General features: G+C 44.4%; 1 protein-coding gene across 2 annotated transcripts; it reads left to right on the forward strand.

The window, feature by feature from the left end:
* The first annotated feature begins 43,011 nt into the window (after positions 1 to 43,011).
* Positions 43,012 to 476,080, forward strand: DIP2C (disco interacting protein 2 homolog C). Of its 2 annotated transcripts, XM_053665789.1 has the most exons (39): positions 43,012 to 43,300; positions 263,031 to 263,102; positions 264,648 to 264,815; positions 276,261 to 276,371; positions 300,461 to 300,586; positions 315,821 to 316,030; positions 323,851 to 323,985; positions 326,511 to 326,630; positions 327,924 to 328,121; positions 339,677 to 339,768; positions 349,715 to 349,825; positions 354,999 to 355,122; positions 355,431 to 355,540; positions 355,707 to 355,809; positions 357,834 to 357,898; positions 360,299 to 360,392; positions 360,502 to 360,621; positions 363,491 to 363,605; positions 374,743 to 374,882; positions 377,688 to 377,824; positions 379,037 to 379,245; positions 380,001 to 380,115; positions 380,625 to 380,826; positions 386,266 to 386,375; positions 387,602 to 387,682; positions 392,207 to 392,330; positions 393,059 to 393,180; positions 394,071 to 394,182; positions 394,268 to 394,377; positions 411,386 to 411,516; positions 420,777 to 420,945; positions 423,236 to 423,406; positions 452,243 to 452,272; positions 453,756 to 453,817; positions 468,690 to 468,747; positions 469,578 to 469,652; positions 471,628 to 471,802; positions 472,854 to 472,977; positions 475,665 to 476,080. In XM_053665789.1, the coding sequence occupies exons 1-39, from the start codon at positions 43,216 to 43,218 to the stop codon at positions 475,915 to 475,917; spliced, it is 4,869 nt and encodes a 1,622-aa protein (XP_053521764.1). In that variant the 5' UTR covers positions 43,012 to 43,215; the 3' UTR covers positions 475,918 to 476,080. The 2 variants fall into 2 exon arrangements, with proteins under 2 accessions (XP_053521764.1, XP_053521765.1); XM_053665790.1 differs by lacking the exons at positions 264,648 to 264,815; positions 452,243 to 452,272 and having other exon boundaries at positions 43,013 to 43,300.
* Positions 476,081 to 494,644: the final 18,564 nt, after the last annotated feature.

The raw sequence follows: 494,644 nt of genomic DNA on the forward strand, positions 1-494,644 counted from the left end.
TTTCCTTATTTATTCAGTTATTTGGAAGCTCTTAATCACTGTTTGCCTGCTAAAATCAACTGTTTTTACAACCATCATTAATCAATGCAAAATTTTATTTGTACAATAATATATATACTACAACTAACACTTTAACATGAAAAGAATCTAAGATTTTTTCCTCCAAGTTACCTATAAAATGCATACCTCTTCATTAAGTAAATATTTAGATATTAGCAATAAAATCTAATAACTTGCTTTGCCTTATTACTAATGGTAAACAACACTGGCATATGACTGTACACAGATTCAGGGAGACAAGAAATGACACTGACATAGACATTTGACGTTCCCACATCCAAGACAAAGCCAAATGGCAGATTGGGCCCCAGAACAGGGTTGAATATTAACATCGGTGCCAGGTGCTAGATAACTTTTCCTTAATTGCTATGATAAGTGACATTTTCTACATATTGTTGGGATATGGAAATTGAGTTTTGAATATTGATTTTATATCTAACAATATTGCCAACCTTGCTCCTACATTTCAATACTGTATCAATTATTTTGGGGGCCATCGTGAAGACCACCGTAACAGCTGTGAATAATGACAGTTTGTCTTTGTTTTACAATGGTTTTCTTTGTATTGCTTTATCTTCAGGGCGAGGGCCTCAGCAACGCTGGATAGAAGCAGAGCTAGCAGTCATCTGTCTTGTTTCTGATTTTAAAAGAAAATGCTTTGAACATTACCTCATTCATTATGAAGTTAGCTGAGTTTTTCAGAGATACTATGGAAACAAAAATGTAAACCCCATGTCTTTTGATTCAACAAGTCACATTTTCAACCAGTCCCATATCCTTAGGTTCAGCCTGGCTCATAAACAGCCAGTGCATGCCAGAGATTAGGAGGCCCTTACTAGCATTCGTTAGTAGAAACCTTGGGAAGATTAGGCCTATTGGCTCAGTAGGAGAAGAAACACAGATAAAGACTGTAAATATTTATTCGCAGATGCAAATAAATATTATATCATTTGAAGATGCCAAGAATGTAAATCTTTATTTTTATTTTTCAAAAATTATGGTGCAATGCAAATAACATAAAGTTTACTATATCCAAGAAATCATTGCCAAATCCAACAGCATGCACCTTTCTCTCTAGGTTTTCTTCTAAGAATGTTATAGTTTTAATTCTTCCACTTAGGTTTTTGACCTATTTTGAGTTATTTTTGTGTGTTTGATATGTTAGGATCCTACTTCATTCCTTTGTTTATAGATATCCAGTTGTCCCAGAACCACTTATTGAAAAAACTGCCCTTTCCTCCACTGAATGGTCTTGACACCCTTGTTGAAATCACTCAGCCATATGCAAGGGTCTATATTGAGGCTCTCTATTCAATTGTTTTATCTGTCTGTCTTTTTGCCAGTGTCACACTGTTTTGATTACTATAGCTTTGTAGCAAGTTTTGACATTAGGAAGTATGAGACCCTCAACTTTATTCTGTTTTTTCAAGATTGTTTTGGCTGTTTGGGGTCCCCCAACATTCCATATAGATTTTAGAATAAGTTTTCCTATTTTTGCAAAAAGCATCACTGGGATTTTGACTTTGATTGTATTGAATGTGTAAGATAATGTAAATCTTAAGTTGGAGTCAAGGCCCTTTTGAGTTACATTTGTACCTGTTCTAGATTTTATGCTAGTGACTTGGAGAATTTATTCTCTAGAAATTCCTTTTTGTGTCATGTAGATTTCAAATACTTATTTTCAGATGCTTAATCTATGTGGAATATAATAACCTTGGTGCCATGTACACTTATTGCTTGTTTGGAGAAACTGCATTTTCTTGAATCTCTCTTTATCTTTAAGAAGATTTGTAGTCTTTTGATAATGACAAAGTTTCAAGACATTTGCCTGGCTTTCTCACTTCCAGCTTTATTGCAAAAAATTAATAACTTGTGTGTAGATTCAGTTCTTAAAACACACGGGACAGATTTCTAATTATATTCTTTATCATGTAATGGAAGCTCTTGCATATCCCAAGTTTGCTAAGAGTTTTTTCATAAGTGGGTGTTGAGTTTTATCAAATACTTCTTGTTGCATTTATTGATATAATCATGAGATTGCTCATTTAACTTAATGGTGGTAAACTACATTAATTGATTTCCTATGTAAAACCAATTTGCAGTGCTAAAATACATCTAACTTGTCAATGATAGGTTACCTTTCTTTTATAATGCTAGGTTCTGTTGCTACAATTTTGTTCAGGTTTTTGCCTCTGTGTTCATAAGTGATGAGATTGCTAGTCCTCAAAGACAAATCACATCTCCCAGAATTCACTCCCTTGTGTGGGTCCAGCAACTCAGTTCAAACAATGGAAAGCTGCAGAATTAATGCCGTGCTAGCTCTGGGCCTACATCTAAGAAAAACCTGGTACATTCAACATTGTTATTTTTGAAATCCCTAGGATGCCATATAAGTCTTGTTAACCTGCTTGTGAAACCACACAGAGAGGCCACATGGTCCAGCCGAAGCTCAGAGACCATTTAAGAGACAGGCCCAGTCACATGTGCATCCTCGTTGAGTGTAACTTCTCAGCTGTCACCAGCCAGGCACCACACCTCTGGTGAAATCATCTGGTACATGCCAGTCCAGCTGAGCCCCATAGCCTTACATGGAATAGAAGAGCCCTGTGAACCACAGATGGAAGAGGATAAATGTTTGGTTTTTAAGCCATTAAATTCTGGAGTAGTTTGTATGCATCAATATTCAACCCAAACATTATTTTTTGTCTATTTTTTATATTAAAGTTAAATTAACTTTATAAAATAAGTTGGAACTATCCCCCTTTTAAGAATATTTCCTGAAAGAATTTATATAAGGTTAGAATGAATTGTTTCTTATGTGATAAGTAGAGTCTGTTTATAGATGTTTGTGGCTCTGATGTTTACACTGTGGGAAAATTTTTAAACATTTTGTTCTATTTGTTTATTGAATGAATCTGTGGTTTTCAAGACTCCCTGATGTGCTTCACTAAAATCACTGGGTGCAGCAAGATTTTTCCCTTTAGAAGGAAATACATTGGCACCTGACGTTTGTCGGGCACTGCACACACTTCTAACAAGGCCATTCACAGTTTCAACATCAGGTCACATCGCCTTTCTATCAGTGACATATCTTTGTCAAGCTGGTTTAAATGTGGAGATTCTGATTTTAAAAAAATGTGGAAATTAATGTGGACCAGAAAATGAAGAGGATGGTGTTCAATCTGATTCCACAGTTCGAGAAGCTGTGTTGTGCCCTGTGGGTGCCTGCATCTGAATAGTAAGGAATTATGGTTAAAAAATTATGTACATACATCTCACCCAGCAAGTAAGTTGTTGGAATATAATATATGCTTTCTCTCTGTGGTCTTTGTCCATCTGCTGAAGGTTTGTGAATTTTATTGATTATTTCAAGGAACTAGCTTTTGATTTTATTGATATTCCACCTTCACTTTCCATTTTCAGTTCATTGATTTCTACCATTTTTATTTTCTTTTAAAAAAATTTTATTGATTGATTTGAGAGAGGGAGAGGAAGGGGGGAGATAGAGATAGAGAGAAATAGAGAGACATTGACCTGTTGTTCACCTTATCTGTGCATTTAGTGGTTGATGCCTGCATGTGCCCTGAACGGGGATGGAACCTACAACCCAGCCAGGGATGCTTTCTTTTACATCCTTTTGGTTATTTTTGCTCTTCTTTTTCTTAAAAAAAGTTTTTTTTCTAATGTGTAAGCTTTGCTTTTTCATTTGAGATATTTTTGTTCTAACATACGCTTTTAATGCCTTTCTCGTTACCCTTAAGTGTATTCTGTCTGGCTTTTGGAAGTTTGACTATGATGTGTGCCTTTTGTATCTATCCAGTTCAGTGCGTATGAGCATCTTGAATCTGTCAAGTTATGTCTTTCATAATGGAGAATTTAAACCATTATTTCTTCAAACACTTTGTTAAATCACACTTGCTCTTTGATTACACATATATAAAGTTTGTTTGATGTTACCCAATAGGTTCCTCAAGATTTGATCTTCTCTTAGCCTTATGTTCTCAGTACTTCTCATTATGTCACATCTATTTATACATCTTCAAGTTTAAGTATTCTTTCTTTTGTCACTCCATTTGGCTATTAAGTCCACCCAGTGAATTTTTATTTCAGATATGAAATCCTGGGGTTCTTTCATCATTTTCATTTCTCTTTGAACATATTTTGTTTAACTTTACTGAGTATAGTTAAAATAGGCCATTTAAAAGCTTTGACTCTTAGTTCCAACATCTGGGTCATTCAGGTTTTCTACCTGTCTTCCCCCGTCCCCTGGAGAATGGGTTCCATTATCCTGGGGTAGGTCTGTGTGTGTACATGAGTTGATTCTTCACATCCTGGACATTTGAAATGTTAAGTTGTAAAGACTCAGGATTCTGTTCATTTTCTCTGGTAGGCATCATTTCTGGGTTTTAGCAGGTAATAATCTTGGTGAGCTGAAGAAACAGTCTCAGTTCAGATCATCTCCATTGAGCAGTCATTCCCACACATGTGCAGTTCAGAGACAGGCGCTCAGCATCTGGGGTTTCCCTCTCTGGGTTTCCCTTCTGAGATTCCTTCCTTCTGGTGATGCTGTGGCTTCCCTGGATTCTGTTGTCTTCTCCAAACCCTGAAGAGTGGAGTTTTCCCACCCACACCCGTAGAGCCCTGTGCACCACGCTCATCATGTCTGGCCCTTTCTAAAGGCTACAGAGACAGACAGGCACTGGCTCACACCAGTGTTCTTCTCCAGGGTGGACTCCCCTAGGCTCTACATGCTTCTCATCTCAGGTCTCTCAGGCAGCTGCTTTTATTGGATATCTGATGTTATATTTGTTTCTTGCAGGCATGAGGTCTGCTAGGATCTTATCAGTCATTATTAGAAACAGAACACCTTCCTTATCTCATAAAAATGCTTTGTAGTTTCCATTAAATGTGTTATTGACCATTTTCTTTAAAATCTTCAAAGACACTTTAAATTTTCAGGTTCTATCAGGAACGGTAGCATGCTTCTGAATTCTTCCTCTGTCTCTTTCCCTTTCTTTCTGTACCTTATTCCCTGTTCCGCCATTTCCCACTCCTCTTCACCACTGACAACCTTCCATTAGGTTATCAGTGGTGTCCATTTATGTGATTCTGTTCCTGTTCCAGTTGTTTTTGTTTTATGTTCAATTATTGATAGTTGTGAGTTTGTTGTCAATTTGCTGTTCATAGTTTCGATCTTCTTCTTTTACTTAGATAAGTCCCTTTAACATTTCACATAATAAGGGCTTAGCGATGGTGAACTCCTTTAACTTGACCTTATTTAGAAAGCACTTTATCTGCCCTCCCACTCTAAATGATAGCTGTGCTGGATAGAGTCATCTTGGATGTAGGTCCTTGCCTTTCATGACTGTGAACACTCCTTTCCAGCCCCTTCTTGCCTATAAGGTTTCTTATGAGAAATCAGCTGACAGTCTTGTGGGAACTCCTTTGTAGGTAACTATCTCCTTTTCTATTGCTTCTTTTAAGATTCTCTCCATGTCTTTAATCTTGGGTAATGTAATTGTAATGTGCCTTAGTGTGTGCTTCCTTGGGTTCAACTTGTTTGGGACTCCCTGAGCTTCCTGGATTTCCTGGAAGTCTATTTCCTTTGCCAGCTTGGGGCAAGTTCTCCTTCATTATTTGTTCAAATAAGTTTTCAATTTCTTGCTCTTCCTCTTCTCCTTCTGGTACCCCTATGATTTGGATATTAGAACATTTAAAGTTGTCCCAGAGGTTCCTAAGCCTCCCCTCATTGTTTTGAATTCTTATTTCTGCATTCTATTCTGTTTGAACATTTCTTTCTTCCCTCTGGCCCAAACCATTGATCTGAGTTCTTGTTTCCTTCCCATCACTGTTGGTTCCCTGTATATTTTCCTTTATTTCACTTGGCATAGCCTTCATTTCTTCCTCTATTTTGTGACCATACTCAACCATTTCTATGAGCATCCTGATTACCAGTGTTTTGAATTGTGCATCCGATAGGTTGGCTATTTCTTCATTGCTTAGTTCTGTATTTAGAGATTTGATCTGTTCTTTCCTTTGGGCCATGTTTTGGGTTGTTTGTTTGTTTGTTTTTGTCTCAGTATGTCTCTTATGTAGTAACAGGAAGAGCCTTTGGTGTTCTCCAGGGTGGAGCAGCCACATCACTGCATCGTGGCACTGTGTGGGGAAGAGGGGTCTGAGAGGGAACAACACCACTTGCTGGGCTCTCTGCTGGGTTTCAGTCACTTCTCTGGCTACCTACAAGCAAATTGGGCCTTTTTGGTGCTGATTTCCAGGTGGTGGTTTTGTGCATATTCTAGGATCCTGTGGGTCCCTCCAATGCACTTTCCTGTGAGGCTGGGAGTTTCTCCTGCTGCCTCAACTCACACAGGATTTTTTATTCGGAGCTTTTGAGTCTTTATTTCCTCACCCTGGAACCCCGGGTTGTGTAGTGTGTCTTGCTCCGCAATTGTTCCTCTTGTTTTATCTGCGCACAGGTGTGGGACTGCCTGATCCACCAGCCTCTGCCTCCCCTGACCCCATCCTCCAGCCCAGCCACTGGCTTGCCTCGAGTCCTCTCTGCCCTGGTTGCCTGTCTCTAACCCCCCTACTGGTCCGGATGAATGTTTCTTCTTTAACTTTTTGGTTGTCAGACTTCCATACAGTTTGATTTCCTAGCAGTCCTGGTTATTTTTTGTTTTTAAATTTATTGTTGTCCTTCTTTTGGTTGTGCAAGGAGGAAAAGTATATCTACTTACTCCTCCATCTTGGCTGGAAGTCCTAGCATGCTACTGAGTGAAAAAAATTGTCTCACATACATTTTCTCCCAAAATTTATTTTAATTTCATTTCTTTTCATTTCTAGAGGAAAACTGTAGCCTCTGTAAATAAGGATTATACTCTTTATTATTTTTACTTCCATTCTGACTGGAATATCCTGTCTTTTTGCTTCTTACCCTTCACTGACACCTCACACCTGGCTCCACATTCCTCTCCCAGGGTCATGCCTGATCTCTGGAAAGAGAGATGATAGTGCAGTGGACTATCCAGAATTGTTGAACTGAGACTCATTTTTCCTTCTCCAACTTGACTCATTAGTTCAGCCAACATGGCCAAAAAGAATGGGCTTAATACAAAGCCTTCAAATATTTTGGGTGAAAACAGTGAGAAAGTCTTGACAGAAACACCTACTGAAAATAAGGGGGTGGAATTCTGTTAGATTTTGGCTTTGTTAAAGACTATGTGGAATGGTATTTTGGTTCTAAATTCTTCAAAGGACAATGGAACAATCTAACTTCTCTTGGATGAAGCTGCAAAGTAAAGCAGAGAAGTAAAGAAATTATAAAGCTAAATCATATCAAAATTTGCCCTTGGAATGACCAGATAATTGAGAGCAAAGTGATGATTTTATTTGTTCAAATTACCTGAAATTTTTTTATACTGCATCTTGCCCCCATGAATAAAACATTGGTCTAAGGAAGGAAAATTGAGCCTTCCCTTCTTTAAAAAAAACATTTAAACATTCTTAAAAAAGAAATAGAAAAAGTATACGAAGAGGCCATTCCCTGAAGAATACAAATAACCAATGTACATATGGAAATAAGATATACCTCACTGGTAGTATGGGAAAGGGAAATTAAAGCAATGGTTAATATGGGGTTTTTTTGCCTACTAGATTAGCAAAAATTAAAAATTTTGATGGCCTGCAATGTTAATAGCCCATGGTGAAATAAATGTTTGTGCCTGACATTAGAATGACTATAATTAGCTCACACTATTTGGAGAGCATGGCAGATAGCGCCAGGCCTGGGCCTCCCCAGCTGGGAGCAAGGTGACACATCAAATTAGCCATGGCTTGGCCAGACCTCTTCATGAGCTCCTGGACAGCTCAGAAGCCACTTCCCCACACGGTTGTGCCAGGCACTGCCCCGCACCTGTGCTTTCTATAATTGTAGTTACACCGACCACCTTGAAGCATCTTATCAGCTGGCGGACCAGAGGATAGGCTTCAGGAGAGCAGGACTTGTGTGGTTCATTCTTATACAGTGAATCTTCACTTACTTCCATAGCTTCTCAGAACTGCAGCTAAATGACAAGGAAACCAATCGTACCACAGGTGCGTTGATACAAACAAGAGTAAAGTTTCTGTGGCATCTCATCAATGCTGTAATGAAATGGCATTGAATGAAACAATGTTATTAGGGGGCCTGCTGCATTCCCAGGCCCGCTGCTATCTGCCACTCAAGGTGATGGCAAGGAGACGTTGCCCATGGATTTAAGCTACAGGATGAGAGGGAGCCCAAAAGAAAGTCACTGCACCATGAAGTAAGCCCAACCCTCAAAACTGCACCTGGAATACAGCAGGTGGCTTTGGGTTTCCAGTCAGCTGGCCTATATCCAGATGTCCAGCCACAGCCTGATTTTCTAGAAAACACCTGCAGATGAGCAGCTTCACATCAAGCGGCAGCATCCAGGGCCTGCATTGTCATCTAGAGGCAGGTCCCCTCTGGTGAGCCCACCACCAAGTCCCCGTGTCCAGCAGGATCAGGACAGCATCTGGTGGAAGCTGAGAGTCCTAATGCACATCATATAAATATTGCGACATAAGGGACTGTGTAAAATAAGCTCTAATGTCCTAAACCTGCAGTATGTTAAGAAAACACCCTTTCTTCCAAACCGATACAGTCATGCTGTGCATAATAACACTTCGATCAGTAATGGATCACATATACAATGGTGGTCCTGCAACACTTTTATTATGGAGCTAGAGGAAAAAGCAATGTGACAACAGAGGCAGAGATGGAGTGACAAGCTAAGGGACCCGGCAACCCCAGCAGCTGGGAGAGGGGCCTGGAGCAGAGTCTCCCTCAGAGCCCCAGAGAACAGCTCTGACGGCCCCTTGATCTCAGACTTCCAGCCTCCAGGACTGAGAGAGAATAAACCTCTGTTGTTTAGGCAGCCTGGTTGGTGCTACTTGGTTCCAGCTGCCAGAGGAAAGCAGCACAGGGCTGTAGACATCTATTAAACACAGAATGCTGTTCATGCGACATCCACTCAGGAGAGCACACTAGAAAGGGGGGTGGCTATCTAGGATAGGAGGCAGAGCCTCTGAGAATGGGAAAGAATGGGGAGTGGTGCTTTTATGGGCACCTGGGAGAGGCCACCCCAGGCTGAAGGACTATGGAGCACAGAGGCACTTTGAGAGAGAGAAGCTCTGTGTGGGACGTCACACAGGCCGGCACGTTACCCCTGCCTACAGTGCTCAGTACAGTAACCTGCTGTGCAAGCTGGTAGTCCAGGAGGAATAAGCTCTGACAGACAGGCCGCGTGTCCCTGTAGGTTGGTGTAAGTGCATGCAATGATGCTCACACAACAAAATTGCCTAACAACACATTTTTCAGAACGTATCCTGGTGATTAAGTAGTGTGTGACTATACTCAAAAACTGTGCAAAGGCAGGAACGTGCCAGAGGATTTCACATCAGATAAAGGACTGTGGTTGTCTGAGAAAACCCAATAAATCTCTTCACAATTTGCCAGTGGAAAATTATCTGAAGAGCAAGGCATAATAGTCTTTTTAAATCATCTCAGTCAAATTACATAACTGCCTCTCCTCAGACTTGCAAGGTGTTTCACAAGGAGTAATTTTAGTTCTAACAGCATGTTAATGCAGATATTTGACAAATCTGAACCAAATGCATTTCTTGCTTGCTGCTCTTGAATGAAAGAGGGGGGGAATCACCCTAAGACTGCCACTCCTACTTACTTAATTATAAAAGAAATAGTATTTCACCCAAGAATTTTATTTGGCCAGGCTTCAGAAAAGGACGTTTCAGACTCAGCTTTGAACATAGTCCATCTGCCAGGTTTCTTGGGATATGAGCTGCTGGGTTCCAAGGAGTGTGGTTCGGGGTCAGCAAGTGTGTGATTCTAACCACAGGAAGAAACCAGAGGTTACCAGTGAAGAGAGTCAGAGGGAGCATCAGTTATAGAATTGGTAACACACTCCTCTGATGGAAATCATTCCTAAAGTTCCACGTACATATGTGGAAGGAGCTTTAGAAGGAATACATGTCAATTACTTATTCAAGGCATGAGATGCTGCTGTCTCCAGACCAGGCCCCCAGTGTGGCTGACAGGTGTTCCTGTGCTCTTGTCCCTGCTCCGACATGGGGAAGCTGCCTACTATGTGGCCCTCATGTTCTCCATGGCAGAACACCTGCACTCGGCTGAGTGTGTGGGGTCGCCAGGAAGACTCCTCATTTGCCATCATGTCCTTGGTGTGTAGAGCAGCCAGAAATGATCATGAGTAATCTTAGACCTGGTTTAGAAGTCCCTGATACAGTGGTTTCCAAACTACAACCCACAGAGACTGACAGGGTGTTTGGACTGTGTCCAGGGTGGTCTGCAAAAGGAGTCTGCAAAGCTGAGTTCTCAGCCAGAGCAGACCTTGGCAGGCCCACAAGTATGTCATGCAGCTGTGTCTGTCACAGTCCCATGGGTGCCATCATTTTATAGATATCACCGGCCAGGGCTCATTTTATGAGTTTCCCAGAATATGACAGAGAAGAGCCTTATTCTGATCAAAGCTGTACATTGCAAACCTTCTCTGCATACCACAGGTAGTGTCTTTAGAAAAAGGCCCCCATCCCAGTGATCAATGGTCCATCCCTGTGTCTGCACCCTGGTGGTCCCCTTTGACCCACGTGGGGACACAACCAATGAGACAGAAACACATTTGACTGAGGCTGGCGCTCCCTCTCTCTCCCTCGGGACTTTTAGCATCCAGTCCCCTTGGGAAGAAGCCCGGCTGAGGCTTCTGGACGGGGCCAGAGCCAACTTCAGGCACAGGAGCAAGGCCACCGGGCTGCATGTGGTTATGCTGCAGCCACGTCTGTGCCCTGACATCCGAATCACTGGTCATGGAACCATGGACTATTAAGTAAGCCACCCAGCTTTGGGGTAATTTGAGGTAGTTGCTATGTGGCACTAGACAGAGATTTGGGTATCTTTTTCTAATTTGCACAAAGGAACTAATTGGGTTAGCATGTACATAGGGTTGCCACTTAAGAGCCCTTTAAATAAAAGTTTTGCAGCTAAAAACATGCTTGGAAAAACCTGTTCTGGTTAAACACTTTGCTTCACTGAAATTACTAGCATAAATAAAAATAATAAACTTTTTTGGAAATTGACAGTTTATAATATTCAAATGTAGTAAAATATATGGTACTGGTATCATACTAACATTCTTTGGCTTGATGTGATACGGTCAGGCATGATTATTTGATTTGATCTTTGAGCTCGCTGATTGGCTCTTAAAATGTTTTCATTGTAGACGGAGTACATTTTTTCTGTATCCTTTAAAAATGTCCCCCAATAGTTAAATACTTCAAATCCACCAGTTTTTTTCATAGCTGAATATGAAACATCAGATATGCACCTTTGTTTCTTTGAGGATATTAACTATATATTTTTTTAACTTCCTGCTCCGATGCTTGTATCAACTTGTTGTCTCGGTGTAAGTGTTCTCCCTGTTGAGTTGGCAGTTCGCCTTTGTGGCTGTCAGTCCGCAACTTCTGCTACTGCAGGCGCTGCTGGGGGCTCTGTGCCCTGGGAGACTGGCGCCCTCCTCAGGAGCCATGCAGGAGTGCGGTAGCATCTGTGCCGCCCCTGTGAGATCTCGCTGGTGTGGGCATCTTCTGGCTCTGCTCTGGTCTGTCTCTTCCAGCTGCCCTCGGAGAGCAGAAGTGCAGGCTGCGGTCACTGTTGCATGTTTGTCATTGATTAAATTTGCACACTTACATTAGTGTTGACCAGGCACACTCTGCCCCTAATGGCATTGCTTTTTTCTTTCAAGTTAAAATATGCCATTTTGACTAGAAGATTGCACTGGGTCAATATTTGCACTGCAGTAGCAGAAGTGAGATAAAGGGCAAATGTCATGTAGCAAAGGCAGAGAAACAAAGGTGCAGCTCAGGGAGGCTGTGTGGCCAAATGGGGTTCCAGGAGGGACCAGCAAGGCATGGGGCTCGTGAGGACACAGGGGGTACCTACCTGTGAGCAGGGAGCATTGGTGTCTGCTGTCTATCATGACTTACGTCTCCTCAGTAGCGTTTTCCCTTTGGAGTAAGTGGCTGTCAAGAATGTTCTGTTAACATGCAAATGTCCCCGGAAGGAGAAGGATCCTTTCCCAGAAACCTGCATGCAGAGCATCTGTACCCCCAAGTGGCAGTTGCTTGTGAGGGCTTGGGCACAGACCCTGGTGGGCTTGAGGGGCCCCAAGGACTCCTGGGGCCAGTGCAGTGCTGTTAGACACCATCACCAGGACAGAGAGGAGGGAAGACCCAGCGTGTGGCAGGATGGTGAGAAGACCACGCTTTTCACCAGGCTGTCATGAGTTCTGGCAGGATAGACCAGGTGTGTGTCCAGAAGGCTTTGTTTCAGTGACATATGCCCAATCAAAGCTCTTATTTGGTGCTGTCCATGGTTTTTCCATTAAAACATGCCAGCTGCCCTGGCCGAAGTGGCCCAGTTGGGTGTTATCCTACAAAGTGGAAGGTTGTCAGTTCAATTCCCAGTCAGGGCACATGCCTGGGGTGCAGGTTCCACCGCCCAGTGTTTCTCTCCTTCTTCCTCCCTCCATTCCCTTCTCTCTAAAAGTAAATAAATATTTAAAATAAATAAGTAAAACATGCCTGCCATCCTCGCCCCACCCCCCTTCCAAATGGCCTTGTCCTGCAAGAGTTTCCAAAAGAAACAGAGATGCTTCTCCTGCTCTGATGCTGTAGATTTCTCAGTTTGGGAAGTGCCAGTGAGTTTCTCTTAAAGCTCCTGAAACCCAGATTTCAAAAACAAGTAGGTTTGAGGGTAAGAATCCTCTTTACTTAACCCAAGGATTTGTATAAGAAACCTTTCATTGAGATAGAATTTCATGTACAAAATTTTGACTTGCCTTGTATTTTAAAATGACATCCACACCTAACACATGTCGGACCAAGTCTCCCACACTGATGAGAGGTGGGCGTTTTAACTCAGAATGGGATTGAGCGTGGCCTGCCTGTTACTCCGAGCTTTGTGCAGAGTCCCAGCTGGAGCCCAGCTGAGTCAACTGTTGAGTCACTGCACTGTTGGTTTTGTAGCAGAATGTTGGCACTTTCACCCTGAAGAAGAGGAGACAGAGGAATGTTGTGGGTCAGAAGGCCCATGAGTGGAAAGCTCTGACTTTCCATCTGTGTATTCCCAGGGCTGAGCACGGTGGTTCCTAACGAGTACTAGATACTCAGTAAATATTTGCTGAATGTGTAAATGAGTTCATCAGAATGAATAAATGAAAACCGGGCTGGGCAGTCCAGGTCCTTGATTCTGGCTGCTGGTCTGTTACAGGTAAATTATCTGACTACGTGACCTTTGCTCTAAAGGTGGTTGTGGGTCACCTGGCATATTATGCATGTGGATACGTGTTATATAACACAGAACAAAGTTATAGAACGTGAGATCCTGTTTTTGTCACTTGACTTTTCTTTTTAGATTCTACATGTAAGTTATACCATGTCATATTTATCCTTCTCTGACTTATCTCACTAGCATAATGCCCTCAAGGTCATCCATGTTGTCACAAACAGCAGAATGTTATTTTTCATGGCTGAGTAATATTCCTTTGCATGTCAATGCCACATTTTCTTCACCCAGTCATCCATCAATAGACTTAGGTTATTTCCATGTCCTGTTTATTGTAATAATGCTGCAATGAGTTTGGGGCGCAGTAGGAAAGTGGTTGCCAGGGGCTGGGCAGGGGGGTGAAGGAAGCAGGGAGAGGTTGGAAAAAGCAACAGACTGTCAGCTATGGGATGAATCGATCTGAGGATCTAATATACGACACGTGACTACAGTTGGTCACACTGTGTTGTGTAATAGGGATGCACTAACAGAGTAGAACTGGAATATTTTCACCAAAAATAAAAAGGTAAATATGTGAGGCAATGGATGTGTTAATTAACTCAGTGGGCATAATCCTTTCACAGTGTATGCATATAGTAAGTCACCACGAGGTATTCTCTAAATATCTGACAGTTTTATGTGTTAATTATACCTAAAAGAGTTGAAACTTTTTAAAGAAATAATTTGTTTGAAAAAACTAGGTAATAACATGAACAAATATTCATAATATATAATTTTGGGATTATTTGGGTTTGCATGTGTTTAAATGTTGGTATTTGCTTGGAAAAGCAAAGTTGTTTTTTCTGCAAAATAAAAATCTTTTAAAAAATATATTTTATTAATTATGTTCTTATAGTTGTCCAATTTTCCCCTCTTTGTTGCCCTCTGCCATGCACAACCGTCCCCCCAACCTGCATTCTCGCCCTTAGTTCATATCCACGGGTTGTACATATAGTTCTTTGACTTCCACATTTCCTATACTATTCTTAACGTCTCCCTGTCTATTTTCTACCTACCATTTATGCTACTTATTCCCTGTACCTACCTATCCCCCAACTCCCCTTCACTACTGATAACTCTCCGTGTGATCTCTATTTCTGTGATTCTGTTCCTGTTCAAGTTGTTTGCTTAGTTTATTTTTGTTTTTGTGCTTTTTTAGGTTCAGTTATTGATAGTTGTGAGCTTGTTGTCATTTTACTGTTCATACTTTTGATCTTCTCCTTTTACTTAGGTAAGTCCCTTTAACATTTCATATAATAAGGACTTGGTGATGATGAACTCCTTTAACTTGACCTTATCTGGGAAGCACTTTATCTGCCCTCCCATTCTAAATAATAGCTTTGCTGGGTAGAGTAATCTTGGATGTAGGTCCTTACCTTTCATGACTTGGAATACCTCTTTCCAGCCCCTTCTTGCCTGTAAGGTGTCTTTTGAGAAATCAGCTGACAGTCTGATGGGAAGTCCTTTGTAGGTGACTGTCCCCTTATCTCTTGCTGCTTCTAGAATTGTCTCCTTCATTTTAATCTTGAGTAATGTAATTATGATGTGCCTTGGTGTGTGCTTCCTTGGGTCCAATTTCTTTCGGACTCTCTGAGCTTCCTGGATTTCCTGGAAGTCTATTTCCTTTGCCAGACTGGGGAAGTTCTCCTTCATCATTTTTTCAACTAGGCTTTCAATTTCTTGCTCTTCCTCTTCTCTTTCTGGCACCCTATAAGATTCAGATGTTGGAAGGTTTTAAGTTGTCCTGTAGGTTCCTAAAACTGTCCTCATCTTTTTTCAAATTCTTGTTTCTCCATTCTGTTCTGGTTGAATGTTTCTTTCTTCCTTCTGGTCCAAACCATTGATTTGAGTCCTGGTTTCCTTCCTGTCACTGTTGGTTCTCTGTACATTTTCTTTTATTTCACTTTGCATAGCCTTTGCTTCTTACTCTATTTTCAACCACACTCAACCATTTCTGTGAACATCCTGATTACCAGTGTTGAGTTGTGCACCAGATAAGTTGGCTATCTCTTCATCACTTACTTCTGTTTTTGAAGCTTTGATCTGTTCTTTCATTTGGGCCATATATATATATATTTTTTTGTTTCAGCACACCTGTTACTTAGTAAGGGGCAGAGCCTTAGGTATTTGACAGGGCAGGGTAACCCACGCCACTGGGTTGTGGCATTGTATGTGAGGAAGGCATGTGAACAGGAACAATGCCACTTGCTGGACTCTCCACTGGCTTTCAGTCACTTTCCCCACTACCCACAAGCAATTTAGGCCCTCGTGGTGCTGATTTCTGGGTGGGTGGGAATGTCTAAATAAGTGGAACAACAAACCAGTGTTTCTCTTTCTCTCTCTCAAAGTCAATACAAATAAAGTATTTGGATACAGTTGTTTGTTAAATTTTATTTCAGAAAATATAAGGTAGCAATTAGAAGTAGGAATATTGTATTTGTAACTTGCATTGATTATACACTTGAACAGTCAAAGATATTTACTAAACTCCTGTCACATTAGAAAGGAGTCAATAGAGGTGTTCAGTGTGTGAGAAACACTGCAGATCATTTGGGGGAAACGTGAGGTTTTTTTATCTGTTATATGTTGTTTGTCATCTGACCTGGAATACAGTCTTAGTTGAAGAACAAAAACAGTTCTGTTCCTTTATCCTTCATCAAGGCTTCTGGCGTATCTGTGACGTCATGTCCTCCAGGGACTGTACTCGGGATTCCTTGTCTTTTAGTCCTAGGAATTGTCAGTGGAATTTCAATGTGAAGCAGAAGCTTTAACAGCTCTAGTATTCTTGGTATATCTATCTCTATCTATTTTTATTTACAAAAAATGCCATCTTATCACTTAAATGGTACTGAGAATGATATACTTAAATTTATTTCTGACCACACCAAAAAGGTTTTTTTTTCCCTTTTTGTGTGTATTGAGATGATAATTATACTCACATGGAAGTTCAGAAAATTAGTTCAAGACTTTGTAAAGTTTATCAGTAAAGATAATGTTTCAGTGATATTGGTGCAGCAAACACAACAATTGTGTTCAGCCTGCCAGGAATCGTTGTCCGGGCAACCAGATACTTTCTCTGAACAGACCTGCATGTTTTCACTTGAGCCATTTGGGAGGAAGAACCACACACAAACAGTGATAAGAGGTAACTTCTGAATTTCACCCCAGCTCCCTGATCCTGTAGTTCCTTGCTTCACAAGTAACTAATGGGGATGGGGAATGTGACCTGTGCATCCTTTGCAGAAGCTTCTGGACATTCAGATGAGTAATTAACAATTACAGTGAAAGTTAAAGCTGGCATGACTCTCCTAGAGACACTAAATTCTCTAGAATCTAGAGTGTCAACTTCCCAGGATGTTGATACTGAAATGAAGATTTTGGCAAGACCCTGAGCTAATCCAGTGGAAAATCTCTTGGGTGTGGCTGACTCACTTTTGGACCAGATGGTCTTGAACACTTCTTTTGGCTGTTACTCCACTGATTATGTGACATGACCCATCTCCCACTGTGTGCCTGGTCCTTGCTGGCACTATGGGAGAGCAGGGGACAAGATCGACACAGCCAATGTGCTCAGATGGTTAATGTCCTAGTCTCTAACTAATTAATGAATTAGTTTTCTAATTAGTTTTAGAGAGGGGTGAAAGGAGGGAGGAAAAGAGGGAGAGAAGCCCTGGCTAATGTGGCTCAGTGGATTGAGCACCGGCCTGTGAACTGAAAGGTTGCCAGTTCAATTTCCAGGCACAGGCCCATGCCTGGGGTGTGGGCTGGGTCCCTAGGTGAGGGCATTGGAGAGGCAACCAATCAACTTACCTCTCACACATTGCTGTTTCTCTCCCTCTCTTTCTCCCTCCCTTCCCCTCTCTCTAAAAGTAAATTTTAAAAAATTTTTTAAAAGAGGGAGAAAAATATTGATGCCTCTAATAGTCACCCTGACTGGAGATGGAACCCATAACCCAAACATGTGCTTGACCAGGAATCAAACCAGCCACCCTTTGCTCTGCAGGACCATGCTCAACCCACTGAACCACACTGGTCAGGGCCTATCCTCCGTTTAAAAGGAAATCATCAATCTGTGTCCTAAGGTTAGCAAAATCAACAGTTCACCTCTGGAAGGATTTTTTCTATAATTCTCAAGTACTTAATGTTTACAAGGTACCTTTTTCCTGGACAACTCTTTCTTTAAACTTACTTATCAGAAGAATTTACCAAGACAGCTTTCTGCCAGTGTTACTTGGTAATGTAATCTCTGTCTGAGTAGTTCACACACCTAAAGAACACACCCTGGCTGGTGGGGCTCAGTGGATAGAGCACTAACTAGCCTGCAAATTGAAAGGTCACCCGTTAGATTCCCAGTCAGGGCACATGCCTGGGTGGCAGGCCAGGTCCCCAGTAGGGGGCATGGGAGAGTCAACTACACACTGATGTTTCTCTCCCTCTCTCTCCCTCCCTTCTCCTTGCTCTTGAAAATAAAAATAAGTAAAAATAAAAAAGATATGTATACATAATGAGACCATATCTACCAAAAAGTAAATAAAATCACTAAAATAAATAAATAAATGAATTTGCCTAAAAAAAAAAGAACACACATGACCACCTACTCTGCACCAACACATAGTAGGGAGTAAATTGTGATTTACAAAAATACTCTGCACATTATCTAGAGAATCCCTTTCCTGGCTCTTTTTGTTAGTTTGTTTGTTTTAAGTAACAATGACTTTGGACCCAGCCTGAGGAAAAGCCATATACTTTTTAAAGGAAAAAGCATAATACCTCAGTGTTGTTAATATGCACAGGGTTCTCTCAGCAAATGGAACAAAGATTCAGAAATGTCATCATATTTTTCTGTATTCAAAGAACACTGAAAATTGTGAATATTACAGGCAAACCCCAGACAGAGATGAGAAGAGATGAAATTTACTGGCATAATGATGAAAGCCAACATAGCTGGAAATGTTTTCTCTCCTTGCAAGTACATAAGTGTATGTGCAGTCCCGGGTTTTGCAGGAGCTTCTGATTTATTCAGCACTGTTCCTGCCTCCTCTGCTGTTATTCTTGCTTATGCATCTTGAAGGCATGTATTGTAAGACATTTTCTTGGACCAGGCAGATGAAAACTAAGGATTTCATTTTTATTCATTGAAACAATGACACTAAAACATTGGCTAACTCAAAAAATGTTTAAGTATGAACTTGTGTTTATTTTACAGCTGTGGCCCATTTTGGTGGAAATTGTGATTGATTTCGAAGTTGTGCCTCCCTCTAGGGTGAAGCTGCTGTTATAATGTAGAGAAGAAAAAAAGACAGCGTCCCACCTTCTATTGTTTCACAAGGATGAAACGAGCTGGCTTGGCTTTGGCAGACAGAGCATCTGACATAACAACCAGAGTAGCTGATGCTGCTGATGTCTGCTGCTATAATCAGGCTAGACCTTCCTGATGAAGAGAAATGGGTAGAAAAGGCTGCATGGGGCACCAGAGGTCTGACTCAGTAGGCAACTGTGCAGTCATTCCTACATGGGAGCAGAAAGATACGGGAGAGCCAGAGCTGCACAGCCATGCAGTCCCAAGGGTACTGCCCACTGACACCTGCCTGGGGACAGCAAGGACAGGGACCACCCAGGGTGAAAAGTTCTGTGTGGGACATGCCGACTTGCTGACATGAACCCTGGGGGAATGTCTTAGCCTTAGCACAGCAGAGCGACCAGGGAAGACAGGCCTTCCCGCAGAGCCCCCTGGAGGGCAGTGGGTGACTTTAGTGAGTGCTAGAAAGCCTTTCAGGAATAGCTAGCAGTGATCTTACTTGAGTGATTTCAGGAAACAGAAGGAGAAGAAACACATCCCAGCTTCTGTTTGGAGATGGGCACAACCTTGATATGCAAACCAGAAAGGAAATTACAGGCTAGCCTCTCATGAATGTGGATGCAGAAATCCTAAACGAAATGTTAGGAAATTGAAAGCAATAAAAGAAGAAGGTAAAATACCTCATCACCAAGTTGGATGCATTTTAGAAATAGACTGGCATTAGAAACTCAATCATATAATTCATCATATTGATACGTTAAATGAGAAAAATAATATGATCACCTCTGCAGACCGATAAAAAAGCATTTGGTAGAGCTTAGCCTGTACTCAATAAAAAATACCAAAAGCCAAAAACCCCTGCACATGTCTTAGCAAACTGAGAATAGGGCTTTCCTTAATCTAAGAAAGGGCAGCTACAGAAGACTGACAATGAACATCGCTCAGTGGTGAAATGCAGAAAACTGGCCTGAAAGACAGATGACAACAAGACAAGGTTGTCAGCTAATGCCACTTCTACCTAACTTGTATCTGAAGTATCAGCCAGTGCAATTAGTACTTAAAAGAAATAAGAGTTGTAAAGATTGTAAAATGTCAGGGGGCTCTGCCTGCAGAACCCCTCCATCTACCACAGATGAGAATAAGTCTACCAAGAAGTGATCTGCTTCGGGAGGAAAGGTGGCTGATCTCTCAAAGGAGAAGGGTCAGGAGCCTGTTCCTTAATGAGATTTAATTGGGTTCAATTTGCACAGTAATACAGGTAAAGTTCATCAATCACTGTCAGACAGCAATGATCAAACAATAGATAACATTGAAAGAACTACTAGGGCTTATTCTGAGTCAGGGTCAGTTGGCTAAAGGGCCATAAAAACTTTGAGGAAATAAACTCATTTTATGCTTGGACCCTTATCATTTAAATTGAGGGTATTAGCAAGGCAGGTTTCACAGGATTTTGTGCATTCTTTCTTAGGTCTGAGGTTCCCCAGGGAACCACTCTTTCCAGCCCAGGGCCACACCCACCTCTGGCATTGTTTCAGGGTGAAGTGGGCAGGTGAAGTAAGGCAGCCAAGAGATTAGGAGAATTCTCACAGACAGAATGAGGACTCAGGCTATGTCAAAGCCATGGGGAAATGGTTCATCACCCCCTTTTTTAATAACCTCCCAAGTTCTTCCCTGATGGCCCCTTCATGACCATGCCTGTCTTAGGCCATCCCTCCCTTGAGGAATCTTACCCATCACTGGCTAACCAGTCATCTGCTCTGGGCCAAGCAGGGTGAAATGAAAGAGACTGGAGGCTTTGCCCCTGCCAGGAAGATAAGCTTTATCCCTTTAGTGGCTTAGGGTCTCAACTTCTCTTTACTCAGCCTTAGCCATGGTGGGTTACAGTTTCTGAAACCAGGCAGGGCGGTTCCCAACAGTAAAGGAATAAATAAGATTCTTATTATTCACAGATGACTGTGCACATAGAAAAACCAACACAATCTATTAGATAAGTTACCAGCATTAATAAATGAGGCTTGCCTTATTGAATACACCAACAATTGCGTTCTGTATGCCAAAAGTTGCTTATTGCATTGCATTTCTTCATTCAAGAAAGAAACAAAAAAATGAGCATTTGTAAAATATACAACTAAAGTAGAATGAAAAATTGTCAAACACTCCGAGATAAATCTAACAAAAGAGCTCTGTAGGGAAAGTCATAAAACTTTATTGTGAGACTTTAAAGAGACTAAAGAAATGGAGAACTAAGGCGTGTCCATGAGTTACAGGCTCGGCACTATAATGTAAATTCCTCCTAAACTGATTTAGTGATTTCAAGTCCCTCAGTCATACTTACAACAGGTTTTTGTCCCTTTAATATTTTTAGAGTAATTTGATAGGTTGCCTCTAAAATATATGTGGAATTACAAGTGCCATGAGTAGCCAGGATATCCTTGAATAAGGCGGGAAGACTTTCTGTGTCATGTTTCAAGTCATATTACAAAGCTGTGTAATCATATGCTGTCATATTTGTAGACCAGTGAGCAAACTGAGTAGAATAGAAAACCTAGAAACAGACTCACATGTGCCTGACTTATGACCATGTGACGTACGACAGAGTTTGAACTTTAGATGAGTGGGGCAAGCATGGATTTTTTTTCAATGAATAGTATTGGGAAAACTAAGTAACCAAAGGAGGGAAGGAAGGAAGGAAGGAAGGAAGGAAGGAAGGAAGGAAGGAAGGAAGGAAGGAAGGAAGGAAGGAAGGAAGGAAGGAAGGAAGATTCTTTACAAGTTACACAAAATTAATAAAGAACTAAAGACTAAAATATTCTAACATCTGAAATCAAACATGGAGTAAAACTCAGTTGATTTTCTTTTCTCCTGAGAACATATTCTATGTTCTTGTTTTTTTGTGTGTGTTGGGTAGTTTTGGATTGTATCCTGGTCATTATAAAATTTAAGCCGTGGAGTTCAGAATTTGGTATTTTTCTTCCATGGATGTTGCTTCCCTTACTTAGTAGGTATTTTTTTAGACTGGGCTTGGACTGCAGTCTCTTGAGTGGACTGTTTCAGTCCATTCAGACCTTTGTCTTCATCCGGAGACAAACACCTTCATCTTTGAACCTGTTCGTGCATGTGTGGCCCGGGACTGACCAGTATGAGGGAACACAATAAAACTTAAAATATATTCAGGAAACTATGAAAAGTGACATAGTTCACTTGAAATAGAACATCTATAAATAAATAAATAAATAAATAAATACAATAATCAAAATCTGAAACTAAATGGATATATTATAAGACAAAGAGAAAATGGACAGATCACCTTCAAGTGACTGACAGTTACGCACAGCTGGATTCTCAATTGCATCGTTCAAAGCAGAAAGTTGAATGGCATTGATCTCTTCAACTGCCAACCTAACATTCTATGCACAGGAAATCTATATTTCATGGATGAGAGTGAAATTAAAACATTTTCACAGATGAAAATGGAAAGAATTCATCACCAACTAACTCTCACTAAAAGGAATTTTAAAGGAGACAGAAGATTAGTGATCCCAGATGCAAGTTTTGAAATATAAAAAAAAAGAATGACAGAGAAGTGAATATACAGGGGAGTGTAATGGAATATTGGCTGAATACAATAGTAATAATACTATCTAGTTGGGTCTGAAAATTAAGGATAAATTATGGGATGTAAATAAACCATTCAGAGTTCTTGTATTACCCAAAAACATAACAAAGACTTTATATTTTAATAATTTAACTATGGTTGTTAAAATTTCTAGAGTAAGATCATTAGAATTCACAACTTCTAAACTAATAGTGGATAAAACTTAAATGATCAGTAATTCTTAGCCAATCAAAATACTACAGCCCTGGCTGGTGTCGCTCAGTAGATTGAGTGCCAGCCTGCGAACCAAAGTGTTGCCAGTTTGATTCCCAGCCAGGGTACACACCTGTGTTGTGGGCCAGGTCCCCAGTTTGGGGTGCATGAGAGGCAACCACACATTGATGTTTCTCTCTCTCCCTCCCCCTCCGTCTAAAAAAATAAATAAATAAAACCTTTAAAAAATACTACAAAAAGGAGAGAAAAAACAGAAGTGTGACAAGTGGAAAACACAAAATAAAATGGCAGATTTAAATCTAAATATTTTAATAACTACATTAAATGTGAACAGCTAAACTCTTTGGTTTGAAAAAAGACAAAGAGTGTTATATTGATTTAAATTTTTTTTTATTTATTGATTTTAGAGAGAGAGAAAGGAAGGGAGAGAAATGGAGAAAGAAACACTGATTTTTTGTTACACTTACTTATGCATTCATTTGTTAGGTCTTTTATGTGCCCTGATTGGGGATTGAATCTGCAACCTTGGTGTATTCGGCTGACTCTCAAACCAACTGAGCCTATTGGCCAGGACAGAGTATACTGAATCTTAAAACTTCAGTATACCTTGTCATGAGCATGTGGGCAGAATAATAATAAAAGATAGGGAAAATAGATCATCTATACCAAATATTTGCAGAAGATATTTGGTATAAATAGATTAATGCCATTCAAAATTGACTGTAAGAAGCATTCTTAGAATTAAGAAAGGATGCTTCATGAGCCCTGGCTGGTATAGCTCAGTGGATTGAGCACAGGCCTGTGAACCAGAGGATCGGGGTTCGATTCCCAATCAGGGCACATGCCTGGGTTGCAGGCCGGTTCCCTGCAGGCCAGTTCCCTGCAGGGGACACACTAGAGGCAACCATACATTGATGTTTCTCTCCCTCTCTCCTTCTCCTCTAAAGATAAATAAATAAAAAAAATATTTTTTAAAAAAAAAGAAAGGATGCTTCATGATTATAAAATCTCAATTCTTCAAGAAGATATGATTATGTAAATTTGTAGGCACCTCAGTAACACCAACGTATATAAAGCAAAAGATAGAGCTATAAGAAGAAATAGACAAATTCACAATTACAGAGGGAAATTTTATTGTACCTCTCTCAGTTATTGAAATAAATAATCAGGTCAGAAAAAAACAGTTGGTTAAGATATAAAAGATTGTCCCTTGCTGGTGTGGCTCAGTCGGTTGGAGCATCACCCTGTAACTCAAAAGGTCATGGGTTTGGTTCCCGGTCAGGGCACATTCCTAGGTTGAGGGTTTGGGCCCTGTTCGGGCATGTGTGAGAGACAATCAGTTGATGTTTCTTTCCCTCTCTCTTTCTCTGTCTCCCTTTTCCTCTCTAAAAAAATCACTAAGCATGTTCTTGAGTGAGGATTAAAAAAGACGTAAAAGATTGAACAATATAATTAACAAATTAGATTTATAGTCATTTATCTAACACTACAATGACAAAAAAATCACTTGTTTTCCATTACACACAAAGCTTTTACAAACAATGACTTTAAAAAGCATTAAGAAAGGTAATCATTAAAACATCTCAAAGGATTGAAACGATATCCAAACATTTTCCTGATCATGATGTAATTAAGGAAGAAATCAATAACAAATAGGTAGAATATTCTCATACCCTTAGAAATGAAAAATACATGCTAAATGACATGTAAAATAATATATTATAATGAAAATTAAATTTTCAATTGAATAATAAAAACAGTATATATTAAAACCATGGATAAAGGCAAAGCAATAAGAAAAATTGGTATATATGTATCTATATATATAGATATATGAGAGAAGAAAGGCTGAAAATTAGTTTGATAGGCATGAAGTAAGTTTAAAAGTAAATTCAAGATTAACTGAAAAAGGAGAAATAAAGTAAATAATAAAGATAGAAATAGTAATTAACTGAAGCAAAAAGCAAACATATGATAGGAAAGATCTGGTTAGTTAAAAGCTTGCTCTTCCATAACTCTCATAAACTTAACAAAACCTCTTGTGAAATTGACCAAAAATAGAAGGTGTAAATAACCAGTACTGGAATAAGAAAAAAATCACTATAAATACCACACACATAAAAGTATAAGAAAAAATTTTAACAACTTTATGCCAATAAGTTTGAAAATCTAGATGAAGTGAACAAATTTGGGGTAAGTATATACCAACACCGACTCAGAAAGAAACAGAAAACTGCAATAGTTCAAAAACCCTTAGTGATACTGCAAGCCAGCTTATTGCAAACATTCAAGGAGGAAACAGGTCCATTCTTACACCCCCCCAGGAAACTGAAGAAGAAGCACTGTGTTATTTATCTCATGGTAGAGCGAAACTTGATACCAGAGAAAAATGAGTAAGGAATATTTCTGAGTTAAATTCACTCATGGACATAGATGTAAACTTTTCAAGATCTAGTAAAGCCCCACCACAATATAATAATGAGATCAAAATGAAGTCCATTAAATTAATTTAACGATGCCCTGACTGGTGTGGCTCAGTGGATGGAGTGCTGGCCTGCCAACCTGAAGGTAGTCGGTTTGATCCCTGTCAGGTCACATGCCCAGGTCCCCAGTAGGGGGCGCACAAGAAGCAACCACACATTAATGTTTCCCTCATTTTTCTCCCTCCCGTCCTCTCTAAAAATAAATAAATAAAACAAATTAATTTAATGAGTCCATTTAATCACCCGAAACTGTAGGGGCTAGACTGGGAGAATATTGGGGATGTTAGCTCCTGTCCTCTACTCCTCCACATCCCAAGAAATGATTGATGACCTACAGCGACCCTAGCCCCCTCCACGACTCCCAAAGACATTACAACTTTAATCAGCTTCTGTTTGAGAAAGATAGAAAAAGTGCCCATCTATTACTCTCATTTTGTTATTTGGTATGGAGGGGAGTTATTGATGTGTTTTACTGGAATAGTAAACCAAATTCAGCAATGTGTTACAGGGATAAAACATTTTGACTAAGTCAGATTTATCCAAAGAATGTGAGGTTTAACATTTAAAAAATCAGTTAATTATTTTCCACAATACTGGTTAATACAGGAAGAATTATATGAACATTACAGTAGATACAAAAAAGCATTTGATTAAATTCAGTATCAGCTTAAAAATTAAGTAAACTAGGATTTTCTTTTCTTTTCTTTTAAATCCTCACCTAAGGATGTGTTTATTGATTTTTAGAGAGAGAGAGGAAGGGGAGAGAGAGGGAGAAAAACACCCATTGGTTGCCTCCCATTTGCACCCTGACTGGGATCAAACCCACAACCTTTTTAGTGATGGGAAGACACTCCAACCAACTGGGACACCAGCCAGGGCTAAACTAGGTTTTCTTAATCAGATAAAAAGAAGCTACAGAAAACTACAATAAACATCATATTTAGCAAATGTTTGAAAACCTCCTCTTCGAGATGATGATCAAGAAAAGGACACTTTCTAGCACCATTTTGCCATGTCTGCTCAGCACGGACAGGAGTTTCTGGCTATCACAGCAACACAAGAGAAAATCAACACTATTAATGTTGGAAAGGAAGAAGCCAAACTATCATTGTCTTCAGATAAAATGATTGCATATGCACCAAACAAAACATTTTACAGATAACATATTAGAACTAGTAAGAAAGCTTATAGCAAAGTTACCAAAAAGTAAAAGCAGTATAGCAATTCAATTGTACTTCTATATAGGGGCAGCAAATACAAAATGTAGTTTTAATATATGCCATTTACAAATAGCATCCAAATATAGCCATTAGAATAAATATAAAAGAATGATGTGAATAAACTTTGTAAGAAAAATTATACTTTACTAAAAGACATTTCTGAAAATCGAAACAAACAGATATACCATGTTTATGGAATAAAAGATTCAAAACAAAAATAGGTCACGTACCTCTAAAGTGACTTCTGGATTCAGTGCAATCCTACTTGAAATCCCAAGAGATGTTTCGGGGAGGGAGGGAGGGACATATGACAAAGTAATTAAAACTATTTAAAAAATTTCAAAGAGAAGACTAGCCAAGGCCTTGAAGAAAGAGGAAGAGAAGAAAGGAGGGGAAGGAAAGGGACAAAGAGGGAATGAGAAGCCTCAGCTATCAAGGGTTTAGAAACGATGAAGCTACATTAACCAATACCATGCAGCACTGGTGCAGGAATAGACAGAGATGAGTGGAACAAAGGGAGAGTCTGTGTATGCACGGCAGTATGAGGCATGGGGAACCATTCAGAACGGGGGTGGGGGGTGTCACTTATGTTCACCAGGATATCAGCTATGTGACATACATACCTGGTATAGATCATGTGACACATCATATATCTTATATATAATATATGATCTATATCAGATATGTCAATATTATTATTTGTTCCATAATTACCCACATCTAGAAATCACCCAAATGTCCAACAGTGGAATGGTAGAATGGATCAAGAAACTCAGATATAGTCCTGGCTGGTGTAGCACAGTGGATTGAGCACCAGCCTGCAAACCAAAGGGCTGCTGGTTTGATTCCTAGTCAGGGCACAGGCCCGGGCTACAGGCCAGGCCCCCCGTTGGGGGTGTGTGAGAGGCAACTACACATCGATGTTTCTCTTCTCCTCTGTTTCCCTCCCTTCCCTTCTCTCTAAAAATTAATTAATTAATTAATTAAATATTTTTAAAAAAGAAACTCTGATATAGTACTTATTCAAAAGATAATTACTTAAAAAAGTAGGCTACTTGAAATAAAGTGCATAAATGGATAAACCTAAAATTGAATGAATAAAAAATAAAACATAAAAATTATGGTTACAGCACGATACTATTTATACAAAATTTGAAAGGGAATAAAATTAAACTACATTTTATAGGGATGCTTGCAAGAGTGGCTGAGCAAAGCAAGGGTGTAATTCCCACACAGGCAGGAGAATGGTCTGTCCTGGTGGGAATGAGGGTGTTGTGGTCAGGAAGGGTTTTGGGCTACATTGTTCAATTTCTGGACTTAGTTTATAGTTACTTAGCTTTCTAACCATTCGTTAAATGTTACCTGTAATACTTATGAACATTTCTTTATATTTTGCAATGGAAATTTTTAAAAACTGGTATAATTGGACTTCCTATGAAAATCAATTTTCCGACATGGTTAAAAATTAGTTAGCTTTCTACTTGTTTGTTAAATGCCCAAACATTTATGTGTGTCCATGTGTATGTCATCTCTCACAGTAAAAACATGTAATCGTATAACTTGTAATGAAAAAGAGCAGTCACCAGACGCTCTTGTTTGCTGCAGGCACAGTCAGATTTCCTGGTGGGTCTTTTTCTGTGGTGTTTACCTCATTATTTCTAAATAATAAGCTAAAGGGTTTTGTCTTTATTTTTTTTACTTTTATATACTATTTATAGACTGTCTACATCCATAAAATGAGGATATGGCTTTCTTATCTACCTCTTTTTCTCTAGCCTCACACACTCTACTTTCCTATTCTCTTCCTCCCCAACCATATTGTTTTTCATTTATGTCAACTTGATACTATTATTTGGTATTTACATTATTATGACTATGTAAATACTGTTGAGAACCAAAATTATTCAACCCTAAACTCCTATCGATGTGTCCTATTAGTTTTTTTTTTCTTGGAGATAACCTTCCAGAATCCCTAATTTTTTTCCCCAGTTTGGACCAGAATTTACATTATTATGCTTACAAAATATTTTTCAGAGACTTCCACCAGCCATGACTCAGTAAGTGATACCAGATATGCTGTCCACCGAAAACAGCTACAAACTTGGACGTATGTGTGTATGATACAACTCTTTTCAGGCATTGAAAAATGAGCATCACAGAAGAAAATCTCAAAACCCATTGTCGCCCCAGGATTGTTCTGGCTCTCAGCCTGGAGGTGGTCCTTCTGCTCTGGGTGGGAAGAGGCTGAAGTTCAGACTTTTGAAGTGGCTGGAATTTATTTGTCAGGGTGTCTGAGAAGGGGCAGCTGCCCACAGAGGAGCACCAAGAGGTCTGCCTGTGAATCACTGTGGGTCTTTGGCTTAAGGCCAGGCTGCACAGGCAAAGGGTGAAATTCTGTGACTAAATAGACATCACCTGCTGTAGTCTGAGAGCCAAATGGTGACACCAGAAGGCACACAGTTGTGGTGACATCGGAGTACTGCCTAGGTGGTGGAGAGAGACCTCATGGAAAATTTGGGAATGGAGTGGACATTCTAAAAAGGCCAAACCTAAGAGGGAGTTCCATACTCCACAGTAAGGGACATGTCCTAAAAATGAGGTACAAACCAAAATAGGCCCACCCATTGCAACAAAGAATAAAACCAAGGCTGACAAGATGAAAAGTGTCAAGAGCTTCAGTGTCTGAACAAGCTAAACACCTGTGTATGAGGAAGGTATGATTTCCTCTCTCTGCTACATGCCATACACAATGTTCAGCATATACTAAAAAAATCACTAGATATGAAAAGAAATGGGAAAACATGAGCAGGAGTCAAGAGAAAAATAGTTTTTGAAAAGTGGTTCCTGGTTACCCAGATGTTAGAATTAAAGAGCAACAACTCTCAAGCAACTATTACAAATATACATGTTTATAAATGAACAAATGGGCTCTCAACAGAAAATGTAATTTATAAAAAAATTCAAAGGGCAATAGGAAAACTGAAAAATGCAAATATAAAATAATTGTAAGAACTTAAAAGAAGATTGAAAATGTTAGAAGGAAGGGTCAATGCCCTGGCCAGGTGGCTCAGGTGGTCGGAGCATTGCCCCGTACATCAAAAGTTTGAGGATTCGATTCCTGGTCAGGGCACACACCTGGGCCATGGGTTTCATCCCTGGTCGAGTGCAAATGGGAGGCAATCAATCTGTGTTTCTCTTTCACAACAGTGTTCTCTCTCTCTCTTTTTCTCACTCTCTTTCTCTGTGAAATAAATAAAAACATATCCTCAGGTGAGGGTTAAAATAAAAACATAATTTAAAAAAGAAGAAAGGCCCTGGCAGGTGCGGCTCAGTGGATTGAGTGCCAGCCTGTGAACCAAAGGGTCACTGGTTTGATTCCCAGTCAGGGCACATGCTTGGGTTGCAGGCCAGTTCCCAGCAAGGGACACACGAGAGGCAACCACACATTGATGCTTCTCTCCTGTTTGTCCTTCCCTTCCCCTCTCTAAAATAAATAAATAAAATCTTTTAAAAAAGAGTCAAATCTTTAAAAGAAGAAGAAGAAAGGGTCAATGAGCCATTCCATCTGAGAAATAGAAAGAAAAAATATTGAAAAAATTAAGACACGAGGACTTCTGGTTAGGATGGTCAGGTAGGCATGTATGGCTTGCCTCTTCGCACAACCACATCAAAATTATAAATAAAACATAGGACAACCATCACTCAGGAATGTCAGAAATCAAGCTGAATGGAAGTCCGACAACCACGGCATTAAAGAAACTTTATCCATCCAGACTAGCAGGGGGGGTGTGAAGGGGGAACAGGCAGGTCCCACACCCACGGGGGTAAAAATTTGGGAGGGATATCTTGGGAGTGAGGAGTCCCAGACCCACACCAGGCCCCCCAGCCCAAGGTTCCAGCCAGGGAGAGAAGTCTCTTAAACTTCTGGCTGCAAAAACCAGAAGGGATTGAGTTGGTGGAAGACACATCTGGAGCCCCAAGCAGTTCCTCTTAAACAACCCACACATCCACTCATCTACTCAGACTCACTCCCTCTGAGCTCCAGTACTGGGGTAGCAGCTTGAAAGGCACAAGTGGTGCACAGGGAGGAACTGAAGTGTCTGGAATCAAGATGAGCAGAGGCCATTGTCCCTTTGCTAAACCCTCCCCCAAGAGAGCCGGCAAGCTGGTGCCACATGTGAGACTCCATCAACCTGGCTAACACTGTTTGCCCCACCTTGGAGATCCCCTGAAGCTCTGGTCCATTCAATTTAAGGGCCCACCCAAGTTGCTTTTCCATAAAAGCGATTGGCCTTGGCTTCTATATCTTATCAAACAAGCAACAGCTGGCTTCAGTGAGCCCTAGTGGCAGCCAGATTAGATTCACAGCTTGGCTTCAGCTAGGGATAACCAAGCCCAGCACAAGTAGCAGCCATCTCAGATTGCTTTACAGTTCAGGCAGGGTGCCCCACGTAAAACAAAGGTGGGGGCTGACCTTGGCCTGCACCACCCAGGAAACCCCAGAGCCAGCATACCCACTGGGCAGCTACAGACCATGCAGGAGAACCACCACCTTGCCCCTGCACAGCTGATCCTGCATGGATGGCAGAGGTTGGTGGTCAGTGGTCACAGCCAGTCCTTGCAGGTGACTGGTCTAGGTAACCCCCTCACATTGATCTGCCAACAGCAATCAAGGCTCAACTATAAGAGGGCGTACTCAGCGTACGCAAAAGGCGCACCTTGAGTACCCAGCTTGGGTGATAGGGGAAGCTGTACCATACAAGGCACCTACTACATCAGGCCAGGCTACCAAGACAAGGAGTCTCAGCAGATCAACCTAAGACATAGGAACAAACACAGGGAGGCTGCCAAAATGAGCAGACAAAGAGACATGACCCAGATGAAAGGACAGATCAAAACTCTAGAAAAAGAGCTAAATGAAATGGAGAAAAGCTATCAGTGCAGAGTTCAAAACACTGGTTATAAGGATGCTCAAGGAACTTAGTGAGGACCTTGGCAGCATAAAAAAGACCCAGTCAGAAATGAAGGATACACTAATTGAGATAAAGAACAATTTATAGGGAAACAAAAGTAGAGTGGATGAAGCTGAGAATCAGATCAATGATTTGGAACATAAGGAAGCAAAAAACAACCAATCAGAACAAGAAGAAGAAAAAATCCCTCCCCCCCCAATGAGTATAGTGTAAACAGCCTCTGGGACAACTTCAAGAGGTCCAACATTCACATCATAAGTGTGCCAGAAGGATAAGAGAAAGAACAAGAAACTGGAAATCTATCTGAAAAATTAGTGATAGAAAGCTTCCCTAATTTGGAGAAGAAAACAGACATGCAGGTCCAGGAAGCACACATAGTCCCAGTTATGATGGATGCAGAGGCCCACGCCAAGACAGGTGATTATTAAAAAGCCAAAGGTTAGGCTCTCTTGACCAGGTGGCTTAGAAAGCAGGAAAGCAAGATGTAGCAACCATGCAGAGCTCTCTCTTCTAGCAGTTTGAAAGAATGCAGAAGGATTCCCACTGGCCTGCCATGAGGGTGAGGTTTTGGATTAAGAACAGGAGTTTAGCTGAGTTGGGGGCTTCTATTTCTTTTCCTGAAATACAGGACCCCTGACTGGCCCGGTTTGACAAGGGGAGGCAGGACTGTGTGGGTGTTTGTGGGTGTTTTAAAGGGATTGGGATTTAACAGCAACATTCTGCCACTACTCTATACCTGTGTAACTTTTGAATAAATAGTTCCTTTCCTGTTTACAAAAAAAAAAAAATGAAAATAAAGAACCAAAGATTACAGATAAAGAGAGACTCTTAAAAGCAGCAAGAGATGCCCTGGCTGGTGCAGCTCTGTGGATTGAGCGTGGGCCTGAGAACCAAAGGGTCGAGGTTAGATTCCCAGTCAGGGCACATGCCTGGGTTGCAGGCCAGTTTCCAGCACGGGACGCATAAGAGGCAACCATACATTGATATTTCTCTCCCTCTCTCCTTCTCTTCCCCTCTAAAGATAAATAAATAAAAATCTTTTTAAAAAGCAGCAAGAGAAAAGAAGTTAGTTACCAGATGGTTGCCAGATGGGAGGGGGGAGGGGGAGACTGGGTGAAGAGGTGAGGGGATTAAGAAGTACAAACAGGTAGTTACAGAACAGCCATGGGGATGTTTAGTACAGTATAGGAAATGGAGTAGCCAAAGGACTTACACCTACGATTGATGGCTATGAACAGTGGTGGGGGGGATTGTCTGAGGGAGTGGGGGGTGTTGGTTAGGGGGGGAAAAGGAGGAAAAATCAGGACACCTGTAATAGCATAACCAATACAATATAATTAAAAAAACTAAGATGTGAACAATTATTGAGCACTAAACACTTCTCATGTGCTAGAAATTGAACTAACCTCTTTCATTGCATTTGTTTTAGGTTGGTATTTTTTTTTGTTATTTGAAACCTTTAAGAGTTGTATACCATATTAATATGTTACAATTTTTTCTACTGCTCCATAACTTCGGTTTGTTTGTTTTATAACTTGCTCTTTAGTAGTCAGCCCTTTGTAAGTTCTTGGTGTTTAGGATGTAAAGTTTTAAATCTAGATTCATTTTTCTTCTGCATATTAATATCTATAATGGTTGGCTTGTGTCCCTGGAGAAGAGGTGCTAAAATCCTAACTCCCAGGACCTCAGAACATAGCTGTATTTAGAAAGATCTTTCCAGAGTCAACTGCGTTAAGTAAGATGAGGCCACTCGAATGGACCCTAATCCAACATGACTGAGGAAATTTGGACTGACACAGAGGGAATGTGACGTCAAGGGACCAGTGTGACAGCGAAGGCAGAGATTAGAGCAGTGCAGGACAATCTGAGAACCACCAGGAGTCAGGAGAGTTTGGGAGGGATTCTCCTTTAGAACAGCAATTTTCAGCTTTTCTGTATCTCATGGCACACACAGGCTAATTACTAAAATTCTGTGGCACAACAAAAAACATATCTTATTTTCCTCTGATCTGACAAAAAAATCGGTATAACTTTGATTCATTCACACCAGATGGCTATTATTGTGTTGGCCATTGTCTTTTTTTTTTAAACAATGTAAAGGAAGAGGTCAGTGCCTGACTAGTCAGGCACTGCATGTTCTTAAGTCCTGTGGCACAGCAGGCGGCCGCAGCACAGGGTTTGAAACTCACTGCCTCAGAGGCAGGGCGGCCACGCCGACACCTCGATTCCAGACATCCCAGCCTCTAGACTGGGAAACAGTGTTCCTCTTATTCCAAGACATAGTTTTGTGCCAATTTGTTACAGCAGCGCTAGGAATCTAATATAGTAATTTCTGCTGCAATATTTGAAAATAACATTTTTCTTCCCTACTTAAAAAAAAAGTTACCTGGTTTATCATATCTTAAAAATCATTAGTTTGGAGCTTTGTCTGCTTGTATTTGAATTTTGTTCCAATCACTCTCTCTTTTTATTTTTATTTTTTATCTTTGGCAGAGGGCTTTAGACAGAGGAGAAGGGGGAAGGGAGAGAAACATGGGTGTGAGAAAGAAACATCGATTGGTTACCTCTCTTGCTGGGGACCAAACCCACACCTGGGCATGTGTCCTGACCAGGAATCAAACCCGCAACCCTTCAGCTTACGGGACATGCCCCAAACAACTGAGCCACACCAGCCAGGGCCCTTCTTTGTTTTAACATTGCTCTTTTTCTCTTGAAACATTAAGTGGTTCATGCGTTAATCTTCCACCCTTCTTTGCTACATTCTCCAGCTACTTGTTTTACCCTTTTCCCCTTTACTATTTTTCTCTTTCCATCTTTTTATCTTTCTTTCTTTCTTGTGCTTTGGAATGTCTTCATTTCATTTCGGTAAAGACCATTGGTCAGAGGGTAGAGACAGCAGTACCTCTGAGTGAAGGAAGTAGAGTAGGTTCCTGTCAATGCGCCTTCAACTAGTTAGAAATTCTGGTTAGCAAAGCAATAACTTGAAGATCTTGTAGATTTTCTAAGTTAACTTTCTCGTTCTTTTTTTTTAAGTTTTTTTTTTTTTCAGAGAGAGGGAAGGGAGGGAGAAAGAGAGTGAAAGAAATATTAATGTACTTCCGCCAAGATGGAGGTTTAGCTGGATATGCCATGCCTCCTCACACAGCCAAGTTTAGGGACAACTAAATATTAGCATCAGAAAACACAACCAGAACACGGAAAACTGAACTTTTCGGAAGTCCGCTAACAACAAATTCTTCAGCCCGACCGGTAAGGGGCGAAACCAGCGTCGGGTGAGGACTTACAAAGGAGGGCTCGGTCGACCCGGGCGCGGAATCCAGACGCGCGAATCCAGTCGCGCGGGTTCCAAACCCAGGATTGGACCTAGTGAGCCACCGAGCAGCCCACCGGGGGAGCAACACAGTGGGGAGGCGGTGGCAACGAGTTGACTGTGGTTGCCAGGTTGCCCGCGAGTGAGGGAGTGAGCGGTTGTACCGGCCGGGCGGCGGCGCGCGCCATTTCCCGCTCTGACCACGCCCCCACATACAGCGTCACAACCCAGCAACCTGGGACTCCAAGGCGCCGCTTTTCCCACTTAAAGGGCCAGAACAGACCAAAAATGTCGCAGGCAGAACTCAAAGCCCCAGAGATAAATCTAAATGACGAAGAAATAGCAAAACTCTCAGACGCACAGTTTAAAACACTGGTCATCAGCTTCCTCACAGATCTGGTGGATTATAGCCACAAATTAGAGAAACATATGAAGGCTAAATTAAGGGAAATGAATGGAATTCCACAGGAAACCCATAGAGATGAAAAGGAAACTGGGACTCAAATCAATGGAGTAAACCAGAAGAAACCAAATAATGGCCAAACAGAAAGAGTCAAGGAGCAAGAATTCAAAGAAATGAGGAGAGTCTTAGGAACCTCCAGGACATCTTTAAACGCTCCAATATCCGAATTATAGGGGGTACCAGAAGGGGGAAAGACACAACCACCAGTGGAAAAACTATTTGAACAAATAATAAAAGAAAATTTCCCCAATCTGGCAAAGGAAATAGACTTCCAAGAAATCCAAGAAGCCCAGAGAGTACCAAAAAAGTTGGACTCAAGAAGAAACACACCAAGGCATATCATAATTACATTAGCCAAAATTAAATCGAAAGAGAGAATCCTGGAAGCAGCAAGAGCTAAGGGGACAATCACCTACAAAGGAGTCCCCATCAGGCTGTCAGCAGATTTCTCAAAAAGAGACCTTACAGGCAAGAAGGGGCTGGAAAGAAATATTCCAAGTCATGAAATCTAAAGACCTACAACCAAGATTGCTCTACCCAGCAAAACTTTCATTTAGAACGGAAGGACAGATAAGGTGCTTCTCAGATAAGACCAAATTCAAGGAGTTCATCATCACCAAGCCCTTATTATATGAAATGTTAAAGGGACTTATCTAAGAAAAAGAAGTTAAAGAAACATGAACAGTGAAAGGACAACAAACTCACAGTTATTAACAACCACACCTAAAACGAAAGCAAACTAAAAGGACAGCTAGATCAGGAGTGGAAACATAGAAATGAAGATCTCAAGGAGGGTTAGCAACAGGGGAGTGGGAGGAGGAGACGGGGAGAGAAGGTACAGAAAACCAGTAGCATAGACAGTAGATAGAAAATAGATGGGGGGGCAAGAATAGTATGGGAAATATAGAACCTAAAGGACTTGAGACACATGGACATAAGCTAAAGGGGGGGTAATGGTGGGGTTGGGGGGGCAGGGTGGAGGGGAATGAAGGGGGGAATAGAACAACTGTAACAGCATAAACAATTCAAAAAAAATAAATAAATTTATTAAAAAAAAAAAAAAGCAAATGCCAGCTCAGGCTGGTGTGGCTCAGTGGATTGAGTGCTGGCCTGTGAACCAAGAGGTTGCCAGTTCCATTCCTGGTCAGGGCACATTACATTACCTGGGTTGTGGGCCAGGCCCCCAGTTGGAGTCATGTGAGAAAACCTGTTGGTGTACCTCTTGGGAGGGAGGGAGGGAGGGAGGGAGGGAGGGAGGGAGGGAGGGAAGGAAGGAAGGAAGGAAGGAAGGAAGGAAGGAAGGAAGGAAGGAAGGAAGGAAGGAAGGAAGGAAGGAAGGAAAAGAAAGAAAAACCTTTAAAGAAAGAAAAAAAGATACAAATGCCACAGTAAAAGGGCCTGGGAGGCGAGGCTTCACTGCTTCAGCCTGCCTTTGTTCCTTTGACTTGGGATGCCTGCCTATCGGGCCAGAAGCTCCTAGAGGATATAAGCAACATTGTATATGGCAGCTGCACAGTGCTTTGCTCAATTGTTTCGTAAAAACTACATGAATGACTGGGAAGCATTAGAATTCTTCATGAGCCCATGCAAAGCAAATACATTTTGAATAATTCTTTGACTTATAAAAATAAAAAGTAATATTAATGTACAAAATAAGCCCAAATAAAAAGTAACACTGACATACAAAATCAATCCAAAATGCTCAGTCCCCTAAGCCTGTCCTCCCTCTCCCTCTCCCCAAACTCCGGCTTGGCAGATGCCTGACTTTCCATGATCCTCTGCTCACACCAGCTTCGTGGTGGATGTAAGTAGCTGCGGCTGAGTGACCGGTAACCCAGGTTTTTGTTCCGTGGCGTGCAGAGCTTGTCCAAAGCCCTTTATAAGGTGGTGCTCCACCCCTTAGCTGCTGTAAGTGTTGGTGCCAATGGATCATGGTGACCCGCCTTCCTGATGGGAGTGACTGATGGTGGCTGCACATCACAAGCCAACAAGTGAGTGACCCAGTGGTTCGAAGGGTGGCCGTCAGTGCTGCTCCCTCAACCTGTGGACTGTGGCCTGCTTCTTTCCTCCTCCCCTGATGTGTCCCTCCCTATAGGTTCTTTTTTATAAGAGCACAGCCTCAATACAGTGTGTGTGTACCCTGGACCCCATCTTGGGAACCCACCTGCCATCTCCTCGGCCCATTGGCCTGACTGTGAGCTTGGCTGGAAGCCGAGGCACCAGAACTGACTAAGTTACGGCTTCTGCTGTAACCGGGATTTGGATGTCCGTGATCGCCCATCCTGTTCCGTTCCCACCCAGCCCCATGCTCATGGCGTTAAGTTTATCTCCTGGTTCTGGGAGGGTGATGGGTAGGCAGCCAGTGTATGGTGAGCTGTGAACAGTGCAAACTTCACAACCTTTATTTTTATTTACTTCCATTCAGTGTGTGTGAGCTAGTGCAGAGAGACTGGAAAACACTGCTTTCAGTTATCTTCACTATAACGAGAGTCTGCATTTTACACAATTAAATTTTTGAGGCTCCACTTCCGAACGTGATGGTAGAGTTTTACTTGGCATCACAGAAGCCATTTAGGAATGCACTTGATTGTGTGTGTGTGTGTGTGTGTGTGTGTGTGTGTGTGTGTTCCAGCCCACCCCTATTTTGAAGAGATGAAGCTAGTTTTAAAATTTTCTCTTGTGATTTGGTTCCACTTTATAGGCTTTTGATGGTGAACTTTTAGTTCTCAACCACTTCTTTCTCTTCTGCTTTAAAAGCATATGTTTTAAACACTCTATATGAAGTCCTGTATATTAAAACACTGTGTACATTCTTGGGGAAAAAGATTGTGTGCTGTGTGTCAGTTGTATCAGCCATTTAATTGATATGAGTGCAGGGAATGACAATTAATTTTAACATTAGCTTAATTAAGTCAGATATTAGTCAGTCATAATTGGCAAAGGAAATATGCTGTAGAAATATGCAGTCTAAGACCAAACAGGATTAAATTTGGGATAATTTGTTCTTTTGTGCTAATAAGAGTTCATGAATATGATCAGAAATGATTACATTATTGGTAATTGCATATGGATTTATAATAACATATACAAAGAAACACTAGGTTATTTGTCCAAGACAAATTTACACACTTGTTGTTTCATTGAGACATCTTTAACAGCTGAATTCTGAGCACTTCCAGTAGTGGTATGGAAATTAAATTAATGTGGGATCCCTTCCTGCTTCTCCTTTACTGATAGACCGGTTCTTAGTTAGGTAAATAGCTTGGATAGTTATTTCCAGAGGAAGATAGTAAGCTTAGCACACACGGTTCACCCAACTTAGTCACTTCACATTCACTCCATAATGATGTAAAAAATGTTATGAAAAAGTTAATGATCTCTTGCATGCATAGACTGGTTTCATTCAAAAGTTCAAGCTGCTGCCTAAGTTCTAAGTAACTAAACCCAAATTTTCTGTATCAGATTATTCACTTTTGTCCTTTCTTTAAACCCAACTGTGGCATTTCTGATATTGTGGGGAGACCAAAATGAAACATAACCAAGAGCATGAATTGCCAGGCACAGTTCTGTAGAGAGACTTCCGCTTAAGAAGACTGTGTCTTAACAAGGCTGTAAGCATCCTTAGCCCCAGGACTTAGGATACGAGACCTTAAAGAACTCCCACTACAGTATTTCACAACAAACTCTTCCTAGTGGCTTTGGAAAAGGTTAAAAATTTACAAAATTGGGATACACAGGTGAGATCAGAGCATGAGTAAATTCTACACGAATCTGATGAGGAGTGAGATCATCAACTCCTAACAGCGGTAAGACTCAGGAAGTGAAGGTGTGCGCCCCCCACCCCCGGCCTCGTGAACGAGTCAGCCGTCTGGCTGTGAGGACGCCTTGGGAGGCCACTGGCTGAATACCTTCTTTTACTACTCTCTCCCATCCTAACCAGGCTAAGTTTTTACTCAGAATTGACTTGGGAGTCAGTGAAACAGGAAACCCAGAGGTAGGTAGGTACACAGTGGTCACAAATTACCCAGATCAGAGAGAGCAAGATATAGATAGAGGTTTCCAAATCCTAGTTTGCATGATGATTACTTGATTAATTAACTTTTGGAAGCTGCCCCTCTGTGGAACTCAAAACAATTGTCTTCAGGGCTTATCTGGGCAAAAGGACAGAGGAGCAGAGGTAGCTCTGAATGTCACATTTTAGCATTTCTTCAATCCGCTGGCCCCTGGCAGGCCACCATCTAGTGGGCCAGGGCCCCCACCGGGGAGCCTTCCTCTTTCTCCTGGACACCCGGATGTTTGTAGTGTGTCTCAGACCCTCTGGGTTTCGTTACAGCGAAAGCTGGCTTATTTGACAAATTAAAACTATGCTCAAATGTTAACAAATGCTTATGATGTGTGACCCCTCCCAAGCAGCAGCCATAAGATTTTCTAGCAGCTTTCTGAAGACAATTGAACACACTTCCGGGAGCTGTGGCAGAGATTATGAGGCAAATAGCCCTTCGTGCCCATTGAATTTATTGTAATAAACTTCTATTGGGTATTATTGTGCCCACCTTGTCGCACATTTGAACCAGGTTTTTATACATATAGATACAGATGACCATATATATCAGGATTTCCACTAAGCCTTACATCCGCTGAGGCTGTCCTGACTGGGGCAGAAGAGATGAGGAGAACAGTCTTTCTCTTTTCCAGTGCCAGGCTGCACCTTGAGAAACAACATGCTGTTTGCAGGTCCCTCAACACTGTGGAAGAATTATAGATGAACTAGCTGCCATAGGACATGCACAGATGGTCTGCTAATCTGGTGCACCAGGCAGAAAAGAAGTGTGTGATTCCAGAGGTGGGAGAGCACCTTTCCAAACCGGAGACTAGGACGGAAGGCTTCATGGAAAAAGCAGCGCTTGAACCAGGACTTGAAGGGGTAAAATCTGATGTGTGGTTGTGCCTTGGGCTGGAAAATAAGGGAGAGAGTATGACGAGAAGGGGGAACGTGTCTATAGAAACAGACATAGGCAACCAAGAATTCTTGAGGAGAACACAGGCAGGTGCCTGGCAGGGGGCTGCAGAACAGATGGTAGAGAAGAAAGCTCTGTGTTAGGGCCCATGAAGCCTTCAGTGTCCAAGCACGGAGTTCTCAGGTTTGTAGGCAGAGAACCACTGTATAGTGCACAGCCCAGACTGTCTCCTATTCAAAGTGGCACTTTAAAACAAGTGATCTTGAAACTGCAAAAGTCGGCATTTGTACTGCCTGTCACTACCAGAACCAATACATAGAGACAAAGATTGCATCTATGGGTACCTTATTCAGATGGTCAGCAATCTGAGGAGGCGGCGGTGGGTTATGTACAGTCAAAAACCACCCTAACATCTAATTTCAAGCCAACCTTTTTATAAGGAGAAGAAAGGGTATATAAAGGGTTTGGGAAAAGGTTAATTGGATAAGAGTTGCAGTCTGGAAGCGATTTTCCTAGCACTTCTTTATCTGTTGATCGACAATTCTTCAACTGCAGCACTGGTGGTCCCTCTGGAACGCAATGACTTAGATACGGTCTCCGAGGCTTGCATACCCCCTGAGGCACAAAGGTCGAATTGCTTGTCTACCTCCTGGAGTCACGTGCTCATGCATTCCTGTCCCTGGAATAACAGTCTCCCAGTGCATTAATCACTTAAGCCTATCAACTATAGCAAAGGCTAAAATCTTTAACTCTTGAGTTCTCCTGTCAATCTGGCAGCCATTGTAGGAGAGATTACAAAGAAAAAACCATGTGGGGTGGTGGTGGAGTGTGTGCTCTGAAGGCCTGAATTAGGCAGTGGCAGTGGGCAGAGGGGAGGAGAGAGAGGCGTCAGAGAAAGGCTGTAGGTAGAAGTTACTGACGCCTGATAACAGGCGTGGTTCACAGCATAGGTGACAGGGAGCAAGGGAGGCCATGATCAGAGATAATGAGCAGAGACTGAGGATTGGCAGTTAAGAAGAGTCTGATTTTGGATATAATGAGTTTTGAGAACAGGACAGGATTTCCAGATAAAGACGTCTATCAGGCCATCAGAAATTCCTTGAGTACCCTGTCCAATCTGCACTCTGAAGTTACACAAAGACCTGTTAAAATAAACCTTCATTCAGAATCTCAGTGTGGTATCAATGTGTTTAATTCAAAATAGTAGTCTTCTTTGGAACCAGCCTCAGTTACAGCATCGTCCGTAAATGATCAAAGCCCATCTGTACATTGAAAAGGGAATATATATTTTTATTTTGGCACCCTCCTACCCTACAGCAACTTGATACTGCTTACTATGTGAAGTATGAAATCTCACTTTGCTGTAATGGATCCAGTGCTTTGTTCTGCAGACTGGGGTTTGAATCCTGGTTCTGCTGCATTTTATTTCTCTAAGACCTTTCAGCTGTAGCATGAAGGGCTTATCATGAAAAGGAGAGAGGTGATGGGGGAGCCAACAGTGTCCATATGTCCACAAAACTTAAAGCACAGGCATTTGGGAGCACGGCAGGGAGGGGGGAGAGATTTTTCTAGAAAAATCTCTGACATTAGGGGTGGATGTGGGGGGTGTGGGCAGAGAGGAGAGTAAGCACCCTGGATGAGGGCACACCCTGAAGGGAGGTGCAAAAGGCCTTCAGGAGGTGTTTTGGGAGAGCATGGGACATGTGGTGGGCTGCAGTTTGGAGCCGGGCGGTGTGTGTGTGGGGGGGTCTGGTGTCTCCAGCTAAGCAAGTGTGGTAAGTACAATTGCCTACTTATGAAAGGGGAAAGAACGCTACAGAGCTTCTGGGCGTTGTCTGCTCTTCAGGGTTAAGTAGCCGGTGGGAAAACGACCAGGAGTTTCTTGGAATGTGCCAGGCATGCGCACAGGCTGAACTGGAAAGAGTGGTTACAAGAATGAAAATGAGGTCAGGTGACCAAGACTTTGACAGCCCAGAGAGGATTGGGAAGGCAGAGGAAGGCAAGAGCCTCTGGCGACTCTCTGTGTCCTGGAGAATTAGGAAACTGGTGCAAGTAGTTAGAAGTCAGGAGAAGGTGCTGGCTGAATTTTGGGTTTGTGAGTTCGGGGTATCAGGGTATCTTGGTGAGGTGGTGCAGTTGGACAGCTGTAGGCATGAGATAACCTCCCCCAAAGGATCAGGCCCAGAGGCACATATCCGGTAATCGCCTCAGAGGTAATGCTGATAACGTGGCCGATTGGAAGAGGAAAGGACTGTATATTGGCGGTCAGGACGAGGGCGTGGGCCAGCTGAGGACGACAGGAGCCCCCAGCCTACGAAAGGTGGACGCTGGGGACTGCGCAAACTGGCCACGACCTTTTAGGCTGACATGGATGTGGACAGTAGCTGACTCCACCTCTCTTCCAGCCTCCTTTTCGCGGGCGAGGAACAAGGCCAGGCAGACACACTGATTAGCCAAGAGCACAGGCTGGTGGATTCTGCAATCAGAGTTAGGAACTTCCAGCCCCGGTGCTCGCTCCAAGGCCCAAGCTGTCCCCGCCCTCCTCTCCCCATAAGAAACTATTCACACACACACACAAATTCAGCCCTCGAAGACCCAGAATACTTGAAGTTTCAACCTGCGCGTTAAAGCCGATCTCCAGCAGGTATTTTTTTTCCTTCGAACCAGAGAGAGGCGAGGGCTGGGCGGGGCAGGGAGGGCCGGCAGGGCCGGCGAGGCCGGTGCGTGTGCCCTGGGAGCGCGCGCTACGCTGGCCCGCCCGTCCCCGCCCTGATGCGCGTCACTATCCCGGTGCGCGCCCCCGTGCTGCACACCATTCTCACCCTGCCATCCCCAGATCCCCTAGCGCACCCCACAAGCTCCCGCCCTCAGCGTTCTTGCTGGTGCGCGCCCCCGTCACTAGGTCCTCGCCTGCCCGCCCCTCCCGTCCCGGGTGCGCGCCCCCGCCGTGCAGCTCCCGCCCTGTTTGCGCTCTCCCAGCGGCGCGCACCACGGAGCACCCGGCGGAACAGCGGAGCAGCGGCGGGACGGCGCTGGGCCGGGGGCGCGCGGGAACGCGGGGGCGCGGGCGCGAGGCCGCCTGGCGGGGCCGCGCGTAGGAGGTGCCGGAGGAGGAGCGCTGCCCGCCGGTGCCGCCGCTCGGTGCGGGTCAGGGATCGCAGGAGCGGCCAAGCCGCGGCCTGGAACAAAGAGGCGGGCGCGGCGCGATGGCGGACCGCAGCCTGGAGGGTATGGCGCTGCCGCTGGAGGTGCGGGCGCGGCTGGCCGAGCTGGAGCTGGAGCTGTCGGAAGGTAACAGGCCCGGTCGGGCCGCGCCGCGCTGTCTCCCGGAGGCCGCTGCGGGCGGGTGGGAGGGCGCGTGGTCCCTGGGGAGTGGGGTCCTTGCGGTGCGTGTCGCTGCCCTCACCTGGGCCAGTGCGTGTCGCCGCCCGGCTGCGCTGCGGCGGGGCCTGGGGCGCGGGATGGAGCGGCCGGCCTGGCGGGCCCGTGTCCTTGTGCGCGTCCGCGCTCTGCCCCCGCGGCCCAGGCTGGGGATGTCTTCGCGCCGCTTGGCCTGCGGTGTTCTGGCCTTGTTCTAATGGGAAACTTGTCGTTGGACTTGAGGGTTTGATCACCGATGTGCAAGGCATCCTGGTTTTCCAACGGCCTGTCCTGCTGGGGAAGGTAGTGCTACTATTGTTCGTGTGTGTTGTGATGCGAAGGGTGGGAGAGTCTCCAACCTCCTCCTCCTTCAGGCCAGGTTCCTTGCGTCGCGCTCATCCCTCGGATTTGGAATTGGTGACAGATTTGCAGCCCTGATTTCATGGAGTGTTCTGTACGGTTTCTTATTTGCTCTTAATGATGGGATCATGTGCTCAACTGTCATAAGTTTAGATCGGGTTTTGCTGTGTCTTAAAAAAGCCACTAAAGTTCTAAAATGTTAATATTTAATATATATTTAGTATTCACCTGGCTCACCTTCGAAAGGCCACTAACAGGCTGTGGTGGGGAGGGGAGGGGCCGGCTGGTCTCGGATTTATATTTGGAGCAGTGCAGCGTGGTGAACTTTGTGTGTGCGTGTGTGTGTGTGTGTGTGTGTGTGTGTGTGTAACGGTTTTGTGAGGGCCGGCAGCCAGAAAGTAAATTCATTCGTGCCAATTTCAGCAGCAGGGAGGAGCCGATGTTGACTTTATGTCTTCCTTTTTAACACTTGCAGGGCACAGAAAGGAATAAACCAGGGGACTGAGGTGCAGTATTAGCTGCCTTTTGGGATGTTCACGGGATATTTCTCTTTCAAATCTGGGGTTCTGCAGGACATCCCAGTGTTTTGTAATATTAGTTCCGTAGCCAGAGAAGGAAGCTGCTTCCAGGGCTCTGTGCTGAGCAGACACTGTTCCACCTGGCTGAAGATGTGGGGGCTTTGCTAGTACCCCAGGGGGCTCAGAGGCAGGCCATACGGGGTAAGTCCACCCGGTAACACTACTGAGGTTTACACTGGTGGATAATTGTGTGCTCTGGACAGTGCTTGAAGGGACAAAGTCTGTATTAGAAAACGTTTGTGGGAGTTCTTTGATTTTGTCAATGTTCAGATGGGTTTTCTCCCTCACTTACCTGCCCCTCAGAGCTCTAGTTTCTCATCTGCACCACTGTTGTGTGATTCACAGCACCTGTCACTCATGCATTCTCTCCGAACAAGCACTTCTGCTATGTCTGCCTCGTCCGAAGGTTAGGTGTCAACACCCCACCTGTGTCAGCAAAGCGGGAGCCATCCGAACTCCACAGCCCTGCTCACTTCCCCCTGTCAGCCTGGAAATCAGGTCACATTTGCTTCTCTGAGTCTGGGACAGTGCCTTGAATGTGTGTCCTGGCCCCCTGCTGTGCTGGGGGGGGTCACGGTCACACAAACACGTACTTGGGGCGCACTCACCTGTTAGATGACACTCACCTATCACCAGCTGTTGCTCTTGGAGGGTGAGTGATATGTTCCTGCTGCCCCGGACCAATGTGTGCTCAGCCCCGTGCTCTGTGCAGGTTTTTTTAAAGGGCTTAATGAATTTCTTACTGAGCGTCTGGACAGAGAGAGGGATGTGTGTGTTTGAATGCAGCAAGCCCATTATTGTTTTTCTTTCTATGTGAACCTTGCTAGATCTAGCCTGGATATTGAAGAATAAAGGAATCGGAGGGTTGTCTTATGGGCTGGTGTAGCCTCAGCCCCTCCCTGCTATCCCCCCCCCCCCTTGACTTGCTTTGTTCCTGCTGAGTTGATAGGAGTTGCTCTTTAAGGTCATTGGGAATTTCAGGTCTTGTAACCACCATAGAATGGTTTTACTGGCTTAAATTAGATGAGCCAACTTGGTTTCCACTGTTGCTTAAAAGAAACCAAAGAATAGCAGGATCAGAAATCTCTGCATCTCTTCACATTTTGGAACTTAAAAAAATGCCCCGGCATACCCACTTTCAAAGGGAAGAGTTAAAACAGCTCTTGGTGCTGAATTACTTAAGTGTATTGCTTTCACATTTTCTCTTTAATCAAGATTCACGGGGAGAGGATTCTTCAAATTAGTCTCATTATTTTATGGAAATATCAGAAGATATTGTGGAAGCACATGTGGCATTTTCAGTGCTCATTTCGTACAGAGGAGGACGGCATAAACAGTTCCATTTTAAGTGTACAGCATAGGTTGGAAAAGCAGTGGACTGGTCTCTCGAACTTACGGGGTGGCCTGCCAGTCATCAACCGTTGCCTGTTATCTGGATTTGTAGACAGTGGTCCTGTTTTGGTTTGCACTGTCTGATGAGAGTTGTTATAGATGCTAATATTATATTTTATTGGGCCTTTGTCTGCAGAACTCAGGTTTTTACTTCCCTGCTCCCCTCCTCGCATCCTTGTATCTTTCTGCTGTTACTGCCCAGCACTCCCCTCACTGGGGAAAGCCAGTGTCTCTGCCATAGAACAGCCTCGTCAGCAGTGAACCGGAGCCTTCTGGGGAGACGTGGGCAACGGCAGCTCCACTCATTGTTGTGCGGCCAGGGATTGTGAGTCTGCTCAACTCGTCGGGACTGAATGTGCGTCGGGGAGGAAGCCAGCCAGTGAGCTGGCCGCTGCAGGATGCCAAGTGGAGTGGCAGACACTCCTTTTCCTAGATCATTTTTTTCTTCCCCTCTCTCGCCTTTTAGGATCTTGCATTTTTCTTCTTGGCATTCACAGGGTACCCAAATAATTTCAATAATAATGAGTAAATGTTTGGCTTCAGGAAGCACTTTAAATGGAAATACCAATCGAAGTAGAGAGGAAACAGAAAACTTCTCAATAAAGACAGGCTCGCATCTTATTTTTAAAGAAATTCGTGTATTGATTGGGATTCAGCGGTAAGTGTCTCTGAACGTCTCTGAACGGGAGCTTGTTCCTGGGGCTGTGCATACACTGGACTTGTAACTGTGGAAGGCAATCTCCCTGCTCTTTCGGGACAGGCTGGATTCTTAATTTGGTGGAACTAAGGAAATTGCCTTGTGATATAGCCTGCGAAACTCATTTGGTGTCTGCAGAAGAGATGTCTTTAAAAAATATACACCATGTCAAACCTTTTGTGGCTTTGGAGTTGTTGGTACGTATGCCTACTGACTTCCTAACTTCTGCTTATGGGGGTTGTTACTCAGTTCAGGCTTTGCTTTGCTAATTAGTATACCAGATTTCCTTAACTGTTTTATTTCATCATAGAATCCAACTTAACATTTTCTTAGTAAGTGTGAAGCTGCTTGATGAAGGAGGTGAATGCTGACTTAGATGTCAGCCCCTTGTGTTGGTCAAGGAGCCAGTAACTTTTTAAAAATTGCAGATGAGCAAACCATAAGCAGCTTGCACGTTCCTGTTACTAAAGATTGGACTCGGGACAAGACAGCATTTAGAAGGTTTGTGGACTCACGAGTGGCATTTTCAGGGCTACTGGTCCCAGATAACAAATACACTGTGCTCCAACCTCGTGTTCTGTCCTGCACACTCTTTCCAGCCCCAATGCTTTTCTTGGAGGTCCCTGTTGCTACAGAGCTAAAAGCTCCACTGAAGATTAAAGCTTAGGACAACCTCACAAAGTCAGTAAGTAAGCAAAGGCCCAGCTGCCTCTAGTGCCACCCAAACTTTGTGTACATGCTCCTTGTGGAAAGGAAACAGTTGACTCTGGAAAACAAATGTGTGAAAAAGTTGTCTCCCCGTCCCTCACCCCCCAGTCTCATTGATGACTTCTTGTAAGTGGGTGAGGAGGAAGGGAGGGGTTGGCAGATTCAGGGAAGTAGAGGCTGTGGTGCTGCACCTCTCTCTGGAGTCAGATCTCAGGATGGTTTGCAGAGTTAGTTTGCTTTGTACATCCATCTCAGAGGTGTCACACATAGCCGTAGGTATCACGATGAATGAAATGAAATACTCGTGCTGAATGGTAAATATTGTTACCTGCATTAAAACATATTTCCAACATGGGAGCATTGATCTGTATGGGATTTGAAGTGGGTGGACTTGAAATCTAAGAGTTCTTCAGAGTTATGGAAATTGTTACGTTTGGATGGTCTTTTCTCCATGACTATAGATGTCAGATTTATAGCCAGGAAGCTATGGAAGTAACTGCACACACATTGAAGGCATAGATATGTAACCTTGTCCCAAATGCTTGTAAGATGTTTGCAATGCTGTGGTCCTTACCTCACAGAGTTAGAGCCGAAACAATAGCTCAATTTTGTTTCAGACGAGGCCCACAGGTTTATATTCTTGTTATGGTTTGAGGCTACAAGCTGTTGGAGTTATGAGTCACTTCTTGTCTTCCTCCTCCCGGCCTTTTCAAATGGTTGTCTCTTTTTTTAGAGCCGATTTTTTAAAAAGCAGTGATTTAGGGGATGAGTTGTAGCATTCTTCTGAATTGCAAAGAAAATGTACTGGATCATCTTCGTGTTGATGCTGTGTGCGTGGGCTGACTCACCAGTTCAAATCCTAGTCACATTATTCCGATCACTTCTAGTTCTCATAATTACTCAGGCACCTTAAAAAAAATAAAGCAAATTCTTGGCGCAGTGACTTGATTTAGTTTTGCACATCAGTATTCGTCCTGGGAATCAGGGACGTGTCATCGGCTGGAACATGGACGGCACCTCAGCTGATGTGTTTGGTTTTCTGGCCGCTTTTTGCTGGGCCGGTGCTCCTCCCACCCTCCAGCTTCTTCCTCTGCACACCTCTACCTGCAAGGTTGCTGTCTTTATCTTTTTGGTACCCCACACAGGGGTTACCTACTGTCGTTGCCAGTGCTCTATTCTTCCTGCTATGAGGGTGAAAAACTTGTCATGTCTCAAAAGAAGTCATTTCATCACTTTGTTTGTGATGATAACAAATATGGCTGTTGGAGAGGAGAGGCGAACTAGGGGTTCCAGTGAGGGTGGGGTGGGGTACAGGAGCCAGGGTTAATAAGGAATGGGGTCCCTGACTTCTGAGCAGAGGGACACTGCCCTCTGTCTTCAGGACCTGATTGGGGTATTAATTGTGATAAGCCCTGAAACAAAGGGAGTAGGAGAATGCTGAGGTACTGAGTTGTAAGAGTCAAAATTATAGCAAGCAGTCTTTTCTTGGGGGAGAGGGATTCTTTTCTAAAAAAAATATTCTTTTGATATTTTGCATAGTAAAATGGACCGTCTGCTGTGTAAATTGCAAATTGAGAGAGTTCTTTATTTTTTCTTTAGGACTTTATTTATTTTTAGAGAGAGGGGAAGGGAAGGAGAAAGAGAGGGAGAGAAACATGAATGTGCTAGAGATACATCCATCAGATGCCTCTCGCATGCACCCAGATGGGGACCTGGCTCACAACCCAGGCATGTGCCCTGACTGGGAACTGAACTGGAGACCCTTTAGTTTGCAAGCTGGGGCTCAGCCCACTGACCCACACCAGCCAGGGCTGAATTTCTGTTCCAGTCCCTCTTCCTGTTTCTCACCAAGCTGAGATTCACTTCCCCATAAAGATGAAGACAGCATGGACCTACCCTGGCCATCTTCTAAGGAAGTTTTAAGAGATGCTTGCTGGGCAATAGGCCAGGTTACCTGAAACGAAAATGGAAATGGAAACTGTATTATTAATTATCCTTACTGGAAGTTTCTGTGTCTTTATGAGTAAAGAAATGCAAATAGAGCATGGCCAGTTTGGCAGTGTTACCATCACCCACATGCTGACAAAATGTAGCTTGTAGTCATCATATAAGGATGTCAAGTATGTCTAAGAGCAGTTGCAAAGCCTGATGTTATCAAAGGAAAGGAACAGATGAAGCCCAACAGTTTAGGAAGGACAGCTTCACCTAGGAACCATCCGTTTGAGAGGGCTGGATTGTATTACTCTGGGAACTTAAAGCACAGAAATAACATTTTGAACTTGTGGTGGGTGACCTTCTTCTGTGCTTCTTGACTATCTCTGGGTTTTTCTCATTCCTACTGGCAGGAATTTGTGGGAGGATATTGAGATTTCGCTGGGCCAAAGGTCTGCTCCTCTGAAAAGTCCTCTTCCTACGCCAGAGAGCGTGCCTGGTGCCCTCTCTGGGTCCCACCACTCACAGCATTGTCTTGGTGAGATAGCTTGTCCCTCAGTCTCGGTTTCCTCAGCTGTCACGTGGGTTAATAACCCTCCCTACAGGGTCATCACAGGGACTAGAGAGGCAGCGAGCGTCCTGTGTTTGCCTGGTAAATACCCACTTCTGCTCTTTTCCTCCCAGGTGCTGGGATGAGCTCCTTGTTCTTCCTGCTCCTGATGCTCCTCTCGCTCCAGTTTCTTCTCAGGATTTGGGGTCGCAGTGACTGGAAGAGTGGTCCTAGGAGAAGGGAAGTGGGAGGAGGAGTCCTTCCAAAGTGCAGGCAGGGTGTGGGAAGCACTTCTGCTGAGAGCACGCACTTCTTAACCATTGCTTGGCCACTCACCCTGTACTGGAATAATTTCAGAGCTGTGATGCCTTGAAAAAATTTTTTTGAAAGACAAAACTTGTTTCTTCCTGTGGCCTCTTTGAGTCAATACACCCGTAAGTGCCCCTTCCCTGACCCACTTTTTTTTTTTTTTTTTAGCTCCTTTATTTTTCTAGAGAGAAGTAGGAGAAGCATGTGCTTGCTTAGGTTCTAGTCCAGCTGTCTCTGGGAAGGATGCTGTCCTCTTAGGCTTTCCCCCGGACTGCACTGGGACTTCGGTGAGCCTCGCTCCCGAAGCTCGCTGAAGTATCTCCTGCTGCAGGCCCCTCCTCTCCGCTAACAGACAAGGAAGCATGGAACTCTGCCGGCTGTGACCCCTAGATGTCTGCCTCCTGGACACGTGTGCAGAGAGACTAAGCTGACATCTCTTCTCATCGGGTCTGGTGACGGCTGCACGTGGACGTCAGCTGACGGCCCACACAGGTGGAATGACTGGAGCCTGCGGACAGTTCCGAGAGGCCAGACCCCCCACCCGGAGCCTCCTGCACTGGTGCTGTGGAGTGGGGCGGGGGCTGGCTCTGGCAGTGTGGCCCGAGGCCCTGTTCCCTGACTTGCCAAACATCTGGGAGGTCCTGGGGCTTTATCTTTATGAGCCTCCTGGCAGTCTCGTGGGTTGAGCTCCCTTGGGCTTGTGACTGTGAGTGGGACTGACTCTCATAAACTTCTTTTAAAATAAAGACCAGAGATAGAGTTTTAAGCCCCACCCCCGAGTGAACGTAAGCACATTGCAGAAGCGATGGCCTCCATCATGTCTGATGACAGACTATTTCAGAGTAACACCAAGGAATAAGGTGGAGCTGGACTTCGTGCCACACTCTTAAGTGAGCATCAGCAGGCTTCAGAAACATCTTTTGTTCTTATTTATTTGGGCAAATATAATGGGTGCTTAGAAGCTGCTGAGTTTTAGTAATATACAGTGATCTCTAAGGAACTTTTTAAGCAAGGGTGTGATTCCCTGAAACTTAAGTCATTAGTAATGCACCAATTTAAAGGCAAGGAAATAACGTATCAACTCACCGGGATTGACACTTTGTGATGAGTATTACTAGTGCGCATTGTCACGGTCCCCTCTGCCCCCAAGTCACTGCGTGGAGCTGTGTCAATTCTGGAAAAGTAGGACTCGCTGTGGTGGGAGTTTTTATTTCTTCCTGGTGCTCAGTTCCTGTGAAGGTGATCTTACCGGGTGGCTGGGCAACCTCTGCCGAGGTTGACTGCCCTGGTGCCAAGGTTGACGGGCCAAGTGAGAGACCGCACCTGGGGCTATTTGGCTGTGCTACCAGAGTCGGACTTTGAGCGTGCTTTCTCACTTACTTACTGTGCACAGGTCAGTGTGAAAGGAAGTAGAATTTGTTTTTCTTTTGCCTGCCCCCTGAGGTGGTCATGAATTATTGTGTAGATCTCCCACTAGTAAGAGATTTATAATACCTGTTGGTATCTTAGAATTCCCTGTTCTTAGGAAGGTCTGGCTCTGGACACAAGGAAGGAAGCAGCCTTGACTTTGCTCGTTTCCCTGATGACTTGTTGAGTTTAGCATTTGACACAAACAGGACTGTGGATGAAATCTGCTCTTGATAGAAAGGGTGTATGTAAGTAAAACCGGGCCTTTGAGAAAGTGCGTCCTGTGACTGTAGAAGATACAGAAGAGCAAGCCCTTGGGGAAGGAGTGTGAGCAGAAGGTGGCCGAGGTGGGGCCGGCTGAGAACACGCAGCAGCAGCAGCAGCAGCAGCAGCAGCAGCAGCAGCAGCAGCAGGAAGCTCACGGGGCTGGCTGTAGCCGTGGGACCCCAGGGCAGTCTGATACCTGTGATTTATTCTCGAAGATGATGTGGGATGGGGACTGATATTTGCAACACTAGCATTCTGTGAAACCAAGATAGGAAATGAACCTTATAATCGCAGGATGCCTTGTATATTTCAACTGCTTTCATGCTGATCCTTTTTAGTCCTTTAACAGTATTTTCTTAGGAAATAATGTTTTCTTCTTTTTTACAGACAAGGAAAGCAGACTGAATTTCAAATGGTCAGCAAGCCATCATGGGCATTAGAACCTTGGTTTCCTGACACGTGGTCAGTGTCCCGAGTGAGCTGGCAGCCCGTGGGGCTGTTGCGAGGCGTGTGTCCTTTGGATCAGTGACTGGGGATTCAGGCCTGTCTCTGGAGACCCTCGCAAGGAGCTTGATAGCAGCTGTGGGTGCTCGGGGGCGGGGAAGCAGCGGGCAGCCCCCTCCTTAGCAGGCTTTTCCCCAGCTCGAGCAGCAAGTCAGCAAGGAGAACACTGACATTTTCTTTCTGCTTGGTTGTGATGGGGCGGAGCCTCATGCTGTACATTTTCCTAGCTGGCTGCCTCGGGAACTTTGCATTTAAAGTCTAATCTGTCTTCTAGGGGTGGGTCCATGGGTGTTCACTGTACAACTTCACATTTTCTGTATGCTTGAAATTTTCCTACGTTAACCATGGAAGATAAATAGGAGACATGCAATCCCTTGGGTTAACTTCTCTGGATACCATCCTTTAGAATCAGGAGGCTGGATATGGTATGGTTTTATCAGGAATCTTAATTGTTTTGGTCAAGGGACAGTGCTGTTAATTCTGGGTTGTGTTGTTTCTGGGAAACACATTCTAAATGAGGTTCCGGGAATAACCTCTGTGGCATCTCTACCAGGAAAGGGTGACCTCTCTCAGCGCTTCCCCACTGCACTAGCCAGGATGGTGGTGATCACGCTCAAGCAGCCACCCATCACTCGCGAGGTGGTCAGTTTTTAGTTTGTCGTGGAGTGCTGGTATGCCACGTGAAGTGCCCGTCCAGATCTTCTCTGGTTCCTGCAGGGGATGGGCCCACGTCACAGCCGTGTGACCTGTGCTCCCCTCTGTCCCCAGGGCACTGGCGTTGTGTCTGCCCTGGTGCATGGGGCGTGATGTGGACTTCTGAATCAGATGTTGCAAGTAGACGTCTTTTTGGTGTGAACAAAGTCTGTTCTCTCTCTCATGGTGGAGGGTGCTTACATATATTCCAAGCGACCACTCACTGATTATTCCCTTCGTTGCATTAAATGTATTACATTATATTACCTTTTAGCACTTATAACCCGAGTGAAATTACATTCATCTCATAACAAAGGAAAGTGTTCAGAGAGCTCACCCAGGCCACGAGGCGAGCGTAGGTCCTGGTAGTCAGCTTTGCCCTTGGAGCTCCTTCCTTGTGGCTGCCTCCCGCTTCTCACGTGACAGCTCTCCCAGGGGGAGGCCCACTTGTGTGCCCTGAGTTAGGCAGGTCCAAAGTAGGAGATCGAATTTTTGCAAGATGGCAACTTTTGCCCTGGATGGTGTGGCTCAGTGGATGGAGTGGTGGCCTGCAAATCGAAGGTTCCCTGGTTCGATTCCCGGTCAGGGCACACACCAGGATTGCCGGCGCCTGGTCCCCGTGCCAGCACACGCTGGGTGCCCGTTCGGGGCCATGCGAGAGGCAGCAGATTGGTGTATCTCTCACACATCGATGTTTCTCTCTTTATTCCTCCCTTCTCCTCTAAAAATAAATAAATAAATAAAATTGTAAAAAAGAAAGATGGCAAATTTCATGGTATATGTGTTTTTTTTTTAAAATATATTTACTTTCCTATACCCTAAACGGTACCTTATTTCCACCTGATACAGCAATCAACATAATTACCAGACATTGCTCGAACTGGCACACCTTGTTTTGCTGCACTTCATAGATGCTGAATGTTTTACAAACTGAAGGCGAGACTCCCCCAGCAGCAGAACGGCAGCTCACCTGAGTGTGGCCCGTGTTTGACCGCGTTTGACCTCAGTGCGGTGGCCGAACCGGGTGTGGTCTGCACAGCCTGCCTTCCCAGGTTCTGAAGAGGACAGTTTGGGAACCTGTAGTCTCCCTACAGGGGATAAAAAAGATCCTCTGTTTTCATAACCATAATCTGTTTAATAAAGTTGTTGGGATTGTGGCTGTCTGTTCTTGTCCTATTACTATTTTTAGGTCCTCGAGGGGAAGCAATTTAGTGATTACTTACAATTGTGAAAATAATCTGGCAATTTGAGAATCTCATTGGGACAGATCTGATAGCTTCTTTCAGTTAGTTTAAAAAATCTTAATCCAGATAAATATTGGCAGGAATGACTGCTTTTAAGATGGATAAGACAGACTTTTGTGTGACATGAGCCATCCTTGGATGCTGTCTCTAGAATATTCTAGAACATCCACTGGTATTCTCACAAGTCTGTACCCTCCCTGTGTCCCGATTATCCATGTTGGCATCGGACTCTTTAATCCACGTATCCAAGTTGAGAATTATAAACGTGTGTGTTTGTGTGTGACGTCTTTCCCTACCACGTGGGCCTTCTGAATGTTGCTTTTGGACAGTGCAGCTTCCCATGCGCTCAGTCAGAAAGCACGTCGCTGCTCCCCAGCAAAGACAGATGTTCCCGCATCGGGAACCTCGGAGACTTTTTCCGTTACAGTCAGTAAACAGACCCCAGAACAAAGATGGCTTTGTGTGCTCTGCATTTACCATGAACTTTGTCGAGAAAGTGGAGCGAGTGTTTCCCCACATCCTGGAAGAGCAGTTAAACAGAAAACACGGAGTATTAAATTCTGTCGTCAGATCGTTTTGCATATTTACGGTTGCACCTGTTCTGGAGGCTGGGAAAGCCTTCGTGTTGGCCTGGGCCACGGCTGTCAGAATTAGTGGAAACAATACCATTTTCCCGTTTAAGTATTTTAAATCTCGAGGTTCCCCTTGTTTGCATAACAATCCGATTTTCAAGAAAGATACAATTCAGCTTTCAGTGGATTGTATTAATTTGGTTATCCGTGGCTGGATCATTACACTGTGTTGTGAATTAATCTTATTTTCTGATTTATCCTCATAGTATAGAGCATTCTAGAAGATCATCTAGAGGCTCAGAAGAAAGCATTAACATTGTTACTTGTAACTTAGACTAACTCTTGGTTTTTGTGAAATGATAGCCGTAATCATCTATTTAATTTTCATTTCTCACTTTGTTCTAAATTCTAAGTTCCTTCTGTGTCACTGTTTCTCCCATATTTTTTTCTTCTCGCTCCATCCTTTCTTCTGTTTTCTTCTTTCCAATTCTGAGACCCTTGGTGCACCGCGTGTGGGGTTCCTGACAGCGGCGAATCTTTTATGACTATGGAAAGGACTTCTTCTATTGGTCAAGACAGCTTAAACAAGTTTCAGTTGCCCAGGTGTCACCTGTTTTGTGGATGGTCTGTGGACAGTTTTAACTCTTTTTCTGCGTGGTTTTGGCTACCTTTTTCTTGTCCTACTCATGACTTCCCCAGCCCATGAGTGCATATGCTGTGCACACCTGTTTCATTGTGCAAGGCAGTTAAACAGAGCTCTGCAAGTAAGTCCCACACTGCCACATAAGCACCCTTCCCTGGCATTTCAGTGTGGATGGTTTTGTTGCTGTGAAAGACTCTGAGGATCCTGGCCTTTGGGAGCCCCTCACATTGAAGTGGATATAAAATATAAAATCAATTATGGTGTTATTATACCTCATGGAGCAGATAACAAAGATGCTTTAATCTGAACAGCAGCTGAGATGAGAACACATTAGGTTTGTATGTGCATGACCTTTTGACAGAAGCAGCTGGCTTCTGTCATACCCTGCAAGCTGTGCTTGCACTGTTCTCTGTTTTATACTTAGAATTTCTGTGGTACCTACAGGAGATATTTGCTAATTTTAAGGGAGTAAACTACTCTAGCAATAGAAATGCTCTCTGGAGATTTAAATCGGATCGGTTTGCCATATTGTTTGTTGTTAACTATTTTTTAAAAAGCGTTTATGTATTTATTTTTAGACAGAGGGGAAGGGAGGGAGAAAGAGAGGGAGAGAAACATCAACGTGTGGTTGCTTCTCATGTGCCACCCACTGGGGACCTGACCTGGCCTGCAACCCAAGCATGTGCCCTGACTGGGAATTGAACCAGCAACCCTTTGATGCACAGGCCAGCACTCTACCACCTGGGCCACACCAGCCAGGGCACTTGTTGACTATTTAATCCTAGGGAGAGTTGATGGGTAAGTAGCGGAATGTGCCCACCCCTGTGTTAGTGTGCATGCAGGTGGAAGTGTGCAGGTGCACACGTATCTCCGAGTGAAATCAGAACAATTCCACGTGATTCCAAAGTTAGGTGGAGGTTGCTTTTGCCTTGTGAGAGCTTTTGGACGGTCTTTCCTTTCCTCAAGCACTTATTTCGTCAGTCGTTTTGGAGTGAGGCTCTGTATTCCATGCCGTGGGAGTGGCGACAGTCGGTTTTATGGTCCAGAAGGAGCTGGGACACACGCCTGTGGAGAAGTTCCGTGCAGATGGAAAAGACGAACTTGTGGGGCGCCCACCACGACTGCACGTGGAATTCGGTGCCGATGCGCGCCTCAGCAGGGAGAGCTCTGAGTTTAGAGGAAGGGGCGGCTGGGTGACGGAGGGGGCCCAGTGTGCTCACTGGGTGGCCAGGCCCGGGGCCTTTGCAGAGGGGCAGAGACTCGCTGTGATGGGGGTGGCACGTCACTCAGTGTGTCCGGGCAGGGCTGTCTGTGGCTCCTGTGTTCTGGGTGAGACCCTAGTGCCCCGGCTGGCTGGCTGTGGGCTGAGGTGTGGGGCCTGGGGCATTGAACTTCAGAGGACGATGGCATGTGGGTCTTCCATAGTTTTCAGAGGCACCTGTGAGTGATCGGGGCTTTTCTTTGTTTTCATCTCTGTGTCTGTCCTATCCAGTGCAGCGGCTGTATACGGGTTGACTTATAACTTTGACAGTGTGGTACAAGAGTAGAAAGTAAAGCCCTGAATATGAAGCTCTAACCTTGGAGATGACCTTATTCAGCATCTCCACTTTTTGAGCAACTTTATGGAAGCAGAAGGTGCAGGGACTTGCCAAAGATCACCAGTCAGCAGCAGAGCCAGGTGACAGTCTCTCTCCACTGTCCTCTCTGCAGCAGGCTTTGCTTCCTTGTAGGTGCTCCAGGGTCGGGGGAGGGTCGGGGAGGGGGGAGGGGAGGTAGAAGAGACTGGCAGGGGGCGAGTGTCATTAACACAGAGCGTCTGCTCCTCAGGTTTTCAGTGTGTGTTCTGTGTGTGTGCTGTGTGCTGTGTGTGTGCGTGGAGCGGGGTCCACACCGCCCTCCTCCTGTCCTGCAAGGTTCAGGTCATGAAGCAGCCGTGTGGGGTGCTGGGCAGCGTTGGAGGTGACACGCACCCTGTGGGGCTCCTGCCCTGAGCTCCGTCCTCCCCTCTCACCCAGCGCGTTGGCCTCTCCCCTCTAAACAGACACCTGTGGAGCTCGCATTCACCTTCACCCCCAGTTTCCTCTTCTTTCTACGGACTTGGGACCTTCTGGCCTTCCCTGCAGGGTGGGCGTGGGTCACTGATGACTCCGCCCTGTGCTGACCAGTGATGGGTTGAGTGGGTGCAGGGAGGTGGTTGTCTGACCTCAGGGGCACTGGTCGTCCTCAGGGAAGGTGTCAGGGGGGAGTCCTGCCTCCCCTTCCCTGGAAGGCAGCCCCCCTCCCAGCTCCCCTCCTGCAACTCTCTCCTCAGCCACTGTGACCTGGGGGCAGCAGGAGGTGCTGTGACCATGGGGAGGGTGGAAACCTTCTGTCATCTGGGCTGTGGAAGAAAGACCTATTTTTTCCCTTTTTTTATTTAATTATTGTTCAAGTACAGTTTTCTGTCTTTTACTCCCATTCCAGCCCACCCTCCCATTTCCACCCCCTTTTAGTTGTTGTCCATGTGTCATTTATACTAGTTCCTCTAAATCCTTGAAAGACCTGTTTTTTTTTAAATCAGAGAACATCTCCTTTGTCTGCCTGTCTTTTAGTTAGGATGAGGACCTGTGCGTTTTAAGTTTCCCTCTTTCTAGGAAAGAATGAGTCTCTTTTGTGGCGTTGCTGTTGCTTTGCTGTATTGTTAGCAGAGTGAGTGTCTGTGGGCAGCCTCTGCCCTGCAGCCAGGTCTGCCTTGTAGGTAGGGTGGCCGAGGGGTCCCTCGTGAGAGTGAGGACCCAGCTCGGGCAGGGGCAATGCTGGCCCGACAGGTGAGGCATCTAGCTCAGCAGTATCTGATAGACAAATATTTTTAAGCCTGTAAGATGAGAAAGGGCAGTGAGGGACTTAGAAACCTCTCCTCGGAGGACCATCGAATGACAGCGGTCGTAGCCTCTGACTGCCCTCCCGGTTCCGCCCATCCTTCCTCTCCGACTTTCCCTGGGCCTGGCCCGGGTCCCCCGCTGCCTCTGCCCTGGTCTTGCCCACCCCTGAGGCTCACCGACCTGAGGACTCTGCTGCTCGTGCTGGGCCCTGTCTTCCTAAATGCCTGAATATTTATCAGCCGAGGCTAGTGAGAGTGGACCCCAGTGCAGATGTAAGTCACCTGCCTCACGCCACAGAGCCGCCGTTTTGTCACACATGTATGTCCAATAATCAGATGGCATTCTCTGGGGGAAACTTGCTTATTGCAGGACACTGTACATTACAGTCTAACTTGGGTATGCAGGAAGTTGGGCTGTGCACAGCAGACACCCGGAAACTGTGGCTGGAGCCCTTTGGGGTACACAGGGCTGAGGGCATCCTCCCTTCCCCTTGACACGTCTCCATACGTGTCTTTAAACAAAGAGCTTTTGCATGGCAATAGAGTGAAAATTGTCGGCATAAAATCCTCTGAAATAAAAGTGAAAATGGTGGTGGTGTAAACCAAGACAATGGTTGGTCCTTACAAACAAATGATTTTTATTCAAACAGATGTTTCCCGATTTCTTCCCATGACCAAGACAGTCTGTGCTTCTCTCCACTTGACCTTTTCTTCTGGACTCTTCCCGAGGGGCTGAGCCCTCCGCGTGCTCCCAGCGAGGGCCGCGCAGTGCTCCTCGGGGGCGCTGTGTCTGGGGCGGGGAGCCCTGGCGGTTCCTGGGGGACGTCCTCTCTCCTGGTCGGCTTGGGGAGCACGATGGCCCTGACTGTGCACTTCACGAAAGCACCTTCACCTGGCCGCCAGCCTTCTGTCCAGACCGCGCCGGTGGGGCACAGCAGGCTTAGCGCACATCCCCAGTGGCCACCTGTGCAAAGCCAGTTCGGTTGTCACTGTCATTGCACTTGCATCTTAGAGCAGGTGTGGGCAGACACCCGGGCCACCACCCGGACCTTGGCTCTGTTTTACCACCTGTGTCTTCTTTCCTGACGTGTAGAACCCTGGCCCTTTCTTGCAGTCACCTGGGAAACCGATTCCTCGTCCCCCGCCTGCCTTCAGAACCGCAGTCTGGGGTGGCGTGGCGTCCCTAGGTGATGCCGGTGCAGCTGGCCAGCCTTTGGGAGCTAGTGGCTTCTCCCACACATTTGAAGTTTAATCATATATTTCTTTGTAAAGTGTACTGGGGTGGAAAAGCAGCAGGAGTCAGGAAATTCCGGTTTAGCCCTGACTCACTGGCTCTGTGTGCGCGGGTGTCGTGGGCATTCGGGTGTAGATAATGGTGCCCCGTGCGTTGTGTTCAGCTCTCCCGGTAGGCACGAACGTAATGATGGTTCCTAGAAGGCCAGTTTGAAGAAAACTGAAATTCGGAGTTACATTTCGTGAACTTTTCCTATTTGGAAGGGAGGAATGCTGGGAGCGGATGGGCTCCGTCACCACCGTGGCCAGTACGCACCGTGGTGGCGGTCCCCCTTCTCCACGGGTCTGCCTCCCGTGAGAACTGCGAGTCCTTGAAAGCGCAGGCACCGTAGACACGCTGAGTGAAGACTGGACCCTCTGCAGGGGAGGAAGGGGGCTCTGAGGGGGACTTCCATGGTCATCGACCATGTCGGCAGGTTATTTCAGGGCGGCGTGAGCCCCATAGGAGAAGGTCTGTGGCGTGGTCCTGGCCGTAGGTCCTGTAAGAAGGAACCTCTGCTGTTTTTGTTTCAGTTGCCTCCACTTTGCCTGGCTGCCGTGATCGGTGGCGGTTGTGAAAGCTGCGTCAGAGGGAAGCCGCGTCGGGCCCCTGCGAGGGGCCGTGGTGCCCACGGGCAGCGCTTCCCGTGGGGGCGAGAACACAGACTCTGCAGGACTCCTGTCACTGAGCACTCGAGTCCTCGACGACGGCGTGTGTGGGTTTTTCTTTTGAAAAGCTAACTCTACACTAGAGTTTATTTAGTGTTTATATGAAGTTTGTGGAATTGTTAAAAATGTTTTCCTAACCAGCTGATATCATTATTGGACTCGTACAATTACAAATCTTGTTTTAGATGGCGTTATCATTTAGTTACTCTCTTCTTTTGTTCTTTTGGTTAAAAAGTACAGTTTAGCTAAAGAATGAAGTTAAAAATGAAATCAAAGTCACAGACAACATCTAAACTGTTAAAATATATAGATGTATAATTTATGAGTCATTCAAACTGAAAGAGGAGATAAAAATAAAAATTGAAACAGAAAACTGTACTTGAACAACAATTAAAAAATAAATTAAAGAGTCATCTAATTGTAAGTCTTGACAGAGAGGTTACTTTTTCTGATATTTGGAATAAACAATGAAAATTTAAAAAATAATTTTAAAAAATTGAGAGGACCGGTGGTGCAGAAATGTTACGATTGTTTCCTCTTGCGTCCAGAAAACCTACATCTTTGAACCTCTGTGTTTTCGTTTCCAAGGTCGGCATCCTCTGGGGTGGTCACCGGAAGGCGGGGAGGGGGAGATGTCGGTCAAAGGGCAGCCACTCGCAGGTAGAAGATGGCAGACTGCTGGGGAGGATGTACAGCGCGGTGACTGCATCTGATCAGCCAGTGTTGCATACACTTACTGTTGCTGAGAGGAAATGTTAAGCATGGTCACCACAAAGAGTTAACTAACATGTCCATCATCTCACAAGTTCACCTTGATCTTGGTGACCATTTCACAGTGTGGATGTATAAAAACATCATCACGCTGCACAAAGCCGCTCAGTCCTGCAGGTCTGGTCTCTCGGTCTCAGGCTCCCAGACCCTCTGGGGGCAGGGGGCGTCCTCTGCATCGTAAGACCTTCAGTGCCATTGCACTTCTGCCCGGTAGAAGCCTTCTGTGACACAGTGAGACCTACAGGTTGGCATTACCAGTTATTAACCGTTGCTAATTTTCGCAAATCTAGTTGTGTGATGGGAACATGGCTCGATGTCAGTGTTTGGGTGAACAGGTCTCCTCTCAGCATCCACCTGTCCAGGCCAGAATCGGTGCACATCTTGGTCTTACTGAAGCGAAACCCTTTCGATGCTTGTGCCCTGGAGTGTGTGCATAGTTGTGTGGCATACTGGCTAAAATGCACCTGCAACCTGTGTGCCAAGGGCCCTCCAATCTGCTGCTGGGGTGCAGGGCTGTTTCATGAAGAGAACTTTAGGGAGGGAGACTTTATAAAGACTTGTGATTTCCCCACCCCTCAAAAAACCCTCTTAGTGAGGGAGGTGTTTCCCACATGCCTTTGTTCTGCACCTGTGGAGGAGAGGGTGGTGGACACGGTCCTTTGTGTAATGGCCTCGAAAGCCTGGTCCTTCCATTCTGTGCCTCTGAAGCCGTTCTCTTCATGTATCAGTTTGGTTGCTTTCTTGCATCAGACCCGAGGTTTCCAGTTTACTTACCCTGGGGCTCAAGGTGGGTATAGAATTACAAGAAAAACTTAGCAGCGCTTGTGCAGGGAGGGGCCTGCCCAAGTTCCTGCCACCTCCCCTGCTTGCCCCTCTGAGAGCAGAGCTGCCCGAGAGGGCCGGGGAGACTTCACAGTGTTTCCTAGGCACGGGAACCCAGTTGTGTGAGGCGATGAGAGTCGTTGTCCTCGGTTAACTGGCGAGGCCCTGGCTAGCAACCATGAAGGTGGCGTGTGGACCCCTCAGCATGGAGCACAGACACGGATACACCCCACCTCCTCGTGGGGGGGCCTGGAGCCTCCTCAGAGTCTCCCCAAAGTCTCTGATTTGGGTCTGTGACCACTTTCTTGCCTAAACCAGAGCTGTGACACGTAATCAGTACCCATCACTGCTGGTTTTGATTTCTCTAAAAGAGAAGGAGCAAACACTTGAAAGATGACCTGAGTTTAGAGTCTTAGATTTAAAACATTTATTATTATCTCCCATAGTATGTTCATTGTTTTGCCCGCACCTAATTTGAAAGCAAAATTATTTTTAATTAAAAAACTAAAATAGAAAAAAAAAGATTCCACAAAAAAGTGAAAAAAAAAAAAAACAAAAAACTAATTTTTTCCCCTGTATCAACTCTGCAAAACATTCCACTTTGGTTTTGTGGAATCAGTTACTCTCTTTTTGAAGTCACATTTTACTGGCTTAAATAGTCTGTTACAGGTACAACTGGGCCAAACAGGTTTAAGAGCAAACACACCTGTTTCCTGATCAGCCGCTGAGAAGGAGCATCGGCCAAGTAGTCTGTGAGCAGACTTTAGCTGCATGGGCATCCCGGGCCTGCTGCAGGGAGAGGCTGGAGATACTGCTTGAGGGGAAGGGGGTGGAGGGGAGCCTCCAATCAGGATGGAGTCTCCGCGCTCACGAGCCCTTGTTTTTCAGCAGTTCAATTTTTCTGGCACTGTCACAATTATCAGAAGAGTTTTGTTTGAAACAATGTATTGGGTTGGCCAAAAAGTTGTTTAGTTTTTTTCCTGTACCTTGGCTCTAGTAGTGCTTAGTTGTCTTTAACTCACAATTTTTGTTAGACTATATTGTGACTGCTGTCATATCAGCGTGCATTTCAAAACTAACCAAAATTTGTGAATTTTTGTGCAACCATTTTAATATTGAAAAGTGAAGAAAATACACATTTTTGGCATATTATGCTTTATTATTTCAAAAAAGGTATAAGTGCAATTGAAATGCAAAAAAATGACTTGTGCAGTGTATGGAGAAGGTGCCCTGACTGAGCGAACATGTCAAAAGTGGTTTGCGAAAGTTCTTGGTATTAATTGACATTTTGGTTAAATAATTCTTTGCTGTGGGGCGGTCTTACGCATTGGAAGATGTTTAGCAGCAGCCCTGGCCTCCACCCACTAGAAGCCAATAGCAGGAGGTAGCTGATATACTCAAAGTATCCAAATCAATAAAGTTATTGATGAAAATGAAAAATGTGTCTTTTACAATAAACACTAAACAGACTTTTTGGCCAACCTAATACATTCAATTAAAACTTAAAAGTGCATGGATATTCCCTACAGCTCTTGCAGGAGGACCTGGGGGCCTGAGAGTGAATGCAGGTGTGCAGCTTACAACCTCTGTGTGTGGTCGAATATGTGTGAACGTAACTTAGGCCAGAACTTGGATGTCTTCAACTGTCAGGTTATTTGGGACCCAACAGGATTTTTAGAGGGGGTTGTGTGCATCATGATCCAGGCTGTGCTTCAGGTGGGCGGCATGCTGGGGGCCAGGGGAGGCCCAGGTGAGCCCAAGGCCTGCTGCCCAGTGCGGCACCGCGGGGGTGGTGACTGTCTGCACGGCCAGGCGGGAGGAAGAAAGAGAAGAAAGTGTGTGTGCACGTGTGTGGGTGTGTTAGAGAGAAAACAGATGAACTGAGGAGCCCTATTGACCCATCTGGGGAGATGCGGGAAGAAAGGGTGGAAGTTTGAGCCCAGGCAGGAGAGGTCTGTTGTTGGAGAAGCAAGTCTGGAAGGAGGATGGGTTCACTTCAGACTTTGAGATGCTCTGGACGCCACGGGAGCTCAGTTTGGAAACAGGGAGTGGTGCTTGGGGCGCCACCTGGACTGGCTGGGTTTGGAGCCAACTGCATGGAAGTGCAGTTGAGTAGCCAGAGTGGATGCAAGCCACAGGTGGAAAGCCAGGAGGACAAGGACAGTGCTCCTTTAGACGTTTGGGAAGCAGTCGGGTGAGAGAGAGAAGGCCTAGCTTGAGGTTAAGGTAAGGCCTGGATGGTGCAGTTCTTCAGAGCCAAGAGAAGAAAGGTTCTTTTCAGATCTTTTTTCCAGATCTTGCTGAAACTAGGCAGCAGGACTCAGGAGCATTGGACCTGAAGCCTGGGAGGCACTGGTACCTGAGAAGAACAGTCATGTTGGAGGGTGAGGGTGCTGTCACTTCCCCTGGGAGGTGCTATAGAGGAGAGCTAGCGTGTGGCTAGGAGGGGTGGTGGTGAGCAGCATTGCTGCAGATGAGGATGGAGGGAGTGGCCAAAATGCATGGAAGAGTGAGGACCAGTGGCGCCAGGTCCCCTCAGATGGATAGTCTTGCCCTTCCGTATCCATGAATTGCTGTTATTCCAAGTTCAGAGCAGTCTGCTTCATTCAGAACAAAGGAAAGTTCTGAAGGGCCCTTAAAGCCAGAATGTGTCTGCCTGTGCTTTTCACAATGCCATGCACTTTGATTCTGGTTTATTGTGGGTGACTAAGTCCAAGCATGTCTCCGCTGAAGTGTACAGAGCAGCCTGCCAGCGTCAGGGTCCCCGCGGTGTCTCCCCACGGCCCAGTGTTCGGAAGGAGGCCCTGCAGTTTGGAATGTGCGACTCCTGAGTCGTCTGATTTCCTGTGCGCATGGTGACTTCTGCCTGTGGTTCTGAGCCAGCAGCCTCCAGGGGGGAGCGAGACGCACCTTGTGCCTGTCGTGTCTGCCTTTAGCTCCTGCCTTTACTCAGTCCCGAGTGCGTCTTTCATCTCTGCTAATAAGTGACAAATATAAGGGAGCAGTCAGACCTACCACACAGGCTCTAACGCACACTCGGTGCTCCAAGCGGACTCTGGAGAAGAGGATCCAGAGAGGGGAGAAGACCCCCTGCAAGGGAGGGGCACGTGACCCCTGGGGCTGCGGCGAAGCCCATGCCCAGGGGCTGGGCTAAGTGTGAGAAATGCAGTTTTGCATACGGACAGTGGAGGGTCCTCATGGAAAATAAAATCTTGGAGCTTTGTGAAAATATTTGATTTACGACTCTGTCACCATCATCATCCCGACACGGGAGTTGGGGGTGAATGTAGTTGAAAGAACAGAGAAAGGCTGTGAAAAACGTTGGGGCTGTAACTTGTATTCTGGTTCTGGAGTTTTGTTTCTGTTTTTGGTGAGGTGTTTTTTAGCGCTTGGGGTATGGCGTTTGGAACACTGTATTTTTGTGATATGTTAGCTGTGAAGTTAGATTCCTGGAAACCGGTTGTGGGAGCTCCTGGCCCTGCTGTCTGGGGGGGTGATGCTGGGGCACCTGTTAGTGACACTTCATTCCTGGTGTTTGAGGGACACCTGACTTGTGAGGCCGTAAGATGTAGTTTTCCCTGTAGTCCGACATGGTTCAGCATTGTTAGAGCTCTCACAGGAGCGTTCATGTTCTCTTGTCCCTTGTCAAGCAGACACACATTTGAAAAGTTGTCCTTTCTTTCCCTTGTCTGCAACCCTGGATCTTTCATTTTCCTTCAGGGCAGCTTCATAAAATAGGGAGATAGGGACGCAGTCTTTGTTCTGGACCCAGAAGGGACGAGCCAGGCTAACCCGTGTGCCTGATGACGTGGGTGTGTTTCCCACGCGTGAGGGTCCTCTTGGCTTCCAGTTTTGTGCCTTCCCCCGGAGAACACTTCCTCCCCTCTCCGGTGCACTCCGCTGTGCTGTCACTTCCGAGGGCTCTTTCTTTGCCTTCAATTTTGAGAAGCGCCATTTAGTTTCCGGGATGATAAAAGGGTCGTGAAAGGCATGGAAGACACAGGCAGGAAGGGAAGGATTATCTCATGGTTTTAGTCAGAAGGAAATCATTGAGACAAAAAGGAAAAGCCTTGTGAGAGTGTCGGACCCCAGGAAGTGGCATCGAATGGGTGACCCCATGTCACACAGCCCTTTACATAATTGTTGTTACTGGGGTAACGCAGAGAATGGGAACATTCAGTGAGTTCAAAACACACATCTCTGCGGCTTGGACTGCAATCAGCGGCGTTTGTTGGAGTTTGAGAGAAGGTCTTGATGAGGCCTCATTATTTGAAATCAAGACATGGGCAGCAAAGTAGGCTCAGTAATTTCAAGAGGGTAGATTTGGGGGGATGTACCCCTTTTTATAGAATTGAGTGATCGGGTTCCTATGAGTGTGCGTGCATGTGTGTGTACATGTGTGTATGTGTTTCTGGGCATATGTGCATGTGTTTGTGCAAATGTGTGTCTGTGTTTCTGGGTATATGTGTGTGGCTATGTGTGCACATGCATGTGTAGGTGTGCAGGTAGTTTGCGACGTCCTCTGTGGGAGGGCATGTGGCCGAACAGCCTCTGCCCAAAGCCGTCAGTCTGTCCCTCGGGGGGATTGCAAACAGCCCACCGCTGGGTAGAGGTACCTGCAGGTATATTCAGTGTATCTGCCTGCATCGTGGGAGTTCATTTTAAATGGGTGGAGAGGCGTCACAGGCATCGTAATAAAAGTGACATCAATGCCTCCTTGTTATAAGCTTTGTGAATGATTCCTGGACCCGTGAGAGAAGAGGCTGCTCAGAATACAGGCAGGTTGGTGGTGGCGTTTGCCCTGGAGGCCTGGTGAATGATGAGTGTTTCCGGTAACAGACGTGCTGTGGGAACTCTCACGGGGCCTGAAGTGTCACTCACACTACGCCAAGTGAACGACGCCAGGGTTCTGATTTCTTCCCGTTCTCCTGTGGACTGAGGCCGGAGCTGGGACAGCAGCCCTCAGCTCCATTTTTCTTTTCCCTCAATAAACCCAGAGCGTTTGCATCACTTACCCGGCCTGTGTGAAAACCTGACCTGTCCCTTCCTAGAGCAGTGGTGGTCAGTAGCACCTACAGCTGCTTTCTCCTTGGCCTTTTGAGGAAGAGTGCAGTGCTGGCTTCGCTCACCATTCCGGAGTCGCTGTGGGCTTGCTGCCCGGTGCCCGCTGGCAGGAGTCTGCTTCTCCTCCTGTCACACCCTCGACAGGGCGGGGCCGTGGCTGCAGGATGCTGGCCTCACTCTTCCTCACTAGAAAACTGGAAGCTGCAAAAGCCTTGTGAAAGAGTCCAGAGAAGCCTGGCTGTAAGAAATGGTTAGTCATGTGAGACAGGTAATAGCACAGGGTCTAGTGAAATGTGAATTTACATAATAGCATACATTACTATGTATATTATTACTGGCACAGTGACAGTATGATTGGTGGTACTCCAGTATGCTGTAGTGGAGCAGGGCAGAGCACAGTGCAGGACAGAATAGAACTCATGGTCCACGAGAGCCTATGGCAGCGTGATACAGAGACAGCACCATGCGGCACATAGAGAATGGTATCGTGCAGGACAGCACTGTGCAGTGCAGACCCACGTAGCGTAGTATGGCACCGTGTAGTGCAGAGTAGGACAACACAGTACAGCACGGTCGAGTGGAGAGTAGTATCGCAGGTTACAACGCCGAGTATAGCACAGAATAGTATCAGTACATTGTAGTGGTGTGCAGAATCGCATCTTATTCCTTCCCCTCTTTCTCTCGTTTATGAAGAGCATTAGGATTGAGAGCGATGAGGAATAGAAGGTTGTTTACTTCTTGAAGACCATCAGTGGCCTCTGGTCATTGAGAATGTTCTGTGTGGGGGTCTGTGCCCCATCTGTGTGTGAAACACAGAATCGTGTGTAATTAGTTCCATCGTGCCTGGCATGTGTCATCTGCTCAGTGCATTTTAGCTGTTGTCAATATTTTAATTATTTTTTAAAGTACTTTCCCTCATTTGAAAAAAGGCACAGAATACATTTTTTATAAAGCACAGAATACGTATCATATAATGTAGAAGATGAGCTTTTCCATGTGGAGTTTTATGTTAACAAAAATAGAAGTTTATTGGGGGAAACCCACTGGTACTCAGAATGCTGGTCCGTAGGTATTCTGTGCTGTGAGTGACTTTACTCGAGTGGCTGACTGTGGAAAGGGCTTCCAGTGTTCTGTCTTTCCTCCCGTCTTTCATCTGGCCGTCTCGTCAGAGAAATAAATCCCTCGTTGTTAGAAAGGTCCTGGTTGGCATGGGATGCAGACGGCAGCTGAGAAGAGAGAACGCACGAAGCGCAGCATGTGGAGGGTGCTGGTGTCCCTGGGGCTGCTTCTTGGGGGACCTTGGCCGAGTCCTCCTCGGGCAGAGAGGCACTGAGCCAGCCAGAATGAGGTGACCTGGAGAGGCAGCCGTGTCCCTGTCTGAAGGCACCCGTGTTCAGGTGCCTGCTGACCCAGACAAGACAGCAGGGTGTCCTGTCCAGGGAAGGGCATTGCAGCGTCTCCTCTGAGCGGTGCCTGCTTTCATCCTTTCTGAAGGCCTTCATGACTTTAAACTTCGGTTTCTCAAGTCAGAGAACAATTTAGAGTACGCTTTTGAGTTGCGTTGCCCTGAACAGTTCAGGTCATCGATTACGAAGGGTCCTAGTCCCCATATCTCTGTGGACGCCTTTCTCTTATCCGAGCAAGTATATTCCCTTGATGTTTTTGAATTGGGAAATTTGGGGCATAGAATCATGATTCTTGCTTTAATTTGTACTAGATGATTAACAGACTCAAGTCAGAGTTCATATAAAACACTGATTGTAAGGGTGTAGGGTGGTCAGCGGACCAGGGAATGGATATAATTTAACCCCATTGTCCCTTAAAGGCCCAGCTGGCTCAGAAGTCCCCTCTGATGTGTTTCATGTTTCAGGTCACTTTTAATTGTCATTATGCAGTTTAGATCTTGATGCACAGAAGATGCGGAACCCTCTGAAGGCAGGAATTTCCCTCTTCCTGTGGCATCCTGTCTGGTGTCCTGGCAGTGGTAGGGACTCAGTACATCCTTGCCGAGTTGGGAATTCCTGCGGCGTTTGAGGGAAGCTTCTTCCCGTTCCAGTGCAGCTGTCTGTGCAGGGAGCCTGCTGCCGGTTTCTGCAGGGGCCTGGAATGAAGAAGGAATCTGCAGAGGGAGTGGCGGGGTACTTGGAATTTCTCAGAGGTCTTCGGCTTCGGAGATGTTCCTCAGTTAAGAGCTCATAGTCCCAAAATTAATCTGCCTCCCTCCCGATAAAATGGCGAATGCAGTTTCTGTCCTCTCACCTTGATTTTATGGCACTTGCACATCGTACATGCCACCTTGCTTTTCTGTTGGCTCAAGACTGTCAGTTGGGAGATTTATACATAAAGCTCAAGATGGTCTGATAACATGCTTCTCAGGTATATTTTTGCAAAACTGTCTCACAGCCAAAATTCTATATTTGAAAAGGCCTTTTTTTGTGAGCATCTCTCAGCATTGTGGAGACACAGGCCCTTGTGCAAAGGGAGGCTGGACCTTAGCCCACTGCTGTCTTAGGACATCAAGCTTATTAATGACCCTTTGTGGGGATTGCTTATTTGCCAAGTACATTGGGAATTTTTTCTCCATCAGGACTTTTTGGTGTGCGATGACTGCAGGAAAGCGGTGGTTGCTTGAGGTTTGCTCAGTCAGCAGGTGTGTGTATGGCTGATGGCAGTGGTCCTTCCGCACAGACAACACCTGCCGTCAGAATCCTCGTCTGCTCAGCCTTCCCACTGCCCGGCCCTCTGCCAGGGTGCTGCTCAGCCAGGCCACTTGCTGCGATGTTTGTTCTGTAGGAAAATGCACTCACATTCCAAGGGCTCCCAGGATGAGTGTCTGGACCTTGGCCGTGTGAGCACAGTTGCCCACCATGCTGGCGGGGAGTTCAGACTGCATCCGAGTTTGAGGCCAAGTCCCCTGAGCTCACAGAGTTGGGTGACTTGGGGTCCCCCAGTGGGAAGTGGGAAGAGGGGAGAGGGAAGAGGGGTTGGGTCAATGAGCAAGGGCCTTTGCATTTTTTCTTCTTCTTTAAAAGTATTTATTTATTTATTTTTCAAGAGAAGGGAAGGGAGGGAGAAACAGAGGGAAACCTCAGTGTGTGGTTGCCCCTCACATGTCCTCCACCGGGGACCTGGCCTAGGCTAGGAATTGAATCGGCAACCCTTCCGTTCGCAGGCCAGCACTCAGTCCACTGAGCCACACCAACCAGGGCTCTTCTTTCTTTAATTAAACAAGGTCCAGAGAAGCAGTGGCTCAAGGTTATGACCCACCTCTCAGAGTTGGAGGGGCAGGTGGGCCTCTGACTCGCATCAACACAGGGATGCCCCATCCCTGTCAGGCAGAACTCTGTCCTCACATCACTCTGATTTTTTTTTTTTAATGTCCTGGTTTCCCATCCATGAGGAGTCAAATGCTCCAAGTGGCCAGTGCCATCCTGGCCCAGCTATTTGGGATAAAACCGGAGAAACTGCAGGCGTGTGTCACAGAATGTGTTAACTGTATCCACTCAGCTGCTACTTCACGAAATGACAAGGGCCATGCACATTGCCTAGTAGACGGTGTGGTGTTGGCATTTTGGATCTTAACATTTTTGTTGGAAAATTTTAGTCTCTAGACATCCAGATGTTGTCTTGTAACCATAAATGAGTGGTTTCACTACGAGGAAACATGAATGATGGTTCTTAGTGACATGCAACCAAGTACTTACATCACAAATCTGGAAATATTTAGCCTCAAATGGAGATGCCAACGCTGTGTCCCCACCCACCACGGGGGACATCTCTGGAGCTGGAACTGAGAGTTTGAGGGCAGGGTTTTAGATATTCAGCTTATCTGCCAAGGAGAAGGTACCATAAATCATTTGTAACAGAAGAAAGGAATTGCAGGGCTACAAAAAGTAAACGATTGATTGTGAATGCCTCTAGAAAAGCCTCTACCCAGGGTTTTGATTGGTCCCTAAATCCATCTTTTGTGGATTTTACTGCCTGTGGTGAGGGAAGGAATGGCCTGAGATTTCCTCGTGACCTCAGGCCAGCATAGCAGGGGCACTGAGCTCCGCCTCCAGGCTCCACACCACCTGTGTGGTCCTTGGGTGTCAGGGAGGGACAGAGGCACAGCAGGTGAGGGAGAAGCAGCAGACGAGGGGGAAGTCAGGGAGCTGGAGGGGCTGGGGGATGCTGAACCTCGTGGAGGTGGGCTTCTTTTACTTACTGTGCCAGCTTTTAGAAGACATGGGTATCCTAGGTTGGAATTAGTGCTGATTGTATAGTTCAGTACTATTAATATCGTATTCCTCAAGAATGTATTGTTTTCTTTTATTCCATATCTCAGGAATTCTAAAGGTTAGAACACCTCCTTTATGTAGTTTTCCTCACCTGTCACTCTTCACTCATCCTCTTCCACCTTAGGGACAAGTCATCGGCGTGGGGATGGCCATCTCGCTCCCCTAGCATGTCTGTGCCCAGTGCTTCTGACAAGGAGAGACTTTTTTCTGTACGTCGTCTCTCTGGTCTGTGAGTGTAGACTTCAGCTCAGACCCTGAAGTCTCTGTAGGTGCCGTCATCACCCGAGGTTCTGGCCACCACCTGCAAGAAGGCGGGCACAGTGTGGCCTCCACGCTGTGTCAGTTGTTCTGAGGGGCCTTCTCTCCTGGGGGTAGGGGGTCTAGACCAAACAAGAGGGTCTCTGAGCAGCCCTGGAGGTCCAGCTCTTCCCTCTCCTCTCCCCGACTGCTTCCTCCGGAAAGTGCTCGCCCCAACTAGGAAGTTGTGTGCTTTGCTGGTCAGCTTGAGTTGATGCGAACCTGGGACCAAAGATACCGTCTGAACTTCCTTTTCTGTTCTGAGGTGTTGATGACGTGTTACAGCAATGAAACCTGTGCATATTGGCGACTCTGATGCTCACCTGCTGGGAGCCATGAGTGAGCGTGTGGGATGTCAAAAGGGTCTTCTTCCCTCAGAAGAAAAGTGTGACGACTTTCTGCCAGGAAGAACTGTCTTTATTCAAAATAAGTAGAGGATCATTTGGCAAGTGATTTGGGATTTTGGTTTAAACTGAAATAAATTAACTTCCTCTTATAGCACTGTGAACATGGTATTTGAGTTAATTATTCATTGGGAACTCAAATAACACTTACGTGCTGTGTTCTGACTTCTGATTCCCCTCTCATTCATGGCATTTGCTGCAACATGACAAACTCTGAATCTGAAAATTGCTGGGTCATGTGAGAAAGGGAAACTTGAGTTCTCTGGAGTGTTTCTTTAAGGGAGTTGCATAAATTTACATTTATTTTCCTTTTAATTTTTTCAGTAAGAACAGTTCCTTATCAGATGTGAACTTACCTGAAAGTTAATAAAAATAAAAGCAACACACTTGGAAATGCATATATTTTAATGAAAAAGCACTACGTTACCATAGAATGTGTTTTTTTTTCTTTTGTTCTTCCTCACTATTGGTCATGTTCAAGTTTGCTTACAAAAGGATAAACATTATCACTCATAAGCTTTTAATGCAAGTTTCAGCCTACGGAATTGGGCATAATTTTAGCAATGGAAATTTTCAACTGAGCGGGTTGGTGCAAAGTTTGGAAGAAAAAAATGATCAAGCTTCTACCCCTTCCCCGAGTGCTTCCACCTCAGAAACAGGATTTAATTGGCTTCGTTTCCAACTTAAAATAATGTCACAGTTTAACAAACTCTTACAACCCTATACAATTCTGCGTATGTGTTTTGTTTTGTATTTTTCAGTTGCTTGGCTTAATACCATCAATGCATCATGAATTATTTTAGTAATTGCTGTAGAAATTAGTGTTTTAACCAACTATCACAAAATTAAAGAAATTTAATTTCTTTAGCCAAGTAAAGAAATTTTTTTTACCCATTTCTCTTATAAGGAGGGTTGCCTTTCCTTAGAACATCTACTTCTCCATTCAGGGTAGCGTCACCTCTCTTCCTGTTGTGACCCCAGGTGGCACCATGCTTTCTGTGTTAAGGCTGAGTCGTGGGGTCCCCACTCCCTACTTGGGCACAGAGATGGGGAGGTGGAGACTTGATGTTGTCACACTTCCTAAGGCAGGCAAGGAAGAAAGGAGGGGGAGTGGCTGGTCACCGGGACTCTGGGTGTCCTCAGCGCCGGTCCAGGGTCCCAGCTGCAGCTGGGTGGGGTGGGAGGTCGCGGTTGCTCGTTTCTCCCGAGGAGCCTCGAGCCCACACACGGCACACTTTCATGGAGAAGGAAATAAATATTAAAATTCTAACACGTCCCCTTCAAAAATGTAACCCAGTCAGCATGAATGTTAATTCATTTTAATTTGAAAAGTAATTATACTATGTAGTACTTTCTAGGAAAAGAAGGAAAACCAGTTGATTTAAGAAATAAAATGGGAGTGATGGATGGGCTTCAGTTCTAGTGACTGACAGTGTTTCCTACACAATAGAGTTTGTTTTTGCATTTCAAATATAAAACATTTGTTAAACACAGGAAAATAAAGGGAAAAACAATCCTCCCCCCACTGAGTGAGAACCATTATCAATGTGCAGATGTACTTCCTTTCAGTATTTTCCTTGTCCGTTTTTACTGTGTGGTGATCATATGACACACGTATTAGTTGTTTACCACGACTTAAAATCTCGTTTACTGTTGGAAATAGTGTGTGTTCATTGTGGAAAATGGAGATGACTTTTCTGTTTAACAATTACTGTAATTCCACTAAATGACTGATGTGTTTTATAAATTTTGTTGATCTTTTTATATACTTAAGATATAATTTTTTACAAATGGTGGGTCCATAATTTCTTGGTGTTGGTAATGGAGAGACAGAGGCGTTGAGTGCACAGGGGGAGCCCCGGGCTGCCCCGGGCCAGGGTCTGCCTGAGCTGCTTCCTGAGTTTCAGGGCCGAGTTGCCCGGCCGCTCCGGGGAGTCCCTGCCCCAGGCCTCCCACAGCCGCTCTGAGTCCACGGACAAGACCCTGAGTCCTGTCCTGATTTCCACTTCGGTTAGAGCAGGGGGCCAGCCTGGGGCCTGCAGGCCGCATGCAGCTCGGAATTGTGGCCCAACACAAAACTGTAAATTTACTTAAAACACGATGTGATTTTTTTGTGTGTGATTACATGTTGCAGTGTATTTAATGGCGGCCCAAGACCATTCTTCTTTCAGTGTGGCCCAGAGACACCAAAAGGTTGGACACCCCTGGATTAGAGTGTGAACCTGGGTGGTTTTGAGCCCCGCGCGTCCGAGTCTGTCTTCCTGCTGCTCTCCAATACCACACATGCCCGAGTTTTCTGCAAAACACACACGTCGCTGCCTCATCTTTGGGATTCAGTGTATGGAGGATTAATCTGGGGCTGGCCCTCTTTTCGTTTTACAGCAGAAAACTTACCTTTTCCTCTGGAATGTTTTTAGGGTTTTCTCCCTTTTCCTTTGTACTGAAAATTGTGTTTAGCTCATGCAGCTGTGGTCTTGTCTTATTGTTTTGTCTGGAATTATGGCCTCTCACAGATGCTTATTCAGTTTGTCGACTCCATGCTTAGTGTCTTGCTGTCCTTCTTAGATACCCCATTTTAATTTCTTCATTGTTTTGATTTTTATGCGAGTCTCTCCATACACATTCTGGTTCTTACAACGTAGACCCCAGGTCAAGTGATGTGGAGTGTTCCCAGTCTGCCTGTGTGTCTGAGGCTTTGGTGGCAGTGTTTTATGCTTTGTGGGTTTCCATAAGAGTTTTTGAGAAGTGGCAAACTTACATCAGGCTGTCCACCAGATGCTGTTTCAAGTGACTCCAGGCCAGACTCTGTGTAGTGAGGGCCAGCGTCTGGGGCTCTTCAAGGTGGGCTGTATCATTGACTGAAGCCAGGAGCTGCACCACCCCCCGTTCTCTAAGCCCAGGAGGTGTGTGTACCACTCGCGGGCAGGCGGAGGGGACGGTGCACTCAGGCTTATGTCCTTCTCTAGAACACATCTGGAGTATTACCCAGAGGGTTGTGGGGCTTTCTTCAGAAAGTGTCACTGTCTTTAGAGACCAGGACACAATAAACTTATTAAAATGCTGTAAGTGCCTAATTTTTAGGGACTCGGGTGCAACGCCAATGGGAGGAGCCCCCATGGAAAACCTTTTCAACATTCCTCCCACTCCCGAATTCTCCCACTGCTGTCCTTGTCCTGGTCCCTGTCGTCCTCCTGCCTGTCGAGTGTGGCTCATCCTTGGTCTCCTGAGGTGCACTGAGGCTTCTTCAAGACGGCCTCCTTTCTCTTTTGAAATAACAAGTAAGCTTTACAGAATTTAAGTTGCTCTGTCCTTTAGGCCATAGCTTCCCCAGCTGTCCGTACCTCTAAACAGTGTGGGTTGCTGTCCGTTTTTGCGGTGAGAGGAGCAGGAGTCGGGTTTGGTGGTGGTGAAGAGACAGGCGTGGCTGTTCCCACGCTCTCGCCTCTGCTCCGTGCTTCCCTGTCAGGGCCCTCCCTCCCTGCTGCCTCTCATTCCTCCCAATTCCGTGACCCCGTTCCACCCACAAGGGAACCTCCTCCTACTTATGCTTTCCCCCCAGTTTAAAAGCGTGTAGTGAGATTTAAGAAAGCAAATGAACCCAATGGGAATTCTTTTAAAATTGGACAAGGGGGAGGGGAATGGAAGTATTGGTATGTGTAACAGTATAAACCAGCCAGAATGGAATAGCTACTTTTGATAGCACTGGAGAGCTAGAAGGGATGCCCATGCATCCTCACGGCCTCATGCGTATTTATGGAGTAAAACGGGCTTAATGGAAGGATGACAGACAAGGCAAGTCCTTTCCAGTCCTAATGTTCTGATTGGAATAATGAGATAGTTTTAGTAACTTAGCTTAAAGATCTTCCATGTCAGCATGGTAGTGTGTGACGTGTGGGGTAGCATATGGGGTGGGTCAGGGTTTTCCCAGAGGCTCTGACACGGGGACATGGGGTTATTAAATCCTTTTTGAGTCTCTCCTCCCCCTGGAGAACCACAGGGCGATGGGTAGAGAGAGTGGAGCTCACACATATTCCTCTCACGTTCCTTCCCTCAGCCACTCTTGAGTTTATAGAAGAGTAGGAGCTGGAATGAATGTCATGTCTCAGTGCAAGAGCACGGAGACTTTCTGTATGATGGTGGGTGTAGACATGCATGCCCCACGGTGTGACACGGATGGGCACGGGGTCTGTGCGGGGGCCTGGACACTTGACCCTTGAGGCCATTCTTCTGAATAAAGTTAGAATCAGCAGAAGGTCTAAAGTAAGAACAATATTATAGGTGGTGGTGTTGGCCAGCGCATCACTGGGAACATAAGTCTATTCAGTGAAACCTGCTGAGTTATTTTTGTGTTTAAATTGGTAGCTGATGGTCATGGTGTTTGGAGCTTGCCCTGTGGATGTGCCTAGTTTATTGCAGTGGTTCAGGGTTCTTATCAGAAATGAAAACTCCTGGTCACACCCATGGCCTGCAAGCCTTTAACACACCCCCCAGGTGATGTGGATGAGGCTCAGACTCCAGATCTGCTGGTTTACTGGCTGCTGTGAGCTGTGCTTGCTCAAGTTCTAGCACAGAGGCCAGGTTCTGAAACAGCTAGTTCCAGTACTACACCGCAGAAAAAAAAGTGTTTTCTTAAAATGGGCATGGTAAGGAAAATGATTTCCTTTATCAGATTCAGAAAAACTTCAAAGTGTGGGCATTGTTTGGAATGAAAGTGAGCTCCTATCTTTCTTGTCTTTGTGTAGTGGAGCAAGGATATAAAATCATTCACTGTAGTCACTTTAAATACATGTTGTTTTCACAGGTAATCTTAATAGGACTGTACGCCAGTGATGCTGGCTGTGATTGACTAGTAGAAAAATCAAGTCAAAAGGTGGGTCTGTTTTACTCTGACTGTCTCACTCAGCAGCAAGAGAGAATGGCATTGTGGCTTTTCTTCCAGACGTGAGCTGGTAGGACATGGGTACAGTCCACCAGGTATCTGGGATGAAAACAAAAGTCCAGAAGTACATGCCAGGCCACCACGGTTGCAGTCTCTTCTGAAAGAGTACGTCATTTGGTGGGTTTTGCTGCACAGTCTGCTGTGCCCACTGGTCTGAGTTCTGGACCAGGTCGCAGTGACCCAGCCCAGGTGACAGACTAGCCCTGACTACAGATGAGGCTCAGGTTTTTGTCCCACAAACTGTCTTTAAAAGAATTACATGGACCCAGTGAAGTAGGTGCATGCAGTGTCCATTGGACCCAGAAGCCCGAGGAATGACCTTGGAATCCTTTCGGATTAGGATAGGTTTTTCCACTGCTCACAGTAATTTGTCATGAATGAACTTGGAGCTATCCCCCCATTTTTGATAGGAACGAGGGAAGAAGACTGCATCGTTGACTAGTCTCACCGTGCTGGTGGGAGGTAAGGAGTGAAGCACAGATGAGAACCACGGTTACATGATTCTGTGATCCTGCGTTGTTTTCTTGGAACATACCCAGTCACATGTGCTGTCTCTGTCGGTGCAGTGAGTCAGGGCACGCTGTGGTTACACGCTCTTCAGTGTCCTGACTGCCTCTGCTGTCTGTGCTGCCTGTGGTGCTGTGGCCGCGTCTGAGTCGATCTTCATAGTTTACGTGTTGATCTTTGTAGTTTACCTGTTTATCTTCATAGTATTTGTCTTCCCACTGTCCACACTTGCCAATGTGGGGTTTCATGTGCAGGGCTGCCGTGGTTTAAAGGTGCTGGAATTTCAGTGTAACGGTGGTCTTTCTCTTCGAGCTTGTTTGCTGCTTGAAGGTGTGGTGGGGTGGGTTTCAGAGGCTTCGGGGGCAAGACTATTTGTACCCTTGGTGTCTCTTCACCGAGCAAGCTCACCGTGTTTCCTGGGTGGCCCTTGGGGAAGGTGAGGCTGCCCAGCCAAGTGTCCAAGCCAGGCAGGGGAGTGTTCCCTGTGCTCGTCTCAAAGTTGGCCCGGGCACAGCTTCCTGTCATTATCCCAGAAGAATTCTGGCGCTGCTGCTCATGTGCTTGTGACCTTGGACAAGTGTCTGAATTCATTAGGCCTCAATCTAGCTGTAAAACTGGCACAATGTGACTATTCCGAAGACGTATTGGACCAGAATGCCTGTGGCCAGCTGTTTTGTGCTGGGAGAATGTCCAGTTGTCATTAAGAGTGAACACCCAAGGTGGATGACATTGGACCTGAGTGGCATAAACCTGCTAGGAAGCCTTCCCATCACTTCACACCCTGGTTTCCACAGTGACCACTCCTGTGCTCCTAATGTCCTGGCGACATTTTTGCTATTAGGACAAATTCCATTGTGTTTGTTATAGTCCTGGGTACATGTTGGACTCTCAACATAATTATTATTATTATTACTTGCAAAAGTAATAGTGAAGCTAGGCTAATTTCCTCATACTGTGTTGCGATAGGGAGCGTCAGTGTCCACAGCCCAGCAGTCACTTGGTGCCTGTGGCATCTCCCTGTTTTCACGGTTTCCCAGCAGCGGGGTGAAGCTCCAGGGGAAAACAGCGTTTTTACAGTGGAAGCAACACCATGTTAGAGCCTGTTGTGACTCGAGTGGCACAAGAAGAGGTGTTTATTTTTACAGCAGAAATGAGATGGGTGCTGTGTCTTCTGCTTCATATTTTTAGGGACACGGGACCTTTCTCACTTAGGCAGGAGATGGCATTGCCCTGAGCTCAGGGAGGGGAGCTCAGAATAAGACGTGGGCATTGCAGTTTATCCTCCAGACGGCCCAAGAGGCCAGGAGTACCCTGACAGTCTCTGTTCCCTCCCAGGGGCCAAGGGCCTGTACCGAGGACATTTTGCAAAATAACCTCAAGACTGAGTCAGAATCTGTACCCTAAAAGATGATGCCTTGGGTGGCAGCACTTTCTACCCGAGTGTTCAGTTGACTTTAAATATGCAGACCTTGGAGACCTCCAAGTTTCTAGTTACCTGGGTAAATAAGTGCTGGAAATACCTAAATGCTCTTAAACCTGAAACTCTAATCTCACTTTGTAAAGTTTATTATCAAAATAGGATGTAAGAGGAGAGAAGAAATAACTCCTCGACCTAGAATGACCCTTTCTTGTGACTTGCAATCCAGTTCCCCCTGTCATTCCTTCTAGGAGAAGGGAGACTCTAATGTTTTGCTTCAGGTGATGTATTTATTCACGTTGATCTCTTGTTTTGTATGTACTGTGCTTTGGAATTAAAATATTTAGGCTAAATTGTCATGTACGATGGAACTGGCACTATAATGTTACCTTCTGTAAAGTCTTTTGGTTTCCCATTAGAATTATTTACCTTTGCATGAGTTAACTGAAGTGAAATCTGCTGTCAGTATAGTTAGGTTGTCAAATTATACAGCATTTTCCTAAATGGTGCATGCTCTCATAAATTTTTGAAATTCATTTATTCATCCAGCATGGATTGAATGCTTCCTTCTGGTTCCCTAGTCACTGTCCGTATATATTTTTAAAGAGTTTTCCTCTATCTAGCTCTAAAATAAGAATGCATTTGGAACCTGGCTTAGAGATAATTAAGCAAGATGCTTTCCCACAGCGGTTATGCTTTCATTTTTGCTGGAAAATGTGTTCTCAGCCTTAGCACACAGGTGATGTCACGTCCTTCTTGCTTGATGCATATGTGGGTTCTTCTGCCTGCTGGGCTCAAGGCTGTGTCCATGCAGTTCACAGAGTGAAGTCGGGCTCTCGAGTTATCTGCCGTTATTACATTTCCCCTGTGGAGGAGTTAGTCCTTGGGCAAATGCTTTGGTTATTTCCTGCTCCATAAGTTACCCCTTCTAGTTCAGTCTCCCTAGTTAACCTTTAGAAAAGAGAGGTCAAATGAATTGGACAGTGGTTTTGGCCTTCTGAGCAGTGAAAACACGAGAATCTAGGAATTTATAATTGGCTTCACTTAGCATAATACTCTCCAGTTCCATCCATGCTGTTGTGAAGGGTAGTAACTCCTTCTTTCTTTCTGCTGCATAGTATTCAATTGTGTAAATGTACCACAGTTTTTTTGATCCACTCATTTACTGATGGGCAGTTAGGCTGTTTCCAGCACTTGGCTTTTGTAAGTAGCACCTATGAACATAGGGGTGTATAAGTTCTTTTGAATTGGTGTTTCAGGATTCTTAGGGTATAATTACAGCAGTGAAATTGGCGGGTCAAAAGGAAGTTCCATTTTTAGTTTGCTGAGGAAATTCCATACTGTTTTCTCCAGTGGCTGCACCAGTCTGCATTCCCACCAACGGTGCACTGGGCTTCCCTTTTCTCCACATCCTCACTAGCACTTGTTTGTTGATTTGTTTATAATGGCCATTCGGACCCATGTGAAGTGGTATCTCATTGTGGTTTTAATTTGCATCTCTCTGATGGCTATTGATGTTGAGCATCCTTACATATGTCTCTGGGTCTTCTGTATGTCCTCCTCAGAGAAGTGTCTGTTCAGGTCCCTTGCCCATTTTTTAATTGGATTGCTTCCTGATGTTTAATTGTATGAGTACTTTAATTCATACAATGTATTTTGGAGACCAAACCCTTGTCTGAGGTATCATTGGCAAATATGTTTTCCCATAGAGTTGGTTTCCCTTTCATTTTGCTGATGTTTTCTTTAGCCATGCAGAAGCTTTTTAAGTTAATGTAGCCCCATTTGTTTGTTTTTTCCTTTATATCCCTTGCCCTAGGGGATATATTGGCAAAAATAATGCTGCATGGGATATCTGAAATTTTTATGCCCATGTTTTCCACTGTGACTTTTATGGTGTCACAAGTTATATTTAAGTGTCTTTTATCCACCTCGAGTTTATTTTTGTGTATGGTATAAGTTGGTTGTCTAGTTTCACTGTGTTTTGCATGTACCTGTCCAGATCTCTCAACGCCACTTATTGAAGAGGCTATTTTTACTCCATTTTATGCTCCTGCCCCCTTTGTCAAATATTAATTGACCACAGAGATATGGGTTTATTTCTGGGCTCTCTATTCTGTTTGGTTGATCTATGTATTGTTTTTATGCTAGTACCAGAGTATTTTGTTTACCATGGCCTTGTAATATAGTTTGATATTGGGTATTGTGATCCCTCCTACTTTGTTCTTCTTTCTCAGAATTTCTGGGGCTATTCAGGGTTGTTTATGGTTCCATATAAATTTTTGAAATATTTGTTTTATATCTGTGAAATATGTCATTGGTATTTTAATAGGGATTACAAAAATCTATAGATTGCTTTGTGTAGTATGGATATTCTAATGGTGTTAATTCTTTCAATCCATGAATAAGGTGTAAGCTTCCATTTATGTGTGTCTTCTTTAATTTCTTTCTTCAATGTTCTGTAGTTTTCTGAGTACAGGTCTTTTACCTCCTTGGTTAAGTTTATTCGTAGGTACTTTGTTATTCTTGTTACTATAGTAAATGGGACTTTTTTTCTAGGTTCTGTTTCTGATATTTTATTGTTGGTGTACAAAACCTTCGATTTCTGAATATTGACTTTGTATCCCACTGGTTTGACAAAATCACTTATTAGGTCAAGTAGGATTTTGGTGGAGTGTATAGGGTTTTTTATGGACACTGTCATGCCATCTGCAAACAATGACAGTTTTACTTCTTCCTTTCCTATCTGGATGCCTTTTATTTCTTTTTCTTGTCTGATCACTATGGCTAGAACTTCTAATACTATGTTGAATAGCAGTAGTGAAAGCAAACACCCTTGTCTTTTACCTGATCTTAATGGGGAAGCCTTTAGGTTTTGCCCATTGAGTATGATGTTGTCTCTAGATTTCTAATATATGGCCTTTGTTATGTTGAAAAATGCTTTCTCTACTCCCACTTTGTTGAATGTTTTTAAGGCAAATGGGTGCTATACTTTATCAAATGCTTTTTCAGCATCTATTGATATGATCATGTGATTTTTGTCTTTCATTTTGTTTATGTGATGTACTACGCTTATTGATTTGCAAATTAGTGCCAGCCTTGCATTGCTGGGGTGAATCCTACTTGATCATGGTGTATGATATTTTTAATGTATTGCTGGATCTAGTTTGCCAGTATTTTGTTGAGGATTTTAGCATATATGTTTATCAGCAGTATTGGTCTATAGTTTTTTTTTATTGTTGTGTCTTTACCTGGTTTTGGAATTAGATAATATTAGTCTCATAAAAAGTTTAGAAGTCTTCCCTTTTCTTGAAATTTTTTGAATAGCTTGAGGAGGGTAAGAGTTATTTCTTCCCTAAATATTTGGTAAAATTCACCTGTGAAGCTGTCTGGTTCAGGGCTTTTGTGAGCCAGGAGTTTTTGATCATTACTTTCATTTCACTAGCTGTTATTGTTCTGTTCAGGCTTTCTGCTGCTTCTTGATTCGGTTTGGAAGATTATATTTTTCTAGAAATTCATCCATTTCACCTAAGTTGTCAAATTTCTTGGTGTATAGTTGTTTGTAGTAATTTCTGACAATCCTTTGCATTTCTGTGGTATCAGTTGTAATTTCTCCTCTTTCATTTCTGATTTTATTTTGGGGGGTTCTCTTTCTTTCTGATGAGTCTGGGTAAAATAAAGGCCTGTCAATTTTATCTTTTCAGTCAACTGACTCCTGGATTTATTGATCTTTTGAATTGTTCTTTTAGTCTCAATGTCATTTAATTCTACTCTGCTCTTGATTATTTCCTTATTTTAGTTGCTTTGGGCTTTGTTTTTTGTTCCTCTAGTTCAGGGGTGTCAAACTCATTATCACTGGGGGCCACATCAGTCTTGTGGTTGCCTTCAAAGGGCCAAATGTAATTTTAGGACTAAATAAATGTAACTACTCCTTAACAGTTAAGCGAGAAGTTGGTGCTGCCACCAGGTCAAAAAAAAAGGTGCCGGGCCAGATAAAACAAGGTGGAGGTTTGGATGCAGCCCACAGGCCTTGTGTTTGCCACCTGTGCTCTAGTTCTTGTAGATGTAGGGTTGTTTCTCAGGATTAGGTTATTTGAAAATTTTTTATTTTTTCAGGTATTGCTATGAACTTCCCTCTCAGGACTGCCTTCACTCTGTCCCATAGATTTGGGGTTGTTGTGTGTTCAATTTCATTTGTTTCCAGAAACTTTTTGATTTCTTCTTTGATCTCACTGTTTACCCATTCATTGTTTAATAGCATGTTATTCCATCTCCATGAATTCGAATGTTTTTGAGTTTTTCCCTTGAGGTTGGTTTCTAGTTCCAGGCCATTGTGATCCAAGTAAATGCTTGATATGATTTCAATTTTCTTGAATTTGTTTGGTGTCCTACCATACGGTTTATCTTTGAAAATGTTCCACATGCATTTGAAAAGAATGTGTATTTTGCTTCTTTGGGACGACAGGTTCTCTGTATAGCAGTTAAGTGCATTTGATAGAATGCGTTGTTCAGTTCCACAATGTCCTTGTTGATTCTTTGTTGGAAGATCTGTCCATTGTTGACAGTGGGGTGTTAAAATACCCTGCTGTAAGGGTGCTGCTGTCTGTTTTTCTCGAAGTCCTCCAAGAATTTCCTTATATATTTAGGTTCTCCTATGTTGGGTGCATGTGTGTTTACAATAGTTATGTATTCTTGATGGAGTCTTCCCTTAAGTAATATGAAGTGTCCTCCTCTGTCTCTTTCTGTGGCCTGTGTTTTGAAATCTATTTTGCTGATATAAATATTCCCATCCCTGCTTTTTTTCCATGTCCATTTCATTGGAATATTTTTTTTCCATCCCTCCACTTTTAGTCTGTGTAGATCTTTTGTTTTGAGGTGAGTCTCTTGTAGACAGCACAGATGCAGGTAGTGTGTTTTTTTTTTTTTTAAGATTTTATTTATTTATCTTTAGAGGGGAAGGGAAGGAGAGAGGGAGAGAATATCAATGTGTGTTTGTTTCTTGTGGGTCCCCTGCTGGGAACTGCCCGGCAACCCAGGCATGTGCCCTGACTGGGAATCAAACCGCGATCCTTTGGTTCACAGGCCCGTGCTCAATCCAGTAAGCTACAACCAGCCAGGGCAGGTAGTGTGTTCTTATCCATTCAGCTACCCTGTGTCTTTTGATTGGAGCATTTAATCTATTTACACTTAAGGTTATTATCGATAGGTAGTTATTACCATTTTTTCTGTACCTATTTTTTTCTCTCCCTTTCTGTCTCCTTCTCTTTCTTCTTTTGATAGCAGTCTCTTCAGCATCTCTTGCAGTGCTGGCTTGATGGAGACACACTCTTTTAGCCTGCTTTTGTCTGAGACGATCTTTATTCCACCATTCATTTTAATTTTTCTGTACTTATTTATTTACTTGTTCTTAGAGAGAGGGTAAGGGAGGGAGAAAGAGGGAGAGAAGCATCAGTGTGTGAGAGGAAGAAATGTTCATTAGTTGCCTCTCGCACACCCCCACTGTTGACCTGGCCCACAGCCCAGGCATGTGCCCTGACTAGGAATTGAATCAGTGATCTTTCAATTCTCAGTCCAAGGCTCAATCCACTGAGCCACCCATTTTCAATGAGAGCCTTGCTGCATAGAATAGTCTTGGTTGTAGGTCCTTGCTTTTCATTACCTGGAATATTTTGTCCCAGTCTCTTCTGGCTTGTAGTGTTTCCATTGAGAAGTAAGCTACTAGCCTCACTGGAGCTCCCTTGTATGTTACTTGCTACTTCTCCCTTGCTTTAAGATTCTCTCTTTGTCTTTTACATTTTGATACTGTGATTTATGAGTAATAGATATTTGCTCTTTATCCACAATTCCTGGCTCACAGGTCCTGGAACTCTTGGAATTTCCTAAGGGTCAAGGGTGGCAAAGGTGTTTTTGTTATGTTAATGAGGTGACTTCTGGAACCACTGTGTGTTAGAGGGACAGCAGTCCCACCCTAGACCTCTGAGGAGAGAGAGGAAGGGGCTGGAGGTTGAATTGCCAATGGCTAATGATTTAATCAATCTTGCTTGTAATGTAGCCTTCATAAACCCCTAAAAAATGGGATTTAGAGAGTTTCTAGGTTGGTGAACCCGAGATGATTTGGGGAGGGAGAGTGGCATCCTCAGAGAGGGGTGGGCAGACTGGCGGGGCGGGGAGAGGGGCGAGGGGTGGGAAGATTTATTGGTAGGGGTGAGTAGGTGATTGACAGAGAAAGTATGTAACTAAATGGTAACATTCGTAGGTCTACGTGGAGGAAGTTTGTGTACTTTCATTGTAGCATTCTTTCAACTTCTATAATATGTTTGAATATTTCCATGATAAAAAATGGGAGAACTAAAAGAATTTAATATCAAACTATACTTTTTTTTTGGATTAAGACAGTGGAAGTGTTCACGATGACTTTTTGTAATTCATCAGGATTTCATCCCCTTGGGTCTCCAATATAGTTTTCTTTCTAATAAAGTTGTTATTTTATACATCGTTAAGAATGTGTAAAATTCTTCTAGATCATACAAAGAACATGAGTAAGTGTGGATTATTTTATACATCATTAAGAATATAGGACATACAAAAATATGAGTAAGTGTGGCTTGCCTTACAAAATCAGAGACTTGGTTAGAAAAGCAGTTTATCAAAACCGAGGGTAAACGCTGCCTGTTTTAATTTCTGTTATAACAGTTTCCCCCCAGTACAGGCACTGAGGACCGTGTCGGGTGACTTACCTGAGCTCTGTCCAGTGCCGCCACCCCTGAGCCAGATGAGGGGCCCTCGATTGCTCTTTCTGTGGCACTCCTTCACTTCACCACATCACGGTGGCATCTGCACCTCATGTCCCCCGGCAGAGTGTGCATTCCTCAAGGTCAATCACAGTTGGCGTTACCCGCTCACCCAGCTGAGCGCTGGACGCAGTGGGTGTCTCATAGCTGTGCTCTGAACAGTGACTGAAAGATCTGTTTCCTGCTCTCCTGTGGGCAACCAGTGAGGACTGTGCCTCCCAGGGACCCGTGGTTCGGGCGGCACCCAGGCTGGCATTGGCTCCACGCTCCTTCGAGGCAAAGACCGGTCCATCCTTTCATTCTCCTGACGGCGGCGGGCCCGTGTTGTTCTGTCATTTGCCACCTCAGTGGAAGAACAGAAGGTGCGCAGGGTGGTCACCTCTCTCCTAGCTCAGCTCCTCGGTGCCATGAACACCAAAAAGACTGGCCCAACCAGCTCTCCAACTTGGCTCTGAGGCTCGGCAGCCTGGCCCTGCTCATTTTGTCTGGGGTGAACCCCCAGACCCTTCACCTCTGCTTGGGCCCTGGGCCTTTGTTCATTGTCCTACATGGACTTCCGTCTGACCATCCTTGACACTGTCCAGGATTTTCTGTCAGGCAGGGAAGAGCAGAGTTCATTTAGCAAGCTGCGTGGGACAGCGGGACAGGCTTTCCGGACTTTCAGAAAAATGGGTTTGACAGCTAGAATTTCTTTATATTAATGGCCTATGTGTAAACAGCTGGGAAATTGGATTATATGTATTGAACTTGTGTGTACATACATTTTCTTTCGGCTAACCTCTTATCACATTAAATCAGGAAGAATTGGCAAATGTCTGTTTCTTCAACATAAGGGATGATAAAATTCTGTGATTGTCCCCAGCTTACCTTAGACTAGGAAGGTGGTCGTTTCTGCCACCAATCTGTAAAGTCCTTTGTCTGTATCTTGTGTATCAAGACCTGTCACCAAAGTGAATTCCTGATCTAGATTCAGGGAAACTGACAGGTTTGCTTAAATTATGTTTTTGTGGTTGTTCCTGGAAAACATCTTCAGTCCGTCAAATCCTCAAGAATTTGGTGCCAATTTGAGGTAAAGAGTTAAGTGGGTGTGTTGTTGAGGACAGAATTTTGCTGGAATTTGTTTACATGAGGCATAACCTGGTGCCTTCCGGGAGAGTTTAGGAGGTTGAAATGTCATGAGAATGTCCTGTGAAGGACGTTTAGTTTTGCGGTGCTTTGTCCTTTCTCCATGTCCGTTAAGCGGTGGTCCGTACTTGAACGAATGTTCGACGTCCTCACCACTGCAGAAGCTCCCCTGGCATCCCAGGAAAAGAGGAGGGGGACATTTCCATGGAAACCTTACCTCCGGTGTCACTCGAACCTTCCCAAGCTGCCGTCGCTGTCGGCAGAGCCTGCCAGGACACAGGCCTCAGTGCCGCCATTGCAGAAGGTGGTTAAAGTAACGAACCGTTGTGAATCTTGACTGATAAAATGTCAGGTGAGGCTCAGAGCAGTAGGAGAGGAGGCATTTCCCTTTATTTGCTTTTAGTGTGAAGTTGGAATATCCAAACGACAGCATGTATGTGGATTCTGATATTTTTATTGGCATTTCCTCTGATGAAAGGCTACCAGTGTGACTTCTAGAAACCGGGCTGCCCCGGGTGCAAGGGCACTCACCGTTCTCTGTGAGCACTGGGGTTTGCAAATGTAAGCGCTCGTGGCCAGCAAAGCTGAGGCCAGGCTCACGGGAGGGGTTCTGAGGTGGGGCGCGGGGTGTGAGGGGGGCTTTCTAGGAGGTTTCCTGGAAGGAGGCCTGCCAGCTGGGACTGACATCCTGGGACTGAAGGTGGGGTGATCCTCCCAATAGCAAAAGTCAGGAGAGAGCATCTTTAACTGAAAAAAAAAAAAAAGTTTCAGGGAAAGAGCTGTTTCTGCCTCTGTTTTGGGAATCGAAACTTTTCCCCACATTGATTCAGAGATATTCTTCGTCACTGACTGAGGACCAGCCGTCCTGCTGCGTCAGTCACAGTAAGATCCTCCAGTTTTTGGTGCCCCTGTGGGTGTAGTAGGTTTTTCTTCCTAGTGGTTTGAGGTCAGTTTTCTTAATCCACTCTGTCACCAGTGTTAGTTCCAGAGTTCAGGAGTTTTTACACACGTCTTTGTATTTTGTGTGGGGAACCTTTGGTGCCCTGAGCTGGCTCTGAGGTGGGCCTGCAGTGGCTGGGGGTCCGGACGGCAGCTTTGAGCAGATGGGCTGGCCCGAGGCACCAGGGCCACGCAGGACCTGGGGCACACACGGTGCGGGGAGCTCCAGCTGCACTGACTACAAGGGTATCTGGGTGTTTATTCTAGCGAATGTGGTCCCACTGCTGGCAAGAAATGGCAGAGCCTTCGTTGGACAGTCTCACAAATGAGAGATTTATGAAGAGAAATGGTTTTGCAGTGCATCTCCTCCAGACATAGGGGCTTGTTCTGGGGTCAGCGACCTGCCCAGTGGCCTTGCTGTGTGTTGTGTTTAGCTCAGTATCATAGTTGACATTTAATAGTATATCAGTATCAGGTGTACAGTATAGTGTTTAGACATTTATATGTTTTACAAAGTGATCACTCTGTTAATTCTAGTGCCCACCTGACACCGTACATAGTTATTACTGTATTACTGATTATATTCCCTATGCTGTAGTTTACATTCCTGGGACTGTTTCGTAACCATCAATTAGTACTTCTTAATCCTTTCCCACTTTTCACCCAGCCTCCAAACCCCCTCCCATCTGGCAGTCATGAACTTGTTCTCTGTATCATGAAGTCTGTTTATTTTATTTGTCTGTTTTATTTTTTAGATTCCATATATAAGTGAAACCATATAGTATTTTTCTTTCCTTTTCTGATTTATTTCACTTCACATTATACCATCTAGGTCCATTCATGTTGTCACAAATGGTAAGATTTCATTCTTTTCAATGAGTAGTATTCCATTGTGTGTAAGTACCACATGTTCTTTATCCATTCACCTATTGATGGGCACTTAGGTTGCTTCCGTGCCTTGGCTGTTGTAAGGAATGCTGCAGTGAACAAGATCTTGTTGAATGTGACCTCTGGTGCCTGTGTCCCATCTAGGTCTTCATGGAAAAACTCTCAGGGGATGGAGAAAACAGAGGAAAGGCTGTCTTCACCTAGTCAGAAGGAGAGAGTGTTGTAGCAGATGGGAAGTGCTGAGCACAGGGGAAGCCTGCGGTTCCCAGCTGGAGCTCAGTCCTGGCTGTACTTAGAGTGGCCGGGTGTCACTTGAGTTCAGTTCTGGGGCTGGCTTCAGGGTGGGCAGTTGTAACAGCTCCCGATGGGATATTCATACTGCCAGTAGCAGACCCTGGGTAGCTTACAAGCCCTCAGGATTTTAATTAACTTCTCAGTGCTTCTGCAGTGATAGGTTTGGGGATGGTGGTTGTGCGGCATGAAGAATGGCAGTTGTTCCACCCCATGGGCTTCTGTGTTGAGAGTTGTTAGTCAGATTCCTTTAATAGATGAGCACACATCCTCTCAAAACTACTGAAGGAAGGTGAGCTTGTGTGGGAGTCACCAGGGGCCGATTACACTCCTTCCTCCTCTGGCCTCGTGTGTTGGAGGTGCCACTCCCTGGGTTCTGAGGAGCCAGGGGCACAGGTGTATTTCAGGCAGGTCTCAAGTGAACCAGCCTTGGTGATGGGGCGAGAATGTGCTGAGTGTTAGCTGCACAAATGTGCTCAGTGAGAAAGAATTCAGCACCAGTGTTGAAAAGAGCCGACAGTACATGCGAGGTGGACATAGAAACATGAGTCCTGGGGGCTCCTGGTGTTACAGGGGGTGTGGGCTGTCAGCCAGAGCTTCAGCTCCTTTAATTTCACTGCACTTGAGAGAATGAAGGTGGAGGCTACTGCAATTCACAGCATGGTAAATAAAATAAAGTGTCATATTATTAGAAAAGTGTCTTAAGAAATGAAATCATCTGTAAGGCAGATCACATTGAAATAAAATGAGTGCTTGTCCTTTGGAAGGCACTTCTGCAGAAGCAGTGTGGAGTTCAGCTGAACCAGTGCAATCCTAGGGCTGTGTGAGCAGGTCAGAGAGAGAAAGAGACAGGGACTGGATGTCATCCAGGACACGAGTCCTGCCTCCACATGTTCCCAAGTCCCAGTGCTGGGCATTACCACCCTCCTGAGAAGGTGAGAATTATAATTTGCCTGATCCATTGCTACTGCTTCATTTTAATCATCTCATTCCAGACCTTGACTGAAGAGGGAACACTATGTGTTTTTAATTATCCACCCCTGCCTTTCCCGAAACTTGTTCCTGTGTTGGTTTATAGCATGCCATTGTCTCTTTTATGAGTTTGTTCTTTACATCTTGTGCTTTTATGTACTTTGCTCTCTATTCTGTCCCATGATACAGGTTCTTCTCCCCAGATCAAAACTTAAAAATAGTCTTTGTTCATATGTAACAGGTTCTAAAGGTTTCAAAAGTCTATTGGAATATTGAATATTGGTAGTTTACTTAATAGAAAGTTACATTTAAAAATATATTTTATTGATTATGCCATTGCAGTTGTCCCATTTTCTTCCCCTTATTCCACTCTGCCCTGCACACCCCTTCCCACCCACATTCCCCACCTTTAGTTCATGTCTATGGGTCTTACATATAAGTTCTTTGGCTTCCACATTTCCTATACTATTCTTAACCTCCCCCTGTGTATTTTCTACCTACCATTTATGCTACTTATTCTCTGTACCTTTTCCCTCTTTCTCCCCCTCCCATTCCCCCCACCAATAACCCGCCATGTGATTTCCATTTCTGTGATTCGGTTCCTGTTCTAGTTGTTTGCTTTTGTTTTTGTTTTAGGTTCAGTTGTTAATAGCTATGAGTTTGTTGTCATTTTACTGTTCATATTCTTATCTTCTTTTTCTTAGATAAGTCCCTTTAACATTTCATAGAATAAGGTCTTGTTGATGATGAACTCTTTTAACTTGACCTTATCTGGGAAGCACTTTATCTGCTCTTCTATTCTGAATGATAGCTTTGCTGGATAGAGTAATCTTGGATGTTGGTCCTTGCCTTTCATGACTTTGAATATTTCTTGCCAGCCCCTTCTTGCCTGCAAGGTTCCTTTTGAGAAAGCAGCTGATAGTCTTGTGGGAACTCCTTTATAGGTAACTGTCTCCTTATCTATTGCTGCTTTTAAGATTCTCTTTTCTTTAATGTTGGGTAATATAATTATGATGTGCCTTGGTGTGTTCCTTCTTGGGTACAAATTCTTTTGGACTCTCTGGAAGTCTATTTCCTTTGCCAGATTGGGGAAGTTCTCCTTCATTGTTTGTTCAAATAAGTTTTCAACTTCTTGCTTTTCCTCTTCTCCTTCTGGCACCCCTATGATTCAGATGTTGGAATGTTTAAAAATGTCCCAGAGATTCTTAGGCCTCTCCTCATTTTTTTGAATTCTTGTTTCTTCATTCTGTTCCAGTTGAATGTTTCTTTCTTTCTTCTCCAAACCCTTGATTTGAGTCCTGGTTTCCTTCCCGTCACTGTTGGTTCCCTGTACATTTTCCTTTATTTCACTTAGCATAGCCTTCATTTTTTCATCTAATTTTCAACCATATTCAACCAATTTTGTGAGTGTCCTGGTTACTAGTGTTTTGAACTGTGCATCTGATTGGTTGGCTATCTCTTCGTCGCTCATTTGCATTTTTTCTGGAGCTTTGATCTGTTCTTTCATTTGGCCCATTTTTTTTGGTCTTGGTGCACCTATTACACAGTATGGGGCAGAGCCTAAGGTGTTCACCAGCGCAGGGCAACCTGCTGGTTTTAAGTCACTCCCCTCACTACCCACAATCAAGTTGGGCCCTTCTGGTGCTGATTTCTGGGTGGGTGGTTTTGTGTACATTCTAGGACTCTGGGTCTCTCCAATAAATTCTCATGTGAGTCTGGGAGTTTCTCCCTCTGCCGCCTCAGCCCCCACAGTTGTTTTCAGTCAGAGGCTTTGAGGCTTTATTTCCTGCACTGGGACCATGGATTGTGCGGTCTGTCCTGCTCTCCAGTTGTTCTTGGTTTTTCTGCATTCGAATGTGGGACTGTGCTGTCCGCCAGCCACCACCTTGCTGCGAGTCCTCTCTGCAAGGCTGCCCAACTCCGCCCCTCCTGCCAGTCGGGATGAATGTGTCTTCTTTAACTCCTAGGTTGTCGGACTTCCGTACAGTTCAATTTTCTGTCAGTTCTGGTTGTTTTTTGTTTTTAAATTTGTTTTTGTCCTTTTTGGTTATGGGAGGAGGTACGGTGTGTTTACCTATGCCTCCATCTTTTCCGGAAGTCTAGAAAATTGCATTTTGAATAGAGTATTAAATAGAGAAATGATGCTTTGATTTTATTATGGATTAATATAAAAATATTAAATGTCTTCACTGACCTTCATACTTATATAATATGAAAATTTATATGATTATCTAACAATTAGGTTGTACATCTGAAACTAATACAAAATAACATTGAATGTACACTGTAATTAAAAATAAAGTTTGAAAAAGGAAAAGAAAATGTGAAATCCCCAAACGCCTTTGTAGACACTGTGTAGGAATGCATTTCTGCATCACTGAAGTTTGGTTTTACTTTTTTACTAAATTTTAGGGATCTCTTAAGCAGTTGGCTGGAGAGAGGATGTTTACATTGAGTGAATGTTTGAAAAGGATTTCTCCCAGTGTAGTTAGTTTTAAAGAGTCTTCAGAGTTCCCTGTAAAGGTCTCCTTTTTAAAGACTGCTCTTACACAAGTGTTTTAAGAGCTTTGACACCTAGAGGTGCTAAGTGCTAACTGTCGGGCTCTGTGGCACAGTTGTCAGCTGTTACAAAGTGACACATTTAAGCAGTATTAATAACTGTGTATCAAATACGATCTCAAGTGTCACTCTTATTGAAGCAAAATCGAGCCCCTGCAGATGATGTACTCTTACGTAGTTTTGAGGAACATGGAGATTGCTGGGAAATGATGAACACCCCAAGAGACAGGTGAAAGCCTGGGACAGTAAGAGTCCAGGATACTCACTAAGCTTCCCCTAAAAAGAGGTGACATACAGTAAGTAGAAAGCACCAAAGATTGGGCACTTAAAAAATTGAGTTATTTAAATTCATTAACTGAAATCATTGAAACAATTTGTTTGCATTAATTTTAATTATTTTCATTAAATCTGTGATCATTGAGATTTAATTTTGTGAATTGAAGTAATTCATTTTAATTGAAGTAAGTCATTTTAATTATTGATCTGAATTATTTTGCCCCCTGAGAAGACTTAATGTTTGTTCTCTGAGGGCAGGATCCCTCCTGTGCTGTTCCTGCATTCGCAGTGACAGGGCCTTTCCCCGAAGGTCCCCGTGTGCCATGGTGACCCCCCAGCACCGTCCCACAAGACGCAGAAGGAAATACGGAACCCTGGCCACAAAATCGTCATCTCCATCCTGAACCGCAGGTCGATGGGCCACCACACCTCACTTTTTGGGTCCACGTTAAAGTATGAAACTAAGGGAAAATTTTCACCTTATTTTTAAGGCAGGGTTAAATGCTTCTTATGAACTCTTGGGTTTGGTATCAAATACTGAGTTTTCTTCACTGAGATCACCCTCATACGATGGAGACAGAGCCTGTATCTCTGGTCTGAATCAGATCGAAGAGGTCTTGTTAATTATTCATTATGGCATTTTACATGTTATTTTACTTTTTATAATTACCAATCTGTATAATTAACCTTTCATTGAATTGAAGTGCTTAACATTAAGTAGGACTATAATTACAACTATTAAAAAACGTTATAGGGAAGAATTTAAAAAATCTTTAATTAGAAAGATCCTTTTTTCCCTCAGGTCCATGGTGAATATTTTTCTTGTCAATAAGTATCTTTAATTATTTCAACAAAAAGAGAAAGCAGAGGAGCAGAGCAGTCAGTCACGCTGACCGGAGAGAGCGTGCTGTTTCATCAGCGTCACATTTTGCATCTCGAATCGGAGATGTGGTCCGATTCTGCGACCCTCGTTCCTGGAGTGCGGAGATGGTTCAGTCCAGCCTTGCTGTTTCATGGATGAGAGGGCAGATGGGCATCTGTGTGGCCCCCTGGGGTTGCTGTGAGCCAGTGCCCTGCCCCCTCGGTGGCGGACGTGCCGAGGATCAGCTCCCGATGGTGGTTCAGCCTGCACAGGGACCAGTCTCTGCCTCTCTGCTCCTGGCTGGTCCTAGTGCTCTGTAAATCTGGAGGGATTTAGTCCAAATCTAGTCTGAAAGGAGTGGGTTGGAAACAACATTGAAGAGTTGAGAGGCCGTTAGCTTTCTGAAAAGTATTCTGTCTTAGCAAATAGCTCTTGACGGGAAGTCAGTCCCCTTCTTTGAGGCCACCTCCAGTGGGTCTTAAACAGGAGCCATGGTGACTCATGTTGGGTCACCTCCAGGCTGTAACCCAGCAGTGAGGCTAAGTTTGAAGGGCAGTGTGGTACCTGTTTAATGGGGCTGATTCCACAGATATAGGTCGGTCGACCTGTTTTCCAGTGTCAGGTTCCATCCTTCAGGCACAGGTTCCATCGGGTCTCAGGGTCTCATGCTGAAGGTTTTTGTGCAGCATAGTGACCCTCCACCCGATGCTTGGGTGACAAAGAGGGGCTGCTCTCCTGCACCTGTGTTTTGGGCTCCACTCTCCATTCCCGCAGCCCCTGGGGGTCCGTTTTGTGTCTGTGTGGCTCTGATCTCTGGGAGTGACCTAGGCTTTGGAATTAACCCGAATCCTGCTTCCGTCCTTGGAGAAAGGGACAGTCACTGCCATCTCTGAGGGTTATTAGAAGAATTCTGCATTGGATGACCTCTCAGAGAGCACGGAGCATGTGGCCGACCTGAGGGTCTTGGCCCCGTCGGCCTCTGTAGCACCACATGGTGCCTCCCACAGCCCATTTCTTCTCCATTTCCCTGCTGCCACCACATGTCAAGCCGCCACGTCCTTCTCTGGCGATTGAGCATCTGGTGCGTCTCCTCAGCCTCTTCTCTAATTGGTGCTGCATGGTGGTGGGTCTCATCAGCCCTCCCGAGGAGAGCCCCGCTCAAGCTGTCCTGAGGTTGGAACCCACAGTAAAAAAGCCGGATTTCTTGTTTGGCTGTGCACAGCCCTCTGAGCCTGCATCCTGTGGATCTGCCTCGTCTGCCTGTTTGGCTGAGTGGCTCCTGCTGCAGCGATCTTGATGCCCAGGCCTGAGGACACGGGGTGATGTCTGGAGACATCTTTCAGCTGGGAGAGAAAATTGAGAGTGGCTTAAGGAACTCCTGGTACATTGAGTGACATAATTAGGTCTGCCTTCATGACAGGCGGACAAAGGCAGAGGAAGGACATGAGTTTAATATTGATCTTATTTCCCATGAGTAAGTAACTCACAGGTGAGTAGTATCTGTAACCACAGAATAAAGACAAATGGATAATTATGTTGGGGATAATGAATGGATTTATTCAGGAATGGCCCAAAATGAGAGTTCTAGTGAAAGAATTAAAGCGGGGTTTTGATCCTGACTCACTGTCTGGGTGACCTTGGGCTGTCCTGTCTGTTGTGGGTTTCAGCTTCCCCCAGGTGGGCTCACCCAGCTGTTCTCAGAGCTCCTGTTCTGCCGTGGCACTTCCTCCATCTCCTGCATCCTGTCTGGAAGAGGCCGCGGTGCGACACCGAGACTTGGGTATAGTGCTGAGCCTCGTTAAGCTGATGTTGTCACTTGAGGGATTCACGGTAAAAAGGAAAGAACAAATCGAATATGTGGGAAGGAAAAAGGGAACCAGAAACAGCGATGAGATGAGGAAAGAGGAAGATGGACGGCAACTGTTTCTCCAGGTGCTGCTGACGAGACGGTGCCCCTCTCTTGCCCTGGCCCCATTCTGGGGTGGCACCTGACTGCAGGTGGGTTTAATAGACTTCCTCAGGAGAGGTAGTTCCAGGAGGTGTCTGTGGACCCTGGAGTTGATGGCCCAGCAGTAGGTTCTGGCAGGACTCTGGCACCAGCTGCTCTTTACTAGCTGTGTGGCCTTAGAAGGTTCCTTGGCCTCTCCCTGCCTCTGTTTTCTCATCTGTAAAATGGGGGTCGTAGTGTATCTCAAGCAGAAGGTGGATGGTTATGAAGGTCACAGCCTTCTCTCTTCAAATGGGCACTCAAAGTCTTAGCAGTTGTTAATGTGGACGTGACTAAGGGTTAACATGATAGAAATTTGTGGTTTCTTATTTGCTTTACTATTTAAGCTATCCACAGTTTATTAGCTTTTTGAAAATAAATTTTAAGTAGTTTTTTGTTTTGGAATGAGTTAAGTGATTTATCATATATTTCATTAGATGCGATTCTTCTGGTTTTCCAGTTTATGAAAAATCTCTTTTGACGTGCCTTTAAAAATATGTTCATTGATTTTAGAGAGAGGGGGAGGGAGAGAGAGAAACATCAATTGATTGCCTCCCATATGCTTTGGGACTAGGGATCAAACCCCCAACCTTTTGGTGTACAGATGGTGCTCCAACCAACTGAGCCACAGCAGCCAGGGCTCACATGCCTTTTATTGGTCCCTTTCAAAAGCCTTCAAGAGTCATCTTCATTGCTTTATTTTAGTACTGTCTAAGGCAATATCCTTCAGTAGTTAATTCTTTTAAATCGAAAGATTATCATTAAAATTTTTTTATTGTATACAATTTCAGGTTAATTTCCTCTTTTTGGTATTTTAGGCAACTGTTCCCCAATTTATATGTAATCAAAAAGATTCAGTACAACTTTATAAGTGTTGTTTGTATTTTTGTGGACATAGTAAGAGCTTGTAACTGCTTGTCACCCTACTGGAAATAGCAGTATACATGAAGGTGTGCATGAGGCCTTGCCTGGCTGAACATCTTTTGCAGATTTAGGAGTAATTTTTTTTCTGTTCTTCCCCAAACCTTCTCATCCCTGTTCATTTACTCCTCTGCCCTTTCCCAGCATTTCGAAGCTGTGCCAAGAATGTTTGTCAGTGTTAGGATGTCTTATCTTGTGCTGGCAGCTGAGGCCACACAACAGGCTGGACGTGCTTCACCCACAGGCCCCGGCAGAGCCCAGCGTCCAAATTGCCTTCCCGGCGGAGCGGAGAGCACGCCTGTCATCAGGGCCAGGCCAGCTGAGAAAGCCCCCTGAGCAATGTTCAAGCTGGGAATCCGCTACTACCAACTGACCATTTTTAGGATGTATTTAAATTTTGAAATGATTTTTCTTCTTGTGCTGAAGCGAGTGTGCGCCTGTCTCTTAGTCACCGTCATGGGGCTCAGTGTCAGTGTGACTGGAACTGGCAGGTGTGGGAATGCCGCCCAGAGTCCTTGCCAGCCAGTCCCCCGGGGCCGCTTGGCCAGCGGATAATGAGGGTTTGTTGTCTGCTGGCTGCCGTGGAGTTCAAGTTGTTTTGTGATTGTTAGTGTAAGTAGTGACCGACTGAAGAAGTGACTGTAATTTAGACTGACGTATTTCAATTTTCATAGTTGGCATCAGGATCTAAAATGTAGGAGACTATCGAGTACAAGTGGCACCTGAGGCCACCTTTCCTTGGTGTCTGCCTGGAGCTGGGGCAAGAGTTTTACTGCTGTGGTTGTGGGCTTGGCAACCTGGAGTGGGCAGAAGTGGGGCTGCCGGCCAGACTTGCGGAGATGTGGGTCAGCAGGTGCGCTCCGGAGAATTTCCAGGATGCCGTTTGCTCAAGGGGACCCAGTTCTGCCCAAATGCAGTTGTTTCTGCCTCTGTATTGTCCTGGCAACCTGTGTGCGCCTCTGTCTCAGCACTGTTAGCATCATCTGTCATTTCTGCTTGGTGCCCACTAGAGTGAGGGTTGGCTTTGGGTTTGCTCAGTAAATCCTTTTTGAATGAGTAAGTTACTTTGTTGTATATCTTTACCTTTACAGTATTTATAAACGAGCTTTACTGAAGCTTTACGGCTGATGTCGGAGGCACGTCCTGTGACAGACTTGTGTGCGGAGCTGGGAGGATGTGCTGGGGGTGCTGGCGGGGTGGGTTCCCGGAGTGGATTCCAAGTCATTCAAGGATACTCTCCTTTTGCCTCTGTATGCTGTAAAAATGCAATCATGTTAAAATTTAATATAGCAGTGCTTTGTGCCTTTTGAATGTAGTGCCCACTAAGTGGGAAAAAGCTGTTTTCAAATGGAGCTGAGTAGCCAAATCGATGCGTCGGTTTTTATCTCGTGTCAGAGCTCTGAAGCTTTTAGGCCCTTTGGAGGAAATGGGGAGGCGCTGTCTCCACTTTGCAGCTCTGAAGGCACGACGAGGTTCTTGGGCTCAAAGGATAGGGTTTCTCACGGCACCTCAGTGACGCTGGGCTAAGTGAGTGGCTATAACCCATACAATTTTAATCAAAAAGTTTTAAGAAAACATACTTTCCCCAAAACATTTTCAAACAAAGTAAAAGCAAATGATTTTTTCCTGTTACCAAGTAGTATTAATTGAAACATTTTTGGCAAAAATCACAATGAGTCACACCGCCAGAGATAAATTCAGTTAATATTACAACGTGTTTCCCTGTGTTTTTCAGTATCCATCCATGAACCCGTCCACCTATCCACCCACTCCTTTCTCCATTCATCCAGCTGTACTTTTAACCAGTACCTCTGTATTAGGAAATATAGCTTTATTACTTGCTGGGGTTTTTTTGGGTAGTAGTGTATCACGCAACACTTCCATGTTAATAAGTCTTCTGACCAGATGTCACTTTTAAAGGCTGCATACTAGGTAACGCGTCTGAGTCATGAGAAGCTCTATTCAGAAGAGGCAGATGGAGCTGTGGTTGCTGAAAATAATGGGAATCATCATCGCAGTCAGTGCAACCTGCACAGAATTAAAAGGACATGAGGGGCAGTTCAGATGATCGATTTAAAATCTCCGTCCATTGTTTGGTGGAGGCTGTTCTTGCTGCTGCTCCCTGAACTGTCAGAAATGCAGGTAGTTGGGCCCCACCCACCCCCACTGACTCAGAAACTGGGAGGGAACCCTGGCAACCTGTGTTTCGCAAGCAGTTCTGATGCAGGATAGCAGTCGAGACCCACTGCTATAGGATGGGCCGGTCAGGTTCAGAGCCACCTGAGAATAGCCTTGGGGTCAGAGTCGGTAGACATCTTGCTGTATCTGCACAGTGGCACTGGCCCTTTCAGAACTAGCTGTGTGGTTAAAAGAGTTGGGAAGACGGCATAAACCCAGGCCGGCAGAGAACTAACTGTACATGATAACGAGGCACGAGCCCCACCAGGGCCAGGGTGTTCAGCACGAGGACTTAGGGGCTGTGGGTCCAGATCCATTCATTCACACTAAGATTCAATTGCTGCCTGCTGTGTAGCAGGCACTATAATAGTTTGGGGCTAACATAATTTAATGAGTGGATTGTTTAAGGGTTTAATGATTAAAAAAGGAACATGTAAGCTTTGAACCATTTCTTTGTTGGGAGCTACTTCAACTGTTTTGGGATAAATGCTGTGATGTAAGAAATGTGCCCTGTTGTGGAGTGGCTGCATCCTTGTACTCATTCAGCACAGTGGCCAAACCCTGGCTTCACACTTGGAGTCAGTCCTGGGTTCTGTTTAATCAGCAAAGCAAACAGACAATCTAATTAAAAAATGGGTAGAGGACCCGAATAGATATTTCTCTAGAGAGACATACAGATGCCCAGTAGACATGGAAAAGTGCTCAACATCAGTGAGTAATCATCAGGGAAAAGCAAATCAAAATCATAATTAGCTATCATTTCACACCTGTCAGAATGGTGATCATCAATAAATCAACAAGTAATAAGTGCTGGCAAGGGCGTGGAGCAAAGGGAACCCCCGTCCGTGCACCGATGGTGGGAATGCAGACTGGTGCAGCCACTGTGGAAAATAGGAGGGAAGTCGCTCAAAAAAAATTAAGTATGGAACGACCATATGAACCAGCAGTTCCACTTCTGCGTTTATATCTAAAGGAAATGCAATCATCATCTCGAAGAGCTATCTGTATTCCCATGTTCACTGCAGCATTCTTCATAAAAGCCAAGACGTGGAAATAACCTAAGTACCCACTGATGGGTGGGTGGATAAAGAAGATGTGGTACACTCCTGTGATGGAATATTATTTAGCCATAAAAAGAAGGCAGTCTTGTGACAACAGATGAACCTGGAGGAGAGTATGCTAAGTGACATAAGTCAGTCAGAGAAAGACTTAAATGTGGACCTAGAAATAGCCAAATTCATAGATGCAGAAAGTAAAAGTTCTGGGGATCTAATGTATAGTATGGTGGCTGTAATTAATACTGTATTGTATACTTGAAATTTGCTAAGAGAGTAGAACCTAAATGTTCTCGGCGCCCTCCCCCCCCAAAAAAGGTAAGTATATGGGTGGGAGGGGAGAGATATTAACTAACCCCACTGTGGTAATTATTTTGTGATGTTATTTGTCTGTAAAATCAACATGTCATACATCTTAAGCTTACACAATAATAAATGTCCATTATGTCAGTAAATGTTTCAATAAAGCTGAAAAAACAACAACTCCCTTCTGAGTTTGTCTTGAGGAGGCACCTGAACTCGTTCCCCAGCAGCAGCCTCTCCCCATCCGTCCACCTGCTGCTTCCCGAGGCATCTGAGTTTGACACGGTGGTTTACACTGCTGCGCGCTCACTGCCGAGAGCTCTCTGCGCAGGGCTGAAAGTCCAGGGCTGTGGCTGCTGCGCAGGGAGCAGACCTGTTTCATATTTGGCCTTGTCATCGACTTAGTGTATAGCATTTCTTTTGTGATTTGTGGCAGGGAGGAAAAGAGAGCTTCAGATACGATGCCGAGGCCCTTTTCAACCTAGGGTTCCAGGACTCTCAATGATACAGATAATTCCACCTACCTGTTACTTTGACTTACAGACCTTCACATCCCGATGGGCAGCACTGGCCTCACCTGGGAGCTGGAGAAGCCCTGGGAGGGGATAAGTGCGTGCCATCTTCCTTACGTATATGGGACCTTGTGCGCAAATTTACACGAGCAGTGAGCTGGGTGGCAGAGTGGGGACTTGAACACTGTTCGGGTTTGATCTTCTGGATCTGTTCTTTGGATATCATGCAGTAGTAAACAGAATGAAAGCTCAGGAAAAACTTTTAAATGATTTTCTAATCTATTAATTTAAAACACACTTACCAGGGAAGCACAGTCTGGGCCCATCGTGTTCGTTTGCTTGAACTTCCTTCTGCTTGAAGCTGATTGTGTCGCAGGGAGAGAGGGGCAGGACCCACGCGGATCTCCTGTGTTTGGCATCCTCCCTCTGGCCTGTGTGGACATGTCCCTCTTGTCTCTTCTCTGCAGCCTTGGCATATCCCAAGCAGTTACGTTTGACATTACCCACCGCCCCCTGATTTTTATGAAAACTGTAAGATTTTCAGTGGAATGAGACGCTGCCACACTGCCTTTGGCCTGACCCCGCCATCAGGCCTCCGCAGCTGCCTCCCGCCACAACGCCCCTCTCAGAACTGATGTTTCCGAGGCCCTGCCAGTCTTGTCTGATGTCGCGCCTCTCTCGTCTCGTTCTGACACCTCACGTGTTTGCGCTCTCTCTGTTCAAATGCTCTGCAGTTCCCTTGGGGTGGTCCCCACGTCCGGTCCTTGGGGGAGCCCTCCTTCCCAGCCTGTTTACCAGTCCGAATGGAATAATTACTTGGTGAATAGTGATGCTTTTACATGGAAAAAATGAATTTAATTGTTATAAATATTGGACTAAAGTTGGGAAATGATCTTAGGTACTTTCAGAAAATAGTGTTCTAGGATTTAAGGTGAGAATGCCTAAGCATCTAATTTATCATCTTCCCGTCCCACTGTCCCTGGTCTAGCTGTTTCTTAGTAAATGCTTATGTATTGAACTTAGCTGAGTTCACTATTCCCACCCCGACTTAGAAGGCCATTCACCCAGCAAACTGCACTTAGAACGTCAGTTTTGTTTTCGGGCAGTAAGACATCATCATACTTCTAGGTCAATATTGGTATTTCATCAGATGGACCTCAAATGCAGGGCTGTTGTTGGAGTGCTGATACCAGTATTGCACATTTTGGCTGAAGGAAAAGATTTTTTTTCTTTTGCCAGGAGAAGGAAGAGTGGGAGGGGATGGGAAGGAGAAAGGAGTAAGAGACACTCCAGGAATCTGCACTCTGGGTAGGCTGATCATCTGAACCAGAATTACAGCTGCTTTTCCTGTCTTGGCAGGTGTCTCAGGAAGGCACACTGATAGAAATCCTAAAATAATGTCTTCTTAAAGAACATGAACTGAAATGGGATATCAACAATTATGAAGTTCTTTGGTTTTATATATTTATTGGACATTTTTGATCAAAAGAAAACATGCATCCTAAATTATGCTAAAGAAAGTAGATCAGTTTAAAAAGCAAACAGAATATGGTATTTTTAAAAAATGAAACACATTTTTGTCTGTTCTGAGACCTGAACTTTCTGAGCAGGATCTCAAGTCCTGTTTTAGGTTACAAACTAATGACTTCCTTCCTGGGAGTTGTGTCAGCCTGTTACTGTGTGTGAGGTCCGCACGGCCACAGAAGAACACGTCCACAGGTGCTCTTGGCCGAGCGGCTTGCTCTACGCTTCAGGGCATTGTTGTGTTCTTGCCTCCTAACAGCACTGATGAAGCAAGTTTCACTATTACTCACGTTTTTACCAGACAGAAAATTGAGGCTAACGGGGCACAGATAACACACTCAAGTGGGCCTGGCCTGCCCTGTGGGAGGTGGAGCTGGGACCTGAATGGCTCTGATGCCAACCCCTTGTCTGATTTACTCGTCTGTCCTTTTCCCACTGGTGACTGTGCACTGCGTGGGAGGTACCCTGGGATGTATGTGCTGCTGTGTGCACAAGCTGGCATCTGTGTTTAATGTGTGCATGTGCTAATGTGTGTTATGGTGTATACACGTGTGTGTTGGTGAGTGCACTGGCTGGCGTGTGTGCATGGGCATGTGTGTTGGTGTGTGTACTGCTGTGTGTGCATGTGCTCCCAATTTCAGAAGCTGTTAATAGGGGGTATTTTGTCAGGATGGCGGTTCCCCAGTTTTGGATCCATCCTTGGCCCTCAGGCCTGCGTGTACGCATCTCCCTGAACCTGATTCTTCATCTCCAAGGCCCCAGCTCCTCAAGACTGAACCTCAAAAGCAGTTAACCACAATTATTGGAACATTCACGTGCGTCTCTACGGGGAAAAAACCAAAACAAAAGCTGGAACAGTTTGTCTGCCTGACTGAATAATTAGCCATTAGATAACCAGTCAGCAAAGTTATTAGATAAGCCCAGAAATTGAGCCAACATAAAACATATTTATTTCCAAATTCAAACCAACTGGAAGTGTTTTGAGAGTTGCAGCATTTTCTTGCTAAATTTTGACATAACTGGTGCTTTCTATCCTTTTCGATTGAAAACCAGAGTTGTCACTAGCAGTTAAAAGTAGTAAAACTTCTAAATTCAATTTTATGATAAGAGACATCACAACAAAAGGTAAAACATAATAGGTCACTTTTTTCTTCATATGTTCACATTATGTTCATCACTTCCAGTTATCTATTCACATTGAAGAGATTTTAGTCTCGTTTTGGAGAAACTGTAGTTAGGGATTTATTTTTTCATGGTTCAGTTAATCTCTTAGTCTAGTGCCCAAATTTACTAAAGAGTCTTTTCTTCAAGTACAAAGATGCTGTACCGCCTGTGCGCCCTTCCCGTATATTCCATTCTGCCTGAGAGGACCGCTGTACACCAGCTTTTGGAAATTGAGACTTTCTATGTTTTTTTTTAAGTTCAATATACATTTGGTGTAGAAGAAAATGGGCCTCTTCTTTGAGTGCTTGTTTACTGCCTTCTTATGAAGTATTTAGTGATGAAGCATACTTACAACCTAATTTATAAATACATGGTTGTAGTTGAAGTATCATTATAGTTTAAAGCAAGAAATATTCCCATAAAATTGATAGCAGGAAAGAGCTATACAAACTAATAAAACACAAAATGTTTGTTGTCATAAACATATACAATGGAAAATGTATTCATCTCAAAGTCCAGGCTGACGAGAATTCCTATGTGAATAACATTGTTAGCCACGTGTGACCCTGGTAGTAAAGAACACTGATATGATGGGAGTGTGTATAGCAGACTAAAATGTTTTTGTACAACCAAGGAAACTATCAACAAAATGAAAAGACAACCTACTGATTGGAGAAGATATTTGCCAATGATACATCGAATAAAGGGAGGGTATCCAAAATTTATACAACAAAATTTATCCGAGAACTCATACAACTCAACACCAAAAAACAGTCCAATTAAAAAAAATGGGAAAAGGAATTGCACAGATACTTCTTCAGAGAGGACACGGAGATGACCAATAGATAAACAGAAAGATGCTCAATGTCACTAATCATCAGAGAAATGCAAATTAAAAACCACACTGAAGTATTACCTCACACCTGACAGAATGTCTACCAATAAATCAACAAACAACAAGTGTTTGTTGTACAGAAGAAGGGACCCTTGTGCACTGTTGGTGAGTAGCAGACTGGTGCACCCACCATGGAAACCAGTATGGAGGTTCCTCAGAAAACTGAAAATGGAACTGTTGTATGACCCAATGATTCTACTTCTGGGTATACTTTACCTGCCTTGTATATCCAAAGAAACCCAAAACAATAATTCAAAAATATACGTGCACCCTTATGTTCATTGCAGCATAATTTACAATAGTCAAAGTAAGGAATAACTCAAGTACCCATCAACAGACTATTGGATAAGAAGAGGAGGTACATATATACAATGGAATATTATTCAGTCATAAAAAAGAATGAAATCTTGTTACCATTTGTGACATCATAGATGAGCCTAGAAGATATTTGAAGTGAAGATATTAAGTCAGACAAATACCATGTGATTTCACTTATATATGGAATCTAAACAGCAAAATAAATGAACAAAATAGAAACTGACTCATAGATACAGAGATCAGACTGAGGGTTCCCAGAGGGGAGGTAAGCTGGGGGACTCAGTGAAAAAGGTGAAGGAATTAAGAAGTCTGAATTGGTAGTCAGAAAATAGTACAGCACAGGAAATTAGTCAGGATTGTTGTAATAACTATGCATTGTGCCAGGAAATTTTGCGGGGACCACTTTGGAAGGTATATGATTATCTGATCACTGTACTATACACCTGAAACTAATAGAAAATAATACTGAACATAAACTGCAAAATAAAATTAAAAGAAAAAATAGCTGATACATAATTTTGATTCTACATGTTTTTACTGGCTCTACACTCACATGGTGCAAGCCAGTATATTTAATTGGGCATAATCAAGGTGATTTATTTAAAGCAGTGGTACCTGCACTGATAGGGTGGTAGAGGATCCCACACTGCAAACACAAGGGCAGATGATTATTCTCAGTGACGTTTTTGGTGTCCCTCATCCACTGCTCTGTGGACAGCACCGTGATCTGTCAGTGAGGAGATGACTCTCTGAGACTGAAGCTGCCATTTTCATCCAGTGTCAGCTGCTGCAGAGCCTGGCTGCCCCGTGGAGCCTGCTGTGGCCCAGTGGTGAGCCCTCTTCCTGCAGCGGCTCTGGATCAGGGTCCACACCAGACCTCAGAGTAGGTGGTGTGTTTGTGTCCGATGCTTCCCCCTGGATATGTGCCCTGATCTTCGTCTGTTGTCCCTAAAGTCTTGGAGGATCCCCAGCCTTGTAGTGTGGGGTCAGGGCCTAGGCACTGGCTGCCCCAGGGAAGTCTCCAGGAACCTGGTGAATATCTGGACCCAGGGACAGCAGATGGTTGTCACCTGTTGGCTGTTCTTTCCCTACTCAGCTCTGATGTGCCACTTGCTTAATGTCGTTTCCATGTCTAAATTCTCCAGTGGCTTGTCAATTTCAGGATTCCTCGGAAAGTCTCTTCTGTGCAGTTTTGGGTTATTTTGCCCATAGAGACTGAGGTTGCCCCGAACGCAGCTGTCAGACAGAGGTGTGTCTGTCCTGAGTGTGCCCTCTGGACTTGGTACTTGAAGGAAAGTGTTTCTGGGCAGAAGTGTGGCCTCCGTGAGTGTGCCTGCCTGCAGACTCTGTGCCCAGGGAAGCCCCCGGGGGTGCTTCTCCTGATGGACACAGACGAAGTGGTGTTTTTTACTCAGGGAAACTGTTAGATGGGTGCTGATAATTATCTGAAGAGTTTTGTTCCCCAAATCATGACTTGTTCCATGGTTATTCCATGAGTTACTCCAGTGTTAGAACTAGTGCCTTGTAACTGATAGTCGTCTTAGTTGCAAAAAACCCCAAAGAGAACTTGTAATGATAGTTTAAAAAATATTATTTCGTAGTCATGGCTATAAATACATATAATTTATGGCCATGGCTGTAGAATCAGCTGCATTGTAGCTTGAACCCATAGGCCTGTGACATGGACTGCTTACTGACGGTATTTTTAATGTTGGGCAGGAGTCACACATCCCAGAGTTGGTTTGAAATGGGAGCAGCAGCTGTGCATTTGAGAAATGTGGGCAGGTTAGCTACTCCAGCCGGCCGACATGCTACTAGACGAGGGAGTTGGAATGAGGCCACATCAGTGGAGAGGAGTTGGGTTTTTGTCTCAGCCAATGTACCCTCTGACTTTGCGAACCCACTCAGCCAGAGCTCAGCTCAGAGGTTTTCCTTTCCTCATCTGTGCCAGAGAAAACTCACTTTTCAAACAGTCCTTGTAATTTATATAATGAAAACATTTGAATACTCAGAATATATATGAGAAAATGTTACCAATTTTTAAAAAAATACATAAAAATCTCACTATTTGACAAATTTATTTTATACACTGGTATTAAGTAATTGAAGGCATTTGTTTTACTGATGAGTTTTAAAGCATTTTATGAACAAAGTAAATGCCAATAGCATTTTAAAATAAAGTATTTTGGATTTTTGAAAAACATTTAGATCACCGCTGAGACGTGGTGCAGGGACTGAGTAAATGCTGGTAAGTGAGACAGTGAGCTCCTTGTCCTCCTGAAGCTGGCAAGTGAGGGCCCATGTGCTTACATTATAATAAGGGCTGTGCTTGCAACACAGTGAATTTCTTCAAAAGTAGGATTAGTACCACTGCATATGTATTAGAAATGCTCAAGTCCAGAACATGGACAACACCAAGTGCTGACAGGGATGTAGAGCAACAGGAACTCTCATTCAAAATGGTACAGTCACTTTGGAAAATGGTTTGTTGGTTTCTTATAAAACTAAATATACTCTTACCATATGATCTGGCAATGTGGTTTTTCAGTATTGATCCAAATGAGTTGGAAGCTTGTGTTTACACAAAAGCCTGCGCATGGATGCTTACAGCAGCTTTATGCATAATTGCCAAGAGTTGGAAGCAACCAAGGTGTCCTCCAGTAGGTGATGGGGTCCATCCAGATAGTGGAATATTATTCAGTGCTAAAAACAAGTGAGTTATCATAAAAAGACATGGAGAAAACATAAAAATACATACTATTAAGTGAAAGAAGCTGATCAGGAAAGACTACATTCTGCAGTATTCCAACTCTTGTGACATTCTGGAAAAGACAAAGCTATGGAGACAGTAAAAGATTAGTGGTTGCCAGAGGTTGAGGGAAGGGAGGTGAACAGGTGGAGCCCAGAGTCTTAGGGTAATGAAGCTACTCTGGATGATACTATAATGGTGGATATGAAACTGGAAAAGTCAGTGTTCATGCTTCCTGTCACTACCAGAACCAGTAAGTAGAGACAAGGATTGAATCTTTATCGGTGCTTTATTCAGATGCTAGCAATCTGAGATGGTGGGTTATGTACCCTAAAAGACCATCTTACATCTCATCTCAAGCTGACCCTTTTTTGTAAGGAGAAAAGTGTAGGTAAGAGGTTTAGAATTCAGGAAAAAAGTAGGTAAGGAGTTTGGAATTCAGACAAAATGTTAATCAGATAAAAGCTGCTGTAGGGCAATTTTCCTAGCATTCTTTCATCTGTTGACTGATGGTTCTTTATCTGTGTCCTGGGGGGTAGAAGTCTTTCCCTAGAGCACAAGGGATCAGATACCATCTTGATTGCTTTCAGTCCTCTAGGGGCACAAAGGTCAAATTGCTTGTAATCTCCTGGAGTCAGGGTGGGTCCAACCTTCAGTTCCTGAAACAATAGTTTTTTACATGAATTTGTCACTAAGCTTATTCACTATAACTTAAAACTGAAAATTTCCCAACTCTCGAGTTTCCGCATCAGATGCATGTCATTAGACGTTTGTCCAAACCCATAGAATGCACAACACTATGAGTAACCCCAATGTAAACTGTGGACTTTGGGTGATGATGATGTGTCAGTATAGGTTCATCACTGATAACAAAAGCACCATCTGGTAAGAAAGAATGGTGATGGGGAGACTGTTCATGTATGGGGGCAGGGGCCATATGGAAAACCCCTGTAGGCTCCCCTCAATTTTGCTGTGGATCTAAAACTGCTCTAAGAAAAATAAAGTCTTTATAAAAGTGGGATCAGCGCAGGAAGGATGAACTGGCAAGCCTACTGGGGAAGACAGCTTTCTGGAAAGGGTGTTTCCTTTAGGCCAACTGAGATGCAAAGTGTGTGTGCAGAGGAAGGGAGAGTTCTTTAAATACCATAGTGAAGGATGAAAGAGTTTGGTCCACGGAGTTGACCATTAAGTGGCACAAGATCAGTGTGGGCTGCTGGGAGTGGGCTGTGGAGGGGAGTTGTGGTAGGCAGTGGGGGCAGTCTGTTTAGATGGGGGATGGGTGATAGAGAACATTGTCCTACAGACCTAATGGTTTAGATTGTATTTTGATCGTGTTCAGGAGTCAACTGAAGGATTTCCATCACAGAAGGGACAGATTTGCACTTGAGTTTTAGCATGTGCTAGGGCTGCATGTCATCTCATTCTGTTCACAAAGCCCTTCAAGGTGGGCTTGATTATTGTCCCCATTTTATATCTGAGAACCCTGAGGAGAGTTTACAGCACATCTTCAAGGTCATACACTGGTTAGAGCTAGAACTAATAGATCAGGTCATGATCGCAGAGCCCATGTCCTGACCAGCCTGTTTGGGTATGAAGCTACCAGGCCTGGGGGCACGGACAAATAGTGAGGAGGGTTCGTATACACTTTAGAGAACAGGCAAGTAACTGTTCTCTAGAAATAGTGAGGATAGATGAATCAAAACATTCACAAGGCATTAGGGAGCCAAACGGGCCGTACTTGATGGTGGCATAGAGAGAGAGAGAGAGTGGGAGAGGAGAAGCAGAAGCCTAGGATGAAATGCAGGTGTTTGGTTTGGGCAAGAGGGAACCAGAGCAGGAGGGTGGGAGCAGGGATGACAGGTGTGCTTTTCTGTGGGCGTGTTGAGTTTGTAGAGCCAGGGCTTTCTCAGCAAAGATGGCTTGTTGGCAGCTAGTGTACGACAAGTGTCACTCAGGAGAGAAGTGCAGTTAGAGGTAACTGGTTGTGCAAGGCACAGCCTTATGTGTGACACCAACACCAGAGGATGCATCTGCACAGGAGGAGAGAGTCTAGGCTGCAACACTGGTCATATGCATTTGGGGTGGGCCTGATGGCCACCAAAGGAGCTGGAGAAAAAGCCATCGGTGAAGTGGTGGAAAAGGTTAAGGTTGAAAAATTCATTGATTCAGCCACCAAGGTGTCATTGGTGGCCTTGATGAGGTCATATGTTACACTATTTATTCACGGAGTGAATGCACCTACTCACCACTGGTCAATCAGGTCTGCCAAAGTCTAGAAAGCTATTTTACTGTCATCCAAAGTGATTCAGATGATTGCTTCTCAACTGAGATAAGCAGATTAACATCTGTGAATCTGATATTACACTTTTTTTCCCTCTTGGTTGGCTTTATTTAAGTGAGGTTCTTTAAACATGGCTTTCACACAGGTAAATGAATGGATGTTTAAATATTCATTATGGGAAGAGGTTTTTCATCTTAGATTTTTTAAAATGTTAATTAAAATGTCCTTTGTAGACATACATGTTTGTAGATCTTGCTTCTGCCTGTAGAGAATCATAAGTATGTATTCTCTTCTGTGATTTTTGGGTCTTTCCTAATGGACCAGTAAATAATAATCTTAGTTCTGAATCACCTTTGAATTTTACAACAGCACAGATGACTATACCTTCATTTCACTGTGGTAACAATCAATCAGTATCGCTAATAAATCAGTACTAGGGTTTGGAGCCAATCACATTCCTCACTTTAGAAATGATGGTCTGGTGCACTGATGTCTCAGGTGTTTTAAAATGCTTGGATTTGATTGGATCAAAAATAGGTGGTTTTTATTTATTTTTTTCTGCTCCCACATAGCTGAAGGACTTGGATTTATTAGGGCAAGTATTTCTCTTTTTTGAAAAAGGAATCTCAGAAGTGTATACCTTGAAAAAACTCTCTGGATAATTCCCTAAATTTCGTGGAGGGGAGTCTCTTGCTGTTGAGAATCACTCACAATAATGGCTAGGGTTAGCCCATTCTGGATGCTCTGCAAGCTTCTGGAACCTGTGGTTTTATGTGTTTTGTTAATATTGTAAATTCTTGGTTGTTGTCTCTTCCCATCTTCCCATCCTCCTTCTCTTTTCCTTCCTTTAGACTGTTGGATGTTGTTGTGCGGCCTTTGCTGTGTTCTGGTTCCCACATCCACTCTTTTTTCTCTATATGTGTGTTTTGGTAATTATCGATTGATTTTTCAATTTCATCATTTTCCTGCCTTACTTGGGTTGAGTCTGCTGATGAGCCTGTTGAAGGCATTCTTTATGTTACCATGTTTTTATTTTCTTGCATCTACATTTGACTTTTTCTTATAGTTTCTTCTTCTGGTGAAGTTCCTCATCCCTTCATGCATGCTGTCCACATTTTCCATTACAACCTGTATATATTAATCATGACGTTGAAGACTTTTTGGTTGGTGGTTCTTACCTCTGAGTCATCTGACATCTGCTTCTGTGAATTGCTTTGTTTGTTGATAGTGGGTGTTTACTGCTTTGTTTGTGTCTTGTGTGCATCTTGATAGAATGCCTGACACCAACACAGGGTTATCCAGACCAAGGCGCAGAATGTTTGTGCTGCACGTTGGCTCCATTCTTCCACTCAATTACTGGTATGGGAAGTTCAGAGTCCCTCTGGTCAGGGTGTGGATGGATTTGGGGTTTGTCGTCATCACAGTCACCTTCAATTCCTCCAGCTCCACCTTATCCCTGAGCTGGGGATGCTGGAGGTTTTGCTCAGAATTCCTGATCCAGTCCTCTGGTCAGAGCCTAGGGTGTCTCTCCATGTAACTCCCCACCCCCAAACTCAGTCCCAGTAGATGCTGTTGTTTGCTATTTGGTGCTTCCTACTTCTGGTTATAGGGGAAGAAAGGGGTGTTTCTGCCTGTCCGGGCCCAGCCTCAGCTCTGGGGTCTAGGGTGAAGTGGGCATTTTTGGTGATTTAGCCCACTTCCTCATGGCAGCCAGTCCCCATCTGGTATCATTGGCAGGAGAGATTTCTTGCCTCTCTCCCACGGGTGGAAGCATTTTTCTTTCTCTTCTTCTGGGAGGCAGTGGGTCTTGACAGTGTCCTGAGGCCCCACAGAGGTAGCTGAACTCCCGAGATGGTTCTGTGGGGGAGGGTCCTGCCTCCTTTTGTGCCCTTCAGCAAGAGTGACTGTTCTTCCCCATCTGAAGCACCCAGGAGAGGGGTGCAAAGGGTCTGAGGACTCCTGTGCATTCAGGCTACCCATTCATGGCCTTCAGCAATTTGTCACTCAGTGTAGGTGAGATCCCATTTTCATATCCTTAGAGTCACAGTAAAATGCAGTTGCCTAGGCAACCCTACAGCATCTCTGAGCCTGCACTTGGGTATTTGGAAGAAGCTAGGGAAGCAATCATGACCTGACCCCATGGTGAGCCACTTCACAGGTGGGGATTTCCATTTGTAGAACATCCATTCTGTGGCAGACATGGAGCTATATCCTTAATGTGCAGCATGGGTCAATTTGACAGTGACTCTGAGGAGCACCTGCATTAGTGGGGAGATACAGCACAGTTGTTTCTGCACCTCAGGCTTGATTCCAGGCCAATTGCTGGTCCAGTGTGTGGTCTGCTGTGCTGCTTTGTTCTGCCCCGTGGGCTCCCCAGTGGGACAATCAGGGGCGTCTCCCTGTGCTTGCTAACAGCGAGAGGGTGGAAAGCTGGTCATACTCAGGAGAAGCACAGATTTATGAGATTTCCCCCTAAGACTGTAAATTAAAAAATTCATACTGGAAAAGAAAAAAAATCTTTTGTAAGGGAAGCAAATTCATTTGCCATTCACTCAAGACACTCATGCTTGAATAGTTGGTTTGTTTAGGAAATTGGTCCCTTGAGTCACTGTGTTGAAGTAGGAGAGTTACCTGTGCTGTTTCCCGGCAGTCTTCAGGAGTACATGGACGGAGAAAGATGCACTGAATGTGGAGGAGTTCCGCGTGAGCTTCTGTCCCCATACCCCAAACCTCCCATGTGGTCACAGGACATGACTACCTGCAGACAAAAACTAATGAAATTAGAAACAAAGTACCATATTTTGCTGTGTATAATGTGCACTTTTTTTGCCCAAATTTTTGAGGGGAAAATAAGGATGTGCACTATACACGGGAAGTTCTAATTCTGTACCTATAAAAATGTTTTTAATTCTTATATTTATGCCTATGCATTAAAAGTATAACTCCAGAAGACAATAACAATATCTGTATTTTCAAAAGAAATGCTAAAATTCCATTATAATACAAAAACAAGTATCTAAATATAAATAAATAAATAATTGAATTAAAAAATTAAAACAAAGTTTTTCCCCCCCTGAAAGTTTGAACCAAAAATGTGGGTGTGCATTATACACGGCAAAATACGGTAGCGGGTGGCGTTTGGTTCCAAGAGCCCTCTCGGATGCTACGATGGGGGTCACGGGAGTTGCAGTTGGTGTTGGGAGGTTGCTGTAACCTGATGTGTAAAATGCGGCTTTTCAACACCGAGGCTCAGGGACTCTTCAAAGTGGGTCGCGTGCTGTGCATGTGTGTTTCTCTTACTGGTGAAATCTTTCGGTGACAGTGTTCCAGAGGAGTCACAAGTGCTCGTGAAGAAAGGACTAAGGAAACCCTGCTCTCGGCTCTACCTCATCCAGCATCCCAAGTAAACTGACAATTTATAAACATTTATGAATTTGATGGGGAGGTGTGTCCTACAGAACTTAAGTTGGTAATGCAGTGTTCTTCCCTGTCCCTTGTAATTATAGGTGAGTAGATGACTCTGATGTCCCACTGGTGAAAGTCTGATGAAGTAAATGTGTTTGAGGAGAAACACTCCCAGCACAGTCACCTGTTTCTGTGTGAGGTACAACCTTCCCCTACAATAAGATCTGCAAGATTTCAGCTTTTGCAGGAGTAGCCACAGTGGTGCTTGATGATCAGATTGAAGGCATAAACCACTTGATAACTTTTGAAAACCAGGCAAATGATTTCTCTTGAAAGAAAGAAGCAAATGGTGCACACGAGATTCCTATTTTTGTCACTCGAATATTGGCAGGAGCAGAGGCACTAGGGAGCCCACCTGGGAGCTGCTCAAATCCTACGCTATTTCACAGTAAAACTTCTATTTATATTTCACTGCGAAGCACGAGGTACAGTAGAAATTGTGTCCCCAGTCGTTCCTCCGTGCGAGAGCCTGGCACCGCATTGCCTGCCTGTTTTGCAGAACGTGACAGCTGGCTGCCTGTGGGCCAGGCACACACCTCATGCCTCGGTTCTGCCATCCCTGTCCTGCTGCCCATACAGCTGGGTGCTCTTGCCACTGTCCGCTGGGAGACTGAGCCACGGGAGGTCACACACATCAGGGCCGGGTTCAAAGCTAGGTCTGTTTCTCTCCAGAGACCGAGCTCTTCTCATGGCATCTGTTGTGTCATGTCACCAAGGTGACTTTCTCTGAGATCATGTGTTGAGTTATTCTGAGGAATGGAAGAGCTTCTGAGTACCATGTCTTCCCAGGTTCACTCTCTCGAGCTGTGATGTCCACTGTGGTCGCCTGTAGCCATGGCTATTTTAAGTTTAATCAAAATTAAAATTTAATTACATGAATTAAATATAGTTGCACTGGAGCAACATGGGTTTGAACTGCATGGATCCACTTATACATGAATTTTTTCAACCAGTATTATAAATGTATGTTCTTTTCCTTATGATTTTCTTAATAACCCTTTCTTTTCCCTAGCTTACTTAGTTGGAAGAATACAGCATATAACACATATGCAAAATATGTGGTCAACAGTAGGCTATTAGAAGTCAAGTTTTTGAGGAGTAAGTTATATACGGATTACCAATTCCACAGGGCGTTGGCACACCAATCCCTGCATTATTCAATAGTCAACTATACTTTGAAAAATAAGTCTACTAATTAAAAATCTGGCCCTTCAGTCATGCTAGCCATCTTTCAGTTGCTTGGCAGCCCCATGTGACTGTTGGCTTCTGTTTGGAGAGGGCAGAAGTGGGACCCATCCATCATGGGAAGTTCTGTGAGATGGGGCCACCCCAGAGCGAGGGCTTCTGGACAGTGGAGCTGAGTGGGCACCCTTCACTCTTTGCTGGCTGTGACAGGGCCTGGGCATTGCGATGTCTGTAGCCCTGCACTGGGTGCCACAAGGCAAGCCCATGCAGGTTGGGGTGGCTTTCTGCTGCCACAAAGTGCTTTCTTAGTGTTGGGGCTTCGTGTTGGTGCACAGGCTGGGTGGGGGATGCAGGCAGCTCCTGTGTTTCCCTGGCTGGGCCAGTCTCTGTGAGTCCCCAGTTCTGTGTGGGCAGGAAACCCCTCGCCCCATCATCAGGCCTTACGCTGAAAGAAAGGGCAGGTCCCCTGTAGTATCGATCTCAAATTGTGAACCCAGCTGGGACTCAACTTTGATACCTGGCCAAGTGTGGAACCTAAATAGTTGTCTATACTGTTCGTATGGCAAAAAGAACGTGTGGCCACCAATTTTTTTTGTTGTTTTTGAGTCAGAATTTTTTATTACAAGTATTTCTTCCAGTGACAAGGGGAGAAAATAGCCACACACAAACTCAACCTCCAAAAAGTTCATCGCTCGTCTCTGCTGATACTGATGGTAAGAGATCATGAAGAAGGTCCCATAGGGAAACAAAGCATATGTTTGTTCTGTAAGCATACCAGTGAATCTATATAAATATGATCTGTTATCCAAATTATAAAATGAAACCTCTCCCAACTCATAGTCCACAAAAGTGCCAGTCTCCCAACTTGCTGTCAGGCAACGTGTCACACACACTGGTACACTGGTGACATTGCCAGCGTCATTGTTAGGGAATGTGATATAAGGATGTTTCTGGGGAACAATTCATTGTTAAGTAACGGGATATAAGGACAATTTCTAGGGAACGACTCTTCACACTTGCCTAAGGACCCTCCACCCGTGCCTCCTCGGCCCCTTGGAACTCAGGACAGGTGGGCAGGAAGTAAATGCCGGACGTTGTGAAGACAGTTGGGTGTCATTGTCCTCAATGGCACCCTTTTTGTATGTTTTGAGATAATGAGATTTGGGTGGGCAGTTTCAGGTCTCCCGTTAAATCTACCTGAAACATGCTGATCATTTTTTGAGGGTGAAAGTCACGGGTGGGAGGAGAGCACAGCGTTTCCTTTAATCCCTATGAAAAGACCCCTGTGTTTTTCGGGTGTTCATACCTGTCCTGACACATTTTGGTACCTGTCAGTAAATCCTGGTCTGTCTGAAAATCAGTCTCTGCTGTGTTACGTAACAGGTTTTTTAGCGTGGATACACGGTTTGTAGTGTGTCCTTTGTTTTCTTCTTCAGCGTCCTCCTCTTCCGTGAGAAGCCTAGAGCTACATACAGTTGGCTGTGTTCTCACGGAGCACTCGTGGTCTCCATGTTCCTAGTGTAATCTATCTTCCAGTTTTCTACCTTTCTCCTCACGTGGAAAGTTTTCACCCCGGATGGGTGACTCAGTTGGTTGAGGGGTCGTCCCACATGCCAAAAGATTGCAGGTTTTGATCCCCAGTCAGGGCACATACCTAGGCTGTGGGCTCAGTCCTAGTCCGAAGCGTGCAGGGGGCAACCGATTGATGTTTCTCTCTCACATCACTCTCTCTCTCACTCTCTTACTTCCTCTTGCTCTAAAAATCAATAAACATATCCTTGGGTGAGGATTAAAAAGAGTTTTCAAAACTTGATTTTCATACCTTGTTTCGGCATCTTCAGCCTTCTTTCTCGGGAGCTCACTGTGGCCTGGGTGCTTCCCGCTGTGACAGCTGCCACTTGCTCAGTGGACATCAGGAGACCCTGCACTGGGGACAGAAGAGCCCCAGGCACTTCTCTCAGAACAGGGTCAGAACACACAAGTGTTTTTCTCTTCCTGCCGTGTCCTGTGGCTTCTCATGATGGAAGACCGCTTAATAGTACCAGTCTTGTGACATAATCGGGTGTTCCTCCTGAAGTTCCCATCAGGGCTGTTGTGGTGGCGGGCAAGACAGGGGGAGGATGTCCTATAGATTGACCCAGTGCAGGTGGATGCAGGAGCGACAGAAGTTGTGTCTGCAGTCAGGGGTCAGCAGGGTTCAGGGGTAGAGGGCCTCTGCTTGAAGCTTGGCCTTGGAGGCTGCAGAGCGCATTGTGCAGTGTGGGTTTCTGTCTGAGGAAACTTCAGTCTGTATGACCTTCCAGGAGCTAGGACAAGTGAGAAGCCGATGTCTCTTCCGCCCTGGCTCTCCTCTGTGGGAGGCAGCCACCAGCTGATATCCAGTCTTCCTGTCACTCTCTCCTTCCATATTTCCCCCAACCGAAGGTCAGCATGGAGTCCTTATGGTTACAAGTGAAGCACAATGTCCAAGTCATTGATGGTTTCTGTGGCCAGCGAGGTGCTCACCTGTGGAAGCTCTCTGCTCAAGTCACCTTGGCTGTGTGCTGGGGGGTTGCTGCTCTGTGTCCTCAAGACCTGGTGGCTCTGTTGGCTCCTCCTGCTGGGTCTTCGGTGCCTCCTTTGCTTGCTGAGCAGGTGGTCTTCTCTGTCTAGGTCAGAGGACACAGCACTGCCCAAGGTCTCTGTTCATAGTTACTGTGTGGCTGCTAAGTTGAATTCCCATGTATATGCATTGTGAAATGGGAGATCCTGGGACTGCTGCTAAAGTAGCTTTCCTGGTCCTCAGTAACTGTCAAAAGTGCCAGAGGTTAATGACTGGGAATGCAATCACTGTTCGATAACCCAGGCTTCCTGGCCATTTGTATGGCGGGTGGGGGCCGGGGGCAGAATCCCTGGATGGCTTAAGCTAGAGGAAGGCAGGACTTGGGGGCTAGTTTGGGTACTGTGTTTGGGATGGGCAAAGGTCAGATGCAAAGGCTCCACTGGGTCGGCACCCAGGCCTCTGCTCTGAGAAGGAAGGTGCTGGGGCCTGAAGGCGTGGTTGCAGGGAAAGCCTGTCAGTTCTCATTTCCAGGCAGCAGTTCCTGGTGTAAAGTCCACTCTTACTAGGAACATGTGCCATTGTAATTCAGGAGCAAGTGGTGCGTTTGCTCTAATTACCTGCTGTTAGGCCCCCATTTCAATGACTGTGTGTTAGAAACAGTGACGATTATTAAAAGTGGGAAGGACAAAGCTATCCAGGGGTGGAAAGTGACGCAGTTGTTTGCTTGGTTTATCCTTGCCAAGAATAGGAAGCCAGTGGGACCAATTTTAGCGCTTGACTTTCCTCCCAGTCGACTCCGTCAGCCGGCTGGCATTCCCGCAGCTGTGCCAGCCCCTCCCGGGCTCGGCGGGTGCATTCCAGGCGTTCACTCTCAACCTGATGCCAGGACGGGCTTGTTATTTATAGCAGTGACACCACATTATTTCATCTGTTTGTTCTGGCATTTCGTAGGTGTGGACTGAGGCTGAGGGAAGTTATACCTTTCAGTGTTTTTAATCCCATCCTCGTGGCAAATACCTTCTATAGGAGTGGAGTGCACAGATGCTGTGGAGGTCAGAGTCCTTTCTCTAACTCTGGCGTTCGGGACAAGGTCACAGTTCCTGCACTGGCTGACCTGCAGCCTTGCCAGGAGAAGAGGTGTGTGAGGAAGTTATATATTCCCACTGTTGGTGCAAGAAATGTCCAAACCCGTAGAACAGTTTTATGAGTTTACTTGACGCAAATGGATGACTATTGCCAGGAAGCAAGACCTCAATGAATTGAGACAACGCTTGGGAGTGTGGTGGTTTTGTCACTTACTTCACAAATTAGAGTCAAAGAAGGAGATGTAAGGAGGGTTGCAGGAAGTCCATTGGTGTTTGACTAGGGAGGCGGGAGAAAGCAAAGCAAGATTATCTCTGAGATTGGATAAAAGGTAAAACAGAGAGCTCATTTGTCATAAATTTTTACAGCCATTTCCTATATAAAACAAGAGCTCGTGTTCTTTTGTGGATGAGACATCGCACAACTCATTTTGACCTTCCTAAGCCACAGACAGGCCTGTCCTTTGTCACCAGCTTCACAGATGTGCGGGATGTTTCCCTTGAGCATGACCAGGGGAGAGACTGTGGCTTAAACATCACTATTGCAACCAACTGAAAGTGCACACTTATGGGAAGGGTCAGACAGTTGTTTCAACTTCTGAATTAAGTTTTAAACCAGCAGATAAGCAACCACTTTCAATAACTAAGTTGCCTGTCTTATGGGAAACCGGACCCTTTCTGACTCCGAGGTAGTGCACACTTTGTTTGCAGAACATCATTGTTGCACTTCTGGTTTCACCTATGACCGAAGCAAAGAACAAATATGAGCATTATAAATCATGATCCTTTCTTTGGGGGACGGTGGTGATCTCTCTGTAGGACTGTTGGTGTGAACAAATCAGGCTTAAAAAGATGCTACCCATTATGTCACTGTCTCAAGTCTCTTCAAGGGACATAGAACAATATAAGGCACGGTGGGAGAGTTCATATTTTAGGTGTCTCTTCTCTTTTGAGATCAAGACTTAAAAAAACAATATTGCCTTGAGGTCTTTCCTCATACATGACTTTCTCCTTGAGGTTTTCAAGATTATCTTATTACTGAAGTCCCTCAAACCCCATCCTTGGAGGACTTTCATGTTCATATCCTCATTTAAAGATATAGCTAAACCCAATGTGTTGGATTTAAAAAATACTGTTCTGTTTTATTTTTTATCTTCTTTCAACTGATGTATTTGACATTTTACTAGTAAAAAATTAAATGGGTGAGTTAATTTATTCTTGATTGTAACTGACATGAATAGGTCCCTTAAAAAAAAACCCCAAAATAATAAATTCTTCTCCTGCAAAAAGCAGCTGAAAAGTCCTGAAATTAAAAGGATAATTTGGACACTAGTTTAAAATGGCCCCAGTACAAATTCCAGTCACATGGGCCACCCACCCGGAAGCCACCATCCCCATGGATCCGGGGTGTTTGAGAAGTCAAAGAGATGTCTGTATTTCAACCTCTGGGACATAATGTTAATAATGTTAATTCAACCCAGACATGTTGATTGCCAATGGGGCAGGTCCTATTCTGGGAGATGAGGATTAGTCATGAATTATAAACAGTCTTTCTTTTCTTTCCTTTTTAAAAAAAGATTTTATTTATTCATGTTTAGAGAGAAGGGAAGGAGAAAGAGTGGGAGAGAAACATCAATGTGTGGTTACCTCTCTAACGCCCTTTATGGGGACTTGGCCTGCAACCCAGACATGTGCCCTGACTGGGAATTGAGCCTGCCACCCTTTGGTTCACAGGCTGGCACTCGATCCACTGAGCCACACCAGCCAGGGCAAGAGATAGTCTTTGATGGATGATTGGATAAAGAAGATGTGGCACACGTATACAGTGAAATACTACGCAGTCATAAGAAAGGATGAAGTAACTGCCCTTTGCAACAACTTGGATGGATCTTGAGGAGATCGTGTTAAGTGAAATAAGTCAAATGGAAAAGAACAAGAACCATATGATTTCACTCATATATGGGATATAAAACAGAAAGCAACAAATAAATAAAACAAAAAATCTCATAGACATAAACAACAGGATGGTGGTTACCAGAGAAAGGGGGTTGGGGAGAGGATGAACGAAGAGTGAGGGAGGTCAGATGTGTGGCGATGGAAGGGAACTCTAGAGTATGGGTGTGGAGCACACAATGCAGTGTACAGCTGATGCATTCTAGAGTGGTACACTTGAAGCTTATGTGATGTTATTAAGCAATGTTACCCCAATAAGTTTTTAAAAAACGAAATAGTCCTGACCTCATTGGTCTTACTTTTTTTCCCATTAAAAATTTTAAAATAGAATTAAATATTTTCTTATTCAGAACAGGTGAGGTGAAAGGAAATGCCTAGCTTTTCCATTGCTAAATCCCAACAGGCTTCAGGGAGGGAAATCTTAGTAACTGTTGGCAAGGAAGAGGGCTCGTGGCAGGGTTGGGTGACACACAGGGCTTCTTTGGGAATGATTGAGATGAGCAAGGTGGACACGTCCAGTTTGCCTGAGTTAGTAGAGAGAACAGCCTTGGGAATTCTGGCAAAGGGCTTCCCCAAATAGGTGAACCATAGTGACTTAATGTTAATTGGATGGAAGAAAAAAATTGCTAGTTCTGGAAACTTTTTCTCACCAATACCTGTGTCTCAGCTGGGAGATGGTAGCCACATTAATATTAGCTCAAACTCGATACCTGCAAAGCCCCCTAAGGAACTTTCTGTGTGTGCAGATCTCCCCTGTACAAATAGTGAGGGAGCAGCAGTGGGACTAGCAGTTTCATTTCTGCCTGTAATTCACACACCAGCAGGATTTGGCTGGGTGAGAACTTCGCAGGGCTTCAGGTGAAACCTAAATCCGCAGTTGGATTTCTATTCTTCTTGTGCTCTGAAACCTGGGTACACTATGGGGTTATCAGCATTTTTGATATTTAAGAGGTGATAATTTTATTTTCTAAGAAGTCAAGGAGCATGAGAGTGTCATGGTAAGTACTGTCAGTCTTAGATTAAATGAAATCATTTGAAAGAAAGAAAAACCATTTTGGGGAAAATTTAACTTATTTTAAAGATAAAAGGATGACGTGTTTCTGAATTGAGTTTAATTAATGCACAGGTGAAATGGTTTTAAGAAGGCACTGTAGATGCTTTTAATTTCGTTAAGGAAACTGCTCTTTGCCTTGATTTAGAAAATTGGTTTGATATAGTATGTTGCCAATATTAGGTCAGCCTCATTGGTGCTTATTGGAATGTACAGTAAGTGAATGTAAAGATGAATTGGATCTCCCCCCTGCCCGTGTTACTTTGTAAAAGAAAAGTTCCAACAGCTGATGCAAAAACCTTCTACCGATTTCCTTCTGGTTCCATCACCAGAAAAAGTTGTTCTCTTGTTAATTTTAGGGATTACTTTTGGGGAGTTCATGTAACGAGAGAAAAGGTCACAGTGCTTGAGCAGCGACTTTAATTTGGGTGTTAAATATATTCTAATGTATTTGTCTTGTGATATTTTTAGCCGTTTTGCACTAAATTTGGAGCAGTGAGTCATAACAGCTAAATGTGTCCTTACCTTTTCCTTTTTTGAAGTAACATTACTTTTGTTTATAATGCGACTCCAACTGTGAGGAGTGGTGAGGGGGTCTCTCAGGATGTGGGGTTAGTTTTCTGTTTTGAACGTGTTAAGGTTTTTAGGGGAAGAAGCTAATTATACTTTTAATAAATACCGTGCTGTACATTGGATAACTGTACATTAACTGTGTCACTGTAGTGATAGCCATATGAAGCCATTATATTTGATGCAAGAGCTTATGTATGTTGAACCTGCTTGTGTTGTTATACAAAAACACACTGCAGGTTTATTCCAGAAAGTCTGTTCTGACACCCAGAATTGAAAGTACTAATATATTTTTGAGACGGTCTGTGCGTGCGTGCAGTGGTTTCTTTTTCATATCATGGGAAGGAGATGTAGGAGGATTACATCAGATTTGGCAGCGAGCGTTTGTGTAAATTTCAGTGACAACCTGAGGAGTTGGGTTTCATCCCCACGGTGTCCATTAGCTGTGGGCCCAGCATCCTTCTCTGGACCACTCACCCTATGGGATTGTGTGGAGAGGCATCGTCACTACTGTAGATTTGCATGTCTTAGTGAGAAGGGCACAGACGGTCCGATAAACCCATTTTGGCTGTAAGTGCTGAGAATCTTAGATTTTAGATCCTCCCTTGTCCATTTTGTGGATTATGACTTGTGATTCTTATTGGAGAGGAGGTCCTGAGTCTTCGTTGATAAAGACAGTGGCTGTAGTGTTATCCTGAAAGTGGAGGTGTTCTTACACGATGTCTACCATAGGGATATATGGTTGTGAAACGTCATCTTCAGGTCTGAACTGAAACCTGCGTGGGGACTGGTGTCATCAGACCCTGGAACTTGTGCACGGACTGCTGACTCTTTGGATGTGTCCTGGCAATAGTCTCACCTATGTTTTTCTCTTACCTCGGTGAATTATTAACTACTTTCTAAGGGCAGAATGGTCAGCCTGGTTCGAGGTGAAAGCTTCCTATGTTTGAGTCATGCAGGACGGTTTTGACTGTGAGGTCTTCAAGGCCTCCTGGATGCAACAGGAGAGACGAAGACATTCTGGAGCTTCAGAAACTGTAACGACAGACTCGAGTGCCTCTTCCCTGGGGCCAAAGAGCCCGGTTACAGGAACTAGGATGTGCTGTGGCCTGTTCTGCGCTCAGCCGGCCCCGCACCAGGCATGATGACAGTCTCATGAAACACAAGTCTGTCATGAATTGTCACCACTCAAAGCAGAACTTGTGTGTGGTGGGGAGTACGGTAGTAGTTCCGGCATGTTGTGAATATAGGAAAGTGGTAGTTTGGGGGGTTTTTTTGATGTGTTCTGTCAAATAATTGGTGGCCTGTCAAATAATTGCTGGGAAAATACCTTTGGTCTCCTTGATTCACCTTGATAAAGCTCTTCAGCTTTATGGAGGCAAACCTTATGATTTGACAGGTAAGCACTCCCTCTGGTTTCTGAGGTTAGAGAAACATTGTTCCAGAGCAATCTTTGGGTTCTGTTATTCTTGGGTGGGGGATAGCAAGGAGTTACTGACTGGTGGGGCACTCGTCCAAATTAACGAGAATTTAAAATCCCCGAGGAGAAGTGTGGTGGGCAGTGGCGCGTTCCCTGTCTGAGGGTGGTGGCAGGCAGGCCCTCCCAGTCTGCTGTTCTCAAGGGGGCTCTGCTGGGTGGCGGAGCGTGCCAGCTGATAAGTGGTTCTTTGTTGGCGGATACCCTCCAGCTGATCTGCAAAGGGGCTGGTCTGACATGGCACTTCCAGCCTTACCGATGCAGAATTTATTCTGAAGAGACAACTTAGACATCAGTTTACATATATTCACTTGACATTTATTGATGCTACCCGGTGCCAAACACCGCGGCAGTTTCCCGGGTCCCATTTAGGAACATGGTCACATCCAACATGACAGTGTGGAGCTGGGGCCACTTAGGGAGAGTAGTGGGAGTGGGAAGTGGAGTGATTGACTTTTCATGGGGGGTTCAGAAGTGGGGACCTTTGAGGTGGGCCCAGAAAGACAAGTGTGTGGACACGGTGCTTAGAGGAGGTGCTGTAATGCCTGCGGCTTGAGGTTTTGAGGCATTTGGTAGTGTTTTGTCTTTTTTAATGGAGGATATCTCCCCTTTGCTGGACTTATCTGTCTGTCTATCTACCTACCTGTCTATCTATCTCTCTATGGATAGACAGATATACACATACACGGAGATGTATAGATACAGCATTGTGAGCTTCCTTGTTTAGTTTTGGTTATGTTGGTATTATAGAAATTCCTAAGACACATTTTTATTGCGTGATCGTCATGTTATTTCTGTGCCTAGATAAATGACCTGCAGTGTTGGCAAACTATGAAATTAGCAGTTTTGAGGGCATCAGTATCCAAAACAGAGGTGGATGTCGTGAAGGAAAGCGCATGCCACACTTTAGAAACACTGGTTCTGTGATCTAAATTAGAGATTTGATTCGGTAACAGCCTTGGCATTCGCATCCAAAATGGGGGAAATGAACTTTCCTGGCTTAGTATTTCTACTGAAAATTTGCCTCAAGAACAGTCTTGTATGAATAATAGGTTATGTTTTTAGACCAATGCTAAAGCAGGGCATCAATGTTATCTGTAGTGATGTTATATGTTTTTGGCGAGGAGTTTAAACCTCATTAGATTTCTCAGGAAACCCCGAGTGGCATACTAAAGAATAGTTCAGGATAATCTGGTAGAATTAATAGATTTGGATTCTCATGATTTTTCTAAGGAAAGCCAGTAATTGAGATAGTTTAGAATCCAGTTGCGCTGCCTCAGTTTCCCATCTCAAGAGGAAAACTTAGCTTGGATGTAAAATGTTCGATGTTTGAATCCTGATGACTGATGACATTGGAGTTATAACTCTCTGCACCAAGGCGAGGAGGTTGTGATTCCCAGGTGACATCAGCGCTGGGAGGGTCTCCTGTGAGAAGAGAGAACTGACCCCCTCCCCCCGCACACACTCCAGCTGCCCCCAGCTCTCTCCATTTCTAGATGCCTCAGGTGTGCAGAGATTGTTCCTTGATGCTTAACCTCCCATATTGCCTTGAACAGTTTCATTGTGTATGGCTTCTGATTTACCTGTGCTTTGTAGACTTTTTAGATACTGATAGCCTTTTCTTGAACTCTTGCTTTTGTAAGACACTGATAGTGAGAATGTGTAGGGAAAGTAGCGGCCAACAATTTGATTGAGAAAACCCAGAGTCTATGGGTTTTCTGCTTATAAGTGCAAATTAATTTTTTTCTTCCCCTCAAGTTTTGGTACCACTGCTCCCTAATTGGTCAACAATGAATCATTGGCCAAGTGCTAGGTGAACCTCCCACAGTAACTAAAGTGCTTACCTTTTTTCTTGATACACTGTATTTGTTTACATGGGACAATAGAATTGAGAAAAATGTTTTGTGAAGAAAATTCATCTTTGTAATTCTGGAGAAATAAATCTTTTTCTCTGAATAGTTATTTTAAAAAGAAAGAAGTAACCCCAAACTATTAAGCTTCTTATAATTAAGTGGCTGTTTTATTTTATGAGAAGATTAGAGTATTCAAGTTGAAAGCTCTTTATATTTGATTTAAGTTTTTTGGGGGTGTGCATTCTGGCTACTGTGGCCGGAACGTCATCCCATAAGTGAAAGGTTGTGGGTTCCATTCCTGGTCGGGGCACATGCCTGGGTTGCGGGTCCAGTCCCTGGTCAGGGTGAGTACGACCCCTGGTCTGGGTGCATGCAGTGCCAGTTCAGGCACAGACAGGAGGCAACCAGGTGATGTTTCTCACATCGATGTTTCTCTTCTTTCCTCTCTCCCTTCCTTTTTCTCTAAAAAAAAAACCAATGAAAAAATGTCCTTGAGTGAGGATAAAAAAATTAAAAGAATTTTTTTAGGGGGTGTGCATCTGCGTGCAAGTGTGTGTGCTATTTGTGCACAGATGTTACCTGTGTGCATCTGTGTGTTGGTGTGTGCCTGTGTGTATGCACATTAGTATATGTGCATGTCTGTGTGTGTGCACACACATGTATATTCTCCACAACAACACACAGCTCTGGAAATATGTTGAGCACTCAGTATTTACTGATTGGCTGATTTTTAAAAAGTCACCTTGGTTGACATTTTCATGACTATTTTGTTATGTGTTATTATCATGCGATGTGATATTTAGGTTCTAAATTTAAATGGAAAATTACCAAAGACATAATTTTTACTTAGCATCAGTCGTCAGTAGAGTGATTCCCCCCAGAGAGGTCTATGATCTGTTCCCCAGAACCTGCGAATGTCACCATACATGAGAGAAGGGACTTAGCAGATGTGACTAAAGTAAGGATCTTGAGATGGGAAGACATTAGGACTGTTCTGTGGCCTGGTGCCATCACAGGGCCTGGGGAGAAGGAGGTGTGAGGCTAGCAGAGCACCTGGCACCTGAGAAGCTGAAAAGGATGAGGGAAGGGTCAGTGGGAGCCTCAGGAGGAAGCAGGCCATCCCCCCACCACCAGCTTAGCTTAGTGAGACTGCCGCGCTCTGGAGTGGAAAGAGAATAACTGTGTGGGGCAAGAGGCCACCAAATTGGTGGTTTTTACAGCAGCAAAGGATGCAGAGTTTCTGTTCTTTTTCTCTGAGTTTTTTTAAAAACGGTTATATGTCTTTTTCGTGATTTAAATTATAATGAGAGGTGGTTTGTAGGATAGGCATTTAAACCATGATGGAAAGGAGAACTGGACAGAAACAGTGAACCTTCTTTGGAGGCATTATTTGGGGCATTTGAAAAGTGACATGTCGGTCACACAGTCTGGTCTTGTTAATAATATATTGGAAATACTCGTTCTGATTTCTCTGGGAGACTAAGCTTTTATGCAGTGTGTGTTGAAGTAAAAAAACTGAAGACTTTTTGAGATAGAAGTCCTGAATCCACATTAATTCGTGTTTGAGTATTGGGATACTGAATTCACCCACTTTACTGCTTGGGACAATAAAATTTTATAATTTGCTGAATGTTCTTTTTTTCCTTTTAGTAGCGTTCACATAGATTTTATATATTACTTGACATGTCAGAGCTTAAATGTGACCATTTGTGCCAAGCAAATTGGTTGGGACAGGGCTTTGCTGGGCAGGTTGTATTTTGTTTTCTTTTATAGGATGTAGGGCAGGGTTTTGGCTCATTGTTGCTGAGCTCACAGTCTTGAAACATCAGGACAGTCAGCTCTCCCACAGTTTGTCGGTGGGTCTCATCACCACTGCTGGGAAATGGACGGGTAGAGGCCTACCCGCTTCCTGCAGGAGAGGCTCAGCACTGAGGTTCTTGGTGGAACTGTCGCTCCTGAGCCTGTCCTCTAGGAAATGCCACTCAGGTCCTCCTGGTGTTTCCCTGAAGTGCCCTGACCCACCGAGAAACAGCGATTCATGAGGTGTGGGTCCTGTGCTGCCAGACCAGGTGACGGTGTGTGTCACTATCATAGGAAGCAGGAGTGATTGCATGAGGTGGGAGTGAGTGCAAGATGCAGAAACCCTTTTGGGAACTTCTGCAGTGGGCGGAATGTGACATGAGGACTTGAGAGCTTAGATAACCTGGGAGCCTGTCAGGATGTGTCCAGACCACTCAAACCTGACTTCTGGCACCAAGGAGCTCTTCTGAGCCCTGTGTCCTGCAGGACAGGATGGCTAAGTCCCCCACCTGTCTGCTTACCACAAAGAACCCACCTTCTTATGTGACCCAGATAAGATGCCTGTTGCCCCTGTGTGCCAAGGGCAAGCCCCGACATCTCTCCAAATTCCCGTCTCTGCCTCGTAAGTGAGGAGCTGTGCTGCTTACCCACCAATCAGCCAGAGCAAAATACTTGCTAACCAAGCTCAGTCAGGTCAAGCTTCTCTCCTTCCCAGCCCTTGAACTCGCAGCCAGTAAGCAGCCTCTTGGCAGGGCTCTCCCAGGACAAGCTGGCACCAGGTAAACCTTCCCCGACCTGTGTCTGGCTGGGCTGCTGGTGCGCCCCCCTCCCTCCGCCCCCCACAGCAGGCCCCACCAGGCTTGCTCACTCCTGTGAGACACACAGTCTCAGTCTCCCCCTTGGGTGCAGGCAGGCTTTGGGCACACCGCTCTTTCTTCCTATTGTGGTTGTCTCCTCCTGCTGCCACAGTAATTCCTTCGAATAAAGTCTGTCCTCACCAAGTTCAGATTGGTTTTTCTGTGCTGTACAGTTTCCATCAGAGAACAGCCAGAGTGCCAGAAAGATGCCCTCGCCCACACCTGCGTTCCATGGGGACCCTCTTGCTGCCCAGGTCTTGAAGCATAGTTTAAGTTTTCCAGCATCATTCAGGTGGACATGAAATAAAAATCTTGTAGTTCTAGAAGAAAGGGTTTCTGTGTGAGATTATAAAATAGTTTGAGAGCATTTCTGTTTTTCTCATGTACATTTCTTTTTTTCTTTTTAATATATTTAATATATTTAAATGAAGGGCATTTCCCTTCATTTCAATTAGTTTAGCCTTCATTTGTTCCTCTAATGTGTGACTAAAATCAACCAGTTCTGTGAGCATCCTGATCACCAGTGTTTTGAACTGTGCATCTGATAGGTTGGCTATCTCTAGGTCACTTAGAAGTATTGGCTCTGGGGCTTTGAGCTGTACTTCTTGAGCCATAACGTTTTGGTCTGTTCGCACCTGTTACATAAGAGGGGCGGAGCCCTAGGTGTTCACCAGGGTGGGGTGATCCAGTAGCTGGGTTGTGATGCTGTATGTGGGGGTGGGGTCAGAGAGGGGCAATGGTGTTTGTTCTGCTGTCTCTCGGATTTGGGTCCTCTCTGCTGCTTCCCGCAAGCAAACTGGGCCCCCCTGGTGCCGGCTCCCGGGTGTGTGGGTTTTGCACCCCCCAGGACCCTGTGGGTCTCTCCGACAAACTCTCTGTGAGCCTGGGATCTTCTCCTGGCACCTCAACCCTGAAAGTTTTTCCAATTGGTGCTTTTAGGCTTTAATTCCTACAGCTGGGGCCCTCGTTGCGCGGACTGCCCCACTGCTTGCTCCTTTACCTGGTTTATCTGCGCGTGAATGTGTGACCGTGGTCAGCCAGCTGCCTTGCACCCCCACTGGGTCTTCCCGTTGCCACCTCATACTTGGGATCTGCTAACTGCCGCCTGCACGCCTGGGTCGGTCCGGCCACCGCTCCACCAGCTGCTGACTCCGCCCCTCTTACAGGTCTGGCTGAAGGATTCATTGTTGTCGGACTTCTGTATAGTTCAATTTTCTATGTTTGGGTTGCGTTTTTGTCACTAAAACTTTGTTGTCTTTAAACTTGGTTGTGTGAGGAGGCACAGTGTTTCCACCTATGCCTCCATCTTGGCCGGAAGTCTCTCACGTGCATTTCATATCTAAAATGGGAATGGTGACTTTTGAAGCCTGGTTGTATTTTTAAACTATTGTGTTGTGTTGAAAATCTGAGTGTAGCTTTATTTTATATGATTTTTTTGCATTAGCTGGAAATGTACTGAATCTTTGGAGTGGTAATAATGACACTAGTTATTATGTGAATGACTTTTTTCCTTTAATGAAGCAATCAAAGTGTTGTGATTTAAAACTTATATAGAGTATAAAGCAGGTGATTGGCTAAAAAAAAGCCAGCTGTTTGCCTGTGCTCATTTTACTAATTGGTGTGGTCAGGAGCAAAGAAAACCAAGCTGCTAAATTGATTCAGGGCACATGAGACCCATGAAGGTTGGGCAGCCCTCCAGTAGCGCGCTCTCTCATGTGGTATGTAATGTGCTGTGAGTATTGGTGAAGCTGGTTCATCGCATAGGAAAGTTGCACCTGCGCACGGGAGTTTGTTTCTAAAGGGCGTTGGAAAACATTGTTCAGTTTATCAACTCCGCTATCGAAAGGGCTGTGACAAGCCTGGGTCCCACTATCAGCCCATCCCAGTTGTAGAGCTGCCTGACTGTGTCAGTCCTGGCACCTGTCCTGGGACATCACTGTTTGTCATGCTAACAGGAGGTCCCATGTGTGGAAGCACTTTCAGGGTGGGAGGAGCCGAGGCAGCTGCTGAGATCGTGGCTGGTGGCCCGTGTGTCCTCTCTGATGAGTCATCTCCAGGCTGGAGGCTATTTCTCTCATTAGCAGCATTTTCCCCAGGCTGGAAAGGAAGCAGTGTGGAGATTATGCCAAAACTCACCTGTGACATAATCTTACTGTTCTGTCGGAAGTGTAGTCAGAGAAGGCAGGGAGAGGACCAGGAGAAGTCCGTGGTTGGCGAGGCCTCCGGGTGGGAGTGCTGTGGCAGGTGGGTGAAGCGGGCTCGCTGGGGTCACGTGTCCTGTGTTCACAGAGGGCCCCATGCAGGTGTGTGTGTCAGCTCAGGCTTCTGTAACAAAATGCCCAGGACTGGGCCTTAAACAACAGACATTCCTTTCTCGCGGCCTGGAGGCTGGAAGTCTGAGATCAAGGTGCCAGCATGGTGGGGTTCCAGGTTCATGGGTGGGGACTTCTTCTGTGCCCTCACATGGAGGAAGGGGACAGGGGTCTCTGGGGTCTCTTTAATAAGGGCACTAACCCCATCATGGGAGCCCCACCCTCATGACCTCATTACCCCATCAAGGCCCCACATCCTATCACCATCAACCTGGGGGTTAGATTTCAACGCAGGAATTTGAGGAACATGCATCCATTCGGTCCACAGCACAGGGCATCTGTTCCTGTCTCTGAGCAGAGTGGGCTTGGCCCTGTGGCCTCAGCTTCATCAGGTCCCTCAGGTGACACAATTTCTCCCCAAATTTGCAGCGCCTTAGAGACAGAATTCGTGAACTTCTGCTGCTTTTCATGGCTGCTGCTCCTTTCAAGTGTCATTCCTTTCCCACAGTTGTGAGTCCTGGGGTAAAGAGGAATCAGACTTCCCCGGGTCCTGAGAGCAATGCTGGGGCTGTCCCCATGGCAGAGGGCAGGGGACTGGGGGCAGGAGGTGGGCTGGACCCTGGACCTGGAGCTGTGACCACTGATTCATGTGTCTTTTAAAAAAAGATTTTATTTATTTATTTTTAGAGAGGGGAAAGGGAGGGAGAAAAAGGGAGAAAAATATCAATGTGTGAGAGAAGCATGGATCAGTTGCCTCTCGCACAGCCTACTGGGAACCTGGCCTGCAACCCAGGCATGTGCCCTGACTGGGAATTGAACTGGTGATTTTTTGGTTTGTGATATGATGCCCAACCCACTGAATGACACCGAGCAGGGTTCATTCACATGTCTTGATCCTTATCACAGCCCTTGGAAACATGGGGTGGGGGCTCTTGCATTCATCCCTTTTTACAGGTGACAAAATGACCTCACAGAGGTCAGGGGAAGTGGGTAGCACAGTCGGGAGCAGCAGCCCCATGGCTCGGCTGCCCTGAGATGTCACAGATGCCGGGTGTTTCCACCGCTGCGGAGTGTTCTCATGGACAGTGCTGAGCTGCATGTCAGAGATTGCCACGCTGCACAGAGAGACATGACCCGAGGTCTCCTGACTCATGTCCACAGTGCTTGCATCGGTCCCGTTACCCTGGGTGTGTACACAGACACTTGAAACCTTTGAAAACCTCGACCTGAGCTCCTTCCACTTCTTATGTCCCCCTGTCATCTTCAAGTAGCTGCAGGTCCACCTGTCACCTATGAGGAACCTGGGGGTCCATCTCAGTTGGTACCTTCCCCTCAGCCCACACATCTTGAGAGATGGACCAGACTCATCCATTGGACCATTGTCACAGGCTCTTGGTGCTACCACGTGCCTGGCAGAAATGATATCCCCAGAAAAGTCTCATTGTGGTATCCCTACTAAAATCGTCAAACGTTTGATATTCCTGTGCATGTCATCGAATTGGAATGTCCTGGTCGGTATTCAATTACTTTATCATTTTTTTAAAGATTTTATTTATTTATCTTTAGAGGGGAAGGGAAGGAGAGAGGGAGAGAAATATCAATGTATGGTTGCCTGTCATGCGTCCCCTGCTGGGAACTGGGCAGCAACCCAGGCATGTGCCCCGACTGGGAATCGAACTGCGATCATCTGGTTCGGAGGCCCGCACTCAATCCACTGAGCTACTCCAGCCAGGGCTCAATTACTTTAATATTCAGCCCACCTTGAGTGTTGGCTGTAAGCAACATTCCCAGGTTCATCTGAGCTATGTTTTACTAGGAACACAAAATACCAGAGTAGAGTTGTCAGAGGACAAAAGGCATGAAGTTGGTTCCGTTTATCTAGACCTCCAGTGTCCACATTGACACTGACTGATGGTGATGCTCAGCGAGTGAGTGCTAATTGAAAATTCCTTCCAGGTTTTCTCCTGTTGGTAAATCCCTTCCCCACCCCCAGTCAACAGTCTCAAGTTCCCATTTGGGCACTGGCTTGTTCTGGTCTGTCTCCTTTCAGACTTCTTGTCCTGCACTGAAACCGTCCCCTCCAATGCTGCTCTCACAGAATATCGCTTCCTACTTCAGCTCTTCCTCCTGGGTGTTGCGGTTGATGAAAGTCTGAGACAAGCAGATTTAGTTTAGGCAAGTCATGGACACTCAGGGTGGAGTGTGACCTTAAGGGCTCACAGCCCACCTGAGGCACAAACCGTCACTGAAGATGGTCACTGTGCTCCAGGCATTTTGCTCTTCCCTGCATCTGCATCATTTCATGTAGTTCCGTAGCCTTCACATACTGGGACCTCCATTACTGCTGATTTTCCAGTGAGGAAGGGAAGTCCAAAGAGATGAAGCATCATAAGCAAGGTGATACGGCCACTAAAGAGCAGAATTAAGCAGTCTGCACTGGGGTTCCTGCTGAGCTCTGCTGTGTCTCTTGGAGATTCACAGTGGGCGAGTCTGCAGCTTTTCTGTAAATGAGTATGCTGACTAGTACCTTCCCCTTCCCAGCCATCCCTTTCATACTTCAGCAACTGTTAGTCCTTTGAATCAAGCAGTTCCCCTTTGTTTGTACTGGCTGCCTCCAGTTCTACACCTTACGCTACACAGCTTTGTTAGTGGAAAGGCTGGTGCCCCCTTTGCAGCCCTGTGCAGAGGACACCTGCCCTGAGGGTGGAGCGGACTCAATCGCAGCCATTGTTGGCTGCCCTTTGCTATTGATGCATGTGGCAGCACCCTGGTAACATCCTACAGCAGGTCTTAGGAAAGTACCTCTACTGAGAAAAAGTTTTGGCTGATGGGTGGTGACTTTGAGCTTCCCACATGTCCCAGCTGAGCCTGAGTGGGGGATGGAGTGGCATGGATGGTGAGGCAAATCAGGTGTATTATCTCCCTGCATGGTGTTTTTTTGCATAAAAAAAGTTTAATCATACTTTAAAAAATACCCCAACCCAATAGCCTGTTTCACCTCAAAGACCAGGGGACAACCATACCTCATCTGGACTCGAATGCAAAGGCCCCTCTCTGGGAGAGGAAGGGGGGAGAGCTGCAGTCTGTGTACAGAGGTGCCCCCCTGCCCAATCGCAGTGTCCACAGCCATTGGTGAAAAGTTTGTTTAGAATAAACTGACAGAAACTTTATGGATTTTTCTCCTAAAAAATTCTGTAAAGTTTTGAGCGCTTAGAGTAATACAAATTGTTTATTTTTATTAGAGTCCCATATTTGGATTCTAAAGATACACAGAACATTCTGTGTAAAGGCGGTGGGATCAAAAGCTAACTATACTGCAGTTATCTTGGAGATTTGTTTGGTGACAGTGATAAGAGGGAAGTGGTTAGAAATAACTTGTTGTCCGAGGAATACTTTTACTTGTGTTTTGTGGACACTGGGCGCTGCTTGGCTTTTTTCCTGTGTGGAGGCGAAGACAGACATTTCAGTGACCCAGAGTCTGGTATATTCTCCCTTTGCTATAAAACACGTGTTCTGTGGGTTCTGAAAGCTCAGACCAAGTGTTTCTGGATGATGTCCTGTCTGTTCACATAAATGCTGTCTAACAAACACTGTGCTGTAGATGCTTGAAGCTGAATACCCCTTTTATTATAAACCAGGGAGAAATAAATAACAAGTGTTTTGTGCTAGGGACTTTAAAAATGATCTTAGCTTTTTCCCTGAAATAAGATAACTAATTATTTATTGGACTTTTCATGTGTTCCAGGGGAAAAAGGAACTAGATTACACTCTAGGTACAAGTGAAAACATTTTTTAAAATGGTTGAAGCTGAATTCACCTGATGTCCTTTTGGAAAATTAGTTTTGAATTTGGGTATTCAGTAAACTATATTTGGGTTAGTTTACCAGAGTTTCTTAACATTTCTTTAATTTCTTTCAGTTGCATTTCATGCTTAGAATCTAAATGTATTTTTCTGACACTTGTGACTTTTATATTCCTTTAGTATTTGTAAACCCAGGAGATATGAGAAGATAGATGGGAGGTGGGTGGTGAGGGGGTTAGGGCACTGGGGTTAGACTGCTTTGCCCTTAGTTGACATTGAACTTTGGGTGAGTGACTTAGGGCTCTATGGCCCTTGGTTGTCAAATGAGGGCCTGGGTCAGGTGACTTGGGAGATTCCTGCAGCTCCTTTCAGGCCACCATTTCGCCTTGCCCTTGGTTACCCAGTTTTCATTACTGACCTACTGATTCACAGTCCACTGGGCAGTTGGTTGGGGACGAGTGACCCGCAAATTCACGGTTCTTTCCTTTACTGTAAGCCAGTGATAGGCTGTTCTTTGACACAGTTTGGTCTATTACTATTCCCTCTAGTTCCACCGTGATCTTAATCATTCTGCAGTTTGGGATTGATCTGTGATGAGGAAGAGATGGCCCACCAGAGCTGTATCTAACTGTCTCACAGGTAATAGGAGACTCGTGCTTGGACAAGTTGATGTGTCTGAATTCCTTTGCCTTCTGCGTTGGCTGGGTACTGTGTTCACAGGGCACCTCTCACTGAGTCCTTCACCCACTCTGTCTGCCCTCTTGGCTAACACTATCCATTTCAGAGAAGGGCCATTTCTTCAGTATCTGAGGAAGCAAGAGTGTTGTCTCCTTCAAACTTGGGGGAGATGGCATTTATTCTGTCCTCTGCTAGAGAGACATCAGGGATTCTGGCTTTCTGAACTCAGTCCACAACCAAGAGAGGTTGTGGTTTATGGAGCCTGTTTGGATTGACATTCCTTCTTTGCTATTTTATTTCTGGGGTCCTCGTGTCACTTAAGTTTAGGAAGCAGAGAGCAGGGATCCACGTTTGTCTGACACAGAAACTTCCATGGCATTGGAAGGTATCCCTGGTGGCCCATAGTGGGGTTACTCCCCACTTTGGACAGGAAGGCAAATACCCACTGGCTTTTATCTTAACCGTGAATTCACTCGTGGTGTGGAAGGTGCTCGAAGCCCGTTTCTGGTGTGGCATCAGGCGTCAGACGTCAGGCTCTGCTTTGTGTGCCGTCACGTGTAGACATCAAAGGAAGACTCTTGCACTGTGGTCCTCACACTGAAGAGGATAGAAAAACACAAGCTGGCATAGCATGGGCTCCCTTCGAAGCCCCATGCCCTTCTTTGCTTTGGATTTGAGAAATGAGGGGTTTCATCAAGAAGGATGTGTGACCACAGTGGGCCTGGGATCGGGGGGCTAGACACAAGGGGTCTCCCTGCAGAAGGGCCTGAGCAACCCCAGGGCTGGCGGTCTACCGACTCTGATTCCCCATGGGGCCCGAGTGAGATTTTGAGCCATTTCCCACAGGGAACGTGTGTCATACTTGTGTCTGCTTTGTGAGGGTGGCCATTTGGGTTCAGGGAAACAAAGTTCGTATTGTGGTCTTTTAATGATACAAAGCTTGAACCAAAGGGTGAGTGCTCAATCCAGGGGTCTGGTAGGAAGGCAGGGCCCTTGGCTTCAGCTGTCCTGTGGGGATGATGGGAAGACCGGGCAGAGGCTGGTGCCAGCATGTACCTCCTGGAGTATCTGTCTCCCAGGTTTCTTTTTTAATGGAAGAACTAAACTCTGTACTCACTTAGGCTGATTCACGGGGACTTGTCTGGAAGGTCATAGTGGAGTTTCCCTCAGGGGTGACTGGATATCAGATCAGCTTTATTCAGCCAGCACTTGTCTGTGGGCGCTGACAGTGTCCAGAGGAGGATGCCACCTGCCCTGAGTGGTGAGAGATGAGGGCGGATGGTGCTTCGGTGAGTTAGGGAGCTGTGCAGACCTGCTGGAGCCTCGTAGGCAGGCTGTGTAGGGGAGGGAGCAGTCACCCTACAGGAGATGGGGTGGGTCCCTCGCTCAGTCCAAACTCCGTGCCTCTTCCCTGTGTTTATACATAGGAAGGGGAGGATTTGGGGTCAGTCAGTACCTTATGGGTATAAGTTCTGCCCTAACGTCATGCCAGCTGTTGTCAGTAATATCATTTATGCTCTTCTATCCTTAGGCTTATTTGGTATAAAAATATGAAGGGACAGAAATAGTTCAAGGGCACTTAAAAACTTACATAATCGTGAATAGGCCTAGTTTTATGATGTTTCATGTATTAGAAATGATCAGGAAACAAATGCGCTTCACTAGTTTAAACAATCTACACTATTCCCATTTCTGGCAAACGTTGATTGTCGGTTGATACCTAGTGAGAATGTGTAACGCTCCTATAACCAATGCCGTTTGCCTCTGTGTGCCTTGTTCACTGGGCGCCTGCTGCCCAAACCCTGTGTGTGGCCCAGGAGGGGGAGCACGCTGGACCTCATGGCCACGAGGAAGCCCACAGGTCACTGCAAGGAAATAACCATGTATGAGTGTCTGCCTTTACGTGCTGTTTGCTTGTTTGTCTGCACATGTTGTTCACATGCTGTACTGTCGTGTCCTCTGTTAGTCTGTTAACTCATCAGAGGTGGTTCCTTTGTATCTTCACGGTGATGATGGCCAGCAAGAGCGGGCACACCTGCAGGCGGAGGCTACCAATAAGGACCTCAGACGGCTCTGTGACGCCACTCACACCTCCACTGAGTCCCTTATGTTGGTTCAGTTCAGAGGGAGGTATTTCTTTTCACCCAGAGTTTAATCTTCTTCCAAGGGGAAACTGTCTCATTCAGCTCTATAGTGCCTAAAGAAAAGTACTTATAATAGTTGAATAAATGTCTCTAGAACGTATGGGTGAATGAATGGTATGTCTCACCAGGAGGAAAATTTAATACCAACCATAACATGATTTTAATGGACTTGTTAAAAGTGAGCATATACACTAATACAATAGATTTTACTTAAAAGAAACAAGGATATTTTGTTCGTGACCTTTGTTTCCACAGAGCTGTTGCTTGCACCTCAGCAGTGCTCTCCCTGGTAGGGAAGGTGTTATCTCGTCTGGCAGGCAGGGACGCTGAGGAAAGACTTTCTGTGTGCATGTGACTGGTGGCCCGTGTAGTGCCTGTGACCTGGGCTCTTGGCCCTCACGCTTGTGTCCTTTCAACATTAACAGCTACTGGTATTTAATTCCTGGTTAAAAATAAGTTTTTGTCCTTTCTAATCAATGCAGTCTAGTCAGTTAATTTGTTTAACATGTCAGAAATGATTGCTTTTAGATTTCTGTTTCTTCCATAAATAGTAATTTATTTAAAAGCTATTTAAAATTTATTTATTAATTATTTTAAAATTTATATTTTGCCCTATCCTAAAAGGAGCCACAGAGGATGCTCACTTATTTCACTGTTCAGTTTTCTGTCCTGGGTGCTGCCTGCCCTCCGTGCAGGGGGCTCTGGTGCTGGACGCTGAAGATGCCACACACGCCTCTACCAAGGGTCCTTCAGCTCTGCTGCAGAAAGTAGACCTGCTGTGCATTTTACTCCAGTTAATCACAGCGTGCAGAAAACGCTGGGTCCTGTGTGTGTGCCAGGCCCTGGGTTGACCTGGGAGTTCAAGGGCAAATGGCAGAATCCTCTCATGGATCGTGCCTCTAGTGGGTTGACCGAGGAGATGACCAAAATGCAGTGCAGTAGAGGCCTTTTAATGGAATGTCTGTGTGCTCGGGTTTCACTGCTTCTTGAGGGATTGCATTTAGGCAGTGCCCTGGGCATTGCATAATTGTTCTCTCCTTAATCCTTCGGATCAGGGGGAGATGAGATGAAAGCTAGAGTTTAAGGACCTTGCCCAGGGTCTTTAGACAACAAGGAAGAACCCTTTGAGTTATCTTAGATTCTTGCCCCAGGTGATGGGAGCTCCAACTTTGCTAGAGAAAGTTGGAGGTCATGGGTGGAGGGTCAGAGGTTCCCCCCTGGGGAGAGGGTCCTCAGCTGATCCTCTGAGGGAGGGGAGGGGAGAGAGAGACAGAGATTGATTGAGAGAGATTTCCTTGAACAGCAGAACCAAATAGCACATTCCAGGGTCAAAGCTCAAGACATGAGGAGAGAGTGGGGTGTACTGTGAATGAGAGATGGATTCTGGGCTAGGCATCTTAAGTAGTGATGGCAAGTGGTCGGGAGTGGCTCCTGCTGGGGACAGCAAGGATGAGATGTGTGCGTAGTTGGACTTGTAAATAGGAAACATTTAAGTGGTTTAAGCCATACAGATAGCAGTTGAGTTTCACTGAAGAAAGATGTTGATGATGAATCGACTTAATGGTCCTGAAGAGTAGACTTGTGAAGTAAACTAAGCAAGAGATGATAAGGCCAGACACAAGGTGGTGAGTTTGGAGAGGACAGGGCGGCTGAGAGATCATCAGAAGGTGACATTAATGGGAACTGTGGTGATTTGATGTCTTAGAAAGAAATAGTGAACACCTAAGGCTGATTTTGTTATTTTTCAATTGGTTGGACGATAGTATTTTCCAACATGGAAGGTCGGAGGAAGGCAGATCTGAGAGAGGCAATGAAGGAGATAATGAGTTTTGTTTGGGGGAAGTTGTTTGAGATTGAGGAGGCATCTCGGTAGAGATGAGCCGGTTAGTAAGCCAGGACAAGCAAAACAGGGAAACTGAGGCAGGTAGTTAAACAAGCAGTTTGCGGCCATCTGAGAGTAAATTGCAAAATCGTTCTTCCCTAACCAAGAACACTTAAGAGTAAATGGTTTCCACTTCTCCCCCACCAGAGGGTAAATAGCTTAAATCACCCTGCTCAAAGAGACAGGTAACAGAAATTCAATTAGTGTCATTTGCCAACCACACCCAAAGACAGGTGAGGTTAAGGGAATAAATCTCATTTTGGTGCATCAGCATAAAGATGATGAATCTTCTATTGAGATCCTCCCCTAAGATCTCTCCTAAACTCCCAGCCTTTCTTTTTTTAAAAGAATTTATTTACTTTTAGAGAAAGGGGAGGGAAGGAAGAAAGGGAGAGAAACAGCAATGTACAAGAAATATATTAAGCAGTCGCATCTTGCACACCCCCAGCAGGGGAGCTGTCCTGCAACCCAGGCAGATGCCCTGGCTGGAAGTTGAACTTGTGACCCTTTGGCTCACAGGCTGGCACTCAGTCCACTCAGCCACACCAGCCAGGGCGGCTCCCAGCCTTTAAAACCCCTAAAAACCAAGGTCCCAGAGCATATGCCCTCCCTCCTGGGAGCACGCCCCACACCTCTCCCTGTCCCCACCTTCTTCCCCCACAGGTGAACATCTCTTAAACTCTAAGGGACCCAGCGAGACTTGCAGCCAGGGAGCAGTAGGCAGCGGCAACTCCTCCTGGGCTGACCTCCTGAACCTGTCCTCAAGGCCCCTTTCCTCTGACTTCTTGGTGACCAAAGCAGCCCCACACAGGCTCATTTCCCCACCTAGTCCCTCTCCTGTTGCTTCTCTCCTAAGCCTGTCCTTGTTTCACTGTCCCCAGCTGTAATAAACTTAACTGTAAAGTCACCGGACTTGTGTTGTGAAGTCTTTCTACATGAAGTCAAGGACCCACACACTACTGGCCGGCCCTCGGCAGACCTGCTCAGGCCAGATCCCCTTTCTGGTAACAGAAATGCCCAGTGGGATGTGGACAGGGTGACCACCATGGAAGAGGGTACTATTCAATGATGGCGGGCAAACAACCTATATCAGGTCAGCAGGCAAACATTTTCTTATTGGCACCCTAGACGCGGGTGTCTTTGGGCTTGGAAGATGGAGACTTTCAAGTTCTCAGGGTGGAGGTAGGCCAAGACAAGGGTCAGCCACCCAGGTGGAGTTGCTGAACGAGGGGAGGGCAAGGGGTGGAAACCTAGGTGAACACAGGATTGGCTAAGAAGGAAAATCAGCAAGAAATGGAAGCTCTTAGAGACCCAAGTAAATATGGGACTGAAGGTTACTCAAAACCACGAATCCAAGTTGTGCTTAGATGTTTCCATGATTTATAGATACATGTGAAGGGGGAGGAGCCAGTCAGCTTTCAGGTCATGATTCTGTTAATGGTACCCTAGGTTCTTGCTGTCTCCCAGCATAGAAATCATCATTAGAGACTGCTATAGAGCCTGGTGTATTGGCCAGAAATTGAACCTGTCTCCCTATGGCAGGTGAGAATTCTACTATTGAACCACCTGTGTTCTTGGGAACTCCTGAGATGGAAATCAAGAGAGTTCACCACAAAGATAGAGTTCAGGAAAGAAGTTTATTAAAAAAGCTTATGCATGCCCTGACCAGTGTGACTCAGATGGTTGGGCAAAGTCCCACAAAGCAAAAGGTCACTTGTTCGATTCCTGATCAGGGCACACGCCTGGCCGTGGGTTAGGTCCCCAGTCAGGGCACATGTGAGAGGCAACTGATCAACGTTTCTCTCCCTCTCTCCTTCCCTCCCCTTTCTCTAAAAATACGTACATAAATAAATAAGTAAAAAACAAACAAACCAAAAAAAGAAAAGCCAAAACTTTGTGTGTTCATGCAAGAGAAACAATATCCGAAGATAAAAAAGGTGTGGCTCCCAAACAAAAGCTGAGCAACAGTTTTAAGTTGAGGCTGGAACAATGACATCTAAATATGACATCTAAGTATGTAGAGGTGGGGACTCTGGTGCTTGGGCAGTATAACTACATGCTTTTTCATGTGTGGTGTATCTCATTAGCATGTTAAATCTCCACCCAGGGGGGTGTTTTTATTTTTTAACGAGGGTAAGGTAATATCTGTAGCATTCACGCTGAGGCTCAACCTCAAATATGTTAGAGTGGAGAGGGTCTGTCCACTGACAAAGCTGCTCCCTGTGGCTGCTAGTGCTGAATGGGTGCAGGTTTTGAAGAGTGACCTACAGAAATTCCAGCCTAATGTAGGAGAGGCTCAGCCTGTGTCATTCCCCTCTGAGGGATTTTATCTTCCTTAATCTAAGGGGTAAGGGCTGAAGTTCTTTTCTTCTGAAGCTACTTCCTGCTGCGAGAGGCCGAACCCAGGCTTGATCAAGGGGTGGGTCTGATCTTAAGTCTGGGGTCTCAGTAGTTAAGACTGGCTGAAACTCCTGTGTGACTGCCAGTTGTACATAGAACTGTTGCAGCCTGGAAAACAGAAACTTTATAAGAAGCCAAAGAGAGCCCTGGCTGGTGTAGCTCAGTGGATTGAGCACGGGCCTGTGAATCAAAGGATCGCGGTTCGATTCCCAGTCAGGGCATATGCCTGGGTTGCAGGCTGGTTCCCTGCAGGCCAGTTCCCAGCAGGGGATGCACAAAAGGCAACCGTACATTGATGTTTCTCTCCCTCTCTCCTTCCCTTCCCCTCTAAAGGTAAATAAATAAAATCTTAAAAAAAAAAAAAACTTTAGAAGAAGCCAAAGAGAGGCAAGAACCAAATAATAGCAGGAGTAGAAAAGCCATCAGGGGTCCTGGAAGGGGAAGGAACCATGTTAGCAAGGTAACCTTTAATGGTTTTCCGGATTAGACCTGAATTACCAGAGCACATTCCTTTCAACCAGGTAGCTGGACTTCTTCGAAGCCTACATTATACCATTTAGCTGTAATCTGCTATCGCAGGGCTCAGAGACGCTTAGCCTGTCTTAGTTCCACATGACTTAATTGGAGCTATTTTTTCCATGGTGTTTATTCTGAAGCTTGTCAAAGCAAGAGTTGGGGGACAAAGCTGAAAATTTTTAGAACTGTTTTCATAATAGTTAGAACTTATGAAGAACTTTGAATTATATACAGTTATTGTTTTGCTTTTTTATCTCCCCAGATGTATTTCTAACAGTGTTGCTAATTGTGATGTGTAAATTGCTGGGTTAACAGTACCCTTTTCAAGCAAACATCTGATAGATAAATTTTGTCTAGTGAGTTCCCTTAATGAACATAAACATGATTGGCTCTATCTCGGTTGTATCTGCAGCTCTGGTTTATTTGGTTTTCACTGCTGTGTAATATTCTACATGTGAGTATACCATTATTCACCCATGTTCATATTGATGGGCATTAGGCTTATTTGGGGGAGGTGTTTGTTCGGGGCTTCAACTTTTCAGGATTTCCTTTTAGAATATAAGCATGTTCTAATGATATATTATCTGCTGTTGAACCAACATGAACTCTGATTATAGCCATGGGAAAAGACATTTCAGTAATCATATACATAGAACCATTTTCTTATAGTCACATACCCACAAATGCAGAGCCTAGAGTCATCCAAATGCTCCTCAGATCTTAAGTTTATAACATATTTTGCTCATGTTTCCGCCAATTCAGTAGGTTATTCAGAAATATGAGAATTTGAAGTTACTCATTTAGAACAGAAAGAAACTGCATTTTCTTAATACCCCCAGATATATGGTCATGAGTGTTGTTTTCTTGTTTTTATATGTCCACTGCGTTCTTCACTTCAAGCATGAAGTTGTATTTGAGTATCATTTTCCACCTCTACTTTTAGATGGGCACAAATGAAACGTAAAAATTTATTGCATGAGAAGATTCACCATTTATGGGACCACTTTCATGCAAAGCACATTGCTGTCGATCCACTTCAGATGCTTTCTGTGGGGTGACTTAGTGACCTTTCACTTAAGGCCCTGTTAGCCTGGAGGGTTTATTAAAAACTGAGTGGGTTTCTGACGAAGGTCCCAGTTTCATTGTCCTGATGTCCTTAAATGTTGGGGGAGGTGAGTCAGAAATTTGTAGGATATTCTAGTTTTTCTTTTTATTCCTAGAGTTTTTCCTCGATATTTCCCATGTTTCTATTTCATGGGCTTAGTGGTTCTCTCTAACTTCAGGGGGATAGATGGAAAGGGAAATTTTATTCTGTCACTAGCATGACTTTAGGTGCAAGTCTCAAGTCAACTGGGATTTGGCAGCTTCTGTGCGAATTGATGGTGTTCTTTGTTTCTCAAAATAATTCAAATGTTGTTATTTGTCCTGAGAATGGAAAGTGTCTGGTGGTTCCATGGAGAGAAAAGATAGGCATGAATCTGGTGTTAAAAGATGCAGGGGTGGGTGCTGGAGGTTAGTTTACAAACTAACTTCCACGCTACAATAGTGGAACCATGCCTGTGTCAGCCGTGATAAAGGAAGCTAATTATTTTAGTTTTAGTGATGAAGTGCATGGAATCCATGTTGCAGTGTTGACCTCCAAGTGAAAGGTGAGAACGGACACTTTGTTCGGCTCTGGCCTAGCCATTCATAGACTAATTTTGTGGGTCCCTTTGGAAGCGCAGAGTAGGGAGGGATTCCATGACTCAGGTGTAATTAGTGTGCAGAGAGGGAGAAAGGTTTGCAGGGCCTGGCAGGTCTGGGAGGTCAAACTGAGGCTGTTTCCTTTCTGCTCCGCAGGTTCTGCCTGTGTGTCGTCACTGCAAAAATCTGTCCTCCAGTGATTGCAGAAAGCTGGAGCCAGTTCTGGTCACTGAACCCCAGGGACGGGATTGCCAAGGGCTGGGGCTTCCAACACAGTGAGCCTTTGCTCTGGAAATGGGAGGTTTCTGGAAGACTGCAGTGTCCAGACTGGGATGAGTGGGGAAGGGAAGGATGGCCTTGGTTTTCCACCTCCCCTCTTCCTCAGGGTCCCAGGAGGTGAGGAGGGGCCCACTGCATGCTCAAAGGGTGTCCGTGGGCACCAGCTCCGAGAAAGAGTAGCAGTGCTGACCTGACCTTCTCTCTTGCCCCTTCGGTGACACTGAATGTTTTCTCCACTGTCTTTTTTTAATCCTTCCCTGAGGACGTGCATATTGATTTTTGGAGAGAGGGGCAAGGGAGGGAGAGAGAGAAAGAGAGAAACGTGGATGTGAGAAACATTGATTAGTTGCCTCTTGTTCATGCCCAAACTGGGGTCCGAGCCCACAACCTAGGCATGTGTCCTGACTGAGAATCAAACCTACACCCTTTTGGTTTCCGGGACAATGCTGCAACCAAATGAGCCACACCAGCCAGGGTGGCTTTCTCCATTTTTAAGTCCATATTACTCAAGGGGTCAATTCTCGAGTGTTGTGAGGTTGTCATTCCTTGAGCCCCGTTTATCAACCACCTGTGAAAAGCCAGGCACAATAATTTGTATTCATACCTGGTGTTTAACTCACTAGAAATAGTTCTGCCTGTCTCTCCTATTTACAAAGTTAATTCTTCATAGAATGAATGTATTGTATTGGACATGAGATACAACCTGTGAAAAGACCATTGGTTTGGGAACCATAGTATTTTACATTTTGTTACCATATTATTTGGACCTGAACTTTGAAGGTTTATCGTTCAATAAGGAGATATCTGAAGTGTTTCCTAGCTCAAAGAATTTTATGAATTTTGTTTTAGGCCACTTGAGCTGGCAGGAATAGGTTACATAAGGAACAGTTCCAAAAATGTTGGGTGCCCCGCCATTAACCCTTTGGGCCGAATGTGTAGTTTTCTCTGGTGGTCATTTCGAAAGGGACCACACTCTGCATACATACACTCTGGTATCTTTGTTGCTGAAATGTGGCCTCGCCGTGCAGGTTTCCCGCAGGGTGGTCAGCGTGTCGTTCTGCACTATTTGTGACGGTGAGATGAAGAGGATTCAGTGACTGATGTCCTGATAGTGTTAGCTGGGGCATGGTGGTGCGCATGTGTACTCCTGTCTTTAGGTGGGACTATTTCCTCTCTAATAAAAGCTTCACCAAAATGGTTGCTGTCAGATATTTGATTCTCATTTTGGTAGTAGAGTTTCCAGGTCCCTTCTATTTTTAATTTGATTTCTAGTACTCTGAAGGCAAGGAATAGGAAATAGCCCATCTAACTCACAGGGCCCGAATTTTGCAATAGGAAGAGATGATGGGCTCTTTCTGGCTCCGAATTGGTTTAAAGACTGTAGTAAATGCTTCTTTTGGTCGGTTAGGGCAAGCTCTCCTGTTCAGTCTCAATGTGAGTGAATCAAAGCCGGTACATGTGTTGTTTGACGCAGCATATGCCGCAGAGTCATCATCAAAGCCCTTCTTTGAATGCCTTCGCTAAAAGGAGTTACAGGGCCTTTCGTCACCTGAGGGTCGTCATCAAGGGAAGATCAGTGTGGGTGGTAACAATTCCAGCCTTTCCGAGATGACTAACAGAGCTGAGTGTTTCTAAGAACCTTGTATTTTAAGTCACAGTTTATCCCACTTGAGGCAATGTTCTGTTTTAGATCCTTTTTTGCACCATGCACTAGCTTTACGTCTCCCCCAATAATTACCTTTTTTTTTTTGCTCTTGGCCCCAACATTTGAGCTTTCTTGCTATTGGTCTCAAGAAGCCATCTGGTGTGAGGCCTTCACGTGGCGGGCCCTGGGCCACCACCCTGGTGCGCAGTTTAGTGCCTCTCGGTGTGGTTTATGAAGTTGTCCTCAGGACTGACTGTTTAGAGAGTTTGATTTTCCTGTTGAGCAGACAGCTTGTTAGGGCCATTCTGCTGGTACGGAAACCACCCTCAGTTGGTCACCTCTTGTATTGCCCCTTCAAGGTATTTATTATTTAGTTAGTGTTGGCTCAACTGTCTTAATCTGAGGATAGTTTATGTTATAATTTAATTAAAAGATTTTCAGCTCTGGCCAGTGGCTCAAGTGGTTGGAGCTTTGTCCTATATACCAAAACGTTGCAGGTTTGATTTCTGGTTGGGGCGGGTACAGGAAGCAACTGGTTGATGTTTCTCTCTTACAGCAGTGTTTCTGGCTTTCTCTTTCTCTCTCTCTCTCCCCGACCCCCTTTCACTAAAATCAATAAACTTATCCTCTGGTGAGGATTAAAACAAAAAGACTTTCAGTAGTTCTTTATTATGTCACTCTGTTATTAAATTGTTGGAGTTTCCTTGGGAAACTTACTTGGAGATGAACTGCTTTTTCCCCTCAATGTGTTCAGGTGTTATGTGTGTATTTGCCTGGGAGCCGTTGCAGAGTTTATCTGCTTTAGGATTGAGCTGTTCATACCTCCTTGTAAGAAGCATAATGTCATATAGAGAATTACTGGTTTGTTTTTGCTTCCAGATAAAATTATTTCTTTTTCCCACAAAGAGACATTTACTAAAGTAAGTAGTAAGCTATAATATGCCCAGGATAAAACATGGATCAATAGACAGAATAAAGAGTCCAGAAATAGATCCACACAATACGACCATTGATTTTTGACGAGATGAAAAGCAATTCAGTGGAAAATGGATCATCTTTTCCAAAAATGGTGCTGGAAGGATTGTGCATCCATACACAGAAAAAGGAAAAACACTTTACACAAAAGTTAACTCTAAGTGACTGTACATTAAGTGTAAAATGTAACACTATAAAACTTCTGAAAAAAAAAACAAAAAAACAAAAGAAACTCTTCTGTACCTGAGGTTAGGCAAAACATTAGCTATGACACCATGATTCATAAAAGGAGAAAGATAAGTGGAGTTCATCAAATTGAAAACTTCTTCTTTGTAAGAGATACTGCTAAGGAAAATACAGAGACAAACTGTACCCTGGGAAAAATATTTACAAATCACATCTCCTAGAAAGGACTGGTGTGTAGAATTGCTTGATCTATAGACATGACCCAGCAGAAGTAAGGCCTGCTTGAGTGTGGTTGGTAGGGTAATAATATGGGTATAATAATTTATAGTTTTAACTTGAACATTTGATCTAAAATGCCATATGGTGTGCTTGAGTGTGATATTGTTATGTTACAGAATTACATGCTTATGACTTGTAATAAAAGAGGCATTATTTGTGCTGGGCCCTGAATTCTGGAATATATATATATATATATATATATATATATATATATATATATATTCCCCAAATCCAATACTAAGAAAACAAACAACCTAATTTATAAGTAGGCAAAAGATTTAAACAGGTACTTTATTGAAAAGGATATAAGAATGGCAAATAAGCACATGAAATATTCAACATCACTGCCTCTCCTGAAATGCAAATTATAATCACAATGAGATGCTTTTAACATCGATTAGAATGGTTGACATAAAAAAACACTGACGGTACCGTGTGCTGGTGAGGATGGGAGCAACTGGAATTCTTATACATCGCTGGTGGGAAATCAGAAAGTGCAGCCACTCTGGGAATCAGCTTGGCAGTTTCTTTAAAAAGTAAACACAGGCATAGCTCTTGACCCAGCAGTCAGCCCCTTGGTATTACCTTCAGAGAAGTGAAAGCTAATGTTCAGCAAAAGACTGTGCTCAATTTTTATAGCAGCTCTATTCGTACTTGCCCCATACCGGTGAATAAATGAGCAAATGATGGTGAGCAACCATAGTATGGAATACTGCTCAGCAGTAAAAACAAATTATCGATATCCACAGCAACTTAGATGCTCGCCAGTGGTATTATGCTGAGTACAAGAAGCCAGTCTCAAATATCGCATTCTGTAAAATTCCATTTAAGTAACATCTGGAAGACAAAACAATAGAATGAAGAAGAGATCGATGGTTGCGGAAGTCACCTCAACTCTCTATTTTTATGAACTTAGATTTTTAAGATTCTGCATATAATCGAGAACATAAAATATTGAACTTTCTCTGACTTATTATACTTAGCATAATACCCTCAAGGTCCACCCCTGTCATTACAAATGGCAGGATTTCTCTTTTAATAGCTGAATAGTGTGTGTGTGTGTGTGTGTGTGTGTGTGTGTGTACACACAACATCTTTATTCATTCACATCAGTGAACATTTAGGTTGTGTCCACATCTTGGCTATTGTAAATGATGTTGCAGTAAACATGGTAGTGCAGGTATTTTGAGATCCTCTTTTCATTTCCTTTGGATAAATGCTGAGCAGTGAAATTGCTAGATCTTATGGCAGTTCAATTTTTAGTGTTTTGAGGGACCCATATACTGTTTTCCACAGTGGCTGCACCAATTTACATCCCCACCAGGAGTGCACAAGGGTTTCCTTCCCCCATATCCCTGCTGACACTTGTTATCTTTTATGTTTTTGATAATAGCCCTTCCGACTGGTATGAGATGATACTTCATTGTGGTGTGGACTCGCATTTCCCTGATTATCCTCTTTTGCGTCTCTGGGTTTAGTCTGTTTTCCCTGGGACTAGAGCCTTTGAGATAACATCTCAAAGAGAGTTAATGATTTTTGTAGAAGTGTAAGTGTGTTGTTTGTTTGTTTTGGTAAATCCTCCCTGTGGATTTGTGTCTGTAACTGCGATGGCAGACACTGCCCCCTGCATTAGCTGTGAGTTGGGAATTGACAGCTGTCACTGTGTGTTATCCCTGTAGCCCAGGAGGTAGTTACTGTCACCATCCTCACTTTACTGATAGGAAATTAAAGCCAAGGGTTTAGTAACTTGTCTGAAGTCTCACCATCAGCAGAGAGAGGGCTCTGGCCCTAAAATTCACGCTCTTAGCCATTCCATGGCCTGGCGGGTGTGGGTTTGCCCTGCTTCCAGGCAGCAGTTATGGTTTATAGAGCAGGACCAAGACACATATTTAATGGATCAGCCCATATTACTCTTTCGAGACCCAAATATTCCCTGTGATGTTGACTGGACCGTTGAACAAAGGTAAGTATAAATATTCTGCTAGATGTGTGTGCATTTGTATTTCATCAGACTTCTGAACATATTTTTCAGAGTGGAAATTCCGCTTGTAAAAAATCTGTTTACTAAATATGCCATAAACAGGAACAGGTGTTTCTGGTTTCTAGTTTGGAATTCGTTCAGAGCCACGCGGGTAAATGAGTGTCAAGTGTACGAGCATAGCCTGGTGGTTCAGCACTAGCAGGTGAATCACAAGAACAGGCTCCAGCCCCCCGGGTATGGGAAGTGTGCACGGACACAGTCCCCACACACCCTTTCCAGAAACTTTACCTGTTAAAGGAAGCCTAACACAATTGAGTTCCTTTTCTCTCCACACGTTTTGAAAATTAGGTAGAAACTTAGAAATGATGGAAGGAAAGACTATCCTCGTGCCAATAATAATGAGCCTTACCTCAAAAACAGAGCCATTTCTACCAGATATCTGTGTTTTTTTATTCCATTACCTCTCTTGGTTTTGAAGGCATAATCTCTTCTGGGTCTTTTGGGTTTCTTCAAAAGACTGTGCCCTGGCTGAGCAAGCTGCCTTTCTCTTTTATAGGGCAGTTAGGAATGTTTGATGGAAAACAACCAAAACCCACCCACACCCACAACCCCCAAATTTTACTGTGGTGATTAAGTGTTTTTAAGTGTTGATCAAGTGCATTCTTTTAGAGTCACAGTTTTGTCATATTAGGTCTTGCAGTTAGTGTTATAAAGTCCCCTGATCACCATATTATAACATATCCCTCAGTTTTGAATGGGATTTGTACCTTGGGGATACATTTGCAAAAGCCCAAGCGGGTCAGGGTGGCACTGGTACAGAAGCACCTTGTTCAGCCCGCTGCCTGGTCCCTGTGAACTACACTGGGTTTGGTTTCCTGCTGCAATTTAGCGAACTGTCAGAGCTTTAGGCAGTGGACCCCTCAGCTGAAGCCCTGGTTTGTGAAGCTGCTACGGCTGTGCATCGTGGTTTTATAGAATTATTCTCTCTAGGATTATTAAAAATGAAAGTGCTCGAGAGGCATTTGCTATTTGCTGAACATAATTTATGACCAGTTCTTCAGGAGCATTTCAGACGCCGAGTACCTCCCGTGTTCTGCATCCGTGCTCTTTGGTTCTGTTCATGTTTAGATTGAAAATCTCATTAAGGGAGGATTTCTTCTCATTCTTGTCCTAAATCCTGGCATTGTCAGAAGCCATAAGGAGATCCTTATCTGTCCTCTCCCTTCTCAGATTATCTATGGTCTTGGGTCCACTTGGGCTATTATAACAGAGCACCACAGGCTGGGGGCTTCTAAACAACAGAGGTCCATTTCTCACAGTCTGGAGGATGGAAGTCCAAGGTTAAGGTGTGGGCAGATTCAGTGTCTGGTGAGTTCCTGCTTCCCGGTTTACCAAGGTGTCTTCTCACTGTGACCTCACATGGAGGAAGGGGCAGAGGGGGCTCTGGGGTCTTTTCTAAGGGTGCTAATCCCATCACGGGGGCTCCACCCTCATGACCTCCTTACCTCTCCAGATCCTTGCCTCGTAGCACCATCACACTGGGCATTAGGTTTCAACCATAAGTTTTGGGGGGATGCAGGCATTCTGACCATAACATCCTTACCCTGTGAAGCCTTCCTTACCTGAGCTGGATGCACTAGGTCCGAATGGGCGAACCACCATCTCGTTTGTTGCCCTACCTGTCTGTACTCACCTGTATGTGCTGTGTGTTCCCTGTTGGCTTACCCGGCTGGGCTGTGTTGACAGCACAATGCTTTGGGAGAAAGTAGATTCTTAACAACATTGAGAAATGACACATGGCCCACAATCCGACCTCTCTGGAGGCAGAAGGCTGTGGCCTAGGCCTTATTTACAGAGAGCCCCCTGAGAACCCACACCAGAAGAGTCCAGGTCCTCAGACACATGGTTCCGAGTCCCCTCCAGCTCCCTCATGCTGGATTTTGATGTTGGTGTCACAATTTACAGAAAGCCATGGTTTCTAGCAGCTTCTGGTTCTTTTGGGGAAGGGGGAGTGTACAACATTAGGTGACAATAAACCAATCTCATCACTTCATGGGGTGGCTCCTGGGCTCCAAGCCCTTGTTGATAGGTATCTGTAGCCTCTAATGGTCAAGGTCGTTCTGGTGGCAGCTCGGAGGGAACTGTGGGGAAGTAGGAGCAGCCCAGGTTGTCCCCCTCACCACCTCTTCAATCACAGCACAGATGACCGGTGGCCTCTCTTCTAAAGAATGTGTAGGCAGTGGTGGGATGGACTGGGGAGTCAGTTCTTGGCCCTACGAATCGAGTTTCTTTTTGAGGAGAAACACATACCATAGCAAGTAGATTGTGCTGGGATCCTGTTTCAGCAGCTGTAGTTTCAGATTCCCACAGTGTAGCTCCAGGAAGGGTTGTGCCAAGCTATTTAGTGAGATAGAGGATTCAGAGTGGAGGGAGAGCGTCCTGTGACTGTCCTACGAGCAAGATTAAACATTTCTTTCCTGGCTTCTCCCTTAGCTGCAGCCAGCATCGCTGCAGCCGGCTCACCACCTATCCTTCTTTGGGAGGAACCACTAAGTCTCCGGTTCACTCTTGGCTGGGCTGTGGCGCTGGGTGTGGATGAGGACAGTCTGGAGCCTTATTTCTTCTGTGTCCAGGCTGGAGGCTGGTGGCATCTGTCCTACCTCCTCACATCTCCTTACTGTTAATCGGCTGCTTTGGGACAGGGACAGTTGCCAGGGAAGTGTTCAGTCCAGACCTCCTCTGTCCACACGGACATTTCGGCCATTGTCCAACCTGGGCAGCGATGGAAACAGCCCGTGCGGGGGGCGCCCCTCCCACCAGAGGCTGCCTGCTTTTAGATATTTGGAAATGTCACTTAACTCATCTTCAAGTTAAAGTGTTATTAAATTTTAATGTTTAAATTGATGGCTGTGTTTTATGGCCTTTGTTTGATTTCCTCCCTGATTGATTTTTCTTTTTCCCATATGAGAGGTGGTGTTTTAAGGGAGAAAGTGGGATCTAACCCATTCTGAGGATCTATAGTGACTTTTGAGAGCCTTTCACACAGGCGGGGAGACCATCAGGGAGCCGGGATCACAGTTGGGCCCGTCAGCCCGGGGCACGTGGGACTCTAACAGGAAAAGCCCCGCCCTGGGGACGCTCAGTGCTGCCTCTCCTTCCTCTTCCCCGGGACGCTGGGCGTGAGGGGATGATGTGGTCCACCCCGGAGCCCCTGCTGCTCCTCTCACTGTGTACAGTGCCTGATGGGCATGTCTTTCTGGTTCCAAGGTGGCCGGGGATGTTGTCGCTGACCTTGTGCTCCCAGACCCAGGTGTGTTGGAATCAGGAAGTGTCATGCCAGGCCTTCCAGATGAGGGTCAGCCATGAGCTGATTCAGGTGGAAAGAGACTAGGGAGGTGTTTTTTATGTGTAGTGGTATGGTCTTGGATTTGTACATACGGGGGGGGTGTGCGCACGTGTGGAGTGTGGTTTGGGGGTGAGTATACATGTGTGATGTGTGTTCTGAGATGTATACAGCTGGGGGTGTATGTACATGTGTGTGGTCTTGAATGTGTACATATGGGGGGTGTGCAGTGTGGTCTGGGATGTACACATATGGGGGTGTCCATGTGTGGAGTTTGGTCTGGGATATGTACATACGTGGGTGTGTGCCCACGTGGTGTGTGGTTGGAGATGTATTCACATGGATAAGTGTGTGTGCATACGTGGTGTGTGATGTGGGATATGTACGTGTGAGGAGGACATATGCACATGTGAGGTGTGTATGCACCCGTGTGCAGGAGCCCCTCAGATAGTTTTCTGAAACACGCATGTGACTGCCCGTGGTGGCTCTTTGACCAGGCACCTTGGCACCTTGGTGTCCGCAGGGCCAGGCGACAGCTCTCTGCCTTCTCTCAGGCTCTCTCGTACTTGCCCCACTGCTGCCATCCTGGCTTCTTAATGGTTTGAGGTTTTGTCTTCTTTTTTACCCTCACTCGAGGACATTTTTATTTTCATTGCTTTTAGAGAGAGAGGAAGGGAGAGAGGGAGAGAAACATTGATGCGAGAGAGGAATATCAATTGGTTGCTTCCTGGACATGCCTGGACCGAGGATCTGACCTGCAACTAGGCGTGACCCCTGCCTGGCCATCGAACCCGCAACCTTTCAGTTATAGGACAATGCTCATATCAACTGAACCACACTGGCCAGGGCAGTTTGAGGTGTTCTTGATTCTGAGAAATATCTAGAATCTAGTCACTGCTGATCTGCAGACCTGGAATAAGGCCCGTCCGTGTCCTACGGAGAGCCAGGGCCTGTGGAGGCAGCAGCTGTTGGGGAGAGCTGGTGGTGTCTGCCTGTCTCACGGATGGTCACTTGGATGGCTACTCCGGAGGTGGCTCCTCGCTGACCAGCAGTGGTGCATGTCTAGTGGGCTGGTCAGTAGACGCTGACCCGGGCGGGCCGTCTTGTGTCCCCGTGTCCTTTCTGCACCAGTTCCTCCTTTGGGAGGGCCCAGCACAGGGCCTCCTCTCCAGCTTCCTATTGGTGTCCCTGTACCACCCACACTCCTGTCACCAGCTCTCGAGGGCAGCCACATCGGTGTCCCAGCAGCACTTTCCTTGGACCCTGGGGAGGAAAGCAGATTGGGTAAGTGCTGGACTCTGAACCCAGAGCAGAATAGTTTTTTTCCCCAGACCTGCTGCTGTTTTTCTGAATGTTCTTTGGTATCCTGACTTTTTTTTTTTTCCTAAGGGAAATCAGAAATTGAGTTTTTCTTTAAGGAAATGTGTCTTTGTATATTTTTCTGCTGCCATCTGAGGATTCTCCAAGAGCTCAGGTCACATGGAGCCGGTTCCTCCTGGACGAATTTGGTGGACAGTTAAGGGCATCATGTGAGCTTTGATGTCCACTCTGCACCCACAGTTTGCAGGGAGCTGACTGACTACTCCCGCGACAACAGGGACGGTGAGCCACACGATAGCATGACGTAATAGCACCTTTGTTTTTCACAAGATCAGTGGGAAACTTAACACACAAACTTATTCTTTGGACTTCAGAGGGGCATTTTGTTTTGGTTTGGTTTTTGATTTAAATATTGCGAAAAGGGAGCCAGTCTCTAAGTAGGCTTCCAGACTTGTTCCCTGGGGGATGGTGTGACTGAGTGAGGGTCAGGGGGCAGGAAATGGTGGGAAATCTGCGAACTGATTTCCTAAAAAACACGCCGGTTGAAGATGTTCCTGATGAGTGAAAACATTTCAAAAGGACATGTTAAGTGGATGTTGCTGTTATTTTAAAGGTTATCATAACTTTCCTGTTGTTTTACACGTGAATTGCCTGTGGAATAGGACATGGTTCGTGTACTTTTTTTTCTTTTCCTGTCTGAATATTTGGTTTTTTGTTTTGTTGTTGCTCATAGGTACATGGGTGTGTGGTTAAAAGGAGGATTTAAAAGCAAAGTCCAGTGGAACCTCGTGTGAGGAGTAGTCTTGTCTAGAGAAGGCAATAGAGTTGGTGCTGGATGTAGGGCGACCTGTGGCATAGCCCCCACTCTTCACGTGGCACCGAGGCTGAGGCTGGCGCTTGAACAAGGTCACAAGTAAAGACAGCAGCAAGCCAGCACCAGGCTGCCCTTGCTTCCGGGTCTTAATGGGTCATATCGAGAAGCCACACGTGGTTCTTGTGGAAGCAGTGTCTGGCTGCGGTCATCAATATGGACCCTCAAGATTTCAGTTTTGGGTTCACTACAGTTTTTTCAGTAATTCTTATAATTTAAGTAATAAACAGGATGGGATTTGGCTTTTCTAACCTTCCCATTGTGCATTTAATATGTTTCCGTATCAGATGAGTTTCTATTGTGATCATGATGATAATAGTAATAGAAATTCCTTCCATTTCTCGAGCTTCATGTGAGCTAAGCACTTACATACCTTTAATCCCTAGAGAAACCACTGGAGTGGGCAGTGCTGTCCCCTGTTACTCTGGTGGAGGCTGAGGCTCAGGGGGAGATTAGTAAGTGTGTACAGGCAGCCCCGCAGGGTCAGGCAGGGCGGGGCGGGGCGGGGCGGGGCTTCCAGCCTGTCTCTGCTGCTCTGTAGCACATGCCTTACCTTCCTGCTGTTCCCTTTCTGAACTTCTTACGACATTGTGTTTATTGAAATCTGAGTATTTAAAACTCTCTAGGGGGATTTGCAATTTAAAAGAATCTTAGTGTGAAGTTCAGTAATGAGTTCATGTGTAGGAGAATGGTCCCTTACCTTCTGTGTAAGTGCTCAGCAGGAATTTATTCCACATGACCTCTTCCTCTATCTTGTTCCCAGATAGATAACTTATAAGCACTACTGATAGTGCGGGCTGCCACGTTGCCCTGTGCTTTGAGTGGCATGCCACGCAAATGACGTGGACACTGTCAAAGTCAAGTTGTCTTACTTGGTAGCTAGGTTTAATGCTTGTGATCACATTTCAGAGAAGTGATTTGATCAATTGTAATAAAAATATAAAATCATTCATTTTATTTAATATGAAGTTAAATAATTTCCTGAAGTGCCTTCCTTCCGCTGAAGTTAGTCGTAGACATCCCTTGTGGAGGACATCCTTTGTTCTTGTCCACCTCTCCACTCTCATGTAAGTGTCAGTCAGCACTTCCCAGTACTGCTTAGATTAACAAATGTGTAATAAAATAGGCTTTTTTCCTGTATTGTAGATGACTTCTTTATGATAAAAATGAGAGAATAATTAGTGGCCTGTGAAGTGCAGATTTTCAAGTCTCTTGGTGTGAACACCAAATTCCTCTCCAGAGAACAAGATGCACACATGTGTGCCCACCACCTTGCATTCTGCATGTCCCTAACGGATCCATGCTGTTCCTTGTGTTGATGCCGAGTATGTGAAGCAGCCTGTAGAAGGGTGTGGAAGGTTTGTGGGGAACATGAGCAAAGGATACACTTTTAATACAATGGCACTTCTTCTTATAAACTCACTTACACAACTGAGTGCTCTTTTGGAGGAAATATCCTGTGTTTCTGAGGATGTTACATTTGTGGGGATAAGAGTGGTTACACAGTTTGGTAGATTTATATGTTTCTTTTGTAAATCTATAAGATTTTATAGATCATCTGCAAGTTGCTCAAGTGAGAATATTATGATGACTGACAATGTGCCTTTTATCATATGTGGCACAATGACCTTAAATACATATTGTTTTTGTTTACAAAGAAAAATAATCACACCTTTTCCTGAAGATGGTAGTTGTGATATACATCAGAAGTTTTCTTTTCCTTTTTTCATTTTCACCAATAACCTTGTTGATTTGTGTATTTTGAGCATGTTTGATATCTCCTGTGTGGTATGATGTTGGTTGTTCTCAATTAATGCCTCGATTTGATCGCTGTCAACTTCAACTGGTCTACCCAACCGTGGAGCATCATCCAGTGAGAAATCTCCCGCACGAAACTTCACAAACCACTTTGGACACATTTGATCAGTCACAGCACCTTCTCCATACACTGCACAAATCTTTTTTTGCATTGTTGCATTTTTTACTTTTCTTTTTCTTTTTTTATTGTTGTTCTGTTATGGTTGTCCCAGTTTTCCCGTGGCTCTCCTGTGCCCCTGCCAACCTGCTCCCATTGTCCACACCTACCCCGTTGTCCATGTCCATGGGTCATTTATACCTAGAAGTTTTCTTACCTGAAAGCGAAAACTTGCTTTCATTTCTTTGTAACTAAATCATCAGAACTTCTATATACAGTGATTCCTTCTTCTTTTTACGGAAATTCTGAGCGCCTGCAAAGACTCTCTTTGTAGCCCCTCTGTGTCATTACAGTGTTTGGCTCCATGTTATTAAAACAAGAAAGGCAAACAAGTGTCACAGTGATTCCAAGGACAGCTGTGCTCGTGGCCCGAGGGCCGTGAAAACCCAATTTGCCAACATTCTTCTTCCTAATATAAGCGATGTAACATTGGTTTTCCTTCCACTCCCAAGTCTCCAGGCTTCCCGCCTCTTTCATCGTGAATGTACTGTGGGTTTTTAACAGAGAAAATTTTCTGTATTTGTTTGCATTGGGTCAGTTCCAAAGAGACTTCCCAGGAGTGGAGGCTTTTCCTCAGATTTCCGTCTGAGATGCCCCCTCGCGTGGGCTGTGCTGGGCTGGGCATTGTTCAGCTCGTTTCTGTCTCCGCAGAGAATCAAGTGTGAACTTCTTTCCTTTCAGGTTCTTGTGTAACCATGGACACTCCAATAACCAAGTACATGTTATATATAATGAATAACTAAGATGTTATGAGGTTTTGGGCTTAGGCTGCACTTGGGGCAGCTACAGTGGAGAGGATTGAATAGGGCATGTGGGAGGCTGAGTGCTTCCAAAGACGTCTTCTCATCTCTCCTGCAGCGCCAGCCCAGGAACCACAGCTCAGCCACTGCTCACTGCCCCTCTCCTGTCTGCCTGACCTCACCGTTTGCTCACTCACTCCCTCTGGGTGTTCATCCCATTCACAGCTTCCCAGAAAGAACAGCAGAGACCATAACTTAAACAATACCTTTTTATTTAACTTCATTGAAGAGACGTTAAAATCATTGTGTGTGAAGCTTCTGGATAGTGGTATTTTCATTCTTATTTTTTTTTATAGATGTTTAAGTAGTTCCATAAAAATCTTTAACAAAATCTGTGAGTACATTTTTGAATCACAGCTTTGATGAACAGTTTTTCTTAGGTAAATTTCCTTGGTTTCTGTATTCCCAGGAGCTTGTTTATATTTATTTGGAGAAGCTTCATGCCTTTATTTTTCCTACAGTAGCCAGTTTTAGTGAATATTGTATTTATAGTACACTGTTGACATACGAGGTCTGTCCAGAAAGTATCCAGCCATGTAAGATGAAAAATAGAGACATTATTGAAGAAGATACGAGATACAAGAAACATTGTACACAGGACAATTATACCTCAGTCCCCTTCAAAGTAGGCACCTTGGGACCTCCCACAGTTCTCCCAACCATCATCAGCTGCCCTGTTGTATGTGTACGTTACTGAGTCTCACTGACAATCTGAAATCTCTTCCCTTTCAGAGGTGATTGTAGTTTGGGGAAAGCCAGAAGTCACAAGGCACCAAATCTGGGTTGAAGAGGGACTGAATCACCTGGGCAATTTGATGTGTCACCAAAAAACTCTGCACCTGGTGTGCGATGCATGAGCAGGCGTGTTGTCGTGATAAAGTTACCTGTCACCTGTTGCCCATAGCCGTGGCCTTCTGAATCATCCGAGTAGTTTCCATGGAGAAATGTTCAAGCTTAACACAAAATTTGCTGCAGATTCTTTGTTCTACTAGCTCAGGCATTTTGAATGTGACAGCCACACGGTACACATGCTCAGTCAACGGTGTCTACCACCCCCACTGACTAGTACAGTGAAGTCATCATTGTTCATGCATGTGCATTACAGTCCACTCTCCTTGGCTGCCAGGTTACATCAATGTTGTGTAAACTGTTCTTGTTATATTAACAATAGTTGGATTTTTTTCTAGACAGACCTTGTATAGCAATCTTTCATTTAGAAAGTTGCATTTTAATTTTTTTAAATAAAAACACATCGATTGAGCGCAGGCCTGCGAACCAGAGTATCGCAGTTCGATTCCCAGTCAGGGCACATGCCAGGGTTGCAGGCCAGTTCCCAACAGGGGATGCATGAGAGGCAACCATACATTGATATTTCTCTCCCTCTCTCCTTCCCTTCTTCCCCTCTAAAGATAAAGAAATAAAATATTAAAAAAACCCACATTGGCTATTTCTCCTTTGTAGCTTAATTCAATAAAAGAAAAAAACATACATAGCATCAGGAAGGTCATATTTGGTGGGTGGCTGGGGGACAGGGACATTTACTGGTGGCACTGGATTGCACCCACGTGACGCGGCTGCTGGAGAAGGCTGACTTCCTCCCAGGCTGCGGTGGGTTTCTTCCTGGGAGGTGGATGGATGCTATATATGCACATACACTATATATCTATATGTATTTGTGGATACTGTATGTACACTTGTATATATGCACACCGAATGGGTATATATGTGTTTGTATATACCATATATATACACCCACACAGATTATAAGTATGTGTATGGATACTATATATATATGTATGTATGTATATGTATGTATATATATATATGCATGCACTATGGTTGCATACATGTGTGAATAAAGTGTATATATACTACCTATGTATATAGATTGTAATATACAGTATTCACATAAGGGAAACTTATACTAGTTAAAGTTCTTTGAATGCCGGGAGTTGTTTTACACTTTTTGTGAACTGCTGGGCTAATGAGAGGGCTGCTAACCCTTCCTCTCGCCATTTATTCTTTGACAGACATCATGGAGTCCTTTCTATATGCCAAGCATGGTGTTAGCTGCTTAGGTACAAAGATGAATCCAAGATTATTTCAGGAAACTCTTGCCATACTTGGGGAGAGAGCCCATTGATGACTTGGTGTGACAATGTGTAAAAAAACGTGTACAGACTAAGACTGAAACTCATAGATGCGGACGGACAGCAGTATGGTGATTACCGGGGGGAGGGGTTGGGAGTGGGGTAGTAAAGGGTGAAGGGGCCAAACGCATGGTGATGGAAGGTTTGACTTCGGGTGGTAGGCACACAATGCAATATGCAGATCTCGTGCCATAGAAATGTACACTCGAAACCTATATGACCCTATCAACCAATGTCACCTCAATGAATCTAAATAAATAAATAACCAAAGGAGGAAACAAATGTGTACTGACTGTGAGGGCACATAAAAAATGGAATTGATTGGAACGTGATAAAATTTCCCAATTCACTTTGGCCTTTATTAATTCCTACTTACAGTCCTGATGCTTTCTTTTTTTCACTGATGAATTGATGGTGAACTACATTTATGTCTTTTAAATCATGATTTATTCATTCAGCTAGAGACCAGTCCCTCGTTAAGTGCCAGTAATATGTCAAAGGATGGGTCAATTTTACATTGTCAAAGGATTAATAAATACCTCAGGGTGCGTCCTTACTGGAATTTGCTCGTTTGTGAAATGTAAGCATTTTATCTTCAGCTGATAGGCACAATGAAGGTGCCATTGCAATTAGTTCCAATTTAAACATTTTGAGCCATGACAGAAACATGCAAAGATCATAATGAATGAAAATATATGTGTACACCAGTGAATGAATTTTATCTTAAATGAATGTGGAGGTCAGCCTCTATTTGTGACGTTCTAAACTATCTGTTATTATTTAGTCTCAATATAAGCATTTAGTTTTATTAAACATGGGGCGGGGTGGGTGGGGAAGGAAACCAGAATGAATATTTACCCAGTCATTATTGGAGGCCAGCATTGTGCTGGGTGATTTATGTGTCAGCTCATTTAATTCTCATGCAGCTTCGTGAGGTGGGCTTGTTATTGAAGAAACCGTGGGTCAGAAACCCAGGTTAGAGCAGGTCAGACCTCGTGGTCAGTCACAGCCAAACCAGTTCTTAACATTGCTTTTCAGCACACCAATAAACAATTATCAAAAATCAATTATGATTAAATACGGTTAACACTGAAGTGTGACTTACTCGTGGTGAATCTGTATTTACAGCATTTCATGACTGATGATGATAATTAGAAAAACAGCTACCTTTTTTGTGTCATACATGGAAGAATGGAAGCGTCAGAAGGGAGTCCACTCAGAGACACTTGCAGGGTATAAGAAGGTGCTAGGAAATTTGGAATAGAATAGCACAGTTAGATGGAATCTTTGCCAACAAACGTATATAGCAGCTTTAAAAATCTACACGAATTTTGTATTAGAAAATGTGAGTTCTTAAGTCATCACTGCCGATGGCCGCAGGGCACATGGCTTGTGAGCAGTGTTGGGAATGACATCCGTCTTCCAGAAATAGCAAACTGTTTTAGGGGAATGCCTGAGATGACGAAAATGCAAAATCATTAAAATTCTAAAGCGTGGCTGATAAAAATGCTAACCCAACTCTTACTGCGGTGGAGCAGTAAGGGGTAAGAGAAGATTGTATTTCATTACTGCGTGTTCCGAAAGTGGCACTGGAAGTACGTGCCCTAAATTGAGTTCTCCCTGCGCCAGAGACCTGCTGTTCCTGTGTTTATAGCACGGTTGGAGGGAAATGTGCCCTGAGGGGCCTCCCCTGAGCCTGGAGAAGGTGTCCCCTCCACGGGGCAGGGCTTTCAGGTATGAAACGACAAGCGTGCATTTACTCAGAGCTGTGACAGCTGCTCTTTCCCGAACCACCCCCATGGATTGTTCTCTGTGCGTCAAGCCTCTGGGTCAGTTTGCTGTTCAAGCTTAGACCTTCCTACTTATCTCAGATCTCAGGTCTGTGAGGCGTGTGCTGTTTTCTCATTTTCGGTGATCACTTGTGCCCATAGGAAGGAGCCTTGACCTACTGAGATCCTGCACTACCAGAAAACCTGGGTTTCTCTCAGGAACTCTTTGCTTAAATTGCCATTCTATTTCTCTCTCTCTGTCTCTCTCTGATAAACCTACAGACCGTCCTAGAAGAGTCCTAAGCACAATTAGTTGCTTATCTTCGTCTCCTCCCTTACTGCTGCCTGCTTCTTTTTTCAAGGGAAACAAAGAAGATAGATCATGAAATTTACCATGCCTTTACCAGCCAAAAATTCCTGCCATTATAGTTAGTGGTTTGGTATTTGCAAACATCAGTTAATATGTGTCCCTTAAATTGGAATTTTATTTATTTTTTAAAAAGTATCACAAGGGGTCTTGCTAATTGTTTTATATATAATTAATAAATTGTACTCATAATCAACCCAGATGTCATCTAAGTAATTTTCTGGTTTTCAAATTAGTGTTTGCAATATTATGCACTACAGTTTTTCAAGGTAAAGTTGAAAAGAGTACAGTATTGGAGTGAGTTCCTTTTGGTCCATTCTTAGTTCTAATTTTTAAAACTTGAGATGTAATGGACACATACTATATTAGTTTCAGGTGTACGACATAATGATTTGATATTTGTGTGTATTGGGAGATGATTACCACAGTAACTCTAGTTAGCATCCATCATCATCCATAGTTAAACAATGTATTTTTGCTTGTGATGAGAACTTTTCAGATTTACTCTTTTAGCAACTTCCAAATCTGCAAATAGTATTATTACATTGTAAGTATAGTCATCATGCTGTGACATATTTTATAGCTGGAAGATTGTACCTGTTGACCCCCTTCACCTGTTTCATTCCTTCTGCTTGCCCTCCCCCCCCCATCTCATCACTGGCAACCCACAATCTGTTCTCTGTATCTATATGTACTTGGGGGTTTTGTTTTGATTCCACACATAAGTGAGATCGTATGGTATTTGTCTTTCTCTGTCTGACTTACTTTACTTAGCATAACACCCTCTAGGTCCATCCATGTTGTTGCAAATGACAAGATTTTGTTCTTTCTTTAAAGGCCACATAATATTCCATTGTATATATACACCACTTTTTCTTCGTTCAGCCATTGATGGACACGTCATTTGTTTCCATGTCATAGCTATTGCAAATCATGCTGCAGTGACCATGGCAGTGCAGGTATGTCTTTGACATGATGATTTCATTTCCTTTGAATAAATACCCAGAAGTAGGTTTGCTGGATCCCGTGGTAGTTCTACTTTTAATTTTTTTAGGAACCTCTTTATGGTTTTCAGAGTGGCTGCACAGTTTATAGTCCCTCCAGCAATGCGCAGGGCTCCCTTCTGTCTGCGTCCTTGACAACACATCCCTTGTCCGTTTGATGACAGCCGTACTGACAGGCGCGTGGTGCTATCTCACTGGGGTTTTGATTGGCAGTTCCCTGATGATGCATGGTGTTGAGCGTCTTTTCATATACCTGTTGGCTGTGTCTGTGTCCAATTTGGAAAAAATGTCTATTCAGATTCACTGACCATTTTTAAATAGGATTAAAAATTTTTTCCTTTTAAGTTATGTGAGTTCTTCACAGATTTTGACTATTAACCTTTTATCAGATACAGGATTTGCAAACATTTCTCCCTGTTCAGTGCCTTTTAATTTTGACTATGGTTTTCTTTGCAGAATATGTTTAGTTCGATGTAGTCCTACTTGTTCATGTTTGCTTTTGTTGCCTCTGCTTTCAGTTTAAAATCCAAAAGTCATTGCCAAGTCTGATGTCAAGGAGCATGCCACCAATATTTTGGAGGAGCTTTATGGCATTGAGTCTTACAGTTAAGTCCAATTCATCTTGAGTTAATTTTTGTCATGGAGTAAGATAGCCATCCAGGTTCATTCTTTTGGATGTGGTTGCTTAGTTTTTTCAACGCTACTTATTGGGTGATGAGGCTTCTGCTTTGTCTGCCTGAAGCCTCTGGTTATCACAGGAACTTCAAGGTATGTTGCTTTGAGTGCTTGGAAAAATTATGTCTGTGCCACTTTCTGTGATTTTTGAGAGCCTGCATAAACTCAGGTTATGCCAGACTTTGTGTGTTGGTTAACGAGAGCTTAACAATATTCACAGTAGGGCAGATTCTGTCTTTTTAATTAGCATCTCTTGACAAGAATATGTGCTGCTTTTCCTATCAAGAGGATGCGACAAATGTCAGCTGTCCTTTCCTGGGCTGCAGCCATCCTGGGTGGTCCACCCTGGTGCTCACGCCTGTTTTTCCTATTTCTCGGTTAAGAATCTTGGGTTTGGAGCTGGGTACTTTGGTTTGCCACATGTCACGTGAGGCTGTCATCTGTGGGGTTGTTTTCTATTTCACTGTTACATTGTTTGAATTTTTCCCAAAGAATACTCCACCGTACTTTTTATTTGAATTTATGTGTACACAGGACAAGATAATTGTTTTTAATAAATAATATGTAGTCCCCTATTTATTCTTTGTTTAGTTGTAGAAAGATAATAATGGCATTTATTTTAGTAAAATCTGTGCTAGAATTGTACAAACCTTTATGTAAAATGATCAGTCCAGCCCTGATCAGTGTGGCTCAGTTGGTCAGGCATCATCTCACAAAGCAAAAGGTTGCTGGTTCAATTCCCAGTCAGGGCAGATGCCTGGGTTGTGAGTTTGGTCCCCAGTTGGGGTGCATATAAGAGGCAACCGATTGATGTTTCTCTCCCTCCCTTCCTCCCTCTCTAAAAATAAATAAATAAAATCTTTAAAAAAGTGTTCAGTAAATTCTTACTGCTCAAAGGAATGATTGATGTGAATAAAAATTTAAACTTGTTACTGACCATATAACCAGTAAAATGTATTATGTGACTTAACATAATAAAAGCATCATTACTTTTTAAAAATCTGCTGCAAAAATTTTTTATATGCCTCTGCAAGACATATGAAAAGCAGAATAAATATCACCATGGAGGGACATTGTGTGTTAGGACAGCTACGCAGCTGACTTCAAAAACCCGGAGTGCGGACCAGTTTTCTGGGAGTGGAGTCCTGCTGGTCTGAGCCTGTGACACGGGCACTGGAAGGTCCACATCACTTTTGTAGGAATTTCAGAAAGATGCTGTCATGAATCCAATACAATATTTTATCCCTTGCCCTTTAGTTGTGACCTGAGATGTGTGAAAATTCTGTTCACAGTGTCCATCTTCTTACAGATTCACTCTGCTTAGTTCTGAAAAACGTACCTGAATGCCTACAAGACCGAAGCACTTAATCACAAAAATATAAAACTCATGTGTGGATGAGCTGACCACCGGCTCCATCAATCTAGAGTTGTGTCAAGTTAATTCTGTTTCAGTCCTTAGTAATTACCTTGATTCCTGTTCAGGACATTGTTGCTGAACGTCTGGAACAGTGGGTTCCTGTGCGGGGTCCTTACTTGATTGCTGGAAGCTGGAACCCTCTTCTGCTTCCCTGGATGCGAGTCATGTTGTTACCCAACAAAAGGTCTGAGGGGGGGGCAGTATTTGGCCCACCTAGGGACTCCAAAAACTGCTATACAACAGGGGCCCCTCCCAAGAACGGAATACTAATATCTACTGGGCTCTTCTGTCCACCGCCAATTGGAAAGACATCTCTCAATGCCAGAGATTTGTGAAAAGAAAACAAAATGGTTATTTAACGCTATTCAGGCCTAACGCCTCCACTAAAATATCAAAGTCCTTTAGGGTAAACACCTATGCACACACACAGCGCTCCCTTCTCCCACTGTCCCAACTCCGGGTACCGTAAATCAGGAAAAGAGCACACGTCTGTTTTTCAGGCTGCTGGCACTGTCAGCTCTGTTGCCTTGTAGGATCTCTAGTTAATCCAAAGTACTGTGGTACCCTCTCACGGTCCACTGGCAAGAGTTCTTTGTACCAAGTTCTGGGCAAAGTCTCTCCTGCTTTTCCAGGCCACGCGGCCAAAGGGGCACCCCAAAGCCACATGGGCCTCTTCTACCAAAGCTGCAGGGGTTAGCACTCTGACCAAAAGTGAGTGTGGCTTTCTTCTTCACTTGGCTGCAGGGGTCTGCACGCTTCCAAAAACCGCCTGGCTCTCTCTTTCGCCTGGCTGCAGGGGTCTGCACTCTGGCCAAAACCGCATGGTTCTCCCGCCTCTTCACCTTGGCAAGAGGTGGTCTTAACTTTGCTGAAACCGTATGGCTCTCCTTTCAATGGCTGCTGCACCTGGGTTTAAATCTCCACACCCATCCTCCTTTGTGGCCCCATTTCCGACTCCTCCTACAATCAGCTACACCTGCCAGGACTCCCGTATTATTGCAAGTTTACTGGGCTGCCATCATTAGTCTGGGCAGGTATGGGGGGGGGCCCTCATGCAGGCGCTGTAACTCAGGGGGACCTGCCCCTAGTTACATCTTGGGTAGAAGCTACTCCCTCTCCCTGGCTCAAAGCATGGCCACAGCCATTTAACATATCTATGAAACCCGTTAAAGGTTATAGATATGTTAAATGGCCATTCCAGAGGTTAGCTGCAAAACTGTTGCTATGCAAAACAGCTCTCAATGGCCCTGGCTCTATTTTCCCTTCCCCCAACTGACACCTGCAAGGGGAGGGGGTTGGGAGGGTTGAGGACATTTTAATATTTCCTGGACACTCTGAGGTCTGGACCCCATCCCAAATTCATTTTTGGGCGGTCCCCCTTCCTGGCTGCGCCCTGTTACAATGTGACTTCGACTTTTGAAATGACATGTACATTTGATAACGCAGGAGTTCACTGCTACTAAAATGTATGTGCTTTGAAGCATTGTCCTCACAGAATGAAAACGTAACCTTTTATTTGTGGGTTGATGGCACTGTTCCTTGAAGGTTTTTATTTTCCCATCTTACTCAGTATTGGGGTGAAGTGCCCCCATTATTTGTGGGGAATCTGGGGGGATGGGACATCTGCACTAAGGGCTTTTTCTGCTCTAAGAGGCCTCAGTTTCTTGCCTCCCTACTTGGTCTATATGTTTAGCTCTGGAGCCTGAGGGAGCTGTTTGCTCACCTGTATCCACACCTGCAAATGTATTCTAGCTTCACAAGGTGTGGCATCAGCTGTTATGGTCACTGGAAGGCTCCGTTCTGAAAAGAGCTGATCCCAGTGTAAAAATGGGGGAGAGCCGCTGCCGGACGTGGTTACTCTCCAGTGCCCACCCCATGCCCCATCCAGCACTGGCTGCAGTGGGGACCCACAGGTTTCCTTGTCCTGCTAGAGTTTAGGGAGTTATGTGGAGGAAGGGGCATGTAGCTCACTGTATGTAACATAGAGGCAGAACAGGATGTGCTGTGGAAGTTGAGAGAAAGAAAAGACAACAAGTATGAGTAAAATATTTTGGGCACACTAGTAAAATTCACTGTGCCTGCTGGTACCTTGACACCCTTTTGATCCTTGGAACCCTGGTGTGTCAGAGATTGCCACTCCCTGTAAAGCTCATGTGTCCCCATTATTGCCACTGGGGTGACCATCATTGAAAGTTTATAGGGGCTCCTAAAAAGAGGAAAACCTTAGAGCCTCAGGGTTGATTCCAGTTATTTTAATTAAGATGTTGCTTATCGATTATAAATATGGAACCAAACAGATATTCCATAACATCTGTAGCTCTTCGGTAACTATAGCTCCAAAGCAATTTATAAGTTAAGTAACAAAACTATGTAAGCTATGAAATGGGAATGAATGTTAATTTAAACAATCTTCTGTGAGAGCAGACAGCAGCTTGCATCTCACATGTGGCGGGACTCGTCACTGGAGTCCCCGTGTCTCTCCCACAAGCCTCAGCGGGTGGAACTGTGCTGCAGTGCGGCCGTGTACACGTGACATGGCAATTCTAGGGCACATGTTGCTTATGAGGTGGCCATCAAGTGGGTTGGAACATATTGATGTTAATTTTAAGGATAATCATTGCACTGAAAACAAAATGAAAAAAACTCCTCTCTGTGAACCTGAAAATGGGCTGGCTAATTTAGGTGGAGAAAGCCGACCCCAGACCAGTGAGGAACAGAGGATGAGAGAAACTGGGAAGGTAAAGAAGAAGAGGAAGGTGGCGGTGGGGAGTAGAAAGCTTCTTCCCTTGGGAAGCGGCCACTGCTGAGCAGTGCTGATCCGTGCAGACCAGTGCAGCGCCCTCTCGTGTGCAGCAGGCCCACGGGGCTGGAGTCCACCTCCCCACAGAGGCCTCCAGGGAGGTGGAGGCAGGCGTCCTGGTTAGACTCTCTCTCCCGTTGGTGGGTGACTGTTAGGAATTCTCAACATGTATGAATCTGCTCCACCAAAGAGACTGTCGTTGTCACAGTTGTCATTTGTTATGTCCAACTGGAAAGAAGAGCACTCCTCCCTTTAGGTTCTTTTTCTTTTATGATATTTATCGTGGTTTGGTTGAGTGGTTTTTTTCCATAAGAATGTTAGGGATAGTAATGTCTGTTAGTGTCCAGAGTGATCGGCAAGTTTCAGATTCTTGGCTTGATGAAGAAAGTCCCTGGGCTAATGCAGGTCCACTGTGGAAAAACAGGTGACGTCCGAGACCCTTTGTCATACAGGAGTTTTGATAAATATTTTGCATTAAAAACAGCTCTTTTCAAATAAAGCTAAATAAGAAATCATGTTCTTATTAGAATGCAATAAACATAATTTTACATGACCAATGAGACTTAATTATTTGTCATTATCGAATCCCTTGTGATCTTTTTTCTTCGAGGGGAAGTATTTTGCTGATATTAACTCAGCAATCAGTGGGTTGCGTAGCTTGTGCAAAGTGGAATATGAGTTTATGGAGACAGGTCCCACTCTCAGCAGACTCTAAGCATTTGGATGGGAGGGCGAAGTGTCAAATGCAGTTGGACAGGAGGGCGTCACTCCGGGGTGAAGGAGGGCTTGATCCACACCGGAAGCTGGTGAAGTTGGGACACGTGGGCATGGGAAACAGGAGAAGGGAATGGGAGATGCAGGTCGTGTTTTGGGAATGGCAGTGATCCGGATGGGCGTGAGGAGGGGCTCCCGGGGGGGAGCAGTGGACGTAAGCCTGCGAGGGTCTCAGGGCATTTGTCACCGTCCAGGCCTTGGACTCAGGGGGCTTGGCTGTGCTTGTGCTGTGTCACTCTGGACAGTGTACTTAGCTGCTTCAAACCCCATTAAAAAAATATCTGCCAAATGGGCATAATAAAACATACCGTAGGAGTTTGGAGACGAATTGAGGCGGTGGATGTAAATGTTTCCCCCTTCCTGGCACATAAACTCAGAGAGGCACCAGCTGTTGGTGGCAAGAACAGGCTGGATCTATTGGAGCCTCGTGGACCAGCGGGCACAGCGTGGTTTCACTCCGTATGGGGGTCTCTGTTCATGGCAGCAGCAACCTCGCATGGGCCCTCTGGTCTCTGGTGGGCGTGGTCAGTCAGAGCTAAGAGGCTACTGAAATAATCCAGAGATGAGCTGAGCAGGTATGAAAACATAGGTTAAGGTCAAGGCAATGCAGAGGTCTGGATGCCAGAAACATCAGGCTGCCAAGACTGCGGACTTGTATGTATGGGAAGGTGACGATGTAGAAAGAATCCAGCGTGCTCCAAAATGTTAAGTCTAGAAGAGTGTGCTATGGTAAAATTGTTAAATAAGTCTAGGTTACCTAGCTGGTTTCTTTCTGGAGATCCTGTCTCCCCCCACGTCCTGCTGGACCCCAGGGTGAGGCCTGTGGGCTCCCATCCCATCCAGTTCCTGCCGGCTCAGGGCAGGTGGCCTGGGGGTAGACATGCACGTCAGAGACATGTTCCACACTGACTTACTTGGTGGCTTACTTGGTCTCTTAAAGCCTCAGATTTCAAGTCTTGTCACTATTTTACAGTGCTGCCCAAATTTAAAGTGTGTGCAAAGTATTCAAACTCGTATCTGTCATGTAGCTGACTAACTGGTCCCTGGGAGAGGCCAGACCATCCTCTGGTGGTTGTTGTTTTGAACTTGACCTTTGAGCTAGTTTATTTTCACATGGGAACACCAGTGAACTGTTCTCCCGTCACACCTCATTATGTGTCTCAAATTGTATTACTTCTTATAGCTGAATTGCTTCCCTTGTTTCAGACTTTATAAAAATGAAGTCTGTTCTAAGCACATGACGGTATGTCTCCATTGAGGGTTTTCAAAAGCATCTCCTCCAGCTCTGAATGTTCCGGCATGTCGGCTTTAAAGAATCAGCGGCGTTATTTTATGGGAATGCTTTGTGGCTGGAGCTGGGGCTGGGCTGGCAACTTTCTGTAAGCGGCCAGAGAGAGCGAGCACATGTTTTATCCTTGCTAGCCACAGTGGCCTCTGGTACACGTTCTTCTCTCTCTCTCTTTTTTAACCATTTAAAAGTGTGCAAATCCCTTTTAGCTCGCTGAGTGTTGTCTAGCCGCCACAGTTGGGACAGCCTTGACTGCGCTCTGCTCACAAGTCTGTCCTGAGTTCCGCCCTGGGCAGGGTCCCTCATCGTTACGTTATTTCAGTACTCCAGCCAAGAAGCTCTCACCTTGGTGCCAAAACTTACAAGTTTTTTTTAAAGATCTCTCTCCACTTAACAGCAAGGCTCAGCGTCTCTCCGGAGCAGGCAGCTGCCAACTTCCATCCTGTCTGAGGCCCAGGAAAATGCAGAAGGCGCCTTGGTATTTTAGTTTCATCACTTCCTGTTCTGAGACATTTGCGGAAACTTCTTGTAGATCCACAATCAGTGTCTAGAATTTTTTCCTAAATACTTGTCACCAGGATGTAATTTCTAGTCCCGTTGCATCTACTAATCCTGTGTGATTGGTTTAGCTTACTGTTCCCATTTGGATGTGTGAGATGTTGAAAAATACACTTTTTCCTCCTAATTTAGAATTTCAGCTCTGATTTCACAAGTGGATTACTATTCTTGCTCCTCTTTAAAGATCAAAAAAAAACATTGAAAGCTAAACAACAAAGCAATTTCAACAGGTCCTCTTTATTCCCTTCCCTCCACACTCCAGCTTCACGTTGCTGACTTTCCCCTCCGTCCTGGGTGGCAGGGAGTGCCCATCTGCTTTTGCACTGGCCTCCTCTCCCCTCTCCTCAGAGGGCCGGCGGTAGCTCTGGGGTGTGACAACTCACCCAGGTGCTGCCCTTGTTTACACCTTAGTTTACACTTTAAAGTGCGGTCACTACTGTGACACTCTCAGGTTCTCAAGCTGGTGCCTTCCTGCCCCAGGGGCCCTTTTGTGGCCCTCGATTCTTGTCATTCTTGTCCGGAGCCCTGACAGAAACTCTCTCCTCCGCAGAACCATTCAGATGAAGCAGGAAGCACTTTGGGAGGAACAACAACAACCTGTTAATTATCCACCAACTCTCCCTTTGTGTTCATCAGCAGGGTGACCTCAGAACGCGGTGGGTCTGGGAAGGGCCCGACTGTGCATTTCTAACGAGTCCCTAGGTCTCACTACGAACCTCTCCTCTGCGTTCTGTGCAGCCAGGCTGTGTTAGAACTGAGCATGGATTCCACTGACTTAGAATTTTCTTCAGTAGGTCAGTTACCACAAATAGCAATTTAAATAAACCACTGGAACATCACGTCACAGTGTATGGAATAGGATTTCTCTACTCTGAGTCTTGATTCAGAGACAGAGCGTTTGAGGGGATTCCTGCCGAGTGCAGATGCCCAGGGAGTTTCTCGTCTGGGCAGTGACCTAACTGGTGTCCCTGTGATCCCAGGCCCTGGGTCGTCTGCTGATCAGCGTTTCTTCAGGTGAGAGATTAAAAGTAACAGGCCCCTGCCGTACTCCTGTGTTGTCCCAAGGTACGACTGGTGTCTTTAAAGGCAATGCCTCTGTGGAGAGATAAGCAGGGATCTGATTTGCCACAAAGAAAGGGTCACATTGTCTGCCTGGGCGCCTCGCCCTGGACTGTGAGCAGAAGCCCCGCCATCCTGTCCCATCCAAACTAGCCTTGTTCTTTCTGAATGTGTAAGCTTTGAAGTCTAAATGAGCTAAAAAAATAGCAGCTGTGCCCAAGTGGGCACTGTTTATTTTTAGAATGCTATTTCAAAAAAGGCAACCATGGAAGTGAAGGATTTGGTTCTAGGTCCTGTTGGTTGATAGTTTGTGTATCATAAGAAGAAATGATAAGAGTGCAGCCTTCTAGAGAGAAATGTATACATTTATACTGTAAACACAGAAAAAAGTATATTTGTAAGATTCCTGACAAAGTAGGCTTTTAATAAATAAGCAAAAATTACTTTATAGCTCTTTATATTTTTTGGATTGAGGATTTTAATATAAAAACACCCTAGCCCTGGCTGGGTGGCTTGGTTGGTTGGAGCCTTGTCCCGTGCACCAACCAAAAGGTGGGGGTTCAATTCTCTGTCAGGGCACATACCTGGGTTCTGAACTTGATCAGGCTTGTTGGGAAGGCAACCATTCTCTCTCTCTCTTTCTCTCTCTCCCTCTTTCCCCTCCCCCTCGCCTTTAAAATCAATTTAAAAATATCCTCAGGTGAGGATTAGAAAATAATATCCTAAAAGAAGGTACTGATTTTATAACTTTTTGTTACTTAGAATGTCTTCCAATTTTGAAATAGACTTATTTTCCTGATATGGTTTAGCATCTGTCCAGGAGGAGTGCACCGTAGTGAGAGGCCACCCAGCAGAGTAGGAGATGAGGTCGGTGCAGACGCGTGGGCTCAGAACGACACCCACTGCCGCACTGAGGGTGCGGCAGCTCTGTGGGAGACTCAGCTCTGCTGAATGAGCGTCTGTTTCCTGGATGTGAGGACGAATCAATGGTTTCTTTCTTCATTTAGGTTCAGCAATATTTTATTGTCATTATGCTATCAAATACTCCAGTGTGCTGAGTTGAAGTGCGTGTGATTCACGTGTTTGTCGCCTGTGATGTTGCCGGTTTACACCACTGGACCTCTGTCTTAGGTTTAGAACGACTCCGTGAGGATGAAACTTAGGTGCATGTGATAAGATGCTGTTAGACACTGGACTTGCATGGAGCGGGTGGGAAACAGCACAATTTTACATCTTATTCCTTTAGTACAAATGGATTCTAGGGTTTTAAATGCTAGGTGTAATTGTGGTGTAATCTGTGGAAAATGCCTTCTTTTAAAAGTGGAAAAATTTTAATCCTCAAAAGCACTGTGGAAAAAGCAGAACCAAGATGGAGAGAAAAGTCTTCTGGGTTGATTCTAGTTGAAGACTCACATCATGTGAAATGTGTATTTTTGGAGAGTCTGAGTAGTGACTTTGCATTATGGGTGTGTGTGTGTGTGTGTGTGTATGTGTGTGTGTGTCTAACGCTGTTTTGGAACTCAGGTACTGTTTTGTATTTTTCTGAGTGACATGTTTCCTCAAGTGAATTAAATGGGAGGTCCCCAAACCCCACCCCCCCTCCCCAAAAAAAATAAAGAAAATATTTAAAAAAAAAAAAAAAAAAACTGTTGGAGGTCAGGGTCCTTTTTATACTTATAGATGCATAAATGTCCTGGGATGGTCGGCACCGAGGAGGTGCACATGACCATCTATTTATAAAAGCAGAATTTTGTCTATTAGGTGGAAATTTTATAAATTATCAGGTAGGAGTCTCCTCATATTTCAGACACATGGAACTGAAATTTTAAAAATGATGAATCACATGATTTCTTTCTTTAAATAGTGAGCCTTTGTTTTTGAAATAATGATTCATTGACAAAAATATCTGTGCGACTTTGTCAGGGGCATATTCATTGCCTTCGTTCTCAAGTGAACTAAATTTTCTGTACAGGAAAATTACTAATTTTAAAGTTTATCTTGATGTTGATGAGCAGGGAAAGTTTTTCATGTAGATGCCTCTCTATAATGTTTAACATGAGAAATCAACACTTTTGTACTTGGGGACTTTATCTGTTAGGACCATTAGTGAGGACCTTGGGAAAGCAAGAAAGACTTTTGAGTAGCAAAAGATGTAGCAGATTTCACGCAGTAAAACTGATGCATTTTAATTAAAGACATGTCCTCCTGAACCGTACTTTCAGCTTATTGATTATTTTAGAATTATAACATTCTTGATCTGGTTCCTCTGTCCGCAGTCCATTAAGAGTGGCCTTCAGAAAAAGCACAAGACCTGGCAGCTGAACAGGTCTGCATGGGGCAGCAAGGGCACTGCTGATGCCCAAGGCCATGATGGCCGCTGAGCCAGGATATGGCTTCCACCGTGGGGATGTTTGCAGATAGTTTTGATGCCACCTAGACTAGAACAGAGTAGGTGGTCTCTGAGGAGGAGAGTGTTTATTCACTTCAGAGGTACTTGCTTCCCCTGTGGGTAGGGGCCTGTCTTGGGGGGAACCTCTCCTTATACCTGGAACACGAGCCCCTCTTCCCTGCGGACAGTTTGTAGAAGGGACCAAAGCCAGGTGCTGTGGTCACATGACTAGGAAGTGGCCATCCAGTCTGGCCTGAGTCTGGGGACGTTGGCAGGGGCTGAGCGTCAGCCCTCTGTGCTGGAGCCAGGGGCCTGGGACGTAGATGCTGGACCACTGGCTCCTTCCCTTGCATCGGAGACTCCTGTCATTGTCAGAGGAATAAACCTCAGGAGGAGCAAAGAAAAAATAAGGCAACACACTTTGACAAGTTTTCTGCAATGCTGAATGAGTTCGGGAGCTGTCTTACTGACGTTTTTGCAAAGGGAAGCCCTCCCAGGTGCAGATCCACCAGCAGACAGCTATGTGTGAGGGGCCCTCCCTGGCTGGAGCAGAGCATCAGTCTTATTCGTGGAATAATTGCTGCCTTCTCCCCATTTTGAGGCTGCTAGCCCCCCCAAGGAAGAGAACGCACACGAGAAAACACTGGAAAGTGATTTGTTGTTGTTGACAGTACCATTTGGTAATTAATATTTTCTTAAATTAGCTGATCACTTTGGAAGTCAATGGATTTTCAAGCATGTTACTTATCGAGTTCATAGCAAAGGGGAAAAGTGTACCTCGAAGCCAGCCCGAGAACCAGTGGCATTTCAAAGAAAACAATGGGAAGCCTTCAGTGAGACTGATTCAAGGGCTTCCTGCCAGGGAGAGGGACATCTGAGAAGCTTGCATGCTGACATGTCAAGTGGCTCAAGAACTTAAATCTTGATTGACTCTTAATTAACAGTGAGGTATTCTCCTCTAAAGATCAGTGTTTACAGGACTCAGATGTCACTGTGGGTTTTTTGTTTCTGTTTGTTTCCAGTTTCAGTCACTGAGCCTCTTGTTAACTGTACCCTAGTCCTTCCTGCCTTCCCTGATTTCTGCTCTGTTGCTGGTTCCTCTGTGGCCGTCCTTCAGCTGTTGGACACGCATGTCTTTCTCCCACAGATGTTAGTCTCAGGGAAGCCCATGCCTGTGCTATGTATGTAACAGATGCTCAGTAACCACTTGGTTATATGTGTTTACTTTTTGAATTTTTAACTGGCAGACCTGGATGCTGGGTGGGGCCAGCAGAGGCTGAGAATGGGAGGGGGGTTTCACCAAAGGCAGAAATGGCAGTCTCGAGTTTTCTGCGACTCCCTTTAATGAACTAATTGGTTAGGTGGGTGGATATTTCCCCTGGTGTGGCCAGAGTCCCACATGGCCTGACTGGACCCTGACTCCCCCAGGGACCATGGCCACACCCGTTCACCTGCAGCAGGTGTGAGCCAAACACGCAGGGATGTGGGGAGGAGGCCTGTGGAGCCTCGTCGCAGGTGGAGCCATGAGTTCACCTTGGTCTGGGGCGTTTCCCGTTGCAACTTCCCCACAAACTACAAAGAGCACTCTCGGCCTGCCCTGCCACTGGAACCTGCTCAGGAGCTAGTGTGTGTTTGTTTGTGTGTTGACGTGAAGAGTGACCTGGCTGTGGGGGGGCTGGAGGATTCGGGGCTGTGGGGCAGTAGCGCTTGTTTGGGGCTAATATGTTCCTTCTCGAATTAAAAAAAATTCTTATGGCTGACGCAGTAGGGGAGGAAAAGTAATTTTCCCTTAACGCTTCTGAGATCTTGGCTGAGACGCCTGTAATAAAAGATTAACAAGAGGAAGAGAAACAGATTTATTAACACGTGTGCCTCCTGCGCACATGGGCGATGCCCGAGGAAAAACGACCGACTCCTCCTTGGGCTTAGAGCTAAGGCTGACCCACCATCCTGTGCGGGAAGGGGGCCTGTGGGCTGCTCAGGGGTCAGTCAGTGGCTTAGCAAAGATGGCTGGGTCCGCAGAAGAACAAATAGGAAGTGCGATCGGTTGTCACAGTCTGTCTGGGTGTGGCGCCCACACCTGGGCTCCTCTCCTGTGACCATAGTCGGGCTCCCCGTCTGCGAGACTTGTGGGAGGGGGTCAACCCCTGAGCTCCTTTTGGAGGAGGGCCTGCGTGGAGGCAGAGAGGCAAAGCCTCTCCCTGCATCTGCTCTTTCTCAGATGCCTTCGGCTCACCCAAGCGGCACATCTTGGGGTGGCGTGTCCGGAACTCCTACAGTCCTGTTTTGTAATGGGGATTTCTGGTGTACTCCAGTGCCAATTACCTTTAAGCAGGAAACAGTACTTGCTTTGGATTCTCTGCTGCCCTTCCCGGACCTTCCCTCAGGTTTCCTCTGAGGACGCTCTAGGCCCGGCTGTTTTCCCAGTTACACAGCATCTCAGTGTTTTTCTTGGCCCAGGACCAAGAGTCCAGGCGCTTCTCTCATTATTAAAATCATTCCTCTAAGACACACACCTGCCTCAGAACTTCTGATCAGCATGGAATATAGCCAGGGCTACTGCACCAACTTGACAGAGTTCTAAAGACAGGGGAAATTTCACTTTTCATCCACTCGTGTGGTTGCATAGATGCAAATACACAATTACATTGAACTTTCAAAATCTTGAAAGTCTCTTTCAGGCTTTGTTGGAAATCACTGGCCTTGCCCCACGACTTCACTCTCCTGCGTCAAAGCAGGGATTGAAGAAAGATAAGTGAGCTCTTCAGGGTCACAGAGCTGGGCTTCTGTCTTGTTCTTGAACATTTTCCCGTTACATCACTGACAAGAGCCTGAACGGTTGGTTGTTCGCTGGCTAAGTGGACTGACGACATTTTTCATTGTTTTGTTCCAGTGTTGCCTCAATATTTAAAAAATATTTACGAGAAACATAAATTTAGGGCCTTGTCTTTGCATTCCAGTGGAATCCTTTATTCTGAAATGCTTTCTAGGGAAGGCCCCCTTTGTCGGTGGAGAAATAGTACATAATTTCAGAGCAGGAAACTGTGTAACCGTGTTTTTGTCACACAGATAAGTACCTGGTAAAACATCTACTTCTGAAATGTTCATTTATACACACCTTATCAGAAACACACTGTCAGGTGTTAGACTCACGTTGAGGGAAAGTGGCCTCCCCTTCACCAGTGACGGAGGGGCCCGTGATGGCCCAGAGACAGGTTAACAGCACTCTTCCTGGCCTTGTGCCCCGGCAGGACTCATGCCAGCCTCGTCCTTGGACTACTTAAGCTAAGGTGGTCTCTCCCAGGGCGCCTTGTACCTTAATCCGCGGCAGGTGGCAGCCTTGACCTCTTACTGTCTGCTCTGCATCTTCTCCCCCTTCCGGATCCTTCCTTCCACCCCGAGAGCCTGCCTCTCTGCCCTGGAAACATCGCCAGATTCGTGGGGGTGTCTAATAAATATTTATGAATGAGTTAATGAGTAACGTGGTTATTGCAAGAAGAGAGGAAGTCGTGTCGGTTTTCTGGAACTCCTGCATGAGCTCAGGCTTTGCTTGTATCAGGCTGCCCTGTTCTGCCGACTTAGGATCGTGATTGATTATGAGTGAGGATTTCTAAATGCCTGTGCGTGTCTTTCTGTGTTGTGTGTGAGGGACGCTCACTTTTGGAAGAATGTAACTGATAGAAAAATGGGAAAAAACTGTGTTTCATTGGAAAACGCTGCCTTAGAGGCCCTCTCTCAAGGGTATCGAGAAGAAACACTCAAAACATGTTTTTGTAAAAAGCCAAAGCAAATCCTGAGAACTTGTTGAAATTAAATAAAAAGTTCACGCCCCAGCTGGTGAGGCTCTGTTGGTTGGAGTGTCGTCCTAGGAACCAAAAGTTTGTGGTTTGGATCCTCTCAGTCAGGGCAAGTTCGGTCAGGGCGCGTACAAGTGGCGACCAACCAATGGTTGTTTCTCTCCCCCCCTCCCTCCTTTCCTCTAAAAGTAATAAGCATGTCCTTGGGTAAAATTTTAAAAAGTTCACATAAGGGTCATTTCACAAAACAGTAGTGGTGTACCCCGATTTTCTAAATAGTTGGAGAGTGAGATTCTCTAGACCGTCACACTGAAGAACTAATTTATTTCAGGAAATTAGCATCTGTCACATCCCACTGCCATTAGCTGTGACAAAGGATGTAATTTATATGCAGACATTTTGCGTCTTCAGATCTTTCTTTACGTTGGAACGTACTAACCTCCCCACATTTACTCGAGTATAAAGTCCAGCTCAATACTTTATACTCGAGTGGACATCTTCATAGTTTGGGGTGGAGACTGTCATGCTGGCTTCCCTGGCTGTGGTGGGCAGATGCAGACGGGTGAATGACAGGTCACTGAGGACGGTGTCTTGCTTTGAGAAAGACTCCTGGGTGTGGTTGGCGCTTCCAGGGCAGGTCCTGTCTTCCTCGTGCCTGTCGGCCGACAGTGGCCTGGAGACTGTGGCACCACAAACATACTCACTGTCCTTGTGATTTTTCGTACCTAAAACCAGTTAATAACTAAGTGACCGCTTAGGGCTGACCCGCCCTGAAGAAGCCACAGGGAGGATGAGCTGAAGGCGTCTGGAGCACAGCAGGCACAGGCCATCTCAAGAGGCCTGGCACAAGACAGGCCAAGACGGACCCTGTGTTCCCTCCTCTCCTGCCGGCACTGGCTGCTGCAAGGTCCCTCCCTAGAGCCCTCTGCAGACCCAGCCACTCTCGCCCGTGATTGTCCACTCCAGCAGCTTGACCCTTGGACAAAAATTGGAGTCTTGAAATTAAGTACCCCTGAAATAGTAAAAACGTATGCAAATCAGTATAGCATTTAGTTGGGTAGGTTACGGTCATATAATTGTATCATCCTTTATTTATTTGTGGATAATCAGAGATTATTTTCGGATTTGGAGTTTATCTCAAATTCTGAAAAGTGTAATTGGTTAAACTGTGTATGCAGGTGGCTGAAGTTTCTCCTTGCTGGTGAAGAAAGCCAAGGGCGCAGGCTTTGGGGAACGGCTCTGGACCCGTTTCTTTATCGAGATAATGAGGGAAGGGAATTTCTGCTGTTAGGCGAGGAGAGTGACTGCTGCGGGGGCCAGCTGGCACTAAGTTCTCAAATGCAATCCCGTCTTTATTGCATTTGATGTTTTCGAAATCGTGTCTGGCAACGAAATGCATGACCTTTACAACTTATAGAAAACTATGCAAGGAAACCACCCTAATCTGAAAACACTTCACCTCCTCTCTCTGTTTTTATTATGTTAACTCTGCCATGTATCAGTATAGCACAGCTGTGCTGTGGTGCTGCCTGTCCGTTGCCGAGTGGAGCGGGGATATTCGAGTCGCCTGGGGAGCACCCCACTCCGCCCCGCACTGGGACTTCCTCTGTCTGTCTTCTCTCTGTGCCCCTGCCTCTGCCTCTGCCTCTTCCCCCTCCCTCTACCCTGTCTATCCGTATCTTCCCACAGCGCTCTCCCCCTCCCCCTCTCTAGCTGTCCTCCATCCCTCACACTGTAACAGAGGCTCAGCTTCGGCACTCCCAGCTGGCGGATTTTAACACTTGGCTGTGAAACTGGCAGGAAGAGGGCCTGGTTACTACCGAAATGCAGAGAATGGAAGTTGAATATGAGCTACTCTTGTGTCTTGTTTTGTATTTTAATCTAAATACAAAAGGCACGTGTCAAAACAGAATCACTGTTAATTGCTCCACAATGTCTGGAGTCTGGTGCCTCCTGTCAGAAGCCCAGTGGATTCAAGTATCTTGGCCTGGACCCACTGGGGATTTTGCCGACTTTTCTGACAAACATTGAGAAGTGCTGCAGGATGAACAAAGGACCCATTAATGGTGAGCTCTCTGCTAAAAATGCCAGAGTCATGTGGAATGACAATTTTTCAAAGTTATCCATAGACAAGTCTCTGTTTAATGCGTTTTTATCATCCTTCTCTGCTGGGTGCAGGGGAGGAGCCCCGAATGCCCCTGTCGGCGTGCACACACCTGTGTGTTCCTCCCTGTGCTGGATCCCACTCTGCGTACTCTTGTTTTTCACTCGACGTTACGTTGAGAACATTTCCTCATTTAAAAAATATTCTGCGAAGAGGATTTTGGTGGCCTCTGTGGTACCAACAGTCGTGCGGTGTTGTTGGTTTGTGGAGAGCTGAAGGTGGCTCTGGTGGGACGTGAGTAGTGGGCAGAGCAGGGTCGTGTGAGCCTGGCAGTCATCTGTTATTTCCCAAAGCTGCTGACAAATTACCCCAGACTGTGTGGCCTCCAACAGTGAATATTTATTACTGTACAGTTTTTATGGTTGCAGCTTCAGAGGCAGCTTTGCTGATGGTTCTGGCTCAGGGTCTCTCCTGGAGGTCAAGGTGCTGCCAGGCTGCACTCACCTGAAGGCTTGACTGGGGCTAGAGGTTCCCTGTCCAGGATGGTGTGTCCAGATGTGCCCTGCCCTCAGGGGACCGGGGAGGCCTCAGTTCTTCCCCACCTGTGGTGGGTCATGTGAGGTCAGCCAGGGGAGCGGGACAGTGAGAACTTCTAGGGGGAGGTGGGGCGTGAGTCATGAAAGTGACCAAAGAAAGCCAGTGCAATTTTCTAGATGTTCCACTTATGTTTCTATATTTAATTATTTTGCATACTTAATAAAAATGGTTGGATATTGAAAATAAATGTAATATTGAAGAATGGGAAGCAGTGTGGATTGGGAGCATGAAAGGATGCAGGATCGGTTTTGGGAAGGGAGTGAAAGGTGCAGCACAGGTCTGTGGGAAGCGGGTGTGAGGCAGGGGTGTGGCGGCGGGGGAGCTGAAACGAGCTGTCCTGGAGCTCAGCTGTGCGTGCGCTCAGCTCCCCAGGGTGCTTGCGCATCTCTCTGCAGTGCTTGCTGGGCAGTGGTATGGGGGTGAGCTCCCCTCCGCAGGCCCTCCTCACTCATGCTCTCTAACTTCCAGGACCCCGTTAGTCGGAGCTGCCTCTGCTTTGGTAAGAAGTCACCTTCCCTTCTTGGCCCGTCTTGCCCCAGGCCTCTTGAGATGGCCTGTGCCTGCTGTGCTCCAGACGCCTTCAGCTCATCCTCCCTGTGGCTTCTTCAGGGCGGGTCAGCCCTAAGCCGTCACTTAGTTTTTAACTGGTTTTAGGTACGAAAAATCACAAGGACAGTGAGTATGTTTGTGGTGCCTGACTGGGAAAAATGCTTTATAGTGAGTACTGTGGGGGGAAGGAATCGGATGGAAATGATGAAAATTAGAATAAAGAGCACATTGGGTTTAAGGATATTATTCTAAAGTTAGACCATGAAAGGGGTCTCAGGGGAATGTGGGAGATAAAGGGACTGAAGATAGAGGGAAAGGAGACACTGTTACGGACCTACCACTCTCAGCTGGATTCCCACAGAAGCTTCTAGAAGGCAGCTTCCCGAGAAGCACTCAGGTGGTGGTCCCCGGCTAGTGGTATTCACAGTGCTCACGAGGCCGTGGTGTGGGGGACAGCCCCACTCCACACGGGCTCCTCATCTGTCCTGGTTTCCAGCTTGCATTTCGATGCCTCCCCACACTGGAGCCAGCAGATACTGGGTCCCCTCATTCCCGCAGCCCGGTCCATTTCCCCTGGAGCACTGGGCACCCTGCAAGGCCTTCCCCCCCCAAAGCTGGGAGATGCCAAACAAAAAGTTGTCCTTTTGCAGACTTAACAATCCCAGGCCAAGAGCCTCGTCATTTTGCCTTGAATCCTAATGCATCATAGAGACCTCCCACGAGAGGGTGAGGGCCATCAGTGAGTGATTGGTGAGTGAATGAATGAATGAATGACTCCCTCAGGGTTTGCTCCCTTCTAACAGAGCAAGGTCATAGATATTTTTTCACGGTATTTGTTAATAGTTATTTCGTGTCTACTTTGCATAGCACTGCCCCTTGTGTGAATGCAAAGCAGTAGCACAATTCTGTTCATTTGAGAGCTTTCAGTAGCACTGGGGAAGCAAACCATGAGTGTGATGAACCACCAGGAGGAAGGGATGCATCGTGACCCGGAGGTGGAGGCAGGTTACCAGACCGTGGGTGGCAGACGTGAGGTTGTGAAGAACCGCGGGCCAGACTCTCAGGCTCCCCTGAGCTGCTCTGGAAGAATAGCGATTGCCTGGGCCCAGGGCCTATTGAGGGAGAATCTTGGGCTCTTGGGGGTCCCAGAAATCGCACTTCAGACAATGCAGGGGAACAGAATCAAACCCTCTTCAGGTGGTCACGACCTACCAGTCGGGAACCACAGGTGCATGGACAGGTGCTGAGGTGGCAGGAATGATGTGGGAATGCACTGCTCTGAGGGAAGGGAGATTCTGATTCCTATTATTTAGGGCCGAATAGAGTCAAGGTTATGGTTCGTTTTAGTAGAAATTTCAGGTTATTTCGGAGGAGGTCGCAGGGATTTCTAACTGAGCTGAGTCCATAGAGGGCACAAATCAGGCCTGGAACAGGAGTCGGAGTGGGAGGGCATAGCTCCCTGCTGTAGTACACGCTGTCCTCCTGATCCCCCACTTTATTTCCACTATTAAAGGGTCTTGGTCATGCATGACCACGCTGGGGGAGAGTAAAAGTCACACAGAGTTGATGGCCTGGCTTATATTAGAGAAGCTGACATGTGATGCTCTCAGGAGAGGGCAACCCCACTGTTCTTGCTGGGAGAGGCCTCTCGTGGGGACAGGGAGGAGACCGGTGCTCTGGCCCCCAGGACTTGGCTGAGTGCCTGGATGGAGCTGAGAGTCAGGGTCCTTCCAGCCCCAGGAACACGGGTGGGGAGAGGCTGTCTGAGCAGCGTGGGCCCCTGACTCCCATGTAGAGGTGGAGACGTAGGCCATGCCCTTCCATGCCCTTCCCACCTGGGGACACGCACTGGGTTTCATCCAGCCTCCACCTCTTAAAAGACATGTCCCTTGCATCCCTGGCAGGGTGTCCTCATCTGGAATTGGGTTCTCAGGCCTATAAGCTTCTGGGTTTGTAAAACTGAAGTGAATCCGCAGATACGACACAGTGGGCTGTGGTGCTGGAGTAGAAATAGCGTCTTCTTCTTACACTGCCGGGGGTCCCCACCAACCCCCAATCCAGGTCTCCCTTGCCCTGTCCACTCAGCCCCGTGGCTCCTGTCCTTTAGTGCTGTTCCTTCTCCCTGAAGCAAAGACCCCTTCTAGATGAGATGATGTCCCCAGCTGTCCCTTCCTGCTCTACTTGCTGCACTGGCCGCCATCTAATGGCTGCCTGCTTCTCATCATACCCTGGGCGACCGTATAGATATCGGGTGTCCCCACCCTCTGGGCTGGGCCTATCAGGAACCGGCCGCACAGCAGGAGGTGAACTTGAACATAGTGCTCTTGAATCATCCCAACACCATCCCTCCTTTCCCCCTGCCCTTAGTCCTTGGAAAAATTCTCTTCTGTGAAACCAGTCCCTGGTGCCAAAAAGGTTGGGGACTACTGCTGTAGTTGGAGTATATCCCATACTCCTGCAGAGCAGGGTGTTCCAGGGAGGGCCAGGAGACTCCCATCTTGTCCCCAGACCCTGAAGCATGTGTGACGTGGGCAGAGTTGGGAGACGGAGCTGGGATCAGCCCCGGGGGCACTTCACCTTTGACTCCAGACCCGGGGGCAGAAAGGGCCAGTGTGGGTGGAAGTGGCTGTTTTCAGTCTGTCTCTTGAGTGATGCTCCAAGTGGAGTTTGACCTTTGTTATCTGCTGTGGTCCTTAAGGCCAGGCAGAAAATATCTGGGGCTCACGATGAGACAGGATAGAGAGAAGCTATAAAAATTCCTTGGCAAGTGGAATAGGGAAACTGAGACACATAGCTGAACACTGTGGCCGAGCAGTTTACAGCCAGGTGCAGATGGTCACCAGCGTAGAAGACCCTGAGTGCCGGGCAGTGGGCAGACCTGGGAAAACAAGGACCTTACTCCCTGGGTAACCTTTCCTCCCTGGAGATGACGTCCAGGCCTCCATTGTATTTCACCTCCAGGCCAGGAAAAGTAGCAAAACCAGGTGGGCAACACCAGAACCAACTGCAGTGACTAAAGAGCCTCCGCCCTGGCACTGGCCAATCAGTGGAGACCACACCCCTGAAAGGGCACACTTGGAGAACTGATGCGCGTTCTGCTGAAACCTCCCCCGAGACCTCCTCCCCTGAGATTCCTGCCTGCAAGAAAGAGATAGAAGCCTCAAGACAAAGAACCCAGCCCAGGAGCTCTCCCTCTGGGGAGCAGCCTGGGCCATTCCCATTCCCTCCTTCTTCCCCCACTTCTTTCTTCACAGGCCTGCGTCACCTAGACTCTAAGGCAGTGGGCATCGGCAGCTTGGCCCAGGCTAATTCCCCAAACTTGTCCCTAACGCCCCCTTTTCTCAGACCTCCCAGTGAGCTAAGGCAGCCCAGCCTAGGCTCTCCTGTTGCTCCTTTTATGCTAGGCCCTTCCTTGTTTCACTGTCTCCTGTGCTAATAAATAGATCCTCAGAGTCACCTGACTCTTGCTGTGACATCTTTCCTCCACAAAGTCAGAACCCACACACTACAGCTGGCCCTGGGCAGAGCTGCTCAGGGCCAGGCCCCTGTCTGGTAACAATGACGACATGCAGGAACCCCATCAGGCATGTAATTAAATCAGCCCCATGGATTTCACATTTCTTTCTCCTGTGGAGTGCCCTCGCCTTGTCCCCCTGCACCTGTCTCGCCGTCCTGGGGGCAACTTGAGAAGCCTGGGGAAGGACTGAGAAGCCAGGAGCCCGTGAAAGGCACGGCGTCCCCCCCCCCCCCGGGACTGCAGGGGGGGCGCTGCCTTCTGTCGGCCTGCGTGGGGGGTCACACAGCTCTGAGACTCTTCTGGCCTCTGCAGGTTGTGTGTGTCCCTGTGTTTTCCCGTCACAGTCCACAGAGAATGCCTCATTCCTGGGGGAGGGTACAATGGTGGGAGGAATGAGCCAGAATTGAAAGAAAAAGCAACTGAAATAATAGCAGAATTCGTAGAGATGATTATTAAAAATTTTTCTCAACTCTTGCTGGCCTGGGGTGATTTACAAGGCTGACACTGTGGAGACTCTTAGAATAAGCATAATTAAAAAAAAAGATGTAATGGCAAGAACATTTCTGGAATGGTGTAAATGCCAGCTCATAACTTCACGCCGTCAGGCACTCCCTCCCTGCGGACCCGGACGAGGCTGGTGTCCTGGCTCCGTGTGGATTTCCCTCAGGGCGGCCAGGGTCACTCAGGATTCCTGTGGGTGAGACCATCTGGGGCCCAGAGCTGTGTCCACAGGGTGTCCACCTCCAGGCCCCTGGGCGATGCCGCCATGGCGTCCCCCGAGTTGGGATGTTAGAAACCTGTGCAGAGACCTGCGGGTCCACAGGGCTCCTGCCCCGTCCTACAAGACGCGGTCTCAGAACTCCGCCTCACGGCCACGTCAGTTTGCCCCCTGGACCGTCTCTGCCTTTCCTTTTGAAGCAGCTCAGAACGCACATCTGCCTGTTTTCCCCTGGCGGCCCATTAGATAACTGGGGACAGCTGCCTCATCCCTCCAGCCTGCCCTTCTCCACGTGGAGGAGACTCTCTTTGGGCGTTTAGTACATGACACAGATTCTTACACTTTGCTGTCTTAGCCCCTCTTTAGACAGGGTTTCTGCATGTTCACTGAGAATTAACCTGTAAGATAACTCATGTTCAAAATCCACTTTATTTTTTGTTAGAAGGCCTGACCGGAGAGCAGCAGAGACATACAGCCTCCGGGGCCAACCCCTTGGATGCAGACATAAGCTCCACACCTTCACCCGGAGCCTCGGTGCCCCCGCCGAGGGCCACCAGCGGCGCCTGCTCCACGGGGCTGCTGTGAGTGTGCAGGGACCTGCTCCTCTGAGTGCCCGCCCTGGCGCTCAACACGTTTCAGGAGTGTCCACGTGCTGGCCTCTTTTAACCCATCATTTCCAGAGCCAGAGTCCTCCATGTTCGTCACTGTCAGGAACAGAGTACAGTCTCTCTTCATTTGTCTTTCTTTTCATCACTGAAAGCCGTGTCCCGTTTGCAGGTGTAAACACAGGGAGATCCTTCCCCCACTGGACTGTGTGTAAGGACACAGCTCACAGGACACAGGGAGAAACCCGAGGACAAGACAGAAACCTAAAGTAGAAAGGCCAGCTCCGTTGTTGGAGAGTGTTGAGCTTTTTAGAAAGCTGGATGTGGTCAGATAAGCCCAGTTCCCTAACATTTACACAGCACGTCTAGGGTTTTGCCCGTAGCTCTCTCTGGACAATGTTACTGAGAACTCAGAGGATTGAGAATTTTGAAAAAATGGGCAAAACATAGTGGCCACCCTTAAACAGTAGAAGGGACAGACCACAGGAAACTATCGTGCATTCGCATTATCTTGGAGGCTGGGGAAGAGCATAAAGGCTCAGTCTATCTGTGCTTGTTGATTAGTGCACAAGATGGGGTATGATGAGCCCTGGTTCTGGGGAAAGGCAGTCAGGCCGGATCATTTACTTTCCTTTGGTGATCAAGTGGCTGTGCTTCTGCACAAGGAGAGACAAGTCCGTACCAACCTTGGGAAGCCATTTCGGTGGTGTCTTGTCATGACATGCTTGCCAGCAAGGCGGATCACGCGCCTTTGTCCCCTCCTCCATGGTGATGGGGAGTCAAGAGGGATCCACAGAGTTGGCATCAGTGGGGCAGTGGGTGCCGCCCATGCTCAAACCCTGTGAGTTCAGGTGCCTGTCCTACTTTCTAAAAGTGCATTTTTAGTTACCTACAGAAATGTATCAGTGATTTTCCTCTTATAGATTCCACAGTTGTGAATTCTGCTTTAAACTCTAGTCAGGGGTGGGATTCATCCTTTGTTAACAAAAGCCTGATGAATTAAGTCTGTCATTTGTTGTTTAAGTACCAGTGACCTGCCTGTGGTTTCTTGTCCCCACGTGTTCTTGGTGTCACATCTCTGTGCGGCATCGAAGTTAGACCTGACGCAGAGCAAGAGCCATTAGCGGCTGCTGTCACTTGGTCTCAGCAAAACCAGGTGCAACTGTTACTCAAATACAGCTAGTGAGCAACATTAATATACAAAATAACAGAAGGTTCACTGACCTCCAGCCTTGGGCTCGGAGGAGACGAAACCACATCTGAGGGGGACAGGAGGGGAGCACAGGGGTTTCTGTAACAGTGGGCCCAAGGAGCCAAGGCTCAGCGTCCCTGCGCCCCATTGGCTGAGCCCGTGGGACTGGGGACCTGTCGGCCGTCAGGTGGGAAGTTTGCTCGCTGAACGCCATGTTCTGGCCTGTTCTCTCCTCACACAGCAGGCTGAAGACTCTCAGGGAGAGCGAGTGATTCAGACCACTCAGGCCAATTCCATGCGCAGTTTGTCTGTTTAACTTGAATACAAAGTGATTTCCGGGGAGTGCAAGGCCCCCCCTTAGACATGAGGACTTAGCAGGTCTGAGGCAGGTCCCTGGAGTCTTCACCCTGACAAGCGTCCAGGCGGGTCCACACAGACCACTTGGGAAAAGAACGACCTTCCAAGTCACCTGTATTTCCAGCATCTCCCAAATCTGCCTCCTTCACCTCTGCTTTCTTGCCCCTCTCACTGCTCCCGCCCCCTTCTGGGCAAGCTCCGTAGTCTGCCAAAACGCCAAAATCATTCCTCAAGTGTTAGGGTTGTCCGGACCACCACTGGGGGTGTACGGTCGCTTGGAGACTATTTGGTGCCTGAGGATTTCTCTGCCCTAAGGACCCCAAATTTTCTTATTCCCTGTTTTTCCATCACAACCCTGCTGGGCATTTGTATCCTGGTTTTAAAGACTGAAGTGGTTTGTCTGGCTGTCCAGTTAAGGAGGAAGCCGTTACCTCCAGCAGTCCCTTCTGTCCCCCTCCCTTGCTGGCTGTCCTGGCATCATGGTGCTGCTTGTGCTTCGGAGGCTTGCATGTCATGTGTGTCTCCCATCAGCTGTCACCCCACCATGTCCAGTTTCAGGAACCACTGAGCACAGGTGTCCTCAGAGTTCCTGCTTTGTGCCGCCTTCTGGAGGGGCAGGTCCTTCAGTGAAAGGCCCTTTACTCACTGCCCGTCACCCTGACGCTCTCTCCCCAACGGCTGGTGTCTCTGGTGTGGGGAGGAAGGTGTCTGACCCGGTACTGGGACCCTGGTTCTAGAACTCTCTCTGTTTCCTCACCTGGCAGTAGGGGAGTGGGAGGAGAAGGCCACGCAGTGCTTTTGCCTTCCCTGTTCCTCCAGAACTTGGGAGAAACAGCATTGGAAGTGCACATGTCCCTGTTCCCCTGGGCCCCTCACAAGGTCCCATGGAACATTTGAATTACTTAGTGGTAACCTACTGTCTTTCCTAGCAGCGATGTGTTTTGTAGAAATAGCAGAATGTGGTCATCCAATATCTGATCCGACCAAAATCTGAACAGCCAAGAGCAGCATCGTTTTAGCTGTCACTTTGTCCAAGAAACGCTTCTTACCTGCCACTGATGAGATAGATGGTCACCTCGTTGTCATCTTAGAGCTCTTTATAAATGCCCCTTTTGAGGTTCTCCTGTTTATACATCGTGTTATAGTTGTGAGCATGTGTGTGTGTGTATATTTTTTCTGTGCTGTGTATTTCTTGAAGCTGTGGACTAGTTCTACTTATCGGTGCCACAATATTCAGGGTACATGGTCACAAGATGCTTGTTTAATGAACAAGTAAAAAATAGAAGTGGTGACGTGAAATTTTATATGAGATATACATGCATTATACCACACTTTGAACTTCTGTGGTCTTTTAGATAAATGGGTCCTTCACACAGGGTGGTTAAGTAATTAATTGCACAACTCAAGTGAGCGGTTTTGTGGTTTTGGGTTCACTAAACAAATACTGGAGGGAACCCAGTAGGAGCACCTGCGCCGTGAAGTTTCTATGTGGGTCAGAGTCCTGCCCTGAGCATACAAACGAGCACGGCTTCGTAGACCGCTCCGGGACGGTCCCTCACTGGAACTGACCGAATGTCCGGCTGGCACTGCGTGGCTCCCACAGGGAGCCAGGAGGAGGATAGATGGATGGGAGGAAAAAGGCAGCAGTTCCCAGCTCCCGATGCCCTGACTCGCAGCCTTCAGAGAAGCTTGAGAGCCGGGGCCCAGGCGTTCCTGTGGAGGGACACACCTGGCCAGGCCGTTATGTACCCTTGGCTCAAGGGGCTGGGGCCAAGGACGCAAGGTGGGAAAGGACATTCAGTAGCACTGAGCCCTCTGCTTGACAGTGGTCCTAGCTCAGTGTCAGAGACAAACACCATTTGCAAAATAGCAAACGTGGGCTGCCCCTGTGATGGCAGCGCACCCGGCTTCTCATCTGTGGGTCAGATGCCAGACCTGCAGGACACTCTGCACGACGTCCCCACGGCCTCTGTCCACAGGCCAGCTGGAGGCAGGCTGATTCAGGGTGTTCTGTCGCCTCTTTCAAAGTCGAATTTAAGGAATGAGGTAGACCAAATATTGTTATTTATTTTTGAATACTTAATATCAGTATATCGGAACACTTAAATACTTAATATGTCAGAATAATAAGGAAGGGCTTTTCCCTGTATTTCAAAAGCAAAAGCATAAACAACCCTTTTACTTGGCAGTGACTTTACTATGTTTCTAAAAAGCCAGCAAGCACTGTTCCTAAAAAATAGCTCCATCTGTTACTATCCACAGATCTTATTAAAATCCCAGATAAATTTCTACTCTCTCAATGTGACAGATTGTTCGAAAAATTTTTTTCTACTAGAACTTCATGATGCTTTCTTTCTAAATAGTGAAAAAATGTATGGAGAATATATCTCCAAAGTTAGGTAGAGTTCTTGGTCTTTCTAGAGCTGCTAGTGACAGTGACAGAATGTGCATCACTATAGCAACCAAACTGGGCTCACTAAAGGTGCAGAGCTCTGTTGCCCAGGTGGTAGGAGCAGCTGTTCTGCAAAGAGATGAGAGGCCCTCCCCTTCACTTCCTCAGCGACACCTCTGAGGGACCGGGGCGTGCTCCTGTGCGCCACCCTCCTGTCTAGAGGAAGAGGCAGAGACCTGCACGTCGTCTGACGGGCGGGTGAGGGAAGCCCGAACCCGGGGCTGGAGAAACCAGAGTTGACCCATCCTTGCTCCACTAAGAGAGATTTGGGCTTAATTGTGCTCCGGAAGGAACGGTGGTTCTGTGTTTATACTTGACCCTGTCACAAGACAGAGAGGGGATGATTCCAGACAGTTGCTGGGACCTCGGATCTTCCCTTATTAGTTGCTGACTCTGGGTTGGATAGTGAGTACACACCAACTTTACTCTGTTGCCCACACGAGACAGGCCTGTGTACATTTTCCCAGAAGATGTTCCTGATCAGTGGAGACCGAACTTCAGTCAGTTAACATTTGGAATGTCCTAGAAAAGGTTGAAAGTCGGCAGTGTGCTCTTCAGGGGCTCTGATTCCCTTTGTAACATGCCATGGGCTCAGCAGACACTGTCGGGTGGATGTTGGGCTGACCACACGTGACCTGAGAGTTTTCTCTCTGGGAGGCAGGAGGGTTTCCTTAAACCGAACCTGCATTGGTGCAGGACCCAACAGGAGGCCGGAGCTCTGGGGATGGGGTTGAGAACCAAGGCCTCCTTCCCTTAAGAACTTAATGAAGGAACTTGGGATCTGCTCACAAGGCCGTGTTTGCTCTGGAAACGAGGCCAGAACAAGCCGAGCATCGATTGGAGCCCAGACTTCTGGCGGGAGCCCTGCAGTGGCCTTGTTGGTGGCGGCCGTGGTGTTTTGGGAAAGTGGTAGGGAAGGGGTGGGTTTGCGTGTCCCTGGGGAAGAGGACGGAGGGAACCTGGGCCGTGACTGTCACTCAACAAGGATGGTGGAGGCCACAGGCGAGTTTGAGGCCCCGAACTGGCTCATCTTCCTTTCCTGTCACCAAATGTCCTCTGGATATTATTACTACTCTGGCAATTACCCTGAATTTTAAGGGGAATTTAAAAATTTTAGGGGGAGGCAGTTGGGGATTTCATTTTGTCTCTGACTTTCTAGAACTCTGAGTTTCTACCATCCCTTAGCTGGGGGTGGAGAAAGGATTTTCTGCTTATGTTTGTTACAAATGAAGGTCAAAGACTTACAGGAGAGAAAGTCAATAGAGAGTGAATTGTTTGAAGAGCCTGATTGTTTAAAATGAGAAGGTAACATCTACAGGAAATAAAATATCAGTAGTTTTACTTATGTAGATATCGAGAGGGTCCAGAGCAACTCTGTCCAATGGAACTTTCTACAGCGATGGAAACATTGCAGTTAAGCTGCCCCTGCGTGGCCGCCAGGCACTGAAATGCCATAAGTGCTGATGATGAATCAAACTCTTAATCTTGTTTAATTTTGATGAACATCACGTAGCCCCATGTCACTAGTGGCCACAGAATGGCGCAGCATGGTTCTGAAATATAAACTGTTTGTGTGGATCATGTCATGTATTAAGTCTGACGACGCAAACCCCCTTTTTAAGTAGCATGAGCTCTCGTCGGTATCTACCCACCCACTGTCTGTACAGTGGCCTGTGTCACTCACAGGTACTTAGTTCTGTGGGTAAATATCTGCACTGGCTGTGGGCCTCAGGGCCAGAGAGAGGAACAGAGTGAATGAGAAGTGATGCCTGCGAACTCGGGGCAGGGCTGCCTCCACTGTGCCCCTGACAGTCCCTGGCATGGTCACAGGTGATACCAGCTGCCTTTTCCTTGGTGTCAGGTATCGTTTACTCTTCCTGCCTTCATTTTCCTTTTCATGCACCACATCTTGCCAGCCTACAAGCACACATAGCTCATTTTTTAGGCAGGGTCTTTTTATGTGTGTGTGTACCACAATTCTCAAGAGAACGACTTGTCCTGGGGGCGTCTGCACGGGTGTGTGTCCCTCCAAAGGGCTGTAGTACAAACCCGAACACAGCTTGTCTGGTGCCCGTATTTCCTGGGGGTGGGCGATTAGGGAGAATCTGAGAAGGCCCTGGGGCCCCTGGGCCACCCTGGGGGGTGGGGCCCAATAATGAAGCAGTAAAATCCTTTATACACATTTGTGTAACAATTTTTGTGACAAAGATAGACTTCAAATGTGGAGGTTGCTAAAGCCATTGTTTGCAGGATGGCTGATGAGTATCTTGTTTTCTGTGAAGTAGAAAGTCAATGTGAACAGTTTTGTTGTGAACTTGAAGTGGAATCTATACTCTTTCATTTCCCATTCACAGCTGTGGGCACTGGACAAATGAACCATTAAGGATCTCTCTTTCTAATCTTAAATGGCTTTTCTTTGCTCACATTTTGGGGGCTGAGTTGAGCTGCTGTGTTTTCTCCTGTGAGTGTGCTGTTCCCGGTCCCCGGAAGTGCTCTGTTGGCACTGCGCTTTCCTGTACACAATGGTCTAAGTTGCTACGTTTCTTTAAAGTTGGGTATGACATTTTAATTAAAATGTCATCCATAAATTCTGTTCAGAGCCCCTGAGCCTGTGCAGCCATTCCACAGTCTGGGGGTTTGGGGACTCACCTTATTCCCTCCCTGAAAGCTGTCTTCACACACTTGAGTGATGGCTCTGGTTTCTGTCTGCCTTGGAGCTTGGGGTCTCCCAGCCTGGATGTTTCATGGGACGGGTCTGTTTGGAGGCAGAGTATGTCTTCCTCCTTCCCAGCAGCCGGTTCTCTGGGCCATCCGTCTTGTCCTGGCCTCTGGACGCACTCCCATGGGAAGCAGGGACTGGAGGGAAAGGCGTCAGGGAAGCACGTGGAGTGTCGCAGAGGCAGAGGGCCACTCACCGCCTTCTGTTCCTCACGGGTGGGTCCTGGGCACAGTCACGGGAGGGGCAGGTGTAACAGCTCTTTGTAAATTACAGTCACAAAGTGTCCCTCGGACTTTGGTGATATAGTGACAATTCTGATGGAGAGAGACTTCATGGAAAGAGTGGCTTGGGGCTGAGTTTGAAGGAAGAACAGGGATCTGTAGGTGGAAATGAAAGACAAGGCTGTTTCAGGTCTGGGGAGCTGCCTAAGCAAATCAGGCAGGTGTGAAGTGTGGGGGTCATTAGGGGAATGGGGTCAAAGTCAGGGATGGGGAGGAGCAAAGGGGAGGAGAGGAACTGGCAGGGTGTTGACATCCCTGCACAAGAGAGTGGCCTGTGTGAATATACGTATTTTATTTGTGTCCTGTATTCCTATTGTATGTGTGTTATGTATATGTGAGATATTTATTACTTTGAAGGTATTTCTGGGAGCCTGGTGGTAGAGCATATGTTCACAGCCCATTCTCTGCGTCTTAGTTTTCATATTTATAACATGGTGAAGGTAATAACGCCTCTGGATCTCTCATGAGTTCTAGTGAGGGTCCGATTGGCCCGGCCGTGTGGGAGTGCTAGGCGTGAGTTTGTGAGCTGAGATTGCCCACTGTCTCCAGGGTCCTCTCCTTCTTAGTAACAAGAATCCTGATAATTATTGGGCACTTGCTGTCCAGCCACAAAACAGCTGTTTCCCTGTCCCACCTACTATGACTGTGTGACAAAGATTTGGCAAATAAGGAAGGATGAGTGTTGTTTGGTGTTCTGTGAGGCTTTTTAAAGGGTGGGTACCTGCTTCCCTTGTTGGTTGGAGTCACCATGTGACTTGGACCAGAAGACCATGGACACGGCTGGGGATGGTGGGCTGGGAGGAGCTGCAGCCCCTAGTGTCGCCTGCGTGAGCAAGAAACCGACAGGTGTGCTCAAGCCCCGGGAATCTGAGGTCTTCTATTCTGATTATTTGAATGGGGCTGTAACGGGTCCAGGTCATATGACACAATGTTGTGAATTGAGAGTCAATACTGGTCTGATTTAGTGAAAGCTTGTTAATAAAACTAAAAATAATTTTGAGAATGGAATTTGAAAATTAAGCTAATGAGTGTTGGTAGGATAAGGAATAGAAATGATAAATAGGTTTGATGTATTTACAACCAGTTCGGTGTACCTGGTATTTCAGTCCAAAAACGAGTATATAACTCTCTTTGAACTCTGGATTTTAGTAATTTCATGTATAAATTAAATGATTTCTTATTGACGAGTCATGAGTCACTCTCAGTCATCTTGATGGCCGTCGACCAGAGGAGACTGCACTGAGCCTTTTCTCTGGTTAATTAACTTCTGAGTTCTCGGTGGTTTACAATTTTAAGTAAGTTGGAGCATAAAATTTAAAAAGTAGTCCTCATTTTTTAAAACTGTGTGTAGTCCCGCACGCGTCACTGGGCCGCAGGTGCCGTGCGGAGACGTTGGGGGCCAGCAGTTGTGCCGGGTCTGCTTCCCTGGCCTCACTGCTTCAGTGTCAGACAGCAGTTCTCAAAGTGGGGTCTGTGGGTGCCCCTTTCAGAGGGTTCTCGAGGTCATAAAAATTATAATAGTTCTAAGAAGTTCCCTGTCTCTCCCACTGTGCGGCTACTTACACCCACGGTGAGCGTGTACAGGGAAAGGTGAGCCCGCTACACCCATGGTGAGCATGTACAGGGGAAGGTGAGCCCGCTGTGGGCGTCCTGGCCCGAATCAGGTGCTGGCACCACCCCGTGCTGGTTGTTACTTCATTCTTCACCTTCATGTACTCACAGCGGGGAAGGGCCAGTTTCACTCGGAACTACACTTGATGAATCAGTAAAAGTTTCAGTTTTACTAAATCTTAACACTCGGGTACCCGTCTCTTCAATGTTCTGACCTATAAAGTGGAAAGTATGTGTAAGGGGCTCTAACACATGCTAAAGTGTGAGGGTGCTCCAAGCAGAAGCACCGTGATGAGCTAAACTAGCCACTTGTCCCTGGGAGAAGCCCATTTTTGTGGGAAAGGGTAATATATAAACTATGGCTGTTTAGACATAGGTATTTGCAGATGTTTCCTCAAAATTGAAGGAATTGACTATTTCAAGAAAAAACTGTTTGTATTATTTGTCCCTGGTGATAGAATATAAGCTTGCAAGTGATTATTAAAATGTTGGAAATCTTGCATCCACCAGCATTTCTGACGCGATGAGTGGGGGTTCTATTAGATGTGATGTTTGCCATGAGCTAACTGTGTCAGCACTTGAAAGATGTGCAAAACTCAGTAAGCCAGTGTTTTCTAAATGACCAAAGTGTGCTTACAAAATTCTGTTGATAAAAGAGCAACTCGAAGTACAAGATATGAATTGCAAGGGAATTGAACATGAAAAATTCACTGATAAGATTTCAAATTTAAAAAAAAAACCGTTTAAGGAAGTCCCAGCTATTAAATTTGGCATAGCATTAATGGAGAATACCAAAAATTACCTGAAAATGAAACAAATACTTATTTGTTTTCCAATTCTGTATCACTTGAGGCCAGATACAGAATTGGAAAACTTCCATCGAATACTTCAACCAAAAGTACGTACTTACTACAATAGACTGATATAGAAGCAGATAGGAGAATCCTGCTGTTTTGCATTAAGCCAGATGTTAGAAAGTTGCAACAAATTAGCCTATCAAGATACTGAAAAACCACTGAAATGTACACTTTAAAAGGAGGGACATTGTGGTTTGTCAGCTTTAATTTAAAAAGATATTAAATGAACTTCTTTGCTGGTGTTATTTTAGAATGTGGAAGATGTTCCATCTAAAACTTGTTACTATATTAACTTATGTCCAAAAAAATCATTAAACTTGCTTCATCTTCATAGGACCTATTCGATTCAGCTATACACTATGTTGTAGCCCATATTGTTAATTTCTACCTTACATACAACTTGCTGCTATACTTCAGACGGAGGGAAAAGTACCAGTACACGTAAACATGACTTTCTTTTTCCCAGTCTTTCAGCAGAGCAGCAGGAAATGCACCCATAGTGTTAGTTTCCTCTCCATGACAGCAAGAGTTGCACATTTATTTAATCCTTGGGCTTTACTGAAATATTCCAAAAAGGGTTGCCCACCTCCTAGCACTCTGTCTACCCTCCCTGTGGAAATCAGTGAGCACACCTGCATGGTATTAGCTTCGAAAGGGGTGCAGCTCTGGCAAAGGCAGGTGTTACAAGGCGGGCACGTGGGAAACCTGACTCCCGAGAACCTTAGGGGTAGGTTTTTATTTGTAGCACCTTGAGCTGTGGGAAGAATATTCAGGAATGTGACCAGGGTGCTCAGGAACCTGGACAGGTGATACCTATGTCTGTGCAATTAGTTGCCGTGGGTGCCGAAGCGTGCCTGGGGCGTGCATGGGCGTGCCAGGGGCGTGCGTGGGCATGTCGGGAGCACGCGGGCGCACCTCTCACAGGTACTGCCGGTTAGTGAACTCGAGAACGATCTCCCGCCCGGCCTGTGTGCCTCGGGCGCCTGCGAGCCTCGGGCAGCAGGGCAGGTGGCGTCCGGTGCGCGGGGTGGAGGCGTTTGTGCGGCTGCGCAGGCCTGGCGGGGCGGCCGCAGGTGGTTATAAGCCCCCGTGAAGCAGCGCGTGCTTGCGGGGCACGAGGGTCTCAGGGAGGCGCGCACCTCAGCGGTCCCGCGCCCGCCAGCTTCAGCCCAGGAGCGCAGGCGACCACGGCCTGTCCGTGTGGTGGGGCTGGAGCTCCCTTCCAGAGCTTTCCAAAGCGGGCTGCCACCAGAACCGCCTGGGGCTTTCGGGAGAAGCCGTCTTCCTGGCCCAATCCCCAGAGACACCTGTGCTTTTTCAGACGCGCTCCAGGTCCTCCTAACAGTGTGGACCTGCTGTACCAGCAGAGCCAGTGAACTCACTGGTGGGTTCTCAAGACGAACACCACATCGGGTAGACGCGTGGAGTGAGAACCCAGGCTGAGGTGGGTGCGGCGGCTGCAGGACAACACCTTTACCAGGGGAACCGAGTTCACCCGGAAAGATGGTCTTTTCTGCTGATGAGGAAGCAGCGCTGGCTTCTGAAAATTCGTGTATTGGTATGGACTTTCCTTTTTGACGTCCTCCTCCGTACATGCCCCTTCAAATCTCCGTGCTTTTCAGATAAATTAAAGTGAGTGAAGTATATTCAGTTATAGCTTAATTATAGCTTAATTATGTGGATTCATGGGGAAGTCTTGCTTAAATAACAACCTCATCCTGTAAACTGTCTGAATGTCAGCGTGGGTTTTGTTTGGGGGGATATTGTGGGAATGAGAATTGTGGGGTTTTTCTTTTTTGGAAATAAGGACACATCCTAGTGATTGATTGTAATATTTAACCTCAACACAAACAGCATTGTTGAAATGTCTTGCAGAAAATGCAGATGTGTGCTATTGAGAGGGACAGGATTTGAACACCCCAAATCTCCAGTCTGATTGTTTAAAAATGTTCTTTGGCTTTGGAGCATTTTCACTACTTTTTAAATTACTTTTAATTAAAATATTAAAATCGCCTGATTGTTGGCAGTGGGTGGCCTGGGAAGGACTGAAATGCTGAGGTGACTCTGGTGGCTGGTGGCGGGGTGAGCTGCTCCTGCTGCTGCTGTGCACTTAGAGCTGTTTTTCGGCATTAGAGGTAGGAACCTGAGGAATTGGCCGCTGTTGTTGTAGACAGCAAACTGTGCTCCAAGGAGAGGAAAGGGAGAAAGATACCTTGTTGAGGCATGTGGTGTTGGGTGAGCTTCTGAGGGACAGTGGGCGGGAGCCAGAGCAGAAAGAATGGGGATGTAGGTTTTGAAGGAAGCATTTCCTTCTCTGGGAGCAGATCCACTGGGGCAGTGGGGTGGGCACTGCTCACACAGATAGAAGAATGAGCACATCCTTTAGGAGCCTAGCCTCCCGCACAGGTCTTTTCCCAGTGTCTTTCCAGGCCAGCCGTTCCCGAGGTCACAGAAGCAGCACAGACTGGACTCACTGTGCCAGCGGCAGTTTATAATCAGTGTGGTACACCCGTTGAGACAGCAAGGGCAGGGATGGGCTAGGTTCGTGCACCTTGGTGTGGGGTGCAGTCAGGGCCTGCTCTGCTTGGACCCTAGAGTGTGCGTTGTTTTCCTGTCTTTCTGAGCAGTTGAGGTTCAGGGCCACAGCTGTAGTTGCCAGTTAGCCTAAAGAGCAGCCATGAGTGTTTTTGGTGCATCTGGAACAGAGGACACCTGGGGCCAGGATGGGTGTCAGTGATGGTGGCTGCATGAATATTAAGTGACTGCAGGTGTTGTGTGTATATCCAGGTGTCTGGTGAGTGTTGGCGTCTTCTGGTTCTTCCCACCTCCCACTCACATTCTACTTACTACATATTTGTCCTGTGCCTCCTGTGTGTGTCTAGTGAACCTGTGCTCTGTAGCTATTGGGTTGGCCAAAAAGTTCGTTTCGGTTTTTTGCCCCATATGATGGCTCTGGTAGTGCTTAGCTGTCTTTAACTTCATCCAAAATGATTTGGTTAGATTGTCTTGTGACAGCTGTCATATCAGCATGCATTAAAAAAACTTATCGAAATTGGTGAATTTTTGTGCCGCCATTTTAATATCGGAAATGGATGAAAATACACAATGTTTTCAGCATTTTATGCCTTATTATTTCAAGAAAGGTGAAAACTCAACTGAAACACAAAAAACAATTTGTACAGTGTATGGACAAGGTGCTGTTATTGATCAAACATGTCAAAAGTGATTTGCAAAGTTTCTTGGTATTGACATTTTAGCCAAATAATTCTTTGCTGTGGGGCTGTCTTATGCATTGGAAGATGTTTATTGACACCTCTGGCCTCTACCCACCAGAAGTCAGTAGCAGGAGTTACTTAAAATATTCGAATCAATAAACATTGGTGAACATGAAAAATGTCTCTTGCTTTATGGAAAAAAAATGGACTTTTTGGCCAACCCACTAGAGAAATGTGCAAAGATGTCTTGAAGAAACACTCCACAACCGAGGTAAATATAGAAGATCAACAGGGAAACACTTCTTATTAGCAGTCACATAGACTTAAATTAACAGCAACTTGTTGTTTTTGCATCTCTAAATAGCAATTTAAAAAAATATTACCCAGCACTGTACTGATATAATTATTCATAGAAGTTGTGATTTTTTTGGTAAATTTTAAAATCATAAATTAGAATTTACATGTTTATATCCCTTTCTGGGTGTTCTGAGGTTCCCAGACTTACAACTGAGGTTCTTAAGTTAGACTAGTGTGTGTGTGTTAGGTGATCAGGCTCCCCCCACCTGCTGTCCCTGCTCCCCTTCTGCCTTGGAGCTAAGTCAAACTGTAAAAGGGGGCCAGGGGCCCTCCCCTTAAGCCAGGTGAGCTCTTCCAGGCCACCTGGTTGGTGTTTAACAAAGGCCGACTAAGCCTGTTATACTTGGTGCCCAGGATGAAAGGCTGAGTGAGACTCAGCATTGATACCCAGATACTGAAAATTATCTCCTCTTATTACAAAATGAGTGGTTTTTATAATGGCATGTGTAACACATCCTGGGAAAAACAAAGGATGAAAAATTGATAGGTGTTCACTAAAGACTTTTAAATGGGGCCTTTGAAATACTTGAATTGAAAACAGGGCCATGGTAACTCAAGGCAAAGAAAGGAGTTCCAGATCTCCACCTCCCCTCTTCACATTTCGCACTCTTTCCATTTTCTCTCCATGCAGAAGCTCCGTGCTGGGAGGATGTTTAATCAGTAAGAACTGAGTCATAGATTAGACTTCCACAAATAGTACACGGCTGTCTCTGTCTTAGCACCTCTCATGAGGCTGTCACAGCTCACCAGGGTTAGAATTACAGAATTCACAATCTCTTAGCTGTTCAGCATCTGTTGTGGGTTCAATCATGTCCTCCCAAAAGATGAGGCCATGTCCTGGCACCTGTGAATGTTACCTTATTGAGAAATAGGTTTTTTTGTTTTTTCTTTTTGCCCTGGCCAGGTGGTTTAGTTGGTTGGAGTGTGGTCCCATATACCAAAAGGTTTGTAGGTTCAATTCCTGGTCAGGGCACATACCTAGGTTATAGGTTCCATCCCTGGTCAGGGATAGTGCAGGAGGCAACCTATGGACGTTCTCTCTCACATCTTTGTTTCTCTTTCTCTCCCTGCTTTTTACCCCCTGCCCCATCCTCCTCTCTTCCTATTCCCCTAGCTTTTCTCCCTTCCTGTCTCTCTAAAATCAATAAACATATCCTCAGGTGAGGTTAAAAAAAGAAACAGAACAGGCCCTGGCTTGTGTGGCTCAGTGGCCCGAACACCAGACTGTGAAGCAAAGGGTCACCAGTTTGAGTCCCAGTCAGGGCACATGCCTGGGTTGCAGGCCAGGTCCCCAGTGGAGGGCATGCAGGAGGCAACCACACATTGATGTTTCTCTCCCTTTCTTTCTCCCTCTCTAAAAATAAATAAAATTAAAAAGAAAAGGGTTTTTGTAGATGTAAGTCACCCCAAATGAGATCACCCTGGATTTAGGACTCGTGTCCTTATTAAAGGAAGAAGAAGCGCTCTTTGGCCTTGTTTGAGATGATGAGGAAATGTCATTGTTCGGAAAGCACTGCAACAAGACCCTTGTGCCGCTCCTGTGGCTGGCAGGCCCACCACCTTCAGAAATCCACTTGTGACAAGTGTGGCTGCTCTGGCAAGCTGAGGAGGAAGTGTACCTGGAGCGCCAAGGCTAAACAACAGAACACCACCCAGACTGATTAGATGAGGCATCTAAAAACTGAATACCAACAATTCAGACGTGGGTTCCATGAGGGAACGACACCTAAACCCGAGAGGGCAGCTGTTGCCGCATCCAGTTCATCTCAGGGATTTCAGTGATGAGACAATAAATGTTCTGGTTAAAAAAGTAAAGAAGGGGGAATTTTGAGGTACAGAAACAGAAAAGGGCCATGGGACGATGAGGCAGAGACTAGAGTGATGCGGTCACAAGCCAAGGAATGCCAGGGGCTACCAGATGTTGAAAGAAGCAGGGAGAACCCTGCCTGGTGCCCCCGGAGGGAGCATGGCCCAGCTGACACCTTGGTTTTGGACTTCCGGCCTCCAGAACTGTGAAAGAATAGGTTTCTGTTGGTTAAACCATTCAGTTTTGTGGCACTTTTTATGGTGATCCTAGGAAACTAATATAGTATTCATCTGAAAAGATTCTTCGCACACGGTCAGGGCTTCAGGATGCAAATTTACATAAGGAATGGAAGATAAGTGTTGAAAATATGGCATGAACAGAAAATACATACACACTTTGTACTCTGAGTAAAGGCTTTAATTCTAGCAAGTGTGACACAAGGTGTAGGCCAAGCCTGTCCTCACAAGGTGTCACGCTTCCTGAGTGGACACCAGTGACTCCTTGGGCAACTGCAGTGGCTCCGATCAGAGCCAACTTGGAAGGTTCCAGTGAGGTACGAGTCAGGTGGTCAGAGCCCACACAGGCCTCCAGTTTTTCTGCTATCAGACGAAACCATTTTATCTTGTAATTAAAATGGTAATAACAGGTGAACGGGAGCGAAGGAATTAATGAGATTGTGGTCATCTGTGAAGTCCTGCGGTGGGGTCAGTCTGTCACCACTTGTGTTTAGATGGCCCACCTCACTGAGAGCATTATCAGAGCAACCACTTTCAGCTCAAGGTGAAACACGGAGAGAAACAGCCTATGGAGCGTGCAAGGAAGTGCCTGTCATTAGAGCGTTGTCACCACGTGTTGGCCTCATGGTGACGTTTCTGTTCTGTGAGGAATCCTACATGTTGATTCGCGTTTATTAACTTCACGACCCTTGAGGAAATCAGGTCAGATGGCAGTCAGAAATTTGGGTTTGGTGGTGGCCATCACATCAGGTGTTCTCAGCTCCTTTCTCTGCAGCCTGTTTGCCTTCCCTTTAGTCCTGACTCTGACGTGGGGGCGGGGAGGAGTGCTAGGGCAGAACGATTTACGAGGGCCAGGCTGGCTGTGAGGAGCACTGCTCATGGGCAGCAGGGCTTATTCTCAAGAACCTGCTACACCCGAAGGGAGATGTTGGAGGCTTGAACGATGCCCTCAGGACTCTGAGGGGCTTCAGATGGGATAGTGGCTCCCACCTCCACACCTCCAGAAACAGGTTTCTTAACCGTTTCGTAAGAAGGGTTGTAATTTACAGTCATCTACCAAGTGAGAAATACTGTGACATGAAGTAACCCTGCAGCCACGTGGTACTTCAGTGGTAAACGTGGGCTGGAAGTCATTCTCTTAAATAACAAACAGGCTTCAGTTTCCTTCTGATACAGCATCATTTGACCCAAAGTTCTCAGTTGAGATGCTGTCAATCAGCAAAACCCATGTCATATTTTCTGAGTTTTTCTGAAGCAATTAATGGAGACCTGTGTGTGTGTGTGTGTGTGTGTGTGTGTGTAGGTAAATATAAGCGAGGCCCTAGGTGGGGATCTCTCTCTGTAGGTAAAGGTCCAGCCGGTGTGAGGCTGGTTGGTGTCACTGGGGTCTCTCAGGGCCTAGGTTCCCCCGACTCACTGCTTGGCCACCTTCTTCAGGCCCCGTCAACAGCAAAGAGAGGAAGGGGGGTAGGATGAGCCAGTTTCCACGAAGGGGGTGCCATCTGAGCTGTGCCTGCAGCTCTCACATTCCCACGGTTCAGTCCTGATCACAGGGCCTCACCCGATTGTTCAAGTGTCTGGGAAGCATGTGCCCGACAACAGTGTGAGGTTTCTGTGACTCCTGAGACAGAAGAATGGAACCGGGGAGGGGCGACAGCCATCTCTCCTGCAGTGTGTCAGCGTGGTAGTCTTTCTGCTTCGTATTGATCGCTAAAGAAGTGAGTTTGTGCTACATGGTGTGTAAACTATTAGGATTTAAATTGTTTTAGTATATCAAGCCCTCAGTTTCTCTGGACTTCTCTTAATACGGTGTTTTGTAATTCCACGTGATTGTATCTCTGGGCCTGTGCAGAAAGGACTCGAACATGTCCTTTGTTTAATCATCGCGGCTCAATTAAGTTGTGTGTGGCCAATTGCAGTATTGACTCACCCAGCGTCTCTAGAATCTGCTCGAAGGGGAAAGGCTTAGTCGTGTGGAGTCTGGTAACTTCCCCTGCAGTTAATATGGCAGCTGGATGTTTAGGGAAGTAACTATATTGCTGCTTACAATGTTTGATGGTACAATTTTAAAAAAAGTTTTTATTTATGCTGTTACAGTTGTCCCAATTTTTACCCAGTTGCCACCTTCCCCCAGCACTCCCCTTTCCACATTCAGTCCTCACACCATTTTTTATGTCCATGGGTCATTCATATATGTCCTTGGTCTAATCTCTTCTTTCAACCAGTCCCGCCCGTTCCCCTTCCCTATTACATCTACCAGTCTGTTCCTTGTTGCTGCTCCTCTGATTCTATTTTGCTCATTAGTTTATTTTGTGCCTTAGATTCCATTTATGTGAGATCATATGGTATTTGTCTTTCATTGCCCAGCAATGAAAGTTTCCAGTTCCATCCATGCTGTCACAGTGAGAATTCCTTTTTTCACTGCTGTGTCGTATTCCATTGTGTAAGCGTGCCACAGGTTTTTTTATCCACTCATCTACTGATAGACACAGGCTTTTTCCAAATCTTGGCTATTATAACTAATGCTGCTTTGAACATAGGAGTGCATATATTCTTCTTAATTTGTGTTTCAGAATTCTTCGGACAGATTCCCAGCAGTGAAATTGTTGGGTCAGAAGGCAGTTCCGTTTTTGCAGAGTGGTTACACTAGTCTGCATTCTCACCAGTTGTACACTAGGGTTCCCTTTTCTTCACATCCTCGCCAGCACATGTTTTTTGTTGACTTATTAGATGGCCACTCTGACAGGTGTGAGGTGGTATCTCATTGTGGTTTTAATTTGTATCTCTCTGATGGCTAGTGATGTTGAGCATTCTTTTTATGTCTCTGGGCCCTTTGTATGTCCTCCTCGGAGAAGTGTCTATTCAGGTCCTTTGCCCATTTTTTTAATTGGATTATTGTCTTCCTGATGTTGAGTCATACAAGTTCTTTGTATATTTTAGAGACTAAACTCTTGTTCAGTGCATCATTGACAATTTTGGTTTGGCCAAAAAAGTTATTTTGTTTTTTTCTATAAGATGGCTATAGTAACACTTGGTTGTCTTTAATTTCACTTAAAACAATTTTGTTAGATTATACTGTGACAGCTTTCATATCGACATGAATTAAAAGAAAAAGCTTACCAAAATTGGTGAATTTTTGTGTAGCCATTTTAATATTGAAGATGGAAGAAAATATGCAATATATTTAGCATATTATGCTTTATTATTTCAAGAAAGGTAAAAATGCAACTGAAATTAAAAAAAGATTTGTGCAGTGTATGGAGAAGGTGCTGTGACTGATTGGACATGTCAAAAGGGGTTTGTTAAGTTTCATGATGGAGATTTCTCATTGGATGATGCTCCACGGTTGGGTAAACCAGTTGAAGTTGATAGTGATCAAATTGAGACATTAATTGCGAATAGTCAACATTATACCATGTGGGGGAGTAGCTGGCATACTCAAAATATCCAAATTATTAAAGTTAATGGTGAAAATGAAAAAATGTGTGTTTTATTTTATGGAAAAACCATATGGACTTTTTGGCCAACCAGATATGCTCTCCCACACAATGGGTTCCCTTTTCATTTTGCTGATGGTTTCTTTAGCTCAGCAGAAGCTTTTTAATTTTTTGTAGTCCCATTTATTTTTCTCTGTTTCCCTTGCCCTAGGAGATACATTGGCAAAAATATTGCTATGCAAGATATCTGAAATTTTACCGCATATATTTTCCTCTAGAATTTTTATGGTACCATGACCTATATTAAGTCCTTCATCCATTTTGAATTCATTCTTGTGTATGGTGTAAGTTGGTAGTTTAGTTTCATCTTTTCACGAGTAGTAGTCCAGTTCTCCCAGCACTGTTTATTGAGGAAACTGTCTTTACTCCATTGTATGCTCTTTCCTCCTTTGTCAAATGTTAATAAACCTGTAAAGGCGTGGGTTTGTTTCTGGGCTCTCTGTTCTGTTCCATTGATCTATGTGTCTGTTCTTATGCCAGTACCAGACTGTTTCAATTACAGTGGCCTTGTAGTTTGATATCAGGTATTGTGATCCCTCCAACTTTCTTCTTCTTTCTCAAGATTTCTGAGGCTATTTGGGGTCCTTTTTGGTTCCATCTAAATGTTTGGAATGTTTGTTGGTGTAGAATTGCAAAATATGTCGTTGGTATTTTAATAGGAATTGTGTTGAATCTGTAGATTGCTTTGGGTAGTATGAACATTTTAATGATGTTAATACTTCCAATCCATGAACATGATAAATTCTTTCACTTATTTCTATTTTCTTCAGTTTTTTTTTTCTGCAGTGTCCTATAGTTTTCCGAATACAGGACTTTTACCTCGTTGGTGAAATTTATTCCTAGGTACCTCACTTTTTTTGTTGCAATAGCAGATGGGATTGTTATTTTAGTTACTCTTCCTGATAGTTCATTATTGGTGTATAGAAATGACATCAATATCGGATTTTGTATCCTGCTACATTGTCAAATTATTTTATTGGGTCTTGTAGTTTTTTAGTGGAGCCCGTAGGGCTTTCTGTGAATAACATCATGTCATACGAGAATGAGAGTTTTACTTCTTTCTTTCCAATTTGAATGCCTTTTATTTCTTCTTTTTGCTTTTTATTACTTTAAATAGTTCCTGAGAATCCCTGTGGCCTCAACTGTTTCTGTTCAGAAATCAGCCTGCAGTCTTATTGTCTACAGTCCTACAGTCCAATGTTTCTCTCTTGCTGCCTGTAAGATTCTCTCTTTGTCTTTAAACTTTGCCATTTAATTATGATGTGTCTTGGTGTAGGTCTCTTTGGGTTTCTCTTGCCTGGGACTCTCTGTGCTTTCTGAATATGATTTTTTCCTTCACTAGGGGAGGGAAGTTTTGTGTCATTATTTCTTCAGACAGATTTTCTGTCCCTCGCTCACTTTCTTCTCTTTCTCGTGTCCCTATGATGTGGATGTTATTACATTTCATGTTGTCCCAAAGTTCCTTTAAACCACCCTCATTCTTTTTATGTCATTTTTATTATTGTTGCTCTGATTGGGTGTTTGTTCCTACCTTGCCTTTCAAGTTGCTGATTCGATCCTCTGCTTCATCTAGCCTGCTTTTAATTCCTTCTCATATAATCTTCATTTCAGATATTTCATTCTTCATTTTCAACTGTTCTTTTTCAAGGTTTCTACATCCTCCTTTATTTTGATATAGCTCCCACTAAGTTCCTTGTAAAAGGAACTTTTAATATTGAAGATGGACTCTTTGAACTCTGTCTGATAATTCCTTTGAACTCTGTGTCTGATAATTTGCTTGCATGTATGTCACTTAGCTCTTTTTCTGGGGATTCCTCCTCCTCCTCTCATTTGGGGGTTGTTTCTTTGACTTTTCATTTTAGCTATCACTTTTAGTTTGTTTCTTCCCGTTAGATAAATCTGGTTTGACCCTGTCTTCACGGGGTGGCTTTACGTGGTAGGAGTCCCATGGGACTCAGTGGTGCAGCCTCCTCGATTTCCTGAGCTGGGTGCTCTAGGAATGCCCCTTGTGTGATTTATGTTGTGTTTGAGTCTTGATTGTTGTTGGCCTGTTAGTTGGTGGGTCTTCCCCTCCAGTTGACTGACTGAGGGGCTCAACCCCCATCATGCCTTGTATGCTGTTGTACCGGTGCTGGCCAGACAAAGCAAACAACACAGAAAATAAAACCCGCACAAACAAAAAAACAACAAAAACAGCAACATCAGTGATACAAGAGCAAAGAGTAATTAAAGCAGAAAGAGAAATAGAATAAGGTAAACAAGAATGTGATAAGACCAAAGGAAAGAAAAAAAATCATTATGGAAGGATGGAGGGAGGAGCAGCAACAAGAGTAAAGAGTAGAACCAGTGATGCCACAAAAAAAAAGGGAAAAATTAAAAAATAAGAAATGGAAAGAAGAAAGCAAAATAGAGTAAGAAAAGGGGAGTGTACAGGATTTGAAAGAAAAATATAGAGAAAAATAAGGAAAAATTTGAAGAAAAAGGAAAAAAATGATATAAAGCCATGTGAAAAGAAAAACTAATGGAAAAGAATGAAGTGGATTTCCTCTCAGCAGAGTTTAGTGCTTGCCTACTGGGTTCTCCCTCTGGACACGACTCTGATGCTTCCTGCAGCTGGTGCAAGCCAATGTCGGATGCTGTCCAGTCTAGCTCTAGGCAGCCTGTTTGAAGCTACAGGTGATCCACAGTTCGTGCCTGTCTTCTCTGGGCTGGGCTGCATCCAGGATGGGCCTCGTTGCTCTGTAAGTCTGGCTTTTTATTAGCACAGGGCCCAGGGGTGAGTCAACTAAGGACCCAAGGCATTGCCAGAATCCCCTCCACCTGCCTCTGCCTGTGGTCCTGCTGGTAGTTTAGCCTAGTTTCTGAGAGGTCTTCGGGTGGATTTGAAAGGACCGGAACCCCTGGATCTTCTGTGGGAGGTGCTGCTCATACTTCAGGGAAGATGGTGGCTGTGTTCTCATGTCTGAGTCTGTCCAAGGTTATTTCTCTGAACTCAGCAGAGCAAAGCCTGTAATAGTATAGTGGGTGGGACCTGCACAGCCCATAGTCTGGATCTGCTGGAAACATGGAGGATGTTCCTAAACTCTCTGGTGAGGGGGAAGTACCAGTCTGGTTCCTGGGGAAGTGTATGGAATGGCTGTGCCCTAAAACCAGTCTCTGACACCCCTGAGTCCACCTGTGTTGCTGTCTCCTCAGCAGGGAATAAGATGCAGGTTGGGGAAATAGAAGAAAAAAAATTAATAAAAGGGGTGCAGAGTGGGGTGAGCGGGATTCCAGAGGAGGGGTCTAGGAGGCTTCTGGAGGCTGGTGCGAGTGGTTTCCCACAGGCCGGGACCATGGATTTTCCCCTGGCAGGGCTTGCTCTTCTCCCACCTCACGAAGAATGGCTGCTGCCGTGTGGTGGTCCGTCCTACCGCTGGGAACCCAGCCCCCGTGCCCCCACACCTTCCCCCCAAGCCTCCCTCTCCAGAGTCTCCTTGCACAACTCCAGACCGTGCTGCCCCCCCTATGCCTGAGCCAAAGGTGAGTGGCTGGGAATATGAAACCTGTGCGTTGGCACCTTAGAACAAAAGGGAAAAAAAAAACAAACAGAAAAAGGTGGCCTTGTCTCCAGCGGCCAGAACCCTCGGAGCTTTCACCGCTGAATGCTGTGTGGGCAGGTGATCCCAACACTGGTGCTCTGTGCTTGGGAGCCTGGTCTGAGGTGCAGGCTTCACTCCTCCCAGGGGAAGCCCCCACAGTCGCGTGGCCACTTCAGCCCGCTGCCGCCTGGCCCACCAGCTATGGAAGGGATGTTGGCTGGCCCTTTTCACATCCCCGCCCTTTCTACCAGTCTCAGGGTGGTTTGTGCACATCCTTGGTTAAATATCTTTTCTGTAGGTAGTCTTTAGTTTATTTTGGGGGGATGTTCCCCTCTTTATTTTCAGCGTGGTTCTGGGAAGCAGTGCAAAATAAAGTCTCATACTTTACCACTGTCTTATACGCTATCACCTCTTGATGATACGGTTTAAACATCACAATTCTACTACATTTTTTTATTTCACAGTCCTGTCAAACCTCTCCCTCCCCTCAGCCGCCATAGGATTTATGAGGGGGAGGGTTCCTTCTGACCCCTTCTTAGCCATCGACATGAAAATGCTGTAGTCAGTCATCTCTTGGAGCTGTCAGGGCCAGTGGAGATCTACAGGGTGAAGCTCCCGTGGTCACATTCAATCGTCTCAGTTCAGGGTGTCAAAGTCATTTTCACCAGGGGCCACATCAGCCTCGAGGTTGCCTTCAAAGGCCGAGTGTAATTTCAGGACTGTATAAATGTAACTACTCCCTAACAGTTAAGTGAGAGCTTGGCACTGCCACCGGGTGAAGACAAGGTTGAGGGCTGGATTTGGCCTGCAGGCCTTGTGTTTGCCTCCTGTATCTTAGTTTAACTGAAGAAATATCAGTGCTAATTGGGCAAAGATGGGGAGATCTTTTAAGCAGGAAAAACCTGACTATTTTGGTCACTCTACATAGTTTACTATTTTGAATTGTTAACTAGTAAGAAAACACAGTGACAGATCACCCTAACTAGCAGAAGAGAAGCTTCCAGTTCACCTGCTCAGGCCTGGGGAGGTGGGTGTCCTGGAGTACCTCCTCTGAGAGGGGTCCTGTCCCACAAGGAGTGATTGGTGGCGGGGATGCTGTGATCTCCAGAGAGGAGCTATGATAAACTGATGAAGGTTCCAGGAGGCAGCGCTCAGGACTTTATTGGACATGCTCCTGTCCAACAGTGAAATCATGGGCTCTTGATCTGAGAGCAGGTAGGGAACTGGCCCGTGGACAAGAATGTTTTGAAAGAGTCTCCTGTTTCTGCAAGAAGATGCACTAGATGACCTCGGGTTTCTTTCTGGTTTTAAAAGCGCATTTCATCATTTAGCTCAGAAATTAAAGCACTAAGAGTGGTGGATAACACTCAGCATTCTAGCCTGTAGGTCCTAGGCTGATCCTTTTGGAGCCCCGGGGAACCCTGTAATCACCCAATTTGTCTGTAAAATAGGTTACACAATTATAACTGGTTACAGTTATAAGCCTGTTCTTTAAATCCTGTCACAGTTCAGCACTGGGGTCAAGCATGGCCAGGAGCCACGCACACTTGGACAACACACACACTTGGGCGACCCCTCATAGTTATCAGGGATGGTCAGAGGATTGGCTGCTTCCTCCCAAAGAGTCACTGTCTTGACAATGAATGGTAACTGAGGCTTTGCCTTTGAGACCTTCAGAATCTTTGGTTCCATGGCATCCTCTTTGACTGTGAGGTTCACAGACCTTGTACTCCTCACAGAGGATGTAACTTGTAACAAGGGTTGTATCCTGGTTTCCCCAGAACTGCACCAGACCAAGAGTTCCTTACATAGCGCAAGTTTCCTCTGACCCAGACCTGCCTGGTGCAGGCATCCTCTCTGCTGTTGGCTGGCACTGCTCCTTCCTGATTGACATCTGCTGTGTGTTCGCAGGACAGCAGCTTCCTGGGATGGGGGCTCAGGAAACTCTGGGTTGTCATTTGGTTTCCAGCATGTACGATGCCCCGTTTCTGTCCAACTGTAGGAAAAGCTGTTCGTTTTATTCATGTACTTATTACCATGATTTTGGACTCCCAGTGATGCCCTGCCCCTCGTGGCCCTCCGACACGCTGGTCAGCCCCCTCCAACCTCAGAGTCACATCTCTGCCACCTCGTTATTTTTCCCTTTTCTTTGGCTTCATGTTCTGATAAGAACAATTGCGAAATGGGCAGTCGGTGATTTTTCTCTAAATAAAGCCAGAATCTCATCAGAATCTCTACATGTGTGTCCCCAGGAGTCCAGAAGCTGTTTTGAATCCAGCCCACAGCAAATAACCAAGGACCTAACAAGCACGTCTCACTCTCCTCTTGGTATCTGAGAAATGCATTAGTTTCCAACACCTTTTAATCTGTTGTGGCGTGTTCTATCTAATCACGGGCAGCAGAGTTACACCACGGAACGAAATACCATCCACAGTCGCAGGTCAGGAATTTCTGGGCTGTCATTTCTATGTGGCTGTCACTCGGCCTGGCAGATCCGCCAGCCGCGGCCTAGGGGTCTCTCAAGGTAAGAGGCAAGGGGCCTGACGTCATTGGCAAGGCTTTCGCCATCCGAAGTGTAACTCCTATCACAGAGGCTGAATAGTAGTGAGGGTATCAGGATAACAGCCTGCCAGCCCTGCAGTGAGTGGAAAATAAGAATTCTAATTAGCAAGGAAATGTGGCTAACACTGTCCTTCCCTTTCAAGGAGAACTTGCCAATTTAAAATAGCTGGAAGAATCTCAAGAGATTTAAGAGGTTAAGTGATATACCCTGGGCTACATGACTATTTATTGGGGACAAAACTGAAGTGACCACTTGTTGCTTTTCCCACCAGCATACTTGTCAACATTTCTGCTTTTATCAGTGTTTATGATATTTCTCATGTTTTTCCCCCTCTTTCCCTAAAGTCAGCTACTTGATCCCTAAACATGAGTGAAATATATGAGTGTGATAATCTACCATCTGTGTTGAGAGATAACTTTTGTGTCTTTTGAAGAAAAAAAACCAACGAGTAGGCAGACACCTGAACCCTGAGGAGGCTGACTTGTAATGGTAACTGATATTTGAAACAAACACTGAAAATTGGTAGGATTTCCTTTTTCTCCCTTCTCCTTTTCTGCCTTCTTCTAGAATGAAAAAGTCCTTGTGCTCTGTAAGTTGGAATTAAGGATTTAAAGTAGTAAGAAATGAAGTTTTTTGGTTTTAAATTAAATGAGGCAGCACCGTGGGTGGACACTGAGGGTGCTCCGCTGACCTGAGGCGCGCCATGGGCAGCAGGGAGCAGAGGCTGGAAGCGAGGATGCCGGGGCACGGGAATGGGGTGGTGTGTTTCTGTGATGACCAGAGGGAGCTCGCAGGCCACAGACACATTTGTGCATCGAGTCAGCTGCCCTGGCTGCTGGCGAGCTCAGAATCGGGTCTGACCGATTTCATAGCAGTGCGACTCCTTCCTGCTGGTCTTCACAAAGGTGTCCTGTGACAGGTAAATTAAGCAGCACCTTGGAAGCAGTTGACCTTGTTCGTTCTTGTGGTTTTCAGCGTTTTAATCAGGTTTTCTGTTCATTTGGAAACATAGGAGGATGTGCGGCAAGAGGACTGCAGCTGAGTTGCATCTGTGCAGGACGAGGCGCAGCCTGCGTGGGGGGAATCGTGTGGCGGTTTCACAGTTGAGGCCTGCAGTGACGTTTTTGCAGCTGATCGTTGTTGTTTCCCACTCAGCACCACCACGGGAAGGGGTCAGCATCAGGCTTCCTGACCTCCCGGGATATCCAGGTGGCCTTGCTGGGTCAGTGAACAGGCAGTGGACTGACACGCGTGGACAGGGAAGGACTCCGTGGGGCTGCGGTTGGGTGTCAGCTGTGTGAGGAACGGGGCAGGTGATAGAAAGCCACTCTGCACCTGGAAATGTTGCCGTGCTGTGGCTGTGACGCACTGTTGGTGTCCAGGCTCCATCTGTGCAGTGCTCACAGCTCGAAGACGGTTGTGCAGTAAAAGCACAGCGTGTATCTCCAGCAAAAAGTCACGTTACCTGAGTCTAAAATAGTAACCACTGTGGGTTTTGATGTGAATAAAATTAAGATCAACAGTGCATTTTTTTTCCTTTTTTAATTTTGGTACTTAATTTTGTGTGTTTATATTTAATATAAATACACATTATATCAAATTTACCATCTTAACCCTTTTTAAGCATACAGTGATACTGAATGCATCACCACCATCCGTGCCCATGTAACTCATTTAATCTTGTAAAACTGCAACTCTGTATCCAGTAACCAGTAAATCCTCACGCCCCTCCCCTCAGCCCCTGGCAATCACCTTTCTACTTTCTGTGTCCTTAGTTTTTACTACTCTGCGTACCTTTTATAAGTGGAATCTTCAGGAATTTGTCTTTTTGTAACTGTCTAATTTGCTCTTAGCATAATGACCTCTAGGTTCATTCATGTTGTAGCCCGTGTCAGAATTTCCTTCCTGCCGAAGGCTGAGGGATACTGCACTGCACATACACACCACATTCTGCTGTCAATCCACTGATGGACACTTAGATCACCTCCACGTGTTAGCTACTGAGAATAGTGCTGCTGTGAACGTGGGTGTGCAAACAGCACTGTGGGGCCCTGCTTTCAGTTCTTTCGGGAATGTACCTAGAAGCGGAATTGCTGGATCACATACGTTGGATAAATTCGTATATACATGAATTCCAGTGTGTTCCTATTTAATTATGGCACTGTTTAAGTAGAGGTGTAGATAGCTGCTGTAGTAGGATAAAGTAATGTGTTGTAACAGGGAAGCCCTGTTACAGGGCAGCTTAAAGAACAAAGTTTTTCTCGTATAAGGCTGGTGACTCTGCTGCGTAGTTACCCAGGGACCCAGGTTCCCAGTCACTGCTCTGCATGTCCCGAAGGCCCCTCCTCCTCTGTGCAGTTGAGGGTGGGGGGCTGGCGTGCTCGTCCTGAGGATTTGGACCAGAGTGGAACGCAGCACGTTTGCTCCCATCCCACCGCATGAGCTCATTCGAGTGGCCATCTTCTGGTTAAAGGAGGAACATGGTGCAGCCGTAGCCCTGTCAGAACAGCCACTGCAGCCGGCATAGTGAACAGGAATGAGAAGAAATAGATTGATTACGTTCTTAAATGTTACCTTTTTTTTTTGGAGTGGACTTAATTTCTTTGTTGAGTTGCTACTGCAAAGGTGAGAGAGGTGTGGGCCTAGGCTGACCACTGTTTTGGTCTCAACATTTCCTATCCGTCAGCCAACACTTATTGTCTGTTTCAGAAATGCCACCAGTTGGCATGCGTTTCTCAATGTAGTTTAGCCTTGTCCTTTATTCTGGTATGTACATCTGTAATTATATTCACATAGTTGTTGCTATTCTATGCAGTGTTTGTGATGGAATTCTATTCTGTGGAAGTTACTGCCAACACAAACTTTCTGCAAGTAGAGAGTGAAAACCAAGTCTTTTTATTCTTGTTTTTTGATTACTTGCCCCCAGAAGTCATGCCAGAAGGACAAAGGTCATTGATTTGGGGACAGGTGTGCGATGGATCCTGCCTCAGAGCAGTGACTCAAAAGGTGCCCCAGTAGAATGAAAAGGAATAGACACAAACCTTTGGAGAGTTTTGCTTTCAGAGTGTGGATTTTGGTACTTTGATGTGTCTGTTGGAAGTTACTCATGTATAAATAGTTAAAGCCCTGAGGATAGATGCATTCTCGAGAGTAGAGAATTTAGCCCTGGCTGGTATGGCTCGGTGGATTGAGCACTGGCCTGTGAACCTGCCAGTCAGATTCCCAGTCAGGGCACATGCCTGTCGTGCAGGCCAGGTCCCCAGTTGGCCTACGAGAGGCAACCACACATTGACGTTTCTCTCCTTTCCTTCTCCTCTCTCTAAATATACGTAAATAAAATCTTTTAAAAAAGCAAGTAGGAAATTTGCAGAGAATGTACTTTTATTGTGAAATCCATTATATTTGGCAAATTTGGGGGGAAAACAATTTTATATCTAAAAATGTCCTAAGACTAATTTTATTGAAATTAATTTTGAATTGAGAAACTTGATGGCATTTTACTTTCTTAGTGAGTGGGACTGGATGTACGAATGAAGAATAATGGATTTCATAATCCAGGTGTCACATGTTGGTCCTGAGCTGTACGTGGGCAATTGCAGTTGTCTGAAAAGTGTTTCCTGGTGGTATAAATATAAACATCTGGATTATGCATTCTGCATGAAGGTAGTGGCACAGCACAGCACCTCTGTCCCTCCAGCAAGCTTCCCAAATAGAAACTGAACTTCTTTGTGTTGATGGTGACTACTAGGGGTTATTTGCACAGTGCACCTTCCATGAAAGGAGTTCACCTTATTCTGTGTTCTCCTGAATTTTCTTTTTATTTGACTGCTCATATCCCAGTTAATTCCCATTTTAGGTACAATTCTCTTACAGGCTTCCATAAGCTCTATTATCCCTTCTCTCTTGTTCTTTTCCTTCCATCTGTAAATTTAAGAAATGCAAGACAGCTCATATCAGCAATTAAGGAAGTTCAGAGCACCAGGCCTTACAGAGAAATGAGGATACAGAACAGGGGCATTCTCCCTTGGCTTCAGTAGGTGACGTAACTGGGCAGCAGCTCATCCAGAGCTTCTTGAAAATGCAGGTTCCTGGGCCTAGCCCTACTGAATCAGAACTGGGGTCCATCCAGCCTGAGTTTGAGAAGCACTGATCTTGACTAGTCCCCGTCAACCCTTGAGCCAGGACTTCTGGACTACACACCTGACATCAGATAATTAAATATGTGAGCCGCCTAGTTTATAACACATGTTCAGGGTTGATTCCATTTTCCTGGCTTTTCTTTTGCAACTTACAAAGCCCTTCTAAAGTGTTCTCCTGCTTTTACTCATCTCTGATAGGTAGGCAAGAAAAATGTCCATTTTCACGTACAATTGGAGGAACGTCTGAAGCCCTGTGCAGCAGCCATGGTCCCCCTCACAGTGTTCTGTCTCGTTATGTTCTTGTTATGTTCTTGTAGTTGAAAAGACATCTCAGAAGCTGTGGTGCTCTGAACGAGAGACAGTACGGACCTTTGCCATTTTCTTCAGTAATTAGAGTCTTACCTGTACTGTTTTCTGCTGTTGTCCCTCAGAACCCAGTTATTTTCAGTTAGTTATAGGCTGCATCAGCCTTTGTAATCTCCAGGGGGTGTTGTCCACTTTTATAAACATTTCTATCAAAAACTACACTCCAAACAGCTGCTTGTGACTTGGAGATGGCTTGTGTCAGTTAAATTTTATTTCAGTTTGAGGTCTTAGGAACTTTAGGAATTGAAAATATAAAATGAAAATGTGAATATAAAATGATTTGTTAAATGAGATATTAGGCTTTGGTTTTAAGGACCATGGCTCATTATGAATGGTTTTCTGTGTTTTAGACTCAGTTGTCTTTCATGAGGATGTCTTGTTTGTGGCACCCAAATCACAAGTTTGTTAAATATTTTTCATATCAAAACAGTGCCAAGTGATCTTATTCACAATACACTAGATTCATTCTTAATCTTTTGACCTCGGAAATGTAACTCTGTCTTAAGCTTTATGTGTGGACCGTCTGGTTTGCTTCAAACAAATCTGCAAGCCCACCTTCTTATTTTTTTATTATTTTATATTGAGAGAAATTGACATACAACATTAGTTTCAGGTGTATAATATAATAGTTCAGTATATGTATATGTTGCAAACTGGTCACCCACAATAAGTCTAGTTAACACCCTTCAGCATACATAGTTAGGTGGTTTTTTTTTCTTGTGATAAGAACTTTTAAGATTGACTCTTTAGGCACCTTTCAAATATACCATACAGCATTGTTAACTAGAACCACATCACTGCACATTAAATTCGCAGGACTTACTTATAACTGGAAGTTTGTGCCTCTTAAACCTCTCAACGACCCCATGCCCCTGGCAGCCACCAATTTGTTCTGTTTCTGACTTGGGATGTATATGTGTATGTATGTGTATATATTTTAGATTCCACACATAAATGAGATCATGTGGTATTTTGGAATTATTCTGTCTCTGACTTACCTTATTTAGCATAATGTCTTCAGTGTCTGTATTATTGCAAATGGCAGGGTTTCCTTTTTTATGGCTTAATAACATTCCATTGTGTGTGTATGTGTGTGTTTACGTGTATGTGTATATTACATTTTGTTTATCCATCTGTCCATTGATGGACACTTAGTTTGTTTCTATGTCTTGGTTATTGTAAAGTAATCATGCAGTGAACATGGGGTTGGAGATATCTCTTTAGATCCTGATTTATTTCCTTCAGATATAAACCAAGAAATGGAATTGCTGGATCATGTGGTAGTTTTTGTTTTTAATTTTTTGAGGAACGTTAATAGCATTCACTATAGTGGTTGCATCAGTTTACACTCCTACTAACAGTGCACAGTTTTTTTTTCTCCACAGCCTCACCAACACCTGTTATTTGTTGATAATAGCCATCCCGACAGGTGTGAGGTGATCTCATTGTGATTTTGATTTGCATTTCCCTAGTGATTAGTGATTTTGAGCATCATGTACCTGTTGGCCATTTGTATGTCTTCTTTGGAAAAATGTCTATTTAGATCTTCTGCCAATTTTGCAATTGGATTGTTTTGTTTTGCTACTAAGTTGTATGAGTTCTTTAGGTCTGTCCAGAAGGTATCCAGCCATGTAATATGAAAAATAGAGACATTTATTGAAGAAGGTACAAGATACAAGCAACACTGTACATAGGATAGTCATGCCTCAGTCCCCTTCAGAGTAGGCACCTCGAGACCTTACACAGTTCTCCCAACTGTCATCAGCTGCCCTGTCATATTTTCCTGAATCTCACAGATGGTCTTACCTTTCAAAGGTGATTTTGGTTTTGGGAAAAGCCAGAAGCTGCAGGGCACCAAATCTGAGCTGTATGGGGGTTGAATCACCTGGGTGACTTGATGTTTTGCCAAAAAACTGCACAAACTGTGACGCATGAGTGGGCGCACTGTCATGATGAAGCTGCCCATCAATAGTTGTCCACAGCTGCGGCCTTTTGAATCATCAAGATAGTTTCCATGGAGGAATGTTCAAGCTAACGCAAAATTTTATGCAGATTCATTGCTCTACTGGCTAGTCATTGTAAATGTGATGGCCACACAGTATACACGCTCACTCAATGGCGTCTACCATCTTCACTGACTAGTACAGTGAAGTCACCATTGTTCACACATGCACATTCCAGTCCATTCCCCTTGGCTATCAGGTTACATTGATGTTGCACAAACCATTTTTGTTGTATTAATAATGGCTGGACTTTCTCCCAAGAGACCTTGTATATTGGGTAGTAACCTCTTATCAGATATATGGTTTACAAATCTTTTCCCTCATTCTCTAGGTCACCTTTTCATCTTATTGATGGTTTCCTTTGCTGTGTGGAAGCTTTTTAGTTTAATGTAGTCCTACTTGTTTATTTTTTGGCTTTTGTTTTCTTTGTTTTTGGTGTCAAATTCAAAAAGTCATCACCAAGACTGATGTCAAGGAGCTTACACCACATATTTTTTTTTTCTATGCTTTAAGGTCTTGTGCTCAAATCTTTAATCCATTTTGAGTTAATTTTTGTTTCTAGTAAGGTGGAAATCTAGCTTCATTCTATTGCATGTGGCTGACCAATTTTATTAACACCATTCATTGAAGAGTCCTTTCTCCATTGTTTATTCTTGGTTCCTTTGCCATAAATTAGCCATATTAGGCATAAGTTTATTCTGCACTTTCTTTTCTGTTCCACTGATCTGTGTGTCTGTTTTTCTGCCAATACCATATGTTTTTATTACTATGGCCTTGTAATAAAGCTTGATTATCAGATAGCATAATGTGTTTGGCTTTGCTCTTTCTTAAAATTGCTTTGGCTATCAAAGGCTCTTTGTAGTTTTACACAAGTTTTAGATTTGTTCTATTGCTTTAAAAATGCCGTTGGAATTTTTGGGTTATATTCAATCTGTAGACTGTGTTACATAGTAGGGAAATTTATAAATACAATTCTTGCAGGCCATGAGCCCAGAATATCTTCCTGTTTGTTCGTGTTTTCATCGATTTCTTTCTTCAGTGTCTTTTAGTTTTCAGTGTATGGGTTTTTCACCTCCATGTTTAAATTTATTCTTGGGTAATTTATTATTTTTGATACAGTGTAAATGGGGTTGTTTCTTTAAATTCTCCAATAGCTTCTTTATTGGTGTGTAGAAATGCAGCTAATTTTTCTGTATTTTGTATTTTGCAACTTTACTGAATTTGTTTTTTCTAGCAATTTTTTGGTGAGGTGGTTGGAGTTTTTTTACATATAATAATACATCTGCAGATAGAGATAGTTAATGTTGAATATTAAGTTTGGCAAGTTTTAGAATTTCTGAGCAAAAGTGATGGTTCAAATAGAAATTTAGAGATGGAAGAGGGAATGCATCCTTAGTTTTAAAAATAAATATTCACACTTCAGGGAACTTTGTAGGACTCAAAATTTTAATCTCCATATAGAATTGGAGGATAGTATTCTGCTTCAGAAATCTGTTGTCAGTGAGATTAACGTGATTATCAGATTTTAAAAACTTACCTGTTTATGGTTTACTTTCTATGTTTTTTAAGGAATTTTCCCTGTGTTTGGTTAGATACACATCTAAGTTACAATGATTTTACTTTATGATGATGAGGGTGGTTGCCGGATTTTCCTGTCATCTGATACTGACCCTTCAACCCCTCTTTCAAACCTGATTCTGGACGCCTCGCATTGCTCCACCAACATTCTTGGTTTTACCCAGCACATTTAAGTATTTGGAGACATAAGTTCATCTCCAGCCACTCTGGAAGCAGTTAGTTGCTCAGAATAGCACCAGCTAGGTCCCAGGGGTGTCTGCGGTCCAGCCTCTCTGGGGTATAAGCTCTTTCAAAAGCCTCAACATGGAAATTAAGGTTTGTGGCAGGGGACAGCGCATCCAGAATGTCCCAGAGTCACAGCTGGGTGTGAGAACCGGAGAGGAGAGGAGCCCAGCCCAGGCTGCATCTGTAACTGGATGTAGGCAGAGAAAGAGGGTTAATGGCAGTAAGAGACGCTTTCTGTCTTCCGTGTGCACTCACATAAGTGGGAGGGTTACATTTCTTTGGGTGAAAAGTCCTAATTGAGTCTGTCTTTGACACTGAAGGTGATTTATTGGGCCCTTCAGAGGCCCTGCCACTGTCCTGTCCAAATGGTACCTCTTCCGAGGTGTGGGATGTGTGTTAGTGGTCAGAGTGGCTTGTCTATCTGTCTTCTCACTGGACTGCAGCTCTGGGCAGAAGGGACATGGTTATTTTGTTCATTGGCACTGCCAGTGCCAGGGGCTGCACTTAGGAGACACTCACAGGATAACTCTGAGATTAAATGAGTAGGTCACGAGCCTGTAAAGTTCAGAAGTGGTTCAAGGTTTGGGTGTGAGTCTAGTGGCTCAGTGCTACCATCCATCCCTGGCTCTTTCTCTAATTTGCTGTCCATGGGTGTGCCTCTTCCACGTGTCCCCCTGCCTCCCGCACTCCCCAGTCCCTCGTGGTCACTGCACAGCTGCAGCAGTCCCAGGACATTCTCCTTAATGTCCAGCCAGGCCTCCAGACAGCTGGAGGTGGGGAAGGCAGAATAATACATTAGACCAGGGGTGTCAAACTCATTTTCACTGGGGGCCACATCAGCCTCGTGGTTGCCTTTAAAAGGCTGAATGTAATTTTAGGACTGTATACATGTAACTACTCCTTAACAGTTAAGTGAGAGCTTGGCGCTGCCGCCAGGTGGAAGCAATGTGCCGGGCCGGGTAAAACAATGTAGAGGGGCTGGATTAGGCCCGCGGGCCTTGTGTTTGCCGCCTGTGCCTTAGATCCAGCCCAGACCCTGTGGCCACTAGAGTGTCAGTGCTGATCACAGGCCTGGGTTACCTGGACCAGTGAACGCGGCAGGGGCTAGATCTGAAGATTCGGGCTGCAAGGGAGGATGGCTATTAAGGAAAAAATGTGCCTGTTATTAGCAAAGCAGACAAAGAAGTTCTGGTTAAGCAGATTGAAAAGTCCACAGTTAGCTTTCTCTGCAGAACCTGGGTTCAGATTCCTGTAGGGTTTCTAGGAAAAAGACCGATGTTGATGTGGGGAAAATAATGAAATAGGCTTTAGACAAACTTAGAGTGAGTCCATCTAAGATGAGCCTTCGTGTGTGTGTGTACGTGTGTGTGTGTGTGTGTGTGTAAACTGCTTGCTTGAAGGGGAAGAGGAATGAGGGACAGGCTTTTGGAATAAATTTTTTTTATCCGAGGAGAGGAGAACAGAAATTTTAGACCAATTCTGAGGCCTCTCCTAGATGAGAAGTCTCCTAGAGACAGAGTCATCCTATTCATAGACTCCTGACTTCCTGGGTTTTTACTTTCCCCCAGAACTCAGTTCTCCAGGGGAGAGGCCACTGTGGACGTGAGTGCCACTGGACAGGAAGGTGGGAGCTGCAGCCTCAGACGCCGTGCCTAGGAGCGCAGTGCCGTCGTGCCTCAGACGCTGGGCCTCAGGGTCGGGTGGAGAGTGCTGTGGGGTACACTCAGTTGTCCGGTTCCTGACACTGTTCTTCTAGAACTGTCAGGCAGTGCAACGGCAGTGACAGCGGCGCAGGGAACTCAGTACTGGGGGGGTCAAAGGACAGTTGCTTACAGTCCACCTCGGGCCTGAGCCTGCCCCGGCACTGCAGCCCCTTGTAGGATCACGCAGAGTTACGTGAGGGACCTGGTTTGGGAGCTGGTGGACACTGGTGGTTTCCTCGGCCTGTAAGGTTCCCTCCCTCCACCCCCAAATCGTGCTTGGCGAAGATTGCGGAGAATCTGGGTGCTGTTTGAATTTCACATGGGGTGTCGGAATAGCCCAGCTTCACGCATGTCATGATACTAATATTTCTTTTCAGCAAAATTGCACTGAGGAGGTTTCTAAGTTTCCCTTTGACTGTTAGATGTCACCCAAGTGTTGCAGGACATGCTGACTTACTGTTGACAAGCATCTGTGAGATGGCCACTGGTCCTTAACAAGGTGACCTTTTATGTCAGCACCAATGGGGGTCCCTGGAGATAAATTCAGTGTAATGTATGTCTGCTTGTAAGCTGTCAATCAAAAGGAAGGGCCACCGCTCCACTAGTGACAGATTTGCTTTGAGTGCTGACTGTTTTGACTCTGACGGACGAGGATGATGGGCATTCACTATAATCTCTCAAAAGATCATAGTGGCTTTGTTTTTGTCCCTCACAGTCTGGATTTGAGGAGTTATTTTTGTTACCATCACCAGCAAGAAGCTTATACTGAACAGCTGTTTTCTGGGGTGTGCTGTAAACAGGTGGGAGTGAACTCTCTGCCCCAGAGCTCTCAGGCCAGGTGTGGGGAGAGTGCGGCTGGGGAGCGGCAGGGCTGCAGAGAGAGCACGGGGCTGTGGGGGGAGAAATCTTCATGGCGGAGGAACCCAGAGATATTAGGCCTTCCCGGCCCTTCCTCCTTTTGTTCATTTTTTTCCCCCCTTATTCAGCTTCTGAGAAATGAGACACATTTTATAATCGAGGGATGTCCCGGGTTAAGTGGTATGTTTTTGATCTTGGTGGTAGATTAATGGTATGGTTGGTGAAATTAGACTTGATGGTACAGTAAGTACATGAAGATGGAGGGAGCGGATTCCAGGGAAGGAGAATAGGCTGGCAAGCTGGGGACACGTCCATGCAATGCGGTGCCGTGGAGGTGGGAGTGGGAAGGGAATTCAGCACCCCGCTGTCCCTGTGCTTGTAGAGAGCTGCCCGTCCAGTGGGATGGCGGAGTTCACCCTTAGAATGTTTCAGTGAAAATAGTCACCCCAGGTAATTGCCCCACCACACCTGGATTCTGCATTCTTCTTTTAAAATGCCCAACGTGAGGAAAAAGCCTCCGGTGGGGTGAATTATTACTTCTCTGGAAAGGGTTGTAGGCAGCTCCTTTTCAAGTTTCAAGATAGTGCTTTGCAGATCAGGAATTTATATGGTGGTTTCAATGAAGGATTCTGTAGCTCAGCTCAGATGACCTGAGATCCTAACCTTGTCAAGAACAGGCTGGACGTGGCCTTGTCCTGCGGTGACCTCAGAAGGCCCTGTGTGAGTCTGTCCTCATAGACCCCTAAAATGTGGGAGTTACGGTGTGGCTTCGTGTCATGCACAGGGGTGTTGAAGGCATCATGCCCTTGCTATTTGAGGTCCACGTTTGCTTGTCTCTTGGGATTATTTCCAAGTAATGGCACGTCTTTGTGGGCCAGTGGGCATACTTCCTATTGGCAAGAAATAACTGGTGGCTTATGTGTCTTTTTTGTTCAAGTGGCCAAGAAAATCCCTAAAGCCATGGCCTCTGTCCCGGTGAAGGAATGTCTGTTTAGGGTGCATCTCTTCCTTCTGCTTCTGCTGAGATTCTGAGTTAATATAACTCGTGTTAACTTCAAATCTGAATTTGCCCCTGGTTTTGTGGAATAAGTGCATCGATGAGCTTGTGTCACCATTTAACCTGAAAGCTGAGGGCTTGCTGACAGACCTCGCAGAATGCGATGTGCACTGGGGCAGGCAGAGTGGCCCCGGTCAGCATCCCCGGTGTCGCTCCAGAGTGCACGTCCTGTTCCCCACATCTGCTCTTCCCTTCCACAGTTGTGGGAGGAGGGTGGCACCCCACTTGCACTCCTATTTCAGGCTCCCTGAAAATGTACTTTAAGCCGAAGAGTGACTCACTGTCAGGTTGGGGATTCGCAGCTGATTTTAAGTAGGGACAAGGGACAGCTATTGAGTTCTGCCTGGCATGTTCACATGCAGGAAATGGAGTCTGATGTTGAAAAATTCCTCCGTCTGCTGGGGTGTCACTAAGCCAGGCAGAATGAATGATGTCTTTACTGATTTTCCAGGAAAGTGGGTCAAGTTGTTAAGGTTGGAAGCCTTTCTCTACTTCCTGCCCTACACTCGTTGGCACATCCTGACACAGCAGGAGGACTGAGGGAACCCCCTTCACCCTCCGGGAACTGCTCCCCACTCTCGTCCTGTGATTGGCGGGCCCCAGACAGCAAGGGGGAACAGACCCTGTCCACCAGTGGTTAGGGAAACTGCCCCGTTTCCTTTGAGCTCAGAAGTGGAGCTATTCTGTCAGGTTCACTGTTCCCTGAGATGTACCCTCCGCCCTGTCCCCACAACCAAAGGAATTTAGTTTTGAGCATCAATATCTTCTTAATGTCATAGCTTTTGTGTCTGGACTCTTCATTTGAGCCTGTTAATCAATTTTGTGCTAGTCCAGTGTCAGTAGATCCAGGAGTTTCCTGTATTGGTGGGGTGAGTGTTTTTTACTGTATCTAGAGATGGCAGTGAGCCTCTGTCTGTTGCACTGAAAGCACATGAGAACCTTGCCCTGTGGTCCCTGGGAGGGTACTTACAGCTTTTTTTGAGAGCTAAGTTCTTATATTTCTATATCCTGACATCTTTTGAAGCTGCCTTCACTTACCGAAAAATCAGCCAATGTACGAAAATCAGACTTGGAGTCAAGAGGGATATGCTTCAGTGGAGTAAATAATAACTATGCATATGTTAAAATTATCAGCCCAAATTACCCTAAGTGTTAACTCTTCTGTTTAGCATTTTATATCCATTTATGGTTATTCTTTCAGCATAAAAAATTTGAAGGTTTTGTAATACTTTTAATTATAGACAAATTACTATTAAAACTCAGCTGTATTATAACACTTTAAAAAACTAATGGGATTACATTGTTAACTCTCCTTGAGGCATTTTGCATAGTTGTATAATTAATGTTTGTGTCTTTGCCAGAAATCATTTCATGTTTTTTTCAGATCAGAAATCCGAAATGAAACATTTCTTTGCATAGATAATATGTGAAAATCACTTTGTGAATGTGACAGCAAGACTGTGTTGTATCTTTTGGGATAATTCTTGCTTAACGGTGTTAGTGCTAAATGTTAAAATTATGGAACAACCTGGGTTTTTTTTTATTAGTATTCGCATGTGCACCACGTGGGAACTGTTGAAAATGTGGACATGAAAAAATTAAACTGCATTCAGTTTATAGAGAAGGAAGATGTTAAAAATGCTTTTTGTTTTTTTGGCAGCATGGTGGTTGCTTAGCTACAGAAATGAGGTCATCGAAGGCCCTTGGAATCTATATCTCCTTCACTTCCACAATTGGAAGAAATACCCCTAGGCAAGCACAGTCGTCTGAAATTATGATATTTAGACCCCCAGGTATCAGGTCCAGTAGAGTAAATGCCAGTGTGTATGAGTGTTGGCGTTCATTCTGGGGGAGTCCTAACCCAGATGGAGTTCCGGGGACAGGGACTTATGGGGCCAGGAGGGCCTGGAATGTACACTGTAGGGGAGACACTGGTGACAGAGGATCAGCAATGCCCACGAAGGTGGGCGTCCCAAAGTCTTGAGACTAAAAGGGGAGTCCCTGGAAGAAGCTGCGGTTGAAAGGACCAGGATAGTGAGTGGTGTGGCTTGTGGGTAGTGTGACTTATCCCCCAGAGCTTGAGGACTTTATCAGTGGTCAGGTATTAGCAGAAACTGCCCCTCTGGGAGGTTGCAAATCTTCAGTAGACAGAGATGGGAAAGACACTTTGCACTGTGCTGGTTACCACTGACATTCTCAGGACTAATGAGCGCCGGCAAGTTGGGGACATTTGACCCCTCAGTGTCCTTAAGTGGGACAGGGTCTGTTGCCTTAAACACTGGACATGTTGAACGATAACTCAGATTTTTAGTGAGCCTGTGGAGGGAGGTAATATTTAATGAAGGGAATGAAATGTGTATTCCTGGTCGAACTGTCTGAATCGAATGAAATGTAACAAGAAGCTGTAGATCCTCAGCCCGGGCAGGTTTCTGTGGGGATTCAAGTATGTGACATGCAGAGTGAAACGAAACAAATGCAAGCACAGTTCTCCTGCCGTGGCCAGGATTCACGTGTTTCCTGCCCATATGAGGAAAAGAAAAGGTGTCGCTGGGAACGGCTCGTTTTCATGTGTTTCCACTCTGTTTGTAGTGGCACGGAGGTTAGAACCAGGTCAAACTGGTCCTTATAATGAATAATACAGGTCTTTAAATGTGTTGCATTTGGTAGTTTTTAGAGCAGTTGTGTTTGTACACTCTGTGCAAGGGGGTGTGAGTGGTGGTATTGTAAATTAAAAGTAAATTCCGTGCTTTTTCTCTTTTACTTTTCTGCAAGAGGTGTACAGTAGTAGCCCACTGGTTTGGAAACAGTGTTGTTAATTATTTTATGTTGAATCTAAGATTAGCATTGTTTGGTAAATGAAGTTTTCTGTAGAAAAAAATAGGACACAGAATTTTTCCTACATTACTGTTTATTCTGCCATCCTCACATTAGCTGGGCCTTTGAAATTCAGTTGTGCAGCAGGTGAAAAGGGCGCAGGTTTACCTATAAAGTGCTTGCAGGCAGCCAGGCTCCCGGTGAGTTCCTCACACTCTCATGCTTCCTCCTGAGGGTGTCCTATTCGTAAGGCTCCCTGTTGCTCTCACTGCCCTCTAGTGGCAGGCGGAGCCACAGCCACCCACAGAAGGGCACGTGCTGTTCACACTGGGTTCCAGGAACAGCTGTGCCTATGTGACGAGAGGAGCAATGCAGAATTAAGTACATCTTGAACTTCTTGGATGAGCAAGTTGATGTGGAACATGTGTCTTGAAGGATAATAGATTTGACTTTGCTATGCTTAATATCCAGGAGAAAATACTGGGTTTTGATGAAGAAAGCAGGGATGGAAAGAGGGGTGAGTTTTGTGCCTTTGCAGGACTAAGGACGTCTTGCCCTTTGGTGTCACCACCTCAGAATGACGAGTGGTGACATTTTGTCAGTTCAGATACCATTGATCTTTACAAAGATTTGATCGTGCAGCCTCAGAGTAGACAGGTAATAATGCTGAATTTAACCCTTAGGTATGCAGAAGCATCTGAAACTTTCAGCTGTTTTTATACCATATTAAGGCATGATTCTTGGCTTTCTCATTGGTGTTTTTTCCTTTTCCTTCTAGACTGTTGCCTACATTTCAATAGAAGAGAATGTGTTCAATTTATTTTATTGCTCAGCTGGCTCTAATGTTTAAAATTCCAGCCACTGTTTAGCTTTGCTGTGTCCCCAGGCCTGCCACAGGGTCCAGAGCAGAGCAGAGCATTGCAAAAAAAAAAAAAAAAATCCATATCTGAGAGGGACACTGCAGTGTCGTCGGGCACGTGGCTGATGTGCACCTGTGGTTAAGCAGTGCATGTGCATTCAGGGAAGACGGGAAATTTAGGAAAGAAGAATGTTGAGTCAAGTAAGGATCTTAAAAAGCGAACAAAGCCAGTCCTTGCGAGACCCTAGAACTCAGAGCGGGATAGGGGGCTTGGATATGACAGATGTGGGACTCGGTCTGGTTCACAGCTTGGCCTTTCCAAAAGCCTGTTTTCCTCATCTCTAATTTGGGGGCACTCACGGAAGTTTCCCTCATGGATTTTGCTGCTGTGAGTGGAGCCTAGTTGAGAATTCAGCAAGTATTAGTTATCGGTAATGTTTTAAAGATCCCCTCAAAATGATTGCTACGGATGAGTCTGTTAGGTAGTTATGCTACTGAATGCTAGAGCTATAAATTGGCTTTTGATTTGTCTGACACATTGCATACTCATGCTCACTCCCTTGGTTCCTCAGTCTGGGATAACATGGATACTCACGTTGGTTGCTCCTTCTCTTGAACAACCTTCTCTTCCTGTTGCTCTGAGTTGAGAGGTTGCCCTGGGAAACACCCTTCCTGTAGAAGTGAGGGTGAGGAAAATGAGATGCCAGAGCCCAGTGAGCCCCAGGGCTGGGAGAGCCTCCCTATGTGAGTCCACTCTGAGCTGGTCTCTAAACTTGGAATAAAATCATGGGTTTTGCTGGGATCTAGGGTCACATCACTCCGGCATCACTTCCTCCTGAAAAAGTGCCTCTGTCCCCAACCCCCAGATTATCACTGCGCTGCATTCCAGCTTTCTCAGCTGTCTGCTGTCTTGTCCCATTATCTCAAATCACTAATAAGCCTGATGACCTGTTGTACCATGTTAATGGCCACTAAGAGGTTAATCCGACTCCCCTCCATAGTAAATTGTCTGTGTTTTACTGCTTCTGGGGTTTATACCTTCACTCACAGAAGGAATCATGCTTCTCTTCAGGAATTCCAAGGTGGTGATCTTTTCTGGTTCATCATTAGCCTATCACTTAATGTCCTCCGTCCAATGAAGATGAAATGAGCTCTGTGAACGTGTTTTTCAATGAGTCACTTAGAGTTAGCAGGGTTGAGCGGCTCTGTTTGAACCACAACCTTGTCAGGCTTCAGCTGTAGGAGCCAGGTAGACATTGTGAGGCCACCAGACCTGGGGACCCAGTGATGACCTAGGTCACCAAGTTCTAGAGCATAAACCCAGGAGGCCACATCTTGTGCTCTCATCCTGCTCAGAGACATGGAGCAGGAGCCCTGAGAGGAAGGTAGTAAATGGCGGTGCTGCTTTAACTGCACCCACAGGGTGTGTGCCAGGGAGGAGGAGGAGGAGGAAGAGAAGGCCAAGGCAATGGTCGTGGCAGCAGCAGCCTTGGTTGGAACAGCAAGTATTGGGACAGGCAGTCTGCAGTCCACCAGCAGACCCCCCACGACGTAGGCCCGCAAGACACTTAGGAACTGTGCTCCTGTTGAGGCAGGAGGACACTGTGTCATGGGGACAGCACAGGAGACCTGGATCTTAGCCCTAACCTTTCATTACTTAAAACCGCCAATACGACCCTGAATTTGTGTGGGCCTCCTAGGGCAGACACTGCAAATTGTGCGTTTTTTTGCTTCTTGTTACCTTTATGGATAAATCTAGGGTCAACCTTTTTAGCTCACAAGCATAAAAAATTCATGGGAATACTTTTCTTTTCCAATGAAATACATCTCCATATTAAAAATTTCAATTTTAGAGCAGTTTAGAAAAGTTGTGATGACGGCACAGAGTATCACAGTGCTTACCCTGGCTGCCCTCCCTGCCCTTGCTGACATTCACATCAGCACGGCCCGCTGGTTACAACCAGTAAACCCAAGCAGGTGCATTATTATTATGGTCTGTACTGTTCCTGAGCCTCATTTCCCCTAATGACCTTTTTCTGTCCCAGGAGCCCATCCAGGATACCATGTGACACTTAGTGGTCCTGTCTCCTTGGCTCCTGCAGACTTTTCTTTTTGGTGACTTTGGTAGTTCTGAGGGTAACTGGTTGGTGTTTTCTAGACGTTCTGCAATTGGGATTTGTCTGATGTTTCTCTCGTGACTTGGCAGGGTTGTAGGTGTGGGTGAAGCCCTGCTGGTGACATCATGTCAAGGGTATAGCTACCATGACTCCTGATGATGTTGACCTTGATCACTTGAGGTGGTGCTTGCCAATTTCTCCCCTTAGTTCCTCCTTTCCCACTTTCCACACGTTCGTCCTCCTCACAAAGTTGAGAGCAGGTTTACTGTAGGATTCAGCAGGTGAGCCCCGAGATGTTTACCCAGCTGATCTGCAAGCTGTTGTCCACATACGCGCTGCACGCTGCACATGAGTGCCTCCAGCAGTTTTAGTCACAAACAGCAAACACTGGCTGAGGAATCCTTCAATAGTGAGTGAATGAAGGAACCACTTCACCAAGAACAGGAAACTGTCAGTAAGACGCGTGATAACCACACGGGAACAGGATGGTGGATGCTACAAACTGAAGGAAGCCAGTCTGAAAAGATCACTTGTGTGATCACAATTATGACATTCCAGAAAGGGCACAGCTGTAGAGGATTTAGATAGATTAGTGCATTTCCATTCTTTAGAAATGGCCTTTGCTCCAACTTTCAAGTCATTGTGTTATGAGCCTTAACTGGTTGAACATGAGAAAAGCTGTTGAGGATTAGAAGAACCTAGAGTTAAATTATCAACAATGAAACAAGTTAATGGCAATTTTGTGTGTAATATGTGGAATATGAGTTAACTTTAAGCTTAGAGTAAAATAATAAAGTCTTTTATTATTCTTTCCCCTAAGATTCTTTTTTTATTGTTATCCTATTACAGTTGTCTCAATTTTTCCCCCTTTACCCTCCTCCATCCAGCCCTCCCCCCTCCCCCAGTCAATCCGCACACGGTTGTCTATGTCTATGAGTCATTCATACATGTTCTTGGACTAGTCCCTTTCCCTTCTTTCTATCATTGTTCTCCACACCCTTTCCTCTGGTCAATGTCAGCCTGTTCCATGTTTCCATATCTCTGGTTCTATTTGGCTTGTTTATTTTGTTCATTAGATTCCACCTATAGGTAAGATTATATGATATTTGTCTTTCACTGACTGGCTTATTTCAATTAGCATAATATTCTCCAGTTCCATCCATGCTGTTGCAAAAGGTGGGCGTTCCTTTTTTCTGCTGCATAGTATTCCATTGTGTAAATGTGCCACATTTTTTGATCCACTCATTTACTGATGGGCGCTTAGGCTCTTTCCAGCCTTGGCTGTTTCAAGTAGCATTGCTGTGAACATAGAAGTGGGTAAGTTCTTTTGAATTGGTGTTTCAGGATTCTTAGGGTGTATATTCCCAGCAGTGGAATTTCTGGGTCAAAAGGCAGTTTCGTTTTTAGTTTTTTGAGGAAATTCCATTCTGTCTTCCACAGTGGCTGCACCAGTCTGCATTCCCACCAACAGTGCACTAGGGTTCCCTTTTCTCCACATCCTTGCAAGCACTTGTTTGTTGATTAATTAATGATAGCCATTCTGACAGGGGCGGGGTGATATCTCATTGCACTCTTAATGTGCATTTCTGTGATGGCTAGGGTCGTTGAGCATCTTTTCATATGTTTCTGGGCCATCTGTGTGTCCTCCTTGGAGAAGTGTCTATTCAGGTCCTTTGCCCACTTTTAAATTGGATTGTTTGTCTTTCTGTTATTGAGTCATATGAGTTCTTAATATATTGTGGAGGTTAAACCTTTGTCCAATGTATCATCGGCAAATATGTTCTCCCATACGGTTGGTTCTCTTTTCATTTTGATGATGGTTTCTTCAGTTGTACATAAACTTTTTAATCCCATTTATTTTTTTCCTTTATTTCCTTTTTCCTAGGAGATAATATCAGCAAAAATATTGCTACATGGGCTGTATAAAACTTTTGTGCCTACATTTTCCTCTAGGACATTTATGATGTTACAGCATATTTTTTACCCATTTTGAGTTTCTTGTGTACAGGGTAAGTTGGTGGTCTAGTTTAATTTTTTTGCATGTACCAGTACAGTTCTCCCAACACCATTTACTGAAGAGGCTGTTTTTTACTCCATTGTATGCTCCTGCCCCCTTTGTCAAATATTAATTGACCATAGAGATAGGAATTTATTTCTGGGCTCTCTATTCTATTCCATTAATCTGTGTGTCTGTTCTTATGCCAGTACCAGACTGTTTTGATTACAGTGGCTTTGTAGTATAGTTTGATATCAGGTAAGGTGATCCCTCCTGCTTTGTTCTTTCTCAGGCTTGCTGAGGCTATTCAGGGTCTATTGGTTCCATGTAAAAATTTTGAAATATTCTAGTTCTGTGAAATATACCACTAGTATTTTATTTTTTTCAATGATTTTTGTTGTTGTTCAAGTACACTTGTCTCCATTTTCACTCCACCACGCCCTCTGCCCCACCAATCCCCGCCTCCCACCCTCGAACCCACCCTCACCCACTTTGGCTTTGTTCGTGTGTCCTTCATACATGTTCTCTGATGCCCACACCCCATTATCCCCTATTATCCCTTTCTGTCCTCCTCTCTGGTTACTGTCAGATTGTTCTTTATTTCAGTGTCTCTGGTTGTATTTGTCTTGCCTGTTTGTTTTGTTGATTATGTTTTAGAGAGACAGGAAGGGCGGGAGAAAAAGAGTGAGAAAAACATCGATGTGTGAGAGAGACATCGACCAGTTGCCTCTCACATGCCCCCAGCTGGGGACCTGGCCCACAACCCAGACATATATGTGCCATGACCAGAAATCAAACTGGTGACCTTTTGGTTTACAGTCCAATGAGTGATACCAGCCAGGTCACCATTGCTATTTTAATAGGAATTGCATTGAATCTAGATTGCTCTGGGTAGTACGGACATTTTAATGATGTTAATTCTCCCAATCCATGAACATGGTAGATGCTTACATTTAGTGCGTCTTCCTTAATTTTGTGTGTCTTCGGTGTTCTGTAGATTTGAATACAGGTCTTTTGCCTCCTGGTTAAACTTATTCTTAGATACTTTATTCTTCTTATTGCTATAATAAATGGGATTTTTTCCCCTAGTTTCTTTTTCTGATACTTCATTGTACAAAAATTCTATCAACTTCTGAATATTGACTTTGTATACTACTCTTTTGCCAAATTCACTTAAGTCAAATATTTTTTTGTTGATTACATAGGGTTCTCTCTGTACACTATTATGTCATCTGCGAATAATGACAATTTTATTTCCTCTGTTCCAATTTCGATGCCTTTTATTTCCCTTTCTTGTTTGGTTGCTATGGCTAGAACTTCCAATTATGTTGAATAAGAGTGGCAAAAGCAGACACCCTTTTCTTGATCCTGATCTTAAGGGGAAAGGTTTTAGTTTTAGCCCATTGAGTATTATGTAGGTAGTAGATTTCTCATATGTGTTGAGGTGTGCTCCTTCTATTCCCACTTTGCTAGGTGTTTTTTTTTAATCATAAATGAGTGCTGGATTTTGTCAAATGCTTTTTTAGCATCTTTCGATATTTTCGTGTGCTCTTGTTCTTCATTTTGTTTATGTGGTCTATTACATTTATTGATTTGTGAATATTATACCATTTTTGCAATCCTGGATGGACACCACTTGATCATGGTGTATGATCTTTTTAAGTTGGTGGCTCCAGATTGCCAATATTTTGTTGAGGATTTTGGCTTCTGTGTTCATCAGAGATTGGACTTTAGTTTTATTCTTTTGTTGTGTCTTTACCTGGTTTTGGAATAAGGGTAATACTGGCCTTGCAAAAAGAGTTTGGGAGTCTTCTTGATTTTTCTGAAATAGCTTGTGAAGGATAGGAATTAGTTCTTTGAATGCTTGGTAAAATTCACCTGTGAAGTCATCTGGTCAAAGGCTTTTGTGTTCTGAGTTTCTTCATTACTCCTTCAATGTCATTAGTTGTTACTGGTCTATTCAGGCTTTCTGATTCTTCTTGATTCAGTTTTGGAAGATTGTATATTTCTAGAAATTTGTCGATTTTGCCCAGGTTGTCAGATTTCTCAACATATAGTTAGTTGTTCATAGTAATTTCTTACAATCTTTTGTATTTCTGTGGTATCAGTTATAAATTCTCCCCTTTCATTTCTGATTCTATTTGGATCTTCTCTCTCGTTTTTCTCTTTTATTTTTTTGTGAGTCAGAATAGCCAATTCTGATTATCTTTTCAAAGAACCAGCCAGCTCCTGAATTCTTTGATTCTTTGAATTGTTTTTTTCATCTCTGTGACATTTAATTTTGCTCTGATCTTGGTTATTTCCATCTTCTACTTGCTTATATGCTTTGTTGGTTGTTGTTCTAGTTCATTTGGATTTAGGGTTAGGTTGTTCATGTGAAATGTTTCTGTCTTTTTTAGGTCTGCCTGTATTGCTATGAACTTCCCACTCAGGACTGCCTTCACAGTGTCCCATAGATTTTGGGTTGTTGCGTGTTCATTTTCATCTGTTTCCAGATACATTTTTGATTTCTTCCTTGGTCTTACTGTTAATCCAGTCATTATTTAATAACATGTTATTCAGTGGCCACATATTTGAATGTTTTTGAGTGCTTTCCTTGAGGTTGGTTTCTAGTTCAAGCCATTGTGATCCAAAAGATGCTTGATGTGATTTCAATGTTACTGAATTAATTGAGGCTTGTTTTGCATCCTGTCATGTGGTCTATCTTTGAAAATATTCCATATATCTGAAAAGAATGTATATTTTGTTTCTTTGGCGTGAAATATTCTGTAAATATCAATTAAGGCCATTTGATCTCTAGAGTGTCATTAAATGCCACAGTATGCTTGTTGATTTTTTTGTCTGAAAGATTTATCCATTGTTGAGAATAGGATGTTAAAATCTCCTACTATGGCTGTATTTGCTGTCAGTCTCTTTCTTGGAGTCCTCCAAGATTTTCTTTATCTAGGTGCTCCCGTGTTGGGTGCATATATTTTTATAAGGGTTATATCCTCTGGTTGGACTACTGTAAGTGTTATGTAGTGACCCTGTTTGTCTCTTGTTATGGCCTTTGTTTTGAAGTCTGTTTTCCCTGATATAAGTACTGCTACCCCAGCTTTTTTTAATGCTTGTTTGCTTGAAATATTTTTTTCCAACCCTTCACTTTCAGCCTATGTAGCTCTTTTGTTCTGAGATGGGTCTCTTGTAGACAGCACATATGTAAGTTGTGTTTTATTATCCATTCAACTACCCTATGTCTTTTGATTGGAGCATTTAATCCATTTACAGTTAAGGTTATTCTTGACAGGTTCTTATTCATTGCCATTTTTTTCTTTCTACCTGTGTTTGCTTCCCCACCCCTTTTCTTCATCTTCTTAAAGCAGTCCCTTAGCATCTCTTGAAGTGCTGGTTTGGTGAGATATAGTCTTTTAACTATCTTTTTCTTGGTCTGAAAAGCTCCTTATTTTGCCTTTCATTTTAAATAAGAGCTTTGCTGGGTAGTGTAGTTTTGGTAGCAAGCTTTTGCCTTTCATTACCATATTTTCAGACTATAAAACATGTCTAGGTTTTAGAGTAGGAAAAAATTTTTGAAGCAAAAAATGTAAAATGTTTAATAACATAAATAACAATATTTCACCAATGTAAATATAAACAGAACTCAGCAGCATTAACAACCATTATTACTCCCAAATAATGGGGGGTGGGTGGGAGAGAAAGTGTGTCTTATAGTCTGAAAATTGGTACTTTGATTATTTTATGCCATTCCCCTCTTGCTTTGTAGTGTTTCTGTTGAGAAATCAGCTGATTGCCTTATTGGATCTCCCTTGATGTTACTAGCTGTTACTCCCTCGCTGCCTTTAAGATTCTTTTTTTTTATTTTTTCCTTTTCTTTCTTTTTTTACTTTATTTATTTATTGTTTGTTTGTTTGAGTACAGTTTTCTGTCTTTTACTCCCATCCCAGCCCACCCCCCTCAGTGCTACCCACCTCCCTCCCATTTCCATCCCCCTTAGTTGTCCATGTGTCCTTTATACGAATTCCTGTAAATCCTTCCCCTTTTCCCCCTGAAATTCCCTCCCCTCTGGTCACTGTCACCCTGTTCTCTATTTCAATGTCTTTGTTTTTATTTTACTTGCATATTTGTTTTGTTGCTAGCTTCCTGTTAAAGGTGAGATCATATGGTTTTTGTCTTTCAACACCTGGCTTATCTTTTTTTGTCTTTAAAACTTTGCCATTTTATTTATGATGTGTCTTGGAGTGAGCCCCTTTGGTTCATCTTGCTTGGGACTCTCTGTTCTTCTTGGACTTGCATAACTTATTCCCTCACCAAGTTAGGGAAGTTTTTCTATCATTAGTTTTCCAACAAGTTTTTTTCCCCTTGCTGCTTTTCTTCTTCATCTGGTATTTCTGTGATGCACATATTATTATGTTTCATATTGTCCTGCAGCTCCCTTAAACTATCTTCATTCTTTCTCATTTTCTTACTCTGTCTGGTGGGTTTTTTTTCTACCTTGTCTTCCAACTTGCTTATTTGATCCTCTGCTTCATCTAGCCTGTTTTTAATTCCTTCTAGTGTACTCTTCATTTCAGATATTGTATTCATTTCCTTCTGACTCTTCTTCATAGTTTCTATGTCATTTTTTTCATGCTGATATAGTTCCTATTAAGGTACTTGTAGCTCCCATAGTATTCCTTGTAGTTTTCATCGAATACCTTAAGCATCCTTATAACCATTTTGAACTCTGTCTGATAGATTGCTTGCCTCAATTTCATTTAGCACTCCTCTGGATTTCTCCTTTCCTTCTGATTGGAAGAAGGTTTCTTTGTCTCCCCATTTTAGTTAACTCTTTTTGTCTTTGCACCTCGGATTGCTGCGTTTGACTGCCTGTTTTAATGGGGAGCCTTCTGTGGTAGGAGACCTGTGGGACTCAGTGGTGCACTCTCTTCAGTCTCCTGAGCTGGATGCTCTTGGGATGCCCTTTATGCCATTTATGTGGGCTCTCTTGTTGTAATTGGGTTTTAGTTGTTGTTGGGTTGTTCTTTGCTGGGTCCTTCCCTCTTGCTGGGTCCTAGTGGGTCACACTGTCCATCACATCTTTTATTCTGTTGTACAGGTGCTGGCAGAATAAAACAAAATAACAGAAAACAAAAACCACACCTGCAAAAATTACTCCCCACTACAACCACATTATCAACAACAAATGAGCAAATATTAATAAAGTTGGAAAGAGACTGTTATAAGAAAGGAAAAACAAGTATGAGGTGAGTAATGGAAAGATTAAAAAAATTAGAGTTTAGAGGGAGGAAAAATAGAGTAGGGAATAGAAATAAGCTGAAGAAAGAATGAAAATTTACAACATAAATAAAAAAGGGAAGGAAGAAGGCCAACTGGAGTAAGAAAGGGAAGAGTATAACTCAAGGTTTAAAAAATATTTTTTAAAAAAGTGGAAAAAATAGGCACAGAATTGAAGAAATACAACTACCATAGCAATATCAATGACAAGTGAGCAAAGATTAATAAAGGTGGAGAGAGAATAGAAGGAAAAAAGAGAAAAAGATGAGATATCTGAAGGAAAGAAAAATGATTTTGAGAGGTTAGAGGGAGAAGAAATAATAAAAGTAAGGGGTAAAAACCAGGCTAAAAGACAGAAAAGTAAAATGTAAAACAAACAAAAAAAACAAAAGAAGGCACAATGGAGTAGGAGAGGGGAACGGTAAAATTTGAGGTTTGAAATACAAAAATAGTGAACATCTAGGAATAAAATGGAAGAAATGCAACAACCACCACCATATCCACAACTAATGAGTGAAGGTGGAGAGACAATAAGGATATTACAAGAAAGGGAAAAATAATGTGAGATGACCAATGGCAAAAAAAAAATGGTTTTGAGAGGCTGGAGGGAGGTGAAATAGTAAGACTGCAGAATAGAAACAAGGTATAGAAAGAGAAAAAATAAAATTTAAAATAAAATAAAGAGAGGAAGGAAGGAGGCAAAATGGAGTAAGATAAGAGAGGAGTAAAATATGAGATTTGAAACAAAACTAAAATAAAAAATAGTGAAATAGAAGGAACAAATTTGAAGGAAAAATGTTAAAAGGCTACGGAGGAGAAAAAATAATGCAAATAATGAAGAAGACCAAGGTGGAATTCATCTCAGCAGAGTCTTCTGTTTGCCCATCTTGTCTTTCTAAGTCTGCCCCTGGTAACGTCAGGTGGTGTCCTAGTCTAGTCCTAGGCAGCCTGTTTGAAGCTACAAGTGATCCACAGTCTATGGCTGTCTGCTTCAGGCTTGGCTGGTCCTCACTGCTCTGCCCCGCTGACTTTCCATCAGCACAAGGCCCAGGAGTGGTTCATCTAATAGTCAAAAGCACTGCCTGTACCACCTCCAGCTGCCCCTAGAAGGGAGCGTCTTGTGCACTCGAGAGGGTGGAATCCCTGGGTCACTCCTGGGATGCACTCTGTAGTCTGCAGGGAAGATGGTGGGAGTGTTTCCCCCCACACCACCACCACACATCTGGCGCTGTCCCAGATTATTTCCAGTAATGTATAGTTTCTGATTAATTAGCTCTCTTTCCTGAGTGGCCAATCTGTGCAAAAGGGGAAGCGCTTTCCTGCTTGGTGCTGATGGCAGCTCTGTATAAGCATGAAGGCTGGATGAGGCCCTGAACGCTCCTTGCTGCGCCTGTCTCTAATCTCTGTGCTCTGCTAGTTTCAGTAGATCAGGGCCTGAGGAACCAGCACAGCTCATAGTGTCCGTTAGAATTTCAAAAAAGGGCCCTTTTAGAGCTTCTTGTACCTGAAGATATGCACTGAGCAGGGGCTCCTGGGCCTGGCCTCATTGATCTGCAGAGCCTGCAGTGTCACAGGCAGTTGTTGGACACGCCTGCTTATGAGGGGACCTGCCTGGCTGCAGGAATATCAGGTACTCAGCTCCGGGTCATGCAGTCCCCAGCCTGTTGCTCTCACAGGTGACTCAGACCTGAACTCTGCACTGCGCAGCCCCCTTGCTCACCAGCCGCGGTGGGTTGGGTCCCACCATCTCTTTGCCATGCCACTTTCTTTCTTCCTCTGCAGCTGGACTTCCTCAGTGGGACCGAACTGCACTTTCACGGCGGTTTCTTTGTTGGCAGAGCTGCTGCGTGTGGGAGCATGGGGTCTGTGCCTAGTCATGTCTCAGCTCCCATTTAAAAAGATGTCTCTATGTGGCACCCACACTGTAGCTCTAAGCCACGGGCTGGCCTCTCCATGTGCTCTATCTCCCCCAAAGTACAAAGTCTCTCTTGGTCAGGGCTGTCCACAGCCTGCCAGTGCCTCCAACTGCTGTAGGAGATAGCTTCTCTCTAGAACTCTGCCAGTTGGTGCTGCGGTTGTACTGACGCGCTGCTCACTGTGTGTGTGCAGCCGAAGTCTCCCAGACTTTGTGCATCCTCCCAAGTCCCTCCCCATTAGGGTTGGGGATTTCCCTGTGTGGGATCAGCGCCCCCACTCCAGGAGGGGAGGGAGCCCCTAAGCTGCGTTTTCTGTCTAATCTCTGCTTTCCTGCAGGTGACTTGCACAGGTATTTTCCCCTCAACTTATACAATTTCTTACCAGATGGTGCAGAACACCCTCTATACTCCTTGGCCTCAAAAATTCAAATCAGCTGGTATTCCATTGATTGTTCAGGTCACTTGTTGGAAGATCAGTCAAAAATCCATGTTGGGGGCACAAGCAAGTGGGGTTCAGCTTCCACCTACTTGACTACTATCCTCTCTTCCCCTTAGAATCTTGTCATCCCAGGGAGGGACCAGGGAATGCTCTGACAACCCCTGGTAGCCCTGCCTTGCCTCTCTCCTGTAAACCTTTATCATTATGTGGACATTCTAATAGCTAACATTACATTAAAACAAACAAACATACATTAAATGCATTGTCTTCCCAGATGTCACTTCTTTTTTATTTTTTAAAAAATTTATTTATTTAATTTATCTTTAGAGGGGAAGAGAAGGAGAGAAATATCAATGTATGGTTGCCTCTCATGTGTCCCTTGCTGGGAACTGGCCTGCAACCCAGGCATGTGCCCTGGCTGGGAACTGAACCGCAGTTGTATGGTTCGCAGGCCCGCACTCAATTCACTGAGGTACACCAGCCAGGGCCAGATGTCACTTCTTTAAAAATGTGAATATATCTCATTCTTCAGTTTGACCCAACTTGTTTCAATTCAGCTGATTTGGTGAAAGCGTGGTCCATAGGAGCCTAATCTTCCGTCACCCCTTTCCCTGGGCCAGTGTTCCACAGACCTGCGGTCTGACGTGTGGCTGTGGGCTGGCAGGACGCCAAGGACCGCTGAGGAAGAGCATGTCAGATGTGTGTGTGTTCACACATGCTGCCACGTGCAGAGCCGGCAGGAGGAAATTTGTTTTTTCTGTAAGCAGAGGAAGTCAGGACTTATGAAAATACTACTCAGGAATCACAGTTTTCCTGATGAAATTGAGTGGCAGAATGTGAATGAGTCTGTCATCCAGTTGTATGAATACCGACCAGGACAGTGCTCCGGGTGCAGGTCTGAATGTAACCGGAGTAACGGGACTGGAAATCGGCACAGCCTCATGCTGGAGAGGGTTGGTGCACACCGAGCATGGAGTTGGGCAATCAGCTTGTGGGCAGCAGAAGGGCAGAGACAGAGATTAGAGTCATGTGGTCACTAAGTGGGGCCAGCCGGGGACAGGACTTCATTCCAGTTCCTACGGCCCTTCCTTCCCACTCATACCACACTGTTGATCCCACAGCTATGGATATCATTCACAGTAATTTTTGAGAAGTTACATTCAAATAATAATTTAAAGGAGATGGTGGGTGTGAATTTAGTGGGAGCATGTATAGGACCTTGCAGGTGCTCAGTGTGGGTTCAGTCAGAAGCGAGGGTAGGTCTTTGAGGTCTGTGGGGAAGATGAGGGTCAGAGAAAGTGTGGGGATGGGGCTTTGTATGTGGTGGGGCTTCAGAGTCACCGCCGAAGATGGGTTTCACCTGTGGAGCTGAAACAGAGGGGTAGCATACTATTGACAGTGTTTAGGAAGGTGGTTCATTTCAAAGCAGTGCCCCTGCTGTTTTAGGGGCCACTTCCTGTTAAGTGTATAGCTCAGAGCCAATGCATAAACAGCCAAGCAGGTTCCCCTGGCGCCCATCACTGCCTGCGTGGATCGGAGCTCTGGATGGAGCCCCTCACTGGTGGGTGGTTGATTATGGGCAGGTCTGCACTCTGAGCCTCCATTTCCTGTGATATGGATCGATAACTGCACAGGGTGTTGTCAGATTCAGGGAGCACAAGAAGGGTGCCGGGCCTTCCGTCGGGGCGCTGTAGTGGTCATCGCCACCAGGCTCAATAAGTGCTGAGGTTAATCATGACCCACGTCCAGTGCCCATTCATCCAGTCAACATTTATCGAGTGTTTGTTTTGGGAACACACTGGTGATGAAAGTCCTGCTCTCAAACCGTCTGAGCCCTGGCTTTCTTATCCATAAAATGGGGATGGTAGTGGTGCCTGCTGCACAGAGCTTGTGGGAAGATGAATGTGTTAATACAGTTACAGTGTAACGCATGCACAGTGGTAATTTCGACACCGATGTAGCAGCCTTTCATGTGTTAAAAACTTGGTAACACACCAACACTTTTTAAAGTTAGTATATATCTTGCCTTGGCGTGCCTTTCCTTTGCGAATGATTAAAATGAAGCCTGAGGTTCAGTAGGCACTCCAGGGGAAGCTTTACTTTGTAGAGGCTGAGTTTGGGCTCAGACCAGCTGGATTGGACCCTCCCGTCCCACACTCACTTGTTATGGGACCTTCCCTTCTCTCTCTGTCCTGTGAAGAATACCAACAAGTCTCATTGAAACTGCTATGAGGGTCAAAGAAAGCAGCACACAGTCAGTGCTCTCAAGTTGCAGTCTTTATTTTTCCTGCGTATAGAATCTGTCAGAGGGGGGTGGTGTCCAGGATCCCGGCTTGTAACTATAAGGCACTCAGGTGATCAGGACCTAGTTAAAGACAATTGCCTTTGGATAGAACTTTGTAACTCTAGCTGCTAAGACACATCCCAGGATTTTCATGGCCTAAGTCAAACTCATGTGCAATTCCTAGACAGCAGGCGGCCTTGGGGAGCAGGTGTGTGGGGCCAGGTGCTGGCAGCCTATGGTTCCGTCCTCTACCCTCCTGGTGTCTCTACATTCAGCCAGCACAGGGAGGGACAGGACGGAGCTGGCATCGTGACATTACCACCTGTCCCGTGATGGTAACTTGTCTCTTGGCCACACCTGAAGAAGCTGGAACCATAGTTCAGCCATGCTGGAAGGAGAGAGATCAGGTTTGTGGCTGGCTGGCCACTGGGGACAATCTGTAAATTGTCCACCAAACTAAAGACGGTGAGGACACTTCATGTCTCTGTCACTCACCTTCACTGTGGTGACTGTTAGTCTTGGGGAAGGAACCAAGGAGTCTTCACTTGTGCCGGCAGCACTGACCGTCTGGGTCTGTCTGCCCTACTTTTGGTTCCTGTCTGCAGTTGGAAGCTGGGCTTACCTCCTGTTTCTTTAATTCTGCTGAACACTTCTCAGGAGAAGGAGAACCAAGAACTCTGACGAGGTTTTCGTAAAACCAACAGGAAGCAGAAACCTGACATTCCACAAGCGCCCTTCCCCCTTTTCTGCATCTCTCTGGTCTCTGTTTCTTGTCTTTTGCCTTCTCAATTGCTTCTTTTTTTTTTTTTAACATTTTTTTTAAAGATTTTATTTGTTTATCTTTAGAGGGCAAGGCAAGGAGAGAGGGAGAGAAACATCAATGTATGGTTGCCTTTCATGCATCCCCTGCTGGGAACTGGCCTGCAGGGAACCGGCCCGCAACCCAGGCATGTGCCCTGACTGGGAATCGAACCGCGATTGCCTGGTTCACAGGCCTGCGCTCAATCCACTGAGCTGCACCAGCCAGGGCCTTTTTAAAAGGTTTTAAATGTTTTCATATTCAGTTCTTTTTATAGGCACTTTGCTCTCCTCCACTCGTTTTCCTTTCCTGGTTCCCACCACTGACAACCTTACATGATCCACCGCATGAGACTGGGATGTATTGCTTCCCCCTGGGAAACACAGGAGGCCAGTCGGAGTTTGACCCTAGAGGTGTGGGGTAAGCAGTCCTTGTGCCCAGAGGTGCCGGACTCGTGAATGTCTTTCATGGCCAGGCATCCAGAATTTAGTGTCATTGTGTTCTTCTTAAACTTGTTTTGAATTTACTTGTTCATATAATGCCGTCCAACGTGTTTTTAAGTAGCGATCGTTGTGTTTATGAGTTCTTCCAGGGGCGTGGGGAGCTGGACCATTGCGGCCGTCTCCAGGCAGGTGCCTCCGTGACTGAACACAGGGTGGTGCGTGGGGCGTGACCAGTCAGGTGTCAGAGGGCTCATCCTTCTCGGATCCCAAAGCACCACTTCCCCCAGTTACCTGTCCTTCACACGACAGTCATCGTGGGCTGGGTTAATGAGGTGTTTGTTTTAATGCTTTTAGAGTGTGAGTTGAGATTGTCACCGTTTTCTCCCTTTTCTCATGAGTTACTGGTTCCTGGGAAGCGGCCCACGTGCCAGTCAGCCTGGTTTTTCCATGAGACTGAGTTTGTAATAGATGTTTCATTAGAGGGTGTAACAATGTTACTGTATTTCATGAGTGCCTTTTGCTGTAAGATACCAGTAGGCTAATAAATACACCATCCAAAGAGAATCACTTTCTGAAAAGGCTTTTTAACTTAATTGCACACATATACATGCATACCTACGAGCACACACAGACACACCTGTGCACACTCATGCACAGATACTCACACAAACACAGAGGTACAGACACACACACTTTTTCCCCTCAGGACTTTAAGCTTCTTTTCATTTTAGAAGCAAACTTTGTAAGACTCTGCTGTGCCCCAAGATGGGGGCAATAAAACAGTTTCTGCTCTGGTTTCTTTAGGCTTCAGTGAGGCGCCTGCTTTTTGTAAATCTCACACCTTTTCAGTTGTTAGCTTAATGCTAAAACCCTGCATTGAGGGGGGAAGGAAGTTCGGGGACTGCCTGGTGTTGTCCATCACTCTCTCTCCAAGAGACGTCCCAGCGAGTAGTCAGGACACTGGATGCATTTCCTAAACGCGTCCTCTCAGGGGATGTGAGTGGAAGTGCACTGAAACCTGCACGGTGTGAGCTCCAGAAGAATCATAGTCCAGTTGTTCTCACCACACAGAGCAGTGCAAAAGCTGCCAGGCCCCTTCAGAAGCTTTTTCACCTGTGTTCCTAATTTCCTCGTGCCAACACAGTCACTGTCGTCGGTGCTACTTTAAACTTCCCTGGCTTCCTCCGCTCCCTTGCTTTTTGTTGAAAAGATGTGCCCATCGGTCCTTGTTACTCTCTAAAGTGATTGCCACAGCTCTGTGAGGGGAGGCCAGAGAGGACAGGCCTAGGTTCTCAGTGGGCTGGGTGTCACGCAAGGGAGTATATGAAGCACACTTGCTGTTTTTATGGTGCCCAGCACAGACAGGAAAGCGTGACACGTGTTTTCTGGGCTGGGTGTGTGCTGCAGAGAGGTCGGGGGCAGGGGTTCATGGAGGGAGGAGAAGGAGCTCGGCCCCGATCACTCCCATGGGACAGAGCTGCCCTGCCCAGGTGCTTACATTCTGTTCCTCACTGGGATGCCTAAGGCAGCTCCTGTGTTTGCAGCTTCAGGCTTGTGGAGAGCAGGAGCAATAAAATGGTATTGGTCTGGATGAGACAGGATCAAGTATATAAAACATAATGGCATCACTCATGTCAGCCAAGGTGGCTGCCAGTCAGCCACAGCACTTTGGTTCAAGAGGGAAACTACCTAAGTCTCCATGGACACATCTTGCCAGGAGACCCACCTAAGATACCTGCAGGTGTGATCAGAACAGCCATGTCTGCAGAGCGGGACCACCCACGGATAGGTTCCTGGGGAAATTCCCCACTTGCCATCGAGGGTGCCAAGGCACTTATCCAGAGGCCCAGAGGGATGGGGCCCACCACCCTCGAGGTACAACTGAGGCAGGTTCCAGACCACTCCTGAGACAGCGAGCTCCACACACCAGAGGGCTGCTCCACGCCGCGCTGATCTCCCTTGGCATCAGCCGGCAGAGGCTCTGCCCTGCTGGATCACGACGGCACCCTCTCTGATCTGTGAGACCAGCTCTTCCTTCCAGACACTGACAGCTCCCTTGCCCACTATGCTGTCTTCTGGACCTGTTTGCCAAGATCCTGGGACTTGGGTTTGTTATCCCCCATTGATTGCTGTGCGTGTGTGTTATATTCCTCCTAGATTGTTATAAGTGTGAGTCGGACACTAATGTATGTTGATGTTCTACTTTGAGTGAACCTGCATTCCATAAAAGCTGAGTGAATATCATAGTTACTTTACATGACTCCAGTCTGTTCCTTGGTGCCACCTCGCTCAGTGGGCAGCTAGTCGTACACTTGCTGGGCTGACTTATGGGAAAGACTGTATCATGAAACATACACTCAGGACAGTACTCTTCAGAAAGGATGGAGGAATTGATGGCGTGTTATTAACAACACCTTATTTACAAGATGCCAACTGTTCGTCATTACCTTTGAAAGTTCCTAATTGAAATTGTTCCTCAGAACACTCCTAACCACTTCACCAGTTCTCTGCCCAGCACAAATCCCCTTTTTCTCCAGGATAAACACAGGTTCAGGGAGGAACATGCGCCTGTTCCACCAGAACCCCTCTCGGGGGCAAAAAGGACCCCTCTACTCCTCACCTCTCAAATCACTCATTAAATGATGATGGATGAATGGATGAAACCCAGCACTCACAGGAGTTCACAAAAGGGTGTGCCACAGGTCCTTGAATAAAGTCATTTCGTTCAACCTTGTTTCATCATGATGATGATGGGAAGAAAAGTCGCTTCCTGCTTCCTGGCAGGGCCACTGTCTTGGAGTTTGCACGTTCTTGCCATGTCTATGTGGGTTTCTCGGCGGCTCTGGTTTCCTCCCACATCTCAGAGATGTGCACGTGAGGTGAATGGTGTGTCCGCACGGTCCCCCTCAGGGTGTGGGTAGGGGGGAGTGGCCCTGTGATGGAGGGTGTCCTGTGTGTGGTAGGTCCAGCCTTGTGCCCCGAACTGCCAGGGGAGCCTCCAGCCACCCGTGACTGTGGACTGGGATAAGCGGGCTGGACCTACCATTCTTTCTTGTTTTTATTAATTTTTCTTAAGTGACTATATAACTCACATTATTTCAGTGTTTAGTATTAGAAGTATTTCAGGTCTTTAGAAGTTGAATGATGTTTCTGTGACCAGAAATATGCTATAGAAATTTAACTCCTGTTTATATCAGTTCTCCTAGGGTTTCCTTATATGTTGTTTGTCTTAAAGTTGTAGTTTCCAAGGACCTGTCAACGATGTTAAGTGAGGACTTACTGTGTAAAAGTGGCCCTGAGTGTTAAGAACACAAAAAGGGGGGACAATGCAAATATAAGCTGTGATACTTTGGTAATTTGGGTTTGTTTGCTGCTTTTAATATGAAGCTGAAAAGAACCAGACTCGCTGTCACTTTCTGTTACTCAGCCTTTATATAAGCTTTCTTCTTAAAAAAAGAAAGATATACTAAATTATTTAGTTGCAGAGGGAGAGAACACAAAATGCTGGGGGAAAAAAATCTCACTCCATTATCTATAATTTAGATCACAGAGTTTTCAGGGTGTTTTCCTCTAAACCTTTTATTTATTCAATCCTGCAGCGGATGGTGGTGATGGAAGTGTTGCAGAAGGATTCAGGGTCATGTTCTGTATTTTCGCTCAGAGCTTCAAGGAGGCTGGCACCTAGATCTGCTTGGCCGTAACAAGATGCTGTTCTGTGTCTGGGGACATTTGAAAGCAGCTCTGACTTCAGAGAACGTGTCATCTTGGGTACAGGAGCACTGACTTCCCGAGGGTTGCTTTCCCCTGTGCAGTTTGAGTGTGGTTCCTCTTATTTTCCATGGAGTTTTCTGCCTGTCAGTGACTTGGCGATGATGTACGCATTGTGGGCCTGGGGTCTACATTCTCTGCTGCCCTCTCTCACTTTGCCCAGGCTAGCTTTCGGTCAAGGCCTGGTGCATCGTCTGTATGCTTTCAGGAGAGGAAGGGCTCTCCTGGGTAATTGTCTATTTCCACACCTAAACTAGTTTTATCTGTCATCTGAAAATTGAACTGAGTTGACTTTCTCAGCCAAGTGTGATCAGGAAGCTGGAGTTTAATTCCTGGGTGAAGTGACCACGATGAGAATGTGTCTTTTGACTTGGAATTGAAATTAGAGTGATGGGGAACTGTAGGCAAAGTCCCTATGGGTTTACACAGAGTCAGTGACAGGCTGCAGTTTATCAGGTATGTGAAAATCTTTGTGAAAACCATAGGAGGAATAACTATCAAAAAGGGTCTTCTTAAAATAGAAAGTGTGTTAAAGTTGCAACCTAATTTTCTGTGTAAACGTCCATCAAAAGGTAACCCAGTTTTCAGTTCAACAGCAGGGTGGGAGCTGGAGAACTGTTTCTGAGTTTCATTGAAATTATTTTCTTTTATGCACAAACCACTGTTTTTCTAAGCGATAACTGTGGATGCTGTCTCCTCCTGTGTACTCAGGTGATGCTCTGCATGAAGGAGGCACATGGTCCCTCCATGGTTTTTGCCAATTTGTAAAATATGTGACTTTGTAGCCCATGATGCCACTTCTATTTGTCTGTAATAGTAGTTTCATTTAGCTTTTAAAATTAACAGTAAAGTTGACTTCCTTTTTGGTGTCAGTTCTGTGAATTTTATTTTGCTTATTTGCAAATACACTTTATTAAGGTGTCTGTTCAAGTCTTTGCTGATTTTTTTGTTTTATTTTCTTTATTTATTTTTAGAGAAAGGGGAAGGGAGGGAGAAAGAGAGGTAGAGTAACATCAATGTGTGGTTGCCTCTCACGTGCCCCTCACTGGGGATTTGGCCTGCAACCCAGGCATGTGTCCTGACTGGGAATCAAACTGGTGACCCTTTGGTTTGCAGCCCGTGCTCAGTCCATTGAGCTACACCAGCCAGGCCTTTGGCAGTGTTTTAATGAGGATGTTGTTAGTCCTTTGTCAGATATAATTTGAAAATATTTTTTCCAGTGACTAGCTTAGTTTAAGAATACCTTTTTTCAGAACAAATTTTTAAATTTATTATAATTTTAATGCTTTATGCTTTGTGTCATGTCTAACAAATCTTTGTCTAACCCAAGTCTTGAGGATTTTACCCTGTGTTTAACATTTTGTAGTTTTATCAAATAGGTATCTAGTTATTACAGCACCATGTTGAAAAGACTGTCCTTTCTCTATTTAATTTATTTTGCACCATTTGTAAATAAAACAATTATCCCTATTGTGTGGGCCTATTTCTGGGCTCCGTCCTTCACCACATTGTTTTGATTTTGTGGTAAATCTTAAAGTCCATCATTATGATTTGTCCAACTTCATTCTCCTTTATCAAGTTTCTTTAGCTATTCTACTTCCTTTGACTTTTCACAGCTTTTAGAATTAGCTTGTCTTCCTCTACAAAGAATTCTGCTGGGATTTTAATTGGAGTCGTGTTCAACCTATAACTTGCAGGGAATTGACATCTTGTGTTGTCTTCCATTCCATGTACATGGCATGTCTTTTAATTTGTGTGGATCTTTGATTTTTTTCATCAGCATTTTGTGGTTTTTCAGCACATAGATCCTACATGTTTGCAAGTTTTGTTAGATTTATACTCAAGTTTTTTTCATATAACTACTTTATATTATTTTAAAAGTTTTAGCGCCAATCATTCCTTGCTATAATATATTAATGTGATTTGACTTTGTATGCTATAATCTTGCCAGAGTCAGTATTAGAGGCAGGAGTTCATTTTATATTTTCCTTGGTATTTTTTTGTGTAGGTTTTTGGTTTGACTGATTTTGCTCTTTTTCCCTGTTTTCATTTTCTTTACTTTTTGCCCTTTTTTTTCTTTCCTTTCACTTGCTATGAATTTACTTTCCTTTTCTTTCTCTGTTTTCTTAAAGTAGAAGCTTAGATTTTTGGTTTGAGACCTTCCTTCTTGTCAAATATAAACATTTAATGTCTAATTTTTGTCCACTTGACAATACTTTTTTTGAGAGCTCCTGGTAGTTTCCTGTAGTTCAAACCAATATCAATTTAGCTAGTGATCAAGATGAAAATTCCTGCAGGTGTATTTCCTGCATTTGTTTCATTAAGTTCACACTCTGCGCCTGGACCCTAAATGAAAGTAGCCGGGCTTCTCAGAGAGATGGTGCCATGTAGGTTTGTTGATGATGTAAAGATTAAGGTGGGGATTCAAATTTAAGTGCCCTGAAAACCATGTTCTAGGGTTTGTGTTATGAAGTGGAGGTGTCCTTAGTGCAGTGCCGGGTAAGCAGGAGGTAAGACCCGCTGAATGACGAGGGCTGTGCGTGTTTTAAGGCACCGGCTTATTTGCTGAGTTAAGGGTAAGTTCACTCTCATTTGTGCTTTTTCACCCAGGGCCCTTGGTGAGCCTGAACGCTTTGCTCTGCAACCTTGTAAACAGCAGGACCACGTTTTCAGTACTTCCCCTCCCCTCTGCACATTGATTAAGGCTTCAGTTACTTATTATTATTTCTTATTTTAAAATGAAAGTCATTTTTTTCTTCTGTTTGTATGTGCTCAACTTCTCTACTACGAGGATACAGTTCCAGTGTGTTATTACCTAGTAAAGATTAAAAACTACCTGTAAATGCACATGTAGTTACCATAAATGCACATGTACTTGCCTATCCAGCAGAGATCCATAAATTCTGACAATAAAGCAGAGGTTTTTGTTTCCACCTTCTTCTTCCTCTAAGAATGAATCAGTGGGTGCAGGATTCTATAGGTTATTCTGTGTTATTTGCCTTTTGAATACAATGTATTATTAATAATTACCACTTGATCAAAATTGAGCACAAATGTTTAGAAAGCATAGTTTTCCATAAGTTAAGAGTTTGTACTGTTTGGTTGTTATTTAATCAATTGGATTCATCAGGAATTTCGTCAACACAGACGTGAGGCACCAGGGTCATCCAGATGTTTTATTCCTAATAGTTCAAGGTATATTTAACTTCACAAGTGATTTTGTGCACAGGGCTCAGAGTTTGCTGGCAGAATTTCTTCACCTCATTGGTCTCACAAAGAGAAATAATAATTGTAGTAACTTACCCAGAATAACTAATGTATTGCACACATCTTCTAAATAATTTACTCTTTGTCCCACCCCTTACCCCCCAAATCCAAAAGCCCTTTAAATGAATTGCAAGCCTTTTCAGGACCGAGTCATTATTTTAGAAAGCAGTATGTGTGTGTGTGTAATTTGAAGATAAAAATTTTAGCATATTCAATATCTCATATTCAAAATAAAAAATATTTTAACCCAAGGATATGTTTATGATTTTTAGAGAGAGAGGAAGGGGGAGGGAAAAGAGAGAGACAGACATTCATATGAGAGAAACATTGATTGGTTGCCTCCTGTATGCACCCCGACTGGGGGCCGAACCCACAACCTAGGTGTGTGCCCTGACTGGGAATTGAACCTGCAGCCTTTTTTTTTTTTTGGTGTACAGGATGATGCTCCAACCAACTGCAGCCAGGAGTCTCTGTCTTTTTTAATATTAAGAATTTTGTCTTTATTGGCTTAAGAAATTATTTCTTTATTTTTAAAAACTTTTATTTTCAATTACGACTTAAATTCAATGTAATTTTCTATTAGTTTCAGGTGTACACCATAGTAGCTAGACAGTTATATACTTTTCAAAGTATTTGTACCTACCGCCTGATATTTCTGGTGTCCCCTGGCACCATACACAGGTACTACAATACTACTGACTATGTTTCTTATGCTGTACTTTACATCCCTGTGACTATTTTTTTAACTACCAATTTGTACTTCATAATTCCTTCACCTTTTTCACCAAGTTCCCCTACTTGCCCACCCTCTGGCAACCGCCAGTCTCTTCTCGGTAGCTATGAGTCTGCCTCTGTATGTTTGTTCATTTATTTTGGTCTTTAGATTGCACATACAGGTGAAATCATACGGTATTTTTCTTTCTCTCACTGACTTGTTTAACATAATACCCTCTAAGTCACAGGTGGAAAACACGAGTCCCATGGGTCGAATCTGGCCCTCCACCTTGTTTTATCCGGCCCGCACCTTGTTTCTACCCAGCAGCAGTGCCGAGCTCCTTGCCCCTAGATAAGGAGTAGTTACATTTACACAGTCCTAAAATTACATTCGGCCCTTTGAAGGCAACCTCGAGGCTGATGTGGCCCCCAGTGAAAACGAGTTTGACACCCCTGCTGTAAGTCCATCCATGCTTCTGCAAATGATAAGATCCCATTCTTTTTTATGGCAGAAAAATATTCCACTGTATCTATGTGCCACATCTTTTTTATCCAGTTGCTGTTGTTGGGCACTTGGGTTGCTTCCATAGCTTGACTATTGTAAATAATGCTGCAGTGAACACAAGCGTGCATAGATTCTTTCAAATTAGTATTTTGGGGTTTCTTCGGATATGCTCATATACCCAAAAGTGAAATTGCTGGGTCATAAGGCTTTTCCATTTTCAGTTTATGGAGGATCCATACTGTTTTCCACAGTGGCCGCACCAATCCACATTCCCACCAACAGTGCCTAAAGGTTCCCTTTTCTCCACATCCTCACCGACACTTGGCATTTGTTGGTTTGTTGATGATGGCCATTCTGACAGGTGTGAGGTGACATCTCATGTGGTTTTCATTTGCATTTCTATGATAATGAGTGACAATGAGCATCTTTTCATATGTCTGTTGGCCATCTGTATGTCCTCTTTACAGGTGAGAAAGTGTCATTTTAGTTCCTCTGCCCATTTTTTAATTGGATTGCTTGTTTTTTTGATGTTGAGTTGTATAAGTTCTTTATGAATTTTGGGTATTAACCCCATATTGATTGTATCATTGTCATATAGCTTCTCTAATTCAGTAGGTTGTCTTTTTGTTTTGTTGATAATTCCCTTTGCTATGCAAACATTTTTTAGTTCGATGTAGGCCCATTTTTAAATTTTTTTCTTGGGTTTCCCTTGTTTGAGGGGCTATATCAGAAAAACATATTGCCATGAGAAACGTCAAAGATGTTTCTCATGGCAAGATGTTCTTGCCTGTGTTTTCTTCTAGGAGTTTTATGGTCTTACATTTAGATTTTTGATTCATTTTTGGTTTATTCTTGTATATGGTATAACAAGGTGGTCTAATTTAACTTTTTTTGCATGTATCTGTTCAATTTTCCCAACACCATTTATGAGTGTACCATGTTGCTCCATTGTATGTTCTTACCGCCTTTGTCATATGTTAATTGACCATAAAGATGTGGGTTTGTTTCTCGGCTCTGTGGTCTGTTCCATTGATTTACACATCTGTTTTTATGCCACTGTCATGCTGTTTTGATTACTATGGCCTTGTATAGTTTGATATCAGTTGGAGCCTGATACCTCCAACTCTGTTCTTGCTCAAGATTGCTGTGGCTCTTCGAGACCTTTTGTGGTTCCATATAAATTTTTGGATTATTTGTTCAAGTCCTGTGAGAAATACCATTGGTATTTTGATAGGAATTGCATTGACTCTGTTGATTACTTTGGGTAGTATGGACATTTCAATGATGTTAAATATTCCTGTCCATGAGAATGAAATATATTTCTATTCATGTAGATCTTCAATTTCCTTCTTCAGTGTTTTACAATTTTTTGAGAACAGGACTTTTACCTCCTTGGTTAAATTTATGTCTAGGTTTTTGGTTTTTTTTTTAATGCAATTGTATATGGGCTTCTGTTCTTAGTTTCCCTTTCTGATAGTTCATTATTGGTACGTAAAAATGCCATCAATTTCTGGTATATTCAATATTTTGAATCCTGTAAGAGGGAGGTTTCGTTCTTATTTCCTAATAAGACCTTTGTTTTTATTTTTATTTTCCATTACTGGCCCAGATGGGACAATTTGTTTTAAGAAAGTCATGGAATCATTAACTTAGCGCCACTTTATTTCTACCTTTAAAAAGTTTTAAAAGTGAAACTATAACTGTTATTTAATCTCTCATTCAGCAAACATGTGTCTGTTTCATTTACTACCCTTTATTGATCATCTGTCACATAGTAGATATTAATAAATATTTTTTCGATGACTGAATAAATTAGAAAATAAATTCAGGACTTTTCTGTGACATTTGGACATTTTGAGAGAAAGTTTTGGTAGGAGCATGAAGTTTATTCCACCAGGGCTGAGTCAGAGCTGAGTGTTACCGTAGCGATTTCAGATTCGACTCAGTATTTAGCTGCAGTGTCCTCTTGAGACTCTGGATTCCCTCAGGTCAGACTGATCCTGTGATGCAGGGTTTTATTCCATATGATAGAAGAAGTAAAGGCGGCTCCTTGTTTCAAGGGAGGAACACTGGGCCATGTCACCACGCCAGTGGCAGGCTGGGTGCTCACCAGCATCCTTGGGGTTTCCAGGCCCTCCAGGCCCTGCTGGCGGGACAGGCAGGGCAGGGTGCGGGGAGTGAACTGTGAGCTCACCTTTGATCCTGAGAGACTACCCTCAGAGAGGTGGTTTGTGAGGGGAGTTAAGGTGTGCTACCTGGGGTGTCTCCAGTATGTGGAGACGCTAAAGGGGACCAGACCCAGCCCAAATCTCATGTGAAGAATTGTAGGTGGTCTGTGTTGCTGAGGGGTCCCCAGTTTTATTCTGTAATTATACAGTTACTCTCAGTGGTCCTGTTTGCCCCAGGATCCCATCTAAGTGAGAGCTGGTCAGCTTGGAGTTGGGGGTCCATCCACTCCTCTCCAACCACGATGGTGTCATGTTCCTGAGTCAGCACTTAGGTTATTATAAAGTTTGAGGGGTTAATATATCAACGAGTTCTGTAGAATAGCATTAACAACTTGACAAATGAGAACAGGACATTCCGGAGATCCTTTGGGAAAGTTATCAGTAAAGCCCAAGGGTTTGAAAAGGCACATAGATAAAGGATGTGAATGCTTCTGGTTCATGGTATCAGTGCCGGGGACAAGCAGACCAGCAATGACGTGCATGGAAGCATCTGTCGAGGTAGCCCTGAGTGGATCAGGTAGTATTTCTAGTGAGCGATCCATCTTAGTCCATTCAGAGGGAATCAAGACAGTGGAGGAGGATCTGCTTAGAAGAAAAATTGATTCAGACTAAATATTTCAGAAGTGGCACCTTCACTGAACAGGCAGTTGAGAATAATAAAAAATAAAAACAAAGTCATTCTCAATACAGTCAACAGTTCTTTGTAAACTAATGTTGGTAAGAAATATCAGTTTGCAAATAAATAATACCATGGAGGAAAACTCAAGCAGTTACAGAGTTTTAAAATTTTTGTTCATTATTAGCCAATAGGGTTCAACAAATGCTCTGAGTGTCCTTTATGCTGTTGCCCAGGAGACGTTTTTTCAGGCCTCAGCTGTCACTGGGGTAAAGGGTGAGCTAGCACTCGGGCACCTGGAAGGTTGACTATGGTGCAACCGGGGCAGAATGAGCGCTGCAAGTCTGGGGGTACACTGCTTTCTTCCCTGAAGAAGAATTTTATTTAGCCGAGACATAATGGGCAGAAATTGAGTTTCAGGTAAATAAAATGTAATTCAAGCAGTCTTTGATGGACAGAAAGTACATTCCTAACAAGACCACTACAGAGAGCCACCTGGGGACTTGCAGAAGCAGGAGGGACATGTTTGTGCTGTTCATATGTGACAGAGGCCAAGCCTGGTCCATGGTACCAAGTGACCACCTAAAGAAGGGAGAAATTGATAAATTGGACTTCGTCAAAATTAAAAACTTTTGCTCTGTGAAAAAAACCTGTAAAAGGATGATAAAAAGACAAGCTACTCATTGGGAGCATATATTTGCAACTTAGGTATCCCACAAAGGACTGTCCATAAAATACAAAGAACTCCAAGAACTCAACAAAGCTACCAAAAATCCAATTAGAAAATCGGCCAAGGACATGAGCAGACACTTCACCAAAGAGGATGACAGTGGAAAATAAGCATGTGAAATAGGGTCAATGTTATTAGGAGTTAGAGAAAAGCAAATTAAAACCATTGTGAGATATCGCTACTTACCTACTGGACTGACTAAAATGAAAAACAGTAACAAAACAGATGGTGGGGTTGCGAGAAACTGCCCAGCCTTGGGGACTTGGCTAGGGATGTCTGTTGCTGCATAGCCCAGGGACTCTCAGGCGCAGGTGTGGTGAATTGCTCACGGAATTGCTCTGAGCTTCTCTCGCTGAGGCCGTGTCTGGGTAGACAAGGCACACTCTTGAGTCCTTTGACTCACTGGTGCTGGAATAGAAACAGCCAATCAAAGGGCCATAGCTGCTGAAGGCTCTCAAGTCCCTGACTTAGATGATTCTGAAAATACTTACTGCTCACTCTTGGTGAGCAAGAGTGTCCTTCTAACATAGGAAACTAATTGCTTATACTATTTTTAGAAAGTCAGGGCTTTCATGGTGTTAGGTCCTTGCAGGTTAGCACCTTCCTAAAGCTGATGAGTGTACAGTTAATCTTGAGCTCTGTTTATAGGGACACACTTTTCGTGTTTAGGTCTTCGCACTGGAGGGACCTCTTGTGTTTACTCTGCCGCCTACTTCCTCTGGTGTCAGAGTAGTTAAGCCTTTGATAAACTGGGCCAGTTTCTCATTTCTCCCTCTGGTTATGCCTCATGGCCCTGCTCAGGAAAGCAGGAGTGGCTTCAGTGGGAACTGCTTCATAACCGTCACTAGTGGTTTGCCCCTTACACCCTTCCTTTCTCTGCACCTGTGGAGACCATCCTGTCTGATTACTTGCCCCAGGCTACACCACAAGACTGTCTGGATCCCAGGACTGACATAGGCTTTTTTTGTGCAATTTGTCCTTTTGCCTCTTCCACAGATGGCTCTGACATTCACCCAGTGTGACATGTAGACAATCCCATTTGTGGTGGAATGGCAGGAAAGCTGCAGTGCTGGTACCAATAATTCTGGATGACGCCTTCAGTTGGACCAGTGGACACATGTCCTAGTCTTGCTGGGACTGTCACCTGTTATGGAAAATGAGGGGGTGATGATGATGGATCTCTAAACTTTAAATGGTGTTTTTATGTGTAAGGTGTCCAGGGAGATCCTGGCTCACTGTAGAAAATCAGTGTTCCTTCCTTACATTTTGTGCTTCTGTTCCCCTCTCAGTGTAGAGCACAAGGTCTGGTGGTCTGTACCTGTTTGTCTTCACAGGGGAGCTTTCAGCGAGGGGGGCGAGAGGCTGGCAAGGCTTGGGAGGTTTGGATGAGAAAGTGCGGAGCTTGTTGGGACCCTGGTCCCATCTGAGCTTCTGGATTTCTAGGCAGAAATAATGAAAGATGCTGTCAATCACCCCTTCCCACCTCTTCCCAACCCTTCCCATCAAGGAACAGAGAAAACATCCAGTAAAACGCACTTTCTTGCATGGAGGAGAAGCCACTGTCATAAAGTAGCTTTGTTTCATGTTTATGTGGACTTCTCAAGAACTACCTTCCTAAGAGTGTTTTTCTTTTCTTTTTCGACAAATGAGGGAGAGATATGTAAATCCTAGAGAATAGTTATGCTTGCTGGCTTAAAAGATTTTTTAGCAGTTGATTCTAAGAATTTGCCTGAAACTGGCCTATTTAGATTTTCCAGACTGGTTAGCAGGGCTGACTGCTGGCGGGGGTCTCGGGGGCTCTGGGGAGAGCCCTGGGTGGGGGTTGCCTGCTGGGCCCTCGTCCTGTTGGGGCTCTGGGCGGGGGGAGTGCCCAGCAGCAGGGGGGGGACTTGCAGGCCTTTCGCCACTACCTACACAGCACACTCTCCAGCATTTTGACACTTTAGAAACCTCTGTTAGAATGTTCATTTTTAAGATCTTCAGGGCAGTTCTGGCCCCAGGATTCCTGTGCTGGGAGTAGTTTTCCTTTAAAATCACCAGCTTTTCAAGCTGGCTGTGGGTGGATGGAGGTTGGCTCTTGCTCTCCTGTGGTTCAGAATAGAGTGGACTCCAGACAGGCTATTTTCTTTAAAGCCTCTTGCAATTGGACTTTTTGACATACCAAAGTGAAAAGCCACAGGGGACATTAAAAAAAATTTTTTTTTAAAGATAAAGCCTTAAGTGATAGTATCCAGGAACTTACTGGCTAGAATTATAATTTTAATATGTTGGCACATTTAAAATATTTTTATCTTTCTGGTGATGCCATTAATTACATGTTTTAAGGAGCTTTTGGTCATTGACATATATATAAAAACCCAGTCATGTTAATATGTAGGTCTTGAGAATTTTCCCCCTTCATATTAAGTCTTAGAAGAAGCCTTGTTGGTTTTAGAATACTAGTGCAGGTTTTATGCTTATCCTGACCACCCTAACATATTCTCATGGAACATAAATTTTCAAATTTTACATTGGAAATATGACATCAACTAATGACGAATGAGTACAGCAATACACATAGTGACAAAGAGAAGCAGAGTCACCATGCAGTGATGCGAACATTGCACAAGAGGGTCAGGCTCGCGAAGGACCCCTGGCCTTCTGGTGAGTTTGCACTCCGTCCGAAAAGTGTGGAGCAGCCGTGGACCGACTCCAGGCAGGGGGTCGTGCCGTCCTCTCAGTGACAGATCAGAGGGCTGCCTGTGGAGGGAGGATGGTGGCTGGGACTGGAGAGCTAGGGACAGAGCAGCTGTTTGGATCATGAACAGAGAGAGCTGTTGGCATGCGTGTCAGTGACGAGATGAAAGAGAAGCAGATGGATGACTTTTCTTGGGATTTGTGACACTTCTGTGATCCGCCTTTGGCCACACCTCTCTGGAGGGTGCCCTGCCGTAGTCCCTCCCAGCGTCTGACTGCACAGGACCTGCTAGCACACAAGCGGGGCTGCTCTCCTGTGTCCTCCTGCCCAGCTTGGAGGCCGGAGCCATACTTGCCTGCTCCTTAGAGTCGATCACACCTTTGAACATGTAATAGATGCCGGCAAGTACTTACTGGGTTGTTATAACTGCTTCGTGCTTCTTGAAATATTTCACTTTCTGGTTATGTGATTTTTTTCAACCATAGTAGAATGTTATAAGTGTGTTATTAATGTTTGATCAATAAGAAAAGTGAGACCCTGAGAAATCAGCTGCCCTTGTGGGGCCCCTGGCTTGTGCTCGGGGAGGTGGGAGTTTGGGCATAAGGGTCCCTGGGCTGCCTGCTCCTGCTCCCTTGGACAGATGGGTACTTGCCCGGATATCACAGTGTCTTCTGCACCACAGCCAGTGGTATGTATGGAGCTGACAGTTGTGCTTCCAGCGGCGGGTCAAGAGGGAGAATGCTTGCAAGTGTGTCCCTAAGCCTTATAAAGCCATCAGTGTAGGAAAGAAATGCCATGAAGGTTCCTGACGGCCATAAAATTCCAAACATGGAAATGATTGCTTTGTTATACGAAACATTTGTTCCAGCATTGAATAATAAAATAACTCCTGACACGAGAATGGAAACCATCACCGTTAAGCCAGTCTGTTTACTCTGAATTGATCTGGTTTTGGCTGCAGCCCATACGTTAATGGTGGGGCACTCTTTGCTGCCTGGAGAACACAGGGCTCTGGATCTCCTGTCCTGGCCAGAGCACAGGTCTGGGGACTCGGCACAAACCTCGCTGGGCTGAGTTTGCCAGAGTGAGGCTGAGATAGGAAAACTGGGGAGCCGTGGCGTCACCTTCGCTCTTGTGTCCCCTCACTTTTTTCAGACTTAGGCTTCACTCTGAAACTGGCCTACAGTGTAGGTAAGAATGGAACGCCATTTGGAGAGGGATGTAAGAATTCTCTTTTCCGTCTCAGTATGATTTAACCATTTACTGGTGGTTTTGCTTTACTTGCATTTTCATTTTAAATTTATGACTTGTCTGTAACTCTGTCTTCGTAAACAGAACATGTGACAACTTTATTTCTACTGCTGGAATTTAAAGTCTTATGAAATTTTTTAAAGGGTAACAAATAGCATTTTTCATAAGTGGAAAGTGCTTAAAAAATCACTTTAATTTTCTCCCTACTGGGATTGCCAGTGATTTTTTTCATTTACTTTTCCATTATACCTTCTTATTACTAAAATGAAAAGGGAGCTCTGGCCAGTGAGGCTCAGTTGGTTGGGCATCATTCAACCTGAAAGGTTGCAGGTTCAATTCCCCGCCAGGTTACATGCCTGGGTTGCTGATTCAGTCCCCAGTTGGGGCATATATGGAAGGCAGCCAATCAGTGTTTCTCTCCCTTTTTCTCCCTCCTCCCCCTCTCTCTAAAATAAATAAATAAATGAAAATGAAAATGGTGTTAAATAAATTAGTGTCTTGAGTATTCAAGCTTGGAGAAGATACTCTTTGGAATTTTATACGGAGAATAATCAAGTGTAGATTCTGCCTTGTAGTAGCTACTTTTCAAGGAACAAAATTCTGTAAACGTGTCATGGGTGGGGATGAGCTGTGCCTCTCATTGATGACGATCTTTTAGCTCCAGGCTGAGAAAATACTGATTAACCTGCTGTAAACCATAGGCTGCTCCTTGTATGATGACAGATGTCAAATGAAACCGTGTTTAGAGATGTCACATGCAGCAGTCGCTCCTCTTTAGTAGCCTTTCCCCCTCGAATTTTCCAGTTTTATGCTGAAAACTGTGTTTGTTAGATTCAAGGTGAGGAGAGAGGAGATGTAGCCAATTGATCTTTCAGCCTGAACTGATGCAAAGCGAAGGGAGGAACCAGGTGATACCCTGGCATGGGTTGTAGGTCAGCCTTGGACAGAAACCAGGGAGGCATTCCGGGTGGGCGGCATTGTGTGAGAACCCAGCCAGCTTCTGTCTGTCTAATTGTCTATCCATTACCTGTTATCTGTCTATATCCTACTTAGTATCTACTCTACCTATTGTTTACCTCTCACCTATCTATATGTCATCTATTAACGATCTATTCTTTGTATCAGTCATCTATCATTTACCTGTCACCTCAGCAGTTATCGTCTTATCTCTCTTATCGATCTGTATTGTATTAGCGCAAAGATCTCATTGGTTGCCTCAGAACAATGGGCACAAATGCCTCTACCAGAAAGTTTGCTTCTGTAATTTGCAGTGAGTCTGTCTGAGGATCTGTTGGGTCTCTGACTATTAGATGCTAAAGTGGTTTCAGAGTTAAAAATGCCTGGACTTTCTCCCTCAGAAAGACAGCGTGTAGCAAGGCATGTTTAGCCCGGATGCTTAGGGACCTGAGTGAACCTGGCCCCTTGTCACAGATGCTGGATCCTTCTGGGTAACACACAAGTCAAGCTGTTGTATTACACACTTTAGTAATGGGATTGGTACTGATTTTCCCCTCTGCCCTTTACCTCACGGTCACTAAGCAGTTAAACAATCACCCTGTGTTTATTCGAAGTCACTATGACACTTGTGTCTGCTGCTCACTCGTGTGACTAAACCCATCAGCACACAGTCCTGATTTGTGAAACATCAGGGGTAAGGACACTGACCCATAAAGGCATCACAACCTGGTTTTGAGGGTGAGAGCCACTTGCTTATTTTTGAAACCAAAATAAACCCTCGGTAGCCACCGAGGCCTCATGGGTAGAGCAGCACTGGGAGTTGTGCAGAATTCTGTGCAGCAGGAGCCCTGACATTGGGGTGTTACAGAGCTGGGCCGGGCTTTGGAGGGTGACAGCAGGCAGTGGGTGCAGGGTGGTCCCCGAGAGCAGGATGTCCTGGGTGGGTGGGGCTGGGCAGGGCATGCAGAGAATGCTGACCACATTGGCGTTAGTCCTAGTGGCAGATTCTGAGTGTGATTTCAATGGGGAAAGTATTAGATTTGGACAAGACTTTTTTTTTTTTTTAATCTGGAGCTCTGAGCAAGAAACATAGGTACTGTTGTGCCTCAGTTTCTTACCTTAAACTCAGTTGTTACAAGAATTGAGAGAGGTTATTTAGTACGTGTAGGACAGGACCACCCTGACACCTTCCCTTTTAAGGGGGATCATGATTTGTTGGGGAAAGTGCTTATTTTTCTTTATGCTTAAGGCCTCAAAAATTGGGAGTTTTTCAGAGTAAGAATTTAAAGACAGAGTTTGAAGTGAGTTTCGTGTGAACACCCCTCATGTTACCGAACAACAAGAGGTCGTCCGAGGGAGGGGCAATACAATATTTGGCCCACTTAGGGATGCCCCAAACTGCTATACAATAGGGACCCCTCCCGAAAACAAAATACTAAAATCTACTGGGCCCTTCCGTCCGCCGCCAATTGGAAAGACATCTCTTAATGCCAGAGATTTGTGAAAAGGAAACAAAATGTTTATTTAATGCTATTCAGGCCTAATGCCACCACTGAAATATCAAAGTCCTTTATGTATACACCTACACCCACACAGCGCTCCCTTCTCCCACTGTCCCAACTCCGGGTACCGTAAATCAGGAAAAGAGCACACGTCTGTGTTGCAGGCCGCTGGCACCGTCAGCTGTGTCACCGTGCAGGCAGGATCTAGAGTTAATCCAAAGTACTGTGGTACCCTCTCATGGTCCACTGGCAAGAGTCCTTTGTACCCAGTTCCAGTCAAAGTCTCTGTTGTTTTTCAGGCCCCGCAGCCAAAGGGGGCACCCCAAAGCCGCGTGGGCCTCCTCTACCAAAGCTGCAGGAGTCCACACTCCACCAAAAGCATGTGGCTTTCTTCTTTACCTGGCTGCAGGGATCTCCATTCTGGCAAAGCTGCGTGGTTCTTCCCTTTCACCTGGGAAAGAGGGGGTCCACACCCTGCCAAAACCACGTGGCTCCCTCTTTCACCTCACCTAGAGGGGGTCCTCACTCTGCTGAAACCGCGTGGCTCTCTCCTCATCTGGCCAAGCAGGGACCCTTCATGTCTCGGAGCCAGTCTTTTCCAAGCTCCCACACAGCGGCACCCTCCCTCAGGGGCGCAGCCCCTCATTACCTCCTCAGTCCAAGCCCTTCTCACTCAGGAGTCCAGACCTTAGTTCCCATCCTGAGTCCCCCAAGTTCCATCCTCCGACCCTGCTACTCCCTTCTTCCTGGCTCCAAACTTGGCCACTGCTATTTAACATATCTATGAAACCAGTTAAAGGTTATAGATATGTTAAATAACCATTCCTCCAGAGGTTAGCTCCAAAACTGTTGCTATGCAAAATAGCTCTCAATGGCCTGGCTCCATTCATCCCTTCCCCCTGGGGGGGGGGGCGGTGAGGACATCTTAATATGTCTCTCCAATATTTCTATACACTTTGAATTCTGGACACCATTCCAAATCTTTTTTTTTGGGGGGGCCCCCCTGGCTGCACCCTGTATCACTCATACTTAAATGTTCACCTGAGTGCTTTTTAAACCTTGAGCTGAGTTTTGGGTATACCAGCAAAGATGCTGTGAGTGGCGTGCCAGAGGTTGAACAGCCGGGAGAATTGGCTGGGAATGGGCATCCTGGTAAACAAGTAGTACACAGGGAGCTTCTTGGGAAGCCGATATGTACTAGTTGATGGTGACTCCCCCATACTCTCCATCCCATGTTCCTTTTCCTGGTCCCTGCTTTTGTTTCATCCAGGTGTCCCCTGGGTTGCAAAAGCCGACTCGTTTTGAATTTGTAAAATGCTGAGCTGAAGGCAAAGTGGATTAAGGGAGAGAACAATTAGCATGGAAAGTAGCTTCCTGATAGTTTTGCTCTCTCCAAAGACCAATCGGGGAGAACATGTGGTGAAGGGCAGTGGAAATGCTGGGGTGGAGGGGCTGCTGCCTGCTGGGGGGGGGGGGGGGGGGTCCCCAGGGGGCGGAGAAGATGGACCTCCTGGGAGGCTATTCCTGCTTTGCCGTCAAAGAGCAGAAAGTGCCTCTTTCTGCAAGTTATTTTATCTTGTTTTCTCAAAGGCAGGTGTTTTCCTCTTTCTTGCAACGTTACCTACATTACACAAAGAACAGTCAGCTAGAGCAGTGGCTTTTCAATCCTTTTCATCTCAGGGCACACGTAAACTAATTACTAAAAATCTGTGGCACACCAAAAAACACATATTTGCCGATCTGACCAAAAACATAGGTATAATTTTGATTCAGTCCCACTGACGACTGTTATGTTGGCTGTTGTCATTTTTTAAAAAATTTGATGATCTAAGGGAAAAGAGGTCAGTGCCCCTGACTAAATAGTCAGGTACTGCCTGTTTTAAAAATTCTTGTGGCACGCCGGTTAAAAATTGCTGGGTTAGAGAGAAGTTTGAAGTGGGGAGGGTAAGGAGGTGTGAGAGCCACTTCTCTTGCCAGCGTCTCCATGTACTTGCTCACTGCCTTGTCCTGATCGACCACAAAGCTGTACCAGAGTGTGCACATGCTTTTCTCTAGGATGCTAAAATTTTGGATGTTTTTTAAAAAATGGAATATTTTATGCAGTCTTTCCAAAAAGGAGTGACCAGCCACAGCCCCGAGCTGTGAGCAGGCGCAGGTGCAAAACATGGCGGATCTTAGATGGGGGCCGTGTCTCACACTGGGCTGATCAGCCAACCGACGGTGGCCACTTACATAGGTGTGGTATCAAAAATGCTCACCAGCCAAGAACAGGATGCGTTTTCTGTATCTTTTTTTAAATTAATTTATTGATTATACCATTACAGTTGTTCTATTTCCCCCCTTCATTCCCCTCCACCCTGCACACCCCCTCCCCTACCATTCTCCCCCTTTAGTTTATGACCATGTGTCTCATTCTTTAGATTCTATATTTCCCATACTATTCTTGCCCTGTCCTCTATTTTCTACCTACCATCTATGCTACTTATTTTCTGTACCTTCTCCCCCCTTCTCCTTCTCCCACTACCCTGTTGCTAACCCTCCATGAGATCTTTATTTCTATGGTTCCGCTCCTGATCTAGCTGTCCTCTTAGATTGCTTTTGTTTTAGGTGTGGTTGTTAATAACTGAGTTTGCTGTCCTTTCACTGTTCATATGTTTTATCTCTTTTTTTCTTAAATAAGTCCCTTTAACATTTCATATAATAAGGGCTTGGTGATGATGAACTCCTTGAATTTGATCTTATCTGAGAAGCACTTTATCTGCCCTTCCATTTTAAATGAAAGCTTTGCTGGATAGAGCAATCTTGGTTGTAGGTCTTTGGATTTCATGACTTGGAATACTTCTTTCCAGCCCTTTCTTGCCTGTAAGGTCTCTTTTGAGAAATCAGGTGACAGTCTGATGGGAACTCCTTTGTAGGTGAGTGTCCCCTTATTTCTTGCTGCTTCTAGGATTCTCTCCTTCATTTTAATCTTGGCTAATGACATGATGATGTGCCTTGGTGTGTTCCTTCTTGGGTCCAACTTCTTTGGGACTCTCTGAGCTTCCTGGACTTCCTAGAAGTCTATTTCCTTTGCCAGATTGGGGAAATTCTCCTTTATTATTTGTTCAAATAAGGTTTCCACTCGTTGCTGTTCCTCTTCCCCTTCTGATACCCCTATAATTCAGATGTTGGAACGTTTAAAGATGTCCTGGAGGTTCCTAAGCCGCTCCTCGTTTTTTTGAATTCTTGTTTCTTCATTCTTTTCTGTTTGGTCAATTTTTTCTTCCTTCTGGTCCACTCGATTGATTTGAGTCCCTGTTTCCTTTCCATCACTATTGGTTCCCTGTGCATTTCTCTTCATTTCACTTAGTGTAGCCTTCATTTGTTCCTCTAATTTGTGACTAAAATCAGCCAGTTCTTTGAGCATCCTGATCACCAGTGTTTTGAACTGTGCATCTGAAAGTTTGGCTGTTTCTTGGTTGCTTAGAGTTATGGGCTCTGTGGCTTTGAGTTCTTCTTGAGCAATGTTTTGGTCTGTTCATGCTCACTATGTCTGAGGAGCAGAGCCTTAGGTGTTCACCAAGGAGGGACCACCCAGGTCGCTGGGTTGTGACACTGTATGTGGGGGTGGGGTCAGAGAGGGGCAATGGTGGTCCCCTCTGCTGCTTCCCGCCACCGGGGCTTGCATGGTCTGTCTCATTGCTCGTTCCTTTGCCTGGTTTATCTACGCACGAATGTGTGACTGCAGTCAGCCAGCTGCCTTGTGCCCTCACTGGGTCTGCCCTTTGCAGCCCCACACCTGGGATCTGCCAGCCAACACCTGCGCACCTGGGTCGGTCCGGCAGAGTTTTCCTGCCTGACCCACTCCACTAGTCGCTGGCTCCGCCCCTTTTGCCGGTCTGGCTGAAGGGTTTATTGTTGTCGGACTTTGGTATAGTTCAATTTTCTGTGTTTTGACTGCGTATTTTGTTACTAAAATTTTGTTGTCTTTAAACATGGTTGTGTGAGAAGGTACAATGTTGCCACCTACGCCCACCTCCATCTTGGCGGAAGTCCTCCCGTTTTCTATATCTTTCTGTTATTTATGGCCCCATGTTTAAAAATGAGTTGTGTGTTTTGTGGGGTGGACAAGACTCTACAGTGAGCTGTGAGTTACAAGTCAAACATTAAACACTGAGGGCATTTTGTGGTCTGATAGAGCTTGGTGAGCATATCTCACTAGAGAAAGCAAATTCACTGCTTTGTGTGTGTCCCATAAAAACTTGTCATTTGCCTGCTGTGTTTTTATTCATGCTCATGTTTTGGCTCTTCTGGGCATGATGGTGTGATCAGAATATTAGGAAAATATAAGCAGATTCTAAAAAATTCAAGGGGAAAATCAGCATTTTGTGTGCAGTAGCGCTTATAGCTGGAAGGGCTGTCTCGTGTCTCGGAGGTTATTCTGTCCCATGTCCTCAGCACTTAGGAGGAACGTCAGCGTGGTGCGGAGGCTCCTGCTCTGCTGTATGTGCATCTCTGCTCACAACATTTTAATTCTTGTCTTACCGATAAGTATCTCTTCCACATATTTTGGATTTCCATAGGTCCCATGTTCTTTATCTTTGTTTTATTTAATGTTCCATTAGGTCTGAGTCACTTATTTTCCAAAATATCCTAGCAGTTTAAAGTCTTTGGGTCTCACATGATGATTAGAAAGAAAATCTCATTAATGGAAGGTGATAATCAGCGATGGTTTCAGGGCAGCTGTCACGGGCAGGGACCTGCTCCATCTGTGGCTGATGAGGTTAATGAGAGCCTTGCGGACTGGGGAGGTCTCCTCCTCTGGCAGATGGGAATAAGATTGCAAGAATCTAATTCTGGGTCCCATTGGAGCCAAAATCCTGAGAGGAAGGCCGGGCAAGCATTTTCGTTTGTTTGAGGGCAAAGGGAAAAAGGCATGGCAAATGACTGAAGTGTTTTCTTTTTAAATTATTAATTGTAGGGCAAACAGAAAAAAACCGTTGTGCCTGTATGTCTTCTTAGAGGGTATTGTGTGATTCAATCTGCCTCCGGGGACCATCCTGAATCTTTCTTTCCTTCTCTTACAGGTGACATCACACAGAAAGGATATGAGAAGAAGAGGTCGAAATTAATTGGTGCCTACCTGCCCCAGCCTCCAAGTACGTAAACTGTGACTATCTGCCATGTAGTTTAAGGAGTTCACTGCAACATGCAAGAGAAGGAAATGAGCTCAGATCCTTCTTTAGCCGGTGATTCGCACGAAGATCATGCTCCTGACGTGGCACTTGTCACATTTAAGTTTTTCCTAGGACTGCATGTATATTTTCGGAATAAAAACTACACACAGGATGTTTTATAAGTGTGCCTAATATATTTAATAAGTATTTCATCTATAGGGGACAGTAATGTGGTCGATTACTTCAAAATGCTTATAGTTTAAGCCAACTGAAGTCATTGGGGGTCAGGACAAATCTAGAAACCTAGAAAATGATACAACATCCTGCCAGGGATTATGAAATCATAAAGGGTGGTTTTGCTTTGAAATGTGATTACAAAACATTACGATTCTTCAAAAAGGACAAAATCTGTTTCACTTGATGTCCAGGTTTGTAGAATCTCTTCGCACTTGAGCCAGGTTCTGTCCATTTCAAGAGACAGAAAAGGATTCTAGGCTGCAGCTCTCAGACTTTAGTTCTAATGAGGCTCAGTTTGGTTTGAAGGTGACCTTGAGGTGGCTAGGCTTTGGGAATGACGTAAAGCTAATGCAGGTAATGCTGTGCTCGAGGAGGCAAGGTGCTGCCTGAACACTACAGTTTTCACTGTGAAAGCAAGGTTTTCCAGCGGCTCAGATGCTTCTGCTGGGGGAGGGTTAAGCAGGTACATTTCACAGACGGATTCCCAGCTCTGTCCCTCCTGATCACCAGGCTGCGACACACCCAGAAGTGCTCCGTTAGAATTTAATTCTAATAGAATTAAAAGTGATTTTATTGGGGTGACTGGTTAACAAAATTGCAGGTATCGGGTGCACAGTCACACAACACGTCATCTGTATGCTGTGTTGTGTGTTCATTACCCGAACTCAAGTCTCTGTCCATCACCATGTGTCCCCCTATCCTTCCCCACTCTTTCCTTGATTCTTAAGAGAGTTAACATAAAAATGGACCTGTTGTATAGCCTGACTTAGCTGATAGGCTTGATTTCCTGTTCTGGCTTTTAAAAGGGAGAAGTCCTGTTCTATCCGAGTGAATTAAAAAATAGGTTTTTGGTTGGCTGATGCCCCCATAGGAAAGGCTTTAGGAGCACGTGTGGGCAGATGAGTAGACCGTAGCCTCCCCCTCCCCCTTTCTCTCGTCCTCTAGCAGGACTGCCCGGTGATGACCTGTGGCCCGTCACTGCGGGTCCCTTTCCATAGACGGCCCGTCCACTTCCTGGAGGGAGGCTGGCAGGCCGACTGTAGGCTTTCGACACTGTCGGGTTCTCATTTCTGTGCCTTACCAAACAAGAGTGAAACAGAAGCAGTTCCCAAAAAGGTGGTTCTCCAGCTGTGGTGCCAAGGGCGTGGCTGACTGTGTGGGCTGGGCGCTCCGGGTGGCACCCATGTTGCGTGGTCCCTTTGCATGGGGTCGGCAGCTCTGCTCAGCGCTGTAACAAATTTAAAAAAAACTAAAGTTTGAATTAATTAGTTTTTTTTCGACTTGTTACAGCAGCGAATGGAGCTGCGGTGGCCCGGTGTAGACTGCAGCACAGTGAAGGCGCCCCGAGGAGAACGCCACACTCCGGCCACATCGGGGTGTGTGACATCAGAGAAGCCGCTGGCAGGGAGCGGGTGGCCAGCACCGCGGGAAACCGGCCTCTGTTTTACTTTCGTTTCGGTGAGCGCACTTCTCTGAGAGAGAGAGACCTTATGGCAGGGAAGCATTTGAAATGGCCATCACCCAGCACCATTGTAAACAGAATTACAGGGCTTAGCTTTGGGGGGACACCAAGGGGCCCCATGTCTGAGCCCACATTCTCCAGATGAGGTCACATGAGTTTTCGGTGGCCACGGTGCTCCTTGGTCACAGAGTTGTCACAGACAATCCCAGAACCATGACCATCCATCCCACTGACTCAGGGCCAATTCTGAGAGTGTTCTATAAGAGTAGAAAATGCTGTTTCCATAACCCTATGTTCCCAGTTGGACACTTGAGGAAGAAGAATGTGTGTCAAATTCCAATTCTTTCTAAAATCATTAGTCTTTTGCTGACCTAGTCTCCTGGCCAAACCCTCAGTGAAGGAAGAACTAGTAGGTCCTGGCCTCTGAGATCTACTGAGGGACTGAGAGCTGCAGCCCTTCACACTCCTATCCCCAAAGGACAGTGTTGAAAAATGAAACTGATTACTCGCAGAGTATATTCTTAGAGGTAATGATCCTCAGAGGTCAAAATTATGTTAGTGCCTAATATTTTGAATACAAGAAGCCCAAAAAGGTGAGTTCAATGCACCTTTTAGTAGAATAAGAAAATAAGGATTTGTGTTTGGCTTATCTTCAAGGTTTTACCACAAATAAAAGGCATTGTTTGAACATCATATACAAATAATAAAGAGAGAAAATGTGATGTTGTAATTGGCCCCCAAGATCTGTAAAGTGGCACCCAGCCTGGTCACCCCACTGCAGTGTCTTTGGGTCCCTTCTGAGCCACTTGGTAACAGATACAATAAGTACGCTTGTGGGAAGGACGGAGGGTTGGTGAGTGGGTGGCGCAGTCGAGCGTTGGCAGAGAGGTCCTTGCACAGTTACGCAAGTCTCACCCACGTGACTGACTTACCGGGAGGAGAGAGCCTGGTCTATGGGCCGTGGGGCCACCCCATTCTCACTGGGAAGGAGATGGCCAGGTCGGGATTCCAGGATCGGCAACTGGAGGCCCAGAGAGTGTTGCATTTTTACTGATAACCTTTGTTTTTGAGAAGTTACCCTGGGTGAGCGCTCACACAAAATGTTGTCCCTGGGAAGCGGTGAGGAGAGCAAGTGGTTCTGAATCAAGAGAGTTCTTTCATGCTCAGTCTTAGACATAATTCTTTTGCTTTAGGATCTTTGTACAAAATGTCATGTTTTTTGTTTCAGTTGCCCTTATCCTGTTATATACTTTCTTAGTAGAGGTTTATGTTTTGATTAACTTTTTTCTTTTACATAATTTTTATTTATTGGAGAAAATTCTAAGACTTCTCCAAAAAAGATTCTAAAACTATCTCCATAGTGTTTTTTGGGACACACCATTATGAATTAGAACAGCCTGTTCAGGCGTTCAGCAAAAATCAGTAGCTCAAGTCAGAGGTACGAAGCCTGTTCCAGGGAAGGTGCTCAGGGAGCAGGTCGTTTCCTGGTTTTCTGCTCAGAAGTGAGTGACTGTCACAGAATATCTTGTGTTTCTTGGCCTGTTATGGAAGACATAGTGCATCAGTGAGCATGATGTTGAATGCTCACCTAAATCTAGATGAGAAAAGTTATGCCAAAATCTGAGAAGAAAAATGAAAATTTTATATACTTATAAAATTTATTCATTTACTTTATACACACACACATATAAAGGGGTCAGAAAGAATATATTGAAAATCATTTTCAAAAGGATGATATGATTTAGGCCCTGACTGTTGTGGCTCAGTGGCTTGGATGTCATTCTGCAAACCAAAAGGATGGTGGTACAATTCCCAGTCAGGGCACACGCCTAGGTTGTGGGCTAGGTCCCTGGTAGGGGGTGTGCAAGAGACAACGAATTTATGATTCCCTCACATATTCATGTTCCTCTCCCTCACTTTCTCCCTCCCTTTCACACCTCTCTCTAAAAATAAATAAATCTTTTAAGAGAATATTATTTAGGACAACTCACTCTTTTGGTATGAGTTCTCTTACAGTTTTTGGCTATGTAGTGTCTTTTTCAAAATCATCTTTTATTCTCTAAATCTGATACAACTTGTGAAAAGAGAAATTAAAGTTTCTTTTCAGGAATATCTTCACACAATGACAGACTTTACAATTGAGTCTTCACTGTTTTCAGGTGTGAAATAGTAAAATTCCACTGTTACCATAAACAGTGAAACTTTCCTTGCCCAAACATAATCCCCCTTTCTTATAACATGTGTATTAGCGAGATTCAGCTTTCTACATGATTGTCCATCAAATGCTCCTCAGTGGTGAGTGATTTACGTAGATTTAGTCTTCCTTAGGCCCAGCTTGCATTTATTTCAACAGCCAGATGGCTTTGTCCCTAGTTGCAAGGATTTGCCGTGACCAAGCAGTTGTGGCAGTGTTGGTGCTTTGGGTGAGGCAACCAGAGGGCAAGCCTGTCTCCGTCCTTCCTGTCCCCAGGGAATGGGCTGTGGGGTCCAAGGGAGCAGCCTTAGAGAAGGGAGAGCCTGGTCAGGGTAAATCTGTCTACCTTTGTTTCCACCGGAGGAGACAGATGGCTCTGCGTGGAGTTGAAGCTCGGGTGTGTCAGAGGGCCTTGCACACGGCAGCCTGGGCGTTTTGAACCTTCGTGCTCCTCCGATGTTCATTTGAACCATTCTGCACGTGCTGCGCCCTTTGCTAATGCCTGTATCGTTTAACCCTCTGTTCAAGTGCTGCTTCTACACGGATTCCTTCGTGGTCCCTCAGGTTAGGACAGGCCTTCCAGTCCCAATCTTCATGACATCCCACTTCTGAAATACTTACAGTCTTGTAGGCGGATGGTTGTGCCTGAATACGTGGTGATTCCACCCCATCCCATCCCGCAGTAGGTCCCTCATCTCCTTTCCACAGCGGTGGGCATTCAGCAGACGTTTGCTGAAGGATGAACTGTGTAGATGAACCTGGAACTGTGCCTGCACCTGGCAGACCAGCTGGCAGAGCCCGGGCCCCCTGCACAACTGTGGGTAGTGGGAGTTACTGCCTGAGCAGTCCCCCCACTGCTTGTCCCCCAGTGAGTAGCGAGGCAAGTGTGCTTACCTGACTGAGGGAACAAGGGAGCATAGAGAGCTGGTCCAGGGGGGGTGGGTGCCAAGTGTTAGTCTGATGATGCCCCAAACATACCAGCAAATGGACCTTCGCTGCCTCAGGCAGCTCTTCTCTGAAATCACTGTTTTATTTTGATTTCTCATTTGGATCAATTTAAATGGCAAATGGTACATCAAGTGCTGATCACTGTTTCCATATGTGGAAGGTTAAAGGGTAATATGATTTTGGACTTCTGCACATTCAATCAGCTGAATTTTATTTTCTTAACTAATTTTGGAGTTCAGCTTGAGAAGTCCCGGTGTTCAGTGCTGTTACTGAGGACCCCCTGTTCTTTGTAATCCTGCTCTATGAGGGGACCTCAGGGAGCGGCCCCCAACCCTAAGCCACAGGTTCTCTAGCCAGGATGTGAAGAGGAAGTGGCCTGTCTTCGGCAAATTCAGTGTTGGTGAATTTTGCACTCTGGTCTCACATGACATGAAGACCTTTGTCCCCTTGGGTTTAAGGGTATAAACCCGAGGCACGTGCCATTGTGTTCTGTGTTCTTCAGGAAGTGAGGCTGGCTGCGCTGCTGCCTTCCTGAGCCGTGGTCAGTCCGTCTGACTCTTCACATTAACAGCACTGAGCTTCTCTGGTGCTGGGCGCAGTTTGGTCTCTATTTTCATTCTGCCACCAGGTCCACCATCTCCCTGGGCACGGACGTCGTATTTGCTCATCCTGACTTGGGCATCAGGAGTCAGTCACATGGCCTGTCCTGGAGGTGGGGTGGGGCGTGATCCAGGAGTTACTCTGCCATTTTTTCTGTGGTGGTTAGGATGTAGGAAACAAGGTTGAGTTCCAGAACAGGAGAAATGCAAGTATTTAAATTGGTGTTGTCTATCTGTGACTTAGTATGAATTTTTCCCAGATTGCATTTCTACTGGAAATGAACCTTCATCAGCTAAAAGTAAATACCTGTATCCCAGGTACACAGTAGTCATGATCTTGACACACAATTTGCTGCTCTCAGTGAGCTGTGAAGTATTCTTCCTTTACCACAGGCAGCTATGGTTCAATCATGTGAATGTCCTGCTATTTTTAGTGGCATTTAACCAGTCAGCGTCCTCACCCTCAGTGTCAGTGGTTAAAGGGAGCACATCCAGGCTGTTTGTGTGTGAGGCCTCTAGAGTTTGGGGCTCGCGACCACTGTTCAGTGAGAATGGTGCCCGCTGTGGAACTGGCTCGTACCTGTGAGCTGTAAGAAAGATGCAGGAACTTGACACCTCAATACTGACCACAGACACTTCCTTCTAAACGTACCCTCCCGGACCAGCGAAGACCCAGTGTTGACAGCAGAATCAGGCACAAACGCACTCACAACATAATGGAGGTCTCTTGTCAAACTTCCTTAAGCTGCAGGTCTTCTGCACGTTTCCAGGTTATGAGTTGATGATCAAATTAATATGCTTTAATAGAAAAGTGGTTAGCAAATTTGTACTGGTTTATGGCAGAGATTTATGTGAATGAAGGATGAGATAGAAGCAACAATGACAGTGATGAAGAATTCGGCTAATATGGTTGGGGTACAGGTTACTTAGAGTGAAAGTTCTATTTTTCAGTGTTGTTGTCTGTGCCGGCACAAAGCAAACATGGTAAATTCTTAATCAGCACATACAATAGTCGTAGTGTTTCTGTCTGGCAAAGTGTTTGATCTCACCTGGTTTAGAAGTAAGTGCCCCTGAGGAAGAGTGTAATCAGGTACGAAGAGAGAATGGGATAGTTTAGAAATCACTTTTGTACAGACTTGAAACGTGGAAAAGTCTTCAGCAGCTTCACCAAGTTCTAAAGGCCAGGTCACCTGGGAGGCTCCATGAACATGACACAGAGGGGGAAGCGACCAGGAGATGCTCGAGTTTTCGCGAGCACCCTGGGATCATGTCCATGTCTGTGCCCACAGCATCATGGGACCTGACGTTTAGAGGCTGAGAGGTGTGTCCAGTTTCATGATTGCTAAGACCATACCAGAATTTGGATGCAGTTCTTCTAGTGTTAAACCCATATGCATTCTCAGTCACATTATCGTCCACTTACGCTTCATGATGTCTTTAAAAAAATACGCTGCCCTGGCTGGTGTGGCTCAGTGGATTGAGTGCTGGCCTGAGAACCGAAGGGTCGCTGGTTCGCTTCCCAGTCAGGGCACACGCCTGGGTTGCAGGCCAGGTTCCCAGTGGGGGGCATTCGAAAGGCAACCACACATGGATGTTTCTCTCCCTCTCTTTCTGCCTTTCTTCTCCTCTCTGTGAAAAATAAATGACTAAAATCTTTGAAAATATGCTGCAAATCCTAGATTTTCAGTGTATCCTCGTGCTGTCTGAGTTTAGGAACCCCGACTTTCTCCAGAACATTGACCATCCCGAAGAAACCACAAGCCCGCACTGCGTGAGCACGGCAGCCACTGCCCCTGATCCTGAGGGCGATAAGGTGGTTACTGTGATTTCTCGTGTCTAGTTTTTCATAATTAATAAAGGGACCGTATTTTTTTCAATAACCTGAAACTGATGAGTTGTTTAGAGACAGTGTTAGTAATTTTCGTTGGAGAATCCTCTCTTAATCATGTGTTGGAAGTAACTGATTAAAGTTCTAATAAAAAGTGGCTTATTTCACTGCTTTGTCTGCCTTTGGGCTTGAACAAGATTTTCACGTCTCAAGGGAAAGAGCATTTAGAGGAGAGATAGGACAGGTCTGAACTTGGGAACAGTGACTGTTTCTGCTTGACCAGAACCTGGAGGTCTGAGTGGGCGACGTGGCTGAGAGGCTGGTGGGTACAGTGCAGGGGAATCACTGAAGTTCAGGTGGAAGAGTCTAGGCTTTGTTTTCTGGTCGGCAAGATAGAGGGAAACGCGAGGGGTGGGTCCCTGTGTGGGTTGAAGCAGGAGGCGGGTGGGGGGTGAGCTGCAGGAGCCTTGGGAACTAGAGGAGGAGCAGCAGGTGCCATCTGACTGTGAAGGCTCCAGGCAGGCCCAGCACAGGGCCTGGTGGCTTCTGTGACCTTGGGGATGAGGTGTAGAGTAGGGAGGGGAGCTCTCACTGGATATGGGCGTTTGGGGACAGGGGAGGCAGAATGCGCCTGGTAGAAGAAGCTGGCTGTCCTGGGCAAGTGGGAGCTCAGCAGAGGGACGGGGTGCATCGTTCCTTCCCTGTGCTGTGCTTCTGGTTCCTCTTTACTCTGAGCCCCTTGAGTCACCTTCCGCTGATTTGGAATAATTTTTATAGTCCCATTTTAATTCTAGAGGAAAAACAGAAGTCTCACTGACATTGTCATGTTTAAATTGAAGCACTGCAGCCTCTGTGCAAACCTTGAAAATATCACCAGTTCAGAAGTGCTTTCTGAGCCTGCCCTGTGGGATGGGGGGAGTGTTCGGCTGAGGCAGGGGACTGCTCATAAGACAGAAATCACCGTATCCCGCCACTCTCCCAAGTAAGGATCTGATGGAGGCCCCTTGTGTCAGATGACAGCTCTCAGCTGCTGCGAGTTCACTCCTGGGCTACAGGGAAGTTGTGCCAGTTTCCATCTTTCCTCATAAGATGGCTATTGAACAAATAGTTTTGCAGTGAGGTCACAGAAATACTTCTTTGTGGCACCAAGGGACCAGCTAGATTTTGCTCATGAAACAAGTAATTTCTGTACTGGAAGTGTAGCACTGAACACGTGGCCTCTGTCCCAGGTACCAGGCCTCTTTCGGGCGTGGGGCCACCTTGTCACTCGGACAGCAGGGTACCTAGGAGCCTTGGGAGGGGATGCCCGTCTCAAAAGAAAGGGCCGCGAGGAGCAAGTCTTTAAATGCTCCAGAGAGTGACACCGACTGAGCTCTCACCCCAGTCCTGGGCTTGTGTTTCCTCATCAGTAAAATGGCACAGGTAACAGCACGTGTCTCACATGGTCATGCTGACAAACGAAACAAACTCATAAGTGCGAAGTGCTCAGGCCAATGTGATAAAGTGTTCACAGTTCTTATTCTGTGTACAGATGGTAAACCGAGGCCCTGGGTCACAGATGGTGACAGCAGGCAGCCGAGACATTTGTCTCCAGAGCATGACGTGGTTGCCGGTGCTGTTCCCCTCTGTTCAAAAGGGATCCTAAGCTGGCCCAGTGGCCGGCACTCGGTGCTCTTTAATGTGGGGGAAAGGGTCTGGTCTTGACTTTTGTCATGTTGCCCTCTGAAGGGAACTAATCTTTGTTCCCCTGGCTTCTCGTGCTCTTGGACAGTCACCCCACCTCCCTGGGCACAGACACCTCACCTTCCCAGGGACCTCTCTGGGCCTGTGTCTGTTGTAGACAATCTGGTCGGCCTGCAGCCTTTCTGAGACGTAGTTCTCGATTGGTATGCACATTAAATCCCCAAAGTGCTGAATTCTGAGGTATAATGGTGTTTTTCTAATTATTCATGTGTTAGTGTTACCAAGAAGACACCCATTTTAGCAACAGCATTTGGTCAGATCCTTATGATAGATAACTAGAAGGACGCCCCCGTCACTGTCCCTGGGTCCTCCGGGGTTGACAGGTTGAGTTCTACTCTGGAGATGCATATTTGACTGTTGGTTTTTTGTTGTTAGGACATACTTTTAAGCCACCTCAAATTTCATTCACAATGAAGTCATATAAAAATGAATAATTGAAATATGCACGCCAATACTTTGTTTTAATGTCCCATTGCTAGTAACCTGTTAGAGCAAATCATCTTTTGTCAAATTTATCTATCTATTTTTAAAGCCATGTTTTTTAAACTCTGTATTCCAGCCTGTGAGAGTAAGTATTGACGCGTTCGCTGCATATTAGTTATCTGGGAACAGATGTGGGGTCCACGCACAGGCCAGTCCTATCGCTGGTCTGAGTACGTGAGTGTTAGGACTTGTGTGTGTCTCAGAGGATGGACACAGCCACCTAGGGGCCCAGAAGGGGTCAAGGTTGATAGTCCCAGGAAGCATGTTTGAATAAACGAGGAAGGTAGCAGTACTAAGAACGAAAGCGAAACATTAAATGTATATGCAAATCTGCCACTGTGTAACCTCGGCTGCTTCAAACTATCCACTTAGCTATTCTTTCCAGAACTGCGCTAAGATGTCAGTAACCTCAGTAACCTTTAACTAAGGCCACAGGACAGGAGAAGGGAAGAAACAGTGACAGGTTTCCATGATGTGTAAGACGCCTCGATCAGCCTGGCGTCGGGGGAAGGGCGCAGCGGATGAAGGTGTTGATGAAACCTCGGGTCGGGGGAAGCATGGCGTCTAGGAAGCAGGTTCGTTCTCTGGAAAAATGGACTTGGTGTCCACGCTTAGGGACACCAAGCAGTACTGACCCCTTAGGTGCTGAATCAGTGTGTGCATTCTGGAGGGAAAGAAGAGTCCGGCCCCAAATGATGAACATTCCTGTGTTTGGTCACAAGACAGGAGACCACAGGCCTCATCTCTGGGCAGATGGAACAGCCTAGATAAAGGACCTGCTGGGAGTAGACCTGGTGCCATTGCCACAGGAAGAAAACACTGCTTGCCACTCCTTTGATGGTAATAAAGAAGAAATTGTAGAAGTTGACAGAAGAGAGAAAAACAAACAGGTTTTACATAATGATGATGACTTCAGAATGGCATTTAATATTTTAGCAACAATAGTTGAAAGGCAATGAATGCAAATAAGTTTAAAATATATTTATACAAATAAATTTTCAGAGTTACAGATAATTTTGCTTAGAATTCTGACTTGAAATATGGCAGTTATGCAGCAAGCCTGGGCCAAGCAGCTGGGATGAGAGCAGGAGGGGATTCCAAGAGGAATCTTCAAAGAAAAGGAAATTGAACTGAAACATGTCACCAGATTGTCAGTGTTTGACCACAGGGGAGAAAAGAACTGGATAGAGTTTTTCAGTGCTTTCGGATATTTTTGAAAGGATTACCAATAGGAACATTGAAAACCAAGATAATGGAACAAAAAGATACAAATATTAACTGAAGAACAACAAAAAATATAAAATAGGTCTGCTTCCTAGATGCCACACTTCTCCCGACCCGAGGTCGTATGTATGTGTAACATATGACCAACTCATGATCCTAGTCATGATGTGGTGATGGGCTCGGTGATGTGCGGGAGAAGTCTATATATTGTCAGAAATGGACAATTAAGTGCCATTATGAATCCATGTGTATAAATACCAATGTAAACACAAGGTAACTGTTTTTATCATAATACTTAATAGTACTCTTGTGGGGGCAACTTTGCCCGCAAGTCCCCCCATCCGCCACGGATGAAAGTGAAAGTACCACGGCATGATCTGCTTGGGGAGGAGAGGTAGAATCTCTGAGGAGAAGGACCAAGAACCTCTTCTTCAACAGCTTTTATTAGGTTGTAATACACAGGAATACAGGTAAAGCTTGTCAATCAATGTCAGGTGACAAGGATCAAACAATAGATAACATTTCGAATTAATCTAAGGGCTTAATCTGAGTCAGTGTCTTCAAGTAAGGGGGTTGCAAAACTTTGGGCAGCATACTCATTTCCTGCTTGGACCCTTATCATATGAATGAAAGCACTCTTAGCAAAGCAGGCTTCACAGGACTTTAGGAACTCTTTCTTATGCCCAATCACCCTGGAACATGCTCTAACCCGCAGAGAGCTGCACCGCCCTCCCTGTCATAGGTTTTTAGGCTTAACTGGATTAGAGCCAGGAAGCGCTTCTCCCAGATGGAAATGGGGACTCAGGCTATGTCAGAATAGCTGGAGGGGGAGCGAGGGTCCCTCACTCCCTCTTTGTTGCAGCCCCGAAGTCCTTCCATGATGGCCTCCCAAGTGATCGTGTCTGGCTTAGGTTGCCCCTCCTCTGAGGGGTCTTACCCATCACTGACTAACTGACCGAGTGTTGGGGGCAGGGGATGAAGCAGAAGCAGTGCTGCTGCCAGAGATAAGCTTTGTCTCCTTAGCGGCTCGCAGTCCAGAGGTCCCTCACTCAGCCTATCCACGAGGGGCAGTTACAACTCCTGAAACCAGGCAGAGCGGTTCCCAACAGTACTCTTTGGGTTTTATGTATCTGTTTCATAAAAATAGAGCAGTTTTTAAAAGAATCATTTAAAAGTTCTGTACATTCAATAAATTCCATGCAACTGTTTGACAAAAAAGCAATTTTGAAAAATCATTTTAAACAATCATTTGTAGACAGTAACTGGAAGAAGTTTGGTAGCTTTGAATATTCCAGTTACCAAGAACTGTTCATTAATGATGTCAGTGTGCTTGGTATGGACCTCACATGTGGCTACAGCCGAGGTATCGTTTTCACAGTTCTAATCTAGCTAACCTCCTGTGTGGACCCACAAACATTTCTCTCCGTCAGAAATCGAGGTGCAGAAATCACCACTAGAGGAATATTAAGCCCAGGGACAGGCGACTCTCCTGGAGCTGTCATGGGGAACCAGGGACTACACACTGTCTCATTAAAATTGCCGTCTCCGGTTTACTTCCTGTGGAGTATTACTGGTCCTTTTCTGAAAAAGTAGCAATTAAAGTTAATGGACAGTGCTCAGAATTCCTCCATATCTGCACTGTAATGATGGAATTTCCCCAGAGTGTACTTCCTTTTCTCTAGATCATGCTTTTGCTGCTCTAATTCTCAAGTGGAAGAGACATCGTGGTTGCCAGATTTAGGCCAGTGTATGACCAGTACCCACTGAATCATTTTTAACCGTGTTACGTTTTTGGTAATGTATCAAAGCCATATTGAAATACAGTTTGTTCAACCATTTAGCTTCACATGGAGTAAGAATCCAAAGAGTTAGAAATTTTGAATGAACAAAGATAGAATCTCATGCCCAATCCTAGTTACCTGAGTTATATTGTTAAAATATCCCATAAGATTTATTTCAGAGTTATCTTTAACTTAATGATAAGTGTAATTTTTAATTTTGTCAAGTATTTTTTTCTTTATAACTTTCTCTTTGTTTATTAAATAATAAAGATCATTAATTGATTCTGTGCACTGGGTTCCATTTTCTTTCTCTTTTATTATTATTTTTTTTATCCAAACCCTACTTGTGGCTCAGTTTGCAGCTCTTCCCAGGAAGCACTGGAGGTTTGTGACACTCAGGAGCCTGTTTCTAACAGCCGTCGTGTGAACGCGAGTCTTGCCCTGCCTTGGATGCTTCTCCGTCTCCCAGTCATTGTCCACCATGTCCAGGCCCCCGTGCCCACTCCCATATGAGCTCTAGCTCGGCTGTGGGAATGCAGTGGGTCAGGGCTTTATTCTACCAAATGATGTGCTCCCCAGAGTAAGTTAAGTCCAGTTGCCAAGTAAAACCTCACCTGACTTTGCTATTTCCTTTAACCCAGGGGTGGATCAAGCTTTGCCGCCAGAGCGCCGGGCTCCAGTTACTCCCTCCTCTTCCTCTCGCTATCACCGCCGAAGGTCCTCAGGGTCTCGAGATGAGCGCTATCGGTCAGGTAAGGTGCCAGTGTGGACGTGAGGTCACTCACAGCCTGCCCGCAGTGCTGGTGGCCACACGGCCGATTGGGCGCATGTCTGCAGCAGCTGCAGGTACCTGAGGCAGGAGTGCGTATGTCTGTCCTCGCGACTCGTTGTGTGATCCAGGGTGCTGGCCGCCTCCCTCAAACACAGGTGTTCTCTCCACACACATTAAAACTCAATAAATAGTACCTGTTTTCACATTTTTAAGGTAGTGTTGTTTACTACTTAGGAAAAAAATAGTAACTTCTCATGGCCCAAACTAAATTTTTTTAGGTATCACCGTTCAACAGTTTGGTTATCATTTTAATGATGTTGGTTACTAGTATAACTTTTTTCTTCTCTTTCAACCTCATTAACTTCTTTTATTAAGTACAGTTTTCAAAAAAGAATAAAAATCCTTAAAATTTTGTATATTCTGTGTTATTTTGCGTTTTATGATGCTGTTTATAAGTGTGCTGTCTTGGTAATTCCATTTTATTGTAATCATTACCTGGGCTTGGCTAGCTTGAATTTATCTATTAATTTAGCATCAGAAAACTTGTTTTGTGATTACTATTTTAAGCACTTTTTGAGAGATTCTTCTCCCTTCACCCCAAAATCTAGACTAAAGTTGTTTATACCTAGTTCCCTAACTACAGTTGTTAGAAGAAAACTATCAGTGTGTGTTGTTGCTGGGGCACTAGTTCAGGGCACATGCGGATTGCCGATGGTAATGATCTGAATTATAATATTATAGATATTATATTTGTATATCACTTTATAGTTGGCAAAGCACTTTCACAGACATCATCTCACTTAGTTTTTATAACAAATGGGTAAAGGGCTTATTACTGTTGCATGTTGCAGAAGAGGAAGCTGAGGTCGTGGCAAAAGCATAGCTCAGCCAGTTCATACCAGGGTTGGACCCATACCAGGGTCCATGCTTCATGAACCTGTCCATGAACCTGTCCATGAATGCGGGCTTATAAACCACCACCATGACCTCTAAGGAGCTGTCTGCCTGACTTTCTGGTCCTGTTCTCCTTTCTAGAGGAAATGAAGTGGTAAGACAGAGATTTTATGGCATCAGGAATGATTATCTGCACAAGCAAGAAGAAAAGACTCAAGAAACTAGGACAGGCCAAGTGCAGCCTCTCTGCTCCTCTTCCTGTTTTCTCAGCCCCTCTGAAGAGGTCTTGATGTCCAGGTCAATACGTGGGGATAGAATGAGGGCAGAAGTTTGTTCCCAAATCCACCTTCTGATTTTCAAAGGTGTTTTAACACCCAGCGCATATCAAGAACCCATCTTAGCCATTTAGACACTTCAAAGGCTCCTTTCAGATGGTTAGGAGGGAAGAGGTCTGCAAATGTGTGCTGTCCGCTTGCTATGAAACCTTTCCGTTAATTCCTTCACCTCGGTAACTGCTGCTGGTACTTTATATATGTGCATACACATGTAGACACACACATAGTCCCACGGTAGATGCATGTAGTCACACATATCGAAGACATACACAGACTCCTACATATAGCAGACACATGTCCCACATAGACACACATACATAGTCTCACGCACAGTAGACACACCTGTAGGTAGACCAGACATGAAGACACATGCTTACCATCATCAGTATCTCCAGTTCTCACAGAAGCTAGTCCCATGCTCTTATTTTCATTTTCTAGAGGAGAAAATGGACGTTTAAGAAGGAATGTGATTATTAATGATATTACAGTGAGTAGCTCATCAAAACAGGATGCAAATCTAGCTGTGGCTTCCCTGTCATCTGACCTCTTACCACAAAGATTTTTATCTTGCGTCCATTTCTAACCTTTAACTTTCTCTGTTAATTTTTAAAATTTAGATAGAAATTAAATCCCAGGAAGTCTCTTTCCCAGGTTATTTGTCTTTACTGATGATGCGGGCGGAGATGATAAATCCCAGTGTTTATATGGCCTTTGATAAGGTGCACTGTGTTTTGCAAATCCTCCTGGTTATTTAGGGGCTCGGCAGGACAGATGGTCAGACAGTAGAAGTCTGCGAGAGGTTAACACAGCACAGATGGTGAGTCCTTGGCCTCAGGTACGCGTCGGCTCACCTGTCACATCACCGTCCATCTTTCAGGGTAGAAGAGAGGATGTGGGAGAGCAGCATAGTATGGGAAGGTGTGGACTGAGGACAAGAAGAAAGGGCAACTTCAGGGATTATTTTCACTAGTCAGTAGAAACAGGGCCAACATAGTCCTCTGCAAAGGAAGCTGGGTGCATCTGGGTCCAGCCCACCTCAAGCCCTGCTTTAGAATCACCATTCATTCCTCACCCACATCTCTGTGAGAGGAGGGGCTGTGAAGAAAAAGCTGCAGTTACTGTTGGTCCTTTCCAGTTAGAGCTCCACACCGGGACAGGAGCACTTGCTACTTCCTCCCTCTCCCTGCATCCAGGCTGCACAGTCCTAACAGGCTTCTAACCTTGTGGCTTTGTTTCCTGGGGGCATCTCTCCAGGCTGCCTGTCCCATTTCCTCTGCATATTTCTGGATTCCTCTCACTTGATAACCCTTTCTGCCCAGTTGTTGAGATCACCCCTTCTCTGTGGCTGAATTTTGGGCTCTAGGCCTGAGGTCAAAGACTAGCTCAGCCCCTCACTTCCAGCTCTCAAAGGAGTATGATGAAGTTTTCTTCCTAATCTGCTTGGTGCTAGAGAGCTCCAGAGAAAATAAGACACAGCCTCCCCTCTCCCTAGAAGTTCACAGTCTGAGTAAGAACCAGACCAGTGACTGAAGGGCAAATGGTACTGTGTAGGGTGGTCTCTGAGGAGGCTGTTCACAGCACTGTGAGTTCCTAAACACATGTCAGTTGGCAACCTCCTCGGCTCAAGCATTTCAACAGAGTAAGAATCACATTCCCATACGGACCTGTCATGTGCGTGGTCTGGCTTCCATTCCTCCTTGATCGCGCCTTTCACATTAACTCTCTTCTGCAACTGCACTGGTGTCCTGGGTGGTTTTGAGCACACAGGCACCTGACTGCTGTAAGGCCTTTACATTATCTGTTCTTCTGCCTAGAATGTTCTTTCCTGATACACAGACACACCGTTGGTTTCCTTACCTTTATTAGGTCTCTGCTCAGGTGTGACTGCTTTTTGTGAGATATTCTCTGACCACCCAAATAAAATGGTAAAGCGCCATATAACTTTAGACACAATCCCTATGCTTCTCCACCCTGATTCATTTGTATCCATTACTGTCATAACCCCAACACGTATCCGTCTACGATCTTCCTATCAGCCCATCTCCCTGTCTATCAGACATCTCTATCGATAATCTATCATTCATCCATTACCTGCCTACATCAATCACCTGTCTACTTAGCTATATATTAATTATTTACCTACTTGCCTATCAGTTCTCTTTCTGTGATCTATCATCTGCTAACCATCCACCTACCATAAAAACATAAGATCCAAAACAACAGAATCTTTGTTTTGTTCATTCATGTATGCCAAACACATAAAAATGTTGCCTGCTTAATAGTTCTGAAAGGAAGGAGGATGAGTGGGCATACCACAATTGGGGGGCAGCACGAAATTACATGCAGGCGTGGTGGGGGGGCAGATTTTTAAGGTATCTGTTATACTGTGCTCTAGAAATTAGACTTTATCCTGAAGATGATAGAATACCACTTGAAGATTTTAGGCAAAGATATGACAGGAGCAGTTTTAGCGTTGAAAAATTATTCTGGGTAGCACTGCGGAGTATGGATTAGAAGCGAAGAAATTGCAAAGACCCTCAGTGCCTGATATCCATGCGTGTTTAGGAGCTGACTCGGTGCTGGTAAGACGTGGGATGTGTCTAGAGAACAATAGCAATAGGACCCTGAGGCTGAGTTAATGCAGGGGCGTGTGAGAAAGGGAATTAGGGGTGAGTCCTAGGTGTCAGATGGTACACCTGCGTAGACAATGGCCTCTGGGCCTTTGGAGAACTAAGGTTTCTTTCATTTGTAGGCCAGAGATGGTGGAATTTGTCTCAGCTATTTACTTGCTATGTGAAGGATATGATGAAAATTGTACAGCCATTCCTTGCAGTGTCATGTAAGGCAGGGAAAAATGTTATTTCCTATATACTATTACAATTTTGAAAAATTTGTACTCCTCTAAAAATACAACAAAGATGAAATTGGAACAGGAAAAATGGTGCATACTCCTCTCAAGTTTGAATAATGACTGCTTCATTTACATATAGGACAGGCCTATCCAGAGGGTCTTTCTAGGTGCTTGTGAAATATCAGCTGGACCTCTCATTCTCTATAATCAACACCAAGGCCACCCCACCTTTTATATATCATGGCAGCTGCCATGGCACACTATGGCACACTATGAGGGTTCATGTGGTATTTTCACTTATTCTCTGGTAATCTAGTTATAAGTGTTCTTATTTTAGACATTTTACTATATAAATTACTTTTTCTTAGAATATATACTCTTACATCATTTTCAAAAATTGTGGTATGAAATCTTAGGTGATTTTAGTCTATTGCCGGAGTGTGCAGTGTTCCTGGTTTATTTTCTCCTGAGCCAGGACGGAAGACTTAAGATACTCGGAAGGAAAAGTGTTGTGGCCCTCAGGACAGTTTGCTTTCTGAATTTCTTTGACCACTTAACTCCCAGTAGAGTTCCCATGGTTGCTTCAATGACCAAATTATATCAGCCAAGAGGTAATTCTGTTATCTGTTAGGTAATTGACCTAATTGACAATCAATCTAGTCAATCATACAGCCTCTAATTTAATCTCTCCTGGCAATATTTTTGTATTTCAATTCTACACCCATAGCCTTACATCATAATGAACTCCTACAACAATTCTTTAAAAATATATTCTTTATTATTTTTTAGAGAGTTGGGGATAGAGAAAGAGAGGGAGAGAAACATCAATGTACGAGAGAAACATCAATTTGTTGCCTCTTGCACTCACCCAGCTGAGGGCATGGCCCACAACCTTGGCATGTGCCCTGACTGGGAATCTAACTGGCAGCGTTTTGGTCTGCAGGCCGGCACTCAGTCCACTGAGCTAGACCAGTCAGGGCCGAATTCTTGATAACAGTGTTCACTTCTCTTCTTATAAATAACTTTCTTTGGAAACTTGAATTTGATCTGGAAAGTGAATGAATGATGAACAGGCATATATGTATTAGACACTTTATTACTGTTACTTGATAAAATATAAATTAAAACATTCTAGGTATTTTTAAACACCCCTTTTCTCCCAACCAAACTCCCTGGGTGGGGGGAACCCTTGAGATTTGTGTTACGTCTATTTCACCAAGACCAACTATAGCAAGGAAGAAAGTGAAAACTAAAACTCAGCAATCTCCAAATATGTTAAAAATGATTGTTTTGCCTTTCTGTGAGCTTAGAAATGACCTAAAAACCACGCCTCAGATCTTACATGTGCACGTGGGCTAGGTGGCTGCTTCTCAGCAGTTAGCCACCCTGACGCATCCTCACACTTATTCCCGGGAAAATGCCACAGAGCCCTGTCTTCTCTGAGGACAGCGACTCAGGTCATTTAGGGGCCCCAGGGGATCTCAAGGCTGTTTCAGGATGTCTGTGAGGTCAGACTGTCTTCACAGTAGCACTAACACTTCGTTTGCCCTTTTCACTCTCAGTGTTTCCTGAATGCACATTGGATTTTTTCCAGAGGCTGCATGACCTGTGGTCATGTTATGGTTCAGACAGCCAATGGAATCTGTGAGTGTGAAGTCCTGTGTTTTAAGTTTTAACGTTTACTTCCTAATGCAGTAAACATGCAAGTATTAATCTCATGAGCAAAGCTTTTAAGAGCTTTCAGCAATTTCTTTTTAGTTTTTAAGAGTTAAAAGTGTTCTCTGAGTCAGAGTTTGAGAACCAGTGCTAAGAGTCTTGTAAAAATGTAATTCTTTCTTTAAGAATTGATAACATGAACTAGAAATGTCTGCATCTGAATTTACCCCAAGGCTGATTTTTATGCCGACACTAGTTTAAAGTCTGGTTTGTGACTGTTCAGTTTCTGGGAGTGAGGACTTATATCCTAGCATTCATTTATGTAACAAATGTGCAAATAATTTTGTGTTCTCAGTATTCTGCTATGCAGTATAGGTGAGACAGAAATATAGACTATATAGAAAATAATTTATTCATCCTATAGTAATTTCTTCCTTGATGCTACCGTTTAATTGTCTAGATGGCGGTTTTTCTTCATCTAGTCAGCTTGAATTTACTGATACTCTGTAACTTGTGTTCTCTCTGAACAATTCAGTTTTCATTAATTTATGTACCTCAGTATAAATCAGGAAATAACAGTTTATTTACATCAGAGTAAGACAGAAGAAGGCATTAAGTCAGATTACACAGTGAACTAAAGAGTTTCTGTGAAGGGCGAACTTCTTTGAGTACAGCCACACTGCTGAACCAAGTGGCCAAAGCCACGTGGGGCCTTTTAAAATTAAATTAATTAAAATGAAGTAAAATTTAAATTTCTTTTGCTTCACCACATTTTTTTTGGCAAGTGGCTGCTGAACTGGGCTGTCCAGAATGGCAGTGACCAGCAAAATAGGAAGTTGTCCTTCACATAGCAGTTCTTGTGTCAGAGTGGGGGCGAAGGTGGGAGATGCACTTAAGACAAATCAGTAAAGCCTGTTTGTCCAAAAGTAATAAAGCTAATCTTCATGTCAGCTCCTAGCCATTTAAACAGAAGCAGTGCAGTCAGGTTTGCATTTTAGAGATGTCAGTGTTGTAGGAACACGTAGACTAGATTAGTTGAGTTGGGATGGGCTCCTGGCTGAAAGTAGGGACATGTTAAAGAGGTCATGTTTAAAAGGGGGAAAAAACCATCAAAATGTGTGTGATGCACCAGTATGGTACTTAGAAAGAAGTTGATGGCCTAAAATATTTATATCAACTAAGCAGTGATTGTGAACATTCAAGAAGTAAGGATTTATCTTAAAAAGGTAGAAAAGGAAAGTCAGATAGGTGCATAGAACAGAGAATGACAAACTAATAAAGAGAAAAAAAATGGAGTGGAAGATACAGACTTGCTTTCCACTCCAGCACGTAGGGGACGCATGGGTGTTGTCACGTGCATCCCAATCACAAGACAAATGCTTAACAAAGGGAAAGTCAGCAACCCTTCTTTTACCTGGCAAAGGACTGAGGTCATTGGGTGAACTGCCACTCCAGAATTGGGGATGGTCATGTATGCAGAGAAGTGGAATCTCTAAAAAAGAATCTAAAAGGAGTCCTAGACATAAAAAAATATCATGACAGAAATAAAGAATGGCTTGTCAATAGACTGAAGGTGGATTGGCAGATGCTCAGATCTACATAAAGAATACTTACAGATTAAACAATATACTTTGCCTAAATAACACTTGGATCAAAGAAAAAGTCTAAGAGAAATTTTAAAAATACCTTGAATGTAAAAGGAAAAATACAAATGATCAAAATTTGTGAGCTGCAGCAAAAGCATTGCTGAGAGGCAGGTATATTACATTGAATACATATATTATAAAAGGAGAAATATCTAAAGTCAGTAATCAAAGCTTCAACTTAGGAAACTAGGAAAATAAGAGCAAAGTAAATCCAATGAAAAGAGAAACAAAAGTTGCAGAACTAATGAAATGGAAGATGAAAAATCAGAGAAAATCAAACCAAAACTGGTTCTTAAAAAGATCAATATCTTGATAAACTTCTGACCAGGTTAACTAAGAAAACAATAGAGATAACACATAGTAGTAATATCAGAAATGAAAAAAAAAAGTCTTCAGTATTGATCTCATAAACCATAAAAGGATAATAAAGGAATATTACAAACAACTCTGTGCCCACAAATTTGATAACCTCCATGAAATAGACCCATGACTTGGAAAGACCTAATCTACCTAAACACACAAGAAGAAATAGACAATCTGAATAGGCCTATGTCTTTAAAAAAATTGAATCAATAATTAATAACCTTCCAGAACAAAGCACTGAGCCCAGATGGGTTCATTGGCAAATTCTACCAGACAGCTGGTAGAATTGGAAGAAACCGTACCATTCTTTTTTAAAATATATTTTTGATATTACAGTTCTTCCATTCTTTTTTTCCACTTTATTCCCCTCTGCCCTGCACCTCCCCTCCCACCAACATTTCCCCACCTTAGTTCATATCCGTGGGTCATACATACAAGTTCTTCGGGTTCTCCATTTCCCATATTATTCTTAATGTACCCCTGTCTATTTTGTACCTACCATTTATGCTTCTTATTTCCTGTACCTTTTTCCCCATTGCCCCCTTCCCCTCCCCACTGATAACCCTCCATGTGATCTCCATTTCTGTGATTCTGTTTCTGTTCTAATTGCTTATTTATATTGTTTTTATTTGGGTTTGATTGTTGATAGTTGTGAAGTTCTCCTTCATTATGTTTTCAATTTCTCGTTCTTTCTCTTTTCCTTCTAGCACCCCAATGATTTGGATGTTAGACTTTTTAAAGTTGTCCTGGAGGTTCCTAAGCCTCTCCTCATTTTTTTTGAATTCTTGTTTTTCATTCTGTTTTGGTTGAATGTTTATTTCTCCCTTTTGCTCCAAATAATTGATTTGAGTCCTGGTCTCCTTCACTTCACCTTTGGTTCCCTGTACATTTCCCTCTGTTTCACTTTTCATAGCCTTCACTTCTTCCTCTATTTTGCCACCATCTCAACCATTTCTGTGAGCATCCTGTTACCATTGTTTTGAACTCTGCATCTGATAGGTTAGCTATCTCTTCATTGCTTAGTTCTATTTTTGGAGCTTTGATCTGTTCTTTCATTTGGGTGTTTTTTGTTTTGTTTTGTTTTGTTTAGACTCATGCTTGTTATGTTGAGAGAGGCAGAGCCTTGGGTATTCACCAGGGTGGAGCAACTCACTTTGCTGTGTTGTGGCACCGTATGTGGGGGAGGGGTCAGAGAGGGAACAATGCCTCTTGCTCAGCTCTTGCCCTGACTTCAGTCACTTCCCCAGCTCTACCCACAAGCAAATTGGGCCCTTCTGGTGCTGATTCCTTGGTGGGTGGGTCTGTGTACATTCTGGGATCCTGTAGGTCTCTCCAACAAACTCTCCTGTGAGGCTGGGAGTTTCTCTCACCTCTGCTGAAAACCCTATACCTCTTTTTTTGTATTGTCTTCATGAAGATAAAAACATAGGAAATACTTCATAATTCATTTTATGATTCCAGCATTAAATAAAACCAAAACTAGACAAAGACATTACAATATATTTTTTATATTTTATTTATTTATTTTTAGAGAGGAATGGAGGGAGAAAGAGAGGGAGAGAAACATCAATGTGTGGTTTCCTCTTACACGTCCCCTACAGGGGACCTGGCTTGCAACCCAGGTATGTGTCCTCACGAGGAATCAAACTGGTGACCTGTGGTTCGCAGGCTGGTTGGTGCTCAATCCACTGAGTCACACCAGCCAGTTTTCCTTTCATGTAAAGGCAAGTATCTCCCACGAACATAGATATAAAATTATTTGAAATATTATCAAATCATATCCAATGATATATAAAAATAATTATACACTGCTACTAAGTGGGACTTATTCTAGGTATATAAGTCTGGCCTCACATTTAAAAATCAATGAATGTAATCTATTACATCAACAGACTAAAAAAAAAGTCTATCGATATATCCGAAAATTTTTTTGACAAAACTCTAATACCCATTTGTGAAAAGAACTTTCAGAAAATTATGAATAGAAGGGAACCTTTCTTAAATTGATAAAGAACATCTACAAAAAACCTAGAGTTTATATCACATTTAATGGCAAGAAACTAAATGATTTTCCACTAAGATCAGGAATGTAGCAAGGATGTCCCCTCTCCCAACTGCTCTTTAACATTATATTGCAAGTCCTAGCTTAGGAAAGGAAGCAAAAGGTATACAGATTGGGAAGGAAAAAAATAAAACTGTCTTTATTCACAAATAACATGATTGTTTATTTAGAAAATCCCAAAGAAGCAAGAAAAAAGTCTGAAACTAATAAGCAGTTTTAGCAAGGTTGCAAGATATAAAGTTGATACACAAAAACAATCACTTTCTTATATACAAGTAACAAACAATTGGAATTTACAATTAAAATACAGTGTCATATACATTAGCACCAGCTAAATGAAATACTTAAGTAGAGCTCTAAAAAATGTACAAGGCCTCAGACTATACTTTCAGGGATCATTTCTATAATCCATTAAAAAATGTACAAGGCCTATGAGAAAACTATAAAAGTGATGAAAGAAATCATTAAAATGTCTAAATAAATAAATATTCCGTATATGTGGATAGGAAGACTCAATAATTTTAAGATGTCAGTCCTTCCCAATTTGATCGATAGGTTAAATGCAATTTTAGCCAAAATTCCTGAGAGTTATTTTGTGAACGCCAACAAACTAATTCTAAAGTTTATATGGAAAGGTAAAAGACCCAAAATAGCCAACACAATATAAAAGTACAAAGTCAGAAGACTAACACTTCTCAGCTTCAAGTCCTAGTATAAAACTTGTATAAAACTTGAAGTGGGACAGTGGAGTATCAGCGAAATAACAGATTTATAGATTAATGGATCATATTAGCCCAGAAATAGACCCACATGAATATAGTCAACTGGTATTTGACAGAGAGACAAAGGCCATTTATGGAGAAATAATCTTTTCAATACATAGCAGCAGAACACCCACATGTTAAAAATGAATCTAGACACAGATCTTACAGTTTTCATGAAAATTAATTCAAAATGGATCATGGACCAAATGTAAAACAAAAAGCTATAGAATTTTTAAAAGATAATATGGAAGAAAATCTAGATGACTTTGGTGACGTCTTTCTGGATACAACACCAAAACCACAATCCATTAAAGGAAAAATTGGTAAGTTGGACTTCATTAACATTAGAAATTCTTGCTCTACAAAAGACACAGTTAAGAGAACGGAAAGATAAACCACAGATTTGGAGAAGAATCTTTGCAAAACTCATTTCTAATAAAGGACTGGTATCCAAAATATACAAAGAAATCTTAAACCCCAGAGTAAGGAAACAAGCAGTCCAGTTGAGAAGTGGGCAGAAGACCTTAACAGATACCTCACCAGAAAAGATCTACAGATGGCAAAAAAGCACATGAAAGATGCTCCACATCATAAGTCATTAAGGAATTGCAAATTAAAACAATAATAAGATACTATTTTTAAAATGAAAAAATCTAGAACACTGACACACCACCAAATGTTGGCGAGGATGTGGAGCAACAACAACTCTCATTCATTGTGGCAAGAACGCAAAATGGAACAGCCACTTAGGAAGTCAGTTAGATGGTTTCTTACAAATCTGAACATACAGTACTGAGGGTGATTCAGACTCTGGCCAGCGAGGTCCACGATATCGTGGATGCAACAAACAAGTTCACACAGGCACAGAAGTCCTGTGGAGAAAAAAGGACAGCTAGGTCACTCTCTGAGAGACGGAGCACCTCAACCCTTGCCTGGACAAGCTTTTATTGCTTTCTAATAGTATATATCAAAGATGGTTTTCATTCATTATGCTCAGGTTTGCTTTAGGTGATTACTTTTTACAGATAACGCATAAAAGGATGTTACTGATTACTTCATACAGATTAACAAGAAAAAAAAAGTTGCAAATACAAGGGAACCATAAGAGTGATTGGTCTGGTTACACTCAGGCCCTGGGAGAATTAGACTTCAGGAAGTTACTTTAAAGATATACAGTGAACGTTTGCTGCTTATACTCAGGGTGAGGGAATTTTAGCAAGAGCAAGCCTCAAAGCAGCCTAGGTATAATGCAGGCCTGGTTTTCCCCCCAGGAAAGCCCATCCATGGGTTTGGCTCCTGTGTGCCAACTTGCACCTGTCAGTTTTCTGATAGGGCTGGGCTACATTTGCCACGCCAAGGAGATCGGTTCCCTATATGTGGGGGGCACTTTGTGGAGTAGATGGCTGTTTGGCCACTATACTACATGCCCGTAACTAGTACAGAATAATTTAAAATGTAAACTGTAATTGGAAGGTCCCAGGAGAGGGTGCGTGAGAGGCAACCACACAGTGATGCTTTTCTCTCTTTCTCCCTCCCTTCCCCTCTCTCTAAAAATAATTAAATATTTAAAAATTTTTTTAGAAAAAGAAAAAACAGTCACTTCCACTGATCCACAGTGGTCTTTGAAGTTGGACAACTGTCACCATACATGTTATTAATCATATGATATTTTGAGCTCTAGATAATGGACATTAGAAGGAAGAAGTGAAGGGGCAAGCATCAGTTTCTCTTAAATGTAAATACATTGATCTACAAAGATACACTTTTTTCCAAGAGGCTAAAGTGTTCTCATTATTTTTACCCTTATTTTCCAAACATTCCATTGTTTGTTGCATTGCGAGAGACTGGTGTCTTTCAGAGTGAATGCCAAGTGCCATCTATTTAAAGAAACCAAAAGGAAAGTTGAGGTTTCTGTCCAATATGTCAAGAACTTTCATCTGAGACTTTTGGCACAGGAGGCAAAAACTAGGAAGTTTAGTGAAGAGAAATGACCAGGGCCCATGACTGTCCGTTGGGATTTACTTTTAACGTGCTGACCAAAGGCTGTGGGTGGCCCGGCCCATACACAGGGTCGTCAGCATGAGCATCTGTCTTCCTGTGCGTGGGGCACCATTCGCAGGTTAAACCGTGGTCTGTGCTGTGTGTCTCGCAGGACCACAAGCATCTCACAGTGTTGCTCCAAGAATTCAGGCTCTAGTTCGTGAGGGTAAAATAGAAACCACCAGCAATCTGATACCTTCAGGCCTTTTCACTTTGTCAAACCCACTGTACCAAACCTCTTGCTTCAGAATAGTCCTGAAAGCAGCTGTCATTAATGAGCACCTGCTCTGACAGGTAGCTAGAGGCTTGCTTGTACTACATTTTATCTTACATCATTCCCATAGTGACTGTGATTTTGTTCCCATTTTAGAGATGATTAAAGGCAGACTTGGAAGGATTGAAACATTTCTTCAGTATTACAGCTAATAAATGGCAGAGCCTGGATTCTGATTCTTAGCCTCAACTCTTTAGTAATCTGTCATTTCTCCAGAACAGTGGAAATATCTTATGTTTCTGTGTCTCTTGTAGCTTTCTCACAGTAAGACAATGTCAGCTCACAGAACTAAATGGGAAGAAAAACATTGCAACTTTCTTCCCAGGAGGGAATGGTAAGTGGAGAAATGGTCGGAAATCAAAGAGTAGGGTCAGGGTCACCTTTCAATACATTTTTAGTGTTGTTCACTCAGTTTCTTAAAATTATTTTTAACACAAGCATTTTAATTATAATGACCAAATCATTATTGCTTAGGAAATAAGGAGAAGAAAAAAAATACCAAGTCTGAGGCAAAAAAAGAGAAACCATATGTAAAGAGGATGTAAAACTTCTAAAAACTTTATTTAAGAAAAGGTGGATCTCAGCGTGGTGGTCATATTTATTTATTTTTTAAGCAGGAGAGGTCAAATCACCGTTCCAGGCACTGAGGACAAAGGTTAATGTTTGTGGTGGTGTTTTGGTGCCATGTAAAGCCCAGGTGCACTTCCACCCTCAGTATGACAAGCATGGGTTTCAGGGTTGTTGCTGTTATTTTGGTTACTTCCCTAAAAACTGGTCTTTGGAGGAAAAGGCTGAAGAAAGATTAGGAAATAAATCTGAAATGACCAAAATGATCTGTTCGAGCTTGGGAGTTTTTCTACTCTGGGTGTGTGTCCCTGTCCCAAACATGACCCAGAAAGAGGGACTAGGAAAGGGACAGAGTGTTGCTTTCATTTGCAGCCATCCAGGATAGAGTGGGGAGCGTAGACGCCTCGCAGTGCTGCAAGGACTGGGGACAAGCCCGCTGCCCACTGCCTCAGCAGGTCGCTGGCTCTGTTTGGTAGTTGCCCTTTGTTTAAGCTATCAAAATTTGATTGCATTCCCCAGGAATTTTTAGAAATACTCTGTCAAATTTTTACACAAACCCTGCTGTGATTAAAATAAAAGACAGTTGTCTTTTGTAAAGAGTTTGATCACTAAATATAACTCCTTTATTTTATGGATATTTCTACAGATGATTTAATGATTTTCCTAGGGTTAGTGTTTATGCTGACTATTTTTCCCCCCAAACAGAAATTGCTGGTAGTGCCAGAAGCTGTCAAAAAATGAAAGTACTGTGGCTACATATTACCTCTCTTCTCTCATCACTGATTCTATGTTTCATTTGTAAATCAGGTGAACTTATCCCAGGTCCATGGGAGAGGTCAATTGAGTAGTTGATTGATATGCATCTCACTGGCCATTAACTAAAAAGAGGAAGAAATTTAGGGTAAAACAATGGATCAATCAAATGGAATTTATATTATTTTTTCCTTTAATAGTAACTTAGAATTAAAAGAGAAACTTGTAATTATAAAACAGAAAATACTTTTCTATTTTTTCTTATTATTTTAATAGACTTTACTGATTTTGCTACTACAATTGTTGCAGTTTCCTCCTTCCCTTTTTCTCCCTCCCACTGGTACCAGTTCCCTCCAGCAGTCCCTCCCTTTGTTCATGTCCACGAGTCATGCATGTAAGTTCTTCGGCTTCTCCATTTCCTATACTGTTCTTAACATCCCCCTCTCTATTTTGTACCTATCTTTGTACTTCTTTTTTTAAAAATGATTTTATTTATTTATCTTTAGAGGGGAAGAGAAGGAGAGAGGGAGAGAAATATTAATGTATGGTTGCCTCTCATGTGTCCCCTGCTGGGATCTGGCCTGCTGTTCCCAACCCAGGCATGCGCCCTGACTGGGAATCGAACCACAATCCTCTGGTTTGTAGGCCCACGCTCAATCCACTGAGCTACACCAGCCAGGGCTATCTTTGTACTTTTTAATCCTTGCACCTTTACCCCTATTCTCCCCCTGCCCCCTCCCAACTGATAACCCTCCAAATGATCTACATATTTATGATTCTCTTCCTGTTTTGCTTGTTTGCTTAGTTTGTTCTTTAGATTGAGTTGTTGATGCTTGTGCATTTCTTGCCATTTTAGTGTTCATAGTTTTCATCATCTTTTTCTTATATACTTTAACATTTCATGTATGAATGGCTTGGTAGTGATGAACTGCTTTACTTTACCTTGTCTGGGAAGCACTTTATCTGCCCTTCCATTCTAAATGATAGATTTGCTGGATAAAGTAATGTAGGTTGTAGGTCCTTGCTTTTAAATCACTTTGAATACTTTGTAGGCTAGAAGGGACTGGCATGAAAATACTTTTTTTTAATTGTTGTTCAAATACAATCGTCTCCCATGCTCCTCCCACCACTCTCCCCATCCCACTCCATCCATCCCCACTTCCCACCCTCAATCTTACCCCACTTTGGCTTTGTCCATCTGTCCTTTATACATGTTTTTTGATGACCCTTCCCTTTTTTTCTCCCTGTTGTACCCTCTCCACTTCCCTCTGGTTACTGTCTGTTCTTTATTTCAATGTCTCTGGTTATATTTTGCTTGCTGGTTTGTTTTGTCGATTAGGTTCCACTTATATATGAGATCATGTGGTATTTGCTTTTCACCATCTGCCTTCACTTAGCACAATGGTCTTTAGTTCCATCTGTGCTGTCGCAAAGGGTAGGAGCTGCTCCTTTCTTTCTGCTGTGTAGTATTCCATTGTGTAAATGTACTACAGTTTTTTGATCCACTCATTTAGTGGTAGGCACTTAGGTTGCTTCTAATACTTGATTATTATAAATTGTGGTGCTATGAACATTGGGTTGCATAGGTTCTTATGAACTGGTGTTTCAGGAGTCTTACAATATAATCCTAGCAGTGGAATTTCTGGGTCAAAAGGCAATTCCATTTTTAGTTTTCTGAGGAAATTCCATACTGTTTTCCACAGAGGTTGTACCAGTCTGCATTCCCACCAACAGTGTACTAGGGTTCCTAGTTGGTGACTAACGTCACCAACTCTTGTTGTTTGTTGATTTGTTTATGAAGACCATTCTGACTGGTGTGAACTGTTACCTCATTGTGGTTTTAATTTGCATCTCTTTGATGGCTAGTGATACTGAGCATCCTTTCCTATGTCTCTAGGCCCTCTGTATGTCCTCCTTGGGGAAGTGTCTGTTCAGGTCCTTTGCCCATTTTCTAATTGGATTGCTTCTTGGTGTTGAGTTGTATGAGTACTTTATGTATTTTGGAGACCAAACCATTTTCTGAGGGTTTTATATCATTTGCAAAAATATTTTCCCTTAAGGTTGATTATTCTCTTTTCATTTTGCTGATGTTTTCTTTAGCCATGCAGAAGCTTTTTATTTTAATGAACTTCCATTTGTTTATTTTTTCCTTCATGTTTTTTGCTCTAAGGTACATATTTATAAAAATAGTACTGCATAAAATATATGGGATTTTCCTGACTCTGTTCTGCTGTAGGACTTTTGTAGTGTCATGACTTATATTTAAGTCTTTTATTCATCTTGAGTTTATTTTTGCGTATGGTGGAAATTGGTAGTTGAGTTTCATTTTTTTGCATTTACCTGTCCAGGTCTCCCAACACCATTTGTTGATGAGGCTATTTTTACTCCATTTGATGCTTCTGCCCCTTTGGTCGAATATTTATTGACCACAGAGACTTGGGTTTATTTCTGGGCTTTCTATTCTGTTCCATTGATCTGTGTGTCTGTTTTATGCCAGTACCAGATTGTTTTGATTACTGCGGCCTTGTAATATAGTTCGATATCAAGTATTGTGATCCCTCCTACTTTGTTCTTCTTTCTCAAAATTGCTGAGGCTTTTTGGGGTAAGTTATGTATCCATATAAATTTTTGAAATGTTTGTTCTATATCTGTGAAATATGTCATTGGTATTTTAATAGAGATTGCACTGAATCTATAAATTGCTTTGGGTTGTACAGACATTTTGATTGTTAATTCTTCCAATCCATGAACATGGTATATGTTTCCATTTGTTTGTGTCTTCCTTAATTTCTTTTCAATGTTGTGTAGTCTTCTGAGTACAGGTCTTTTACCTCATTGGTTAGGTTTATTCTTAGGTACTTTATTTTTCTTGTTGCTACAGCAAATGGGATCTTTGTTTCCTGATTTCCATTTCTGATATTTTGTTGTTGGTGTACAAAAATGACCTTGACTTCTGAATATTGACTTTGTATCCTTCTGTTCCACCAAATTCACTTACTAAGTTGAGTAATTTTTTTGGTGGAGTCTGTAGGATTTTTTATGTACACTTTTATGTTGTCTGCAAACAATGACAGTTTAACTTCCTCCTTTCCAATTTCAATGCCTTTGATTTTTTTTCTTGCCTGATAACTGTAGTTAGGATTTCCAATACTATTTTAGACAGAAGTGGTGAAATCAGACATCCTTGTCTTGTTCCTGATCTTAGTGGGAAAGCTTTTAATTTTTGCCCATTGAGTATGATGTTCCCCATAGGTTTATGGCCTTTATTATGTTGAGGAATGCTCCTTCTACTCCCATTTTGCTGAGTATTTTTATCATAAATGGGTGCTGTATCTTATCAAATGCTTTTTCTGCATCTATTGATATAATCATGTGATGTTTGTCTTTCCATTGTTTATATGAAGTATTATGTTTATTAATTTGCAAATACTGTACCATCCTTGTATACCTGGGATGAATCCCACTTGATCATGGTGTATGATCTTTTTAATGTATTGCTGGATGAGGTTTGCCAATATTTTCTTTTCTTTTTATTGTTTTTCAAGTACAGTTGTCTGCATTTTCCCCCACCACTACCCCCCATGGTTTTGCCAATATTTTGTTGAGGATTTTAGCAACTATGTTTTGTCAGCGATGGCCTATAGTTTTCTTTCTTTGTTGTGTCTTTATCTGCTTTTGAGATTAGGATGATGCTGGCCTTGTAAATAGAGTTTGGGACTCTTCCCTCTTCTCGGATTTTGGGGAATAGTCTGTGAAGGATAGGGGTTAGCTGTTCCTTAGATGTTTTATAAAATTCTCCTGGGAAACCATGTGGTCCAGGCCTTTTGTGTGCCATGAGTTTTTTGACTTCTGATTCTTCTTCAGTCAGTTTTGGAAGATTATATTTTTCCAGATATTTGTCCATCTCACCCAGGTTTTCAAATTTCTTGGCATATAGTTCTTCATAGTAATTTCCTACAATGAGTTGTATTTCTTTGGTGTCAATTGTAATCTCTCCTCTTTCATTTCTGATTTTATTTTTGGGGTTCTCTCTTTTTCTTGATGAGTCTTGTTAAAGGCTTGTCAATTTTGTTTATCTTTTCAAAGAACCAGCTCCTGGACTCATTGATCCTTAGAATTGTGCTTTTAGTCTCTATGTCATTTAATTCTGCTCTGATCTTGGTTATTTCTTTCCTTCTACTTGCTCTGGGCTGTCTTTGTTGTTCCTCAAGTTCTTGTAGGTGTGAAGTTAGGTTGTTTGTTTGAAATGTTTCTATCTTCTTTAGGTAGGCCTGTATCACTATGAACTTCCCTCTCAGGACTGCCTCTGCTGTGTCCCATAAGTTTTGGAGTGTAGTGTGTTCATTTTCATTTGTTTCCAGAAACATTTTGATTTCTTCCTTAATCTCATTCTTGACCCATTCATTGTTTAATAGCATGCTATTCAATCTCCACGAATTTGAATGAGTTTTTTCCTTAAGGTTGGTTTCTAGTTTCAGGCCCTTGTGGTCTGAGAAAATACTTGGTATGATTTCAATTTTCTTGAATCTGTTGAGGGTTGCTCTGTGTCCTGTCATGTGGTCGATCTTTGAAAATGTTCCATGTGCATTTGAAAAGAATGTGTATTTAGCTTCTTTGGGATGAAAGGCTCTCTATATATCAGTTAAGCCCATTTCATCTAGGGCATTGTTCAATGCCACAGTATCCTTGCTGACATTTTGTTTGGTAGATCTGTCCATTTTTGACAGTGGGGTGTTGAAATCCTCTACTATAAGTGTGTTGCTGTTTGTATCTTTCTTGAAGTCTTCCAAGATTTTCCTCATTAATTTGGGTGCTCCTATGTTGGGTGCATATACATTTATAATGTTTATATCTTCTTGATGGATCTTGATGGATTCTTCCCTTGAGTGTTATGAAGTGTCCTTCTGTGTGTCTTATTATGACCTTTGTTTTGAAGTCTGTTTTGTCTGATAGAAGTATTGCTACTCTAGCTTTTTTTTCCATCCATTTGCTTGGAATAGTTTTTTCCAACCCTTCACTTTCAGACTGTGTAGGTCTTTTGTTCCAATGTAAGTCTCTTATAAGTAGCATATGTGTGGGTCATGTTTTCTTATCCATTCAGCTACCCTATGTCTTTTCATTGGAGCATTTACTCCATTTACATTTAAGGTTATTATTGATAGGTACTTTGTTCATTACCATGTTACTCCCTTTGTACCTGTGTTCCTCTGTCCCTCATTCTTTTTCTGTCTGTTCTTAAAGTAATCTCTTTAGCATCTTGAAGAGCTGATGTGGAGGATGTGTATTCTTTCAGCCTTCTTTTGTCTGGAAAACTTCTTATTTCACCTTACATTTTATTTTAAAACCTCGTTGGGTAGACTAATCTTTGTTGCAGTTCTTTGCTTTTCATTACTTGAAATATTTCTTGCCATTCTCTCCTGGCTTGTAGTGTTTCCATTGAGAAGTCAGCTACTAGCCTTATCATGGCTCCATTTTATGTTACTTGCTGTTTCTCCCTTGCTGCCTTTAAGGTTCTCTCTTTGCCTTTGAATTTTGCCTTTTTAATTATGATATGTCTTTGATTGGGCCTTTTTGGGTTCCTCTGGATTGGGACCCTCTGTGCTTCCTGGACTTGTCTGACTTTGTCTCTCATCAAATTAGGGAAGTTTTCTTTCACTGCTTTTTCAACACAGGTTTTCTATCTCTTCTTCTCCTTTTGGTATCCCTATTATACAGATATTATTACATTTCATGTTGTCCTGTAGTTCCCTTAACCCCTCTTTATTCTTTCTGGGTCTTTTTTCCTTCTCCTGCTCTTTATGGAAGTTTTTTTCTACCTTGTTTTCCAGCTCACTGATTTGATCCTCTGCTTCATCTAGCCCATTTTTAATTTCTTCTACTTTGTTCTTCAATTCAGAAATTGTATTCTTCATTTCCTCTTGGCTCTTGTTGATAGTTTCTATGTCCTGTTTCATGTTGATATAGTTCACAGTAAGTTCCTAGCAGTTTTTTTGTAGTTTTTGGTAATTCTCACTGGGCTCTTTGAACTTCCTTATAACTGTTATTTTGAACTCAATATCTGATAGTTGACTTGCCTCTATTTCATTTAACTGTCTTTCTAAGGATTCCACCTTTCCTTTCGATGGGGGTTGTTTCTTTGTCTTCACATTATTTGTAAGACTCTTCTTGTTTGCCTCTGCTTCTTAAATTTGATCTGTCTTGTTTCCCTGAGTTTGTGGTGTGGACTTTTATCGTGGGAGACCTCAGAGATTCAGTGGTGCAGTCTTCTTGATCTCCTGAACTTGATGCTGTCGGGATGCCCTTTATGCCATTTATATTAGCTCTCTGGGTGTAATTGGGTTTTGATTGTTGTTGAGTCATTGTTTGGTTGGGTCTTCCTTCCAGCTGGTTGACTGAGGGTCACTCTGCCCACCACATCTTGTGTGCTGTTGTGCAGGTGCTGCTAGAACAAAAGCACAAAGCCCAGGAAAGAAGCCCATTTGCGCAAAAATAGCTCCCTCCGCCTGTCAATGCCATTATCAACAGCAAATGAACCAGTATTAATAAGGGTATGAAGAGATAAGACTGTTACAAGAAAGCAGAGAAATAAACTATGGTATAAATCTGGTGACTTAATATGTACACACTTGATGGACAAGAAATGAATCTTAAAAAGCTATGCAGGAAAGAAAATATCACAAATTATAGAGACCACAGTGGGTTTCATCTCAGTAGCCTCTGGTATTTACCACTGTTTATTCTTTCTGGATCCACCTCTGCTGATGTCAGATATTGACCTCACGTGACCCTAGGCAGTCTACTCCAGGGCTGCCAGGGATCTACTATCTGTGTCTGTCTCCTTCAGTTGTTAATCTAGTCACTTGGCACTCAGTAGTCAGGCTTTAGCACCATAAGGCAAGGCACCGTTCTTTCCGGGGTCCGAGCTGTTGTTTCCCCTCAGGCTGCTGCCACTCGTAGGAGAGTGGCCTGCCTGATCAGGATGGCTGCTGCCATATGGAGGACGACTCACCACTGGGATCCCGGAGTCTACTCTCCGTTCTGTCCTCGAAGCTTCCTTTCCTAATCTCTCCTCGGGTGTCTGTAGCCCACTCTGCCCCCACCTTTGCCAGAACCCAAGGTGAGTGGCTACAAATGAAAATTTGTGTTTGGCCCTTTAAATGGTTCTTTGCATCTCCAGCCACCCATCTCTGGCAGAGAGCAACCCTGCCACTTTTTGCTGCTGGTCGTTATTTGTTTACTTTGTGGGCTCTGGTGTTCTAGGCTGGGGATCCCAGCTTAGTGTTTAGACCCCACTCTTCCCAGAAGGAACCAACCAGCTTTCCCTCTTCCTTCCCCTCTTTCTAAAAGTAAGTAAATATAATCTTTTTTTTTTTAAAGGATATAGAGTTGTAACATGTTTCTGGAGTTGATCTCAGACCATCCCTCCCATATATTACAGTGATAACCCTGAGACACAATAGTGACAGTAATTATTTGAATGCACTGGAGAGAAACTCCCACAGGCAGGCAGAAATGGAGTGGCCATGGGAAGGAAGAGTACCGTACTAAGTGCTGTTCATATTTTTTTGGCTTTTTGCCATGAAGGTACTCTCTAAAGGCCGTAGTGTGAAAGTTCTAAAACCTCAGCTGAAAGCCATGGAGTTGCTCACTGTGTTAGAAGAAAGACTTTGAGGCTGGACATCAAAGAGGAAATCTGGGTAAGAGTGCCGACTCAGGGAGCCCCCACATCTGAGTATGAACTGTGTGTAGGTTCTTGACAAACCCTGGGACCGTGCATGCCTGTGGGAGACCAATAGACAGAACAGCTACGGAGGCCATTCCGGGGACAACCAGCACCATTGGAGCATGGACTTTGGGTTAGATGATAGTACTGTAACTGAACAGGGTTATATCTGGTCAGTTTCTTGATTTGTACAATTTATAGAGAATATCTTTGTTCTTAGGATGTACCTAAAATATTTAAGTAAACAGTAGCATGCTATCTGTGATTTAATTTAAAATAACTATCAAAACAAAACAGACAGATAAGGAGGAAAATGGGGGAAATGTAAACAATTGTGAATGTGGGTACAACTTTACAACAGTTCTCTGTACTCTTCTTGCATATTTTCTGTAAATTTGTAATTATATCCAAAAAAATTTTTAAAGGGGTCATGTGACACTGAAAGTGTTTTATGTTTGAAGAATTACTGTCCTCTGTCCTCCTCACAGGTGAACTCTTTACTTTTTGGTCATGAATCCAAGTCATTCATTTATCGGTTTTTAATTTGAGTGCTTAAGAAAGAAGAGTGATCAGAAACTTGATTCTTGTCTCAAAGTATTTTGAGTCTAGTTGAGGACAAAAGAGTAGTACACACACAGGCTGAACAAATAAAGCAAACCATGTTCATTGCCTTTGGTACGTGATATGCTATGAGACGGGCTGGCAAATGCTTTTTAGAAAGGGCAAGATAACAAATATTTTTCAGCTTTCTGGGCCGTCATGGTCTCTGCCACATACAGTGTGGAAGCAGACGTAGTGTGCACACACAGGAAAAGTGCAGCTGTGTTCAATGAAACATTTACATAAACAGCTGCAGGCTTTATGTAGCCCGCAGGTAGAAGCTGGCTGACCCTTGCTCCAACGTGTTATCAGGGTGGAGTTTTCGTAGAAACAGCAGCAGCACAGAGTGGGTCATGGTGCAGGGCATCGGCCCTGGGGTACTCACACCTCAGTTCAAACCCTGACAATGCTAGTTTGATAACCTGGGAGAGCATCTTACCTCCGCTTCCTCATCTGTAAAATGGAAATACTGAAAGCACCTTCTACACACCATTGTGTGTGTTGTGAGTGTGTTTGTGTCTTGCCTCACTGCTGTCCTCTAACTGGTTTCCTACTGTCCACACTCCTATTCTGCAGTCTTCCTCACAGCAGCAAGAATGATCCCATCAAAATGAAATCAGATCCTGTCCTTCCTCATAATCCCTCAGTGCTCCCTGTCAGACTTACGATAGGAGCCCCAGACTCCTCATTGTACATAGAGGCCCTTGTCCTGTTCACGCCACCCCTGGGGTCGTGTTTGTTCTGCCAGCACCCCCTCACTCTCAGTTTAGGGCACTTGAGTAGGTTTTCCCTTCTTCCTAGACTTCCTCATCCAGATAGAGTGGACTGGTTCATTCTTAACATTGTACATCGTGAGAGGTCCTCCCTGGCCTTACAATGAAGTAATGAAGTATCCACTCAGTCAATTTGTTTTGCCTGTTTTAATTCTTTGCTCTATTTGCTTGTCTAAGGTCTGTGTCTTGCCCAATGAAACATAAGATGCATGATTCACAGCACCTTTTCTTCCTTATTCACTGTGCCTGCCCTGAGGAGATGACCTTACAAAGCAAGCAGCCAATAAATATTTGTGAAGTTAATATAATGAGTTAACATACACAAAATATCTAACACAGTGACTGGCCCATAACTGAGTTCTCAGTACATGTTAGCTAAAATCATTACTGATGGCCAGTAGGATGTATATACCTCTCAACATTGAAATAAATTATGAGGCTTGAAAATGGGAAGAAATACTTGAAGGTCAAGTTCATTCATCCTAAGTATAGAAAAGTAACACAGAAATTTGCAGCTGGTACTTGTTATTTATACAGAATCTAGGGTAATAAAATGAATAATTAAAAGTCTGCAAATGAATTTCATGTCTTCTTACTGGAGCTTTTAATCTAGCAGGTTCACACTTTCGCTTTCTTCCCTACCCATTCATTTGTGACAGTTTGTGTTGGAAGATAAACTATTCCACAGGACCAGAGAGAACGGCAGAAAAGCATGGTGCTTTCGGGATGTCCCCGAACAATGGAGTAATTGAGCTCTCTTTGTTTTAGATGTCCACACAGAAGCTGTTCAGGCAGCGCTTGCGAAACACAAAGAAAGGAAGATGGCAGTGCCTATGCCTTCCAAACGCAGGTCCTTGGTGGTGCAGACCTCGATGGATGCCTACACACCTCCAGGTGAGCAGCAGGCCCACCGTCTGCTTTGTAAAGTGGCGAGTATGCCTTAGAATTAATTCACTACCAGCCCTGAAATCGTAGTCTTATTAGCTTTCAAAATAATGGTGCTCTAATTCAGATTTTGTTAACTACAGGTCCAGAAACAGTATATATGCTCTACATTAAATTTGCAAGGAAATTTACCCTTATTATGTGTGTAGATGTGTATTTTAAACTTTTCACTAAGACTCCTAAGTATGAAAGACTTAATGTCTTATAAAATTTTACTTAGTAATTCATATAGCAGAAGTGTTTATGCCTCCATAGTTCTAACCGAACTTGTACTTTCTTCTTTCTAGACTGGTATGTATGTATTCTCATATCTTGAAAATATTAATATAGGTACAATCATACCTCAGTACTCGTCAGCTTCAGAATCCGTCAAACCCTGTATTCATTGCATTTTGACGAGAAAAAAACACTTCAGCACTTGGTGCTTGCTCAGACTCATCACACTTGTTAGAACTTGTATGAGTCATGACATTATCCTGCAAGATAAAATGCTTCATTGTTCAGTACCAGTTGGTTTCAGCATTTGTCACGAGTTCCGGGAATGAATTAATGATGAGTACTGAAGTACCACTGTATGTTGTAATGTTGTATTAAAAAACAAAATGAATTGAAAAATTTAGGCAGTTATCTTAATTCAGGGTCATCAAACTTTTTCTTAAAGCGCAGATAGTATTTTGGTCTTTGTGGGCTATAGCGAATGGGTATGGCTGTGTGTCAATAAAACTTTATTTATAAAAATGGGCAGAGGGCCAGTTTGGTCAATAGTCCTGCTGACTTCTGATCTAAATGGCTCAAGGTAGCATCCCATTTACATTTCTGATTTTGGTATTGTTTTTATTTAATCTTGAATTAAGTTCTCTACTTCAACTGCCCAAGTAATTATAATTTGTATCCCATGGTCTTCAAAAACAAAGTGAAGCACACAGTTTCATCATCCAGGTATATATCACAAACATGAAGGATTGAGCCTAAGCTACTTGATTTTTTTGTCTGTGATTTTGGTTCTAGCATTATTTACGTCATTGTTGCCACAGAACTAAATGTCTTCTCTGTAGACGTGACGTAAGTTACCTTGTACGCTACTTTGTACAGTTTCATATGCCACCATCTTTGTTCACAGGAGAAGCTTAAGGTGCAATAAGAATAGTGGAAAGCATAGTATACAACACTTTGGGGAGTTATTGAAGTTTAACCCTGAGTGTTTGCAAGCAGTGAGGGTAATGAAGCTCCCACTTCAACTCAGAGATGTGGTCAGGTATGGATATATCCAGTAATTCTCCAAACAACTCTTAAATATTCAACTTTGCATGCCTTTAAAGGCACATGAAAGTCCTGAGGTTTATACGACAAGACAAATAAATAAATAAATAGTATACACCATACACCTTACTCTTTTTTTTTTACTTATTTAACATAGTTCAACAAATGTTCTTCATCTCAAGGCTATAGTATTCTTGTTAGAAACAGCATTTTTTTTTCCTTTGGCCAATTTATTTACTCTTCTTTCTTGATGCTGAGCCTCAACGTAATTTTGGACTATTTAAAAATCAGCATAATTAATATGTTTAATTCTGTTTATTTAGTTTGTTATAATTTGTCAAAATTTATAACAGGGTAGACATTTTTAGTTTTATATATTGTGCAATGAACAGAATGGGCTTATGAGGATAACAAACCAACTTAAAATATTTTTAACCAAATGTTTGGAACTAGGCAGTTTCCAGGAAGATGGACATTTTTCTGAGCCACTTTTTTGAGAAATGTTGAGTTTAACGTGCAAGAAATAATGTGACTTCACATATGTGATTTTTCCCATGTTAAATCCACCCTCAGAAATGTTTTTGTGTCATGAGTAATGAACCTTCAGAAAAACAAACCTTATACAGATGTCTTTGCAAAATATAAAAGAACATTATTGGAAATGTTTTTGGTGTAACGTGCATATAATTGACTAGAATTTTCATGTACACCATATAATACATTTTGTAAACCGTCATTTAGGAGTCCTAGTGATAATGTCACGTGAAATGTTTTGTACAGTCATAAATGCCTATTTCTAACCATATTCACTTGAACAGAATCTTGGCTCAGGTTTATTTTCCTCCCTTCCTTCCTTCCTTCTCCTTCCTTCTTTCCTTCCTTCCCCTTTCTTTTCTTCCCTTTCCTTTCCTTTTTTCCTTTCTTTCTTTTTCTTTGGTAATTTGTTAGAAATATCTCATGTCCACTGCTCTTCAAGGAAAATCCTGAAGTTTATATTCTCTTCATGAAATGAATGGTTGCTTACCAGTGTCATAGTTTCTAGAAAAGATGTTAAGATCATTACACTGCTAATCTTCTACAAGTGAAAACTACCTTTAGTTTTCACATATAAAAGTGTAAGGTGATTTGCCAGCAGTTCTGCTTCTAGCCATAACAAAGTCACTGGTACTGGACTAACCCAGGCACTATAAACAGCTATAACACTGCACAAAGCAAATGAGTTGACTGTAGGCTGTGGACCTCAAGAAGCACAAGGCTGAACTGAGAGAAGAAAACTCACGAGGCGAGCCCCGCAGTTTCCCACTCTCTGCCTGGAGAATATTTTCAGACTGTGGCACAGAGATTGGGATCTGAGCATACTTGGTGATCTAAGTTGCAGAGGGCTGAGATCCAGATTCAAAAAGGATAAAGGGGATGAAACTGTCCACAGATCCACAATAGCAAAAAAGAACTCCAAGTCTGCTAGGTCAAGAGGATCAACCAGTAATTGAAATAAGTGCTAAAGTAAAAACTCAGGCTTTAGAAGATGAGAGAATTCAGAGTTTCCTTGAAATACTACCCACAGTATCTAGTACTCAGTGAATGATCACTAGATACGCAGAGAAACAGGAGACTAAGCTGTGGCCATGGATAAAGGACCCAGTAGAAAGCCAGCCCGAGAGGGCTCCACTGTGCTTTCTGTCGAGTACATCGATTGTTGCTGGTCTCAAATATATTTGCAGTAAGCAGGAAATACACACAGGTTTTGAAGAGTTTCTATGAAAAAATGACTAGAAAATGTTTCATATACTTTTATATTTATTACATGTTGAAACAATATTTTAGATATTTTGTGTTAAATAAAAATACATTATTAAAGTTAATTGTACCTATTCATGTATTTTCTAATGTGGCTAATAGAAGATTTAAAATTATATAAGAGGCTCCCATTAGACTTCTGTTGGAAAGTGCTAGAGTAGGTGTTTGATATAGAGGAAGACAGAGTTTTAAAATCTGATTATAAGATCAGAGTTTATCAGACTCAGGGAGTCAAATGATAATATGTTAAAGAAATAAAGGAAAATATTGTCTTAATACTTGAGCAGAGAAAGGGAAAATATTTTTTAAACTAATGGAAACTCTAAAACTGAAAAGCGTAATACTGAAATAAAATTTTATTGGATTGGATTAATATCAGATGATAGGAGGGAGATGAAGTCTTTGAATTTGAAGAGCTACCAAGAGAAATTAACAAAACTTAATAGAAAACCAGAAGATTAAAGTAAAATTAACAGAACCTCAAGCATCTGTGGAACAATGTTAACATGCTTGTAACTGGAATCTAAGAAGGAAGACAGTGTGAGAAAAGGGGAGAAAACCTACTTGAATAAATAAAGATCAAAAGCTTCTTTTTTTCCCCCCCATTTTCCCCCATTACAAAACTTCTTAGGTTTATGTAACCATCACTTACAGCTTCAGAAGTGCAGTGAACCCCAATGCAGGATGGTCTAAAAAGAATCAATCCTATGGTCATAAAAGTCAAAGTGCTAAAATTCAAAGATTAAGAAGAAATTTTAGAGGTCATCAAAGGAAAACATATGCATGCATTATATATAGAACAGTTGTATGTATAATAACTGGCTGATATGAAGGTACAGTAAAATCCAGAAAACAATAGAGAGTTACCTTTAATGTCCTAAAAGGAGGGGAAAAAACCTGTCAAGTCGTATCCCATGGAAATATCCTTCATAACCAAGGATGTGAAAGGAAACAAGGACACAATGAGACACATGAAAGCTGAGAGAATATGGTACCAGCAGAACCGCACTGCAGGCATGCTAACGGTGGCCTGTAGGCTGGTGGGGAATGATAGAAGGTGAAAATTTACACCTTTAAAAAGGGAAGAATGCTGAAAACAAAAAATAGCTGGACAAATATAAAATACTATGCTTTTTCCTCATAATTTGCTTCAAAACAACAATCACACAAAAGACAGGGACAGGTAAAGAAAAGGGACTTATACTGTTGTATGGTTATTATGTTTGTGAAGGTAGGAAGCAGTTTTCTGTGTCAGATTTGAAGAGCAAACAGTTACAATATTGACCCAATATAGACCCATTAAGGATGCATATTGCTAGCCCTAGAGCAGCCACTAAACATAAAAAGAAATATAGGTAAGTATAGACAGCATAACAATGAAACTCTTAAAAAATATGTGGTAATAGAAAAGAAGTCAGGAAAAAACAGATTAAAAAATATTAGGAGGAATGAATGGAAAACAAGTAGCAAAATGTTAGCTTTAAAACCACTAATACCAGTGAATACAATAGATGTAAGTGGACCAAACACCCAGTTAAAAGAGATGGTCAGGTTGGAAAAAAGTGAAAATACTGGGTTGGTCACAAAGTTTGTTTCTTTTTTTCTCCCATAAGATGGCTCTAGTAGCCATTTAATGTCTTTAACTTCATTCGAAACAATTTTGTTAGATTGTATTGTGACAGCTGTCCATATCGGCATGATTTTTAAAAAAACTTATCAAAATTGGTGACTTTTTGGGTAGCCATTTTAATATTAATGATGGGAGAAAATAAGCAACATTTTCGGCATATATACTTTATTATTTCAAGAAAGGAAAAAATACAACTGAAACGCAACAAAAGATTTGTGGCGTGCACTGAGAAGGTGCTATGACTGATCAAACATGGCATTAGTGGTTTGCAAAGTTTCATGATGGAGATTTCTTGCTGGATGATGCTCCACAGTCAGGTAGACTAGGTGAAGTTGATAGCAATCAAATTGAGACATTGAGAACAATCAACATTATACCATGTGAGAGATAGGCAACACACTCCAAAATATGTAAATCAATAAAGTTATTGCTGAAAATGAAAAGTGTTTTTTATTTTATGGAAAAAACATATGGACTTTTGGCCAACCCAATATGTCGTCTATAAGAGACACATTTAAATATGAAAACAAAGATACTTAAAGAATAAAGTGATGAAAAAGTATAAATATAAACCATAGGCATGAGAAAGCAAACAAGTCTATATTAATATCAGACAAGGCAGACAACAAGATAAAGTAGTGTGAGATATAGAGAGACATTTCATAATGGGAAATGAGCGATTCACCAGGAAGACGTAAGAATGAATATTTTTGCAGTATAACTAAAAACAGGTTATTAAATTTATAGAGCATAAACTGGCACCCTGTCTGGTGTGGCTCAGTTGGTTGGGCATCATCCTGTGAACTGGAAGCTCACCAGCTCAATTTCTGGTCAGGGCACATGCCTGGGTTCCAGGTTCGGTCCTCTGGGGCGCATACAGAAGGCAACCAATCAGTGTTTCTCACATTAATTTTTCTTCCTTTCCTCCCTCTCCAAAATCCAAAATAAAATAAAATATTAAGCTGGCATAAGGAAGGGAGAAGTAGAAAAATTTAATAATAAGAGATTTTAAAAAATCTTTATTGTATTTTTTATATTACCTTTTAGTCCCCTTATACCTACCTCCTCCCAGCAATCATCATAATGTCCATGTACATGAGTCCTTCTTCCTTTTTGCTCAGTCCCTCCACCCTTCAGTGTCCCCCTTCCCAGCTGTCATCTTGCTCTCTGTGAGTCTGTCCCCATTTTCCTTGTTAGCTGAGTTTATTCATTAGATTCCACATTAGATTCCAGAAATCATATAGTATTTGTCTCTCTCTGACTGGCTTATTTCACTTAGCATAATAAATAAGTTCATCTCATAATGAAGTGAAATTCACTTAAGTTTTTCTACAGCTCCATCCATACTGTTTTAAAGGGTAAAAGTTTATTTTTTATGGCCAGGCAGTGTTCCATTGTGTAAATGTCCCATAGTTGTTTTATCCACTCATCTACTGATGGACACTTGGGCTGCTTCCAGATCTTGGCAATTATAAATAATACTGCAATGAACATGGGGTGCTTCTGTTTTTCCGAATTAAGGGTTTTAGGTTCCTTCAGATATATTTCTAGAAGGGGATTGCTAGGTCAAAAGGCAGATCCAAATTTTAATTTTTTGAGGTGTCTCCACACTGTTTTTCAAAGTGGCTGCAGCAGTCTGTATTCCCACCAACAGTGCAAAAGAGTTCCCCTTCTTCCACATCCTCACCAGCACTTGTTTGTTGATTTATTGATGATAGTCCTTCTGACAGGTGTTAGATAGTATCTTATTGTGGTTTTAATTTGCATTTCTCTGATAATTAGTGACATTAAGTATCTTTTCATGATGTTTGTTGGCCATCTGTATGTCCTCTTCAGAGAAGTGTCTGAGTCCTTTGCCTATTTTTTAATTGGTTTGTTTGTTTTATTGGTATTTTATAAGTGCTTTGTAATTTTGGCTATTAACCCCTTATCACATATATATCCACAAATATATTCCCCTGGGTTGTGTTTTTATTTTGTTGATGATTTCCTTTGCTGTGCAAAAACCTTTTAGTTTCATTGTTCATTTTTTTTCTTTTGTTTTCCTTGCCTGGGGAGATATATCCTATAAAAAAAATTGCTGTGAGCAACATCTGAGATTTTGCTGTCCATGTTTTCTCCTAGGATTTTCATGGCTTTGGGTCTAACATTTAAGTTTTTAACCCATTTTGAATTTATTCATGGGTGTGATGTAGGAAGGTGGTGTAATTTCATTTTTCTGCACACATCTGTCCAATTTTACCAGCACCACTTAGTGAATATACTATCTTTAGCCCATTGTATACGCTTGCTTCCTTTGTTGAATATTAATTGGCTATAAAGGTTTGGGTTTATTTCTGGGCTCTCTACTTTGTTCCACTAATGTATGTGTTTTATGCCAGTACCATGCCATTTTGATTACTATGATCTTATAGTACAGTTTGATATTAGGTAGCATGATTTCTCCAAATTTGTTCTCTTTTTCCAGGATCGCTGTTGCCATGCAGGGCCATTTGTGGTTCCATAGAAATTTTTGGAATATTTGTTCTAGTTCTGTGAAATACGTCATTGTAATCTTGATAGAAATTGCATTCAATCTACAGATTGCTTTGGCTAGTATGGACATTTTTTTTAAATTTATTGAATTATTGTTCAAGTACAGTCAGCCCACCCCCCCAGTGCTCCCCACCTCCCTCCCATTTCCACCCCCCTTAGTTGTTGTCCATGTGTCCTTTATACTAGTTCCTGTAAATCCTCTCTCTTTTTCCCCTGAAATTCCCTCCTTTATCCCCTCTGGTCACTGTCCCCTTATTCTCTATTTCAGTGTCTTTGTTTTTATTTTGCTTGCTTGTTTGTTTTGTTGTTTAGCTTCCTGTTAAAGATGAGATCATATGGTATTTTTCTTTCAACACCTGGCTTATTTCACTCAGCATAATGCTTTCCAGTTCCATCCATGCTGTTGCAAAGGGTAGGAGCTCCTTCTTTCTTTCTGCTACATAGAATTCCATTGCGAATATGTACCATACTTTTTTTATTCATTCATTTACTGGCAGGCACCTAGATTGCTTCCAACTCTTGGCTATTGTAAATTGTGCTGCTATGAACATTGGGATGCATAGGTTCTTCTGGATTGGTGTTTTAGGGTTCTTAGGATATAATCCCAGCAGTGGAATTGCTGGATCAAAAGGCAGGTCCATTTTTAGTCCATTAGACTAAAAATGGTCCATTAGAAAATTTCATACTGTTTTCCACAGTGGTTGTACCAGTCTGCAATCCCACCAACAATGAATTAGGGTCCCCTCTTCTCCACAACCTCTCCAACACTTGTAGTTTGTTGCTTTGTTTATGATGGCCATTCTGACTGGTGTAAAGTGCTATCTCATGGTGGTTTTACTTTGCATTTCTCTGATAGCTAGTGATATTGAGCATCTTTTCATGTGTCCCTGGATCTTCTGTATGTCCTCCTTGGAGAAGTGTCTGTTCAAGTCCTTTGCCCATTTTTTAATTGGGTTGCTTGTCTTCTTCGAGTGGAGTCATATAAGTTCTTTGTACATTTTGGAGATTAAACCCTTGTCTGAGGTATCATTGGCAATTATGTTTTCCCATACAGTTGGATCTCTTTTTATTTTAATAGTGTTTTCTTTAGCTATGCAAAAGCTTTCAATTTTGATGAGATCTCATTTGTTTATTATTTCCTTTATGTCCCTTGCTCTGGGGGGACATATCAGTAAAAAAGTTGCTGCGTGAAATAGCTGAGCTTTTCTTGCCAATGTTCTCCTCTAGGACTTTAATGGTGTCACGGCTTATATTTAAATCTTTTATCCACCTTGAATTTATTTTTGTGTATGGCATAAGTTGGTGCTCGAGTTTCATTTTTTTTGCACATAGCTGTCCAGTTCTCCCAACACCATTTGTTGAAGAAGCTATTATTAGTCCATTTTATGTTGCTGCCCCCTTTCTCAAATATTAATTGGCCGTAGAGAGTTGAGTTTATTTCTGGGCTCTCTGTTCTGTTCCATTGGTCTATGTGCCTGTTTTTATGCCAGTGGTATGGACATTTTAATGATGTTAATTCTTCCTATCCACAAACATGGTTTGTGCTTCCACTTATTTGTATCTTCAATTTCTTTCTTCAGTGTCTTCTAATTTTCTGAGTACATGTTTTTTACATCCTTGGTTAGGTTTATTCCTAGGTATTTTATTCTTTTTGAAGCAACTGTAAATGGGATTATTTTCTTAGTTTTCCTTTCTGATAGTTCATTATTGGCATATAAAAATGATGCTGATTTTGGATATTAATTTTGTGTTCTGCTTCTTTGCTGAATTCATTTATCAGTTCTAGTAGTTTCTTGGTGGAGTCTTTGAGGTCCTCTATATACAGAATCATGTCATCTGTGAATAAAGACAGTTTTACTACTTCCTTTCCAAGTTGGATGCCTTTTACTTCTTGTCTGATCACTGTGGCTAGGATTTCTGGTCCTATGTTGAATAAGTGAGATGAAAGCAGACATCCCTCTCTTGTTGCTAATTTACAGGGGAACATTTTTAGTTTTTGCCCATTGACTATGATGCTGGTGGTGGATTTGACATATATGGCCTTTATTATGTTTAGATATGTTCCCTCCATTCCCACTTTGCTGAGGGCTTTTATCATAAAGGGGCACTGGATTTTGTCAAAGGCTTCTTCTGCATCTATCAGTGTGATCATGTGGGTTTTATCCTTCATTTTGTTTATGTGGTCTATCACATTTATTGATTTGTCAAGGCTGTTCCAACCTTGTATCCCTGGAATGAATCCCACCTGCTCATGGTGCATGATCTTTTTAATGCATTGCTCTGTTTGGTTTGCTAATGTTTTGTTGAGGATTTTAGCATCTATGTTCATCAGGGATATTGGCCTATAATTTTCTTTCCTTGTAGTGTCTTTATCTGGTTTTGAAATAGGATAATGCTGGCTTCAAAAATGAGTTTGGAAACCTTCCCTCCTCTAGAATTTTATGAACTAGTTTGAGGAGCACAGGTGTTATTTTCAGAATGTTTGGTAAGACTTCCTTGTAAAGTCATCCAGTCCAGGACTTTTCTTTGTTGAGAGATTTTTCGATATTGCTTCAATTTAAATAGGAGCAATCTGTTTATTCATATTCTCTGATTTTTCCTGATACAGTTTTGGAAGATTCTATGTTTCTAGGAGTATATTCATTTTGTCCATGTTGTCCAGTATAGTTCATAATATTTTCTTACAGTTCCTTGTATTTCTTTGGTGTCGGTTGTTATTTCTTTTTTGTTTGTCTTTTTCTTAATGGTGTCCGTGGTAAACAGAATCATGACCCCTCCAGAGATATCTATGTTCTGATTCCTAGAACTTGTAAATAGATTACCTTACATTGCAAAGGGGACTTTGCAGTTACGATTAAGATCCTGCACTAGGCAGTTATCCTGGACTATGTGAGCGTAACCACTACAATCAAAAGGTCCTTACTTAGAGAAAGACAAATACTGTTTGATCTCACTTTTATATGGAATCTAAAAAAAAGAAAACAAAGGCAAAGACTTCATGGGACAAGATAAATTTGTGTTTCCAGAGGCCAAAGGTAGTGGGACAGGGAATTGAAGAAACGTAGCCAAAGTGTACAAACTTCCAGTTACAAGATAAATTAGGCACTAGGGATATAATATGCAATGTGATGACTGTAGTTAACACTGCTATATGATAGATGAAAGTTAAGTGAGTAAATCATAAGAGTTTTCATCACAAGGAAAAAAAATTTTGCACTTTCTTTTTACTATATCTATAAGATGATGGATACCAACCAAACTTAATTGTAGTAATTATTTCACAGTATATGTAAGTCGAACAATTATTCTGTATACCTTAAAATTATATGGTAAATCCATTATATAGCAATAAAACTGGAGGAGAGGTACTCAGTAAGAGAGGAAGGAGTGTGAAAGGGAGGATAAGAAAGACAGTGGCACCAGAGGTTGGAGGGTTATGCTTTAAAGGTAAATGAATGGGCCAGGAGCCAAGGGTGCAGGTGATGCAAGTGCCTCCAGAAAGGGCAAAGGAAAAGACCCTCCCCGAAGCCTCCAGAAGGGTCATAGCCATGCCAACACCTAGATTTTAGACTTGTGACCTCCAGAACTTTAAGATAATAAATGTTTTTGTAAGCCACTGACTTTGTGCTGATTGTTACATTACACATAGGAAAATAATAGTGTCCTTTGAAGCGTAAGGGTTTTTTATTTTGATGAAGTTCAATTCATCCATTATTATGTTATGAATTTTGCTTTTGGAAATTTTAGAAATTTCATAGTTTTTGTTTTTTCATTTAGGTCTGTGATCCATTTTGAGTTCATTTTTGTTTGTAGTATGAGGTAAAATCTATGGGATTTTGGCAGGTTTTTAGTTGCTGTTGTTTTTTAATAATGAGAATATCCGGTTGCTCAGCAACATTTGTTAAAAAGATTATCTTTTTCTCATTAAATTACCTGGAGAACTTTGTCGAAAATAAGTTGACTACAAATGTAAGGGTGTATTTCTGGATTCAGTTCTGTTCCAGTGATATATATGCCTATTTGTGCACTAATATCACTTTCTTGATTACTATAACTTCATAGTAAGTTTTGATATCAAATAGTGAAGTCCTTCTCCTTCCTCAAAATTATTTTGGCTATTTTAGGTCCTTTGTATTTGCAAATGAATTTTAGAATAAGCTCTCAATTCTTTAGGAAAGAAAGCCTTCTAAGATTTTATTAGGTATTACCTTGAATTTTTGCTAGATGTGTTGCTAAGGATTTTATCCTTTTTGATGCTCTTGTGATTGGAATTGTTTTTGTGTTTCTTTAAATCTAATTCCCAGATTGTTCAGTGATAATATCTGTATATATAAAAATATTTTATGTCTTGTATCGTGTTACCTTGCTAATCTTGTTTCCTAATTCCAGAATTTTTTGGTTCGTTCTTTGGGATTGTCAGCTTGTCATACAAGATTGTTGTCTGTGAATAAAGGCTGTTTTACTGTTTACTTTTCAATCTGCATGCCTTTAATTTATTGTTTTTGCTGTATTTCACTGTCTAGAACCTCCCAAATAATGTTGACTAGAATTGTCAAGGTGGGATATTTTTGCCTTGTTGATCTTAAGGGAACATACTCAGTCTTTCACCATTGAATACGATGGACTTCCGGCCAAGATGGAGGCATAGGTGGAAACCCTGTGCCTCCTTGCACAACCAAGTTTAAAGACAACAAAGTTTTAGTAACAAAAATGCAGCCAAAACACAGAAAATTGAACTACATGGAAGTCCAACAACAATGAACCCTTCAGCCAGAGCAGTAAGAGGGGCGGAGCCAGCGGCAGAGCAGGGTTGGGCAGGAAAGATCTGCCCACCGACCCAGGCAGCTGTGGGCAGATCCCAGGTGTGGGGTAGCAATGGGCAGACCCAGTGAGGGTGCAAGGCGGCGGGCTGACTGCAGTCACACATTCGTGCGCGGGTAAACCAGCGAAGGAGCAAGCAGTGAGACACACCACGAAGGCCCCAGCAGTGGGAAGCAGCAGAGGGGACCGCTATTGTCCCTCTCTGACCTCACCCCCACATACAGTGTCACAAACCAGCTACTGAGTTGCCCCACTCTGATGAACACCTAGGGGTCCACTTCTCATATGTAACATCATGAACAGATCAAAACATGGTTCAAGAACAACTCAGAGCCCCAGAGCCGATAACTCTAAGTGAACAAGAAATAGCCAACCTATCAGATGCATAGTTCAAAACACTGGTGATCAGGATTCTCAACAAACTGGTTGATTTTAGTCACAAATTAGAGGAACACATGAAGGCTAAACTAACTGAAATGAAGGGAAATGCACAGGAAACCAATAGTGATGGAAAGGAAACTGGGACTCAAATCAAGGTAGAGGACCAGAAGAAAGAAAAAAATGACCAAACAGAAAAATATGAAGAAAAAAGAATTCAAAAATATGAGGAGAGGCTTAGGAACCTCCAACATCCAAATTATAGGGGTACCAGAAAGGGGAAGAGAAAGAGCAAGTGGAAAACTTATTTGAACAAATAATAAAGGAGAACTTCCCCAATCTGGCAAAGGAAATAGACTTCCGGGAAATCCAGGAAGCTCAGAGAGTCCCAGAGAAATTGGACCCAAGAAGGAACACACCAAGGCACATCATCATTATATTAGCCAAGATCAAAATGAAAGAATCCTAGAAGCAGCAAGAGATAAGAGGACAGTCACCTACAAAGGAGTTCCCATCAGACTGTCAGCAGATTTCTCAAAAGAGACCTTACAGGCAAGAAGGGGCTGGAAAGAAGTATTTCAAGTCATGAAATCCAAAGACCTACAACCAAGATTGCTCTATCCAGCAAAGCTTTCATTTAGAATGGAAGGGCAGATAAAGTGCTTCTCAGATAAGGTCAAATTCAAGGAGTTCATCATCACCAAGCCCTTATTATATGAAATGTTAAAGGGACTTATCTAGGAAAAAGAAGTTAAAAAAAACATGAACAGTGAAAGGACAGCAAACTCAGTTATTAACAACCACACCTAAAACAAAAGCAAACCAAGAGGACAGCTAGATCAGGAGTGGAACCATAGAAATGAAGATCTCATGGAGGGTTAGCAACAGTGGAGTGTGAGGAGGAGAGCGGGGAAGAAGGTACAGAAAATAAATAGCATAGATGGTAGGCAGAAAATAGGGGGGAGGGCAAGAATAGTAGGGGGAATATAGAATCTAAAGAACTTGAGACACATGGACATAAACTAAAGGGGGAATATTGGGGGAGAGGGTGTGCAGGGTGGAGGGGGATGAAGGGGGGAAATAGAACAATTGTAATGGCATAATCAATAAAATATATTTTTAAAGAATTATTCTTAAATCGAATACTCTGGACTTGGGGGAAATTAAAGTTTTATACATGGAATTTGGGTTTAAATGAACATGGAATTTGGGTTTAAATAAATGGTGGTATTTAACCTTGGAATAAGTTTATAAAAATGATGTTAGCTGTTGGATTTTATGGATGCTCTTCATCAGGTTGAGGAAGTTGCTTTACATTTCTTCTTTGCTGAGAGGTTTTCTCATGAGTGGGTGTAAGCTTTTGTGAAGTACTTTTTCTATATCTTTTAAGGTTAACTTGGAGTTAATAACAATAATTTGCATTTGAATGTCAAATCAGCTTTAATTTATGTTCGTAGGTATAATCCCAGTCACCACTTGCTCACAATGTACTGTCTATTTCATATGCTTCTCAATTCTGTTTGCTAATATTGTTTGAGGATTTTTGTGTATCATGAGGGATATTTTTCTGTAGCGTTTTTGTATGCGTGTATATGTGTGTGTGATAAGGTAGGCTAGGAAATGGAAAACTATTAAAGGGCATGAAAAAACTTTCTGGGGAGATGTTAATATGTGGTGTGGGTATATGGGTATATACATTTCTCAAAAGACTTTAAAAAGTTTTTGTCATAGTGACAACAAAATATTATTGTAAATATTCTTTAAGTATTGTGTTTAAAAAGTCCTGTCTTGATTTAAGATAAGCTCTCATTTCTCTTATTCTCATTAGATGTTCTAGAGCTGCTCACACTCTTTTTTCCTTCCTGGCATCTTACATTACTCCCGTATAGGTAGGATCTTAAACGTCATGATTACACTGAAGTTTAAGTAACAAGCGCTCAAGTAATTCACTTTTGAAAACCTTGCTGCTAAGTAAAAAAGTTACTAAATGAAAGATATTTTCCTAATTTTAATGAAAAAAGTGATGTGTGTTATCTTAATCTAAGATACACAAGTTTTACAGATAGAAAAATAAATGTAAAAACTTTATAAGAAATGAATGTAAAAGTAAATAATTTAGTTTGATCATAAAGTGTAATGCAATAATCTGTTGTCCCCAGCAAAGGAGCAGGCAAGGTCTTGAGCCTGTAGGTTGGTCAAGAATGTGAGAGGCATTCGTTCTGAGATGCGTTCTTCCTTTTACGCCTTTATCTTCACTGATGTCTCACTCTTTGGTGGGGGTGGTGGTGGTGGTGCGTGCATGTTCATCTTACACTCAGACTGAACTTAAGAGTAAATTACAGCTCAGAAAACCACCTTGGGACCAAACAAGGGCCTCAGACATCTCAGTTTGAAACACATGAAGGTTCAACATCTCTGAGAAAATGCTGCCCACAGTGGCCTCACTTGGTGTGTGCATACAAAAACATTTGGCTTCTTTCCAGACTGTTGAATGGAGAACATTGATGGGTGTATCTTAGTGTGAGATTCTAATGTACTCCCCTCCTTCCAAAAAAAGCTTTTCTGTAGCAAGTTATTTTAAGGTGTTTTGAAGGAAAAATTAATTATACTAAAACATAACTCACCTGGGAAATGGTGTAACTTCAAGAGTGTTCAAAGTGAAAGTTCCTGAACTGTCCATGTGTGAGGTAGGTCTGTGTTTGTGGTGTTTCATTAGGGAGTGCTGCTTTGTTCTTCTGCATAATAACTCTCCCATCACACAGATACCTCCTCTGGTTCGGAAGACGAAGGCTCCGTGCAGGGGGACTCCCAGGGGACGCCTACCTCCAGCCAGGGCAGCATCAACATGGAGCACTGGATCAGCCAGGCCATCCATGGCTCCACCACCTCCACAACCTCTTCCTCATCCACCCAAAGTGGGGGCAGTGGCGCCGCCCACAGGCTGGCTGATGTCATGGCCCAGACGCACATAGGTGAGTGCCTGTCACTGAGTGATTCTCATTGTTGTACCTACGTGACCCAGAGTAGCCAAGTCCCTATGTAGAAGTTTGTCTATCTGGACATCACATCCTTAGAATCCACCCGAGATTCCACAAAGAGTCCCACTCTAGCTCCTAATCTGCTTTGTGCTTTGAGCTTTGATTTTCCTGTTCTGTGAAACCATTGGTTTTATTATTTCTCACCATCCCAGGTGTCTCCTACAGCTAGAATTCAGGAGCTTGCTGCTCACAAAGGAATGCACTTGTTCCTTATGGAAACTTACAGACACTTATGGACATATCTGTTTTCATGTTTTTTCTCATTTATGCTAAAATATGCTCCTAAATAAAATTTTAATACTGCTAAAAAGCAGGCAGGGAATTATAAAGTGTATTTGGAAATCATGTAAGGAATCAGAGGGCTTTAATCACTATTGTTTTCTGCCATAGGTATGTAGATTTCTCTGGTGGTTCATGTCATTTCATATGTAGGTTCTATGATGAGTGAGATCCTCAATATTGGAAAAAGCACAAAATTAGGAAGCATTGCCTGGGATGTTTGGAAAGAGTGTGAAAAAGGAGATTAAATAAGAATTATTAGAGAGAAAGAGAGTGGTTGTGTGAGCGGTGTGGCTGTTTCAAATGTGGGTGAGTGAGGGGCATGTCGTTCTGCCCCCACTTGTGCCAGCCACTCGCTCCCAGGGAAGCGGGTCCTTGTGATGTGCAGGAAGGACAAGTATGATGTCCAGGTCTGTTCTGACCTATTTTTATCTGTATATGAAGATTTTTAAACATCTCAGTAGTACCAGAAATGAGAGCGTGTGTCTACAGGCAGGACACAGGCACCCCTCAGGAGAGCGGGGTCTGGTCTCGCTTCTCCCGTGAGCAGCTGCTGGCCTCTTCACAAGTCACTTCTTCGTTGTTTAGTTTTGTAGTGGTGGGGGGAAAGAATAGTAATTTCTTTCCTTTTTACCTCTAAGAACTGCCGTGAGTGAAAAGGAGAAAATATAGGAAATGTCTTCCAGATTTTTTTAAAGTAACATTGAAAAGCAACGTGATGTCATTAGACTTCAGTGTGAGACGTTTTTGGTAGTGCGGACACTGGCTAATGCACACTATGACTCTTTATTTGAAGTCATGGCGAGTTAAAAATTAAACAGAAATGTGTGACCGTTAAATATTTTTAGATAATAGAACATCTCCCTGTGTGTGTTGGAACCTGAGATAGCAGCCGAGGTCCTGTCCTTGTGCCCGATCTGGCCCTGGGGCGGAGTCAGACGCAGAAGTCCCTCACCTCTGTCCCTCACGCCAGCCTTGGAAATGCGTGTGTTCTGACCAGTTCCCCTCTCAGGAAGCATCGGAATCTAACTGAGAGAAACACATAATTTTGAACAAATTAATTACTGCATTTGATTTTTCTCTTTGTGAATTTGCACACGGAATGAAAATGATAGTGAGGAGAATTAAATTTACCAAGACTATAAAAGGGTGCATGATTCATGTACATAGGTCTCAATGTAAACCTAAATATAGCTTTTTAATGGCTGACATTTCAGTAATTTCTATGTTGGCACAAAGATAAGTTCCTAGAATATCTGGGACTTTTCTGTAAATATAAAAAAAAATCTAGAAAGCAGTGGCAAAATAATAAAATGAAAAAATGTGAAATAAAAACTTCATTCCTGTGTCAAAGCAAAAGAAATAAAAAGTCAGAGAATCGGCAGCATTTGACCTTTTGTCGAGATCACTGAAAGCCTTCAAATAATAGTGTATGTGTGTGTTTTAAGGGGTTTAAGGTAAAAGAAACCACCACCATGTGCTTCTAAGCCCTCATAGTGAGGGCTTCTGGGTAGTGTCTACAGACACTTCTTTGCCCAGCTGGTTAGGAAGTGTCTGTCGCCAATCTCTTTTTTGCTTTCTTTCTCTCTCTCTCTCTGTTTTCCTGGGAAAGGAGACTCCCGATTGCCAGAGTTCACTCTTTCACCTTCATTCTGGGTCTCGGCTCCTCCCAAATCTGCTCACTCAATATTAAGCTTTTTTGCATCTTAGCTGTCCTGTGGGTGAGTCCTAGCTTTGGGTGTTACTGACCAATCACTTCCTGTCAAGCCTGCCCACATCTGGTTTCTTTCCCGCTTCTGATTCCTTTCTTCCCTCCTGGTGGCTCATCTCCTTGCCCTGTTCCTCCATTCTTGCCAATTTCATCCTTTCCCAGTTTTGAAGGCCACTGGCTCCTCCTTAACTCACACACCCGCGTTTTCCACTGTGAACTTCTTCACCAGTCCTTCACATTCCAAAGTGCCTCTGGGCACCACCCATTGGCACACTCTGTACTCTGAGGTCAGCTTGTCTCTTGATCTTGTACTTCCAGGAGCAGGCTCAGGGACCTCAGCTGCCCTTGGCTCCTCCTTCCCCTGTACCATCCATGCCCACATCCTTGGCATTTGGCTACTCATGGTCTTGCAAGCCTTCTCTCTCTCCCTCCCTGCTCCCAGGCCCCTGGTTCCAGGCACTTCCCTCCCATCTGGACCATTGCAGCCCCTTCCGCCCTATCATAGCCCTTCTTTTACAATGTCCTGCATCTTGCATTCCTGTCAGTGTTGTTAGGGTACTGGTCTGACACTGTCTCAAAAAATGCTTTGGGGATTTTCACCTCTCAAAGCTGGTTTTCTTTATTTGGATTTTATACTTAAAGTAATGACTTTTGGGCCCACAAGTGTCCTCACCCTTTATCCACTGTGTACCCTGTTTTGCAGGAATATCTCACCTGCCTACAACTTTGGTATACATGGGAAAATCCTTCTATTTAGCTCTGCTTTTCCGATGTTTAAATGTATTCAACTCAAAGTGGTAACACAGCCATTTACACTTTCTGCATGTGAGTTTCTCAGATTCTTTTTTTGAGGAAAAGCATTCCCACACAAGGGGTTAGAAACAGCAGAGGAGAAGCATGCAGGTCTGGGCGGCCAGGGCCTGGTGCCGCGATGGCAGTAGTCACATCATGAGAGGTGTAAGGTGTGTTGTCACTTAGTTCCCGCAGCCGCAGTGTGGAGTAGCGCTGTCGTTCTGCAAACAGAAGACTGAGGCTTAGAGAGTTGACAGGATGCTCCCGGCGGCCAGCTGAGGAGTCCCACGCCCATCTGCTTGGTGGCAGAACCTGGGTGACACTCTGCGGTCTTGGTCTCTCCTCACCTTCTTTGTTCCATTGCTTGTTACAAATGGAAAGGGAGCTCTTTTCAGACAAATGCAATGCAACTTTGCATAAACAGTAAAGATTTCCATGTTGCCATCACAATTGGGGCCTTTTATCATAAATTTGAGTCTGTGGACAAATATCCAGAAGCTGTTGTCCAAAGTGGAAGATTTTTGTTCTGACCTACCTTAGAACACACTTCTACAGTTCCTACATACTTGCTACTGTTGCATTTAACACCCAGTGGGATTTTCGTGGCGTAAATGTGGGCAAGAGGCATTTCCAAGTGTGAGAACCTGTGTAATACTGAACTCAACCCTGACTCTCAGGACGTTGCTGAAAGGCAAGTTTCGACACAGAACCTTTAAATCTTTTTCTGACCATCTCCAGGTTTAGTCCAAGGGTGATTTGCCTGCACATTTGAAAAGCAGCTGTGAATCACCATTATCAGTATCACACTCACATGCTCACGCATACACTCACACACTCAAACACACATTTACATGCTCACACACACAGGAAAAGTTAATCAGCAGGAGACAGGTACATGAAGTATATTGTTCTGTCCCTGAGTCACTGTTAAAGGAATAAGAAGATAAATCCTCACACGATATATTGTCATGCGTCACTTTTAGTCAAGACACCTGTTAGAGCTTCCCTGTGAGGCGCCTTCCATGAGGCCCAGGGAAAGTGGACTTCACTGGTGAAACCAAGGGGGAAAGTGTTCTCTTTCCCTTGGTTGCACATGGAGGCCATGTTGGTGCAGTGAGTGGTCCAGCTGAGCCCCCAGCAGCATGGCTAATGCTGATTCCCTCAAGAAGCAGCTCTTCTCCTCACCATTGTCTTTTGTTGAGATCACAGCTGGTGGTTAAATTTTGTTCACCTCCATGTTTTCACCCAGGGACCTCGTTTTCCACCACTGTGTGGAGGGCATGATCATGGCATTTTAGGAAGCTGGGGCAGCTGGGCAGACCAGGTGGGGCCCAGATCACAGGTACCTTGTTTCTTCCTTTCTCAGTGAAAACAGTGATTGAGTTGATAGGAAATTGGGGTGGGGCATTCTTAGTGTACAGAAATGTTGGTTCCTTTGAACGTGTTACTCATCATATATCACCAGTTAGTGGACCACAAACAGATTGCTTTTTACACATTAAAACCAGATTCCCTACTTTTCTTCTCTATTTGGGGACTGAAAAATAATTAACATGGCTTAAAAGTGGGTGTTACACCATGACCCCTGTGGATTTTAACTCATACAGTTAGAATTAAAGGGCAGTTCCTTCTAGTGGGTGTTAGAACTGGATCCATTTTATCTAGTTGTCAGCTGTTCTTTCATTCATTCATTCATTTTTTGAACGATTTCTCCAGCATTTGCTGAGCAGACAGTGTGGGCTGGTATAGGTTACTTTAGCATCTGAGGAGACGACAGGAAGCTGGACTGAGTTGGACGCCTGCCCGAGCAGGTGATTAGGAAGAGTCGAGGAAGCAGGCATTTCCGAGGCCAGGTTCAGCAGGGAACTAGCCTGGACCTTGAAATGGTCCCAGCCAGAAACAGCTGTGCAAATGGGGTAGATTACCGGCAAGAGGAAGAGACCAAAACCTTGTGTGGGGTAGAGATGGGGTGGGGGCCCAGGTCCGAGGTGGGGCCTCTGTACTGATTTTGCCAAAGCAGTGCAGATGCTGCCATGAAGGGCGGCAGGAAGAACTGCACTTCCTTTCTCTTGTGCCCATTTTGAATCCCTGAGTCATGGGGGACCTATGTCAGGTGCTGATAGCAAAAGCCAAGCAGAGATAGATGAAGCTGAACTCACACCACTGAGGGCAGATGTGAAGGTGTCACAGACAGCTCGCAGGGAGCGTTCACAGTGGAGGTGACACTTGACAGGTGGCTAGAAGGGTGGTTGCCATTTTTCTCTTGATTTGAAAGGACTGGGGAATTTATCTAAGAAACAGTGGCGGGTCTTGCTCAAAAAATAAAACCCTGCTCTGATGAAGGTTCTGTTTTTGTTTTAATTTAGAATTCATTGAGAAAGCTGTCAGTTTGAACAATAGAGAAATTTTATTTTTGGTCCTAACTGTCCTAGCTTAGTGGGTTGGGCATCATTCCACAAAGCAAAAGGTCGCTGGTTCAATTCCCAGTCAGAGCACATGCCTGGGTTGCGGGCCAGGTCCCCAGTTGGGGGCATGTAAGAGGCAACTGGTCAATGTTTCTCTCCCTGTCTTTCTCCCTCCTGTCCCCTCTCTCTAAAAATAAATAAACATGTAAGAAAAAATTTAAAAAATAGCATCTACAGGAAAACAGCCAAAAAGGCATGGAGTATATGTTACACCTCCCTACATCAGAAAGCAGCTAGAAAGGCAACCTGGGAGACCTCGTGCTGACCCAGGAAGTCTCTGCACATCCTCTGAGTTCCCTTTGAGGGTTAATCTTCAAAATGCTCCTGATGCATGTAGACTCCACTGGCCTGGTCCGGTCCTGGATCTGGCAAGCACCTTTGAACCTTCACCCTCAATCTGATTCCACTTTTTCTTACCCATCAACAAATGTTTTCTGAGCATCTGTTATGTCCAAGGTTTTCAAAAATAGTCCCCCAAAGATAGATAACCTAGTTAAACACTTGCAATCCTGATCTTTACCAAAGTAAAACAGGTTACAGTACTTCACTGCAGCGTCAGCATGTCCTCTGGCTTCCTAACAGGAGCAGCTGCTGGGCTGACGGATCCCACAGTGACAGCACAAACGAGGAGTTCGAAAGGGAGTGGGAGGGGAGGTGTCATCTACATAAATTTGGAAAGTACTTAGAAGTCACCCAGCTGTCACTGTTTCTACTTTTTAATCACGAGATGTGTTGGAATCATTTTTTCCAACTTCAAAATGGAAACACGGCAGTATTCCTGCCGCCCAACACAGACGGATTGGCTGTCTGTCACCAATGATGAGGCTGTGGCGTCACCCAAACCAGAGAATCTGGATAAAATTGCAATGCAGTGTACCCACGCTATAGCTGCTTTTATTTTAGATTCTAATTTGAAAGTCTGCTCAGTTCCCATCAGCATCTATTGTATTTTCATCTGAAATATGAGGCCCCAGTGAGTGTGCTACTTGGCGATGTAGAATTAGATCATTCTGCCTCATGAAGTAAGGTTGATTTGGCAAAAGCACTGGTAGAGATGAATGAGAGGATGACTAGTCTCTGAATCATTGAAGGGGTGATTTGAATGGTCCTCTTCTCTCACTCTCGTATTTATCCTCAGGGATCCACCTACTTGTTAAAATTATTTATAACCCCAATCAGTACGCTCAGCCTTCTCGTGGTCACGTATGCACATTTGCAGAGCAGCCATAATTTGAGGTCCTGACACTCTTGTTCCCAGCTAAGGGCAATGTTCTTCCTTATTGTTCCAGCTCTCAGACTGTGAAGAGTGTCCTTTACAGGAGCAGTTTGGTGCCCTGTTTCTCCCCTTGTGCTTTTTGTTGGTAGTTTCACTGATTTTACAGCCCCTACCTCCATGTGTGGTGCTGAAGAGGGAGTACTGAAAGCAGTCCAGTACTTTCCAGTACTGGCTCCCCTTTTTACAGCACAAAGAAATTGCTTCTGTTGCATGGAACTGTGGAATCTCAACAAGTTTGCATCTGATGAGGATTAAGTAATCAAAATTAATAGCATAATACCCACTATAAGGACTCAGTATATAGAAAGTGCCATTGTAGTCTCATTTGATATGCTCTCCTGACTGCCTTATTTAGTAAATATTGGGGGAACGCTGTGTAAAGTGTATGATTGTCAAACTACTATGCTGTACCCCTGAAATTAATACAAAATAATATTGAATGTAAGCTTCAAGTTTAAAATAAAATTAAATAAATACAGGGACTGTGCTTTCCCCACTTAACCTTTTAAGTGCCTGGCATCACCACATGGTGCCCGGTGCCATCATCACAAGGCCTGCTGCACAGCTCACTGCGTCACCATCCGTGCACATGAGTGTGTGCACAGGTGCTTTCTGAGTGAATGTCTGGTGTGCTGCTGAAACAAATGAAATAGCTAATACGTTTTGAGTGGTCAGCCTCTATCAAAAAATGTCCTCAGAACATGGGTTATTGACTCACGTAATCTCCCCTACAAAGAAGTCGCGATTAGCGTTCCCATTTGATGGGTGAGGAGACTGAGGCACAGAGAGGTTAAGATGTGCTTCCCAAGATCTCAAGGAATTTGTGAGCTAGGATTCAAACTGCAGGCTGCCTTCAAAGCTTGAGTTCTTAACTGCCACTACTATGATAGACAAGAAAATTGCTCTTTATGAACAAACATGTAACTTCGAATATCTCTTTTTCTACTGGCTGCTTAAAGACGTTATTCTAGTTAAAATGCTAAAGTGATTCATTCATTGATGTGGCTCCTGCTATGACATTATGTCTGAAGTTTTACCTAATTCTGTTTCATTTTGAGCAGTGTGAATTATCTGTAAGATCATCTTTATGCTGAGATTTTTGTAGTAGACTTTGATTCAGAATTGTGGTCTCTTCACAGGATGTGGCCTTTATGGAAACCCTGTTTCTTACTCAGCCTTCAGAGTAACTCCATCAGGATAATTCGAGAACTTGTCATTTGCTTCTTTACAGAAAATCACTCTGCACCTCCTGACGTAACCACGTACACCTCAGAACACTCGATACAAGTGGAAAGGCCACAAGGGTCGACGACGTCGCGGACAGCACCAAAGTACGGCAATGCCGAGCTCATGGAGACCGGCGATGGTGCGTCTCCCGCGTTTTCTTCCTTCCTCTGTAAACTCTCGATTCCACCAGCTTCCCTTTTAGATGAAGATTGGATGTGTTTCTTCTAGATAAACAGTCAGCTTGCAGCTTACAAGCCTCCCATAGAAGGTGGCATAGTCACAAGAAATGCAAGTTATCTCCAAGTTTGCCAAGAGTTACTCCTTGTAGGAAAAAAATAATGATGTTGTAAAAAGTTCATCATGAGAAAAAAGGAAATTTTTAAAGATTCTGATGTATTTGCTAATGAATAAGTAAAGTTGGTTCAGTAATTAACAAATGAGTGTGTAAGCATGTGTAAACAGGTCACATGAGTGTGTAAACAGTTACTTAGAAGGGCAGAATGAAGGTACATGTAAACAAATTAATTGACAGATATGGGCCAATGTGCCGCTCTAGAATTTAGAAGATACAGGGTCTTGTTCTCCATATTAGAAAAAAGTATTAGTGATTTGATAAAATATAGTAGTAGGGGTGTTTTTTTTATTCCTCATATCATTAATCTGTGTATTCTGATTATGGTGGCCATTTCCATTACCCAGTCTGAAGTAGCAGTCCTGAACATGAACTTCATGTATTATTTTGCTTTCCTTCCTGGGTCATGAAGGTTATAATAACCCAATGGTGACATGAAATGCTGTTTTTGTGGAAGATGGCCAAAGTAGGGCTTGTATGCCCTCTGACCACCTGTCACCCTGTGCCTGCTATGGTGTGATTCAGAGGTGACAGGGAAGGCCTGCCCCCCAGTCTCTAATAGGTAGCACGTCTCTCTGTAATGGGCAGAGCCCAAGTTAGTGCAGTTCATGGGTTCCTGTTAGTGTGTTTGAAGTCACCCCAGTGTCCCATATGATTGGCTTTCCTGGAACACTTTCCATTTCAATGTTTGCTTTAGTTCTGTGCTAAATTTATTATTTTTTAAATTGATCATTAACTGTTATTCCAGTCATTACCATTTTAGTAACTTTGTCGTTTTTGAAGCCCATCATCTTTACCTGCTCTCCCACATGAGTTCATTTGTTGTCCACATGATTCCATGTGAGTCACCTGTTGTCCAGTTCAGAGTTTTTCAGCATCATGATCTCTTGTCTCGGAATCACTTGGGGCACTGGTAGAAGGCAGATTCTGGGCCACACACCAAACCTAACACATGAGAAACTCTGGACCAGGCAGGTCCTAGAATGATTCTCACCCATTCTGAACTGAGTTGGAAAACCAGTGATGTTGTAAAATGATCCCAGGTTCATCTAAACCAAAGTAAGTGAGACTATTTAATGAGGAAATAATGTGTGTAGAGACTGAGAATTCTGGCTTATGTATTTTTATATATTTTCAGAACTTTCATAAATTATTCGATGTCTCAATTCTGAGGGTTCACATTAAGTATTTTGAGATTACCTATGAAAATGTGTCTGACTTGATAGGAAAATTTCTTGAATTCCGCCATGTTCACATCCCCAAAGCTGAGGTTTTCTGTGATACCTGCAGAAGAAGGGCTCCTCCTCAGTCGTTACAGGGGAGACCCCCTCAGCTGTGGCTCTTAGACTATGAGAGTCACGAAGTTTTCCACACCCATGCTCACCGGGTATGGGTTTCCAGGCACCTTCCAGCAGAATGAGATCTGCCTGCAGTGAGTGCATTTGAACAGTTAAGCATCTTGGTACTCCTCTTATTCATTAATTTGGGTTATTTACTTAAAAATTTTAAAACTTCTTGCCTTTTTCAATGATCATGTCACTTGATTTTCAAAATGATGTCACATTCATTGTTGTAAGAAGTGTATTATTGTAACATGGGGTTAATGTTTCTCAGGGCACATGGATAAATATATGCTAGTATTCTGTCATGCAGAAATTGAATTTAGAGACCAATTGCCGTGGTTCTAGAATGTATTGCCTGAATGCTCCTGAGACACTTGGAAGGGACACTTGCGTGGATAAGGGCTGCCAAGGTGCTTGCTTTTATCAGGAGGTGTGAGTGCTGGGGGTGGCCATGCAGGCACTGCAGGGCACCCAAATTGTATGTTTTCATCAGAATGTTCTCTTAGCCCAATGATGCTAAGAGCTCAGGAAGGGTCTCTGTGCTTAATCAGCTCTGTGGTCTCCTTTGAAAAAAGGGACCAGAGACAGACAAGAGGAATGAGAAGGTGGCAAGCCCACTTTTAGGAATTAGAGGTAGGTCCAAGCCCGATCCATGGCCGGAGCTCTCCCTAATGCCCCAGATCAGGGCGGCTTGTGAAGCTGTGAAAGAGAATTGTTTCTGCTGAGTCTCTACCCTCTCACGGCTTCGCAGCAGGGTCAGGGCACTGTGACTGTGCATCCGGTAGAATGCCTTTACTCGGCACATTGTCCTAGGTGGCACTTTGAAGGACGCTCAGTCAGTCTCAGTGCCATCCCTGCTTCTCTCAGCCCTGAGATGGGGCAGTGGGCACAAGTGTCTCAGCCCTGTGGTGCCTGTTCAGGTGGGGTAGACTGAAGTCAGTCCATCTGTCCCACGGTTCTGTTTTTCAGGAGTGCCAGTAAGTAGCCGGGTATCCGCAAAAATTCAACAGCTTGTCAATACCCTCAAACGACCGAAACGGCCGCCATTACGGGAATTCTTCGTCGATGACTTTGAAGAATTACTAGAAGGTGAGAGATCCCTTTTCCACCCCCATTTATTTCAGTGCCCCTGTGCTCCCAGAAACTATAATGGTATTTTTTTTCTACCAAGGCTATTTTACTTTTTAAGAACAGTAATCTTGGCATTCACTAGAAGATGGGAATCTTATCTAGAGACCATAGGTACTATTTCTGCAAGTCATGTAAAAGTGAGTACTGTCCCACAAGGCAGGCCTCTTCCTAAGGACCCTGTCAGGTTCCAGAAATGCGAGTAAATCATAGAAAACCTTGCCAACAGTGACACAGTTCCCTCGGAATAAGCTTAGGAGGAATGCGGTGAGCATGTAGCCGGACCCATCCCTCTCCACCCTGTACAAACCCAAGAGTGGGTTTCTTAACCCCCTCAGGCTCATGAGCTTATTTATAATTAATATTAGAAGGGAAAGGAGGGATAGAGAGATGCAGAGAAACATCAGTGTGAGAGCGAGACATTGATCAGTTGCCTCTCATACGCACCCCGAGAAGGGTGGAGACTGCAACCTTGGCCTTTGTCCAGACCAGGAATCCAACTCACGATCTCTGTTTTAACCAACTGAGCCACACACGAACCACTTAAAATCAAAACAAAAAAATTATTATCTCAAACACACAAACTCTGTGTGTTCTCATTCTTTATATCACAAATAGGATGTAGCTGGTTTTCTGCTCAGCAGGTGCAAATTGTCAGTCAGTCATAAACCATGAGAGAGAAACTTCTTCCAGAAATGGGGAAAAAAATACCAACTTCTCACCTATCTAAGCAGTGGGGCAAATTGCATTTTATCATGAGGCACTTATTATTGTTTTACTCAAGAAAATGTGATCTGTGCTCATCATTTGTAGTAATCGTAGCAAATTTGAATTTATGCCTCAGTATTTAAGGGCAAAATAAATGTCGGGGTAAAAGATTTGAGCTGTTTGGGGTCCAGAATTACTACTCTGTGTTGATCAGTGATATTTGTAACATAGTGTTGTAATCCTAGATCCCGGCACGTTCGCATCCATGGCTTTACTTGTCAGTTCATAGATGCACTCGGGTCTCCTTGAGCGCCTCACCCGACATTGCCTGGGAAGTTGTAAGAATTCTGTGCCCCCATTACATCCACGAGGATAGTGTCTGGGCCATAGTCCTGATTCTAGAAAAGCATGTGTGTGTATTTTCTGTGCACTAATAAATTTATACTTTAAGTATAAGTCTCCTCTCTTCCTTTAAAGGAATAAAAATGTGATCATAGTAATATGAATGAATTTTTTCTCAAACTTCTTGTATCCACGTGTGTTTAGTTCAACAACCAGATCCAAACCAGCCAAAGCCAGAGGGAGCACAGATGCTAGCCATGCGAGGGGAGCAGCTGGGTGTGGTTACGAATTGGCCCCCGTCTTTGGAAGCCGCATTACAGCGATGGGGGACCATCTCACCAAAGGCCCCGTGCTTGACCACGATGGACACAAACGGGAAACCTCTGTACATCCTCACTTACGGTAATCATGGAAGGCTTGTCTGCCTTCTGTTTGCTTACGCACATACCTTGCGACTTTCAGGGCGGCTAATTCATGTTTGTGCTCCTTTTATGTTTCCAGTCCCCAAATAAATGGAATCTGAAAGGAAATATTTTAGGGAAGTTATTTTCATTTGTGAATATGAGAAATCATTTGTTAAATGTTTTTTGAGTAAAATCCAGAAATGGACCCAAAAATTTAATGATCATCACTCTAACAAGATATTGGAATATATGTGATATTCTTGAAAATTTTGGTTTTAAGGAAGGGTTAGTAATTAGAGAATATGTATCTAAACTCTTTGACATATATAATTTAGAAAAAAACAAAATGTGTTCACAGAGTGCTTTTTCAGAAATTAAGAAACAAGTTTTTCCTTAATTTTTCATTCAATACATTTAATGTAGTTTGTAATTTTTTCAAAGTAGTTAACTGTAGCAGAGGGATCCCTTTCTTTGTCCCATGGATAAGGGACCATGAAAAAACAGACTGTCAGGTTTTTGCACATTATCTGGTATAGCTTTGCAAAGAAACCAGCTTAATAACTAAAAGGCCCAAATGGCTCATGTTATACCTGCATGCATGAGGTTAGAATACCTTTTTTTAAACTTTGAATTTTGTTATTGGACAGCAACACTTCTAACTGTAAGTAGTTGATCTCTGCATTGGCAGTCAATGTCAAGAATCAGATGTTATGTTACATAATGTAGAGCCCAGTTTTCTGGGGAAGGGGGGTGGTGAGGCCCCATGAAGCATCAGCCATGGAGGTGCAGAAGTCACCCTCCTGTGCATCCCGTGGCCAGAAATGGGATGGGGTTCAGAACAGATGTTTCATAGCCTTGTTTTTGTGACATTGTCGGGTATCTCTAAGTGGATAAGTTGTATTCCACCCATGATGAGACATAAACTTGATTTTTTAAAAAATCCTGCTCTTGGAAATTGGTTTCATCCTGTCAGAAAGGTAGAATACTCTCCTGTGTGAGCCTCACCTCTTGCCACAGTCAGCCATGGAGCGGACTGTGTGCTTGGAACTGCTTGCTGCTCCTCAGCTGGTTCTTCAGGGTTCTTTGTGCACATGTGCACAGTACTCATCTGTTAGCCACAGTCCCTGCTAGTGTGTTTGAAGCACGGGCACAGTGTTAAGGCTTGGGGAACAAAGCTGAGTGAAATCCAGTACTCAGGGCTCATGATCCACATTGGAAGTATGGCCCTGCTTCTTCTACTGATGGAATGGAGAACAGACTAGTGCTGACTCTCCTAAGATGAATTTGAACTGTCAGATAAAGACCAATGATATCTGTGAAAATGTGGAATGTGTATGTCTACACCAAGGCACTTAGTTCCTGCTTTCAGTCATCTACATTTGGTTGTGTCATAGTTACCTACATTAGACGTCTTATGAGTCGATCTTTGTTTTTACTTTGGTAAAGGAATATAAGAAAGCAATGGCCTTCCAAATGTAAGATTATAATTTATAAGGATGTAAAATGAAAGTATTGATTACTATGATGAAAACTGGAAAACAGTGCTATGTAGAAACACTAAATAGATGAACACTTAATGACTGGATGTTGCTGAAAAGATGCAGAGAGAAGTTCATTGAGTAGAATTGTTCTAATACTAAGTAATTTGGTACAACCAAAGGGGTAGACCATTTACAGTCTGTGGTTTACATTCAGCTCTATACTGTAGCTCCCTCAAACCCCTCGGGTAGCAGAATTCCCAGTGAGAAACAGGATCTTCAATAGAAAATATAGATGGTGAATGAAGGTTATAAGCAAACTTGTTTTAAAATCTTATGCTTTCATTTTACCAATATAAATTAAAAAGCATATGAAGAAAACACATCGCATTTCATGTTAAATTAATAAAAGTAAATCATGCTGAGCTTGATCAACTTCCTTTTATCATGCTCCACTTCCAAAACTTAGTCTTTCTTCTCTGCCTTCTCCTTAGTATTAATGAGAGATCTGCTCACTGTGTTTGCTTTGGTGCAATGTCTGTCTCTCTTTTGATTTACGACTTGATTTTTCCCCAGAATATTTTAAGGGATTTAGATACTTAAACTAGAAAAGCACTGGGCAACCTTTCTGCATCTTTTTTATTTTTTACTTTTGCAATGTTGGTGATGTGCTTCGCAAGCCCCCACCACAGTCTCCAGGTTAAATAGCCACTATATTCCATGTGACTTTTTTTTAAATATATTTTTTAATTTTTATTTTATTGATTCTACCATTACAGTTGTTCTATTCCCCCCCCTTCATTCCCTTCCACCCTGCACTCCCCCACCCCCACCCCCACCCCCTCCATGACCATGTATCTCAACTTCTTTAGATTCTATATTTCCCATACTATTCTTACCCTCCCCCTATCTATTTTCTATATACTGTCTATGCTACTTATTTTCTGTACCTTCCCCCCCTTCTCCTCCTCCCAATCCCCTGTTGCTAACCCTCCATGTGATCTCCATTTCTATGGTTCTGCTCCTGATCTAGCTGTCCTCTTAGTTTGCTTTTGTCTTAGGTGTGGTTGTTAATAACTGTGAGTTTGCTGTCCTTTCACTGTTCATATTTTTTATCTTCTTTTTCTCAGATAAGTCTCTTTAACATTTCATATAATAAGGGCTTGGTGATGATGAACTTCTTGAATTTGATCTTATCTGAGAAGCGCTTTATCTGTCCTTCCATTCTAAATGAAAGTTTTGCTGGATAGAGTAATCTTGGTTGTAGGTCTTTGGATTTCATGACTTGGAATACCTCTTTCCATCCCCTTCTTGCCTGGAAGGCCTCTTTTGAGAAATCAGCATACAGCATAACAACCCAGCGACCTGGGTGGCCCTGCCCTGGTGAATATCTAAGGCTCTGCTCCTTATACTTAATGGGTATGAACATACCAAAAATGGCTCAGGAAGATCTCAAATCCCCAGAGCCCATAACTCTAAGCAAAGAAGAAATAGCAAAACTTTAAGATGCACAGTTCAAAACACTGGTGATCAGTATGCTTACAGAACTGGTTGATTTTAGTCACAAATTAGAGGAACATATGAAGGCTAAACTAATCCATGTGACTTCTGATTGCCCTTCCTCACCCGTCTACCTCCTTCTCAAAGTCAGACTCTCTGCACAGTGCTTACTCCTCTCTCAAATAAAGGAAAGTTAAAATTTATGTGTAATAAGATAGGGTTTACATCATTTCTACATCTCCCCCGCCCCCATAGGTACATTGCTGTCTCAGAGTTTCAATGTCTGTTTTCCCAGTCAAAATATCTGTTTACCCTACCTTAAATCTGGCAGAATTTCATCTTTAATTCCCAACTTTTAAATATACAATCAGTATTATTAACTATAGTTGCCCAGCTATATATTACATCCCTGTGACTTACTTAGTTGACAATTGAAAATTTGTGCCTTTTGACACTCTCCACACCCCCATCTCTAGCAACCACCAATTGGTTCTGTCTATAAACTTAATGTTTTTTTTAAATTCTACATGTGAGTGAAATCATATGCTATTTGCATCCCTCTTTGACTTGTTTCTTTTAGCATAATACCCTCTAGGTCCATCCATGTTGTTGCAGATGGCAAGATTTCATTCCTTTTTATGATGGAGTAATATTCCATTGCTTATATATGCCACATTCTCTCTATCCATTCATTCATCAGTGGACATTTAGATTGTTTCCATACCTTCACTATTGTAAATAATGCCACAATGAATAGGGGGGGTACATATGTCTCTCTGAGTTAGTATTTTTGTTTTCTTTGGATAAATACCCAGAATGGAATTGCTAGATCATATGATAATTTTATTTTAAATTAACTTCCATACTGTTTCCCATAGTGACTGCACCAAATATTGGCTTAGCCAAAGAGTTCACATTTTTTTTCCATAAAATAGAAGACACGTTTTTCATTTGCACCAATAGCTTTATTGATTTGAATACTTTGAATCTGTTGGCTATCTCCTGCATGGTATAAATTTATTTTAATTGTTGTTCAAGTACAGTTTTCTGTCATTTACTTCCATCCCATCCCAGCCCAACCCACCCCCAGCCCTCTCCACCTTTACTCTCCTCCCATTTCCACTGCCACCCCCTAGTTTTTGTCCACGTGTTTTTTATACTTGTTACTGTAAATCCTTCCCCTTTTCCCCTGAAACTCCCTCCCCTCTCCTCTGGTCACTGTCAGCCTGTTCGCTATTTCAGTGTCTTTGGTTATATTTTTGCTTGTTTGTTTGTTTGTTTTGTTTAGGTTCCTGTTAAAGGTAACATCAAATGGTATTTGTCTTTCACTGCCTGGCTTATTTCACTCAGCATAATGCTTTCCAGTTCCATCCATGCTGTTGCAAAGGGTAGGAGCTCCTTCTTTCTTTCTGCTGCATAGAATTCCATTTTGTAGATGTACCATGGTTTTTGGATCCATTCATTTACTGATGGGTACCTAGGTTGCTTCCAACTCTTGGCTATTGTAAATTGTGCTGCTATGAACATCGGGGTGCATAGGTTCTTTTGGATTGGTGTTTTAGGTTCTTAGGATATAATCCTAGTAGTGGAATTGATGGGTTAAAAGGCAGATCCACTTTTAGTTTTCTGAGAAAATTCCATACTGTTTTCCATAGTGGTTGTACCAGTCTGCAATCCCACCAACAAGGACTAAGGTTCCCTTTTCTCCAAAACCTCTCCAACACTTGTTTGTTTGCTTTGTTTATGATGGCCATTCTGACTGGTGTAAAGTAGTATCTCATTGTGGTTTTAATTTGCATCTCTCTAATAGCTAGCAATATTGAGCATCTTTTCGTGTGTCTCTGGATCTTCTGTATGTCCTCCTTTGGAGAAGTGTCTGTTCAAGTCCTGTGCCCATTTTTTAATTGGGTTGCTTGTCTTCTTTGAGTGGAGTTGTGTAAGTTTTTTGTATATTTTGGAGAATAAACCCTTGTCTGAGGTATCATTGACAAATATGTTTTCCCATATGGTTGGTTCTCTTTTTATTTTAACACTGTTTTCTTTTAGCCGTGCAGAAGCTTGTTACTTTGATGAGATCCTATTTGTTTATTCTTTCCTTTGTGTCCCTTGTTCTGGGGGACATACCAGTAAACATGTTGCTGCGTGAAGTATCTGAGATTTTCCTACCTATGTTCTCCTCTAGGACTTTAATTGTATCATGGCTTATATTTAAATCTTTTATCCACCTTGAATTTATTTTTGTGCATGGCATAAGTTGATGCTCAAATTTCTTTTTTTTTTTTTTTTTTTTTGTGTGTGGCTGTCCAGTTCTCCCAATACCATTTGTTGAAGAGGCTATCTTTACTTCATTTTATGTTACTGCTCACTTTGTCAAATATTAATTGACTGTAGAGACTTGGGTTTACTCCTGGGCTCCCTGTCCTGTTCCATTGGTCTATGTGCCTGTTTTTATGCCAGTACCAGGCTGTTTTGATTACAGTGGCCTTGTAATACAGTTTAGTATCAGGTATTGTGATCTCTCCTACTTTGCTTTTCTTTCTAAAAATCGCACCAGCTATTTGGGGTCATTTATGGTTCCATATAAATTTCTGAAGTGTTTGTTCTATGTCTCTGAAGTATGTCATTCGTATTTTAATAGGTATTGCATTGGATCTGTAAATTGCTTTAGGTTGTATGGACATTTTGATGATGTTAATTGTTCCAATCCATGAAAACAGTATATGTTTTCATTTGTTTATGTCTTTCTTGATTTCTTTCTTCAGTATTGTGTAGTTTTCTGCATATAGGTCTTTAACCTCCTTGGTTATGTTTATTCCTAGGATTTTATTTTTCTTATTGCTATATCAAATGGGATTTTTTTCTCAATTTCTGATTCTGCTGTTTCATTGTTGGTATACAAAAATGCCTTTGATTTCTGGATATTGACTTTGTATCCCACTGTTTTGCCAAGTTCATTTATTAGGTTGAGCAGGTTTTTGGTGGCATCTATAGTATTTTCTATGTATACTATTATGTCATCTGCAAACAATAACAGTTTTGTTTCCTCCTTTCCGATTTGGATGCCTTTTATTTCCTTTTCTTGTCTGATCGCTGTGGCTAAAACTTGCAGTACTATATTGAATAGAAGTGGTGAAAGTGGGCAACCTTGTCTTTTCCCTGATTTTAGTGGAAAAGCTTTTAGTTTTTGCCCATTGAGTATGATGTTGGCTGTAGGTGTCTCATATATGGCCTTTATTATGTTGAGGAATACTCTCTCTATTTCAACTTTGCTGAGTGATTTTATCATAAATGGGTGCTGTACCTTATCAAATGCTTTTTCCTCATCTGCTGATATGATCATGTGATTTTCGTGTTTGCTTTTGTTCATGTGATGTATTACATGTGTTGATTTGCAAATCTTGAACCATCCTTGCATCCCTGGAATGAATCCCACCTGATCATGGTGTGGGATCTTTTTAATGTATTGTTGGATGTGGTTTGCCAGTATTTTGTTGAGGATTTTAGTGTCTGTGTTCAGTAGTGAATTTGGCCTGAAGTTTTCTTTCTTTGTTGTGTCTTTATCTGGTTGTGGGATTAGGATGATGCTGGTTTCATAAAAAAAGTTTGGGAGTCTTCCATCATTTTGGATTTTTTGGAATAGTCTGTGAAGGATAGGGGTTAGCTCTTCCTTAAATGCTTTGTAGAATTCTCCTGTGAAACCATCTGGTCCCGAGCTTTTGTGTGTCAGCAATTTTTTGATTACTGGTTCAATTCCATTTGCTGTTATTGGTCTGTTCAGGCTTTCTGCTTCTTCATTGAGTTTTGGAAGATTATATTTTTCTAGAAATTTGTCCATTTCACCTAGGTTTTCAAATTTCTTGGCATACAGTTCTTCATAGTAATTTCTTACAATCCCTTGTATTTCTGTGGTATCAGTTGTAATCTCTCTTCTTTCATTTCTGATTGTGTTTATTTGGGTTCCCTCTCTTTTTTCTTGATGAGCCTGCTTAAAGGCTTGTCGATTTTGCTTATCTTTTAAAAGAACAAACTACTGGATTCATTGATCCTTAGAATTGTGCTTTTCGTCTCTATGTCATTTAATTATTCTCTGATCTTGGTTATTTTGTTCCTTCTACTTGCTCTGGGCTGTCTTTGTTGTTGTTCCTTGAGTTCTTGTGGGCGTAGGGTTAGGTTGTTTGTTTGAAATGTTTCTATCTTTTTTTAGGTAGGCCTATATTGCTATGAACTTTCCTCTCAGGACTGCCTCTGCTGTGCCCAAGTTTTGGGTTGTTGTGAGTTCATTTTCATTTGCCCCCAGAAACTTTTTGATTTCTTTCCTAATTTCATTCTTGACCCATTCATTGTTTAATAGCATGCTATTCAATCTCTGATTTTGAGTGTTTTGGGTTTTTTCCTTTGGGGTTGGTTTCCAGTTTCAGTCCCTTGTGGTTGAAGAAAATACTTGGTATGATTTTAATTTTCTTGAATTTTTTGAGGCTCGTTTTGTGTCCTATCATGTGGTCTATCTTTGAAAGTGTTCCATGTACATTTGAAAAGAATGTGTATTTAGCTTTTTGGGGATGAAGGGCTCTATGTATATCAGTTAAGTCCATTTCATCTAGGGCATTGTTTATTGCCATAATATCTTCGTTGATATTTTGTTTGGAAGATCTGTCCATTTTTGACAATAGGGTGTTAAAATCCCCTACTATAATTGCGTTGCTGTCAATATCTCTTGAAGTCCTCTAAGATTTTTTGGATATATTTTGGTGCTCCTATGTTGGGTACATATATATTTATGATGTTAATGTCTTCTTGGTGGATTCTTCCCTTGAGTATAATGAAGTGACCTTCTGGGTTTCTCTTTGTGGCCCTTTTTTTGAAGTCTGTTTTGTCTGATATGAGTATTGCTACCCTGGCCTTTTTTCCTCTCTGCTTGCTTGGAATATTTATTTTCAGCCCTTCACTTTTAGTCTGTGATGGTCTTTTGTCCTGAGGTGGGTCTCCTGTAGGCAGCATATGTGTGGGTCATGCTTTCCTATCCATTCAGCTATTCTATATCTTTTGATTGGATCATTTAACCCATTTGCGTTTAATGTTATTATTGATAGGTACTCATTCATTGCCATTTTGTACCTATGTTTCTCTCTGTCTCTCTTTACCTTCCTTAAAGCAGTCCTTTTAGCATCTCTTGCAGAGCTCGTTTGGTGGAGGTGCATTCTTTTAGACTTCTTTTGCCTTGGAAGCTCTTTATTTGGCCATCTATCTTGATTGAGAGTCTTGCTGGGTAAAGTAGCCTTGGTTTCAGGCCTCTAGTTCTCATTACTTGGAATATTTCTTGCCATTCTCTTCTTTCTTGCTTCTTCCTCTATTTCATCTGACATTCTTTCTGAGGCTTCCTCTTTTCCTCTCATTTGGGGATTGTTTCTCTGTCTTCCCATTGTTTGTGAGATTCTACTTGTTAGCTTCAGCTTCTTAAATTGATCTCTTCTGGTTCCCTGGGTTTATGGTGTGAACTTCTGTGGTAGAATACCTGTGAGATTTAGTGGTGCAGCCTCCTTAATCTCCCAAGCTCACTGGTTTTAGGCTATTATTTAAGTTGGCTCTGTGTTTGTCTTTGGGTTTTGATTGTTGCTGTGTCTTGCTTTGGTGGATCCTTCCCACCAGCTGTTTAAATGAGGGTCACTCTGTCCACCACGTCTTGTATTTTGTTGTGCTGGTGAGGGCAGGTTGTGTTGAAGCTGATTCTTCCATGTCTACAAGGTTTTGAGGATTCTCTCTTGTTCTTGTTCAGTTGTTTGTACTGGGTAGTTTCTCCACTATTTACTTAAATTTCCAGGTAGGTCCTGGATTGAGGTTTGTGCAGTTTCCACTCCCTCCTTCACCTTCTTCTGTTGTTATCTGTTGGTGGTTCCTTTGTTGTTGGGTTTCCTCTTCCAGTGGGTATCCTGGTGTTCACCACTTCCACCTACTCTTTTTTGTGATCAGTTGGAGGGGAAGGCAAAATTGTTTAAGACAGCAAGAGAGTATTCTATGATATTTACAGTAGCAGCCGGTAGAGAAGAGATAGGAAACCCTTTGGCTATGTATAGTGTTAACCAAAAATTCACCAGTTTTAATTAGTTTTTTATGTGCATGCTGATATGACACCTAACACAATACAGTCTAACAAAATTGTTTTGAATGAAGTCACAGACAACTAAATGCTGCTGGAGCCATCTTATGGGAAAAACCAAACAAACCTTTTGGCCAACCCAGTACCTCCCTACCAACAGTGCACAAGGGTTCCCTTTTATCCACATTCTTGCCAGCATTTGTTATCTCCTGACTTTTTCATAATACCCATTCTAACAGGTGTGAAGCGATAGCTCATTGTGGTTTTTGTTTTGCATTTCCCTGATAATTAATGATATTGAGCACTTTTTATATACCTATTATTTATTTGTATGTTGTCTTTGGAAAAATGTCCATTCCTATCCTGTGGTCATTTTTAAATGAGTTTGTTTGGTGGGGGGTTGGTCAAATTGTATGAGCTCTTTATGTATTTTGGATATTAACCCACTATCACTCATCATTTGTGAATTCCTTCTCCCATTTAGTACAATAGATTGCCTTTTTATTTTGTTGGTTTTCAGTGCTGTGCAGAAGATTGATGTAGTCCTACTTGTTTATTTTTGCTTTTGTTGCCAAATCCAAAAAATCATCACCAAGACAGATGTCAAGGAGGTTATTGCCTATATGTTTTCTTCTAAGACTTCTGTGGTGTAAGGTCTTACATTCTAATCATTACTCCATTTTGAGTTAATTGTAAAAAAATATTTTATTTATTTATTATATTTTTTGAGAAAAGAGAAGTTAGGGAGAGATAGAGGAGAGAAACAACAATGTGAGAGGTAACCATTGATTGGTATGTGCCCCAACTGAGGACCAAACCCTCAACTCAGGCATGTGCCCTGAGAATCATACTGGAGACCTTTTGTTTTACAGGATGATGCCCAACCAACTGAGCCACACCAGTCAGGGTTTTAGTTAATTTATTGTATATGGTGTAAGACAGTGGTCTAGTTTTTCTTTTGCACACAGCTGTCCAATTTCCCAGCACTATAAGTTGAAAATACTGTCTTTTCGTCATTGTATATTATTGGCTTCTTTGCCATAAAATAATTGACCATATGTGTAGGCTTATTTTTGGGGTCTTTTCCATTTACTTGATCTATGTGTCTATTTTTATGACAGTACCACACTGTTTTGGTTACTGTAGTTTGTAATATAGTTTAAAGGAAGAGAACAAAGATACTTCTATCTTTGTTCTATTTTCTCAACATTGACTTTGACATTTGAGGTCTTTTATTGTTTCATACAAATTTTAGAGTTCTGTTTCTGTGAAAAATGCTTTTGAAATTTTGATAGGGATTGTATTGAGTCCCTAGATTGATTTGGGTAGTATGGAAATTTTAACAATACATACAAACCTTGGAGACACTGCAGGTTTAGTTCCAAACCACTGCAGTAAAGTGACCTTCTCAATAAAGTGAGTCACATGGATGTTACTTTTTCCATGTAAAAGTTATGTTTAAACTATACTGAGTCTATTAAGTATGCAATAATATTGTCTTAAAAAACAATGTAATTACTTTAAATTTACATAGTTTATTTCTAAAAATGCTAACCATCATCTGAGCCTTCAGCAAAGTCATAATGTTTTTGCTGCTGGAGGGCCCTCCTTTGATGTTGATGCTAACACAGTACTGCAAGGAGCCTTTATTAATTCTTCCAGTCCATGAGCACAGAATAGTTTTCCATTTATTTGTATCTTCAATTTCTCTCATCAGTGTCTTATAGTTTTTAGTGTACATGTCTTTCACCTCGTCAGTTAATATTATTTCCCAGTATTTAATTCTTTTTTATGCTTTTTACATGGGATTGTATTCTTAATTTCTCTTTCTGATAGTTCATTATTAATGTGTAGAAATGGAATTGAATTTTGTATTTGAAACTTCACTGAATTCATTTATTCTGACACGTTTTTTTGGTGGAATCTTTAGGGTTGTTGAATAAAAATGGCATTGTCTTCCTAATCTTAGAGGAAAGGCTATTAGCTTTTCACCATTAAGTAGATGTTTGTTTGTCATGTGCCCTTCATTATATTGAGATACATTCCCCAGCACCCACTTTGTTGACAGTTTTATCATAAATGGATGTTGAATTTTGTCAGATTTTGGAAATATGTGTCATTTTGCACAACATAAATTAGCAGTAACACACTATTGCCATGGTTTTTGCCCTGCTTTGCTTCCTGGAAGTCTTCCCCCACAACTTCCATGATAATTAAAATTCTCTATGGCTTTGTCGTTGGCACTTTGCACTCTAAGAGTATTTGCATTAACACTGTGTTCCAGTGTTCAAGCTTCTCAGCTTTTGTGAGTCAGAGTTGATGGCTTTTATTTCCCATCTTGATTCCAGGGACTCAGGATAACTTACTCGAAGGTGTAACATGAAAAAGTAAAAACCTGCTGTATAGTTTAATGTGCACATGTATACACAGCTGAAAAGACATGTGTCCAATTACTTGTGTCTTTACAATTTGTGTTGATAGGCAAACTGTGGACGAGAAGTATGAAAGTTGCTTACAACATTCTGCATAAATTAGGTACAAAGCAAGAACCGATGGTGCGACCTGGAGATAGGGTAAGTGCAGTTTGTTACATCTGCAAAACCCATTGTCTTATGTGGGAAGGTATCCACTGTTACAAAGTTCCAGAGTCCAGCATCTCCTAAAACTAACACTGATAAATAAGGCTTTCCTAACATTTACTATGCACCTGGAGCAATTACATAACAAGCAATTTCACCTTCACAGCAACTCAGTGGGTCTGACTGGAGTACTTGTCATGCTTTATCCATGAGGACACTGGACTTGAGAGGATAAGTATCAAAATCAGATGCAGGCACAAAACTACTAAGTGGCATAGGCCAGCGTTCATATCCATTTCTGTCGGACTCTAAAGCCTGTGTCATATATTGTCTCCTCAGTTGAAAAATAACTGTGTTGTCTACCTGAGCAGGCAGGACAATATATTTAAAACTTCTTTTACATTAGTCAGTGAGGTCAACAACCTTGGCAGCAAACCTCTGGTACCATCCCTTTCCCAGCGTTGAATTTCTTGATAGACGCTACTGTCTTTCACGAAAATCAAACTTTTATTCTTACTGCAATCTGATAAGTTTCAGACGACAGATATTAGTACCTCCATCTCCGTGTTACCCTCCCAGCAGGTAGTAATCATGTCCACGTGCCACAGCCAGGTTTAGGTGTGGGGCTGGGTTGGAACCCAGCTTCCTCGACTTTGTTTCCATGTGCCACCGTGGGCCTCAGACGCCACAGGACTGGGTTATCCTATCAGCACCCAAAGACTCCCGATGAATTTTATAAAGATGTCATTGTGGAGCACTGTGGCCCAACAAAAAACAAGCTGTGATTTACTGAAGAGATATTACAAAGAAATAAGCCCACTACAGGCAATTTTTTAAAGATTGCTGCTAACCTAGGATCCTGTGATAGACCATGATTCTTTCCAATTTTCTATTGAACAGATTTGGTCTTTAGCTGGTCAGTTGGCGGCCCCACCCTTACCGATAATAAAACTTATTACAAGGTACAGTGATCAAAGTAGTGTGGTACTGACATAAAGACAGACATAGACCAGTGAAATGAGAGCCCAGGACTAAATCCTCACACACACGCTCGTATGTGGTCAGATGATTTTCATCAATGATGCTAAGACGTTGAATGGGGAAAGGATAGTTTATTCAACAAGCCGGGAAAACCAGCTGTCCACAAGTGAAAGGACAAAGTTGAACCCTTGTAACATATATAAAAAATTAATTCAAAATACATCAAATACCAAAATATAAGAGCTAAAACTATAAAACTGCTATAATAACTCATAGGGGGAAACTTCATGAAATTGGATTTGGCAGTAATTTCTTGGATATAACATTAAAATCCTGGGCAACAAAAAAAATGATAAATTGGAACCCTACTGAGGGTAAAAAAGCAACATAAAAAATGGGAGAAAAATGCAAGTTACACATATGATAGGTGATTAATATCCAGAAAATATAAAAGACTATCCCAGCTCAGCAATGATAAGAACCAGAAAAATAGAAGTTTAAAAATGGGCAGAGGACGTGAATAGACATTTCTCCAGAGAAGATTTAAAACTGGCCAATGAGTACATGGAAAGACACTCAGCATCACTAATTATCGGGGAAACGTACATCAGAACCACAGTGAGATAACACCCCATACCTACTGGGATGGCTACTATCAAAAATAGAAAATAATTACGTGTCAGCGAGAATGCAGAGAAGTGGAGAGCATGACGGTTTCTCAAAGACTAAACACAGAATGGCAGTCTCGTCCAACTTCTCTGCTCCGGTTTCAAAAGAATGAAAAGCAAGGACTTGAGTGGATATTTCTACACCAATGCTCATAGCAGTATTATTCACAAAAACCAAAAGGGGAAAGCACCCCAAGTGTCTATAGATGGATGGATAGAGAGCAAACTGTGGAATGTTTATGCAATGGCACGTTATTCAGCCTTAAAAAGGAAGGAAGTTCGGACATGTGCCACAACATGGGTAAACCTCAGGGACATTATATTAAGTGGAATAAGCCAGTCACAAAAGGACAGTTACTGTGTGGTTGCACATGTGCGAGGTGTTTAAGTAGTTAATTCACAGAGACGGGAGAGTGATGGTGACCAGGGGCTGGGAGGGGAGCGTGGGGAGTTAGGGTGTGATGGAGACAGTGAAGACGGAGCAGTTCTCAAGACAGATGGCGGTGACGGTTACACGGTAGCATGAATGTATTTAATATAAATCTGCTGAACTGTATACTTGAAAATAGTTGAGATAAACTTTGTTATATGTAGTTTACCACAATAAAACACTCAGTTGTAATATATCTCCCTTATCTACAATTTGGTTAATAATCTTAGTATTTTTTAAAAATTCTTTTATGGTATTACCTGCAGATGCTTGAACTTCCATTACAAATACACAATAAACCACATATGCTTAGCTAAGATGTTTATACAAGGAGGGGACCCAAAAAATGCAAAATTATCTTCTGGCAGGTGGGCCCCTTGTAGTACAGGCTTCCCCCACTAGGTGGGTGTTCTAGGAACCCATCTGTGTCAGTGTATCAGCTCGCACTGTTGTGAGGGGCTGCAGTTGGCTTCAGTGAAGTGTTTTGAAGACTCAATGCATTTGCCCATTTCATGATGGGTGATTTCTGAGCATACCTGCCCACAGCGTGCTTTTGGCCAAAAACGGCATGACCCCCGTGCCACACACTTCCCTATTCACCCATTCTCACCCTGAATGACATTTTTTTTTTATTTCCCTGGATAAAAGAGAAACATTCCTCAAAGGGAAATGTTTTACCAAGGTGGAAGAGGCAAAACCAAAAACAGCAGAAGCACTAAGAGTCATCAAAATTGACAAGTTCTAAAACTGTTTTGAATAGTGGAAAAAATGTCTTGATAGGTGTATTGCATCCAGTGGAGAGTACTTTGAAGGCAACTGAAGTTTAAACATGTAAAAATAAATACATAAATTTTTATAAGTAAATTCTAGGGTTTCTTAAAAATCCCTCCTTGTAGGAATACAGGAGTACAGCTTAATAGAGTAAAATATGTAAATGAATTTTTTTGTTGTCCGTGACTGGTTTGAGTTGTATAAGGGGGACTGCTTTTCTAAATTATTCCATAAAAGTTATTTTTGTGGTGTTGATGTGGCCAAGGTGGCAGATGGGGACTTGGCTGCCCAGTGGGGTGGAGCTGGGGCCAGAGTCTGGAGAAGAATTGGAGATCCTGGTCCAGAGCCAGCTGCTGGGCCGGGGCACCTGCCGAGTGCGGTGAGGTGGTGGGTGGTGGCAGAGCATCCGCACCTGTCTCGACTCTGGCACACAGGGCCATGGGCAACCTGTCCATGAGCTGAGGGAGCACTCAGGAGAAAGGAGGACAACAGTGGCTTGCACAGAAGCCATGAACAAAAATCAGCTTGTGGACAATAAGAAATGCAAATACTTTGCCAAACCAGATGGATGAAGACACAATGGACCCCAAGTTCGGGCACCTGTGGAAAGGAGTGCAGGGCAGACAAGCAGTGTGTATGTAACCACCGAGCAGCGGAAGCAAGATTAGGGTCCCAAGAGGGACTGTGCTGGGCCTTAACCCACCTCCGCCCAGTGCCGCAAGGGCCGCAAGGGCCCTGTGGGAGGCGGGAGCAGGGTCAGCGGGATTGGGCAAGCATGGCAAAGGCGTCTGTCACTGGACCCTAAGGTGTATTAATTAACCCTGGAAAAAACCGTGTCCTCTCCAGCAGACCCAGGGTGGCTGAGGAGTGTGACGATCACGGGAAATGCTATCTGTGGCCAATGGGTGACCGGGCTAAGCCCAACATAGGAACTTCACATTTTTTCTTTGTTTAAAAAAAAATGTTCCCAGCACATACACAGTGGGGTCAAAGCCCCTTTCATGAGCTTAGCTGGTTCTGCCCCTTCACCCAGTCACCATGGAAACTTGCTAGGGAGATGCCTCCATTCCACACTGTGAGCTGTGAGAGTGGAGAAAACAGGCTTTAACCACCTCTAACCTGCTGGAGAGGAAAAAGTGAAGGGATTCGGAAGCAGCATCCAGTCCTGAGCTGGCACGGGGCCCCACCCGAGACCGTGGTGAAGATCCAACACCACAGGGAGCAGGACTACTGGTGGCCGACAGGGGGTGAGCTCAGCACAGCGGAACCAAGCCTGGGGAAGCAAAGGCTGCAATTCCTGAAACAGCCTGAAGAGTTGAGATCCCTGGTGCTGAAGCCGGCCTCTGGTGGGAGGGAAAAATCGTCGCCAACGAATTGGAAACCAGAGCCCCTGGGGTCCTGATGCCAGTGCTGCGCTATCCAGGACAGTGGGCTGACCAGGCTTACATAGCTGCAGAGGTCCAGCGCACCCACCAGGACCACGGTGCCACTGAAGTCTGGAGCACCTGCTAGGACCGCACTGCCACTCAAACCCGACCCAGCCAGTATCCAGGTGAGCTGGGACCCACCAGGCATCCGGAGGATGGACACTAGTGTTAAACTCAGACATATTTCTTAAAAGGAAGGGCTTCAGTAGTCATATTTTTCTTTACTAAGTCATGCTTTAAGCAAGAAAAGCTAACAAAGGCAGCACTGGGACTTATAAAAAAGACAGTGGAAGTGATGAAGCTGGGCCACCAAATGAGAGAGGCTCAAATACAACAAAAAGTGTTAAGGGAGGAAGCTGGCCTGCTACTCATTGAAAAGCTGTTCCAGGCCAACACTTAAGTCATGGTAGTGAACTTGAGCAACAAAGTTAAGACGTATCTAATGGAAATCGACAGTCAGTGGGACAATTATGCACAAGAAAAAGGTGAGATGTTTCCATTGAGACAAGAATCAGCCTCCAAGTATGGGAAACAAACTTCAGAGCTTCAGACAACATGCTCTTGGAGAAAGAAAAGCTGGTCTCCAATTTCCAGCAGCAGCAGCAGGGGACAGTGAAGGAGATTTCACTGGGAAAGGAGAAAGAGTACAGGGAGCTGTGGACAATCCAGGAGGAGCTAAAGTGTGAGCTGAGACGGCTGCAAAGGCCCGGCCTGGTACCTCCAGGAAACAGCCTTACTGGAGAGGCAGCTGAGTGAGCCACCCGTGAGCACGCTGGGGAGAGAGAAGAAAAGGAGCTGAAAAGGAAGGGCCAGGCCTTGGAAGTGGCAGCAGAGAGACATGCTGCTCAGCTGTGCTGTCTCTGAACAGAGGGCCTGGACTCACACATAGAGTCCCTCCAGCAGTCCCAGCAGCACCAAGGGGAAAAGACCCTCCACTCCTGGTTAAAAATTACGAAGCAGCAGCTGGAGCAGGAAAAGCCGTGGTCTTCAAAGAGCTCATATGAGGACAGGCAGGGAAGGAGTCCAGGAAGAGCTCATAGCAGGGTGCTCCAGGGTCTCCAAGAAATTCCCTAGCCACCAAATAAAATCACGCTGAATCGCTAGGTAGTAACCCCTTCCCTTAATTAGGTTTTTCTTTAATTAGCTCCTGTTCATAAACAGGATGTTCCTCAAACCTCCAGGTAGACTAACGCCTTTTGCCAAACACTCATACATGAAACCAGGTGGAGAAAAACACCTTGGGTAACTGAAAGGAAAACAGTTGTGTGATTTATTCCATCTAGCTGAGGCAGATTTCTTCATAGAAAAAGCTCTTTTAAGGTTAGCATCTCAGATTGACTTCCTATAGCACTTTCTGCTCTGTAAACAACCAATATCAGTTCATCCTCATTCCTTTAGGCCAACTCACAACTGAAAGGCACAGTGTTTTTAACCTTTTTTTAAAGCTTGTGCTAGTAACCAGGTAGCTCCTTCCCTAGATTGCTCATGAATGAGAAGGTACCCAAGTAGCAACGAGATCAGTAAGTGTTAGGCAGTAGGCAGAACGACCTTCTGGTTGATGCAGCCCTTACAATTTTAGCTTTCAGTAAAGCGAGAAGGGAAGATAGGGGAGATGTATATGATATCATTTCTTTTGGAAAATTTTTTCTGTCAAGAAATAACTTTAGTATTAATAAGATGGCTAAATGCCTGTTTTATTTTAAATAAAGAGTATCAAAAAAATTTTAAATATCTGGACCATAATCTTTTTAAAGATTCTTACTCCATCTGTTTCCCTAGCAATGCTCTAAGTCCTAAGTCGACATGATTTGTTAAATGTAGTAAGCACTTTAGTTTAGGTCCCCTGCTACTTTTTCTTTCTGTGTGTGCACTTAGCCAGGTGCACACACAGAAAAGCACACAACTTAATTGTTGCAATTCCACTTACAGCAGTTTTATGTGGCCATATCTGGCATGGGTAAATAAGTGCTCATTAAAAAGCATACGTGACTGTAGCATTCAATTGATAATAACTTCCTATCACTATATACAGAATTCTTTGAAAGTCATTTTTGAATGAAACATACCTTCTTCCAGAATAAGGGACATTCAGTCCTTACCATGAAAATTATAGGCACTTTGCACGTAGGTGACTGTATGAAGGCAGTGTGGGGAACATCTCCTTGGACTTTGAAAAAGGCGTTGAAGTAAGTGCCTGAACTGAGTAGGTTTCAGGAGGCTGTAGGAGGAGCTGTGGAAGGTACATGAAGTCTCACGTGTGAAGCCTGCCTTAAGGGAGTTTGCAGTACTTTTTTTTTAAATAGACACATTGATGATTAACTTTTCTATGAATTGGAAAGGAATATAGGTCCAGAAAAGAGATGGTGAGTAATACAGCTGAACTTTTTGGGAAACAGAGATCGATCTCTTTCATTTGGGGAGCATCTGGGGTCCGAGAAGTTTTTTGTTTTTTTTTTTTAAGATTTTATTTATTTATCTTTAGCGGGGAAGGGAAGGAGGGAGGGAAAGAAACATCAATGTATGGTTGCCTTTCATGCATCGCCTGCTGGGAACTGGCCTGCAGGGAACCGGCCTGCAACCCTGGTATGTGCCCTGACTGGGAATCGAACCGCAATTGTCTGGTTCACAGGCCCTCGCTTAATCCACTGAGCTACACCAGCCAGGGCCGAGAAGTTTTCTTGGGGTAAAAAAGGCCATGAGTTCTTGGTGGGCTTCTGGAAAAGAGCATGTGAAAGAACCGGAGGCCGGGGTTAGAATGTAGCATGCCAAAGACGACAAACCAGGCATGCACACAGTAGGGCTGGGTGTGGGAAATATAGATAAACCTTGTTTCCTAAATATAGAAAACAAGGTAAACCTGAGCAAGTACTAGGACGGGCTTCCACCTCTTGATTTGTTGATGTCTATTCTGCTCTTTGGATAATCAGGTGCAAGGAAATCTCGAAGGAATATGTAGAACCAGATGAAAGGGAACCATGTGAGTGTATGAAGTCATTTGGAATCTCTGTGGAGTTACCACAAAACAGGGCTTTTGACTGGTCAGGCATTAAAGGAAAACTTAATGAGAATGATGAGAATACAGACTTCCCTTTCCTTAAAGCAAATTGGAAAAAAATAAATTTTTATTCTAAAAGAGGTTTTAGGAATTTGATCCTTTTCTACCCATTATTTTTACGTGGTTGAGAGCTGACAATGCAGTTTTATATTCTGTTTTTATTTATTTTACATTAACGTAACATTTTGTCCTATCTTACAACTCTGTGAGGTTATGTAACATGGCATTAGCAGGGAGGTCCTAAATCCTGGATCAAGTCGATCTTCCTGCAAGCGGCGCTGGCATGGCAACCAGACTTCTGTCTCGGGAGCAGGCTGATACACTGTCTGGCCCTGGGACGCCACCTGCTTTCTTTCTCTTCTGTCTTCATCATGGTGACTCCCACCTACAGAATAGGTACATGTTAGGAAGAACAAGTCAGTATTTAACTCGTCCCTTATGAATGGGTGAGGCCATCAGTTTCAGATGGAACTTCAACATCTGCTTTTTTATTACACTTTGACTAGCTTCTTGAGACATTTTGGTCGACTTCAGGGACAGAAGCCACATGGCAGTTGTACCCCGGAAGATTTGTAGACATTTAATTCAATATTGTTGCTTTGCCAGATCCAGCTCTAGAGACAGGTTCGGTCAGCTCTCAGCTTGCCAATTAAACACAGGACATCTGAGGCCAATGCACACACCTCAAGACAGCTTTTTAAAAAATAGTTGGTTGTGGTTCATATGCATAGACATACAAATAAACCCTTATATTCCTCCTTGAAAGTCCTACTAATGATAGCCTGCCATCTGTCTGGATGTTGTTGAGACAAAATAAGGATTAATATTTAACAACTGTTTCACAGAGTTTCTCAAATAAAATTCATCAGTAGTGCAAAATGGCTTTTATTGGCCCTTCAGTTTTGTTTGTCTCTCATTTAGATGATTTTAGTAAACTTCAGACATTTCATAGAGAAATTAGATGTTCCCAACTTGATTTTGTTTCCACCAGTTGTTCTGTGTTACTAAATTGCCAACATGGCCAAATTTAAGATGGAGCTTGCTTCATCCCCAGCTCCATCTGAAACCTTCTATGCAACCCTGTTTCTTTAGATAGGGAAATAGAATGTTTTATCCAGCTGTTCATGACAAAACTATTTACTCCTAGTTGGGATATTTTTTTTAAAGTGTATCCCTGGCTGGTGTGGCTCAGTGGATTGAGCACCAGCCTGTGAACCAAAGGGTTGCCGGTTCACTTCCCAGTCAGGGCACATGCCTCCGTTGTGGGCCAGGTCCCCAGTGGGGGCAGGCAAGAGGCAACCACACAATGATGTTTCTCTCCCTGTCTCTCTCCCTTCCCCTCTCAGTAAATAAAATCTTGGGGGGGGGGATAAATTGTCCCCTTAAAAAAAAAGAAAAAGTTGTTTAAACTTTGGAATATGCTAGCACAAAAAATTATGATGATCGTGTGCTAACTCATAGGTTTTATGTGCTTTGTAAACACACCAAACTTGTAAGAAAGAGTATCGCCAGTGCCATAACAGCACATGAGAGAAACTCATGTTAAAATAAAGCAGAATCTGGGAGAGCATAGTGGACAGTCCCGACACAGGACTTTGTCTGTTACAACTTTATGTCTTCAATCAGGCTTTTTAAAGCAAGAGACTAGGATGGGCTCTATTTAATTAGCTGCACTGTGCAGACACTAGAATGAGCTTCAGATCAATTTAAGTCACATGAAATATTTTTAAAATAATAGGTGATAAAGGGAAAGTTTGACAGATTTATAGAAAACATTAAATGCAACAATAAAAATAAACTATTATCTCAATAAGTCTTTACACCAAATTTAATACTATTATCACACATATTTAAAATTCATCCAGACTTGAGGGGCACTGTCGAAACACTAACAGGTAAGTACACAAGGGAACTGAAAAGCAGTGCATCTGAGAATGGACACCTACAGTCACTCCATGGGAAAGTGTCATCACTAATGTAGCCCAAGGACAGTAAGAAAACGTACTGCAAAGTCATGCTATCCATTATGTGGTTATTTGGGTGGTAGTGTAAACTAAGCTGGCTTTTAGAACCTTTACCACAGGCTAAGATGGAGGTCCCAGTGCTCCTGCTTTCAGATGAGAAAACAAAGGCTTAGTGTGGCCAACACCGCCCCAGATCCCAGAGCCAAACCCCAGTGGGGTCTGAGTGGGTCCCCACTTGGGCCCAGCTGCCAGCCCAGCACCTGTGAGGACGCACACGGGGTCCGGTCGTGATTGCGGAGACTACAAGGACGTGTGTACGAAGCCTGGTGGGAAACAGAACAGTGCACACTGTAGTTTCCTGTACAGTGTGTCCATGTGGAAGACAGGTGCCAAAAGCAAGGACGGTTGCATTCTGGTGCGGTGTTATAGATGGCTTGGTAATGTGCTTGCCTTTCACGTGAATTAAAAGTATATGACACCTGGTAAAACATGTCTTCCTAAAGAGCATTCTTAAGTAGGGCACTTATTTTTTGTTCCAGCGTTTGTTCTTACTGGGAGCATGAACTGTCAGTGGCAGGCTGCTTCCTTTCATGGTATTTTAAAAGCCATGTTAATGGTAAATTCACCCCCCTGTGTCCATGCAGGTGGCTCTGGTGTTCCCCAACAACGACCCTGCTGCGTCCATGGTGGCCTTCTACGGCTGCCTGCTGGCCGAGGTTGTTCCTGTGCCCATAGAAGTACCACTCACGAGAAAGGTAAAGAATGCGTTGTTTCATTAAAGCCTGTTAATGGGGATGACAGGCTCGACTGCACTGGAACTTTCTCTCATGAGGTCGGAATGTGTGGATGGCCATTTTGAAAATGGCTTTTCATCTCAGCAGGATGTGGATCAAGAGGCACAGGGAGGCGGTTCTTGTTTCTGAGGCTCTCAGGTCTCCAGCTGTTACCTCAGTAAAGGGCACAGTAACTGCACACTCAGCCACGTGGTTTGGTAGGAAGAGCATATCAGAGGCAGAGCCTCTGCGCATTGTAACAGAGTCCAGCCAAGTCATCTGTCAATAAAGCAGGTGTTTGTGTGTCCTCTTCCTCCGCATCATTATACTGGAAGCCTGGGCAAATGAGAGATTTTTAATGTTGGGGAGAGGTGGTCACTGCTTTCACTCAGGTGTTTGGACCTTATCAAGTCCCAGGACCACCTACGATTTGTCAGATCTTACTTTATAATTAGAGTGAGTACTTAATCTTGCTCTGATAATGAAACTGCAGTGCAGTATCAGAAGGAACGTTGTGCTGTCCTGCGCATCCGTGTGTGTCTCTTCATCCACACAGACGACGTGCTCTCTGTGCTCCGGGGCTACAGCATCTGTGGGAGAGAGACAGAGGGAGGAGGCCCCACAGGGTTCACACTGGTGGCCACCAAACACCGATGGTCTGCTGTTGTCCAAGGAGACGGAGGTGACAGCCGTGGAGTGGTCCCCTCTGTCACTCAGGCTCTGAGACTGCAGAGCATAACATTTGTTGTCTTAGAGAACGTCTCTTAATTTTAAATAAAAGAACCATTGGTTGGGTGCAGTTGAGAATGGGGTAGGATGTGCACATGCGCACAGGCGATGACGTGTAGGAGTGTTTCTTCCATCCACCAGTCCTGTTTCCGCTGGACTTGTCTTAAAATAATGGGCCATCCCTGGCCAGGTGGCTCAGTTGGTTGGAATGTTGTGTGGAGTGTTGCACCAAAAAGGCTGCAGGTTCAATCCCCAATCAGGCCACATATCTAGGTTGCAGGTTCAATCCCCAATCAGGGCATGTGAAAGAGGCAGCTGATTGATGTTTATATCTCCTTCTCTCACCCTCTCTCCCCCCTTTCTCCCCCCTTTCTCTAAAATCAATAAACATATCCTTGGGTGATGATTTAAAAACAATGGGCCTAATTAGAACCAAATTTTCTGAATCCTGAATGTTGCTTAATGAAACTGACTGAACAATTTAGTTCATGTACATTAATTTATTCTCTGTTCTAATTATGGGGATGAGAGGAAAAGCTCATTTTTCCCTTGAAGATGTCACAGCAGAAAAAGTCAGTGTCCCTGCGATGCTGGGCACGGGGAGGGGTGAGCGGGTGTCCACACGACTGTGCCAGGACAGGCCTTGAGGGGTCACAGCAGATGGAAACGCCTGTCCCCAGGACCCTCTTGAGGTGGCTGAGCTGGTCTGTGAAGGCCAGCTGTCAACAGAACCTATTTGTCAATTGGCAAAATTAGGCCGGGCCAGAACTTCTCCTTCCGGACACATGGGCATCTGAGTCTCACAGGAAAGTAGCAAGGCCACCAGCATGGGGGCAAGTGCCCATAATCTAAGTGGGAGAGGGCCAGAGACAAGGCAGGCCCGTGGGCCGCAGGAGTCAGCTGACCAGGGCCGGCGTGCCAGCACTCACTCCCTCTCCTTAGATTCTCACACACCAGCCATCTGTTTGCCTTAGCAAAGGCTTGCAGATGCCACATAAAAATGACATGTCTCTGGAAGTGGTAACATCAACGTCTCATCACATTTTTACAACGTCCTGTAATCAGTCACAGAACCTCTCCCTGAGGCAATCAGAGGTACTGAGGAGACCATGGCATCCAGGCACTGGGGAGGGGGAACACTGGCAGACTGGGGCGACCCTCACAGCCAAAATGTATGTGTGTGAAAGGATGGGCCCCAGGAATGGGATTCACTTTAAAGTACTCCGGTCTGAGCGTGTGTGTGTGTGTGTGTGTGTGTGTGTGTGTGTGTGTGTGTTTGGGGAGAGACCAGATTTACCAAACGTTGGCTAATTGTTACAGCTCGATTAATAGATTTGTGGGAATCTTTCTCCTTTTCTCTATATCCTTGTGTGTGTTTGAAAATTTCCATTATAAATAAAAAGTTAGATGTTAATTAGCAAATTTATATATATTATGACAAGTTTGTCTTAGTTTTAATAAGGAAAATGTCCATGTCCAATTTCTTTGATCCACCTGGTTCCATGACCACGAGCATCTTTAAGCTCATGAGTCTACAGCATTCGGTGTTGATTCTGCATCTGCATCCATTTCGCCATCATGTCTTTCATTATTGTCTTTTTCATCTGATAAGAGCTAACCAGCTGTTAGTTGGCAGTTTGCATGGGCAAGGAACACAACTGAACAAATATCATATAGTTGTTGTGGGGCCGAGAATCAAAAATGAGCTCGAGAGAGGCTTGCCATGAAATTACCTCTTATTTATTAGAGAATCCTTTCTGTGGGTGTGACTGATGTTTGCCGATGAGGAGACTGAGACGAGATGGCAGAGATGATGGTCGAGTGACATGTCCACTTGCCTTGTCTGCTGCTGGAGGAGTTACTTGTGAGGGAGGCTATGGTAAGGCCAGACTTCCTAGGAAGGGACATAATTATTCAACTCTCTACATATTGGAGAAAGATTGAAAGCAAGGGGAAACTTTAAACTCAAGGGAGGTCCAGATTTCCTTGGCATCTAAAAAAGAATCAGTCATTAGTGAGATCTTGTGATGAGGGAGCTGACCGTCCTTGGCAGCACGGCTCTGCAGAGGAAGAGCCCCAGCCAGGTGGTGCCCGCAGACCAGAGTGCCCTCACTCCCAGGGAAAAGGCACGGAGAACAAGTACGGCGGGTGTGTACTCCAGCAGGGAGTCGTCACATTCTTCCTGAGATGCAGCTGCCTCCCTGACCTAGCGGGGGCATATCAGGCCAGATAGAGGAAGGTTTACAAGGCCTCAGTGTGAGTGCCAGGTGGGTGGCTGCACAGGACAGGTCCAGGGTCCTTGCCGTCCTTGTCCTCAGAGTCCAGGTAGAAATTCAGTTTGGACATTATGTGTTGGGTGTCTCTATATGCAGGGCTCTGCTCCAGGCTGTGGGTTCAAGTGTGTGTTTGTTCAGGGGTCTTGGTGTGTGAAGGAAACACACAGGCTGCCCTGAGAGCAGGTGAACCGGGTCTTACCCCAGCTCTGTGTGGGTGCAGCAGTCACAGTTGTTCTTGTTTAGTTGACATTTGACTGGAGCTCTCAGTAGGTATTGTCCAGATGATGACGACGAGAAGCTCCTTCTAGGCAAAGGAGGAACAGGCATGAAATTTGACTTTCCTGCTGAATCATGGCATCCGATTCCCAGTTACTCCCCTTCCCGCTTGATCTCTCATCTCTCCGTCTGTATTTTAGGTGTCTTTTTATCCTGGTGATTCCATCATTTTAGAAGTCAAGTCATGAGCAGATGTTGGAAAGACAGGGTTCAGGGGACATCGTGCCTCCACTGGGGGTGCCAAGGTCAGAGTGCACCCTTAGCATGGGCACGACGAGCCCTTTGTGGGTCTCGGCAGGTACTCGCTGGTGCTCTTGCTCCCAAACCCTCTTTGTTGTAGACAGTGTGGCAAGCTCACACGCACAAGGAAATGCCTTCCTGCTGCCGAACCTGATCTCAGAATCTGTCTTCCTTTCCCACTGCATAGTCATGGTGTTTGGTGATGGGCTATACAAATTCTGTTAAAGCACAGGTGGCAAACACAAGGCCCGTGGGCCGAATCCAGCCCTCCACCTTGTTTTATCCAGCCTGGCACCTTGTTTCTACCTGGCGGCAGTGCTGAGCTCTCGCTTAACTATTAAGGAGTAGTTACATTTACACAGTCCTGAACTTAACATTCGGCCCTTTGAAGGCAACTGTGAGGCTGATGTGGCCCCTGGTGAAAATCAGTTTGACACCGCCGTATTAAAGTTACTGATTATAACTCTTTGAAATAGCATTGCTTGAAGGAAACATACTGTGAGCACCCCAAAAATGGGACCACTCCTGTCCACCCGCCCCCTCTCAGGGCTGCACAGGGTGTTGGAGATTTCCTGTGCACAGTCCCACATAGAAAAAGATGTGGTTTTCTCTGGGGTGGGGGGATTAAGTTGACAAAAAGAAAAATAGAAACTGTTCACTTGAAAGACTGTAGGTGTAAGGTGTCAATACTGTTGATTTTACTTGGGTGAAAACACCACGGTGCCTCATGTTTTTCTTAGCAAGATAGAAAAACAGGTAGAGTGACAGACAGCCAGGTGTCTGGTCCACCAGCAGGCCAGGGCCCAGGGGTTCAGGCAGAGTCCCATGCAGTGAACTGAGGCGACGGGTTCACTGCAGTCAAGACATTTTGGTTCTAGCGATGCCAGCTCCTGCACAGTGTGAGTCAGCCAGCCTGGCAGCGCGAGGAAAGAAAGAGAACTGGGTTACCTTCCCACGGGGCGGCTGGCACGTCCCGTGGCTGCCCCTCCCGCAGAGGCGCCATGTTCCTACGAGGGTGCTGGTTACCTGGAGGTTCCCAGTGCTCAGTGTTACCAGAACCACGGTCACACATGCTGGCCTGTCTAACACACGTTCTTATTTCATGAGGCAACACGTGCTCAGGGTGGGTGGTGGTGACCAGGTCTCCATTTGTTTGTAGATGTGATCAAATATGGCAGAGCCCTGTGCTCAGAGTGTTTAAAATCAGGCAGGCAGTAATTATTCAGTATGAAGACGTTTTCTCAGGCCCCTTCTGTTCTCCACAGTACTGACGTCCTGTAGTAATAGTTCACAGAACTGGGAGTTTTTATGAGACCACTAAGTGCCAGCCCCACATTGAGTACTACTTGCTTCTCCTGCTTTATCCCTCACAGCAGACCTGTGAGGGGACTGCCGTTCACCGCATGGCGCTGTTAAGAGAAGCGACACGAGGTAGCTCCCCCATTCAAAGCCACACAGCTAGCAGGCGGCCGTCTGGGATCTGATGCTATTTTGCAGAGCCCAGCCCGTGCAGGAGTCACAGTTGATCAGGGTGGTTTCTTGCATCCCAGAACCCAGGATGAGGCCTTGTATTGCCAGGAGTGCCGCTGTCATCTCGTCTCTGTGCCTCTTTTCTCTTTGTTGCCCTCTCCCAGGATGCAGGGAGCCAGCAGATCGGGTTCCTGCTTGGCAGCTGTGGAGTGACCGTTGCCTTGACCAGCGACGCCTGCCACAAAGGACTGCCGAAGAGCCCGACGGGGGAGATCCCCCAGTTCAAAGGTACGGCAGTGTCGGTGCCTTGTCGGGAGGAGGGCCCTTCACTGGGAAGGGCTGCTCTGCAGTGAGTCAGCCAGGGTGCATTCTTCTCCACACACCAATGTCTCCGACAGCGTATCAGCCCACCCTGCAGCGTGATTTGACTGGCGGTGGCTTTTGCGCCATGGCTGTTGTCCTTGACTCGATGGAAACACCAGAGGTTCTCTCTGGCACGCGGTGGTGTGAACTATGGTCATGAATGGGGAAGTGATTCTTCACGCTTCTTTTCTGGGAAACACTCAACTAAAAGGAATTTGTCCTTTATTTCCAAGGTTGGCCAAAGTTGTTATGGTTTGTCACAGAGTCAAAACATCTCTCCAAACCTCCTCGAGACTGGTTCCCACACATTAAAGATGCAAATAATGACACCGCATATATCGAGGTACGTCACTGGGTCCGGGGCTTTGCAACTAAGTCCCCACTTTGCTGGTATTACACAGTTCCAGAATCGGGATCTTCAGCCTCTTATGTGACCGGAAGAGCTGATGGATGTGGCTCCTGCTTTGCTTCTTGGTACCACTTGTCCCCCCATTGTCATCTCGTTTCAGTATAAGACGTGCAAGGATGGAAGTGTGCTCGGGGTGACCGTGACGAGGATTGCACTGCTGACCCACTGCCAGGCTCTCACACAGGCGTGCGGCTACACAGAAGGTACGGGGGGACTTGCTGGGACCCTCCCTGGGGACCCTGACTCCAGACCGTGGCCCGTGAGATACATGTTGACCAGCCAAGAGTCGGTGCTGTTCCCACTGGTAACCGTAAGAGTTGTGTGACATTTGAGCCCAGCTCAACTGCAGGCGAACTTGGCTTGTGTAGTGTCTCAGTTCCGGCTGCAGTAACAAATGCCTCAACCTAGAGGCTTAAACAACAGGCACTTGTTTCTCATGGTCTTGGTTGGAAGTCCGAGGTGAGGGCACCATCAGGGCGGTTCCTGGGGGTGAACATTGCTTCCTGGTGTGCAGGCAGCACCTTCTCTCTGTGTCCTCCCCGGGCCTTTCTCCTGTGCATGTGGAGAGAGCAAGAGATACGGCGTCTCCGCCTCTCCTCATAAGGACACTGGTTCTGTTGGATCAGGTCCACCTTTTGGCCCTCAGAGGTCCCATCTCCACATTCAGTCACAGTGGGATTAAGGCTTTAACCTCTGAACTCGAGGGGACCCTACTCAGGCCACCACAGATCATTAATTCCATGTGTATTCATCTCTGTCCACACAGCAGAATCCCTTTGAAAGTGTTGAAAAAAAATGCCCGTGTTTAGGCCACCCCAGCCAACTGAGCTCGAGTTGCTGGTAGTGAATTCTGTAAGCTCCCAGGGGTAGGCTACACAGCTGAGAACCATTGGTTTCCATGACGTACTTTCTTTCACTGGAACTGGATAGCCATGGAGGCAAAGAAGAAGGGTGACCAGAGGAAACTGTGGTAACAGCACTGACCTGGGATCTTAGAAGGGTCAGGCCAGATACCAGTTAGTTATCCCTCTGGCTGGAGCCTCTGCTGCAAGGTCCCTGCACTGGGAGCATGTCCACCAACGTTGGTGGCACCCGTCACTCCAGTGAAGCCCGAAACGCTTCACTTTCTCTATTTTTCTCATTCTTTTTCTCCCCCCATCTTTCTGATATTTATTTTCCTTTTTTAAAAACAATGAACTTTTCTCAGATGTTCTGCTGATTTTTGGTACCTGGACTAGTTTCCCAGACATCAAGACACATTGTCTCTAATTACTACCACCCTACTTGTCAGCATTTCCAGTTTTAATTTCAACATTTCTTACAACTTCATGACCCATTTCCTTGTCTTAACTGAAGGCCTAAGGTTGTCACTCTTGTCGGAGTTGGAGAGGGGAACAAAAGACAAAGAGATGCTCTCCATTTCCCCATTTAAAAAGTATTTGTATAAACCGCGATGTAGGTTGTTTCCTCTGAAATGTGGTCAGGCAAACAGCGCTGAGCCTTTGGCAGACATCTCAACAACAAACAAGTAAACGTGGAGGACAAGGCCTGGGTAAATGCCTGGGGCTCAGTGCTGGGCGGCGCTGGGCAGAGGGGTAGGCAGCCCAGCCACCTGCCCAGGCCACTTGACAAGTGTCACTTCCAAAGCATTGTTCGTGGTATTGCTGGTGGCTGGCTCTCCAGCTTGGCTTCCATGGTCCATCATAGTAGTTGTTCCAACCATATATTTTCAGCTCCCCTTTCTTACCCTCACCTTTATAAAGCACCCCCCCAACCCTCGACTGCTCCCCCGTCCTGTTTTTCTGAAGCCCTTGTCTCCTATATTATCCCAGCCCCACCCCTGAGGCTTCTGTGGTGCCGCAGCAGAGGGCCTGTGCTGGAAATCGCCTGTCCCTCAGGTTTCCTGGGAGAACACGTGATGGAAATGAAAAGAATCTTTTTTTAAAAAAAAGGAAAGAGGCAGGAAGGGGGAAATATTTGTATACAAAGAGAAGGGAAAAGGTGCTTTAAGTGAGGGCATGAAGAGTTCTTGCTGTAAATGTGCATGTCAGAATTTTGTCTTGAAACGCTTTCCAGGCAGACCAACAGTTTATCTTTCTACAAAGATACAGTGAACTGTTGTCATTCTAAGGTCCGTCGCCACCCCTGATGTGACACTGGGTTTTCTTTGCCATTTGTTCTGTTCCTGTCATAAGTAAAAATCTTGCTACTCTTCCTATTTGTACAGCTGAAACCATTGTGAATGTGTTGGATTTCAAGAAAGACGTTGGGCTCTGGCATGGAATCCTAACAGTAAGTGTGACGGATGCTCAGTCCTGCTGTGTCTCAGTTACATTTGCATGTGCTCCTGTCAGAATTGGAAGGAGGATCTTTACACTTAGAAGCTAGGGCAAGCCCCTTTCTTCCAGTTATAAGGAGAAGTCGTCATTGTTAGAAGTCTCGAATTGGCAGCTAACAGAGCTTCCAAAAGCACAGTAAACCCAGTGGGTCTCTGCAGCCACTTGCGTGAGTCACTGACCCACACTGAATGCACAGCTGCTCAGGGCAGCCTTTCCCAGGCTCCTGGGAAGCTCAGTATCTTCCTCCCCACTTTCATCATTTATGATTATGCAGCAGTGTTAGTTGTCAAGTGTCTGAGTTTGGGTCACTTGACATCTGTTTTGGCAACAACATTCTTTTTTTTCTTTTTATAAGTCAGTATTTATGGATACTGTGGGAACCTGTGTCATTATGCTAGAGAAGGTCTTTACAGATCTCCCCTCGATGAAGACTCGGTGTGTGTGGTGGAGAATTCATGGCTCATTATTGTCGGTGCCTTATTGTCGGTGCCACTTGATAAGTGACGCCAGTTCAAAGCTGCAGGCACATTTATAGAGAGATGGCTTATTATTTAAGATATGTTTGGCACTTAAAAATGTGTGGTGTGACTGCTTAGATTCTTACATGTCTGTTTTATATGTGGTCCTCTTTAATCACCCATTTTCCTTCTTAAAATTTCTCATGCTGAAACTTTATCATTTCTGAAGTAGAAAAATCTAGTTCCTTTTGCACGATTAATAGGAATATCAATATAGAAAGTGGAATTTATTGTTTCTTTCTCAACCAGCATTTATCAGGACAGGAGCATTTATGTGTCACATGAGGAGCTCCAGACCGGCAGCTTCTTTCTGTGACCTGCACAGTTTGTTTCTACTGTCTGGATACCAGCCGATGACCAGCCACACGAGCCTGACTCCCCACGAGCACTCACACGGCCGGGCTGGTGTCATGGGCAGAGGCCGGGGTCAGAGAACCCAGGCCCAGACCTCAGCCTTTCCTTGCAGGGGTGTCCGACCTTTTTGTGTCCCTGCACCACACATTAAATACATCGTGACACATAATCACAAAGAAATCTTATAATATTCTAAGTGAGTTTACGATTTTGTGCAGGCCGCAGGTCACACTTACAGCTTTGTGACTCTAGGCAAGTCACCTGAGCCCCAAAATCATTTCTTGCCCAAGTGACTCTGAATCCCAGGTTCCTTATCTGTCCAGTGGGAATGGTGATGCTGTGTAAGAATCATGGGCCTGATGTTTAGTGAGCACCTGGCCCATCCACCTGCTTGATAATGGGACACAGCCGCCATTACTGTTGCCATCAGAGTTTCTCGCGACGATCGTGCTTTCAGGGGCACGGCAGTAGGTCTGTGGTAGACCTTGTCCATACTGTCTCCCACCTGCTTTCTGTTGCTCTGGATTACTGCCCTAAGAACCGGCAGTTTCTGAGTCTCTTGCTGCCACTTTCTAGAGCAAGGCAGGTCTGGCTGGAGAGCCACACACACTGTCCTGTGGCATCTTCTCTGTGCTGGAAGGTGCTCTCACTCCCAGCATGGAGTGGGGAGCAACCAAGGTGAGAGGGGCCAGTATGCCCACTTCTACCTGGGAATAAATAGGTGGTCATTTTCCTTCAGAGCTTCCAGATTAGGCCAGTGCTCTCTGGAGCACCCCCGCCCTCTCCTTTCACCTCCTCCCACAGTAGCAGAGAGAATCCTGATGTCACAGAGCCGGGAAGGTCCTGGCCGACGTTCCCTCTTTGTAGTCCCTTCACCACCAGCTCCTGAGTGCATTGGACTAGATGACATCCAGACAGGTGTGTGAGTCCTACCTGAGGCATGTAGGGACTGACCATTTATTTTATTTTTAGTTTGATTTTGCTTTTATTTTTTTCAAATACAGTTGGCATTCAGTATTATTTTATGTTAGTTCAAGTGTACAGTAAAGCAGTTAGACATTTATGTAATATATGAAGTGATTCCCCCAGTAAGTCTAGTATTTTGAAAGTTTTGGTCATTCATTTTAAAGAAATGAATCTTTTGGGGGTCACTAAGAGTGATACAGCCACTTTCCACTATGAAAGGACCTTAAAAAATGATAATCATTAAAATTAAAGGCTTCATTTTTTTAAACAAAAAGTATTTGGACTTAGATTCTCCACCTATATCAGGAAAAGCAGGAGCTGAAAGGACTAGGTAACCATTGAGACTCCCGTTCCCGGATTATCCTGACATACCCTGGGATCAGCCGCCCGTGGGCACCGAGCACCCCTGGCAGTGTGAGGAGCCCCAAGCCTGTCCTGTTGTGCCCCTGCCTGGAGCCTGGTGCTGGCGGGAAGGGCCTCTCCAGTCTCACCTCTGTGCGTGTCTTTGGTTTCAGAGCGTCATGAACATGATGCACGTGATCAGCATCCCGTACTCGCTGATGAAGGTGAACCCGCTCTCCTGGATCCAGAAGGTCTGCCAGTACAAAGGTGCATCCCGGAGTGGCCTCGGTGTCCCCCACTCTCATGAGTCCCTCTTTTAATGGCTCACGGTCTGAGAGACCACACATTAATTCCTCTCCCTCTGCTTCTACTTCAGCAAAAGTGGCCTGTGTCAAGTCCAGGGACATGCACTGGGCATTGGTGGCCCACAGGGATCAGAGAGACATCAACCTTTCCTCGCTGCGGATGCTGATCGTCGCCGACGGCGCAAACCCCTGTAAGCGGCATTCGCTGCTGGAGAGAGGACACGCGGGCAGCAGGGTCCTCATCGCCAGGGTTTATTCTGTGCACTTCAATGTTTCTTTTTCTACTCTTTACCTTAGTTAGGAAGTGGTCTCAAAATAATATCCAAACAGAACTCCGCACTGGCTAAAGGCACTGTGGGTGGTGTGCCAGAGGAGAGGAGAACTCGGCCCTGGGCTCGGGTTCTGGTCCTCCACTTCCTGGTGCTGTAGAGAATGTCACTTTGTTTAATTCTTCTTTTTTTTTTAACTTCAACATGACACCTAAATCATAAGAATTAATGAGGATTAAATGAAGTAATCCCTACATACAGGTATTTGGGATGTAATAAATTCCCAAGAAATATTAACTATTATTATTATTTGATGGTCCATACTAGTTTTATTGATCAGGAAATTAATTTATAATTTTTAATGAAATTTCATTATCAAATCCTATAGCAAAAATTATCTGGGTAAAGTTAGTAGTTTCACAGAATACTGTTAATGTGAGGTTTGTCCAGAAAGTACCCAGCCATGTGCTATGAAGAAGAGGCATTTATTGAAGACATAAGGAACATCGTATGTAAGATAGTAGTGCCTCAGTCCCCTTCAAAGTAGGTGCCTTGGGACCTCACACGGTTCTCCCAGAGGTGTTTCCACTGTTTAAAACACTGTGAAATCTTTTGTTGGAATTGCTGTCAGCTGCCCTGTCATTATTTTCCTGAATCTCATCAACAGTCTGAAATCTCTTCCCTTTCAAAAGTGATATTGGTTTTGGGAAAAGCCAGAAGTCAAACGACACCAAATCTGGGCTGTAGTGGCGCTGAGTCATTTGGGTGATTGATGTTTCAGCACAAAACTGCACCATACGTGATGCGGGGGCATTGTCATGGGGACACTGTCAGTGACCAGTTCTCCACAGCTGTGGCCATTCTCATTACACCGTGTCTCTCCACCGACAGAGAACACTGAGGTGGTGCTCTGCATTAACTGTTTGGCCCGGAGGGGCATACTTGTGATGGACAGCACCTTCCCGATCAAACACAGCTAACATGGTCTGGATCTCACTGCAACTTGGCTGCACCTTCTCTGGATGTGAGAACCAGGCAACTTCTATTGGAGCTACTGGGCCTCCGTTTCTGGACCATAGCTGTGAACCCGTGATTCATCGCCAGTTATGACCTTCTTGAGGAAATCTGGTTCACTGGTAGTGGTTTGAATTAAGTCCTTAGCAACTGCAGCATGGTGTTCCTTCTGCTCTGGTAGCAGAATGAATTTTGCCACAACATGTTTCATGCCAAGATTATGTGGTCAGCATCTCGGATGTGGTAGTTTTTGGAATCCCCAGATCAATTCTTAGTTCTTGCATCGTCAGTCACCGATCTTTGTTGATTGCAGCCCATACACTTTCAACATTCTCAAATGTTCTGCTTGTTACAGGCCTTCCAGAGCGTGGACCACTTTCAACAGATTCTCAGCCACCTTTGAAGCAATTGTGCCACACTTTCATTTGCATTGCACCCATTGTATCATCCCCCAAAGCTTTTTAAATCATCTAAATAGTTTCTGTGGAGGAATATTCAAGCTTAATGCAAAATTGATGCAGATTCTTTGCTGTACTGTTATTTTGAATGTGACAGCCACACAGTACATATGTTCACTCAGTGGGGTCTACCACCCCCACTGACTAGTAGAGTGAAGTTGTCATTGTTCACACATGCACATTCCAGTCCACTCTCCTGGGCTGCCAGGTTACATCAGTGTTGCTCAAACCATTCCCGTTATATTAACAATGGCTGAGCTTTTTCTGGACAGGCCTCCTACACCTTGAGAAATACTTCAGTCAATTGAAATAAAATTCAGCTAGCTTGTTTTTATAGGACAAGCATGTAAGCCAGAAGCAAAGTGAATGAAAGTGAAATGAATGTAAAAAAGTTTGACCATGTTATAAACTCCGTGAAGTATATATTTGTAAATTAAAGCAATGTATACTTTCTTAAAGAACATCTGATATGCAAAAGTGGACTTGTAAACTGAAAATTAATTAGTACTAGTTTTATAAGTGATTCTTCCATTTACAGAATAACTCCAAAAATCACGGGCTATTTTAACACATAGTTGGTTTTACTCATAACTATACAGAGCAGCGTGTCTCACACAAATCAAGGTGAACTTGTATTAGGAAATCTTTTAGATGATAGAGCCCTAGTAATTATACCCAGGTCTCATCATTCAAGTTAATTTAAAGTTTTCTCCATTTAGTTAAGGCAGTGATTTTCAACTGGAGTGTCACAAGAATTTTTAAAATGTATTACCTGACTATTTGGTCAGAGGCACTGATCTCCCTTAGATTATAAATAAATAAATGACAACAGCCAACACAGCAATAGCTCTCTGGTGTGAAGGAATCAAAATTTTACCTATTTTTTGTTAGATCGGCAAAGAATGTATTTTTGGCATGCTGCCAACTTTTAGTAATTAATTTATGTGTGCCATGAGATCAAAAAGGTTTGAAAATCTCTGAGTGAAGGTTACATTTACCCACACTTTAGAACATCCATATTGAAAATAGTAAAACCAGTCTCAGAGAAGTTGTTAAAGTTCATCAGTCAGGAAATGTTTCTGATTAAGCATAGAAGTTGTGTTTTTTTTTAAAAATTCCTGAGTTCTCTAAATTTGAGAAAATCATCTTTCCTTGTGACATAAATGATAAATTGTAGTAAGTGAAGTATGTTTTCTATGCCCCCGAATTGCACCTGTGCCTAAATCCTAACTTCAAAAGCATTTCCTACTATGGGATATTTTAAATCATTGACATACATGACTTCCTCTGTCTGAATATTGTCCCTTCTTTCACTGCAGGGTCTATTTCTTCCTGTGACGCATTTCTCAACGTCTTTCAAAGTAAAGGCCTGCGCCAGGAGGTCATCTGTCCCTGTGCCAGCTCACCAGAGGCACTCACTGTGGCCATTCGGAGGTACAGCCCCGTATTTAGCAAGACAGCTGGGGGATGGCCGGGATTAAGCTGATAAGGGAGACCTGGGAATCACAGCAGTTAATCTCAGTGACGGAATAAAACAGGGCTCGCTGTTTCAAGATGCTGAAAGGATTTTTATAGTTGGCTAGATTTACTACAGAGAGAAACAATCCTCACCCTGGCAATTCACTGTGATTCCTGTGTAAGTGGAAACCCACTGGGGTGGGGGGGACACTGACATCCTGTGCTTACAGGTGACCCACTTTCCTGTTTGCTTGCGTCAGGCCCTGTTTAATGAGGAGCGAAATAGGGTCAGTGCCGGGTCAGGGGAAATTTGGTCGCCTGTGCCCTTTGACATGCAGGTCTATGTCATCTGCACTTTCTGCTCTCTGAAACCTTACACACACCGCACTTTAAAAGCTGGTTTTCTGATGTTAGGAGCCTCTTGGCAGCTCATTTGGGGCTCACTGGTGAGTGAGGGTAGTGGATACTCTTGCTCAGTACCCTGGGTTGGGGGTCATAGGTCACTGCAGCAGCACCTCCACCTCTGAGCAGCACTAGGGAGCATGGATGTGGGCCTGTGAGAGCTTGCTCTGCCCAGGACGAGCACTACTGGGAAGGCGCATGACCCTCAACTCCCATCACCCACACCAGTGTGAGTGGGGTGGGGGTGTAGCATCTAGGTATTTGTAGCTCGTGCCATGACTTATTTTTCAGTGTCCTTGGATTCTGTCTCTGATTAGGGTTCCTGTCCTGTCACACGGATGTGCTCCATTGTAAGGGATGACAGGGCTTTCAGGCCGCAAAGCACAAGAGTTCTGCTTTTGATTATTTAAAGGTTTGGCTTCCCAAAAATACACACTGGAAGAGTGTCCTTAAATGAGAAACCGGATGCTCCTAGGTGTTCGTTAATGTGAAATTAACCAGACCACCTGACTAACAGGGTAAGAAATCTAAAATGGTTAAAGTATCAGAAGCAACTTCTGATTTTGATTGAGCCAATATTAAAAGTCCCTAACATATGAAAATTGATTAGGAAACACAGCATCACTGACTAGACTCTAATATTTCTTTTTTAAGAGACGGCCCTGTCACCCTAATAACAGTCTTTTGACTTTTCTCTCCGGCCTTGGAAGACAGGGCACTTCAGAGTTGTGGTAGCAGGCTTACTTGCATGGTATTCTTCACATATTAAAGTGTGTGTCCCGTCTGAACCTCCGAGTTCAAATGGGGAGGTTGAACTTAGCTTCTGGGGAGACAGAGCTTCTGGCAGCTCGTGAGCAGGGGTTCTTGCCGCTGCCCAGATTGGCCATCTGACCCTGGGTGAGCCCCTCCTCTCCGGGGCCGCAGTTCCTGCACCTAAAAATTTCTGGGGCTCTACAGCTTTGTGACATAGCACCATTACCACAGATGATCCACCAAATGAACAGTTCACACATCCGGGAAATTCAGTGTTACAATGAAATCATTTGCGTACTTTTCCTAAAAATGTGCTCCTTGTGCCATTAAGATACAGCACAGGGATCATGCCAGAGTTGACTGGCAGAGGGCGAGGGGATACGTGAAGGATTTTAAAGTCGTTTTTCTATAAAATTTTTACCATTTAAAAAATATAAATTTAACATTAAGAAGGTTTTTAAAAATATTTCTGTAGAAAGATTAAAACTTCAGTACCAACAATAGACAGAGTAAGTGGTTGCCATTTCCTGAGTGCACCTCATGTGGCCCATGAGGTGCTTCCCAGCTGGTCCAAGGGGCTATGGCCTAAAACCAGACATCAGGCAGAAGGTGAGGTCCACGTTGAGAGTGCCTGTGTGTGGGCCCGGGTCCAAGGTCACTCCCTCATCTGTGGTTCCGACTCCACCTCCAGTCGGCTGTGCCTTCCTGGCTCCGTACCCCCGCGTGTGGTGGCACCCACTGCACTTACAGAATCGTGATTTGACACACGTCCACAACCTTGCTTCTGAGCTGAGCTGCAGACCTGGGTGCGCATTTGCCTCAGTTTCTCACAGCCTGCCCACAACCTTGGCCGCCATCACATCTCTGAGCTCTCACCTGTCGTTTCCCCAATACCTGGTAGATGAAGCCAGAACTAGGACAGGACCAAATTCCTTGCAAGCATGGGGGGTTGAGGCATCCAGCCGGAAGTTTTACATCCACCGGGTTCACTGACGGAGGGCTCCCCAGGATGGTCTCTCTGGCGAGCAGTTAGTGGAATGTCATGTTGCTCCTGCATAAAGCAAGATGGGGCCATAGGATGTACAGGACAAGAAGGTACAGTTTTAGTGTTCTAAACAGATACGGATAATCATATAGTCAAAACCACACAGGCCTCTGGTCACATCTTTTTATTTCACATTCATTCCTTTGCCTTGATCACGTTTCTCGGCCTTTCTAAGACAGTCGTCATCCTGTTGAATGGTTGTGCGTACGATGTGTTTCTGAGCCATTGAACACTGGTGATTACGTGAAAGAGCAGTCTTTCTAATTAGCTATTGCACTCAGACTCTGGGTGGAGGTGACAAGGACTTGATTTCAGTGGTGAATATCTTTAGGAAAGAAATGAATGCTAAGCTCTCATTGAGAATCCTTCATTGTCCTTGTTTCTTACATGTTTCTTTTTAAGTTCTTTTCAAACATATTTGATGAAAACAGCACTCACAATTGATTTTTATTGAATACTCGTGTCCAAGCTGTTTTCTGTATCATGTGAATTTGGGTTAAAATTCCCTGTTCCTGGTGCCCACTGAGATGTTGGGACAAACTCTTGTTTTGAGAATTGAGCATTTAAAATCATGCTGTACTTTGTGCTAAGTGCTTTCGTTCCTCCCTGAAATGCATTGAAGACCTGAAGGGAATTTTCCCCATAAAGAGGGCAGGGGACAGGTTATTAAGGAGAAAGCTTTGATTCCTTTTATTCACACCATTGTGAGTGGGGGCCAGGAAGCCTTGTCATTTTTCGCTCCTCAAGGATTTTGGTGTGAGGACTAAATGGGCACTTTCTTAAATATCACTACAAAGTCGAGTGTCGGGAGCATTGCAATCTCACATTTTGTTTACTTCTCATAGAATATTTTTTTAAAATCTTAGGCTGCTATATTGTCCTGTTTTGTTGTGAGGAAGTAACCCTTTTTTAAAGCGGATTTGTGGGTGGCATTTTCCTCCACGCAGCTGTGTGAGCTGTTAGTCCTTGTGTCCTGTGCTTTCCTGTCTTCCGGGATCAGCTACTTCTACCCTGATGACGAACTTCCAGTAAAGAGCTGGGAGCAGCTGATGGCTCACTTGGCTTTTCATCCACGTAGTTAGAAAACGATAATCAGTTATTGTGCACGGTCATTGGCGAAAATAAAACTGGTGATGCATTTCCAGGGCTCATGACATGCAGAGACTTTTGGCCTTTTCTGGAGTGTGTATCAGTCTTTAATTCTCTTCTATAAAAAATTGTATGTAAATCAGCAAGCTGAATGGTTACGGGAAAGCCGCTCAGGCAGCCAGAGAGCTGTGTGGGGACAGCTTTCTGCACTTGTCCAGCTTCACAGGCTGCTCTGAGCTCACCTTCCAGAGCAGACAGCCAGGCCTAATGGGTTGGTGCCCATGGTCACAACCATTGAGTGTCTTGATGCTACTTGTCTTGTAAGAATGCCTCTCACTTACAAGGCAGGGAGTGTATTGGAAGGTTGGGGGGTATACAGAGTTGATGGGAACCTTCCACTTGCAAGTGGGCAGGGTGCACAGGTGCTCTGCAGAGGCAGCCGCAGGCCCCTGGCTGTGGCCTGGGGGGAGCAGTTGGCTGGCAGCGGGTTTCCAGGGCAACGTGCCTCCCAGAAGTGCTGCGCAGGCTTTGTCAGGCTGTGGAGACCAGCCCCTGTCAGCTCCCCCTCGGGGAAAGGCTGCCCTCCAGGAGAAAGTGAGGTCGGGCTGGGAAATGAGTGACGTTCATCTCGGGGTAGTGGAGGGTTTTTAAAAGGATGAGTTGGAGAACTTGAAAGAATGTGGGCAGGAGACATGCCTGTCTTCATATGTGTCCTCTGCATGTGTGTCTGTTGTCATGAGTGTCAGCTGGGCGGTGGCAAGAAGCCACAACGTTCCCTAGCGAAGCCGCTCCAGGCTCCTGTGTAACCCGTATTCCCACCCAGGGAGTGAATCTGCTGTCTTCCTTTTACACCGTCATCACCCGGGTCAGTGTTTTGCGTTTCCTTTTTCTCTGAAGACTTGCCGTAGGGTAAACAATATTAGAGAAATGTGGATTCATGAAGCTTAAAAGTCTTCAGTAGAATTCCCTCCCTCAAAAAAGAGCAAAGTACAAAAAGAACACCTGCTTATTATTTTCTGGCTCCAAGTGTCTCCTAGATGGCTGAGTGGTTTTCTTTTCTGTCTCTGGAATATAGATGACAGGGTCAATTTTTTTAAAGCTACATCATTATAATCTTGATGGAACTAAAAAAAGAAATATGTGGCTTAACCAGAAAGTATTATTTCAATACCTCGATGCTTTAGCAATGATTAGGTAATAATTTTATAAAACATGTACATTTTAATTTGTAATTAAACCAATAGTTCCAGAGAATAGTAAAGACACCCCTCGCCACCGTAACCATTTTCCACATTGGAAATGTCTAAACCTGTGTTTAGAAAGCTGGGAGAAGCCCAAGAGAAAAGACCCCCAGAAGGCGGCTGTGCACACGGACCCACGAGGCGCTGACGCTGCCGAGCAGGGATCCAGGGTGAGATGGAGTTCGCTCAGGCTTCAGAGTCGGAGGGGGACTTTCAGGAATGGTTTTGACCTCTCAGAAAGTCAGACTTGGAGATGTATAATCTTGTTTTTAAAACGCAAGAAGATAAAATTTATTGTTTGTCATTTTAATCTAAAAATTTAGATAAAATTTTAAAACTTCTTACCACAAAACAGTTTGGAGACGATAATTACGTAAGTGAAACTATGACTCACTTACGTGGCATTGAAGAGCAAAGTAACTGTGTTATCTTGTGGAAATTAAGTTCTCCTTACTGCTGGCGTGGAAGAGCAAGTTCTGCTTTGTTTTCTGTTTGACTGAACTGTGCACAGAAGGATTTGTTGTTGGGGACGTGAGCTGCGCAGAGGGCAGGCGGCTGGAAGTAGCCCTGTCCCTGACTTTCAGGCTGGCTGTCCCGGCCAGCTCCACCCGAGAGCTCACCCGTGCACCTGGGAGAGCAGCCAGGGCACACAGAACCACAGTCACAAAGAGCTTGTGTGGTGGTACGATCCTTTTTCTGGCTGAAAATAAAAGAAGTATCCCTAGAAAATTGGAAAGCTCCATATTAAACTACACAGGTGAGACAAGAATGTCAGTGAACATACTCTTATTTTTTTTTCTCAAAGGGCACATATTGCTCTTACCAGAGAAAAGGGAGAAAATTACACTAACTCATAACTTGGGAGTATGCTCTTTCAACCCTGTGCCTTTCTCTATTAAAAATCACGAATGTAACTAAGACCTCAGGTGTCTGTTGCATTTGGAGAGTCTTCATCATACTAAACATCGGATATGGGTACGCCCGTGGATTTGACCAGATTTCTGCTGAAATTTGTGTTACAAGAGTGTCCCCCCCAAATACAGTTCCAGTTGAAACAAGGACATGAGCTCAGCTGCCCCCGGCCTTTGAAGGGCACTTGTACCAGCGTTTATCGTGTATCAGTGGCCGTCCTGCTGCAGTGGGAAGGATGAGCCTGAGGAAGGAAACAGTGGTCGTCTCCAGTCCACGTCTGTGCGTTTGGTGGCCCAGGCTCCTGCCGGGGCCACCTCACAGTTGCCCTTAAGGAAGACTCTCCAGACGGGAGGAGCAGGGAGGCTCCTGGAAGAAACGTCTGGCTTCAGAGGGGAGGCCTGGAAGCAGAAAAGAGGCCCCTCCCCTCGAATAGATTGATGGCCCTGCTGCTTTTCAGAGGTTTATTTGGAAAATACAGATGTATGTCCCAGGGAAGCAGCATTATAGGAGGCACTTTGATGCCATGCAGAGGGGCTCCTGGACCCCAGGAACATGCCACCCGCATGTCCTTCCTGTCCAGGGAGCCTGGCCCAGCAAGTCAGGACTGCATTCTGGCTCTCCATTTGCACTAGCTGGCTTTGTAACTTGGCACTTAACCTTCAGGCCTCAGGGTTTCATCCATAAAAGGAAGGGTACAGTGGTGCCCGCACCGCAGGGTCACATGAGCATCAAATGTGTCAGTATACACAGAGCTCTGAGGTATGCCTGGTGCAGAGGGCGAATTCTGCAGGCATTAGCATGGTTATCAATGCTAGCATTACTATGATAACATGGTGTTTATAATACGTTTCTATATACGTATATATGCACGTGTGTTTATTGTTCTGTAGTGCTGCATCGTACAGCAATGCTCTAATATATGAGTATTGTTGCTGGAGCAGAAGGAACGTGCAGTTACCCAAGACTGAACTCGGTTGCTCTCCACATGTGCCTGAATTGGGAATTACTAGATTAAAGATTGCCTGTGTAAAATGAGAGGAGGGACCCTTGTTTTCCTGCCAGCAGAGGGCTCAGTGAGTAACCCTGTCCTTGACAGTTTGCAGATGCGGCAGCAGCGAGTGGATTAGTCCTGGGATGGAAGTTGTTACAACTAACTGCCTGTTATTCACTTGATATTGTGTATTTCACATCAATGTGTGCTTGAGCTTTGGCCAGGCCATTTGCTGTCAGTAGTAGCAAACTGTAGATGTGTTCATTGGGATCGATAGCCACTTTTCTTCAGATGTTCCACAAGCATGAGAAATGTAGTGGATAATTTAGAGGTTGGAAGTGAAGTGACTAGTAAACAGCAGTGCAAACTATCTGATTGAAGCCATTCGCCCTCAAACCCGTTCCTTATGAGGTAAATGCTGAGGCCAATATGCACCTTCCTCTCTCATTATCTTTAACTCTGGTCTTTGTCTCTTTGCTGTCATTGCAGCATTGGCCACACATAGCTACATACCCCTTTCCTTCTCTAAGAATAAGGACCACCTCTGTGCAGTCCTGAAAGTTACTGGTACTATCCTTCCCATACATCCCACTCCTGTGGGAAGCACAGCGGCGGTGTCACGAGTCACAGCTTCATCGTGGGGTTGAACCAGGACAGTGGCTGGTCCATAGCTCTTTCAGCCATTATTTAATTAACTGTTTTGCTTATGAAAGTAACTTTTTGAAATCCCCAGGAATTCGGCTTATTGGGATAATTTTTTCACTTTCTCACTTAATCTGCTTGGGTGTGTTAGTTCCTAGGACGGTGTTAATGGAGACAAAAATCTGAGTTGGTTAATAACGAAGGGAATGCAAATTGAAATGACAATGAGGAATGGCACTTCACTCGTCACACTGGGGACAGCTTTAAGGTTGAATAGCAGTGTTGGCACGAGGGCACAGACACAGGGGCTGCTGACAGGAAACAGAACACCTGGGGCAAACACCTGGGTGTGAGGCCAGCCCAAGCTTGCTGCCCCGGTCTGCCCCTCAGCTGTGGTCATACACACCTTTCACTCCCCTCCTGCCCATAAACTGGGGGACGGCCGTGTCCCTCTCACAGAGTCACTGTTAACAACATCAAGTTAATGTATCTAAAATGCTGAGAACAGCGTACTGCATGTAACCAGTGCCATATGTATGTCTAATCAATGAAAAAATAATGCATGCTGTTTGTGGGGATGCAGAATGATACAGAGTTTTTTTAAGGTATCTAGACCTTACTCAATTTTTTAATGTACTTTTTTATTATTTCATTCCCTTTCTAATGATGTATCTTACAGAAATATTTCCAGCTGCATAAAAATAAAGTGGGGTAAAGTAACTGGTCATATATTCATATTACTGAGCACCATGTCACAAGAAGGTCAGCCAGTTGTGTCTGCAGTTCACATAGTACACACGGTCACACATGCACACATGCACACTCACCTGGGAAGATCCGCAAGGTATATTTAGCGAAAAAGCAGGTTGCAGAAGAATATACATATTGTGGTCCTGCTTCGCTTTGAATATAAAGGTATTTGCGTGCACACGTATTTTATATTTTTATATGGAAGTGCATATTAAAGAAGCTGGGACACCACATGCTGAGCCGTTGGTGCTGGTTGCCCGTGAGTGGGGAGAGAGTAAGCTGGAGCTCTTGCCTTGTTTTGCTGTGTGTCCTTGCACAGTGTTAGACCTGCCCATACAAGGATGTGCTCATATCATTTGTCTTAAGATTCCCTAAAGAGAAAACTTCACAGTGAACTAAAAGGTGCTCAGTCTTCTAGGCCAGAGGCTGGGAGAGGGCCCGGGAGAGTCCAGCTCAGGGCACAGGTCTGGATCCCCCACGCTCACCACTCACACTCACAGCTGGGCTAATTGTGCCTTAGTTTTCTGATCTGTGATGTGGGGGAAGAGTGATGCCCATGTAGTTTTGTGAATCAAGTGAGTAACTTTGTGTGAGGCCTCAGGACAACTGGGGACACACAGGTATCAACTGAGCAAAACTTTTATCATCGGACAGGAGGTGCGGTTGGCTGGCAGGACTTGCAGAAAAGACCGGAGGACAACACTGAGACTGTGTTGTCTGTGGTGAGGCGGGGTGTTGATGCTGAGCGCTGGGTCTAGGATTCACGTGCATCTGTTCCGCTTTTTTGTAAATCTGCCAGGACATGAGCCAGGGTCTGAGCTATCTCTGACCAGCACGGACTTTGTTCAATATAAATTCACACACACAAAAATAAAGTGAAAAATATATAAATTCACAGGGGCAGGGTTTGAATCAATGTAATTATCAGTGTCAGTGTTTGACATTTCAAGTGAGGATACGCAATCTTTCAGAATTGTCATTTTATAGACCTGATTGGAAATTTCCTTTAACAAACTCAGCTCATAATTTAAGCTGTTTATTACATTTTGGAATCTTGCCTCTCATTCACTATTAAACATAGGAAAGCAGGTCTCGTAACTAAGACAACAGACTGCACATTGTTGGATCTTAAAAAGGAGCTTTTCCCTTCTGGCTGCTTGGTTACCACACACTGGCGTTCTCGACTCTTCCATCCTTGGGCTGTGCCGTAGCACGTACAGCCAGCATTTTGCTCTCACGTGGCTTTATAATGCAGCATACTAGTTTCCCAGGGCTGTGTGTTTAAACAGGAATCCGTTCTCTCACAGTTCTAGAGTCTGAAAGGCTGGACTCGGGGTGTCCGCAGGTTGGCTCCTTCTGGGGGCGCTGGGGCAGAGTGTGTCCCAGGCCCCTCTCCAGCTCTGGTAGTGCAGGCTGCCCTTGCTGTCCCATGGTTTGTACGTGCCTCCCCGGCCTCGGGCTCTGTCGTCACAGGGCTCTGTCTTCCCTTGTGCCTGTGTTTCTTCTTTTCTCTCCCTGTAGGACACCAGCCATTGAATTAAGGGCCCACCACCCTCCTCCAGGATGACCTCGTCTGAACTAATTATATCCTCAAAGCCCCTAATTCCCAGTGAGGTCACATTCAAAGTTTCAGGGGTTAGAACATGGACATATCTTTTGGGGGACACATTCAACCCACAGCAGGTACTAAGGCTTATGAATCCTGACTCTCACCTGGATCTTTGCCAGGTGCAGTGGCAGGTGAGGAAGTCCTGGTAGCTGGGGGCGCCTCTCTTTGGTTTCAAGGTTCTGATGTGTTGGGGTCTTTGGAAAAGAGAAATCCAGGGGAGCAATGCGGATTCCTGTGTTCTGAGTGCATCGCTTCCACACAGCTTCCATGGCTTATTGTCCGGGCAGGCTCTCTTTGTGTGGTCAGCCCTGCCCTTTTGGTTTGCTACAGCATGATTCTATTTCCAGGGCCTTTTAGGCTTCTCTTTTTATTGAGATAACACATACTTCTCTTTAGAATACTCCAGTTACTTGATTCAAATGAGACCTCCTTTCACGAATTTCAACTTTCGTGTTTCCCCATTTATGCTTCTAGGTTCATGATATTTGGAAGCCAAAAATAGCAAACTTCTATTTTTATAGTCCAGCCTTTAGATCCTAAAACTGCTCTGAACATTTGTAGATGGAAAATTCCAGAAATAATGTGGTGTTTTTCTAGACTGTGCTCTCACTCAGCGCCCATGGAAGAATGTTTAGTTTGTAGGGATAAAGCCCGTGGTCTTGGAAACACTCACTTGTTCCCTGATTCAGTCAGACACTTACTGCAGACACTGCCGCAGAGGTGAGGGCACGGCCCTGACCAGGAGGTTGAGTCGGGAATCGGGGCCTGGTGCCGGCAGGCAGGCAGACGGCCCCCTCTGTGGGGTGGGAGCTGGCAGCATTTGAGCCGCCCCAGAAGACAGTGAGGGGGGCCGTCAGGTGGACATCTGTGAAAAGAACTTCCAGGGAGAGGCCAAGACAAGTGCAGAAGCCCCCACGTGGGGGCAGGCTGGGCACTGAAGGACAGTGAGAGTGGAGATGCGGCCAGGAGGGGCGGGGGTGAACCATGGAGCCCACAGGCCATGGAGAAGATGGACCGTGGGTACAGTGAAACCGTATTTTATCCAAAACTCCATATCCCATGACCGTAAAGCATGTCACAGCATGTCACAGCATGTCTCTCATCCAAACAGCATCCCTGAAAACTTCCCATCCAGAACGGCATAGCATCAACCTCATTTTAAATTCTCACACATACCATTGCTCTTGAGCCTACACCATGCGCATCTGAACTTGAGTCTTGATAAGCATGATCTCCATCATTTACATTCCATGCTGTCATTATGTTCTTACAATCATTGCTCTCCCTTTTTAACCATTTCCCATTTCCCAAACTGGAAAATGTAATCATGCAGAGATACAGAGTGGAGAGAGGGAACTGAACCAGTTAGTTTATGGGGGGTGTGTGTGTGTAGGGGGAAGGTGTTAAGGGAATGCTGCAATGTCTTCACTTTTCTGAGGTGTTGTTAAAATACTCTGGAAACCCAGAGGAAGAATTAGTGGGCACTAACGCATCAAAACCAGGGCCCCGGGCAGGCACCCCAGACGAACCCCAGAACCCCTGAAGCTGAGAACCCCAGGCGTGTGGCAGCCCTCAGGAGTCCTGTGGGACCCAGAGGTGGCTGACTTTGCCTTCTGGGGGCGTGCGTGCTCACATGCTCATCTGCACTTCTGCATATTTAGACAAAACTGCTCTTACAGGCCCACAGACGACAGCAACCAGCCCCCGGGCCGGGGCGTCCTCTCCATGCACGGGCTGACCTATGGGGTCATCCGGGTGGACTCGGAAGAAAAGCTGTCTGTGCTCACCGTGCAGGACGTCGGCCTGGTGATGCCTGGAGGTGAGTGTCGGCCCAGGGCCACAGGCAGCGCGGGAGTTCAGCCAGTGTCCCCGCTGTGGCTGGGGGGTGGATCAGATATCAAATGCTTCCCTAACGGCATCACTGGCCCCTCTGGCGGGAGCTCCTGGAATAATGCCTACCTCCAGTCTCCTCACATGTTTGTTAAGCTTCACGGTTGGCAGTAGCTGCCCCTCCTGGTGACAGGAAACCCAAAATTTTCAAGAAGCTGGGGAGGACAAGCTTCTGTGTGGCCTCGTGCACTGGAACCTGGGGTCCACTTCCCCTGGGGTTGGTGGGGCTTCTCTGTCCCTCCAGCGGCACCTGGTGGCTTCTCCTCGGGGGGTCAGGTTCTCACTGGTCATCCTGATGCACCATGCAGGGCTGGGTGCTGGCTCGGCTTGTGAGAAAACCCGTGAAAACTGAGGAACGGGGGTCTGAGTATTCAGTGAAGCTTGTTTTGGCAGTAGGACCCTTTTTAAAAGTCACAGAAACCATGACTACAAATGAGCAGAGAGAAGCCCTGGTTGAAGGGCTCACCCTTCAGGACTCCTGTGCCCCCCACTCCTGGCCCCGTGCTTGGGTGCTTCTTGCAACCTCATAGGGCTCTAGGACGTGCAGGGAGACCGTCTGGGCTGGAAGGAGAGGGGAGCCCAGCCTCTGTTCTGCGGAACACCTTTACCTGGCCCCACTTCTCCTCACGCGACCCCTCTCGTGACCCCTCTCTCTGGTCTGGGCCCCTGTGAACACTTAGGCCCCTGCAGTGGAGCCAGCTCCCTTTTCAGCGTCAGGTTCTACTTGCAGTGTGGACCTTTTCCTCCCGATGAGTCCTCTGTGCACAGGAGCGTGGTCTCGCCTCACAGGGGGACAGTCACGTCCACGCACAGCACAACCCGCTGACACGCCCGTGCACGGCACTGGCAGGAAAGGCACAGGTTCCGCACCACCAGCATGTGCCGTAGTCGGAGGCGTGGGCGTCTGAGTGCTGTAGGCACGAGGCCCGTGCGGACCCTCCCAGGAGTGTCCCCTGCCTGTCCATAGAGAGTCTGTCACCTTGTACCCCTGGTGTCACAGGAGCTTTGCTTCAATCCTCAAACCCTCCACATGCTGTGTGTCTGAGGCCCACTGCACACGTTCAGCCTTAGCCAGGCTTCCTGGCTCCTTTTCTTTAAATTTTTTTTCAAATAATAAATTGCCATGGTCTTAGCCTCAAAAGGTTGTTTGTACAGTGAAAAAACTCTTTCTGGCAATAATGCTTCCTTCCAGAAATGCTCTGGGGCTCCAGGGACACACGCACAGTGCCATATACATATGTACATGTTTTTTTCTGTTTCTCTTTTCATTTTTTAATTTTTTATTTTTGGAGAGAAGAGAAGAGAAAGAGTGGGAGAGAAACACCAATGTGTGGGGTGCCTCTCACGGGCCCCCTACTGGGGACCTGGCCTGCAACCCAGGCATGTGCCCTGACTGGGAATCAAACTGGCAACTCTTTGGTTCACAGGCCGGCACTCAAGCCACTGAGCCACACCAGCCAGGGCTCTTTTCCTTTTCCATGTCCTGTAATGAGAGAGCACTCTTGGTTTTTCCTCTGTTCGCTGTCACGTGATGTAGGGCAGCTCGTGCCTGTCTTGCATCTCAGAGCCTGTTGCAGTGCGTGAAGGGCTGTCCTTCCTTTCCAGGCCGTGGAGGGTACAGTGACTGTCCGTCTTGTGCTGCTGATAGTGATGCCGGGAATAACTCGTCTGTGCTTCATCTGCACAGGTGTGAGGATGACCGGGTGGAAAGGTTCTAGGAGTTGGATTTGTTTCTAGGGTAGATGCCCACAAAACTGGTGGTATCGTGTCCTTTGGAAAAGCTGTAAAGATTAACATCCTACAGCTAGTGAGGGATGACCCTCTCTCTTCACTCCTTCCTGCCCAGTGTGCGACAGATTTTTAAAATTTTTATCTAGTGGGTGAAGAATATTTTGGTATAATTTCGTTCTGAATTTCTCTCCCCGTGAGTGAGCTGTACGTCTCCTGTGTTTTACCGGCTCTGTTTCTTAAATGTGGCTGTTCCTGTCACCTTAACTCTGACCCAGGGTGACGGGGTCAGGCTCTTCCTGGTCAGCTCAGCCGTCACTGACAGAGACCCCCACCTCGCTGAACTGCCAGCTCCCTGACCAGCCGCACGGTCTGTGGTGGCCAGTGAGGGGCACACGTGTCGTGACGGCTTTGGGCGTGCATGCCACAGATGAGGAAAGCTTAGCGTCATTGAATTACATGCTGAAAACGGTCAGATGTGAAGATCTCAAGCAATATCCTCCGAAGGGCCCCGCTTGGCCGAGAATCTGAGGTCAAAGGTCACGATATCCACGGGAAGCTGGGGGCCTTCTACCCAGAGGAGCCTGACAGACTGTAGGGCGAGTGTTTGTGCTTCTCCTTGGGCGAAGCTGAAGGTGCATCCTGGAGGCTTCACGTGTGTTGCTGACGGTGTGGCTGTAGCCAGTGACCCCTAGGCTCGCTCTGTCGTCCTCATGTCTGTGGCAGAAAGGACAGCTCCTCTTACATACAATTTACACATTAAAATTAAAGCAATTGGAATAAGCTACTGAAGCCACAATTGTGAAATTTGACATTTTGCCATAACACGAAAAGTCATGACTCACTTTAGGGAAAACGGCCACCTGGTTGTCACCCCCCTGTCACACTTGCAGCTTTGTTCCCGATGCTGTTTCTTGCCATTTATGCTTCCGTTTGTATTCATTTCTCTCTGTGTCCGTCTCCATGTGTGTCCCTCCCTCTTACGTTCCCTGCACTCCGGGTTCAGCCATCATGTGCTCCGTGAAGCCCGACGGGATCCCCCAGCTGTGCCGGACAGATGAAATCGGGGAGCTCTGCGTGTGCGCGATCGCTACAGGCACATCCTACTACGGCCTCTCTGGCATGACCAAGAACACCTTCGAGGTAGGTCTGGGAGGTGAGCGCCATGCCAGGAGCACAGACATGAAAGATAAAAATGGCAGTTTCTCAGAATAATTTCTTGTAGTCATTAAACTGGTCTCACTTTCTTCTGCCGTTTTTATAGTTTTCAATACATCGAGCTCATATTGTTTTCACTTTGTAACCTATGTTGAAAAAGGGCAACTAACAGTTTCTTTACAATGGGCCTTTTCAATATATTGCTGTCCTCACCAGGCCTGTGTATGAGGCGCACCAGAGAAGGTGGGTAGGTGGAGAAACACGAGCACAGGGGCACGGCCTCACTGGGGGGGAGCCAAGAGCCCCCTTTTTGGCCTGTCAGTCTGTGCCACACTTGGGCAGGCAGGAACAGGTGTGCACACTAAATAACTGTCTCCACAGTATCGATAGACAGGTGTCTGTGGTGTGTGTGTGGTGGTTACAGTATACCGTGTGCACACATGTGTGGTGTGAGCACATGCCCCCACACACGTGGCCCGGGGAGTGAGAGGTTGAAGGACACGCTCAGCATTCTCTGAGCTCCTGCCATGGGCTGTGCAACGCCCGACCCCACGAGGGGCACGCTTCTGATTAAGTTGTGCACAGGGAGGCCTGAGTTGTTTGGGGACAAGTTTCTTAATGTTTAGAACTGTGGTTGTCAAATACAGATTCATGTTTTCAAGACACATCTAAATAAAATCCCCATCTCCTTTCTTATGTGATTCACCTGCCAGGTTTGAGGATAACAGGTGTAGAGTCTGAATAGGTGATTTGCTTCACTCATACCTTTTTCTAAGTGTGGTTCCAATAAGGAAAAACACTCTAACGAATAGGGCTCATTTCGCAACTAAAAGGCGTGATTTAAAATGCACCTTGATTCTCCATTTATCACGTTTATGCTGTGGCTTTACAAGCAGAATTAGTGTTTGTTAGACCATTGTCATGGCCTCTGCATATCGCCATTTAAGAGGCTTAGAAGCTCTGGAAAGGAATCTGTGAGGGGCTCTGCGTGTAGACTCGTGGGGCCAGATTGTGAGGTGCTGGGTGGGGGCAGGTGCCTTCCAGGTTTGTGGCGTCTGCTGCAGCAGCCGCCTGGGCTGGCTTCCTCGGCCAGGGTGCAGATTAGGAGACACGGCTGGAGAGGAGCAGGCCCCGCGGGCTCCGAGGAGGAGGGAGGAAGACAGGCGTCGCTGGGCACTCACAGCTCACGCTTCCCAGGTGTTCCCCGTGACGAGCTCAGGGGCCCCGGTCAGCGAGTACCCCTTCGTGAGGACAGGTCTGCTGGGCTTCGTCGGCCCCGGAGGGCTCGTCTTCGTGGTGGGCAAGATGGACGGGCTGATGGTGGTCAGTGGACGCAGACACAACGCCGACGACATCGTAGCCACGGCGCTGGCCGTGGAGCCCATGAAGTTTGTCTACAGGGGAAGGTGAGTGCTCCCTCTGTGAATTAAGCACACAGTTTTCTGTAGATGACACTTTTTGTATGAAATTGCATAAAATCCTTAAACTGATGGGACTCAGTTTACTTTTATGTAAAATGAAGCAACTGGACTCACTGACCTTTGTGATGCCATCTAGTTCTGAATGTCTAATTTTACAGAAATTTCCTGAGTCCGTAAATATACATCCATTAACTTTCCCTCTAAGTTAAATGAAAATATCCATTTGAGAAATTCATTTTTAATATAAAAACAATCCAAAGAGTCAAATATTCATCTTGGAGCAAGTCCTTTCAAAGGAAGGAACAGATGAGCAACAACAAAAATACCCATGGGGGTAGGCGACCCAACAAAAAAAGAAAAAAAACTTCGACTCATTTGGAGGGTATTCCTTCGCAGGTGCAAACTCAAGATGTGAATGGAGTGGTTTTCTAAATTTCAGCAGTCCTGATAGTTGCACCAAACTCCTCCCGTTGGTGCCGAGAGGTAGGAAAGTTATCATCAAGCCCGCAGGTGGCCTCAGGAGGAATACGGGTGATATTGCCTCGCAGCTTCATCAGGCTCGACCTCTCAGAGCTGCACTTACTAAGAAAAATGCACAAGATTCTGTTGCTAATGGTCAGTCATTGGCACTGAGATCCCCTGAACCAATAACCAGTGGCTGTAAAGCTCCTTATTGCAGACCGGTCCTCCTGCAAGCATCTCTAGCATGTGCTCACTGTGCCTTCCCTCTGTCCCTGCAGAATAGCTGTGTTCTCAGTGACCGTGCTGCACGACGAGAGGATAGTGATCGTGGCTGAGCAGCGGCCCGACTCCACGGAGGAGGACAGCTTCCAGTGGATGAGCCGGGTGCTCCAGGTAGCCCTCTTCCTGCCCTGGAGCTCCACCCTTCTCCCAACATGGCTCAAGGCAGCTGTGTGGCATTTGTGAGGATGTGGCCAACCCTCATCGACTGTGCTTCTGTCCCTGATTGTCACTCCATTTGATCAGAAATTACATCCACCCTGAAAATTAGATTTGCATTCCAGGAAAGTAGCTGTTAGACTGAGGTTGGTAGTGATCAGAAGTTTGTAAAACTAGCTCCTGCTTTCTGTTCATGCGGGGAGCAAGTGTAGATCTTGAGAGTGTATTTTCTTTTCTCCAAACTTCCTTTCTTAGTGTGCGTGGTAGCCCACAATTCCTCTGTGATGGTTCCGCCTGATGAGGCTTGGCAAGGCAGCCCCTCTTCCCTGGCACCTTCCCACAGGCCGCCTCCCTGTGCTGCTCATGCTCCCTCTTCTGTGAATGGTATTTTGCATGGTTCGAACATGTGCTCGATGTATCTTCACAGTGTCTGTACTAACACAGTCCCCTCCTGTGACTTCCAGGCGATCGACAGCATCCATCAAGTTGGGGTTTATTGTTTGGCCTTGGTTCCTGCAAACACCCTCCCCAAGACCCCACTTGGTGGGATCCATTTGTCAGAAACGAAGCAGCTTTTTCTGGAGGGCTCGCTTCACCCCTGCAATGTCCTGATGTGCCCTCACACTTGTGTCACAAACCTGCCTAAACCTCGACAAAAGCAGCCAGGTATGTCTAACGGCCGGGAGGGTTTGTGCTGAGTCTCAGATGGGCCTCTGCAGCCGGTGGTGTCGGTGCCACACTCACCGGGCCTCACGAACGGAGGCAATTCTCGGCCACTCTCCCCGACTCTGAGTCTCCACTCCCGCAGGAGTGGAGCTGCTCGCTGTATCCTACCAGAGGTGGGGTGAACAGGGGGTGCAGCGCCAGCTGACTCCACTCAGAGCAGGCGTGTGCAGGACATCTGGAGGGAAGGAGGTGCCCGTGTCCTGACCCTACTTAACTGGGAGTCAGAACTCCATCTGTGGTGGCCTCGGCGAGGTTTCTCCAGGTCACAGTTGCCTTGCACACAAATGAGAACGACGCTTCCTTACACGTTTCGTGAGTTAATTTAGGGGTCAGAGCTGCTAACACGTGGGAAAGCACTCAGAAGCCTGTGAAGAGTCTGCGAACCTGTCGGTGATACTCTGAGAGTGAACATTTTCCTGGTGCTCCGCAACTGGGGGACACATGATTATTTGTCATCTGACTTGCTCCTCCAAGAAACAAAATAGATCTCGCTCTTTTAGGGTTGCACAGTTATTAGTGAAAGGGAATTCATCTCAAGCATGCATCATGAGGAAGCAAATCTGCTGGTGGAGTCAGAAGGTTCCGGCCTCCAGGCTAGGAAAGGGCTCTGGCTGGGCTGAGGGGGCCTGCAGTGTGTTGCGCGTATTGACTTAATCTCTCAGAGCACCAGGAGGTGGCGCTCCCTTGTCTTCTTTCACAAATGAGGAAAATGCACCACCCACAGCTGCAGGGCCAGAGTGTGCTGGAGACAGACCTAGACCAATGGCCATTTCCTCCTCCCTGTAGAGTGGCCATGAGGGCAGAGTTTTTGGTGAGGCAGCCACAGGCAGTGGGGTCATCGCAGGGCACATACCCTGCGGTACATGTAGGGACCATCTGCCCCGGAGACTCACTCTCTGAGCATGAGGCCAGATGAAGCCGCTGGGGCAGAACGTGGTTGCCAGGGGAGAAGAGTGTTTTTCTCATGAGTTGAAAGATGTCAGAACTTGAACCCAGGTCCGTGACTCTGTGCGCCTCTGTCCCTTGCTGTCACTGTCCCTACAGCACAAAGATGCCTGTGTAGCAGTCAGAATGCAGCTTCCGCACTGTGGCACCTGTTCTCTCCTAGTGTGAGGTCATTCTCTTCAACAGCCTAGAAAGTCAGCTTTTTGCTTTCTGAGCCCGTTGGGTTAGCAGTCATCACTGTTCTTCTGTTGTTGTTCTACTTCCATCTTGTTAATGATTTTCTTGTATTCTAGATTTCCTTAACTAATACTCCTCCCCATTTTTCCTCTCCCCTTCCTTTTTTCTCCCAATCCTTGATTTACAAAGATTACTCTAGCCAATGTCAAGTGGCACTGACAGAGGCCTTCATTCTTTAAATTCTGTGGGCGCCCTGGCTTCCAGTGGGGGGCCTCTGAAAACACAAAGCATCGCCCTTTGGTGAGCATAGCCACCGACGGCAGGTCACTCTTTTGTCTCCGGTTGTCTCAGGGCATGGACTGCACTGGGGATGCTCTGTCTGGCCATGGTGGTTTTGTGCCTGGAGGGGGTCAGGACTCCCCAGGGTCCTCACACACTCCGAGGTGACCGGCACATCTCTGTCCTGCTCACCCTCACTCATCAGCAGACACCCTCGACCTAGTGTCCCCTGGTGCACAGACGCGGAGCGCGTCGTGGGGTCCTGCAGGTCAGCAGTGTGACGGCAGAATTCAGGACAGATATCTGTGGAGGCAGCTGATTTGCAAATGCGTACGATTCCAGAGGGACAGGGTACAGCTCACCTGCCAGATGTCAAAGACCCCGAAAGGAGAAACATGGCCGAGGGGAAAGACCAGGGTGCTCCTCGCTGAGAGCCACGGGGAGGGCCTCCTTCCTCAAGGGGGAGTGAAGGGAAGGTGACCAGTGGGACCTGGTACTGCTTTAACCCTGCGCTACATGGCGCTTATTGATATTTTATATCCTATCCTCTTGTTCAATATTAATTCTGTGTCTTCAAAAAGTTATTTTTGAACAAGCACGAAATGGCAGCTGTGTGGTGCTGGTTGTTGTCCCTACCTTAATAGATAGATGTCCTGTGATGTCCCTTAGGGAACATTTCCCTGAGGACTCAGTTTCCGTGAATGCAGGGAGGGAAATGGATAAGGTGATTTCTATGGCTTCCTTGAAATAAACATGACTCCAAACAAGTGCCCGGCAGCCAAAAAGAACATTTTGTGAGGCCATTTATTCATAAGGATTTTGCTAGATTCTTGAAACAGCCCCTAAAGTTTAAATCATTCGTAGACACCCCAGTTGCCTTTTAACTGAATGAATGTGTATTTACTCAGCTAACAACACTGTTACTATGAGAGTTTCTTAATTGGCTTAAGCAATTAAGACCTTAAGAGCACAAGGCCCTGGCTGGCGTAGCTCAGTGGATTGAGCGCGGGCCTCCGAACCAGAGTATCGCGGTTCGATTCCCAGTCAGGGCACATGCCTGGGTTGCAGGTCAGTTCCCAGCAGGGGACTTGAGAGGCAACCACACATTGATGTTTCTCTCCCACTCTTTCTCCTTCCCTTCCCCTCTCTCGAAAAATAAATAAAGAAAATATTTAAAAAAAAAAAAAAGACCTTAAGAGCACAAAACTGTTAAGAGACCTTTAACCCATCAGTTGGGCTAGCAACAAAATTATAAAAGCATCTCCCAGTTTTAATGTTCTGTTGATATATCCCATCAGAGCAGCTGGAAGAGACCTGAGGAATGTGCACAAGGGCGCAGCCCCTCCAGGGGAGAAACATCGCTCTCCCGAACCCTTGCCTCTGTCCCTGCCCAAACCAGTCAAGTATTGGAGGGCGGGAATTTGACAACACTGAGATGAAGTTGCTGGCTTGTGCATTTGTAAATCTGTGAATGGGAGCATGGGGAGAGACAGCAAAGGTGAATTTAATACGAAGTTTGGGTTCAGGTCAGCCTTGTATTTTCACATTCCGAGGGGTGAGGGCTGCAGAGGCCTTTTGCATACATCCCCCTGAGTCAACAAAGGAGAGAGCCTCCACTCTCCACAGGACGGATTTTTGTAAATAAAAGCAGCAGGAAAGCTGCCTGTCTTTCTGAATATTAGGGACATATAAACTCTTCAGAGCATGTGAGGAGAGAGACGTAAGCTCGAAGTGTTACAGCCAGGGAATGCCAGCACAAAGATCTTAGTGAGGCAAGACTGGACTCAGAGACAAACACAAAATAAGCCACCTGGAAAATGTAATATTCCCACCAAACAGTGCTTTTCCTACCATAGTTTGGATTCTTTTAAAAAAATGGGGAAGCCTTCGAACCAGGTTAGGCCAGTTCCTGCGTTGGCTTCAAAGAACTGTCCTGCCAGGTCTCAACAGAGGAGGATAACACTGTATGCTTCGTGGCAGGTCCTCAAAGTGCGGAACCAGTGACGGATGAGCAAGGCTGTAGACGAGGGCAGCTGTCTCCGGGCAGCAGCTACCTCGCTCCAACCACACAGCAGTGCGATTTCTTTCAACATGCACCACATTTACCTAATTTTCTGTTTCATAGTTTCTACTTTAAGAGCTAAGAAAAGAAATTTAGTCAGCCCCAAACTACCACACATGAAAATTCAAACATGATTTAGCTGATTATACAGGTTGTGTTCTATGACTGCATGGAAACCAGCATCAAGGCTCCTACAAATGGCTAAACCCAAAGGCACCAGTGCAGAAACCTGCGTCATGGGCTGTTCTCCACAGTGGAGCCCTGCCTGGAAGTGCCCGCGGCGCCCCCACACAGCTGTAGGGAGATGGCTGACTGATGGCAAACCAAATTCTAGACAGCTGTATGTCTAGAGAAGAGCAGGTGGCCTGTTCCCTCTTCGACAGTCACCTGAAAGGTATTAGGTGCCCTGACTGGCATGGCTCGGTGGGTTGGGCATCATCCAGCAAACCAAAAGGTCTCTGGTTCGATTGTGGGTCAGGGCACATGCCTGGGTGGCAGTCCATCGATGTTTCTCTCACACATCAGTGCTTCTCTCCTTCTCTTTCTTCCTCCCTTACCCTCTCTCTAAAAACAAATAAAGCCTTTTTAAAAAGGTATTAGGTGCTCACCTGCTGCTTTCCTCATTCTAGTGAAAACCAAGGTGACCACTGGGGTGGTTGTCACGGGACCCATGCACGTTATTAGCCATGTTTAGTGGCACTCACACCCCTCAGCCGAAATCTTAAAACCTGTGTCTCAGCTGCAGACAAACAGCTTTGCATGTGCAGTGAGTGACGCAGCGTACACCCTGACTTCTAAGCCTGTGACTTGGCCTTCATGGAAAACTTAGTAAGAATAGGACTCAATAGTGCCCCTCAGCTCTTATGTTATCAAACTGAGGGTTAAACACTGTCATCTTTGTTACTTTAAACTGCATTTTTTGGTAAACATCTCTCACCCTCCCTCCTCCTTTTTCCTCCTCCTGCACCTCTCTCTCACATGCATACACTCTCACACATGCTCACACCCCCACACACCCCCACACACACCCTTACACTCACACTGACATGTTCTCCTAGAACTCCTAACACTTTCCTATTGTGTGTGATGGACACTTAAAAGAAAAAATGTGAATGCAAGTATTTTCAGAAAAAAACTGAGGTTATCTAGGGTTTCTTGAAGTCAGAGATTTTGAAAGCATTAGTCCAGCTCTAAAAAAACTTCTTTTTATCATTAAAAAAGAGAAGGAAAGCTGCCAGGATAGATTGTTTCTGCATTTTTCTTTTGAAACGTGTCACAAATTCTGGAAAGAACATGGCGATCAGCTCGGTAACGGGCTTAAAGGGAACGTGGACTCTGCAGGAGCCTTTTGGTTTATTCCCCGTGTCTGTGGGCCTGACAAGCAGCCTAAACCGTCTAGTCCATGAAATTCCCAGGTGAGACTGTGTTGTGTCCTTCTCCAGTCTCACTCCTTAAGTCTATCCCAAGAGGTATTTATAAAAAGTGTTTGTTTGTTTGTGGCCAGTTCTCAGTGATGTGTGGCAGCACCGCAGAACCAGACTCACATAATTCGGGAGGTCTTTCATTACTTTGCTGTGAAATGTGTCATGTTTTAAATTCCGCATTTGTCTTGTGCTATATTTTTTTTGTGATCACTGATGTGAGAAGATTTCAGCATCCCCTTAACTGGGAAACAGGGCTGGAGTGGCACTGGGGGAACTTGGTGAACATGTTATTTCTGTGAATCCTTATTGAAGTCTATATATGCCATGATCATTGTAGTAACCTCACTGAAATTCTGTGTCAAAAACATTTTTTTCAAAGGCACGTCTTTGATAGGATTTCTCCAGAGTAAGCTCTTTAGCTGGGAGGGATGCCATATTTTTGTGAATTTCACATGTGTTTCCCTTACGCATGTGCCACCGTTTGCTTTCCAGAAATTGGCCCTGCCTCTGTGATGGTGGGGAACCTGGTGTCTGGGAAGAGGATTGCGCAGGCCAGTGGCAGAGACCTCGGTCAGATAGAGGACAATGACCAGGCCCGGAAGGTGAGAGCAGAGGGCCAGGCTTCTCTGAGCACCAACCGCCACCGCCCCCCCATAACCCTGATGCTGAATGACAGGGGCACGGACTCCCACTTCCTGCCCTGCCAGCCCAGCATCTTCCAATGATCTTCCCCATCTTTGGTGACCTTTGCTTTCTACCTGCCCTCTTCGTTCTGCAAGAGACACTGGTATAATTTTTAAGGAAATGTGTTTATTAGGGTGTACAGTGCCATATAACACATCACGGTGGCACAGAAGGGTGGATGACACGGTCCCACAACTGGCGGGCCTGAGATTAGTGTCTGGGCAGCCCTGTCCCATCCCAGTCCCCTGACCACTTGTTCCTAGTTTCCTGCCAGCCCTGACTGGGCACCAGACTGCCTCAGAGTGACCTTGTAGCAAAGCTTCAGTACTTTCATTGTACAAATGCAAGAAAGCATAGGCTCAAAACCAGGTTTGGGAGCCAACCTCCTTAAAGTGGCCTTAAGAATGTAGAAGTCCTCGGTCCCCCTCCACCACAGATACCTTTGTCACATGTGGCTGCGAGTCCCTTTATGACCATTTGACCCTGAGAATTCATGCAAGTCGCCAAAAGGTGGTCCCACTCTGTACAGCTACCAGGAAATGCCATCCACAGGATAAAATCAACCATCTGAAATATTTCAAATTGGGTAACAGTGATATGTCCATTGAAAGCAATGGTTGTGTCCCCCCCTTCCGGTACATCTCTGTGAATAACAGGAACTAAGGGAATATACGGTGCTTCCTGAGTCCTGACGTGAGAGAGGCTGACCTTTTCACTAGGACTGAGTCCATGCGATACACAGCCTCTGTGATTTGTGGTGTTTTGAATGACATCAGGGGCGCCCGTTCCAAACAACACATTTAAGAGAGCCCATGTTACAGCATGACAGAGCTGACTGCCATTGCAACCCAGAAATCACATGGTATCTTCTAGAAACCCCAGGAGGGGGTTTTTGTGTATGTCATCTGTTATCAGGGGGAATGAGGATGCACTTCTCTCATCTGGGACAGATTTCAAAAAACTTCTCCAGGGCTCGCATCTGAACCCTGAGCACCTGCATGTTCTGCCGACCACATCCGTCAGGGCATCCTCATTCCTCTGTGGAGACGCACCCTAAGAGCCCTCGGAGAGACTAGACCAATTTAAATGCTGCAGCGAGCCCCAAACCAGGTGTTCTGGGCCTAACGTCTGTGCTTCATTCCAGTTCCTGTTCCTCTCGGAAGTCCTGCAGTGGAGGGCTCAGACGACCCCCGACCACGTCCTCTACACGCTGCTCAACTGCAGGGTGAGGCTCAACCCCACACACTTGCTCCCTGGGGTGACCCCCCCATGCCTTCTGCTATTTATTATGTTCTTGACCTCACCCTCTCCTGTCAGTCTTCATGAATTCCTTCTAGTTATTTGTGTGTTGCTATTTTGACTGAGATTTTTTCATTTGAAGGTTGTTTTTAAATATAAGGGTTTACACATCTGTCTACGTATATATATGTATATACATATTTTAGCAGTTTTTTTGCAATATATCCTCCCAAAATAAGTAATGAATGATTTCTGCCACCAAGAACAATTGAAGATTTATGAGATATCTGTCCTTATTTTTATTACTGAGCTATTTTTTGTAAGTAAGAAGTTATATTTTAATTATAGACATTCATTCTTAGGAATGAAAATCATTTCTATTTTATAAGTATAATTAAAACACTTAAATTAAAATTACTTTAAAATTTGTGATGCAGGTTCCTGTCCCTGGCCCCTTGTTCATAGTCACTCGCTAAAAGCAGACGCTGGGTCTTAGGGAAATGTGCCCACTGGAAATGACAGGAAATCCAAGGGCAGGCTGTGGAGGTCAAAGCCACGAGCATGGAGCGGGTGTGGGCCTGAGACTGAGTTCCTTCGAGATGTGCCTGCTGTTTCCTGAGGCTTCTGATACAGAGGCAACTACATCCTGAACCTGTCGTGGGGTCACATCAGGTCCACACATCTGAATCCACCCCCACCCTTTCCAACACATATGCACACTTACCACAAACGCTCTATCCAGGCCCCGAACCATCATTTCTGTGGTTTTTATAAGGGTATTTCCACTTAAGTCAGCCTTCTAGTTCATCACTGCCCAATGGAAATATAACACAAGCCACCTACACAATTTTATATTTTCTAAAAGCAATGTTTAAAAAGGTAAAAAAGAAACTGATAGAACTTCATCTTAATAATTTGACTTAATATACCCAAAAGGTCACTTCACCACTTGGCCCCACCACACCACTAGTGCTTACCGTTGTGAACTCAGCTCCCTGATCCCTGCTCATTAAAGGTGGTGAACCACTCAGTTCCTGGCCGAGTGAGGCTCCTGTTCTGCTGCGTCTCCCTCCTCCACGACAGTGCCGTCCACAGGATAAGAGTTGTGTGCAAGATTGATGGTAGGAAGTTAGGGCATACTTCCTTGCAAATCATAGGGAACTTATTCTTGGACCTCGTTTACGTACAAAGAGCGTCTGTTATTTTTTTTAACAAAAACACAAGCCATTTCTTTTAACTTTCTTTTTTACTTGTAGCAATTTTACTTTAAAATTTTGAAGTATAAATCCTATTTAGCTTTTGCTCTTTTTAGTTGTCATTAATTTAATGTAAGATTTTAAAAATGGTAGCAGATGCACAGTCACTGACACCGAAATGCGTTGTCCTTTGATTAAGGTCTGGGCGGTGGGTTACCCTTCACTCCTACTTTGTCATGACAGTGCCCCAAACCCCTTTTTAAGGAACAGCCAGCCCCGAGTTCTTCATTTTCACTAGAACCTTCTGCTTTGATGGTAGGTTTCCATATGGAATCCCCAACTTTTTCCATGAAGGTTGGTGACCACTGACCTGAAGATAAGCAGCAACTGCTTCATGGACCCCTCACCCATAGCACTTCATTTTTTCTTAACGACAGGCATCTTGAGAAATGAAATGTGTAACTGCAAGTCAGTGGTATTTCTCTAGAGCACAGGTGGCAAACACAAGGCCCGTGGGCCAAACCCAGCCCTCCACCTTGTTTTATCTGGCCCTGTATCTTATTTCTACCTGGCGGCAGCACTGAGCTCTCACTTTCCTGTTAAGGAGCAGTTATATTTACACAGTCCTAAAATTACATTCGGCTCCTTGAAGACGACCCCGAGGCTGATGGGGCCCCTGGTGAAAATGAGTTTGACACCCCTGCTGTAGATGTAAAAAGTGGGATTGAGACTCCCATAGAACAAGTGATGATGGACAGTCTGGGACCAGATGTGACCTATGTCCCAAGTGGGCTCATGAGGTGGCGTCACGTCCAACCTCACAAACTGAGGGGGAGAGAAAAATGTGTTTGACTTACCTTGATGTGGCCTCTTTCCAACATTGGCGCTTTCTTCAGGGATTTTTTAGAATAATTTTGGTTGATCCCCAATCACCCATTGTGCTGACTCCAGCATGTGACAGGGCTTACCCGTTTGTCACTCTGAAATGGCAGGCAGTGTTGGGAAAACTGAGAGGTTCCTCAAGATAAGGGACAGAATGCCAATTAAATTAACCTATTGTAAGTTCTGATAGCGAACATTTTCATGAACCAGAGTCAAAATACTTTTTCAGAAACGCTCTTGATCTCTGGTTGTGAGTCTCCCATGCCTCTCAAATCGTATAGGCTTTTGTTATCACAGAGAAGAGGGTTGTTATAGGAGTCAGTGCCAGCCCTCCAGAAAGTGGGGAGATACCAGTTCCAGAAGTTGAACGGTACAGACTGAGAACTGCTGCTTGAGCTCAGGCAGCCATAGCACACCAACAGAATTCCGCAGAGCAGGAAGATCTGGCTTAGTGGGCACAGAAAGATGAACCTCCTCCGCCAGCACTGTCCCGTGGCATCCCGCCACCCACCAGCAATGCAGCTGATCCCCACTCAACAGTCAGGGGTGCAGGACTGGCTTGCTTTCAGGACAGCTGATGCCGGAGCATCAGGAGAACAAGATGGTCCCCTTACCACAGGTTTGGGGGCCAAGTTGGTCCTGGGCTTCACTTTGAAGAGCTTAAAGGACATTGGAGTCAAGAGGAGTTTTTGGTGTTTTTTTTCCCAGTTCCCATAGATACGTGTGGTGTCTGGGAGTGCATACACATAGGAAAGGTCCCTTGTTGGAGGTATAAGCTCTAATGTTTTGGCAGGATTTCTGAACTCCAGTCTCATCCATCTCTGTGTTCACCTGGCTTTGCACCACTCTATGTATCTGTTTCCATTTTCTTATTGGTTTTTTTTTTATACTGCTCTGGAAGGAAAATCATTAGGGAAAGTGTGGGTGATGAGAAGGTTCGACTCAAAGAGTGTAAGCTAAGCTTGTCCGCTGAGAGAGACCAGTCTCAGCTCAGCAAAAGGCACTGCTGGGCCATCTCTGTGGCCCCATGTGCTGTTTTTGGGTTGTCAGAGAGAATGTGCTGCCTCCTGGAGCTAGATGCAACCATTGGTAATTTTGTGAATGTCTTTGGCAAACATCAGGTGCTGGTTTTCATATCCTGATGCTTTATAAAGGGTTCTCCCACTGGCCCCACCCACTCTACCTCATGCAGGTGTTTCTAACAAATGTGTAATTTGGGGTGGATACTCTGTCTTTCTCCCCTCCCCTGACATGACCAGTCACCAGGTCATCACTGTCCTTTAACAACACCAAAGGTTCTGGTCTCTTCTATCTCCCACATCTCTTACTGTGAGCAGCTGATCAGCCCACCTCCCTTTTAGACTTCTTCCTCCACATAGGTGTTCAGGACCTGAACCAGGCTGTGGGTTCGGCCCCGGAAAGTGTCCTCTGTGTCAGGCTGTTCTCTCCTGTTACCTTGCTCACTCCTCCCCTGAAGCTCCAGCCTAAATACAAGTGTCTGGTCCAGTCCTTCAAGATCCTATCTCAGATTCTGGGATCCTCCTGGTGTGATTCTCCTGGACAGTGTGCATGTTGCTTAGGGAAAGTTCTTCACTCCGTTATCACTTGAAGGAGGATTTCATCATATAGAAGTGGTTCTTAAATAGCTTGTAGTCAGTGATGTCTTCACATCTGAGGTTTTGTGCAAATGGACCATAATGGTAACATTTATTCTCAGGAAAGCCTTCTGCAGTCAGTTTTATGTTCATAATTTGCAATTTATCCATATTTCTCTCTACAGTTTAAACTGTAAATACCATATATTTTGATATTTCTCAGTACCAATTTTGCTACTGGTCTTCCCTAAACAACCCCCTTTTAAGGTATTTGTTAGTTCAAATATGTTTTCCATTTGTTTGTAGATGTTTAAAAAGTCTACATTAAAAATTTGACAGTTAGTGTTTGTTTTTTGCTTTTTGGATTGTTTGTTGTTTGACTTCTTTGACTTTGATGTGGTCTTTCATAATAAACACTTGTAATAAGTCTTGTTTTCCACAGTACAAGTCCTGCAGGTTTAGTACTAATCTTATGCCCATGGCAATCACACTTAACACACAGAATCACTAGGTTGATTTTTTTATACATTTACCAATTTTAGGTTAAGTAATTATTTAAAAAATATTCGTTGTCAGCACAAATATATCCAGATGTGTCTTTAGCTGTGTATATCCTGGCTAGTGGGAGGAAGGGGAGTGCCTGGTGATGGTGTGGGAACTTGAGTCGGTGATGAAATGTTCTGAAACTGACCGCGGTGGTGACATACCTTTGAGTATGCTAACAGACACTGAACTGTACAATTAAATCAGTGACTTGTATGACCATATGAGCCAGATCTCACTAAAGCTGTTACGTTAAGAAAATCTGGCTTCCCCGCTTGTTCTTGCAACACTCAGGGCACAATAGCAAACTCGCTGACATGCGTCCAGCTGCATAAACGAGCGGAGAAGATAGCCGTGATGCTGATGGAGAGGGGGCGCCTGCAAGATGGGGACCACGTTGCCCTCGTCTACCCACCAGGTAAAAGGGCAGGACCAGCACTGCATGGGGCACCTTATTGCGCATACTGGAGCTTGATGACTGGAGTTGCTGTATTGTCACCAAGAAATGGCTCACTTGTCTGGTTACTCTACCACTCGCAGGAACTACGCTGCATGGCGTATGGCTCTTAGGGGCATAAATGAAGTGATATTTGACAAAGAATGTCGTATCTAAACTTGTTTTATTAGATATCTGAGGTACTTATTTAATCAATTGTTGTTAAGTCCTTAACTACGAAACTGATAATCATAAAGTTGAGTAATTCCTTAGAGAAATGACAAATTAAACTGAGGGCCTGCTTTGGCATTTCGTACCTAAAGCAACAGGCCAGCCCTGCACAGGTAACTCAGTTGGTTAGAACATTGTCCCAATACACCAATGGTTGCGGGTTCCATCCCTGTCCCCATCAGGGCATGTGACAAAAATCAACCGATGAATGCATAAATAAGTGGAACAACAAATCTATGTTTCTCTCTCTCTCTCTCTCTCTCAAATCAGTAAAATTAAAAAACCAAATACCAACAACAGGCCAAGTGGAAGTTACTACTGAAGTATAACAAAACCCCCAGGGGGAGAAAAGAATCTGTCAAGGTCTTTGTTGTCCTCCTAACCTAACTTTTTCCAGACTAGTTTTTCTGCTGATAGGGTTGACAACCATTGAATGATTTGATTTGTTTCCAGTGAGAACTGCTCTTCTTCTTGTTTAGGAATAGACCTCATCGCAGCATTTTACGGTTGCCTATATGCAGGCTGTGTGCCCATTACCGTCCGCCCCCCACACCCACAGAATATCGCAACGACGCTGCCGACCGTGAAGATGATTGTGGAGGTAACACTGCCTGGAGTGTCTGGGCACTTCCTCCTGCCCTGGGCCTGAGTGTTGGGCTCGTGGGCCAGAGCAGGGCCATATGGGGAGGGGCGAGTTGTGGGATTGCACAGGAGTCTGAAACCCAAGCGATGGGGCGGGACATGGCCTCTCCTCTCAGGGAGCTTCCATCTAGTGCTGGAAGCAGAAGCCCACCTACCCATGGAATTAGGGATTAGAGCCTTGCCCGACGCCTAGAGAAAGCAGCTCCCCGGACAGGGTGTCCCTGTAGACGTGCGGAGCTGCCCCAGCAGACCCAATGCACAAACCAAACCAAGTGAAAATTTACACTTTTTTATAATTCTTTCTCATGATTTGTAAGTGTCCTGTTCCTGTTTCAATTTTTGTGTGTGTGTGCCTGGGGAAATTTAAAAGGATTAGGAAAGGTGTTTCCCTTTAGAGAAAGAACCAGAAGGGACAAGACAGTTTGGGGACCCCACAGGGAATACTTTTTTGTAGTTAGGTTGGAGTACTTTCACAGTCGTTACACCCATTAGAAACTGTGGATGGTTTCTTGACGGACGTGTGTGGCATTTCCAGTAGGACAGCTAACAGTGTCAGCACGTGAGTTCAGAAGCTCTGGTCTGAGTGTGATCTCGCACTGGATCCTATTCAGCTATAGAAATTTCCAGGGACCTCGGTGCCCATGAGCTTTGTGTGGCATTCATGGGCGGATTCCTGGCTCTTTTGTACCTCCGCTGGCCAACGCTGGCTCCTCCTAAGGAGCCATGTCCCTGGGCGTCTAACCTGCTATGAAAGCCACGTGGCCTCAACACACATAGTGAGCAGATGTGTGCGGTGAGTATTCATCTGTGCTTTACCTTCCTTCCTCCATTCTGTTCTGTGACCCTCAGGTGAGTCGCTCTGCCTGCTTAATGACAACACAACTGATCTGTAAATTGTTACGGTCCAGGGAGGCAGCTGCAGCCGTCGATGTCAGGGCATGGCCGCCCATACTGGACACAGGTGAGTCCTTGAACCAGCTGGGTACATTCACTTCTCTGCTTTCCCACTGAGTCAGATACACTAACAGCTTCACTTTGCTCTGCAGATGATTTGCCAAAGAAGCGGCCGGCCCAGATCTACAAACCCTCCAACCCGGACACGCTGGCTTACCTGGATTTCAGTGTGTCCACAACTGGAATGCTAGCTGGAGTGAAGGTGAGAAATGCAGTCTGCCCAAAGTGCAGTGAGCCCTCGCAGTGATGGCTGGTTATGCCGTGTGCGGTAGGACTCTGGTGGGGACCAGCAGTGAACCATGGAGCGAGGCTCACGTAGGTGTTTCATTCAAGCTATAAAATGCATTGGCCACTTTTGTAATTACTTAGGCTGACTGATTCTTTCCAAATATTCCAACTTTTTTTTTTAATGTAAACACAGCTTGACTAGCCCTTACTAAAAAAAACTGTCTGTGTTTCTTTTTTAGTGGTTCTCAAATCCTAATTTTCTTTTGGCTGTAAAACTGTGCAGTATAGTTTCTTGGTTTTTAACACAGATTCTGTTATGATTTGCCAGATTGCTGCTCATTGCAGCTGCGATGACCCCTTTTCCTACTAAAGAATGAGGCTATTCTGTGTCCCCAGAGTTAGGGTCTTCCAGGCTCTGGTGAGGACCTTATCAAGGATATTTTAAATTTTCTGAAAAGTTTCCCTTATTAACCCCTTTCTCTCTTACCTGCCTCTGGGGTCTGACTGCTGAGTTTGCATGATTTACCTCATTTCTCTTACTCTGTCTATTACAGTTTTTCTTATTGTAGTAAAATACATGACATAAATTTACCATCTTAGCCAACTTAATTACGCAGTTCAGTGGTATTAAATACATTCAAAATATTACCCCTATCCCTTCCCAGAGCTCTTTTCTTCTTATAAAACTGAAACTTTGTCCCCATGAAATACTAACTGTCCACCACCCTCTCCCAAACCCCAGAAATCACCATTCTTTCTGTCTCTGATTTTTATACTCTCCATACCTCATGTAAGTGGAACCTTACAGTATATGTCCTCTTGTGTCTTCCTTCACTCAACATACTGTCCTCACCCGTGTTGTAGCATGTGTCAGAATTCCTTTTTAAGAGTGAATATTATTCCGCTGTGCCTACACACACGTTGCTTATCCACTCACATCAGTGGACATTGACCTTGCTTGCACATTTTAGCTGTTAACAACTAACGCTGCTGTGGATGTAAGTGTGCATATATTTGAGACACTATTTTCAGTTTGGGGGTATGTACCCAGAAGTGGAATTGCTGAGTCATATGGTAATTTTGTAATTTTTTGAGGAACAACTGTACTTTTTTACATGGTGTCTGTACCATTTTACCTTCTCACCAGCAGTGCCCAAAGGTTCCAAATTCTCAGCATCCTTACCAACACTTGTTTTATTTTAAAAGTAGGCATCTTCATGAGTGAAGTTGTATTTCACTATAGTTTTGATTTGCATTTCCCTAATGACTAGTGACAAAGAACATTTTTTCATGTGATTATTGGCCATTTGTGTATCTTCTTTGGAGAGGTGTCTGTTCAAGTCCGTTGCCCATTTTAAAATTGGTTTTCTTGTTGTTTAGTTTTAGAAGTTTTCTATATACTCTGGTCATTAATTCCTTATCAGATATGTAATTTGCAAACATGTTCTCCCATTCTTTGGTTGTCTTTTTGCAGATAGTGTCTTTTGATGCACAAAATTTTTAAATTTTTATGCCGTTCAGTTTTGTTCATTTTTTGTTGTTGCTGCTTGTGCCTTTAGTGTCATAGCAGAGAAAACATTGCCAAACCCATTGTCATAAAGGTTTTGTCCCATGTTTCCTTCTAAGTTTTACTGTTTTAGGTCTTACATTTAGGCCTTTGACCCATTTTGTGTTAATTTTGTACATGGCATCAAGTAAGACTCCAACTTCATTCTCTTACATGCATATATCCAATTGTCCCAGAAACAGTTGTTGAAAAGACTGTCCTTTCCCCATCAGGTGGTCACAGCACACTTGTAGAAGTTGTTTGACCATATATAGAACAGTCTATTCTTAGGCTTTTCAAAAAATTCCATTGTTTCATCTGTCTGTCTTTATGCCAGTACTGCACCATTTTGATTGTTACAGCTTTGTAGTAAGTTTTGAAATCAGAAAGTGTGGCGGGACCTCCAGCTTTGTTCTTTTTCAAGATTGTTTTGGCTATTCAAGTTTTGTTAAAATTCCACATGAATTTTACAATGAGCTTTTTTATTTCTTGAAAAACATTATTGAGATTTTGATAGAAATTGCATTAATCTGTGTTGCTTTGGGTAATGATGTCTCTGGATATGAGATATGTTTTCATTTATTTATGTCTTTAGTTTCAGGAATGTTTTATAGTGTCCATTGTTCAAGTTTTTAACCTCCTTGGTTAAGTTAATTTGTAAATATTTTATTATTTTTATGCTATTGTAATTGGGAACTGTTTTAATGACCTTTTCAGATTTTTCATTTAGTATACAGAAATGCAAGTGATTTTTGCATGTTGACATTTTTCTTGCTGCTTTGATGAATTCACTTATGATATCTAACAATTATTTTGTGGAATCTTTAGGGTTTTTTAAATATAAGATATCATCTATGAACAAAGATAATTTTAATTCTTCCTTTCCAATATGGTTGCCTTTTACTTATTTTCTTATCTAATTGAGCAGGCTAAAACTTCCAGTACTATGTTGAATGGAAAGGAAAAGTGTGAGCATATTTGTCTTTTTTCTTATCTTAGAGAAAAAGCTTTGTCTTTCCCAGCTGAATATGATGTTTGCTGGTTTTTCATGTATTGCTTTTATGTTGAACTACTTTACTTGTATTCCTAGTGAGTGTTTTTATCATAAAAAGATATTAAATTTTCTTAGATGCTTCTTCTGCATCAAATGAGATGATCATATGTTCTTTTCCCCTTCATTCTCTTAATGGGATGTATTAGATTTATTGATTGTCCTATGTTGAGCCATGCTTGCATTCTAGGAATAAATCCTCCTTGGTCATAACGTATAAGACTTTTATTGTGCTGCTGAATTCCATTTGCTACTATGCTCACCTAGTATGTTGAGGATTTTTATGCTAATGTTCATAAGGCATATTAATGTATAGTTCAGGTTTTTTATAGTGTCTTTGTCTGATTTTGGTATCAGAGAAATGCTAACCTCATAGAATGAGTTAGGAAATGTTCCCTTGTCTTCAGTTTTTTTTTTTGGAGAAGTTTGAGAAGGATTGGTATTAGTTTTTCTTTAATGTTTGGTAGAATCACCAGTGAAGCCATCAGGTCCAGGGCTTGTCTTAATTGGAATTTTTTATTTTTCTGCTGATTTGATATATATTTTTTACAAATTATAGGCTTATTCATATTTTGTATTAGTCATTATCTAGTCTTGGTAAGTTTTGTGTTCCTTCTTGATAGTTTGTGTATCAAATTTCATGAAATGGGATTTTTGTTTCATGTAGTTGGTGTAAAATTTGTGTACAATTGTTGATAGTACTCTCTCATAATTCTTTTTATTTCTGTAGAATTAGTAAAATGTCCCAATTTTCAATCCTAATTTTAGCAATTTGAGTCTTTCTTTTTCTTTTACTTCTAGCTACATTTTTCTGAGATTTTTCAAAGAACCAACTTTTGTTTTCATTGATTATCTCTACTATTTTTTTTTTTACATATTTATCTTTCTCTAATCCTTATTACTTTCTTCCCTTCTGCTAGCCTTTGGTTTGGTTTGCCCTTCTTTTTCTCATTTCTTTTTCTCCTTTCTTTTTATTATATTTTTCTGGTTATGCTATTACAGTTGTCCCATTTTTTCTCCCTTTGCCCTCCCACCACCCCCTCAGGCAATCCCCACACTGGTGTTCATGATCCATGGGTCATGCATGTAAGTTCTTTGGCTATTCCATTTCCAATACTGTATTTTACGTCCTCATGGCTATTCTGTAGCTACCAATTTTTACTTTTTAATCCTCTCACCTCTTCGCCTGTTCCCCAAATCCTCCTCCCATGTGACAACCATCAAAACACTCTCCATTCTGTATCCATGGTTCTGTCTCTGTTGTTCTTGTTTGTTTAGTTTGATTTTTAGACTCAACTATTGACAGATATGTATTTATTGCCATTTTATTTTTCATAGTTTTGATTGTCTTGTTTTTCTTCAATAAGTTCCTTTAACATTTCATATAATAGTTTGGTGATGATGAATTCCTTTAGATTTTATCTTGTCTGGAAACTCTTTTATCTGTCCTTCGGATCTAAGTGATATTTTTACTGGGTAGAGCAATCTTGGACAAAAGTCTCTGCTTTTCATGACTCTGAATATTTCTTGCTAATCCTTTCTAGCCTGTAAAATTTCTCTTGAGAAATCAGCTGACAGTCTTATGGGGACTCCCCTGTAGGTAACAGCCTTCCTTAACAGAGAAACTGTGTTTCTCTTGCTACTTTTAAGGTTATCTCTTTATTTTTAACCTTTGGCATTTTAATTATGATGTGTCTTGGAGTGGACCTCTTTGCATCCATCTTCTTTGGCACTCTCTGTGCTTTTTGGACTTGTATGTCTATTTCCTTCATCAAATTAGAGAAGTTTTCTTTCACTATTTTTTCAGATAGATTTCCAATTTCTTGCTCTTTCTCTTCTCCTTCTGGTACCCCTATAACAAAAATGTTGGAATGCTTGAACTTGTCCCAGAGGCTGCTTGTACTGTTCTCATTTTTTTTGGAATTCTTTTTTCTTCTCATTGTTCTGATTGGTTGTTTTTTGCTTCCTTATGTTCCATATCATTGATTTGATTCTTTCCTTTATTCATTCTATTGTTGTTTTCCTATAAATTGTCTTTATTTCAATTAGTGTATCCTTAGGTTTTCACTGGATCTTTTTTATGCTGTTGAGGTCCTCACTAAGTCCCTTGAACATTGTTATAAACAATGTTTTAAACTTTGCATCTGATAGATTTTGTTTAGTCCTTTTTCAGGAGTTTTGATCTGTTCTTTTATTTGGACCATGTTTCTTTGTCTCCTCATTTTGGCAGCCTCCCTGTGTTTGTTTCTATGTATTAAATACAGCTTCTTCGACTCTGTATCTTGGTAATGTGGCCTAATGTAGTAAGTATCCTGAAAGGTCCAGTGGCACAGCATCCTCTATCACCCAAGCTGGGTATTCAAAGTATACCTTCTATGTGGGCTGAATATACCCTCCTCTTATAGTTAAGCCTTAATTGCTTTTGGCAGGTCAATAGGAGGGATTTACCCAGGCCAGTCAGTTGCAAGGATTGGTTATGACCACTGATGACCAACCTCCATGGAGAATCAGCTATGCAGGGGCTGAGTAGTGGTGCACCAACATGCTCTGTAGCTATTCTCTGGGTACACAGGCTCTGGGGTTTTCTGAATGGTGCAGGCCAAGGTCAACCCCCATCTGTGTTTTGCCCAGCGCCACTCTGCCTATGATAAAGCAATCTTAGATGGCTGCTACTTATACTGGGCTTTGAGATTCCCTGGACATAGCCGAGCTGTGAATCTAGGCTAAATGCTGCTAGTGCTGTGCCTAGGGCTACTTAGCAAGAGACATGGTGCTGGGGGCTCACAGAGGAAAGCTGTTGCTTATTTGAAAGGATTTAGGAAGTTCCGAAGCATGAGTCAAGACTGGCCATCATATGGGAAATTCATGGTTAGGTGTAATATGGGTGGGATGGTGCCTCAGGGGGTCTCCAGGATTGGGCAAACAGTGTTAGCCAGGTTGATGGAATCTCAGATACAGCATCCACCTACCAGCTCTGTGGCTCTGCCCACCTTTTTGTTGGTAGAAAGCTGTCCCCTAGCTCTTGCCTTGATGTCAGCCACTTCAATTCCTCCGTTTATGTCACTGGTGCCTTTCAAGCTGCTATCCCTGTGCTGAAGGTCAGAGGGAGTGAGTCTGAGTAAGTCCATGTGTGGGTTCTTTAAGAGGAACTACTTGGGAGTCCATAATTTTCTTCTACTGACTCAGTCCCACCTGGTTTTTACAGCCAGAAGTTATGAGAATTTATCTTCCTGGCACCTGGAACCCTGGGCTAGAGGGCCTGGTGTAGGGCTGAGGCTCCTCACTCCTGAGATATCCCTTCCAAATTTTTATCCATCACATGTGTGCGTGGGACCAGCCTGTTACTCTACACCCCTCCTACTACTCTGAACAACAGCTAATTCCGTAGCTGTCATACTTCCATTCAGACAGTTCTATTTCTGACAGTTCTGAATGATGGTTGTTCTATGATTTAGTAGTAATTTTGATGTGGTTGTGTGAGCAGACAAGCAGTGTTTACCTTTGCCACCATCTTGATGGGAAGTTCCCTTTTTTCTCATTTTTTAAGTTGTAAAGTTAGATTGTTGTGGTAAGACCTTTTAATATAATCGTTAACAGCTGTAAATTTGTACCTCAACACTGCTTTCCCTATGTACCATAAGTTTTGTTATGTTGTGTTTTTATTATTTGTATATAATTATTTCCTGATTTTTCTTGTGATTTCTTCTTTTATTCATTGGTTGTTTAAGGGTGCATTGTTAGAATTCCACAGATTTGTGGGTTTTCTAGTTTTTCTCTTATTACAATTTCTAACTTCATCCCATTGTGTGTAGAGAAGATACTTTGTGTGTCTGTTTTTTAAAAGCTATAGAGACTTTGTTTGTGGCCGAAAACATGGTTTGTCCTGGAAAATTACTCAAGGACTCTGGAGAAGACTATATTCTGCTGTGGTTCAATAAGATGTTCTGTGTGTCTCTGATTTATTGTGTTGTTTTGGAGTCATTGTGGTAGCATGTTGGGTTTTAGGGGTTTGTTTTTGAGATTTGAAAATTCATACTATTTTTTATTTTCTTTTTTAAAATATATTTTATTGTGCTATTACAGAGGTCCCAATTTCCCCCCTTTTCCTCCTGTAGTTCCTCCTGCAATGCCCTTCCTTAGTTCATGTAAATGGGTCATGCATGTAGATCACTCTGTCCCACAAAGCCGTCATTTAGAATTAAAGGGCAGATGAAGTGCTTCCCTTACAAGGTAAAACTAAAGGAGTTCATTGTCACCAAGCCAGTACTCTAGGAAAGGTTAAAGGGAATTATGTAAGAAAAGACCAAAAGTGCAGTCATTGAAATGGCAAAAAACTCCCAATATGAACAACTGAATCCAAAAAAGCAAACTAAGTAAACAAGCAGAAAGGAACAGAATCATAGGTACAGAGATCATTTGGAGTGCTCTACTTCTTCTTCTGTTTTTAATCTTCATCTAAGGATATGTTCATTGATTTTAAAGAGAGGTGAAGGGGGAGAGAGAGACAAACATCAATGTGAGAGAGAAATGTTGGTCTGTTGGCCTCCCGTACGTGCCCAGCTGCAGATGGAACCAACACCTACACAGGCTTTGGTGCCTGAGATGACACTCTATAACCAACGGATCCACCCAGCCAGGGCAGTGTTCTGTTTCTTTAATTACCTTATGTCTAGTTGTTCTGTCTGTTATTGAAAGTGGTGTATTGGAGTCTCCGATTATTGTAAAGTTGCCTGTTTTTTTTTTTTTTTCAGTTCTGTCAGTTTTTGTTTTACATATTTTGATGGTTTCATACTAGATGTGTAGATGTTTGTAATTGTTATATTTTCTTGCTCTGTTGAACCTTTTATTAATATATAATGCTCTTCTTTGCCACTTGTAAGTGGCATTCTTTTTGAATTTAAAATCTCCTTTTCTGATATTAGAATTGCTGCTTCTCCCATTTGGTTACTATTGGCATGAAATATCTGTATCCATCCTTTCACTTTCAAACTATTTGTGTAATTTAATGTAAAATGATACTTTTATAGGCAGCATATGGTTAGATCATGGTTTTTATCCATTCTTCCACTTCCTGTCTTTGATGAGAGAGTTGATCCATTTATATTTATTTGTTTTATTTTGTTTTAGATTTTATTTATTTTTAGAGAGAGAGAGGAAGGGAGGGAGAGAAAGAGGAAGAGAAGCATCAATGTGTGGTTGCTTCTCGCACTCCCCCTACTGGGGGACCTGGCCCACAACCCAGGCTTGTGCTGGGAATCAAATCGGTGACCCTTTGGTTCACAGACCAGCAGCATTCAATCAATCCACTGAGCAACAACAACCAGGGCTAATTCATTTATATTTAAAGTAATTACTGATAAGAAGAGACTTCTCTCATCTTGCTGTTTCCCATATGTCTTAACAGCTTTTCTATTCCTCATTTTCTACATTACTTTCATATTTTGTGCTTAGCTGATTTTCTTCCAGTGAAATATTTGAATTCCTTTCTCATTTCCTTTTGTGTATCTTCTATAAGCTATTTTCTTTGAGGTTATGATGGGGATTCTATTTAACATTCTAAAGCCGTAACATTGTATTTTGAATTTATAGCAGCTCAACTTGAGTAACACAAAATGGGTCCTATACAGCTCTACCCAATCTTTTTCAGTTGTCAGTGTCACAAAATTGTATCTTTGTAGATTGTGTGGCCCAAAACACATAGTGATCATTTTTAAAGGCATTCTCTTAAACTACGTAGCGAGGAATTGTGGAATTTAAATATTTAGTTATAATAATAGTTTTAAAACTAAGATTTTTATTTTAATGTATTAGTTTCCTAAGTCATGTAGGTAAAATGGAGTTATCAACTGTTGCTGAAATTATACTATCTTTCATTACGTCTTAGTTACCTTTACTAAAATCTTTATTCAGATATCTTTGAGCTGTGTCAGTGTCTTTCTAGTTCAACCTGTAGAAGCCTCTTGAGAATTTCTTTCACTTAGTTCTAAATGTAATAAACTCCTTCAACTTTTTTTTAAACTCGGGGGTGTCTTGATGCTCTAAAGTTAATTTCAGTTTGCCATCCAAGTCTCTCCCTGTAAGTTGCAAGCCTTTGACAGGTCCTAGAATCCCAAACTAGTTACTTCATATTCTGCACTGCTTCCTGCTTAAGCATCTTCCCAGAATCCTTCCCTCTACTTTTTAGTACCAATCTAGGTGATAAACCAAATAAAACACAATATAAAAATAAAACATTTTTTCAAAAGCTTTTCAGAATAAACATTAATTTTCGTACCACTTAAATTACTTGTACTACTGAAATTAGCCTTCTAATGTCATCTTTGTCCGTAGGTCCATTATAAAAGTTCCTTGATGAACTTTACCCTTCTTTGCTATGTTATCCACCCCTCAGTTACTGTCAGTTTGTTCTTCATTTCCATGTCTCTGCTTTATATTTTGCTTGCTTATTGGTTTTGCTGATAGGTTCCACTTACAGGGGAGATCATATGCTATTTGTCTTTCACCACCTGTCTTACTTCACTTTGTGTAATGCTTCCAGTTCCATCCATGTTGTCACAAAGGGTAGGAGGTCCTCCTTTCTTTCTGCTGCATAGTATACCATCGTGTGAATGTACTATAGCTTTTTGATCCATTCATTTACTGATGGGCACTGAGATTGCTTCCAACACTTGGCTACTGTAAATTGTGCTGCTATGAACATTGGAGTGCATAGGTTCTTTTGGATTGGTGTTTCAGGGTTCTTAAGGTATAATCAATCCCAGAAGTGGAACTGCTGGGTCAAAAGGCAGTTCCATTTTTAGTTTTCTGAGGAAATTCCATACTGTTTACCACAGTGGCTGCACCAGTCTGCATTCCCACCAACAGTGGACTAGGGTTCCCTTTTCTCCACACCCTCTCCAATACTTGTTTGTTGATTTGTTTATGATGGCCATTCTGACCGGTGTGAAGTGGTATCTTATTGTGGTTTTAATTTGCAACTCTCTGATGGCTAGTGATGGTGAGGATCTTTTTACATGTCTCTGAGCCCTCTGTATGTGCTCCTTGGAGAAGTGTGTGTTCAGGTCCTTTGTTCATTTTTCAATTGGATTCTTTGTTTTTCTGGAGTGGAGTTGTGTGAGTTCTTTACATAATTTGGAGATCAAACCCTTGTCTGAGGTATCATTGGTCAATATGTTTTCCCATACGATTGGTTCTCATTTCATTTCAATGCTCTTTTCTTCAGCCATGCAGAAGCTTTTTATTTTGATGAGATCCCACTTGTTTATTCTTTCCTTTATGTCCCTTGTTCCAGGGGACATATCAGTGAAAATATTGCTGCATGGTATGTCTGAGATTTTCCTGCTTGTCTCCTCTAGGACTCTTACATTGTCACAACTTATATTTAAGTCTTATCGACCTTGAATTTATTTTTGTGTATGGTTTAAGTTGGTGATCGAGGTTTTTTTTTTTTTTTAATGTAGCTGTCCAGTTCTCCCAACACCATTTGTTGAAAAGGCTGTTTTTACTCCATTTTATGCTCCTGCCCACTTTGTCAAATATTTATTGACCATAGTGACATGGGTTTACATCTGGGCTCACTTCTGGACTCTGTTCTGTTCCATCAATCTATGGGGCTGTTCTTATGCCAGAACATCTTTTTTAAGATTCTGTTTATTTTTGTAGAGAGGGGAAGGGCAGGAAAAAGAAAGGGAGAGAAATATCAACGTATGGTTCTCTCACACATTTCCTACTGGGGACCTGGCCTACAACCCAGGCATGTTCCCTGACTGGGAATTGAACTGGTGACTATTTTATAGGCTGACACTCAATCCACTTAGCCATACCAGCCAGAGCAACTGCTTTGATTACAGTGGCCTTGTAATATAGTTTGATATCAGGTATTGTGATCCCTCCTACTTAGTTTTTCTTTCTCAAAATTGCTGAGGCTATTTGGATCATTTATGGATCCATATAAATTTTTAAAATGTTTGTTCTATATCTGTGAAATGTGTAATTGGTATTTTAATAGGGATTGCATTGAATCCATAAATCGTTTTTGGTAATATGGACATTTTGCTGATGTTAATTTTTCCAATCCATGAACACAGTATATGCTACCATTTATTTCTGTGTTCCTTAATCTCTTTCTTCAATGTTGTGTAGTTTTTTGAGTACAGGTCTTTTACCTCCTTGGTTAGGCTTATTCCTAGGTAGTTTATTGATTTGTTGCTGTAGTAAATGGGATTTTTTCCTCTTTTGTGTTTCCGATATTTCATTATTGGTGTACAAAAATGCCTTCAATTTCTGACTATTGACTTTGTATCCTGCTGTTTTGCCGGAATCACTTATTAGGCCAGGTAGTTTTTTCATGAAGTTCATAGGGTTTTCTAATGTATACTAGTATGTCATCTGCAAACAATGACAGTTTAACTCCCTCCTTTCCAATTTGGATGCCTTTTTTGTTCTTACCTGATTGTCATGGCTAGAACTTCCAATACTATGTTTAATAGAAGTGGTGAATGAAAGCTTTTTGTTTTTGCCCATTGAATATGATTTTAGCTATATGTTTCTCATATATGGCCTTTATTATGTGTAAGTATGCTTCTTCTACTCCCACTTTGCTGAGTGTTTTTATCATAAATGGGTGCTGTACCTTATCAAATGTTTTTTCCACATCTTTTGATATGATCATGTGATTTTTGTCTTTCCTTTTGTTTATGTGATGTATTATGTATATTGATTTGTGAATATTGTACCATCCTTGCATCCCTGGATGAATCCCACTTTGTCATGGTGTATGATCTTTTTAATGTATTGCTGGATGCAGTTTGCCAATATTTTGTTGTTGATTTTAGCATCTTATGTTCTATAGTAGTATTGTCCTGTAGTTTTATTTCTTTGTTATGTCTTTATCTGTTTTGGGGATTAGGAGGGTAATCAGTTTGGGAGTTATCACTCTTCTTGGACTTCTTGCAATAGTCTGAGAAGAATAGGTGTTAGCTCTTCCATAAATATTTTGTAAGAGTCTCCTGTGAAACCATCTGGTCCCAGGCTTTTGTGTACTGAGAGTTTTCTGATTACTGCTTCAATCTCACTAGCTGTTATCAGTCTGTTCAGGCTTTCTGCTTCTTCTTGATTCAGTTTTGAAAGATTGTACTTTTCTTGAAATGTGTCCACTTCTCCCAGGTTTTCAAATTTCTTGACATATAGTTGTTCATAGTAGTTTCCTGCAACGAGCTATATTTCTGTGGTGTCAATTGTAATCTCTCCTCTTTCATTTCTGATTTTATTTTGGGGCTTCTCTCTCTCTCTTAATGAATCTTGTTAAAGGCTTGTCAATTTTGTTTATCTTTTCAAGGAACCAGCTCCTGGATTTATTGATTCTTTGAATTGTGCTTTTAGTCTCTGTGTCACTTAATTCTGTTCTGATCTTGGTTATTTCCTTCCTTCTACTTGCTCTGACCTTTGTTGTTGTCCCTCTAGTTTTTGCAGGCACAGGGTTAGGTCGTTTATTTGAAATGTTTCTATCTCCTTTAGGTAGGCCTATCTCACTACAAACTTCCTTCTCAGGAGTGTCTTTGCTGTGTCCCATAGGTTTTGGACTGTCGTGTGTGCATTTTCATTTGTTTCCAGAAAGATTTTAATTTCTTCCTTGATCTCATTGTTGACGCATTCATTATTTAATAGCATGCTATTCAATTTCCACAAATTTGAATGTTTTTGAGCTTTTCCCTTGGGGTTGGTTTCTAGTTTCAGGCCCTCGTGATCTGAGAAAATACTTTCTATGATTTCAATTTTCTTAAATCTCTTGAGGCTTGTTTTATGTCCTATCATGTGTTCTGTCTTTGAAAATGTTCCATGTGCATTTGAAAAGAATGTGTATTTAGCTTCTTTGGGGTGAAGGGTTCTATATATATATATCAGTTAAATCCATTTATCTAGGGCATTGTTCAGTGCCACAGTATCTTTATTGATATTTTGTTTGGAAGATCTGTCCATTGTTGACAGGTGTTAAAATCCGCTACTATAAATGTGTTGCTGTTTGTATCTTTCTTGAAGTTCTTCAAGATTTTTTTTATATTTTTGGGTGTTCCTACATTGGGTGTATATATGTTTATAATGTTTGGATATGTTTATAATGATAGGTCTTGATGGAGTCTTCCCTTGAATATTATGAAGTGAGCTTCTGTGTCTCTTTTTATGCCCTTTGTTTTGAAGTCTATTTTGTCTGATATAAGTATTGATGCTCCAGCTTTTTTTTCTGGCCATTTGCTTGGAATATTTTTTTTCAATACTTTGCTTTTAGTCTGTGTAGGTCTTTTGTTCTGAGGTGGATCTCCTGTAGGCAGCATATGTGTGAGTCATGCTTTCTTATCCCTTCAGCTACCCTAAGTCTTTTGACTGGAGCATTTAATCCATTTACATTTAAGGTTATTTTGATAGGTACTTGTTCATTTTTCCCCTTTTTGTATGTGTTCCTCAGTCTCCCTTACTCTTTTTCTTCCTCTTCTTAAAACAGTCCCTTTAGCATCTGTTGCAGTGCTGGTTTGGTGGAGGTGTACTCTTTCAGCTTTCTTTTGTCTGGGAAACTGCTTATATTGCCTAACATTTTGATTGAGAGCCTTGCTGGGTAGAGGAGCCTTGCTTGCAGGCCTTTGCTTTTCATTACTTGGAATATTTTTTGTCATTCCCTTCTGGCTTGTAGTGTTTCTGTTAAGAAATCACCTGCTAGCCTTATAAGAGCTCCCTTATATGTTACTTCCTGTTTCTTCCTTGGTGCCTTTAAGATTCTCTCTTTGTCTTTAAAATTTGGCATTAATTATGATGTGTCTTGCAGTGGGCCTCTTTGGGTTCATCCTAACTGGGACCCTCTATGCTTTCTGAATTTGCATGGTTTTTACCCTCACCAGGTTAGGGAAGTTTTCTGTCCATGTTTTTTCAAACAGGTTTTCTATACCTTGCTCCTTTTCATCTCCTTCTTGTATTCCTATGATTTGGGTGTTGTTGTGTTTCATGTTGCCTTGCAGTTCCCTTAAGCTGTCTTCACATTTTTTTAGTCTTTTTCTATGTAGCTCCTCTACCTGAGTATTTCTTTCTACCTTGTCTTCTAGCTCACTAATTCAGTCATCTGCTTCATCCAGCCTGATTGTAATTCCTTCAGATACTGTGTTCTTCATTTCTTCCTGGTTCTTGTTTATCATTTGTATTTCCTTTTTCATGCTGTTGTAATTCCTACTCAGTTCCCTATAGTTGTCACTGAGTTCCTCGTGCATTCTTATAACCATCCTTTTGACTTCTATATCTGATAGTTTGCTTGCCTCGATTTCTTTTATCTCTCCTACTAGCGAGTCTTCTTTTTGCTTGCAGTTTCATTCTTTGTCTTCCCAGTTTAGGTGACTCTTTTTGTTTCTGCAGTTCTCAATGCTCTGCTTTGCCAGCTATCTTCTTGGAGTGAACTTCTGTGGTAGGTGTTCTGTGGGACTCATTTATGTGGTCTCTCTCTCCTTGTCTGGATGCTCTAGGGCTGCCCTTTCTTCCATTTGTGTGGGCTCTCTTGTTGGGCTTTACCTGCGGGTGTCTCATTTGTTGATGGGTTCTCCCCTGAAGTGGGTTTACTGGTAGTTGTAACTCCCACCTTGTCTAGTATGCTGTTGTACAGGTGTTGGTTAACAAAGCAGTATTATCTGACAACCAAACCTATGCCAGCTAAAAAGAACTCCCCTTAACCATAGTTGAATTAAGATTAATAAAGGTGAGGAGCAACTGCAGACATTGTAAGATATGTCATAGGGAATATGAGGTGACAAAGAGATGGCAAAATGTTATCACATGGTAAGAGGGAGGAAAATTGATTAAGAGTTGGGATAGAACTGAGGTGAAGAAAGGGAAAGAACAAAATTTAAAATATAAGTAAAACACGAAAGGGCAATGGGAACAAGGAGGTAAGAAGAGAGAAGAGTATACTATGCAGTTTGAAATAAAATTGAAGGGGCACTGGATCAACAGGAGCAAAATTGCAGAAAAACCACAGCAGGATCGATAGCAATGACAACTGAATGGAGTTTAAGAAAGATGGAATGGGAATGAGAATATTGTAGAAAGGCAAAAAGTGAGTATGTCTACAGTAAAGAAAGATGATTTTGAGAGGATAGGGGAAGCAGACTAATGAGAGTAAGCAAAGCAGTAAAGCCAAGGTTGAGAGAGGGTGGGGGGAAGGAGAGAGAACAATGTAATAAAATTCCTCCCTCAACTGGTCAGGGCAGAGGGAGGGCAAAATGGAATAAGACAGTGGGAAAGCATTCTATGGGATATGAAATACAAATAAGTAGTGAAGAAATGGGAGTTCCTTTGGAGATGAACAGTGATAGCCATGGTATTTCACCCATCTAGCCACTGTTTATAAAAGGCGGAAAAGAAATAAGACTTATTAGAGGGAAAAAGAATGTGAGCTGACTTTAGAATGCAGAGCATTTATGCAAGGTTAGATGGAAGAGAAAGAGTGAGAGTAAGGCATGGAGACTTGGCATAGTGCGAGGGAAACTAAATTTAACCACAGCAGTAATAAAGCTCAGGAAGATGATGAAATGGATTAAGTCCAGGGTAGGGTGCTATGTGGGCTTTGGAATAACAACAATATGAAAAATATATATAATCTGAATAAAAAGAATAAAAGGTAAAATACCAAGAGTAGTATGTTATTTAGAATACTAGTGAAGGGAGAAATTAAAATGCAATATGAAAGGGAGAATAAAAAAACAATAAAAACACAAAAAACTGAATAAATGGAAAGAAGAGAGAGAAATGCTATTTAAAAACATACAAGTTCTGATGAGGAGCAAAGAGCAATTTATCTCAGCTGTTGGTGTTCATTTTCTGACATCTTTCTCCTTCTGTCTCTGGTTTTCTCTCAGCTCCAGGTCTTACTGTCCTACTCTTGAGAAAAAGAAAAAAAAAGCCTGCCTAGCAGGTCTTGCAGTTCATGCCAGATACTTTCTCTGCTCTCTTTACGTTCTGTGTGCTCACAGGTCCTGCTCTCAGGTTAAAGTCCAAGTTTGCACTCGTTTTCAAGCTCCTGCGGGCACAGGCATGTTTTACTCCTTTCTGTTTCCTGAGCACCTGACACATGACAAGTGCTCGGTTAATATTATTTGCATTTGCTGCACTGAGCTGAAGAACTTGGTTGTCAAGCTGTACGTAGAGCCTGCACAGAGCAGGGATTCAGTGAAGGTTTGCTTTGGTTGCTAATCTGAGAATGTGAGTAATTTGCTAAGTAGGAGGTTTTACTACCTTCTGATCCAGGAGGTTGAGGAATGTTGCACAAATTCAGTCCTGTTACTTCCTTAAACAAATACGGTGGCCTTGAAAGCAGGCTAAAAAGAATTAGTTATGAGTTTGGTTTTAGATTAATTTTATGTCACCTTATATGAATTCAGTAAAATATCCAAGGTGAAACCTTCTGGGCAGGGCTTCTCCCCATGATCCTATGGGTCATGATGAAAGGGGCCCCTTACCTGGATTCTCTCACAGCTTTTCTCAGGCCTTACACCGGGTTTCCCTCCTCATTACGAGGTTCGCACTGGTCCATTTTCAGCCCCAGTCTGGGAACACAGCACTTCACACTAACTGGAGACCCATTTAAAACCATGAACCTGGTAATGTTCCCTGTGCTGCTCTCAAGTTCATCTTAGATTTGATTGGCTAGAAAGCTTCTGTGAGGACATTGAATATCATTTATAAGACATTTTTACGGTATTTTAAAATACTCTATACTGAGTGTAGTGGGACTGATGCTGGGATTGGAGCAGCTTGTTCCTATCTTCATGGAACAAGCTGCTCCAAGTGGTGGGCTCAGTGGTGGGCTGAGAGTGGGTTTGGCTGCCATCCCAGGATATAGCTGCCATATCCCACTGTGCAGGTCTCTTATTCCAGCTCAGGTGTGTGATCTTCAGCAAACACTGTACCTTCTCTGAGCCTCTCTGACTTGGAGCCTGTTCACCCCTCATGCTCTGCTGGCCCCTGTTGCCCACTAGTGCTATGTTAGGCCTAGAGATGACCATGAATAAGGATGGACCGTGAATAAGGCATAGTCCTGCCCGGAGATGGGGCATAGGTGTGACATCTCCCTGCCTACTTCACAGGCCTACAGTGGAAGCCCTTGGTGGACTAACCAGCTATTTAAATGCAACATGTTGGTGCTTCAATTGCTAGAGTTATTAGGTCCAGGGGACCAGAAAGTCATGTGTCTATGTGTGGTTTTCTTATTTAAAATGGGAAGACTAATGAGAATATAGCAGCCCACTTTCTCCGCACAATGCCAAAGCTTGGTCACAATTGTCCCCTGCCCTAAATCACTTCTGGGCGCTGGTGTTGGGCTCCATGCACTCAGTGGGCCCTGCTGTCTTGCAGATGTGTCACGCAGCCACCAGTGCCTTCTGCCGATCCATTAAGCTACAGTGTGAGCTCTACCCCTCTAGAGAAGTGGCCATCTGCTTGGACCCTTACTGTGGACTTGGGTTTGTTCTGTGGTGCCTCTGCAGGTGAGTTTCCCTTTAATGCCTTTAACATGATAAGTAAATCATACATGATTTCTTACAATTGATCCCTGTTCTGCCGCATTTTTCAGCCAGGCTCTCAGGGTGGAGTGAGTTCCACATTCTGGGGTGTCTGACAAAATTAGCCTCCATGAAGTTTACTGAAAGACAGAGATGATGGCTGGGTTCTTCTACTCTAAAATCCTAGCAGTTACCCCTGGCCTGGAATTCGTATTATATCAGAGGGTGTTGCAGGTGCTCTCCTCCTTCAACCTTCTCCCTAATGCAGGTGGGGGGGGACTGCAGCTGAGGTAGGGAGGCAGCTGACCTCCCCTCCAGGGTCCAGTGCTCCTCAGCCATCAGTCCTCCGAGCCCAGCTTGTAACAGGTATTTATGGAGAAGGTGAACATGGAGATTATTTTTTCAGGTTGTACATTTATGTTTATTGCAGAAACTTTAGAAAATGCAAAATATAAAGAAAATAAAACCATCAATAATTATACCACCTAATGATACAAAGAAATATTCACTATTGGCATGTGGCATATAGCCTTTCAGAGTTTACTTTCTAATGCAGTGTAGTATCTATTATTATTAACATACCAAGGTCTGTCCAGAAAAAGTCCGGCCATTGTTGTTATAACAAATCTCTTTGCATTATATTGATGTAACTTGCAGCCAAAGAGTGGACTGGAATTTGCATGTGTAGACAATGATGACTTCACTGTACCAGTCAGTGGGGATGGTAGACAACATTGAGTGAGCATGTGTACTGTGTGGCTATTGCATTCAAAATGAGCAAGTACAGCATCAAATCTGCATCAGATTTTGCATTAAGCTTAAACATTCCTCTGTGGAAACTATTCAAATGATTCAGGAGGCCACATCTGTGGACAACTGGTGATGGGTACCTTCATCACAACCATATGCCCACTCATGCATCACATCTCATACAGTTTTTTGGCTAAACATCAAATCACCCAGGTGACTCAGCCCCTCTACAGCCCAGATTTCACACCCTGTGACTTCTGGCTTTTCCCAAAACTAAAATCACCTTTGAAAGGGAAGAGATTTCAGACCCTCAGTGAGACTCAGGAAAATACAATGGGGCAGCTGATAGCAATTGAGAGAACTGTGTGAGGTCCCAAGGTGCCTACTATGAAAGGGACTGAGGCGTCATTGTCCTATGTACAATGTATCTTGTATCTTGTGTCTTCTTCAGTAAAAGTCTCTACTTTTCATATTACATGGCTGGAAACCTTCTGGACAGACCTCATATGTAATTGTGCACAAAGATGCTCCAATAAACATGAGCGCCCACCACCCAGTTTCACATGGATCATCCTGTCACCAATTTTATTTCATCCATGTTCCCATTTTTCCTATCCCTTTTTATATAGGACATTTTAAAGCAAACACCTCAACGACATATGATTTCACCATAAACCTTTAAATTACATATAATTTTATAAGTGTACATCAATATATTTATAAAACTGAGGTGTTACAGTATAAAATTGGTCATAATTTCCCTTTTTTCTTCATAATCTATAGTAGACTTTTTTCTCATGTTTTTAAACATTTTTCTAGAACAATGATCTCAATGCCTTCAGAATATTTAATAGTATTAGATTGGATTAAAATATAGTTCCTGTATTTTTTTAAAACACTGACATTCTAATTAGTACAATAAAACGTTTTGCGAGAGCACATAGAATTGAACCCTAGAGTGTATTTTAATGATTTGTGCCTCCATCTAAAATGCAACAGCATCATGGGTAGCTTTTTCTTGGGAAATAGTTCAGACTATACCATCCCAACAATAGGGCCAAAGAGACCTTAGACATATTTGGCCAACTGAGTAGGAAGCCTGTCCCAAACTACTGACCTTTTAGGACAGCTGTCTGTGCTACGGACAAGCTGAAGCGCCTGAGTAAAGGGCTTCCTGGTTCTGCAGGGTCATCAAGCCTAAGCCCCACTCAGGCAACAGAGAAGGTGCTGTTGAAGGGAAAGTGAGTTTTTGATGTGCATCACCTATAGCAGGAGAGGGATGGGTTGGGGTCTCCAAAGGAATTGTGTGGAGAAGGTTGCAACCAAACTTTACTTAATGTCTTTCCTGAAGATTCATTCAGAAGTCTGGAAATCAGTGTTCTTGATTGACCCTGCAATGTTAAATATAAATGCCTAATAGCTGTGAACCTCTTCATTCTGAAATCCTTTGTAGAAACAGATCCCAATAGACTTGCTTTAAAAACTAGACCTGAAGCTCTGGCTGGTGTAGCTCAATGGATTTAGTGCAGGCTGCGAACCAAAGTATCGCTGGTTCAATTCCCAGTCAGGACACATGTCTGGGTTACAGGCCAAGTCCCCACTTGGGGGCACATGAGAGGCAACCACACATTGATGTTTCTCTGCTTCCCTTCCTCTCTCTCTAAAATATAAATTTAAAAAATCTTAAAAAAATACTGGACCTGCGAGTAGCCACCCAGTAGCAGTGAGAATGTCCAGCATCCATAAGTTGTAATTACCGTTTTCCTCTCAAACGAGCCAGGACTACTTTGAGAAAAGGCTGATTTCAGGCTGGGATGGGAAATGTACGAGATGACCCTGAATGTGTGAGAAACAAGGCAGTGCCCACAGAATGAGGAAGGGCATGCCAACAGGACCAATGAGCCAGCTTACAGGGACTCCCACTGGCCAAATCGGGGCAATCAGAGCATCCAAGTAAGGATTGTAAGAGATTATAACACTGTGAATGAAATGGGAAATTATCCAACCATTCACATATAAGTAGATGACAAATTGAAAGCCCAGTGAGTAACAAGGACTTACATGGTAGCCATCCACCAAATAGTTGTTAATGATAAAGGAGAGGAGAGAACCTTCACAGTGGAGAAGCCTGAACCAAGAGACCAAAGTGAAGCTCGTCAACAGTGAGACAAGGGGCCCTTGAGTGTCACTGGGAGGGGTGCAGTGAGGGACACTGCGTCAAAGCTGCTTCACCTCAATCTAATCACGGGGACATTGGACACTCAAACTGAGGGGCACACGACAGCACAGTGGCCTGTCATCTTCATGAATGCCATTGTCATAGTGTCGGGGAAGCTCTGAAGGCTCCATCTGGACAGAGTCGACAGCTTAAATGCAGGGTGAGACTCTGAACTGGACCCTTCACAGTCAGATATCACTGGGACAACTGGCAGAACTGGCAGAACCTGAACAGGGTCTGATGGAACTTGAATAGGGTTAATGGAAGAAATGTATCAATTAGTGTCCTGATTTGATGCCTTAATTGGCTTGTGGAGGAAAATATACTTGTTTGTTGGAAATATCACCAAACTTTAGGGCCTAAAGTATTTGAGGTTTTTGGGATGTGAGGTCAGTGACTCACCCTCCAATGATTCAGAGAGAAAAAGTTATATGGCTTTTCTTGCAACTTTCCTTTAACTTTGTAATTGTTTCAGAGTTCTTTTTTTATTGGATACAAAGTTTTTTGTATATCTTTAACTTAAAGTTTCCTTCAGTCATAAAGTAGGTTATTTATCTGAAAATAATTGACATGATAGAATTGTTTGAAAATATTTGGTAAGATCATACATGTCTTTAAAAGCATGTCAGAGAATTGATACTCCCTGATAAGAAGATTCAATATTGTTAAAACGGAAATTCTCCACAAATTGGTCTAAAGATTCAGTGTAACCCCTGTGAAAAATCTCAGCAGGATTTGGTTGTTTGGGGATATTCAGTTGCTGTTGTTGTTTTTTAAAATTTTATTTATTTACTTTTGGAGAAAGGAGGGAGAAAGGTAGAGAGAAAAACATCAATGTGAGAGAGATTCAGTTGCCTCTCCAACACCCCCAACTGGGGACCTGGCCCACAAGCCAGGCACGTGTCCTAGACTGGGAATTGAACCTGTGACCTTTTGGTTCTCAGGCTGGTGCTCTTTTGTTTCAGTTGCTAAAATTACCAACATGATTCTAAAATACAAATAAAGGACCCACCATATACCCAAAACAATCTTGGGGTAGAATAATGAAGTTGGAAGACTCAGACTTCCCAATTTCAACACTTGCTATTATAACCAAGACGATGTGGTACTAGCATAAAGATATAACATACATATGGAGGTAGATACATAAAATAATCAGTTAAACAGACTTGAAAGTCCAGAAAACAAACCCTTATATGTGTGGTCACTTGATTTTTCAACAAAGGGGGAACCAAGGCAACTCAATGGTGAAAGGATAGTCTTTTCAACAAATGATGCCGGGCAAAAGGAGCATCCACCTGTGAAAAAGATTAAACTTCTACCTAACTTCATATACATAAATCAACTCATAGTGAATCATATACCTAATGTTAGAGCAAAGGCTATAAAATATTTATTAAAAAGCATAGAAATAAATGTAATATTAGGTCAGGGAAAGGGTTCTTAGGTATGACATCAAAGGTACGATACATAAAGGAAATACTGATAAATTACACTCCAACAAAATTTAAAACTTTTGTGCATTAGAAGACACCATTAAGAAGTGAAAGACAAACCATAGACCAGAAAAAAATATTTGCAAATCATCTATCTGATAGTCTTTCTAATCAGACATAAAACAAACTCCTAAAACTCATAGACAAGTGAAATATTTAAAAAATGGGCAACAGATTCGAACAGACATTTCACCAAAATAGACATATGACCAATAAGCACATGATAATATGCTTAACAGTTATTACAGAAATGCAAATTAAACCCAGTGAGCTACCACATCACCAATAGAACAGTTATAACCTAAAGACAGAAAATGAAGTGGGAGGCTTGTATTTCCTGATTTCAAAACTATAATGTGCTGTTAAGCAAAGGTAACCAAGGACGTACGGAAATAGGATTCTCATACACCATTGATAGGAATGGAAAATGATGAAACCACAGTTCTCATGTTCTTAAAAATTAAACATAAATGTACCATGTGACCCAGCAATTCCACTCCTAGGCATCTACCAAAGAGAAAGGGCAACATGTCCACACAAAGACTCGATGCTTGAAGCATTCTCAGCAGCCTTTGTTTAAAGGGAAAAAATAAGGAAATAATCCAAATGTCCACTGACTGGTGGGCAGTGTGTAAACAGTATTTGTCGTATGAATAAACATTCATGCAACGGCATACAGCTGCCATGTGGGTAAACTTCACAAACACTGTGCTGAGTGAAAGAAGCCAGATCCCAAAGGCCACGCATCCTATAACTGCATCACGGTGCCGTTAGTGGGAAATGTTCAGAGAAGGCAAACCTGGAGACAGGAGAATGATGATGACTGTGGCAAGGGCTGGCGACAGGATCAACTACAAATGGACACAGGCCTACCCTTAGGGTTATGGAATGTTCTAGAACTGCATTGTGGTGATGATTATACAACTCTGCAATCTACTAAAGTTTATTTAGCTCTATGCTTAAAATGGGTAGGTTTCATGCTATGCAGCCCAGTATTGAATTGACTGAGTGCACATTACAGGCACTAGCCTGTCAGTGAAGGAGGCTCACCCGTGTGACACAGGGCGGTGTGTGTCCAAGTGAGCCAAGTGGCTGCCTTGCTCACAGCTGCCAGGTTGTGATGGTTTTCAGTTGTTTGTGTATTTTGTCAGGTCAATAACCTGAAATTACTCAAATACAAATGTGCAAACTTATATTAGTTACCGATATATCTTTTGTTCTCTCGTGGTCAGTCATGTTTTTATTTTTATTTTCTTAAATAGACTTTATTTTTTAGAGCAGTTTTAGGTAGGTTCACAGCAAAATTGAGTGTAAGGTACAAATACACTTTCTGTATCCCCTGGGCCCACACACGCACAGCCTCTTCCACTATCAGCATCTCCCACCAGATGGTACATGTTCTGTGGTCTAGGAACCTATGTTGACACGTCATCACCACCCAGAGCCCAAACTTTGCATTAGGGCCCATTATTTGTGTCTTTATAGCACTCCTGGTGCTGTAGAGACCAGAAATAGACCCATCTAAATATCATCAACCAGTCTTTAACACAGGAGCAAGGCAATACAGTAGAACAAGGGGTGTCTCTTCATCAAATGGTGCTGGGGCAACTGGATACTTACATGCAGAAGAGAAAAAAAAGAATCTACACCCAGAACTCACAGCCTTCACAAGAATTACCTCAAAATGGATCGGAGGCCTAAATGTGAAAAGTAAAACTATAAAACTCCTAAAAAATAACACAGGAGAAAACTTAGATGACCTGGAGTTTGGTGATGACTTTTTAGATATGACACCAAAGATGCAATCCATGAAGGAAAAAATTGAGAGGCTGGGTTTTATTAAAATTAACAGTTTCTGCTCTGCAAAAAACAGTCAAGAGAATGAAAATGCAGGCCACAGACAGGGAGAAATACCCCCAAAGTGTCTTCTTAATCATTTTGTTCTTTTTGAAGTTAAAGTCTACACTAGAATAGTAGGTTCCAGAAATTCTCAAAAAATAATCGTAATACATTACCAGCAACCTGCATTTAAGTGGGTTTGTTTTGTCCATACAGGTATTCATAGCCGGTGCCAACAAATCAATATTGGTTAGTACATAAAACAATCAACACTTGTTGGACTGAGCAAGGAAAGAGCAAGTAGAAAACTCACGAATCAGGTTTTCGGCTTGTCCTGTGTTATCAGGATTTATTGGCTTCTGTGCTACTGATTTTCATAGCTCTGCTTAAAATTCCCGAGCCCTGAATTGTACAATGTGCTAGCCACCCTTCCATGTGCTCATGCTTCTGATCAAATCACTCCTCCTGATATGTATTCTTGGGAAAGGTAGTAGGTGATTTGTATTTAGTTCTCTTCATTTTGGATCTCCTTTCATGCTACAGCATTTATGAAGTAAGACGCTGGGAACAAGACATAAATGCTAGATTGTTACATTAAGAGGAATGTCATCATAAGGTTTCTCCTACATCTTAGTTCCCTATGAGACAAGGCTCAAGGGCCATCAGACGTGTTTGGTACCAGCACTGAAATGCAAAAGTCCTTGGTGCGAGCTGTGCAGATCTGAGCCACCATAAAAATCATACAGGGTAATCTAAGGTGGTAGTGTTAACCCTGCTTCACAAATGGGTTGAATGACATTTGGTGTTAACAGAAAACTGCCCCATCACCTTTCACAGAGGTAAGACTTGTGCTTCCTAGGGGGTAATTATGATTTATATGAAGTGTGATGTGTAGCCTTGTTAGATCTTAGGCCTGCACATTAGATCTTTGACTTGTACACAATCCTGCTTTGGGCCTGAGATTTTCTTTTAATATCCACTCAGCAGAGATAAGTTTCTGTTATTTTTGTTTCTGGACGTTTATCAGAAATAAAACCTTATGATGATATTCCTCTTAATATAACAACCTAGCATTTCCATATTATTCCTGCTTCATGCTTCCTTGAGGCTTCTAATTGGAGTTGACACATTAGCTACTAAGAACTGCTCTAATTCAGTCACACCAGATGTAGTGTGCAGGCTGATTCTTCAGCACAGTGTGACTGCAGCACAAGTGACAGAGAAGGACTGAAAGACGGCCCACCCACCGCAGCAAAACAGAATAGCAGCTTCCAACAGGATCAGTCATAGGAACTCCCTTCAGCTTGATGTCAGCATTCTCAGAGGCTGCCCACCTTGGGGAACAGGGTGGCAGCAGGAGCGAGGAGAGTGTTGTGTCCCTCACCTCTTCCAGCTCCTGCAAAAAAGACTGTAGGTCTCCAAAGATGGCCTGGGACCGCTGTGAGTATGAGGGGGCAGAATCTTTTGGTCCCTGGATATGTTGCTGGAGCTAAGGAGTTATTTGGCTTTGTTTTCAGATGCCACGTGTAAAATTCTTGGAAGGTTATTTTAAGAAAAATATGGAATGCCTCAAAAGTAAAATGTCGGCTTGTATCAGTATTTCGTGATGTAGATATATTTGTTGTGATGTTCCTTGACCTCTGAATACCTTTAATATAAAGTGATTTTGAATGACCTAAATTAATTTCCCAAAGACAAATCTCAGATAATTAAACCATTTGAAAAGATCACAGAAAAGGTCAAAGATTGCTCTTTCCTTTTGACAAAAATAAACGAAACTGGACTAGAGGAATAAGAGAAAAAAAGAGAACTCCCCACCCCACTCCACCCCCGGCATGCCCTGAAGAATAGTTTTTCTGCTGAGGGCCCTGTTGAAAGTAGATTTTGTGAGTGAACTTCATTTCCTCACATTTTTTAACCAGTTGGAGTCTATTGTAAACAATTGTGGAAATTTTAATGTGAGATTGGCTTCATTCCAGAAGATCTGGTTTTGGTATCATGGCGTAGTAGTTGAGGCTCACTGTGCTTTTCACCTACCTTCCAGATTGTTTGTACCTGGAAAATCCCTTTTTCTTCAATGTTAGATTATTAACTGAGGATACTTTATTATAATGCATGACATCTGTTAATGTTGATCTATCATCAGCAACCATTAAAAATGTAGTTTTGGCAAATACTCCATTATTTTAAAACCACACTTGCTCCACCAATTGATGACCAATCAAAATGTGTAACCTAGCATTTCCTTCATTTCTCTAAATGTGTTCTCTTATGTAAATGTGTTTTCCTTATTTCTCCTGTTTGGTGATTTGTTTGGATTATTCTGAAGCAAAATTTCAAACCTTAAAAATTGAGTGACAAACGTCATCTGTGTTCGTTTTCTTTCATTTGCTCTGGGTGTTGGCGTTCTAAACCAGAGGTAGGCATGCTTTCTCTCAAAGGGCCCTTCAGTAAATGTCTTGGGCTCTATGGTCTCTGTTGCACCCAGTTGGCCCTGCCTATTGGTGCAAAGCCACTGTGGACTGTGTTTAGACCAGCGAGTGGCTGAGTCTCAAATAACTTCATTCACAAAAACAGGCAGCATCTGTAGTTTGCTAACTGCCCTTCTACCACGTTTTACCAAAATTCGGTTCTGTGTTTCCTGCTGTGAAAGAGAACCCAGGTTGTTGTTTAGTACTGGCTTTGAGAGAAACCCCACAGCATCACAGCTTAGATGTTTCAGGTGAGTGCTCAACTTGGTGCTAACTCTCAGTCCTAATTTCTATAGTTCTTTCCTGTTTTTCACAGTGTTTTCATGAACACGCCTTCATTTTTTGCTCAAAGAAATCTAAGTGTAGCGTGGCTGTGACTGCCCCTCTCTTGCACATGGAGCACAGGCCTTTCTCAGGCACAGGTTGGATGCTCCTCTGCATCCTCACTGACCTCTCCATTTCTCTCTGCAGCGTCTACTCTGGGCACCAGTCTATTCTCATTCCGCCTTCTGAGCTGGAAACCAACCCTGCTTTGTGGCTTCTGGCCGTCAGTCAGTACAAAGTCCGGGATACATTTTGCTCCTATTCGGTGATGGAGCTTTGTACCAAGGGGCTAGGCTCGCAGACAGAATCCCTCAAGGTAAGCACCCCTTACCCCTCACGGTGCCTGCAGAACATTCCCAGTGTCCTGGGAAAGCAGTGTCCAAGGGCATGAAAAGGGTTTGGCGAAGTTAAAATAATAACGCTTCACAAATGTCAGGGCTTACAAAGCTGTTTTCATGTGAAAACCTCATTTTATAACATAAATATTTTGTCACTGCCCTAACCAAAGAGTACAAATGATGTTATTGATGTTTTGAATTCCATTAGGTCTACTTGAAGGGCCCTAAATTGCTTTTTTGTTACTTGGCGGATTCAGTTCTTCAGCACAGTTCATGTGATTCTGACACTGGTATTCAAGTCATAGGTTTGGATTTAGCTCCTATTTTTTGTTTACCTTGAGGACCCTGATTTGTAGGTCGTAAGCAATCCTAACCAAAATTCATTTTTACAGTTAAGTGAACAGTGGTGTTTATGACAATAATAGCATTTCCTTTCATGTAAACCAGGGACAACTAATAGACATATTTTCATGGTACATTAAGCAGTCTTTATCCAAGGAACAAGGAGGAAATAATCATATCACCTGTGTTCATTTCTGTTTACTGTTTCTGTGCCCAGATGTGTGGGTTGCCATGTATGTATCCAGACGGCCCTTGTATGTGTGTATGTGTATGCATGTGTGTGTATGCATGTGTATGCACACACACACACAGTAAAGCACTTGCCTCCCCTGAGTTGATAAAATGTTTTTTTATCAACTTAATGGATTAGAATTGAGCGGGCAAATGAAATACAAGATAAATTTGATATTAAGTTGCATAAATAAGTGTATAATTACTTGAAGTTATATATTTATGCAGGAAAAGAAATTTATAAAACATAATTATTACTCATGTTCACCTCTATTACATAATGAAATGAATGAGTGCATTTCATCAAATTTCCCTGTAGGGGCACAAATAACCAAAGTGAAATAATATCATAATTGAGTGATTTCTAAGCACTTTACATTTTGATTCATTTCACCTTCATAACAGCTCTCTAAAATAGAAACAATTACTGTTTTCATTTAAAAAAATGAAGAAATGTAAGTTACAGAGAAATTGAGCACCCTTTCCAGGTTCTTACTTTTTTTTTTTTTAAGATTTTATATATATATTTATCTTTAGAGGGGAAGGGAAGGAGAGAGGGAGAGAAATATCAATGTGTGGTTGCTTCTCTTGCGTCCCCTGCTGGGAACCGGCCTGCAACCCAGGCATGTGCCCTGACTGGGAATCAAACCACGATCCTCTGGTTTGCAGGCCCACACTCAATCCACTGAGCTACACCAGCCAGGACCCAGGTTCTTACATTTAATAAATTTGGGGGCTACATTTTGAATCTTTGGCTCCAGGTCCACCATCCCAAACCCTAGGCTACACTGTGTCCCAAAACATACACATGTATATCATTTGCTTTGCCCAGGATTTCATGTTCCCTGTGTGACTCTATGTATACAAAACCACGTTTATAGACTACATTTCAGTGTCAACATTCTGTGTGTGTGTTGCCCTCTTCAGTTCAGGAGCCTTGTCAGCTCTCCCTGTGCCAAGGCACCTTGCAGGTGCTTGAGGCACTGAAGGGGTTTGCGTGTGGCCATTGTCCTCCCTGAGACACCACCACTCAAGCTCAATTCACGTTCAGACGCAGCCACTACCTCTTAGCAGGTCCCAGCTCTTACTGCGGAGAGTGTGCAAACTCACCTGGTTGTTCCTCCTCTGAATTTTGTGGTTTTGCTCCATCAACTGAATTTGGTACAGACAGAGGTGTGTGGACCTTAGAAACAGAGATGCCCTTGATCATGAGCATTTCTCTCTGACCTGTGAAGTCCCATGGAACATAAAAGGCAAGCTGCTTTGTAAAAGTTCTCCAAACATTTTAGTTTTCCACTCCTACATTAAAAATAGGTTTTCCTATTTCTCTCCAGTTTCCGTGCATCCATGTCTGTAGTGGTCTTTTCAGGTGCTTCCTTTCTTCCCCAAACCCTGAACCTTATTTTGTACAGGGCCTGGCTTCTTTCTCCTCAACCTTTCTACTCCTCATTCTTGCTGTTGCTTCTTGCCATTATTTAAAATATATTTGTAGTAGCATCCCTGATGATGTTATCTGTGTGCTGGTTATATTTTTTACACAGACATTCTAGACTGTTTCAGTTAATGGTGCGGAGCCATTGGACCCTCGAAACGAAAGTCTGTGTGGAGTTTCTGCTGAGTGGGTGGGTCTGGTTAAGGAGGTCACACAGCTGAGCACTGGGAAGGCTGATCTCTTACTGCTGTCATTGTTTCTAGGCACGAGGACTGGACTTGTCCCGTGTGAGGACCTGTGTGGTGGTGGCAGAAGAACGGCCTCGAATAGCACTCACCCAGTCCTTCTCAAAACTCTTCAAAGACCTGGGCCTCCATCCGCGGGCTGTTAGCACCTCGTTTGGCTGTAGAGTGAACCTGGCCATTTGCTTGCAGGTGAGTTTTGTTGATGTCAGTCAACAGTGGTAGGGTGACAGTCACTGTTAATGAGAGGGGTGCAACACATACTCAAGTTCAAGCTACTTTTTTTGGCTGATGCTTAGCTACATATGGAAGATAATCTTTTAATTAAATGCAAGTAATGGGTACACCTGTCTTCCTTCCTCCTTTTCTTTTTTGTCTACATTTCTCAGTAACCATTATTCATAAATAGCATTGGTTGCACTTACTCTATTGGAACATTTTTGCTTTTGGAACATGTGTAGCCATTGTCCCAGCCCTCTGAAGTTGGGCTTTTTAAAATTAAACATGAGACAAGTGTTTCATTGTGGAAAAGATTTCTGTCCCTTGAAGGAGTTAGTCTTGTGTATGTAAATAGTAATTTCCGTAGGAAGAATTTCAAACATTGAGAAGGGTTGGCAGTTTAGAAACAACTGTTATAGTTTCATTTCTGTGGCATAGGTGTGAGGCCACAGTCCTAAGATAGTCTTGCTTAACCACGGCTAAAGAAATAGAGCTCTTCCTTTCTCCATATTAGCCCACTTCCAGGTATGGTCACTATTCCTTTCCTCATCTGGACTCCTCACATGAAGCCCAGGCTGTGGCCTTTGCTGTGCCAGGTCAGGGCCGCCTGAAACGAGGGAGAGGGGACCGTGTAGGAGTGTCCTCCCCACGGACCCTTCCCAGAACCTCACCCAGGACAAGCTCAGGGCAGAGTTTGCTCCTCGAATTTGTTAAAACAATAAAACTTGACTCCAGTTAACACAAGTTACTCCCAAACTCTGCTCTCTGCCCACTGCGTCTCCCCATTTAAGCTCCCAAAGATGGTTGCATACAATGAGTTCTTGTTCTCATTGAACATCTTCTCGTCATCTGTGAGATGGACAGTAAATATACAGATAATTATTTGAGTAAGTGTAAAATAGTTTAGGAAAAATAAACAGAGTGAGAGGGTAGAGAATGGCTTGGACATATGGGAGGCACTTTCAGGAAGGTGGCCAAGGAGGCCTCTCTAGGAGGTGAGTTTTAGCCCAGTGCCCTGAGGTGAACAAGGTGCGCAGTGTGGGCAAGTGCAGAGCCTTGGGGCTGGTAAGTGAAATGTTTGCTTCTGTTCATTTTTGCAAAAATTAAAAAAGTCTGTGGTGACGGTACCATACAAACAGAATGAGCACAGCCCAGGTCTGATGGCAGAAATCCCACATCTCCTGCTTACATAGGGCTGACTAATCCCCAACATTTTATCTACCCAGAAATAATCATCGCTAACCCCTGAGGTACAAAAAATAAATAAGCAGGAAAAGCTAAAACATTCCAGATCCTGTGCCTAAATACTTAAAGGCACTGAGAAACATATGCCGTTTTTCCTTCAGAGCATCGCAGTTACCGACGTATGTGACGTCAGTGAGCGGGCAGCTCTGCTGTTCTGACGACACAGTTTTCTTGGTCAGGCGGTCTGTCATCCTTATTCAACGGGGCTGCACTTCGGCTCTGAGCATTTAGAACCAAAAGTTCAAGTTGGAACTTCCTTCTGCAGTGGAGGCAGCCCTGTCAGAAGAGAAGTGTCTGTCCAAACGAGGAGTGGAGCTGTGTCCAAGTGATGCAGGGTTTCCCAGCCATGTTCTCAGGGGTGGTGTTTTGTGCAGTCTGTGGGTGTCTGCGGGTGTACCCCTGTCTAAAGGGTTCCTTGGTGTTTGGGAAAGGCTGAGTGAAACAACCGACATGATTTACTACTGCCTGAAAATGAAACATATACATGACAATTTAGAGTTATACAGTGATAAATAAGGGATTTGGGGGTTTGGCGGGGGTAGTTTGCGAGAACAGTCTTCATTTATGGCACCATGGACCTTTCACAGCCCAGCCTCAAGCTTCTCTCACCCACATTACCATCTGGTACGAAAGGACATCGTCTACCTTACAGTCTTTTGTGCTTTCAATTCCGAGCACCCTGACTCCCTCTGTCCTGGGTCTGAAATGGGCCCCCACCCATTTCACGTGGCAAAAATGGCTGCTTATTCCAGGTCTCGTTTCTAATCCCTCCAGTGGGAAGTGTTTCCTTCCTTTGACGTCCACTGGCCCTTTATCCCTCCCACTTTATACTTCCTAGCACATTTGATACATAGTTATATAACAGACTTCCATACCCTCTGGTCCATGAAAAACTGTCAGAGGACTCAGTGTCTCCCACGGTCATACAGTCACTTGTGAACATGAACTCATTTCGTGGATGTACTAAAAGCAGTTCCTGTACCCGTAGACACGGCTCATGAAGAGAAATGAGGCGTATTTGTCTGACTAGAGTCCAGCCTCCTGTGTGAAGTAAGTACATGGCAGCAGGGAATTTTCCCCAGAATGAGGCACAGTGTGATCTCCAGCCAATGAAAGCCCCCAGCATCACTCTGTAACCAAACTAGTGGGGTCCCACCGACTGCTGCCCACAGGCAATAACTCTGAAGAGAGAGTCCGCTGGAAAGGGAAGTGGAATTTTTATTTCCTTGTAAATGTACACCATTGCTTGATGCCCACCCCCCCTGCCAACACCGCCAGAGGAGTGAGCAGGCTGTTGGTGGCTGGCCACCAGAGCTTCACATGCAGGGGAGGGGCGCAGGGCTTGTTGTCCAGCCACGTTGCTTCCCAAGACCTACCTGCCCAAATCTCCTCTTCCCTCGCCCTGCAACCTTCTTTTTTACTGGGCTTGCTCTGAGCACCTGCAGTGCTCCTGGTCAGGCCCGAAGCCCTCAGGGAGGGGAGTGGAGACTGACCCTCCCCAACTGCACTAGGACATAGCCTACTGGCCTGCACTGGCATGAGCCATGGGCAGGTAGCCGGTAGCCACCATGGCTTTCTGCCTTGAAAGGGGTATGGGGCTTGCTGGCATTGGCCACTGGTAGGAGGCAGCTGCCACATCTTCCCCCGAGGGGGAGGGATGCGGGGTTTGCCGGCCCCAGCCTCCCCAAGCCCACTGGTCTGAGTCTCCTCCACTCCCCTCTTGCCAGAGCTCATTGCACTTTAAGCCTGCCCTGGAGCACTCAGGGAGGGGCCCTGGGAAATGTTCCCAGGCCACTCAGTCCCCAAGGCCTGGGGCCCAGGATCTCCCAGGCCCTGTCAGCTGGTAAGGAGGATAGAGAATCTAAGAGGCATTCCCACCCACTCTCCTTTTTAAAATCTCTCCCAGAATGCCCTGGGCAGTGGAAGCAGTTGAGATGGTATGTCCCTCTCATCCAATCACCTTCCTAGTTTTTGTTGCCACCTTGCATGCCTCTTTTTTTTTTCCTGTGTCATACATGTGTCATTCTGGTTGCTGGGGTGATGCACCCATGCTCTGTCTTTGGCACTTCTACATCCCTACCCATTTCTCGGGGCAGGGGGTGTTTGCCCCATTACAATTACCCCCTTTAACACTCTGGACACTTGTAATCTTACAAGGGCAGATCGACAAAGGTCTTGTTCTTTTGTAACTACTTCCTGCCAACCAAGACATGTAGTCCTACCTATCCTCTGGTCCATAGGTCCCTAACAAGGTAGGTCTGGATGGAGGGGAGCCTCCATGCGAGGCAGAAGGATCTTGCAAAGCCCAGGTCAGTTGGTTGTCCCTGAAAAGCAGCATGTGCAATGTCCAAAGGATGGCATTACTGGACAAGTTGGCATCCTTGTTGTGTTTTGGAAGTAGCAAATTTGGCAAGATTGTTAGAAGGCACAGTCAGACCCACAACAACTGAATGACAAAGGCAGGGACTAATTCTAGTGTCCCTGATTAAGAAAAAATGGCTTCCTTGGAGGAAGGTGTACAAGGCATGTCACCCCTGTCTGAAGCCTTACTGCCTACTGTACTCAGCTTAAATTAGCCTCAGGGGAATATCCTGAGATTCCTCCCTTTAACACTTCTACACCCTTTCTTCTGTCCAAACTGTTAAGGCAGAAAAGAGAGCCATTTTGAAGCAAAGCTGATAGGCTGCCCCATTCCTCACCAACTCAAATGTTTAGTCCAGCTAAACCACTGAGTCCCAGGAGGTGGTGATGCAGGTGGGCTTCTCAAGTGGGGCCTACATCGTCTCTGAGTCCACAAGACTGTCTTTTAGAAAACGCTCAGTTGCAAGGCCTTTGCTGGAATGATACTATGAAGTGACAATTTGATATCATCAGGTTAAACCAATTCAATTCTTAAGTAAAAACAAACTGAAGATAGTTGCACTAGAGCAGAGGTGTCAAACTCGTTATCGTTGAGGGCCACATCAGCCTCAGGGTTGCCTCCAAAGGGCTGAAGTAATTTTAGGACCATGTAAGTGTAACTTCCCCTTAACTGTTAAGGAGCTGAAATTACATTTGGCCCTTTGAAGGCAATCTAGAGGCTGATACGCCCCTGGTGAAAATGAGTTTGACACCCTGCACTAGAGTCTAACAATCACAACTGAGCATTTTGATTTCCCTTAAAACCTCATTTCTCTCCCTGTGATCACCCTTATTACCTCAAAAAGACTGCTAGTTATCAATTTTGCCTCATTGTTTGCATAAAAACAACAAAAGCACACTGAACACATAGGCTTTTTTAAGTCTGCTTTGCTGGACCTTCCACAAGGAACCTTCAGATTGACCAACTAGGCCCTTCATAGAAGCCACACTCCACAACTTCCATACAGCTTTGCCTGCAGTACTTGTATTCTTCAAGTCCTTGAGGTTCCCATCGTGTCTTAACTTTCCTCCTTGCCATCTCTCAGGAAGGCATACTGCATTCCTTCCCCAGAAAGGCTGCTGTGTACCACACAACCAAACAAGGTACCAGGACATTTCTCCAGTGGACTTTTGTTAGCTTCCAAAGTCCATCCTAGTCCCTCACAGCTTTCTGGTAACAATGATACCTGTTGTTACCATGCATGCGTCCTTCAGGCATGACACTCCAGTGAAAGTCTTGGTCATTAAAACCATAACTTGACACCAGTCTTACTGGTTCCATGCAAAGGTAATTTGATATCATTACTGATTAAGAATGCCAAATTCTAGAGGGATCAGGTAGGGAGAAAAATACAAAGCAAAAAGGAAATCCTTGTCTTTCCAATATCCACCAAGAGCATTTCCATGCCTTATATCTTTTATTACTTTTCCTCTTAACCTAATGTTAAGTTTTAACCCTTAGGAACCTCAAATTTCTTTCCAAAACAGAAACAAAATTTAAAAATCCAAAGCAAAAATCAGAGTTCAAAAAGAAAACAAGAGGAAACTAAAACTAGCCTTAGTATCTTGTCTCCCGCCAACCAGTCACACTAACTGGCCACACAGGCAACCTTTCTCAGGGCCCGAATGGCATGAAGCCCCATTGGTAGAGACGTTCTCTCACCTCACACTGGCACCAGACCACCTTTGCTAGGTCCAAATGGCACGAAGCCCAAATTGGCAGAGGTATGTTCTAACCCCATCTGGATTCTACCCGGCACCAATGGCTGAGGTGCTCTCTCACCTACCAGTGCATCTGCTGGTCTCCTGGCAGAGACATCACTTCTTATCAACCTCTCTCATGTCAGAGACATGCTCTCTCACCCCAGCTGCCTCTACCTGGCACCGGATGACCTTTCTTGGATCCAAATGGCACAAACCCCCAAAGGGCACAGATGGCAGATTCTGAGTGTAAACAAAACAGTTAAGTTTTCCAAGTCCCCCAAAGATCAGAAAGTAAAATCTAAAGCAAAGAATAATTCAGTCCAAGCAGTGAGGTTTATCCTCTTTCAAAAAAAATAATTCACACCCTTCTATTGCCTCTACAACCTTCAGAAACTTTTTTCTTTTGTGTGTGTGTGTCTGGAGCTTGTATATGCATTACAGCTTCCTACATACCTTCTGCGATCTTCATAGACTTTTTTAAGAATATCCATAACTCACTTTCAGTTCTCATCCTTTTTAACAGTGGGACTGACCACAATCATCTTTATTGTGTGATTTATCTTCTCAGTCTTTCCCATCTCCAAGATGCATGTAATTTTCCCTCTTATTTGCCGTGCCTGTCCAACTTTCTGGAAGATCTCTGAAGTAAATGATGGTTTATTGTCACTCTGAATGCTGTCAGTGAGTTCAAACCTCAGAATTATTTCTTTAAGTAGACGTTTTGCTACCTTAGTTGTGTTCTCAGTCCTAGTAGGGTATACCTCTAGCCATCAAAAAGTTTCTACAAAAAACTAATAAAACTTTGAAATTCCCTCTTGTTTTAGACATTTGTGTAAAGTCTACTTGCCAGTCTTCAAATGAGCACAACCTTTTACATTGTTCTCCCTTTTTCACCAGGACGTGTGTGTTTTAGGGTTGTCTGTCACCTACCTGGCAGGCTTGTATAATCCTTTGAATGGTCCTTAGCAAATGGGGGCTCATCAAATGTGGCCTAATGAGGTCCATTGAACCATTCCCTGCCATAATGGGCCCCTTCATGTTCGAGGATGGGATACACTTAGAGCCTCAGGAATTAAGACCATTCCCTGGGTGCCGATCTTCCATATGGAATCGGGATCAATGTCAGTGAATCCCCATTCACAGTCCCATTCCTCATGTCCTTCTGTGTAATGAGGATAAAACTTTGACAAGTCCAATCAAAGAATCAAATTCCCTGAGCATGGCAGCCCTCCAGCTGCTTGTCTGCCTGCTTTATCAGCAGTTTGGTTTCCCCGGTTCATTCGGTAACTGTCCCTTTGCTGTCCTGGTCAGTGTGTTATGGTAACCTGGTTGAGTATCTCCACTGCCTCTAGCAATTGTAAAATCTCCTCTGCATATTTAACATGCTTATTTCCTGAAGTTAAGAGTCTTCTCTCCTTCCATATTGCTTCATGGGCATGGACTACCATGATGGCATATCTGGACTCTGTGTTGAGGACAACCTTCTTTCCTTGGGACAACACTGATGCTCTTCTGAGGGCTACTAGTTCAGCCTTCTGTGCTGAGAGGTTCATGGTACAAGGGCTTGGGCTTCTATTACCTTGTCTGTGATGCCTACTGCATACCTGACTCGTCATTTGCTGTTGTCCATGAAGCAGCTCCTGTCTGTGTACAGCTCCCAGTCAGGTGCTGCCATGGTTGGTCCAGTAGATCCAGCCTGCTAGAATTAACTTGGTCAATAATTTCCAAGCAGTCATGCCGGAGGGCTGAGTTTTCCTTCATGTCTGGGAACAGAGTGGCTGGATTCAAAGTTGTAGTAGTCTGCAAGGTAATATCTGGGTAGGCCAACAGAATGACCTGGTGTTTCCCCGTGTGCCCTGTCGTCAGCCAATACCCCCCTTTCTATTCCAGTAGAATTCACACCTGGTGTGGTACCAATACCATAGTAGGTTGTCTCAGAGTGAACTTCTCGGCTCCCTATAAAATGTCACAAATAGCTGCCATTGCTCAAACACATAGTGGCCATACCTTTCTCATGTGATCCAGCATCTTTGAGAGATAGACTGTGGATTTGGGAATGTTTTCTAGAGTCTGGGTTAGTAAACCCAGTCCAATCCCCTGCCTTTCATGAAAGTACAATTTGAGAGGCTCTTGTGAATCGGGCAGTCCTAGCGTGATTGCCAAAACCAGCTTTTCCTTCAAGGTATCAGCAGGGTACCTGTCAATCCCTTATCCATTTGAAAGGTTCACAGTCCAGTCCTTTCAAGGAATTGTGCAGTGGTTTTGCTATGAGTCCAAAGTCTGGAATTCAAATTCAGCAGAACCCTGTAATCCCTAAGAACCTATGAAGATGCCTTTGGTTTTCTGGGATTTTTAGTGTCGCAATGGCTTGTTTTCTATCTGCCGTCAAGTTGCTAGTGCTGCTTCAGTGGAAATCCTAGGTATACCACCTCCTGTTTGCAAATCTGGGCCTTATGAGGAGATGCCCCTTTTTTCCCAAATGATTTAGGACTGTGACAGTGTTGAGCAAACAGACGTCATAGGGGTTGCTAGTTATCAGTATGTCATCTCTGTATTGCAGAACTCCTGATCTCAATTGAAAATCCCTTAAGTCCTTGGCTAATACTTCCCTGACTATAGTCGGGGAGTTCTTCAATCCTTGTGGCTGCATAGCCCAGCAGTATTAAAGCGTGGCTTTTGTTTGTGGGACTGAAAACCGCTCGCTATCGCACCATGGTCCATAGAGTACAGGGGTCGGGCACCGTAGGATGAATTTCCCACGCAGTGTCTGTCATTTATGGCTCAAAGATCCTGTACCAATCAAGATCCATCAGAGTGAAGCTCTTTGGCAAAGTGGGAGTGTTATAGGGAGACTGGCATGGCAGGATTAGTCCCGATTTTAAGAATTTCTGCAATACTGGATGAACCCCCCCCAAAGCTTTCTTTTTGAGAGGGTACTGAATATTCTGTGGAATTTGCACCCCCTCTTTTAAGCTAACTTTTATGGGTTGGATGTTAACTGCTGTACCTGGGCTTCTGTCAGGGATCACTTGTCTAGTTGCAGTTTCGGAACCTCTTAACCCTGTGATTGTAATCGGGGTTTCTTGTTTAAATGTTGGGGGTTTAACCATAAATTAAAGAGGCCTCCACACCAGTGTCAATAAGGGCATGGGCTACAGTAGTAGACCCGTTTTTCCAATATATAGTTTAATTGATATGAGGTCGGTAGTCCATTCTCCCCGCTCCTTTCACTTCTGCAGCTGATCTGTGGGCTTGGCCTGATCCCTGCGGTTGCACCCAGGGATTCAGGGTGGGATAAAGGCTGGCTTAGGCGGCAGGGCTGAAGGGCCCGCTCTTTCCTTTTTATTCTCCTCTACTTGGCAGTTTGCACTTCTCCTGCATTTTTCTTTGCTTAGCTTCCAAAGATCATTAATGGAAAGTCCATCTTTCCTCCCTCTTTGTCCCAGCTCTCAGGAGTGCTTTGAACATGTCTTTATGGGGCATTCTATCGACAGGTTTGGGTCCTAATCTAGAATTGTAATCATTAGTATCTTTACCAGTACTCCAGTGTCCCATGTCTTCTAACTGGACCATTTTGTCTAAAACAGCATTGAGGGGATTGCCAGTTTCCCCCATCAGAAAAGTCGTCATTAAGCTCTTGTGTGCTGGAGGGGCAGTTATAACTAGTATGTTACAATGGGGAGCAGCCACGACAGTTTGATAATATGGCTCCGCCTCCCCAATCATGATAGCTGTTTTCATCACCTCCACTTTTAATTTCTGCATTCCCTCACTAGGGGTATACCATGCTGGTCTTCACTTGGCCATATGGTATCCACAGGGTAATGTTTAGCACATCCTTGAGCAGCCAGGACCAACAGAAAAATGGTACTGTCCCCTTCTTGTCTATAATCTCTAAAAGCTGTTTGCGCAAATGGATTACAGCTTATACCCCAAAATTTAACGCGGTCCATGGGATCTCCAGTCACCCCTCCAGCTCCTGCATAAGCAATCCTAATATGCAAGCAAACAAAGGCTCTCCCTTTCATTGAGTAAATTGGGCCAAAATATCAGTAATCTCTTATTGAGTAAAATCCTCGACAGTAACTTTGCCGGTCACCTGATTTCCCTGTCATTGCTTTTTCCTGTGAGTGATGGGGCGTGCTTCCCTAACTGAGGAGGATATTTTGACGACTCCTCCTTCAGTTCTCCACAGACCACCCCACTGTCTTCCTCACCCATCTCATCCCAGACATCCCCATCCCCCTTATCAGGGTCCCAATCAAGTGGCGCAGAAGCAATCACAGCATGCACTTTTTGTTTACCTTGCCCCAGAGCTTCTTATATTTATACTGAGCACACTGTCCTGCAGTCTTTTCAGACACTGCCTGATAATTTCTGGCTTGATCCCCCAGAATAAAATTTTGACATCGTAACATGGAACGTTTCCCCTACAATTCTGTGAGCTCTCGCAAGGGCTGAAGTTTTTCCTGCAGGATCTGCTCTTACCTTTCATGACACTTCTGATGTGCAGTTAGAATGACCCAACCCCTGTGGCAGACACCAACCATTTCTTTTCCTTTCTCTATGGGCACGGCCTGGAGGCATTCTACTAACTGGGGCAGTTCCCCATTCTGTACCTGGCATCCCCAGTCGTCACAGGGACCCGTTCCCTAGCCCATTTTTGTGCAACCTGAGAGAACAGCAAACCCTCCCAACCTGGTACTTCACAAATTACACATTCCACTTAAGGTTTATGAAAAAAGGGCATATTGTCCTCAAATCCTGTTCATGATGCCCATTTATGTGCCATTAAGGGGCACATGTGAGATCATTGCCACTTAATCTAGGGGTTTGGATTTGTAGACAATAAAAACTCCAAGTTAAAGGTGAATAGCTAAGCACTTTATTAAGCAAAAGCCAAGAGAAAGCAAGAATCAAGAACACACATAACCAGATGGGAAATCACCAACACCCAAACATAGATGCTGGGGAATCCCGGGGATTGACGCCGAGTGCTCAGGACCCCAGCGGCACCATGTTCCCAGTGGTGGGAGCTACGCAAGGCAGTGGAACCGTGGTCTTGTGGTGGGCGATCCGGACCTCACCTGCACAGTGGTCACAGTGGAGGAAGTTATAGAAGGAAATAGAACCATGGTCTCAGTTGTGGGTGCCCCAGACCTCAGCTACACCACAGTCCCAGTGGTGGGAGTTACAGAAGGCAGTGAAACCTGGTCCCCTAGGTGGCCCCTCTGACCGCAGCTGCACTGTGGTCACTGCGGTGGGTGCTCCAGAAGGCAGTGGAATTGTGGTCCTGGTGGTACATGCTCTGAACCTCAGCGGCACCATGGTCTTTGTGTTGGGGGCTATAGAAAACAGTGGATTCATGGTAAATTTCCCTCCTAGACCCATTCATTTCCTTTTCATGTGCCAGGAGTGTTTAAGCAGCCCACGTCTCTAGCAGGTGTGCAGAGGAATTCCTAGCAGCAGGGAAAACTCACAGTCCCACTTCTCCAGGGGTCAGACTCTCCCCCTGGTTTCATGTATGAGTGTTTGGCAAGTGGTACTATCTAATCTGGAGATGGGAGGAGTATTTGCTTTACTAACAGAACCTGTTAGTAAAATTAAAGAAAAACTGAATTAAGGGAAGCTGGTGACACAAATATCTAGCAGTTCAGCTGTTATTCAGTTCCCTATTGGAAATTTCTTTGAGATCCTGGAGCATCGATCGACCTATGAGCTCCTCCAGGATCCCTGCCTGTGGTGCGGGTCTTCTGGCACCTTAGGTTGTGAGCTCCTGCTAGATTCAGGTCTCTCAAGCAGGTGTTCTGGCTCATCAGCCAGTGAGCTCTTCCTGGACTCCTTCCCTGCCTGTCCTCATATGAGCTCTTTGAAGACCACGGCTTTTCCTGCTCCAGCTGCTGCTTCGTAATTTTTAACCAGGAGTGGAGGGTCTTTTCCCCTTGGTGCTGCTGGGACTGCTGGAGGGACTCTATGTGTGAGTCCAGGCCCTCTGTTCAGAGACAGCACAGCTGAGCAGCATGTCTCTCTGCTGCCACCTCCAAGGCCTGGCCCTTCCTTTTCAGCTCCTTTTCTTCTCTCTCCCCAGCATGCTCACGGGTGGCTCACTCAGTTGCCTCTCCAGTAAGGCTGTTTCCTGGAGGTACCAGGCTGGGCCTTTGCAGCCGTCTTAGCTCACACTTTAGCTCCTCCTGGATTGTCCACAGCTCCCTGTACTCTTTCTCCTTTCCCAGTGAAATGTTCCTCCTGCTGCTGCTGCTGCTGCTGCTGGAAATTGGAGACCAGCTTTTCTTTCTCCAAGAGCTGTGTTGTTTGAAGCTCTAAAGTTTGTTTCACATATTTGGAGGCTCATTTTTGTCTTGTTGGAAACATCTCCCAACTTTCCTATGCATCTGCTTCCCACTAATTGTCGATTTTCCTTTGATACCTGTTCACTTTGTAGCTCAAGTTCACTATCATGACTTAAAGTGTTAGCTTGGAATGGTAGCTTTTCATTGAGTAGCAGACCAGCTTCCTTCCTTAACACTTTGTGCCTGCCCTTGTGTCTATTATCTTTGACCTCAGCTTTATTTTCCCCAAAGACTCATCACTGCCAGGACTTCCTGATTGCCATAGGCTTTATGCTGAAAAATACTGCTCAGTCTTTGCAAATGGCAGGAATACTCCTTCCTAGGAAGTAAGTATTGACTTCTGAAGGAAAACTGGTGTTTTACCAAATTTGAATTATGAAGAGGCAACTCCTTTGAATGGGAATCTGAGGAGGTGGGGAAGAAGAAGTGAAAGAATGTAAGTTTTCAGGTGATTGATTTTGTTTTATTTTTATCCTCACCCAAGGACATGCTTATTGATTCCAAAGAGAAGGGTAGGGAGAGACACATTGATGTGAGAGAGAAACATCCATCAGTTGCCTCTCCTACGAGCCCTGACTAGGAATCAAACCCTGTAGGTTTAGGGGACTACACTCCAATGGAACCACACTGGGCATGGCAGGATTGTGATTGATTTTAAAAGAATGCCATCATTGTTTTAGCAAGAGCTAAAAACAATAGGTAGTCATCTTCTAAATTAAAATTTTATGACTCAGAGAATGCAAGAGTTCTTATTTTTTATTATCTACCCACTTGATATTGCTAGTCATCTGAAATCTTTAGTCTCAGGGAAGTAGAAAACTTTCTGTGAGGGATGTACATCTACGAACCTGCCTTCCTCCACCCAAGCCCAAAATGGTTAACATTCACGGCATGGTGGAGCACGTTACAGTTACCTTTTAAACTGCCTATCCATACTGATCAGTTTTGGAAGGCACTGCTGTCACATGATGCCATTTCTTCTCTATGTGGCACATTAACTAACAGCAAATGGGAGGCAGGGTGAAGACGACTGACTGCCCTGCTGCGGCCTGGTGAGTGCACAGAAGCCACGTGGGCAGTCTTCGGTCAGCAGGGCGTGTAAACAAGTCCTGTGCAGTAAGACTACATAGCAGAAGGTCCAGATCAGTCCTTTTCAACCTTTTTCATCTCATGGCACACACGAAGTAATTACTAAAATTCTGCAGCCCTCAAAACAATGTGTTTTTGCCAATCTGACCAAATATATAGGTATTATTTTGATTCGCTTGCACCAGATGGCAATTGCTGTGTTGACTGTTACCATTTTTAAATGTGACAGTCTAAGGGAAAAGAGATCATGACCCTTCCCTAAACACTCAGATGCTCCCTGTTGGGTTTTTTTTAATTTTATGTATTTATTTTTAGAGAGAGGGGAAGGGAGGGAGAGAAACATCAATGTGTGGTTGTCTCTTTGCACACTACCCATTGGGGACCCGGCCCACAACCCAGGCATGTGCCCTGGTTGGGGATTGAGCCTGTGACCCTTTGGTTCACAGGCCAGCACTCAGTCTATTGAGCCACACCAGCCATGAATTAGGTACTGCCTGTTTTAAAAAAATTTTTTTTTAATTTTTTTCACTTTTTAAATTTACTTATTATTTTTATTGTCGTTCAACGACAGTTGTCCCCATTTTCCCCCAACCACTTTCCCCTGCCCCACCCACCCGCACCTCCTACACTCAGTCCTACCACCACTTTGGCTTTGTCCATGGGTCCTTCGTACATGTTCCTTGACAACCCTTCTTCTTTCCCCCGTTATCCTCCCGCCCCATTCCCCCACCCTCTGGTTACTGTCAGTGTGTTCTTTATTTCAATTTCTCTGGTTATTGAAATATTTTGCTTGCTTGTTTGTTTTGTGGATTAGGTTCACATCTTATAGTATTTGTCTTTCAGGGCCTGGCTTATTTCACTTAGCATAATGCTCTCCAGTTCCATCCATGCTCTCATAAAGAGTACAAGCTCCTCCTTTCTGCTGTATAGTATTGCATTGTGTAAAAGTACCAGTTTTTTGATCCACTCATTTACTGATGGGCACTTAAGCTGTTTCCAGCACTTGGCTATTGTGAACAACACTGCTGCGAATATAGGGGTGCATAGGTTCTATTGAATTGGTGTTTCAGGGTTCTTAAGTTATAATCCCAGCAGTGGAATTGCTGGGTCAAAAAGCTGTTCCATCTTTAGTCTTTTGAGGAAATTTTTTATTCCCACCAACGATGTACTAGGATTCCCTTCTCTCCACAACCTTGTTTTTTGGTTTGTTTATGGTGGCCATTCTGACCAGTGTGAAGTGGTGTGTCATTGTGGTTCTTGCAGCATGTTGGTGTAAATTGTTGTCTCAGCCTTGCAAAGTCTAAGACATGGTTTCCAGAGTAAGAAGTGGGGAGGATTGGGGGATGAGGAACCTGACTCAATCTAGGACAGGGGGCCTCAGCCACCACCCATGCAAATATCCAGCAGAAAGTCAGGCATGGACACAGACCACAAGGGGAAAAAAACAGCTTTTTTCCCCAAAAGGGCCAGAATAGGGGACTGTGAATCTACACTCACCTGCCTCATCAGCTGACTCAGCTCCCACATTCTCCACCCTCATAAACTTGGAAAGTGGGAGCCCATAGGACCTGCATGTAGTAAACACTCAGTGAGTGTCTCACTGTTACTGCTGGTGCGGACGCCACCATTGTTGTCATCATTCCAGGAGCACCCACTGCCCCTGATCACGGGGCTCTGAACAGCTACTCCAGAGACACCCGGATAACAGGGACACAGCAACCGGTAGCCACTGAGCTCTTATTTGCCAGTCAGTGTGATAAGCATTTTGCTTAAACACAACAATGATACTAGCAGGTATGGACTGCTGTGACTGACTACTATTTGCAGACAAGGAAACTGAGTCTCAGATTAAGTTACTCATGGCCATACGGTCAGGAGGTGGAGAGCTGAAATTTGAGGCTGGAGGTTCTGACCTTGGACAGAGCCCCACTCTCACCACCATCCGGTACCACCCCTGGTACGTGGACAGGTGACAAACACTTTGTTTACCCACTTTCCTTACTGAGTCCTCTCAGCTCCTGAAGTGCAGTGATTGATCACAATTCCCCAGGTGTGACAACACAAAATTCAGAAGTCCCGATTTGTGGAAAACAGCCCCAGGGCCTACCCTTGTTGGGCAGTGACTAAGTAACAGCACCTCTCTTCTGACTGGAGGGATGGAGCTGGGAACAGCCATCCACCGTGGGTCTGACGAGGATGGAACTTGCAGGCAGTCCTAGTCCAGGAAGGACCAGCAGCATCAAAATGCCCCCGTTCTTGGCTGGCTTGATGCTCCAGTTCCCCACCTGGACCTGCATGTGCCGAGACTACTGAATTTGAACTTCCATTGCTGTAACATACCATCTTTGTTTCCCAGACTCGTATTTCCTGTCAGTTCTCTGTCCCAAGAGATAACAGACAAAACTTTCCACTCCTTAGACCATAAAAGCAAGTTTTGAAATGCAAGAAAAATAACACTTGTTATTCGTAATAACATTTACAAATTCTGTAATCAGATGGCAAACTTTCTGCAGTGGCTCCATATTTTTGTGGAAATATATAAAAGTACTTTCTGAAAATATGACATATAAGACAATGTGAAAATCACCAAATTTTACAGAAACGATGAAGTCCTCAAATGTATCTTTTCAGTCATCAAACTACAACTTCCAGGTCTCGAGGGAAAGAGACATTTTAAACCCCCTTCTGTGACCGCCATCTGCACATTTAAATTAGGGAGAGAACCTTTTTGAACCTAGTTTTTCAACTATTTTAAACATCAGCAAGACAGAAGTCAGTTTGCAGTCAGGTGTGATGTGAGCGCCAAGACGCTTTTTAAAGCCAAGGGCTGCATTAGGGAGAACCCAGGCTGGCAAAGTGGGAGTGTTACAGAGAGACCGGCATGACTGGATTAGTCCCGATTTTAAAAATTTCTGCAATACTGGCCGAATCTCCTTTAAAGCCTCCCTTTTGAGGGGGTACTGCTTCTTCTGTGGGATCCGTGTCCCCAGTTTTAAGTTAACTTTTATGGGTTGGATGTTTACTGCTTTACTGAGATTCCATCGGCCCAGTGGTTTGGCCAACCCGTTTGTGGATCTGAGGTGGGAAGAGTTCACCTCCAGGACCTTCCAGCAAGTCAGCAGTGCCTGGCCCGGGAGGGCATGTTCCAGTGGGACCTCTACACACAGCTGCCGCTCTTCAGGAGAAAAAGTTATGTGGGTGTGCAATTTGTAAAATAAATCTCAGCCCAGCAGTAGAATTGCGCCGTCTTGCCTGTAGAGAAAACTATGTATGCTCTTTTGATTCCCAAGCCGACATTCTAGGGATTGAAGGTCCACCTGCTTTTGTAATTGTCCGGTCTCTCCAATAACTATTATATGTATCCAAGCTTTCCTTGATTACTCTTGTATTCATCTCTGAGTATGTAGCTCCTGCATCTACAAAGAAACCAATTGGCTTGTTCCTCACCGTCAGCTGTACCCGAGGCTCCTGTAGGGAAATGGTGGTAGGTCAGTAGATGTCCACCAGAGGCCTCACCTTTTTAGCATTTCTTGACAAGAGTTTCCATCCCTACCTCTTTTGAATTTTGGGCACTCCTTTCTCCAGTGACCCTTCTTCTTGCATTAGACACATTGGTTGACATCTGGGGGAGTGGTGCCAGGTTCACTGGCCAGTGCCAGAGGCATGGGCCGTGGGTGGGAGGCAGCTGCCATGGCTCCCTACCTGGGAGCGGGGCACAGGGTTTGCTGGGCTAAGCCTCCCTGAATCCATTTGCCTGCATTCCAGGCCCGGCCTGGAACACTAAGGGTGGGGTCCCAGGAAACTCTCCCAGGTCACCCAATCCCCAAGGTCTAGGCACAGGAACTCCAGCCCACCTTGGTCAGGAAGGAGGGGAGAATCCAAGAAAGCAGCATTCCTGTGTGCTCTTTTTTCAAAGGTCCCTCCAGAGTCCCCTGGGCAGTGAAAGCAGATGAGAGGTTATGTCCCTTCCATCCAATCACCTTCCTCATCACTGGCGCCGGCCTTGCGCACATCTTTTTTTTTTTTTTTTCTTTTCCTGTATCCTGCACCTATCATCCCAATTGCCAGGGCTCTGTCTTCAGTTCATTTCAGGGGGTGGGGGAGTTCCCCTTGCTACAGTTTGTCTCGCTGCCTTGTGAGTAAAAATCTGGGTTTAGAGTTCTTCAAGCTTCCAGCAAAGTTGGCATCTCGGACAGCAGACCCAGGACTGCATTTTAAAAGACATTCACACTCACACACAAAAAAAGTGTATCAGACCCTTCAGTTCCAGGCAACATCTAGCTAGCTACTTCCACAGCTCACACGGGGTGAGTTCAGCCATTTCACTGTGCACTGAGAGGAACAGAGGCTCAGAGACGCAGAGTGAACCTTCCCAGTGGTTAAAGCAGGGTGATAAAGCAGCTGTTGAACAGAATGGTCCCTGTTTGCGCACTGTAGAGCCCAGGCATGGCAGCACTTGGAACACGTCTAGCATTTTGCAATTTTGTTATGTGACAGTTCTACCTGGTGAGTACCCAACAAACTAACAGCTTTGTAAACTAAGTATGCATTTGCAAAATGCATGTGTGTGCCGGCAGAGTGACCTGTCTTCCATTTCTACCATTTTAAACCAGACCTGCTGCTTCTATGTGACCTAAATGGATTGGTTAACAGGACACACATCTCCATGTGAGATGTGCTGTGAGAGGCAGGCTTCCATCTGCTGTCCCTGTAGGGAGCTTGGGGCGGGGCCCAAGGACAGGTCGGTGCCAAAGCCCAGAGCAGGGAGTGCTGCAGTAACTCCGCAATGTCTTCTCTTGTGTGCTGTTAGGGGAAGCCCTGGTGTTTGTCTCATAGAAGCAACAAACCATGAAATCTGACAAATATATCATCGTCAGACACACAAATGGGCAAATATGAAAATTTAGGCAGTTCTAAGGTTAGAAAAATAGAAAATCGAAAGTTTCTGTGAAGCTGTTTTTTTAGCTCTTATACCTTAGAAAGTGAGTGACTTGTTTCACCCGTTTACCATTTTGAGGTAGGAATTGCCACATTAACTACTTTGACACTGTCCCTTTGAGTTCTGTGTCATAGCTTGAGGAATGGGCTCATAGAACAGTGTGGATGACTTTAACTTCTCATGAACTATTGGTATATTGTAGACTCACAGAAGAAAAATGTAGAAGTATGAACTGTAATATACAGGAGTGACATTTGCCTGAATCATTAGCTGTTAAAAATGACTTTAAAACAATTTTAGTTGAATTTATAAGAAAAGTGCACATTGGAAAGATCAAATTAATAACTCCTGAGTTTAACTAACTTTAATGTAAATTTCCCTTAGTACTCTTAAGAAGTATCCCTTGTTCAGTAACCTCTGCTACAGAAGACATTGTCTATAGCCACACTTACTCTTTCCAAAGTGTAAACTGAAAGGCCTTCAGGTTTATTAGGTTTAGACATTTACTTCATTGTTACAGGAAAATTAGGAGGGAGGGAAAATGAAGTCTTTTGCTTTCTAAAAGAGATTTCAATTTTTGCTTTATCAGGAAAAATCTTTTAAGCCACCTCACACAGAAACTTTGTCATTATATAGTAAAATAATGATTAATTTATCCAAGAGGAAAGCTTTATTGAGAATAGCTGTGTGGAATCAAATCAGTAGTGACAGTTAATGTCAACCTCAAATCTTGGAGCTGCTGCAGTGCAAGAGAAGTGTGGCCGCTCTGATGAGACAAGGCAGAGGCTCAGAGGACCATGTAAATCGTTGGTAATCCTCAAAATAATGTGAGTAGTCATAGTAAGACTTTCACTGACTTGAGCTCTCAATTCGTGTTCTCACACGCTGCTTTTAGATGAGGGAAGTGAAAATGAAGCTGGTGCTGCTGGGTTTTGTGCTCCAGGGGGTTGGTCACATTCAGCTGAAACTTGCACAACTTCCCCCACTGTTGTATGTTGTCCCAGATCATGAAAATTAACACTGGCGCTCATGGGGCCCGTATTCTCAATTACCCAGTGCATCGGTCAGAATCGTACTTTGTAAGCAGCAGGAGCTTTTTGTCAACCTAAGCAAGAAGGGTTTGTTATGGTGCCACTGGTTTGCCCTCAGAAGCACTGAGGAGCTGGGACAGCTCATGCCTCAGCACTGTTCCTGAGAGGATTTGTTTGCAAGTTTGCACCACTGGCCAGCTGGCCCAGGACACCAGGCCTCCACCACTAGCACATCCACAGCCTGGCCCATGTCACAGGCACCTCCACTGCCAAGGGCAAGAGTGTGCTCCCTTGTGCCAGCTAATTGGCAGCCTTGGTTACCTGTCTACATGCTGGCTTCCAGGGAAGCTGGGAAGGAGGGCGTTGGATATTTTTAGTTTCTACAGAGGGACAGGGGCTCTGTATGCAGCCAGGTTCTAAAAGTAGAGGAGTTTCCCAGATAAGAAGGAGAGTCCTGATGTTTGGTGACCAAAAAGGAGTGACTGGTGGCTACTTCAGCTCCTCCTGTTGGCAGCCCCCCATCAACTCTTCACCTCATTATATCCTTAAACATCAGAGAAAGGCAAAGACACTTTCCCTTATTCCTCTGTGCAGTGCTCTTGGATGTCTGATGCATGCTGGGCGCTGGGCATCACCACACCAAGGCACTTGGCTCTGCCAGGTGCTACTAAGTGTGTCTTTCCACCTGAACATTCAGAAACTTTGGAGATAGCCACAGGTGGAGTTTAGGGTCCTAAAGCCTATGATGAGATGTGCATCAAATGTTCAACTCACAAGCTTCACAAACGAACATTAGCTTTGGTTTGGGTTGTCTCTCATCATGTAAACAAGGGATTCCTTATCAGTTGTAGAAAATTCAGTCTGTTCCTTGAACTAAGAATAGGAGCATCCAAGCTGCTTTGTTCGTCAACCTCAGCAGCACCCACAGAAACAGCCATGATTTCATGTCATTCTGTTTGCTAGCAGAAGCGATCAGTGGCACTTTTTCTTGAAGGGCCAGAGAATAAATAGCTTGGGCCTGGCACCCACATGGTCTCTTTGCACAGATTTAGCTCGGGTGGCAGGGCTGGAAGCAGAAACAGATGGCATGTGAGTGGATGGGTGTGGCCGTGTTCCTGGAAGACTGCAGCAACAGGCAGGTCTCTCTCGTTTTTGTTTTTGTTTTTGTTTGGCTCAGTGGTTTGCTGACCCCCTGTAAAAGAGATTTCTTTAACCAGTTTACCAGTTCACGGCATGAGCCACCACAGTCTAGCCCAGCAAAGGAGCTGAATTTTCACTACCTTTGAAGAAAAAATGAAAATAAAGGTAGAAATAAGTGAAATGAAAGTACATGAATGGGGGAAATAAACAAAGTTAAAACTTGTTTCTCTAACAAAATTAATAAATATGATAAACTTTTACCAACACTGATTGTTAGAAAAAGAAGAGACAGACTAATGCTAATGAGTGCTGGCGAGGATGGGGGCCGTGTTTGGAGCCTCGGACTTCACTGTTGGAACGGCACGGCTGCTTTGCAGAGCAGCATCACTGTTTCTTGTGCAGTTGAACATGGACTTGCCATGTGACCCTGCAATCCATTCATGGGTGTGAACCCAAGAGAGATAAAAATGGATGTTCTCTAAGGGGCCTGCACACATGTGTATAGCAGCCTTGTTCATAATCAACAAGGAACAACTTGGTGTCCTTGAACAGAGACTGCAAGGGCAGGTTTTGGTCTGTCTACGCATCGGAAAGCTGTTTGGTCATAGCAAGGAGCAGACTGCTCCTTCATGGAACAGCATGGCTGCATCTCAGGAACGGTGTGCTGAGGGAAGGAGCCAGACACAGGGGTCTGCATGCATGTGGTTTATCACGGCAAAACCATAGGCACAAAAATCAGATTACTACAAGATGGCAGGACAGGACTTTTGGAATGACGAAAAACTTTTGTCTTGACTGATAGTGGTTACCTGGCTGTATACATTTGTTAAAATAAACCTGTACACTTAAGGAAAAATTTTATGTAAATTTTACCTAAATAAATCTGAAAGATGAGGGAGGGAACAAATTACAAGTATTAGAAATAGACACTTTTTCTGTTGGCGAAGATGGAGCAGCAGGACCCAGATGTGCTGTCTGCCCTGAAACAGGCCAAGGATGGACAAATATGTAAAGAAGACACTGGGCCCCAGGAAGCAAGGAAGAGAGATCCCTGAGAGACCAGATGCTAACCCTCTGGTCCTCGGATTGCTGCCTGAGAGAATTTTTCAACCAGCGTGCAGGCAGAGGGACTGACAGAGCCCAGTGTGCTCTTTGCATGGAGGAGATGGAGCTGAGGATCTGAGGAGACCAGGGCAGCTGCAGTTCACAGGACGGTGCCACAGAGATTCTCCCCAGTATTCAGCTGAGTGCCAATCAGCATAACCTGATGAAAGCTTCATTTCATATTCACAAATTACCCAAAGCCAGAAACAGAACCAGCCAAAAGGATTCAACGGAATAGTGCTTGTTCCCACCGGCCGGACAGAAAAGCTTATAATTCTTGAGAGCACTGCCTTGGGCCCACCTAACAAATCTTAAAAGGAAGAACGAAGAGAATCAAGCTCTTTCCGAGTAATCTGATGTAGAACAAAGACAAGAATTTTCAGGAATACAGATGTATCCAGCACCTAAAACAAGGTCAAATTTGCAATGTCCAACATCCTATCAAAAATTAGCAGGCGTGCCAAGAAGCAGGTAAGTATGACCCACAGTGAGGAGAAATATCAATCAAAAACAAACCAATTTGACATAGATGTTGAGTTTATGGACAAGGACACTGGAAGAATTATTTCAACTATATTTCAGATTTAAAAGTTAAGAAGAAACATGAAATGTTGAAAAAATGCTGAAATTGAGCTTCTAGAAAGTGAAAGCTACACTACATGAGATGAAAAATGCACTGGGTAGAATCAGCAACAGAAGAAAAGATTAGTGCACGTGAACACATAGCAATAGAAACTTTCCATAGTAAAACAAAAAAGATAATTTCAAAAAATGGAAAGAGCATCAGTGAACCTTAGGAAAACTGCACAGGGCTTAATATCCATGTAATTGGACTTCCCCCCAAACAGGAGGAACAAAGGAGTCCCAGAAGAGTACATGAAGAAATACTCAAATTTGATAAAACTATAAACCCACAAATCCCAAAACTCAGCTACCTCTAACATAACATGAAGGAAACTGCTCAGTTGAATTGTTCAAAACCAATGACACAGGGAAAGTCTTAAAAGCAGCCAGGAAAAAAATCAAGTTACACAGAACTGAAGATAGGGATGACTTCAAATTCCTTACCAGAAATCATGTAAGAAAGAAGAAAGCAGGGAACATCTTTAAAGATTATTTATTTATTTATTTATTTACTTACTTACTTACTTACTTACTTATAGACAGAGGGAAAGGGAGGGAGGGGGAGAGAGGAACGTCAATGTGTGGTTGCTTCTCGCATACCCCCTTCTGGGACCTGCCCTGCAAACCAGGCATGTGCCCTGACTGGGAATCGAACCAGCAATCCTTTGGCTTGCAGGCTGGCACTCAGTCCACTCAGCCACACCAGCCAGGGCTAGAGAACATCTTTAAATATTGAAAGGAAGATACTGCCAACCTAGAATTTTATATTCAGTGCAAGTATTTTTAAAAAGCAAAGACTAAGTAAAACTTTTTAGCCTCACAAAAGCTGAGCATTGACTGCCAGCAGGCCCCCATGGCAAAAATTATTATCAGAAATCTTTCAGGCAGAAGGAAATGAAATCTGGATCTGTTCAAATAATGTTGGAAATGGCAACTGCATGGGTCAACTTGTAATATTTATTTCTAGTTATTTAAGTCTCTGCAGAAGGTAGTTGGCTACTTTTATAAAACCAGTAATATACTGTGGGACTCACAACATGTGTGAAGGTCACCTGTATGGAAAACCGCCCAGAGGTTAAGAGGGAAGACATGCAGGTGTACTGTCTATGCCACTTTAAAGCTCTATTACCATACAAACTGTAATAAATTAAAGATACATGTTGTAAACCTTAGCGCAACCGCTAAATTTTAAAATGTTAAAAACAGTTAAAGCTAACACCTCTACAGAGGAGATAAAATGGACACATAAAAACAGTCAATACAAATGAAGGCTGAGAAAAAGGAAAAATAGATGAAATGAATAAAAAAAATAACAGAAAGATAGATTTAAACATCGTTGCATCAATAATCCAATAAATATAAATGCTATAAACACTCCATGAAGTTGGATTTTTAAAAAACAAGACCCAGCTATACATAGTTTACAAAAAAACTCACTTCAAAAATAAAGGCCTTGGTTCTTGTACATTATTCATTCTGGAAGGATTTTCGAGAAGCGGTTTGTTCAAAAACCTAATTATTTTTCCCATTAAAAATAATGTAAATTGAATCAACCTGTTCCAGAACCCCAAATGATTTCCTGTTTTAACATTTCTTACATACATGTTTAATGTACCATTTAATTAATAAATACTTTACAGACACACCCTGGCTGGTGTGACTCAGTGGATTGAGCACCAGCTTGTGGACTAAAAGGTCACCAGTTGGATTCCCGATCAGGGCACAGGCCTGGTTGTGGGCCAGGTCCCCCAGTCAATGGTGTGTGAGACACAATCGGTTGATGTATATTGCTCACACATTGATATTTCTGTCCCTCTCTTTATCCCTCCCTTTCTCTCTCTCTCAAAGAAAATAAAATATTTTTTAAAAACTTTTCAGAAAATAGTGGAAGAAGAAACATCTCAACATATCTTATGAAGTGCATATAACCTACATACTAAAATCTGACAAAAATATTCCTAGAAAAGAAATTTCAGGCCAATATTCTACATGGAAAAATTTCTCAAAATATTCACATGTTGAGTCCAGCAATATGTAAAAAAGGCAACGCATTGTAACTAAGCAGGTTGTATCTCTGGAATGCAAAGTTGCCGTATCATTAAAAGAACAATCAGCTTCATTCACTCCATGAACTGAATGGAGAAAAACCATATGGTTGTATCAATGGAAGCAAAAAAATGTATTTAATAGACTTCAACACCTTTTTGTAGGATAACTAGGAAAAGGGAACTTCCTCAATCTGACAAAAGCATAAACAAAAAGCTTGCTGCTAATCTCGTACTTAATGATCCACATTGAAAGTACTCTCCCTAAAATCAGGAACATCAGCATAGTATCAGAAGTCCTTACCAATGAGATGAGACCAAAAGAAGGTACAAATATGGGAAATGAATAAGTAAATGGTCATCATTGGCAGATTTGCTGGCAACCCAGCTACAAAACTACAAAAACTATAAATGTTAACACTTGAAGTTAACAAGAGCACAAAATAAGGATTCATATTTAAAAATTAATTGTATTCCTACAGAGTAGCAATGAATAACTAAAAAATAAAATATTAAAAAAGAATGCTAAACTGTACTTGAACAGCAATTAAAATTTTAAAAAGTTAAAAGAATACTATTTACAGTAATGTGAAAAGTTTTAAGTATTTTAATAAATGTAATGAAGGTAAACATTAAAAATCACATAACATTGCTGAAAGAAATTAAAGAAATCTTACATTTCCCACATTCATAGAGTGGGGAATTGAAGAGTCGGGATTTTAAAGACAACATTTTCCCTCCAGATTGAGCAGTACAAACACTGCAATGGCGATCAGAATCACAGCAGGCTTCCCTGAAGAAGTCAACAAGATGACTCTGAAGTTGTGGAATCGCGAAGTAAACAGAACAGCCAGTCCTGAATAGTGACAGTGGTATGGGGTTCAGGCCACTTGACTTCAAGACTCACTGTAAAGCCTCAGTGATCAAGACAATGTGATGTTGTCATGAAGAGAGACCAAAAGAGAAAAACAAAACAAAAAGGTAAAAACTGAAAAAAGAGAATCCAGAGGTAAATCCACCACGGCGCCAAATCCATTTGATAGAGAAAGAAAAGGTTTTTGACAAATAGCTTTAGAACAACTGAAGATGAAGTGAAATTAAGTAATTTCAGTTTCATTCTCATAAAGTACACAATATTTAATTCTAGATGAATGATAGACCTCAATGGCTATAATAAAACTTCTAGAGTAAAACCCTCAAGGGAGCTGTTAGAGTATCTTTATGACTTTGAAATACACAAAGACTTATTAGGTCCCTAAAAGCACTAACTATAAACCAAAAACATGATAAACTGGACTCCAAAGTTAAAATTAATTTTAATCAATATATTTTTAAAAATTAACAGGAACATCATGGACCAGAGAAATATATTTGTAATATACCTGGCAAAGGATGTCTATCTAGAATATATTTAAAAACTACAAATCAACAAAAAATTTTCAGGAAATGAACAAAAGACTTGAATGGACACCTAACAAAATAAGATAATTCCAATGACCAAAAAGTACATGACATGGGGCTCAGCATCATTATTCGTTAGGAAAATGCCAATTAAAATTAAGTGGTATGCTTGCTTTAGTACATACACTAAAGTTAGAACATACTGAGAAAATTAACTTGGCCTCTGCACAAGAAACGTCCTGACTTGTTCACATTTTTTGAAATTGCCCAAGGCCCTCTCACCCTTTGCTCCAAGGAACTAATAAGACACTGCATGTGGTACCCAACATTGAAACTGATTTTCACAACAACTACAAAAATCACACAGTGACTTCACTTCTCATCTTCTAGAATAACTAAAACCAAAAGGCTGACAATACCAAATGAATACAAGGGTGCAGACCAACTAGGACCCTTATTCGTTGGTGACTTGGGGAGCAGTGTAAGTTTTTTTATAAAATTTAATGCATTATAGCCCATGAATAGCATGTCTGTATGTGCTCAGGTATTAACATGTCTCCAAACATTTGCGTAAGAAGGTCTATTACAGCTTTTCATGATAGCCATAAACTATAAATAACTCAAATGTTCATCAACCATGGGATAAATAGGTTGTGATACACAGGTATAACAGAAAACTTTTTAGAACTTAAAGAAACAACAGTGCGGATGGATTTCAAAATTAGTATGTTCTGTGAATGAAGCAGTCACAAAATAATATGACCATGTTGCTGCATGTGTGTGAGGCCCAGGCAGCAACAGGTAAAACTATTCTGTGGTGTTAGCAGTCAGAAAGTTGTAGCTTTGTCAGGGGTATGGAGCTTGGTTGACTCCATATATACCTGGGGCGAAGGAATTTTTATATGCTGTTTGGGGTGGGAGTTACACGAGTATATACAATTATCAAAATTATCTAACAGAACACTTAAAAGGTGTGCATTTCCCACTATGCAAATTAGACCACAATTAAAACATTAAAAAATATTGTTGTTAATACACACATCTGCCAGGAGGACCAAAGAACATGGCTTGGGGCCATGCAGAAGGAAAACACTTCTTAAAGTTCAGCGGCTGCTGTGGCCCAGGGGTGAGTCCAGGGCTGTGCCCACGCACTGCAGGCAAAGACCCCCAGAACCCACTCCTGCAGAAACTGCCCCGAGACCTCCCTGGAGGGAAAACTTCCTTGACTCCTAAAACACCAAGCCTAGCCGATACACCTACATCAGTAAATTGTGTCTTTGCTTCACACATTTCTACTCAAAACTTTTACATAAACTTAAGGATCTGTGTGCTAACACCAGATCGTACCAACAGTACAGCATGTGACTCACTGAAGAGCAACAGCGCCACTGGGTAGAACAAGTATGGGCTGGATTTTCTCTGCTGTTTGGGATGAGAGTTTGCACGTCTGTAGCTGATATTTGAATGTAATTCACTCATTCAGTGAGTACTTAATACCTCACTGGTGTGATACTCCTATAGCAATAAGAAAAATAATTTTAGTATAATTTATGTAAGTAATGTATGCATCATATAATTTAGTAATTCCATGAGTAACTTGATTATACAACTGGATTTTGAAATGGACACTTTTGCAATTTAAAAAGTTTTTTTTTTCATTTCTGATAAGTTGGAATGAATAACTTTGCTTTCCTGCTGGCCCAAGTATTTAATGATTTTTAAATATTTGGAAATAGTTCTGTGCATTAGAGACCCCTTTACTTAAAGAAAATCCAGCTTGCATGCTTTGGCAAAGATGAGCACTCCTAACACGTGTCCTGTGATCAGACTCTGGTCTTCAGTGTTTTCAAAGTGTGGAAACGCCCCACACATTAACTCCCCGTCTTTGTCTTCATGCGCCCGAACACTGTAGGGGACAGTTTTGCTCCAGAGGCTATGTCACATCCGCACATCTACAAATTAGAAAATTACTTCCTGATCATATGTATTCTTTAAAATTCTTTTCTTTAAAGTCTTTTTTTTAAAGATTATTTATTTATTTATCTTTAGAGGGGAAGAGAAGGAGAGAGGGAGAGAAATATCAATGTATGGTTGCCTCTCGTGCATCCCTTGCTGTGAACTGGCCTGCAACCCAGGCATGTGCCCTGACTAGGAATTGAACTGTGATCCTTTGGTTCTCAGGCCCACCCTTAATCCACTGAGCTACACCAGCCGGGGCAAATGTATTCTTTCAAAATACAAGTTTGAGCCATTATAACAAAGTTTATGAATTAGAATAATCACAAAGGACATTATTTAAACCACTGTTTAAATGTCTCATGTGCCTTCCAAGTGCACACACTGTCACTGGCCCTGCTGTCTCTCCTCGAGTCCTGCCTCAGTTCCTAACAGCAGAGGCGTGGAGAAAAGGCAGTAGCCACAGTTACCATCGTGAAGGGGGGACAGAGGAGGGTGGCGGGATCATCATTTTACATCTGGAACCACTGGTTTTTTTAAGACTCACCTCCAAGTTGAGGGGTGGTCATTTTTCAGTCTGGCTTTGGTTATCACCAAGTTAAGGCGGCTGTTGTCACCTCTGGAGCCTGCCCAGGAATGTGACTGTAGGGAGAGGGCTGGGTGAGGCCACGCAGACACAGCAGCTGGGAACCAGCCCAGGTGCCGTGGGGTAACTTCCGATGCTTCTGTTTCTGGGGATCTTTGGAAAAATACCTAAGTCACCTACAGAAAAACAGATCGTATCGAAGGAGTTTGCCCGAGTTGTCGCTTTCTGGATTTTTCCCACCATGCTGATGTGGATAATTTAAAAAAATATTTTATTTATTTAGTTTTAGAGAGAAGGGAAGGGAGAGAGAGAAGGAAAGAAACATCAATGTGTGGTTGCTCCTTACGTGCCCCCTACTGGGGACCTGGCCCACAACCCAGGCATGTGCCCCGGCTGGGAATTGAATTGGCAACCCTTTGGTTCACAGGTTGGCACTCAGTGCATTGTGCTACACCAGCCAGGGCCAATGTGGATAATTAAACAGGGGTAGAGGTGGGTACCAAAACCATAGCAGGTATAAAGAAAATGGAAGGAGATGTCTTCAAGGATGGCAGCCAGGAGGGCTGGCACAGGATGCTGAGCTGGACCACACAGGAGTCTGGTGTTTTGGTGTTTGGTCCCCTCACACTGCAGACGTCCTTTGGCCTCTTTCTTGTGCCTGCTGAGGAGGGCTGGACACCCTGAGTTTAGATGTAAAAGCTTCTAGGCTCCCTTCATTAGTGTAACAGGGAACTTGGAACTGTTTCCGAGAGAGACACTCAGCTTCATAATTCACACTCCCTACTTCTCTCAGAAAAGAGACTTTTAAAAAGTACCATAAAATTAAACTAGCCAGTAATACCATTGAACCTTACGTGTTTAAAAGAAGTACTCAGGTCTGTGTGTCCATGGCCAGTCATCTATTACTCTCTTCTGTTGCTTTGTGGATATGTTGACATTTTTAAAGGATTTTTTTTTTAGCCTTTAATAGTACAGTGATTGATTTTTAACAGTTCCATATTTGACATTGTTTTTGATCTTCTTTTTACTTTGTTCCCTGCTTTTTGCATTCTCCTCCCTACCCCTTCCTCCTCTTCATCCCATTTTTGACTGTTGGGTTGTTTTGTTTCCATGTCTGTTGTGTGTTGTTTGTTTTTGGTTTTTGTCGGTCTGGTGTTCTCTCCTTTCTCTCGTTCCCCACCTCCTGCTGCTCTAGCCCCACAGGCTGTGGAAGCTGGCCGAGCAGGTAGGGATTTCCTCTTTATCCACACCAGCACCTGCCCACCCACCCACCACTGATCTGTCCGCTCCCCGCAGTGGGGCAGACGAGGAGTTGAGTGCCCAGACTGACTGGGGGTTACAGACCACGTGGTCGAGAGGACTGATGCCAACCTGACGTCATTCCTCCGATCTGTCCAAATGCTTCACACTCGTGACGAATGCTGTACTTTCATTCATTGTACAGGATCAGTGGTTTCTTTGCCACTTTGGGGCCATCTCTATTTTACTTCATTTTCCTCTTTTAGTGATCTGTTTTCTCCTTTGTTTACTTACTAATTGGCTCTCTGTGGTTATGCATTTTGCATGACTCAACATCAAACCACTTCTCCAGTCAGCATGGGTCTGTGACACAGCTCCACTGAACAGACGTCACAGGTTAGAAAGAGCGCTCTCTGCCTTGGACCATAGAGTGAGTGAGCTTCCAGCTGGAGGCTGGCTGCATGCAATCTCTGCCTTGGCGGTGAGATCCCAGTGACCAGGGTTCTTTAGTAGGGTAGTGTGTCTTTGTGAAAGTATCTTTATTTTTATATCTTTATGTATATAAACGTGCCTTTGGCACAAAATTAAAATTCTCTCCTGAAGAATTTTAGTTCTTCGAATAAATTCTGAGCAAGTCCCTTATTTTTGGCAAATTTGTTTTTGGTTCCATCTTTTTCTACCCAAGGTATTCGTTGTATTGCCTTCCCAAGAAATGTATGTAGGTGTTTGGCTTGTAATGTAGCTTTAATGACATTGCTCTTACCTGGACAGAGCTTGGTGGTCAGAAGTCAACTCAGCATGTAATACGAAGGGATTTACGGTGCAAGATAAGATTTCTGGGTCCCAGGTTAAATAAGCAGCCAGATAGCTCAGAGCTCAGACCTCCGAGCGCTGCCCTGCTCCCTAGTGGTAAACTCCCAACCTCCGAACCTACGACACAGACAAAAATAACCTCCCACAGCTGGAGGAAAACCAAGACAAAACTAGAACTAAAAGGAACAAGACAATTATCTCTTATCTCTTTTTCCTTAATCTGTCCATTCATGTCCCATCTTCTCCTTCAGTTTTGGGAGCTCTACATATTTTTGGATGCACACAATCAAATTGCTCAGCAAATGAAGCTTATATCCCTGATGGCCTGCTTTGGCCAGGCCAGCGCTGTCAACCTTTTTCTTTCTTTCTTTCTTTTTTTTTTTTTGAAAGACACGTGGCCTGCCTCTTTTTCTTATTTTCTAAACGTGATTGACAGTCAAGCTATGTGAACGTCCAGTATTATTCTAATAAGTTCCTCTGAGAATTGAGGTTATGAAACCGAAAGCTAACAGGAGTCACGGAGAGGTGTGGTTTCAGTGCTTTTTATTCTTGTTCAGGTTCAGATTTCACCCAGAATATGCTCACTAGCTTGTAGGGAACAGACCCAGACTGCCCCACACATACAGGAGTTAACCACACTGTGTCCTTGCTTGCAGGGGACCTCAGGACCTGATCCCACCACCGTCTATGTTGACATGAGAGCTCTGAGGCATGACAGGTATGATGCACTTGTGATGTGTTCTCGGTTGCCAGGCGTGCAGGTCCCCCCTGGAAAAGGAGGGGCGGCAACGTTTTTCTCCTCCAACTGCAGTCAGTCCTCTTACGAGTACAGCAGTAGAGGTGGGCGAGTTGGCTTGAACTTCAACTCTCTCCACGTTCTGTTTTGATAACATACAATTGACTTTTTATCGTAAGGTACAAATGGAAATTGCTGCACCATAGCCAGGTGCGATCAGAGTTGTGTTTTCTAAGTTTAACCAGAACGCTTGATTTCTTTCCTCTTTGGGCATAATTGTGTACTTCATAAAATCTCAACACATTTCTTTACATGAATTAAAATTTTTTTGTCAAGGAGATTCCATGAAAAACAAAAATGCAAGTCAAGTCACCTTTCTGTGCAGCTTCCTAAGCAGCCTTGAGCAAGGGTGAAGGGTTGTGTTACTGGTGGCTGCTTATAAGCTCCCCTCGAGAAACTTAGTGCCCAGGGAGATACCAGTTGCCTGCCTGGCCCCGGTAGCCCTTGTTTTGGGCCCTGCTGTTTGAAGGGACCACAGAGGCGAGAGCCCGTCTTGTGGGAGCCCCCCTGGGAGGCTGAGCACTGTAGCAAAATCCCATCTGGAACGTTTTCAAAATTCAGAAATTTACCTTGAAGAGATCAAGTAACTGATTCATGCACATTTTCAAATGTAATATGTAGGCTTTAAAACAAACGTACTTTACTCCCTATAAAAATTATTTGAAAAAAAACTATAGCTTCAAAAGGTAAGCAGTAGCTCACCAGAGACCCTGTGTGAGTGACATTTAGGCAGTTCTCTCTGAGGCCGGAACTCAGAGCACATGAGAAACACACACAGTAAGACCATGTGGATGAAAACGGCTGACCTTTGGGTCTTGAGAGAACAGCCTGCAGCGTCCATCCCCTTCATCTACAAGAACAGTGATGGTTGAAGGGCAGCTACCTCCTTCTGTGTATGAGTGTCCCGGAATGGCCGGAGGGTTGGGAGGAGGGACTTAGGGAGTTTTTCTTTCCTGGAAAAGGACAGGAGCATAAAAGACTCCTTTCTAACAATTTTTGGACCTGCCCTTTTGGCTCTCTTCAATGTGGCAAGTCTTCCTATTGAGAAAAGGTGTGATTTAGGGAAAGTAAAATAAAATTAGAGCCAGTACAGCGTATGGCAGTAAGGTCATACAATTTCAATATCAGACCAGTGTGTGCTTTAGGAAGACCCAGGAGAGGTGCGTCCTAGGAAAAGCTTCTTGGTGAGTTACTAATTCTTTGAGCTTGGCAAGTCTGTAATCCTCTTACATGATAGTTTTCTAATCTATAAAATAATCTCTAATGCATCTCCCTCATAAGGTCACCCAAAATAGAAATGACAGTACTTTATGAACTGGGAGTTGGCTGTGCAGTCATGTGTTATTAAAGATGACCTTCAGTAATATCAGTGACCATTACAATTAAGAGTAATGTTGATTAGCATCAGTGATCCAGACAAGCGTCCCCAGTTCCAGGCACGCCGACCCGGCCGTGCCCCCCCCAGTGCCACCCCCCCCAACCTCGTGTCTCATATGCTCAGTTCTCTCCTGGGCGAGGACATGTGGCTGCGAGCTGAGGGGAGCTCTTCAGACACCACACAGGTTTGCACTGGACTTCTCCCTTCATCTTCGTCAGTGTTTGACTTAGAGAAACCAGAGCAAAGCCATGCCCGGGTGGAGAGACACGAAACAGCTCCTCCCTCGTGCTCTCCATTTCAGGAGCTGCTGCCCCGGGCGCTCAGAGTCACGGCTCCCTTCACTGCCTTCTCCTGGCTGTTGGCAGCACAGGGCCCAGCCGTTCTCTCTCGCACTTGGCTCTTGCCCTCGCCCTCTTCCTTTCACTTTTTCTTTTTTATCAACACCTGCTGTTTGGATCTGGACCTCTCTGACCAGGTCTCTCTGTCTCAGTCCCTGGCCATGGTGTTGCTCCTGCCCTCCTTTTTCAGGCAGCAGGGCTCGGTTCGTGGTCCTGCCCCATCCTGCTGGGCTCCTTCTTCTGAAAGTGGCAGGAAGTCTCAGAAGTACCTCCCCTTTTCCTCGCCCTTTGGAGACCACAGCCCAGGGACCTTCGGTGTCACGGCCTTGCCCATGCCTCTCCTGTTTCTTCACCTCCCTCCACACTGTTGAAATTCTCCTCATTCTGTCAAACGCAGCTCAAATACTGTCTCCTCTGAATATTCCCCAGTGAAAATATCATCTAGCTTGAAATTTTCAGCATTACTTTCAACCTTATCATCATATATCACATGTACCCTATGCCGTAGCTTGTGCGACATAAGGCTCTGGGGGTTGACCAATCAGAGTTCAACCCAACTTTCTTCTCCAGTCCTTAGACAAGCTCTGTAACCTCAGTGTTCCTGGGCTCAGAATGGATACACTAAAACCAACCTTCAAGGGACCCAGGCAGTGCCAGCAGGAACGGAAGCTGTCCCTGGGAGTGGGGTGGCTGTGAGGATTGTGCTACCCATGGCGAGGCGGTGTCCTCCCCATGGAGAACTTGCTTCTTCATTCCCCACCACCCAGAAAGGTGGAAGAGGGCTCGTCTGCTCCAAAGACTCAGTGGGGGAGAAGATGAGACAGGAGAGCCTATCTCTTTCTTGTCACTACTCTCATTTTTTTTTTTAACTGGGGCTTTTGTCTTCTTAACTTGAGCTGTATAGGCAAACCTTGTTTTACTGCACTTCACAGATGTTGCATATTTTATACATTGAAGGCAAGACCCTCCACCAGCAAAAAGATTGTGATTCTCTTTATTATGTCAGTTTCATACAGCGCCAAAACACAGGGAAGTGGGTTGCTCTGCCCTGGTGAATACCTAAAGCTCTGCTTCTTACAATGTAATATGTGGGCCAAGACTAGGAAATATGGCCCAAATGAAAGAACAGATCAAAATTCCAGGAAAACAACTACATGACAAAAAGCCAACCTATCAGATACAGAGTTCAAAACACTGGTAATCAGGATGCTCACAGATATGGTTGAGTATGGTCACAAAATAGAGGGAAAAGTGAAGGCTATGCTAGGTAAAATAAAGAAAAATATACAGGCAACCGACAGTGAAAAGAAGGAAACCAGGACTGAAATGAACAATTTGGAGCAGAAGGAAGAAAGAAACATTCAGCCAAAATAGAGTGAAGAAACAAGAATTCAGAAAAATGAGGAGAGGCTCAGGGACCTCCAGGACATCTTTATACATTTCAGTATCTGAATCACAGGGGTGCCAGAAGGAGAAGAGCAAGAGCAAGAAATTGAAAACTTATTTGAACAAATAATAAAGGAGAATTTCCCCAATCTGGCAAAGGAAATAGACTTCCAGAAAGTCCAGGAAGCTCAGAGAGTCCCAAAGAAGTTGGACCTGAGGAAGCATGCACCAAGGCACATCATCATTAAGTTACCTAAGATTAAAGGTAAAGAAAGAATCTTAAAAGCAGCAAGAGGAAAGGAGTTACCTACAAAGGAGTGCCCATAAAACTGTCAGCTGATTTCTCAAAAGAAAACTTACAGTAAAAAAAAAGGGCTGGAAAGAAATATTCAAAGTCATGAAAGGAGAGGACCTACATCCAATTTCTCTGTCCAGCAAAGCTATCATTTAGAATGAAAGAGCAGATAAAGTGCTTCTCAGATAAGGTCAAGTTAAAGGAGTTCATCATTACCAAGCCCTTATTATATGAAATGTGGAAGGGACTTAAGAAATAGAAGATGGAAAACTATGAAGAGTTAAATGACAACAAACTCACAACTATCAATAACTGAACCTAAAAGCAAAAAGGAAAACGAAGCAAACAACTAGAACAGGAACAGAACTGGAGAAATGGAGAACATGGAGGGTTTTCAGTGGCAGGGGGGAGATGAATGGGTGGGGGAATGGTACAGAGAATATGAAGCATAGTTTGTAGGCATAAAATAAGGAGACGTTAAGAATTATAGAGGAAACAAGCTGAGGAACTTACATGTACAACCCATGAACATGAACTAAGGGATGTGGGAGGAATTCTGGAAGGCCAGGGGGTGAGGGAGTGCAGGATAGATGGGGGATAAAGGGCAGAAAAAAAACTGGGAATACTATAATAGCATAATCAGTAAAATACACCTAAAATTTTTTTTAAATAATTTTTTTTCTACTGCTTTATTCATTAAAGCTTACCCCAAAGACCTCTACCAAATCCTCTAAATTGGGGCTGCAGATAAAATACAGAACAGCCAGTTAAATTTGAATTTCAGATAGAAGATAAATTTTTATTACAACTATATTCCAAATATGCATGGGATATACTTGACAAAATTTTTGTCATTTATGTGAAATGCACTTTTAACCAGGCGTCCCATATTTTGTTTGCTACCTCTGGCCACCCTAACTCTAAAATCAGATGTCAGATCTCACAGCCATGGCTGTTGCTAGTCCCATGTTTGCTGTGACTGGGGAGGGATCTGTTCCCAGGGAGCTTGTGCCCTAAAGGATCTTCCACTGCAGACCACTATCTCAGACATACTAAAATTCCTATTTCTAGACAAAGTTGTAAACTAGTCTCCTGATTTATCATTATGAGGTATGCTTCTCTATGGTCAGATGGACGACAGCCCTCCTGGACATACTGTGCAGGAAGTCGAGCTCCTGCCTGTGTCCAGGGGCTGCACACCCCCAGCCACCACTCACCCTGGTTAGAAACCCAAGGAAGGGGTCAGGCCGAGGGCAGCATCCTGTCATTTTCAGGAGGTGGGCAAGGTGTTTCTGCAGTGCTCTTTAAGGCCTAAAGTACCCCTCTAGAGCATGAGACAGAGGCAGCAGGAAGAGCTTGATGTCTCCATTGTCAGGACCCAGTTGCATGAAGGAGCAAGGGTCCACTTGACACCCAGCAGTGGTTCAGCATCTTTAGGTTTTCAAAAACTGCCCAGTAGATCTGGTCCAGATAGTGGCATGAGTTCTGATTCTCGATGTGGGGGCCAACATCGCGGTGGAGCCTGAAGTCCAGGGCAAAGCACTCGAAGTATCACTAGAGGGAAGTTCCTCACTAATGGCCTCTTCTACCAGCAATGAGGTCTCCTACGTCCAACAGCAGGCAACATTTTGGACAGTATAGCCACCACCACCTAGCACGAGTAGGGGTGTCTCTGGGACAAAAACTGCTATTTAATTCTACCAACTCTATTCTCAACCAGAAATAAAACTCTACCCTGTGTCGGGCTACATGCTGCATCCATCATCTTGAGTCTCTTTCTTCCTCATTCTCTTCCTCTACACAAGCATGTTGCATTTTTTAAATGAAATGGCCAGTTGTACATGTTGGAAGATACCAAATGAAAATAGAGCAACAAGAAGATGCAGGTCTGTGAACACCCTGTTTCTCCCCTACTGGCTGCTCGCTCCGCTTCCGTCTGCAGACCCTGCTGAGTTGTCCGCTCTCACTGTCAGCAAAGAAGCCTCCACAGCAAAGACCCGGGTGCCATTTGATTGTAGAACTTAGTGTTTTTCATTTATCGATGTAACACCAAAGGAAAATGTCCCAATTTTTTATATGTGGCTGTTACATGTCAATCTGTTATAAAGTGAAAATTTTTTAAACTTATTTTTAGAGAGAAGGGAAGGAAGGGAGAAAGAGAGGAAGGGGAACATCAGTGTAAGACGGACATCGATCAATTGGTTGCCACCAGGCCCACAACCCAGGCATGTGCCCCAACCAGGAATCAACCCAGTGACCCCCTGGTTCTCAGGCCAGCACTCAGTCCACTGAGCCACACCAGCCAGAGCTAAAGTGAAAATTACTGTAAAAGAAATGAATCCTGGGTTCATTGAAATCAAACACCTTTTTGCTTAAATAAGCTTGTTCTTTTGGAGTAGTTTTGGTGGAAAAGGAGCCAGTGGCCTGCTCAGACGTGAGACCGGCCTGTGCCTGGGGCTGGTGTGAAGACTCCCTCTCCAGCAGACAGGGACAGGGCTCGGGGATGGCATGTGACACATGCCACGAAATGATGGCTTAGCTTCCGCCGGGCGTGGCCTTGCCATGTCTGCCCGTGGAAGTTCTGTGTAACTCTCTTCCCCTCCTCACTACCCTCACACAGGAGAGTTGCAAGCTAAGGGGAAAAAAGGCACGCGGAAATTTTTAAGTGGCATTCTCTTTCGTTATTGTGTGTGAGAATGTTCTGTTAAAGGGACCGAAGAATCGACAAGTAGAAACAAAACCCATAGGAGCACAGAGACTGTCGAGCTTCCAGACAGGATCCCAGGAGAATATAAAATCCCCTCTGTAGCAACTCTGCCAAGAATCTGATTGTAGATTATTCAGGAAATACCAGAGAACCCCAAATTGATGTCCAAAGAGTTTTAAGAATTGTAATACTCATAACATGGAATTTACCATTTTGGCCATCTTCTAAGTGTACAGTTCAGTGGCATTGAGGGCATTCACAGTTTTCTGCCCCCGTCACCACCACCCACCTCAGAACTTGTCTTCCAAAACTGCAACTGCCCGTTAACCCTGACCGCTCCTCCCCCTCCCCCTCCCCCAGTCCTGGCGCCCAGGTTCACTTTCTGTCCTTCTGAATTTGACCACACCGGGTACTTCACACATGGAATTGTCAGCATTTGTCCTTTCATGACTTGTGTGTCTCATTTAGCATAATGTTCTCAAGGTTCATTCATCTTGAAGTATGTATCAGAATTTCCTTCTTCCTAAGGCTGAGTAACATTCCACTGCCCGTGTAAGCCACATCCTGTTTATTCTTCCATCTGTTGGACACTCGTGTTGTTTCCACCTTGGCTATTGTAATTGATGCTGCTGTAAACACAGGGGCGGAAATATCTCCTCTACACTCTACTTTCAATTCTGTTGAATCCGTAACTGCAAGTAGAGTCACTGGATCTTGTGGTAATTCTATTTTTAATTTTTTAAGGAGCCTTCATACTTTTTTCCGCAATGACTGCACCAGTTTTCATTTCTACCAATAGTGCACAAGGGTTCCAGTTTCTCTACATCCATGCCAACACTTGTTATTTACTGATTTGTTCTTTTTTTTAATAGCAGCCATCCTAATGGTTGTGAGGTAGTATCTCATTGAGGTTTTGATTTGCATCTCCCTAATAATTAGTGATATTGAGCATCTTTACACGTCCTTAGTGGCCATTCACGTATCTTCTTTAGAGAGATGTCTTTTAAAGTCTTTTTCCCATTATTTAAATTGAGTTGTTTGTTTGACGTTGAGTTGTAGGAATTCTGGATATTAATCCCTTATCAAATACATGATTTGCAAATATTTTATCTCATTCCATAGATTACCTTTTCACACTGTTGACTTGTCCTTTCACGCAGAGCAGTTTTCAACTTTGATGGAATTCAAGTTATCCACATTTTGCTTTTCCTGGCTGTGCTCTGGTGTCATACCTGAGAAATGTTTACCAAATCCAGTGTCATGAAGCTTTTGCCCTGTGTTTTCTCCTAATGTGTTTATAGCTCTAGCTGTTACATTTGGGTCTTTTCTCCATTTTGAGTTACGTGATTTATAAATGATATCTTTGTAGGACAGAGGCTGTATTCTTCAAAAATGTCAGTGTTCCTCACTAATGGAAGCTAAGAAACATTTACAACCAAATGCAAAACCTGAAGCTCAGCTGGGCTCTGTACTCAAGGCAGGGATGCTGTGAAGGGTACTGTGGGGCTGATGGGCAAACCTGGAAAACAGACTACAGAAGAAAGTCCCAGATCAGTGCCAGGTCACTAAATTCGATAGCTTCTGTCCCTGTGTAAAAAGTACCCCTCCTCTGAGGAAACCACACTGAAATACTTAGGAGTGAAGGGTCACAGTGTATTCAGCTCACCTTTAAATGCTTCCCCCAAATTGTGTGTGTGTAAGTGTGTAAGAGAGCAAGCGCTAATGATAAAGTAAGTGGAGTAAACTGTTAACAACAGGTGAATACAGGTAAGGAATATTATAGGTGTTGGTACTTTTTGTAAGTAGTCTATAATTTTAAAATAGAAATTTATTTTTAAAACAATGCTCATAAATGCATCAAATCTAGAGGTTATTTCCCAGGTCTTCTATTCTCCATCAGAGAGGGAAAGGAGGTCCCTCTTAGTTACGACCTCAGGGTGGGAAGCAACAAGAACCGTGCAGAACTACTTTGACAGGTGTGGGTTGAGGTTAGAAGGGAAAGACAGTCTGATGTGACCTAAGGGTAGAAACAAGCTCAGTGTCAAGAGGGGACTGGAAGCAAGATGCAGATGTTCAGGATCTCTCCTTGGTACCCCTGCTCCTCTGTGCATTGGGTTTGGCCCAGATGTCTCCACAGATGGGTTCAGCCCCCCTGGGAAGACAGTGCCAACCCACAGCCCTACATTTCTTCCACCTCTCCTAGAAGGCCAGCCCATACAGGACTAGTGTCTCCTTGTCTCAGGTCCATGTTTGCAAGGACCTGAGCTTGGCCACCCACACCCTCATGAGCGTGCACAGAGACCTCCTTCCCGAGAAGACAGTGTGGGCAGGTGGTGAGCAGTGACACCGAGGGAGTGAGACCCCTGACAAGCAAATGGTCTCCAGAGCAGACTGAGATTAGCTCACCGAAGCACACTGATTGTGTGCCCCAGACAGGATGTGATGGGAAGGGCTTCACATCGGTGGTCTTCCTTCCAAAGCCCATAACAGAGGTTTAACCACAGGAAAAACATCAGATAATCTCAGCTGAGGAACATCTCACAAAACAACTCACCAGATGTCTTCAAACTGTCAAGTTCATGGAAAACACGGAGTCTGAGAAACTGACACAGGCCCGAGGGCCTAAGGAGACGTGATGGCCAAAGTCCATTTGCTGTTCAGAAGACGGTCTCTAGGCAACAGCTGAGGGGGCATGGCTGAAGTGCGGACTGCAGTTAGTGGTAAAGTACCAGCTTTGACTCGCTGACCGCAGCAGGCACGTGGTCCCGGTGGAAGGTGCCCATGCTGGGGGTGTGGGAAGTGTGTCCATTCCATTCAAGTTTCCATGACTCTAAAACTTCTCTAAAGTTAGTTAATTTTCAAAAAAGCCAAGGATTCCTGAAGAAAGTCTTTTTCTAAATTTATTGCAAATGAATGTGCCATCAAAACCTTGTGAGTGGGCATGAAGCTTAAATAATTTATTTCCCTATTGCTATACAAATACTAAGGAGTTTGATGACCTCAGGTGACAAGGTTCCTTTGCCGAGGACTAGCACTTAGAAACCTGAGCAGTTGCAGAACCTGGAACCCCTCTGGCCAGCCGGCCCTGGGGTGGGGCCGTGTGGGCACATGTAGGAGACAGAAACCAGGAGGGCACACTGCAGACCCTCACCGCGCTCAGCCCACACCCCCTGGGCAGGTGTCCATGAACAGAACCGACACCAAGAAAAAGACCCAGAACTCCATTCAGCCTGAGGGAAGGACAAGGAAAGAGACTGACAAAAGTCTGGACTTGGGGAGGGAGGGGACGTGGAGGGGAGGGCTTGTGAGATTTGTGATTTTCTAAGAGAAAAGGCACCCAGTGTGCTTAGGTATTTTGTTTGGGCAGTGCTGCTACGCTAGATATGCTCTTCTTATCAGTCATTTTTGGGGGACTTTACCTGGGTTGGGGCTTTCATGACATACCTGCTGTTGGCAGCTTCGTGAGCACCCCGTGCTGGCCCCCGTGCGACCTGCAGCCTCTGCAAGGTTGGTTCTTTGGTCGCTGGTTCCTTTAGCGACAGTGGTCCTTTTCTCGTGTTTTGTTGTCCTGCTACTGTTGTGGGTATGCAGGTGTGGTATCTGTTATACTTAAGTAGTGATTTTCTTTCTCGTTCTCCTAATGATCAGCAAAGGAAATAGCAAGATGTCAAAATGCAAACTTTGACAGTAAAATCTAATTCTCTTTGCCTTAGTGGCCAGGAAGCTGAGCAGTCATTAAATCCAATCACAGAACCTACTTTAACTACACTTTTTGTTAAAGATTTTATTTGTAGAGAGAGAAAGATAGGGAGAGAAACATCGAAGTGAGAGAGAAACACTGATTGGCTGCCTTTCTCAGATGCCCCAACCAGGGACCGAACCTGCAGTCTAGGCAGGTGCCCTGACCAGATATCAGACCAGCGACCTTCCCCTTTGCAGGGTGACGCCCAACCCAGCTACACCAGTCAGGGCCTAACCTATGTTTTCTGAATATTCAAAAGCATCTCGTCTTTTGGGATTCTAAAAAACTTGTTCAGATGGTCTTATTATATTTTATTGGTCTTTTAAATGCCTCAAGTTATTTTCGGAAGATGTAGTTTCATGTTTAGTTGAAAGTCTCAGCCGGTTCTCCAGTCTGTGCTGTGCTGGGCCTTACTTTGCCCCAGCAGATTGCTCGGTCCCGTCCCCTCCTGCCCTAGTGCACCGCCAAGTCTGATGAGCTGTGGGTTGTGACTATGAAGGCACAACTGTGTGGGTTGTGGCGATTGAAGGCACAGATGGTGCTCATGCTCAGGTCAGGAGAGACCGCGGGGCACCCACGGCTGGGCAGCAACACAGCCGGCGGGGACAGGCGTCCCTTGCCCTCCTGACCACGTCCACCGGGACGTGCCCACACAGGGCTTGTTGTCTGTGATTCTGAAGTGACCGGCTCTGGCAGCCGCTGTGGGGACACCAGCACTCCCACTGGGGCAGAGAGTGTGATTCTCGGTTGTCACGTGTCCCCAGAACCAGCGGTGCAGCGGACGCTCTGCCGTGGGTGGTGCCAGGCACCACGGGCAGTGTTAGAAAACGGGCCCATCCCCAGAGGGCGAAAGCGCTGGTCTCCTTCCGGTGAAAGTCCTAGCGGACAGTGGGGGCCGGGAACTGGAGACGAGGTGAGACGGTGGTGCACCGCCGCCGCTCGCTGTGAGGCCAGAGGAGCGCTGACGGCAATGGAAACCCTCGCAGAAAGAGCTCTTGCGGTGGTGGCCCGGGCTCCACACCCCTCACGTTGCTGTGCTGGCTGCAGTCTTTCGAGGTGAAGTTCAGGTCAGGGGGCGAGCAGGTCAGGGACAACAACACAGTGAGGGACTCTATAGCACATCTCCCCCAGGCCAACATTCCATCTCCCCATTCAGTCTGGCGAAAGCCTAGACATCAAATCCACATAACAGCCCATGGGGGGAAACGTGTTTTCTGATGTCCGGGGCTTGTAGCTGAGTTAAATACATCATGGATGGGAGTGAGGTGGGGCCGGGCCCGAGGCGTCATTCAGACACTAGCATAGCAAGTAGGAGGCTGCCTGGAGAAGCAAGTGCACCCAGTGCCCCTGACTTCAACCTGGGGAGGGCCTGCCTCCTCCTGGAGCCCACTGGGCCAGCACTGGGGGCGTGGGGCAGCGAGATCCCAGTCACAGGACTGCAGCGTCAGAAGGAGAATCTGCCAGGCTAGCCTGAGTCTTGAGAGCAGGTCTCTGTTGTTGGTTCAGGCTTGGCTGTAACTGCTCTGAAGACAAGGTTTCTTTCAGTGCTTTGCTTGAGCCCATTCGGTAGTTCAAGTTGCCTGCACTGCAGGGTGGAGCCCAGCCTGCTCACTGACAAGTGGCAGAGTGGCCTTTGCATCCGTCCCGTCTGTTCCCCTCCCTCCTTGGTGCAGCCCCTTCTGTCCTCGCCCTCTGGCCCGGGCCATGGGCCACCTGCCTCTGCAGCCTCCCGCCAGCGCAGGCAGCTTTGTTCTAAGCTCGCACACTGCTGGGAACGAGCAGTGCTAGTGACCACCTCAGCCCCTCACAGCTCACCTGGCCAGGGACCGAGTGGGCACTTCGTGTTTGGAGCTCCTTGGACTCACCAACAGCCCATGGTCTCCCAGCCTGAGGAGGTCAGAGGACGAGTGGGGCTTCGCCCGGGCCACCCCTCACTGCGTGCTGCCCTGCCCACTCCTGGCCCTCCGGTGTGTGTTGCAGATATCCCCCCGGCCCTTTTAGGAGACACATCTTTGCCTTTTTTTAATTAGAGGTGTTTCTTTCCTTTTTGCTCTGTTTCTTCTCATGTGACCGAAGGGCAGGACCTGTAGCTCTTCCACTCAGGACCAGCCCTGAATGGTCCCAGCATCCATTCCGACACTGTTTTCACACTGACCACAGAAGTAGTTCTTAACATAGGTCTCCTCCTCTTGTCCACATTCCAGCTGAGCCCCCGGCTGAGTGCCATCTCTCTTCCCTTCTCAGAGACCGTGGGACATACGGAGGACAGACTTCTCCGTACGGGAGATAAGACAAACTCTGAAGGCAGAGAGAGGGCAGAGGAGACAGACCTGGCCAGGGCCCCACTCGCTGAAGGCGAACTGGGCCTTTGTCTCATTCCCTGCATTGGCCAGGCACAGGCCAGGCAGAAACCCGGCGGGGGGCAGGTGGAGAGAAGGAGCAGCTGTCGGTGTCCTGGGTACTACTTATGAAGTCCAGGAATATTGTCTTGAGCAGCCGTGTTAAACCAGGTCTCCTCGCTGGTCACAATGCTGCTTCCAGAACTGCCTGCCAAGTCCAAAACGCCTGCCAGAGGCTTCTCACATCCTACAGTAGTGGTGGCTACGCGTAGACAGCTGGCAGAGCAGAAGCTTGTCCAAAAAAGCCTTCACTTTTGGCTGAGTTTTTCTCCCTGACCCAGTCACCTGCCCTCTGTAAGACGTCCAGCCCAGCCCCTGGCCAGCTGCCCCCACTCCTACAGCAGCCCCGCTACGCAGAGGCCCGACCGTCCACCAGTGGGAGCCGTGTTAGCCAGCCGTTCTCTCTGGCCCTTTGCCTTTCATTCTGTCCCTCTTTCCTCACCCCTGCCCCCACTCGCTCATAGTTTTCCCGGCCAGTTTGGCTTCATTTCCCTGCCGCTTTCTCCGTCTGCCTATATTGAGTATAGCAAATGGCCTCTACTCAGAACCCACAGTTGGCCATCCAGTCCTCGGACACCAGCTCTTCATGGAACCGGAATGCTAGAACCAGCCCAGCTTCAGTGCAGCGTGACAGCCGGGCCTTCTGGGCTGCCGGCTTTACTAGTCAGTAGCCCCTTCGATGTGTGCTGCAGGCCTCGCAGGTGGCTGACGGTGCTGATCTCACAAGGGCGTGCTGCTACCAGCTGAAGCGCCGTGGGTCCTACCTTGTACTCTCTTGGTAATTTTTCACAGTACCTGCCCAGAATTGGCATAATGCCACCCAGGTGCTAAAAGAGGTTTGGATTCTGTTAATTCTGTGTTAGTGCAGCCGGTAACATCAGGGCTGTTTCATTCAACGCTGTTTCTTGATAACGTGGATGAGATGCTGTAGAAGCTTAACTCTTGTTTGTGCCCTTACTCTGTCCTGTAGTAAGACTGGTTTCCTTATACATCATTTCACTGATGACGTTCAGTGAGGAAACTTACTGTATTTTGGAAGGTTACATCATTAAGCCTATTTGCAATTCTGGAACAGTTTGAGTGGATTGGACAATCTGGGTGGTTTTTCTTTGACAGCCCCTATCTCCTGCTGTCAGCATCAAGGTCTTCCTTAGGACAGGCACCAAAGATTGCATTGGTGTTATCATCTGATCCAGAATTGCTCCAGTAAGTTCTTTGCACCTCACCAAGTTACCGCCACGACTGCGCAGGTGCCCCCCCCCCCCAGGATCTCCTCTCCATTCTCCCGATGAAGAGAAGGTGTCTGCCCCCCACCCACAGCGACTCCCCTGGGGCGGCCACTTTTGTCTCCAGCAACAGCCACATTAAAGGCTGGGTGGGGGCAGGGCTGCCTTTCTCCGAATAAGGGCCTTTCTGTAGCCGAGCCCTTGGAACCCTGGACTGGAGCCTGCTGCCCCAGGACACCTGCCCAACGCAAGTGCCCCAGGGCTTCCCTGTCTGTCCGCCTCCTGCTAATAATGTCATCCACACACGTCCCCTGAACCTCACCTCTTGGGTATCAGTGAGGCTTCCAGGTGCCCCATGTGCCACCTGTGACTTTCAGGGTCTTCCTTTGCTGTCCGCCGCCACCCCGGCCCCTCCACACACACTTCCCTCTTTTTAGCATTTATCACTCAGGAGGAGGATCTACGCTAATGCGGAGAGCGGGCTCCTGTGCCCGGAAACCGCTGGTGCAGAGAAAGCCCCTCCCCATGCACACCCCTGCACCCCAACCTCCTGCTAACGGCATCTGCCCTGTAGTCTTCAAGGACTCAAGTGCTTTCTCCTTCACTTCTTTTTCTTTCAGAATTGTCTTTCAGATTAACGAACAGCTTCACAGTCGGGTAGGAATGTGATAGAAACATAAAACTAGTCGTGGAGGCTATAAAACATGAAAAATAATGCCGCCAGGAAGGATCTAGTCAGCTCTGGTTGTGACCAGTACCACAGTCCTCTGCAAGTCTTAGGACTAAATTACCATTCAGTGTCTTTTAAATGGAAAAGAGTTTCTTTTCCGAAGAGAGGTTTTGCTATCTGAATTGGCCAGTCCTCTCCTCCGGGCTCAGACGCCCGCTGTGTAGACGGTGGGTTCTGTGCCGCTGCAAACCCGGGCCCTGCCTGCGACCTGTCCTGGCAGAGCTGCGGGGGCCTCAGGACCAAGCCATCACTGGCAGTTGGCAACTCTTTCACGGGTGCAGTTAATCCTTATTTTTTTTCCTTTTCTGCACATGCTGAGTTGACCCTGGTTTAATGCAGAACCATTTTCCCCATTATGTTGCAGGTTTGGGGACTGGGACTTCACCTGCGCTCTCTGTGGCCAGGAACCAGAGCACAGCGGCCGTCTGCTATGGGCCACTTTTCCTTTGACTTCCAAATAAACTGTCTTTGCAGTGGATGGACAGGGTCAATGTTCCCCAACTACCTCCCAGGCTTTGGCCAAGTGCCGAATGCGGACAAAGGGAACCGTGGTGCAGAAGAAACTCAGTAACACCTTGTGTTTCTCCTTGTAGAGTCCGCTTAGTGGAAAGAGGGTCCCCTCACAGCTTGCCGCTTATGGAATCAGGAAAAGTAAGTATTAAAGGAAGAGATAGGCATTTCTACATAAGTATGGGCATAAGTATATCGGCTTTGAAATGTTAAGAAATGTATTTCATAGAAATTTTTTCTCCAAAACGTTTTCTTGAATGTAGCCTATCAGGACTAGGTTTGACGTGAGTACAGAAACTCGAAATAGCAGTGCTTTCAGTGGGCTCGGTTTTCTCTCTCTCATGTGGAAGAAACCGTGAAGCCACTAGGAGCCCCAGCACGGCTGTCTCGTTCTGCCCTGCATGGACTGTGTGCCCAGGGCACCTCAGGGCCTCTAGTGGCTGCTGCAGCTCCAGCCATCGTTTCCACATTTCAGCAGCAGGAGGAGAAACAGGGTAGCTGTGCTCATTTCACAGGCATGCTAAATAACCTAGATGCACAAGATCAGTGGACAGGGCTTGCTTAAGGCAAAGACAAACCTTCCCGAAGAAGTTACAGGCCCGGGGCCTGACTGCCCAGCAAGACCCACCCGCTTAGGAATTTGTGTGGTTACACTCCAAAGAGGCACATTTTCATCTACGTTTGCAAGCATCAGGCTGTGTTAGATTACATTCTTTATCATGCTTCTGTTTGAATTCTTAATTTTCAGATCACTTTTACACAGGCTGTAAGATTGTAGTAATTACAGTGGAATACAAATGTTACCCTGCCATTACATAATGCTATGGTACATACTTTCGATTTAAAGCCATACCACTTTCCATATGATTTTAGAAAGGAAAATGAGCGTATGGAGTGAAGGCGAGATCAAGGTTGACTGCTGCGGGGTCTCTACCTGTGTACTGACAAGGATGTTCTTCCTTCCTATGCAGATACTCCCGGGGGTTCGGATCATAATTGCCAATCCAGAAACAAAAGGACCGTTGGGAGACTCGCACCTGGGTGAGGTGAGTGCGGGGTGTCCTCCTGGAGAAGGAACCTCTGAGACCAAATCCATCCTTCTGCTACCCACTGCCTGCTCCCAGGGACGCCAGTGACCACGGAGCCCGTGCCACTGACCACCGTGCACGTTCTGGTCACGCTGGATAAGCCACAACTGACTGGCTGGGAAATAACTTGAGATAAGTGTTACTGCTTAAAGGAGTCCGTGGAAGCTCAGGATTTCCAGGCGGGGCTTCCTTAAGGAAGTAGGTTAGGTTCTCATCAAAAAGCAGAAAAGAGAAAACTGCGTGGGCCGTGTTCCCTCTTAGCTCTTGCATTGGTTTCCCACGTGCCTGCCTTTGTTAGGAAAGTAACAGAGAAGTGTACAGAGGGCGTCCTCTACAACCCAGAACCGTAGCAGCCTTCACCAACCGCCAGGCCAGCTGGGCGAACGACAGCAGTTTCCTTCTGTCAGGAAGTCAGTGTGACACTCTATACTTGGCTCATGACAAGCTTCTTCCTGGGAAGGACGTTCCAGGGACGTCCCTGCTGGGCAGAGGCGTCAGGAACGGGCCTCCTTGGCTCACACAGACATGTTCCCTTCCCTCCGGTTCCCTCTGCGAGGCCGGCCCACCTCGGGCACTGGGTCAGACCTCCTGCCCAGCAGGGACACCCCCGCCGCAGGTGTCAGCGCCCGGGACCATCAGCTGTCCCTCCTTGTGGCCGTACTCCAGCCACACACAGACCTGCTACCGCAGCTGAGGTCTCCATAAAATGTCACAGCTGCCACTGCTCCTGGAGTAGCACACGGTGCCACAACTGCACATGGCAAACGAGTGAATGAGTGATCGCGGTGAGTTCTAGCCACGGCTCACTCCCAGAATCCCTCTCAGGCTGCTTTTTGGCCCTACCCAAACCTCGGTCATGAGTAAAGATTAGAAATGAGGTGACCGTGCTGTACGGCTGTTACCTAGGGAGTTCCTTTCACTGCATTTGTGGAAATGAAATCGGGTGGTGGAGGCTGCTGTGTCAGGCACCTGGGGGGGTCTCTGCTGCTGCCTCCCCGCCCCCCCATGTGACTTGGGCGTGGGAGCAGCGTGCTGGGGCAGCAAGAACCCACACCGCTCTGATTCCTTAGTGGGAACGTGTTTTCGGGGGAAATCTCAGAGAGAAGAGCACAGTTTCCACTGCCCTCATCAGATGGCGTCCCTCCTGTCTCTGTTCAGCCGGTCACGGTCACTCATGTGCCCGTCATGCCGGACGCTGTCCTGGGAGCTGAGGAGACCGTGTAAATACGACAGCGTCACTGATTTCAGGGAACTTACTACTTCTCAGTGTCAACAAGATAAAGGAGCCAGCCAAGCCCGAATGTCTTTACGATAAACACCCTGATTCCTCCGATTCTTTCCACTGTACAGGCAGGACAGCATACAGTCGTGTGAACGTTTCAGTGACTTCACTGATGTAACAGTCCCTCTAGCATTTTCCGTGATTCTGCAGGACCTGCACAGTCGTCACGCTGCATCAACACATCGCTTTCCCCCTTTTGCCCAATGGCTCCCGCTCGGCCGTTTGGGTTCCCCGCTCTCGACGTTAGAGCTTTCCCTCCTAGAGTCTGTTTGGGTTTGTGCTGTTCAGCCACGATGCATTTCCAACAGTACGCATGCAGCCGGGTGACAGAGAAAAGATATAAGACGTTTTAACATTTTTCCAGATTGCTTTTCGGAAACAATCATTAAATTTGATTAAGTACAAGGAAACTGGTACGACTTTGCTCTTTCGATGTACTTATTTTAAAAATCCTCACTCACCTGCTTTCATAGGCTTCTCGATGGGCAATGGTGCAGCTGTTCGCTGAGCCGCAGGCTCCCGCACCGCGTTACCTCAGTGGGCACTGCGGCACCCGTGTCTCCCGAGAGACCTGTTTCTGCGGTCCAAGGGCACTTCCAATGTCCCTGGACATCTCCTTCGGTTGACTTATCTAGTCATGTTTTCTCACAGATCTGGGTACACAGCGCCCACAACGCCAGCGGGTACTTCACTATTTATGGAGACGAGTCCCTCCAGTCAGATCATTTTAGCTCAAGATTAAGTTTTGGAGACACCCAGACCGTCTGGGCGCGAACGGGCTATTTGGGGTTCCTGCGGAGGACTGAGCTCACAGACGCAAACGGAGGTGAGAGGCCAGAGGGGTGGGCGAAGGGCCGGGTCCCCCAGACACTGAATCCCTGTCTGGACTTTAGGGTTCCCACACCCAGGACAGGAGTTTCTAGGTGTCACTGAGGCTTCTGGACACAGCTGCCTGGCAGGAGCTACACTAACCTGACCAAACCGGCATAACTTGAGGGGAAAGGCACAAAAACATTTTGGCATCACATTTAAACTTGAGAAGAGCTCAGCGTAGAGATTTGAGGCTGTGGGGATCCAGACCTCCCAGGAGGCACAGCAGGTCTGGTCCTGTGGGGAGGGGTGAAGGGTAAGCAACAGGGGCCCCTACCGCCCAGCCCCACCCCTGCCACACAGCCATGCTCAGAAGCTACAAGTAAACGTCTCCACTTCATCTGACTTAAATGGGATCTGTGTTCTGGTGTTTTATCCATGGATCACGTCCTCAGTGTCACCCTCATGTTCTTACCACCTGAAGGTTAAGGGCTTGTCTCTTACTCTTAAGGGAAGATGGACCAGCTGCAGGTTGTCCTTGTCCCACGGTTTGCAGGACGGATGAGAGGAAATGAGATGGTCACAAGAGCTAAGGAAATCTTTGTTCCTGAACATAATCAGAAACCCAGATGTGGCATAATAACAAAATTAAGACCTCCTATGAGGTCTTAATCCTGAGACCATCAGAGGGAACTGGGTTTACCTCTGCTGGTCTGTGTCCTAAGCGGGCCACTTGGGGGTGCACGGTGTGGATGAAGGCACTGCCCTGCTGGTCCAGGACCCCGTGCTGCTGAAGGACTGCTGAGGACAGTCCTGGTCCTATACGATGGGGGACAGAACTGCCCCGGGGAACACCCTCTGCGGGCCCGAAGCCTGGTGAGGAATGTTGCCTCCTGGGGCCCGCGTGCTGCCCCAGGTTTTCCCAAGGCCACAGGCTGCAGGCTCTCCGAGCACAGGGAGCAGCTGCGCCCGGCTCAGTGACCCCTTCTCTCCACATCACCTCATTTCGGAGTCCACAGCTTGAACAGTTTTTCGGGGACTCTGACACGTATTCTGTTCCTCCACAGAGCGCCACGATGCGCTGTACGTGGTGGGAGCCTTGGACGAGGCCATGGAGCTGCGTGGGATGCGGTACCACCCCATAGACATCGAGACCTCTGTCATTCGGGCCCACAAGAGCGTCACAGAGTGGTGAGCAGGGACAGAACCTGGGCAGCACCGGGAACGGTGGGGTCGAGTCTGCGTTTCAGAGCGTGAGCCTGCACCTTTAGGGGTTGATAACGGCAGGTCGAGCCGGCGTGTTGCCCATTTCCCGGGATGACCCACAGATGGTTAGGCAGCATCTCCCAGGGGCCTGAGTGCTCATCTGTTTAGATCATAGCTTACAAAAAACAGGATGTAGGGAGAAAATGGACACACGCACACACAGACACAGAAAACACTTTGTGTCCGCCAGCTCGAGGACTGTAAGAGTTGTGGTGACCTGTGGGCAGGTGTTAGATGTCAGAGGACAGAATTCTCTGAACTCAACTGACACCAGCTGCTGTACGTCCCCATCCCAGACCCGCTCCCTCCCGTGGGTGGGCCCTTGGGGTTTTACCCTCCCAGGGGCTGGGCTCCCTCCCAGCCACTTGGCGGCCACGTGGAAGGGCCTGCCGGTGGTGCTTCCGTAGCAGGGCCTGCAGCTGGGCCACTTTCTCAGGTCGCTCGGTGCCTTGACGTGGTGTTTAAGGTTCAGCACTGTCAGCGGGAGGTTTGTTCTTTCGTTTGGTCCCCAAGCTCGCAGACGTGATGAAGCCGGTCTCAGCTCCGGTCAGGAGCCCCGAGGGAGGCACACCCCAAATCTCATGGCTTTTTTTCTGGTGCAGTGGATTGGTCTGAGGTTCTTCATACCTCTCGTTAGCTGGTTGCAGGCCAGTGCTTGTTGCCACTTACTGTGCCCAAACACACAGGCCTGGACAGGCGGAGAGATGGAGACAGGAGAGCGTTTGATTACCTGTGTGCGGTGCCGTGCTCAGACACCGCGTCCCACTCTCGCTGCCACAAAGCTGGCCCTCAGAGACGGGCCGGGCCTGCCTCAGTTTCCGTCTGCACAGCCGGGACTGTGTCACCGCGTTCCCCTTTCCAGTCCATGACTCTAGTTTCTTTTCTGAGCGTCGCTCTTGCCCCGGCCGTGTGGCCTCACCCGATGGGTTTGGCCTCCACTGACCTGGTCCACACAGGGCACCAGACGGAAAGAGGCGTGGTGGTCCCATGCCAGGGGTGCCAGTCCTCTGCAGACTGTTCGCACACACTGCCCTTCTCCCCTCTCAGTCTTCCCTCTGGGCCACTCCTCTCACGCCCCTGGTTTGAGAAGGGAGGATGTAACACCCGTGCCACGTAATGTAACCACTTCTCTGTCAAGTTGTCCAGCCAACCAAATCTTTCCCTTCTCATCAGCTTTCCCCTGTGTTACAAATGATTGGCCCCTAGGAAAGCTCTGGTAACGAAAGTGACCAGCACCGAGCCCTTAGCTTCCCATCAAAGCCCTCTCACCACCCCCACGACATATGGGAATCCACCTGACTCCTGGAGCTGTGTCAGGCATTTCAAATGTCATAATGAAATGTCAAATGTTGTAAGTTAGACCTGATTATATGTAAAAAACATACCAATTATGTATTAAAATACAAGCTGTGGTTTCACAGACTGACAATGTGGGCTCACCCGGGCCATGCAGAGCAGGGTTTTACTGCTGCAAAGACCGCATTTTGTGCACTTCGCACCAGCACACCTTCTAGGGTTTTCCGCTGTCACGCTGCAGATCCAGGAGAGATGTACGTACACTCTACCACTGTCCTTTTCTTGTACCAGGCATGTCACTCATATTAAACAAAATACACATTTTTTCTAATAGATACACTTTTACTTTTAGAAAAGAGTGAGTTTTCCCAAATACTTCCTCACAGCTGAGATAGAACCATCTACACGTCCCCCTGAAAAAGGAATGACCAGCCGCCCACTGCAGAGCCCCGGAGCCCGGTCCCGTCCTCCACACGCCCCCTCCCCCAGGCCCCTCCAGGCCTCTGCAGCCCAGCAGCCCATGGGCACCAGGGCGATGAATTTTAAGGTTCTTAACCACTTTGTAAAAGCCCAACCACATAAGGTTAATATGGCTTAAAGTGTAAATCCCTAGACTTTGCTTCTACAAATGGATAGACTAAACACTGTGGGTGCTTCTCCCTTTGGAAGATCCCAAATAAAATGCTTTTGGGTGAATCTTTGACATTATCAAAGAATTGTCTCCCGTACGGGTTAGCTCATGCTGCATTATAGCTACACGAACAGGAATCAGTTATTGTGCCCCCTTGTCTGCAGGTGACTATGAAATTGTTCGACCTCGGCTTGGCCAGGCCTGTGGGCCAGCTGGGTGCAGGCTGGTAGCTCACATCCTCCCCGATGTCCCCCTCTGCTGTGGCAAGTCAGCTCGGCCCAAACACCCAGGGCTCTCTGGTCTCTGCTCATATCTCACTGTCCAGTATGCATGTGGCTCAAGGTCAAGGGCAGGACACAGACTCTACCCTTAGCGTCATAGTGTGCAGATGAAGGGAGGAGCCACTGCTGCGCCCACCAGCCCTCCACAGCAGCTGTTGCAGATGGAGGCTGCAGAGATGACGGAGCAGGAGCAGCAGCCACCGAGAGGACAGGCGGGTGGGAACAGCTAATGACAGGAGTGAGAGACAGTTCGTGAGCTAAAGGACGTGGGCCCAGAGAGGCCATATGTCTGAGACTGTTAGTGCCCAGGCAGGTTCAGAAACAACCCAGTGGAACTTCTTGAAAAGAAAACAGTTGTTAAGTAAAAGCCTTGCTGTACAGTGATGACTTTTTCTCTCTTCCAGTGCTGTGTTCACCTGGACAAATTTGTTGGTGGTTGTGGTTGAGCTTGATGGGTCAGAGCAAGAAGCCTTGGACCTGGTCCCCTTGGTGACCAATGTGGTCCTGGAGGAGCACTACCTGGTGGTGGGGGTGGTGGTCGTGGTGGACATCGGCGTCATCCCCATCAACTCCCGGGGAGAGAAGCAGCGCATGCACCTGCGGGACGGGTTCTTGGCGGACCAGCTGGACCCCATCTACGTGGCCTACAACATGTAGTCTGGTCTCCGGATCCCGCAGACTGTCCTCGAGTGGAGACGTTTTTCTCAGTGTCACTAACGTGTGCAGACGCAGGGCGACGTTCGCCAAAACGTGGCCTGTTTCACACAGCGGAGCGGAGGCGACTTCCCGCAGCGGTCCTGACTGGCGTGGAGAACGGAAATGTGAATGACCACCGAGGCTTGCGCAGAAGGGCCTCGAATTACTGCCTTCAGTTTGTTGGAAAAGCCCATTTCAAAACTTTTTTTTTTTTTTAGTTATTGGATAATAAGTGCTTTCTTCGTAAATGTGGTATTTTGTTAAGCCAAAATAGCAATTAAAAAATATTTGCCCTCCAGATGGGTTCTTTTAAACGATTTATGTAGCGTTGACAAAGCATTGTTTTCTCTGTTTTAATGTGTCACGACATCTTAATGACATGGACCTGTTACTACTTTAAGCCATTGCGAGAACTCATCCTTTTAGGAAAGTCTGCCGAGGTACGAGGAAGCCTTCCAAACAGCACCTTCCGATTAGATGTTCTCAGCTTTCTGTGCCAGAGACGTGCTGAAGAGATGGGCCCACACGCGGCCTCCGGCCATAGCATAGAATGAGAAGAAATTATAAATAAGGTGTATTTCAGCAATTATCTTGCAGATATCTTTGTACTAAACTAAAAAGATAAAATAAGTTAACTTCTTCAGATGTAATTATGTACAAAAACGTTTAATTTATTTTGATCTCTTTAGAAGTATAAAAGAGAAAAACATTCAAGAATATTAAAGTCTTGTAATGTTTGCTAATATAAAAAAAGTGTTGTATTATCTTGCGTGGATAGTATCACAACAAATATATATATATGAAACATAAATTCACTAATGAACAGAGGAGATTTTAAAGTTTAAAATGCAGAACCTGTCACTTGCATGGTGTCCCCTCCACTGTACTGTAGATCAGAGAGGTTCTCCCACGTCCGCTTTGCTGGTGGGAGCGATCAGATTGCCAGGAGCCCAGTCTAAGCATCTCTTCCAGAACCAGAAACCAGCAAGTGAAATCACTGAAAATTATCTCAAAGGAGGTGGAGGAATGTGAGGCGAGCCGTGCCTGCGGTTCCCTGTGCTGTGGGGGTGACACCGGACGGCGTGACCAGGACAAGCTCGCGGCCCTGAGCACACTTGGGAGTCAGGCAGCCAACAGCACCGTTCTCTGAGCTGCAGGAATTTGCTGCACGAGGTTTTTCATCATTTGTGTTAGTGTCACCCTTTTCTGGTCCTTGGTATGAAAAGGAACGCTCTCCTGAGGTCACCGGCACCCGGTTGCAGTGATACCCCCAGAGGCCCGCTGTGTGGAGTGGACAGTGCTCAGAACAGCTTTCAGGAAAAGACTCACCAAGGTGATCGTCACTTCGGCCAGCTCTCAGGGGTTCCCCAGCCCGTGTGAGCAAAACCCACAGGGACGCCACGCAGGCTGCCCGGGACTGCCCCACAGCGCCACTGGCGAGAGCAAGAAAGCCGCACAGCTGCCTTCACAGCTGCCTTCACGTTGCCACCTGTGGGCCGCACGGTTCTGATTTTAGTCTCTAGCTGCTGCCTCCCAGGTCTTCTCATTTCCAGGGTCATCTGGACGCTCCTCAACGAATCGGCCCGTCTGTGTCCAGCCAAGAGGAGGTGTCAGCTCCCCAACTGTGACTGACCTGGTGGTTGCCTGGGATGGCCCTGCAGTGGCTCTCGTTGCTGGATGTGCGCGATCGAGACTGTGGCTGGGCCAGACTCCGATTCTCTGCCCCTTCTCCCCAGGCGCTGTCTTGATCTGCCTTTGCTGTAAGCCCTTCGCTAAAAAGAGAGTTTTGTTTGACTTCTGAGATCCAAGGCGAATTGTTTTTTAAAAATTTAAGTGGCATATTTTTTTAAATTTGTCTGCATGTGGGATGCAACCTTCCACCACCACAGATCATTTGGCTTTTACAATATTGTTTGACCCCATGGCTACCTGTGAATATTTCTCTACACGCTTCAGATACACATTCCTACAGTCTTCTTCTTCCTTCGGGGGAAAACCCCACCCACCACACACAGAAAAAAAGACCTTTCCCCGCACTCACCCACCTTGTTTAAGGGAGGGGGGGTGGTCAGGGTTTCCCGTAAGACCCTGAATAGAACACAACAGTCACAGGATAACTCGCGAGTCCGGCTGAGGCCAGAGGCAGCGAGTCGGGTCGCCGCGCACGTGGCCCTCACCATCCCCGCGTCTGCTCCCCAGGCCAGGCGTCGAGGCTGCGAACAGGCTGGTGTCACCTCTGGTGTCCAAGTTGAGGTCCAAAGGGTTGGGGGGCTGGGGTCGAAGCCCTGTTGTGCAAGAACAAGGGAAGCAGACACTTAAGTACTCCCGTTTCAGCAATAAAGAAGGATCGTCTGTAGTAGAAATCGTACTGTAGATAAATCACTCATGGGAATGTAACAAATGTTTGTCTTGTGACCTTGTGCTTTTGAAGTCAGACAAAACCGTGTGAGCAGCTTGCACACAGGAGGAGGGTGCACAACGGACATTGAAACACAGACCTAACCCAACAGGGCGGCTTCCTCATGGTGCTTGTTTATTATATATATTTAACCCTGCTTGACACTTTACCCCAGGGAAACCGTCCCTTTTATCAGTTGAATGTTAGCAGCGTTATTTCATAGAGTGTGGTGACTGGTTAGAGAATTCATGTGCTCAACCAATCACAGTTTCAAACAAAATTTTTATGTGCGAAGGACGGCAACCTTCTCGTATGTTAAACCACCAGTAAGCTTTGTACATCTGTGATAACGCCTGTTTTATATTCAAATGAACAAATAAAAGCTTTTATTTTTGTTGCTCTGAAAATAGCAGTTTCTTGATCGGTCCCCTGGCCAGCTGCGAGGGCCAGCTCCCGCCCGGGAAGGAAGGGGTTCCTCCAGGAGACAGCAGGTGGGCCTCGCTCTGTTTACACAATCTGCTGCGGTACTTCTTAGTACAGATTATCATACGTCGAACAATGTTTAAATTTTGATGTGGGCATTTATTGCTTAAACAAATTCCTATGGCAACAAATGTTTTGTGAAATATTTTTAAAATTCTTTTAAATATATCTAAATATATTTGTTCACACTCTGCTGCCAGTGTGCAGATTATTGGTTCACTTTGGGGACAGAGAGAAAACCCCCGTTCTGCGTGCAGACACGTCCCGTGAGCGGTATGCAGGCAGCCTGGGCGTGCGTGGCGGGCAGGTCCGGTCAACTCTTCCCCCTCAGATCATCTGTGTTCATTTGACCATCAAAAGCTGTATCTTTTGCCCAAGATCTGAGAATTCTTATGGCGTTGTGCTTTGGAAAGCAGCAGCAAGTTGACTGACCTTCAGCTTAAAGGTTATAAAAGATAAGTGTTATACATGCGCAAGTCAGTAGCACTCAAATCTGCACACAGATCACCAGACTTAACCTAAGTCCCTGCATTGGAAGTCCACTTGTCCCCCAGCCCGTGGCTTTCATTGGAGACAGTCCCGTGCTGGCCGGGGCGATGCACTGAGTGCACCACAGTGGGTGGCTGGCAGGGGGCCGGCCCAGCTGCATCAGGTTACGGACTGTGGCAAGGAAGGGCCCTGCAACTCCGGTGGGGGCCCAACATCGACCACAAACAGGGTGACCAAGAGAGCTGGCCTGCATCCCCCTCCCACGTGTGTGTGCCCGGGTGCGAGTGTGGCATGGCCTGTGATGCCACATTCTCTGTCCCCCGGCACAGGGTTGAGTTCCTGGGACACCGTCAGTGGGGTCTGGTTGGCTGATCAGTCATCACTCAGTGTCTCGTTAATTCTCCCAGCATCTCCGGGGACTGCTCCTCATGCTGCTGTTTGTTGACCTGCTACCCATGTGTGTTAACCATCTTTTCGCTGTTAGCTTCCCTCCGGGAGAAGAGGGTGTGTTTTCTCTGTGTGCCCACCTGGGCACCGGGCACAGAGCAGGCATTCAAAAAACACTTGCTCAGTGGAGGACCTTCTCACAGGTATGTGTCACCAAGGGCCGCTGTGACCAGAGGGCGAGAAGCCCCCCTGAGAGGAGGGTGATAGAAGGGGTAGATAATAGGAGTTTCTGGGACCGTGATGAACATGATTTCTTTCCTAATACAGACGATGCCAGTGTGTCCTGATAGCCCCTCAAGCTGTGGGCCAGAGGTTTTCATTCTAATCACCCATGTCAGGGCCCAAATATCCCTGCCCTCTGACAGATGACTGGACATGCCAGAAAGGGGATGAAGGATGACAAGGACAGAGGGAGGAGGGATAGGAATAAGTGACGTGGTTACTGAATAGAGAGCGGAGCCGGTCCCGTGCATCGGCCACTACGTGCTCAGGACAGCACAGAACAGAGGGACATGTGATGAGCCACAGGGGGTGGATGGCTCCCTAGACTGACAGATCCTGGCACTTCTGCTCTAGCTAAGCCTCAGGAACATGTCATCAGAGCCAGCACTTCGGCAGATCCAGGCGACTGGCTGGGGCCTCGCCCAGTCGTCCAGGGGCAGCTGTGCAGCTGCAGACAGAGAAGGAGCGTGTGATGCCGAGGCACGGATGGGCCAGAGCTGCTCCCACACCCGCCTTCCCTGGGGACATGTTCGAAAGGGAAGCTGGCACCCACTCCTCTTGCTGAGTTGGTGAGTCACTGGCCTGTGCTGCTTTTCCTCAGACCCCCATGCAAGGACAGGCGAAGCGCCCTGCCCAGCATCAGACCAGCTTTGCTGCCGACGACCCAGATGCCCCCCCTGTGGGGGTGGGGAGCGGCAGAAGGTTCCAAGGCGGAACCCGAAGTGCCTGGCCTGTGGAGTCTCTGACAAGTGCGAAACAAGCATGAATTCTCAAGGACAAACGTCCGCATTGTCCAGAGTAGCTCCCAGCTGTTGAGGGTGGACTGAGGGCTACCTGAGGTCAGCACAACCGAGACCAGCGTTTCCGGGCTCACAGATTGGGAACACTGGTGCAAGTGTGCTGCCCGCCCCACGGCTGCGGGAGTGAGTAGGGGCCGCAGAGAAGCCCTCGGGAAGAAACTACTCACTTAAAGAGACCCTAGGATCCTCTGTAACCTGAATAATTAAACCCTCCATTTGGTCTGTTTCAAGTTCAAGTCAATACTCAAGTATTAGCACATTCATATTTTGTTTAAGTGTGTAAAAGGATGACCTGTGGGGACAACTTTGTACATCAAGCTCCTTCCCCCTTTCACTGCCTCTGGTGTTTAAATCCTCAGACGGTCCCCAACGTGGGGGTGACAGCTCATGCGTCCATGTCAGGACAAGTGGCTCTCGGGGCACTTTGGTGTTTCAAGCACTAAACGGGTAGGGGTGTGTCAGGAGGCACAGCACCACAGGACAGCAACCTAGTTAAGGAAATAAAGCTAGAAAGCAAGAAATGGACTGGCACGTTACACGTGAAGTCGTCAGGACCTCTTGGTTAGTGAGGATTCGATCGAGGCGGGGACAGGATCTCCGTGGCCTGCCTGCCCTGCCGGGAAAACCCAAACCACCATTTCCGGAAAAACTAGCATTCTGAATAGGTCATCCACTGCCCTGGTCCAAACGTGGGACTGCGTGAGGAGGTGTTCCTGGTGAAGGCGCGCCCCCAACCTCGTCCCCGACCTTGGTTCCCCAGTTCATGCTGGTTTCTGGCCTGTCTTGTCTGGGTTTCTTTACGTGAATACAAGCCGGTTATGAATCTGTACTCCTACCATCTGTGCTAATCCACAAGGTGGTACGTCGTGTGTTCTGTACCTTGGTTTTTCCAGGTTTATCTCAGAGATCTGTGTTGTTGTCGTTCTTAAAGCCGCGCAGTCTCCCCCCTCAGGGTGCCCTGCAGCTCTGTTCCTGTCGGCACACGCCGGACCCTTTCCAGTCTTCGGCTGTTGTAAACAGTCCAGTTTTGTTCAGATGAAAAGGTTTGTTTCACACGTGGGCGAGCATTGCTGGTGGATGGGTTTCTGGCCCAGGGGGTGGGTGGGGGGCACCCAGGGGCTTGGCAGGGCCCCACCCAGTGGCTTCACTTTCCCTTTCCCTTTTCCCTTTCACCAGTAACCCTTCACCAACAGAAAGTACTGGTTTTAATGTGCATTTCTCTTATTGTAAGTAAGGTTCAGCACTTAAAAATATTTTAGAAAGCCATTTGTATTTCTCTTTCTGTGAACTGTTCATGGTCCTTTAACTACTGGACTGTTGAACTTCTCAGGAAATATTGTGAAAGATTTTTAAATGGGCAAAAAAAGAGTATGGGATGCCCTGTGCAGCTCAGCTATCCAGGTCCTCTCCGCCTTTTACTATCTTTGCACTACTCCACAGTTTTCAAATTGTAGAAAACTGATAATACTAATTACCTCTGTCCCATGGGCACAACTGACTATTGCCCCGAGAACAGACCTGTTTCACATCTTACACGTTCATTTCAGAATCCCTTGTTTTATAAATGTGCGCGGAACCCGAAATCCCCCTCTGAACCGGTGGTAACACCTTACGCGTTTGTTCATCAGTGAACGGGGCGAGATCTCCGCCCTCGTTTCTCTGTAGCTCTGACGTCGCCCTTGCAAAGCCGCCTTCTTCTCTGCTGCGAGCTCTGTTAGTTAGGGAGGTCGCCCTTTATCTGTGATGGGGCAAAAAAAAAAGTTTCCTTTCCACACGGATCGCTTATTTTGTTAACTTGCTTTCCTGCCCTGCGGACGTTATGTTTACGTAGTTGCATCTGCCCACCTGGAGTCATGTTTGAGCACAGGATACTGTCCGCCTGTGCTGCTGCCCCTGCTCAGTCCGGGTCCTGTCCAGCTCTTACCTGAGACTCTGGACTCAAGCGAGGATCTGGAGACAGTGGTGATGAGCAGTTTGTCGCTGCTGAGCAGGGCCTTCGCTGAGGCATGCGACACCACTTAACATTTATAACAAGACCGGAAAAAATTCTGCTCTGAATTCTGATTGTGCTAAAACCCATTTACTCAAGAGTTCTGTTTGAGAGTGTACTATGAGAGATGAGTGTTTGTTTGATTTAGGGGAAAGGAAGGAGGAAAGAGGAGGATGTATATCTCGGATTCTGAGTCCTTTGGCTATGGTTCCTGACCTGAAGCAACCAGCGAATTTCTGAGCGACCGAATAGGAGCTCACCCATAACTGCAGATAAAGGAACCAGTCCTAATTGCTGCATCGGCCCAGAGGGAAAGGTCTGATTTGAGAAGAGAAGCTCAGTTTAGGGTCTGAGGCAGATGTTTAGAAAAGACGTCCATGTGGACAAACGGGGGGGAGGACCTGCTGCCTGTGGATTTAAGATCAGTTGGCTCTGGGTCCTGTTGTTTCAATGGAGTAGGTGGTGCACAGACAGACTTGAGGAAAAGGTCACTCCCAAGCAGGTAAGGGACCCGATGAAGCCTGGAAGCTCTGAGGGGCGCGTTCAACTCACAGGCACTGTTCCAATGGGCTCGGCTGCCACACACGGCCGTGAGGCTGACCTTCCACGGTGTACCTTCCTCCTTGGAATACAGTATGTCTGAAAGTCCAAATGACGCTACTTCTGCCAGGTTTACTGCCCTCCCCCCACCTTCCTACTCCTCCCTCCACCTTCCTACTCCTCCCCCCACCTTCCTACTCCTCCCCCCACCTTCCTACTCCTCCCCCCACCTTCCTACTCCTCCCCCCACCTTCCTACTCCTTCTCCCCACCTTCCTACTCCTCCCCACCTTCCTACTCCTCCCCCCACCTTCCTACTCCTCCCCCCACCTTCCTACTCCTCCCCCCACCTTCCTACTCCTTCCCCCACCTTCCTACTCCTCCCCCCACCTTCCTACTCCTCCCCCCACCTTCCTACTCCTCTTCCCACCTTCCTACTCCTTCCCCCCACCTTCCTACTCCTCCCCCCACCTTCCTACTCCTCTCCCCACCTTCCTACTCCTTCTCCCCACCTTCCTACTCCTCTCCCCACCTTCCTACTCCTCTCCCCACCTTCCTACTCCTTCTCCCCACCTTCCTACTCCTTCTCCCCACCTTCCTACTCCTCCCCCCACCTTCCTACTCCTCCCCCCACCTTCCTACTCCTCCCCCCACCTTCCTACTCCTTTCCTCATCCTGTCTTTTGAACTGTTTTTAATTCTGTATTTTCCTGCTCAGGCCCAGGCTCAGGACAGCTGAGGAGAAGGACCAACTGTGGAACATATGCGGCTCCCCGCCCCCGGGAGCAGGGTGAGGAGCCCCACAGGCTTTCTGGGCAGTGATCCCAGCTGCTGCCCAGGAAGGCACCTCCGGGGGCCCGTGAGACAGTCAGTGTCTAGGACCGTTCTTCCTGCCTCAGACTGACTTCCCGAAAACCTTGTAAGCCAAATTAAAATGCTTGAAATGATTTTTGTGTAAACAGAGCTCCCACTCTTTGGCCTATAGATCAACAGCAGGAAGAAACTGAACACAAATCATAAGATTTATTTATACCAGAGGCAAACGAACCAACAACCTGTGGTTGTGGCCACATCTGTCTCACTCGCCTATTAGCAGATACCCGGTTTCCAGAATTACTGAACAGATATAATAATTACAGCTTAATCTTTCCTAATCTACGATTCTCTTTAAAATGAGCTAAACAAGACTGGATTGCCGTTTCTTTCCTTTTTTAAGCAGAGAAAATACAATTCGTTTTGTCCAAACCTAATCTGACCTACTCCCTGATACCCACGCACAGAACAGAGCTATCCTGAAGGAGAGCGCAGCCCGAACAGATGCGGGCAGCAGGCCCTGGGGTCACAGCAGCCCCTCTCGGGTAAGAGTCCTGCATCTCCAAGCCGAGCTCCCCTCAACAGTGTCTAGAGAGTGTCTTCTGCCGCTGGATCAAGGCAGGTGAAGGTGAGAGGCTCTGGGTCCTTGCAGTAACCTTTTCTGTCTGCTGGTTTCTCAGCGATGTCCCTTTTCACCTGGTCTCTGGATATCCACCTGGCTTCAGAGTTAAAGGTCTGAGCTACTGGAACCCAGGGTCGGCTCTCTGGGTGTGGCCCCGTCCCCGTGACCGATGCTCTGAGAGGGCTCTGACGTCTGCCTGTGATGGCGGCTTCCCTGCAGCCCTGGCCTCGGCACTGCCTGTTGCCCACCCTCCACTCCCGTCCCAGGTTCCCAGCCAGCAGGGTGTCACTGAGCCTCGGTCTCCACATGGACGAGAGCACAGCCAGCTCAGTGCACTTACTCCCTAGGTTGGTATCTGCGCCGTTCAGGCTGTTATAACAAAATACTACCGGTCAGGGGTATTACAAACAACAGACATTTATTTCTTACAGTTCTAGAGGCCGGAAGTCCAAGATCAAGGCACCAGCATGGTCAAATTCTGGTGAGAATGCTCTTCCTGGTCCATAGAGGGTGTGTTCTTGCTGTGACCTCACATGTGGGAGGGGCGAGGGAGCTCCCTGGGGTCTCTTGTCTTAGGGTGTTAACCCCATCATGGGGGCCCCACCCTCGTGACCCCATCAGCTCCCAAAGGCCTCAACCCCCAGGCACCATCCCACTGTGGGGTAGGATTTCGCATGTGCATTTGGGGGGATGCACATTCAGACCATAGCTGTTGGTATGGGGCGGCCTTTGGGCCGCATCTACTGGATCCCTGGTGAGAGCAGGGTAGAACTCGCTGTGTTCCTCTTACTCACCGACCACACTTGCTTCTCTGGGGCCAAGCCTGGGCCTCCAGAAACAGACACACGTCTGATAGTTTTATGGTCTTCACTCTTGTTCCCTGCTCCCCCGCCTTCCAGCCCGAGAGTCAGGCCTTTCTTCATTCAGACTTCAATCTCCAAGTTAAATCCTTTTCCCCCCCCAAATTTTTGTTGTAGTAAAATATTCATAAAATTTACCATCTTGACCATTTTTAACTATATAATTCAACCATATTAAAAAATTGATAATACTGTATAGCCATCATCACAATGTTCTTCTTGTAAAACTGAAACTCTGCCCTGGCTGGTGTGGCTCAATGGACTGAGCACTGGTCTGTGAATCGAAAGGTTGGGGGTTTGATTTCCCGGGGCACAGGCCAGGTCCCCAGTTGAGGGCGTGAGAGACACAACTAGTCAATGTATCTCACAGACATTGCTGTTTCTCTCTCTTTCTCAGCCCCTTCTCATCTCTCTCAAAATAAATATGTAAAATCTTCTCTTCTTTTCTTTTTAAAAGTATATTTTATTATGCGATTGCAGTTGTCCCATTTTTTCTTCCCTTTATTCCCCTCCACCCTGCACACCCCCTCCCACCAGCATTTGCTCCCCTTAGTTCACGTCCATGAGTTGTACATACAAGTTGGTTGGCTTCTCCATTTCCCAGACTATTCTTAACCTCCCCCCCGTTTATTTTGTATCTACCACTTATGCTTCTTGTTCCCTGTACCTGTTGCTCCCTCTCTCCCTAACCCCTCCCCACTGATAACCCTCCATGTGATCTCCATTTCTGTGATTCTGTTCCTATTCTAGTTGCTCGATTAGTTTATTTTTGGTTTTTTAGGTTGGTTTGTTGATAGTCGTGAGTTTGTTTTCATTTTACTGTTCATATTTTTGATCATCCTCTGTCTTAGATAAGTCCCTCTAACATTTCATAAAATAAGGGCTTGATGATGATGAACTCCTTTAACTTGACCTTATCTGGGAAGCACTTTACCTGCCCTTCCATTCTAAATGAAAGCTTTGCTGGATAGAGTCATCTTGAATGGAGGTCCTTGCCTTTCGTGACTTTGAATACTTCTTTCCAGCCCCTTCTTGCCAGCAAGGTCTCTTTTGAGAAATCAGCTGACAGTCTTATGGGAACTCCTTTGTGGGTAACTCCTTTTCTCTTGCTGCTTATAAGATTCTCTCCTTATCTTGCTGTGGTCCTTTTTACCCTGGCTGCCTACCAGTCTGGATGAATGTTTGGGGTTTTTTAAAGATTTTATTCATTTATTTTTAGAGAACTGATGGGAGGGAGAAAGAGAGGGAAAGAAACATCAATGTGTGGTTGCCTCTCAAGTGCCCTCTACTGGGAACCTGGCCTGCAACCCAGTCATGTGCCCTGACTGGGAATCGAACCAGGGACCCATTGAACCACAGGCCGGCACTCAGTCCACCGAGCCGCACCAGCCAGAGCTGGATGAACTTTTCTTTAACTCCTTGGTTGTTGGACTTCCATGCAAATGATTTTCTGGTAGTTCTGGTTGTTCTTTGTTTCTAAATTGTTTGTTATCCTCCTTTTGGTTGTGCATAGGTGTTTTTTTTTTGCCTATGCCTCCATCTTGGCCGGGTCTCCTAAATAAAATCCTTAAAAAAATAAAATAAAACTGAAGCTCTACACCCATTAAATGATAACTCCCCTTCCCCTCAGCAGTCACTATTCTACTTTCTGTCACTATGATTTGGCTTCCGTATGTACCTCATGTGAGGAGACTCGTGTAAGATTTGTCCTTTCCTGGCTCCTATATTTTACTTAACGTAACGTCCTCAAGGATCATCCACATTTTTTCTTTTACAAGCAGCTGGATGTATTCCATGGTGTGTGCACGCCATTTCTGTTACCCGTTTATCTGTGGATGGACCCGTGGCTGGCTTACATATTTCAGCGACCGAGCAATGCTGCTGTAGACATGGGTGTGCACGTCACTCTCCGTGACTGCGTTCTGTTCTCTTGGGTCTGTACCCAGAAGTGGAACGGCCGGGTCATACGAGTTAGGAAGTGTTACCCTCCTCTTCCATGTCTGGGAAAAGTATGAGAGGTACTGGTGCTGATTCGTTAAATTTTTGGTAGAATTCACCAGTAAAGCCATCTGGTCCTGCAGTTTTCTGTGTTGAGTTTTTTTATTACTTATTCAAATTTTTACTATAGGTTTACTCAGATTTTCTATTCCTTCCTAATTCAGTCTTGGTAGGTTGTATGTTCTAGGAATTTGTCATTTCTTCTAAGTTGTCCAATTTGTTGAAGTATGATTGTTCATAGTGGCCTCAGAATTATTTGTATCTGTGTGGCATTAGTTGTAATGTCTCCACTTCATTTCTAATTTTGAGTCCTCTTTTCTTGGGAAGTGCAGCTAAAAACTTGTCTGTTGCCCTGGGTGGTGTAGCTCAGTGGATTGAGCGTGGGCCTGTGAACCAAGGGATTGCAGTTTGATTCCCAGTCAGGGCACATGCCTGGGTTGCAGGCCAGTTCCCGGCAGGGGACACACGAGAGGCAACCACACATTGACATTCCTCTCCCTCTCTTCTTCTCTTCCCCTCTGAAGATAAATGAATAAAATCTTTAAAAAAAAACTGTTTATCTTTTCTTAAAAAAACCCTCTCAATACCATTGATCTCTCTTTTTCCTTTTTAGTCTCTATTTCATTTATTTTTCTCTGATCTTTGTTATTTCTTTCCTTTTCTATAACTTTGGGTTTCATTTCTTTTTCTAGCTCCTTGGTGTGTAAAGTTAGGTTATTTGAGCTCTATCTTCTTACTATGTATTTATTGGTATAAATGCTTTTGCAGCAGCCCATAGGTTTCGGTTGGGTTTTTTCCCCTATTTCCATTTGTTTGAACATGTTCTATAGTTTTCTTCTGATTTCTTTTTTGACTCCTTGACTATTCCAGACTGCCTTGTTTAGTTTCCAAAGATTTATAGATTTTCCAGCTTCTCTGTTTTTAGTTTCTAATTTCATACCACTGTAGTCCGAGAAGATATTTGGTATGATTTCAGTCTTTGCTAGACCTGTGTGGTGTCCTGTCCTCTGATCTGCCTGGGACAGTGTCCACACTGAGGAAGTCAGAGATCCCGCTGCTGTTGATGGAATGGACATCTGTAAATGTCTGTCAGCTCATCTGGTCTGAGGTTTGGTTAAGTCCCAGATGACCTACCAGTCGCTGAAAGTGGGGTATCGAATCCCCTATTGTTGTTGTATTTTTCTATTTCCCCTTTAGATCTGTTACTATTTTCTTTTTTAAAATATATTTTATTGATTATGCCATTACAGTTGTCCCATTTCCCTTCCTTCATTCTCCTCCACCCTGCACACCCTCTCCCACACACATTTCCTCCCTTTAGTTCATGTCCATGTGTCACAAGTTTAGATTCTATATTTCCCATACTATTCTTGCCCTGCCCCCTGTCTATTTTCTACCTACTGTCTATGCTACTTATTGTCTGTACCTTCTCCCCCCTTCTCCTCCTCCCACTCCCCTGTTGCTAACCCTCCATGTGATCTCCATTTCTATGGTTCTGCTCCTGATCTAGCTGTCCTCTTAGTTTCCTTTTGTTTTAGGTGTGGTTGTTAATAACTGTGAGTTTGCTGTCCTTTCACTGTTCATATTTTTTATCTTCTTTTTCTTAGGTAAGTCCCTCTAACATTTCATATAATAAGGGCTTGGTGATGATGAACTCCTTGAATTTGACCTTATCTGAGAAGCACTTTATCTGCCCTTCCATTCTAAATAAAAGTTTTGCTGGGTAGAGCAATCTTGGTTGTAGATCTTTGGATCTCATGACTTGAAATACTTCTTTGCAGCCCCTTCTTGCCTGCAAGGTCTCTTTTGAGAAATCAGCTGACAGTCTGATGGGAACTCCTTTATAGGTGACTGTCCTCTTATCTCTTGCTTCTTCTAGAATTCTCTCCTTCATTTTAGTCTTGGCTAATATAATGATGATGTGCCTTGGTGTGTTCCTTCTTGGGTCCAACTTCTTTGGGACTCTCTGAACTTCCTGGATTTCCTGGAAGTCTATTGCCTTTGCCAGATTGGGGAAGTTCTCTTTTATTATTTGTTCAAATAAGTTTTCCACTTGTTGCTGTTCCTCTTCCCCTTCTGGTAGCCCTATAATTCTGATGTCGGAACGTTTAAAGATGTCCTGGAGGTTCCTAAGCCTCTCCTCATTTTTTTGAATTCTTGTTTCTTCATCCTTTTCTGTTTGGTTGGTTGTTTCTTCCTTCTGGTCCACTCCCTTGATTTGAGTCCCAGTTTCCTTTCCATCACTATTGGTGTCCTGTGCAATTCCATTCATTTCACTTAGTTTAGCCTTCATATGTTTCTCTAATTTGTGACTAAAATCAACCAGTTCTGTGAGCATCCTGATCACCAGTGTTTTGAACTGTGCATCTGATAGGTTGGCTATCTCTTGGTCGCTTAGAGTTATTGGTTCTGGGGCTTTGAGTTCTTCTTGAGCCATAATGTTTTGGTCTGTTCGTGCCTGTTACATATGAGGGGCGGAAGCTCAGGTGTTCACCAGGGCGGGTCTACCCAGTCACTGGGTTGTGATGCTGTTTGTGGGGGCGGGGTCAGAGAGGGGCAATGGCATTTATTCTGCTCTCTGTTGGATCTCAGTCCCCTCTGCTGCTTCCTGCAAGCAAACCGGGCCCCCCTGGTGCTGGCTTCCAGGTGTGTGGTTCTGTGCACCCTCCAGGACCCTGTGGGTCTCTCCAGTGAACTCTCTGTGAGCCTGGGAGCTTCTCCCGGCACCTCAACCCCAGAAGTTTTTCCAGTTGGTGCTTTTAGGCTTTAATTCCGGTAGCTGGGGCCCTACCCTGCACAGTCTGTCTCACTGCTTGCTCCTTCGCCTGGTTTATCTGAGTGTGAATGTGTGACTGTGGCCAGCCAGCTGCCTTGCACCCTCACTGGGTCCGCCTGTTGCCACTCCACACCTTGGGTCTGCCAATCGCTGCCCGTGCTCCTGGGTCAGTCAGGCCGATTTTCCCTGCCCGACCTGTGCCAAGAGCCGCTGACTCCGCTCCTCTTACTGGTCTGGATGAATGGTTCATTGTTTTCAGATTTCCGTGCAGTTCAATTTTCTGTGTTTTGGCTGCGTTTTTGTTACTAAAGCTTTGTTGTCTTTAAACTTGGTTGTGCGAGGAAGCATAGTGTTTCCACCTACACCTCCATCTTGGCTGGAAGTCTGTTACTATTTTCTTAATATATTTAGATGCTCTGATGTTGGGTGCATATATATTTACAGTTGTTTTACCTTCTTGATTAATTGACCCATTTATCATTATATATTGACCTTTTTTGTCTCGTGACCATTTTTGGCTTAACATCTATTTTGCCTGATATACATACACTTGACACTTGAACAAGGTGGGGGTTCAGGTCACTGACCTCCTGCACAGTTGAAAATCTAATCATAACTGCAGTCAGCGCCTGGCCTGCATGGACTCCCAACCATGGAATTGACCCTAGAACAGCACTGGCTGGAGCTGCTCTCCTCTGATTCCCAGACACCTGGAGCATCTTTCTCCACCCCTTCCCTCTGAGCCCATGTGTGTCTTTAAAGCCAAACTGGGTCTCCTGTAGGCATCAAGAAGTTGGATCTTGTTTTTTAATTCTTCCAGATACTGTACCTTTTGATTGGTAAATTCAATTCATTTACATTTAGAGTTATATTGATATGTAAGGACTTAATGCCATCTTACTGTCTTCTGGTTGTTTGCATTTGCATAGTTTCTTTTTTTCTGTTTCTGCCTGCTGTTGTGAAGTTATGGTGTTCTCGGTTCCCCTTGACCTTCGTGCCGCTGGTCTAGGTGTTGGCTTTGTGGTGGCCCTGGGGATCCCATATGACACCTCAGAGGTCAAACAGCATTTGAAGCTGTTAGCAAAACTTCAACTTTGATCATGTACAAAAGCTTCATGTTTTTACTCCCCCTTTAAAAATTTTTGTCATTATTTACCCCTTTTTTATTGTGTATTCAGTAACAATTTATAGTACCTACTATTTTTAATACTCTTTTCCTTGGCCTTTGTACTATAGTTTAGTGGTTAACATACCATCTATTACAGAATTAGAGTTTTCAAAGTCTGCCCTTACTAGTGTGGTGTGTATTTTCATATCTTTTCCTGTCATTGATTAGTGTCTTCTCATTTAAGCTTGAAGAACTATTTTCAGCCTTTTGGATAGATGAGCAGCCCCAGGTGGTCTCCCTTCAGGGCTGGGGACTTCAAAAGTTCCTCTTGCTGCATCCATACAGGAGTCTCCACCAGGGAAGGCTGGATTTCTGCATTTTCTCTGTCTTCTGTGGGTATCTGCACAGGCCAACACTACAGGATTTTCCTGACTGTGGCGAGAGGGGCTGAGACAGGCTCACTGCTCCACTGGTTCCACAGCCCATATCCAGGTGTCTGTCGATCACCACGCGCACAGGTGAGTGGCTCCTCTCCCAGGTCCCATGCCATGGGGCACTGGAACATGTAACCACCACCAACGTGCTTTTGTTTGTGGATGTCTACTTTGTTGTATAAAAAAGGAAGAATTACCTTTCACTGCCATAACTTTGATGTCACTCATGTTCCTTTTGTCTGAAACATGATTTCCCTCAGTCTGTGTTTCTTCTCCTGTCGACTGACAAAGAGAGCATCTTCTCTGACCTTCACTTTTTTATCATTTGTCTCCTGCGGGCACTTGGGACTGTGACCCCCAATGGCCTCGCCCTCATTCCCCACTTCCTGTCTGCTGGCTTCCTTCACCTTGTGAAATCTCTCATTACTTGGGGGAAAATTACTGTACTTTGCTGTGTATAACGTGCTCTTCTTTGCCCAGATTTCTGAGAGAAAAAGAAGGATGCACATCACACATGGGTGTAATGATTACATACTGGGGTATAATAATCCTGAGCATAATGCCCACAAAATGTGGGAGCACATTATACCTGGCAAAATATGGTACTTAACTATAACCCTTAGTCCTGTAGATTTCTGTAGGGAAGACTTAGAATTTCTAACTTTTTTCCTGATTTTATTTTTAGAGAGGAGAAGGGAGAAAGACAGAGAAGTATCAATGTGTGGGTGGCTCTCATGCGCCCCCTACCAGGCCTGCAACCCAGCCATGTGCCCTGACTGGGAATCGAATCAACAATCCTTTGGTTTGCAGGTGGCACTTAATCCACTGAGCTACACCAGCCAGGGACTGGCTTTAAAAATAATGTTTATAGTACATACAAATTTGGAGAAAGATAAGTCACCCCAAATCAATACTGGGTCCTCAAAATGCCACTCTTCTCTAGCTAACTTCTGCTTACCTCTCAAGACTCAGCTTCCATATAATTATTTAAAGTTTCCCTAATTCTTTCCCAATTGTTATCCTTTCTCTGTATCCTATAGTCCTGTGTTTATTCTCGCCTGCACCTAACTCTGAGTGGAATGTTGTTTTTGGTTGACACCCTCACTAGAATGTAGGCTATGCAGGGCTACGTATGTCTGTTTTGCTCCTTTTCACATACTCAGCATCACACACAGATGCTATAGGAGCTCAAATACTTGTTACATGAATAACGTCTACACTACACCCTCTTCTCATTTCCTTAGCATTCCACACCTTCAGTTAGACTCTGACCTGTTCTCAACAGTAGGAGCCACTTTGAGATTTAAGGCACATAGTCTTCAAGTGGCTGTAGGAGAAACAGGTTAGGAACGTGGATATTGACTGAGCCGCTGAGTCTCAGCTTTCTCTTCAGTGTGAGGTTAAGAAGCTGGACTAGGTAGAAGTTTTCAAACTGCCCTGAGAGCCTGAGAGAACCTTAGGACGCCTTTCCAAGGCTGCCTAATTAAAACGTCAATCTAGAACTGACCGATGGGATGATTGCTAACCTCTCAAATCGGACTCTGAAACAGACTACGCATGAGCCTACCTCGGAGCTCCAATTCTGACAAAAACAGATTTTTTTCTTAGCTCCTAGGTATCAAGCCCTCTAATACACATTTGCTGATTGAGTACTGACTACAAGGTGCTGAGCATGCCACACACTCGGTAAGACAAAGCTATTTTCAGGCTGCACTGTTAATATGGTGTGGCCATCAGCCACATACGAATGAGACGTGGTGTCTAAATAAGGTGTCCTGAAAGCATAAAAGACACTGGACTTTGATGACTTGTTGCACAAAACAAGAATGTGAAATAGTTTATTTACTTCGTATCAAATATTGAAATGTTTGGATGTGGTGAAATTTTACCCTTTCCTGTTCTTTAGAATCACACAGGTGTTAAGAATGTTCACTTGCCAGCACTGTTTAATGCAGTTCTAATAGAGTTTAGCAGTGTTAATCTTTTGTGAATGTGCACACCCTTTAACACCCTTCCTCTCAAGTGTGATCTGTGGTCATACGGATCACCATCATTTGGAGGCTTGAGAAATAGCAGAATCACCGGCTCCAACACCAGACCTACCTGCACTTTAACCGCACCCATCCCAGGTGATCTGGGTGTGCAGCAGTTGGAGAGGCTCTGATCTGGAGCACAGTAACAGGACATTACTTGCCTCCCTGGCTGTATTTTTGCTTCTCCAATCCCACTGGATCAGGAACCAGAGTCCTTCTGGGGGTGAGAGTCTATAGATGAGCCCTAAAATACTAAATTTTATACAGCATATTTGTGCATTTATGTATGTCAGTTTTTCAGAAAATGTCCCATTGTTTTCATTTCCATGAGTAAAGCACTGCTATGAAAGAATGGCCCCATCAGCAACACTGGGAACTTGTTGGCGATGCAAGTGTGGTGTTCAGACCAACGTTTAGCAAGCTCTTCTGTGATCGTGATGTCAGAAGTTCCAGAACTAGGTATGGAAGGCACAAGGAGGGCCAGGCCACTTCCTGCATGGTCAGGAGGGCGAGACTGGCCTGACTTGACACTGGTTCTTGTATACTGGTTGGAGAAATGGAGTGACACAGGGAGAGATGACGAATTTAATTCTAGATGTACTGAAATTGATACTATTGACAAATTTTAAGTGTTTATGGAGTAATTTTCTATCTATATGTTCAGCCTACTGTAAGGG

This window comes from Artibeus jamaicensis, unplaced genomic scaffold, assembly GCF_021234435.1.
Source record: "Artibeus jamaicensis isolate MK-2021 breed Jamaican fruit bat unplaced genomic scaffold, CSHL_Jam_final contig_426, whole genome shotgun sequence".
In the NCBI taxonomy this organism is placed as follows: Eukaryota; Metazoa; Chordata; class Mammalia; order Chiroptera; family Phyllostomidae; genus Artibeus; species Artibeus jamaicensis.

Bases quoted from the DNA above. Each gene is read 5' to 3' on its own strand.
- DIP2C (XM_053665789.1), top strand. From the start codon at position 43,216: ATGGCGGACCGCAGCCTGGAGGGTATGGCGCTGCCGCTGGAGGTGCGG. The intron at 349,826-354,998 runs GTAAAGAATGCG...GCCCTCTCCCAG, and splicing joins AAGTACCACTCACGAGAAAG to GATGCAGGGAGCCAGCAGAT. The intron at 377,825-379,036 runs GTAGGTCTGGGA...CACGCTTCCCAG, and splicing joins TGACCAAGAACACCTTCGAG to GTGTTCCCCGTGACGAGCTC.